The following is a 502,566-nucleotide window of genomic DNA, read 5'->3' on the forward strand; positions in this document are numbered from 1 at the left end:
AAAAAAAAAAAAAAGTTATGACCAGAATATTTTTAAGGGAAAGAAAGGTTAAAATAATGAAAATTTGCATCAAAGTAAAGGAAAGCATATGAAAATTAACAGCCATCCTTAATACATCTTGCATCAGAGGCAGCTGAAAGCCAGTTACTAGTGGAGTATATATGACAGAGTATTGAATTGGTTTTGAACATGTGAATGGTGTAATGCGCCATGGCCCTAGGGTAGAAAGGAATCCAGCCACCATGCCAAGTATCGCTCCTTGTGCTGAATACCATGACAGTACCTGTTTTACAACTTCACAAATACTAAAAAGTCATCCATCTATATCTAAACCAAAATGACATTACATATTTTCTCTGATTTATTAGTAAACTACTAAGTAGTAACATTAAGCTTTTAGGAAAAGATTAACAACGCTGTGCAGGGGTAACCTGTCATCTTAATTTAAGGGAAAGCAGTTGAAAATGCTCACTCTTTGTGAGGGAACATGCAAAATCCTTTGCCTAATGGATGTGGAAATGGTATTAGATCCCTCTCGCATCACGACATTAAAAGCCTGTTATTTGTTCTTTATTTGTTTGGTTTTAAATTGTGCTCTGCTTTTGTTCGCGTTTTCCCGCAGAGGAGAATGTACGCGGCTCCTTGCCGCTGCGCCGCCGTTCCCCGCTCTCGCCCCTGACCGCGTTGCCCACCCGGCCGACAGCCGCCTCCCGCCGCCGCTCCCGGCCGGGGCTCCCCAGCAGGGCGCCCTCGGGGCCGCCCCGCACCGCGCCGCCCCCCCCGCCCTCCCGGGACCGCCCCGCCGCCCCCCGCCCCCGGGGCCGCCCCGCCCTGCTGCCCTCAGGGGGGCACAGCCAGCCGCTCCCGTCTCCCTCCTCGGCCCGGCGCTCCTGTGTCGAGACTTTGGTCACTGTTTGCAGACTTCAGGTTGATTTTTGTTACCAAAGGCTCTTTTGGCGACCCTGGGAGAACCCTCTGAAGAGGTTAAAAGTGCATGTGTGAACAACTGCGTGTGTTTATTAACGTTACCGCAAACATTAATTCTTCCTCTTAGGCTGGGGAGGGATAACATCAACAAATATTTTTGTCTTCATTTGCTTCCCTCAAGCACTTTAAATGGTAGCCACTTCCATCTAGGAGCTTATGAAAGTGGTTCTGCTTCCCGCTGGCTGGGAGTAGTCTTCCACCAAACCCGCTTTTCACAGGAATACACTGATTCGCCAAAGCCAATCAGTTTTGGTGGCATGTGGGTTGTGCTGCACCTCCGCTGCAAACCCGTCTGGGTCTGCCTGGTGCCTGATAGACCCCGGAGACACAGCGCCTGCAGCCTTGTCCCTACCCTGCGAATCGTCTTGCTCAGCCAGCCGGCAGCCCCAAAATCACGGTGCCTGCCTGCGTGCTGCCCTGCATGGGAGCTGCAGGGTGAAGGCCACCAGGCTCAGCTTCACTTGGTCGTTGCCAGCTGAAACATGATGCTGGTTTTAAAAATGGTAAACTTGAACTGTAGCCCAGAGTTAGTTTATGTTAAGGTAGGAGACTGCAATGCTGCTCTTGTGACCCAGTGTTACACTGCTGCTTACTACATGTTGGTGTAAATGCAATGGAAGATGCCAAACAATAGCAAACCAAACCTGCAAAATTTGTAAAAGCTTTTGAGTCCATTAGAACACGTAAGCAGGCTAAAGAGGAGTTTCCATCTCGAGGCTGGACAAAAATTCCGGATTGCTTCCCAGACAACCAATCATCAATATGTGCCAGTGAAACCACATTGGCTCAGACAACACATTTGGCACGAAACTCCAAGCCCTAAATTGCCCTAAAATCTCTTAGAAAACCAAGTAACGGGAGAGAGCATGCAAAAATCTTGCTAATGATTCAACAATAAAACATAAAATAGGTATTGAATCAATATCACAACCAGGTCCAAAGCTCACTTGGGTCAAAGCAAAATTCCAGTAGATTGGGATATGGATTAGATCAGCCCTTAATGAGGTGTTGCAAAAGAAGTACCAGTAAAATATACAGGCCAGCGTATATTTTATGGGCAAGATAGTCTGAAGTCAACATTACAATTTACTAATTCAGTAGAACAGCTGGAAAAATAAATTTGTTTAGCTAGAATAGCACATCTATTTATTGAGCCTCCTTCCGAAGCTATGCACATATCAACAGTAGGATTGGTCTCTAAAACATGGGGGAGGAGAGGAGGGGGATGATGGTGAATTGAAATTGATGTGCTACTTATTCCACACTAGTAATTCAATTAATGATTTTATAGACCCTGTGCCGTCTCTCATTCTCAGTCGTTCTCAGGCAAATGAGATGGGGAATCAAGCAATTAGCTGGGGTTGGCAATGCCTGAGCAAAGTGCTGCACAAAAGCCACTTCTCACTGACTGCTGGAGCGTGGGGCAAAGGAGAGCTCGCCTTTGGCTTTTGGAGAAGAGACTGGGCAGCTGCTTTCGCACTCCTGCCCCCAGAAACTTTGGTCCATTATTCTCGCCAACAGCAACGGACTGGCCAGCGCCGATGCAAAATGCTTTCATCTCATCACTTGTTTCCATAACTTTTTTGGCAGGGAAAAAACCCTGAGGTTTTCCATACTCGGTCTTTGCTGAGGACTGATGACATAAGGAAATAGTTGTGTGTGATTTCTGAGTTATGACCAAATTTTTGGTCAAAGCTACAGCAAAGCCAGTGCTTGAAACTTGAGATGAATGTAAACTTAATCCAGGAAATTGTTTAGGTACCTGCCTAATTTTAAGCAATGAAATAGTCCTACTGCGTTCACCTGAATTACTAAAGTGCTTGAAGATAAACATTTGCTGACATCAGGCCCTGAGACTCCCTGATCCATGCTTCTCGCAGACCTGGATCAAGTTGGGGCTGTGCAAACAAAGCGAGGGTCTCCCGTAAATCATGCTTTGAGTATTTCATTTTGTTCGGCTACTTCATAGCAATATTTGCTGATCTCAGGCCTCATGCTGTCCTGCTGTTGAGAAGTTATTTTCATATGCATGTGTGTGTGTACACCGCAGGTACCGGTCACCGTCGTGTCCCTTAAGAGGGTATCCCCTACACTGCCAGTGCGGGAGTGTGGGTGGCTGGCAGGTGGGTCTCTGACAAGCTCGTGCCCTGGCTTAGTCTGAGGTAACAGCCTTCCCCAGGCAGCAGGCACACAGCATCGAGGCATTCCTCTCTGTCTTTTTTCCCAACATTCATCCCATTAGTCATTGTTTTGTTTGCGAATGAATGTCTCTCTGAAGACTTCAAACTGCACTTCTGCTGAGATGTCTGGCAACTGCCATCCTTGATCTCAAGGATGCTCCTCACCCGGGTGACTGGATGCAGGCAGGAATGCTGGCTGGATGTGCAATACTCACGCTGGGCTGGGGGTGCAAGGAGAGCTGTGCCCTGTGCCTCGGTGCACGCAGGGCATGGCCTCGGTATTGATGCCTGCTGCTAAGGCACACTTGGTTATTTTCTTCCTATGCAGCAAAACTACCTTTTTTTCAGGAGGCCAGCGGAGGTCTCTATATTTTATTCACATAATCCAGACCTTCAGTGTCAGTGCCTGAAACGAATTACTGTTTATATTAGAAACTTAGTTTAATAAATTAAGTCTGGTCTATGAACTGTCAAAGTTCCTATAGTCTGCAATTCATATAGAACAGATGCCTTTTCCATGACTCTTAACCAGAAGTGGCCAACTTGATTGCTTCCTTTTTGCCATTACTACATTCTGTAGGTTTAGTTATCTACTGCCTACAGAGAATTCAAAACAATTTAAAAGGGCATCTGGTATAAAGCACTCTCTGGGAAAAAAAAAAAAAATCTTTCCATATACAATAACTTTCTGTTTAGGTCAGAGAATTATTCAATAATTGGCACTTGTTTAACTAGACCATTCAGAATCAGTTTGGTTTGGGTTTTCCAGTTGTAGGTAGAATTACAGGGTTTTTTTCTTTCCAAACAAGCAGGTTTGCGAGTCCTAATTTCCAACATATTTGTGGCACCACTGTGATTAAGACCTAACAACTAATTTTTGTACAAGTAACAAACACATATTTCAAAAGTGCCATAAATAATTCAGTGATTTTTTTTTCCCCAGATTGTTTATAAATTATAAATTTTCATTTACTCTGTCCTAGTTTTATATAATACTGATAAAATGAATAGCTAAAAGCAATGGTTTAATTGAAGACTAGAAAACGAGGGTATGATGGTCAGAACAGACCTCTTCAACTTGCGTTCTAGTTTCCCAGTCACCATCATTTAAAAGGCTGGACTCACTAATATGGGCTGTTAGAAGTCCTCGCTTCCAATATTTATGTTTTGTGAAGCCCTTTTAATGCACAAACAGTTGTCACATGAAAAGTTAATAATGAAGCACATCTATGAGGATGAAAAGAGAGTGGGGCTGTTGCTCATTGCGTTACAAGTTGCACGTCCAGGCATTTCCAGGTAATATTTTTTTCCATGTTGTACGTTAAAATGATTCATCACAGGACCTCGAGGCTGCTGGCTTGGGCAGGGGGAGGCTGCAGGACCAGGACAAGTCCCCACAAGGACCACAGGGAACAGCTGCCTGATGAAATTTTCATCGTGCTCCCTGCTAACATGTTAAGCTTTCGGGACAGGCAATAGCACTGTCGTGGTTGGAAGTGAGAAACATTTTTCCATGTTCTCGTGTCTGTCACAGCCTGTGAGATTAAACAGCCACAGGACAGCCCGAGCTGTAGCTGCCGCTGCTGCGGATATGGTGTCTGTTTGGCAGAGATCATTTCATTAATGGCTGGGGCAGGGGCTGCTGGCAGCGGGGGCTGTGCAGAAACTCTGCACCTCAATGTAGCCAGGCTCTGCTCCACTGCTTTGTATAACATGCACCTCAAGGCAGACTTAGCTACATTGCAGATTTGTGTCCCAGGGCAGAGCCACAGTCCATGAGTTCTTCATCTATACCCGGAGGATATTTACTAAAAGTGGCTGTAGTTCATGCGTCCTTTGGTGATGATTTTCACAGCTCAGGCTAGCTGTGTTGTGCCACTGGACACAAGTTGTTCCCATCTAAAGTACCACCAGTGCCACTGTGCCGTTATGTGCAGTGACCCCCTGTCAATCGGATGTCTGCATGGGGTGTCAGTCTGGGGAGAAGTTCTTTGCTTTGGTGTTCTCCTCTTTGAGTGGAAAATGAGAGTAAGGTCAGAGGAAGAGAGAAATGTCCAAGATGGAGGGACCATCAGACTGTCTGGTCTCACAGCCAGCCTCCAGCCATGGCAAGAGCAACCTGATTTACCGAAGGTGAGGGAAATTTTGTAATGCCAAGTTTGAAATAAAAGTCAGTGAACCTCTGCAAACGAGCATCTATCTCATATACGGAGGAGTGAGAGGTCCCTACCTGCAGAAATGCAGTCTGCCTGCCACAGTTGTGAACGAACACTCTCTGTCCTGACTTCCAATTTCTTTACAAATCCTCTATTTTTATTTTTTTTTTACTGTGAAGGTTAATACTAGCAAATAAAAATCTTCTGACATGGTGCAAGTTGTCAGGAAGGCCGACACAAGGAGGAATATGCTGATGTCCCCCTCCACAATACCTGTATCAGCCAGTGAGCCAAACCAACCTGCAAGACCCAAAGTTTACCTGTGATGTAGTGATGCTGCTCCATCCCAGTTCAGCTGTGTCAATTTACAACAGCCGAGGACCAGGCCCACAAGCCTTAAAAAAAACGAGCCGGTTTCCCAGTAGAAGCATAGAGAAGGGAATGTATCAGTGGCGAATCAGAGGGGAGCAGGGACTGTCAGGCCTCTGCAGGGAGCTGTGCTTCGTGTCGAATGATGACCAGCCTCATGGACAGCCCACCCTGCTCAGGGATGGGGGGATGCGAGTTTATTGAAAACACTGCCCTCTCCCGCAGCCCCAACCTCCTCCTTCGGCTTGCAGAGCCAGGCAGCCATCACGGGCTCAAAAACTCTCAATCATTCCTGCTTTCATAATCGATCATGACAACATGGATGATAATGTTACTTATTAGTCATAAAAGTTGCTTCCTCTGTGGAAAACACAAGGACGGTTATATATACATCTATGTGTTTATAGTAAGTATACATATAAATTATGTATACATGTGTAAGTAATATGTAAAGCATAATTTTGCTTGTGAGGGAGAGAAACGTCTCTGTTACTGTGTTTGTGTAAACCCAAACTCTTATGCAAATACATTTTGTGGGATATTTAAACACAAAAGGAATAAGTCAAAATCAGGATTATGAAACAAGAATGTAAAAGGTAAACACATACCAGAGCTGAGAGCAAACTCTCTGTGTGTAGAAGTAGAGTGTGAATGCATGGTTTGCTTTTGTACAGGAGGACGAACAACTCCCGAGCTAGGGAGCACCAGGAGAGCGTCATCACTGCACCGGTTTTAGTGCGGCGTCTATTTGTTATAAAATGGATGCCTGCAGAACTCATCCCATGGTAGTTGCTGGCAAAATTCCTTCAGTGTTTTACAACATATAGTCATCTCAGGTTTCCAGTAACAAGCGACATGGTACTAAGCAGGGCTCATAAGCGCATAATTGTAGTGGTTGATGGGTCTGCGCCACGCATGTGTTTAGGCAGAGATTCGAGCACCTGGCTGAACAGGGCTTAGACTTGCTAACATTGACTAAGGTGCTGCTGATTCAGAGAAAGACTTCTCAGTTTACGTAACTGATTTTTTATTACCTGGCTTATCCTACTCCCAGTCAGGCAAAACACGTGAGGATCAACTCAAAATGTTACTTCAAAAGTAGTGCCTTTCTCTTTCTCACGCTTAGTCTGATTTCCAATTTAAATCCATTCAGAAACCCTATGTAACTCCCAGCTGTGTTTTTCTTGGTGCTTTTAAATTCATTTATTAATCTCAAATTGTTGGGAGGTTACTCTTTTTTTACTTGGTGATTGTCCCTTTCCTCCTGTACAAATGACAGGACACCAGTCTGCTGGGTATGCCTTTCTCCTTCAATTATTCTGTTGTGAAACTTTCTTCATGTCTGTTATCCTTTTTTTATTGGCCTGTCTTTTTTTGTCTTCTACCCTTTATTTTACTGTCTCTCCTCTCCACAATGCTCTAATTATCTTGACTTTCCACAGCCATTTTGCAAGCCACTAGCCAAGGCAATTTCAATATATTTGAGGTTGCCAAAGTATTCTTGGATGGTCCCTGCAATGGAATTATACTGTACTGAACCTAAATCTGACCCGCTCCTGCTCTGATTATAGCCCTGCCTGGTCTGCATTGAAAAACCCCAGCAGATTTAAAGAGACAGGTTTCCTATTATCTTAAGAGGCAGCTGTCATTCTCCTGTATTCCTTCTTTTTCTAATTAGTTTAGTGAAATGGTGTCTGTCAACCCCGCTCTTGATGGTGATCTTTGCACTCTGTTTCTTAAGCTGAAATGCCGTTGTCCCATAAAACCTCAAGGTCCATTGCCATCAAGGTCTTGCTGTGTTACACAGCACTGTGAAATAAAACATTTTTTCAGCCAAATCCACATGTGCCTGGTTCATAGACCACTGGAATTAGAGGCACTCTTTCCACTGGCTTCAGGCCTTTGGATCCTGCCCTATTTCTGATCACCCTAAAAAGCACAGGCTTTTGGCTAATGCCCCATGGCATCATCCTCTGAGCCACAGCTCTACCTCTCACATCTTTGACTCCCAATAAAAAAGCTTCTGCGTAGCTGCCAACCCTAGATGACCTCCCAGGGTTGTTCTCCACTCCATTAAGCGACTTCTACATTTTTTTTGCTGTTTCAACCCAGCTGGAATCACACATGCAGGGGGCCCAGTGGTGGAAAGTTGGAGAAGCATTTTTATTTGGCAAACAGGGGCACCAGAGGAAGCAGGAAGCTTTTGCAATGATGCTATGGGCCCAAATGCAGCAGTTCCTATATTTTACGTCTATCCATATGGATACAGTGTGACCCGGGGCTGCGGTGCTGCACATCCCTTGCAGCGAGCATGTGGGAAACTGGCACGTGCAAACGCCAGGATCTGACAGCAGCAGGGCCGAGGACCATTCTTGCAGATACTCACTGTAATGGGCAAGCAGTGGAGCGGCTTAGCATCGCCCGTGCCAGCCAAGGCAGGAGGCATGCTGTGTGCTGTGCAGCACAAGGAGCTGCCAGCCAGCGCCTCGCAGCTTCAAAGCTCGCCCAGCCTCCTCTTGCAAGACACATGTCTCTTATAACTGACAGAGCTGTATTGATCTGCTGTTTCACTATTCCAAGTCATTTATTTCATGAAGAAAAAAAAAAAATAATATTCCAAAACGCATTGAGCAATGGAAATAAGCCTACTCCCATCTCCATTTTATTTTTTTTAGTCGTTGTTACTTCACCTCACCGCCTTCTCAGCCTTGTTGCGTGTACCAGCAAGCTCAACATCATGTGTTGCAGTCATGTACTTGTCCCTTAAGTTTTTTCCCATTTGCAGAGGGGCCAAATTTCATGTAAGGAAAGATTAATTCAGTGATACCTGCTGAGGAGCTCTGGTTGGGTTTGAGTGACTCTAAATATCTGAAGCCTGTCTGAAATGAGTCATGGGATTCCTGAGGTAATTGCAGTGGCACTTTTGGATGCTACCTAGTTAAATATCTGTCGAGGTCAGTGGGAATGAGTTTAGGGGCAAATGAGCAGCTTTGAGAGCCCCCAGCCCAGCTGTGCTAGAAACGACCTGTACTGTGGTCAGAGATGGAGAGCTCTTGGCTTCAGAGTCTTGGGAGAGTTTGGTGGAGGCACCCACATGTGCAGGCAGGCTGCAGGGGCAGCGGAAGCAGGAGTGGTTTTGGTTGTCTGTCTAAGTGAAGGTCTCTGGCAATTTGTCTCTTGTTTTCTCTCACTCAGTAAACCCTCTTAAGAACAACTTGATTAAAAAAATACAGCAAGTTTTTAGTGCATCAGGATGCAGTCTCACCCAGCACTTGTGCCCAGGCAGAGGGAGCGCAGCGGCTGGCTGTGATCACACACCCGGGTCTCCTCCGTGCATAAAGGTTTGGGGTCTCCAGGTACCTGCCCAGCCCTGCCTGTGAGCTGAGGACTCAGAAACATCTCTGGGATGACTTGTTGGGATGAAGAACCAATGTCAGGATGATATTTAAACACCAGCAACTAATGAGTCATAAAAAGCTGGATTATTTTAGCACTACCTATGCACATACAAGTGTGCCTTTATGGATGCTACTTCCATCAAACTTAAAAGGTCTGTCAGTCCCCTTTTGACACCTCCTTCCTTCTTTCTCTTGGGACAACCCTTTTTTTTCTGAAGCTGCCTCACTGAGACCTCTTCTTTGCTCTCCTTTTTGGAGACTCTAGGGATTAACTTTGAGCTTCCCAGTTATCTTCCTACAGGTTTAATTTATGCAGATCCACAAGCAACATTTGATCAGAGCTATCCAGTCTACCCAATGAGCTCTGTACAGTCTTGAAGCTGTCTTTCTCCCTTTGATTTCTTGTCTGCTCTCCTCTCTCCCTGCTGCGAGGACAATGGGTAGTTGCTCTATGATATGCACGGCTGGTGTCTGCTCTCCTTCTGTTTCTGCTAGTCCTTAGCTCCTCACTGATGCACTCTAGGGCCAAAGCTGTAGGGAAGCCCGCAGTCCGGCCCTGTGAGCTGGGGGGGATGGACCCCTTGGTGCCTCTCAATTATTTCCCACCCACCATGAAGCTTTTCCAGGTATTGTCTTGGCAATCAATGGCACCTCAGTGCTTTGCAAAAGGATTCTGCGTCGCTGTCCCTCATCAGTGTTGTTGAGTCCCTATGTATTCGCTTCAAGGTCTCTGGCGTCGATGGAGTGGTGGCGTCAGCAGATCGCAGGTGGCTCAGGTCCTTGGGTCCTTTTCTTTATCCTTGGAAGCCTTGAAAGTTTTCCCCAGGTGGGAGGTGAAGAGTCTGTTAATTTCACACTTCAAAATAATCTTTGCCCTCTATTTCTCATTCTTAAATACAATTATGTTATCCAGGGAGATGTTTTAGGGACTCGGCAACAATATGGGGCTTCTCCCGTTTTCTCATCCAGTGCTCCTGCAATGCTTTTATTTCCATTGACTCAAAGCACTTCTTGCCATTCACAAAAGCCAACCACAATGCCCTGGGGGCTGCTATCCCTCTAGCTCCACGCTCAGAGGCAACCAGTTAGGCAAGCTGGTGGTAAATATCTAAATCTTGGCAACACTAAGATAAATTATTTTCCACTGCGTGCAGAGGGTAGGGGTGCAGAGCACTTTGGCATGTTTCTGGTGACCTGCGCTGCCCACTGGGAGAGTGGGGGAAGGAGACAGCCCCTGCTGCTGCCCACTGGGCGACGGTGCCCTGGCAGAGGGGCCAAGCGCCTGGGCATGAGCCCAGCAAAGCATGACCCCCGGCTGGCTGGCATCCCTGTTTCTCACCCCAAACCTTTTATTCAGAGAGGCAGAGAGAAACAGGTGGAGAGGGTGGGAAACCACTGGGATTTACCTGCTGCTCTTGCAATTGGCCCTTTCTGCAACACAGTGCCATGGGCACAGCACTGTGCCTGCCTGTGGCTCTGTCCTGCTGGCCCAGTGCCACCTCCACACCGCAATGGTCCTCCGTCTCTTCTGTCCTCAGATGCAGGAAGGACCAGGTTTTACTCAGAGGGTGTGGTGGTATGAAGAAATTCAAGCATATTGGGCATGTGTAGCATACCGGTCTATAGTTAGATTTTCTCCTGTAGATTTGGTTGAATTTCAGCCAATTAAAGCTCCTGCCTTCAGCTCATCTCATACCGAAGGTCTTGTGCACAGCAACTACGAAAAACCTGAACTCACTGAGTTCCAGCAAATACTCACTGGATTTTCTGGAGTGGAACTTGAAATATTTTAAAATCAGAATTTTTCCACAGAAGAGTTCAAGAGATACTGTAGTGAGGAATCCACATGTGAACAAGAAATAAGGACAAAATCATGGGCTGAGCTTTGCTGGGAAATAATGAAGTTGAAGAAGTGCTGGGATAACTGACATGTTCATGCCACTGCAGTGCCACCTGAGGAACACCCAAGTACAGCTTCTGGCTGATGCCACCCTCGTTTTCTCTTTCTACTAGAAAAAAAAATCTGTGCATATCTGATCTCAATTACAACCCTTCAATCCTGCGCTGTGCGCCCTAACAGCTTGTGGCGTGCCAAGGGAGCTCCACGCAGCCCCCAAACCACTCCGAATCCCTCCTGTGCTGAATTTTTGGGATGACTGAGGGGTCACATGCTTCACCCTTCCTATCATCCCCAAATCCACACCAGGAGCTCTGAGCACACTGCCCAGTACAAGTAGGGCACAACGGGCTCATTCAGGGAGGGGGCTTGCAGCAGGCTTGGGAAACAACATGATGTTTTAATCTTTTTCTGCAAAGCTTTGCACAAGAACTGGTGTTATGTTTGGCTGCACAGAGGGGTCTTGTCTTAAAGAGCTGGTTTTCTTCTTGCCTGAGGGGGAAGGAATGATATCAACCAGATTTGTTGATTACTAGCAGTTTTACTTGTCATTGTTAGGATTGTAAACATTTTGGGTCATCAGCCCTCTCCGGATGCCTTTGCCCAGGTTCTGCATGAGGACGCCCTTGTCCCTTGTTTCATTGATGGATCTGCCAGGACACTGCTGAGAAATCGCAGCAGCATTTGTCATCTGCCCCAAAGTGCTCGCAGCTGCAAAGGCTCCTCTGGCCCCAGGAGCTGCTGCCGTAATACCCCCAGCTTTTTGGGCTACCCCCTTCCCAATTTCTGCTCTTTCTGCTCATGCCCACATACATTGCCAGTGTGTTTTGGGGCAGGTATCTGCTGTGTGGGCTCTCCCATGCCCTCCTCAGTGGCGGTCAGTCCCTGTTCCTGGCCTGCAGCAGCCACTCAAGAGAATTTGTCCCTGTACAGACACGCATTTGTAGGAACAAATACATCTTCCCAAACACTGGAGCAGCTAAAAAGCGTATGTGTTTTGGATTAGTATTCCCCAGCTGTTTTTCAGATCGTGTTTTCCCTTGAGCTGGATGGGATTTTGTTTATGCAGTGCCCAGGTTTCCTGTCCCGTCACTGTCCCCCTGTGATTACCCCAGTGCCACCTGTCCCCAGGGTGGTTTCTGAGGGGCTTTATAAAGCAATGCAGACTTAAGCACCCCAAACCACCCATCACTCTAGAAAGCCCTGGGTACTGTGACCCCACAGTGCTGGCAGTGCCTTCCTGTCCCCAGTGGGGTGATGCAGAGGTGGCCACATCCAGCTGGTCTGGTGAGGTTTTGTGTTCAGCTCTGCCTGCTCCTTGCAGTCCCCTGGTGCCCTGCACCCAAAATGATGGATCCGTGGCACAACCAAGGCTGGTCCAGCAACGGGGTTACCCCAACACAGATCAAGCTGCAAGTGGCAGATCATGTTTTTGGGGTGGGCTGTGCCTCCCACACCCCTGCGGCTGCTGGTGGGGCAGCATCTGCCCACTGCCCAGCCATGGCCTTCTGGGGTCTGAGCCGGCCATTCCTGGCAGTAGGAGCAGCCCATGTGCCCTACAGGGAATCACACAGGTCTAGGTGTCAACTTGGAAACTGATGATCCTGACATCAAAGGGAAGAAGGAGACCATGGCAATAGTGTGGGTTTTCAGAAATGTGCTGGCAGCAGGATTGACCCAACCTGCAAACTCTGCCTCCAGCAGGAGCCACTTAGCAAATCGGATCAGGTCCCTGCCTTCAGACATCAAAACCTTCTCACGAGCCAATAACCCAGTTTGTATTCCGGCTTTAAAATGTTTATTTGCCTCTATCCTTGTGAGAGTCACTTTTGCAAAATTAAGTGACAGAGCTGTGGAAGTGTGGTATCTTTGATTTTACTAATTGAATGAAGGATGCGGTAAATTCACAGCGTAGTAATTCATGCTACCTGGTGGCTTGGTGGCAAATGCATGAACTGGGGGACAGGCAACCCTTGCTGAAGAGCCTGCCTGGATCCATGCTGGCTTTGTTCAGGGAGAGGTTAAGTGCACTCCAGCGCTGGCAATAGCGGTGTGAGAGGCTCTCAGGAAGCAGCAGCAGCAGCAGTGCCTGCGCCGGAGCGAGGGAGGGAGGGAGGGAAGGAGGGAGGGAGTAGAGCTGCCTCTCACCGGAGAGCCAACCAGCCTTTCGTAAGACAGCACTAGCGAGAGATTATCATCTCCACTTGGGAAGCAATTGCTCATACTTGCATCTCTCGTCATGCTTAGGGAGTGCCTCTTTCCTTCAGTCAGGGGATCAAGCTACCCCAAAATCATGGTCCAGTTGAGGGAGCTTGGAAGCAAAGTCTCCCATGGGTGCAGGAAGCCCTTCCCAACTCCTGGTGTGCGCTGGACCCATGCTCAGGCAACAGCACTGCATCATTTATACTTTAACTGCATTAATTACAGAGCAAATATGTGCTTTCCTCTCTGCATTTCGAACAACTAGGGAGACAGCACTACTCTACCAACAGCACAGAGAGCTATCTGCCTTTCATTCCTGCTCCAGTGTCTGAGCCCCTGATCTTGGTTTCAGTGAGGAAAAGCCGTCCCATGCAGCACACCAGTGTTAGGAGAGCCAAGGCTTATTGTTTAACAGAGCTTATTAATGGAAAACCCGGATGTTTAGTCTTCTCTTCCCTGGGGTTTAAAAAAAAAATGTTTTCCAAATATTGGTGCGTGCCATAAGGTCTTTCCCCCACTGCCAGTCGCTTCTCCAGTGCTTGGATGGGAGTCACAAATTCGCTGGCAGGCTGTGCAGCAAACCGCCGCTTCTGCCTCCTGCCACCCATCAACCGGCCCCTATTAGAAGAGAAATGGCAAGTGGTTTATTTGCCGCCCGTATGGCAGCCCTTATGGGGCGGATGTCGGCGGGGGGGAAGAGTGCTGCCTGCCAGGGGGTCGCCCCCACCCTCTCTCCCCCAATGCCCCCTCCCCAGCAGAAGCCTGCATCTGCTGAGACCCAGCTCCCACCCACCTCACTGCCTGCCTTCCTCATTTTTGGGATAAAAGCAGGGACCGTGGGATAAATCCCATCAAGACCAGGATCCTGCTCCCCTTTGGGTTTCCCCATCTGCAGAGCATCGCTGTTAACCTGCCACCAGCACAGTCCCTCTGTAAGCCCCTTCTCCCAGCTTGTTTTCTTTGGAATGGCTGTTGCTCCTGCGGTTGCTGACAAAGTTTCTTTGTAAGCGTCCCACGGACTGTCAGTGCCTCCTTCCCCGGCCCGGCCGTCAAGGAGGGCTATCACTAATGTGTGTCATTCATCAAAGCAAAATTACATGTGTCCCAAAAAAAGGACAGCATGCAGACAAATTACAGCATGCAGCAAATTGCTTACTTGCTGAGGAAAAAAAATACAGGACGCTGTTTTCCTCCCCTCCCAGAGGTAGGTGTTTAATTCAACATATTAAAACCGAGAAATCTAATTATAGCCGCGGGATGGGGGAAACCCAATTGCAGTGAGGCACAGCTCTCGCCCCAGCCCGAGGGTGCGGTGCAGCCAAGCTGTGCCACATCCTGGCAGGGTCAGCCCATGGGCTGTGCCAGGGGGGCTCCTGCAGCACTGGCCAGGTGAGCCCATCCGTGCTGCACAAGGGACACAGCATGGCGAGCAGCCTCAAGGCCACTCTGCATTGCACCAAAGAATCCAACGCCACAGTGGAGAGGAGATGCCTGCGCAGCAGGGCACGCTGAGGGCATTTTTGTCTTTTTTTAAGGGCTAGAGGTTTAGATTGTATTTTTTAAGCACCTCCACCCATTCAGGGACACTTCATTTCTCTCTAGCTCTGGCTATGTTGCTCTGGTGTGAGCACCAGACACAGCTCCTCCATCCCCAGAGGGAAAGGCAAGAGGGGGCCTGGCCCCCAGCCACCCTTGATTCCTACCTGGCTGCCCCACCAAGACCACCCTGGCAGAGGTCTCCTCCCCTGGTTTTATCTTTCAGATTGCAAAAACCCCTCTTACATAGTTAATTGATTTTCATTAATCACAGTCTTTTCATCTACTTGTTTATGTTCTTCACTACTTCACAAATCTATTCTGACATCTGATGTACAGAAATTAACCTTCCTCCAGTGTTTCTGTTTCAATGTATCTTTATTTATTTACATTCCTGTCAAATGCCTTTCTATAGGAATGATTTCTCCTTTTGGCAAGCAGAGGAGCCTATTGTTTTCCATAGAAACGTAGAGTTTTGCCAGTAGGGTAGAACCCAAATGGGTAATTGTGTGTCAGACTGTAACACCCTCAGTGCAGTTCAGCGGCACTGGGCTGCGAGGTGCCCCAGACAGCCAGGCTGCAGCGCAGCCCCTTCGCAGCCTGGGCATCCCAGATGCCCGCCAGGAAGAGGGAGCTAATGGCAGATCCCCCTGCCCCAGCTGGGGCTGGGCAGGAGGAGATCTGGCCTCCACATCATCGGAGCTCTCTGGCAAAGCTGCAGCTCAGCACTTTAATTTGGTTTGCCACGGCGACCTGTGTGCTCCTCGATCAAACAGAGAACAGCTGCCTCCAGGAACAGGGATTCTGTATTTCTGAAGTAACAGTTAACCTGGCAATGACATTATTTTCTTATTTGCAGAGGACAGCGTGTGCATTATTACCGAGGCACTGCAGAAACAAAGCTCTTTGGCTCACTCTGCATTCAAGAGCCTATTGTCTTTTACAAAGCATCATGCAAAGAGCAAGAGTAGCTTCTCCTGCAGCGGCTGTGGTAGACCTTGCAAAGGAAATTAAAACAAACCACAAACAATTCTTTATCAGAAGGAAGAAGAAGAAAGCGTGGGGGAGGGAGGGGCCACAATGGACCAAGGATTAAAGGTAATTTTGGAGTGGCCCCAAAATAATTGCCTCCATTTTCCTTGGAGATGGTGGTGCTGCAGGCTGGAGAGGAGGCAGGGAGTGAGAGCTAATAGGTGACACCACGCAGAGCCAGCAATCCCCACATCCACACTGGCAGCAGCAGCACACACACACCTCACAGTGCTCAGCCTCTGCACCAGGTGACAGAGAGCAAAAAACAGCCATGCCTGAATAATACAGAACAGGTTTTTCCAGAAATAATTTTGAAGGGTAAATGGTACATGCAATAAAATGTAGCATGGGTTTACCAAAGGCACTTGGTATCAAACTGATCTCATTTCCTTATTCAGTGAATGATTTCTCCATCCATTCACTTTCATACGACACCCTGTGGGAAATTATGAGCTAAACAGGCAATGATGGGAACTGATATGGGAGCCGTGGGGCAGTGAGGGCAGCAAGCAGAGCAGAGATGACAACTTTATACATTTCAAGGGGATGCATGGCATGAGGGGATAGTTACTTGTCCAGTTTCTCAAGCATCCTTCTTGGTACCAGACCGCTTCCATATTTTAACCATTTACCTTGACATAAATGTGGGAATGTGCTGATGATATTTGCTGGGCAGCGCAGAGTGGTACGTACTGCTGGGGCATCTGGATGGCCACAGGCAGGGTGCTGCCTGGAAGGAAGAGCAATGGTCATGCACTTGGGAACTCATAATTACTTTGGTTGTTAGCTGGGAGCGCATTGGTCAGGAAGCACATAGGGCTTGAAAGACCTGGCTGAATTAATCAAGCTCTGGGTACACCATGAGCCTCTGCTGGGAGGTGGCCATGGAAAGTGGGAAGTCAGTGGTGGGGTGTATCAGTCCAGGCAGCCACAGCAGGAGCAGCGCCATTCAGTTTGATGGCAAGGTGGCAGATAATCATCCACCTTCCTGGTGAAATTGTAGGTGGCTCTACCACCACAAATGAGCCTGACCCCAGAGCAACCCCACAGCCCTTCCTCACCCTTGGCTGCTCTCACTGTCAGACCACATTAGAGCCAAATGGCAGAGGGGGGAAAAAGCCGTAACCTGCAATAACCAACCTGAAATAGCCCAGGGGGACCAGTTCCTGACTTCATGGACTTCCTGTGAGTGTGTCTTGCTTGCTGTAGCGTGGGCAGCAGCCAGTGCCAACAGCCCTATGTGCAACCTGCGCTCCTGGGCATCCCGAGACACCGCCTCATTGGCAGCATGGTGGAGAGCGGTGCACCTGAAATCCCCCTGTGGTGGGGTGTTCAAGGAGCTGCCAGCTGAGCTTGTGTGCCCCCAAAGGCTGGGGAACCATTTGGCTGCCCTACGGTTACAAACCCAGCCCATGACCTTCCCTCCATCTGTCGTCCAGCCTCACGGTAATGGAGGAGTTTCTATTCTTGCTATGCTGAGTCCACTGGCATTTACCCATCCTGTAAACAAAACCAGCCCTCTGGAAGCCAACGGACATCAAGGATGTAATTTAGTTTCTTAATAGCCTTGCTGAGGCTATTTCAGCATGCACGCTGCGGTGGTGGTGCAGTGCTCCCTACCACCTCGGCCAGAGGTCAGGGCAAGGGACAGCAGGATGAGAGGCCAGCAGGACACACTGATGGTCAGAGACCTTCAGCTGCAGGAGGACTGCTGCATTAGTCTTGCTTTGTTACAATTATCTCACTCAGATGATACCTTCCTTTGCAGTTGCTGTAAGGTTATTGTGCCAAACACAAAAATGTTAGTATTTCATTTCTCTCTGACACACGAGGGCAGGCGGTGGGAAGCCCGGTTTCCCCTCAGCCAGGTGGTCCCCCACATCAGTGTCCTATTGGTGGTTCTACTCCAGCCCAAGCCCTAAATTTGTTTCTACTCTGGCTGTACTTCTGCTATGGCATTGCTACATGGCATACTGTTAGCCTGGGTGATAGTGCACCATAAATCACTATTTATGAACATAATAAAGTGCATCCTATTCGACAGTGTTTGCATTAGTTTGGTTTTGGTCTGTAGAGCAAAGCGTGACTTTCAGAGCAGTGGGGTGGAAGGACATAATCAGAAATATATCCCTTTTGGGTACCTTTTAAAAGCAGCCAGGCAACTGTAAAGGGAATCTTTCCTCTTCATAAAATATTAGAGGCAACAATTAATATCTTGTCTGCATTTTGTATTTCAGTTGCTCCCTCTCCTTTCCACCAACCATGAACGGTGCAGCTTATTCACCCGCAGCTGCCAGGATTTTGGTGGTTCAGGCACCCATTCACTGCCATAAATCAAATGGCTCTGACAAAGGGCTCGCGTAACCAGCTGAAATGCCATCACTGGTGTCCCAAGGCTATCTCAGCCCCAGCGTGCTGCACAGCCCTTGCCAAGCTGAGGCAAGCAGGCAGGAGCCTGGCCTTCAGCTGAGGCACGAGCAGTGTGCTTCTCAATTCTCCTCCCCTCGCACCAAAAAGCTGCCTGCCGGCACTGGCCTGGCAGCCAAAGTCGTGCTCCAGCACCTGTGTCCGAATCCCCCTGAGCTGAGCACGGGCAGCCTACATAAGCCCACTGGCCCAAAAATAAGGTGAAAATTGTGGTACTCACAGCAAGGCTGCCCCGAGAAATTGTTGCCTGGGCGCTGATGTTAGCTTTGCCTTTGAATGGTCCTGCTTGCAGCATGCTATTAATGTAAACAGTGGGGTTTGTCCACAGAGTCCTTTTCCCCCTGTTTCCTCCTCCAGCTCTGTGTTTTCAGGGATGATGGTCATGACATGGCATTAGGGTGCAAGTATGTGTCAACTGGATCCCTAGAGTGACTCCGGTCTTACCAGCAGCCAGGTACACCAAATCGATTTATTTAAACTTCAACCCTCTGAAATGCTCGTTCATTAGAAATGAAGCCATTTTCCTTGGCACTTGCAGCTCTGTACATGTGCAAACTCATTCAAAGCCCGAATTCCTTCTCTGAATTAAATTGCCAGCCTCCCACTCAGGCAGATACATTAGCACTGACTATGTAACACCAGCTCGGCTCTCTGTATAACGTATGAATAAGCCTTTAAAATTGTATATTCTGCCCTGCAGCATTTATCTCATATTTTGATCCTGATTTTTCTCCACTGAAATGCTTGCTGATCTATTCAAGTGCCTTGATGGTTTACATGCTTCTAATTTAGGGTTCGTTTGGGACTTACCAGTTCTGTGCTCATTTGGTAACAGTTTGTTCGCTCACTAATACATTCTCAAGCTATGGATTATAATGGATTTCTGAAATTGTCAAAGATAGCGACAAAAGATTTTTCACATTTAAGAATGTGTAGATGTAGCAGTTTATACTTCTGAAGAAGATCTTAATCATTTTAATTCTCTTTTTGAAAGAAAAAAACTGTTATTTATCTTTAGAAGTGAAGACAGGGTTCAGGGGTAATTTTCAATTAATTAAAATAAAAAATCATATTGGCCACAAAAATTTGTGTCAACACAGTACTCCAAAATTAGTGGAGAATTGATGTCTGCCACAGAGCAGTAGGCTGAAATGCACTGGTTAAAAATGATGCCTCTTATTTTCAGTAAATCACCTAATATATTGCCTTTGTGAAATTTCTCGTGAGCAGTTTGTGTTCCTAGCAAACCTTAAAGGCCATGAAATAGCACCTTGGAAGCCAGGAGGGGAGGAGGGAGGTGCCGAGAGCTCTGCTAGCCCCAGAGCCATGGCACCCTGGTCATGAGGCTGCAGTGGGCAGTGCTGCTGTGTGGGAGCCACTGGGAACCACGAGTCTCCAGCTCTGGCAACAGGCAGATCCCGCTAGATTAAAATAAATGGCAAGCCTCCCATCGACTTTGAGTGAGAAAAATATCCCATCTTTTCATGTGCAGTGTGAGTAATAACTAAAAGAAACATATGGGTTTTCAGCTGATGTACAGCCACATAAGGGTTATCAATGGTCTCTTTCTCCCTGTCCATGTTCCTGCCCCATGGATCGATTTGCTTATCCCACAGCACCGAAACTCAGCAAAAAAAGGCGCCATGCTTCTATTGTGTGCTCACAACAGTGGCGCTACCTTTTTCTTTCCTCAGAAAGAAAACGCAGGCCGCCCTGCAATTAGCAGCAAAACCATGAATACTTTCTTCGTTAACCACAAATGGTTCTTTTCGCGACGAGCAGGCTCACATATGTTCTAAATATGTTCAGTTTCATTAGGCGGCGAAGCGCTGTGGATCTGCTATTTTATTCAGGAAGGCAAACAAGAGCTGCATATGTGCAACATAAGTTGAGGAGAATGGGAAAAACTCGAGGCACTTGCAGAGTGCCCAAGATGTTCGGACGTGCTGATTTAATGCAGGATTGCTCCAAGCTTGTTTCCCTCAGCCGTGTCACTAGCGGTGGTCAGTGTGCTCGGGCCAGGGATGCTCCTGCCCTCTGCCAGCCTGAAAGTCCTTCAGAAAGGTGGATTTGTGTGCTGCAGGTGACCCGCTTTGATGGAGCAGTTGGCTGGGTTGGTGGGGTTGGTCTCTGCTCTCTGACAGCCGCCCCTCATGCCAAGGGGCCAACTGCTCCCCAAAAACCAGTTACCCTTTCTGTGCAAGATTTACAAGAGGCGACTGCAGCGGGATGTGGCGCTGATTGCTGTTGCCTGTGAGGTGGGGGGTGAAGCCACTCCAAGAGTCCAAGCCCACTCACTGGGAGGCAGCTGGACCTCAGGGTCCGTGGCAGTCTGCAAGCTGAAAGAGACGGCTGGGGCCTCCCTCAGATTTCCTTCCATTTGGAGAAAATTCAGAAAAATCTCTCTCAAGTTTTTCCATTTGTAGTTTTCAGGGATTTCTTGCTTATTGCTTGCGTGTTTCTCTAGTTACGTGGTTGAAATGTTTCAAGTATTGGAAGTGTATGTTTTTTTAATAACTCAGAAGCACAAACATCACTTTGTCTTATTTTCTTCAAACCCTTTTGGACACTGGAGGCAAAGCAGCACAGCAACCCGTGTGTGAGTATCCCCCCAGCAGTGTCCCACCCAGCATGGCTGCCCACCGGACAGGTGCATGACCTCCAAAACCAAAGTTTTGATATCAACACTTTTCCTCTTAAGGCTAGATCCCACCCCCCACATCACTTAAGCATCTGCAGTTTGTTCTGGTGAAGAAGCTTGTGGAAATCGTTCTTCAGATCTCAGTGTCCCTTTTTTGTCTCTCCCTTGAAAGTGTGACGGACTGATTTTAATCCATGTAGCCAGTTTACACAGTGTAGAAAAGGAAGATTTGTGTAAATCACATTTTTTATGTAAACACATACAGTGTTAAAAATATTCACACTCCTAGGTGTTTCCCACTACTTGTGCGCTGATGAGTGGATTATGAAATATGTTTTCTGTGTCTTACGCTTGGTCCTTCTGATCCACTTTCTCCCACCAGAAGAGGGACCCCAGAGGAGGCTGGGCCTGCCCACAGGCAGGGAGGTGCTCTGAGAAGTTTTAAGAAAGTGCACCGTGCCCTTGCTCCAGATCGAGCGCTGGAGGTACAGTGTTACTGATGCAATGTCACAAGTCTTTGCATTTGTCAGAGGGAAAGCTATCTCCCACGAAATTGAGACCCATTAGAGGTATCTCAGGTGGGGCTGCAGAAGACGATGCTGGTTCAGTGTCTGTCCAGTGCTTGCAGCCAGGCAGTGCCCTCACTTAAAGTGCATATACAGAGCGACATTCCTCAGAAATAAAGACAGCAAAATATAAATAACCAGAGAATAGTTCTCAGAGGGCCCCAGGAAAGGAGTTGTAAGGAATTTATTATTATCTGATGATGGTATAAGAGGTGTTTTCAATGCCTGATTTGAGGCAAAGGAGCAGTTGTAAAGCACCAAATCAAACAAACTGGTGAGAGCTGCCTCTGTAGGAACAAGCAGCAATCAAGAAGTGTCCCAATATCTGTGGTGACTGAATTAATTTTTCTTCCCCCTAAACCCAGGCATTATATTAATAACATCTTTAGCTGTGCATGGGTTGCTCCGTAATCTTTGTGCAGTGCTGCCGAGCGATCGTCACCTTGCACACCCTGCGCCTGCTGCCAGGAGCTCAGGAAGCATGGAGTTAAATAAGTTTGCCTTTTCCTCCATCCGAACAATTGGAATCAGCAGTTTGCATTATTTTAAAAATGAATGCTCAGAATCAGCAATTTTCTTTTTCCTTTTTTTTTTTTAAGATCTTGAGGGGTTTTTTTTATTTAAAGTGGAAAACTACATTAAGTGCAAGGCACTCAACAAAGAAACAGTCATAAAGCCTAAGTATTCTTAGAGTTATAAAATATGTCCGTGGTGGCAATTCTACTGCCAACAATGAAGTTTTAAGCATTAATATGCCTTCATTGCAGTTTTAATGCCTTAATATTGACTCTATAGCTCTTTTGGGTAATTTTGCTTTCTCTGGTACTTGAAAGGTGATGATGTCAGCGTTCTTCGTACTGATTCATATGCAGGTTGATGAAGCTGAGTTATTTATTGAGTTCCATTATATTTTCTATAAACATTAGTTCTCAATAAACAGAGACATTTAGCCGAGGGTTTATTTATTAAATAGGTACTGTACAGATGGTTTTGCCACACATGATGTGCTGCAGAGGATATTACTCAGGAATAATCAGCTGTGTTATAGCTTGGCTAAATTAATAAGATGATAATGATGAAATTGATGCTTTTGAGCTAGGCTTGGTAAATGGTTTTTGCATAAACAAACTGATAAATTTGAGAAGCAATTACTTGCTTGTCAAAGATAAAAACACAACAGGGCCCATTTATAGTTAGGTCCTATTTATTTTTAAAGATTGTACCAGATTTTATGTTTAATACGCTGCAATTAAAAAATAATACTTAAATGAAGAATAATAAAAAACTAACTTTCTGAGCTCTCCTTCAAATTTGAAGATGCGGCATTGCTTGGTTAGACATCAAGTAAACTTTTTCAAGGCTTTCACTACATCTAGAAAAAATATAATTATTTTATGAAAGATGCTGCCTGGAGTTGTGCAACGTAGACTCTGGCAGTGCTCTCTGTGGCAGCATTTGCTCTAAAATCAAGCTGGATTTCATATAGAGAAACACAGTCTCCAATTCCCTGTTTAATGTGGATTTTGCTGCAGTGATCACGCAAGCGAACAAAACACACATGTATTACACACACACACACCAACTTCATGTAACTCTCCAATAAAAAGATGAATTGTGTATAGATGTCTGTGTGTGTACATATACATACACACGATGAAGACTGTCGCTTGACTTGTCTACTAACAAATGTGTGTGTGTGTGTTACGTAGTTTTATTTATCAGCCTGAGTAGCTTATTTATGTTTATTTAGAAAAAAAAAATGGACAAGTGGTGTGCAGCCCTTAGGCGGCCCCACTGCAGAGGACCTCATGAGCTGCTGACACTATCTATGTTCTCAGAGTGGTAGCAGTACTTTACAGTGACCGCGGTTGGTGGTTTCTACCTGAGGGGTTGAAGGCACCGCAAGAACATGTGTTTAGCTTTGTAACGTCCCTGTGAAGTAGGTCTTAACACACAGCTCACCACCATCTCCTCAGCGGGAACAAGCAGCTCTGTGAGCACCAGTGGGAGAGTGGTGCTTCTAATAATTTATTTTACCTTTTCGTGCGCTGAAGGAAGGGCTTAGGCCTTCAGATAATTCCTTCCTTTGCTGGAAATCACCATGCCCCAAGGGCACCCATGTCTTCTACACACAAATATTCCTGTGGGACTGTCCTAAGTGGATTATACCTGAAAAGAAATATTGTATGTCCAAATATAGCAAGCTGCCTAGGCATGTCCTAACTTACAAGCATGTGTTTTCCACCCTGACACAAAAGGCTTTCACTTGTAGCCTTAAAGAGAGCTTTTGCTTATGTACTTTGCTCTGTGAGGACCTAAAGCCAGTAGCAATTCATGGGAGGAGTCCAGCCCTGGATTGCAGCCCTGTAGCAGCATGTGCCAGCACGGCCACGGGCAGGAGGTCCTGCTTGTCCAGGAGGACTTCCCACCTGAAAGTGGTGTGGCACCATTGGGAGGTTTTGCAAAGGGGGTGGGCAAGGAGCCCTTCCCCTTGCTATTTAAAACGTTCCACCATGAGCAGGAATAGGTTTATAACAGTCCTTCCTGGCTGTAACTTTTTTAAAGAAATTTGGTACTGAAGTATTAGTGTCATGTATTCTATGACTTTATGTTAGCAAGTCCATCATATGCTTTTATTGCAGCCATTCAAAAAGAATTTAAGGTCTTACGCTGACCTGAAACTCTTGGCAGAGGTGAGCAGGAGAGTCATTCTCTCGGACGTGATGCCACCAATGACTACATAAGGCAAAAATCATAATGTGTTCCAACATCACCAATATATATAAAGTAACCCACAACTAGACACAGTTTTTGCTGTCAGCTGTTAGTTCAGGTTAATGACCTGAATTATAACTATTCATTATAATAAAATAAAACAAGGTCATTGGGTTAGCCTTAAAAACCTGAAATGAAGTTGTCATAGGTGCTTGTGTCACAGGTGTGACCCTCACTGATGAGTTTTGTGTTGGATTCAAGGCCAAAGGGAAATGCAGGGAGAGAAGATGTGATTTTCTGCTGGTTTCACCAGGAATGCAGAGCTGTTAAGCCACCTCAGGCAGAGCTTGGTGAAATATTTAGCGATCAGTTTTCGCATGTGAATAATCCCCTTGGCTCTTTTCATAGAAAACAGCTGCACCCACCCAGCACCTCCCCGGCCCTGCCTGCACCCAGTCCTGCCATGCAGTGTGGGTGTCAGTGCTGACCCGGGGGGGAGCGGAGCCATTGCCTGCCGGGGTCGGCTGGGAGCAGCACAGCTCCCTGCTGCAAGACCCAACACACAAACCAAGGTGGCAGCAACAGCCTCAGCCGTGCCCGGCTCCCACCACCCCATGGGGAGACAAGCCCCCTTGAATGCTGCAGAGGGGCACAGGCATACCCCGAACTGGAGGAAGGACGGAAGCTCCCGCTTCCCAGTAAATGACCCCACGTGTCTGAACCAAAACTTGCCACGTCGTCCTTTTACAGTCTTGTCATGTAAATGGCTGTGTTTGCAGGGTACGGGGAGTAGGTCTGCATTCACAAAAATACTCTTTATGCCATTATAACTACCTATGGGCTTTCACAAACACTTGTAAAATGTGCCCAGTGGTCTGCAGAGAGATTTGAAATTATGTGAGTTTCTCATAATCCAAATCCAAAAATATGGTGCACATCAACCTGCTTACCTGGGACAGATTTGCAGGGGACAGGGACACCCCTGCACTGTCCCTCCAGGAAGGAATTTAACTCAGACATCAGTGTGAATTGACATCCCTGCTGCTCAACTGAAACATTTTTAGTGAGGAGGTGTTGAGTAGGGAAAGGCAAAGCCATTTCCACGCTGTGGTGCCACACTTACATACCTAGGCTGGGGGTCAGTGTGAAATGGAGCTGAAGCCTTTCAGCTGGATGGCATGGGGTGGCTTAAAAGCAGGTCTCGGCAAAAGATTTGGGTGAGACCTTTCTTAGAAAAAAAGAGTGTCTATATTCTTTCAAGTATTGCCAAGTCTGTTGTGCTGAGAAGGAAAAAAAAAAAAAAAAAAGAGAAAAGTCAGTGTCATTTCAGTGCTTTCAAAATAAAATTACTTTTTAAGTATTCCTGGGAATTTCATGTAGAATATTATAAGGTGGATTTTTTTGGTTTTTTTGTTGGAATGTGCCATGTCCAAAGGAAATATTTACTTTTAAGTAAAACAAGATTGCTGTCAGTGAAGATTTTCCCCTCCTGCACAGCTTTACAGTACCCAAAGATATTGTTGATCAATGAAAACTGAGGCAGAATTTTCCCAAAGCATTGTTGACGTTTTTCTTGCTTTAGGCAAGGTCAGTACTGAACTTTGGTTTCAGCAGAAGAGTCAGCTCTGAGCTGCTGTCACAAAAAAAAATTACTCTGAATAGAGAGAAATCTGGAGCTGCAGCTGCGCAAGATGCCTTAGGACTACTGGCTACAAGCGTGCCGTGCCGGTGCAGCGCTGTGCCTGGCCTCTGCCAGCACGGCTGGTGCCCATCGGGGACCACGGCGGCTGAGCAGCACTTTCTTGCGTGTTGCTTACCAGGCTGCGAGGAGCAACCGAGCTGCTTCAGCATCATTTGCTGTAACTCTTAAGTCTGCCTTAAAACCCAGCGTATGGCAGTGCTTTAAAATAGAATCGTTCATTATTAATCAGGTGACAATAAAAATATCCTATAGATGCATTTGTGATACTAAATGAGCCAATCCCAAATAATGTGATTGTAATGAATTCCAAAGGAATAAATAATGCCTGGGCCATTAGCATAAAGTGCCAGCCACAGCTCTGTGCTGCCCGCCGCCGCCCACGCGCCTGGCACCACTTCCGAACCCACCCAGCCAGCCACCAGCCCAGGCATGGGGGTCCCTGGCCACAGGCTGGCATGGTAGTGGTGGGGTCTGTCCCACGGCAGGGGTTCGCGTACTTTGGTGGTTCCCAACGGGGCTTGCAGTCACATCACCCCCAGGACGGCCACCCCAGAGCCCCTTTGCAGACAAGAAGCAGGATAACATGGAAGCATGCAGGAAGATATTTTTGCACATCTTGCTCTAATATATAATCAGAGCTTTTGCTCCGTGGCTTGCACAAACAAACTGATAAGAAATTTATCTGACCAGAAGTTCAGCTCAGTGTGCATTTAAGGCGAAGGCCGTCCCTGTGCACGTATTTGCTCTCTTCGTCACGGAACAATTATCTGCCCATTTAGGAAATGCAAAATTTGTTTCTATTTTAATAGACACTCCTAACCATAAAAAAAAACCCAGACCACTTCTGATTGTAGCATGCTTAAAAACCTCTGAGAGGAAAACATTAATTGTAACCCCCCCCTCCTCCTACCCAGAGCATCGCCCCGGGTGCTTCCAGAAGGCCACGGGGCAGGCAGCAGCGCCAACCTGTACCGGCAGCAGGACAGACCGGCACAGCGCTGGTGGTGACAGCACAGCCACCTGGGCAAGCGGAGGGCCGAGACGGCAGGAAAATCAGACAGGATGGGGCCGGAGGGAGAGAGGTGCAGGGAAGGAAAGCAGTGAAGGTGGGTTTCTGGGAAAGAGAGCGGTTTCCCCCAAGACATGCAGCTAGTGCCGGGGCAGAGCGGTGCAGCGAATGCTGCAGCAGGGCAGGGACCAGCAGCTCTGGGGACACCGGCCCCAGGCAGAGCCCTCCATTGGCCTCACTGGGTGCCCTGGCAAATAAAATAAATAAATAGAACAGGTAGTGGGGACGGTGGTGGGACCTGTTTTGTCCGTGTGCCCTTCCCTCCCAGCAGCTGAGCAGACAGGCACGTCAGGTGCCTGTGCCCCTCTTATGTCTGCTGTTAAAAAACCCAGCCAGGGAATGTCATTAGAAACAGCCACACCATCTGCCTTTTCCTCCCCTCCCCTTTAAATACGGAAACACCTTGTCAAACACATCCCACCAAATATCCCTAACACCCTCCCGCGCGCTTCGCGCTCGGCGGTTCGCAGGATCGTGCACCATCTGGACCTTTGCGCTATGTCTCAGCAGCGAGGTCCCAGCTCGGACCCGCCACGTGCACCACGGCCACCGCCGGGTCTGCGAGGGCTGGTGGCAGGTCTGCGCCACTCACATCCCTGTGTGGCAGCAGGAGGTCACAGAGTTAAGCAAAGCAATGAGTTCACAGGGGAAAAAAAAAACAAACCAAAACCCCAAAAGCCCAGCAACTCCCCTTCATATTCTTAAACCCATAAAATTAACCAAGGAGGACCTTAAACACAGACATTTATTAACATGTAAATGGACTGAGTCAGCAATTAGTCAACAGTCAGCATAATTGAATAGAATACAGGAATTAAGTTGCCATTTAATTATTCCCATTTTGTTTAAGGTAAATATTTACTAAACCATGGGTTTTCCATTGTCTTTCGCATGGAAAACCAGTATCTGTGCAGAGGGTCTGCATCAAAGTTCTCAAGAACTTTACAAAGGCAGGTTGCTGCCTCCTGTTCTCGCGGTGCTGGTCCCAGATGCTGTGGGTGAGTGTGGCTGAGGAGCATCGCCCAGCCTCCTGTGCATGGGACGGGCTCTGCGGGACCCTGCAGCCAGAGCCTCCAGGCCCTGAGCCATGCAAGGTGGTGGCTACAAGCTGTTTGGGTCTCACTCCGGCTTGGCCACTTCCCACCCACGCCCCCGCAAACCGAGGCAGTGTCTCAGACACACGCGTGTGTGCGCACACACACACAGTCAGTCACCCCTCCTGCTCACTGACCGTGCAGATGAGTCTTTGTTCTTGGCGATTACTGTGCAGACAACACACTCACCCGGCTGCGCCGAGACACTGCGTACGAACCAAGTGATGTGCTGATAAGGGAAATGGTGTTCAGAAGAGCCTTAGGAGATAGAAGAACATTATTTTAAATTATCTTGAACATAAAAAACAAAGTGAGGATTTGGCAACCTTGCAGCAAAAACCTCAAAACCAGTTATTCCTTTTAAATAAAAACAAAAATGAGAAACAGTAACTATTAGAAATCCCACCTGGTGCTTTCTCTATGTTAATGATGCTTCTTAAATTGCATGTGGGTAAATGGTAATTTTGTCTCACACCATTAAAAACTAATGGAACCCTTGATGATAAGAAATGCCATAGCTAGCTTGTTGGAAAACGTTTAATTAATAAAGTAATAAAATTATTGTAAACTAGTGCAGTTTCACAGAGGATTCAATGGGATATAAAACAGATAAAACATCCTTGAGAGCTGGTATAAGAAATAAATGCCTCCCTATAAAAAGCAGCACTATAAAGTTAAGCTGGTCTGGTTACACCAAGTTAAGACAAGCTATGGTGACTGTAAAGGTATTTGGATGAACCTTCCATTGGAAGTGGCGGGAAAACCTCGTGAGTGCAGGTGGGTATATTTTTGCAGAAGCAGAAGCCAGCGCACCTTCCCCTGCGCTGATGCGCGGCTGATGGGAGCTGCAGCCCTGTGAGCCTACGGGAATATTTTGGAGATGTTACTGCTGTTATCAGCCTGTCTCAGAGCCTCCAGAGTCAGCAAGACAATCTCCACTAGCCTGAGCTGGTTTGGGGTGAGCGCTATGGCCACTTTGCTGTGTAATTTTTGTGAAGCAAGTGGCTGGCACAGAGCAGAGAGGAGGGGTCGGACACTTCACCCTCAACCACCCTGCTGCCAGGGAATGAGCCCCAGTGCTCCATGCAGCTGGTTTGCAGCTCCGCATAGGTGGTCGGCTGGTGGCACGGGCAGCGGTACTGCTGTCATGGCTGCAGTACCAAGCATTTACACATTGGTAGCTTGGTGCGTGTGCATGACAGCCTGGCCGTTCCATGGGTGAAAAAAGGGCTGGAGAGAGGCAAGTGTAGGGAAAAACACACCAGCAGTGAAGGCTGGGTACTGCTCCTCATCCTGCTGCTGACCCCAGTCTGTGCTTCACATCCTCCTGGGGATGTTTCCTTGCAAACTTTGGGGATGACTCCTGTAACTGGGAGATTGTGCAAAGGCTTTCTACATTGCACGAGCTGTGCCAGGTACGGCTGATATGTACACACCCGTGTACAGGAGCCCATAAGTCTCTGTTACACACACATCTTAAATATTTGCAGACATTTAGATTCAGGATGGGTGTAATCTGCCAGGTGCCCAGACTTTCATTTAGTCCTCGCTCTGCACGTCTCACTGACAAGCACTGTCAGCTCTTTATTCAGGAGTGCTCAGCCCACGGTGATGGAAGGCTGGAGGAAGTAACGGCTGGGAGAAAGGCACATGCAGGCACATCGGATATCGGGGCGTTGCAGCCCCTGGCACTCAGCAGCTCCTGTGCAGAGCTGGGGCTACTGGGGCAGCAATGCCAAGTGACACTAGTGCTCTGTGGTATGCCACAGACAGACCTGGAAAGGTTTGGGACTGATCTCGGCCAGTATTTTTCCAAACCTCCAATGACATTTTTCCATAAAAAGCTGGAAGTGCCTCTGTAGTAGGTTGGCATGCCTTCTTTCCTCCCACGTCAAAATAGTCGATGCCTATACTGGGAAATGAAGGACACTCCACCGTGCTCCCAGTGTGGATGGTTTCTTTAACCAGGGCTTCGTACAAACCCTGTCACAGCCATAGCCTCTGTCTTTCACGTAACTGAAAGAAATGATGCTGCAGTATATACAACTTGTGCGTTGTTCCACCACAAAGGTTAATGCTTGTGTTCAATAGCCTCTTATGGCTTGATTGTAATGAGGGCACAGTCAGACCTTAGTCATAAAAAGACCACTCTCCTCACCAAGTCCCCGCAGATGTTGCTGTGCCCACTGATGCAACGATGACTTCTGGTTAGTGTTTGCAGCAGCATCTACTTTTAATTTCAGCACCTTTAGTTCCCTCTGCAGTCTCCACCTTGATCCTTAGTTAGAAGCCATCCTGCTTGAGCTCTAGTTTTAAAATAAAGTGGTGAATTTGTGTTTTGGGTTTTTTTTTTTAAAGCACCTCAGCATAAATAATACTGCTGACAATAATTGCCCAGCTCCCTGGGTGCAATGGCACACTGAGGGGCTCCTTACTCACTTTGGCCTTGGTGCATGGACAGACTGGCAATGTGAGACCTTTTACCCACCCAAAGCACCGGTCGCCTCTGGGAAAAATGCTGTGGTTTCCTCTTGTAGGCAGATTTATTTTTGAGGTAGCCTCAAAAATGTGGGCACAGGGAGAAGGCTGCTGCTCTTTATTGAGGCAGTGTGAAAATGTTTATGGGGCTCCATAATTCAGCCCCACTGGCAATACCAGCAATGACTTTTTTATCTCCTTGCTGTGTGAGAAAAGAAAACATGAGCGGGAGATCAGTAAAAGTCTGGTATAGCCAAGGCTGGGATATTTGTTCCCTGGCAAACTGTTGTTGCCCTTGATTTAGTCACAGTTTTCCCAGCTGATGTTTTGCAAATCCAGCAGAAGATTCAGCTTTCAAGGCTCTGAAAGTGAATGCAGGGCTGGAAGCCTCCCCCGTGCTCACCGGCAGAGAGTCAGGCCGAGCCTCCTTCTTTCAAAAGATGCTGCTGCTCCCAGGACTGCACGGCTGCAGGGGCAGTTCGGGGACAGAGATTTAATCGTTTGTTTTTCCCATATGTTGTAAGAATATCATAAGATGATGACAAAATAATAAGAAGTTGGTGGCTGCTTGAAACTTTTTTTTTCAGCAGCTGCGTTTTTAGAATATTATAATTAACCATTCTTTTGCCTTAATCATTTTAAGATTTCTAAAATAACTAGGAGCTTACTGTACCTTCCCTCGACATGAAGCTTCCCCATGTGGGGACCACAACTTTATTTTCAGAAAGGGAGGGCAGAAGAAGCAGGGCAGAGTTAGAAACACAAAGTCAGGTTTATCAGTAGAAATTACAGCAGAAATTAGTGAAATTACTGTAATAATTTTAACTCACAGCCATTGTACTACAGGCAGGAAAAGAGGTGACACTGTATTTAATCTGCACAATGACTGAGTCACTTCACCCAGGGTTGTTTTTGCAGAAATTTAAATGAAGTAAGCGCGGTATTTGTTGGAAAAAAGAAAGGGTGAACTGTGAGAAAGGGAAAAATATTTGTCGTCTTGCCAGGGAGAAGCGTGATTAAAAGCTGACTGTTAATAGAGCATGTGGGTGACAGGGCTGTCTCACCACGCGGTGCCGGCGCCTGGCTCAGGTAAAAGCAGAGGGCTTTAGCTCAACAACGCACTCCCGCACTCCTGTCTGTCAATGTTAGGGTTGTTTTTTTTTTTTTTTTTTAAATGACATGTTTTCTTTCGGCAGATGGGAGCAAGCCTTGAAGAATAAATTTTTTGGAGGCAGGCAAATTGGCTGCCTGGAAATAAATGTATTTAGGAACCTGTCGGGTGGCTGTGAGTGTCAGCACCACCCCAGATGAGCTGGCCGGCACTGCTCCGCATCTCACCCGCTCCCCCAAATCTTGCCGCGCACCCCCCCAAATCCCCAGCTGGCCACTGCGGGGCCGAAGCAAAAATGACAACTCTGATACAAGATTTGCTCTGGATATTGCTGATATTGCTTTGTGTCTACCTTATAAAACTTCCCCGTTGGCTATTTCTCCAGCCAGGGGATTTTACCCAGATGAATGTGCTTGCCTCCAGCTCACCAGCTGCCAAAATCCAACTTATCTGTAAGTGGAAATAACGCTGTGGCCCCCGGTCGATCAGAGCCGCAATGAGCTTTACGAGTGGAGGCGAAATAAAACCGTTCCCCATGTTAACAGCTGCGAAGGCTGACGTGCCGAGAGGTTAAGTGATTTGCCGTGTGTGAAGGAGGATGGTGCCTGGCTCTCAGGAGCCCCATTTCTGCAGTGGTGGGGGTGGCATGGGGTGGGCAGGCAGCCCCACGGGGGGACTCCAGACCCCAGGCATCGTTACCAGCTCCAGCCTCCCATCACCTGCCCACCCCCCATCCCCACAAGGCTGCTGGTGGGGGGAACCAGCTGCAACACACCTACCCCCAGACTGGGCGTAAGCAATGTTTCACCAGCGAAAAAATATATTCTTTAAAAATCCCCCCCAAATTAGGTACTGAAAGCGGGTGTTGGGTTTTGTGAGCCAGCATCAGAAATGGGTGGCAGCTGGAAATATTCTTTAATATCTCAGCAGTGCCTAAATGTTGGAGGTAAGCAAAGGAAGAGGTAGATTAAGCCAAAACCCGGATGACTTGAAGCCCACATTGGTGCAAGTGCGAAGCACAGCCTCTTGTCTGCCTCAGGACACTTAAGCCTGTTTGCTTAACGAACAGAAATGGGCACCTTTTAAAAGCAATGCAGGATGCCCAAATCAGAGCCTCAGTATCTACACAGTCCTTCAATACAGGTGGTGCAGCAGGTTTTAATACAGCAAAATAGTTAATTTCTAGAAATGTAATATTTATTGCCACTTTATCAGAGGAATGTGCTAGACATGAAGTGGTTGTATATATGCAGGTAAGTAACAAAAAAGGTACGGTAAAAGGCACACTCAAAAATAGGCAGTGTTGTTCCCCAGTTTTGTAGGGTTGGTAAAACTGGTAGCAGCTCCCTAGCAGTGGCTTCATCTCCACGCTCACAGTGTGTGTTCTTAACACCTTCCTTCACTGCAAAACTGAAGTATTTAACCCAAAACATACAAACAAATCTGTTATTCTCCTCCTTTATTAACCTTCCAAGTCCTCTGAAATCTCACACAAGAAGAAAGCTCTTCCATTTTCCTTTGTCCAAGAGGTTTAAACTTTACATACAAATAGGCACATGCATACGTGTAAACCTACCCATGTAATCAGACACATGCAGCGCACTCTTTCTTCTTCTCTATAAATATATATACATATACACATATGTATACCCACAGATACACAGGCATGTGTGCATATGTGCGTGTACAAAGAGAGAGAAAAAGACCCTTAGAAAATGAAAGACAAATGTTAGAGAATGATATTCCCAAGCCCTCAAATCCCTAATCATGAGTTTGATGCAATATTTGCCCTAATGGGAAATGATAACTGGCACTATTCCAAAGCAAACCTCGAAGAAAGGAGCAATAAAAAAGGAAAATGCTAGCTTGGCAGTTAAAGAAAGAGGAGCCGAAGCGAGAACTGCTGTCGGAGATAATAAAGAATTAACCACAAACCCCTTTTCTATTAAGCACAAAAAAGGATATTAAAATAACATGCCCCCTCCCTAAATGTTTCAAGGCTTGTGTCATGCTTTGCTGCGCAGCTTCCCGGGACGTTCTGAGCCACGGGGCTGCAGCCCCATGCAACCCGCCTCCCCAGCCTCCCCTCTCGTGTGACGAAAGCTGCTCCACTCCAACGCACAGCAACTCACTTACAGTCGCACTCCTATTTTTTGTTAGCTTACACAGTTTGCTCCGAACCTTGCCCTTTCCAAGCAGAGTGAATATGGTTGCAGCCCATGACCAATGTGGACCTTCAGGAGCTGTTGGTGCTCAAGTAGTTCTGATGGGCTCCCTCTCCCCTTGGGAGCCTAAGTCTTGCAAAGCCCACGGTACAATGCAGCTTTGCCTTACTATCCCTACCGTCCATAGCACAATGACATCCGTTAAGTATACAGTGAGTCTTAGTGCTCTGTTTTCTGGTTATAGTGGCAAACATCAGTGCTTTTACCTTCATGTTCTTACTATGACTTTTACATTCGGCACATTTTCTCACTTTAAAAATTATACGCGATAAATTACACAGAAAGTGTCACAGATCTGGGACAAAAAAAAAAATTGGTGCAAAAAACCTGAATCAACAGCAGCTAGATATAGGAAAGAAGAAAACATAAAGGAGGGCTACGAGTCAGGAGGCACTTTTCTATACAATATCCCCCTTGGGAGCCTACTAGGACATCCCATAACATTTACATACAAATAGGCACGTGCATACGTGTAAACCTACCCATGTAACTAGACACACGCAGCGCGCGTGTTTTCTTCTTCTCTATAAATATATATATACACATATGTATATCCACAGATACACAGGCATGTGTGCGTATGTGCGTGTACAAAGAGAGAGAAAAAGACCCTTAGAAAATGAAAGACAAATGTTAGAGAATGATATTCCCAAGCTGTCTGCTGAGTTTTGTTTGACTGAGGTTAATAGGTGCTGCAGAAGAAGTGGGGCTGACTCCCAGTGCACGTGTGCCTCGGCACTGGAGATGCCACCATGCAGCACCTCACAGCCAGGGACACACAGGAAGGCTTCAAATCAACACCATTCCTGTCTGGTCTCATGATGTGCAGGGTTTCGGTAACGGACTTTCTTGATTTTGTGACTATCCAAACCATTTTAACAGGAGGATCTGACATAAATATCCCTTGAAATTTCCACCTCAACTAAACATCAGATTGCACTATGGCAATTTTAAATTTGCTAAAGAAGTGGTATTCAGTGCACTACACACTCAACAGGCTGGAGTTACCCCTTTATATCAAGTCAAAGAAACCCTCAATAATCTTATATTTCAAAGCCATTATGACCTAACTTTGGTTCATTAGCACACAGGGAGGCATTAGTCACACAGCGTAACGAAATGTAACAACTCATTTGGTACTTTCTTATTATCTGGGTCTTTAATATGCAGTTTGACAAGAGCTAGACTTGTAGCAGCTCTGATGGAATTTTGCTCGCTTGTGCACTAGGAATGCCCCAAACCCAAAATGGCACAAGCCAAAAAGATGAAGGTACAGTAAGAAATCACAAAGGGTTTATCATAAATGAAGTAAATTTGCCAGTAAAAGCCTATTTAAAAACAAAAAGAATGTTGTATTGATCTTAGCCACCAAGAGGGTAAAGCTTTAGAAGGAAAAAAAAAGCCCACCTGCACACGAGATTTTTTAAACCTAAATGTCTTGCTCTTTCAGACTGAAAACTCCTTGTGAAGGAGATAGAAACCACAACTCAGGAAACTACTAATGCAATCTATCTTTCAGAGACAAAAATCAAAACTCCCTCCTGAGCTATGTCAGTGAAGAAAAGCAGAGTTAAACATCATCTGCTTTTATCTGAGTACCTAAATTTAAAACTACTTAACCAGAATTACATCAACTATTACATGGTTTAAAAGCCGAGCATTTGTCTGCCAGTACCACTAACTTCTAGGCTGAGCTTAAAAAAAAAAGATCAATAAAGGTGTAGGTGGAGCGGTTTAAAAAATAACTGCTGGAAATGGTAAGCCAAGATCTTCAGAACAACTTGTCTCTGCCTGAGGTACAGGCAGGCTGGTTTTCAGATCAGTCACCTACAACTGTGGTGTCATGAAGTGGAAAAATACCACCAAGAGTCATTTTTAGCAAAGAACACCAACAGCTCCTCTCACATTCGCATCCAGTGAAACTCCATTCTGGTTAGATTTATTGCCAAATTGTAAATTCTTATTTGATTTATCAATCACAATTTTATATTGTTAATTCATATGTTCATTAGACAAATCTATCCCTCCAAGGTAATCAGTTAAGGTACTGCTGGCATGTGAACATGCACAAACGGATAATTCTTAATGACCTTCTAAGTTGACATATTTTTGGCATCAGTTTTCTGTATCCTAATTTCAAGCTGCCTCTCTGGTGTTAGCGCAGGGCTGACTTCACTCAAGAAGTAGGACTTGCAGTTGGAGGTCTTTAGTAAGATTGTTCCCATCAGATGTCAGCAGAACAAGGCACAATTAAAACTATCTCCTTGGATGAAACCCCCATGTTTCCAGCTGGGGAGATCAGTAAGTAGTCCTCTGTTTCAGCAGCCTTGGAGGAGAAAATGTTCACATCATACAATTGACCAATTTTGTGACTTCTTCTGTATTTTTCACAGTAAATAATTTGGCCTGCAGATGCTTGGTGAAAAAAATAAAATATTTTGGTAAATATAGGTCATCCAGGCTACTGTTCTGCCGTCCGATCCGCACATTGCCCTCCCACAAGGCCAGGCCAATATCACAGATCTTCTGTTGCAGGGTGACGTGGTGCAGGTGAGCCACAGACCGACGTACAGATGGCATAGCCACCTACTGCAGACGTCCAACGGAGGAGCTCACACCCTTCAGACCTGTAGATGGATCGGTCACTGGCTGTGGATGCTAGGTTTGCATTACAGAGGGATTAGGTCAACTACCAGAAAGTGCAGGATTCTTTTCCATATTCTCAGTCTGCTAGATGGTATTTGCCCAGCAGAATGACCATTTTTCACAGCAATACCCAGACTCCACGAGACCAGGTCTCTCCACACAGGCATTGTCCCAACTGGGGCTGCGTGGGGCCTCCATCCCCAGCCTCCCACTGTTACTGCTGCTCATCCAGTGCCATAAGAAGGGAAAAAAGGGGCAGTGTCTTAAACACAAGGTTTCCAGAGCTGCCAGTGCTTCCACAGTGCTTCCCAGAGCAGATCCAGGCAAGGAAGGAGCAATTTCTGGCATTTCCCAGAGGCTACAAGAGACATGAGGAAGATATATGGGGGGAAAAGCTGGGGCAGACACAGTGCCACCATCCACTGAGGTGTGGCAGTCACCTTTTATCAGTTGGAAGGCAGGCTGTGAAGGGAATGAGATGGGATGGGAGAGAAAAGTGCCAGGAAAGAGCTTTTCCCCAGCTGAAGGACAACAAGACCGGCCCAGCCCCTCCAGAAGGAGCCGCTGGGGTGAGAGGTGGTGGGTCGCAGAAGGAGCTGGCAGGGGTGTGCATGCGTGCGATGCGCGTCTCTGGTGCACGGTAGGCTGCGGGCAGCGCCCAACTGCCTCTGAAAAGTTGAAGAGAAGAGTTTGCATCCCTTCCTCAAAAGCACAGCTCGGGTTGCAAATCCAAATGTATGGACAAAATGTAAATGCATTGTGACAAGCTGTACAGAGAATCAAAACAAGGAACAAGGAGCGTATGTTTCTTTTAGAGAAATGTCCTTTATCTCGCAGGCAGAATGAAGCGTGTGGCATTCAAATGTTGAGATTTTTACACACTTTCATGAAATACTAAAGAGAAACCAAAAAAAAAAACCAAAAAGGAAAAAAAAACAACAAGAAAATAACCCAAGTCCGTGTCACTTCTCAGCTAGTTTGGTTATTGCTGCTCCTGAGTACTGTAACATATGCACTTTCCCTTTTGAAAATGTATCAAAGTTGTTATTTTGGGGGTGGGATAAACTCTTACCCATGCATATCTTATGTTTCGAAGCCAAGAATGCTTAAGAACCTGCTCTGGATCCGCACATCAGATGCATAAGTGATTAGTGACAAGTGACACAGAAACAGAGAATGTGCTGTGTTACGATGAATAATAAACACGTGCAATTTATGCAGGCAGAGCGAGCGGGGAGATGGCATCCTGCGCTTTTTCCATATAAATAATGTGAATCTCTCAGCAATGGAGCCAGGCCGACCAGGGAGTTTCTCCAGCCTGCCAGCCGGCAGGAAGGAAAGCGGGGACGGGCGAAGAGGGGTCGCCCACAAATAGGGCTGCTTCTGGTTTCCTACGGGTCAGTACAGAACAAACTGATAGCAATTAATCGTCTCTAAACTAGAATCGATGCAGGAAAAAGAGTCACAGTGGGCAAAATCTTTCTCCCCTTTGGGAGAAAGGGGCTTTTAGATAAATGAAAAAGATGCACTGAAAAATATTCATGTAGTTTTCTGCTTCCTGGGTTTCTGGAGAGCATCACTACAGTGTGCGGTGTAAAATAATCGCCTTGCAGTAAGATTGGTGACACCTATCTGAAAAAGCAAAAAATAGTTAATTTTTCAAGGAGCAAACTCAGTTTTTAGATGAAGTTTCTTCAGGAAAGGTGAGCACACACCCCTGGGAGGCTTGCAGGGCTGAGGAAAGCTGGCAGCAGGGTTTCCCAAAGGGCCATGGTGTACCTGGCGGGCACCTTGCCACTCTTGCATTTTCCATTAGCAAAACCACACATAACCCCTAAAAAAAGCCCAAATGCCAAAGCCAGACAGACATTCGTCCTTAGCCCAGCTCTTGTGTTTTTCCTCATGTGTGCATTTGCCACACACAAACACCAGAGCTGCAGTGTTCGGATGCACACGCGTGCCCCCTTCTGCGCCACATCCCTCAGCCTCACGCTCAGCCCAGGGGCCAGTCCTGGGCTGGCCATGGGGGCTCCCACAACATCTCTGCTTTGCCGCCTGCTTTCCTCTGCCCATTACTGCCCTCCCACAAATAAGCTAACTTCCAGGCAAAAAAGAAAGGAATTTTTTTATTTTAAATTAAAAAAATATCCCAAATGCACCTGCTACTTAACTCTGCACATTTTTTTCCTGGCTGTCCTGGCCTGCCAACTCCGAGCAAGCTTTTCTCTCTCATTTTTACACTCTCTCTACACTTCCAGAAATGTACGCACTTGGATAAAAGTAGAACTGAGAGGGGAAAATGCATATTCTGTTAAATTAAAAAAAAAAAAAAAAAGTTGCAAAAAGTGTCTAAAAGATGGATGCGTAAAGAAATCATACCCTTACTTTAACTCTGGGTTTTGAGTTATATAAACTGAACTGTGGTAATTACCAAGCTCCTCCAGATTAATAAACAATTACCATAGTAACTACGCCATCATATGAAACCTATGCTCATGAATTTTTAAAGCATAAATGGAAATACATGCCGGTTGAAAAAGTCTCCTATTTATTTTGTTCCTGGAAGACAAGGGAGACAGATCCATTAAAGGATCTCATCAAGTTGTTTCTTCCTCTGCTGGTTCCTGCAGCCACACTTCGGACAAGTGCCATATATTATGTACTAACTAGGAAAGTCCATTACGCGGCACAGGGCCGTGGGCTAGTGAGCAGTGGGGTTGGCCTCGCACCCCGCTGCCCCCGCCGCCCCGGTGCTCTCACACCTCATTTCCCTGGAGGGTTTTAGGTGAGGTGATGCACCTCTTTATTTGCCAAAATTTAAGGGGTTAGCTGGGACAGCAAGTGGTCCCCATTTGCCCAATGGGCTCTTTTTATATATTAGTGGATAATATGCCGGAAGAGCTTTCATGTTTATGGTGCACGACCACATGTGGGAAAGGCATCTCCATCAAACATTTGGTAAGCAAACTACCATGAGACAATGCACACATCCAAATCGAGCCTTCCACGGCACGGTGTGACTAAGCCTTGTTTCTAACATACTCACCAGCATCCCACTGGGCCGACCCTACCACAGGGCACACTGCAGCATGTTTGCCATGAGTGGAAAAATCCAGCATGAGCTGCGCTCATGCCAGCACCGCGCACCCGCGGCCATGCCAGGCACGTGCGTCCAGCCACCGGGAAAAGCTGCAGACGCCAACACAACTGCCCAGCAGGAAGGATGTCTCGGTTTGGCGTTGCCTTTCCCCCCAAAGCCCGAGCGGAGCAGCGCCTCAGCACTGCCTCATGCTCTTCCTGCCTATGAGCCACTCCTGCCAAAATGTGCCAAAACATCCCCAAGTGTGCCCTTGCTTCCTCACAGGAGGCATCAATGACTACATGCAGTCTCTAAGATGCACCTGAGGTCATAAAAAAAAAAAAAAAAAAAAGGCCACCTTCTCCACCAGTGTCAACTCTTGTATTGTACTGTCACAGATGAAAATTTGGTTTGAAAGCCTGTACCCTCATTTCAAAGCTTTAACACAACTGAGCCTGGCTTTACTGCACTTCACAATTTGTTTCTAACATGTAAAAAGAAACATATCAAAATGCCAAATAACAAGATTACATATCAACCTGTTGATAATTCTGACAGGAAAGCTGAAAAGCAGCACTAAGTTAAAAAATATGGTTCGGCATTTGCAGTAATAGTCTAAAACATGAGGTGAGACCTCTGCGCTTCAAGTTTGAGCCGCTTACTTTTGATAATTTAGATGAGCTGAAATAATATCCCTCTTTTGCAAGAAAGTATTTCTTCAGACACTCTGAGAGTTAGGAAAGCCGTTAAATCCTTGTGGATTGAAGGTAGAAAAATAAATTGTACATATTTTAGACTTTGAATGATCTTCCTATAGCAATTTTCGGGAAAAAAAACTATGAAGAATTCTGCAATTTTAATCTCCTCAGTAGCTTCCCATTACTAAACAAGCAGAACGCCACAGTACAAATGTGGATGTTACATGTCATCTTGATCTGCTGCTTTTTTCTTTCATTAAAGCTTTAATGCAGCAATTATGGCTACGTTGCCCTATAAAAAAAGGAAAAGGCAGTTTACTTTAAAAAGTGAAATTGCATAGCCTACTATTTAATTATACACAAATGTAAATGGCCTATTTTTCCATAACTGGTTATTACAGCACTGTTTTACTTTCTGAGTTTTCACAATCTCTAAAACCTACAATGCTTCCTGCTATATAATTGTTTTGCTACATTATTGTTTTCATCTTATTTTTTCTTTTAATGCGAGTGCAGCGGGATAAATCTTGGTTTTAAGCCAGCCAGTACTTCATCTACTTAAGCTTTTATAGATGAAGATTGCTGTAATTATCAGAATACCCGCTTATTTCTGAAGTATTATCTTGGCAACCTGCTGGCATTTACAACCAATTAACAAGCTTTGCCCATTAGTTGCATAAGGGGTATCACGGAGTAAAGCCATTGTGTGCTAATTTTCTATTTTAGATAATCAGTTTGGCCGTCCAAAATGGAAAGGGGAAGAAAAGAAAGGTTTGACACCCAGTGGCAGACATGTAAAAATGACTACATGCCTCCCAGAGACAAAGGTATCCAGCAACTGCATGATTGCTTCACTGTCGTCACCACTGGGCTTTAAGTATTTATTCTCTTTGTCTCTTTTGGAAGAGAAAATAGAAAGTACGGCTTCGGCAAAGTAATCATGTCCTCTTTTTATTTTTTAAACAGACTGGCTTCTCCCTCTGTCCTCTCGGGCTTGTAATTTCACCAAATTGTACAAGTGTTAAACACGATTTCTGGCGGGGGAAAAAAAAAAAAAAAAAAAAAAAAAGAAGAGAAAGTGAGCAAGAGAAAGAAACCAAGAAACCTGGACACCGGTGGAAATCACGGCTTTCCTCTCCACATCACGGGGGCCAGGCAGAGCCCTCACGCCGAAGGCAGCCCCTCTCGCTCGCCTCGGCAGCACCGCACTTGATTAAAGCCATGTGCCGGCTGGCGGCTTTAACCAGGCACTGCTATGAGCAAATGGGCTCCCGGCGCCCGTCAGCTCCCGGCTGCTGAGCTGCGCACCAGCCCCGGCCGTCTCCTCCCTGCCCTGCAAGGTTTGGGGCAGCGGGACTCCTGACAGGATGCTGGCTTGGACAGTAATGCTGGGCACTTCTCTCTGGGGAGAGGGTAAAAAAAAGCTGTGACAGTTTGAGGGGTTGGTTTTTTTTTTAAGCATTAACCTTTGGTTAAGGCACTCTTTGCTTTCCCTGTTGCCTGGTGCAGAGCAGGGAAGGCACATCACCATGTGGGTGCCCTGGGCAGGAGAATGCTCCTGCCTGTGGCCACAGTGCTGCATCCTCGCAGCATCCCCCAAAGTGCTTGGCCCCACCAGACCCATGTCCAGAGCTGCCCCTCGAGCACCCCAGCCTCACTTTGCTGCCCCGTCTGCACAGCCTTTAGATGGCTCCTGCCTTGGGCACGGGCACCATACCCCAAAGCCGTCACAACAAGGACGCAGGCTCAGCCTGCTCCAGCATCCCAAATCAGCACTGCTCTGCCCCTGTCCACCCACCAGCCCTGCACCGTGCCAGCCCCTGCCTCCGCCTTCCCACCCCATCCCTGCTGCCAACCAGCACCAGGCGCGAGGCTCAATCTTCCTCAATCTCCCACTGACCTCAGGCTGTGAGCTTGGCCTTTCTCTGCATCGCCATCCCACCCTGCCCACGGCAGCTGGGACCATAAGGGCCCCCTCCGTACCAAGGTTCACCCCAAGCTGTGTGGCAATGGGCAAAATGGGGCTCTGATCCTGCCCAGGGAGCCTCAAGGTAAATAATGACAATGAAATGATTATGCTGGAGGCAGCAGGGCTTGCCCATTTAATTGTATATAAAATTAGATGTTAGACCTGGTATAGATGCCTGCATTTTGTAATAAGGATATAAACTAATCAGTTTAAAGATGAGTGCAGTCCTTAAAGCGTGGTTAGATCCCATTTACTCCGTTGAACAGAACGGGTGGATGGTTCCTGTTGTAAAATAGTTTTATAAAATGTAGTGAACTGTACAATGACGTGTTTTATTTGCCTCCTGTGGTTTAGATTCATATTTTGCCTTAGCATAAGTTAAACAAAATTAACACTATGATTATGCTAAGAGGATGCAGCCAGTAAAGATAGAAAATGTTGAACTCCTCAAAGTCATAAAGAATTATCAACTGTGCAATTAGTAAAGACTGAACATATACACTGAAGTCTATTAAGTCATAAATGAATGAGAAAAATGTTGTGCTTGGCAATTTGATGTGTATATTTGTCTTAATTATTTTAAATTAATTGCTATTGGCTACAATCATTAGAAAATTTAAGTAAGGTACAGCACAAACCCCTCCTATAAAACAAATCTAGTTATATAGCCAAACCGTTTTTTTTTAATTATTTAGGCTACTGAAAAGGAAGAAGTAAGAGTGCTGGGGATGGCTCTCAGCTCCTTGCAGCCTGTCTTCTGCAATGCTGCCTCAGGCTGGAGCGCCCTGAACCCCCTTCACTGCCCAAAGCAGCCCTCTCTCCCACCAGCTCCAGCAGCACAAGAGATCACAGATGTCCCCTTTTTGGGCACCTCTGGACAGTTTCTCCCCCAGATCTGGCCTGGTTGTATGGCTGCTCACAGCCCCCGCATCAGGGCAGCACACCACCAGCCCAGGCACCAGCAGAAGGCTATTGATATTTCTCTGCATGGTCACACAAAGATTATTGTTGAAATAAAAAAAAAAAAAAAGAAAAAGAAAAAGAAAAGTGGATTTCTCCCAGTCCTTCACTCCTGAAGGACCCTTGAGAGATGAAGCTTATCCCAAGCTAAAGGAAAACATTTTTGTGAATGGCCCTTATATGATACAAGTGCCATACCAGTGTAGCAGTTTACCTACAGCCAGCTAAGGCGCTCTGCGTGCCTGGTCTCTGCGGGCAGCAGGGAGCAATGCCTCGCAGAGGTGCTCCTGTGTCCTGCTGCAGGAGCCCTCCCCTGCGCTCCGCGGGGCACCACAACACAGCTCCTAGCACCAGAGGGCCAGCGGGCGCTGCAGCAGAGTGCTGGAGGGACAACGCCGCTCCTGTTAGGCACCACATGGTCTTCTTGGGGTGCTTTCAAGGTGCCTACAACTACAAGGGTAGGAACTGAATGAGGCAACGGGTCTTGTTCAAGAATGACCATTTCAGAAAAGCCAATGTGTTTTTTTCTGATCTTTTGTAAATTAAAATTTTCAATTTCTTGTTCTGAAACGTGATTTGGAGATCACTCGTCATCACCTTTCATTTACTTTTTGGAATAAAGATGGTTAAGACCAGATGACAGATATCAGAAGGTACGATCTTTTCCTCAGGTTTCCATTTTGCTAACAAGAAACCTGTACTTCAGGAGAGTTGTTTTTTTTTTTTAAAAAAAAGTTTCAGGTGGGCCACCAAACTGAAAAAGCAGTTGTTTGCCCAGTTCTAATTAACCCAGTCCCAGCCAAGATTAGTGTGTCCCAATAGCCTTACCAAGAAGATGACAGAGGCAACTGGAAAATAGCTGAGCAAAGAAACTCTTACCAGGCAAATGAAACAGTACAAAAAAAAAAAAAAAAAATCCCCATTATATGTTCTACATCTGCAACGGAGGAGACATGTTCCTCCAGGACTCTAATCTCCATCACTAATATTATTATTAAATATTTACATACCACCCTAAGTTTGCATGACACTTTGCAGAGATAAAAGATGCTCTCTCTGCACTGAAGATCTTACAGCCTACATCAGACAAACAAAGAAAGCGAAGTTAGCAGAAAGAAGACATGATGAAGATTAAGAAACTGAGCTAATGCTGGTGACCCAAAAGCATTTTTAAATTGTGACAGAGCATGGGACTAGGGCTAAGGGAAGCTAGGGGCATCAGGGCCCATCTTGCTTTTAATAGCCAGCCGACCACTTTTCAAACTGACAGTGGTCATGTGGACCTATTTCCCCACGGCTTTGACACAAATAAAGAAAATAATGGCATCCTGTAACCCCTAGCAAAATACTTTTTTTATCTGACTTGTCTAAGGAAAAGAGAAGTTGGGCTGCCACAGTTCAGCTGTGCATTTTCCCAGGCTGCACACGTGGGATAAAGACCAGTACACTGCACCACTGAGCAGTAAATAGAAAAGAGTTGCTCAGCCCTTCAGCTTGGGTTTCCTCCATTTTGCTTAGTTCCCCCACTTCATGTTCATTTCTGACAGTGCAACTAGAGACCCCCAGTGAATTCAGCCTTTAGACACATATGGCTGAGTAGCCCTGGCCTTCAGCTGTGGGGGTGAAGCATCACAGCAGCAGGAAAACAAAGCAACAAAGGTGGAGAAATAGGAATACCCAGCACCACTCTACCTGCCTGGGGCTTGGGGCAGACTCCTGCCCAGCAAAGTACAGGGCCTACACCTCTGCAGAAATGATGCTAAAAGCCCCTCTCATGGAGTATAACACTCTTTCTATAAAGTCTGTAAAATAATTTAACATATTTTTATGTAGCCATTATTAATATCTTGGGTAGCCCAGACAAGCCCAATGTTAAGCTGCTGCAGAATGCCCGCCTGCTGCCTTTTCCCCCAGGCACGGAGGAGAGCTGGCAGCCTCAGTGGGAGCCCAGCCCGCTCTGCAGCTCTCACCCCTGCAGTGCTGCAGGGCGCACCCCCAGAATTCCTGGGGCTGCGGAGGGGCTGCAGAGGCAGCAGCAGCAAGGGCAAGGCCACTGGGCTTGGGGACGCAAGAGGGAGATGAAGAGGGGACGTGCCGGTGCCTCCACTGGAGGGGCTGGGGGTGCCTCAGCTCAGGGAGCAAAGGCCCCTTCTAGGCTCCCACCACCCACCTATTATTTTCCTTCACAAACTTGGTGACCAAGAAAAAGAATACTTCTGCTTTTTAAATTTTTAAAAGTAATCCTAGCCTAATGAATGGCGATGAGAGATTTCCCCAGGTTTCCTAGAAGAAATTAATCTGTAGATGGACCTGAGGCATCACACAGAGAGAAACAGCAGCACTCATCATATCACCTGAGACAACAACGGGCAGGACATGCAGGGCAGATGAAGTGTACTCTAAGACATATAGCAACATATAGGTCTGCAGACATATGCATGCATGTGTGCGCGTGTGCGCGCACACACACACACAGACACACATATGCGCGCACACACACACACACATGCTCCTAGCAATTCAGTTAGATTAATTTGCTTTGGCTATTCCATTATTTTACTGTAGTCCTTGTATAGTACTTAAAGAATCAGGTTAAGCATTCTGCATTAGATACACAAACAATGCTTCTTTACCTCCACACAGGTGTTGTGAGACTTTAATTAATGTTTGTAAAGTGCTTTCAGATCCCCAGAAGAAAGGCACTATAGAAGTGTGAAGTCTGATTATTTCACAGTGTACAAAAGTAGAGGTGAAAAGAAGTATTCTCCTCCTTACACATAAAACTACTGATCTCAACTCCTGCATTTAAAAAACCAAGATGTTAAGAAAGAAAAGAATTCTGACCATGAACCTACTTCAGGCTTCCCCTTTGCCTTTTTCATCTGATTTCTGGTTGAGTGAAATAATAAACTATTGTATTGCTGTAAACTCTTTGTAAGTAGATTTGACTAAGACAACAGAGTTCAGTGCCAGCAGCTACTCTGATCATTCTTTTAAATGGAAATTTACCGTCTGCTGCATCACATGGAAAAAATATAGAACTATTTTTCACAGCTTGTTCACTGAACAGATTATTGGAGGGAAGAAAAAATAAAAAGGTTTCATTTTCTACAGATCCCAAATCATAGCGTAGAAAGTCTTGGCAATTTCCTTTTGAGAGGAGACAGATTTCACTTTCACATTGATTTAACAATGAGAAGTGAGTCCAAAATAAGGGCCTGATTCTGAACATTTAAATGGTTAGCCATGGTTGATTCAATAGCTTATCTATGTGAGCAAAATTACTCACATCCATAAGTCTCTGTAGGATCTGGTCCTAATATAGAACCAGTTCTTGATGTCATAAAATCTTTTTTAACAGCATCTTGTGTTACATTTAATTTATTTCACATGGCCTCATAAAATAAGATAAAAGCTTGTAAGTCTAAAAGTCATATAAAGAGGATGGAAAAAAAAAAGTCCTACCATGTATTCATGTTTATTAAGTATTATCTTGATGCAACTTATAGAGTTTTAATTCCAGAATTTCCAATTTTTTTCTAATCCTAATAGCAGTCAGCAAGAGCTGCCAGTGAGTAATATAAACAGATTACAACACACACATTTTTGAAGAAGAAAGTCCTTCCCAAAGCTCTCTCCCAGACAGATCCTCCCTTTCAGCTCGTGCTAACAGCACAGAGCCTTACAAAGGCGCCTTACCAGCTTACCTCTTGCCTGGGCAGGGCATGGGCAGGCAATATGCCTGCCCTGCCTGGTGACTAGGCAGTACAGCTGTATGGTCTAATCTCCAAATTAAGCCCAGGAAACTCCAGGGTGACAGGCACAAGAAACAACAACTTGTGTCAAACACGATTTAATCTGCTGGTGGCCTAAAGAGCACACAAGCAACTCTCCAGTTCACCCATTCTTAAATATTCTCTATATTTAGGCTCCAAAACAGAAAAGTCTGTAGCAGAAAACATCTTCAGAGCCAAAGGTGGCCCCACCCTTCTTTAAATGGAGGTTATGGAGTGCCTCCCCTCCACCACTGAAAGTGCACTTTCTGCTTAGGTCCCAGGAGGTGAAGGAAATGACTGCAGGCACATACCCCAGGATTTAGTGTGAGCTCACCTGCAGACAGTGGGACATGGCCAGGAGGTCCCAGGAGGCATGCATGGTAGCCTCTGGGGTGTGAGAAGGAAAGCAGGTTCATGGGTGCAGCTTGGCACCCACAAATTCCCCACGGAAAAGGGACTCCTTTTCCAATCTTTGAGGGACAACATTTTTGGATTCTGGGAGATAAATGTATTCAGGGATGCAAGTCAGGAGGCGAACCTTGGTCTGCCTTCAGGGCTCCCAAAGGTGTGTGTGCTTCTGGGCAGTGGGACAGTCCTCCGAGGCTGGCAGTGGGACAACCAAATGCCAAATCAGTCAACTTCTTATTCACAGTATGGGTCTTTTACTTGTGCAGGTGTGTAACAGAAATCATTATAAAAGTGCCTTCAGCATCTCAGAGCATGTCACTGACTTCAGAAGGCTACTGTATGAGCATGAGTATGAGTGTGAGCACTTGTTTGCCAACAAAAAAAATTGTATAAAGAAAAAAAAAAAGCCAGCGCCCTGTTTCTGATGCCCAGGAGTCAACATCATAACAAGCTAAGGGAATGTTACATTTAAAAAAATAAAAAAATTAAAAAAATAAAAAATCACTTGCTCTTTTTTTCAGCTAACATTTCCTTAGTTTATCAATGATAACTATTACCGTAAGAAAACTATGAAGTCTTACCTGATACTGCTGCTAGTAAAATGGTTTCACTACCAGAAGGCCATCACAGACCATCACTGGTTTAGGAACTAGCAGCAGACCCATCGCTTTTCCTCCAGGAAGCACAAGCCAGAGGCAAACCCAGAGGTAATGCAGTAAGCAAACACTGCACTTCCAGCCTAAGCCCTGGAAAAGAAAAGTTACTTTTTATGAAGTAAAAGGATTCCTGAGGACAACCTTCAGTAAAGATAAACTTTAACCACAATCTGACATGACAGTCAATAAATAGCTTCAATATAATCACACGTACCTCTTTGGTAGGCAGTGGTCTAACCCAGGCAGAGATGCTTTTAGAACATGGCTGTTCTCACCAGCCCTTGATATTTTTCTTGTGATCCAGGCAACATCCACATTCAAAAACCTACGCCACAGCTGTCAGGGCTTCTCTCCAGCAGATAATTAAATTCCAAGTCTATTGCCATTGTGACAAGTGAGCTCAAGTTTAGTGATACCATCCCTGCGAACCGAACAAGAATGAGAGCCATCAGCTTACGCAGGAAGGCCTGGCAAAAATGAAACAAGTCAACAAGTTTAAAGGACTTTCAAGATCTCTTTCAAATCAGAGAAAGGCAGGCTTTAACTTGGGCAGTCAAATGGCAGGGTTTTGCCAAATGCAAAAGATCAAGCCATTAGCATTTTCTCCTATGGATTACCTTCTCAAGTTGCTCTTTTAGGTAAAGAGCTTCTTTCTTTCCTCTCCATTTGACAACATGCACATCCCATATTTTTGCAGAAATGTCTATTTGTCTTAAAATATAGCTTTTAAACTGAGCTTATCCATCAAAAATCAGCCTGCATATTAGCTAGGACCTACCTAACTCCCTAATAACTGCTTTTTCATAGCTATCTTGCTTCATATGTAAATCTGTTATTTCTAGGCTAGTTATTGAACTATACAGTTTTAAGCATAGCTAGAGGAAACCTGTATTTTTTTCTCAGAAGAAAAGAATACTGTTTCACTGCTAGCATCCCAGAGAGACCCCCTCAGTTAACGAAGGGTAACCAGGTCTCATGTTTAAGCACTGCACTGTTAAGAAGCCATACCTGTTCCCTTGCTTTGCCCCTTGCGCAAGTTGCTTAAAGCTAGCATTCCTGCTGCAGTAGCTCTGTGGAGGCCACCGTGGAGATCGCAGTTACAGAGGTGTACATCTGCCTCAGAGGTGCTGTGCCAGCCAAAGAACAGCTCACACCCCACACAGCCTCCAAGCTCTCACCCAGTACACAGGAGGAGGTATATACGGCCTCTAGGGAAGCACTCCAGGAGCCTACTGCTAAGCCAAGGGCCAGAAAATGCCATGTATTTGAGCAGGAAATTAAATCTGACTCTCCCATCACCTCAACAAACGTCTAAACCAGCCTGCTATAAAGACAGTCTCTTAGAAGTCTCTCCATCCTCTCTTAAAACTGAACACTAGTACACACTTTCCGAATCAAACCTGGCTGCTGCAGTCCGTGGGATGTCAGCATCGGCAGCTGGGTGGGGAGGTCTGAGGGTTGACAACACTTACATGCTGAGTGTGGAGACTTAAAATTGTGGGTAAATAGTTGGCCCCTTTCTAGATCTCATCCTAGGTCCCCAAAGGCTGAGTGTATTCACCACCCTATGTGCTTTGCTTGCAGCATTGGCTTCCCTGCTTGTCAACACGCCGATTTCTGAATTCTCAGTGCAAAGGAAGCCTTTCATGGTTTGGCATCCTCTTGTATGTTTATGCTTCTCAAGATATATTCTCTAGCCAAGTCTTTAAGTTCTTACATTAGTCCCCAAGCCCAGACATCAATCTGTTGCTGATCAGGTCTTTTCACATCATGCTGCTTTTATCTGGAATGCTGTTTTTGATGCTTCCAGGGAAGCTCTGGCTGATGTTTTTAAGAATGTGGTTAATTTTTTTTTTCCTTTTTTTTTTAAATGACACTTGAGCACAGCTATTTCTTTTAACCTTTTGCTTTTACTGTAAGACTTTAGCAAGAAATTTGCCTTATAAATGCTATTGTACCAGGGAGGTCCTGATTTGCATCTTCGTCCTTGGCTAGTGTAGAGGTAGCACAGGGGTCCACAAACAGAGATTGATTTATTTTTCCCCTTTTATAGTCTACAATAAAAAGTTTCTTTAAAGGGGAAGAAAAGAAGAGGCACACGCTTAATATTGAAGAAAAGCCTGCTTGTGCTTGATACATTGGAGAAACAGTTCAAGAACACTTCATCCTCCTGCAACTATTTCCTGCACTTCTGCCAAGGTTAGGGAAACCTTGGGTTAGCTGCCGTCTGAATACCGCAGGCTGGTATCAGTCTGAACAAGTTCAGCTGACTGCTTAGATTTTCATCTTTATTTGTCCTCCTGTTGTCTCCTCACTTTGGCAAATAGAAATCACCTTCGTCTTTGAGGGAGGCCTTAGCCTGAAAGCACCCAACAAAGAGAATTCCCCAAGAGATGCTGGCTGGGGGATCAAGGTCCTTCCATTGAGTCCCCCAACTCGGCTGTGCTGGTGATCAGCCAGCTGTCATGAAAAGAAGACTCTGTAGATCAGCGTGGTCTGGGACCAGGTGGGTCAGAAAACATAACGGCATCATCTGATAAACACTCAAAAATTAGATCATCAAAAAACCCGCAAGAAAGATCAACATCCCCCCCCCCCACCCCTTGTATGTAAACTCCCATTTTTCCACACCAACGAAGAAAGAAACAAAGTGGCAGAAAAAAAATGGCAAGTATGACAAACGTTACATCATTTTTCATTTGACTTTAAATGAAAAACGCCATTGACCAAAACATCCTTGGATGCCAATTGTTTTTGCACACAGCTCCTCTGACGTACAAACCAGAAGAGCAGCAGTGCTGGGATGGAGAACAGACCGACTGAGGGATCCCTGCTCTGAACAGCTGTGGGACACCCAGGCCAGCATGGCTACAAATGGCAGACGCAGTCCTGCCCCACCATGCTTGCTTTGGGTTGCCCCATACACCAGGAAACAGGCTGTTCATTGTCCTTTTGCACTGCTTTACGCCTAAGGTCTAGATCAACCAGGGGTCTGAAAAAAGTATTTTGTGTCTAATGTACTGAATGATTAACCAGAGCCAAAACTTGAAGCATTAGCTTCAATTTAAACTTCTTTTTTTAAAAAAAAAAAAACCAACCAAACACGTCTGGGAGTGCCTTATGCAGAAACGGCTTGGTTCAGATCATTGCATTATGGACTATAAACTCAAATGGGCTTTGACAGTTAGAACTGTTCTTATCACCATGGAGCTGCCCCAGCATTTGTGCGGAGACAACAATACCCTCCTGAACTCATTCTGTGTATCTTACGGTGAGAGCCACCTGGGTAAACCTGACCTGCTGGTTCATGGAAAATAAGACAAAAATACATCAAATTCCTACTCTAGTGGTTGTCTTCTTTGTAATAAGATCACATTAATCGCTGCTTTCTCTCACAGGACCATGTTCTATGCCTAATTGTAAGAGCTGCAGTCATTTAGAGTTGGGAAACGGAGAACACAGAGATGGGGAAGAGCTTGAGCACTTCAGCAGATGAAGGACAGCAACTCCTTCTGCACACTCCCTTGGGGAAACTGCTGAAGACACATTACCATGGCTACCTACCTCAGCAGACAACTCTTTTTTTCAGATATTTTATGGCAGCAGAAGGGACCCCAGTGAAGTCTTTCTTCTTCTCTCTTTCATGAAAAGATGCCACTGGTGGTTCCCACCTGCCAGCCCATCTCCTCCTACTCACTGCCTCTAATCACCAGTCCCTCCAAAATTCTCTGTGGACCTGGGGCTACCCTGCCTCTGCTCCCTGGGAGTTGCTCTCCACCACACTGGCCAAACCCTGGAGATCAGCTACCAAAAACCCTGCCACAGCCTTGGGGTCTGTCAGGGAAAGAGCCCAGGCCCTGCCGTGATGGGGGGAAGCTTGGAGGCAGAAAACAGCAGGAGAAGGACCAGGGGGAAGAGGGGAAGAGCACAGATTTACTGGGGAGTAGGAGTCTGGAGGGAACAGGGTGCATTTCATGATTGTCAAGTCTATTTTATGATACCTCTTTTTTTTTTCTCCTTTCTGAACAACTGTGGTCAGATATACCCTAATTGGCAGTAACGCAGTTAATGGCTAGTAACTGCCAACTACGCAGGCAGTTGGCCAGCATGGTGAGGGGCACAGAGAGCTGAGGAGCCATGTTGGAGCTCCTCGCCCTGCCTGCTGCTAGGTGCACACCATGCTGTGTGGCAGGTGGCTTTGCCCAAACATCCCCTACGTCGGGCAGCAGCAGGGCCAAAATGGGGACTGGCCACCAACAGTTGCAGTCACCCCACAGCCCTGGGCTCCTCACTCCTCTGCAAATGGTGTTCATGAACCTCCCCTGCATCCCCCAAACGCAACAGGTCAGGATGCGGGGGGAGAGCCCCGCTGCACGCCTCCGCTGGGTCTGCCCGGCAGCCTCAGCCCTGCAGTACTCGCACTCCACACCACGAGCCAAGAGACTTCATTAAACACATACGCATTTAAGGGTTACTCTAACACTGCTCATTTCTAGTCAATTATTGACTTGAATCATGTTAAAGTTTAACATAAATATGCCACTATATCACCTGTAGATATATTACGATAATTATATGGTTACAAAATTCTTTTAAAATACTAGGGAAACTAGCTACTGCTGGAAAATAAAGCTTACAGACTGCTCTGAAGCCCATGAAAAGAAATACGAAGATTCCCATTATGTTTGTATCAGCTTCCCAAGGAATAATCAATTTAGATTATTAAACACACCTACAAATTAATTACTCTCCAGTTAAAATCTTTGCTTCCTAAAAATGTTTTGTCTGGCCTTATCAGAGAGGAAAGAGACGGGTAGAGAGTGAGACAGTGAGCAGAGAAAGGAAAGGCATCATATCATAACCAGCTTGTAAAGCTACAAACCACACGAGAATAATCTTTTTTTTCTAAAAAAAAAAAGGCACTGCTAACTTTTCACATTTTAGGAAACTTTTCAATTAGGATTTCTTCCTGGCTATTTAAATATGCTTAAAGTAATGATTTTCTGTAATTTCTCTTTTTCCTTTGGAAACATACCGTGCTATTGTCAGATTTAAAAAAGAAGCAATTTTCTGACTTTTGAGATTGAGCAGGTCATGGAAAAATTACTACTGTGGGAACCTATAATTAAATAGAAAATGCAGCTGCACTTATAAAAAAACTAAAATTAAGTTTATTCTATTAATACTTGATTCCAGAATCATATTTGACTCTTCAGACACAGGTCTTAGCTGAAACTGTACTTTACCTGCAGAACATCACTAGCTGCACAGCTACTTGCAAAAGCAGACATGATATAATATGTACAAACATATTGCCAATTATTTGCTGTTCATCTGAATTAGATTTGATATAGCATGATAGTCACTCACACATGTAGTCCCTTTCTTTCCTCTGTTCCTAGTATTGGCACTACATCTTTGGGTGGTGGTGATTTTTAAGGAACTCATTTAAAATAAATCTACGTAAAATCAGTAATGTTTTTTCATAAATTTAACCAGAAAAAAGAAGTACAGAAAAGGACCTTTGAACAAAATTATGTAGCACATCTGAATTGAATAAAAATCTCTTCCCAGAATTTGACTAGTCATGAAATGGAGACAAGATTCTACACAATACCATGATACAAAAACAGGCTTCAGGTATATATAAAGAAAACTTATCATAGTTCCTGACTGAATGTTTTCACAGTGCCAGATACAGGTTTTTAATTAAGTTCTAAATGAAAATACTAAAAAAAAATAATTTGTGACCCACAATAGATTTTAAAACACCTAAAATATACAAGATTAACAAAAGCCTCACTGAGAAAATAAAGTCCAGACATGTTGACTAACAATTTGTGAGACTTGGTATGATGTCTGATGATAAAAAATACTTGCACAGAAATCTTAAAAAAAATACATAAAATTTGAAGAAGGCCAAATTATTCTAAAATAACAGTATTAATTTTATTTAATAATAGTAACAAAAATAGCATTTAAAAAATAATTGCATTTAGGATGACCACCTTTCCTGATTTTCTAGGGTAATTATAGGTGAGATTCTACACTCCATCCTTACTGCACGACATTATAGAAATCACTAAATACAAATGTTCTTTTATATATCTTTGGAAAACTGTATTTCCTTTAAACCTCTCCTAATTCACTAAGTTTGGGGGTTGTTTTTTTCTTTTAATAAATAAGAAGGAAATTTTCCATCTTCTTTTCATCAATCATTTTCACATATCCAGCCTTCTGTGCTATTATTAACAACATAAACCCATACAGTTTCTAGGAATGTCTATACCCTATTTATTACACATAAGAAGCTGAAATCCTTTCTCCACGTGCCAACTCAACTTCACTATTTCTAATACACTTACGTACTACATCTAATACAGCTATTCACAACTACTGTGAGAATGAAAACAGTGTATCAGACGTGTTCAAAAAAAAAAAAAAAGATTTGCGAAGAAACATTATACACAACCTGGGATTTTTCTTTCCCCTTTCAGAAACGACTTGAGAGCGACAGTGTTGTCGCAGAGAAAGCCCACAAAACCTGGATCATCGCGTACACTGCTTGATTAAGACACTCAGAAGTGATCCTAAGAACCAGCAGTATAATTATTTCGATTTCACATCTACGGTTTGCTTTCCCTCGACTGCCTGTTTGGTCAGCGGCATGATTTTTTTTTATCTCGCTTTCTGCCGTGGAGCTGGATTTCAATTTTCCAGCTGCATATATTCCACAGAGGAAAGGAAAACTGATCCATGAAGTTCCTATTTGCATAAAGCGCAGAAACATCTGTCACAAGATTCTTGTTGGTGGCTTGAAGCATCAGGAGATACTGCCATTGATCATCTGCCCTTAATAATATTGAATTAATTTTCTGTCAATAGGAGCCCTGAGTGAGAGCGTTTAAGGAGGCAGAGAAAAGAAAGAATTCGATCAGAGAAGACATATTCTTACTATTACTTGAAATGAGTGATCGTTTACATGATGCTGTCTCACACAAACACTCAGCTGAGCTCTGCCCCAGGATCAGCAAATGCCCTGTTCCATCTGATCTTTGCAAATACAGATCTTATAAAGGCATACGTCGATTTAATCAGCATCCTGCAGCTGCCTACAATGCACAGCAGCTTCTTTTGTTAAACTTTACGCAATGAATGATCCGTGGTAGCAGGGCTAACATTAGCAAGTGTTCAATCTGCAGTGCTGTTTTGAGTTTTGATTTCAGTTTAGGGAATCAAATAAAGAATCTCAAGGAAGACTTATCTGTGTCTCAGATCAGGAAAATTTTCATTCTGTTTCTGCATATGTATATAATGCAGGTCTACAATCATAAATATCAGGCGGAGCAGCCAATTCATTCATACAAAATACACAAATAGAACAGAAACTCAGTGAAATATAATAGCAACTATTTAAAAACAGAATGACTGTGTTGGGTCAAGTGTTATTTCTAAAATTACTAAAAGTACTTTTGGTGATATCCAAGATTGATGTTTCTGCATTACATTTTGCTCTTTTTTATTACAGACTATTTTTAAAATTTGCTAGTTCTGTCGATATAATTGTACAAACAGATTTTAGGCTGGCCTCCACTCTCACACCACTGAGAGTCAGAAATCAGTCTAACCTATGGTGTGCACTGCAAACAAAGTGCTCTTCTCAGCTTGCATGTCTTGTGGAGTTTAACAGCCAAACTGACAGGAAAACAAAGTTTCTTCACATTTACTGTCTACTTATGTCCGAAGTAGCATGAAGGTGATCGATACAGCACTATTCTCTCTGTTCTCTGCCAACAGCTCCAAGATAGCTGGCTTCCTAGGCTAGGTCAGCAGAGATTAATATCACATTAGTAACATCTCATTCATCATTGTCATTGTAAAACAAAAAGGCTTTAAACATTTCTTATTCATAGCTGATCTCTGTAACATGCATGCATGCTTTTTTCTTCACTTACTCCTTCGCACATTTACAGATACCTCGATTAAACTGTTAATGTCTGGAGTGGGAAATACCTGCTCAGGAGCGCAGCACAACAGGGTCACGGTACTGTGAAACAATTGTAAAAATAATACCAAAAAATCTGCAGCAAGAGTCATCTTCACTCCCATACACATATCTATATAAAAAGTTTCTCTGGCAGTGGTTCACCAGCAGGCAGTAATCAGCTAAGATACTTCTTTGTAATTTTTCTGTTTCATAAATAATACAGGAGTTTACTAACAGGAAGTTTGTGGGAAGCAACAGTAAACAGTCTAGCAATCCATCTGTTATTGCGGAATGCAAGAAAGCTGAATCAGATTCTCTGCAAGTGGACTATTTTCGTTGTTTGTGCTAGCAAAGATGTGTGGGAAATGGGCATTCAGAGTCATTATTAAGTGAACTCTTGCAGACCTCCGTTCTCCCTCGCCTTGCGGAAAGGGGTGGCTGGGTGCTATTTCAGCAAGAAGCTCAAGTGCTTCAGTGGCTATAGGGCAGCTTGTAATAAACCTGAGCAAAAAAGACAAGGCAGTCGTATCAGAAGTGAAATATTCAGGTGACAGTTACAAGGAGACTTTTGCTTCCTCAAAATCAATCTCAGAAAGAATGACTTCTAAATTAAAACACACACAAACTCCTGTTTGAACCTTCTTCAGCATCAAGATATTTATCAGGAAGAAGTTGAAGGGTTGGAGGGACCTGGAGGAAGGAGTAGGAGGAAGGGAAACATGGAAAAATAAGGTAATGATGGATGTTGTACTGACAGGCTTTCTGTGCCAGCACAAGTAGAGAGTCAAGCAAGGGTGAAAAAAAAGCTAGTATCTTTCCCGAAGACAGGCTGTTCTGCTGGCATTCATCCACCCTTGATACGTTGCTTATGAATAGAAGGCTAGAAAGAGAGCGGGGGCAGGCGTGTAAATTAGTCACTATTACTACAAAAGCAAGGTTTCTTTGCCAGCGGCAATGCAATGTCTCACCTCAAACGTTAATTTGTAGCACTGAAAGTGTGCGTCCAAGATAAAATGTTCTGCTGCCAAATCAATGAGAGTCAGAAGCCTATGTATAGGATTATATCATGCACTAACTAGGAATCATTTCATTTTAACAAGCTAACAAATTCTGCTTATTAACAATATGTCTGAATATTACACATAGCACTTGGTTTAGAAGAGGCAATAAATACACAGAAAATCTCTGTCCAAAATAAAATCTACTAAAAAGATGTAGACCGTTGGCAAGAAACAAAAGTGTCAAATTACTGGGCACGATATCAGCTAATTGTTGTGCACTTAATAAACCGGGGGCAGTGGCGCCAAACTGCCCTGCGGCAAGAACAATTTCCAGTACGATACTCTTACAGTCAGAGTTTTAATTTTCACAAAGTCTTTACCATGGCAGTCTAATGCGTTTTGGAGCCAGCTGAAACCTTGCACGTTGTCAGCCTGACAACGATGCTGACACACGCAGGCCCACGAAGGTGATGGCTTGCTGAGGGCAGGGAGGTGACCGGTCCCGAAACGGGAGAGCCCGGGAGCCCGCGGCCGCTCAGCCCTTCCCGCCGGGACGCCGCTGCCTGCCGCCGGACAAGGCTGCCATCTTCCGGCCTCCCGCTTTAAACCAGCTCTGCCCAGCAGGGAAGAAGGCCCCGCGCTAGGAAATTCATTCCCTGGGACAGAGATTGAGAGGCAGGTTTCAGATCTGCGCGGTGGGATCAGAGCGGCCCAGCCTCACCCCCAGCCCACACTGGCCTGTTGTAGCACCAGGAAATGGCGGAGCAGCCACAGGCACATCCCTCCTCTCACCTTCCCCAGCCCGCAGCCTCAGCGCTGCCCTGTCCCGGCCAGCAAAGCTCACGCACACACACTTCCCCAAACAAGGGTCTCGCTAACAAAGCAGCTACGCCTTTTTCGGCAGGGGAAGGAGGCCCGCGGCTGCTGCCTGGCGCGCCCGGAGGGTGAGGGACGTCCCCGGCGCTAGGCTTCTGGCTGCGGGGTGGGGGGGGGGGGGGTGGGGGCGGGGGGTGCTCCCCGACACGTGCACGGTGTGAGCAGCCGAGGCACCGGGTCAGCGTTGTCTGAGAGCCGGGCAGGCAACGTGGAGCACACGGCAGGACCCAGAAGCTCCGCGGCGCTAGGGGCAGAGGGAGGCCGCAGCGCCCCACCCCCCGCGCCCCCCGCCGCGGCCCGCCCGAGCGCTCGGCCCGCCGCGCTCCCGAAGGGGTTTGGTGCCCCCTGCCGGACGGCCGCGCGCACTGCAGCCCGCCGGGCGGCCCTCTCCCGCCTTGTGGCGGCCGTGCTGCCTCCCCGGCGAGCAGGGCAAGGAGCGGCCTGCCTCCCGCCCCGCCTCGGCCTGCCGCAGCCCGTGCTGGCCGGCACGGCTTTCCAGAGAAAACACGAACCGCCTGAACGCCTGCAGCCACCTGCTGAGCCACCAGGGCTCGTACAACACAGAGACACCCAGCAGAGCGGCCCTCACCGACAAGCTGTTCAGTCTCACCAGATTTACCTGTTTGGATGAGAAAAATCAGGATAGTAAATGACGTCTTCAAGGTTTCACTTTCTGCATCGTGCTGTTGGGGTACTCCACTGGCAAACATATTTTTACAGGACAACATTGCACCATTGCCGTTGCAGCAGATGTTGACAACTGCATTATTATTTCTCAAAGTAGTAAAAGACATTACCTGATAACTGTGCAGTATAGTAAAAAATTAAGCACCACCTATGCCAGTTATACCTGGACAACGGATAGAGCTGCCAAAGAAAGGACCCAGCTTTTGATGGTTTTCACTCAAACTGGTGACAAAGCCTGGAAATCCTTTTTTTGTAACGTCACTATCTGAATCTGTAACATCAGTGGCTGCACAGGATGTGTCTGTTTCTCACATAAACCCAGCAAAAGTGAATCACACAGCACTGCCACTCTGCTGCAGGTTCCCCATATGGGTACACAACGGGCTTGGACCACTGACACAGGCAGTAGCAGTGAAATTGTCAAAATGTGGTTTAGTAAAACTGTGACATTACCTCCTATGACTGACTGTCTCCAGCTGTAGCCCGGCACTGGACACATCAAGCCTTTCTAGCCATTTGTGTTTGTTTTGGGTTTTTTTTTTTGAGTATGGTAAAACTCGCTACTGCTCCTGACTGGTCTAACCCCTGCTCCTACCTTGTGAGCACCCGTCTCCAAGTGACAAAGCACAGCTGTATGATTTTGTTGCTCTAAGGACCAAGAAGAATCTTACTTTTTACCATCTAGATCCCATCCACTTCTGCACAGTTCAAAAGATGAGCCACTGAGCCAGGCCTACAGCAAAAAGTGAGAACTGGTGATGGTTTTTTTACAATTCTTTTGCCTGTATTTCACTTGTTTGGTTAGAGTAGAGCTTGAGGGCATTCTGTTTATTTCTGCACTGTGATGGGGTTGATTTCATACTCACCAGTGTACCAGCACAGTCCAGGTACTGAGTGAGGTAAGCTGTGCGGTAAGCTATGGTCTGGGGCTCCACCTAGGCAAATACTGCCTCTCCGTAGGAGCAACTCACTGGAACATGGCATGTACTGATGCACATAGTTCTTCTATTTCTGTAATCAAAATAAGTCACAGCAAGCTCAGGAATCCCGTGTTCTCCATCACAAGAAACCGCCATGGTGAAAGGTCTCGATGGTACTTCTCCTGGGCATGCTTCTGCAACCTGGCTTTTCTGCTGCAGGTAGCCAGCAAAAACCCATCAAGTAAGTATTTGAAGTTATGGACATCTGTGCACTACAGGAATTACAAACATGAACTAATCGAAGGCTGGCAAAATGGTGCCAACACTGACCAGTCTGGACACAAAGCCTTCCTCTCTGGGAAGAGCATGACAAATGAACTTACTATTTATGCATTGATCAAAATCCCTTTCACAGGGAGCCTGAGTCACTTCAGCACTCTGTGAGTTCATCATATAGCACAGCAACAGATCAGATGCAAGACTCCACTCAGCTTCACTGCTACAACCTAGTCAAGTCCCTGAAAGTCAGACATCAAACAACCCAACACAAACTCTCTGAGTTGTGATCTCTACTGCATCTGTCTCTCCCCTGCACAGCTTGCCATCGCTGGAGGGATCTGAGCTGTTATGGCCTCCCCATTGATTGCAGTTTGGAGGCAGGCTCTCTTTCACTCACTCACTCCCCAACCAGCCTTGCCAGACATCTTGGCTCCAGGCTGCCAACAGAAGAACCTAGCATTGGGTGCAGCCTCTGCCATTACATATCTGGATTTCCTGGCAGAGGGCTACTAGAAGTATTCTCCAGTGGATCCAACAGATCAAAACAGATCTGGCAGATCTCATCTCTTTCCCAAGGCTCCAAGGGAGAAAGTGACATCTCCGCAAGCATGCCAAATTTTCACCTCCAAAATGCTGAGCCCTTGGTTCACATGGGTTGCAGTGAGGTGTAACAACACAAAGGCTCACACTGTAGTAATTGGTGGGGAACCCAGATTCTGACCACTTTTGGGGAGCCTGCCTTAACAATCCTGTTGGGTCTTTCCCTAGGCATCACCTCCAGGTAGCAAAAATAAGACTACTTCATGCTCTCCTTTTACGTGCCAATCCTCTCTTTCAGACACATTGGCTCAAGCTGCCATTCCCTGTGAGAGTCTCAGATAGCTTTATGCCCCTGTGGTGAGCTCTCAAGATGCCTCGTGTCTGCTTTTCTCACCTTCCATAGCAGTCAGTGCTATGATCCCTGGAGTACCTGAAAGCAGGGACTTTCCACAGGGGCCAGAAGCTGTATTCAGAGCTTTGATGGAGCCTATGAGAGCCGGGTACCTCTCTTTAAGCATTCAGAAGACACAAATAGAGCAGATTTGATTCCCTGATGCAAGGTCAGACTGTCATCATAATTACAGAAATGAATGGTCAAACTCCTCCTTGCCAGACTCCCTCCATCTAACAGAGCTACACTACAGGAGACATCTTTTTCTACAGGGATGAAGCCTTTTTCAAAGTCCAATTACCCCATTTGGACAAATCAATCTGTATTTTATACCACTCCTGTTCCTGCTGTTTCTCTTGTGTTTCGTTTCTCTCCTCCTGTTCATGGTGACCAAAAACACTCTATCCATGGAAAAGTATTTCATACTGCTTCGAAGGTAGTCAGGCTAATTTAAAACACACTCACACGCGTGCATGCCCACACACACATGTGCCACTAAAATTCAGTCCAGGAAGAAAACTCTGTGAACAGGAAAACACAAGCATTGCTCATTGCTAGGAATCATGACACTGCAGCAGGTAGCAGAGGAAAACCTTACCATAAACACCCAGAAAAACACATAGTGAGAGTGTGTGAGCTGGAGGCTTGGAATCACACAGCTCTCCTTTATCTTGTGCGATATAATTCTAGCCAACGTTGGGCAAAACTAGCCCTAGAAAGTCACAACATGGGGAGAAGCAGAAGACTGCAGGATCACTGAGAACTTTTCCTAGGAAGGGAGTTTCTCCCATTGTAATGGAAATTTGAGTTAATGGCAAGTAAATGATAAAGGAAGATGGTCTCCCTGGTCATGTCCATGGAACAAATGCAGTAGCTCTTGTTGGCATGTTCCCTTGAAAAACACACACTGCTTTGCTGGGAGAGAAATTGAGGGATCATATGCTGTCTTCAAACGAGGACTTGGGTGGGATCTGACCCCAACATTTCCGACAACCTGAAACTCTCAGAGATGCCAACAGAAATTGAAGGTGCTCAGCATCTTACTAGAGGTGCACAGGACCTCACAGCACCAGGTCAGAAGACAACTTGTTGTTGCTTGATATCAGAGCCTCTTGCACTGAGCAGAGAATGAGTGAAATAAAGGAAATACAAATGCCTTTGTGCCTATAAAGGAAGAACTGGAGAATAGTGTCAGTGGCTTGCAGGGTTAGGAGTGGAAAAGTCTTGGTGAACTGTTTCAGGACCTTGGGCTTGTGCATGACGTTCCCACTGCAAGGTGGAGTGAAGCCACACTCTGGAGCCTTACAAACTCCAAGCATCTGCCCAACCTGCCTACATTGCCAGATCTTGTCTGAAAGCCACACTAGCATAACACAGCCTGAATGATCCCAGCATGTACTTGCTCAAGCACAGTCCTTCTGCTCTCCATCTCTTTTGTCCCCTGAGAGAAAGCCAGGCAGTTTAGATTCTCTGTCTGATAATCTGTTCTCTGAGGTAAACCATGAATTCAAAGAATCGCAGTGCTTAAAAACAAACAGAAAATGTAACAAAGCCAAAACAGTTTAAATTCAAGATAAGTATCTGAAGATCTAGTACACGGTAGCAAACAACACAGACCAGCAAAACAGATTTTTGCAGGCACTGATCATTCTCAATTCCTAAAGGCACCGGAACTGTTTGATGCCTCTATATCCCTTGTAAAATTAAGATCAGTACTGATTTAGACAGTCCTGATGTAGCCAGACCAACTATCCCTCCAGCTCTTGAGACCCTTCTGCTGTCAGGTGCCAAGGAGTATTAGCCCAAAGTATTTAAGCCCTCTGTGGCGGACAGCTTTTGGGAAGAGACTTACCAAAGCAAGGCCCCATGGCCCAGAGAACAGCTCTTCCTCCCTCTCCCTTGTCTGCTCAGCTCACTGTCATATCCTCTCTGAGGTCAGCTCTTCCCCACCAGCTTTGCCCAAATCTCTTTGCTAGAGATTTAAAATCACTGGAAATTTTTAAGACATCCAAGACAAACAGTCACACAAAAAGGAACTGGGAAGGGCAAACTATTGGCATACATGCTGACAGAAACTACATTTTCTTCAGAAAGAGAAATATATTGCTTCCAGTTTGGTTACTCACAGAAAGTGCTGCTGGGAATATACCAGAAACACGCACCTACACACTCTTTACTCTCAAATAATGACAAACATAACTAGCACTAGAGATGCTGAGCACTGATTTGCATTTTCTCCTGTTGGTGGTGTAGCTCTAAATTAGGAAAAATAATGTTGAAAGTCCAAGGCATCTATATAGGTGCCAGGTATGCATAGAGCTCGGTGCTTAAAGAAAGACATCGTGTTTTATTAGTGACAAACAAATACTCACATTCCTAGAGAACAAGCTTAGGTCACAAATATAGTATCTCTGTGTGTGGTCTTCATAATGACGTTAACACAGGACAGGGTTAGGGACCTAAAATCTGCATGCCCGGAATGTGAAGATCTGTCTACAATCTACATGAAATACAGTCACGAAAAACTGTGTGTTCTGAACTAAAGAAATAATTACCTGGAAAATTGAAACACAGTAGCAATAATTTCAAGTGTTAATCTAAGCAATGTTTAAAATTAATTTTGTTTTAAAGTGTTCTGACATTTCCAATACAATCATCCCATACTGTGCTTTGCCAGATCTTCCCAGCTCTGAGTTCTACCAAAGGCCATCGTGAGGTCAGTCTTTGTGGTCTTCTCCCTGGAGATTTTTGTCTGCCCTAGCTCTCCAGATATGTTTTACTGTCTTTGGTCAGTTTTAGCTCCCAGCCTCTCTCATGACATGTAATAATCTATCTTCTGTTTCAGTTTGGAGCTGTTGTGTAAAGTCCCCCCAGTCACGTCTCGGGACAAGAGTGCTCAGCTTCCTTCTTGTGCCCTTTTTATTTTTCCCGCCTTGTTCTGAGAATCTCCACCACCACCACCACCCCCCACACACACACACACCCCCCACCCCCGGTGGCGTTGGCTACGCGTTTACCAAGAGTTCTGCTTTTTCTCGAAATACGTCTGGTTTCCATCTCTCTCGCGTCTCCTCCGCCTGCATGACAGCAGCAACACGTCGCGCCGTGCCCCGGCCCCGCGCCACCAGGCAGGGAACACTTCCACCGGGCACCTGCGGGACAAGGCCTCCCCGACGGAGCCGCGGCCCCCTCCCCCCCCCCCCGATGGGTGCCGTGAGGGACCCCGGCCCCGCCGCCGCGGCCCCGCCGCCAGGCGCTCCGCTGCGCGCCGCCGCCAGAGGGCAGGCGAGGCAAGGGCGGCGCGCGCCGGAGGGCGGGAGGCTGCGCGCGGCCGGCGGAGCGGCGGGCTGCCCTCGGGAGGGCAGGGGGTCACCGGGGGCGTCCTCCGCAGAACGAGCGGCGCGCGTGCGCGGGGCAAGCGGAGCGGCCGGCAGCGGGCGGCGCAGCAGGTGGGATCGAGCGGGGGGCGGTACGGCGTGAGCAGCCCCAGCTCGGCTGAGGCAGGCGCAGGGCGCCTCCGGCAGGCGCCGGTCTGGGCTAAGCGTGTGGCCTGCGGGACAGGAGGGCACCATCCGGCGTGAGGGGGGCCGAAGCGAGCGCACCTCAGCTGTGTGTTTCGGGATTTCAACCAAAATGTAGGTTTAACGAGATGCCGTGCTTCACGTTTATCCCACAAAATCCTTGAAAATTCCTGAATCTTCAAGGGACTGATTGAAGAATTTCTCTTAAGAGGACAGCAAGTTTTAAACAAGTCAGCTTCATTACTTACCATCCAAAACCCTCCTTTTTAGTATCTACGTGGAATCTAAGTATATATTTTCTCAGTGCTGCAACATAAAAAATCGACAAAACAATTGTTCCCGACTTCAAGATTAAAGCTTTATTCATTCCAGGACTCAGCAACAACATATAAATCTCAAGTCCATAGCTGTAACTGAACTGCGCATTTTTCTCACAGTACATTTAATTAAGCTCTCAAAGGTTTTAAAGGACTTTTTTTTTTTAAAAAAAAAAAAAAAAAAAAAAAGGTATAGTCTCCTGTTTCTTTTATAATATAGTTGGAAAGAGTTCTTTGCATGGTCCAATGGGAATATCTACAAGAAAGCATTAGAAACTGCATTTCCAAGCTCTTTCCCTTCCCAGCTCAGTTAGCAAATGAATTTTCTTCATTGGTGCTTGACCAGCTGCAACACCTGAGAAGTGTGTAACTGCTTTTCAGCATGAAAACAGTCATCTATATGGATTTAAAAGTTTGCATGTGTAGAAGTAATAAAATTCAGTGGTAACCTGAGGCAACCTATACAAGGACAACTAGATAAGGCAGAACTCAGCAGCTCCTCAAGCTTCCCAACGATCCCACTAACTGACTGGAATGCTGTCATGGATGGCTATGTACTCAAGGAAAGACAGGCCAACTAGGCGAGGTAGTGGAATTGCTCTTTATGTAAGAGAGGACCTGGAATTCATCGAGCTCTGCCTAGGGAGAGGTGAAGAACAAGTCAAGAGCCTATGGGTAAGACTTAAGGGACAAGCTAATATGGGTGACACTGTTGTGGGTGTTTACTACAGGCCACCTGATCAGGAAGAGGAAGTAGATGAAGCCACCTACAGACAGCTGAAAGCAGCCTCACAATCACAGGCCCTGGTTCTCATGGGGGACTTCAACTACTTTGATATTTGCTGGAAAAGTCACACAGCCAAGCACCAACAGTCCAAGAGGTTCCTGCAGAGCATTGATGAAAACTTTTTGATACAGGTGGCGGAAGAACCAACAAGGAGAGGCATGCTGCTGGACCTTGTGCTAACAAAGAAAGAAGGACTGGTCGGAGATGTGAAGGTTGGGGGCATGCTTGGCTGTAGTGACCATGAGATGGTGAAGTTCAGGATGCTGCATGGAAGAAGCAGGACAATAAGTAGGATTGCAACCCTGGACTTCAAGAGCGCTAACTTTAAGAACTTCAAAGTCCTACTTGGAGGAATCCTGTGGACCAGGGTTCTAGAAGGTAGGGGGGCCCAAGTGAGCTGGTTGCTATTCAAGCATCACTTCCTCCAAGCTCAAGATTGGTGCATCCCTATGCGGAAGAAATCACACAAAGGAGGCAGAAGGCCTGCTTGGATGAGCAAGGAACCTCTGGAAAAACTTAAAGGTAAAAAGGAAATTTACAGCAGGTGGAAAAAGGGACTAGCCACTTTGGAGGAACATAGGAATGTTGTCAGAGTATGCAGGGATGCAACAAGGAAGGCTAAGGCCCTCTCGGAATTAAATCTGGCTTGAGATGTCAAAGACAACAAGAAGGGCTTCTTCAAATACATCGGTAGCAAAAGAAAGACTAGGGAGAATGTGGGCCTGCTGTTGAATGAGGTGAGTGCCCTGGTGAGGGAGGATATGGAGCAGGCAGAGTTACTGAATGCCTCCTTTGCCTCAGTCCTTACTGCTAAGGCTGGCCCTCAGGAATCCCAGACCCTGGTGGTAGGGGAAGAAGTCTAGAGAAAGGAAGACTTTCCCTTGGTTGAGGAGGATTGGGTTAGGGATCTTTTAGGCAAACTAGACACTCACAAATCCATGGGCCCCAATGGGATGCACCCATGAGTGCCAAGGGAGCTGGCAGGTGCTATTGCTAGGCTGCTCTCCATCATCTTTGAAAGGTCATAGGGGACAGGAGAGGTGCCTGAGGACTGGAGGAAAGCCGATGTCACTTCAGTCTTTAAAAAGGGCAAGAAGGAGGACCCAGGAAACTACAGACCAGTCAGCCTCACCTCCATCCCTGGCAAGGTGATGGGACAGCTCATTCTGGCTGTTATCTCTAAACATGTGGAGGAAAAGAAGATTATCAGGAGTAGTCAGCATGGATTCACCAAGGGGAAATCATGCCTGACCAACCTGATAGCCTTCTATGATGGCATGAGCAGCTGGGGGGAGCAGTGGACATTGTCTAGCTGGATTTCAGCAAGGCTTTTGACACTGTCTCCCATCACATCCCCATAGGTGAGCTTAGGAAGTATGGGTTAGATGTGTGGACAGTGAGGTGAATTGAGAACTGGCTAAAGGACAGACCTCACAGAGGGTTGTGATCAGCAGCACAGAGTCCAGCTGGAGGCCTGTAGCTAGCAGTGTTCCCCAGGGGTCAGTATGGGGTCTGGTCTTGTTCAACATCTTCATCAATGACCGGGATGAAGGGACAGAGTGTACCCTCAGCAAGTTTGCTGATGACACAAAACTGGGACGAGCGGCTGATACACCAGAAGGCTGTGCTGCCATTCAGTGAGACCTGGACAGGCTGGAGAGCTGGGCGGGGAGGAACCCAATGAGATTCAACAAGGGCAAGTGTAGGGTCCTGCACCTGGGGAGGAATAACCCCATGCACCAGTACAGGTTGGGGGTCAACCTGCTGGAGGGCAGCTCTGTGGAGAAGGACCTGGGATTCCTGGTGGACAGCAATTACCCATGAGCCAGCAATGTGCCCTTGTGGCCAAGAAGGCCAACGGCATCCTGAGATGCATTAAGAAGAGTGCGGTCAGCAGGTCGAGGGAGGTGATCCTCCTCCTCTGCTCTGCCCTGGTGAGGCCACACCTGGAGCACTGTGTTCAGTTCTGCCCCCCCCCCCCCCCCCCCCCAGTTCAAGAGAGACAGGGAACTACTGGAGGGAGCCCAGCAGAGGGCTACAAAGATGATGAGGGGAGTGAAGCACCTCTCTTATGAGGAAAGGCTGAGAGACCTGGGTCTCTTTAGCCTGGAGAAGACTGAGAGACTGAGAGGGGACCTTATCAATGCTAACAAATACCTAAAGGGAGGGTGCCAAGAGGATGGGGCCAGGCTCTTTTCAGTGGTGCCCAGCGACAGGACAAGGGGCAACAGGCGTAAACTGGAGCACAGGAAGCTTCATCTGAACATGAGGAAAAACTTCTTTACTCTGAGGGTGACAGCGCACTGGAACAGGCTGCCCACGGGGGTTGTAGAGTCTCCTTCTCTGGAGATACTCAAAATCCACCTGGATGTGGTCCTATGCAACCTGCTGTAGGTGAACCTGTTTTAGCAGGGGGGTTGGATTAGATGATCTCCAGAGGTCCCTTCCAACCCCTGCCATTCAGTGAATCTCTGACTGAAGCTACCCCTGCTCCTTCTTTAGAGCCTTCAGGACCCAGGCTGAAGACATGGCAAGTGAGATAACCCCACCGCAGGGTGTAACACAAGCACAATGTTCCTCAATGGGAAACTACTCCAGTCAGGAGGTTTCAAAACAATCACAAACATCCACTACGTTTTTTAGGTTGTATTTTCCCAAGGTCATCATAATCGGTGTTTTGCCTATTAGATCAAAATTTCTTGAGAAAACTTTGCAAAACGTCAAGTTAGCTGTTATTGTTACAGTGACATACAGTGTCATTTACAAGCTCTAATTATTTTGGAATAATTTTCCTGTCAGTGAAAAGTGGCCAGAATGCATGGCTCCACTGATAAAAGTAGCAAACATTTGCTATATGTTCCACTTTCTGGGGAAGAAAAAAAAAACAAACAAATTTTGAACAGGTCAATATTTACAGGGTAAAAAGGTAGGCTTAAATCTTCAAAATGCAGCAGGTTTATCTCTTGTCTCTTTTAATCATCTGGATTGTAGGAGGCTGGCTGACACCAAATTAAGGAAAACTGATGGTATAGTTGCAGAAGTTTTCTATACTGATCTTTTAAAGCAGCACTGACATACTTGAAGAGAGGTAAAACATGGTTGTGTAAGGAAAGCACCAACATCCTGCGACCCATAAGTGAGACATTGAACAGCATTGATATCTTTGCAGCCTGCATGATACCAGTAACTGGCAAACACAATGTACAATGAAAATACATTCCTTTGCTAAATTATCTGGACTTTTTTCAGTCTTCCCCTTTCCACCAGCAGGAGTCCCACAGACATTAGGGCACAGTAAGAACTGATAAAAGACTTACAAATACATGGTAGGTTGTTTTTCTTTTTCTAATCAAGAGTTAATGAAAAGCCTTCCATTGCAAGACATCATAAAGCTATTTCAGAGATATTCCTCTATCAATAGCAAGTTGGCCCTATTTAATGGAAGCTTGGAAAGTACACTGTCAACTTAAATTTGTACCCACGTAAAAAACAGTTTAGAAACCCATAAAACTAGTAGGAATGTTTATACATTTTAAAAACATTCCAGCAAGGACTGTAGCTATTAAACAAATCAGCATGTCCCAGAGTGTTTGAAGCCCAAACATCAAAACACTAAGTGCCTAGGAGTATAATTTGCCTTCAAACACTTTTTCTAAAAATGATGCTTTTCATTGTCAACAAAAGTTCCAGTAAAAAAATGGTAGGGACAAAGGAATCTCATGAGTGAGTACTGAGCATGGTATAGACAGAGGGTTACATGTTTGCAGGGCTAGATCCTAAAAGCAGGAGTGGTGCTGGTTGTCATGTCAACTGAGAACTATAATCATGATTTATACATTTGCAATAGCCCTTTTAAGGGCACTTTAGGCCTTCAGGTTATGGATCTGGTGAAGAATCATGGCTCCAGTGAAGTCAATAGCGAAAATTATTCAGTGCACACAAAGCAACCCTATTTCTTTTGTTTCAAAGACTGTGAGTACTCGTATACAGAGACTCTACTAAATTGCTTGCATAGTACAGCCAAAATATGTTCTAATAGGTGATGAATTATTTTCCTTTTTTGGCAAAGTCCCTTTTGAGAAGCATAGCAACTCAAAACTGGCCCATGTCAGCTCACAGCCAGTGCATCCCCTTTCTAAATGACATCACTAAGTATCCCTAGCTGCAGGCCACTAAATCCCTTAACATAGGGCTGAAGATGAGGCACTGCTTTGAAAAGTGTCACTCACATAGTGTCCCTTTTTTTCTAATGAAGGCAGCAGGAAGGCTTCCTTCCTAATGGTCAGCCCACTGGAGCCTGAAAGTCCAGATCCTTTTTTCAGTCCTACTGCAGAATCAGCTTTTTTACAGGAAAAAGGTGATACCAGTCCCATGAGTGATTCACTAGTCAGAAGAGAAAACACCTCAGCTTCTCTTAGAGTTGTTATTAGATTTGCAAATTAGGGCCTTTGAAAACTTGATTATCTGTGTTACCACTTTAGTCAGCAGCCAAGATTCAACCTACACCAGAAGGTCAAGAGAGAGAACAAGAAAGTGTCACCTTTAGAGGGGCTTTCATCTGTCATAATCACAACCTGCATAGCAGAAATTTTCTTTATCATCTCTCCCATCACAGTGCAATCCAGAAGGAATGGAGAGAATTGCACTGTGTCCATTGCTGTTACCAGCTCATCTTAATGCACTTCCTAGATGTAATGATCTGTTTTCTGGTTCTTCACAACTGTGTTCTTCAGGGGACAGGGTTCCCATCCAGTTGAATTTGGTAAGCACATGTGTAGTATGAATGGCTCTCAGCTTTAGGTGGGGAAAATTCTTTGCATTTGCCTCCTGAGAAAAAGGAGGATAAAAACACAAGAAAGACAATTAGTTTATTGTCTGAGGATACGCTTCACCGAGTTCCCTTCACTCCCCTTTCTCTGAGTCCAGGAGTCAACATGTTTATGCTGAAGAGAGCATGGTATAGCAGCTCCTTGTCTTTCTGTCCCTGTATGACCTATTAAACTGCCCCTCCTGTTCCACTTCAACACATACAGGAAGAGCATCAGCACAAATGTGAAGGTGCCCTGTAGTAATTTACAATTATAAGTGCCAGGGTATATGAAATAATAAATACCATATAGTGGTCTGGTTATTGCATGCTTGTCATATTCATTTATTTTCCTAAAGGCCTGTGTGGGGCTCGCGCAGGGCCACAGTACTTGTGGGGACTTAAGAGCAGCTCCAGAGGAGCCAGCATTTGAAGAATGTACTTGGGATGGATGTGCAGGCCACAGGAGTGCACCTACTTCTAAAACCATGGCAGACACTGCAAACACCATAAATTTACCACACAAAGCAAAATGTTCCCCTCCCTGTGGGAATTTCTGAGCATACCTCCAACCTGAAAGTCTGCATGGGGGCCTCATCCTGGTCATACATGACTATTCCCAAGAAGTAAATTCCTTCCTCGTCGTAAGCGTCTTTCATACCCTTGAAAAAGAAAAGTGGGGAAGGATGACATTTCCACTATTCCAGAGAGAAAAACCATGACAACAGCCCCAGTCGCTGTTGCAGCCCCAGTCACAAGTCTCAGGACTGTGACTGGGCATGCAAGCAAGAAGAACCAGTAGTCCTAAAGAGGACCAAAGAAGAACCCTTTCCAAATGACTCACTACAAAGGATTAAAAAAAAGGAACTTGCACACATAGTGAAGTTCTTTGGAACTTCACGATCTCCTCTGTCTGCAACTCTGCTTTGAAATGTGAGCCAGCATCACAGTGTGTGGGCAGATGACTCTGGATGGCTTTCTCATGACATATCCCTGCAACCCATCCATGGCTCAGCAATTTCCTTGGTCATTATCCCACTGAAACAAGGCACAACAGGGAACACTGAACCATGTTCCAGATAACAGGATCCAGACTGTAGGCAAACTGCTTTTGTGGCATAGAAATCCCAAGATTCAAGGCCACCAACAAAACAGGGGAAAGACAGGCTGATTGTTTGGCAAGCAGGTCTTGTCTGTTTTTTGATATGGAGGACACAAGTCAGATTAAACATGTTCCTGTGCTGTTCAAGACAGTTGTGGAATAGTGCTAGAAATGCTGCTCAATGTCCACATAAGAACTTCCATCATGGATATATTTGACACCAGATTATCAACATGGGGATTTTTTTCTATGTAATTTTGCTCCTTAGTGGAGACACAGCCCAATAGGGTGAGTCCACAGGTCTTTAACACCCCATACAGGTCATTTCAGATCTCCCCCACATCTGCTGAGCATAACAACCTCTACCTTTCTGATATGGGATCTCTAGGTGGAAGTACAGCCACATATAGCCCACAGCCTTGTAGGTATGAATGGAGACAAAGTACCTGAGTTCAGCTCAAGTCTTCACTCATGCCTGCTCCTCTGTCTTTGCAGCAAAGATGCATGCATTTGTGAGTAACTCAAGTATGTACCAAACCTATACATCTCGTGCAATGTGAATGAAATCAAACAGGCCTATGCAAGAGCTAATATTAGCTGGGTCTCAACTACTCAATACTTTAATAATAATCCATTTAAAAAGCAGTGTTTTCATTTAAATATGCAACATAAACAAAACATCAGCTAGTGTTTCTAAAAGACAAAAATTAATTTTGTAACTTCAAAAATCTCAAGCACTTAAAAACCATAAAATGCACATCTAAAGGCATCAGTTCTCACAAACCCTACATTTTAAAAAGCTATAAAAAGCACATATTTCATCACAACAGTAACAATATTTTATCAAAACTCAATACTACATACTTTCTTTGCTGTGAAACACAAGCAAACTCTCAAGAAGCAGCCATCATCAGCAGTTTCTGAAAAATCATTGATCAGAGGACATCATGTCTGTAAAAGCAACTTGTTAAACCCACTGGTCAGAACTGAAGCTGTAAGTCAACAGTAATGGTCTTATGTCTGAAGGATACGTTTAAGCTGCATGAAGTTAGAGGTCCTGCACTTGATCTCCTATGCTTGTTTTCTGTAAGTGACATAATAGGGACCACACTGGCACTTTAGCAGCTATAACTGTTCGTTTCGGAATTATTAACATACCCCAACTTGGTTCCAGTTCAAAGCTGTTCTGGAATTTGTTTCAGTTTTCAACTCCCAAAAGAGCAAGATATTTCCTCTTCACACCTAGCTGCCAAGATCCAACTTTGTAGTGTCTGTGTTTCCCTGGTAACAGCTGGTGATATCATAAATTTACTAAGTGGTAGAGGGAGACGCTATGCTCTGTGCAGCCATGAAAGTCTGGAAGAGAACAGCTAGATGGCTCATTGCCTGGCTGCCAACACCATTTACCTTCTCTGCCTGCCTGGCTCTGTATCTGGATCAATTTGGAGAGTTCCCCAGAAGGCTTGAATCCTTCTTGGCAATGGGAGTGGAAGGTGTAGAAATATCTGCTCTTATTTCTCGTGTCTCAATCTTGAGTGTTTTGTGAGCTCAGTATGCTGCAAATTGTTTTCCAAGCAAAGTTTGAAATGACACTCTGAGTTTTCTGTTTGTCACTGATGTAGCTGTCAACCAGCTCAGAACTGGCAGCAATCTCTGCTTCCATACACATCACTGTTGCTGACAGAGACTGGTGAGCTCCTCTGAAGGTCCATACCCATACCAGAGGTTGTCAACCTGGATTACTCTGCCTAGTGCTGTGTCATATAGGAATACGTTGGGAAATGGGGGAACAAAGAGAGCAGGTGTAATGCCTTGATTTCTTACCTGGAGAATGACATCCAGAAAATGTGCATATTCCCAGCAGAATCCAAACACACACAGATGTACTACTCCACTGGAAGTTTCACTCTATTTCACAACAGAGTCACCTGCAAACTTTATAGCATATGCATGAGAGAAAAAAATCTTTCCCATTATTAAATACTAGGAGATAAAAGGAACAATCACAGAATGAGATGCATAAAAATTCTACTGTTTGTGTGCTACAGTCACTTACTTCCTGGCATATACAGGCAATGGAACTGGCATTCCACTCCTGAGATATGGCTAACAACTACACTGAAAAGAAACAGGTCTGTGTATTTTTCTTCCAGATTAAGTGAAAAGCTGTTTGTTCTAATTCAGGGCATTTCTCTTTGAGGAAGAGGCCAAAGGAAAAGAAAGAGTTGGGTATATCAGCATGATTTGAATCTGATTTATCTAATGATTTCAAAGAAAGATCCTCCTTGACACAGTCCCTTGTCATGCTTCAACTGGATACTTTGAAGAAGATAGAAAGTAAGGGAATTCTATACATAAAAAGCTGAGGGGGCACTTGGACAAACATATTTCCCCAGGACTGAGACAAAAGAGTTTCCATATATTTCAAGGCCTGTGCTCCTAGTAGGCTAAAAACAAGCCTACCAGAAGCAGATAGAGAATTTCTGCAGAACTTTCATCAGCACTCTACAGAGATAACTTGCGTCTCTAGTTTTATGCCTGCCTTGTATTTCTGATATATATGGAATGAGGAAACACCTGTGCACCACACTGCAGTGCCGTGTGGCTCAGATACCATAAGTAAACCCAGCTCAGGTGTCTGTACATAGCCGTCCGACCTTTAAATCATCCCTGTCATCCAGGGCTTTACTATGGGAGGTCATTGTTTGGAAAATCATCCCTAATGTCATATTCAGAATCAATGCAATGCATCGCACAGAACCCATTGCCCATCTCCAGACCAACGACAGAAGTTTCATGGGTGACCCCAGCTCAGCCAGACCACAAGAGTTACAGGAAAAAGAAAGAGATGTAGATGAGCAGCAAGCAAGACAGAGAGCTTTTCCTTCATCATTTCATTGTTCAGCTCCAGTTTTGACAACTGACGGCAGACTAGTTTCTCACAAACTCCTGTCATAGAGGACATCTCAGGAATGATCAAAGAAATGCACCTACTGAGAAATACTGTTCTTCTCTACATTGGCTATTCCTTTAAGTTTGGTCTAAAGGTTTTTGGAAAGGCTGTCCATCTGGCAGCTGGTGCCTCTTTACTTCTTCCTTCTTCCCCGCAACTCACCAAATAATGAGTTTGCTTGGGATTCTATCAGCACCAAAAATTAATAAAGATAAAACCCCTGTGATTTCCCTTTTTTTTTAATATATATATGGCTTTAGCCTAGAGCTAAGGTCTTGCATGAACCAAAAGGAAAACAAAGCAAAACTTTAGACAAATAAGAGGAATTCAGAGCACAGTGATGAACTCTACAGCACTCCCTAGAAAAAGATGCCTAGGAAGAATATTACTGGAAAAGCAATCATCTTCATTACTGGTGCACAGTGAGGAAAGGAAAGCCCTAGGCTGAAATTGGTAGGAAGCTTATTTTATTAATTTCTGTTATTAAATCATAAAACCTTTGAAATCATTAAGAGGCCAAACTGGACAGCTGAGACCAATTATTCAGGAAAACATAAAATGGCAGAGGAGACCTCTCCTGAATATTAGCAAGAAACATAGGGATTTGCCCAGCTTTGATCTCACAAGGGATATGGAAATATTGTTGGTTTTTCAGCAGTTTCAGCAGTAATGGCTAATGGACATCTCTAAACAAAAAGCAATTAAGGTTTTAAGGGCCCACCAAAACCTTTTGTTAGCTTCTATAACAAACATCAGAGTATCTGGACCTTAGACCCAAGAGTCAAATAAATATATAATGATTTCATTTTCTATAAGAATGGGTGAATTGTATCTGCTAATAGAACATTAAGAGCAATAAAGCATGAAGTGCATCACCATGTTATGCTTAGAACTAGGTAATGTCATATTTTAACATCAAGTGTCCTTACAAGAGGTTAATGAATTCAGGTCATGGTTTTCAAAATAATTGTCAAGTTAATCTTTAACAGTCTGACACTGGTGACCTTGGAATGCAAGAATAAGGGGTCACATTAAATAGCTGACTAAGCCATATTAGTTGTAGCATAACATGTGCAAGCAATGCATAAAAGCTACAAACATGTATGTGTATTTTATGTTTCAAAGATGATACTGGCATGTTTAATGGTTTACAGGTAAGACAAGCTATTTTTCTAAGACATCTAACCAGGTTATCCTTCCTGCTGCCATCAAGCACAGGAGATTTTAATTACAGGACAGTTAAGAGCTTTATCCTTCAGCAGACAACACAGAATATTTGCATGATTTTAGTATAAAATTAAACCCTGTGGTTTTTCTTGTGTGAACAACAAGATTTTCAATAATAATTGCAACTGATGTCTTATGGCTTTTTAGAAGGACAAGCCTATCTAAAACAAACAGATGTTAAACTGTGCTGCCTTCGCCTTGTAACAGGTGACATGTAACAGGTAACAGCTTGATAGATGGTGCTGAAAAAAGGGAGTCCATCTTCCTTATCAGCTGCAATATTTGCAGAATGGGCAGAACACAAATATGGTCACAGAGCTGCCAATAGTATTTTCACCTTAGTGACCACTTGTTTTTTTACTGTTCTGAATGACAGAGATTTTAAAGCTTCATTGGTACTCAACAAAAAGAATATTCTTCTGTTCCAAATAATGTTGGGAAGTGGATGGCAGCCCACTGAAAAACACCACCTTGGAGTTGGTCTCTTGAGGTTTCTGAAGCTGAGAGATGCTTCAGATATCATCTAAATCAAGGAATAAGCACCAGATGTACTTGAAGTTTGAGCTTCCTCATTTTTGTGTTTTTTCTTTAGTAAGCAGTGCCCCTATCTTTGTAATCCAGAACTTAACTCTTTGCTTTGCTAGCATAAACTGGTTTTCTTCATGCGTTGTGCCTGGTACATAGACTAATACCAGCACAACATATCCTGCTTTCCAGAAGCAACTCTTCTATACAAAGAGTTCCCATTAGCAGAGCCAAATTCTGGTATGTGGATGGAAATCTGAAGAGGCAGAGGTTGAAATGACACCATTTTCATTGGGAGCCTCATATCATCATGAGATCCTTACTCAGAAGAGACTTTGTGGTCACCCTTTTATGGGCCTGTCTCTGATTTCCCTCTCTCCCATCTTTCATCTCTGTCACGTATCACAATTCTTGAGACTTGGAGATTATACCATCAGGTATACAATTACCCCCTTGCTATGGACACACATAAGCATTCAACAGCTTAAAGAGCTTCAAAGCCCTTACCTTGCAAGGAAGCCCAGGTCCTGCTGCTATGTAGATCAATAACCAAGTTCACACAGGCAGGCAGGGTGAGGCTTTCCATCCTTCAGTGATCTACAAAGAAGAAAGGACCTTTGCTGTAAATCTCATTCATACTCTATCTCTCACTTAAAATGGCTTTAGCTAGGGGCAACCCTAAGTGCATTGTAATGCCTCAAAAAAAGGCTCACTACTGTAATGCCAATCCACTCATGAGCTCACACAGCAACTGAGCAAGTTCTAGCTCTTGATGTAGTTATAAAGAGATGCTGACTAAAGACAGCATAATTCCTAAAACAAACATTTCTTTTTGTGCTCCCAGCAGCGGTATCCACATCCAGCAGAGAATCTTGCAAGGTATTTGACAGTTGGATCTCCGAGTAAGCATACTTCTCACTTCTGTCCAATATTGCATTTCAGTATGATCACATTGTATAAACTCTGTTGAGATCAACACTGTAAATCCCCCAAACTGAAACTGAGCCAATCACATTAAAAACCACATCTCATTTCTTATATACCTGTCAATGAAAACGACACAATTGCAGGTACCTATGCTCCAAAGCAGTAGATGCACACTGAAGATGTGCAGGGGGTCTAGAGTCATTGGCACCAGTGAGGAGATTCAGTTTCTCTCAGTGCTGTACTACACAAGTTGACCTTGAAGAACACCTGATACTTATAATGAAGAGATTAGTCAGGGAAATTTTTAAACAACCAAAAATCAAAATACAGTTAAACCTCACTAATTCCCATTTGTGCCTGGGAAACTTAATTTTGTTAATTAGCACACGACAACTGAGTTGCAATGGGAGCCTGTACTTTACCATGTACTAATAAATTATTTTTAAAAGGTCATGCTACATCTTCTTATATCACCAGCGCTCACAGCCAGAACATTAATAAAAGATAAGTTTGTGTTTATATATGTATATATGTCTCTGTGTGTGTGTATTGATACACACGCTAACATACATATATTTCTTTAAAACTCTGTGCTCTTAGCTTAGAAAAGCTCTGCTCTGAAACCTGGAGTGGAAGAGGCAGAGTTTTTTCCAGAGAATAGTAGATATTAGCAGTTGTCTGCTGTAGTGTCATTCAGTCTCCAAAAGAGACACTTGACAAACCCAAATAGGTAAATGTCAGTAAAGACATAAAGTAAAGCAGGGCATTGTTGCTGCTTGGGGAGACAGTAGCTTTCACCACTAATTGTCACTAACTTCCAGCCTTAAGTCTCTGCAAGGAGGAACCAACACTCAACTATTTAATTTTTAAGTGTTGGTATACATTTTCCCTGGAGTTCATACCCTTCTCTCATGCCTGCCACCATGAATCGGGATTTACTCCACTGAAGCAAAACCAGGGAGAAGAAACTCAGGCCTTCCATTTGTTTTTCATGAAGAAATGAATCATGTAGATTTAACATTTCTCTTAATTGGAGACCTCAAAAGGCTACATACATGACAAAATGAGTCTCAGACACTTCTGGTAGCGAGGGGCTGAGCAGACTGCAGGCAGAACTAGCACCAATACTCATAAGTGCAACAAATAAACTCTCAGGAGCCCACAGCAATATTATGCATCAGGAATATGACCATGCTGAATGAGATGCAGTCAAGATCCTAAGGCTGTTTTGAAGGAGACATGGTTTTGTAGAAACAGCAATGTTATTAAGTTCTGTTTTCCATTTTATATTAAATATTATTGATATGACTTTTCTCACAATGATCAAATATTAGTGTGATAAAACTCTAACACTGGCTAAATGAAATAAATAGGTCATATATTCATTGTTGACCCTTGCAGAACAACTTTCTTTATTTTTAGGTTGCCGGTACTACTGTACCAAGAGTTTATTTAAAATAAGGAATTAAACCTGAACAACAATGTATTCATGTAATGAAAAAAAAAAAAAAAAGAAAATAGAACAAAAGATTGCAAAGTGACAGCTTTGATCAGATTGCCAGCAATTTGACATGAATAGATTCTTAAGTATAATATAAAAAAACCTTATCAAACAGAGCAAAACATCTTACTAGAAACATGTCTATTTTTAACAGCATCCAATGTATGACAGAAGCAGATTTCATCCTCACCTTTCACATAAAGGAGGATGAGGAGAAAAAAAAAAATTGAAGGAAGAAAAAAGAAGGAAAGCAGCAGATACATTTAGCGTTCCCTTTACCAAAATAAAGCTTAGCTTATTTGTAGCTTTTGGCTTTCAGCCTTTCCTGCTAAGCTGATTGAATTTTTCAGGAAATGATGCACGAAGGGAGGTTTCCAGCCAGTTCTGTTGAGGAACTGAAGATTCCCAGGAGGGTGACGATAAGCTGAAATGATGGGTATGATAGGAGGCATTGCAGATACAGATATGAAGAACAAACCAGCTTCAACTAAACATATCCAAAATGCACAAGTCTGAAAGCACATTTAGAAACTATTGGCCTGGAAAGATGCCTGCTTCAGCAGAAATGACTTGTCAGGGGCAAGCAGCCACTTTAGGATGTTTAAATGAGTATTTCCCAACTGCTGCACTGTAGGCATTCCTCCTGGCAGCATTATTCACTTGTCTGCCCATATGCCTGGCCGTACTGGTTGTCCCTTGGCCGTATTACTTATTACTTTTATAAGGCAGCAGGCTTCCAGCTGCACAACATATGTAGCCCACAGGCATATACTTTTAACATATGCTGCATCTTGTCCTTTACACTGTTCCTATTAAGCCAACACAAAATGAGGAGACTGGGACTACTCTGTCCTGTAAGCAGTCAGTACGTTGAGGAGCAAGAACAGAAACACTCCCAGTGTTGCAAGCCTAGCCTGAAGGATTGGGAACAGTAAGGATTAAACATTGCCATGTGTCTAACCCGGGCCTCATGCTGAGTGATCTTGCCTTGACTTTTCCTTGTAAATTACCTTTGTTTTAACCTAATTTCTCCTTTCAAATAGCAAAGTGCTCCAGAGTAGTCCTGTAAAACTCATTCTGAATAAATACTCAATGACACTTTCAATTAGATCACATCACTGTTGAGCCCGTGAGACTTAACAGAAGGCAAAGTACAGACATAAGACTTACGTGAGCTATTCCTGATTTATACCCATCTAAGTGACAACTGAATCAGAGCAGCATTTTTACCACAGACTAGGATCAGACTTGAGTGTTTTGCCTGGCTGGCTAAAGAAATTTTATCATTTCCTTGGTCATTCACAGTCAGTTTTGAATTTGCAGTTCAGCTAGAAGACTTGCATTCTGCTGGATACCAGAAATAAGCATTTAGTTGTGCAAAACCTCTTTGTTACTTCTCCAGTGGGTTGTGTAGAATGCTCCTAATCCCACCATCCAGTATTTACTGCCTTCTTAGCTTCAGGTTAAGCAACTATAAAGATCTCTAGTTTATATAAATGAGAAGTGAAAGTAGTTAGTCAACCCTAGCTTTTTTTCACTGATATATACACCACATACATACGTACCCACACAACAGAATCTGCTGCATTCAAAACACAGATGACCCAGTGAGTCATAATCACGTACTGAAAGATTTAAAATAGAGCTATCCTCTCCTAAAACAGCAGGTCATGAAGCATTACTTTGCGTTGGGCATTAAGTGGGACCTGAGCAACTTGACTTTCATGCTACAATGTGTTCCAAAACACTTTGGGCTCATGGAGTTGGTGGTTCTCCACTCGTATCTATGCATAGTCTGCACGTGGAAGGAAGCAATACATAGAAGGGAACATTAGGTATGACAGACTGTTCTAAAAAAGCTTTAGAAGAAAATAAGAGTTGCTCTCCTATCTCTCCGACTGTCTTCCCCACAAAGGTGTATGCTGTGGTTTTCCATTTCATGATAAGCTGCAGTTTCATTCCTGATAGAGCAATGTGCACAGGCTCAGCATTACTTACAAGATTCAGTCTTGGCAAAAGAGGAGGAAAAAAGAGGCTTTCAATAACTGGTGGGGTTTTTTAGCAACTTCAGAAGTGCTGGGAACAAAAGATCCAGCCTCGGTGTACAATTGCAAAACTGGAAAGAAGTTTATGAAAGTCTGTTCTCATCAGGAGCTCAGAATCTTCTCTTGAAGTACTAAAGTCCTCTAAGTGGTGGTGACAAACAGCTCTTTTTCTTTTTCCAATGTCTCTTGGCACTCATGGCTTCCTATTTCAACCTGGGATCAATGCCAGGCTGTTCCTGAAACTTTCAGACCTGCAAACCATTTGTCAAACCTCTAAACGAGAGTGTGGCCACAGTGCAGAGAAGCAGGGTAAATTTAGCCCATGCCGAGTCCCATGGCTGGATTTCTCTGTGATATCCAGCACACTTCATTTAAAACTAGCTCAGGAAGCTCTATGTTCCACTGCAACACAGGCTGTACAGGCACACTCCCCAGGCTTTGTACCAAAGACACAGTGCCTCTTTAAAAGGGAGTCTTGTGCTCTTGACAAAAAATCGTAAGGCAGGAACCACAGAAGTCCTTTGTGTTCCCTTTAGCTGAAGACTTTTGTGGATTAATCTTTCATAGTAGCTGAAATCGTGAAAGGGGTCTTATACAGCGGTAGTGTTTGGAAGACTGGACACCACATGCGCCAGGGCACTGCAAAGCCTCAGAGCAGTGGGGGCTCCCTGGGGCTGGCAAGGTGGGGCCTCACAGCCAGGGCCTGTCTTACCACCCCAGTCAGGGACCAGGGAAGCCTGGGGGCAGCCTCAGCCATCAGGCACCTCCCTGGGGATGGGGACAGGACAAGGCCAGGCCAGGACGTAGCCCCGTGGGTGGGGGTCAGGTTCAGGCCTGGCGCAGGGAAGCAGGATCCGACACAGCCCCAGAATGGCTGGGCAGGGCCTTGGGGATGGAAACGGGCTGAGGCCAGGCCAGGGTGTCAGCATGCAGGTCAGGCCAGGCTTGGCAGAGCCATGGCCGGGCAGGGCTGGGCTGTGGCAGAGCTGGAGATCAGCTTCCTATGGCATCGCTGGGGCTGGGACTGAAGTGGGGTCCTGAGGCGAGGCCCCAGGGGAGGCTGGGCAAGGACAGTGAGGGCCCATGTTAGTGCCATATGGCCCTGACAGCATGGATGCAACACCATATGCTCTTGGGGTTGTCACAGAAGAAGAACCATGCAGCTGCCTGAAACTACACTGTACCCATATTTGAAAGTTTTAAAACACAATGAAGAAAAAATTGTATATAACTCGCCAGCAGGAAATGAAGAGGCATTTTTGTTTGTTTTTTGTTTGCTTGGTTTGGTTTGGGTTTGTTTGTTTGTTTGTTTTTGGAGGTTTTTTTTTCATTTGGCAGGCAGAGGGCATACTCAGACTAGACCTAAATATAGCCTTCTGTCTGCTTAGGAACTATTTATTCTTTCTGTCTCCTGACACCAGTACACACAAAATTTAACATTCAGCAGATGCAGCACTCATACAAAACCATACAATCCATTCCAGAGAAATCATCAGTAATTTTGAGAAGCCATCAGTGTGCTGGGGGCAGAGGACTTGCCAGCAGCACCATGACAGTCATCCATTTCTCAGCAAGGAACCACAGTTCTCCCTCAAACACCTGAAACTGGTACTGGAAGCCAGGAAATAAGATGGTCAGTTGAGGCAATGCTAGGGCATGACTCATCAAGAGTTTCCCACCTGACTGATTTTTCCAATAGAAAGTCACAGACTGTGCTCCCCTCCAAAACCACTTTTTTCTGTCAGCAAAGTCAGACCCACAGCTCTGCCCAGCTGCCTCTAGAGCTTTTGCAGTTTTGTTTCTGCCTCCAGGAAAATGGCCTTTTTTGGATCCCTGCGTGTATGATAACTGCATGGAAAAATTAGCAGCAATGAAAGTTTCAATGCAAAACCATTATTTTCCATACACAGAAACTCTGCTGTCAATGATTAAATTAGCAGCCTTAATCTCAGCTCACATATTCATCAAAAGAGTTTCATTATATATTAAATAGTGCAGTGCATATATCCTTGCTTAATTTAATAACTATTCATCTGATGTAAAACTGACAGATCTTTAACTATTAGAACAGAACTATTTCACGCAGAAGATTTTTTCCATTTGCTGACAAAACTTGTTACTGAATTCAGTGAGTCAGTTTACATACGTACTGGATGTGGCACACAAATATTATTCAACTCAATATTTACTAATATCCCTTTTTTTTCTTTGCAGTATCAAGTTTTTCCATAAAAAGACACACTGCTAAAAATGAGCTGCACAACTAAGTCTGCAGGGGTATGGTGGGTGCCCCAGATGACTGGGTTCCCACAGGTCAGTGGGTCTCTTAGACACCTGGGTCCCTGTGGGTTGGTGGGTGCCTCAGATGGTGGGGTCCCTGGCATCCCCAAATGCCTCAGTCCTGGGAGTCTCCATGGGCCAGCAGTACGCCAGTCGCCAGGGTCCTCAGCCTTCCCAGACACTAGGGTCTTTGTCTCAAGGACGTGGTGGTGATGTTGGAGGTGCTGACCCAGCTGTGGCTGCACTCACTGCTGTGGGATGAGCCCCGACTCAGTATCATCTTTGCATGACCGAGGCGGGCACAGGCATATGGTGGGGCTGGGGCACCCAGGTGATGCTGCAGTGGTGGCTAGAGCATGTCAAGAAGGAGTAGCAGGCAGGATGCAGGAAGGACCGGGACAGAGGGGAGAGAGAGGGTCATGGGGGACACTGGGGTGATGGGGAGGGAGAGGGACACAGGAACACATGGTGTCTATGGGACTGCTGAGTGCTTCAGTCCTTCCCAAAGCACCACAACTCTAAAAGAAGTAGTGTTCCAGGATAGGTTGGTGAGTGAGCACCCAGAGGTTTCAAGGGCCCACCAAATATCCATTGTAATGGAAGAGGAGAAGAAAGATCTGCATGAGTTGCAGGACAGTGTACCAGGGACAGCTTGTTTTTCTAACAGAAAACTGCCTTTTGTAATGCTTAGTGCCAAAGGAGGCACCATTCCAAATTAAAAGAGAGAAATCTGCCAGGCTCATCTGAAACCAGTGGCCGGGGCTCACAGCCAACACCCTCCAAAGCAAGAAGCCATCATTGGCACTCGGGACATCTCAGGGGTGAAAAGGTACCCACTCACTGAAAAAACAGATCTCAGCAAGGCATTGAGGGTGGGCTTTCCAGACCAAGTGCCCCCAACTTTAAAGGCTGTACTAGGAAGCTGGAGCCAGCCAATAAAAAAGAGCCTACCAGCTGCCACAGGGTGTTCCTGCCAGGCCTCATTGCTCATTCACAGGAGCCCAGAGATGGAAAAGGCACAGGTGACATGAAGTTGTATTTCTCTAGAAAAAAACTTGCAGAGAAGATAGCCATGTAAGCCTGAAGCCTTAAGTGGTAACAAGAGCTTGGGCAACTCAGAATTACAGAATTTGTCTAGCTAACATCTAGAAGTCCCAACACAGCAGCGGTAAACCCCACTATCACTGAAGATTGGGAACCCATCCCTGATTTTAGCAAAGCCAGAATTTCTCACAGGGCATCAAACACCATTTAAAAAAAAAAAAAAAAAAAAAAAAAAAAAAAAAAGGAAAAGACTACTACAAATTCTATGGAGATTTTGCTTTTCACAGAAGTAAAAAAACGTGAGAAGTAAATGCTTCATTTAATACTTGGGAAGATAAAAAAACGCAAAGCCTTAATCTCTTGTTTTTAAGAACATGAATGTGAACTAATTCTCATGACACACCTGTATCAATAACTTCCTCTGTATAAACCTGTGTTTCCTGCCGAGATGTGTTCCCAATTCAGAGCAAAAAGAGACTAGGTAAGGGAGGTACTTGGATTAAAAAAAGAGACAGAGATGTGAATGCGTTCTGTGCAGAAAACCCTCAGCAGATCAATATACCTGTTAAGAAAAGAATCATGGCTATTGCAAGCACTTGTTCAATACCTGAAAACATATCTAAAGGTCTGCAGGTCTAACTTTTCAAAGAACATTTTTATTCTAAGAACATCAACTATAAACACGGTTACAAAAGAGCACTAAGCACTGAAAAGTCTAGTGCTACTGGGAAATCTGTAGTAATGTATACGCCCCTGATGGTCTAGTCAGCTGCACAAACCCCCTCTCAATCAAGTCTGCAGGCATTTCTTCAAGAGCCATAACTACCTCTGTTGTCCCTCAGGTGGCCTTTTGCCAGCCAAAAATTAAATTTCTCAGTATTTTTAGTTCAAATCTCCTTCCCACATCAGCACTTGAATCTGGAGATGGTTTGGAAAGTGCACATGCACTTTTCTTATCCCACTCAATAGTTTTAAGACAGTTCTCTTCCAGAAAAAATGTTCTGTCCCTCTGAACACAATTATGAATATGGAAATTCAGATGTGCTGTTTCATTTTACACGCCTGTGCTCTGTTTCAGTAGTGACACACACTGGTGTCATTCAAGGTATTTGATTGGGGTCTGATCCCAGCACAGAACTTTATGGAAGTAACTTTGCATGTTGCTGCTGAGCAGCAGGTCCACTGACCCCCTGTTTTTGAGCTGCGTTCACTACTGGCTAGCCCTCACAAATCAGCCAGTCCTTCTTTGCTGTTTGTCTAATTCTTTCTGTCCATTTAGTAGATGAGTTTGGACTTCACGTTGCTGAGTTTGGATCTAACTGGCTACGATGGACTGAAATGACTGCTGTCTAAATGCATAGACTGCACCACGGCACATGTCTCGTCATCCACTTCCCCTTCCATTTAAGATCACAACACATATCCATGGTAACTGTGGCTCATGCTTACAAGAAAACAGAGACATTAGGAAATGTCTAGTATCTCCTTCCACAGTTTAGCATCGAAACACAGGATGTAGATCTATTGCCTCTCACCTCCCTAGGAACCATGACCATCTCCTTCCATGGTGTCCTCCAGAGACCCCAGGCCACTAGGGCACCATAGTTGCCCTAAATACACAGCAGCAATCAAGCACAGCACTTGGCTTGAAGGGAGCCATTTCATTCTTGAAGGATCACTGCAATGTGGAAAAGACGTGACATTAGAAGCAAGATGGTGTAGGAAAAGAATTAGTTCTTTATACAGGAGCAAGACACAAAATAGCAAGCAGCTTGCATTTCATATGGGCAGAAAGGTGAGGTCTAGGAGAAAAACAATTGACATATTGGAACAGTCTGTTCCAGCAAAGCACAAAGCTAAATATGGCACAGAGACATGCTATTCACCCACAAATTCTAAACCTACAGAGGAAGCATACGCCTGTCAACATTTTGACTTACAATAGAATTAGCTTCATATTACAGCAAAACCAAAAAAAGGCTTAAAAAGAGACCCCGAAGTGGAAGAGAAAAATGAAGGTAATGAAAGCGCTTGTTATACTTTGCTGATCCTGGCTGACAGGTACTGAGAGCAAAGAGGTTAGAGGGGTTGTATATTGTAAGAGAGTCTGCCACTCCCTGGTATTTGTGTATATTTACAAACCCAACTGAATCTTTGGGGTGACAGCAGAGTGAGATTAGAACAACGTATACCTGGCAAGAGAGACTCTTGCAGATTTGTTGCTTGACTAGCCATCAAAATATTCACTGTGCTTTTTTTTTTGGAACTATTGCTCAGACACTTCATCAATGCTCAGTTTGTAAATGAAGGTCAGGCTTCTTCCTCCCCAGGGACACTACATAAGGAATGGGAAATTCTAGTTCTTTAAAGAAATGCAATAAGGGATGTTCCAAGACTTCCTACTGGAACTTGTGTCTTGTTCTGTAAAGTTGCAGTGATTATATCCGAGACAGAAATTATGCCTCTTATTAAACCAGCTGATATAATGGGGAAGAAACAGAATTTTCCCAACCTTCTTTGAGAGCCTCTGTTTTCTTTTTCCCAAGGCTATTCAGTTTTGTCTTTTCATTACATCTATCTACAAAGCTAACTAGATCATGCTAGTTATAAGAATGCTACTAAATCATTGCAAATTATCTGTGAAAAGACACCATAGGCATTAAAATAAAGAAAAAGTTTTCTAAAAATATTTCATCCCTTTGTGCTGACTTTGGATCAAGCCATAAGGGCTCAGCACAGACACTGTAAGTTCAGCTGAGAAAAAGAAGTCAACAACAAAAATCTTCAGGTGCGTGAGTTCAGGTAGGTGACAAAAAAGTACCAATTACACCCCACACAGCTATAAAATGGTGTCTTTTTTTTTTTTTTTTTTTCCCCCAAAATTGGAATATTCAGCTTTGGTATCCAAAGGATGAAATCATCACTCTTGTTAGATCTTAGCCTCACACTGCTGTCTGACAAGAAAGAACAACACAAATAGCCCATGTCCTGTCAAGTTTCAAACTGCACTCTCCACGCTGTTGGGAGTTACAGAACGTCTTGCTGTCTTGGGCATGGTAGAAGTTAGGTGTTCAGCTGTTAGTGGCATCCAATGGATGCTGCATGTGCGGAACCATTAAAAAAGCAATTTATGAATACATTTTGATTGACTGTAGCCCATTACTGCACATTACCACTATTGCATCGGTTATCACAATAGTTATCACTATTTCATATTGCATATAAAATACTGATTGGGTGTGCTTTTCACAGCTGCTGAAATCTTTCCCCTTCATAGACCATAAAAGCGGTATGTTCTGCTCGGTCGTGGCTCTAAAACTTTTTACTGATAGGGAGTAAAACTGCTGAACAAAGGAGTTAACACTTCATAGTGTTATGCCACCACTGCATGTTGCTCTTCAGAGGGAACAATAAAGAACACTACCAGTAAGGTTTACCAAGTTCTAATGGGGAGGAACTCCACTTTAGCCCACAGTTTAGTGAGGCAAACCCCCAGCATTCATTACCAGAAGCACGCACAGTACCAAAACAACTCTTGCACTGTACCTTCTCATCATGGCTCCACATTTCAAGACAGCGAGCAATGCACTTTCTTGGAGTCTCTGGTGGCTATTTTCAAACAACATAGTAGCAGATGAGGACTTGTGCTCATATAGACTCTAGAAGCAAACCCAGACAACTGCACCTCAAATGCATTTAAAACGTTTAGTTTAACTGTGGCTTCCAGTAAGAACATTTATGGCTATTGCTGTAGCATGCCTAGATCTAGGATCCCTTTGTATTTAGTGAGGTGTAAGCAGAACTAAAGACCATTCCTGCTTGAAAGCACTTGCAATTTCCGTGGAAGAGATGACAGCTGGATGGAGACAAATGGGCAAGCAGAAAGAAATGTGTGCCTACAGAGACAGGACAACGCTATGGAGAAAGGGTCAGACTAGCTCTCAATGAACTACCGAAGGTGTCCAAACAAAGGCAGTCAGCTGGTGTGATCAGCCCCCTGCTACAGCTTCTAATGCTGAAGCTGCTTTCCTCAGAGCTAGTCCAGACACCTCCATCACGTCCTCCAGGCATAATCAAGAAGTATTAGCCAGTATGATGAGTAATACTGGTCAGCAACGCTTGTCTAACCATTGTCAGGCGTTTCTGAGCTACAACCCTTTCTGCTCTTCCACCGCATTTAGCAGCCAAACTTACAATGAAATGGCAGGCCAGGCCCAGGAGGGACCTGTGCCAAGGGCTTTAATTCTTTTTTAATGTACAGTGGGGTGAGCAGAACTAAAGAACAGAAGTAATAACAGTTTTAGTAATTAAACTGCTGTTCTGTTTCTCAGAAAACCTTGCACTATTGATATTAGAGAGTCAGAGATGAAGCACTGGACTGTAAGTGTGCATACGTCTGTGTTTCTCAATCTGTTGCTGGGCAGTGAGTGTAAGCAGAAAAAGCTGTTCTTCCTGCATCTTGATTTTAAAATATGCATAGAGAATACTTAGAGAAGTGGCATATACAGATCTACCTGGAGACAACTGATCTCCTTGCACATCACATTTCTAAAGCAGCAGATCAAAGATGCACAGGATCAAATTCCCTTGAGGAAGGCAAAGCAAATAGCCTCCAGTTTTCTATTCTGGTACGGAATCTCCACAAAGACGTAAGGGAGTCCTTGGCCAGTTGTGCAAAAGAAAAGGGCTTCATCAGCTTGGCCCAACTGGTGACTCCCTGAGCTGCACGCTGCACAGCACAGGTAGCTCTGCCATGCCAGTACCTGCCTGCCAACAGGGCTCACTTGCCCAGCTGAACTGAAAACCTTGCAGAGCTGAGTTGTCCTGCTCTCACACCAGCAGCCCAGCGCGCTGCACAGCTCTGTCCCTGCCCCAAGCAACCCCTCAGCCAAATGCCAGCTTCCTTTTACCTGGGGGCATGTAAATATTTATTGGGCTGAGAACCAGTTCCTGTGCAAATTCCTCATATAGTGTCTCCTCTCAGACTGATAAAAAGAAAACAAGAATGTCTCCTAAAGTGAATTTTGAGAGTACTCACATCATTGAACAGGGTTTTCTACCAAGGCTTCCTCTACACAACTCCACAGTGATGTACTGCCATATCACAGCCCAGCTTCATCTCCAACCACATAATTCTTTATTATGAAGCCAATGATAACCAGGCAATAGCTGGCATAGCACAGCAATTGTGACATGCACAGAAATCATGTATTTCCACTAAGCTTTGAGGGAAATGCAGAGCATAAACCCTTGATATTAACCTTCAGATTGTGATTAAAGACCTTGTCATGTAATTTTACTTATAATTCTCTTCACGGAAATGAGAAATAGCAGGTAAGGGAGGCCCAGACACAGCTGCTTTTCCAAGTGCTATATCACTTTTAGAAGGTTAAGAACAGAACTTCTTTTTATGAAAAATGTATTACAGTACAAGTCAGAAAAGCATCTGGGATCACTCCTTCCCTAAAATTAGACGTCTAGCGTTTATTAGGTTGGCACAAAAGATTGTCTGAAAACAGCTGATGGAAGAGCCAAGGGCCAGGAGTTGGAGTCCAAACACAAAGCAGGATGCACAAGGCCTCCTAGCAGCAGACTGCAAGAGCAGGCAGAGAGGAAAATAAGGAGCGCTTGAATGGTAGCAGAGGTACTGAAGAGTTTTTCCAAAACACCATATTGGCACGGGCTGTTTTTAATGAGCAGTTCCCAGCTGCAGTCTTGCTATAGCTAAGCCATTGTTTCCAGCCCTGTTTTACATTACCAAGCAGAAAGGCAGGACTTGAAGAGCCAACTGAGACTGAGCTATCCCAATCCCAAATGGAAAAGTGAGCAACATTCTCTTTCCTATCTCCTCCCATCCTTTGGTATCTCTGTCTTTCTGAAAACATTTACATTTAATGTACATTTTACTTTCTCATTTTTGCAGGGGACATTAAGAAATTGAGATCAGCGTGTAATAATATCACCACTGAGGTGGAGCAGGGGCACTTCCAGTGGATCTTTCAATTCCAAAGCCAGATGAGGCTGTCAGGGAAGAGTGCCTTTTGCAGTGATGAGGCTCTGAAGAGACTGGGCACTTGACGATTTTCAGACCAGAAACGGGAGGCAAAAAGCTAGAAATGTCAATGATCCTCCAAGGCTTATAGAACTTCTGCTCCTGTTGAGTGCTGAGAGATAATTTTGCCTTTCACACATCCTGCTCTAACCTCTTCAGATCCCAATGGAAATTCGTTGAAGGGTCTCTGTTTAACGTGGAATTCCTTCAAGTTAGTCTGGCTACATTTGCCCATCAGATGCCCTCTCCAGGTGTGCCCTAGCACTGTGGAAGCACTACATGGTTGCTTTATAGCTAGCTTCTGTTAGGCTTAAGGAAGAGAGGGGGACCTGGGCAATGAAAAGGTAGCTCTGTTACACCAAGTTCTGAAAAAGCAAGACAGTAGAGTGCATATGAATAAGCAATCATATGTGAACAATGACAGAAGACAAGGCTATAGTTTGCCTCTTTTGTTTTCCAGACATAACAGAAGAATGCTTTAAATGGCTGATAAAACCAATCATGTTTTCTTAGAAAGGAGCTACAGCCCATCTATATTTACATCAGGAGTGGGGCGAGGGGAAGGCAAGTTGTGTGAACCCCTATGGGAAGCTACACACACAGGCATGCGCACGCGCGCTGCCTGTACAAAGGCTGCAAGCACGGTGGGAAAACACTGCAGAACTGCAAAGACTATGCAGGAGCGCCAGCACATGCACAGCTCTATTTCAAACCAAACAGGGACAATATTTGTTGTTCTTGGCTAGTTTCTTAGCAGTCAGGAAACCAAATGCCACATTGTTCTTCCCTTTATGCTGGGCATTTAGGAGGCTAGTGGCCATCGGAGTGCTATCTGTTAGGAAATTTTAAGGTGGTTTCTTAACAAATTTTATCTTTTCCAAGAAACAACTTCAATGATTTAGAAACAGTCGCTATAAAAGCATATCTGCTTGATAAAAAATTTGCAGAGTTGACTAGGCCCTGGAAAGCTGACAAGCCCATAGAAGCCTTTATGCTGGTTTCAGTGGGAACGGGCTCTGATCCCACACAGACTGCCAGATTTCACACCAGACAGTTAAGACTGGATTGAAAAACAAAAGTAAAAGAAAAAACTTTTCAATGAAAATGATCAGCTGTTTGTAACATACAGATGAAAACTGATTTTGCCCCTAATCTGACATTGTCCCTTTAAACTCTTAAACTACAACTAAAACTTCTGTCTTCTTCCCCATAACCCTTCCATATGTCATTCAGCTCCACTGCCTCTGCTCTATTTATTTAAGCCTACTTTGGCATGTCGATTCCCCTGATACTGTTTTTTCTGAGTGAGGCCAGCATAGTGGGAATTTTGATCTCCTCCTGCCAGTTACATAACTCCTCCCCATGTAACAAGAATTTGGGGCACAGGCACACAGTGCTGCAGATCCAGCTCATGCAGCAGCAGCTCAATTCCCTACAGAAAGGTGAAAAAAACCCCAAAAACAGATAAAACATGCACATCATTCCGTTCTTCTGAGAATACTTGGCTGGTATACTTAGAGTCCCCTTATTTCACAACATATAATTAAAATAGACTGTTTAGAGGGGAGCAAGTTTCTTTCCTACCCACTCACTTTCACCACCTCTGCTGATTTGTGGTTAGACTTTCCTTAGGAAATTTTACCTAGAGAATTTGCACGGAGCTTTGAGACAGACCCAAGAAAAGATGTCACCTCTGAAGAACCACCCTCATACTCTAATTCCAGTGGTCGCAAAACTCAAACTCCTTAGATCTGCCCTGAGAGGCAGGTGCAACATGCCCTTTGCAAATGTGGAGTGATGCCTTGCATACTCTCTGGGACAAAGAGCAGTCTCAAGAGCATATCTGAGCTCACTGAGCCTTAGAGCCTGCCTGCTCTCTGCCCATACCAATGGCTAGTAGCCCAGCTCTACTGTGGCCACAAGGGCACACTCCATTTAGCAGGAGCTGAGCTGAGGATGCTTGCTAGCAGATGGGGCTGCCCAGGCCACATCTCTGCGCAGCCACAGACAAAGCAAACCTGGCTGAGGTCAAATACAGTCAGGCCTCCAGAGAGGGCTAGACCACAGGACAAAACCTTCTCTGCTTTAGGAAGACAGTGAGTAAGCCTGTCAGAGAGCAGGCTTAGGGCTTGGGGTGACCTACTGAAAGCATAGCAACGCCTAATGTCAAACATGAAGATTTTACGGATCATTGTAATTAAAGCAGGTTTGTTTCCAGGTACCTCACTGCAATATACCACTAGAAATTGTGATAACCCAAAGACCTCAGCTTTCGGGGCTAGGTCACACCTCAAGGTCACCAATACCTTGCCTCAGCCTTCTCCTGGGAAACAAGTGCTGAGCAGAGTTTCTGAAACAGCACTAAAATCTGTACTCGTGTGATGGACATCCAGCTGCTGGCTGCACAGAGTGACCAGGAAAACCTTGTTTCTGACTCAGTGGTCTCAAAAGAAGGAAAATTGTAAGTAATTAGGTCCAAAAGATGTCTTTGATCCAACTTCTTGTCCAATATTTTTGTGGCAGATTATTGTTACAATCAGCAATTTAATACATGTTTCTTAGGGCATAAAACTGTGTATGAAGGGCACATGCAAATTCAGTGCTGAGCCTTGCACATCCAGTCACACAAACCCTTCTGCTCAACAGATAACCCCTCTGAACTTTGTGGTACCCTTCATGAAACAGAACCACCACAACCTTTTTGCACAAAGGCCACACAACTCAGGCTACTGCTCGGAGTATGGCCCAATCTTTATTAAAGATAGTTTAGCAACGCTCCTGTGGAGTTACTGCAAAGCAGGCTTTTGCCATATAGCTTGGATATGATGGCCCCTAGATCTGGCAGCAAGTTCAGAGGAAGTGAAGCATCCAAGTTCTTTTCCGATTTGTCTGCAAAATGTGATACATGACATGTTTTGATTGTGATGATCTGCTTTATTTGGCAGGCGAGACAAAACGATGCAGTCATTGTCCAGTAAAGCTTTCAAGCAGGAATAGCCAGGAAATCAGTGCAAGGAAAAAAACCACACAAACCAACAAACACACCCCCCCCCCAGGATTCTCCAACCTTAAAGCAAGGCAGAGTTTATGCTCAAAACGCAACTTTTTTTTGGTGAAAAATATCTTGGCAAGAAGTGGAAATTTAGAAGCACCTTTGGCTTCACTCAGATGATTTCTATTGAGGCCACCATCTTCCTTTGTATACCTGTTATTGATGATGTGTTAATATGGGACACATTCATCTCGTTTGCTTTCTGAGCTGTCCCTGGAAGCAGCAGACACTGTGCATACTCATCCAGCCAGGGCAATGTTACCAGACAGCTGTGCTGGGCCATATCCATAAGCACCACAAGGTGGGGGCAATGGAGACACCTCAGGCACGAATAACCAGGCAACTTGCAAAGGCAAGGTCACCACAAGTTTCCCAAAATGAGCCCTCAACAAGCTGGCACTCAGGCTGCCCCAGGGGCTCGCCTAGCGCTCGTGGTAACCCAGGCCAGCAGGCAGCCCCTCTGGCTCTGTGGCATGAGAAAGAAGTGAAAAATTCAGCGTCTGCTTCAGACACTCATGCACACAGACAGTCTTTTATGTGTTTGGATGAGTTTTCCCCTTAGGACTGGGACTGCGTTGGAGCCGCTGGCCACCTGTGTCCCTCGCTGCTGCCTCGCAGTGCCTTTCAGAATACTCTGGGGTAAGAAACACAGATATATTTCTGGAAACTACGCAGTGATCAGTACCACTGGAACATCCTTCACCCAGCCAGCAGAGCCGCTGGCTTCAGCCACTGCAGTTTTATTTCAGCTCTAGCAAATCATTCAGCAGAGCCGTAACAGTATTAAACCTGTCACTCGCTACCCTGGTGCTGCTACAGCAGCCAGTGCACTGGGTGCCAGAGAGGCTGCTCCAGTCGATTGCTGCTTCCGCTGGATCAGGGGTTGGCTGTGCTGGAGGGAACATGCACATGTACAGCTGTTGCAATCATAAACACTTGCAAGGCTCCAGTTCTGGGGGAAACATATCCACATCTGGGTTATCTCAAAGCTGTTAGCTGATCTATTTTCTTGAGTCAGCATGGGGAGAAAGTAGTGACTTTTTACTACTGACTTTTTTACTATTTCATTGTTATAACCCCAGTGCTGGGACAGTTTTGAGGCCTAAAACACTCATCCATCAGTCACAGGACAAGCAGCAATCTTCAAAAGCAGTAAGAGCCTGAAATCCAGAGATAGTGTCAAGTTGGCACATGGCTGAATAACCTTGGCCTACAATCCAACATACTGTAACCTGATGACAGAAGCTGTTTTTATATGAACTAGTTTTGTACTTTCCACATCCTGCATTATGATTTTTATAGCTATCCTTCAGTTGGAGCAAAAAGTCTCCAGACAAGATCAGGATCCTGTGGTGGCAGGACCTCAAACATACAGTATTGTCACCGCCAGGAATGGCTTGCAACAGCCCAGCCTCACTAGGAAAGTATCAGTCACACTTTAAAGAGGTGTACAAGGATTAGGCACTTTCTCTGAACAATTCAGGATGTCTCAAACTCAGCTTTAGGATTCAGAGGGCCAAGTCTGTGTCTTCTCTACGGGCAATTCTACCTCTCTTGACTGACAGAGGCAGATTTTTACAAATTTTCTTTGGGTTCTGACCGACTGGTAAAATTGTCCTGCTAGTTGCTGCTTGGCAGGAAAGCAAACACTACTTGTGGGCTGTCTTCATCCCTTCAGATCTTTCAACATTTTGGTAGCAGTATCAGTAAGGAACAGGAAGTCCTAGAACTATTGAAAATAACCCAACTCCTTACTGCAATACACAACTCTAAGGCATCAGCAGAGTCTGCCCTCAGCTCAGAGTTTTCCCATTAAAATAAGCCCACTGAAACCAACTGCGATCAGAAGGTCTTTGTCCTGCATCTAATTTACCCTATCAAAGCGTCTCTTCCATCTGAGTCTCTGCAGGGAAGACAGTCATCTCCCTGTGATTCCAACTATAGTCAAATCCCCTGTGCCCTACTGAAGGTGACAAAGATAGTATTTTCTGTAACATCCAACAATTAACTGGTACTGCACATTAGGAGTATCACTTAGTTCATAATCTCCCTCCTTTATTCCAATTTAGGTGGAAGCTGGACAGGTTTTATCCTGCAGTGCTTGAGAAATTCTGTTCAAATACAATTCCTTTTCTGAACTTTTCAAAGTTCTCTGCTGTTCTGTTCAATTTTGCCATATAAAGACACAACTTTTCGTCTGTCTCTGAACATGGGAGGAAAATACAGGCTTCTCAAGTACCTCTGTCTGCATCTGATCAAAGTAGTCTCTGAGTTCGGAGTGGTCGTGTTGCTATTTCTAGTGCACTTCAAAAGAATGCAGCTTCTGTCAGAAATTCTTCTTAGAAAACTGTAAAGCAAAATACTTTGCGTACTGCATTCCCAGCAGCCAAGCTTTTGAGCAATAAAAAGTTTTCTGAATAGTTCAACTGCTCAAATGACTTCTATTAATAATGTCAGAAGGATTTAGGACATGCTTCTTGAAGGCATATTGATCATTTTGAATCAACGTACAAGATAATAGCTCTGGAACAGCATGTACAAAGTTGCCAAGTAAAAGTCATCCTTTCAGATAATCATATTCATGAGGTCAGCAGAGGACACTAACTCTCAGCACTTTGCTTAGTTTCCACATGATCTCTTCCCCCTGGGGTGTGAGATTAGACCAGAAGAAAAAACAGTTACCTCTCATCTCCCAGCCAGTCCTTACCACTGAATCTCACAGTACTGATACTGAGTCAGCTACAGATAGCAGCGACCTAAAGTCATGGCCAGGGCACAGAGAGGGAAATGAAAGGACTGACCGCAGTGAAGTCCCTTGCCCCTTCTTTGTCCACCTGCCTCTCTCCTGTACATCCCACCCAGGCAAGCAGGGGTTCATGGCAGCCCGGTGTTCATAGGCTCTGGCTGTTGCACCTAAGCAGGACCAGGGTCCCCGACAGCTGGAAGCAGAAGGTGGCCTGAGATTTAGGGCACAGAGCTGGGAAGGGCCAGCAGAACCATTGGGTCCAGTTGTGCCATGGGGCTACTTGGACGTTCAGTGTCCTCCACTACTGTGCCCAGATCAGTGCGACTTACTGAGAGCGTGAAGTACGATACAACAACTCAGCTGTCCATCCCAGGGCAGGGGTACGCAGCTCATCAGTCTGCAGGACAGCCTGCTCATGCGTCGGGGAGCAGGGCAGGCTGCCACGTTTGGGATGATGCAGCAGGCTCAGCCAGCGGAGCTACAGCTACGGAGGGGCAGGAGCACCTTTGGCCTTTTGCAGAGGGAGAGAAAAGCAGAAGTAGAGGTAAGGCTCTGTTATCTCTATGGCAACTGCCAGGGAGCCGCACCATGCTCACTGGAGGAGAAGGGAAGAAAGGGAGAGGGGAGAATAAAATGCAGAAACCATGGCCAAGAAAACGCTTAGCAGGGAGAAATCAACAATGAAGGGAAAAGCAGGTGGGAGAGGAGCAGCACAGCCTTCTGCTGCTGAAGGAGGAAAGCAAAGGGCTCATGGTTGGCATCCAAGGAGGAGGCTCTTGAGCTCCCAGCATGGGGGCAGTTCTGCCAGCATCCCCATCCTGCAGCACATGGCCTGCTGCAGCCAGGCACCACTCTCCAGCAGGCCAGCAGAAGTTCCCCATCATTTTGTAGGGGTCACCAAAAAAATGTGAGAGACTCAAATTACTGCACAAAGGTCTTTAAGCCTGAGATGCCAGCAGTGCTGCAGTGCATACATAATTTAAAGTCTGAAATACTCATTTTACCCAAGCCACAGATGAATATTAAGCTCAGATAAAGATGCCAAATGGGTGGTGAATAAATTAGATTAATTGAAATCCATCTGAAACAATGTAAAATAAATATTGAAAAACAGCAGGCAAAAGATCATGCCAAAGCTGTACAACTTGTTTCATGTCTGCATCAGAGCACAGCGAAAAGGCAGCTTTGATTCAGAGTAGCCACATTTGTTTAGCATTCCCTCATTCAGGAAGGCTTCATTCTGTACAATCTGGAAGGTGAAAAATTCACTCCTTGCTTCCCACAGTCACAGCACAAGAACCTATTCCCCCCAAAATGGAAAACATACTGTGCTTGGTCCAGGCCTCCAGGAGCCTCCTGTCCCTGCTGATCTCCCCTTTGTTAGTCAGCAGTCATTCCTATGCCCTAATGATTTGAGAGAAGAGTGGAAGACGATTCCTAGGGACTTCTCTTTACATAGATAATAGAAAGAGCTCATTTTAAAACCTTACCTGTGTACGTGGTATGGGCTCTTTAGCTTGTCTGAGTTTCACTTACAGTGACAGAATGGTTTGCACCACTGAACTCTGTAATTCAGAAGAAAACACGAGTGCGGAAGCCTTGCCAAGCAGAGGAATTAACAGCACAGCCCCTTCCAAGCTGGGAGGGCGTTCACCTCACAGAGAAAATCTCTCAGCTGCCCATGCAAACAGAAAACAGGCTGCCAGCTCAGCAGCGGGTCAGAGACTTACTCCAGACTGAACAACACACGAAACCTAGAAACTGCAGGCTGAATAATATGCTTCCCCATGAAACCTAGAGTGAGGCTTCCCAAGCTGAGGTGCACCTACACTACCCTCAACCTCTGTCCAAGACGAAGGCAAGACAAGCTTTTCCCCAGAGGCAATGGGAAGCAACCAGGTTCACCTGACACAGGCATGGGAGACACTGCCCTCACCTTGGTGCCAGAGGGGATGGAGGGGCCGAGGTAACCACATCCCTCACAATGACCATGGGCAGGCACAGGTCCCCAGCCTGTGTCCTTGCTGCTGCAACCTCGTCAGTGTTTGCCTTTCTGCAAGGGAGAGATGTGGCCCTTCAATGAGGGCCAGGCTTGGGCAGGGTCTCCTCAGCTCCTCCAGAGGATGGGATCAGGGAGGACAGTGGGTAGTGAACACCGAGAGAGGCCTGACTGCCAGCCAGCACCTATGTGCTCTTCCCTTCCTTTCAGCAAGAAGAGCAATGAAAGCATGGTACCACACTGACTGCTGGGGAGTAACTGTGCAGTAAAATGCTGCAGCTCACACTGCCATCCAATTTATCAATGCACCAGCTAATTTACAAGCAGGAGATTGGCATCACCTGTGCCCCAGGGAAGAGCTGTGAAAGGAACTACTGCCATATGGCTCAGCCAAGGCACAAGGGATTATAATGACAAAACATGGCCTCACAGACTGGGGTTTCTTTACCTCAGAGCTTAACTGCCCTGTTCTCTCACCTTGCTGCCAGTTTTTGATCACTGAGCAGCAGCTGCTGCCATGCATTAACCTGCTGGGAGCTGCCCCATAACCATGGGTAGCTCTCCAGCTCAGCACTTGTCAAACAAGAAATTTAGTCTCCATTAACTAAAGGGCTGAATTTAAGGCAAATTCGTTAAACTGCATCAAACACTGTTGGGGATACTCACATTAATAACTACTTTAGCCTTCGTCAGGTTGGCCTTAATAAACTTTCAAATCTCGGCCATTTTAGCTGTCCTCATACGTTAAACACCATTCAACCACTGGGAAACTGAATTCAGGTTTTTTCTTGAGGTACAAACAGAAAACCAAGTTACAACATACCAGCTGAGTCACAGTAGTTGCTCATGCTCACATTGTAGCCCTTCACAAACATGGCATCTGACATGTTAATACAAATATCTCTCCTTGAGGTTTAAATAAAGGCTTTGCCTCATGGCTGCTGCAGGCAGAAGCACCTGCAGCATTAGCTCAGAAACAGGAGAACTTAATCATGCCTATAAGCCTGTAGGATGAATACAGAAATGGCTCCAGTAAATGCCTACATGATGAAGTGACATGGATGCTCTGTGGAAAGGACACTCCTGTCTCAGTCAAGCAAAGTCAGCTGGGGATCACCTTACCTGCACTGAAACAAGCCTCTTTTCCATGAAGCATCACACTTTGGCTCACCTCCTCCCTCCAGGAAGGGGGACACAATCATGAAGGCCACTCTGCGGTACCCCCGCAGGCTCACATGTGGGACCTCACACATTTATCACATGGAGACGTTCTCAGCCTCAGCATGACAATGGTTAAATACAGCTATGGCAGCTCATAATTGGTCTCCCACACACACAGTCATTTTCTCAGGCACACTGGCCCTGCCTGCAAGGATGGGCACAGCCTCCCCATCCTCTGCCCACACTGTGCAGCCCAAGGGAGCAGTTTTAGCACAAACTCACATGAAAAGTGAGCAGACCAGCAAAACAGAGGCTTTGAAGCAATTATTTTCTAAATAATTCAGCTGTCCTTCTGCTGCAGCACCTGAAGCTGTTACAGAAAAGGCTTTGTTTTCCGCTTCATACAGCATTTTAAAGGATTTTTAACCCAGTGACCAGGTGCACTGCAGTGCCTGAAGTTGATGATAATACAGAAGAGACCTAAAGTGCCTTTGGCTTTTCAAGCCAAGCCAAGTGCAAGCAGAGATGGAGAAACCCTTTGAAGAGACCCGACATGCTCATTGGAAACCCTCCCATGATCACTTTGCTCAGCATTACTGATGTCCTGGACGCTACCAGGAGCGCACAGCTCAGTGGGAACCTTTCACCAGCAGAGCCAGAGACAAGGTAGAGGACTGTGGCACAGCAGCAACAAGTGTGAGGCTCCTTGGGGAGCCTCTGCTCATCTTGGCCAAAAGAAACAGCTGAGGAAAAGCCTGCACCAACATGGCCAGAAAAGGTTGGTTTGCTCAAAAACCATTGCAAACCATGAGCTGGAAGAAGGTGGATAAACAAAACCAGCAGGGATAGTGAGATACAGCCTTATAGCAAGGATTGGGCATAGCAGGGACACCTCTCAGCCTGCGTCAAGGTGCGAATGCAGCGGGTGTAGCCCAGCTTGCAGCACACCATTGCCAATCCAGAGCCCTTCGCAAGGACATCCTACCCATGGTGGGAGAGGGAAAGTGCTTTGGTTGCAGGAAACCTTGGGTTTTCAGTGCTCCCCTTCAGTGCAAAACTCTCACCATCAGCAGTAGTACACAGGTAGTTTTCACTGAAGCAAAGGGGGTTGCTCGGCCCCCACAGCTTTTGTTGAACTGCAGCTTGTGCGCACACTATGCGGTTCCAGGTAGGACAATCTCTGAGGAAAAAAAAAAAAGTACCCATGATCTCTTGTCCTAAATGATCCCCTATATGAAGGGACCAGTATAATTCTGTAAGCATTTTGCGTAACTCTCCATATAAGCATCAGCACAGCACAAGTGAAGATATCTTTGTGGCTTCCTCTGAGAGGACAATATAGGCTCCCTTAAACACTGGAAGTAGTTCAGGTGCTGAAACAGCTCTAAATACCTTTCACATGGCAAATGAAACCCCCGAACTCTCTTGTATAACCTCTAGTTTCTTCCTTCTCGCAAGAAGATTCATTGACCTGAAAGAAGGATTACTAACTGAAAGACATTAGATTTAGGCTACCAGGCAGAAATCCTTACTAATCTTGGCTAATCTTATGCCTGCTTAAACTCTGCTTTCAAAAACTTCTGTTCAATCAGTTATAAAACAACCAACATTCAAAAGACAGACTGATATCATCGATTACCTTTATCCCTCATCATATCTCTGTCATCTGTCCTAAAGAAAAGCTTAACCTCCCAGTTAAAAGTTTTCCTTGGGCTTAGTGGTTCACAGAGGTCAGGGAGTTGTAGCTTTCAAGGGGAAGGTGAGGGCTGCATTGCCTTCCCAGGGAGACGTTTGGTTCCCTGCTCTGCCACAGATGTCAAGGTCCCTGCTAGCTGATCCCCTGCACTTTCTGTCTCCACATCCCTCGTGTGTCCAGCACCTGACGGACATGGGAAGCAGAAACATTGCAGGGTGCAATAGCATTAAAATAATGACAGTCCCAGCCCTGGGACTCCAAAAGTCCCACAGGAGCCCCTCCAGGAAAAGAGGACAAACTTCTCCACTCCTTGAATAGGCGTTACAAAAAAAGGTGATTTCATGGCCTATTTCCCTGCCATCTGCCACAAACCAACCACTCAGCAGGGACCTCGCAAGATTGAGGTGTCTTCTCCAAGATAAAGACATTCACTTGCTAAAATATAGCATGAGACCAGAGGTTGCACACCTTCCTCCCCCCACGCTGTGTCCCTGCAGCCCCCCTGTGCCCATGCACTGTCCCGCAGCGCTGAGCAGGGCACACGCCAGGCCCCACTGCTCTGCCCATGTACAAGGGCTGACCCTCCGCCACAGCGGGAGGCAGAGGCATGGCTGTGCTTCACACCGAGTCTCTCTGGCAGACGTAACCACACAGGCAATGGCACTAAATCCCTGTCTGATGTCTCAGCCATTCTGGATGCCATTAGAAGCAATTTTCTGTCCAGCCGCCCACTTTAATGGGATGTGTAGTTAAACAGACCCATCCTTTCAGCTTCGCTCTGCAGAGCCTTCACTCTCCAGCCGCTACCGCTCCCATCCCAGGGAGTTACACTGCTCTCTGCGTTTCTCTCTTGCAGGCAGGCACGTTGCTCAGAGAAGTAGCTCTTGCCAAGAAAAATGTATAATCTAGAAAGCCACCTGCTCAGCTTTCCTTCTTTGAACTCCCTACAATCAATTTGCCTTTCCCAGCAGAAGGTGCAACTGTTTTCAGTGCAGGAGAAAACAGAGGATTGATGATGTGCTATAAAAACATAGCTAGTCCCAGGAAAGAGGTTAATTTACCTCACTGAGGGGACTGAAACCTGTTATGCAGGAGCAGCAGAGATACCCTAGCATCCCCAATGCTGACCTTCCAAATTTCATGTCACTGTCCTTGTGCATGCTTCAGTCTCTTGAAGATTACCTTCATGTTCCCATCAGGCCAGGTTACAATATTAGTACTGTACGAGACAAGATGTGGCACTTTACCCTCCTGATAGGTCTCCGTTTCCTCCTTGTGGCTTTGCTCCTGCCAGAAATGCTGCTTTGCTTGGGACGGGGGTGGCTGGCATTTGCTAAAGGGGATTCTTTTGGCTAGTCACCCCGTGGCAGGGCCACAGTCTACCTCAGGACCTGATGCCTGAGGCAGTGAGCACAAGGTCTGTGGAGCTGAAAGCCACCCTTTCTCCTTGTCCTTTGATTTCTGCAGATGTGAGGGTTCAAACCATTTAGTACCACAAAACTGTTCTTAGCAAACAACAGCAGCATCTGCCCCTAAGTCTTTACAGGGTAACCTGAACCTCCACAGCCCTGCCATCATCTTTCTTGGTCAAAGAATGCAAAAAGATTACCAAAGAGATACATCACTTGTCCTTGTACAAGTGTACACCTTGTGATGAGCTGTCACAGCAAGCTGTCTTTTATGCAGATAAAGGCTTGGTTTCTCTGCAAAGGTTTCTGCTACAAACACTTGTAAGATATGGCATGAAGCCGGCACTGTAAGGATAAAACTAATCCTCTCCTAAAGCGCACAGCTAAAACAGGTGGGACAGACCTCTACCTAAAAATACCTATTTCAGCACTGACAATAGAGAGGATTTAGCTGCCTGGGAAAGTCTGCCTTGCACGAGATGGCTGGCAGCCCCGCGTGCGGAGTTGCTGCTACACGCAGTGACCGACACCGCTGTCTCCAAGAGCCCACATGGTCTCCCTGTCGGGCTGAGATGCTGCTAATTGGTGAGTACTGCGCAGGGATGCAGTGAGGCTCTCACAGCACCGAGCCTCTCCGAGGTGCAGGTCGGAGCACCATCTGTGTCCTGCTTGCCTTCTAGGAAAAGGCAGGTCTTGCCGCTACCTGCTCCCTTGGGTACTAGGGACATAGAAGCTGTTTTTTCTTGCTGGATAGCTGGGATCCAGAGGCCACAGCATGTAAGGCGACCCAATAAAAATTCCTCACCAGGCCTAAGGCTCTTTCCCACGTGCATTGTTACTAAATATTATTTAGTCAATTTTCACATCCAATTCATATAAATAATGGGAGAAATCAAAACTGGTGCCATTCTATGCTCATTAATGCTGTCGTCTGACTCCACATTGGAGACTTTCATCTGTCCTTAATTTGATGCCTGGTAGAAACATTTTTCCTGTGGACATTTGTGTTCACTTGATGTTAATTATGACCTTTAAGCATTAAAAAAAAAAAAAAATCCCCTGGCAACAGCCTTTATGCACAGAGAGTGTGACAGACCACAGTGTCAGTTTTCGCATAACACATCTCCTCAAGACTTGGGAGAGACAATTCCAACTGAATCACAGCTACAATTTTATTGCAATCACCTTGTAGAATCACCAAGTTAGAATCAATAACAAAAAAATAAATAATTCTCTTCTATGGAACTGACACACCCTGGCACAAGCAGAAGCATCACACTTGGTAATACCATTCAATGGCATTAATTCTCTGCACTCATTATAGCTCTTCTAACACAACCCGTGATGGAAGAACATCGCCAAAATAAAAGTCATAATGTTTCAAAGCACCCAGTGGTAGGGGCAAAGCAGGCCATGACAAGACATGCAAGTACCAAATGGTGAACAATTTAAATGCAAGTCTATGTATGGTCTTCTGTATCTCAGCAAAGAGGTCAACTGTGCCAACAGACAGTGCCCAGCTCGTGGACAAACAGCTCGAGGTAACACCTCCGTCCCAGCGTGCCAGCTGGCACAAGGAGCAGCACAGACGAGAGGCAAAGGCTCCTCCTGGAGGGCTCTCCCTGGTCAGCCCTGCTGCACTGCCCCAGGGGCTGAGCTCTGCAGGTGACCTCAGCCCAGAGAAAAGCTTTCTTTTGCAAAATGGTCAAAATGGTACAGGTCTGAAACATGGGAGAGAAGCAGAGCATGGCAATGCTGGAAGTTTCCACAGCTCCTGACCCACAGATATACCTGGGTTTGCCAATCGCCCCAGCCTGCTGGATTGCAGGTGGTCACTCGCATACATCTTGCCTCTGCTCAGACCCTAAATAGCACAGCAGGCTATCTGGAAACACAGGATCAGCTTCTGCTTGCTGCAAGGGACATGTGCCTCACAGCAAGTCCTAGCCAACCTCAAATGCAGTTTGCAAACCTGAGCCAATCTCATGGAAGGGGTGTTTTAGGTTCACTCTGAGTCTTCAACTCTGCACTCAACCACTTCCAAAATGTTCTGGCTGATCTGACAAGGGGGTACCCTACCACGTCATCAGCTGTACACCTCTAGACTGTTTTCTTGGCCAATGCATCAAATACCTCAGAATAACTGTTACCAAAGCACAGTCTAACAGCAGACCTGAAACAGCATTGCCACCCTCCCACTCAGGAGTTGGGACAAAGTACCCCTTGCTTTGGCAAGGCAGCGAGCACCAGGAGGCCGGGACGAGCCTCAGCAGGAATGAATGGACCAGTTTGCATGGGTGCCCGGCTGTTTACAGACAAGATACCAGCAAAACGTAGTCACAGCGTTAACAGGTGAAATTACAGCTTGGCTTCAGTGGGAGCTGAGCCCACTCATGCTGCAGTTGGTGTAAGCCTTCTAAAACCAGCCTTCTAAAACTAGCAACCAGGCGGTCGCTGAGCGGGCAGCCGCACAGCAAGCTGCCGCCAGCCCAGGGCAGCCCCACACATCCCAAAGATGGCTCCCTGTGGCCCTGGGCTGGGTACCCGCCATTCCCGCAGAAAAACATTGCGCAAATAATTTCCTTCCCATTGCTTGGACTCCATAAAACCTAGAGAACACAGAGGAGCACATAGGAAAGGAGCAAACCAGATGCCCTCCGGTGCCGAGGGGGAGCTGGTGGCATGGCTCAGCTGTAGCTGTGCTGCCCTGGCTTTGGAAACACCTTGGGCAGGAAGGCTGCTGCAAACCAGCAGGGCATGGCTGAGTTGGGGCTCAGGAATCCCAAAGGCAAAGGCAGGAAGGATAGTACATCAATACTAGCAAGACTGGACTTGCCAACATCGACATGTTCTCCAGTACTTCATTTCTGCCTCTCCAGCACACTCCATTTCTTCATTTTTCACTTTGGGAGAACCCAGCTACGAAACACAGCAACGACCGATACTTTGGCCCATTTGCTTTGCGCAGGAGGGAGCAGCAGTGCCGCTCGCCCCCTCCCCACGCATGGCGTGCTAATGCTGCAACTGCAAAGCTGCAGAACTCCCGCTGAGCTTTGCTGCCAGCACCCTTCTCCATCCATCAGCATCATAAATAATCATAGCAGCTCCTGCTGTCTGAATCACAATTTGTATCTCATTTCTAATTGTGTTATGTGTAGCTGGTCCACCAGATCCTATCTGAGGAAGCATACAAATAATTCATCTGTATTTCTCCATTCTCCCTATACGTGCTTCCAGACAAGACAGATTAATACTGGTCTTTGTCTACTTCTAATCTCATCTCCATCCTGTATATCTAGTATCTTATTTAGCTGCATTTTCAGCTGCCATCCAAAAAAAATTAATGCTTCACCTGGCATAATCAATCTCTTCCCATATTCTAAACCCTTGATCGAATACACTTCAGAGACTGAGAATGAACTATACGCACTCAGTCACGTTGACTTTGAGGACTAATACTTTTGGGTCAAAAAAGATCCTCAGTTTTGTCTTACAAAAAATAACACCTGATACATTACAGCAAGCAGAAATATCTATGATGCTCTTGGTAGCACATTATATCGCTGAAGCACAGCAATTTTGTGATTTTGCATGCCAGACTCAAATGAGATGATTTAATGAGATGTCACTTAAAATTGATTGACACCTGCAGCCAGAAACCACGCTGAACAGCACTCCCACCCACCGGGCCACAGTGACAAGCTGCTCACATCTAGTACCACCAGTGCTGCAGCCCCAGCCACTGCAAACCCGCCCAGCTCCAGGAGGGCTCCGACGGTGGGAATGCTGCTAGCTCCCAGGGCTGCAGCCATGGACTCCCCCATCCCCTGGGAGTTTCTCCCACAGCCACACTAATCCATGGGTCAGGGGTGGAACCAATCCCATGGCCACCATGCCCACAGCCCTCACTGAGGTCTGTGCAAACTTCTGCTGGTGGAAACCAACCCCATCAGTTACCAACTTGCTCCTTGCCCAAACAGGCCTCCACTACCACTGCAGGGAAGGTGATGCCTCCTCCTAGGGGCTCTCGGCCAGCACTTACCCATGCAGACCCCCGCAACCCAGCATCCCTCCCCACGTGCAACAAGCCACCTTCTCTCCATGCTCACTTAACTTTGGCCTCAAGTATCGCATTTGTTTCCCAACCCTATTATATTCATGTCTTAATAAATAAATGAGTCCCTGCTGCGCAGTTTAACAGGGAAAATAGAACCACAGAATGGGTTGCGTTGGAAGGGACCTTAAAGTAGTTCTAACCCCCTGCTACAGGCAGGGACACCTTCCACCAGACCAGTTGCTCAAAGCCCCATCCAACCTGGCCTAGAACACTGCAAGGGAGGGGGCAGCCACAACTGCTCTGGGCAACCTGTTCCAGTGCCTCACCATCCTCACAGTAAAGAACTTCTTCCTTACATCTAATTTAAATCTCCCCTCTGTGAGTTTGAAATCGTTACCCCTCATCCTATCACTACAATCCCTGGTAAAGAGTCCCTCCCCACCTTCCCTGCAGGCCCCCTTTAAGTACTGGAAGGAAGGTATAAGGTCTCCCCCAAGCCTTTTCTTCTCCAGGCTGAACAACCCCAACTCTCTCAGTCTGTCCTTACAGGGGAGGTGCTTCAGCCTCATGATCATCTTCGTGGCCCTCCTCTGGACCCACTCAAGCAGGTCCATGTCTGTCTTGTGCTGGGGGCCTCAGAGCTGAGCACAGCACTGCAGGTGGGGTCTCACCAGAGCGGAGGGGCACAATCCCCTCCCTCAACCTCCTGGCCACACTGCTTTTGATGCAGCCCAGGATGCGATTTGCTTTCCAGGCTGCGAGCGCACGTTGCTGGCTCATGTCAGCTTTTCATCCACCAGCACCCCCAAGTCCTTCTCCACAGGGCTGCTCCTGATTCACTCATCCCCCAGCCTGTATTTGTCCTTGGGATTGCCCTGATCCACGTGCAGAACCTTGCACTTGGCCTTGTTGAACTTCATGAGGTTCGCACAGGCCCACCTCTCCAGCCTGTCAAGGTCCCTCTGGATGGCCTCCCTTCCTTTCTGCAAGTATCCTAAAATACTTCTAACACCACCAATAACTCAAACTTGCCTTTGTAATCATTCATTTTTCTTCCAGATTCCAGAGTAGGGCAGTATGGACTGTGCTCAGCAAACAGCTGTCAAATGCAACACTGCCTCCCGCTCGTGTGTTGTCTGCTGAGATTTTGATTTCTGCACATTTTCTTGAAATTACTCCATGAATATTTTCTGCAAAAACAATTCATTCGTAAACTGTTTCAAATAATCAAAGAGTAGAAAATCCTCATTTAAAACATGACCTGTTTGACTGGAGGCATGTTCATGCAGTACTCTGTTGCGGAGGAACAGCTGGTGGGACAGCACTTGCACCACGTTCCCGGCCTGGTCACTCACACCTCGGTTACTGAACTCACATTTTCATCAAGATTATTCCAAAAAGGAAACATTTTTTCAGGGGCCTGCTGTGGAAGGCAAATGCAAGACTGCTGAGCCAGAGTCTGTGCAAAGGCAACCCAAAGGGACTGTGCCACAGTAGTCTCAAACAGCACGTGTGCTTTGGACCCGGGAAACGCATCCCAGCAGTACTCACCAGCTGCCTGGGGAAACACATTGCCTTTTGGTTGGTGCGGCAATTTGGAGACAATTTTACAGGTACGATATTATGAAGATGTTGGATTTTCACACCTGCCCACGGAGCTGAGAGGGACTGACAAGGGAGGGCATTTGGGTGCCTGGTGTTTGCTCCGTTCCCATGTGCACATTCACTGTGCCCAGATGTTTTCATCCTTCACGATCACCTTTCCCTTCCTAAGCACTGCACTTCACAAGAAGTAAATCTCAGATTTATTGAGCGCATACATCATCTATGGCTGCTGCTATGATAAGAGCAGAGGCCACCATGCTCAGTCCCACAGCAAGCAGCGGAGGCATGAAGAGATTGCTTCTGCAACCCCTTCACCTTTTTCTTTTCTAAAGCTTCCCTAGTTAGTCCCCTGCGTGAGGCTGCTATTGCTACAGGAGCAGGATGGAGGCCAAGGAGGATACAACCTAGTGTTTTAGTCTGAACAGATAGATAGAAGAGATGGACTATTATACAGCAAAGTGCCCTCTGTGCATGCAATTATCTGATAATGATCTATTTCGAGAGATGAATCTCGGAAGGAGGAACATGCAAAACTCTCACCTTGTTTGCACTGGGAAGCTGCATTATCCCCTTAAAAACAGGGAATAAAACGCATGAAAAAGGATAGACGAAGTAGCAGAACAGCATGGTGCTTTAACTCATGCAGAGCTCAGGAGAGGGAGGGAGAAGGGGTCAGTCCTGACAGCAGGTGAAATTTGTTAAAAACAATTCCTGCCAATTTAAGACTAATCAGGTCTGCAAACAGCTGGACTAATTCAGCCCCTTCCTGTGCCTTGTGGCTGGATTCCTTTATGCACATAAGAAGCAAAATCCAAGCGGAACCTCTGCATCCACTTTTCTCCCGTGGGCCTGGTGCCTAACACAGGTAGAGGTCACACTGCAGCCTTGTGCCCCACAGAAAGTGCTGCAGGGGCCTCCCTGAGCCACCCGCCCCATCTTTGCTTGGGAAATCTGCAGGAACTTAACACCCTTGAGGTGGTTGCCCCTCTGCCATGCTTGACCAAAGGTGCAGTTTGGTAGAAGCCAAATACACAAGCACATGGACAACGTACCCCTGAGCACTGGAGGAACCGATGCCCTGAGGAGAAGGGAGCCAGTCATGGCCCAGCCCTCCTCGCACACACTGGCTCAGCTGCACTCACCAGCGGTGGAAGGACTTGGCAGGCGCTGGAGGTAGAGGACAGCCCAAATGCAGTGCCTGGATGTTCTCCGGAGAGCACCAGCACACTCAAACGGGTTTCAGAAATGTGTAATCTCATCTGTGCCTGGAAAGGAAAATATCATCAGTCTTATATTACAGATGAGAGACACAGGGAAAATAAATACTCTAAAGATGTAGGACTTGGTGACAGAGCTGGAACGAGAACACAGGTAGATTCACCCCTGTTCTCCCTCTGGCAGACACCTCCCCAGCCAGTCCCTGAAAGCTGCTCTGATTGCTGAAACACACTGTAAACAACTGCAAATACCTGTAACCCTTTCCTGACATCACTTCCCCAGAAGTGATATAGATAATATCCACCCAATTCAGGTAGGACACCAGGCAAATCGTACCAGCACAGACCCCAGACAAGGTTGTTGTGCCGCTGCAAGAAGTCAGGCATGTCACGAAACACTTCCCAAAAGGCCAGCCAGTCCGTCCCCCGGATACTGTTGCTGTTGATGCTGGATATGACTTTTCCGTGTGTTCAAGGCTGAATTTTTATTATGCCGACTGCTGCTTTATCATCCATTTCCACTCACAGTGACTTCAAATGGCCACAGAGGAAGGTGAGATGAGCTTTTGCTGCCAGCCCTCTCTTTGTGCCGGAGGGAGGGTGGAGCTGCTCCAGCTGTGAGGTTGTGGGTGCCAGCACCAGGAGCGGTCCCAGGTCCTTGGGGCAATCCAGGGTGCCCGAGGTTTTCTACTCCCTGTATTTTCGCACAGAGAGCCACGCAGCATGACCTTGGCACAGGACACGACATGAATGCTAAATATGGCATGGAAGGTGTGTGCATGAATGCTATGGGATTTCCACCCAGCTGCTATCATCTGGTTGTGCAAATACACACAGAGTGAGAGCTATGTGGTACTCCTTTCCAGCCAGCACACAAAGCAATCCCTTCTCTATGTAATTTTATGTTCATTTGTTTATCACATCAGAGAAGGAAGGAGGACTAGAAGGTATTTTGCCAGCAGTTTCTGTACAGACATTAGGATAGCCTTTTTAATTGAGAAAATCAAGCTATTTCTAGGTTTAAATGAAACACCAAGAGGCAAGCCACTCACCCTTCCTGAAGCAACCTCTCCCTTCCAAGAGAGATGCTTTCCATAGGCTGATCCTTCACAATTGGTGGTGCCAGGTTAACAGTCTCCATCCTCCTTAACCATAAATACTGAAAGCCAAGAGCTGTTTTTCATATAAACACGACCCACGATGAAATCAGGAGGGCAAAATGTGAATGTGCACACTTACACCATTGATCTGGACTTTATGCTTTGCCTGAAACACAGAAGACACCCCACTCCAGACCTCAATGAAGGCTGAATACGCACTTATAATCTAATGGAGAGATAAACAGAGGATTTAGGGCTGGATCTGAACAAGTATGGCAAGTTTTACTGAAATGTTAAGGCATCCAAGTTAAAACCTTTGCAATAATACAATTCCTATCAGAGCAGGACTTTCTCTCCAGCAACTTATCCACTCTAATGCACCTTTATCCAAGTCTCACTGGTTACCTTCTGCATTCAATCACTTTGAAAACATGGGTCGAAGTTGTTTCATAGCTTTACTTTCTCAGTAATGTGCAACATGAACATAATAGTGTTATTAAGAAGTCAAAAATAACTTAACACAATAGCTATATAAGGTTCTCCAATGGTCAAACTTTCAGTAAGTACTTTTTGTTAAGTTCAGAAAATTGGCATATTTGTTAATCAAATTAATTTTAAAAGTAGCTTTTCAAAATAAAAGCAATGCTTTAAATAAATATAGTCTTTTTTATAACCATAAAACACTTAGTCCTGTTAAAAGTAACACAAATACTACACTCAAGCACAGTACTTAAATGATTGAAATTAATATTGTGAGCATACATGAGCTGGACACTGGGAGGGACAAGGATGCATTGCTTCATGACATTCTCCATCTCCTTTCTACAGCGGCACAATTCTCAGAACTAGTCTAAACATATGACATGCGTCAGGATATTTGTAACTGCTGCACAAAAATGCTGGCACCCTGTTCTTTCCCAAAACTATTTCTCTACACTACATCTGCAGCAGTTCTGCAGTCTTGCTTCCAATTTCTAGTACAGCATGATTCTTAACCACAACAACATAAGGCCAGATCCAGCTTGCTTCATTCAACTGACTTCAACATCTAAGCAGAAAGCAAGATCTGACCTCTCACTCCTCTTGCAGTAAAGCTCACAGTTTGTGAAATCTGTAAAACCTTCCTTCCAATACTGGCACCACTGGGTGTTTCAGAATGGCCTGAAGCTCCCCTTCAGAGTTCACAGTCACTGAAGGATATTCATAGCTCTCCTCATAACTACAGACTAGCTACGTTCATTACTACACGCGTTAATGCCTGTCAGCAAAGACTGTAGCTGTCCTGCGGATCTAGAAGGTAGCAATGATTTACTGGAATGAAATAAATCAGCTAGCTCTTAAGTTGGTACGTACTATCTGGGTGTATCCTGAACAGCAGTTTGCTAAAATTCAGTGAAATATACACCTTAAACCTAATTGTAATGTATCCAGCAACTTTGCCCATTTAACATCCCATTTACTTGGTTTGAATTGTTCATTAAAAATCACATTCAGGATCTGCAGCAACCACTAGTTTTGCCCTCACAAAAACAGCTGTTGGTGACATGTGTTGTTGTATTTTGTTTGTTTAAACAGCATAACAGTAATGTAACCTGTAAGTTAAAAGCTGGAGAGTAAAATAAAGCACAAAACTGATACAAGTACTCCATTTGTTTTGATCTTCAGAATAAACAGGCCTATTCAAAGATGACAAAGGAATAAATTAGCAAATGGCTAATGTAATGCACGAAAGGGCGCCTACAGGATTTGCGTGTGTGCACACACACACGCACTTGCATACAGACAGCTTGGCTCATTAGAAAACTCACTACCAGAGTTGAACTTAGATAAATTAACTGCATTAAAATACTGACATTGTGAGGATTTTAATACTATCAACACCCTGTAGAGGGCATTCCTGTGTGAATTTTTAAATGCTTTAAAAAAATAGTTTAGAGTTATTGAAATCTGTGACAAATGCGACAGCTCTGCCTCCCCTCACAGCCTCCCGTTTTCATCTCCGGTATCCTTCTCCTGTATTGCCTCCAGGCACCGTTTTGACTTGGCGTCCGTGTGCCCGCTTCCAGCTTTGCTCAGTCCGCATGACAGGCACGCCAGCTGGATCTGCTTCATGTTCTCCAGGGCTTCATTCTTGGCGTTCTTCAGGAGATCTCCTTGGCCCTGAGGATGCACAGACAGACATGCAGGAGAGAGTCAGGGATCGCACACATCGCTCAGGGCTGAAAGCAGCAGTACTGCTCTCGTGTCTCTGCCATATTGTTCAGTGCCATGGAACAGGTCCCAGGTCCTCTCTCAAATCCCCTCTGCCCCTCTGTGAATGCCAGCCTCCAGGGAAGGGACTGAAGCCCCTTCAGCAGCCCAGCACCCAGCTCAGTGAGGAAGGCAGCAGCCAGCACAGTGGGCAGGGTGAGTGAGAGAGGCGCCAGACTCCCCCCACTTTCAGGTCACCCTTTGGGAGATAATTTGGGCCTGGCCTTAAGGAGCCTGTGGGGGAAGGCATTTCCTCTCCCACAGTCAACAGCAAGGACCTGCTAGAGACAGGGCAGCAACATGGTACACCCCTCCCCATGCCACTGCTGCATCCTTGCACCCTGGCATCAGATCGCACGTGGCAATGGCTGTGCGTCCCCAACCAGGGGTCCCCTACAAGCTGCAAGACCCTGGCTACTCACACCTCCTTGCACCCAGATTTGCTACCCAGCCTTGGGTTCTCCTTTAGCAGAGGCAGGCCAAGCTGCACACCTGTATCGAACACAACTTGCTGTAGTGCTACAGTGAATCCATCTGAACCATTTTGTTTGGGACCTTCAAGGAGGCAATTGGGAATGAGAGACTTCATAAGCAAAGGCCTGCTTCTGTATCTTCTCAAAATGTGTAAAGGTGAGGTGACTAACAGCATGTCAATCCAATTTGTAACTATCAGGAAAAATGCACTACCTGAAATTTGTATTAAGGAGCTGATGTTCAGAAATGCCAAAATGAATATTTATGCAATATTGATATCTCAAGTGCCACAAAGCAACAAGACTCTGGTGCTAGAGGATACAAATAAATAAAAGTCAGCAGTTCCATCTGGTTATTAAAATTCAGTATCACTAAGAACTTGAGCTGCTCTTCTCCTAATGTCACCCGAAGTACAGCTTAAAGTACACCACCTGCTGGAGCTGGTTATCTACATATTCAGAAGGAATACCTCTGCTGACTGAAATGTCATATTCACATCCCTGCAACCTAACCTCACCTCCCACAAACCACCAATGCTTCTCGCAAGGTCTTAGAGGAGACAACAGATATTACAGCAGGACCCAGGGCACACTTGAGGGACAACTGATTACTGACCCTCCTCCCCTCTCTAAACAAACCAGATGTGTTGGACAAGTCACAGCACGATACCTTCCAGCAGTGGGAGCATCTCTCTCCTCTCCATTTCCCCTTCCCCAGAGCTAAGAGGAAGGATTTATCCCACACCGATGAGCACAGTTCCCTTTTCACCAGCGCCTGGCACCGGACTTGTACCGCCTGAGCCCCCGTAAACAACGTTCACAACAAAGAAACAATGATGGCTTGCAAGTCCCACTGCACTGGTAAACACCACGTGGGAAACCACATCATCCAAGGATGGCAGCCTGCGCCCGAGAACGTGATTGCCTCATCTCCTGGTGACATGAATGTGTCCCTGCTGAGCAATGCAAATCGCTACCCAGATGCTGGGAATCCAGCTCAATGCGAGAACGAAAAAGCACTGGGACTGCACGAGCAGCTCTGTGCTATTTGGTATGAAGCTCTTTTGAAGAGATTTGTATCTCAACATAACAGTTATGGGAATACACAGACAAATAGCTTGGGATCCAGCAGGCAGACATGGTTTTAAAAAAACAAAACAAGAATAATTTAAGCAGCACATATTTCACACAGCTGTGATCTTGCTTTTAGGACAGATGTTGAGATTATGGTTAAAGGCAGGAATCCAGGAGCCCCACAGCTGCCTTGAGCACCTGGTACGCCCCAGTATCCCTGTCTGCAAATGGCACAGGAATTGTGCCGGTGCTGTAGTGACAGGGACAACACACTGCAGCATAAGCAAAGAGATCCAACAGCAGTATCACCACCAATGTGGTAATGTTATCAAAAAGGGTGGTAGATTCTTCAATACACAAATGCAGTTTTAAATAGTTTGGTTTTAGGATGAAATAGACCCGGCTGCAGTGGGGCTGCTGCTTTTCCTTATCATGTATACAGGACTGAGGACACCAAAGGCTACACGAATAAGCAGACAAAATTGGTGTGACAATGCTTTGCAGCCTTAACTTCTCTTAAGTCAATAGAAAAACAAAACCAGAAAAACTTCCTTAGCACAAAAAGCAACTCCAAGTAGACATCCCTACAGCACCAAGAACAACTAAGCCCAAAACCTGGGAGAGCCAGTGCAACAGAGAGGTAAAATGATGACGATGAAGGCCCAGTACCGTGAAGCACCTGGTGCCCCCTGAATTGGGGCATCTGGGGAAACACTTCTAGGAGCCTGTCCTCTGCTGCGGCATGGCCAGCATCTCCCTGGGCAGTGGGAGCACTCACTCACACTGTGCATGGAAGAGGATTTCCCGTCACACAGCAGCAGAAGATGGATGCAGGTCCATAAGCGGACACAGAAAGAGCTTCAGCTAAGTCCATGCCACCTTCTTCATATCTCCTCTTCCTTCTCAGGGTAAGGGCAAAGCATGGAAATCTTTCTCAGGGTGGCCCACAAACTGTGTCTTTGCCTAGGGACCCTCCGAGACACTCATTTAAGGGAAGCTCCTTGGGATCGATACACCCCTGCTCGGAGGACGACAGCCTGATCTGCCCTGCCAAGGCTTGTATCTGAAGTCCCCAGAAGCCAAGGGACTCCACACCCCAAGTGAGGGTGCTGAGCCTCCTGCTCCCCTTATGCATATTCTGATTTCACATTTAAGTAACCAGGCAATACAGATTACAGATTTTGTCTGAGGCAATGCACAACGTGTCTTTGGGTTCCAAGAAGAAAACCACTCCTCCTGAGCATACTTGCAATGTTTCGAAGGCATTCTTATTTTACAGTGATCTAAAAACAGAAATGGACTTATCAAAACAGTGCAATTCCATTCATGTACAGACCAATTGATTTATGTCTTAGCCTCCTTGCATTTTTTATTTTTAAACAGCTGGTTCATTTGAGCAAGCTGAAGAAGCAAAAACGATTTTGAATAATCTGTCACAAGAAAATTAATGACAAACCAGCCCCCTCCAACAGAGCTGTCTAATTCTAGAGACACCATAAAAAAAAAAAAAAAAATCTGTAGGCATGCTCTGTTTGAAAGCCATCTGTTTGCTTTGAAAAGCTGGCTGTGAGCATAATCCACTTAAGAAAAATGTCAGCAAAATTGTGTCAACACCTTAATGAACTAAATACTGGATAGAAGCTGGTATAAACTTTAAGAGTATGATTGCACTGAAACAACTTTCATAAATCAGTCATTGTGATCATCTCTCTGCACAGAACAATCCTCTTTGCCCTTACAAACAAAGCATCTCTCTCCCAGACAAAGAGAGATCACGACGTTCCATTTCGGCATCTATCCATCTATTTCCCTTCTGCTATTGATATCATCAGCCTTCCTGAAAATAAATACATGTGAGAAAGGCTAAACTCAGCATTTGTCAGGACACTAAATTAAGCCAGAAGAGATTAATCAAGTGCTCTACTTGAATAATTGATCAAGGGGCCCAGTTTTATTTAGAGTTAGGGAACATTAAATGTCAGGTTTCACACACCTAACTACAACTAAGCGTGGAGCCTCGTCACAAATTAACATTGCAGTACAAATAATGCAGCTTGTCAAGCAACTGTAAAATAATACACCTTTACCTTAACAAGTTACTACTACTTAGAAAACAGGGATAATCTGACACGGCTTTAAATACTGCTCCGTTTCAGTGACAACCCATTAAAGGCTTTAAAAAGTATAGACAGACACTGGCAATGACCATAGATGGGACAAATTTTTATTATTTAATTTTTTCACCAAATCAAACTCCTATGAGTCAAGACCACAGCTCATACATCCAACAACCACCAACCACCCAGACTCCTAGGCTGAGGAAATAAGAGGAGAAGGTGATTTAGGTAAGTGGCACCATTTTGTGTGCGACTCCACAATATTTTTTTTTTTATATCTACATTGCATGTATATTTCTACATAAATATTAATATAAACATATGGGCATGGGTACATACATTAATAATTGCCATTTCTATTCCTATGCTTTCCAGGAACCACCCTGCGACATGTAGGTCGTCATGCACTGCTAGTTCTGGGCACCCACCAGTACTGGGGACCCCAGCTATCACACGGGCAGGACTTGAAGCCCTCATGTTGGCAGCTGCCCACATCAGCATCAGGGGGTTGCAGAAGGACCCTGAAGGCCACCACTCAGACCATGCAGAAGTGAACTGACAGGTTGCCCCACACGAGCACTTTGCTTTACTACTGGCAAAGTGGAAAACCGCAATAGGGCCTTCCTGGCATTCAAAACTGGCCATGTTTTCAGGGAGGTTGGAACAGTGGCTGTGAAGACCATTTTGTAGTCTGCTGCTTGTGAAAGCAGACAGTTGCTTATCTGCTAGCACACATATTCTCTGACAGCACACTACGGGAGCTTTCCTCTCCGCCCCTCGAGGGCTGAGTAAACAAACAATAAATAACAGAGATCTTACGCCCATGCCACATCACACTCATGGTATTACTGTTATTTTTTAACTTTTTCTCAGGAACAGGCTCTTACATTATTATTTAATCACAATGTAAAATCTCCAGAGGCCACCGGTGGCTGCCAGTGATTGGCTGAAAAACCCAGACATGGCCACATAAAACAACCGCAAGCATTGCATCGCTCCACATTTCAGAGGTAACACAGGTAAGGTACCAGCACTGATGGTCTGTGCCAAGGGACTTGGAAAGCAGAAATGCTGGAGAGCTGCTGTGATACTGCTGGGATACTCTGTGTGGAAGTGGCATTTACCACAAGGGGTGCATTTTCAGAGTGTCATAGTGGGTCTTAAATTGTGTTTAGTATTAATAAGGAGGCACACAATTAAATGATTGCGCATGGCTTTGAAAATGTTATCCTGAGGAGGAATCATTAATGAAATTATTAGACTGCTATGTTAAACTTATTACAAAAAGCAGGTATTTTTCCATGCTTCCTTCAAAGTTAAATGTGGGAACAATTGATATGAATTTGATAGACACATCCACATTTCAGAACACAGTACTCCAAATACATGCAGAGTCTTTCTGTATCAATGCAGACTTTAAAGCCCCACCTTTTCATTATTACTGCATATAGTTTGTAAAGGGCTTTGCCTTATTCTGTGGTAGAGATCACAACACACATGTTGGCATGAAAAATTACTGTACACAAAGATTATATACGCAAAGTATATAATCACTTCTCGCACACTGAACAACAAAGGATTGCGAAAATTAGTTACCCCACAGGAAAAGCAGAGGCCAAATGTTACTTGCCAATTTATTTTAAACCCTTGCATATCAGTAATTCACTTCCTGACAGGAAAATAAAAAGGCCACAAATATAAAAGATGGCACTTAAATGGCACTCCTTGTGCTACTGATGAATCATTTAAGGTCTGGGTTTTGGGGGTAGCTTCCCACATACCCAGTTCTGAATCAAATGTAAGAGCTTTCTTCTACCTGGCTGAAACCAGCAACAGCTTTGCCACTGAGTAATTGGGCAATTCGACTGAGTCCTCGCTGCGGCCTGAGTCATCACATTTCTCAGTATCTGCCAATAATTTCAGATGTCAAACTGAGCATCTCATTTTTGTGTAACACATCAGCGTGTTACTGACAGGCAGAGACCTCCTCTCCCATTTCCCAAAGCAAGGTCTAGCAAAGATTTGCAAGAAGGAAACAGAGCTGAGAATCAATTATACCACATACAGAACAGATCAGAGATATACGAAAAAGAAAATATCCACCCAGGGAAAGGCAGTCACCATTACACGGAGTATTAAATCTCTGTAAGCAAGAGCAGGAAAGAGAAGCTGTTGTGGAATAGATTGCCATGTGCAGCTTTAACACAAGGTTAGATGATAAAAACAAGGTGAACATAAGTTTTTAGACGAGCATCAAAACTGAACCAAAGGTTGTGTCAAGCAACAAGGTCAGAAGCTCTACAGCTGATCTGTTCAACACATCGTAGCCAGCAGCTGGGACACCTACAACAGCAAGCATGAGGAAGAAGACAAAGAGGAGGAGGAGGAATAGTTAATTTCCTAGTATTTCTGTATCTAACCCAGATTACTCCTCATTTCATCCTTTCTCTGTTTATTTTATGAACCAGCTGTATGGATGTTGGCTCCAGGCCTTCCTGCCTGTCTCTTGTTACACAGGAGGCTGAGCAGGTTCAGAAAGCAGAAAAACTCAAACTCATTTCCCCAGGAAAAGCACTGGGAGTGCAGAACTGGCCTTGGCTGCACTGTATTTCCCAACCGTCTCACTATTTAGGCAGGGAAGGAATTGCTGTTCGCACCCAATATTTGCGCAAGACTCGGAAATGAAACTACACCTGCAAGCCACACTGTCAGCCTGGAGGGCACTCACCAGCTTGCCAAGATGCACATCCCTAAGGTGGTACATCCCAGCCAGCAGCCTCCTGCCAGCAAGCACCTAGCTTAAGGACAAATGCTGGGTTAAGAGCAAAGGGGTAACCATCTCTGCAAATACCGTTACTAAGCATGGTCTCTTTTCCAGCTTAGTCAGTTGTAAGAGCAAGAGACCAACTCCAGTGTTACTCCAGGTGGTTGGCAAAATTCACAATGCAACTGCGAAGCAACCTGTACAACAGCAGAAGTGGCTCTCAGCAGTTCAAGGGAAAGCGGGCAGGAATCTGGATTACAGCCCCTTCATGGAGCCCATTTGGCCCTGACTTGTCCTGAGCACCCAGCAGGTTCCAGTATATTAGTCCAGTCCTCTTCCAGGCACAGATCTCTGCAACCACAGTAGGTGTTCAGATACCATAGCAAAGGGACACAGAAGAGGTTAATAAAATTGAATAAGTAAATGATAATAAATAGAACAAATAAATAAGAAAAGTAAAGTAGGATTCAGAATGGCCCTAGCTTGTAACACAGATCAAACCTTAACCTCATTTGTGGCTCTTGTGTGATTACTCATCACAGCCACAGGCTGGACTACTCTGTTAACACACCCAATGGTTTTGTGACTGCAGACTGGTACTCTGACCCAGTGATGGAGCCTGATGCTAAAATTGTAAGCGTGGTGTGTTAGGAGCAATATCCAGGTTACCTGAAAACCAGTTCCATCTGATTCCAACAACTTATATTTAAATTCCCAAACTAGACCAATCTGCCAGTTGTTCATTATTAGGCTGTCCCATGCAAACCCCAAAACTTTTAAACTGATTTCATTTGCCGTTTGGGTCTCACCCCAAAGGTCTGTATTGGAGAGAATGACTGAAGAGGGATCTACTGAGGTGTTCCGCATTAGCTTAGTTAGTTTTCTAGGAGGCTAGTGACAGTTCATTGCACAGCCAAGCAGTCAGTCCCAGAGCACAAGGCAGCGATGTGAGCGGCTGGGAAGAGGTAACACCAGCTGCCTCTGTCAGTGTGGCACTCCCTCGAAAAGGCATTTTTTGCCTTATTTTTCAGCTGTTAGAAAGGTGCAGTTAAAATCTAAATGGCTGTGCTGGATACCAAGAGACAGCCCCCTCGGCACTGCACCAGGCAAAGCTTCCCAGTTTATTACAAAACTGCCAGCCCACAACTTGTATATTCCCAAATTGTGAGACATAACCAAATGCAGACCTTGAGGGCAGCCTGGGAGGTGGAAATGAACAAAACACTTCCATCATACAAGGAGAACCTCAAAAACAGCCATGTAATTAGCAAAGCAGCAAATACTTAGACAAACTTCCGATTCTGGCTGCTAGCCTTACCAGAGAGAGTATATCGCTGCCTTGTGCAGCCATGGCAACTTAGCAAAGAGGGTCTGTGTTTGTAATTGTCTTATGGGATTTGCCTAATGAAATAAAGGCAAAGGACCTACATGGCCAGCTTGCCCTCTGAAACAGTCAAGTGCCCTCCCAAACCCTACTGGCCCTAGACCAAAGCCTGAGAAGGAATTAACATCAAGCATTTGCTTGAATACTTAAACGGCAAAAGCACTCACGCTGTAGCATTCCCTATTGATCTTTAAACAGAACTCTTCACTGAAATCCATGGGCTCTTGCAGATCAATGGCACTGTATAGCTACTAATCTATTCCTTCAAGCAGGCATTTTAAGTAGAAAAAGAATGGGCTTTTATTTTCTTTCTTTTTTTTTTTTTTTTTTTTTTTAAATGCCTCTTGCTTCTCTCTCATCTGAGTGTTTAAATTAAATTACCTTATACCAGGCTGTCAAAAGCAATGAATGTGAACATCGACCGTCTGTAACCGCATTGTAGCAGGAATTTGCTTTCAGAAATAACGCTATTAATTTGATGTTAGCAATGTGCTGATCAGTTCAGCTGCTTGTGTGTCTCAGGCACTACATCTACCAAGTCACATGTGTATGGACTCTCATTGCCAACCCCTCCATGCAGGGAGCCTGCCTTTTTTCTGGTGGTAAGTTTGAAATTACAGGGTTGTCTGGGAGCCCAGGACTGAGCACTCAATACTAGGAAAACCCGACATCATTGAAGAAATTGGGGTACTATTTATTTTTGATACACAACCATGAGACAGAAATCAAAGCTGTATGTCCAGGCATTTATTTCTTAGTCCTCCTTTGGTCACAAAACTCAGTTCCCGACATGTACCAGCAGCAGCTGACAACTCCAGTAAAATCCAGAGAGTCCCAGAAAAACAAAACAAGGGGAAGAAAAATGAAGCAGAAAGCACAGAATTTTCTTGCATGTTATTTTTCTGAGTGAAAGGCCCAGCTGCAGGAAAAGACATGTTGTGTAGCTAGCAAAACACACGCGCAAAGCAACCCCTGAGCAAAACACTTGGCTGGGAATAGCTGGCAACCCCCTACCTCTCTGCTCCCTGGTGCCCTCTGCGCTGACTCACAGCCACCCAGGCTGCAAACCACACAGTTAACATCAAAATCATGTCCTTCATCGCAAGTGTTGACAGCAAAATGTACCTTACATTCGTCAGAACCTGGAAAGGGTTTACTGACTATCTTTGAGCTGATTCTGACTAGACTGAAGACAACTGGCACCTGTGCTGGTTTTGGGGATTTTGGGGGGATTTAGCACAAACACTCACTGCTTTCCTTAGACTACTGCTTAGGACAACAGCTTAAAAAACCCCACCTGCATCTGTGCTTAATGGTAACTGAAACAATCTAATCAAGATGAAATGAAATTACACCAGTCAGAGCACAGCATTGCTGGACAGGTAACAGAGCACACTCATGCAGTGCTTGTTCCTGCACACAGCTCCTTACACTCTCCTTGTTTCTGAGTAACTGGACAGCACAAACACTAATTTCTTATATGGTTTCCTGATCCTCCTGATGCAGCAGCGGCTGGCAAATATCACCAGCTGACTGGGGCGCAGGAATCTGCAGAAGCCACCCCAGCTCCCCTTTCCTGCTCTCCCAGAGGGAACATAACACACCTCTGTTTTGGCTGCTCTCCTACCTTCACGTGAGGTGCTGTGGGCAATCAGCTTCTAACCTGTTCACAAGCAGCACAGACCACAAACAACTTTATGCCGAAGCAGAAAGCTTTAAGCTGAGACCAAAACCTCCAAATCACATAGAAGTTTACGCAGGAAAAAAAAAAAACAAACCCACACCCACCCACCCCACCCACCCCCAAAATGCTGCCTAACTGCTAGGAGGAACAGGTTTTTAAAAGATCCCTAAGCAAATGCTCTGATCGACCTTGTCCCTATCAGCTGGGACATTCCCTGTTGGCTCGGACCAGCCCTGTCATTCCGGTCCCCTGCAGTCAAAGGCAGATTTGCTCATGACACTGGCCAGTGAGCTCAGCAAAAGCAGAGCTGAGCCACCTTCTCTGCTTGCATTGCCCCAGCCAGAGGTCAAAGAGGCTCCTGTGGGCACAGCGGCTGCAGGGGCCGTGTGCTAACAGGGCTTGTTTCCCTTGGCATAATCCCAGCCTCGCCTTCCCAGTGCAGATGTGAAACCAAGTACAAACAGGAGCATTTACAGTTATTTTTGTAAGCAGCACACTGGCCCAGCAGGCAGATAGCTACCCAAATGAAGCGACTGGTAGGGGAGCAGAAAATCAGGAGGGGTCACAAACAGGCATGGCTGAATATGAGAACCCTCCGTGAAGGATGGGAGTGGAGACACAAAGCAAACCAAGTGAGCCAAGCCCAAAAATAAGTGGTGCAGGACAGGGACTGTAGTATTCATTTACACATTCATTGCCCCAAAATGTCAACAAGGGAAACTGAACAAGCATCATTTCCAACGTGTTACGATGCCATGCCACAGAAAGTAAGAGGCTTTTCAGCAAAACTGAACTAAATTTTTAAGTATGATACAGATGGCTGTAGTAATACCTCCACAGTTACTGGCGAGGGTTGGAGAGGATGAGTTTGGACTACCCAGCTTCAGACCACTGAGCCACCCTCCAAAGGAAACCATCCTTCTCCTGATGTTGCCGTCAGCCTCCAGTCTCAGCCTGTTCATTCCAGAATGCTAAATTAGGCCCCCCAGGTCGAGCTGTGCCACTGCCACCACCTCTGTTACTCCTTGAAAACATAAAAAATTTTCAGGTGCTTTTCAGTGCCTTCATGTGGCTTGCCTCCTCCCCACTGCTAGGTAAGCCAGGATCGCCAGGTCACTGGCACCATGGAGCAGGAGCCCAGGCGACACTAAGTGAGAACATGCAGAACACTTAACTGCAATTATCGTCACTCCCTGCTCTATCAATTCAGAGTGAACACAGTGTATCCGTAAGGCTCCCCCTGCCAGCATGAGACCTATGTCTGATCCGTGACACAGAGGATGCCAGAGAAAAAAACCTACTATACAGGCCTTTTTAACTTACTTGCCTAAGTCTGACTGTTGTCAGATCCCTGCAGATCCATATTGCCAATAATCATATATGTTAATATGGAAATCTTTAATTTGCAGCCCTCTACTGCTGGTGGCTCCTGACTACAAAAATGAATCAATACTGCCATTGAGTTAAATAGTAGTTTACTTCAACCACAGCCCTCGGAATATGTTAGTGGTGCAGATGAATATTTTTTCTTTTCCATGTCAGGAGGCAGTAATGGAAGCTGGACTGGCACAATGAAATAGGGGAGGTCATGCCTGCAAATTGCTGCCTGGTGGATTCAGAGTTCAGCTCTCCTGACTCCGGTACTCACACAAGTGCAGAAGCCACCAAAGGTCCTGGCTAGCGATGGTATTATGCACATCCTGACATGTGGAGAGAGGATTGCTATCTATGCTCTGGAGGGAAAGGGGGATGACTCTGCATTCATATAGAGACATCCTAGCCCCTAGCTTCAGCGAAGCACAAGGGCCAAGTATCACTTGGTTATAAAGTACATTACTGGATTTGACCGAGGCTACTAACAGTGCCAGGGGAAACCCAACCACCATCTCAGCAACGGCAGAGGAGGAAGTCTCGAAGGAGCATCTGGCAGCTTTCATTGCCTTCCGAGCTCCCCCAGGGAATTAGCTTCAATTAGACACCCACTCCCCCACAGAGAGTAGGGTTTTGTAGATGCTAGCACGTAATTCACATAACAAAAAGGGGCAGTCAACTTCCCATCATTTAGAAGGGCTGGGAAACTGTATGTGATCCATTGACAGTAGCTGTAATGAGCTCAAAATACACCACGAAGGTAATTTTCAGAAGACGGTAATTTTCAGAAGACGTTAAACCTCTTGGCAGACAACAAAGCTTACATTCAAACAAAACTGTTCCAGGCTAGCACCAGTTTACAGCTCCCAGGGAATGGCACAATTCAGGTTTAACAATAAGCAAATGCTAGAGAACAAACAATGTACAAGCAATCCTCTCTTAATGTTCCTGCAAGGTACAAATCAGTTCCCTGGTCTCTTCCCGAAACTCAACAGTCCTACACAAATTCAGAAAAAATGACTGTTGGGTGGAGGCTTCAGGCAGCAACTCCCTCTTGCTCTGTCCCACCATGGACCACCTAGAAATGCAGCCCTTTGCTCAGACACATGCTCCTTCATGCAACGGCAATGCACACACAGGTTGCTGAAAGCAGAAGCTCCCCGGTGGCACAAAGACCCGTGTCTAAATGAACCATGGAATTTAACGGCATAGGAACATGACTGTTTTGGGGAAAAATGCTTCCAGAGCCTATGGGTTACCCTGACTCAGGCAGGGCACTGAGCTGACACACACAAGCTCCATGTTAGGAAGAAAACAAAGGGAGTTTTCTCTACCCATATTTCATTAGCCCTAAAGCAATCACAGCTCCACCAGAACTTTACCAGCACACGCAACATTGATTCACATCTGCATCCAACAGTTTCAAACATGAGGAAGACAAAACACCCTGGCAGGCACCATCAGTGTCATCTCTACGCAGGCCAGAAGTGGCAACATGTGCTAGCTGAGGAGGGATGAAATGAGCACAGCGAAAGCAAATTCTAGGTTGTAAAGTGAATTTGCTAAATAATAGAGATTAAAATACAACCGAAACTATTTAAAAATGTAATGTGTCTTTTCAATAATAAATAACCATGCAATTGAATCTCTCTTCTTGGATACTATTTAAGGGACATCAGGAATCCTCCAAGTTGCATAAAGAGATAACTGAAGTTTTCTAAGCAATACTCAGTCCCTGAGCACAAGAAAAAACATCCATTTTGTGTGTCTTGGCACACGAGAAATTCCACACTGCTTAATTGACCACCCTGAAACAACATCAACAGTGAATGTAAGGGAGGAAAGAAAAAAAAACACCGAGGTCCTCAGTGTTGTGAATAACCATCCAGGCGAGGCACCATAGGACACTGCCAACCCAGGAAGGAAAAGGTCTCTCAAGCCAGGCATTGGGGCAGGAGCCCTGCCTGGGGCACAAGGCCAGTGCCACCCCACAGGCCCAGAAAGGACACAGGGGAAAGGCTCCTGCCCCTCCAGCACACTGCCTCACTGCTTGAGCTGCATGTGGCAGGGCTGGCGGCTCGGCTTGGCTTATAATGCAATCTGTAACACCTCACAGAGGCAGCTGCTCATTTTTTTCTTTCTTTGTTAGTGCAGCCATTGACAGATAAAAGCAAGAAATGTATGAATTTCTGCTGAAACTTATACTTTCATTACAGCCCTTTTAATTCCTCTGAATGAGGTCATGTTGTCAGATTGGCAGAAACAAGATTCCCAACTTCCATGTCTTCCAGGCTGTGTTAATTAACTCCACCGTCGGGTACGGCAGTCTTTGATATCTGTGTCTCAGATGAAAATGTCACCGTTGCAGAAGAGGGGATGGTGGCAGAAGTTGCTAAAGTTCTATGCCACTTGCAGTTCTTCCTTCACTGTCTCCCCCTTCAAGGGATGGGAGATGACACTGACCCAGTTTTTACACCGAGCAATCCTCCTTTAGTGGGGAACCATCTACAAACATTATTCCATTCAGTCATCTTTCCCCACCCCCCACCACCCATCTTCCAGCTTTGACCTGCGCAGGCACACATACATGCAGGAGTAGCTCCTTTTTCTCAAAAAACAAGCACCTTCAAGGAACTTGTAGTCCTGCCTGCTGATTTTTCAAATAACCTCTTCATAGCTGATAATCTTGTTACTGCTCAGAGAAGCATTTGGGGAACAAACTCTCTTTGTATTCACACATCATCACCTGATCATTATTAATTACTTTTCCAGTTGCATAGTCTTTGGACCAGAAGACCCACACCCCCGAGAGAAGCTGGCCTTTGCACCCAAGGTGCCAAAATCCCTGCCAGGTTGGTAGAGAAGAGACACAACAGCAGCGCAGCTGGGGCTCAGGCTGTGATGGAGTCTGCCCACCAGCAGCAGCACAGCAGTGCCAGATCTCACACAGATACCCCAGGGTGAAGCTGGCATGAATACAGACCAATAAATTAATGCGAACCACATCACAGGTAGAGTCAGCTTTAGGGTCATGAGTTTAGTCCAGATCAAGGAAGGGGGAGAATCGGACACATGGGTAAGACAAAGAGCGTGGTGGTTCTCCCACTGCTTTAGCATAATTCAGATGATATGCACAGTGGGGTGACAGAGGGAAGGGGCATTAGCGGCTGGGGTGAAGAGACGGAAAAGACTGAGACGGCAGTGAGGCACAGAGGGGTAACTGAGGCAGGACAGCCAACCAAGCAATGGGCTTCACTGAGCTACCAGCCTACACAAGGAGAGAGTTAGACATCTATTTTGGCAGACTAGTGCTATTTAAACATCTTGACAAGCCTCCGTTTGTGAAGCGACCCTAAAATTGGTTTTCTACACACAGCACCTCAGCATGCCAAGCCTCTGCCAGGCTCAAAGCCCATGACGGCAAGGTAGCCTTGGCACAACGCGCACCAGGCACAGCAACCCCATGTGCTCCTGGCCGTCTCCCACCACCATCACCACAACGCAATGCACCTCTCCCTGCCTGCGCAGCCAGCAGCTTGGCACCAGACCCGCAGCTTTTGGCAATTTGTCACGTCACGCAACATAAAAGGCATATCACAAGATTGCTTGCCATCTCTCTCTGGCTTGTTTTAGTGACATGCAAGGAAAATGGACATAGACAACATATCACTCAAGGCTTTTCATAACACCTTTCGCTTCTCCAATCTGTTCTTTTTGTCCCAAAGTTACTATTTTTCCACATATGTATTTGATGGCCTGTCTCGCCTCCAATATACATACATGCATGTGGTTTGTATACACACACCCCCACGCGCCCCCCTGGAATTAAAGGACTAATATTTACATCTGAAATCTGTAACTTTGGATTGCAGTCCCCCTGCCAGGAAAAAAAAAAAAAAAAAAAGGTTTATACCAAAGAAAAGCAGCTCACGGCACTTGTTTCCTCCACTTCTGGTGTGTCCTGACTTGGGTCCCACACTGAATGCAAGAGGGTCTTGTCCCTAAACCTGCTGTTGTGAAACACCTGCAGGAGAAGAGCGCTGGTGCTGAAGGAGAAGAGGGAAGTGAGAAAAATGGCAGAGACCTACATTTCTGCTCAGATGACTCTGTCCATCAGCTCTTTCCCCCAGTGCCAAGTGACTCTACGTCCCTGGGTTCCACTATGAAGAACACCACAACCTCATACCAACCACTTCCCATGCCAAGTATTTGAGCAGGGCTTAGATCCACAGCAGCTAATTTTGATCCTGCATTGGGGCAGTAGGAGGAACTACACAGCCTCCCAGGCCCTTCTAGTCCTATTTTCTACGCATCCAAGTGAATGTTAAAGGCTGGATAAAAGTCAGAAAACAGTGCGTGCTCCCTGAATGAACAAAAAGTATCAATTGGGCTTGGTCCTGCAGGGGCCACATGAGGTGGGGAGGTGAGTGCTGCTCATCACAAGCACCAGCACTGCAGGCAGGCGAGCGTAGGTGCACGTGGATCCCTGTGCCTAGACAGTTAAGCACTGACTGGCTGATCCAAATGTCTGGACAACTGCTTCTTGACAGCCAACAAAACACTCCTGCTGTGATGTTACTGGACAAAAAACCCAGGAATAACTGACTAATACAGGACAAAGTCTCTCCTCACTGTCAAGCCATTCCAGGACTCCATGCCCTAACATATCTCTTCAGAAACTCACAGTATCACAAAGGGGCAAGACCTGTGAACCCTCGAGATCATTGCCCTCCCTTCCTCCATTAGTCCCTGCTGTTGCCAGCATTTGGTACTTGCAGATTTAAGATCACTTGGATGGCCTTCATGTATATTTTAAACACATGTGAATATTTAATTTGCTCTAAATTCAATTAATGTCTTAAAATTTTCCTTGGCCAAGAAAACAGAGACCTTGTCAGAAACACCATTAGGACTTCAAAAGCTTGCGGGGAGTAGCCAGGTACACACAGAGGCCATGCTGTACTTGTTTGAGACTGTTCACTACATCCTCCCCAGAGCAATGCTCGGCAGCATGGCTGATGGCCAAGAACAGTATATTCCAGCTGATTAACTAGCACCACTGGGAGACTGGGATTACACTCTTTTTACCCTGATACACACTGTTGAAGTAACTTGAGACGTTTCCATCACCAGATACAACTGACAAAATCCACCGAGACCGTGTCTTTTAAAAGAGCTCTGGTTCCTGCCTTTGGGCTTGGGCAAGAAAGGCAAAAGCCAGTGCTGTGAGTAGTATGGGCAAGATCTTGAGGAGGCATATACCAACCAAAATGGCAGAGAACAGCACTCTGCTATGTACAAGAAGGACTTGCCTACCCAATGATTACACAGTGTGGTTCTATTGGTTTACAAAATACACTGATCAAATCAGCTTTGCATGTGAATCATACTTTTACCTCCTTATCTTGTAACTCAGTATCATTTAAAGTACTCTTAAATCCCCTTATCCCAGAAAAATCTTGAAACACCTCTCCATAGACAGAGGAGCCCTGCGGGCATGGCCTAAGGACCAGGAGCCCAGGCTTTGCCCTCTGAAGGAGCGCACTCACCACTGCATTCGGAGCAGGCAAAGGGCCCAGGAAGGAGTTGCACTCCCATGCTGCTCCTCCAGACTTCTCACATGCTCAATAAGGAACAACTTATCTCCTTCCTCACATTCCCTCTACTTTTAAATAAACTGCTTCATGTTTGGTATTTACAAGACTAAAGGGAAGTTGACCTTGCTGGACCTTTTCACCTTCTCTTTAGCACTTTAGGAAGCCTGCTGTTTTGTGTTAGGTTTTTTTCTTTTGTATCCTTCAGTTCATGTGCAAGAGATCAACCTGATCTAGTAACTATGTGAGAATAATTACAGCAGCTCTGCATTTCCTCATATGTTTGTAAAATCTGTCACTCCATCACAGATCGATTGGTTCAGCCAATCTCAGCTGTAGCTGAGCCAGTCTTGGAGCAAGGCAGAAGATCCTTCAAAAGCAGCCAGGGCACACAGTCTGGAGAGGTTTAAAAGTTAGAAGCACCACTCTGAACTGCATCAACAAAGGAAATGCGAACAACATGGCAACTAGACAGCAGGATAGGAATTTAGCCTCTCTGGAAAAAGAGCCTTTGCGGTAACCACATTCAAAACATATTTATCTAGGGAGATCTGGAGACATGGAATAATACAATGAGCCCTGCATTTAAAGGCAAGCATGAAGTCTCCATGCCACACAAACCACTTCTGCCTACTGCTCTTGCTGGACTATCACTGTCACAAGATGACAGCAAATCACAAGAATTTGTTGCTAAGACACTACGGCTTATATTTAATTTATTTTTGCAGTTTCACAAATTGAGCACTGATGTACTTCTGTCCACAGAGACAGGCTGGGAAAAGGAGGGACATAAGATATGATGAATTTGGAGGGGGGGCAGAGGGAAGCCTAACTGACACTTACAGGGAAAGAAATCTATAGTACATGGAATGCAGCAGCTTTACAGTGGCTCATGAATTCACTGCGCTCTCACTTAAAACCTAGATAGCGTAAACTTCCATGAAAATCTTGGCAGCAATTACATGACATGCAGTAGAATATATTGTTACCATTGTTCTTAATTACACGAAATGTCCCTAAGATTCTGCCATGCTACTCTGGTGTCCACTCTGTAGCACGCCAAGGAGTGAAGCCATGGTTCTTGCCTAACTGCAAGGAAAATGACTGATGTGAAGACACCCAAATAAATCTTACTTACAAGATGGTTTTAGAGTACTATAGAGTATCCACTAAAAATCACTGCCATAGTGCACTATAGTAATCCTTAAATTAATGCTGTGAACGGACCTAATTCTTCCAAAGATCAGCAGCAACTCTGTGGTACCAATGTACATAAGGCACTTTAGAATAACAATCACCGTCTGACACGTTGCTTTTCTTCCTAAAGAAAACTGATACTTTGTAGTGATGCTAAATTTGTCTCAGTGTAGGTGAAGCCAGATAGTCTGTACGAACATCTTTCAGATAACTCGCTTTTGTCTCTCCAAGTAACTTCGAAGTGCACATTCGTGGCTCTGCTACCCAAGTGAGAGGTCTGCATGCTGCAGAAGACAGATGATTTGTGGACATCATCCTCCAAAAGTGCTATTTGTGCACAGTTTTGCCGCATAAAACCACTTACACCAGAGCTAACACTAATCACTACTACTTCATGAAATTGTGTATTTCTCCCCCAAAGAATGAACTGCATTAGTAATTTAATAATTGTATGCCTTCTGCATTCAGCAACCTCTCTCTTTATACATCTAATCAGCATTAATTTAAATGCAGGATAATTAGCAGATACACTCATGGACGGGTGCTGAAATGATCCCTGAAAATTTAACCACTTGATGTCTCGTAGCATGCACTAGCAGTTAGAGCCCTACTAAGACAGAACACACAGCAACAGAGATGAACTCTTACCATGGGCAGCATTTCAGAGCAGAGACTAGATTCAAACATTTGGGTGTTTCCCCCTTCAGTAGAAGACAAAACCAGTAAACACCACATTGTCTTCCCATGTTTTGCCTATAAATAAGTCAGTATGTTGGTATATTAACTATCTAGATATTCACCTTCAACATGCAGGCAAGTATCTTCTGGTATTGTTCCTAGACTTTGTATGTGCTGATCCACCAAAGCACAGACAGCCCAGCAAAATATGTCTGCAGACAGGCAAAGCATGTCAACGTGACAGCAATAAATCTGAACCACAGTCAACACACTTGACCTTTGCTTGGCTTACTTGCCAGGCTCTTGGGACTCGGGTAGATCCCAACTTCTTTGTCCAAGTAAACACCTCCTGGTAATCTGTTGCAGTTTTGCCTCAGCAAGGAGAACAGTTTTACAGGCTACAATCCTCGCTCGCCTCCCTCCCCCCAATATTCTCAAAAACTCATAGAGCAGTCATTAAGTCATTGGTTTGCACATGCGACAGATGCCGAGAGTGCCTCAGTTCCTGGAAAACACTTGGGACAAGATCCTGTGGGAGAGGCAGATGGAACAGGCAGAAGGGCCCCAGGAGAGGCAACCGCCAGCATCGCTCCCCACTGAGAGGGCTGGGAGCAGACCCGAGCTGGCCCTGCACACACACCACCCATACTATGTGACCGTACCTGACCTGAAAGGTGTCTAGTGCCCTGCGGCAGCACCAAGTGCAAGTGGTGATGTCCCACCTCTCAGGAGGACTCGTTAGCTCAAGGCCAGACTGCCCTAACAAGGCTTCTTAGCTTCTGCCTTGCACAGCCCTGTGCCCCTTTCTCCAAGCACAGGCAGGAGGAGTTTGCACCTGCCTGCAAAAGTGGCCACATAGGCCAGGGAAGCGGTGACCTCACCAGGCAAAGGCAGGAGGAACACCAGCATCTGGGGAGAAACAAACACAAGCCCACGCACCCACGTGAACCCCTTCACTCTGTGAAAAGGATAGTTGCCTATTTTAAAAATGGGTAAATATTTATTGAAAATGAATTGTGAACTTTTGATGCGAGAGAGTCAGCCACACCAAGTGCTTTTGCACGCTCATTAGGATGAAACGTACAGTTCCTAGCACCATGGTCCCCATGAGGTGGTAAACACAAAATCTGTTTGCTACCTTCGCATTTTACTGGCACTTAATTAAATACAGAAAGGAAAACAGAAGCACAGAGATGGTGGTGTATGGAAATAAAAATGAAAGCAAGACTAAATTTGGGATCATAACCATTCCTGCAATGTCGCCATGAGAACACAGTTCTTCTGTCTATTGTACTGATGTTGTGCTTCTCAATATTACTGACTGCAAGCCTGACAGTATTTTACACGACACGGGACCAAGCAAGATGATGTGACATATTAAAAATATCAATATATGTCAAAGTTGACTGTCACCAAGTTATAATGTCCCTGTTCTTACTAACATTTTTATGTTCTGGCCAACAGTTTGTCCTTCTTGTGTGTATTACTAACGTGTAATTAAGTTTATATAAACTAAGGAAGAAAGTGACATATTATTTTTGATTCATTCTCATTAGGTACCTCTTAAAAGTACCTCAGGACATTTTTGAACATGAAGAATGCCCACAGTTATGAGTTTTATAAAATATACTTTAATCTTGCACTTTTGTAATGATTTTGCCAGTAGCAATTTCTTATTGCATGTCCTCTTTGTATTCAAAGCTTACCTATTGCAATGAGCCTTTATAAAGAAATACATTAATTAAATACGCCTTGGCTTCACTAGCCTAGGAAAAGACTAATTGCCTCACAGGCACAAGCACAACATAATACCTGCTATTGCTCATGGGCGCCTCACACAAACTGACTACTGCCATGTGATGTAACCGCCTCCAACAACCTCCAGCACACAAAGAGGCTTTCCCTTATCAGCGTTGCACCATTCACTCACCTCATCCACTGTAAAGCAGCTGATGCATTTGTGAGATGTTATGGGCTATTTTTTTTCTTTTCTTACATCACTACACCAACATCTAGTGAAATACCTTTTCAGTGACCACCCTGATACTAGACATACAGAGTACTCCGATGGCTTGAGTGGGGCAGGGTTGCCAGTCTCCCCTCACCAAATCCTCCTGAGGAGCTCTCACCAGCACAGAGGGCAGAGTCAGTGACAAACACAAGATGCAGCTGTAACCAGCAAATATGTTTGTTATGGGCAGAGTCACTGAAATGCAGTATTCTTTAAGGAAAAAAAAAACAAAAAACAAAAAACAAAAATAAGAACAATGACTGATAATCTCATATCAGACACCTGTGGTACAACCACATTCCCAGGTGTCTAATGACATTGCTGAGTTGGACTTCAGTGAGAATGAAAAGGTGTTTCATGTGCACTTATACCATGGGTAGTTGCCACAGACTCCATTAATATTTTATTATGTGAGAAAAGTAAAAAAGAAGCTGTGGCTTAGAAATTAAACATGTCAATTATTCCTTGACCTTGACTAGATGTTCAAAATGCTCTTCAATATGTTGACAGTATGTGCCAGGCAGTAATTATTTTTCATGGAAAATGTTTCTCTGATACTCTACTTGTACCTTCATTAATCACAGGTTGCCCTCAGAGGTTGAAACTTCTCATTTGACAAACATCTAAAAATGGAAAAGTTTAGAATAACCCCGATCATGTTTAGAGTGACTCCGAGCATGAGGCATATACTTTACCTAACACAGCTTAAGGTATTCATATTAATGTTCAGAACTGCCTGGTGCACCTGTTTTTTTTGTTCTCTTTAGCTACTTGCCTCAATTATGCTGTGTGGAAAAGGTCAGTTCCTTCCATCCGGTGTGAATCAGTTGCCTTTTCTCTTCATCAGAAGTCCGTTAACTGAGCCTATGCTGACTCTGTTACTCACTTTCCCTCTCTCTCATGGTGAATCAAGGTATGCAAGAAACCACAGGTGTCCCCCAGGTCTCCTCTAACCCTTCTCTACTACCAACAGTCTCTCCCATCCATTTTTGCCCCTCAGCCTCTCCGTTCCCAACTCCTTTCCCCTCTCCTGCTCAGGACATGTTAGTGCTCTTTCCAGCTCCATGATGCTGAAGCATGCATCTCCTACTCCTCTTGCTATTGCACGTTACATTTAGGTGTATATTTGATGAGGATCTCTGTAAAAATTCCCTCTCAGCTGGCTTGCCCTGGGATGTCAGCAAAGGGAAATGTACTGGAGGGGTCACAGGGAGATGCTGTCAGACAGGGCAACCTGCTTAATGGGAGCAGGAGGGAGGGAGGAGCAGGGAGAGAGCGAGGGGAAATCGAAGTGCGATCTATCAGAGCAAGGTGGGAAATAAGGCTGGGAAAGGTGTGAGCTGAATTCTAACAACCTGAATGCTTGGCTCAGGTCCTGTCCTCGCCATCTGCTGTGTCTGCACCAGATCCTCTCCTCTTTCCATCTTTGGCTGTCCCTGGGTAACTTCACTCAGGCTCAGACATCCAGCTACTCTGACAACTTGTGGCTGGTCGGTGTTGAGCCAGTAGCTAAAGCCTGGTGATCACCGTGCAGTGTATCACTTCACAGCCAGGACAAAGGGATGAAAATCCATCCCTTTTTTAGATGTTTGGCTAGTACTCCACTTTTGAAACATAACTCTGACATTTCTGCAGGAGCTACGATATTCCTTGTGTTTTTTCATGACAGCCTCCCCCACCTGCTCCCTTCCCAAAAATACGCTCTAATTCTTATTTTACAAAACAAATATCTGAGACACCGTGACCTCACACAGGTAATGTTCAGGGCACATGGGGCAGAACGGACAACGAAAACCAGGTCCCTGAACACACAAACCACAACTATCTTTCCTCTTTTGTTCAGGCTTAGATAAAATCAACTTCCATAGCTTCCAAACCAGAGGTGTAATTAGATGTATTTGATAATTCTCAACAATTGAGGGTAATTTATACGTCCTGTTTAAAAAAAAAATAAGCTGTTTCAGTATTAGTAAGACAGTACAAATAGATGACCTAAAAAAGCAAAGGTTTGCTTATAAAGTTAATAGGAGACAAAAGGTGGTGCTTTCTGTGCTTACCTTCAGCACTGTGATATTCCATGCAAAACTCTCAATGGCTTTACTTAATTTTCTTCCTTTCAAACCTTCCTTTGTCCCAAGGTTATGAAGCTCTTCGTGGAACTCCATTCCTAAAAATACAGATTGCTACATCACCCAGTGCATGATTGATTTTTCCCTACAGAATGTTCAGTGAACGTTTTCAGTCTCGCAGCTGGTACTTCCTACAACCTCTTTCTGTGTTTTCCCCCCTTCCTTGTTATGACTCCATCCTGGAGAGCATCTTCCAGAATAAAAGGGTCATGTACAATCTTGTAGTTGTGCTTCCACTTTGTATACGACTCTCCTTTCCAATGCTGGGGTCACACACAGGTCCCTGCACAAACACTCCTCCAGTGCTTCTGCTGGCAGTCTACAATTTTGGCAATATTCCGACAGAAGGCTATCGTTTGTCACTCACCTTGAATAGACAATTTTGTACCTTGGAAGGCAATCTGACAGACAAGGAAGATACCTGTTCAGCACAGCAAATACAGACTCAAACGCACAGCTCCTCGTTAATGTTAATCACAGTCATACAGAAAAGACCTTGTACTTCCAATGAAAAATTATGTCAGAAACGCATACCGCTAATCACAGGATTGCTATTCCTGCAGCCTGGAGAACTGAGACTTCCAACCACAGCCCTGGGAATTGTTACATTTCGTTGCTAGTTTCTGTGGCAAATATCGGCAAATCTGTTGCTGGATACAAGAATTCAGGAAATCTGAGAGCAGATTAAAAATCTTAACGAGTCCAATTAGCCCATCAATTGCACAAGATTTGCACAGTGTATGCAAACTTTTCTCTGCATCTGTTGTGGATTAAGAGACAAAATGGAGAGAGAGCTGCTTGTGTTCCCTTAATTTGTACCTTACAAAGGCCAAATTGGCACCAATCACTCCAAAACGTCTGAAGCCCATCTGGGCTGAACAAACCCAAGTTCCATTTCCAGTGGTTTCATAGCTCTCCCTCCCCTAATATTTTAAGGCAAATGTCACTCACAAATTCGAGCTTCATTGAAATTACATCAAAGAAATGCCCATTGAGAGAACACCTGCACACAGTAGATGCAGAAGGCTGTTTAGCAGGTTGCTGAAGGAGTCAGTCCTTCGACATTCCCAAGGCAGGCTTGCACTTAGCATAGCTTGCCTGAAGCACTCCTGGAAGACTAACAATAGGTTTCTTCTTGCCTTGCACAGACTCCAGGAGCTCAGTAACACGGAGACAGTTCAACCCCACACAATGCAAGATTTCTCTACTGTTTCGCCCACTCACAGGTTTTGCCTATCAAGGGTAACAGAGCTCCTGCAGCACTTCCTTTGGAAAACAGACTAAATAACTACACCTCAAGCAAGATTCCCCTGCAGGTGTGCCTTGTGTCAACTGACTTACAAATTATTTCACTTCAGTAAGTGAAAGAAAAGCTTTGAATGACTCACTTTGGCCTGCAAAAAAATACGAAGGCTAATGGTGCTCAGCTCTATGTGGACAGTCCTGCCTTTATGCAGCATCCTTTTAGTTATTTTTCCCTCTGGACCTCACTTTCCCACCTGTAACTTGGAGACAGTGCTGTCCCAAAGAGTGGAGGCCACAAACATTCGTTAGGCTGCAGGTAGGGACACCAACGAAAACATTTAGCAGTACAGTCCTCTAAGCTGCTGCTGATCACTGTGCATTGGGCTGAGACTACACATGAAAAAACCCCCCAATGAAACCAGCCACCTGAGAAGTCATCTCGGGGAGCAGGCACAACCTCATGGCACAGGGAACCCAGACCAAAACAGGCTATGATGTGAAACAGAGGTCTAGTAGGAGCACATGTCTAAAGAGAGCAGGACTGGGGTGAGATGAAGGACAATGTCACAGGCAATTGTACCTCCAATACCACTTAATTTTCAGTGCTTCATCTTGCCACACTGAAGATGTTATTTAACAATTTATCTGGATAATATTTGCAACAAACCAACTGGCAATTGAGTGTGGTGAGGGATCTTCTCTCTCCTACTCCTTTCCTTGGTCTAAATCCCGAGGCTTCGGAAGAGCACTTCATATCTCTCCAGCCTTCTTCTCAACCAGAAATTGTATTTTAAGGCTAACAAAGCAAATCAAATGAAAATACAAGTAGATACAGCCGCAAAGAGAACAAACTTGAGAAATTAATCCTTTTGCTAGAGGAAGGAAGGAGAGAGGACCTGCACAAAACTCTGGACAGCAGTGTGGTCGCATGGTCCTGCATCGTGTACTCTGGACACATCTCCAGCCCTCTGCTCACAAAGATGCCAGTGCCCAGGCAAGCGTCAGGGGTTCTTTTCTCTGTGCAGACAGCACGGTGAGCAGAAAGCTGGCTGATGCTGCTGAGGGTCTGCAGAATTTAGTGCAAAGTATTGCTCTTAAATTATACCACCTAGGAAGACCCCCAGGTGCTGCATTTTACCATCACTGTCCTATTCCTAAACCCTCTGCACCTGATGGTGGCTTTGGGCTGAGGATGTTTATGCTGCTTATAAAGATACACAGAAGCCAAGGCATGACACAAGATGAGGCCCATGAAATCCAGCAAGGGTGCTACCACAGCACCAGAGCTCTGAATTTCAAAGAGCAAGTGCTAGGTTCCACCCTGCTCTTGCACTACAAAAAAACAGTTAAATGCTATTGTTGAAATAGTTTCCAAATTTCCTCTAATTAAAAAGATGAATTAAAGTATATACTACAAAACATCAGTTTCATTCATTGTTTATAGTTAATAGAAGCAAATGGCTGTAGGCTGCGTCACTTGCCAAATTCAAAAATGCCTATCAGAAACAATAGTATTTATGATTGTTGTGGTCCCAGAAGACTATGCTCAAGAACACAAATTAAATGCAGCGGCAAATGTTTGCATTACTGACCTCCAAGGCTTGCTACAGGTTAGGAAAGGTGCAGCTTTACAACTACGTGAACTGAAGACAGATCTAACTCTGCAGCGTAAACTCCTAATAGAAACACACTGCGTGTTTTCATTCATCATAGTTTCTGTTACATGAAAGCTAGCCATGTCCCAGTTCCGAGTCTAACCTGCTATCCTGAACAAGTGCTGAGGAGCGGTTTGCATGAATAAGCTGAACTGTGAATCAACATGACTTTGGTAATTTCTACCATCCTGAAAAAGCAGTGTAAACCTGAAGCAGAGCAGACAGTATGCGGGTGGCCACTTCTGAAACTACCTCTTCCTTTCCTACTGGTGCACATGAAACAGAGCCCTAGTTCAGACAAAGACATTCAGTACAACACACCAGCAACATAGGTTCTACTTTAAGCCTACTTACAGTGGTTTGTGCCCATATACCTGACGTACATAATGCATAGCCACACAGATTCACTGTGGTACAGTGGAATTGCAACACAATTGGCATAAGTTTCCAAGGTCTAAAACAAACCTAAACAGCATAAGTAAGTAACAAAGTAGGCAACAAAGGTTAGTCCTGTGGGTTTCAAAACATCTTGCCTCCTCTGTGTTTAAGGAAATAGCTGTGGTAGATAATGGAGCTCAGTAACGGCAGCACAGCTTCTCAAATCTCTCTTTTTAATTGAATGCCTTTCTAGTTCATTTGACTAATTTAAACACTGTCAGACATTTCAGAGCTTTAGAGCAGATGGAGAAATAGCTTTTAAGGTTAAAGTTGAGGATTTTTCCCTGATCCCACACCTACATTGCTACTGAGGATGAGCCTTCAGAAGGGTGGAGTTTGCCAGAGAAAGACCAGGATGCTCACTTAACTACCAGGGGAAAGATGCTACATTAATCACAAACTGTAAGTAAATGATGGCACATCGTTTCCCATCTCCCATTCAGAACTGCACAATAAAGAAGGATTACCTGCTTTCTGGCACTGAACAATCTTGTCGTGAGTGATGTCTGCCATCTCAATGAGAACCCTGCTCTCTTGAATCATCTGTCAGAAAAGAAACAGAAAAAAAGCAGCATTAGTAGTAGCAACATCTAGTCCACAGAAAAGTACAAAGGTTCAAACTTAAAAAGAGCTCTACTCTGCAAGCAACACTATAAAGATTGGATCATTCCTTCATACCAGGGCTCCCAGATCTGTATCAAGCTAAGTGACAGTTGCTCAGAAAATGTTTTGCTCCAGAAGTTAAAGAACAGCTGTTTTAGATCAGTGAGACACCCCTGCAAATAATGTGAGGGAAACGCAAGTGATTTCAGAAGCAAGGAGAGTGAGCAGACAAACAAAATTCATTATACATGAAACTGAGCCCTTTCTAATTAGTACTTTTCTGGAAACAAAAGGAGAAATAAGTTTAGTCTTTGACATAAGTGGTTATCAAAGATATTACCAAGTCATGAAGAGCACTGATTTCAAGAGGTACTTAAGCCTGTGCTGAACTTTATGCACTACAGTGGTTCAGACAGCTACAATATTTATTGAGTTTCTCTTTGAAGAAATTCAGATCCAAATCCTCAACACTTCTGTTGAAGTTTAAAAGAAAAAAAAAACAACCAAAACTCCACCAAAAAACCCACAAAAGATGTAGGCAGTTTTAACAAGCCTGCTTAAAAGTTTCAAGAGCTATCCATATTTATGCATCTTCCTTGAGTAGCCCATTAACAGCAAACAGATGAAGTGTCCAGTTTCCTGAGCCTACCTCCTAGCAAATGCTATTCTCCTTCGATAGTAACAAACCTTCCAAAACCTTCAGAAGCCCAGGCAAGCAAGTAAATTGTTCCAATGCTATATTCTGTGAAACTGCAAAAGGTGGCACAGCCATTTGTTACAGGAGGCAAGAATATGCTATATAACAAACTATGCCTGAGAATAATCTTCCTCTCCCAGGACGCACACAACAATCCCAAATCAAATCTGAGCAGGATGACAGCAGTGCCAGTTAGAAATTAAACAAACTGAATACTGCCTAATGTTACATCCTGAAATTACAGAAGCCGACATTTGAAAGCTTTACCAAAATGCTACAACTACTAAAAGCCTTTTTACTTTCAAACACACTAAATATGAACACACAACCAGTAGGTTTTGATTATTTTAGTGGAAGACAGTATAACAGAATTAATTAACACTTGCAAATTAGCATGCCTTATTGTTTCAATTAGATACAAAGGAGGAGAGGTGCTTCTATTTGTCACATCCAAACTTTCAAATTCTGTACAAATTAAGATCCAAATATTGCTCCTCATGCCACCTTCGTTTCTAATTAAACCTACTAAGACAGGCTGTATTTAATAAAAATACCCATGCCTTTGCTTTGATATAAACAAGAACATGAGAAAAACAAAATCCATTACCAGCTTCATGGTCAAAGAGAAAAAAGCTTGATACATCTACAGAGTGCAAAGTTGTTTTTTAACAGAACATACACAGTGGATATGCCTGAGACTGAAATTACTTTCAACAGTATCCTTTGCCTTTCATTCTTATTACTTGCTTGTTCATTCATCATTTTTTCCTCTTTGATATTTTCACTTGTAATCTAGAAAGAAATGACAATTTCTACCCACCCTCTGGCTTCTCTGTACCATAGCATGTAGTCATTTTGTGCTGAAAGAGCCATTCAGCCACCGACTACAAATGCTGAAGCTAGTCTGAACAGTAAAAAGAATCCCGAAAAAACCTGCAAGTCACTACAGAAGCAGCCAGAGGCCAAATATGCATCTCTTGCACATGCAGAGTGGTCCAGCCAGGTGCTGCCAGCATCTCCACGACTGCTGCGCCTCATGCATCCAGCACCCTGGGCTTGGCCCCCCATGGGTGTGTGCCTGTACTTCCTACTCAGCAGCAAGGTTTTGTCCAGCGAGGTCAATGCATCTAAGCTGGGACAGTAGCTCCAAAGCATCCGACTCTCCTGTGCTCAGATCTCTAAAGTAGAACTTGACTTGTAAGAGTTTTTTATGTATATACATATATACATACATACACATTCATTCATATATATACACCTATACATATATACACATCCACAGGAAATTATCTTACCAGGCACAAAAAATGCAAGCTTAGGAATCATGCAATTTGTTAATCTAAGTTTGACCATATCTTCCTCCAACTACTGGACCCACTCTCAGGAGTTTCTGGCACTCCTGTTTCAGGCTTCTCAAACATGAAGGTATTACATTCATTTTTTAAGAGAAAAGTGGCAATAGGATGTCAATTTTCCCTTACTGCAGAGTAGGCAGAGCAGACCTCCACTCCTTTGATGCTGACATCAAAGTCTCACTGCTCTCAGCTCAGCAAGAACAAACAATTAGAAAGATCATATAGCAGAATTTAACCTGTTCCTGTCTTCCTGCTCAGCAGTAATCTTGACAAAAATAAGCAGCTTTTGTACCACGACAAACCCTTATAGTGGATTCAGAGTTCCTCAGCTCAGTAACTGGGGTTAGTCACTTAGTGCACCACCTGGCATCACCCCTCACGTGCTCCTCTAGGAAATAATGCACTAGGTAGAAATTATACACCCTGGGCCAACTATATGATTTTGGCTTGACTTAGGGTGTCTTTGCCACCTGTGATAACACAGCATGCAGGACGCAGTATCTCTACGTGACAGGCCAGGCTCTGCTCCCAACAAGAACTGCATGTGCAGTTTTTGCCAGCACAAGATCCTAACGCTGTGGTAAATGATTGTAACAATGGACTAGAGCAAGGCTGAAGCCTAGGGTGTTCACTTTGAAGAACAAGAGACTGATTCATACAGATAAGAGTACAACAGGCAAGTAACTGCTATCCAGGAATATAGCAGGGGTGTTCTCTGGTTTGGCTTTTTTAGGGTTTTTGTTTGTTTGCCTTAAGGCACACCGTGATAAATACTCTTGAAAGGATTTTATGCAAATCCCGCGAACAGAACTGATACAACCCTCAAAAGATCGTCAAACTAAACTGTAAATCCCCTTTTTTTTTTTTTTTAAACTTTCCTCTTTTATACATTTTCACTTACACACAAGGTAGCACCTTGGGGGATACCTACTAAGTAAACATTGTAAATGTCGCCAAAAAAGCTAAGTTACTGTAACTGTTTACTGGAATTAATGTTAACAATTCGTGAGCATGCAATCTAATGCAGGTAAAAGCAGGTGAGAGCCTCAGCTAGAGAGCCTCAGTTAGAAACTAGCACCCCGCACACCCTTTCATGCTGGATACAGGACAGCTGGCAGCAGTTTTGTGGGGGTTCCTGACTGCAGTGGAGAATGCTGGCCAGGGATGCAGCATGTTGGCCATAGACACCTCTGCCTGGTCCCATCTATCAGCCCCTGGGAGACTTTGCTACTGTGGCTCTGCTCATCAACAGCTCACAGTCCTGTGTCATGGCATCTAGGTATGTTTTTTCTTTTTTGGGACTGGTTCTGAAAGGAGTCCACCGTCTGAATAGTCCCCTGCTTTTCCAGCTGGCATCACATCCAAAACTGTGCTTGGGGATGTCACCTACTTCTCGCAGTGCCAAGACAAGAACCAGAAGCCCTAAACACAACATAGAATGCTGTGAGATTTTCTGCTGGGAAGAAAATCACACGAGAGCCCAAGATTTTCAAGCCTGGTTTTGCCAGCAATGTTTCAAAATCCACCAACCTGCCCCAATGTGTGAAGAGTGATTTTCTGATGTTTGCAGCATGAATTTCCACACACCTTTATTCTGCTCAGACCTGCACTGAGCACTACTCTTAGGCAGCTATGTTAAGTCCCAGCCACCTGCCTGGAGTCCATCAGGCTCCTGTTTAATGTCAGCTCCCAAATGGCAACTCGCTTTGGTGAGTGACTCTCAAAGAGCGAGAGATGTCCTACTCCCTCAAGAAACTCATGCTCCACCAGATTGTTAACTCCTGAATGCTGAGATTCACAGGATTAATGTCCAAGCAACATATACTAAAAAGCAAACTTTAGAGGATGGATGCTGGTATCTGGGTCCACTTGGAGTCAGTGAGGAAACTTTTAGCAGCTGCTCAAGCTGGCAGGATTGCTCAGGAAAACTTGCATTTCCCACGTCAGAAAGAAGGTGATAAAGTTTACTGAGTGATGCGTTTAACACAACTAAAGGGGAAAAAATGGACAAAACCAGGACTGAAAGTGCACAAAACCTGATTCTGGTATAGGGACTTAAAAAGTTACCTTGTTGACCAACAGTGTATACCTAATAGAGAACGCAGAAGGGAAGAAGGCTGAAGGGGAGAAACTACCACACACCTTGACATCATTAGACATCCTGCTAATTTCAGTACTGGGCCCTGTGTCGCAAGGGCCGAGACCCACGGGGAGGGCGTGGGGTCTCTTCTGCACTCGCTCAGCAGCTGCAGAGCTCTGCGGGAACAAAGGACATCCCTGCTCCTGCCATCAGGGACCCCTGCCACGTTTCCATGGGAGCAGGGACACGAAGATTCAAGTCCTGGAGGTGCAAACCCTCCTGGAGAGGCTGCAGTGCCAGAAATGCTCTCAGAACAAGAAGTGATTAAGGGGTTTTTCAGATTGACAAAAGATGCATATGGCACAAGTCCCAGAAGTACATGTCACATTTAATAAACTAATGGGAATGAAGAATACAAAGCCTCATCTGCATAGGTTAAGTTTTTTTCTGCAAAACAGCTCATCTAATTTAAGTATTATTATGCAATACTGAAAGCAAGAAGCCTAAACTTGATTCATCTCAATCTACCTACTTACATGCGCTCGCAGGCCAGAAAGCCAATCGCATCCTGGGCTGCATCAAAAGCAGCGTTGCCAGCAGGTCGAGGGAGGTAATTCTGCCCCTATGCTCTGGTGAGACCCCACCTGCAGTGCTGTGCTCAGCTCTGAGGACCTCAGCACAAGACAGACACAGACTTGTTGGAGCGGGTCCAGAGGAGAGCCGCAAAGATGATCAGGGGACTGGAGCACCTCCCCTGCGAGGACAGGCTGAGAGAATTGGGGTTGTTCAGCCTGGAGAAGAGAAGGCTCTGGGGAGACGTTATAGCAGCCTTCCAGTACCTAAAGGGGCTCTGCAGGAAAGGTGGGGAGGGCCTCTTTACCAGGGAGTGTAGTGATAGGATGAGGGGTAACAGTTTCAAACTCAAAGAGGAGAGATTTAAATTAGATATTAGGAAGAAATTCTTCACTGTGAGGGTGGTGAGGCACTGGCACAGGTTGCCCGGAGAAGCTGTGGCTGCCCCCTCCCTGGCAGTGTTCAAGGCCAGGCTGGATGGGGCTTTGAGCAACCTGGTCTGGTGGAAGATGTCCCTGCCCATGGCAGGGGGGTAGAACTAGATGATATTTAAGGTCCCTTCCAACCCAAACCAGTCTATGATTCCATATCCAAAGCACTTTGTTCCAATCATGCTGGTTTCTCACCAAACCATGGGAAGCAAGAGCTGGCACAAACCCGGGAGCTCTCTCTTGTCTGGTGTGTAAGAGTCAGAAAGTGGAACAGACCATGGGCTGAAAATATAAAGTGACCTGTCTCACTAAACTGTCTAAATATAGCATGCAATACCAAATTTAAAATCCCATTGCTTTGCAGAAAGAACTATACTTTACTTTGTCACTTCTCTTAAATGTTAATTACAAAGACAAATAAATTTTAAATAAAATTAAAATATCTTAACACTGAGGGCATCGTATTTTTGCTCACAGGAAATTAATAGGCTTATTTATTGTTTGTACTAAACATGGTTTAATCATAGGATCAGTACAAACTGAAAAAAAATGTTATTTCTTTTTTCTTTAATGACCTCTTGCGCTAGAGACCAATTTCTTCTTTTCACTACAAACCATTCTACAAACTGAAAAGCAGAGAGGAAATTAACACAGCAGAGCCTCACCAAAAAAGACAGAAAAAAAAAAAAAGACAGAAAAAACTCCTGGTGGCAAATTAAAGCACTACTCCTGCTGGGAAGATAAAGGACACAAAAGGGACAGTTCAAAGAATCCTCTCCTAAATACTCCAAAGTTAGAACAGAAAGTGACAGAACATCAAAGTAAAAAGAAGCTTTCTCTCAGGTGTCTCCTCACGGCCATTGTCCCAGTCTCCTACGCCTTTCACTGAAAATGAAGAGTTTTGCCTGGGTACGTAGTACCATATCATGCCTCTATCGCTAAAAAAAAAAAAAAAAAAGCCCTAACAAACAACCACCATCACCCACCCCCCAAAAAAATCCCCCAAAACCCACCACCAAGCAAAAATAAAAAAAGCTACAAAAATACAACCAATTTGGAAAAACAGCTGAAGCACAAACTGAGATCATGAAAATTTGAACAGGATTCCCTCTTTAGCATTTCTTGCAGACAACTGGGACAAGAAACAGCCAGGAAATTAATCGTGTGCCAGCAAGTCTTTGAAAAAAGGAAGGATATGCACGTGGTGCCAGGACATGGGAAGAAACACTGGCCATCAGTCTGCCTTGTCTCTGTCCCAATATTCTCCCAAGCAGGTTTCTGTATCTGAGCCTTTTCCTGAAACAGCCCAGTTATCAGGGATGGCAACATCAGCTGGAAACATCTGCAATACCTTATTGACACAAACTGCAGAAGGAACTGAATAAAATTCACCTTAAATTCCAATTTCATGTTTTTGCTTACAAATATTTCTGGGAAATATGGTGTCAGGGTGCTGCAGGATGTGATCTGGTGCATGAAGACTAGTCCTCTATAAAAGAACAGGAGCAGCAGAGGAACAGGTAGAGGGGTCAGCTTTCGATATGCTTAGGCTAAAACAAAGTAACTGAAGTACCCAACCGGAACTTCATTCTGTAAAAAAGTTCTGATCTGACCATTTTCAGGTCCTATTTTAGAAGGAGCTAAGGGACATGGTGTAGCAGACAGAGAAACTGCAAGAGTGATGGGTAAAGGAGAGAGAATTATAAGAACTGGAGAAAGAAACAGGGTAATTGTTTTCCCAGTCTATGTCCTATTTTGGAAGGAAAACTCTTTAAATATGAATTCAAGACAATGTCCATGTACTGTACTGTGTTTGACGTCAGTGCGTTATGACATTTCCTTGGCAGTGGATGCTCTGCTCTGCAATATCCCTTGTCTTCAGCTGCTCAGAGAATTGTGAAAAACATTCCTTTGGGGATGACTCTGTCCCAGCTGAAATATGAATTTCAGTGGAAAAGCTTACAAAAATCTATTTAATCATTTTACATTGACATAAACTGGGAAAATGAACTTTCTCCTTGGGAATAAAGAGCTGTCACGCCTGCATCAAGACAAAGAAACCCAAGAAGACTGAATCTGAGAGAACAGCAGGCAAAGAGCAGTTCCTCTCCACATAGACCTCAGCAGAGTTCTGCTAGTGTGCATGGACAAATACCCGTGTCAACAAAACCACTGCCATTAAATACATTGACTTATTCCCCAACAGCATCACAGATACTACTTCTCTTCTCAAAAATCCACAATTCATCTCTGTGTTGGCTGAGACATTCTTAAATAACTTGCCATCTCTCAACAGCACCTACAGACATGCTGTCCTTCCGTACCTGCCTGCTCCAAAATAACAAGATCAGTTCCAGTAAAGAGGCTTGAATACGGAGAAAAATTATGTTAACATGAGATTATATAACAAACAGCTTCTCTGTTCAACTCTTTTTACACTTTTTGTTGTTTATGATTCAAAAATGTGTAAAGATACTTGAGGAGATACTTTTATTTTTCTAGAAAAATTTTGGTAGGCACGAGCCAGGAGATTTGGTAAAACCAAGAACATTTTATTATCACTACTTTATTGCTTTTGATTTGCAAATGATTCAATCATTTGATCTTGGAGGAAAAATAATGCTGAATCAATAACTGAAAAGCAAAGTGCACAAGTCTCCCAGAGTTCACACATGCTTGCATCAGCACATGAGTGCAGAAGACAAGGTGCAGACAGAGAAACCACAATCTGTTTCTGAACAATTTTCAACCAAAAAAAAAATCCCAGTTTCACAGGATAACTGTTTGCAATGAATAATTCAACCATCTGTTGGGTCCAACTGGGCCCCATCCCTTCTCTTCACATTAAGTATCTCCTTTTTTTAGGTGTGATTAACGAACACCAGCATCACTTTGACAGGTCATAAGGCACATTGCATGTGCTGCCCACCTGAGCAAGCATCTTCCCATGCCCGGCCACCGATGAGGGGGCGCACACAGGTGGAGGGGGAGAGGCAGAGTCCTTCTGCATGGGAAAGGAAAGGTCTGAAGAACAGCTCTAAGTGACACTCTACACTATCCTAGGATTTATGAGTGGGAATCATTGGCAACATTACCAGAATCCATTTCTCATATTCTTTGTTACCAATCAAAGCTGTAAGTTGAAATAAACCATTCTAAACTGTATTTCTGATAGTTGACATACTTTTCAAAAATGTTTTCTGTGTATTGTCAACAGTCCACCTTATTTTCTTGGTTTTGGCAAATCCTGTTCCCTGTTGTCCTCTGCAGAAACTCCAGTATCATCAACAAAGCCTCTTCCTCCACAAGACACTGCAACAATCAAGTTACTCTTAACCGCTGCAATGAACGGTAAAAAAAAAAGAGAAGAAAAAAAGTCCTGAAAAATCATTCTGGTTCCTTAAACAAAGTATATTAAATTTTATTCTAATAAGGCCTCTCTCAAAAGAAAATATTTAATACAGAACACAATAGTAAAATTAATTGCCCATGAAAAAACAAACAAACTGCACAAACCGGTCTTTGTCTATCACGCCTGCTGACAAAGGCCAAGCAGGAGGGAACAGACAGTTAATTGTTTTCCAGATCATTGTGGCAGGTCTCTGAGCATTTGCACCTCCATTTGCCTGGACTGTCAGCACTGTCTATGCTCCATTAAACACACAGGGAGAGTTTATAGTTTCCATTAAAAAAAAAAAAAAAAAAAAAAACACCAAAAACCGACAACAGAAAAACCCAGTATGTTCAGTTGGCAATTTCCTGCAAGGAGAAAAAATTCTAACACACTAGGGCTGTTTTTATCACAGACTGGTTTCATAGCAGACTTTTTAAAGAACGTGAAATATGTGGTGGTTTTGGAGGTGGCGAGGAAGGGTTTGCCCAGCACTCACATTACCTGTGCCACAGAGCCCAGCGAGTGAGGCAGACCTACAATCACTATTTACTTTAAAAGGAATTAAGTAGTACAGGCCATTTATACAAAAGAAAAGCCAACATCAACAGCTTTTAGTTTATGCATTTAAAATTGCTCTCAGGTCTATTCACCCAAAGTGAAGAGACATTTCTGGGGAATTAAAGACATGCAGCAAGCACTTGATTCAGTTCCTTGAAGCCATATTTATCAACAACTTAAAAGTAAGTATAACTGTAGTATATGTTGAATAAAAATAAAAAGCTAAAATATTTTATATTGCTTTCCACCACCATCTCCTTGTGCTCTCATTTGAACAAGAAAAAAAGTCATTATTATTATTAAAAAAGAAATAGACCTTGGATTATAAAGAGTCATTACGAACACCATAGCAAGGAAGTTGCTTTCTCAACATTAAAACTGCAAACCCCTCCCCACGCTGTATTTTCAAATATCAAGATTGACAGAGACAGTTCATTTTTTTAAACACGGAAAAGACTAAACAGATTTCAATATTCTGCTGCTGGCATTGCCCCAAAAGGCAAATATCCAAAATGTAGCAAAAACGTTTATTAAATCTGGCTTTTGCTTTTTCAGAAGCAAATAGTTTTAGCAAAGTAAGAGGCAGTCCCAGCCAGACAAAGCGGGTAAAAATAATTTAGAGTATTATGTTCTCATCAACAAGAATTACATCTCAAATCAACCCTTGCATAGGCACAGAAAAATTTCCTTCTCTTTTTCAGCTCTCTGATTTTAAACTCCTTGCTCTGTCTTTTGACATTCAAGGTACATCTTCCTCCATCAGAGACAAATGTGAGAGCAGACATTATTGGAAACAGTTATACAAGTGTTTTTGCCTGCCTCCGAAAGAGGCCTTTCACCTATTTAAATTGAAAAACTGTTTCCAAAGCACAAGGAGGCCTTGAAATGTCCCATGTGTACTCTTCAGTATATAATTACAAAGATGAGACACATTCATTCTGGTAAAGCTCCTTTAAGCAAGCCTCCAAAGACAGAAAAATCTCTTATTTATGTGGTATTTGCTCTTTCAGACAGACATCACACCATGTTACAAATCTACCCAAAAAAAGTCCAATCTAAAATACAGCAATGAATTGGATTTGCAAATCCTCATTCTGGTATTGCTACAGCTGGTATTTTATTCCCACAAATTAGTCAACTTCAAGTAATATAAACTACCCTGGAGGAACCCAAGGGTTATTTCAGAGTATTTTTAGTATTTCTCTTTTAATCAATATCAGTATTTCCTGTCTCCTCTCAAGCTGATTCTCTCCTGAAAAGTGTGTTATAACAGCAAAAAATCAGATGCAAAGAAGGCATTTGGCACATTGAGTAGCTGGTCAAAGCTGCAATCACTCTTCGCAACGCTTCAGGGTCTCAGGAAGCAATTTGACACCCCCCCAGTTATTCACCATTTTACTCCTTATGAACATAAGCTGCAGAAATAACTGCTTTGCACAGAACGTATGTCATGATTTAGTCTGCTTGCCACAGCATAATATTTAAGTCAGGGTTTGCAAAAGTATGTGGCTTGCAATTGGTTCCTACAGACTGTCTACTAAGGATAGGAAGGCGACAGGGCAGTCTCATTGCCCAAGAGGCACAATGTGACAGCAACTTCTGCTGCTAGAAGCCACACACAGCTGTTGCTCAGTCACCCACAGCAGTGACATATGTCATACAAGGCTGAGCAGCAGCATTCACCTGGAATGACTTCAGCTCATCTCCCTACATTTTTGTAATTATTCCTGTACCATACTGACCCTTCTTTCCCCGTGCGAAAAAAAAAAATCACATTTTGAAACTTCCCTTCCAACTTTGCCATGCCCTCCACAAGAACAACACTGACTTGGTCTAGCAGGGACATGGGCACTATGTAACAGTGCTGCTGAAAGGCATTGGGAAGGGGACAGCTCGGCTTTGCCCAGGAATTCCCACGCTGCAGCTCCCGGGCTAATGGCCTTGCCCTCTGCCATGGGGATGCAAGTGAAGGGCAGCACACAAATCTTGCCACTTCTCAAGGACGACAACTAATAGCTGCCAGTACATTCTGAATTGCTGCTATTTTTGTAAACAAAGTCTTCTTCAAGTGCCAACCTGCACCAGCCACAACCATGTTTAAAAAAAGAAACAACAAAAAAAATCCCAGTGGGGCATTTTGGTGATTAAAGGACAATCTTACATAGCCTAAGTCATTTGAATAGCCTTGTTCATTTAACTGAAACATCTGGGTATGTGAAAGCCAGTGAGCATCACCTGCCGCATTCACAATGGCAAAAGGCAGAGGTAGCAGTGATAAGTGCCTACCAGGTCATACGCCGACAGGACCTTTTTCTGCACATCGGGCATGGTCCCCAGAGGCTCTAGGTAAGGAAAGGCATCCTTCATGCAGAGGGTAACGGAGGGTGTGTTGTCACTGGTCACAAGCCGGGAGGACAAAGTCAGGATGCACTGCTTCAGGCTCGCGATGGGTGGCAGCCCACACAGCTCCTTGACAGACACCATGGCATTCTGGGGGAAGGAAAAGAAATACTTGAGCACGTGTTGCCGCTCACCACTGCCTGCCAGCACCCCTCCACAGCGCCTGCCTGCTTCTCCCCACTGATGTGGGGGAGCACTACCCTGCTGCTTGCCATCCCTGGGCCCCCCATGGACCCCTGGGTGCTGGTGCACACAGGAATTTCTGGCCAGCCCTGTTCTTGGCTCCCCAAGCCTACTGCCAGCTCCAGCTTTCCCCCAGGCCCAGGTATCCCAGCTACCAGCTGTGCAGCTACTTTGCATTGCAAATCCAGCCCCAACAGGGACAAACTCTGGTCCCTAGCATATTAAACTACCAGCCTAAAATGCTATTTCTCTTCCCAACTGTTCAGACTCCAATTGCTTTTGATGCTGTAATCGCCTTGCGCTCCCGTCATTATCATCCTCCAGCAAAAACAAGTTTGACAGATCTCGTATTTCCCATGGGAAAGGCAAGCAGGAAAAAGCCACTTTGTTTTCAGCCTTGCATTACCACACCATAAAGAAACAGAAACAGTCTTTGCCCTTCATAGGTCACATGTAAGAAAATCAATACTGGATATACAGGTAAAACCAAGCTAACATGTCAGGATTTCTTTATTTCTCAAGTCAGTGGATGTATGGCTGACATGCCCTCATCATTTACCTTCTTGAGTCGTATGAGTGACCAAGATGCACAAAATGCAAGAGAGTATTATAACAACCCATACATTGTAAATGTTCCTCCCCACATCTTGCTGAAAAAAACAGTCATTAGAAAATGCCCAGCTAATTATAGAGGCTTTCCTCATTAATCAAATACTTTAGCATGCAGCTAATCTAATGACTGTGTCTTTAAGAAGCATTCCCCAGAACAATATCTTGTACGGAAATTTCACTTGGAAGGCACGTTAATGCTGTTTCTGAGTCAGATTCAGAGTATTTTCTTTCATATAGTTCACAAATAGTGCCTGACCTAGACAGAAGGTGGAGTCAGCAGTTCAAACCACTTTCAAGGCCTGCAGGAAAGGGAAGGCTGGGAAGAGTTTCCCATTCTTAAAAATATGCTTAGACTATTCCTTTGGGAGTGATTTAAACCTTATGTCATTTTGTAAACTCTTCCAGCTGCCAACATTTAATTTGCTTTAGACTCTGTCCAGAAGAGCTGGGTCAATGAAGTGCTATGTGTTTTTCTCCTGTTTTCAAGAAAGAAAAATTAATTGTTTCTGTATCTTTACCAAGGAGATAGTTATGGCTGATTTCAGCTGTTTATTAAAGAAAACTCATTGTTTAATGCTACTCAGTTTTGTTTCTAGGCAGCGCCTGGACTCTGGATTGAGCTGCCCCTTAATCAACTCACAGAGCCGCCCCCATCATGGAGGGGAGCACCAGGCAGGCTGGTTCTTGTTCGGCCTTGCTGCCACTTCACCTCCTGCTGACCATGAAGGTCTCACCCAGGCAGTTGTGACAGTGCTGTGCACCTGGTCCCTGACGCCCCTGGCCACAACAGGCTCCGGCTGGTCTCAGAGCAGCACAGGCAGGCAGACACAGTGCCAGGAGATGCTCTGAGCCAAGACACAGCACTGGTGTCTGTGCTGGCAGTCAGCCAGCTGAGACAACAAGCTATTTAGCAGGGAGGAAATTGCAATCCAAGTGGCATTCCGTGCCTATGTTGAACATCTGCAGCCCTTGAGCAAATGGTGGCAACACACGCTCAAGAAAATGCGGCTCTTTGCACAGCAGGTTTCTCTGGTGTAGACAAGACCTTAATGACACATCCACTGATGGTTTCTTACACTCATCCAGACAAAGAAAATTAAGAGCATAACCCTCACACTCAATGAAAAAAGCTTATTGACGTTTTCCAGGACCAGTGAAGAAATTAAGGTTTTGAGACCCGAGGCCTGGGGACACAAATGTACCCTCAGTTCTGCTTTCTCAGATAAAAACACCCAGTAAAGCATGTGTCTGGAGAGGGCACATTGATTTTCAAAACATTTCTGCCTAGTCCCACATTTGCTTGTTAGCTAACACATGTAACTATCAGCCTTCTGATGTCCAGTTAAACATCAACAACAGCTGTGGGTCTGAAGCTTCACCAGCCTCACAAAGTTTGCCTTGCCAACAGCTCACACCAGCACCTTCACTTCCACATTCAGGACACACCAATACACAGAACAAAAAGTGTTGTACCTGCATATTTTCTCTCATGTCAGTAGCCTCTCGTAGCGGATGCACTGCCAGCTTAAAAATGTCATCGACAGTTTTGAGACCGGTGTTCCTCAGCATAGTGTACTCCCTTGCTTTCTTTCCGATCCTCACTGAGAGGCTGCGCTTTTGGGCCTTCCCACCTCCACTTCGGTTGGTTATTGCAATGTGAACAAAGAGAGTAACGTGCTCCATGATATCACCAACAAAAGAACGCAGCGGTATGTGCCTGTATCCAGGCTGTAAGCACTCCAGCGGGACTGTGTACTGCCCTATGAACTCATCACCAATGTAGTCATCATCCAAAACAACAAAACGGATCATGGCCAGCTCCGGTAGATTGATCTGGAACTCAAAGCTTTCATCAAAAATGGGGTTATCACTGTTTTGCTGAACAGTTTTAGTTCTTTGTTCGGTGCAGTCTGCAGGAATCCCATGTATTTCTATGCAGACATACGGGTCTATGACATCCCCTTTTGCACATGCACCCATGGGCTTTGGAAAGTTCTGACCACTGATTATTTTGACATGTAGGACTTGGGGAGAGACCCCTGGAACAATGCCCTTGGTATTTGCGCTGAAGTAAGACACTTCATCACGCATCACTGAAGGCCTGAGAACATACCCACATCCCCCGTTCTGTAGAAACCAGCCAGTGTGTAGGTCCATCATGGGCCCTGGGGTCTGATAGTTCATTGCCACTATCTGGCAACCACAATTCCAAAAATCTTGAGGATTTAAGTTACTGGAGTCTATCCTCATAGCACTTGGGTACACTCTGGACAGAAACTTTTTGTTGTAGTTCACAAAATCTTCAGGGTATTCATTTGCAATTCGACTGGCTTCTGCCTCACTGAAGGAGCACATTTCCCAATAATTTTGAGCTTTCATGGATGTTTCAAAGTCTTTGTATCGAACAGATTTGCATAGGGACACCAAGTCGGACAATTCCCTGCAGAGCCAGATCAGCTTCGGCTCCCTTGAGAAGTCCTCTGACAATCTCCGAGATATTTCAGCCTCTTCATCTTCATCTGTGACTTCTCCTTCTAATATATCCTGGTCACAGGGCAGCTTCTTCCCCTTCACAATGATCTTCATTTTCAGTTTCTCGGGTGATGGGAGGTAGACTTCTGAGGATAAAGGTGCCTCTGTGTACAGTTTGTTTCCAAAGATCCTTTTCATGTGTTGTACCACTACCTTCTGCTGTTGTACTGAGCAGTGGTTCCCCAAGCAGAGAATAAGGGGGTACTCTGAAGCAAAGAAGGCCAATTTGTTTATCACCTCAATAACATTCCGAAAGGCAAGTGGCGATGTCATGTTGTTACGGTTACAAATAATGGGTTCATTATCTGGGCCGTCACAGACGTCTAGTTCAATACTTCGACAACTCATCTTCAAAGCTCTGACATAACCATTGATATCAGCTGGTCCTCTGAGCTGGTCCTCTATTAGATATGTATTGTGGGATGCATTGATGTAGTAATGTGACAAAGGCTGTGTCATGTCTTGGACAATTTTTTTGTGCTCTGGGTCAAATATATCACATTCTGGCGACAACAAGTATTGAGTAAATCCATCAATTGCAAGAAAACCTTTCAACTGCCCTTCTTGAGAAAGCTCATACCTGCGTATAATATCTAGACACATTTCTTCTGTTATGTGGGTCACTCCTTGCTCAGCCTCTAAAAACAGCATGAGGTCATTGGCATCTAGATACTCTTTGTTTTTAGATATCTGCACAAGTAAGAAATAAACTTCAGGTCTTGTGCAAAGTTCACTAAATGCTTCACAAAATTCCTCTTTTGTTACTCGTGTTGTCAGTTTCTCTTTGCTTTTTTGGATTTCCTTAAATTTTAATCTAATCTTTGATTCCTTTAAGGTGGGGTTAAGCTTCTTTATTAGCTCCACAGACGTATCTTCTAACATTATGCCATTACCATCAACATCTGCTGCTTCAAATACAGTTTTTAGCCAGGCAAACCGTGGGGTATTCTGGCTGCTTTCCATCAAATCCAGGGGTTGTTTGCTACGAGAAACCAAGTACCTTAATCCTGATACCCAAATATTGGCCACATCAGCTGAATTGGCAACCAAGTCAAGGGACTCATAGTTCTCACCATGAATTATTGACAGCGCACAGTCCTCAGAAATCTGGTCTGCAAGTCCATTATTCCTGAATGTTTCTGTGTTCTTCCCTAGTCTGATTTCTTTTATAGCTGAAATATCAAGCTTGGCTTTCTCAAGGTCCTTCTTGGAAGGCTCCCAACGAAGAGCCTGCAGGTCAGGGTCTAGAGTAAAAAACCGGTTATAAATCCGGGAATTTGGACGAACTTTCTTCAATTCACACCCAGCCTGCATAAAGCTGATACAGTCGCTGGCGCTGCTTATTTTCTTCTCTGATGGCATGCTGCTGAAGGACACTGTTTTCTTTCTTCCACATTTTTGGTTTGAAGGATCCTGTGGAATAATTACATAAAGAATGAATAAGTTTTCTTTGGCTGTTCCACAAGTGCATAAATAATAAAGAAGATATGTTTATGTAAAGATAATTCATGTTCTTCTGAACCTCAAAAAACACAACATAATATCCCTTCCCACAATTCAATTCCCTACTGAGCTATAAAATATACTGAGCTATACCACAACTTGATTGATTGCAGCATTAGAGATACCAAGTCTTCATGAGTGACATTTGCAGCTATTAAACTACCTTCCAGATCTCAGCAAGTCGCTACAAGTGTGAGGAGGTGGTATCTGTTTGTGTCATGTACATCTTCAAAAAAGACATAAACAGGAAGAAGGGTTTCATGCGAAGCTCCAGCACCTGGTTAAGGTCTGCATAACCTGAAATGGTGTTGATCTCACCAGGATTTAAGAGATATCACGAATAAAGGAGGAACTTTGTGACAAAAAGGCACAAGAAAAAGGGTTTCAGCCTACATGGGAGGAGAAGAGAAAGAAGTCTGTGAAGCAGTGCTGGGAGGAGAGCCTGGGACAGGTCAGCATGCCTGTGAGGCACATGTGACAGCTTGATGCTCTGCCTCTTTTCTGCAACCTTGGACACCTCAAGCAAAACTAAAACAAAACCAAACAACAGTCATGAGTCAGACCCCCGAGATACATACCCAGGAGAGTCTGGGCTTTCTTATTTGCATGTTTTAGTGTCCTTTAGCAAAGGACACTCTCACTAGGCTGAGAAGCTCACCTCTGCTGTACACACAACCGCATGGCCCTCATGGCTGCTTTCATGAGAGCCCTATGTACCCCTCTGCTTAGTCCTAACCTATTTCACATTCTCTTGTCTCCCCATCTGCTTTGAAAAGTAGGTATTCTGGTCATTTCCATGTACCAGGACCACAAAGCACTGTGGGAAAATTGACAAGCAGGCAAGAAACCCAAAACCTTTTTCTTTAGGGCATATATTCTAACTCCTCTTGAGAAAATAACTTAGCCAGACATGTGTGACTGTCTTTTCAGCATCAACAATCTACTTGCTGCTGGATGCAAACCCAGTTGCCTGCAAAGCTTTCTGTAACTTTAGTGCAACAACTATATTTAAATCTTTTCCCACATACTATCAATTCAAAACATTTCACAATAATTATAAATTGCAAATCATTATCTTTTCTCTGCGTGATTTCCGTCTACTCCATTAGTGTATATAAACTATCGAACAGCTACCAAAAATATTTTTAAAACAACATTCAAGGCTGTAATTAATAATAAAACACTTGTTAAAATTGTTTTCCCTCTTATTTCCCTATTCCCTTAGCAATACTTTTCCAGTTCTCTGCCTTCTGCTGTTGAAGGGACTTCTGCTGCCTGGATTTTGAGTAGAAGAGGAGTCCGAAGGCAAGGAAATGTTGGTGCTGGGTGTAGGCACACAGCCCTCCACCACTGCCCTCAGGTCCAGCCATGAGATCTGCATCAGGGACCAGCTTCCGAACAGCCCATGGGGACCTGCTCTGAGATGCCAAAACCCCTAACTCCCAAACCCTTTGCAGCCTGGACTATCCTACTCTACCCCAGAAGCTGGTTCCCTGCAGCTCGTATTTATCTGCTCTGTCATTCACCCTTCCTCAAGTCATACTCCTCTGCAAATCTTAAATGCAACCTCTGCTTTAGCAGTGCCCTCCATTCACCTATCTCCGTCCTGCTGCTGCCCTATCTCCGTCCTGCTGCTGGTCTGCACTGTCTGTGCCCGAGCAGGACCCTGTGTAGCTCTCCCAGCCACAAAGCATCAGCCTTGCTGCTTGCAAGAACATCTCCACTCATTGTTTGTATGTTTGTATAAATACTTTCAGCAAATTAGTCATGTTTCTACAAAATTGCTATTGTTATTGAATGGAGCGAATGACATCTAAAGTATTTCAAAAAACTCAGCCCCCCATCAACTGGATTTAAAGGCATGGGATCTGCTGGGAACAAAATCAAAACTTCTAAACTTCTTATGTTACAGATTTCTCATTAAACTGATACAACGACTTCTACTGACAAGAGTAATTACACTAGACATTTATTGTAGTACTTCTTAGGAGAATTAGTCTTAAAAAAATAGGAAGAAAGTCAATGAAGCAAGTGCCTCAGGTCAGCTACTTTTTTAATTACAGTTTTCTGCTAAAATACTTGATTCCTGCATTAACATACTGCATTTTAATACACAGCTATGGCCACGAAAGTCTTCAAGCAACAGATGCTAATGGATATAAATGAATGCAGCCAACTACTCCACGGGTTCTAGAAGAGCCGCCTCTTTCTTATTTCTTTAGGTTTAGAGGAACAATATTTAGATTTAAGATTAATGATTAATTAAGATTATTTTTCTCACAGAGGAAGATGTATTCATGGCCTTTGAATCTGCAGTGATTCATTCCTTGAAGGAGAGTGGTTCCTCAGGACCAGACCTGGAAAACTCAGAGCAGCATAACTGATTTAGCTACAGGTCTGCCATTTTGTTTTTGCTAGAGAGGCAGCAATGTGACTAATTGTTTTCTGCAGAAAAGTAAAAGCCATTTATTTTTAGTTCCAAAATACCTGTGCTTCTTGATGAAAATAAGCCATGGAATTAATCAGCTATTTTTCAGGTATTAAGGTGGGAAAAAAATAACTGGCCTCATGGAGAATCAACAAAAAAGTTGCCTTTAACCATTCAGTTTTAACCTCTCAGGGATTCTGGAGGGAATTAAATTATCCTCTGTGTCCTCTTTCCCTGCTTTTGTTTTTGATGGATACTTCTAGTTTCGTACTTGGTGGTATGTAAGGACTATCTGAATTGTACAACAGCAGTTCTTCATCTCCGAGTAGGATTTCTCCTTATCTTTTAATCAATTGAATAGAATTCAAGTCTAATCCACAGACTAACTGCCTAAAATTAAGAAGATCTTACTATTATTGACATCAATAGGATTATTTTAACCGATACTAACAATATCCCCAGTCACCCAATCAACTATTCTCCTCTTGGTCTCTGCAGAATAGGAACATAGTCTTTCAAAGCGAGAGCTGCTAATTTAGATTTAACGTGACAGTTTTAATTCAGGATTGCCAAAAGTTACTTATTCTAGTGTTGAAAAAGCTCAAAATGTGTTTCTGTAAGCTCAAATGCTGTCTTCTCAGCCTGACAAGCCAGTCACTCGCCTTTGTTCTACCACATCTGCATTGCTTGAACAACTTTTCAGATCCTGACAGCATGGTTTAGCCAGGCCACACACCTGCAGGTCCAAGGGATCACCCTGGGGAGCAGAGGAGTATTTTCTTCAAGAAATGTCCTCCCTCCACTGGGCTCCACTCACATCAGAGCCTAGAGAAGATAATTTAAACACACTTTGCCTCCCCACTGATCTTATGCTGAGCTTAGTTCAGCTGAGACTACAGACTTAGGTTGCTCATTTTAGTTTAGCTATTGTCTTTAAGTCTCTTATCTTAATCCAGTTTCGACACATTGCTCTTCTAAGGTAAGACATCCAGCTAAGAATACTTCTGTGCTGCAGTGTCTCCAGTGGCTAAATTCCTGCTCCATTTTACCTTCCACCGGATACTAAGAACAGGAACTAAGTACAGCCACCTGGCAAACTAAAAGCTGCCAACATCTTATGTGAATAAATAGCAAACCTGCTCTCTTGTACTACCTGCCAAAAACATTGACATTGCAAATCATAAAAAAAACTCTTTACAATATTCACCTACACAAGAGCACTTGTTTCCCTTCATTAACCAAAGCAATCAGAAAGCACCATGAGATGTTGCCCTGAATCTTTGAGGCAGAAAGTCTATCTTTCTTCAAGATGCTAAGTCCATCAAAATTGATCTTGCAGTAAAAAAACTGATCTTACAAAACTCATCTTACAGCAACTGACCTAGGACTGCCCTTAATCCTCAGTCACTTGTACTGATGACACTGAACTTACTTGGCAATGAAAGAAGGAAAGGAAAGGATGATGTTTGCCAAAAAAAGAAATCTACATCAGTGTGAAAATAAGCAACTAACTCATAGACTTTCCATCTACAAGAGATAACCTAGCTCTATACAAGACACCATTACTGAAAACAAACACAACCAGTTTGCTTGCAATGTACACATACAAAAAGAAAATCCTTACTTATATGGGAAACATGTGCTCTCCAAGGCAAGACACTTCTTTCAAAGTGACTCAAACTATGATTTCCTTCAGTTCTCTGGGCACCCCCTATAAGGTGACCTAACTGGCTGACTCTGTCTCCTGCTCCTAAGCCTGCACAATATCCATTATGCAAAAATACCTCAAGACCTCAACCACAAGACCGCTTCAACATGTGCTCAGCTTTCACCATACACACAGCTGCTCTGAAATCAGTTAACACCAAGGAGACATATCTGAGTGCTGGCCTGACTGCATCCTAACATTTCCTAAACATTTCTAAAGGAGGGATTCAGAGCTCCAGTCTAAGCATGCTCCCAAAATAGGAGAAGCTCTCCTGTTGAACGCATCATCCTCGTCAGAGGGACTGGATGTGTAAACAGTGGGATCAGTAAGCCATCAGGAGCTGTGGGAAAACTCCACCCCATCCACCCTGACCTTTGACCACTCAATCTGCTGCTGTTTAAATCAAAGGGCTAACAGAAATAAATATGTGGGATTAAAAAAATATGAATAAACATGCTCTCCACCACATCCCACCCTCTTTGTCAAAACTATAGGATATAAATTCTTGAGCTGAAGTTAAGAAACAGAGTAGTAATAAGAGCTGTATAGTAAACCTGCACACAGAAGTCAAGCTCATGAATTATTATTTGTCTGAAATTAAGTTACTTGAAAGGCCTCTAAAGCACTTACAGCCTTCCAGGATTCTGCTAAGGGGGATGAGAAGGGCAAAAAGTATCACTTACCCGAAGACACCAAAAGTCCTTAAAGAGCTGCAGGACTTCTATGAAAGAATGCGAAATTCAGTAATGATGCTGAGAGCTAGACTTGTTAAGTGAGGTTAAGAGCCATTTCCCCGAAAAACAAATCACATTTTCACCAGTGAGTATCACCGTTGCTAAAAGAGAAGCTTTATTCTGATCTTTGCCATTTCCTATGAATCTAGCACTAAGACATCTGTACCAGACAGCTTAGTCTGTCCTCACAAATAAATTGTGATAAATGGTGCATCTTAAAAGCTATCTGCTCCAGATGATCCACCTAACTGGCCAGCTGATTACCTGATTTTTTTTTTTTCCAGAAGAAATTAATTAACTTTACAGAGTGAGGTTTTTGAGGATGCTTCTAGATATTTCAGTCAGACAGAGACAGAATCTCAGTCCCTCAAAATCTGAAAGCTTTACAGTACTTGTAGTGGGAAAATGTACCTTTAAGCATTAAATAAATAAATCACTGAGTCACTAGTGGCACTCAAAGCACCATGTAGCAGGCTGACAAATTGATAGCGTAATTTTTCTACAATGAAGTCAGTCAGAGCAGGGAAGGTTTACATAAACTATCCAAGAGAACACAGAAAGTCAATGTTGGGGCCAGGGCTACAACCAGATCTCACACGCATGTGAGGGTTAGTCTATCTGATCAGAGATGCAACTCAAAACTTGAACCCTCAGTACCAGTACGTGATTACTACGGGCAGCAATGATCATTGGAAACTGGTATTCAGTACTAAGACACGATGATTTCTTCTCTGAATCTCAGCCATCTTCTTGTAATCCTCAGAGAGCATCCCAGGATTGCCCATTTTGCAGATTTTACCGGTTTTCCCTCACAGCCTCTGCGATCACAACAAATTAATGACCTCAACTCCCTCTAATCTTTCTTGGCAAGGCCTGGAGGATGTAAGTATCAGATATCCACTGTGACAACTCACAGGACAACAAAGAAAATGTTACCTACTCAAAATTCATCCACGCTGACAACTCATGGCACAAAGCAGCTAACTTTGTACAGGGGCTGAACAACTAAACATTCTCATCACTGGCACAGGCAGCTGCAGGGACGCTGCCAGTCGCGCTTGGGCTAACTGCACAGCTCAACAGATTGTGAGAGCAGCTGTTAACACTGTGGGATCGACCTCGGTAGCCTCTTCAAGGCAAAATTCATGCTAATTCATGGATTTGAGCACATGTGGAATAAAGACTGGATCCAAAGTTTAACACATCTGCTCTTAAAAGCTGAGATACACATATAATGGAACAAACAGAAAACCTAAGGCAGACCAAAAATATGACACTGACAGATACGCAAGAACATGCTGTCCAACAATTTTCCAAATACCGAAATAGTCATGCCAGCATGTCTGCAAATCCAGACGGCTGTTACTAACTAGCAGTTTAACTTGAGCTCAGATTCCAGACAAAAGCCTAAGCGCTGTCATCATTCATGACAAAGCAATGACTAAGGGATCTCACAGACAGGTGAAAGAAAAGTGTCATGGGGAACTGTAAAATCAGCATTTACAGTGGGCTTTTCTCAACTCCTTAGGATTACCAGACATCGGATATGGGTAGTGGACTGTCCCCAAGACCTATAACAATGACTTTACAGTCAGCTTCTCATCAAAAGCGGAGGAAATGTCACCGCACAAAATGGCACCCTGAGGGCAGGAAAACAGAGTGAAGACAGAGTGAAGATGCTGTATAGTCTCCACTGGAGAAGTCCAACAGGAGGCAAGATTATAAAGTCTTGTCTGCTTTCCTCTTTCCTTCCATTACTAAAAAACCCCTTTCAAATACTGGCACGAGATAGAGAAGAATAGCTGGAGATCTTTGAGAAAGACATCTGAATCAAAATTATTTGCTGTTTAAGGAACGCTTTGTTGTGCACTTGGTTTATTTCTTTTTTTTTTTAAATCATTACCATTGCCAAACTTATTCAAGTTCACCTTGAAGAAAAATTACCTTTGCTGCTTAAATGACAAGAGCAAAAGAAAAAAGTGGCAGCACAAAGACTCCATCTGGAAACACTTTTTGGAAATGGAAACCATGCAATGCAGGAAGGGTTTATTTTCTGGCATGGTAGGACACTGAAGTTGTTACTACTACTTGTTTTTATAATTATGGCCATGAAGCCAAGTCAAGAAGATTCCAGGAACACAAGAACATGAATGCCCGTAATGAGGCTACCACTTCATGGCTCCTTCTGCTGCCATTGTTCCTGAAGTTTTCTCTTTATACTTCATCATCCAACTGGTTTCCACAAGGACAGTCCTTAAACAAAGGTGCAATCCCTTTATGTATTAAGCAACATCTACAGTGAGAAATAAATTCCAGTATGACACTTCATACACACAACACCTCCATATACCCCTATGGAAAATCCCATCTGATGCAGAAGATTTTTCATGGACCCTCTTCATTCTCCCTGTGGAACAAACCCTTCACACCCCAGGTGCCAGATATGCTTCCAGCTAGGAGGAGGTTTTTAGTTCAGAAGGGACTGACACAGCCCACTGGACATAATGTCTCCAACCACTGCCACTCCCAAACACTCTGTATTTTCCAAGTACTTGGGTTGCTCGCAGGCTGTAATACTTACAAGTCTCTTGGACATAGACTGAATTTATCCCTGTGCACTAAGGGAATGCATGTTCTGTCTTCAAGCAGAAGCAGTAGCAGCAAGCCCTGGGAAAACGAGATCTCAGCTGCAGCATTCTCAAGAGAGCTCCATCACAAAAACTCTCGTTCTTTTACAGATTCTTCTTTGAATGCATAGTAGGCAAAAAATTAAAAGGGGTGTCTACTTAGAGCAACTAACTCTACAGCAATCACAGCCCTGCCTTACAGAGCTCCTCCCTCCATGCAAAGCAGACTACAGCTCCTATCAGCCCCCATCTGCAGATAGGTAAGCTGTACTGAGCAGCCTGTACCAGAGTCCAACAGTTAGTGCTGTTTGAAACCAGGAGTCCTTATTAAGTACCCATTTTGAGTAGCTGAGCTGATCATCACTCTTACTAGGTGGCACAGCAAAAGAGTCTGTCAGGCTGGAAGGTCCCAAGTTACTTAGATGTAATAGATCAAATGCACACCTTAAATCCAGTCTGGAGACAAGCCAGCACCAAAAGTAACTGGTGGCAACATGAACTTCCCTCATTTAAACCTACTTAAAACTTCTGCATTGATTTCAGGTTTACAGAGGTGACTGCAGTGATGAGGCCTTGTACTGACAAAACCCTGGATCATGGTAGAAGGAGCTACGAGAAAGTGGCCAGACACTCCACAGAAAGGACAGTGGGAAGCCATGCTCCATCCATTCTTTATACAGACATGGAGGAAAGGCATCACAAGTGCACAGGGCATGTAACCAGCCTGAACCTGCAGTAGAAAAAAAAAAAAAAAAAAGGAAAAAATCCAAGATCAAGAGCTGGGAAACACTAAAGATGTGGTGTCTCAGCATCTTCCCAAAAGCTCTGAGCACTGTGACCAGGACTCTAAAATATCACTATCAAACACTGTGCAGGCTCACTGAGAGTTACAGCATTACCCTAACATAACAGCTGCCATGGCCTTAGGGAATAGGAAAATTAGCACTGCAGTATCTGCACATCTCAGCACAGCGTTAACGTTCATCTCCTTTGCTAGTCAGAGATACAACAGCTCTGCAGCAAGTGCAGAGGGCACTGCCACAATGTCCTTCCAAAACACAGAGACCGGAGCAACTTCCCACTGTCTGTAGAAGATTTAGAAGCTGCTCCGTACATTAGCTCAGGGTAGCTGCAGCTACACCTACACCTGCAAGCTAACATGGAGATACCTGACCCAGCTTCAGGGTCTTCACCCATGGTCCTGCCAGCAGGGAAGCCACAGCTTGCTGTGCATGCTGCCATGGCTGCCCTCCTCATAGTCCCCAAGTCTGTGTGACTGAGGTGGCACTCCCTGTGCAGAATGAAAGGTGGCAGTAACCCCAGCGACCCACAGTATTTGGAGAGTGCTAGCATTCAAAACAAAGAACCTGCTGGGCTTGAAGCCTTTGAAACTATAGAAGATGGGCTTTTTATTTCCATGTCACCTGGGAGCCTGGGAGAATGGCATCATGCACCACATCCTGTGATGCAAAAATTCAAACATGAACACAACACACTCTGCACACACCTTCCCGTGGGCTTTTAGCTGCAATGATTTTCTTAATTACTGCTTCTCTTCAAAACAACATACAATAAATATTTTGAAGAAATTATTCAGACACAGACATTAAATCAGAGCAAGACCTTCTCTGCATCCCTTGTTCAGAGAAAAAAACACACAACTAAAATGAAACACTTTCACTAAGAGAGAATTGCAAGAATCTGACCTATCTGAACTTGAAAGACCTTTTATTTTAAAGAGACCTCCATTACATCTGTGGAAAGTTCTCCTTAAAACCTGACAGAAGAGGATGATCTGTATGTAAACCATTGAAACTTTCTTTTACGAATCCATGAAAAATACTACCTGAGCCAGACAAGTCAAAAAGAAGGTTATGCTGGTTAAAAACATTGTCTATTGAACAAGAAAGAAAACCAGCTACAAGAAAGCAATACATTACAAACTGAAAATAAGAGATGTTGCTAGTGTGGGTTATAAAGTAAAGAAAGAAAAATTAGGAAATTAGTAAAGGAAGAAAATAGACAAAGGAGGAAGTAGCAACCAGCAGAGTTGAAAATAAGCAGAATAAGGGTTTGGTTGCAGTTACAACAGAGAAGATCCAGACAGTTCATTCGAAAATATTAGGTAGAAGCTGAATCCCACCAGCAGCCCATTGCTGAGAGGGAACACTCATGTTGTTAACACTACAAAAGAGCGTTTATTTACTAAAGGACAGTAAGAGAATTCCAGTAATAAGTCAGGAGGAAAAGCCAAATGAGTTTAGAAAGACCTGGCTAAGGAAAAACATGCCCCACTGGTACTCCCCTTCGTTACACCTCTGAATACTGGATTTGCAGCATATCTGAGACTGCATAATTTTCGTTGTCGAAAGAATAAAAAGATGATTACCATTAACCATTTCCAACATTATGTAAAACAGAGTTTGTCAGACTAACCTGATATCTCTTCTGTTATGAGATTTAAAGTCTGGTTGGTACACATAATAAAGTCATAGAACGATAGAATGGTTTGGGTTGGAAGCAACCTTAAAGGTCATCTAGTTCCAACCCCCCCTGCCATGGGCAGGGACACCTTCCACCAGACCAGATTACTCAAAGCCCCATCCAACCTGGCCTTGAACACTGCCAGGGAGGGGGCAGCCACAACTGCTCTGGGCAACCTGTGCCAGTGCCTCACAACCCTCACAGCGAAGAATTTCTTCCTCATATCTAATCTGAATCTCCCCACTTTCAGTTTGAAACCATTACGCCTCGTCCTATCACTGCTCTTCCTGATCAAGAGTCCCTCCCCACCTTTCCTGTAGGCCCCCTTTAAGCACTGTAAGGCTGCTATAAGGTCTCCCCAGAGCCTTCTCTTCTCCAGGCTGAACAACCCCAACTCTCTCAGCCTGTCCTTACAGGGAGGGTGCTCCAGTCCTCTGATCATCTTTGTGACCCTAAATCAATGTAATATACTTGGAATCTGTAATATATTATGGTTTCTGCAATGCATTTGACTTAGTACTGAATGACATTTTGATTAAGAAGATAGAGCAATAAAAATAAACTCAGAAGACATTAAATGGATGAAACACAAGATAAATTGTATGTCTCAAATGCAATGGTAAATGTGAAACACTCATCATGTAGATATGCCTCAAATATGATCCTGCAGGGACCTGTTCTTAGCCCAAAGCTATTTAGCATTTTTAGAATGACCTAGAAGAAAGCACAAAAACAATATACATGGAGTCCAGAGATGATAGAAAGCCAACACCTGACCAGCAATGAATAACAAGGAATATGGGTCAGTGATCAAAAGTCAAAGAACTGTTTGACAAGAAATGCATTAAAAAAAACCCCAACACCTGTTCCAATAAGGACCAAAATATGAGGTTGTAAAACTAGAAACACAAGGGGCAGGCCTTATTTATAGGACTGTGATCCAGTAAACTATAATTTTGGAAAAAACAAAACAAAACATAACATCATCACAGATGATCAGCACAGAATATAACAAAAAAGATTGCAATGGTATACTTAGTTGTATAAATATAGTATCTACTTAGGATAAAAAAGTTCCAATAGCTTTGTATTTGTCCATCATGTGATACCCTCAGTTTAGAAATTACTTTGAAAACTGGAGACTTCACAAGAGCCACAAGAATCAGGAATATTTTGGAAAACACATTCGGGTAAGAGACTCCAGATTCTTTTAGTTCAATACATGCATCGTCTGGTCATAAGCAACGGCAGAAGCCCAAATTAATACAAGGACTAACTTTAAAGGACACTTCTTAGGCCCTAATAGATGTATACCTGGGCACTTCTATTCAGAATGTAATGGTTTCAATTGAGGAGTTTAATTCAATAGTGAATCAATGTATTTTAATGAGTCCTTCAAACTACATTTCCACATGGACCCCATAGAAACTCAAGATGAAGACTGAGGTTGTCACAGATTATAGATGATTATATAAAGATCAGTACAGTCATCATCACCTAATTCCTTCCAAAAGGACGTCCCATGAGATCAAACATGATTTTATTTAAACCCTGTATAATGGAGAGCGGAGCAGATTTCAGTGGTATCTTTTGACCTGATTACTTAGGTATTAGCCCAAAATTCAATCCTATATTTTTCCAGAGAAAACTGTTGAACATGACTAGGCCTTCTGGTCTGGCATCATGGCACTGGAGATCACCAGGCACTGGGGGCCCAAAAACAGGATGACCAATTTAATTTCATTCTGAATCTTACAACAATCCTCCAGGAATAAAACATGTAATCCAATAAGCCACCCAAATCTCCATAGTCTAATCACATTATTTTAAGCCCTTTTTAATCAACTTATATTATTTCTTCATTAATCACATTTATGCTGATCCAGATCAACCCCAATCTTTAAACTTAGTAATGACATTACAAAAATCAGTAAAATAAGGTAATGAAACTGGTTTAATGGGAGTATTTTTTCTAAACTCCGATTGTCATTCATAATTGAATTATTAAATAGGTTGAGATACAATACATAAAGCCAAATATTAACTATGTGGGCAAGATAGCAGCATTGTTTTAGCTGGCCTATAACACACTCAGCAGTGAAATCTTGCCTTGAGCGTACTGTCTAAAGACCCCAGCTTTCTGTGAGAGAGAAAAGCAACTTTCAGCATACCCCACAAATGCATTAGCTCCTCCAAGGAAATGGTTAATCAATTCAGAAAAGCATCCTTGAGGTGGAGGATTGTGTACAGCTGGTGTGCAGGCTCTCTGCGGGGGTACAGGCACCACTTCCACAGGAACGCACAAGACAGATCCCTGCCGCAGCCCCAGCGGTCCCCAGCTCACCCAGCGTGGGTGGATGTACAGTCCACCTCCCTGCACACATGGCATGCCCATGGACTTGGGTTGCCCTGTTTGTACTTTAGTGTCCCTTGTCAACAAGCTTCATCACAAAACCAAGATTAGGAAAACTTTCTGATTGCTCCTCTACAAAGTGTACCTATGGGTATTGAGGCATGTCTGTATGTATACAGATAGTCAAAAATTTCTTAAGTATTTTACACTCCCATACACAGTTTTTTAGCTTTCCAACTATGTGCATAGTCTATACAATATATTCACCTTCAACATCCTTAGGCTGAAAAGCTAGGTTGTAGGTATAAACTACACCTGTGGATATAAGAGCAGACTGCATCAAGCAATGAAACATGCCACTACACTGATAAAAAGAGTTAATAGGGCTAAAACCAACATACAAGTTGAACAACAATTTCAACAGTCTACATAGCAACAGTGTACAAATTAAAACATCTCCCTTAAAAACAAAACACGGATTTCCCCACTAATACAAGAGAAGTAAGTACTCAAGAGATAGCTGTGGTAGTGTGGTAGCCTCATTAAGTTTATTAAGTGAACCTAATAAGTAGGCATATTCCAAATCTTCACCCATGCGGATGCTAAATGTTTGCATTACTCATCAAAATCAAGAGTAAACGATGCAGGTTATAAGCACTTTGATAATCCTTCACAGCAAACTGCAGCATCATAAACATTCAATTTATTTAAAGAATAACTGATTTGCTATGGTGATGTGCTACAATTTTTATCACATTTCTTCAAACCTATCTACCTTCAAGGGCAGAGTTCTTCTACTTCCTGGAGCTCAAGACAGGGAGAGAAAAATCAGTCATTTGCTTTTTTTTTTTAATAAATACCGGAGTGCAATCATAATGTAATTTTGCTCTGGTCATATATTTTGCTAAATAATTATAATTCCTTTTTCTTACAAGTAAATTAGCTGCATGCCTGAATATTACAGTTCCTCAGCATATGCATTTCTATGGTTTGAATATATCACCAACCTGGTGTAATTGCTTCCATCTAGCTAATATTTGAACATTAATTACTGGCAATAAGGGTATTAAAAAATTTAACCACAGTACAATTATACTGTAACTGCAACATAACATAGTACATTATGAGAAGAAAATAACACCTCAAATCTCCAATAGTTTTGTACACTTGCATCGTTTAGAAAATGTTGAGCAAGCAGAAAAATGTTGAGTTTGCAACCAGAAGAATCCCCTGGCTTCTAGTTCTGCTCACGATCCCAGGAATACCCTCTTATGAAACACTATTTGCTCTGGATTTGGACTCATGATTTTCTTAAGACTCAAAAATGTTTCTGAACCACAAACCTCATTACCTTCAGACACAAGACAGTCTCTGCCAGGGTCTCCATCCTTCCCCTCTCCTCCGAGTGATCTGCTTGGTAGAAAAGGGGGCATCTAGCAGCAGGGACAGGAGCAGCAAGGCCAATGGTTTTGGGAGGTCCAAGTTTTACATCTGCCTTCTTGAGGATGGAAAGCCACAGGCCCCATTGCTAAACCACAAGCTTCCCTTATCATCTTGCAGAGTTGTCATTAACATAACACCAACAGGCACACTCCCCAAAGCAATTCAAGAAGGACCTAAAAGATACCTGTTAAATACTGGCAATAGTTAATTTTGAAAGTGTGCACAAATGGCAGCAGGAGTGTGGCATAACTGAGTATGGGTTAAAAGCTGGGACAGAACGTGTGACTCACAATTATGCTGCAGAGAATTAAGCAAAAGCCATGCCTGCCAAGCCAATCTGACACTTTCTACATTACTTCAGAGTCACAAGGATAGAAGCTATTTACCGAGAAGCATTAAAAAAACTGGAAAAAAGGTATTCACAGAAAAATGCCACTGACCATTAGGAACCACTTTTCCACTAGCAAAAATCAGGTCTGAACTCACAGTCCATTCAATGGGCCCTTTAAAATAGATTATGATTTGCACCAACTGTGTGATTTAGCAATTGCTCATTTTAAGCTTTAATCTTGTGAACACTTACACACACATTTAGTCCCCACAGTCACACTGCTCATTTGTTAATATCCTATTCACCACAAAAGAAGTGTGCCTGGCTTTTCAGGACGTTTAGGGCTAATCCCTCCCATCAGGGAATGCTGACTAAGTTTGTCAGTGTGTTTTCTACATAAGCAGATCAGGTGAAAGGATAAATTTTAGGGAAAAGCCTTTTCCTTGCTCTAAAATAATTAGCTCCCTCTTTTCTTCTTTCTTGTTATTTTTCAGCATTCCTTTAGATGGGCATACGAGCAATGGACACTACCAAGCATGTTGCTCCAAAGTACGTAAAGGGTAAATGGATTTAGCTGCAGGACTTGGTAACTCTTGCAAAAAGAGACCAGAGGCGGGCAAGAAAGCGCCCTGGCAGGGAGCCAGCAGCAGTGAGCGCCCCACACCCAGGGGAGCAGGGGACATGCACTCATTCTCAGGCTAGACTGCTCCAAATCCAGCACACTTGGGAGAAGCCAACTTTTGAGTTCCATTTTCACAGATGACATTGTATTTTTTTTTCTGGCTGGCGGCTGCAGAAAAATCATATTGCTGTAAATATGCCTTTTAGCTTAGCTTTTTTTTTTTAATGTGTCTTAATAGAAGACTAAAAAGGACAATAATTAAAAAATTATATAGTTTGCAGAAAATTATAGAATTAATTTGCTTTGCCTGTCAGCTTTGAATTTCAAAGCTCTTCATGAAATTTCCAGCCTTAACCTTAAAGCAAAGCTTTATGCAATGCAGGGCAGACATATTTTATATCTGTTTAATTATAATCGTGAAGACTTTGGTAATGCATTTAGAAGAACTACTGTATAATAAGGGCTGTATCCAGAGAACTGTTTTGTTGTACCCAGGAGAATTTGGCTGTCTTAATTAAGTCTCCTCTCTCAGACACAGAACACAGTCACTCTTTCATCTGAACTTCCTTATGTAACTGCATAGCAGCTCTACTTATTGCATACAGCATACATTGTTTTTCAGTGCAGTTTCTAACACTATCATCATACTTCTTAAATCAAAAATACAGAAAACATAGAAAAGAGTCTGGACAACGTCTTTGTATATACTGAATGGTATGCACATGCTTCAGTGTTGTAGCTCACCAAGGAAGGCAGCAGTAAAATACGAATGGTCTAATGCTATTATTAATCTGAATCAGATCAATATGTCTTTGTTCACACAAAGCAATTGTTCTTTACTTACCTGGATGTAATGAAAGCAGAATCTAGCCCCCAGGAGCAATGTATAAGGTTCATACAAACCGCATTCTTAATTATACCATATTTTGCAGCTACATTCTTTCAAGGTATATTTGGAGTCAGGAAAACAGTACAAAACACTGTAGTAGCACCAGATAATTTACAGGTAGATTGAAAATATAAAATCTATTAGAACTACCATAGACAGTAAACTCCATAGCTCATTAATTTCAGTGGGTTTTGTCTCTGCTGTTTTCTGATTTTGAATCAATGTTAAAGCTCATAGAAAGTATTTTCCTCCTTCTGCCTATACATGAACAAAATGAATTAAAGTGTTTTTTTCCAGACGCTGTGTTTAGCTGGGACCATTATTAACTGAGAAGAAATATAATCAACTCTGTATGCAGTAAAGTGGCAAACATTTTTTAACTATGTACTTTGGAAAATAATACATTTCTAACTCGTTTTCCAAAGCCAATTAAATTACCTGTCAATAGGTTCTTCAGCTACTAGGTAAATTGATGTATGTCAGATACTCTGTAACTCCTGAATGTTCTCTATTGATCAAAGCACGCTGTTGTAGCTCAGCAAACAAATGGCATTATTGCCCTCATGAAAAATGAATGCTTCATCCTGCAACCATTTGCCACTATCTGAAAATGCAAACACCGGTGTAAGTGCTCAAAGTGAAACATAGTCATTTGGCGAGCACTGCACACCACGACACCGACACGGAGAGATTTCAGTTGTGCTAAAGGCTGGCACAACCCAATCTCAATCACAGGTTCCTTTCTAAACCCTGGCAGAAAACATAATTTTCTTCTATCAGTAACGACATGCCCCAGAATAAACTCACATGCAACACTAGACAAGTGTGTGAAACTATGAAAACCACACCATCCAGAAATTAGCCAAAATACTAAATTACAAAGGATAAACATTGAAGTGATCTAAATACATCCTTTGATTTCAGGGTCAACATGGCTATCAGAAGTGGCAGAAGGGGAGTAAGTAAACCTGTGAAGAACTGAAGGGTAGAACATTTTTAGAGTATTAACTGAGCTGGGCTGTTGCGTTCCACGGTTTATCGCCTACTTTTGGTGGCACACTCATTCTGGATACCTTAATGCCAGAGTAACATTCACTCAAGCAGAAGTTCAGTTACTTTGCTCTGCATGAAGCACAGAGCTTATGACACACCCCCAGCTCTTGCTGAATCAATTAAATGTTTAAACACAGAGCTACCATATCCAGTGAAACTTAAAAGATATTTTAGCGCTTTGCTGATCTCAGAGACTCACCCACAGTCATGCAGGAAGCAGAGGGCAGAGGAGCCATGAACGCTGCTGACATGTTGTTATATTGAGCCACAAAACCACCCCTCTGTTTTCAGAGATTGCTTTAACTCTGTATCAAACCTACATGTTTTGTGAATCAGATCATCAGGGTAGGAATATATCAGCATGCATTAAAAATAAGTCAAACAGTTGTCTTAGTAAAAGAAGGTGTTTCTTCACAAGTGCAGAAAAGACACTGCACACCATTCCTGAATATTTTTTCAACTAGGCTGCTTGGGTTATCTTCAGAAGAACCAGACTATGTATCTGAAAGATTATCCTTTTCACTTCTGACCATAAACATGATCTGAGGGCAGACAGGAGAAATGGACTTGAAACCTCTTAACCTAATCATATTCCTTTGACCATGAGTTCCCCAATAATTAGGCAAGATGTAATAGACAGTTCAGTTTGGGTAATACCAAATGTTGATTTCTTAATTGAAAGTCAGTGTAATCATTCTTCCTTTTCGTTGTTCCTGTTCATGTAATACTAGAAAAGATACACAGAAGTGCCCCATTACCCCTACCATTTCCTTTTTACATGCTTAAACAGTGATGACATGAAAAAATGTTTATTTCATCAGAGTTTTCTGCAGAGCTGGTCCAATGGAAGAGCAAAAAAACAGGTTCACAAGCAGTCCATATGCACAGCCTCATTAAGAAAACGACATACTGCCCATAGTTTAACCAGAATTTTCAGAGACAGAAAATGTCTCTGAAGTCTATGAGATGCAAGTGTTTATGCTACAGGGAAGAAAGGGACTAAAAGGCCTGGAAAATCTTTTCTTGTTTTCCTATTTAAGCCTGTGCAGAGAGACAGACAGTGTTTGGCAAATAAATATATTTTAAATACACATCCTGGACATGTTTACACTCCATTTGTGAGTAATATACGGAATTGAGAATAAAGCTGAGTTAAGTCCTGTGGCTTGAGAAAGGACATGTGGATATGAGCACACAGGCACAAGCACAGATGTGCAGCTGTGCAAGCACACACCATGCACTGACACACAACTATGACGGAGCCATGAAGGGATTTCACCACCTCCTTTCCAAGTGCAACCTGTAAAATTATAAGAAACTTGGTACATTCTCAGGCATTTCAAGAGCAAACATTTTCTCCCACACAAATATCTCCCTGAAGCCCAGACAGCAATCATGTCTTGCTGGGATGACTTAAGAGCATCCAGAAGGGGAAGGAGAGGCAGAACGAAAGAGGAAGAACTCCAGCAGAGAGAAACTGGGAAAACTAGCACAAAACTTCTCTCCTTATAATTACCTTGATAGAATAATGGCACAATTATACCAAAGGAGCAATCAGAGCCCCTTCCAGCATACATTGCTCCTGCTTGGATTAATCAGATAGAGCTGTTCTTGAAACCAATACATAAATTGACATTAGTTCAGTCTGCATGTATAATCTCAATTCACTCATCTTTCACACTAAATGATGTCATATTTTAATTAAAATCTTTTAACTGAAAATTAAAATGTCAGTGGTGATGCACAGATGCTGCTGAACACATTTATCTTCTCCCTAACGTAAATAAAATCAAAAAAAAAAAAAAAAAAGGAAATACCTAAGAGCAAGAGTTTCAAGCAATATTCTGCTCAGCCAGCATCAGGGACTGAGCATCACTGAATTAAGTCCCAGGGTTGTATTTTCTTTCTAAACATACCTCTTTCTGCCAGTTACATGCTCACAAGGATCAGGGACTATCCAGCTGAACTTTATTATTCAAATAGTAGGGGAAAGTAAAAGCAAATAGGCTCCTAAATGCAGCATACCAGTACGGTGTGTGCTTAACGCATGACTTTGGAAACTCCAAACAGCTTTTTCACTAATCAGACAAAAGATGGCCCTGTAGCAAAACTGAAGCTTTAACTCCACCACAGGTCCATCACCCACACAGACACACATAGGTGTGTGCTCCTCTGCCTCAGCTTCCCCCCAGCCAAGGCACCGCAGACCCACATTGTGTGGGACTCAAATGCAACAGCTGAAAACTACCTTCCACCCCTCCAAAAGCATTCATCAGTGAGTTTCATTGGGAGAAGTGGTAACAAAAGAGCCAGGCAGTGCAAAACCCATCTTCCATGCTGCTCTAGTGAAGCCCAACTTCGCTTCTTCCAACCTTTAACTGCTTCAAACAACACACTAGCACCCACTTACCTATAGCTTCCAAGGGGCATTGCCCAAGGGCCCTTTTAGCCCTGCTACTACCAGCTAACTCACAACTGTTAATTGACAGACTGTTCAATCTACATCCAAGGTCCAGAAGATCACTGGCATGAAGTGAGACCTGCAGCTATTTTTTCCAAAGCTGCTGTTTCTTTTCCAGAGGTTCTTCTGTTTGATTCCAAGGAGTCACAGTTATAAACTCTGTTTGTCTACCTCAAACTAGCCACCAGCTTCAGCCTGAATTTTTAAGTTCACACATGGTTTCACTGGGCCCAGCATCATATGCAAGCAGGCTCTACTGATGCTGCTGGCCATTTGCAGAAACACTTTCTCTGATTCCACAAATAAAGTCCATTCCATGGCTTAACTTCATTTTCTGGCTACAAATTAAATGAGAGACAATAAAACATTGCATATTGCAATGTACTCTTATAGTGAATGGGGGGCCCTTAAATAGAGAGGGAACATAAACAAAAATTAAGGCATGAGTCAGGGAGAGCAGGTCAAAGAAAAAAAGGGAAAAGAATACTGATATACAAAGGGAGTGAAGAAATTAGAAATACAAGCGAAAAGTCACAAACAGAGGCCCATATAGAAGTGGCTCTCATGCATGGGCAGCACACTGCAGCAGTGGACAAGCTGAAGAGCTTTTGACACCTCAGTACAGTTTTCCTTCCTCATTAAAAGAGCACCTGAAAAAGGAAACCTTTGTTCTCCAGGCAGCACATTTACTTCTCAACAAATGTTACCAAGAGTTGAAATACTGACATTGATAAACGTAAAGTAGTTTAATCACTGGAGCTAGTTTTGGCTTGCTACTGATTTGATGAGGATCTGCTGCTCAAGCTGCTAATGGTTTGAGTCTAATTTTGTGATAATTTGTTTCTGTGTTCTTAGTGACTGCATTTATCATCCTTTCCTCATTCCTCAGGTATCTAATATCACTGTACCTGTCACGTGTGGGGAACAGAAAATTATTTCTCTGCAGTATCAAAAAGGCTGAAAAAAGAAAATGGATATTACTAATAGGCAGCTCCAGCGCTGCTGTTTATACAGGATATGGCAGTTCCACAGAGCTGGATTACATTACATATTTGCACATAGCAATTTGTACTGTACAGGAAATAGTCTTCTCCTTAACAGTCTCACTCTTAAAACATATCAGCCAGAAGGGGAAAAAAAAAAAAAAAAAAAAAGGCTAGAGGTCAGAATGGAAGAAAAGCCAGTCTGATCTTTTCAGCTGTCTGCAGAGCACAGGCACACCCCCACTAACCCGGAGCACCACGGTACATACCAGGCAGCCATGTGCAGCAGACGGGGGAAGCAGAAGGTAATCAGCAGTTCTCATCCTTGAGACCAAAGGCCAAACTGAACCAACCCCTCAGTGGTGGTAGAGGCATAGGGCCCCAGCAGACCCCGAAAGACAGAGATCTGCCAGGGGCAGCCAGGCAGCACAGCAACATCCAACATGCCACCACTTCACCAATGGTTCTGCCCTAACCTGTCAACAAACCCAAGCACTGTGTGCATGACTGTTTCCCAGAGTTGGTTCTACTACTGCTTGTCCTTTGCAGACCTCAGGTGGGTTGGCCAGCCACAGGGAGCCCAGCAGCCAGTGGGCACAGCCTGGCTGGCCTGTGCTGAATGGCGAATGCCTGAGACATCCAAGACACCCTGCATTCAGGCATGCACACAATGATTCACAGCATCCATTCTGGTTGCCAAAACTAGTTAATAAACCACTAGTAGACTTCAGGCTTGAAATTTCACAGAGATGTTTAGATTGAGAGCTCATACAGTGACAAACTTCTGGCTTTGAAAGAGACTGTTAAAACCTATCTTTGGTCGTTTACACATCCTCTTTCTTAGTGTGAGACCTGCCATCTGCCTACTGCGATTTGCCGGTTACACTGCCGTTATCACCAGCCACCGTGCTGCTGCCGACGCACTACTATAATGCAGACAAAAACCTCTCTTGGTGTTTTCACCCTCATGCTGCTTTTGGACTGTTGCCTGAGAAGAAGCAAGTGGCTTGGGGTTAGAAGCAGAGGGCAGGACGACTTGGTCATTTATATCCCAAGCATTGCCATACAAGTAGGTTCTTCCTCTCAGGAAGCAGGGAGGAACACCAACACCTCCAAAGTCCAAGAGGGGAATCCCAGTGAGCTGATACCCCTCTGCTGGCACTGCAGAGAGACTGCCTGGCACCAGCTCCTCCATCATGACTGCATCCACCCCTGCATCTCCTCCACCCTGCTTTTTGCACAGTAAGACAGGCCCCTGAGAACTAACAAAAATGTCAGCCCTCCCGCAGACCCCTCATCTGACCTCAGGCACAATCAAATTCTCCCTCCTTGCATCAGTTCATCACCTGCGAGATCAAAATCAATCAACCGGTTACCATCCCTGCCTTGCTGTGCAGAAGCCAAGCTGGGGGAGCAGCACACGGAACAGCAGCAGCTGTGTGTTCCAATGGCGGGGGGGGGGGGGCAATCCACCTGGCACGCAGTAAGTTCACGTCCCCTGCTCCTTGCTCACCTGCCTGAACCCAAATGCATACAGCAGACTGTCTAAAAACAGAGGTAATTTGAATTAAATAGTAGTTCTAACACATTGCATTTGGATTAATTTTTTTTCAAAAGCCTCTGAACAGACACCCAGCTCTGCTGTAACTGCTGCTCTTGCCTCGCCATAGTAATTCAGTTCCCATTGTGGGGGGCTATTTATCTCATTCCCCTTGCAACATAAAAGCCGTTTCTCCAGTCAAACCTCCACATTATAGATGGTTATTTTCTCCTTTATCATAAGCCCGCTAATAGTCTGTTTCATATAGAGGCAAAGCACACAGCTGAGTGATGAAGGCGGCGGCAGAGAAGCAATCCTGCTCATGCAAGGGACCTCTCCCAGGATTTTAAGCTGCTTGCAAAGGCCTGACTCCAGAGCCACGCTGGCTCTACATCACTGTGATTACACTGACTGGGTTATTCTGATTTACTGGAGGGGGGGGGGGGGGGGGGACTGCAAGGCAGGAAATTGGCCCAGCAATGATGTACTAATGTATACTCCTCTCCAGAAGCTCAGTGCCTCTAAAGATGAAAATGTTAAAACCATGTTTTTGATAAGCATGACAAATCACGTAAAGTCATTACAATTTTATTAGAGGAAACATTTTCAAATGCATTGATTAAATTAGGAATAATGACTTGGACCTAAAGTTATAAACCTCTAATGTCATCAGCACTAATGACCTCCTGAAATAGAAGAGAGGAAGTCAGCATCTTCAGGGCCAATACAAAGAGCACACAGCATACAACACCAGCCCTTTATCGTAGCACTGCAATGGATAAAACTGGGCGTAAAGACAAAGACTGTGGAGAGCCAAATCACAATCCACAAGTTAAATAGCTTCAGCTATCTATGATCTTAACCACTGTTTAAAATTACTTAGTTCTGGAGCTCCAACAAACATTGAGACACTTATTGTAATAAAAAAGCAGCCTATATAAAAGCAGTAAGTGTTTTTCTGTGCATATTCACAAGGAGGCATACAGAAAAATGGATGTATTCAACATCCATTGTGTGTGTGTAATTGTCTTCCTGATGCAAACGGCTTCTGGTGCGCACCTTCCAATGTGTAAATTGCATGCAAACGTCCCAGAGACTGAACTGCTAACTCCAACAAAGACCATGCAGCAAAGAGCTAGTCGTAAGGTGGCATTCACCTTCGCACTCAGCCATAACACTCCCACTCTTCTCTCACAAAAAGTTCTACTCCTCCCTGATACAGGCACTGATCTCCCTCCACAGGCCTACTGAGGGAAGGAAGACAAGGGAAGGTGTAGACCTTCCATTGCATATAGAGCCTAAGGATTGATCCATTTGCCCCTTACCTCCCTGATACTGACTGACAAAGAAAAAACATCATCACTGAATGGGCCTAACCTGTATTTCGAGGTGTCATTGTCAAGATTAGGGAGACCTGAGCCTGGCAAAGAGCAAGAAAATGAGCAAAGATGATCATGCTTCTTAAATGTTCTCCTGGGTCCTGGAGGTAGCCAGGGCTTGTTCTAATCCCTGCCGTGGTTGAGAATCTCAGGGACACATGCAACCTGAACTCACCAAACATCCACATACACTCAGCAGACTAGGTGGAAAGCAGAGCATGGTCCTCCCATTTTGCTTACCAGGCCCTGAGGACTGGCACGCAACTGCCGCCTTCTCCCTGCAAAACCCAAGAAGTCTCTTCATGCTAAAGGTACTTCCTAGTGGAAATAATCAACTAAAACTAAATTGCTCATGCAGTAGTGCGTGCCTAATCAGGGCCTTTTATACTGAATCCTCCTTTTATCCTCCTCCAATAGCAAACATTATCAAGGAAGCTTTATCGATTTTCTTTCTCTCCCACCCATGTTTAGCCCTCTCCTTTTGCTATGTGAAAATCCTAAGCAAGAAGGAAGAGTGAAATGAATGTATGCTGTCTGTCAAAATACAGACAACAAACTGGGAGAAAGTAAACTGTTCTTCCCTAAACTCAACAATTATTATTATCTTACATGTTTTCTGAAACACCAGCAAACATAAGAAACTGCTGATGGAAGAAGACTTATTTAACAAAGGTTGTCTCTATAACATTACTAAGGAAAAACAAAATAGCGAATAGGGCATCATCGTGGAAAACCAGCAGAACTACCGGAGTGCTTTCCCTCACCTTCCCTCTTTCACACAGTTTATAGATTTATGTACTTATCTTTTTTTGCAAGGACTACATCACAGGACAATGTATGATTCATTCATTCATTCATTAAACTTCACCAGCATAGCTTCATCTGTCAGTTAAATGGAAGACACACTGACAATGTACAGCTATGCATTAACGCTATTTCTGCCTGTCTCACAACGAGCTCAAATACAAAAAAAAAATTAAACACGCCTCACCTCAAACAGGGAGCAATGTAGCTTAACCTTCAAGACACAAAACTCATGCAACACCCTTAGCTCCCACATCAGAGTATCCTGTACCATGAAAAACTGAGTTTCACAGCTTCGGCTCTAAACCTCCAGGACACATGAGAAGCCAGGAGTTTGCTATAGACACCTTCCTGCATGCTAGAAGCTACAAAGATGCTCTTCTGTGCACCCTATAATTTCCAGGAACAAAAACACAGACTTAATCTTATTATGTGTATCCAGGACCAAGAGAGAATGATTCATCTTCCACATTTTATGCAAATTTGGTCTAAAAGTCCAGACAACTAAATTACTTAGTCGATCGCTATTATAAGTTGGGTTTTTTCCTTAAACTGTAATTCCAGATTCAAGGTATGAATTTGGTTGCTTTTTCTCCCCTTCCCTTTATTAGGAATAAACTTTTTATTATTAGCGTGTATCTGTTATTAAATTTGTAGTGTGTGCAAACACTGATGGGTGGTTTTTTGCTTTATCAATCTCTGTTCTGTTGTAACAACTGGGAACTATATGTTACACTGCATTACACATATGAAATATTTAGAACAAACAAAAAGAGAACACTGGCTGCTCATGTGCATTAAATATCTGATAGCAAAGTGAAAATAACATGTGGCAGTGCAGCTGTACAACATTATGATAATCCAGTCTGTCCTCCACCTCTCAAGCCAATGAGTTTCAGCCTTCTTCAGTATTCTTGAGCTATCATTTTCATTTCTTAGCTCTTTCCATCTTTGTTTTTTCCCTTTAACTCACCTCTGAGAGACTTAATGAGGACAGAAAACTGATCAGCAAGTACATTTTATGCCTTATTTGAAAGCACATGTTTCTCACAAGTCCTCTTTGTAGAGAAGATGTTTCCAGAAAATCCTTCTCTTCTATAAAAATATTATAAAGAAAGACGGAAGAGAGAGACGTGGCAGCCCAGGACTTGGGGATGGGCCTGTGCCATTCAATTTCCACAGGAAGATTCACTCCAGGTCTACAGATACAGGGTTGGGAGAACCACTGTAACATAGCACTGTTGTAGCTGTCACTGCTAGAAATCACGGTCAATCTGTTATCCCTCCAGGGATCACAGCTGGATTGCTGTTGTCTCAGGTACTTCTAACTGCAGCAAGTAATTTACCATGCGGTGAATGGTGCGCTGGCAATCAACAGACTGCCACCGGAAAAGTCTGCGCTCACACCTGAGCTTGCACGGGCAACTGCAGGACTCTGCTGCAACTTTCATGACACACATTATCTTGGCTGTGTACATATGGCAATAAGGAAAACCTATCTATGGAAGTAACTCCCGAATCAGCTGCGTCAGCACATGAACATCCTCTTTGGATTGTATAAGAAAGCTGATGTTGAACAGGTCATACGCAAATCCTATCTCTATGTTACTGAGGCCTCAAGGGATTTGGGGGGGGGGGGGGGGGTGTGCTGTATAGGGAAGGGGTATTCTGTTTTTAATGAGCCCTTACTCCTATAAAAATTGACAATAACAAAATTTAACTACTAAACCTTCATTGATTTCAATGTGTGAATTCATCGCTCTACACAGAAAGGGAACTATGAAATTGCATAAACCACATTTGAGCCCCAGGCCAAGTCCTGGCCACTGCGTGCTGGCCTGCCAGCCAGTGTTTCGGTGACAAGCTGACAAAACCACAGAGCTCGCTTGTGTGAGGACACAACCCGGCAGACCATCATGAGGATCCACAGGCAAACCCTTGATATGACAAAACATAATGACTTGGTTAGCACAGATGTGCTCTTAAGACACCAAGACTGCATATCCCCCCAGCTGCACACTGCCAGCCCTCCCCAGTGGCAGCCCAGCAGGTTTTAGGACTCATCTGAGAGATTTTGCTTACTCAGGTCACGAACCTCCAGTGTCCTAAGTAACTCACCTGTGTTGAAAGGTGTCTCCCTTTGAGAAATGTAAGGCTCAATCCTGTTCCATTTTGGTTTTATTAAATTAAAAACAAAACCACAAACAAATAATGGTTGGTGTTCAAACCCTAATCTTCATCCGTTTATGGACGACTATTTACATGTGGGGTTTTTGTCTCCTAGAGCTGCCCAATTCAAATTGAATTTATAGCCCTCTCTTCAGAAACATAACATTAACCACAGAGCGACAAGACATCAACATGGGAGAAATAAACAACCTTCGGCAGAACACACTGCAGTGCAAGTTAGCTAACATGAAACTACAGGAGTACCAGAAAAGAAAAAACGCTATTTACCCTTAAAAATACCAACACAGTATGCTTAAAATTTTCTTTTCTCTTGCTTACTGCTATAATTAGTGGTTAGTAAACACTTTTGTGATAGCAGCACCCAGCAACGGGATGTTGCACAGCACTGTCCAGGTACCGTATGAATAAAAAAAGGCAATAGTTGGCCTAAAGGGCTGACTGTTAATATTGCTTGCACTATTCCCATTTCGGGGGGAAAAAAAAAAATCTTACTCAGAAGGAAATTTTAAAGGGCACTCAGAATATACATTGGCTCATCAGTTAGGCTATTAACCCAGAATAGCTATATTAATAATAATTAAAAATAAATTCTGTGTTAATAATAAATACAAATTACTCAGAGCAGTAACAGCAAATTATAGTTTGAGAAAGCCTAATAGCAGCAGTGGTTTTCTCGTGCATATTGTTACACGCACTGTTTGTTGAATGGGGAGGAGGGTTAAAGACATTTCCTATGTTATCCAAGAATAATTTTTAAACTGAACTGGAAAAGAGATCATGAAAAATTTAATTGCAAAATAGACTCAAGACATGCATTAAATCAACTAATCTTATGAGGCTCCATTCATGAGTAATTCTCACCAGCAACAAAAATGCAAAGTGGGTGGGAAGTTGTTTCAAGTGCCTTTAAGCTTCCCACTGATGTACTCTAAACAAAGGTTCAAGGTTTCTGCAGGAAGAGTAACAAACCCACCAGGACTTCACAAAGGGTGCGTGTCCTCAGTTTTCCCATGAATCCCCCTCTGCTCTCAGCACTGTGGCTGTGGGAGCGAGGTAGCCTGCCTCACCCACGGCTGCGGCTGGCTGGGGCTGGGCAGCTTGAGATCCTCTCACTGCTGGCAGCTTATCTTAGTAGGAGCATGTTTAACGTGGCCATTCACAGCAGCCTCCCTACATACTGGTTGTGCTGAATTTAACATTTGTACTAGATTGTTCCTTTTAAACCAACTGCTACATGCAAATTTTTATATTAATTTGCAAGATACAAAAAAATAAGGGTTTAAATCACAAATTTAGCTACGATCATTAACCTGTAATTACTTTTCCATTATGTCATTTTAATCTTTTCATGCACCCATTATATTATAGACTGAAACTCAGTCTCTTCAGCAAGCTGAGTGCACCCACAGTCAGTCTCTCAGGCAGACAGAAAGTCTTCACCCAGCCACACGTGGAGGTCAAAAAGCACAGCTTAAGCAAACACTACAAATAAGTGGTTATAGTTCAAGGACAATAAGGTGAATATTTTAAGAAAGGACATTAAAGCCTCTTCTTTCCCTTGTCTCTTCAAAGCATGGGAGCCTATCAATCCAGTAAGGCTAAGGACGGGAAGGACCTCACTAGCTAATCGTACTGCAGCAGTAACACCCCTGCCAGACCGACAGCAAGTCCCAGCCCGAGGGCTGCAGTCTGACAGCAGTGATGGAGCAACTGCAGGATGACCAAGGGAGTGGAAGGCAGACAAGGATGCACCATTTCTCTCCATACAGGATTAAACACAGCCCATGTGCAAAGCAGAGTTTCACCAGGTGTATCACCAGTGTGCAGCAAGGGGAAGGCAGCGCTTGGCCCGCAGAAGGGCCTGCAGGATTGCACCTTCAGGAAACATGGCATTGCTCCCACCCATCTGCCATGGAGCGCGCAGAGCCTCCAAAGACCAGAAGGAGAAGCAAGAGCTTGGCCCTACCTCTGTGCGGCACTTGGCTAACAGCTGCTATTGGGCTTTCCGGGGGCTGCATCCAGCTGCACGCACCAAGACACCCTGCTCTTGGTTCTGCTCACGGGGAGATTTGCCATGCCGAAGGCAGCTGGCAAAAGACAGTAAATCTTTCAGCTCAAGCTAGCAGAGATCCTGCTGGGCTCCTGCCAGCTCTGATGGTGGGTCAGATAAAGAGCTCTGCACTCCAGGTAGCTCATAAAAAGAGATTAAAGCAGCACAGTCAATGAGTCAGTTTCCTTCTATTTGCCCACTCAGGCAGAACAATTTCCCCTCCAGATTGGCCCCGATCAGGAGGCATCAGGGTGCTCAGGTGGGAGGTATGGGAAAGCCACAGTCAGAATGGAGAGGAGCACAGCCAGAGAGGCCATGCATCCCACCTCTGCACTCACCCTCCCAGCAGCGGACCATTCCTATAGAATGAATGTGCTTCCTGCTGTGGCATGGACACCTACCCATAGGCTGCAATGCAAACATAAGTGAGTGATTATAAAAATAATTTTAAAAGCATTTAGTTGTCACACAACTAAACAACCATTTCCGTGGCAGTTAGAGAGTCCATCCAGACTGACTGTGGAGGTCCATCACAGACTGGGAGATTTTCTCTGCTCCTTGCAAATGTTGCTTTGACTGATGAGGGAGCATGAGACAAGCATTAGTGATGTGCCCTGTTAAACTTTGTCAATAACACAACAAGGAAACCAGAAGACGCAGCTGAGATGCAAGAACAGCAGAGGGAGATTCTGCCAAGATAATGCTGCTTTTCTCCAAGGACAGCCATAACCTACCCAAGCTCCAGGGATGGCCATCTATCATATCAGCATTCCCATCTTCCCCAAGAAGTGCAAAGCAAGCTCCCCAAGGCTCAATATCCCTTAAACCTCTCCATCAGAAGGGATGAAAGAGAAAAACAGAAGTGATAGAGCAACACTGTATACCAGCCATGCAATTACTGACTGTACATGAAGTCTAATATTGGCTATGTTTTTCCCTAAAATTTGCAGAGCACCACCCTACTGAATTTTACATCAACAAAAAGCACTTGGCCACCTGGCAAAGGTAATCCACTGACCAAGTCTTAGGTATGGATCTGCACAAACTTTTTTGAGATGACAGTCCTCAAAGGAACTTGCACACCTACTCTTACATCCATGTGCCTAACACCTGTGTTGCACTTCATACCAGGTAACTAATTACAGCAGGACAGAAACACCAACACCCCAGTTAACCAACTACTTAATGAATCAAGATTTTGTGCATCTTAGTTGACATTTCTAGGGAAATGCAGTGTAATCATGAAAAATAGCGTGTTACAGGATTCTCTTCAAAAGTGTTCAGGGTTTTTTTTTCCAAGCCAAATAACTGATAGGTTAATATTCCTAATTCACTGAAAAAATTTGCTGTATAGTCCCCAGGAACCCCTGTTCCCTTTAGCACAGTCTGAGGTTTCTGTCACTGCACCAAGAGTCTCAAGAGAACAGCAAGATAAAAAAATCTACATTCTCCTGTCTTCACCATCTCTATTGTAACTACTGCTTACTACTGTGCAGTGCCTCAACATATTTACACCTGGTTTTGCATCAACTTTAAGTTCTTTAGCATTGTAACTCTGCACTTCATTCCCTGTATAGAAACTTTTATCTCTCAATCTGATTCAAGCATCTACTACATGACAGTTAAGTACAACATCTGAGCCCTGAGGTCAGATTATTAAAATTTATTTGAAGATCAGGCATAACAGAAAGCATTAGCTTCCAGCAGGAAGCTATGTGAACAATTAAAAACACAACAGAGGAGCCTCTCTCAGCTGTCAAGTGGACATTCATGTTTTATTTAGTCTTTTAAGCATAATGCTGCTGGTTTCAAATGAAGATCAACAGTTTGGGGACAAACATACTTTTATAAAAAGTAATTCCTGTTGAACTGCACAGGTGTGACACAATAGATTTGGCCTCACCCCACAATAATAACGGGCTGTTTTACTCCAACCTCTGCCTAACACCCTTGTCTTCTGCCATGCACTTCACCTTCAGCTGCACCTTCTGGAAAGAGCTATAGTGTTATTAATATACTTACTATACTTAATATATTTCAGATTCACTGAAACCAGCCATAGCAACTGCTGAATCACACACCTTTTAGCAGTCCATCCCTGTCAGAGCCAAAAGCAGAGACTTTCCCCTGAGCTGTCTTTGCCCCATGCTTATCTGGAGCTGCTGCAGTGCTCCCACAGCTGCAAAACATCCCACGTACAAGAGAGTTGCTTTAATTAGTGGATGACACTGAGACAGTCTCGGAAATGAAGAAGTCTTCCTCTCTCATTTTCTGTTCCACAGCCTGTCCCCAAGTCTCTAATTACACATCTTCACACCTCCATGTAGAATTTAATGGGAGTGGAAGGAGACTGTTCATCTGCAGCCAACACATCATTTTTCTCTAAAATGTGGAAAGTTGTTAAGTTAAATGTCACTAGGAAAGGAATTTCAGGTAACTTTAGATTATTTAACTGTCCACAGAAAGTCTCTGCACACACCTTGAAATGAAAGATTTTTTTCCATTAAGAGAGTACAAGTAATTTTAAGTGTTTGCAATTAAAAATGCATTGAGAAAATGGTCTGTCCCTAAGCTGGTGCAAATCTTCATAGTTCTGCTGGTTTCAACAGACCAGCGTACCAAAAAAAAAACCACTTAAATGGAAAAAAGTCAGTTAAAAAATTGTCTTCAAGTCCTTTATTTCAAAGTTTGGGAGGAATTACTTTTCTCACACCTAACTGTCAGGAGTTTTGCTAAAAAAAAAAAAAAAACACCAAACCCCAAGATGTGAGGGCAGCAGCAACCGCAGAAAGCCCATGACAGTCAAAACCCAGGAGAACTATTTGTTTTCCTTCTAGCAAAATAAAATCCACCACGCATATTCTTCAAATAAGTAATTCCCACCAGGTGACTTACTAATACTTTTACAACTTTGTACAAATTTGGTTTTTCATCTGGAAACATTTAAGGGAAGGGGCACTCAAATATCTCAAGGAACTACACATCCATTTCTTCATAATCTGCTAAAGAGATAATTCCTACCAGTTACAGAAACCTAAAGTCCACTCTGAATGCTTTTCAGATCAGCTGTTTTTTGCACCTCTGACCAGTGCAAGGGAACAGGAGACCTGAGAAGATGACATCAAGAAAACCAGGGAGTTTTCTTTACCACAAACTACTTTTTGAGACAGGCTGTTCAAAAAGAAAAAGCTACAAAGCAGGATGACTTCCCTGACAAATTTCATTACAAGAATTCCAGTGAAAGCTGAGAAAACCAAGGAGCCAACATCAAACCTTAATCAAGCCTGCCACCTCAAGCTCCACGCAGGGCTGGGGAAAGAGAGGCCCGAGGGCACTCTGTGAACAGGGGGCTCACGGCAGGAACACTGCCCGGCATTTCTCCTACAGCTGGTGTAGCACTTGCTGGCGGTCAGGAGCCACTAGTACCCCACAGGTGACCCTGCAGCTTCCCATGGGCTGTTCGCCACCCTGACAAAGGGTCCGCTTTGGTTAGCACGACCATAAGCTTCTTCCCCACACAGATGTTCTGGGACGTGTCTCCCTCACTGCCATGGTCCCCTTAGCTCAAAACACAGCAGGCACCTTAAGCACTCACAGGGCACATCTGCAAACTCTGCTGAGACACCGTTGCCACTCTATAAATGCAGACTTTACTACATAAGGCAGGGCCAGCAGCACAGAGGCAGCACATCTCGTCAAGGACCTTATTCCAGTTCCTCATCTTGCAAAGATTGACTGCCTCCACCCCACTGCCTTTCCTTGGAAAGGGCTGCTACAGCCTTGTGACAAGAGGGGTGGTCTCGGCCTGTGGCCGAGAGCTGGAGGTCCTGGACACCCGTACACAGGCTAACCAGAGGATGCAAAACTGATGTCTGCCCCCAACCACTTCAACATTGGGACACTCAGGTTTGAGGCATCAACTTCACAAGTAATGGTTTGCTGATTTTGGGGGGTTGTTTTGTTGTTTGTTTTTTTTTTTCGTTTGTGGTTTTTTTGTTGTGATAGCAGGATCTGTAGGTTTAGCTTCCCTCAAAAACCCTTCTCCTACTGCAAGCTGAAAACCAACAGCTATTACTGTGACTATTAGGCTACTCAAATGACTGCATGTTAAAGATGGGTCATACTGAACTCTGCGAGCCAGAAATACATTTCCAGTGCTTTTAGTTCATTTTAAAAAAGTCGACTGCAGTTCTGTAAACAGAGCCTACCTCCAACACCAAGGGTCTAAAGTCACAAAGTGAGCTGGAATATGCATCTAACTGCAAATCCCTTAGTAATCTCAAAAACAGGAAATTGAACAAAAGCCCACAAATAAATTGTACTTCAGTCACTGGTCAAAACACTGGACATTTCTTCCCAGAACCTCTGACCTTTACTCAATGTCTCATGGAAAATAAAGATTCAAGGGATTTCTGCTTCGGATCACATTTTCGTCTCCTATGCCTATCTTCAGTCCTCATGTCAAAGAAACGTTCTTAGGAGCCACAAAGAGAAGAAACCGTGGCTCCCTCCAGAGCTCAGCTCACTCGCATTACTCCTCCAGCTGCCTGGAAGGAAGCCCCTTCTCCCACCCTCTCACCTGGGAAGCACCATGTCCTGGCCTCAGGGGCTTCCACCCAGGCAAGTGGCTGCTGCTCCCCTTCCTCTCAGGATGCTGCCACGGCATCCAAAAGTCACTCAGATGACTGAATCTTCTACCATGTTCATGCCCTGCTACACCACACCCATATGGTGGACAACAAAGATACCAAATAAACTGGGGCTTTCTCCTTCCAAGTAGCGTAAGCTTTTAGAATTATTTTACCTAATTCTTGCCAATATCTGAACTGCAAGTTGTCATCATACTACCCTTAAACAATCTAGGATCATTTCCCAGGTGTTCAGTGATTAAAATTAACTTGCTCTGCTAGCCTCCTTCTCAGACAGGAGAACATGAAGCATTAAAGCATTATTGAACCTGTAACTTAAGAAATTGAAAACTTTTTTTTTTTTTTTGTGGGACCACTTCAGTTAAATATAATTTGGGCTTTTCCCCTCCATATTTATTTTTACAGGAAACAGTAACAACCTAGTGTTTTCTCTGTCCCTGTGTGCTGTATTAATGCTGCAGGTTTCTCTAGTTCACTGCAAGCGCCCTCCAGGATGCATGTGTAGAAGAGAGAGAAAAAAAGCTTCTCTTTATGCTAATAGGGTTGGCATCCATTCCTCATGTCACCACTTGCTCCGGAACTACACTTCACAGATTCATCTCTTTTGCTCTTTTATTCCTTCTCACCACTGCTGACTCTGAGCCACATTCACCTACTTAAATTCTGCTTGAGCTCAAGTTGTGAGGCATTAAAATGTTTATAATTTCCAAGGAAAGGAAGATTTAGAAAGACTGTTCTCACTTTTCCAAAGCACACACACAGAGCTTTCCCTAGTTAGTACATTATTAGCATTTCTTTCCAAGAATTTAATTGCTTGCAAATAGATTTTCAGGGAAATGTGCTTGGTGTAGAGTCTCACACAGAGATGTTGATTAGCTACATGATGCTCACTTTGCATGGTCTTTTTTTTCTAGTTTGGACCTGTAGGAACTTGCTGGGAGGTCAACAGATGCATAGGAAAAGTCAAATGAGCCAAGTATTTGCTAAAAAAGATATGCAAATAGTCATAAGGACCAGCCACCATGGAGGGCTAAAACATAGGCAAATGTGGATGTGGCAACACACAGAATAAACACAAGGTAAGTGCATCTCTCTGCATGTCTAACAGGTGTCTTGAGGGTCACCATATCCAGCCAAAGACACTCTCAGATAGGCTGCTGGCAGCACCAGGCCCCCAGTCACGGCTGGGATGGATGGGACCTCCTGGACAGCCGCACCTTGTATCTTGAGCAGATGAAGAGGAAAATGGTCTGTTATTGGGCTTCTTCTAAAACAGATTAAACCACACACAGGAAAAAAAAAGAAGGCTAGAAAAAGCCTGTTCTCCCATGCTCATTCATGTGACCTTCTGACAGGAAATTAATCTCTTGATTCCATCCATTTAGAAATAGGAAGAAATAAAACCCATGTTTCACTTAGCAAGGAACACCACAGTGTTGACCACAAATACTTGTCTGTTTCTTGAGAACTTACATGTAAGTAAACTAGATAGTTCATTACATACAATAATGCAGCTTTAAGGAGGGAAAAAAAAAAACCAACACAAAAATTAGTATTAGTTGAGATGTGTTTTGCTTTGTTTTTACACAGATCCAGAAAGAGTTAAGATACACATTTTCACATTTGGAAAGCCAAAGCCATGCATCTTAGTCCACGTTATATGTCCATATTAAAACCACAGTCTACAGCTGCAAATACTCAGAGCCTTAAGAAATCAGGTCACATTCAGAGTCAATTTTCACATCTTCATGTTCTAAGACCCCTTTTTAAGTGGTTTACCGAAGTTGCATAACAGTTCAGAATTTGTTTTAAAAAAAACTTTCAGCTAAGATTAGATTTGACTTCAGACTCTGCTCATATACCTAAGACTACAGAATGATTCAAAATTTGTCCATCCCATGGCCAATCCATCCAGAAGCATGAGATGATTACACTCTGGTGTAAAACATTTATTCTAATTTATAAGCCTTATCTGAGGTAGCATGGTGATTGATGCTCGAGTAAAGAATTTATTCCAAATTTCATTTTAGGCTAAGTATCTGATTTTCAATATATGCAAAAGAAAAAAAAGTATTCTAGTTGTAACATGAAGATGACATTTCTGAAATGCCAGCGGACTGGTTTCTAATTTTTGCCAGAGGAAAGACTGCCAATATTTCTTTGCTTCTTTCAGCATTCCTAAATTCTCCCTGTCATCATTCTGAAATAGCGGGAGTCATCCCTCACAACACAGCAACCCCCAAGCCTCTCTCATACCAAAACTGATTGCTACATAGCAGAAGCTGTGAAAACCGTTTCCCTCTGTCAGGCTGAAAGCACAGCACAGATATCTTAAAACAGCGCAAAAATCTAGAGAGATTTAAAAGTGTTTTGAGGCTCTAGAAAAACACCTGAACCAAACCTTTGAGAACAGCCAAGAATAGTTCAGATACACTGAAAATTTAACTTAACATAGAAAACCTCTGAAAATGAATGGCTATTGTGTTTAGTGTTCACAGTCAGCAGCAGCAAGACTCCCCTGAAACAAACCTGGCCACAGAGACAGACACAGTTTGGTGCATGGGGACATGCCAGGCTAATAATACCTCTTGCTCCACATTCACTGTTCTCCCCACTTATCACATGGTTTAAGGTCACCATATAACAAACATCTCCGTTCCTCCACACAGCTACCCACACAAACCCTCACCTATTAGGACCCCACAGAAGCTTTATCTATAGGAGTTTTAACACCTTTGGCTAAAGGAGTGCTAGATAAGACGAAAAAAGGGGGGTTAGTGTTGCCTATTTCCTTTGCCCCCTGCACACCACCAGAAAGGTATCATGCCCCAGCAACCTCTCCACCCTCAGGATGTCACTCGTTTCCCCTCTTCCTCCCTCAGTGGAAGCCTTTTAAACAACTTTCAATAACCCATTAAAGCCATGCATCTGCCTACAAAACAACATAGCACCTTGCCTATTCATGTTAAGGAGGCTTCTTTGGGTATCACTCTCCCAACAGTAACCTGTAAAGCCAATTCTTACTTGAATGGCATGAAGATAATTGAAATTTGTAGTCCTAACCAGCCACCGAGGCTGAACACCCAGCCTCTGTTCAGGCTGCTGCTGGAAGGAAACAAAAGCCCATGTCAACCAACAGAGAGGAATGATTTAAAACGTGTTCACTTTTTATAGAGATGCACTCTATAGCACCACTTGGTAAACAAATATGTGCCATTAAATAGCTACCAGTAAGCAATTCTGCAGTTGACAGGTACCCGATTCTTTCTTCTAGCCTAAAGAAAAAAAGACCTTTTTTACTATGTCGAACAGGCAAATAAGCTGGAAACACAGAAATTTTCTGAATCTATAAAGCTCAGTTCTGCTCCAGCTACCCCCTGCAAGCACAGGAAAGGCAGAAAGGGTGACAGAAAGCTAAGATTGGCCCTCAAGTATTTAAAGATGACGCACAAATCACATGTCTGATTATGGCAAAAATTTCCATTAGTACTGAGGTGTGGCTCCTACCTCACTGAAACCAGTGGGAGATTTGCAGTGGATTTTAGGACATCCGGGAGGTCTCTCTTCAATGGGATCTGCAGGTAGCAGTGAAGGCACTAACTTTATTTCTGATGTGGTCTCTTGAAAAGGTGAAATCTCATTATCTGCATCTGTTCTAAAAACCTCTGTTTTCATTTATTAAGTATGACTGAGTCTTTATTACCAGCGGCATAAGGCTCCTGTTAACTGACCATCACCTACCCCCACTAAAAACATCACAAAAATGGAGAATAAATAATGACAGTATTACCCTTGAGGCCCATTACACTATCAGGTGCCTGAGCAATGCTGATTAAACGATCCCCTAACCACAATGAGCAAGGGACAACAGCCACATTTTCTTATGGTGCTGTATTTGATGTTTCAAAAGTACAGTGGCAGACCTTTTAAAATGTATTCTGTTAAAATCAAGATGAAATGAATATACATTACTAATTCTGCATACGTTGTATGTCGAAATTGCTACAGGAAAAGGCTTAGCGATATGAAAGTACCAAGGCTATTTCTCGAAATGTAACCTCTGCATTTAGCAGCCATCACCTGCAATGTTCCTATTATTCTCCAGTAGAATTAAAGCCATACAATTTCCCCTTCCCTCCACCATCCTGAATGCAGAAAAAGAAAGGGTATAAAATTACAATAAAGTCACTGTTCTCCTCTTTCCTGGTCCACTTCCCTTCACTGTCAGCAACGTTAATTTTCATCTGATACATCCAAAAAATCCAAGATGCCAAACACAGAAAGGACCAAATCTCCCCCAATCAGCCTGCAATGCCCTGTCGTTAGTGGGTCTGCACTAAAAGCAAGACTTGCCAGGCAGAGGAACGGCGCTGGTTCAGCAATCATGTTTCAAACCTCATTTTGGCCAAACTACTGCTGACCTCAGTCTCAGCAGTGAAGATCACACAAGGACAAAGGCTGCTCACAGCCCATGCAACCAGACAGGCATCACGCAGGGACAGAGCAGGCAGAGGGATGCAGGCAGTGGAGGACTGACTCCTCTGCTGCTCATGCTGCTGCAGCAAAGTTGGCACATTATGGTAAAGCTCTGCTGCATAGACAACGTAGTTTGCAGTTCTCTGTGACACAGAAATCGCCCTTCTGATGGCAGAAGCAGGATCAGGATGGCTTTTGCTCCGGTAGATGGCAACAATGCAGGGAGACAGCAGCACTGAGGAGGACAAGTGAGCAGAACAGGTACTGCAGAGGTAGAACAGAATGAACTCGTACAAACCTTCATGAACCAGGACAAATTTGATGCTGTACCAAAAGCCAAGGGAAGCCCTCAGTGGAGCACAAAGGGTCAATGTGATCTATCTTTTCAGTTTATCCTGCTGACAAGCAATAAGTGCAATCTGTTCATCTCCTACAGATATTAAGCGAAATTGCAGTGTTCAAAAACATTTCAGTTGGATTAAGAGTAACTGAATGAAGCTGGCTGATTAAAAGTGAGTTGCATTAGGCACGGAGGTGTTAAAACGAAGATTAAGAACTCAAGCGTTTCAGTTATCAAAATAATTAAACATCACTAGTCCCATGGCATGGTGCAGCACAGATGACAGCACAGGAACATCAAACCACAAATGGAGACTGTACTGGGACTAACCTGTACAAAACATCACAGATTTACTTTCTGGACAACACAACATAGCTTAGTTTTTTCTGGAAAAAAACAAACAAACAAACAAACAAAAAAAACCAACCAAAACAAAACCCACCAGAAAACACAGATTCACAGGTACTGCATATGGGTCTAAAAATTCATCTTAAGGGCACTTTCTTGAGCATTTCTCCCCACGCATTGGGTGACATTAAGAACACAGGGCCTCAACAGGTTCCGCTCGGTCATGAAATCCCATTCCCTGCTACAGCACATAAAGCACAGCAGGTATCTAATCCTACACCTCCACCCTCCCACACCCACCCCAGCAACACTCAGGTCCTTGAGTGGTGAGAGGGAGGTGGAGGAGCAGCAGTGACAGAAGAGAAGGCAGAGCTGGAAGAGTGGAAGGAGAATCTTGGTGATGCTAGAGGACAAATCTCCCTGTTACCAAAAAATAAACCGCAAGTGAAGGGACAATGCTGTGGAGGTGCCTCCCATAGCTCCTTCTGGGGCTGTCACCTGGGGAAGCCTGACACCTCCCTCTGGTGCAGAGGCATGGAAAACACCAAGGGGTTTATTTATAGGATTTCCACTAATTGACCCTACAAAAATTTCTCCTTTGGTTTCAAATCCAATATGGAAGATAGGGAAAGACTGAATATGGAGAGGCAGGAAAATTTTAAAAAAAGAAACATGGGAGACAGGGAAAACCTTCATTAAATTTAACTTAAATGGAAAGGAGCTTAATATGTGGAAAAAAAAAAACCAAAACCCACAACACAATAGGAGGGGAATCTTCCCTATGACCCAAAGCACATCCCCAAAACCTCTCTCCCACAGGCACGGTGAGGCAACAGCATTTTTTTTCAGCATGGCAGCAGAGCAGCTGCCAAGTCTGTTCTGATATTGTAATCACTCTGTAAACCACAAATCCTCATGACATCTCTTAGCTACACAACTGCTGTTTTTTGGGGGGTTTTTTGTTTCTTTGGTTGTTGTGGGTTTTTTAAGAAGCTTTAGAAATAAAGACCTTTTCCATTTGGTCTACATGGTATTTTAGTTCAACTGATGAGTCTGGTATTGTAATTCCTACACTCATTAATGCAGCCTACATTCAAAACCAAAACCTGCTCTAGAAGCTACTGTTCTTGTATATCCAGGATATGTGTTTACCACAAGAATGCTAGAAATAAGAATAAATTTAAACCTTTCTGTCATTAAAACACCTAATGAAAAAATTGCTGCCTACAGCAGTAAATGGTAACTTGTTATGGCTGATGAAGACAGCAGAGCTCCTTTGTAAATACAATAAATGCTATTTCAGCTACTCTGTCCCTGTATCAAAGAACCAGCACTTTGTTCAATTACAAAGAAAAGTGATAGGACTGCTACAGTCTGCAAGTGTCTAAACGTTGTACATATCCCACTGAAGTTCAAAGCTGTACGGAACAGAATCCCCTTCTCACTAAGGCCAGGACAGCTTTTGACTCAAATGGAAGCAAATTAGACTCCCACCTCTAAGCTTGTAGACCAGTCGAGAGGGCACATTGTGTCCAGAGCTTTTGGAGCAAAAATAAAGCAACCTGTATTGAAAAAACACAAGTGAAGCACCATGTTGTGTAATAGCTGCATGTCTCTTCAGAAACGAGACGTGTGCCACTGTGGTTGGAAAAGCACAGCTATTCATATTCAGTCAGGCTTACACCCTGGCACCATTTTTATTTCTCTTGACTGTTTGAGCCAAGCAGACCTCAAAAAGGCAACATGAAAGTCATGCAGATTTCAACCACAGTTATTTCTGGAACTGCCAAAACAAGGAATAGCCTCTCCCCCACGTTTTTAATCAGCTTAGAAACAAAACACAGGAGTATTTTCTCACCATCTCACATCACTGAACAAACAGTAACACTTTTATCCTGAAACAAATGATGCTACAGGAAACTATTCAGTCACCAGGGCAATGGGAGGAAATTATCACCAAGTTGCTCCTTAGTCTGTTAGCAGAGCCTGTAGCTTCATGTTTGGGCTCCACCACACCAGTGCCCCAGGCACCACATACACTTGACACTATGCCAGCACCCACCCTCAGACAAACCATTCAATACTGCACAATGGTTCTTTGAAATTTATGCATGCCGGCTGACATATCTATTGCCATTATTGCCATTCAGACCACCACAGGCAGTAACTAGAAACACCGAGCCCTAACCAGGACTTTGATCTGCTATGCCTTTTGTACAGGAACTTTTGTAGCAAAATCTGTTATAACCAGTATGGTACAAACTGGCAGGTGACAGCCGAGTGAGCTCTGAGGAACATTTATATGAACCTGAGCTAAGACAGACACACATTTCACCATGCTAAGTTCACCTATCAAACTAAGCAAGGGCAAGGCACTTTCCCATACTCACAGCAGTGGAATTAAATTATGCATTCAGAGGTAATTATCTGATATGCTGTTTAAACCCTGTCATTATACATGTCGAATAAGGAGAATGCAAAATGTAGCTCCCGAGCAAATAAGACAGACACAGGGAGAGTGTGAGAGACACAAACTTCCCCTAAAGGACTGCAATGCTCAAGACACCAGCTGTCCACCTCCAGCACCTGGCCAAAACTCTGGTGTATGGCAAGGACAACGTAATGCTGATCGTTCTGGTCTCCTGGCTGGGGTTGAGGTGTGTTGGCAGATGTAGGTGCCTGTCCTCTTCAATTCAAGGTGCTCTCTTAACACGAGCATAACTGATGAACCATCTTGCAAGGCAGCATGGTGGGCAGTTATTTTTTCTCCCCTGGGTTTCCTCATTATGCACATTTTCTATAGTCTGGAAGAACCACAAAGTTTTGAAAGCCATGGAAAAGATGTGGCCCCTAACTTGCAGAGGGACTTACTCCGGCACATACCAGCACAACCAACAGTGACCAGTTTGGTTCTCAGCCACCCTCTTGCTCCCCCGGGGCAGTAGGAACATCCCATAAGGTCCGGAGATGCCACAGGGAGCCTGGCTGGCAGCCTGCCAGCAGCTGCCTCTTCCCCTTCCACAAAAGGCTGGCAAAGCTGCAGAGACTTTGCTGCGGGGAGCATGCAAGGAGGAAAAATGTTCTCTCCTAGCACAAATACAGCTGTTTCCCCAGATGCACGCCTGCAAAAACGCTGCTTTTGTTTCAGGCAGGAGTGTGAAACAACTGGTCCTCCACATGCTGCTGCTGCTTTTGGTAACCATGGCCAGAAATCCTGAGAAACGAGCAATTCTTTTATGGCCTGGAAAAGTTTGTCGAGAAATGCTGGCAAAACCAGGCTTAATCTCTACTTAACAGTCACAACTGGCAAGGACTAAATGAAAACAACAAAACTCAGGAAAGCCCCCACAACCAGGCAGGGACATGGAACCGTCAGACCACCCCGTCTTTGTTACTGGGGAATCCCTATTCCCCAGGAAAATAAATTTCTGGCCGATGACATCGCTGTGGCTCCTGCTGACGGCTGCTCCCGTGAGGCTCCCTGCTGCTCCATCCCAAGCCTCCTCAGCCAGTTTGCAGCCAGCACCACTCCTTCCCTTACAGAAACAAGGGTAGGCAGGTACCGCGGCACGCGGAGCCTGTGCCCTCACAACAGCCCAGCCAAGCTTTTGGGCCCCCACAAATTTTCTTGGCACTTTCTGCCTGTACCCAGGCACACCCTCCCTGCGCAGCCAGCATGCTCCTCCAGCCAGAGCCACAATAAGCACCCCAGTGGCTCATGTGTCCAAAATGCTTCCTTGAAGGTTTGCCCAACTTGAATGAAGGCACTGCAGTTCCCCTTATTTACACCAGGACTGACACCAGGCTAAAAATGGAGGCAAACTTCAGGATAACAATAAATAGTGTCCTTCAGGGGGATGAAGTTGAACTCCAAAACTCATTTCATCCAAGATAATGACAGTGATTAATAACAGTCCAAAAGGATGTTGTACCTCCAAAAAGATGCCTTTTTAAGTCATTAAAAAAACCCTGAAAATGTCTGCTGCTTTGTCACAGTGAATACGTACTTGATTAAAAAGCTGACCAACCAGCAGGACACCAGAATTGTTTGCTCTGTCCTGGTTTGTGCTGTGGGTCCAAACAGCTACTGATAACGTGGTTATAGATGGTCCACAGGGTAACAGGCACCACGCAGAGCTAAAACTGCCAAGCAGCAAAAGTAGCCAAGTTCCATTAATCACTGACAAAGCATCCTGATGCAAAATGCTTCACATTCACCCTTTCCTGAGCTTTTCACTTTGCAGTTTATTATAAACAGAGCTTGGTTCCAGAACCTCAGTAAACCCTCACACAAAAGCCACATTTTTCAAACTGTCATCCCTAGCAGCCCTGCGCTCTCCTGATCGTCCACAAACGTTCCTCCATATTTACATTCTGTATGATAAGAACATTTTTAATTATTCTTCCAGCCGAACAACCTAAGGCTCACAGAAATTCAGATGCTGGTGCTATCTGCAGCAGGCAGATGCTACTGCACTCAGTAGAATAGCAAACTATTTTTATTTTAGCATGCGGGCAGGCAAAGCTTTTCAGAACAAGCAGACACTAGAGAAATTTTTGCTTCATTTTTTTTTGTGGCTCCCTGCCCCTTGCTCCTTGAAGGAAAAGTGCTGCCTCCGTTTCCAGCAGGGAGCCCACTTGGGGAGATGCAATGCCAAAGGACAGCTGCCTTTTGATAGTCCCCACATGTTTATACAAGAAGTACATATTGCAGCTGGAAAACCAGCCAGATTGTACAAGTTGTACATTTCATTCAGTGCATTGGAAAGCAGTATTTTTAAAAGATGGCAGGATCCTTTGCTTACATTAAAATGTTAGGTATCCTGTGGATCAACTTATGACTTACCTTCCAGTGGCAGTGTGGATTTTGAACAGTTACATATTTTAACTAAATAAGAAGATAAGAAATCTTTGGTTTTCCACAGAGCACTATCACCTCAACAAAAGCCTGAAAGCCTTTTGTATCTTCCTTTGCTTCCCATCACATTATTTGTACCACCCTTTTCCTTAGATCTTACGCACATTAGGAAATAGTCACCAGCAAGCACTTAATTCTCTTTGTTCTTCTGTCCACCCCACTCAATACTCCTCTGCCTTTCCCACGTCTATTGGCCCACAGATACACAGCCTGACTCTTCCAGGCTTATCTTCTTCCCAGGACTTCAGCTTCCTAGTGAAGGAAAAGGCCATGAGGGCTGGGAGAACATGAAGCGCTTTATGACACATCTGTCTGTACATTTTCCTGGTGAGAAAGGCTTAAATAGTGGTAATGTCATAAAAATTACCAGGGATTTAGCACAGGACAGTTCAAAAGAAAAGATGTATTTCTGTGCCAGTGTTCAGAGGTTGACAGGATGCTGAAGGCTTTCACAATTTTTGTGCCATTCAAATTGAAGCCTCAGCTGTGCAAATTCAAAATCAGCACGCTGCAGCAACTGTAGGTAAGTGAGTCAATGTCCCTTGGTTTCCAAGTCAGGGCTATTTAAACCCTAACTCAATGAAGTACTTGTGCACTCAGCATCTTGAGATTCAGTGGGCCGCTCACTCTCCTAAAAGTTAGTGTTTCCTCAGAAATAGCCTCTAACTTCCAGAGTAAAGGGGGAGCAAATCTCGTTTGCTCAGCTCCACAGAGACTGAAAACTTCCTGGTTTTGCCAGGGAAAGATTGTCCAATAAATACACTAAAACAGGCAACCAGACTTCCATTTTGAGGACTTCTCATCCCCTGGTGCAGAAGTCACCAACCTGGCAGAAAAGCCCACTGCAAAGCATGCAAAAGTCCACAGGGACTCAGGTTGTTCTAGTTCAGAGTGGTTTCTGTACTCAGCCCAGAATCAGCAAAGCAGAAAAACCTCTTAAAATAATCACTATGTCTTTATAAGTCTTCTTCCAGGCTAAAATTCAACATAAGGTCTTTTAATTGCTCTCAGAACAAACATCACAGGGTTTGTCTGGGACATCACTGGTTTCTCTGGGACACAATCCCAGCCCAGCCATGCCAGGCAGGCTGTTAGCAGTTTTAAGCCAGCCAGGGCAGCTGACCTGAGTGAGCTACAGGGGTAGCCCCTACCATAATGTCATGGGCATTATAAAGAGGGAAGGTTTGCTGAGGAAGGGGAGCTCCTGTGGGATTCCTGCTAGAATTTCTTTTATTCCTCCTCTGGCTTCTCCCTGCTCCTGAGGACTGCTCTCCTGTCGATTGTGACCGCTGCATTTGGCTGAGTATAACTTTGTATACCTTTGTGGGTGTTGATGTTGTTTCATTAAATCTGTTTTCCCTTCAACCCACAGATCTCCATCTCCCCTCCTTTTCCCAATTCCACTTTCTGACTGATCAGGGGTCCTCAGGTGATAGAGCAACTATTAAAATTTAGCCTTGGGTACAGGCTAAAGGTAGACACACAGTCCAATGGTCCTCTGCTAAAACTCCAACTGCAGAACACAGGCAACTTGCATCAGTGACAACTGAACCTTTCTGTTGGGCTCTAAAGGGACATTTCATATACTAAATGTCTGTGCATTCACAATGCTAAGTATTTATCCAGGCTGGAGCTTCAATGCATGTAGTAACAAGCTGTAAAAACATGTCAGCAGAATTTGAGCTGAAGTTGCCAAGTGTCAAAATAGGATAGCATTTAAACATTTGCAAATTTTGCTTATGATAGAGCAGCACAAGGCAAATATACCACCATTAGCATTTCAAAAATAGTTTCTGAATGAAAGCAAGCTTTAAAAATAACTTTGTTTTCTCCTGGCATCCCTATGCTAAGAGATTCTACTTTTAATTAAAAAAGTCTCTTGCATGCAGGCACAAGGCATCACCATCTCCCTATGCAATTTAAGTTCCTCTGTCAAAGCAAATTGTGCACAGGTTGGTGCCTCATGCCAATCCAGATGTCCACATTCCCCTCACAAGTGACAGTAAGCTCATGGCAATCCCTCCAAGAGAGCTCTTTCAAGTGGACTACATCGCATCACTGAGAAAGATGATTAACTTCTCTTATAGACAAATCAACTGAGCCAGAGAGAAATTAATTTGTTTATCCAAAGTAATCAGATTTGTACCAGATGGTACCACTTGTACCATCATTAGTATCATAGCAGACAGTAAAATATTAAAGCAACAGGAATCAACATAAAACTGTAAGGGAGGGAAAAGAAAAAGCAAGATTCCTACTGAAGAAAGAGTGTAACTATGTAATAAACGACAGTACCATAATGTATAACTGCAGAGGTGGTGAATTCTAATTACACAGGCCCTCCTTACCCATAGGATGCTTTGTTGTGCAGCACCAATATTTTTCCAGACCATTTTCTGTACATGTTGCAAAATACACTGAGCTGCGTAATCTATCTTTCCGTACATTGTTTCTTTCCCCTTTTCCTCTCATTATCTTCTCGGGTATCCAATCCAGCTCTGTGATTTGTAAACACTGCTAATTCAAGAATTATCTACCCCGAAATCTCATTAGCTAAGATAGAGAAAGCATTGCTTCATTTTGTTTCTATCAGCCAAAAGGACACAACAAACAGCTGAGAAGATCTAAAATTATTTAGTGTGAAGCAACACAAAATCTGAGTATGGCAATGAAACAAAAACCCTGGACAAGCAAGAATTCTGCAAATAAGGTCCTGTTATTAACCTGACTTTTAATCTGTTTGGCCCAGTACAGCTTCAGTGGCAAGTATACTGTGGCTGTTTTCATTCAGGATTTCTGTAGACTTCATCACTCATTTTCCCTAATACCTACTTGTTACAGTTTAAAAGATTCCATCTTACTATACAGCCTTTTACTTCACAGCTCAAAACAAATGGACAGATAGACAGAAGCACTATATTGGGCCACTGGTAGTGAAGAGACTGCAAAGTTTCAAAGTATTTTGAAACTGGTCATTTTACAGGATTTCTACATAAGACAGGTCATTTAGTGTGATTGCGCTAACAGTGCCATGAGAAAACAGTCAGTACTTCAGCATTTTTGCCTGTGTTCACATTGCAACAGGCCAAACACTGTAACTGTGCTTAGCACCTCCAGGCCACTCTGCAAGCTCCAGGCAGCTCCAAGACCTAATTCACACCCGAAGGAGGCATACCTCGAGCTTTATCTCAAATCCATCAAATGGGAGAAGGAAAAATTTTTCCCCACCATCTGAAGAAAGTAAGGCAACCAGCAGAAAAGGAAGGAGACTCCGCTGTAAAACCAGAATTAAGACAGGCCCTGGGGACAAGACACAGCCCTTCCATGCTACCCTTCACCAATTAGCACTACAAAACGTTGTGCCTAGTTTTAGCTTTAAGGTTTCTCATAACAATATATTTATGCACATGCTTACACTTTTTAAGAAGCAAGGCCAAATTAATATAAACTAAGCTCCTTAACTTTAAAAGCATTTGGCAAGTCTGAGCTTTTTATTTTAAGATACCCTCCCTGTCACACCCTGGAGGGGCCTGATTTTCATGAAGTACCACTCACCCTCTCTCCAGAAGATCCCTTCCTGCTATGACTCAAAACAGCCAGCCAGGACTGCAGGTCATGCTGGAGAGCATGGGGCGCGCTATGCCAAACACCATGTGTATCCAATGCCCATCTTCAAATCTCGACCAACTCTTTTCCTTCTCAACTGTGTGTTTCTGAGCACAGAAGCCAGCTTGCTCTCGCTGTACCATACCACAAGCCTACCTTGTGCTCCAGAGTGTGGCATCCACAGAGCTGCCCTCCTCTTTTTGCTGGAGCACTGATACTAAATCTTCAGTGTTCACAAGAGGACAGTCAGTTTATAGGCTGCAGGTTTTCATAGCATGCACCCGGTAGGAAAACTATGTCCTCACACACAGCATTTCCAGGTGTCAGAACCCAAAGAGCACTCATCCTGCCAAGAGTGTAAAGCTGCATTTTTCACCACTGCTAAAGGAATTGGCTGCATAGATTTGAAACCCTGAGGTTTTATACCACATCACCTGCCTACAAAAAAAAAAAAAAACACTCACCAAAAAACCCACAACACACACATCCCCACACCCCAAAAAAAAAACCCAAACCCAAAAAAACAGTCCTAAGAAAGAAAAATAAACGTAAGCAGGAAGACATGAATTTTAGTCAAATCATGTGGGCAGACTGCACAGACACAGAGATAAGGAAAACTTACATTTTGTGTACACTAGGGAAACACCTCTGGGTAGGGGCACCATTAAAGCAGTGCTGGCTGGAGATGCAGCACAGCTGCAAACAAGTAGTGTAGCTTGTATCATTTCAGGTAATGAAGAAAGCTATGCCAGGAATAAGACAACTTTATTTTTTCTTTGAAAGTGTAGCTCCATTCTAGCTAATTTTTTTTTTTTTTTACAGTTTTGCCAGTCAAAAAAAGTCAAAAGTAAAAAGAAAATAATCACACATGCAACTAACAGCTGCAATATAGCAAATTCAATATAGCAAGGGTTTGTACATCTTCATCTCGTATAACCACATCATATAGTCAAAATCTTATAAGAAATGCATCAGCACATACTGTTAACTTTTCTATTTCACTCATAACCCAGGAGATCATCAATTAATTTCAGACACCTGGAATCCTCTTCAGTTCAGAGCTTCCCTAGACTTTGGAAGCTCTGAAATGTTGGAGAGGAAAGGAAAGGTTTTATTGTCCCCCGGCTCTGAACAACTGGTAGTGCCTCACAGGAGTGGTCACACCACAAAGGCAGAGAGCGCAATTCCATAGGTGGCTTAAACTGGATCCAAGCCCAAACTCCTCCTGCACAGGGTGTCCTCATGTTTATGTCTCCCCAGCTCCAAACCAAACGCTCCCACATACTCCCTCAGCAGTGCAATCCCACAGCAACACAGTAAAGCAGGAAACTGACGCAGGTGAAAGCTCATCTTTGGTAGTTTCATGTGTGCTAAAATACACTTAATTATTCATAGTACAAACTTGTATGTTAAGAGTCAGCAACATCCCTGAAGGAGTATCAGGGGACACAGAACCAACAGAACTTCTCTAGGAGTTTCAGAAATTGTTCATCTGTATTTAACTTATCTTCCTACTTATTAATACTCACAAAACACGTCACCAATATTTATCAACAAATTAGTTGACAGTCCTTCCCTAAAGTGGTCAAATATTTTTATTGTCTTCTTCTAGGAATTAGTACTAAGGAAGATAAAAGTAATTCTGCATAGCACTCTGAGCTGTGGCCCTCATTTCAGCAGAGCCAGTAGGCAAAGCGCAGGAGGAAGAACCTATAGCTTTACATTGAACATGTGTAACACTACGCACTATTTATGTCACACTGCACAACTGGCTTAGATAACTATAAATATTGTTATAAAGTGTCATATAGAAACATTACATTGGTACCACACTCGACCAACAGGCTAGGGAAGAAGGCAGTGAGGACAATAGGATTTCTATGGAAAACACCATCCATGAAGGGAGAGCCCACTCTGATTTAAACAGAAGACCAACCTCTTTCCTCCTCTGTGCTGCCCAGGAACTGGCCCTGCTAGTCAGGTCTACTACCATCTGCCCGACAAGACACACAGCCAGCTCAAGAGAAGCCCTGGAAGCTGCAGTGGTGAATCCTGACAGCCTGGTGGCATTTGGAAAGACCTGCTGTCTTTAGCCACAGGTCGTGGGCACCATGCCTGGAGCACAGGCCAAAACAGGGGGCTGCAATCCTAGTTTGGGCCTTGCACGTCAGCTTGCCTTGCTCAAGGGGACACAGCCTCTACCCTCCCCGACCACCACAGCCTCTCCTCTGAATGGGTGTCCAGCACAACCCACCACCCCTAAGACCCCAGCAAACCTGCCAAACAGAGCACAAGCTCCCCCCTCAGCAGCACGAGGCAAAGGGAGGTTCTTGGACACTCATCCACCCCACAGTCCTCTTGGCAGGGCGGTGGATGTGCTGCACAAAGAGACATGGCCCAGCACAATGGATGAGATTCAACTTGAGGATTACAACACCTCTTTCACGTCTGTCCTTTAAAGGTCCCCAGACAACACCCATACCAGTGCTGAACTGAGCCTCATAAATGTAACTGCTGAATGCATTTTACGGGCATAATTCTCAGGGTCTTTGAAAACAATGTGTTCTGTCAAAATAGCATCCGAACAAACAGACTCTTTAACAACCCAACAAAGCCCTGTTTGATGTGCCACATTCCAGGAAGCACAGCTCAGTATGATTTTATCTGTGTGTTGTCAGACCCCTTGTGCCTTTTGTAGGAAAGATAATACAGCTTCACAACAGGGGACAAAATATTCCTCTTTGAAGTATGCAGCCCAAAAAAAAAAAAAAAAAAAATCAAATAAGTCAGTATTATAAAAAGAACCTCCATACCAAGATTGTCTTGTGTCATGCTTTCTGTTTTCTTCCTTCAATGACCTAAATGCTCATCTGCTAGAATGAGGGTCTTTTTTCAGGCCACCTGTAGTGACTAAAATATTTGTTCTAATCCAGCTAGTAAGGCAAAAAAACTCCAAATATGTTTTATTCAGATGCACCCCATTCAACCTCCAATACCTGTACATCACCTATTATGTTTTTAAGTCATGACAATCATCTCACTGAACTTAGCGGGAGGCTTCACAAGATGGGAGGATGCTTCCTTTGTTCTGAGGGCAGGATGATTATGCCTTGGGATAAATTTCATTTTTCATGTCCATGTAGGCCCACACAAGCAAACAGAGTACATACTTCTCTAATGACAGTGCACATACAGGAGCGAACAGTCAATACCAAAGAAAAAGAAGTTCTACCCAAGCTTCTCAAGCACTCAGAAATCTCTGCATGATGACAATACAATGGCCAAAGTAGGTTAAACAAAAGGTTCATCTACCTCCTGTACTTACTTTGACAGCTGCAAACATGGGAGACTTACTGGAGAGCATTAGGTGGTGGCCAGTGACACTCTCATGGTACAGTCTCTCTGGACAATTTCTAGGTATCTATGAATGAGAGACTTCCTGGGCCAGCAACGGCATTTTTGCGTTTAACAGCTCCCAATCAATTTTTATATCACCATATTGCTTTTTTAGAACCAGCTCTGTTTTGACATTCCTATCAAAACATATTTGGCAACTTATTTAAGCTTAATGACTTCTTGTAAGAAAAAAAATGTATACTCTTTGGTCCTGAAACTGACACCTGACACCTTCATTTGAGGTACCATGGCTTTATTATGAGCAAAAATAAATGGTTGTTTCCAATCCATTTTGCTCATAATGCTTGCAGTTTGTAGAGCTCTGCATCTCCTTTCGGTAGTCTCTTTTCTGGGATGAAGAACCTTCACCTTGGAGGTATGTAGTTGTTTAGAAGTTATCCCATACCTCGGGCCATTCCTGCCACCCTGCACTGTGCCCTTCCAGTACCACTAAGACTAGTCCAACCTGGCTGAGATAAGATGGCCAGCTATGATCACAGACTGAGTCACTGCTTAAGAAGATTTTAAAGCACAGTGAGAGATGACAACTCACTTCACATCCCTCAAAGCAACATCTAGCAAATGCTTTATGGGCATTACTAATAACTGGAGGCAATCAGCATCCACCAGCACTTGAGGGCCACATTCTCTCCCAATCTAAAGTTCCAACTCAATAAAACGACACCCACAAGAGCCTGGCTTGCTCTGCTTAATGATTTTTTAGAAGGGTATTGACTAAACCTTCATCCTGCAAAGTGTGCAAAGTATGCACATGTTAGTACTTTGGTGCCCAATGCCACTGTCATGACAGAATGGAATTACCACTTTTTTTTTTAAAAAACTTTTTTTTTTTACATTTATTTTGATGTCAGCCCTGAGCCCAGAAATGGAAGATTTAATTTGCCAGCTAGGCACCTACTAAGCTGCAATTGCATCCATGGCAGCCCACCAGCACGCTGGGCTCTGCACTCTTGTTAAACTGGCTTCCTGCAGCTGAAACCCCATTACAGTCCAAGGTGTCATACAGCTGCCAAACCACACGGGCATGATAGGAAGAGCCTGCCCAACAGTTAACTCCCTTCTGCCCCGATAACTGGAGCACATAGCTGTTCTGGAGCAGACACTGACATACACCCTTCACAGATGTCCCCAGCCAACAAGGCCAGGAGATTTACACACACATACCAAAAAAAAAGAAAAAAAAAGCAAGAAAGTTGTGACCATTTTGCTCCAGGGCAATAACCTGAAATTCTCATGAGTAAGAAGTGAGAGAGGAAATGGGTGAAGAGGGAAAATGTTCAATTAAAGCTGGCACAAAAGGATTCTGCCCTTCCAAGAGGGTAAGTACTGCTAGCAGGGCCTCAGAAATGGCCATTTAAACAATAAACTGTTTTCTAAACACCTTCCCCACAGTTTGTGCACAAAGAGAAGCATTTCAACCCACAGAAGCTGAGTCTGTTGAGCTAAAGAACAATATGTTTTGCACTCCCTCACAGCTCTTTTATTCACAAAACATGCACTTGTTGGTCAGCATGCCTCTGGAGCACAGTGGGGAGGGGAAGCAATCTTGATCTCATCAATCACTACTGCACTGCCAACGATTAGCTCCTGCACACTGTAAGACAAGACTGTGCTGTTGGTGCTGCTGTGGTCTTCGCAATTCAGTTGCTGCTCTGAGAAGGGGCTAAAATTGAACCACCTGCACATTAGGATTGACTTGCATGGTTCTCCGCGCTATTGCATTTCCATATGGTACAGATGTGATTCTTTTTCTACCTCAGCACTGCTCTTTCCCTGCATTTCAGTTTGCACTTCTGGCTTCACTTGCTGGATTGCTCATGTTAGGTTTTTTTTATAATAGCTCAAGCTAGACCTATAACCTGCTTGGTGAATATTAATGTATAACAATTACAGAATTTCTTACCTTCCTTATGTAATTGGGGCTCCTAGTTCCTTGTTATATTACCTTACTTTTGGCTGAGTGAAAACAAAAGTGATTTACATCATTCTGTAAGCTGACATCCTCGTTACTTGCTTGCACTTCTGTATGCAACCAACAAAACTCTGCACTATCAACAACAGGTATGAGAAGACAGCAATGGGTCTTGTTCATATGTACATGTTGAATTCATTTTTAAAAATTCAGGTTTAAAATCCACTTAACAGGTTAATTCAATCAATGTGAGTTTTCTGGATTTTGCTTTTAATCAAAAAGACACATATTACTAGTTCGAACGATTTAGAGAAATCCAAGCATATTATATAATCACTGGGGGTTTTATCATGAAAGCATATAACCCTATCAAAAGAAAAAACAAGTTGACAAATCTACCAGTGGTTAAACCATACTAAGTAGGAATTATATGTTTAGCCCTTAATACTTTGTGAGTATTAAATTAATAGAGTCCTAAACAAACTGTCCTTTGTCAGCCTGTAGCTAACATCAAATCAACCTGACCTACTAACTAGGGTTATGCTTTTGGGCCCTTTTTAAACACCAGAAGGGCCTGAGAGTCCCATAGACCTTCAGAATTTCTCCAGTTTTCCAAGATTTGTTAAAAAACAGTGTTACTGTCTCAGAGAGTGCTGCAGCAAGCTCCCTGAGCTCTCCTGGGCATTACTTCTCAGCACCGGAGAATTTCAAAACACCTGAGCAGACACTGCCTCATCACCTCTTCCCACACAGGACCACCTTCCCTTTCCATGCACCCCATCGCACATCCTGCCCTTCAGCTCAAGTGCCTGAGAGAAATAACCCCTGAGCATCTTTGCTGCTCCTGTATCGTTTATAATTATACAAAGCATCTCCTCTTACACGTTCATTAGCTCTCTTGAAAGTGCCATTAAGCCTCTTCTCTCCCAAGATTGAGTGGTTTATAACAAATCCCCATCTCCATCTTGTGTTTACCTAAATATACAGCAGACAAAATAATTTTCAGTATGTAATTTTTATAAATACTACCTCACAGATACAGCTACTTGTGTACTGGCACATTATCTTCTTGTGTAGGCACATAAATCTGTAAGTGTATATATAGTCCTATGCATATATGAACAGGCAATTGTGGCTTCTCACACATGGATATGGAAGAGAGACTAACCCAACGCTCATTAAATAAGGGACTGCTTTGAAGTACTTCATAAACATACTTAGCATAATGCAGTTTGCATCCTGACTGGGGCTTCCAGAAGCTACCAAAATATAAACAAATTATAAAGATAATGTTTATGGAAATAATTGCAAGACTCATGGCTTCTGTTTTACAGCACCAGTATTTTAACTCAATGACCTGCCATCTAATTTTTCCAAAATGTGACATCTAATTAACATCGTTTCCACACATCACTTCCTCTTGCCATCACATCAGAAAGCTGCTCTCTGCACAAGACAGCTTTAATCCCTAAGCATGTGTGCATGTTTGTACACACGCACCCTACAGAATGCATTATCAGGTAACTCGATAAAGGACATTAACCCACTGCACTGCAATCACTGCAACAGCTGCATCTTTGCCAGGTCTATTTGTGCTGGCTCACCAGGTACTTGGCTGGGCTATCACAGAGCACAGCTGACCCAGTACAGGGCTGGGGACTGATCTCCCCCAGGTTACAGGGGACCTTGCCCAGCTAAGTGGGAGCTGCCTGCTCAACTAGAGTTGATCATACCTCCTCCCCTGGGTATGGCTGTACTAGCTACTGCTACATAAGCTCACAGATGTTGCCTGATGCCTTTAACGGTCGTTTGTGGTCCAAAGAAATTTTTAAGGCAGCTAGAAGAGGCGACAAACACTTTTCTGTTAGTTTTACAGAGACACAAGAATAAATATAGTAAATAAGGTATCATATTTCAGACCCATCTTTTGCATTATGTAAGCAACAAGACTATTTTCTTGTTCCAGAAAACTTGAGTCTCTCTTCCACGCTCCAAAATAGCAAGGATTACACAATTAAATTTGAAGAGATGCAGCACAAACTTTCTAAATCTTTGCTCTCACCTACAAACTTAAGGATATTTGTATCTGTCATTTCCAAGATGGCAAGCAGCCTGCACCTACTGCTATCATTAGCTAAATCTGTGCCTTCTGATACTTCTCACTTTCCACCCTCATTTATTATTTTCCTTTCTCAAACTTGGAGGCGTACACTCAAACTCCTTGATGTGCTGAAGTAAAGCTGAAAACCAGTCACTATCTAATAAGCAATACTGTGCCCATTTTATATATTTAGGCAGTTTGTCTGAACTCACTGATCATATTTGCATGAGTGCTCCTCATCTGGATTAGCTGAATGCTACAGAAAAAAAAAAAAACATAATAAATAATTGATATTTCATTAAAAACATACACTTTGGGAGCCGTTCTGCTCCTTGAGACCTTTCCTCTGTTTCTGTTTTATTCCTTATTACTAAGAACATTTGTAGGCAGGCAGGATCATTGCTTAAGTGAACATCTGCTGTTAAAAAGAACTATCTCCCAAGCAAGCCAAACCTTGGTTGCCTTGGTCACACAAATAGTTTTATTGACTTTGATAGAACTATTTGTGCAAAGCAGACAGGACTCAGCCTCTGCCAATAACTACGTGTCATGGCCCTGCAGGTTGCTCTTCATACTTTGGTGATGTCACACACCAAAGTTTTAAAGTACTAATAGTTTAAACAGAAAAACACTAAAGAAAACAAGATCCTGCTATCATATTCAACTCTAAAAAGAGCCAGAAGAGAATATAGCAGGCAATGAAGCATAAGACCTTCTTCTTACAGAAATGTTTCTATCGCATTTCAGTGCCTGTTTTGCACAGATAAATTTCTCCCAATATTGTCATAGAATCATATAATGCATTGGGCTGGAAGGGACACGCAAAGGCCATCTAGTCCAACCCCTCTGCAGTGAGCAGGGACACCTTTAGCTAGATCAGGTTGCCCAGAACCCCATCAAGCCTCATCTTGGACTGTTTTTCCTCCCAGTATGTAAAATAGGAGAACACTACAAACTCAATCCTCCTGCATGGGGATCCCAATACCAGTTTAAAGCTAGTGAACAGGAGTCACCACTGTGCTGTGCTGGGACATGGGGTGGGAAGTTATCACAAAGGGAAACCATAAGGTGAACCAAATCAGACCAGCTGGCAAATCTGCAGTCTCTTTAAGAGATGTTACAAAAAAACAGGTTTTACACCAAACCCTTGTGCCATTATGTCTTGCACAGATGCATGACTTCATACACAAAAGTAACACCTGACAGGTTTTCAAATGTCTTAGTTCAAAACTACATACACACCACATCTCTTTTCTACTGCCAGCTCAGGTGGCTGCAATGGACACGCTTGGATAATATTTTTACTGCTACCTTTGCATTTGTGCAACCAGTAAGTGATATAAGTAATGCTTATGAACAAAGAGATTATCCACACAGTAGGCAGTGCTGAACTCCATTCAGCCAGAAACCACAGCAGTCCTACATTGATAACTCAGGGGTAATGCCACATCCTGTTGGAGCTGCACTTCCTCTCTACCTGTATTTCAGCCCAGGCCTGCCTTTTTGTTTAAGCAAATAGTGGAAAACGGCCCACTGCTGCACAGATGGGTACAGTCCACCTCTTCAAGCGCTGTCCTTGTATGGCTGATTCATTCAGAAATTATCCAAGGATTCAAACATGCTCAAGTCACAAGAGCTGGCTAATTCCTCAGAAAGTGACAGCAACTCCACTAAACAGCAGTCAGTCTCCCTGCTCAACCTTGCTGCAAAGGAGTGAATTTGCAGCTAATTCTTTTAAGAGTGTCCACCACATGTTAGCTAGTAAGGATCAGTGCCACTACAAAGAAAAATGTCGTCGTCAAAATACTAGTTGCTTTACTTCTGCTAATAGCTATCTTCATACACATGACATAAAATAGACTTTCATTTATCTAGGATTTTAAACAGTTTGGCGTTTTAAACAGTTTGGAGTTTTATTTTAACTATGGAAGTTAACACTCTAGAGGCTTTTTCTGGTAGTTAAAGCACTTGCAATTGAATTTCCTTAATTTATGAACTGTGTCAGAAATAGCTATTTTAGGACACAGTTTACATTAGGACCTTCACTCAGTTGTGTTCTTCCTGAGGACTGTGGCACTGACACAACCTAGATGACACTGCAGCACAGATTTCACCCTCTCTCATACGTTTCACACAATCCACCCATAACTACCCCTGGAAGAGGGAAGGCCCTTTCATTCCTAGGAAGAGACACCTTATGTGTAAAATCACCACAAATAACTGGGCTGGGCTCTTAGCGGGGCTGCCAGGCATCACACACCTCCCACACCCCGGGCTCAGAAGGGGCTGTACTTAATTACCCAGATAAGGGGGGGGACGGGGGACGGACGACAGTGGTGGCACCTGGCTTTCTGCAAGCAGGCAGACTGTGCATGCCCTGCCCAGCTGATGGCAGAGGAAGGAACCGAGGCAGCTAAGGAAGGGAGGATAGTGAGTAAGGGAATGGGAGGCAGGCTAAGAGACAGAGGCAATGGTGTATATCCAGGAGTCCCAATTATCTCATGGAGTCAGTTGACTACATCTCTCCCAGCTCCTTTTACAGTATTCTACTGTCCAACTGGTACCAAACACAGAAAATTAAATAGAAATAACTGCAACACAAGACATGATGGAACTAGTGGGAAATAACCAACTCCCTGACTTGAATTCCCTGTATCTGTAAGGGGATTACTGACAGCTGCTCTTCTAAAGTCTAAAATAACTGACAGACATTTGGCTTAGAAAACACATACTTCCTTAGAAAAAAAAAATATTCATTACTTTCTCATTATCCATTCACCTCCTTTTTTCCATGTTAGTAAGACAGGGAGGAAACATAGCTGTCTGGCAATTCATTTACTCTAGTTTATTGATTTCTCATACAGAGCCATGTTCCCCAGACGATGATGTCATTTATTTCCATAGTAACTGTATAACATCAGAAGACTACCTAAGCAGGTGGAGGAAAACCTTTAGGGAACAAGAATACCTTATGTTCCTATAAATCTGCCTGCACCAGAGAAGAGTTTTTAGAAGATGTCTGAAAGCTGGCTCTGAATAGTCTTATAAAAAACTGAGCAGTGACAGTATTATTAACCATTTTTCATCAGCAGTGGTCAAATCAAATTCAGATGTACAAAGCCCACTCCTGCTCACTCTGCAGAGCACTACTCTGTACGTGCCACATTCAGAGACATGGTAGAAAGACACAGCTTCTCACCAGCCCACTCCAACCACAAGCCCCCCTTGCCCTGCCCCACCACCCCCCCCCAAAAAAAAAAAAAAAGAAAAAAAAGCAGCAGTGCTCACTAAGTTACCAAAGAACCCGGGGGGATTACCAGCTTTTCAAAAGCAAGATTAACCCTTCCAGATCAATACTTAAAAGCCAAGTCATCCCATCAGTGCCAGCCATCTCTATCCTTTGCAGGATGAACTTGTGCAGCAGCTGGCTCCAGCCACACAGTGGGCTCTGAAGCTTCTCATTCTGCAGAAAAGGTGGCACAGAAGCAGTCCAGAGACAGAATTATTTGATTGCATGAACTACTAATTCACTCATTACCTCTCTCAGAAGGTAATTTTTACCCAAAGTAGCAGAGGTTCAGGTCATCAAAGCTTCCACAGCTCGAAGTCCTAGACATAGTATTGGTTCATCTTCAGTAGTCACAGCATTTGATCTGAGTCTGATCTGGGTTTCCACCTAGCTGGCCCATTTCTTTTTCTCCACAAAGGGCACAGTAGCCTCACTCACAGCCACAAGAAAGTGACCCTGCTTGAGCCCTTTCTTCACCACCTACTGAAGTGTGCTGATGTCAAGGAGAGGGATATGTCCCAAGGCCAGCCCCTCAGGGGCAGACAGGCAGGCCTGCTCACCCCGACTCACTGCTTCTTACCCTCACTAGAGTTAGCAGCATATATAAGGGAAAACGGACACAAAGCTGCTCAGAGATTATCAGCAGGCGCATAATACAGAGCCTTCTTCACATCGCTGGGTTGGGTACAGACCTGCTCGCTTCCCCTTCTCCCATAGGCACACACTGCATTTGTTACACTCACGCAGATGACCAGATGCGATCAGCTCTTCCTACCATCAGTAAATACCGAGTAAGCAACTCTACCTACAACACTGTAAAATACATCTATAATTTATATTGATCAAGTATTCCAGGCTGATTTCTGCTTCGTATAAAGAGAAAAGGTGAAGTAAGCTGCTTTACATAGAAAATAAAAACAAAAGTAAAAAGTAATTGTTCTTACATCTTTTTTCTTCTGTGAAAGCGAAGAGATAAACACCCTAAATGAGGTTCAGTTAATTACTCTCTGGTACAACAAAAGCACTGGATGGTAAACGGTTGCCTATTCAACAGGTTGCTAAATCCATTACCATGAATTCCTGATCTAATTCATTTTAGCAATGCATAAACTGAGGCTTTTGCTTTGAAAAACTTCAAATTGCAACAAGAAGCTGGTCTCCTCTTTTCCTATTAGCAAAGTATATACACTGAGAAGGGATGCTTTGAATAAATTCAAGACTTTTAATTATTCACTAGCTTGACTAATTAATCTGCAGGTCAGTAGAAGTAGTATTTTCTTTAAAGTCACCTCAGAACTCATGGAGATAGAGAGCAACAACTGACACTGCAAATATATTTTTGGTTTTTCTATTACCACCACATTAGGCTGTGTATAAAGCCTTCTTTTGACATGTAAGTACTTTCCCATTGAGGTAACACAGTATGGGTTCAAATTATTGCTGCCAATAACCGATATTTTCCATTTTTATGATTTCTGTATCCTTCAGAGGCTTCCCTCTGCTTTATAATGCCATTGCCCATCCATTCTCAGTTCTCCGCTGCATTTGCAACCTACCTGTTGCCAACCATAATTTGATTTATTCTGCCAGTAATGCCTCTTCTTGTGGCCTTCAGTCTGTGTTTAAATATAAGCTATATTGACAGCTAAAGAGACTTGACTGACAACTCCCTGTGTTTCCTTTTCTGAACTTAGCCTATAAATGTTGGGTAGTCTCATGAAGGGACATAGATGAGGAGCTGACATCACTAGAGATGCTTCATATATTCCTTCACTCTCAGATGCACTCTAAAGACAACATGAATATCATTCAGCGAATGGTCCCTTCATTGTTGCATTGGAGAACACTAACAAATTTAAATAGACTAGTAAGTAGGCATACCATAAAATGCTGTTCTTCCTGAAGAAAAACATAATTCTCCAGTTAAACCCTTGGATCAGTTTAACGAGATGACTAACATTTTTCAACATTAACTCCTTGTTTTGTACTCCAACTGTACCAGATATCCTGCACACTGAGGTGTTCAGCCTGTGCTGTATTGCCCTATTGCTATTATACAACGACTGCTAGAAGGTCCCTCCCTCAATTGAAAAGCCTGCAGGACTGCACCCCTTTCCTCCTGTTCCCAGGTACCTCAAGAAGTGACCAGCTGGAAGCTGAGACCAAAAGAAAGTACATTTTCCTCTTCCGGCCAAGGAAAAGCTGTTACAGAAAGACACCAAGGGCTGTTACTTGCACATCTGCAGCTGCAGCAAAAAAATATTACAGAGATCTGTGCCAGATAACCAGGGCAGATGCAGTGAAGGAAGTATCTTTGCAGCTTCCAGAGGAGGCCAGGTGTCCAGACGTGACGCCTGGGGACTGATGCAGAGGCTCAGCCCCTGCTCGCAGGGCCACCACATGGCAGGACAACCTGGGGCTGGCCAAGAAGTGTGTTCTCAGAGGTAAGAGTTCCCCTCCACCAGGAACACATCTGCAATGGGATCACTGAAGATGCCTGCAGTGATGATATTCAGATGCACCAAAAGACCTTGATTTTCTAAAACAGAAACCCACACCTAGACAAGAAGTCATTTATCAGGCCAGATTTTCAAACTCAGTTTCCATTAGCCCTATTAACTTGAAGCTTAATCCTGTGAAGTCTCTGCTGCTCCAGCTGTCACCCAGCACAGATCCTACCTCTGCTTAAACTCTGCAGTACCTCCCTGCTCACAACAGAGCAACAGGGGTGCCTGCCCACTGCTCACCTGTGTCACCTGCTCCACCTGGCCTTTACTGAGACCCACAGGGTGAAAAATCTTGGTCCATGTCAACAAATTATAATCATTACTTAACAGATCCCATATAAAATACCAGAAATTAACTTCAACTAATTTGTTCTTGTAATTCAATTCAAATTTAATTAGATATAATTAATTTGAAATGCAAGAACCTACTATCTTTTCCCAGCTACTCACTCTCTCTTACATATCATATAAATACCAAAATAATCTGGAACCTCATTCTAACCCATTGGTATACATCACTATTACTTCTACCACTGTAATACAGTCCGCCCAGGTGTTCCAAGAACATATGAATTCTGCAGTCTTTATGACCAAGCTGATATTACCTAGAATGATAAAGTGGAACGTTGCAAAAGTATTTTCAGTTCTCCATTTAAACTTAACATGTGGAAAACTATTTTCATGTGTGCAATTAGCTACAACCCTAAGAATATTTTCCTACTGTATTCACTGAGCAACAACGAGAGCTCAGCCAAAACAGGAGCAAAAACAAAGCAAGTTGAAGCAAACCCATTTATGTCTAGCTCTGTTCCTTCATCTTTTGTGAGAAGGACCACATATGAGGGACAGCTACCGGCCTCTTGAAATCAAATCAGTTTCTTTCAAAGAACATTTGTATTTTGTAAACCAATTAAACCACATGAATAGTACAAGCATGAATAGGCTTTTGTTTTCTTCAAATTAAGATATTTTGGATTTGTGAAGATGCAAATAGACATGACAAAAAAGGTAACAAGGGTACAATAGAAAATTATGGAGCAGGGAGAAATTTAACATGCCTGTTTGATTGAAAGTTCAAGGTTCTTTTTATATTGCTTCAAATTTAAAAATTCACAGATCCCTTCCCTCTGTTTTCCAAATATGTTCAGGAAAATAAGTTGGTTGAATTTGTCCTTCAATGGCTTTTCATTTCAGTTGCATGCTATTTGGAATCTTCTATTTCTATAGAAATCTAAGACCAGTTCCAACTCATGAACTAACACGCTTCCTTTTAATGAAGACTGGATCAAAATCTGCAGTCTTCCTGCAACAGAAAAATCGTGCAGAATTTAACCGTGCACAATAACACTTCAAAAATAAGGAAAATCTAGCCAGCCAGCAGAGCTCTACAACACTGTACTCAGAAGCTGAAAGAGCATCACTCTTCATCAAATACTGGAAGTTTTTAAAGTAGGTTTTTAAAACACTGTTTCATTTCTATAAGAGAAACCCTTCCACTGGATTTAAAACAGAAACTCCTACTGACACAAGCAATGGATTCTGCTCACAGCTCTGCTGCAGCCTGACACTGTGCAGCCAACCACCTTCACCCCTATCACCTCCTCACAGTAGTGCCCCAGCCTCCCTCAGCACCATCCACTAATTCCCATTCACTTGAATCCCCTGGGATTTTTTGCTGGATTAAAAAAGAAAAAGATAGATACCAAGAGGCCAATTTACAAACGTATGCATGACAACAGCCTTCCTCATTTCTGAAATCATATTCTCCAGATTAGGGGAGTGGTCCAGATTCGTGGAGTTCTGCTGTACAAGTCTTGAACAAGGACTTCAATCATCTAGGCCTAATCATATTCCCATGACAATCAAGAGAAGTTTTGTCGGTTTTACTGCGAGCCACATGCTCATGACACTGCTGAGGGGACAAGACACCTACAGAAAAAGGCACTGACCTAGGTCTTTATTAGCTTCTAGGTGAGAACTCAGTACAATGAAATGCATGTGGTCATTGCTGAGCCCTATGGGGCAAGTGAGAACAAGGAGTAGTGTTCATAATACAAGTAATAACCTAGTGTCACAAAACACAGAAAACTGCCCCTTTCTTTCAGCAAACAAAACCAGAGCTTAGCCTTTAGGAACATCTTTCTGTTTTCACATTGCCATCTTTTTTAACACAATCCATTGGCCTTTGTGGTCCCAGCTGTGTAGCCAATCTACCTGATGACCTAAACAAATCTGCCCAAGAGGTAGCTCTATCCCTAAAGGTAAACAGCCAAAACACACAGCTCGTGCAGCGTAAGAGGTAAAGAAATACAGGCCTCATCTGGCCCCTGATGTTTTCCCACCTCCTGTCCATTATGCGACACAAGCCAAAGAAGCTAGTAGTGCAAGGTGCCAAGTGTCTCCTGTAAATTAACGCCCTATGTTGTCAGTTCTAAAAGGAAACACAGCCATACAGACTGCTGTTACTGGAAGGATACTCACACAGGTCTTCACACATTTTTTTACTCCTCCATGTGGCAGAAAGAAACTCTACAAACAATGACTTACAGCAAAGAAAGCAAGCCAACTGCAAAAATTATGCTGAATATAGCCAGAAGAACTTAATGCACATTTCAGCTTTCTCCACAAGACCAGCTCCATGGCTGCTCCTGGCTGCTTTGGCCCTGGCAGCACAAGCCAAGTGCAACCCCTTGGAGGACCTCATGTATGGCTAACGAGGCTAGCTGCCACACGGGCAACTGCTCACCAGAGCCAGCCTCTGCCTCCTGCCATACAGAGGGCACAAGTCAGCAAGGGCCAGCCAAATCTCTGTTACTGCTGAAAATGGCCAACTCAGATGAAAAAGAGAAGGAAAAAAAAAAAAAAAGGGCAGGGGGGATGATGACATGAAACTGGTCTCACTTGGACTTCTGCAGAGGTTGCAAGTGATGTCTGTACAGTGCATTTGAATCCAGCTGGCAGTGAGGACACAGCCCTGGTACGCTACTGTGTCATTTCTACATAGATATTTTCCAGAGAGGAGCTGCACTTGAAATAAACTAAACCAAAGGAAAAGTGAGAGCACTGGGAAGTTATCTAGCCCACTGGCCTGCACAATGCAGTAGCTTTATAATAGCTCTTACAGTGTAATAACTGTGCTGCAATTAATACCAATGAACCTTGGAGTATATTAAAGCATGTTTGGAGTGAATTAAAGCTGGCAGCACTCATATAGAAGGAAATGTTCTGGTTTTAGACAACCTTCTTCAAAAATTAAACAACAGCTGAGGATCTGGCCCAGGAAGTGTAAAGAAAACTCAACTGAATCCATCATCTCTGGCTTCACAACAAATGTTTGAGGGGTAGAAAAACTGCAGTTCTTAGTTTTCCTTTGGAATTTCCAGTGGGTAGAACAGATCTAACAATTATAATGGAATAAGTTCAAGGCCATGATAAGGTGTCATGGCAGAAAAAATGTAGCTGGCCAAGGAAACTATTCAGAAACTACTCAGTGTGTACTTCTCCATTACAGGGCCTGCAGATTGTGGCTGACTGTGTTCAGAATAAGAGGTCGTACATTCAAGCATGGTCTTCAAACAAGCTCCTTTGATTCCCTCAATCCACCTGTTACATTTGCATTACACTCCTGCTTATCCCAGCAGAAAACATTCACGTGGCAACGTGCAAGACATGGAGCTACCACCAATACGACAGTATCCACAATCAAAACCTCAGGCTAGTCATCTTCCACCAGGCACTGATACTAACAAATAAGAACTGTCATTTAAAAAACAAAATTAAATCATGCCCTCCATAGCAAAGAGGAACCATTTAAAATGTAAATTTCTCTAGGGTTTGTGTGTTAGTTGTTGCTTTTATATAAAACGACACACTAGGAAGACAGGCCACTGCTTAGTATGGTCATGCACTGTGAAAGTAACTGTCACCAGCCTATTTCCTCTTTTATAGCCAGGTTACATAATGCTATTGCTCATCTTTCAAAATAATGTTTTCCTGTTCAAATCACAAATATTCAGTGGCATAAAAATCATTCTTTTACACTTCAGTTACTTGATAGCATGCTAACACTCCTAAGTCATGTACACATTCAGTAACAGTATGTCTTATTTAAGGGATTATTTAAACTGTTTCCTGCTTGCACAAGTGAAGGAAAACCTGAATTTAGGAATTGCACAGAAGTAATTTATAATTCTGTCTCAAAAGGGGAAATGTTAACATAATTCGCTCCTCCTTTATTCAGTTTTGGTGTTTGTAGGCTTTGGGCCATAACATATCTGATAATTCATTTCAGGAGCATGCTTAGCACACAAAGGAGTAGCTGCAGAAGGTCGGTATCCCTCTCCATGCTTACTCTGTAGACCTCATGGACTTCTTGTGAGTCTACAAGAGGTTATACAAAAGGTAAACTTGATGCAGGAAGCTCACCATCACTATCCATGTCTGCCTCTCCAATGGAGAGCTCTTTCAGGTCTGCAAACTGAAAAGGATTGAAAACCTGTTTCATATTTTACAGTGCCTGCATGAAGTCACCAGGGCTGAAGCTGCGTAATATTGCCAAGTACAGTCACCCACATTATCCAGGAAATGGCAGGTCCTGCAGCATAAACGAGGCAACAGCAAGAAAAAACACTCCATTGCAGTTACATCTATTGTTAACACAGACTTTCTGTACAGAGACAAGATAGATATTACTATCTTCCATGCAGCACAACTTCCTATTTACAAGCACTGCTCCTTCCTATCTTCCTTCCTACGTTTCCCTGTAGAAATTTCTAAGTACTTCTCCAAAAGCTGCAGGGTGAAATCGTGCCTCCACCAACACTGGTGAAAAACCTGGCATTGACTCTGAGGGGATCATTATTTCATCCTGTTTTGGAAGGGTTCTTTGCCTGAGTGCTACAGTACTTGATCCAGCAAGAACTAGCACTCTCTTCTCAGAAGTAAAACTCCTCCCTGAACTCATTTCCATAATAACTCTGAGACAGCAAGACTTTTTTTCTCCTATTAATTCTAGCCATGATAGATGTTCTGCAAAATGATCTCTGGAGTAATTGCAGAATTTAACAGCCTTATGTTCCCCAAATAGGCTATGTACACAGGCAGTGCTGCCGGCCCAGAATTTGACAGTATTTCCTTAAAGTTGCTAGTATTACACTTCTGTGGACATAAATTCTAGTTCTCTTCACTCTTCCCAGTTAAAACCTTCTCTTTGGATAAAGCAGCAGATCATCAAAAAGGGCAGTTCTAGTCAACAGTTATTAATAATGACAACCCTAATAACACAGTCACTTCCATACAGTTTCCATCTCAGTGACTTCACACACATTCACTCAATAAACATTCTTATACCAGGGTAGTCAGTGAAATATTGATTTTGTCTCTTATAAGCTAGGAAGTACCAGTGAAATTATGTGACCTGCCTACAACAAAGAAGAGTCCAGAGCTCATATATTTTCACCTTCCAAATTGCTCAGGCCCCTTCCAATTTCTAGTTGCACACACAACTGCTTTCCTCGTTTAAGCTATCTTTTCATTTAGTTTAAAAAGAGACCGTAATATAATTCAGGAACACCTACAATAAGCATTTCCAACAGTACTGACACCAGCTGAAGAAATTTTACAAAGCAATCACAGCCTAGTATATTTGCAAGGCTGTAAGGGAACTTCAGTCCTTCACATAGTTTACTTGCTCACAGTTTGCCTGCTAAATTTATTAGGAAAATGTTAATCATTGTTGGTTGTCAAATTCAAACAGACAATTAAAGTCAGATCTTCTACACCAGCTCCAGTAGACAGCTCAAACTTATCATTTGTACAGAAGGAAACTAATTACTACAAAGACCTTTCCAAGCTGAGCATGACATAAGTCATTCTGATACCTCTGACATTTTATAGCCATTCCCATTTTTAAATGGAAGCAACTCTCTTTCTACAGCCTCCAACATGTTTGTCTTTTAGGCAGCTAGATGAGACAGCCAGATATGCCAACACCCTGCCTTACCTCTGTTAAGCAGAAATTACATAAATTTCAAAATCCACAATCCTCATTAAAAACAAAACCAAAATATGCACACAGTAGGAGAGCAGACTGTCTCCAGGAAGATATCACACACCACCAGCTTTACAAGACAAACTCACAAATACAACATTTAAGCCGCTCTGCAAAGGAGGACTCACAACAGAGAGCTACAGCATAGAAAGAAGCGTCAAGTCACACCACACTGCATTTCAACATGATCCCAAAATCTTAGGCTGGTTTAATAAGAGAAGAAATTGTTATTGCAAACTTTATAAAATGAAAGGACCTTCCAAAGCTTCCTTTTCAAAAGCTCTGTCTGCCAATTACTGTTTTGGAGATGAGCAAAAATTAGTTCGTGCTTCTCTGGAATTAATAGACAGGCTTTGCAGAAGGTGTTGCAGAAGCCCTGGGTGCTGCGTGCACAGAGATGAATACCTAACACCTTCCACCAAGGAAAGCTGAACATCTTTGAGAGAGCACCTACCCGTAACTATCTTTCCCCCATTACCTCATGCTAACCTGCAAGAGCGCTGAACGAACAGCGGATGTTCATTTGCCATTAGTGCTTCAATAAGTGGCAGAGGAGTGTGAAGGGTCCTGCCAGAGCTCACTCTGCCCAGCAGTCTCCAATGGTGAAATTCAGTATCCTGTTAGAAAAAAAGGTTTTTCTGCCTTGCCCGTGACCAGAGCAGACACTCTTTGGGTTCCTTTGTCTCCCATAAGACAAACATGGAGATACGCTGACCAAAAATACCATGAAAGAAAATTTGCATTCAAGAGAACAAAATAATTGCTTCTTCAATGGAAGATGCAAAGTAATCCAACTTACCTCTCCGCAGTCATGCTCCAATTCGCTGTACTAACACACACACACACGCACCTTCCCTCCTCTGCTGTTGCTGTACAGACTGACCTGAATGTACAAAATACCCCATACACCTGAACATAAACCTTCAGCACTATCTGTGCATTCTGCATAGACATGTGAACTTTCAACTTAGCAGCTGGAATCAACCAGAAAGTGGAAGGCTTCACACATTTTGTGAAGATGGTAAGTTGTGATGATTTCTCTGCATTTTCAGCAGCACTTGCATATCCCTTAACAATGAAGGTGCCAAAAGGTATAGCTAGAGGAAAAACTGCCATTATTCTTAGCAGTTTTCGGATTCAGCACATAGATTTTGTCACATTATTTAAAAAAAAAAAAAAAGGGCCAAAGGCCCTATAGAGATAGAGCCCCTCTTACCCTGTACTGTGCTGTATATCATGCTGTAAGACAGGAATGCCGAAAGGCCATTTTACATGTTTACATTCTAGGGCAGACTAAGGTCTTGAATCTTAATTACACTGAGAGAGAGAAAGAAAACTGTTCTAACAACCTCAAGGTGAGATGTATGTTGTCCCTCCCTGTAGAAAAATGACATGAGAATGCATAGGTATGTGCACGCGCAGGTTTCCTACAGCTTAGCTCAAATATGGTTTCTCATTATCTGTGAGCTTAAGAACATCTTATTCAGCACCCCGAGGAAACATGGAATACAAATTGCAGCCCAGTTTAACGCTGGAGCAGAGAGTTCCCCAAAATAGGGGAAGATGACTAGAGCTCTCAGCTCATCAGGTTGGTACGGGATTTTTGAAACACTTGCCAAAACTTCACATGTCTCTAGTACTTCAAGGTTAGTTCATTAGCAGCATATCAACATGAATTCTTCAGAAAAACTGGAAAAGGAGACTAGTTGGCAGTGAAGGACATAAAAGGATAGGGGAAAGTGCTTTTTCCTGTTCTGAAGTCCTCCAACCCAAGAGGGATATTGTCCTCTGATTTGCAGATATTAAAGAAAGCCAGGGCATTCAAAGTAGATGTTGGTCATGTGCTGCCTGCTGGAAATAAGACATCTCATACACACAAATATCATATCTACATAAACAGAGCCCAAATAATTGTGGCAAAAATCTGCTATATTTAAAAAACCAGGATGAGTAATACTTTCGTTACTGGCTTAAAAGCAGTCCACAGTATTTTACTTCACCACATTCATTAAGGCTCCAAGATTTTTTTTTAAGCTTTCATAAAAGCAAAATTAATAGATATTGCTGAAACAATAGTATGATTTGATCTTTACAATAATAACTAAAAAGCCTTGTAAAGCACAAGAGCAAGCAGCAACGAATCTGGGAACTAGACAGCATCAGGCTTCCTATTACACTCAATTAAAATGTTAATCATGTCATGTGCTCTTTTTAATCTCTTTAAACCAATACAGCAGTATGATAAGTAATAAATTTATTTTTATGAGGAAGCTTCTGATGTATTGTTGGTTGCCAGAAATGAAAACTGTTTATGAAAATTTACAGCCAAAGTTTATATAAAGTATAGAGCTTCACGGATATCAAGCCAAATGAACAACATTTCACAACAGACAGAAACATAAATATGCTAAAGTTAATATTAAATTCCTCATATTTCTGGGACTTTTAAGCTACAGTTTGTAAAGCTCATTTATATTACAGTTTCCACTATTTCACAGTTGTTTGCATCTTTCAATTCTTCCAAGATTGGCAAAAACCTGTTCATAATGTGCAATGAACACTATGCAGTTGGTACGTTTTACAAAGTGGTACTTCATTATGGACTCTGTTGCCTTTCCATTAAATAGGTGAAACAAAACCTATTAATCATAATCTACGTGTCTTTGACAACAAAACGTGTTTTCCCTAATCCTGCACCCCAACAGGATTCAACAAGAACATGAGCTCTTCCAACTCTCTTTTCCTACACTTAATCCCCATTCCAGTGAGACCTGCTCCAGGCTTAATCCCAACTCCATCACCTCCTCAGGACCTTGCAATCAACGCATCTTTTCATACAGTCTTCTGCTAACCCTGAGCCTAAGCCTAACCCCAGCTGTCTCCACACACTGAACAGCTTACACCCAGCATCAGGTCTGAGCACAAGTGAATTCACCACTGCCAACAGCACCCCTAAACCTGGCCCTGCAAACCATGAAAGTTTCTCCAAAACCACAAACTTCATTTATCACCTTTTCTCTTACTTGAACATAAGCTCTACTCCTAACGATACCTAAATCACCAGTACCTCTGCAAAATGATATGTAAGGCATTTGTGTTTGATGTGACCAGCATTCACATTACCAGTGTGATCCACACAGGACTCAAAATTATATTGAACTGCTTATCCTTTTTATACCCCACAAGCCCTCATTGTCTCAACCACAACTCTGAATTTTGTCTGCAATAAAAAAACATATGCCATTTATGTATAAATGTGACATTCATGGCTGCCAGCCATCTCCTCACCCACTCTAGCATACAACGTAAGACTTTGACAAAACCCCAACAATTCTCTCACCCAAAATTATACAAAAGAATTTCTAACATTAAACACAACCAAGTGATTATTACTTGCAAAAAAAATTAAAAAAGTTGATTCAAACATGCCAAAGCCAGCCCACGCCACAGCTATGGGACCTGTTACTTTTGCAACCGCTCATCCTCTTTTAACAAGCCCGCACACTAATGCCAATGTAATAAATGCCCAAATCACTAATCATGGCTGACTTCGCAAACAAAGTTTAACACAACTCTTCTTCCCAACTGAACCTCTATCCTAAAGCTAAGGACCACAGAAGATGTAGCAAGAAACACAAAGTCTCACTCTTGTGTTTTCAAAACTTAACAAACCCTAACTCCAGCCTTTAGGTACTTGGATCACCAGCAGCTATGTTTAAGATAAACTGGCACATTCACCCCCACCAGCTCCCATCACACCCCAGTGGTTCCTTAAAGACAGAGGAGGAAAGAGAGGCCTCTGCTCTTTCCTCACTACCACTGCCTCAATGCCCACACCTACAACAAATTTAAATACCCTGTAGTTCCTCCTGACAAAACCAGCTCTCGTGCCACACTAACTGCTCCTGGAAGGGATTCAGCAAGAAACCAATTGTCTTCAAGGGGAGAAAAGGCAGCAGCTCTGACACCAGCCTAGAAGGAAAAAGGGTGCTGGAGAAAGAAAATACAGAGACTTAGATGAATTTGTCACTACTTCAGACCTAAAGCAGGGAGCAACTATCAGAGCCTGCAGTGTTGACTGTTTAGAAGCTACAGTAATTCTCTGTGCATTTCCACATGCTCCCAGGCCTCAGACAGGATGATTAATAGCCCTCTCTCACAGCTCTGTAGGAATGGGAAGATAACAACAGTGACAGATCACTGTGGGTGAGACTCTCCTAGTTGCCACTGGCCTTCAGAAAGTTATAAATGCTGTGATTTCTCTAACCCTCAGGTAAGGTGTGTCAGCATCCCTGGCTCTAGTTAGAACCCACAATTACAGCTTCATGCAAGTAACTCTCAGCTGAGCAAAGATCCTTTAACAGTCTTGCAAAGCACTGATGAGGGTGATAGAGCTAGAAGGTCAATCACCAACTATGTCATAAATGTTTCCTTTAAATAAAAAAAATCAAATAATTTCTTTTTAAAAAATTATTTTTTAAAAAACTCTGAGTATGTAGGACAGATCTGCCCTTTCAGAAAGGGCTAAGAGTCTGTCACTTTGTCCCTGGCATATTGCCTCCTGATCCTAAAAAGCTCTGAACTCTACTAAATCTAAATTCCTAGAGGCATCCTGATAACTAATAAAGGCAACTCATTCATGCTACCTAGAAAATCAAGGCCTATTTCCAGATGTCTTCCCTGCTCTCAAATCCTGGCAAATTCAATTTGCATGCTTAATTAGCATGTCTGCCCTCATGCAGCACTGTTTACAAGAAGCAGTCCTCATTAAACAGTTGTGCATCTCTATTTTCTCCGCTTCTGAGTATACATTGTGCATTTTAATTCTTGAATCTGTTTCACTTGCTGGTTTGGGTGCGAGACATACACATCAACACTCTGAAGAGCCAGCTACCACCTTCATATCTGTTTTACTCAGTTATATTTATGATGCAGCTCTTGAAATTCCTTTCCATAAAGCTTTTCTGACATACCTGAAATCCACCATAGTTTCACCTGTGCAACTGTGAAAAACCTTTTGATCTTAGAAATAGAAATTACTCTGGAAGCTTACATCAACTTGATAGCTAACACATCGAGGGATGGAGGGCAGGGAAGCTGAAATCTGAGATCTGTACCAAAAGAATGATTTTTTTTTTTTAAATAAGCATTTGTAGCCATTTTCTACACTTTCTATTTGGGCACATGTTTAGAATGCCTGTCTACCTGCAGCTCTGCTCAGCCTCCAGTGCCCTCTCTCACACAGACATGGTTCAGGCATGCAAAGGAAATGCCATCTTGCAGATGGAGAATGAGGCTGACACCCACAAAGGTGCTGGAACAATTAAAGATACCACACAAGTAATGATGCAACGTATTGCGAGAGGCAATTAAGAGTACCATTAACATTCTCCTAGGTATAGATTAGTTGGCTATTTGTGTCCATAATGGATCAGCAAAAGTTGTCTGGGAAACAAATTTAACACAATCTGCAAATAGCCCACATGCTGTGCGATGCCACTGATGAAACAGCAGCGGAAAAAGCTTGTATGGCAAAATCATCTGAGCAAGACTGGCAAAGTAGTAACTCAGTAGTTACTAAGAAGTAACCCTCTCCCTTTTCTATCCTATTGTTAAGTCAATACTTAACAATTTAATTTTCCTTTTCTTCATCTGCTTGCTCTTTGCATCTTCCTTACACAACAGATTTTTTCCTGGACAGGTCCGTATGCCAAGCCAGACCCACATTTGTCTGGTGACTTAGAAATACACATGCAAAGAGGCTGCAAAAACTCTCAGATATTTTCCTCGAGGCACTACTCCTGACTCATTATGGATGCCTCCACTGGGGGTGGTCAGAGGGCCTCAGACTTTCTAGTTTTGTTGACAAAACACTATCTTTGGACCTCTCCAAACCCAAAGTAAGGGCAGGCCAAGAACATCACTTTATATGATCTTCACTTTGATCCTTGAAGTCCCTTCCAACCTCAAATCTTGTGATTCTATGTCTTCTTGTGGCCTCCCTCCTACAGCTTCTGCACTTCCTATTTTCACCATCTTGAAAATCCAGTGTGACCAGATGCATTTTATGCTGACGTGTAAATAACTGATAGTCTACTATTTGTTTTTACATGATGTACATTTAAAATTTCTTGTTTGAGTTCTTGTTTGTTTTGATAGATGTTTGACCATTTTGATATACTTTAGCCACTAGTAAGAAACAATATAATTTTAAGACTGGGCACAGCAGGTTAAGGTTCCATCACAGTATAGCCCCAAGGTAAAAGCTTGGAAAAATTTGTGTTAAACTGTATTAAAAAAACCCTCATTCTCCATCTTCCAAAACGCAAAGCCACAGTGTATTGTTACTTGTGCACTGGAGTGCAAGGTGCATGTTGCTATAGTAAGAGTAAGCTCCATCAGAAATGGCCAGTCTCTAAATTCCATGGTGATCAAGCCAAAGTCATGGAGCTGTTCAGTAAATGGCACAGTACAACACAGATCATGGACCAAACACTGCATATTCACTGAAAGGGTGATGTCCTCTGGAGGGAGAAGGTGTTCTGGCTTTTCCCTCACCCAGGAGGCACACAAGCTCTAATGCTCTGACGATGTGACACAACACAAGGGCAATGCATGGGTCAGACTCAACACCTGTCCAGCCCAGAGACCAGACTGTCAGCAGCACATGGCTTGCTCCGAGTACAGACCAAACCTTTCTCTAGTATACATATTCAGTTTTTAGAAACCCACAAGTTACACACTTCCACACAGATTGGGAAAAACGCATCTCTGCAGAGACTTAAAGAATTTTGCATGCAGGGCCCTGATGCTCTTGTTCCTCCAGCAATCAACAAAACATGTTCCTCAGAAGTAGCAGCACTTTATAGACAAATAATAGGCATGACCCCTGCCCCAAGCAGTTTACAGCAAAATGAGAAAACATGGTAAAAGGCAGGGAAGTGGAACAAGAGAATTGATACAGCATAATGTTAGAAGGACACCTACTTTCATCATCCAAGCAACCTGCTATTTCCATCTTTGAAAACACTGGCACAAGCCTTCAGGACCATGCCTGCCCTATTATCACTAACATGCCAGCATGTCAAGCCTAACTTTCGCATGAATGATTCCCTTCTCTAAATCCCTCTTTTCCTTTGCTTGCAATGCTATTATTTCTGTAAGATCTCATTACATATTAATAACCATTCACTCTTTCTTTCTGATTCCAGATGGGAAATACCAGCTATATAGGGGCTGACAGAATGAGGTTTTATTCACGTATCTTAATATTTCACTCATGTTTCCAACTTCACCATGGTTTTTGAAGGAAGGAGAAAAGAAACAGCCTGGCACTCAGCCACACTAACAATCTACTTGACTTTTTCCAGGACTACAATCTAATTCTGTGCCTGCTTAGATTAACCAAGAGTTTTGACTCTTTAATTGTCACCTCATCCCTCTGCCAGCTATGTTTTCCAGCCAACTATCCTTTCATGCCTTCTCGTCTCCCCCCACTTCAAGCAGGACAGCTATTCTCAACCAACGCAGTGGGCTTAATCACGATGCAGCCTCCTGTGATTAACAGTCATGAAGCCCCAATAAGGATACCAGTGATAAGCATATTAACAACCATGTGAGAATTTTAATCATTTCACAGCCTTCTGCACCACAGCTCTGCTTGGCATCTCTCAGTAAAACATAATGACCCCATATACTGTAGCTTTACAGCCCTGTTCACTTCAACTGCTTATATCAAATACAAACATACATCACTGCAATTCTACACAGTATCTTATTCTTTCTTCCTCTTTCCCTGCCACCATCCTGCATGTTGACCCTGGTAGTCACTCGGTAAAAACAAACAGTATTTAGAGTTCAAACTCTTAGACCTGAGCCTTTTGTTATCTGGTTGTAGAGCCCCATACTGCCCAATTTCTCTGCTCTTTTTACTGTTCTCCCTTTGGAAATGGATCAATAATATATTTCAATAGTATGAAAGTAAATCTGTGGAAAAACAAGTATCCACCTCCATATCACAAGGCAATTATGCCAATTTAGTGTCTCAGGTCCCCAGGCAAGCTTCCTATCTGATAGTAAGAAAGCTAATTACTAGCCAAGGTCTGGGCATACTTACACCTTAGCTGTGCAAAATAACCATTCTCAATCAGGATGCCACATTAAAACAAACAACACTTTTAAACGTGAAAAAAGTGGTTACTGGGACAAAAGGGTTATTTACATAGCAAATCACATCTTCAGGGGTTTTTTTTAATCGTATGTTGCTGTGACTTTAAACAGTGTAACATCTATATGCAAACAGACCAAAACTTATCAGTATGTGAGATGCACACACGTGGAAATGCACATAAAAAGAAGATTCAGTTATGGATAGAAATATTTTCCATATATTACTCATTTTTATTAGCATCTCTTAAAATTAAAGCTTGAATAGAACGTACTTTCTTGCATATATTTGTAAGTAAAGGCTACCCTTTACAACTGTTTTCCATCCTTCAATGGCCTGCAGGGATTATTTTATAGTTCATTATTTAAGGCGAACACAAAAGCCACCTTCATTCTCACAGGCACTGAACCCACACAATTCTTTTCCAGAGCCAGTGCTGTTCACTCGCCCCTCACACGCTCCACCTCCAGTCCCACCAAACGTACTGCTCATTCCCCATTTCTTAAAGGGCTGACCAGCTGCTTTGACTTGAAACCCAAAGATGTTGATCCACTTGCAAACCTACAGGACCAATTCCATTCCGTCCAGGAGTCACAGGCATTTAAAACTTCCCCTTCTGTGTCCAAAGCACTTAACTTCCCACACACGGCATACTACACAACCTGCTGTGTTGCTTTTGCAGGAAGTCTTTTCATTCTCTCTGCTCCAAACCAGACTGCTTTACTGCAACCAGAAGGCAAAAATCTCTCTACCATTGTTTCCATTCTCCTCTGTGTATACCTCTGTCTTGAACTAGAAGAATGAGAGAATACTGTAGACTCTATACAGAAACCAAGTTGCTTACATGCTCATATATGCATAGAACAACTTAACAATAACCAAACACATCTCTAGAGGATATCAGTATCTGCGGTTCTAAAGAAATTATCTTCTATATTTAGACACCACTAGATCATGCTTTCATGCTTCAGTTCATGAAGGTGCCCAGAAATGCAAGACTGCAATGTCATCTTTAAGTTACTGACAGGTGATTTCAATTACAGTAACTTCCACTGTCAAGCATTCATTTGCAATTAAACTGTAAAAATATCTCACACTGAAAAATACATGAAGTGGACTACAAAGAAAGGGTACATATTCAAGAAAGTTCCCCTTGAATACAAGCATTCCTTAAGCATGAAAAAAACCCAACACTTTCTCAACTACCTATGCCTGGGAAACTTCCTTTAGCAAGCCCGCATTTTTTTTTGCTTATTTCAGCAGAATTTAAACACTCTCTGCAAAACACAATCTTGGTGGACAAAAGACAGGCCATTTCCAAATGTTAATGAATGCTGGGATTCTTCCAGAGACTGCTGGTATCGGTATCTCTGGTACCTCCAGTGCTGGCTGTCACCTTGTCAATAGAGTAAAACTGGGATGTCTGCAATTCAGATCTGGCAGGATCTAGCAACACTAGGGGAGGGGGAAGAGGACGACACAGAGAAATAAACAAAAACCGTATCAACTTCAGCCCATGGTTTATATGAACACAGAGCGGTAGGTGAGGAAGTAGGAAGAGTAGCACCTTTTCCCAGACTCCAGGACTCTCAGTCACTGAAGCTAGCTGTCAGGAGGGGCAGAAGGAAAAGACCCTGCTTTGCCCCCAGCCCTCTAGCAACGTATTCCCACCCTCTGCACTCCTCCAGCACGAGCATTTACATAACTGCACAATCAGCTAGAAATAACCCAAATAAACAGTAAATGACTACGGACAGTGTCTCCAAGGTCCCTGAGTAAGAGCTGAGAAAAGAGGGATCATTTCTTCCTCCTCTCCAGTAGCTGAAGGAGGAAGTTAAAATGCCTAAATTGCAACCCCAGGGCATCCACACTTGCCCAACGCATGTCATTCCTCCCGGTTGATGCATCCTAAGCACTGGTTGATGCATCCTAAGCACTGTCACTCACTGACAGAGGTAATCCTTTTACCATAAGAATGCCAAAAATATTGACTAGCCCTTTACATTTAAAGGTTCAGAGCCCATCTCCAGTGTTTTACATGCAAACATCCTGCTTTCAGCCAAGTTTTCAGACAAGACATCTCTGCATTAGAACACACATAAACAGCAATTGCATTTTAAATGGAGCTGTAAGCAACTGTAGATGAAGATACCTCCCTCTCGCCCTGCAATAGCTGAGCAGTTTTCACCAATGGAAACAGAAAAGAAGTGAAAAATCAAAGTGTAATAGCCTATGTTGATATGAGGTGAGCTCTTTAACCTCTTTCTTACCATCCCATTCCTCCTGACATTTAACGGACAGCCAAAGCTTATAATGGAGGATTAGTGGAGAACTGCTTTTCAGTGGATATTGGCCACCAGGGTTCTGGTACACCGAGTTTCATCATTGCTCACAAGACAGACAGGCAGGTTTTATAGCCAACAGTACTTCATAGCATCTGTTCAAACACTTCTGCGTGTAGAAAGTAATAGGTAGAGGCAATTTGTATCTGCTAGTCTCAACAACAGCTTCAAGATTTCTTCTAAAATATTATTTCCTACTCGACCAACATTTGCTTCTCTCCCCCAATATGTTATGCTTTTCAGAATCTCAAGTTCAGTCATTCACAAGCTTCTACTAAAAATCCACTTTAAGACCAAAATCCACTTTATCTACTAAAAAAAAAAATAATCCAGCTTTAGTGACGTGTGCCCAGTCTTCTGTATAGTCATGACAACTTAAAAAAACCTGAAGCTATTTAATACTTAGGTCCATTGGGACTTGTATACAAATAAATCCATCAGAAAGCATTATCCCTATTTTCCTTCTTCCTTATGCTAGGCCATCTGTGCAACCCACTGCACAGCTAGAGGGAAAAAAAACCAAACAGAAAGGAGATGCTCCAACATTAAAGGCAAACAGTTATTTGAGAGAAGAGCATTTTTGCTGGTGGTAGCATCTTCAGCAGACCCCTTTTGAATTGAAGGAGAAAGTAACACTTATTTAAAGGGAGGTTTGCCTTTATCCACATCCTGATAGAAACCTCCAGCACACAATCATAGCTCCAAAATGTCTCCATCATGTTTGGCTCTTAACCACACTAACAGATATTTAGACCATTACCTTGTACAGAGAGGTTACGCCATGGCCTTGCATGTTTATAAGGACAGAAGTCAGTAAACTGTTTGAACCAGTCTCATCTTTGTTTTTCCTGCTCATAACGATATTATCGGGGGGGGGGGGGGAAGAGGCTGTTTGTAAGACCTTTAATTTTGTTTCATGGTCTTAATAGCAAAACCTGGGCACTTGCTGCTCACCTTAAAACACAGGCAAAAAAAAAGTCATCCCTATTCCAAATAGCAGTTTTGGCATCTGAAATTTAGCCATATACTGAGTGCCTTCTTGAACAACAGCCAGGTCCTGCAGTGACAGCAGGTATCCTATCAGTTCTTGTGTACTCGAGAGCAGCAACACCTACACATAAACACCAGCGGCTAGAAAGAAATCCAGTCTCAGTGCTCATAAGATTGCCAGATTTTGAAAGATGCATTGGGACTAGTCAAAGCCTAAAACAGTAGGGTTTTACTCACCAGGCTAAATTTAATCATACCTTTCGTGCCATCTGTACTGAGACTGGTGAATTTATTTGCACCACCAATTTATTACTCTTTATTCTACTTTAAATTTCCTGTTTCTCTTATTTGAAAGATGTATCAATCTACCCAAAATACAGCATGTTTACAAAGTTTTCCTACTAGGCTGATCAATCTTGGAGAATATGTATTGAGGAAGCATAATTGGACATTAACAAATGTTTGAGTCATTTTTTTCCCACTATAATACAATTTTTTAATTAAAATAATGTTTAGTCTAGTTCATCGGGTTTTGTTTTCCCTGAAACCAGCTTTTAAGTAGCTATAATTTTAATCAGCCATTTACTCCCTTTTTTGCCCCAGCTTCATTTGAAAGAACAGTTCATTTTTCATATATTTTTATAAATTGTCTCAAGGACTGCAGCACAGTAAGGACAACCCCAACAAGCCATCCCCATTTACAGCTGCTCCCTCAAAGGAGCACTAGTCACACAGCACCTTCTCTGCACGCAGAGGGTTCTCTTCCCCAGAGCACAAGATTTCTCCACACAGCTCACCACTGTAAATCAGCTCCCCATTGCTCCTCAGTTTTAGCTGAAAACGCAGTAAATTAAAGACCACATTTTCTCTCTCTGTTAATACTAAATCCAGTTGTTGAGAGACAGCACAGAGCATCAGGCTTTTAAATAGTTAGCAAGTCATTTCTGCAAAGGCAGTTTGGGTCCCTATTCCTCAAATAAGTTTTTCTGGATAATGCTATTTTAGAAGGAAAATAACATCCTTTAAAGTCTTAGTAAATGCACCAGAGGAGACAGCCTGGTTGCACCACCTCAGACCAGCTCAAGGCAAACTTTCGCACACAGATGCACACCCCTCCTTTCAGGGATTAAGATTGCCATTACACTGTCCCTCACTCTTAGTAGTAGCAAAGGTAGCCAGCCCTCCAGCACCCTCTCCCTTCAGGTCCCCAGCCCAGCCATGGGAGAGGCATACAAGGAGCCCGAACTGCCAAGCCCTGCCTGTTTCCCAGGAAGGAATGGGGCAGAGGAAGGGCAAGACCCCTTCCCCCTGAAGCCTCCAGCCTCAGCTGACAAAAGCACTCCCCAAAGATCCGATGCCTCATCGCAGGGGAGGATACAACCGAACTGCCAAATGACCAGATCGGTACTTGCTCATTCCTCTCTGCTTGTTGCATATGGAAACACCATCTATAGTAGAAGTCTTATATGAAACTCTTACTGGATTAGACTCCAAATTCAAGTGCTCGTTAGAGCTACATTGTGCCTACATCAGTACATGTGGTACTACAAATAAATTAAATGTAAGAGTAATACAAAGAAGATGGTCCAGCAGTTTAAGCCCTTGGTTCCACTTGCAAGCAAAACTATGACTGTCTAGCCAGCAGGCTTGCAGGAATATAAATTGCCACTGCAGAAGCAGTGAATATTTTTTCCATATAAAGCAAAACAATCTTATTATTATTTACAATATTCCAAGTTTCCACATCGTGTCACATTTGTGAAAGCTTCCACCGAACAGATCTTCATTTCAGTATTTAAAGCCACAGAACATTTGGGAATTGTTTCATAGCATTCAAAAACACAGAAGTAAGGCTGTTTCTTTAGTCTGTAATTAAAGTGGAATTGTTTTCCACTGCTGCCATCACAGTAAGTTGCAGGTTTTATTGCAGTTAGCCTCTACCTTATTGGCCCATTTTAGCAGTTTTGGGTGTAATAAACACAGATTTCAATTTCCCCACAGTCCAGTCTAACAGACCACGTATCTTGCCCTAATAACACAAGGTAATGGATGGACAAGCTAAAGTGTGTAAGAGAGGGGATGTAAGGTAATGGAAAGTCTGCCTGTCAATCTTTATAACCATTTCATTGTAAGATCACTGCTATTTCTGGGTTGTCTTTTTTTTCCCCACAGGAGACTCCTAGAGTAGAAGGGCAGCATCACAGCCTAAAAATGGCTGCAAGTTCTCCACATGCTCTGCTGTGATCCAGCCCTGAAACAGGTCAAAATGACATGCAGCCCAACAGGGGAGACACCTGCACAGATCTGCAGGCTGTGCTCATTGACTCTGTTCAACCTCTTTTTTTGCTACTTGTGCTTTGTTTTCTCCCTCGCTGCTTGTTAGCTCAGAAAGGCATCTTGAGTTTCACACCATACACAGATTATGAGCAATTATTATGGCACCTGTAATCCAGAAGCGTTTGATATGGCTTGCACTACCTATAGCAAGATTAATGTCTTAAGGATCCCACAAGGTGACTTGAACCCAGCCCTCCCTCCAATGTGATAAATGAATCCTGTAAATGAAGGTGAGAATGGCAAACGTTTTTGCTTATAGGAAGCTCTGGTGCCCCTGTATTCTTTCTACCTGCTGCAATCCCGTTAATTTTTAAAAGAAAATTGAAAACAAATTTTAAAGCCTGTTTTAAAGGATTATATGCCACAGAAATGTGCTAGACAGTTCCATTTCAACCCTAAATTAAAGCCCAAAGCAAAGCAGTTAGTTTGTCAAGACCCTTACTCTACGTAACGGTGCCATGGGTCCAGACCTTCACTCTGCCCTGGGAAGGCAGGGCTGGTGCTCACCAGGCCAGGGAGGCTGGGAATTTCTTCCCAGCCTGCTGCTTACAGCCACCACTGAAGGGCCCTCCCCCAGCAACTCTCTCCAGTGGTTAAAGCAGTCCTCAGGTTCATACATGTTTTTCCATAGTCATGCCTAGATATGGCTGGACATCTACTGTATCTACTATGCATCCACCGCTGAGTAGCAAATTTCAAAGAATCTGAAAATTAAGTTTTTATGAACACTTGCTTGGCAGAATCTCTCAGACTTTCATGGATAAAGTTTTTCAGTCTTTGATGACCAAATGCTCAACAGTCTGGTTCTTGAGCTATGGAAAATATAAAGTGCTCTAATTTTCATCTTTTTCACATAAACTTGGGGGGATGACCCAAAAAAGACACCCAAAGACTGCCATCTTCCCCACCCCATGCACCAGCCAGCTTTGCAGCACTTCAGTTTTAAGATGACAGTGGTTTACTGAGTCAAAACCAGATGCCTATTGAGTTTGAAAGGCTTATTAGAATGATTTGTTTGCTTTTTTCATCATATTCTTTGTAGTGTTTCATCATATCCTCTACCTAATTAATCTTCTCATTTACTATGCTCTATTATCCCAAACTCTTTCAGTAAATATCCACCAGCCAGACCTATGAGTACACTCCATGTGGGAAGACTGGAACATTTACTGACATCTCTGAAGTCAAACAAATTTCTTAAGGCAGGCTCACCAGCCATGATCAGCCTCTATAGAAACAGCCTGCTTTCAATGTCTGATTCACACTTCTCAGTACCAGTCACAAGAAATAAACAAAACAAAAATTACAATGTATAAACAACATGCAACCTTTTGCACTTTTGATTCTAAATAACAATTTAAGGCATTCCAAAAACAAGCACTCTCCTCTGTATAGTCAGATGGAAAAAGGGGCACTAGAGACTTAGACTTTGGCTCATACTATTTTTCAAACTGCTTTTCAAAACAACCCAACCATATGGACGTCATTTATAAAAACCTGAGTCATACTGTCACACACTATTCAGCATGACCTACCATTACAAAAGAAACTCACTTTCAAATGAACATGAATTAGCTCTTTTGTTCCAAAAAGTGAGACAAGAAATTGTTTGCTCTTAAAATAACATTAGCCAAATATCCTCTAGATTGAAATGTAGCTATTCCCACACCTCACCATTACCTAGTAACGCAAATCAATTATGAAGTCATCTAAATTCCATTCTAAATGCTGCAGGAATAGTAAATAGTAAATAAAAATATCATATCTGAATAAATAAATACATAGATTGTGCAATTATTTCAGCAATTGCAGACTAAACACTGAGTGAATATCTGTGCTTTTACATAGCCTGCCAACCCAGGAGGACCTACAGGCTCAAATAAGGCTACTAAGCAAGGACTGTCAACCTTGGAATCTGAAAAGATAAATTTAAAACAGCTTCAAATGGAACCAGACTCAGGTTTTGACTTTCAAGAATGCAGGTCTCCACTCTAGTTGGTGCTACATTCATTACCTGGTCTGTGAGAATACATAACGGGATCCTCAAGAGCAGCCACATCCCCATGAATGAGCTTTCACAAAACAACTGCCTGCAAATCCATCACAGTCTCTCCCTCCACAAACACCCAGTTTCAAAGATGCGAGCAGCTAACCAGCTGGCAGCATCTATGGGACTAACACACATGTAAAACATTTATGATCATTAACCAGTTTCTGCAACCATTCCATAGACTTTTATTGCATGTCCTTTACTACATTAGTACTGTATTTGTCTACCTGAATATTTATTTTCTCTTAATTCTGTTTGTGGTGAGAAGGAAGATGTTCATGGATGTTCTGATTAGATGGATTTCAAATGTGAAAAAGAATCTTGTTTTCTGATCAAAGAAAACAAGCCCCAATGTCCTGGTCAGCTGCACAACTGGCTAGAATATCTCAGTCCTGAAGTAACTGGAAAGTAAAAATACAGGGAGAAAATGGTCTCCCCCTCTACATTAATACAAGGTCCAAGGGACAGAAATACAGCACAGCCATATCAGTTTTTATCAAGAGATATCTGAGGTATTGTAGTACTTTTGTATACTAGGAGCAAAATAATTATGATATACCAGACTTTGCAGTGTAGTCTCTGCTGACATAGTAAACATGGCCTTTTCAAATAGTCTGAGGTTATTCAGTCCATTTTACTCTAAGTGCTAGATTGCTCTTGACAGGTTTTTTTCCAGTACTTCATCCAGTTTAGTTTCAGATGCCCCTAGATGGAATGTGATTATTTTGCTTGGAAGATAATCCCCAAACTGAAGGGGTCTCAGTGTCTAAGAAGAAATTAAGCCCTGTGAACCCTAAGAGAAATTCAGCCTGGCTTTCTGCTTTTTTTAATTTCACCTAATCAGTCTTAGTCAAAGACCCTTGTAAGTATAAACTGATTGTACCCAGTGCTTTCATGGTAAAGCTTGTAATCCATTAGAACATCATCTGTGACCACAAAACTCAATTTATGTATGACCTTTTAAGCCACCCGATCAAAAATATTTCAAGTCACCATGGTTAATGTCAGGTCTGACCTGCAGACTAAGGAAGCCCATTAAGTTACATACTCAACTGTACAGGTTGATGTTTCTCTCTGAAGAGTGAGTGTATTTCTCAGAGGTTCCTCTTCCATCCCCACGTGAATCATACACTATCTCATATGTTTTATCTGCAGCTGTCATCCACTTTCACATTACAGCATCAGGAGAGAGAGTCAAGGATACAGCCACAGATGCATTAAAACATTCCCCTAAGCCAATTTGTGGGAAGATCCAACCCCTCTGTGATAACTAGCACTTCATGGCTTACTGTGAAAAGTAAGAAAATAATGTGAGGGCAGGGTATTGCAAACCACGTATGGCATTAGAAACGCAGAAAGAATTCACTGGAACGATTTATTACCATCACTGTAAAATGATATGCCATCCTACTTAGCATCTTTATTTACTGAACTTTACATCAAATACATCGGACCAATCAATTGCCAAACAGTGTTTCTAAATTAGCCTCCTTGAAAGATGCAACTGATTTTGAGCACTGTGGCTCACAACACGCTGATTCGTACTTTTTTTTCTCCTCAGATGAGAGCCCAAAGCAAGCTGCCCACACTCAGCCCAGTTACATAACTGCCTAAAACGTCATTAGCAAGGGTTTATAGGGGCCATAGGATTCATAACACAAAACCGGTATGCTTGGAGAGTTGGTCACTGGAAAGAAAGAGTTATTGTCGTTCTGTTTCATTTGCTAAGAAGGGCTCTTCTACTTGGCTAAACCCTGAACAGAGTCAATTTAACTGTCTAGGCAGTTTCTTATCTCATCCAGCCATGTCCAAGTGACTTCATAATTTCCCAAAGCAAAAAAAGGACAGACAATTAACTACTGTGAGGGGCACCAAAATATCTTCCCAATCAAAGTAAGGATTAAGAAATTCCCGAGGGAAGGTTTTGCATCTGAAAAAAAAAAACACAGCTGGGATGGAAGCCCAGAAGGGAGCAAAGACTCATCAGATCCAGATCATCTTCTGCAAGCACAATACCTGGATGAAAACAAAGAACAGAAAAGCCTCCACCAGGAAGCCCTGAACATGCTGGGAGGAGAGAGGAGCCCATGGAGCTAACCCACACAGAAAGGTAGAGAACAGGATTACTAAACTAAACTAAAATTACTTTTTAATTTATGTTTATCCCTGCCTTTGTAAAAGTGTTATCCCCTTTAAACTTCATAAATAATTATCTGTATTTCCTTCTAGCTACTCTGAGGTACAGTTGATTTCCACTTACTGCCAAAGCCTTCTGGGCAAGGCAGCCATTAAAACCAGGGGTGAAATAGCCTCTCAGTGCCCAGAGCTCCCGTGTTCTTCTCTGAAGTGCTGCGCATACCCTCAACTACGCTGCACTTGCCACCATAGGGGACACTGGTTCCTGGTCTATATGGAAAAGATCTCAAGTGAGCTGCATTGGCTGGGCGCACTCCTGGGTAACAGCACAGAATTAAGGGGAGTGCTTGCACCTGGAGCAGCCAGGAAGTTTGTAACTTGCAGACTGGAGTGAGGAATTTCCAACATGTACAGCAAGAGCACAAGAGGAAAAGCCTAGATTGAACAAAATGCATATTAGGAGAGCTTGTCACAACTGGAATGAAACACTGCAGTCACACATAGGTGATGATGAAGTCCACTTGACAGCTAAGAACCTCACAAAGTAATAGCAAAACTCATAGCCAGCTGGCTGGAGTTGTTGACTTCGCAAACTCCTGCTAAACATAAAAGGAATTTGCACCATATTCACAGTTTTCAAAGAAAGTGTTGTGAGTGTTAATATACAATGGAGCACTTTTTTTTTTTTTTTAAACAACAAGCTACAGATATCTTAAACACAAACTATTCACATTCATGCTGAGATAGGAATACAGTATGGTTGAAGCCTGCAGACAGGTTAGGTGTCAATTTGGATAAAGCATAAGATGTTTTTGACATTCCCCGGTGTTTGTGGTATCCCTTACCTGCAGCCCTGCTGTAACAATCTTCCTGCCATTTATAACTACCTCTGCCTATTTTCAGGCTATCAGGTAAGTCAAAGCACTGGCCTAAAAAGCAAGATGTCACATGTCCTTCCCCTTCCCAGGCTCACTTGTCCACAGGCCCACCACATCAAACAGTGACTTTTCTGTGGCTGAGGATGTAGAGAGGAGAGAGCCAGGCCCATTGCCCTCCCTGAGCCCAACACAGCAACTAGCATAAGGCAGCTCATCCTTTGTTGCTTCTTAACCGACAGCTTTTCCTCTCTGTCTCTCTGCCCCATGCTGCTCTGTACAGCAATCTCCCACCTTCTCCAGTCACAGAAGGCAACAACCTGTCTCAAAAGCCAGAGCCAGCCCACGAGCTTGCAGCTGAACTACCCTGATACACAGCTATTGCAGCCCAAGGTGCAATAAAGGTCATTTACACCTCTGTGTCCCCAGGCAGCTGAGGCCACACTCTAAAAAATGAAAGCCAGGAAGAAATCAGTGTCTCCAAGTGATTGGCACTACACAGTTAGTGCAACTAACACCTAATAGAGCCATGTGAAATTAAAATAGGAAGAGAATGAGGGACATGCAAAAGTCAGAGACAGAAAGAAACTAGAAGGACAGAAGATGCATTTGCTTAATTAGCAAAACAGTCAGAAAAGCAGGGCTATGGAAAGTCTAATAACAGCCCTTCAAAAGGGCAACAATCCCTCTCCAACCTGTCTGGGAAGCAACTCCACTCTCACTGCAGCATTCACAGTATTCATTTCTTTTATCTAATTACCACCAACAGGCATCTGCTGCTGTTTGCATCCTCACTCTAATGAGCAGCCAGACCTGGCTGGAGCTGGTGAGGAGGAACATGACCGCAGAGATTATTTTTTCTGAAGTTCATCAGAAGCACCTGCTCCTCAAGGAGATCCGGAACTGTCCCAAAATTTGGAAAATAAGGGGCCAGGACAGGGGATGGCACACACACGAAGTGCAGAGAGATTAAAGTAAGAAGAGTTTCAAAAGGCAGCAGTGACAGACAAAGTGCAACGTTGGCAGGTATATGCAGGACTAAATGCTAACCCCCACTGCTCAACTTAAGGGAGCTATTTTGGTAGGAACCAAAAGCAATTGCTGCCTTTTTTTAAGGCTGCCAAATTAAAGTAGGGGTAAACTCACATACAACACAATGTGAAGCTGTCTTTTCTAGTACACCACAAGGGAGCTGTATCCTATTTCCAATGTAAACATGGGACACAGTGCTCTAATTAAAGGTGTCTAGCCTATAATATAACTCATAAGTGACATTTCTGGTTTATCTGCTTTAAAAAGTTCTATTTAAGAGAGCCTCACAATGCATAAGGTGCTCTGGGAATAATCTCTCTCAGCATAGAAGCAAAGAAAAGAAAGTTAGACTCACCCACTCAAAAAATTATTTTTTAACTTGTTAGCAAAGACAGAACTAGAAAAAAAAGTAAACCGGCCTTTTAAAAAATGCAGCAACTACCCCATAATTTTGCTCAAAATGTACGTTGGCACATGTATAAAGGTTACTTACCTTGCAGGGAAAAAGAGCCCTCTAGCAAATAAATTCTTAGGAAAAGCTATTACTGACCCTGACAAAAAGGCACAGATGGTGAATTCAGTTCCAATGAGTCTGATAAAATGCGGCAGAGTCAATAGATGGAATTATTCTTTTTCCATTTCACGTCATTTAGATCATCAGCCCTAGACAACAGATGTAAAATATTTGCCTCAAAAGACAATCACTTGTAATACATGCTAATAGGAAAACACAGACTGAGGTTTTAGGGTAAGAGTATGGGATTTCCTCTTTTATTAGAAGTATAAACCTGAATAACCTGAGCTATTTCCTCCATATTTTCAGAAGCTCCCACAGGCCTTGCCTTAGCAGGAATTTAATTTGAGTCATTCAGTTATCTTGGATAGAAATATTCCCATGCTTATGGGAATTGTCAATCTTCCTCTCAATATTATAAACATTTTCCATGTAGTACTTACCAAGTCCATCATCATTAATTTCTTTGCTCAAGAACCTTGCAGAACTAAGCTTGACCATAAGTACCAATCTGAAATGCTTTGCCTGTATTTATCCCCTTCTTCTAATCACATAATCTAGTGGCACTACGGTCCATCAACTATGCGAAGGCAAAGCCCTTCTAGCACCCAGGCAGACACCAGGGATCTAAACTGTGCAGGTATAAAATAGGAGGAGTTGCAGGGCTCTAACAGAAGAAGTGTCACTACAAAACCTGTGCGTGCCAAATACACAAATAACAAAGGAGAGCTCTGGATGTCCCATGCTGTGATTTTCACAAACCCTTTTCTCTAATACAGTTCAAGATAGTTGGCAAACACACTGCAGCAGTATCTGCACTGTGGGTATGGTCCAGTTCCACAAACAGTTATGTGGGTCTGCAACTTCACTACTAAGAGTAAAGCTGCAATGTATTTTCAGCATCGGCACACTGGCTGGCAAACTGTCCTTCATCAATAGTTTGAAGCAACTTCCTTCTTCTCAGCAACAAGTACAAAGTAAAAGCAGTTGAAAAGCCTCCCTCAGAACACAGCAACCCCGATCCTGCTGTATTGCAGAGCTGTTGCTTTCCGTTTTTTAAACTTGGACGACTGCTCATATGGGTAATAGACTTTCCTGTCCTGTCTCAAGTCACGTTTACCTCTCCAAAAAGAAAAAAAGACCTTTATTTGTCACGTCTAAAAATCTAGCTTGAAGATGTTTTATATCTCTACTTGAATGTTTGCATAACATTCCTCTAAAAATGCTCTCAAACTGCATGCACACTCATAAAAGCTGTCAGAACATGATGAAACTGTTCTAAGTGACAATCTGAAAAAATACAGACAGATTATCCTGCTTGGACTGAACTACTTTATTTCCAAAAGCAGATAATGGGCAGGAGAGATTCTTTTCTGTGAGAAAGCAACAGGGGAAAAAAATAATTTTTTTTTTTTAAAAAAAAAAGCACAGATTATGTATCCCTCTCTATTCCCAAATGAGAGTGCTTAGCAAGACCTATCTCTGTGAGGTTATACCCAGCAGTGGCTTTCCCCAATTTGCATGCGGAAGACCCTTCACTCTCCCAGCAGAAAGAAGAACAGGCAGCTACTCATGCAAACGCTTGGCTTTGGGCTGTTGAACAGAAGCCTTCATCACTACCAACGTCAAACAATCACACCAGTATGTTGAGAAAGAAATCCACTACACTGGGAATCCCCCCAAATACTATCAAAACTATGAATGAAGTACAGATATTTGCTGTTCTATGGTGATGTTACCTTCTTCATAAACACAAATAGAATTTGGAGGACCACTGAGACAGAACACTCTTTTCTGCACAGAGATGCTGGGAAAAGGTCAGCACCACCCCTGCCTCCTGCTGCTAAGTGCCTGATCCGTGGAAATGCATGTGCTTAACACTGGGTAGTAAAATTACTTACATAGTGAGGTGCTCATTAGAGGGCTGCGTTCACGAAAATAATGCTTCCCTGAACAGTGAATGCATTCTCTGCTTCCCAATAGCAACAGTTGCAATTGCTTAATATAAGAGACGTTCGCACTTACAGCTGGATTGCAGCCATGCCCTTTGGATATATTCTTCTCTGTGAAGGACAAGTCTGCTAATTAGAATTGCTACAGCTCTAAAATAACAAAAGTCTTTCAAGCAGAAGCTTCCGATGTTTTTAATCACTTCATGCTTTTATTTTAATGTCGGTTTCACAGTAACCACAGACTATGCAATTTGGATGCAAAACCACTAGTAGTACCTGCTTTTTTTTTTGGCTATACTTCACGTAGGTGAGGACCTTTTCTCAAGGATAGTCACACACTACACGTAGACCAGACATTTCTCCAAAAGAAATAAGATTTATTGTAAATATAAAGACTTAGAAAGTGTTCTTTACTTAGTTTGCAAATGGATCAGTATCTGAACTTGAAAGACCTTACCCGCAAAGCTCCTCAGACATATCAACTTACTTATGCATGCTAAGGTTTGACTGGCACGCACCAACCACAGTACCGAAGAGTTGCCTTAAGACCTCTACATTTTCAGTTGCCTCAGTTAGCCTAGTTTTAGGGCAAAAGTCAACTCTTCCATTCCTGACATTATGATACTACAACCTAGAAGCTGTCCCTATCAACAAACAACCAAAAAACCCACTAAAACACAAAACCCACTTTTTATTTAAAAAAAGAAGTGGTTTTAACAGTGCCAGTAGAAATCTTCTACCAAGAGCCTACTCATTAAAAAATATTTTGAAATATGCAAAATCCTATTTTTAAAATCATACTTCCTTGCTAATCTTGGGAAAAGTGCCTGGCTTACAGCAGGGTCATCCAGAGTCCTGTAGGCAACCTGACAGACACCCTGCCTTGTCTTTCCTGTCACACACTAAACTCCTATCGATCTCCCTCCCCTGATCAACTCTAGGTCCTTTCCAGCACAACTGCTTTCCAAGGCTCTTCTACTTTCACAGAATATCTGTGTTTTGAATTATTTCCCCTCAAATGTGCCAGATCGTATTTTTCCACTTTGAATCTCATTTTATTTCTTGAGTGTGTTTTTAAGCTCTCTAGAAACTTTCTCTCATTTACATTATTTCTCTGACTTGCCAAGCAGTGTGAGCAAATTAATTCCACTGCTGAGTTTAACCCCTCTGCAAGCTCACCTCTGCCTTCACAGAGTAACAGTGTTAAACAGCCCATGGCACTTTATGGAATCGCCATCAGTCCAGGTCAGGACTTAGCACACAACACAGGCTAGTCAGTCAGGGAAGGAGGATCCCAAGTCTACATGTCTGACAGCCTCAGTAAAGAATCAGCTTTTTTTTTGTGTCAGCTGAGCCCTTATGCAAAACCTGATCCCTAGATACTGCTCCCAGACCTACATATTGCTCTTCCCTACTCCTTCCCCAAGCTGCCACTCAGCCCCATTCATCCCACAGCCTGGGGCAGTACATACCCACATATAGGCCAACCTGAAGGCTAAGGCTAGAAGCTTCTGCAAGACTATCCCTTCACTACGATGCAGTTTCATACTTTCCTAGATGGAGCAAGTACTTCATCTAGCCTACTTGTGTAATTTGATCTAAAGTTTTGGTCAAATCTGCCTGGCAGAATTTGTCCTTTATAAACTGATACTGTTTATTGCTCCTTGATCTTCTCCAGACTTCCTCTCCCAGCTCAGAGCCAAGAAACTGCCTCACTGCTACAGAGCTATACATTATTTCACAACTCTTAAGGTCTGTTGATTATTCGCCCCCCAGCATCCTCCCTTCTGAGCACCTCTTCCTTCTTTTCTGTACGCTAAGCGTGGTTTAACACTCATTTCTGAGATATGACTGCATAAGGCAATTTTTTTTTTTCCACATTTTTGAAAGGAGGTGTTCTCCAGTCTGTTAATGTTATTGAGTTATAGATCATTCCCGGGCCTGTTAATAGCTGTTTTGGCCTGTGTGAACAGGTGAAGAAATACAGGTTACCCCTAGCTTGTTTGAGCTAACTCTGCTAAGCCATTGCCAGGCCATGCCCCACTCCCAGGACTGCCCTTCAAGCCCAGCCCAGCAGTAGGAAATGAGGGCCCATGAAAGGTGCCTGCACTCCCCCCACTCCCTGCAGGGTGCAGGATAGGGGGCACCCCCACCAGGCTCCCTGGGAGGAGGCAATGCCCCCGGCCCCACCTCCCCCCACACCTCCCTGTCCCTCCAGGCAGGGCATCACTGGGAGCTGCTGTTGACTCACGTGGAAGCTAATGATGTTTCTAGGTATTTTTCTATAGGTAGGCCAAATTCCTGTACAGTCGCTGGTGAAACAGCCCAGAGCCTTCCTCCCAAATAGCATTGTTTAAAAACTGGCTCATACACTGCTGGCAAAAAGGGATTTTCTGGTACAGATAAGAGGTTTTCCTACAGTTCTTCTCTGAGATCAGTTCACAGTGTAACTACATTTGGAGACAGTGACAAATTTTACCACTTTACACTGCACTGAGGATTTTATTTTTTTTTTTTAGTTAAAACTTACTTTGTGTGTGGGAAAGCCTCTAAAATGTAAACTTTTACACTCTACAAAGTCTGTTTTCACAGTGCACATAAATCCTCCTGATGACAATGACTGTTATTGTTCACATATTTAAAGGAAAAGTGACCTTGTTCAGAGGGTTAAAAGAGCTCTTAAAAAAAGTACACTAAGCCACTAACAGAAACTGCAAACACTGCAAAGGACAATTCCAGGAGTAATGCCACAAAATACTCACACAACTTCAGTACTTATTAAGTGTGTCTCATTCTGAGTGTCAGGTTAGTATGATATCTATGTCACATTTTTATTTTTCCTGATTAACAAGGTCGTGAAAGACTGTTCAATGCCAGTAATGAGTTGAATAAAATTCAATCTATATAATTACCCACAGGGAGCACCACTCTGTTCTTTTCTTGCCAGTCATAGCTCTGCTGAAAACAAGAACCATTTGCATGTGTCTGAGCTCAGCCCTCTTGCCAAGACTCATTTATCAGTTTAAGTAAACAATAATGTAATTTCAAACAAAAGTTTTTCAAACTAGTAGCTGGAGTATTTCAACAAATAGCTGGACTATTATCCATGGTTATCTTGTAGCACCTTTCGAGACCAAAATTAGTACAGAGTATGTATTTTCTTCACAAAATAGTCATTTTTAGGGAGCTCTATTTCATTCCTGAGAAGATTATGGGCCACATACTCAAATGCAGAAAGTTGGCATATCCCCAGTAAAAAACAATGGAGCTATACAGCTTTACTCCAGCTGACACTCCCACATTAGCTGTGCTATGTGTTTTATTGGTTAGTGTGTATTGCTTTGCATTAATCATACCAAGACAGGATGAAAAATGCTTTATCACTGTTGAAAAGAATCATATGTCCTAAACATCTCAGTCTTCTTGCACAGCTCTACTGATCATACAGCTTTCTGAGAGTTAACTCAGAGCATCTGTTATGGTCATTTTCTTCTAAAGACATATGAAAACCAATTTGTTGGCTTACACTACACAGTGAAGTGGATCACATGAAATGTTGCGATTGCCATACAAATGTAGTTGTTCTATCTTTCCCCTGGAATACTAACTTCTTCTAATCCACACTTACCTGAATCACAAGATTAAATCAAACAATTTATGCCTGCTGACAGCAGTTACTTGGAAAGGAATTATTTCAGCAAAGCCAGTATAATTACTAATGATCTTATGACTAGTTACTCTCTTCAGATGCTCAGTAAACCATCCATAAATTCATTCCACCTACTATCTGCTTATCCTCTCGGGCAAGCTTACTGATAGAGTAAGGATGACTTTTGAAAGGAAGGAACCAAACCAAGTACATACGCCTTTGCCCTGAGGGATAAATGCAACTACTGAGGCAAGCCCCCAAAAAATCTTTGAATCCAATGGTTGTTGTAAAGGCCTGTATCAACATCAACCATTGCTCCAAATAAGTGTGCAGCCATATGCAAAGTAGCTTAAGCCAGTGGGTTTTTTTCCATTTTCTTTGCAAACTTGACTCTTTCCTGCTTTTCTACCTCTGAGCCGCTCCTTGCCCTCCACAACCTTTTTTTTCCTTCTCCTTGGCTCAGAAGAGCTGGCAGCAGCTCAGTTCCTCCAGAGCAAGGAACCAGAAGCCACCTGCAATTATGAGCTGTAAGTGCAGCTACTCCTCAGCTCCTACCAGACAGAGCAGATTAAGCCAATTAACAACAATCTGCTCTTTCCTGATCCATTTAAACACTTTGTGAGCTGCTTTAAACTTTCCTACAGCTCCACTAGAGGATACAACCCACTCTGACAAATGCAAGCCTGAGGCGGTATTTCTGTCTGTTCACAAAGCAAGCTGAAACACACAGCACTGGAAGGCGGCAGAGTGAAACCTACTCTTCTTCAGCAATCGTTTGCTTATGGGTTCTGCCCTTCTGTCTTGCTCCAGAAGCACTCGATGCCACTGCTCTTCCAAACACAAGCTGACATACAATCCAAATTCATCTTCATAGAAGCACCCAGGTTCTGGTAAGAAACAGAAGCTCTTGAACAAGTTAAGTGTGTTGTTTGCAGTTGAGCTGGTGGAAGAGGAGGAAGACGCAATCTCTTCTCTGCCTCAAAACCAACTCCGTGGCAATCATGTTTGTTTCAAAATAGATTTAAACCTAATCTTGTATATACTCTTCTCTATGCTCAGTTTAGAGTAATTCTTCCAATTACTCCAAACTCCTGCAGGCTGCTTGAGTTTTACAGCTACTAAAAGCCCCCTTCATCTTTTAGATATTTGGATTCCGTATTCTTTTGTGTTTTTTAATAATTCAAAGGAAAGTTCTATGGTGTTTTGTTTTGTTTTTTAAATAACCAGTGCTCTTGCTCCAAGGTTTAGTCACAATGGATTGCTCATTTTTTGGCATGTCTTCCGAGTATTTTGCAGAACATTCTCAATGGCATTATGCAATCATTTCATTAGTCTCAACTGTTTCACTTGGCAGTAAGATGCATTATAAAATGATGTCATCTCTTGGAAAAATATGGAAGTCAGAGGAGGTGACAGTTTCAGGGGTACACAAACCCTAAAGTCATAGCCACTTGGAATTCAGAAATCCCCATTTGTAGACTTGCTACCTCTGGTTTTCACCAATAAGCCACAATATCATATCACAGTTATCAAACGCTTAGGGCTACGTAGCTGCTCCTACCACAACCCAAAAGAAGGGAACATTTTGGACCCATTTTTTGACAGCCTTTGGACTGCCAAAGATGAACTCACATCCACTCAGCACACAAAGCAAGGCAATGACGTACAGCATACCCCTCCATGCTCTTCATTATTGCAGTATGGTATGATACACGTCACATGAGTCACCACAAGGTAACAAAGCACAGTTTGTCATCACCTTGCCACCTGACAACCCTACTGAGTGGATTTTACTCCACATATAAAGACCTAATTAGATCTTCCAGATGCTTGAATACAGGTAGCCTTTTACAAAGGACACACACTGTGTTCTTGCCTTAAGTCAGCCAGTGGCTCCTGGAAAGCCAAATGTTTCCAGAGCAAACAAAAACCAGCACAGAAGTTTTGCTGACAGCAAGAGCTGTTTCTTGAGCAGGGGGTCTCCTTCTCCCCCATCTCCCACCACACTGTATGCCAGGTGGGATCTTCTCTTCAGGGGCTGGGGAAAACTGGCAAACTGTTTTAATTTTGACATTTGCAGTTCTAATTTTTTAGACTTCCTCAATCTCCTTGACAAGCCTCCTTTCTGAGAGATCACATAGCCAAAACAGCCAGTGCCCTGAACTGCAGCTTGTAAGTAATCTTAACTCTGCCTCTAGTTTCAGTATGGCCTCAAAAAAGTCAGTTACCTTCATTTCGCTCAACTTCCTTTCTCTGCAAAAGACAGCAATGTCCACAACTGTAAAATGCTTTAAAGAAAGTCACAAGGATAGTATTTCTTAAGAACAGTAGCAAGATATAGATTGGACCGCACAGCCAAATGAAAACTAACCAGTCAATATATACAATATGAAAATTAAACCAAATTCTACCAGTAAGCAGTAATAGTGGAAGATAGCTGTATGTAACCTTCCCCTTCCCTGCTTCTCCACTACGAGGGTCATTTGCCTGTACCCTGTGATAGATACTACACAATCTAGGAGTCCAACCTGTGTGTCACTCTGGGAAAACTTCTGATCATGTAAACAATCTCAATGAACTTGGTCCCCTGATTCTCAGCTAATTCTTGGGTAGTTTTTCATTAACTTATTAACCCCTTACCACAGTTGACATATAAGCACAGCGTATCAGCATGCCAGCCTGATATTCTCTTAATTTGGATGCTGCTGTTTTGTGCCTCTGGGTGCAAGCTCCATGCATATCTGGGAGGAACTGGAGAGCCAGTCTGACTCTGCAGAAGGCTGCATTTTGAATAAGCAACTTACAGTTCCAGGGTGTTCCAAATTATAATCTGAACTGTGAAAAACTTCATTTTATCCATGTCCAGTTATGTTTAGACTACCTGCCACACTCAAGCAACTGCTGACAAGTAAGAGAGATGGGAATAGATGTGTTGGCCTTCTTATCTCTAGACACCTAAGATTAAACCAGTAACAGAGGAGAGCCTCCATCACATATAGACCCCAAAACAATCCAATACTACTGCTGCGGTTGCAAAACACACTGTTCTGAGCAACTGGATCTTTTCCCAATTCCAAAGCAGCTGGCATTGCAGTCTGGATCATGTTGCTTCTGTCAGCATCAGGGCTTGTCATTTAGCTGTTAGCACACCAGCGGGGATAGGGTAATCTTCACAGGAGGTAAGGAAAAAAGAAAGGGCCATGTGAGTGGGGGAGAACCTCTCACCCTCAGTTCAGTGTTTTCAACATAGCCTGCCAGAATGTGGCAAACAGAGGATAACAAAAAATCCTATCGTCAGGGGAACAGCCACAAACCAACCACAAATGCATTGTGCTTTCTGATACAGCAGAGCACGCAATTTTAAAAGCAAAGAGCAATTAGAACAATGCATAATATCCAGTGGGGCAAAGAATTGTTGACAAAAGCTATTTCACCTATGTGTCAATATTTTCTGACATATCTACAGAAGTCTCTGTAAACTCCTGTCAGAATGAAATACGCCATAAACAAGAATTCACATTTTTAAGCAATGTCACCAAAATGAAATCCCATACATCAAGTGGATAAGTAATTACTCAGGACGTCCACAAGTAAAATTCGTAGGGTAAAGGCAAAGCAACAAAAACCGATGCCTCCTTTTTGTAGCTAGAAAAAACTATTGTTCTTTTCCAATGGCTGCATTCCATTTTTAACATGTGTTAGACTTGAAGAAATAATCCCGAAAGCCTTTAAAAATAAAATTGACCTAATATTTGTACTATTCCTCTAAGCCAAGCTCTGTGAGCACTAGCATAAGTATTTAATTGCAGTTTCATGTATAAATCAAAATCACTGGGAGCAGAGAGAAGAAATCAACAAGTATCTGCAAGGGCCACAAATCAGAAAATAACAAAAATGTAAATAGGCTCAGTTTCAAATGCACCTTTAAATACTGTCAACATGACTACAAAATTTTAAAAAAAAGCTGTATGAAAACCGTATGAAAAGCCAAGAGAAGATGTAGAAGTTATTTATGGCACTACAACGCCTTTTTTTTTTAAAAAAAAAAAAATACAGAAAGAGCACCGGATGACTAGTCTATGCTTACAGAGTCTATTGTACCATACAAGCCACTGCCAAATCTGCTATAGCAATGCATTCAGCGCACATATGCTGACCTGGTTTTTCCTCTTCAAATTTTATCATTTTGTCTTCAGGGCATTTAAATTCAAACACTTCTCAGGTGAGCATCTTTCCCTGTGTGTTATATAATAAATGCTCAAAGGAGAGCAAAATAAGCTCTTGAACAGGAATAGCCAAGTACTTTCATGTGCTTGGAGATCCTCAGCAAGAACCATGACTTTGTGCCGATAAGAAGAATTTCAGTGATTGCTACTGCATTAACTCATGCTTTGCTAGTTCAGAGGCACTCACAGAGTAAGTCTATGGGTGATGCCTAAACTAAGAGACTCAAGCCAGATAGCCTGCATGGTGCGGTGCTAAATTCATGCTACCACTCTGAGCTGGTTATCATGGTATCCAGGTCTCAATGACAGTCCTCCCAGAAAGGCCACAGCCAGCTGGGATGGTGGCAGAGCCCTCTAACTTGCAGGAAGAGGCAACTGTCAGAAATGAGAGCAAGGGGAAGATACAAGGTAACACAGAAATAAGGGAAGGAGAAAACCTCAAAATACTTCTCATAGACCTTGTTCCTCAGGGCTTTCTGTTCTAAGACTCATCTAAATGGAGCCAGCAGACACCTCTCTGCACCCACAGCTTTGATAAGCTCTCACAGTCTAATAGCTTCAATAAAGCAGAGAAACAGAGTGAGCTTGCCTTTATTACGGCACTGTGCAGTATGCCATAAATAACTGCTTAGGAAAAATAACCAGACAAACACTTCAAACTATATTTGTCAGATAAACTGAATACATTTGGCAATCACATCAGCCTCGCTATTGTATTTATTAATTTGCTTTTTAATCCAGCAAGCAATAGCAATGACAGCAGGTCTCTTAGTCATTAATGAAGCCTAATTGTTTTTTTTACTCCTCAACCCCCAGAGGGCCCACTGAAAAGAATGGGACATTAGAAAGAGGAAGGCTTGCTAACCCTACTAAATCCAGGGAACGCAGCCCAGCCAGTGGGACACATGGTGCTGTGGGAGACCCAGGCTCGCTCTCTGGGCAAGAGTAGCAGCACGCTGAGGTTTTCAGTGCGCAAGTACATCTCAGGCCTGGCACAGCAAGACCTCTCCTCAACACTATGTGACTCCTCTGCAGTCACCATGAGGCAATGCAGGGGGCAGCAAGGACAGTGACCACAGGAGGATTTGAACCCATTTCTAGTTTACGCCCTGTACGGGATTCACCATACAATAACAGCAACAGCTTAGCTTGTATAAACTTCCACATACAGAAACACTGTAGTTGCTTAGCTGTTTAAAATTATCTGAAACCGTGCAGAAAAAGACTTCTCAATAATCAGGTCTGCATAGCTGGGAGTTTATGGGGAAAATCCTATGAACAAAACAGTTGTAAACATACCTAAAGCTTAAATTGAATGAGCTGTTTACACTACAGGCAGCACCACAGTACCTCTGTGCTTCAGCATGCAATTCATTCAGTATACATTGGCTTTAAATATTCTTTAACTTTCTGAAGATCGCATTCAGAGCTTATGTTTTTTAAAAAGAAGTTCAAGAAAGCAAAAAGTAAACACCATCACTTCCTAGCAGAAATCTTTGTCAACCTACTATACCCCACCTCTGTTGGACTGCCCTCTTATTGGCATACCCTAACACATTGAAACGTGCTGGAGCAAACTGCAATCAAAACTGCCAAACACTTTCTTAATCCTATGCATTTAGGAAAAAATTGTTTCATTGTCATGCATTACTCTCTTCCATGTTAACTCTGGGGGTGAAAAGCTGGCTAGCATCATCTTCTAGGGTGAAACCAGTTCAGACCCTCTGTAAGCTTTGCCTCAACTGGATTTTCTCTGCTTAAGAGAACAGTGAGCACCCAGCTGTGCCAAGCAGCTGTGTCAGCCACCCAGCACTCCTGGGGTGCAGCACCGCAGTTCCCCTACACAACTTCAGCAACAAAACCATAGTTCTCACATGGGTTCAACTGCACCTTTTTCCATCACTGTGCTATCGATAGCCATGGCCTGGCTAGCTTGGCGTCGCAAGCTAGACTAAAATAAATTATTAAGCTTCTTGCTACAAAGCTGAGATTTCACCAAGACAGAGGATTTAATGTTAACAATGGCATTAACAAATTAACATCTACCCATAGCATTGCCTTGGATGAAAAAAAGACTTTTGTTTGCCATATTACAGTTAGCTGAGGGAATAAAGACTCTTGTGCAGTTTTCAACCAGAGTAACCATTTACTTCACACCAATCCTTTATGTGATTGAAGTTACTCAGGTTTCCTTTTGAATCAGTAATTTTCTATTTCATGGCCATCTTGTGGAAGGAGCTATCTGACAAGGTTCTAAGCTTTAATGCTCAGAACAGCTTTACCACCACCCCCTGCATAGCCTTTGTCAAGGCTCAAAGAGGAGCATCTCTGCAGAGACATAAATTTCACTCACTCAAATCTTTTTAAAGGCTTATCAATGGGAATGAGCATCTTTATTACATTTTCCAGCAGTACATAACTGAAGCAATGGATTGCAGTTAACTACTTATACGTTCACCTAGAAAGTAACAAGTTTCTTTTAATAATGCATCATTACTCATTTTCCAGTAGCCTGATAATGGTAACTTGAATGTTACACTTTAAAAAAAGTTATATGCATCATAAGGGAAGAACTGCCTGTATAAAAAAAAAAAAAAATCTGGTGACTTCTCTCTTTTAAAGGGACAAAGGAAATCATATGCATCCCCATGAATTCCTACAACAACTAGAAAATTTTATTGCTTCAGGAAGGGCGGGGTGGGGGAGAATCACTCATGAAGTTAAACAGCCATCTTTTCTGCTTGACATTTTCAAAACAACAAATAAATGAGGTAACTGCTCCTGCCTTCAGGCCACTGAGCTCTGACTTGATAACACTAATTAAAACAAACCTACATCATAAGAAACATCTCTGCAACAAGCATAATTTGAATTATTCAAATTCAAAATGTGAACTAACAAATTCCCTTTATTAAAGAACAAATGCTAATAAATTACCCTTTCCAACCTGGCACTGCAAGAGATTTGCTGTGATTTTTAATGCTAACTGCCTTAGCTGAAGGATGGGAAGGGCTAATCCTTGAGCAAGCACTGGAGTTGTTCCGGCTGCCTCCAACAGCTCCAGAGCATTTACTGGCCATTTAGCCACTGACAGCGTGCAATGTACTTGGATCCTGCAAATGCGATAGCAAACTTGTTCTTATTAGAGTCTTTTCTTCAGACTTTCGGGGGGGTCTGTACCCTCATATGAAAGGATTTGGGTTGTGGCTCCCCCTATACAAGTGCAGAACAGTGGTGGGCTCCAATACATGTGGCTTCCTTCAATATCTGTGTTTGCAGAAATCCCCAGTCCGGGAGATTCCTTCAGCATATACATAATTTTAAAAACACTCTACAAGTTTTTAAACTATGCATATGTTTAGTTTATTGGATCAAGGCATGAGTATCTATGCCTATGCCTCTATGCCAATGGAATATTTTCAGTGGGGCTCGCTTTGGGCAAAGTTCCTAAGCTTTTGCATTGAAGTTTTTTCCTGTGCTGTCCAGTAACAGTAAAAGCAACTGCACAATAGAGTACATAAACTATTTCTTCCTCCTTCCTGTCAATCACCTTGCAAATCCAAAAAAGGCCTGAACACAGTTTGTTCCAACAGGCACAAGGTTTTTTTCATTGCAAATATTTGTTTAGGCAGCCAATCCAGATTTGGTATGATTTTGATGTGATACAATCCTGTTCACTTCTGGTCTCTGCCAACATTATCTTCCTTTGCTATTTTGCTTCCACCGAAGAAAGTATTTAAATGAAAAGCAAACTAATCTTTTTATGGTCTGAAATACACACATCTGTTATAAATACCTAACCTTTCTGGAACATGCACCCTCCAAATACACATTTCACACACTTCAACATGCCTAGATTTCTCCTTGGCAATATGCAGTAAAGCAAATTCAACAAAGCTGATCTTGACACGGGAAGTTACAGTAAACAAAAATGTTCAAGATTTTGAGTTTATTCTTGGCAGTTTCATCAGTTTGAACTTTTTACACCCACTAAACAAGTTAAGAATTTGCCAAATAGGAACACACATTTGGAAGTCTCAGCAGAGTCTTTCAGGATGAAACAACATCCTAAGGTCATGTAACTGCTCCATTTTTGAGGAATGTGAAGAAAATGTGTGAACAAACAGCAGGAGTACCTCCTGTACAGCACACATATGCTACTTGTCTTAAAAAAGCAGAGGGGAAAAAAAAAAAACAACAACCCAAAACAATGGTAACAGCAACAAACTTTTAATCCAAGCCATTAATGATGTATTGTTTTATTGGCACACATGATACACAGTTGTGCAAGCTCCCCGTTGTTGAATCTCTACATACATAATCATTACTGCAACTGTTATGTCAAAATAAGCAAAGAAAGCTGAAGAAGCACTAGCTCTGGAGGTCAGAAAAATAAGCAGCTTCCAGAAAAGGCCAACTGAGTTCTCTATGCATAAAGGACAAGTAATACTCCAGGGAACTTTGTGGGCTAGTGGACCCATACGTTGCATTACAGCCAAGAGTTGTATTGGTTTATAACCTAACTCGGAACTGCTGGGTCTCTTGTGAATCACTAGATAATGGTGGCAAATACCTCAGTTTTAAGATTTTACCAGTCTTTCCATAAATATGCTGAGATGGTTGAGTTTTACATCAGCTGTGTCCCAATATCCTCAAGGTGCCCTTCCCCTCACTTGTACCCTGTCACTCACTATACTCATCACAGACACAGAGGATATCTATGAGTTACCTAGGGGTGGTTTCCCACCAAACACCCTCCAGATCCAACACACACACAACTGTCCCCAGTCCCTAATGGCATTTAAAACAAAGCAGCATTCTCGGGGCAGCCCCATTTTTATGATCTGAAGAGGGGGCATTTTAGGTCATGACATTCACTGGGAAGCCTTTCCAGGAGGGTGGGTGTTGAGGCACCATCAGTTTTAAAGATCACATTCACACTGTCCCCAGATTAATCCCAGAAGTGCTGTTACCCTAGAACATCTTTTCAGTGGTAATACTACTTCAGTTTGTATAGGTCAGGTTCCCACAAAACTGCCATAACCAGCATCTGCTTCACAGCCTCAGCAAAGGGACAGATGATCAATCAAAGCCACTAACTCTGTTTCTTCTTCTACCCAATCAAGTACCCTGGGAAGTCCAGGTAGTGATGGATTGCATTACTTTTAGTTGCATTACTTTCAGTTAAAATGGTAAATATACAGTATTAAGTCTCATTTCTACATATATCTGACATCAGATACGTAACTAAATCTCAGGCTGTGCAGCTGTACCCAGTGTGGGTGTTCTGATTCATAGAGTGCTGCTCTTTTTCCAAAACCCTTCTTTTTCTTCTGTTTTCCCTTTATTCTTTATTGATACCAACAGTGCAGGGGCTGTGGCAGACAGACAGGTGTTGCAGTTTGCTCCAAAAATGGACAAGCTTTGACTCAATCTTACTGTGTACAGTACCTCAGCCCAGGGTCAGCGCCTTTGAAAACACACTTCAAGCCCTGCTTCCACCAGCTCCATTCCAGCCTAGGACCACAGCCATGTTAAAAGACTTTTTTCAGTCACACAAGCAGCTCATTGTCTTGAGCTCAACTGCAGGCAACTGGCGAGTTCTCTGAGGTTCACAAATCCTTCTGGGGAGCAGAACAGGGAGCGCAGACGTCTACAGGTAAGGCAGCATTACTCAAGCCCTGTACAGTATTACCAGACCAAAGATTATTGCACTGGTTTTGCTTCTTTTTACAATCAGATAATAAGAGCAGAGTGGCACCAACTATGCATACAATAAAACAATACAGGTTATCTGAAGATCATGGAGGAGATCTTCCTTCCCATTTCTCCTACTGAAGCTGTGTGTGCCTTTGCCATGTGGGTACAATGGTAGGGACTATGCCAGCCCCATGGCTTGCAGGAAGGGGGTATGATGCACCTGTAATCCAGCTTGATGAAAGCTGGGAGTCCACAGGCAGCCCCTGGAGACAGCTGGCTGCCAGCTGGGTGGGTGCAGGCAGAATCCTGTGGGACTCCCCAGGTGCAGCACAGGGAGCACTTGGCTCTACCCTAGATAGGCACCAATGCAGCCAACACACATCTCTTGAGCTGGCAGAAAAGCTTGTTTGCTCTGAAGTTGGATTTTTAATTTCTTTATTTTGTTAGGAAACAAGTAAAAACCTTACTAGTGGCAAACTTTATGCAAAACAAAAGAAAATTTCTTGGACTGCCTCAAGACTCGCAGTCTCCACAGTAGAGTTTTAACATTGAGATTATTTACATTGCTAATTTCAATCAAGATTTACTACAACGTAATAGTTTTAAACAGCAGATTTAAATCACTGTGCTTTTTTATCAAGTCTGCTTCTTTCCTTAATTACTTTCCTAAGGAAAAGCCCATTCAATCTGTGGGAGCACAGCTCATTTCAGTAATGAAATTGCAACTTTGTACATTCAATCTAGCTCTGTCCTTTTACCAGCTTGTAAAAAAAAAAAAAAAAAAAAAAAAGAAACAAACAACCCACCCCCACCCCCCCCAAACACAAAACATCCAAAAACCAGAAGCACCCCCAAGTAACATTTCCTATAGTACCACAGGCCATATCTGCAAATGTCTCCGTGCAGAAGAGAAAAAAAGAAAGGCTACAGCTCATCTCCTACATTTTCCAGTTTCTACTTTTTTTTTTAATCCTCATCCCCTCCACATGATTCTTCTCAATATTTGGTATTTTGTCATGCTTCCTCTAGCCTAATTCTAAGCTAAACCATTTTTAAACAGTGTAATTACTCTCATTTCACTCTCTAGCAGCTAGTATCCCCTAAGCTTTGCATCTTGTTAGCCTTTATGATTGTCTGTGCTCTTGCTTCACGTAAGCCCTGCTCCTTCAGTCTGACCTGTTTAGGCAGACCCCTGCAGACCCAGGCCTACAGAGCTTCATCACACCCAATGGCCAGAAGAATCTGCTCACACATACCCAACAGCAATGCTGTACTCCTTTCCTTGCTATTACTCTCAAAGGGGTGTAGATTTATAGTTTTCCATAGCCTACACTTTGCTAAACTTAATCTGTACTTGCTGCTTTCTTGAGACTCCCCTCCAACATTTCAATTATTTATTGGCCTCTCATCTAAACTCCTTCCAGTTAGTCTATGTCATTCTGACACTGAAAAAGTACAGAAATAAAATTACATTTTAAACACAGGCCCCACAGCTTTACAAAGCAAGTCTGTAACCTACAGGCAGACTCTTGTTTAACTCTCACCTAAGTCTCCTTTGCCATTACTGCTTGCCAAGTGTCTTGCCCCAATTAAACGTCTGCTTTTGTGTACTTCTACTGAATACACTTGCTTACATACAAGGGTATATTTCATTGTTTCTTACTCATATTCCTCATGTCTCAAGCCACGTTTTGCTATTTTCTCCATGTCTAAATGCATTTGCAATTCCTGTCAGTATGCAAGTCACCTCACTTCTGAGGCACCAGCCTGGAAGACAGGTCTCCACACTTGCTTGAGACTGGCCAGACTGAGGACCTGGAGAAGGTACACAACAGCTTCCTCCCACTCCACATGTCTGAATTTCCTTCCAACGCAGATCAAGCATCACATGCCAAGACTGCCAGTCAGTCAACTTAAAACATTTCTCTGGCTGTCCCCCACAGCAGTTCACCTCTACTCCAGACTCACCAACTTTTGCAGAAGTCCTGTACAGTGATAATACCTCCTCAACAATGTCTGTACAATATAACCCAAGGGATGGTACTATTCCATACAATTTGGATTCCCCTGCCCTTCCCATGAGGCACTTGCATTACAACAGTTAGCTCTGCCCAAGTGCAAGCAGAAAAATTCTTCGCATTATTATTACTCAGAAAACATTAAATCCTTCACAGTCATTTTGCTGTGCTTTTCCAGACTTCCTCATTTACCAAGGTTGTGAATCTCAGCCCACATCAGCACCACTCATCACTCTGTGCAGCTCTGCCAGCATATGATGCCTGGGTTTCATTGCTGCTTGGCACACAGCTGTGTTCGCTCAGACCTTCAAGGAGAGCGCCCACATCTGCTCCCTGCAAAGGCACAGGACAGAGGTCTCCACAGCCTGTGTCCAGCACCTCCTGCTGATGTTACCTCATGTCTGCCACCATCACTATTGCTCACTTTCAGCACGGACAGAAATCCCAACCAGACTCTTGTGGGTTCTAAATAATTACAACTCCAGTGAACAGAGTTGCTGAGGATCTGCCCTTCAGAACGGTATTAGTTTGGTAAGGAAATTTATTGGTCCAGCCCAGCAGAATATGCAGTTGAGACTTTGGCTGAAGCAGAGTGCTGCCAGCAGCCATGCCTCTTGTATTATATCCATAAACGCTTAGCAATCCATGTGTCACACAATACAACCTGCATTACCTTTTCTCCCTCTTTTCTACAGTCACTCCTTACTGCAGTAGCTGAGTATCTTCTTGTAAAAATCAATGCTAAGGAAGTCCCCGATGTATTCGTGGAACCCTCTGGCACTTCTTTTTTGGGCGAATAATTGCTTACCAATGTAGGACGCAAGGCATTTATGTTTTAATAATAGTAGTTTCTCATATCTTGGCTATGTATTATTTTTTTGCTTCTCATCTCCACAACATACTTTCTTAATAAACCAATACTGTGATTTCAATTTCAGTTGGAATATATCCAAACCACTAAATCTGCTCTGGAGACATACTGATTTATGGTCATCTTTTAATAAGCTACTATTGGTTTTATTAAAGCACCTCTGGGTGCTATTGCAGTGGAGCTATTTGCAATTGCAAATGAACAATGAGGCAAGTTTTTCAAGAAAAAAAAAATCCAGAGGGCTGTAGAAAATACACACAAGAGAAACAGCTTCACCTACATGACTGCATATGATTCAGTGAAATGCCAAATTGCTATGTACTGTGTTTAAACTAGACTATAACAACTCTTCAGAAGAAATGTCATTTTTTGATTGTTTCCATAGACAAGTCTAGACAAACCTGTGTCAGATGCACTAATCAGAAGATGTATAGCAGAATTATAATACAGGAATATTTTAAGCCCTTAAGATATTTCTAAACAAAAAAGGGTTTTAATACAGCCTGTGAAAAGAAATCAGCAGTGCCAGGAAAGGAGGCAGACCTCCAAAAACCAAGGGCTAGTATACTAACAAAGAAACAGTCGGTACTGAGTTTGTGTAAAGTATACAAGTGCTGGCCACTGCCTTGGCAACAACTCAGAGGAAGCTATTAAATAGACCTGTGCCAAAATTGGATCCTTCCCATCCTAGGATCTTCTGTCAAACCACAAGGAGAAAATAATAAAGGAAAGAGGCAATAAAACTAGAAAAAATTAGCAAAGAAAAAAGACACCATGGATTGATTAGGCCTATTGTGTACTCCAGGGTATTTGGCTTTGACTCCTTTTTGTCATGATTAATCCTTCTGCAAACACTCTGCATATTGTGGTGCAACAGGGACTTTTAGAATGAAAGACAAACTGTTGTTATAACCAAGTAAACATTGAATGGGATCACTCTAGTTTACTGTATTTTGAAACTGCAAAATCAAGACAACGGAACCAGACAGATGATGAGGAAGTCAGACAAATAAGTAGAAAGTAAAAGCTGCAAACTGTACCATAAACTAACCACCTACATTAATTCTGATCCTTTTGTGAAAAGGCTCTGCTTCTCCCTGCCCACCCCTCCACCCCCTCAAAAAAAACAAACCCAACCAAAACAAAAGACAAAACCGCTGGTGACCTATAGATGCCTTTGGCTCTTCTGTTAACAGTGCAGAGAAGGTACTGATGGAAATTCAACTTTACTCCAGGAGTCATTAAGATTATTTAGGATGAAGGAAGATATTTCAAAACCTTAAGGTAGGATCCCAGATAAACAACCTGATTCTCAGGAACACTGCACACTTTGGAGCTCCTGGGTGATTTCCACCTGCCAACGTGAGGATCCAGGCACTACCTCCAACATGAGGAGCTGTGCCAGGATCTGTCTCAGGAGGATCAGGGTAGAGCTCTGAATGGAGCTGTGTTCTGAGTTCAGGTCACCTGCTGCTTCCTGCTGTGAATAAAGGTAGCTTGTAAATAATCATGACTTCTAGGAAAACTAGAATCTCAAAAGGCACAGAATGTGGGAGGGGGAAGCCTATCAGGAATTAAAGTTCAGGCCTCTTTTCAACACTTCCTGTAGCATTGGAATGACCTCTCCTGGTCTGCAGGGAAGCAAAGGCAGTGCCAGCAGCTACAACCACATCCACAATCCAGTCATTCTTAGCCTGTGAAACTAGTTCATGTTTGACATAGGTGTTCAAAAACATCCTAAATGCTAAATTAAGTAGCACAGAAATTAAGTCTAAATGTGAGCTATCGTATTGCTTAGGGCATAAACCAGATGCCGGGGGAGATGGAGAGAGCAAGCAACCACTAGGAAAAAAAATGCTGAGTCAGATTGATCTTTCATTCCCATGAAGCAAAACCTGATTGCATCTTGGCATGTGCCCCACTCAGCCCTTCGGCAAGAGGAACAGATTTATTCAGATGACAAACAGCAGTGAGCACACAGAAATGGCATATCCACTCCTCTCCCACAGACACATATCTAATTGAAGCAGAAAAGGGAACTTTTTAGATGCTGATAAGAAAGCACCAGGCGAAACAGCTGTGTATAAATAGTGGTTTTCAGCCTTTTTTTAAACATCTAGTTTCCTATACTTTTTTTGTAGCAGTGTGAAGTAGTCTAAAGTGTATTTATGTCTGACTAGGAAACTTGCTTTTCCTTTCAACAAATTCCTTAGTAGTAGTCCATGGACCGGGTGTTTGTGGCCCACATACCACCCTCACTGAAATTGGGTCTTCAGTCTAAGCAATTCATTCACCTAGAGCAGCAAAGAGAAAAAGCAGGGAGGAGGCAGCAACAAGAAACCCCAAATTTGTTCTGTCCTTCTGGGAAAGCTGAAGGTAGCTCGTGGCCCATCATTCACTCTATCCGGGAACTCCCTGCCCTGCTAAGCTCTGTTCACTGCCAGCTCCTCAGCCTGCTATATCCCACAGGGCTACTGCCATCACGATGTGCAGCCTAGGCTACTCCGGAGGTGGTGAAGACAGGAAGACTTGCTTCTTAAAGAGTTTATCCTAACTGGATGATGCTTTGACTGTTTCTTTACTGAAACAATATTTACAATGTTTTTAAACAGTCAAGCCCAACAAGTACTCACTACCCACAGCAGTTTCAGACCATTCACTCCTGATTCCCACCAGCCCCTTCTCTAGCCTTTCTTGCCACAGCAGGCAAGACAACCATTGCTTCGGGCAAAATAAAATAACACAACTCAGTGATAAAAAGAGAAGTTTGAAAGGTCTGTTTCCATCTCCACCTAATGAATATGTGCTCTACTCACTCCGGGACAACATTTAGAAACCCGTTCTATATACTTCTTACGAGTTATAAGGCCCTGGGAGTACCACATCACAGATTTGACCTATTTGGACTCCTCCAAATTCACAGCATCTCACTACACACAACAAATGCTGACAGTAATACCCCATTTCCTTATTTAAATGAATCATTTCAGTGGATGCAGAGCATTACATAAAGACTTTCAATTTTATTATGGCTGTCATAGAAAAGCTTTGGATAATTGTTGCCTACTAATCTCTCTAATCTTTAATTTTCATTTCATAGAAGACTGACTGTTTCATGGTTACTGACAGAGGTGGAAGGAGGATGAATAAGAACAGATAGTAACTCAAAATCAAACTGGAAAAGGGGATGCACCACCAAATCCTACTCCTTCCTATTAGCATTGCAGAAGGATTTAAACAGCAACAGAGACTCCCTTACAGAAAGGGCAAACAGTGTTATTAGCTGGCAAGAAAATAAAGTGAAAGAATATAAGAAGATTCTTAACTTAAGAAACTTTTTAAGCAAGGGAACAATTGTGCCTCCCTCTGACCTCATTGCTTTGAGCTAAAGCCAGATGAAGCCATGGGAAGCCTTCCTCGAATGCAGATCAGACCAAATACGGTTGCTTTCTTGCAGGCAGAGATACTCAAGACTATATATTCATTTAGTGCTAGACCTAGCCTTTGTCACACACAGGGTGGGTGACTGAGGAGTCCCACAGAAGTACAATGTATACATAGGACACCTTGTTGATCTGTCTTACCATCAGCAGTAATTCTTAGCAGTCAAACTGGCTGGTCGCTATCACAACCACCATACAGCACTTCCTCTGAACGCTTACTAGACCCCAGGTCTATTGCTATTGCAGATGTTTAAGTAGAAGATGTGGCTTATTATTAAACCTATTTCATGTCAGATTAACTGTAATTTTTTTAATAATCTTAAAATAGTTTTGCTGTCCATAAAATACTTTAACTCCATTTAGATCACATAATCCAAGCATAGGCCATGATGTGCTCAGTGTTTCTAGTTAAAATGCACAAGGTCCATCTGACACAACCTTCTGAAGTCTGTGTGGCATCACATGACCCTATCCTCCCAATTTTATTCTAAGAAAAGAGAGTTTTGCAGTAAAACATTGTGCCTCTAATTCTTCAGCTCAGTGTTGGTTACATGAAGCCCTGAAGAGACAATAGCACAGCCAGAACCAGGACCTTCCTTTACCACAAACAGAACACCCTCAGAAACACAAACTTTTGGTGTCTTTTTCTTGCTTTCAGGTAGCCCAGGTTCTGACTGCAACAACAAACCATGTTTAGGGGACTAAATTCTTCTCTCTACAAAGAGGAATTCAGTTCCAGGCACTGAGCTGAATTTGGACGTGCACTTTTTTAAAAAATGAGACAATTGGTTTCTAACCAAGAAAATGTAATCTGGGTACACAAGATGTTCTAGGGATGTAAAGGCAAAGTAAGACATCTACATTTCTCCTCCTTCTCCCAGACTAGATGGATACTAGTTTAGGCTCAATGTTTATAAGCAAATTTACACACATCCCAAGACCCTAGGAAAGACTTAAGATACATAGGACTCCATAGCCTGAGCATAATGGTGATTACAAGAGAGTAAACAATCTTTGCACCTTGATTTATGATGAAGAGGAATCAAATCTTTCTTACTTTATACTGATTTTTATACAGCAAGCTCCAAGCAGTAAATAGGCCAGTTAACATTTTTAAAGCAAAACAAAAGATATGTTTATTTGGGAGTGCTCCTGTACCTATTTGTTTTCATAACATTATCCCAACTTTGAGCCAACTATCATTTCTAGAATACAGGTGTAGAAGCAGCACTCTAGTAAGGTGCTCTGAAAAACAGACATTTCCTCTATTGCTCCTAAGAGAGAAGCCCAAATAAGCCCTTATACCCAGTGGGAATCCTGGTCTGACAAGCAGAGATAAGTATAAAAATCACGCAGTGCCTGAGGTTATAAACACAGTATGCAACTGCTGCTTGCAAAGCTTCAGATACACAAGACACTGACCATTATCATTGTGCTTTATTTTTCCCCCCATGCCATCTGTGAAGCAAGATAAAACAGCACCAGGCAAAAAGAGGTGTGATGTCTTCAAGGACAGGTTAAATCAAACCGTGCCATGAAAACACTGTTTTCACAAATGTATTTTTAGTATAATCCCAAGGATATAATTTTATCTTGCTCCAACACAGTGCCTTCTTATCAAGTGCCGCAGTCTGTTATAATTCAGGGCAAACAGCCCTGACTGCTGCATTTTGCTTTTGCAAAGAAAAGCCGGTACTATTTATTGGCTTTTAAGGACCACATAAAAAGCAAACTGCATTGCTTGTATGAAAAATGTTACCAAAATTTTCTTAAAACCCTTTCACTTTTATTCCAAACAAGAGAGAAATCACTTCAAAGAACTATACGTTGAGAGTAGGAGGATAAAATCTAAACACAGCTCATTAAGTGATGTGATGACTTAAAAAATGTCTTGGTTTTTAGTTATAAAAATGATGTTGTAGCCCTCAAACTGGCAAATTTGAAAGTGTGACTTATGTCATACAGCCAGTCCAAAGTGGTTCCAAGTGGAGCAAAGGCACTGTGTATTTGTATGTCAGAATTTCTTTGAGTCAGTAGTCTGGGTGACAGCAAGGAAGCCTCACAAAACATTAGCCTCACGAGGATTTTACTGGGTTGGATGGCAGCTCCATTTCCTTCTTCAGCCCCAGAAGGGCTCATTTTCTAGTGTTTGAAACAACAATTAGATTTCACTTCGGTGGCCTGGTTTCTAGAACTGTTTATACAATTTGGTCTTTGTGCTGAACTGTTTGGGTAAATCCTTTTACGTTGCAAATATTTCAGAATTACACTGCAAATGTGGCATATGATAGATCCAGGAAACAAATCACTGTGGCTGAGGGCATGATTAACAACTTCCTCCCCCACTTTTTAACAGTACATGGGGAATCTGGATATTTCCATAGTTCTAGCTCTCTTACTGTGGGAAGTCCCTGCCATAGACAAAATAAATACAAATTGTAATATTTTACAATGAGGTACTGCAATGTACAATCTTAAGGTTAAAACCTTGGAGAAGGAACAGGATGTAAGCTGAGGATTCACTGTTACAAGTGATAGTTACAGGACCACAATTCTCTAGGAATAACCTAAAGCTCATTATCTTATTACCTGAGTAAGTTCTATTGCTCCAGAGTGAACCAATGGGATCACAGCACTTTTATTGCTGATTAAAAGTAAAACAGTGTTCTCCCTTAAAACATTAAATATAAAAGCAATTAATAATTGCATGCATGGGAATAAAAATGACTGGTACATCTGGAGATCAAAGAAAGCAATGGCAACGTAACTTCAAAGTGGTTTTCAACATAAGTTTTTTCCAGGACATTTCCTTTTTCTTCTAATCCCTGATTAAATGTGTGCCAAATCGTCTGGCAGAAACTCCATCACCAAACATGGTAAAACCATTGGATGCAGGTCCCTGTATACACAAGTGAACACTCAGCAGGGCCAGTCCCACCCCAGAAAAGTTTGCAGATAAAGTACAGCAGTAGGCTTACTTGCAACATTCCTGTTCTGTATAAAGCCCTCTTCTAGATGTGGTTTATACTAGTTTCAAAGTGCTGGGCCAGTGTCAGTATGGCACATACCTTCACCAAAAGAGGTAGCTCATGGGACCAGTCAGCTATAGCTGCAAAGCAAGGCTGTCATCCTGCAAAGTAGACTTGACTGCCTTGGTCATCACTTACTTCCTTTCAAATGGGTAAAGGAATTCTTAGAAACAATACCTTCCCTAACATGATTTTTTGCTAAGACAGACTTATCTAAGGGATGCTGATGAGTTATCTTCCTAAATGAAACTGAAGAATTGGTAATCTACTGGTATTGAGAAATGCAAAAAATATAAACAGCAAAAGCATACAAGGGCTTACTGATCTTCAAATTTATTTTTTTTTTTTTCCCTTTCTCCACAGCAGCATTTGCTTCTACTGTCAGTGCTCAAATCTCCACCAAGGCCAATGCAGTCCCATAGTTTTCTCTAGAACATGCATGCAGCTCAGCAAATTGGCCATCCCAAGCTTGCTCTCAAAGTGCATACTCATAGCGAGGACAAATGCCAATCCCTTTGCTGAGCCTCGAGTTTTCACTGACAACCTCAGTCCTGTCCCAGAGCTAATTGCCCTTCCCGGAGCAGTCCCACATGTTGCTGCAGCCCAGGCCCACTGCTGTATTTTGAATAATCAGGCTTTGAATCAGGCAGAGTGGGGATGCTGACTGAGCCTAGCACTGGTAGGCACTCAAACAGTTTGAGTGGGCTCTGCACTGAGACACAGGCCCTTTGAGCTCCTCTGTGTGACAATGCATTAAAAAGCAAGTGAACACTTTTTTGATGTCTGAAAAGTCAATAACCTTCCATTGCAAAATCAGCAGTAGGTAAACTCCTTTTATCTTAACACTACCATTTTTCAGTTCTACAATAAGGAAAGTCATAGAGCTTTTCTACTTAGTAGGTGTTTTCATCTGTGTAAATCCCTGCTTTCTTGGTTCTCAGTTATTTTAACAGGTAATTTAAAATCAGACAAGCCTAGAAACTGCATGCATGGCTCAAGCTACCTCTTTTTTCCACCAATCTGATTTTCAAAATGCACAACATGGCAAGACTAATATTTTCATTACACATTCAAGATATGGGTCATCTTTGTTGTGTTACCAACTGCTTTCCTCTTCTCTGGTCTCCACCCACAAATAGCAGTAGTCTCCAGAAAGACTTCAAAAGCTTCTGGGTTTTTGGTTCGTTGGCAGGAGTTTGGTTTAAGAGGTGAGTGAATGTTTTAGCTTACTTTCTTGCCTACTTTCTATAAGCAGAACAAGAAGAATGAAGATAACACCTTCTATCATAATCTAGGCACTTTGCATTTTTTAAAGTTTAATTTAAATATAATTCTAATGCATTTTTTTAAGTTGAATTACTGATTTTTGGGTCTTAATCTTAAGGCAGTTGTCCTTCTAACATAGCAAATCCTAGTGTATGTGATTTTAACAAGATGTACAATGATGTGAACCCATTAACACATAGCATCACTTTCATAAAAGCATGCATGAATGGAAACCAGTATGTGTTGTATTGACTATAAAAATCCATCCAATTGAATTAATCCACTACTGCATTTCAAACTGATAGTGAAGTGGCACAAGATATTACTGGACTAGCACCCCAGCATTACTTTAATTAGATTTTAATTTGAAGAAGCTAATTTGCAATGAAAAGAGAAAAAAAAGAGACCTAACCCTGTAATCACAAGTATATTGCCAAATTTTTGATGGCCCTTACACGAACACTTAGAGATTAAAATCTAGCAGATGGCAGATCAGTCTGAATAACAAGGCCTTTTCTTGACGAGTAGTTAAGGTCTGAATTCTGTAGTCTTCTCTGCTGCTTGACACTGCTGAAAGTTTTATCTAGTCATACCTGGAAGAAAAACAAGTGTTTATTTCAGCTGACTCTCCCTGTTATTGTAATTATTAACCAGAAGATTTATACTAAACAGTCACTTTCTGCCACCTCTCAGTATACTTTTTGCCTCCACAAAGATTTCTATAAAACTGATCAAAAAGAAAAAGTATGAGTGTGACTACTGCACACACAAAAAAAGCCTTGTCTTGGAAAAAACTAAAAGCATCATGCATGGACACAGTACTCTACCAATTTACCTGAAGAGGGAGGCCCTTAAAAGGAGGTTTCATATTCAGACTTCACTTGAGAAATACTTTTAAAACTTAAAATTAATCTGCAGGCTGGAAAGTAGAGTAACACAACTGGGAAGGGAAAACCCACCTTCTGTTAAAGTACCATTTTGCTACTTTATCAAAACAAGGATTGGGTGAATGATCACAGTTAGAGCCTCTTTCTCCTCCAGCTCTGACCAGACTGATAAGCAAGACACACTGGGACACAGTGGGAATTGTTCAAAATACTGCCTCAGTCTCATTTCCAAGGCAATATACCCCAAGCAAAACCAGAAGTGTTCAGTGCCCTGGCCATCCTCAACTCTCTTGGATGCCTGGGAACCCTGCTGGAAGTCTAAGCTTTAGACATGTGAGAGCATTAACTATCCAGTTTACCATATGCTAAAACAGCCTTCCAAACTAGGTTGAATTTGAACTTTCTACCTAGAGATAAAAGGCCCACTTCTGAGTCACGTTGTCCCTAGGGTTTTCTTCTTGTAAACAATTCAGTCATGCGTATCTTAAGTGGATGATGAAAAGAACAATAAATACGTCATTTAACAGCGTGTTTAAACCAGAAGAACAAGCAGTTGTTATTTTTATACCTTGCCTAATCAAGGAATTACCCACCTGTTGCCACCTCCTCTCCATGACCCAACAAAACAAAGCTATCAGTTACATTTAGCACTTTCAGAATATCTGAGAGGGATATGAATATTTTCTCTTACTCTCAAATTCATGGTAGCACATTAACATTTGAATAGTGACATTATGAAAAGAATGAGTAGTTGACAACTCTTATCTTTTCAAGGGCCTATGATGAAACTTAGCACTACAGTTTATCCACATTTACCTCTAAATAGCTTCTACTTCCATTTTCATGCTAAGATGACATTCTGAAAGGACTAAGTTATCGAACAGCTAAATTCAAATATATCTGAATCCAGACTTCTATGGAGGTAGAAGGGGGAGCAAAACCAGAAAAAAAAAAAAGACAAAACAATATGCTAACCAAAAATTTATCAAGTTCACCATTCAAAGTGTGTGATAAAGAAATACATTCTGGAGTATAGCCTGCTCACATTCCTACAAAGATGTTTTTTATAACAATCAGTCAAGGACCAAACTATGCATCCTGGGATTTCTGATCCTACAGTAACCGTTGCTCTTCAGTGTTTTCAGAGATCATTAGCACGAATATCCAGGATATGCACAGCTGAGAGGAATGTGAGAGACGCTCAATTTTTTTTTCCCTCAAAATACAACTCAGCTAATCCTAAAACTTTTTTCCTCTAAATGAAAATAATATTATTAGACCTCATAGCAAAATTGAAACCATCTAATCTCTTCTTCCACATTAGTAACAATAGATCACCTGTCCTCAGGGGTAAAGGGGCAACACGGCAACTGGAACTCACTGGTTAAATGCTTTCAGTGAGAAGTCACTGCAATGACCTGGGTGTTGCAGCACACCCTGGGCTCTGCAGAAGAGGAACTGACCACTGCTCTTCACTGACAGCAAAGGTATGTTTCCCTGCAAGGTGATGTTTGTGGAGACAAGACCCATTAGTTTTATTTCAAGGTAAACTAGGTAAGGAGAGCGTTCAGGACTCACCGAGTAGCTGCGCACTGGTGATAGAAATGGTTTGTTTTTAATGGCAGTTTCACAGTGAGGTTGCTATCATCACATTTCTAACCTCGTTAGAGGAATTTCCCCCAGGGTTTTAAAGAAAATCAACTTTTCCCAGTGTTATAAGTCAGAAGCCAAAAGGGGTTATAAATTCACAAGCTAAAAAGGACTCTTTGTAGAATAACCCTCCAGGCATTCCCATTGTACTAGAAGTGTCCTGGGATAGCTGGAAGGATCTCTCTCATGAAGTGATCTGCAGCTGTTACTTCTCATGCATTCTCACAAGAATAAGCTATTTTAGCTGGGATTTTCAATAAAATCTTTTCTTAAATGGCTTTGACCTGAAGTATGAGCACAGCAAGAAGAAACTGAACCAAGAGGTTAAAGTCCGGGGAGGGGGGGAATCTATACAACTAAAGCACAAGAAAGCAGTGAATTTTCAGGCAAACTTACCTGCTGGTTGGCCATCTTAGCCTGCCTTGCACAGTGAACAACCTACTCATATGAAAACAAGTTTAAGCAACTATAACAACAGGACCAACTGCACCTTGCAGTAGTAGGAAGTTATGATACAAGCCAGTACTTGCAGCTTTGAGTATGCTGTTTCAGCTGAAGTGACCGCAGTCCACATGCTTGCTTCAAACACCTGCTTTGTCTGTTTTCTTTGACTGCAAGCTCTTGGGAGTAAAGACAAGTCTCCACTATATGTAGGTACTAGGTTTAAAGCGATGTTGAGGCCTTTGGGCTACAATTAAAACTTCAAACCAAAACAGCTACCAAGGAACACTACTTCTAATTTTTAGGGCTTTTTTTGTTTGGTTGTGGGTTGGTTTTTTGAGTTTTTTAAAAGGAAATGTAGTATCATGTGCCTTAAAAAAGGCTGCACAGCTCTAGAATAGGCAAGTAAACAACAGCTCTAAACAGTCTTAACCTTTATTAATGTGAAACTTGATTAAAATCTACCCATGAAAATAAAAGTCTGGTTTTTGTTAGACCTCGCATCTGTACAAGTTTCCTGCCAAGAATGTTTATGATATTGCATATCAACAACTTGATCTACTTTCTCTTCCTGCTGTCAAAAAATTAAATCATTATTTTACAAAGATTAGTAACATCACTATGATAACAAACCTATGACCTGGAGAATACCATAAAATAACGCGGCAAAAAAAAAGCAAAAGTAAACAAAGAATGAAAAAAACTCTGGAAACATTCCTCTCTGGAAATACTGCTTTTTCAGTCAAGTCAGTTCAGGAAATCTGTAGGTCCACTTAACAAGGAAACAAAGATGAATTGACTTCATTGAAGTTTATAGACACCCCAAGTACAGACCAAACTCGCAACCCAGACCAGGCTTGCATTTTTCAACAGTGCAAACAAAACCTCTGAAAGGGCACCTCCAATTCTGCTGGCACAGGGTGGGAAGCCACATACGCAGAGAAACCACCAAAGGAAGCTGAAGCTACTTTGTTTTGCTGCTCAGAACAAGGGACTCATCAGGTAGGACAGAAAGGTAGTCAAAATGCCCCCTTCCTCTAAAACGGGGAAAGCATTACTTCAAGCTATCTCCCTGGAGGTTACAAAGATCAACATTTCTGGCACACTGTGGGTATTGAAAATATAGTAAGAACATTAAATACTATTATTCTGCCCTTAATGTTCTTTCTTGTTCTTTATCTTTTCTTATGGCCTAAGACATTTACGCTTGCACAACTCACACTGGGATTATTTTACCCACGAGAATGATTAAAAGACACAAGTAACTCAGCTTAACATTTCTTAAATACTCTTAGGTCCTCTTTTGGCAGCCCATTAGTGGTAGCGACCATCTGGTTCACTCTTAGGCATACAACAAAATAGTATAACTTACTATGTAGCCTACCTTATAATAAGAACTGTTAACAGCAACACAAATAGCCAGCAGTTTTGACTGCATACTGCAGCACCCAACGTAGTCCAAAACCAACAGGCTAGAAAATAACTTGCCTTTAAAACAGTCAAGGAATCAAAAGGTCACCTCTGAGTCATTTTGGTCCCTCAGTTAAGACATTTTTCTGTGTGCTACAGTAAAACAAAGCCTGTACTTTGCACATGGGCATTTTCAAACTCAGGGCAAAGATGCCTTGAAAACATTTGACAAATTTAGGAAGAAATCAAGTTGCATTCCCATTTAATTCAGAATGGGCTTTGACTCCATTTATGTAAATGTAGAGAAAAATTTGGCCATACCTTATACACTCTAAACCCCAACTAACTTAATGTTCAACCCCTCCTTTACTTTTCATAACTTAAAACCTTTTCAGATCTTTTTCATACGTTTTTTAAATGGCAGACAGAAATATTTCCTAAGGCTATCCAGATATAATAAAGCATCTTTATCATCTTGAGCAATTCCACTTATTAAATGCTAAACAATTTATGAAAGAAGTGGATGTCCATGAGTATTTCACAGCCAACACTATGTCATTCCCCTCCATATTTCTAACTCTTCAGTTTCAGCTACTTTGTGAACGATAATCAGTTCACTACTGTTACTGTTCAATGACTACTGTGCTGTGCGTACTACAATCAAGGAAATGCAATGGAGATGAAAAGAGTTTTTTTATATTATCACAAAGCTTTATGCTAACAGACAGTCTGATTTTTAGTTCATGTAACCACTGAATTAATTTATAAAGTGCATAGTTGGTAAAAAAGACAGTTGGCATTTGCCTGCAAGATGAGAACCAGACTTAGTATTTTTCAGCTTTTGTTTTAGACAATTTGTTTTGTCAGGACCAGCACTCCAGGGTAACCAAAACAGGTATATACAGGTGAACTTTGCCAAACACTTGGCTGCAACAGAAGAAAAAATGTTTTCAAACTGTTGGGTTTATTTTGTTCAGGTTCAGCAAAACATTACCAAAAAAACCCTTCTAAACAGTTTATTCCAGCAGTTCCAGAATAAACTATAGTGACACTTCCACAACATTAAATTTTCAAGCTCTTGTAATCAACACCTGCCCACCCCAAAATTAACCTTAGATTTGCAAACCACTGCTCCCTTTTAGCAAATGACCCTGGCCTCTCCCCAGCTGTGGAAAATCCACATTGTCCTGTTCACAACTGCTGTGGTCCCCAATGGGAGAAATCTTGGAAATCCTGATTTAAATTCCTGCTCTGAACCAAATAAAGGATGGTGGCTGCTCAGTGACCTGCCACTTGAGCACTGGCTTCACAGCCCCTCCGACAGGAACAACCACCCTGTGTAGTGCCCTCTGTTCAAGCTAACTCAGCCCTTGCACAAAGGGGAACACAGCTCCTGGCCCTGTTTTGAGAACTTCACTTTCCCTTGGAACGGGAAACCAACATATTTTCACAAATGTCAACACAATTAGTTTCAGACACATCAGAATAAACTATTTTGACCCATCAGAAACACTGTATTTGACCCCCCCCCAAAAAAATCCAGTTTCCCTTCCTTTCAGTAAGAAAACATCTTTGTATATTAATCACACTAGCCTAACCTCGCTTTTCCTTTTTTCTACCCCCCATCCCCCCCACTTTGACCAACAACTGGAAGATCAGGCATTTGCATAAAGTAGATGCTTTCTGATCCAAAATAAAGGGAAAATCCCAACAACAGGAAGACTAGTAGTTAAAAAAGTAACAAGGAAAACAAATGAATGCTAGCGCCTTTCATGGTCAGTGTTCTACAACAGAATAAGAAAAAAAGAAATCCTCTTTTTCATTTGCATTGAGATAAAACTTTGATTACCAATCTAAGATGAGCTTTCCTTTGTGCTCAGTAAAAGATACCATCCCAACTAAACAAACAACAGCAAAGAACAGGAAAGGAAACAAAAGCATGAAGATACTGGGCAACTTACCCAAGGTCACCTAAATTTATTGGAAGAGCCCAAGATAAACCCTATGTGTTGTGCTTCCCACGCACTAGCCAATGCTGAGCCAAAGAGCCTTCCCTGGGAAGCAGTTTTGAAAAACTATGACAGATGCAAAGACTACATCCAAGAAATCTAGAGAAAGAGAAGTTAACCTTCCACTTACACTGCTACAATGCAACATCCAGCTTCCAACAAGGAGCGATGATGCAGAGAAGAACCACCTGGCTGCCTTACAAAGCTCAGAATAATTATTATAACCCAGGGCAGTCTCTGTACCTACAGCAGCTTCCTGTACAGTCTCAAACCCATCATAACACTCACGTCTCGGACACTGTTAAATCTTACCTAAACTCTTAAACCTAAATAACAAAAAGTTGATCTCTGTCTAGTTTTCAGGGTGCCTGTAATATAAACCCTGACCATCCAAACTAAACCAGGCAGACATGTCTGGAGACACTACTTTTGACTGGGATAAGAGTGTGTATTGAAAAGCTAAACAGATACACAAATACAATATTGTCTTCACCATGACACCTCCTTCTCTTGCATACAATTGTGCTTCTTAGGCATTTTCATTTAAACAAAACTTAGGGTCCCTTGGACACCAATCTAACTTTGACTATTGAAATGGCAGCTTTGGAAAATCAGCTCAAAACATGCATGATTTCATTCACTTTGTGCTGCACAATAAAAGAATAATCCTCAGGTGAATAATCTTTATGTGAATAAAATAAAGAATCTAAGAGTAGTAAATCCACAGGTTAAGTTAAATGAAAGAAATAAATGTGCAATTGCATGGGCCGAGAAAGCACATCTCAGAGTGTCTTTCTTCACTATGGATCAGCAGAACATTTGGAAGTTTGACTTAAAAGCAGTTTTCCCCTCTTACTGAACTTTTCAATGCTCATTTTCATTGAGCCACAATAAGGATGAGAAAAACATTAATACAAAATTAAGTTCACTTACAGATACTGAAAGAGACAATGCAAAAAGTTTCAGGTTTTCTTTCAGCTCTATTTATCTAGCTTTAGTTGTGAGAAACGTATTTATATCAATTTCTCAAAATTGTGTTGATCTTATAAGTAAACAATGCTGCCTACTTACAAATACATCTCTGACTAAAGCAGCACTAGCTTGATATTTAACAGGAAGCAAGCAATTTTCTCCTCAGCCAGTAATTTGTTCTACAGCTATTAACTTCTTTTATAAATATACATTGATGTTGCTATTAATCATTAAATACAGCTTCTAACACGATCCAACATTAATCATTAATGACATTAATTGCCAGTTTGTCACAGCCTTAGTAGTCTCTTAAGTGAGCAAAAGCCTCATTTATTGTAGACACCAAGCATTGATTCCCTGGATGATGAGTACATAGTTCTGCTATTACACTACTGAGAGCATTATCAAGGTCTTCACTGACAACTGTCTTCTCTGAAGATTATAAACCAAACGCATCTTGCATTTTTCCCTCTAAAAAGAAAGCTGTTTAGAGAGCATGATGTGCGTTCATTCATGGGCTCTTCCTTACAAGTTAATTTGCCTCTGGACTTCCATCTTGCAAGACTTGTAGAACTGAAAGGGACACGAGTTAAAAATGTGTGACTCTGTAAATCCAACTTACTTGTTTTGTACTGCCTTCCTTCTCCGCCTACAAATCAAATTTCCAAGAGCCCATACTCCTGTAGCTTTATCTCCCATGTCAGTTCCATCTCTCCAGACTATCCTTGCCACATTTCTTCCTGCGTACCCCTTCCTTGCTAGACTCACTTCTTTTCTTTGGACAGAAGCAGCTAAATTTATTTTCCAGGATATTTGCCTTTTACCTTAGTACTCTGATCTCTCTCCAAAGCTCCTCTATCACAATGTCTCCATATTGCAAGCACCTAGCTGAGCACCTCCTTATTTCAGATGACAGGACACCTGAGTAAGACACTGAGCTCTCCACTCTTACACCAAAAGCTCCATGTGCCACTCTGATGGAGCTTCTCAGTACATCAATGAAACAAACACCTGGTCAGTTTGCCCCCATTCCCCTGCTTTTCCAACACTCTCTCACCTCTTCCCCCCTTTTCCTTGATCCTTCTTCTGAGAACTGAAAACAATGAGAAATATAAATGAAACATAAGGGTGTTTAAAATCTGCAAGGACAGTTTCCTTCTGCCCACATAGCATGCCTGGGTGGGTGACAGCAGCAGAGGAAAACACACTGTCTATCCTCATTGCTCTCCCACACTGGAAATACAACACACTGCACAGGAGTCTCAGGAACTCCAGGCTCCTGCACCATGGTCTGTACCTTTTATGAATTGGGTATTTGAGTCTAAAATAAAAGGGAAGCAGTGCAAAAACAAGGCAGCAAAATCATTCTAGCCAGATATGTACATCAATCAAAATATGAGCAACTACACAGCAATTGCTTATGTGTATGCAACATCTTCAAACCCTAACAGCAAGGAACAACAAATGGTCTAGCTACATGCTATTGGTTCACTTGATTGGGTGCACAACACATTACAAAACTTTGAGGTATGTTATTTCTTATCAAAAAAGTAACAGAACAGTCTGCAGCTCTACTGCATAAACAGTGCCTTTGGAAGAGAAAAATTATTGCAAATACTTTATCTTCATTTCAAAAAAAAACCAGAACAGCTAGAAGGACCAGAAAGCATTTGCAACAGCACCAACTGTTAACCCACCTAATCAACACATAGTTATTTGGAAGCCAGTTAGTACAACAGAACATCCTTCCCATTTACCAATACAGGACAAGTAAACACAACAAAAAAAACCCAAACAAACACAAACTAAAAAGAAAATTTAGCTTAAGCTGCACTGGAAACCAAGGGTCTCCACTTGATTCAGAGGGCTGCTATTTAAATCAGAAAACCAGTCAGAACAGCTAGTGACTTGAATACCAGCAGGGCAGAGCCAATGTAAAGGAAGCGGGAAATATGGTGACCTTGGCCCACAGCGGCCCCCCGCGGGGGAGCCTGGCAGGGGGTACAAGGACTGGCTGGGGTTCATGGCAGCTCGTGCCACCCGGCTCCCTCGCACACTCACATAGCCAGCCCTACTGCCTCCCTCCCGTGCCCAGGCTGGGGCATTTTAGAAGGGATTTCTTGGGAGAAAGACAAAGCACAATCATCTGTGTGTGTTTTGTTTTAGCATTGTAACCTCCACCTGTACTGCAGAGATCTCTGGGTCCTCTTATCAACATCATAAGTAATAAAACGGTAACCATTGGGAAACAGGAGAAGTAGCGTTCTTGTTAAAGGTTACTTTTTCCCCTCTTTATACAACAAAACATCAGATGAGGTCTAAAGAAGTATTTTTTCCCCACAGTTACCCAATCAGGCTTCAATTTAAAAAGCACTCATATTCAGACTAGAAAAGGACATGCTAAAATTCAAACAAGGGAATAAGTCCAGTTCTCATGGGGTTTAACCCTAGGAAAATATTAAAAGGCTTATCCTGAATAATATCCTTAAGACAAAAATTTAACTGCTTTCTTCACCGGGGGCCATAAGGGAACTGTAACCCTGAGGATTGGGTGGGTGGAACGGGGACTTAAGAAAAAAACCCCTGTAAATTACTATTAAGATCAGTGGCCACAGGAGCGTATTAGTGCATTTTTGTTTCATTTTGGTACTCATATTTGCAATTTACATGTCTTTCGTGATCACAAAGAGGAGATGTTTTCATGCAAATGAGTGACTTAACTCAGTGAAGAGTTTTAATCCTGCCTGCTAAGAGAAGATACACTGTGCAGTGAGTGACAGCGAGCAGCACCATGAAGAAAGGCACCAAACTGGGCCTCCCAAATGCTTCACAGCAAGGTGCCTCCGACTTCAGAAGCATCTTACCAAAAGTTCAGTACCTTAAAAATTCAGTGATTCAGTGGGAGGCCTCCCAAGTGTAGAGGCAGAGGAGCACCTCAGCTTCCAGACAGCTCCTCAGGCAGAGGAGGTGGTTTGACCTCCCACAAACATCCTTAGAAAGGCTGGGGAAACGCAACCCTTGGCGACACAGCAGCAGCAGCCTTCCAGCTCCCAGGTCATTGCATGCCAAAAAAACCAAACACACTGAGGACACTGGCAAGTCAAACCCAGCGATTTCCCCATGTTCCTAATAATTAAGCCTTCCAGTCCTCTCAAGAACCTCTTTTTCAAGCACTTTCCAATCTGCTTCTTTCTTAAACTGTGCTGCACAAAACTTGAATATGGCTCTCTAGTGAGGTTTCATCAATACTACACACAGAGCTACACCTGAATCTTAGGTACGCAAGTCCTGCTAATACCTAGAACAAAATTCTCCTTTTAAGCCCCACTAGCACTGCGCAGCTGACTTATTTATGATCTCATAAAATCCTTGGAATCCAATGTTACTCGATATACCTGTCGGGCCAGGGAGCCTACATTTTGCATTCACATATCTTATTTTTCTTTTCTTGGGTTTCCTTGTCAAGGTCAGCATGGCTTTTGCAACACTGACTAGAAATGCCACTTACAGAGCACAAAATGCTTATGGGAAACACAAGACAGTCATACTTTAACACATCCATATCTCACCCTCCCACAGCAGCTTCAGAAATAAATTTTTGTATTAAGGAATCATCCATTTGCAGCAAATACTATGTTTTGCTGACTTAGAAATCTGTAGGTAGGCAATTCATGTCTGCCATGTGAAATAGCTAGCTTGTGACTGTGTCCCAGTGACAATTTTCCTCTATACACCAATTTCAGTAACCTCTACTCAAAGCTGTCACAGATGTACCCATGCAGAAAAGGGCAGAATAATCAAAAATCAACAAATCTAAATTCATTGTGTTAAAAGACTAACTAATAAATACAGTGTTTAATTTACTGTTTAACCTGTCAGAAAAATATATTTTAATTCACCTGCTGGAGGACTGCTTAAATCAGTTTTGGAAAAAAAAATTTAAAGCTCCCAACAGGAGACCCATCTTCCAATCTTAAATGAGACTTACTGCAGTCAAAACCATCAGTCCAACCAGCTATCAAAAGGGTAAAGCCAGTTCTCAGCATCAGCAGTGCCCACCACTGTACATACTTCCTCAGCTGCCATCTCAGACAAAAACGAACACCACAGAAACACACCCTTCCACCAGCAATTGCATCTCTGCCACGACCCATAGTGTTGCTTTTTTGCCTCAGGATCCATAGCAACATAGCTTTGGTGTCCAAAACAAGATGCTTCTTCAGATGTCCATCAGGTCCAGCCTTGCTACTGACAACAAAACAAGATATATCAAGTCCATGCTTGCTTTAATCTATTTCTTCTCAAACAGTGGAGGGACCATAGCACACTGTAGCCTACTGAAAAAAATACCACTCCCTTTCCCATTGCTTCATCTCAGACAGGCATTTTTACTTTAGATTCCCTTTTCTTTGAAGTTTGTACGCATCTAACACAGTTGCATAGGTACAGGTGCTACAAAGTCTTGACAAGATACCAATCAAGGATATAAGCAGGGAAACTAGTGGAACAAAACACATATGCTTAATTTGTTTTGCCCTGCAGCCTTTCTTACCGGCCAGATCACATGAAAGATTAATACATACAAACATAATTTATTATATCACTGCAATACACATCTCAGTTTACTCACAATGACACATGCTAATACAGTCGTACCATATCCACTGGCCTTCACAACATGGTTCACCGAGGAGAACTATGATTTATCTTTCTGCATTGCATGGGTGTTATTGTAGTCAGAAATGTTCACAACCATGGTGAGATCACTCTGGCCATGGCTCTCCTTACACTAAAGCCTTTTACATTCTTCTGGTAGGAAAAAGAAAACTAAAAGCAATTATAAATCTAACTGGTCCCCATTTAACTGCTTTATATCCATATGCAAACACCCATTTCTACACTGTCACAGTCATAAGGCTGGACTGAGACACTTTACCCCTCCAGCCAAGTCCTTATGCCCTTTGGAAAAAAAAAAAAAAAAAAACACACCACAACAAAAAAAAAACCACCACTTTGTAAGGAAAGTCAAAGGTAATTCCTACCATTTTACTTTAGGTCCCAGGAAAACAATGCAAAAATGCTAAGGTTGGTTGACTGAACTGAAAAGTTAGTATGAGATCACATGGAACAAGACTGTAATACGATTTCTGATTTCTCCCCCAATGCAGTTCAGAGGAACACCAGGCCATCGTGCCATCTGGCATCACGCTCTGGGACCCCAGGCTGCCCAAGAGGTGCCCTGGGGACCCACTCCCACACTGTGGGCTAGCCAGCATTGCTTGGTGCTGCACATGAAAAAAGCCCCACAAGCTCCAGCAAACAACATTCAGAGGAGGGAAAGGTGGAAAGCATCCTGATGCCACCTCTTAGACTTCATTGCTACAAGGATTGCAATTCTGGCCTGGGTTAGTATACAGGAGGTAGCAACCATCTCTTCCCACAGCCATAAGTGAGTGTGCAGAACATCACTAGCTCAATGTAGACAAACAGCAGAGAAAGAACAGACATCGTCCTGATAAAACAAAGACTTAATTGTTGGTGAGACTGATTACTCTTAAGGTTACTCACCACTCTCCACTGTGTGACCTCATTTAAATTAAATGTCATCTTTCATCAGTTGAATTTGAAATCAGACAGGTCTGCAATTTACAAGAATGACATTGGGAGAGGGGGGAATCCCAGCCCTTCTTCTTTGTCTTCATGTGTCAGAACAACATGATGACCCTTACTTTGATCCATTCCTAAAGATATGTAATGCTAAGGATTCTTCAAAATAAAAGCCGTTTAAATTAGGCATTCCAAGTAACACTCTTTTTCTCCATGTCTCAGTTACTTTATTCATAAAATTAAAGTTGTGCACTCAGTTTGCAGGTGAGGAGGGCAAAGTAATTATTGCCTGAGCAATGCTAAGCTATTATACTAATGAGGACCAAGGGAAAGCTCATGAAGTAGTTGTTAATCCTATCCTGAAAGCATCACTTCAACAGCATGTGGTAAGTATAGCCTGGGGTACACACACAACAGTGACAAAAACCAAAATACTGAAGAGCTGATCATTAGGTAGAGTCCGTCCTGTGTGCTGGATAAACAGAATCTCAGAGGAAACATTGCATGTGGCCAAAGTGACCATAAAGGACAGCATTAAAATGTATGCACATGGTAAGCCATAGTTTGACTACCTGGGCAATCTTAAGTATGCCAATCTTAAATACGCCATTTTCTCCCTTCTGAGAGCTGACTTCATCATCCCACTGATGGCCTTTTAATGTAGGAAAAGCTGTATGTTTACAGGAGATAAAATACATCTGGCCTCAGTTCTTCAGGAGAGTTTCAAAGAAAAAAAAACCACACATGGCAGAACACCCCATGTCGAAGCCCTCCACCAGGCTAAGAACTGCCTCCCTGAGCAAACAGGAATGATGATCATCCTTACTCTGCAGCCACAGAGGACCCTGCCCAGCATAGCATCCCCCCAGCCAGGCCAGGGAGCGGACCTGCTGACAGTGTGGATGAAGCAGTACCACTTCTTTCCTGGCTCTCACAAAGCAAACAGAAATTAAATGGAAACAGCAAGGGCAGAGACATCCAGCATGTTCTTCCAACGCACAAGGGAGGAAGACGAGCCAGTGAGGGTACACTGTGTGAAGAGCTGTAAAGAAAGATGCAAAACAGTTCTGGCAAAAGCTTCTAGCACTGCAAGACAACACCCCCAGCACAGCTCTAGGTAAACAGAAAAATGCCTTGATACTATACAGTATGATATTGGGGCACAGCACCAGACAGTTCCACTGCATACCTCAACCACTATTTTTCTTTAATTAGTGTAACAGGAATGATGGAATAGAATCAACAACCCCAACCTGTTCTGCAAGACTTAATGGCATACAATACAGAACAGAGTAATTTTTCAGTGGCTTAACGCTCACCCCTAAAAAAGGGGTCAGACAAAGCTTAGGCAATAAATGAAATTAATTTGAGCATCCAGTAATCCTCACTAGGCAAAAGCAAGCCCTAAAGCAGCAATATTAACTTTACTTTTAGCTTTCCCAAAACATTGCTTTTAATTCCTCTTTTTACAAGCTTCAAAGAAAGTTATTTTAAATGCAAAGAAAAGAATCCACATTTACCTATTCCTTCCCAAGAATCAAAATTACGTAATTATAGATTTCCATAGCTTATATTAAGTAGTGGTTAAGATACATATTGAGTGATTCACCTCAGCCATATAAAACCACTGTACAATCATGTTCATGAAACATCCAAGGAAGAGTGATCCATACCTTATAATAGAAATTTAAGGTAAAGTACCTTGGAAGAAGGAATTAATTAAAAATCCAACCCAAATTCATTACGGTAGGATCTTCTGATTGACTTAAATGGACTTTGAATCCAGTATTCACTGGCTGTGCTCTCAGAAACCAGCAGTGAGCATAAAATAACAAATATGTTTTGATTTAGAGTACTCTTATTTTCAGTGTACTGTTCAGCTCCATTGCACTGTTCCCTCATGAGTACTTACAACCAATTTTACACTTGAACTTGCCAACAATCAGTGCTTTCCCACTTCAAAGATTTAAAACCAAAGTCTTGAAAGACTAGTTTAATATTTTAAATCTGGGGGCGGGGGGGCAGCAGGAGGAGCAGAAATCATTGCAAAGCAAGTATTCAAACAGTCCCTCCAATTTTGATAAGTAAACAAAGCAACGGCAAAAGGATTCACAGTTTCCCATTCATCTCCCTCACCACTGTCTTGGTTTGAAAGACAAGTGTCTGCGGAGGAAGGCAGGAGCCTCCCTTGAAATGGAAAATGCAACCCCCTTCCCTCCAAATTATTCTAATTTTGAAATTAACGGGCCTTCAGGCAAAGATATGGGGAATAGGAATAACAGTTCTTTACTTATATATATATATATAAACACAAGGCAGGGAAAAAAAACAACCCACTGGTTTACACTGACAGAGTCAGAAATACAACCTGCCACCCTGTTAGGGTGGCAGTAGCAGTCCGATAAGATGATGGCTGCAGTCCTCCTGAAGCGATGGATGTAGTTCTGTTGAAGCAGCGATCAGGTAAAATGGTCTGGTCTTCCTCCGAAGGTCCAGTGGTAGGTAGGTAGCTCTTGTCCTCTGGAACTCCAGTGGGGGGAAAAAATTCCTCTGGGAATCCAGTGGAAGAAGGCTGCTAGGGTGTTCGAGATCTCAGTTTTTATTTAGCACGGACTGCTTGGCTCCTTCCCCCCGGGCGGAGCATCTCACAATGGGACGGCAAGTCGGGAGGCAGTTCCTTGATGGACCATTAACAGGAGATAGTCCAGGAGCGAGTTATCGATGGGTCAGGCGATAAGGCATTGTTGTGCCCATGAACAGGAGACAGTCCAGAGGGGGTAGGCAGGGAGCACCGCCCCACCTGGTCTCAACAGCTCCTGAAGATGGTAATAGAATACCTTTTTTTCTTTTGGCACATTTTACACTGTAACCTAGGACAACCACCAAGAATGGTCCAGGTCAGTTCCTGCTGACTGCCTCCACAGTAATTTATAGAGCAGTACAGATTTGAATATTGTCCTTTGTACATATGGGATGAAGTCACAAGAACCGCAGAGGTGACAGTGCCATGCTACTTCTTTCTTATCCATAGCTTTTAATAAAACAAAAAATGTTTACAAACTGTTTTCCGTATTTCCTTTATCTGAGATTAAAACAAAATGCCAAAACACTAAGCAAAAAGCTTTCTTTGTCCTTCATAGTTCAAGATAAATTGGAGAAAGAAACAGTACCTAATAAGGTATACCAGGATTACTTTGTTCCTTAGTAATATATGCATAACAGCTGCAGATGCTTTTTCTTTAGAAAGGATTTTATCTCAAGGGTTTCTTTAAGAGATTTTTTCAGCAAACGACTATGACCATACAGAGGGCACATCAGTACCATGCTGTGGATCTTCATTTGGCAGTGCTTCTACATATCCAAATGCCATGGTGCTTCTGCCATCAGCCTCCATAGACCATTTTCATTCTAATGTTAATCTTTGTGCTAGAGCCAATACAGAGCCTAGTGTACAAAGCCAGGTAGGCACAAGCACAGAAGCAGCCAGGATCTCACAACTGCCAAGCTTCCCAAGGGTCAGTGGCTCCAACATACCTCCACAAATATCAACCATTTGGTCAATGCATCTTCCCTACCAAATGACCCAAGTCTACATCAGTCTCAAAGAAGAACTGCTCACTCAGCTTTGCTATGTTTGCTGCCCTCAAGGAAGGAAGAAAAACTAGAACTGAAAGAGAACAGAACTGATTTAACAAACAGAGCTGGAAAGTCTTTCTATAGATTTTTGACCGGGTTTAACCATGGTCTTACCTCAGATATCCTGAGGAGAGCCACAAAAAAGTATTAAGGATAGTTATTGCACTCAGGTTTGGAGCTAGTCCTAAACAACCACGCTTTAATATACATGCTCCCTCTGCCAGGCTGCAAACAAACAAAATACTAATATTTCAGCCTCTGCATCTAAGACAAATCCAAAAATCAAACCACAGCAGGTGTGCTGCTCTGCTGGGAGGCTCTCACCAGGTCCAGAAAGCTGGTAGAGGTGGCACCGGGCAGAGGAACACATTTGCACAGAGCTCTGGTGGCCCATCCACAACTTCACACTGCCGTGAGGATGGAACAAAGATCCCTCCCTCCCTCCCTTCAGATGAAGAGTCTTTTTCCACCCTGGAAAGGGAAAACACCAAAAGACAAAGAAAAATTCTCTGAAGTCTGACTACATAACATTTTAGATCCCTGGTCTATGCTCAGCCTACTAACCACAACCAATTCCCTATGGAGACATGGGGACACTCTTCTTATGAGAAAGAAAATGATAAGTCAGGTAAGAAGAGTTGAACTCCACTGTTCACAGGGGAAAGCATTTCCCAAGTAAATTCTCCCCGTGCATGCTGCATCCTGCCAATCTTTTAGTATCCAAGGTACAGGCTGGAGAAATAACTACATAGAGACATACGATGCTAGTGCAGCACTGATAGAAGACAATGCTGTATCAGCTTAACCTCCTGCTTCTTTTGGGAAAGCTCACATTGCTATTATGACAGGTTTTCCTCTGATATTACCATCAAAGAACCATTAGGCAGGTGGAAATCTTAAATTTTTAGTTTGTTTACATTCTACATTTGTCAACACTTTGTTCATAGCCAGAACTGCTCCCTTGAGGAGCATTAATCAATTTCCTTTGCTGTATATGGATTTTTCACACAGCTTGCAGACAGAAAAATATTTTCAAATGAGAGAAAGCGATTGCAAGAAAATACACAAATATCAGAAAGAATAACTTAGATGTTCGACCTCTTCCCCCGCTCCTCTCAAAGTATGACGAAAGAAAGCCCTGACAATACGTTTGTATATAACAATTTGCTTCTATCCCAGCACTTTTAAAGGATAAGAAAGTAGTAAGACAGGCCAAGAACAATAAAAGTAAATAGGTCTCTTAAAGGCTTTTTTCCCCCCATCAAGGACTCAGAAAGGACTTGACTAAATAGCTTTCTTGCCCATGTGTACAATCCAAGTAACTCAGCAAAAATAATGTTACTGAAAAACAGGCTTTATGCCACATTAGCACTTAATCCACTATAATAAATCTTTATTTAAATTCTACTGCGATGGTGAAGCGTTGCAGAACAAATAAAAATACGTAATAGACCATCTGATACCTGCACCAAAGCAGTTAGCCTCCTCCCTTACACACAGGAAAATCAAGTTCTCTTCATTTAGATTTTGTGATAGTTTGCTCACTTCACCATCCACCTCTTTTTTCCTCCTTTGGTAGATGGACTCAAGGTACATGCAGGAGTTAACAGTTCCCCAACATTGAAAATTCATTCCTTATACATCACAAAAGAAACTATTGCAGCCACCACATGAATCTCCTTATCAGTTAGCTAGTCACTAACCAACAAACAGTCTTAAGATTGGGGGGGGGGTGGGGGGTGGGAACACTTTTGAAGTTTTTTTCTTTTAAAAGAAAGAGCACCACAAGAGTGGATTTTTACTTTTTTTTTTCCCCCTCTTATGAAGACAGACAAGGCCAGGGAGAACGGACATAGCCAGGCAAGGCAACATACGATACCCTACTACTCTTTCCATCTTCCGGTCTCACTGGGGTAGGCAGAGCTACAGTCTGTGAAAAGGGAGGCTCTCAGTGCTCCCACCTGCCTTGCAAGGCACAGCACAGGGCAGGATTTATGCTGAAGCGCTGTCTCAGCAGCCACTTTGACATACCCAGCTTCCCAACCTCAGTTTCAGCAAGGTAGCCTGACACTTACACAACTGGCCATGCAAAATCCTACCATGTCTCAGCAGAAGAGACAGTGGCATGTATTTCCCCAGAGCTCCTGCAATGAGGACAGTAAACAAGATTACACTTTTGGTGTGTAAGTGCTCATAGTCTAGGCTCACCCAATTGCTCAAATTCAGACCCCGGTGACTGCCCAGAACCCAGGGACCAAGTCCCAAACCAGGAAAGTTCAACACCTCATTATCCTTTCCCTGCTGACCTTAAGTACACAGGAAAGCTCTTGGTATTTTGCCCTTGCTAGTGTTGCTTCTTTTCAAGACACTACCACACAACAGCCATATCCTGCAGAGCACTGAAGTCCCCAAGATACCCTTAACTTTATATGCATGGCTTGTCCAAGATCTCCTCAAGCAATACTGCACTCCAGGATAGTTTTGTCTTCTACGTTAGCAGCCTAATAACAATCTAATTAGTTTCATTAAGCTAAAGAGCAAGCTTTATAAAAAACATTTTAAAACCAGAACTTTGCATAACTCAGGTTTCTTAATAAAACTGCTACATAATTGTAGAAGAAATAGCTATATTATACTTAAATGACCAAGCTTGAAAAATGAGCTGTTCAGCAGCACTCTGGCAAAATTACCTCAGATTTTTATTGCTAGTGCAAAGTGGGATTTAATTTTTTAATACCAGTGATTATTACAAAGTATCTATGCTGGAAAAAAAAATAGCTTCTTGCAAATAATTATGCACATAAGATCAAAACACTACCACAAACATTATTTGAAGGTTTTGCTTTATGTATTATACTACACTAGTCTGTTAGTTCTGCCCATCTTTAAAACCCTTTTGACACGCAAACACAAGCTGCGTGTACATCAGCAAAGCAGCACAGCCCAACTGGAATAGATTTGCAGAGCAAAAAAGTTGGCGCTGAAGCCTCAGCCCCCCACCCCACATACACATATCAAGGGCTTTGCTTGGACTAGCTCTAACTTGACCCCAGGCTGGACACTCAATAGGGAGCAGAGCATCTTCACACCCCCCTGCCCTCCCCACAGGTCAGCCGTGCTCCTCCCCGAAACCACTCTGCAGCAAGATCCAAGGCTCAGTAACAGGGAAGATCAGAGAGCTTGATTCAAGAGCACAGTCACTCTCACTCTGAGCTGAAATGCTAAGATAGATGCACACAGAGGAAGCTGTTAATTGTTTCCCAGAAGTGCAGCAACCTAAGCACAAGATTTATCTATGTGAAAAAATATTGACTAGTTGTGGGGGTTTAACCAAACCATTAGGGCTTTGAGAAGGGGAAAAAGTGAATGCATTCTCCCTTGTATTTTAATCTGATTGCTTAAATGTGTAAAAACGTGTCAGTGTTAAGAAAATGTATTGTCTCCATGTTAGCTATCTTTGCTATAGATTCTGAAAATTCTGTAAGAACTTTACAATACCTCTATTTCACCTAAACAATACCTGCTTATGAAAAATACACTACCCTTGGGGTATGCTGAGTAGGTAGTGACAATATTAAAGTCTTATTTTTTGCTCCCAAACCATCAAAAAGAAACAGCTCCATCCTTAAGGGGAAGAGCTCCATTTACAGGGTGACGTTCTGTGTTGTGAACAACAGACTGAGCTGTGCCTATGTGTTATCCAAATTCTCAATATGCTGCCACCAGAGCCACCCAGTTGATGTGTCTGTGATGCTACCTTTGAGGGCCTATGTTAATTTTACCCAGTAAACCAAAGCTTACTGGTGACAGAGTTGTGGTTTTAAGAAAAGGTCTGGAAGACCAAGACAACTTTACAAGCTCGACAGCATGTTTTCTTCACATTTTTTTACACTGAGAAGTTTTCTCCAGTTTGCTGCCCGTAGAATAGGAATCAAACAGCAAAATCATGTGTGCACGTGAACAAAGTTACTATCCTGCTTACACGTAAAACTTCAGTAGAAAACAGAATTTCTTAGAGACAACAGGATTGAATGGAGCCACAAATACTCTCCTAATGCTGAGAGATAATGGAGGGCTTTTTGCAGTTACATTTGGATGCTTTTTATTTCATTTAATCATGTAAAAGCTTTATGATGTTAATGCAAAGACATTACTCATGAAAGTGAGAATCCAAGGGTATGAGGCTGACCTACACAGGCTGTGAGCAAACTGAAAGAGAAAACAAACGGATGCTGACTTTGAGACTGTCATCAAGATTTTTTCAGCAGATAAGGCTGCTGTTCAGTAAATGCTGACTAAATATAGAGTGTTGAGGAAATGTTTTTAGCTCTCTTTGAACTGTATGTTCAGAAGTCATACACATTGAAGGCCAAACCAATGAAACCATCTATTGCTAATTTTACTCATTTGCAAGAGCTTGCCTTTTTTCGGTTGCTTATATGCTTGCCAGCTTTCAACTCTTTGAGCTGAAATTTTCCATATCAGGTGCCTGCCTTTAAAGAGGAAAAAAAAAATTTAAAAGTATCAAAATAATTCAGCAGTTACAAGAGCAAAGCTAAGAAAAAATACATTGCCTTGCCAACATTTGAAGAGAGGTCAGAAGAATGTTTAAAAGAAACAAATGGACACAAGGACCTTAAAATTTGAGTGCCTGACTTTGTGACCTTACCCAAAGTGCATTTAAGAGAGCTTTTTATGTGTAACATAATATTAGATCAGGAGTCATGTGTAAGTTAAGCTTACCTCAACTTGTAGTTTAAATGTGAGAAGTATACGCTGCTGCTCTTGCAAGTTGTCTTTTCCCATAGAAGTGGATAGGGGGGGCAATCACTTGTAGACAGCTTATAAGAATCAGGCCTTGAAGCATTTGTGTTTTCTTTCTGGAATGTGCTTCTATTAAAAAAAAATATTACACATATAGCCAAGAGCTAAAGAACTCCTTAGTTATTCACATTACACAGCTGATACCTACCCACAATCAGAAAATGCAAAGCAGAGGGTCCATCTCTGATCTCCACCCTTCCCTGCAGTCTTCCAAGATCATCAACATAAACTATAGTCTCACCAAGCATGAACAGCAACACAAGGGACAAGGAAGTGAAGAATCAGCTCTCCTAATCTTTGTGCTGTAGCAAATCCAGCAGAAGCTGAGCATGTCAAGAAACAGAATGAGTAAGCAATAAGTGGGTGGTTCAATATGTTCATTTTCCCCCACTATTTCCATTTCAAGTGTCAGCTTCCCAAAATGTATTTACTTTGTACTATAAATTTTGATTCCGAAACTCTTACCATGCTGCTCAACGAAACAGTCTGCAAGTACACATGTAAAAGGAAATATTGCACAAAATCCTAATGACAGCAGGGGCCCTTTTATGAAATCTGTTGCAGCTACATTTGCTTACAGATCTGAAATAAAATGGTAGAAGTTTTTTTGGCTGGATGGATCTAATGACAAATGAAAAGCAATCCCCCTATCATTTTTCCTTTGCTACACATCTGCACCAAGCTTTTATCCAGCAACAGCAGCAGACTGCTGACAGTGTTATCAAAGAAGTTCCTGTGGACTCTTAATCATTGTTGTAGCCTCTATTATAACAACATCCTTATGACTCCTCATTAAAGCCCAGTGTTATGTTGGAATAACCACATTCCACCACTCCTGTTATTTAACCTTTGGTATATCCTGTAAATGCAATAGAATTAATGAAAATGCTTTTCTGGAGATAGTCTTCATTGTAACACGCAGAACTCTGAGAAGGGCTCCTTGTTGTAAAAGACAGATGAAAAATCACCTCCCATAGCCTCAAAAGGAATGAGAGCATCTGTAAAAGCTCTCTCCTCTCTGTCCTACATGGCAGGGTCTCACCAGCCCTACCGCTGGCTACATTGGCGATATACATCAACTAGTTTAATCAAAGAAAAAGGGGTCAAATGTGGGAAGCATCTGCACCCACGTGAGCAGGGGAAAAGCAGAGGAGGACAGAACACGGCATACCATACCCAGTAAAAGAATACAGCAGGAGAGTTTGCCAAACGGTGCCCCTGCACACATCGCACCTACCTCAGCACACTTCCCACAAGGCCAGACAGCACCACAGTCAGTTCTCTCTGCAGTCAAGGGTGCCTGCTGAAATCTGGTCCTACAGCTGCAATCCATAAACATCTGCCTACAGGAACAGAGGCACAACCACTGCAGTGGGATCTCTGTAAAAATCCAATACATTATGCATTTTCTTAACCAAAGCGTCAACAGATTCAAGCTGGCATGGCAGTCACTGTCACCTAACAGTAGATAAAGATATGGTTTCTTAATACTTCAGGATGAAGCACTGAGCAGATTGTCCATGGCTGTGCATCACTCATACTGACTGGCCCAGAGGGAGAACAAAGCACCCTCAGGGGCTGCAATTTTGAACTGGTTGCTATGCCCTTGATAGCAAAAAGCATCTCTAAAACTAGACAAGGGAAACAAATCCTTTCCAACAGGAAATTAGTAACACTAAACAAAGGGGCCATGACTGCTGTAATTAGTGCCATAAAAGCAGGTTCTCATAAGCAAGAATCATAACAGTAAAGCAACATTTAGTGAAAACGGAGCAAAACTTACTGATCCAAGCTCAGAACAGCGATAGAACTGGGGGGGGGGAAGGGGGGGGGGTGCACCCATCCAAATACTACTGCAGGAACAAATTCTTTGAAAATGTGCATGGAGCAGGCAGGCAAAGCCTGGAATTATTACTTATTATCAATACCATGGTCACTCCTTGAGGTCTTATTCCAGGTCAAGTACGCACCGTGGTAGAAACTGCACATGCAGAACACCCCTCTGCATTAGGAGGGCTGCAGGCTTACCTCCTGAGCAGGAAAGTCCAGCAAAAAGAACAGGGGGGTGACACAGAAACTGCTTAAGTAAAGCCTGAGATTTTTCTCAAATTCAGACATGGCTCTTTTTGAGCAGTCTTCAGCTCCACTGATTTTTCTCTTTTGGAGTATTAACATGCCAAGCTGACGGGTAAGAGAAAGCAAGGCCATCATTTTTCTCACTGGGGTATGACACAGCATGATCTCCTCACTGCCCACCAAGAGACAAGGATGATTTGCTTCCCTGCTGATAAGGCTGGAGCACAGCCTGAGAAACAGAACTATTCAGATTAACTGGCTGTTCCATAATTAAGACTTTTATTGGCATCCCTTCTTAGCTTTGCAACACACATAAAACCTTAAGTTCTGCTGAGAACTACTGGCAGTTTCTACCAGGTCTTCCCTGATAGCACTACAGTAAGTTTTTCACTGAACCATGAGTCTTGCATACAAACCAGATTATTTTTACAATGCCAACAGAGAGAAATCTACATATCCTGTTTGCCAGCAGCTACTGCTAAACTCTAGTAAACAATTATCTCATTACTATATTTTAATCATTAACATTGATGAAAATTATTTTCTCCAGGTATTTGCAACATCAGTAGTACACCTGCTACGGTCGTTTACCGTTCAGGGTTTGACATCTCTGCTAGTCGGTGGCCTCAGCAATGTTGCAGGTCATCTATCAGCTGAAGCCTGCACACCCAGGTACAACTTCTGTATGTGATGAACCTTGATTTGAGACTGAAAGTTTCTACTTTGTGAAAACATTGTCATCTGCCTAGTACTCCATTTCCTGATGAGCTGCAAAACTGCTCCTCTTGCAGTACTTCACCCTTTTTATCCTGTTTGTATGAAAATTGGACAAAGATGTACAATGTGACAATTGGTATAGAGATGAGCCAAATAATTCAGTCCTCAAATAGATTTTGCTTTAATTTAAATTCTAACCTGCTGCTTATTCCTAGAAGTTATGCCACTTCTTCACAAAACCAAGTTACTGCCCATAGAGCCACAAAAATCACACTCCTTTACCACAACTGACCCTGAGTTTTTCAAATGCAATACCAAATTTTAAGATTAAAAGCTGTCTGCAGGCTCCAGTGTGCAGTGAAACAGACTAAGAAACCTTTTTTTTTTTTAAAGAGCAAAGTAACTTTTCATAAGCCTGAATTTCCTTACCAAGTCTATTACACATTGAAGACTGCTAACACTCAGTGGAAAACAGGTAAGACTGAAGCAATCATTCCATTTATTTCTATTTGTAAAGAAAAAGTTACTTCTCTTATTTCTCTTGCCTGTTGCAAAGCCTCATTAAAAGTTTAAGGTTAACACACCCTCCTACGGAAGTCCCACCCCAAGTGACACTGAAAATCTTAAGCTTGTCTTTTTGTTCAGTGGAAGATTGAGAGGCTCAAGTACACCTTGGATGCTGGGCCAAAAGTACTTATGCAGTCTATGTATCCACAGCGCCAATAATTTCTGCAGTGCTGATCAAGTCTGTACTCTTCACACTCATTCATTTAGTCTCATACTGAGCCATTTGATTTTGGATGTCTGAAGAATAATAAACAGATGATCTGCTACACATGGGCTATCAATGCAGAGGCTCCAAGCAAAGTCCTGACCCAAGTGACATCAAAGGCACTTTTAGATCATACAACATTTCACATTTCTATTTTCTGTTAAATCACTTGTTTGTGTTTATCTTGGAAAAGGGGTAAACAAATGCAGCTGCTTGGTTTTAGATCTAAATACACTGGGTTTTAAATGAATGTTTGTGTAAGGCAGATTGATCTCGCACCCTTTCTTTACTTATTGCACAGCTCAGAGCCATCACACATACAGTACAGCTTCACTGCTGAATGTGTGCTATACATAGCTAAACTCACACAGCGTTGTTTTTTATCCTGAGAGCTTGTCTATGTTTTGCCCATATCTGAGGCTAAACTATAACAGTTGCTCTATCACCCACTGACCCCTCACCAGCCAGGGAAGAGAATTGGGAAAAGCAGAGGAGATCCATGGGTTGAAGTAAAAACATTGAATGAAACAACACCAATACCAACAAAGGTATACAACATTATACTCAGCTAAATGAATACACAGCAGCCACAATCGACAGGAGAGCAGTCCTCAGGAGCAGGGAGAAGCCAGAGGAGAAGCAGGGAGAAGAGAAACCCCAGCAGGACCCCAGTCAGAACCCCAGCAGGAATCCCACAGGAGCTCCCCTTCCTCACCAAACCATCCCCCTTTGTAATGCCCATGACATTATGGTAGGGGCTACCCCTGTAGCTCACTCAGGGCAGCTGCCCTGGCTGGCTTGAAACTGCTAACAGCCTGCCTGGCATGGCTGGGCTGGGATTGTGTCCCATCCAAACAACGACAGAGTATTAACTCACTCAAATCAAATCAGGTTTGACTGGAGCATTTCTTACCTCTACAAAAACAGGCTTCTTGCTAAATATGTGCAAGATCAAGATTATAAAGTTGCATGAAATCATGTATATTTTTATCCTTTACAAGACATTTTCTGTATATATTTGTCCAAATACAGTCACTTTTTTGACAAAGAAAACTGCCAACTCAGAAGACAAGTTTCAAAGATAGGTCTAAGTAGAATCATTTACATTGGAAAAGACTTTTAAGATCATCAAGTCCAACCATAATAATATATCGTGATTAAATATAAATGTTTATGCTTGTTTTATAAAATTATCGTTCCCACTATGACAAATAGAAAAGAAGTTACCCCATCTCTGCTACCTCCCCTTTCTGAAAGAAACTGTACTCAATGTGGGGGTCCTTTTACTTCTCGTTTATATACACAAAGGCTTTAGATCACAGGGAACACTCCTACAGGTCAGCAGCAAAACCAGCTTCACTGAATCCATACAGTGTTTCTTGCTGATGGCATAAATGAGCTGACTGTAATAGCTTCTAGCAACAGTAAGTAACACAAGACTTTACAAAGGGGGCATATCTAAAACGGAATCTTTGCACACCTTAAAGATGCAGCACACAAGGATAAGATCTGTATTCAAACATTAAGTGTGCAGACTCTGCAAAGACATACCTTCTTTTCCAAACATTCACCAGAGCACAGAGAAGACTGTCCTTTTAACGTGAATCAATCATCATGACACTAGAGCCACAGGCTTACCAGATGTTTCTAAGCCAACATTACAACTTATCAGTAAAACTGCCCAAAGACAGTGGAGATGTAAGCAACCCAAAGACAACATTAAGTGGCCATGTGGGCAAACTGTCAATGCCCTGTCTCGCTCTTATTTTAAAAAGCTGCCTCCATTAATATCTATGGGGCTCCATCCATGAGTTTGCAGTGGATAAAGGAAGGCGGTATATGGCTCAGCCTACTTTCACAGTGATTTACATCACATTCAGTGGGAGGTTGTCTGGTTGACATCGAGGGCAAAGAATGGACCCACATGTACAACAGCAGTGCTTTAAAAGTCCACTGCCATGATTAGAACGAATAATCCAAGAGATAAGCCTCTCATTTCCCAAAGTACTCTATTCTGTATTGTACCACTGTAGCAGAACATACTAAGCTTCTGCTTACATTACATGAATTGCTTGGGTAGGAATAAAAATATTTGAGCTATTTTTGCATTTACAGACTAACACCTCTGTGTCTCAATGACAATGTTTTCTTCTTCACATATCCCTGATGCACAGCTAAAACAAATTCTGGATCCATGTGGTACCAACATTTTTCAGCAAAGAAGCATCATTTGGGAGAACTGTATCACCTTCTTTTTATAGCATAGTTGCCTCCCCAAAAAGGTTTATCTAGTCCAGATTTATCCTTTAAATTGACTTCTATAGAGACTTATGTAATAGCAACACAATTTAATACTCCAGGCTTAGCTTTCTTTCCAAGGCTAGACACCGCTACTACAGTAGCACCTACAATCGCCTGCCAATGCAGTTAGGTCTTTGCTACTTTATACTATTTTTTTTCCCCGTGCATTTTTAAAACCATTAGTGTTCTTGCTATTATTGAGAGTGATTAGGAGACTAAAATCAATCGACAGCATATTACAATGAGTGAATCCAGCAGTTTCTTCTGCAGCTAGTTATCCTGAGGTTGCTTCAGCACAGTAGCAGTTATCATTCACTTATGCCAGAAAAACTCATCCTTTAAACCCAATCTCTAATTCCTCTTGATCAAAGTACATAAACATTTTGTTAAAGCACTCTCATAAGCCCCAAATAATCATTTAAACATCTTTCTTGGATTAACAGCCCAAACCCAAGGTTTTACAAGCAACATCCCTGAAAAGCCTGAGGGATTTCATTTGTAACCAGGCCTGCAGTTATCTCTACTTCGTACTTTCACAATAAATTTGATGAAGACAGGAAGAGGAAATAATAACTCATCCATCAGCTTTGAGACCTCTCTAGACCTTGGAAGAATCATTGAGACAGTATTTAGAAGAAGGTCCCACCCAGCACAAGAAAAGCTGTCCTCTTCAACACCTCTAAAGACAGAGCTAAAGAAAAGGAAGCAATCAGTTTCCATTGATATTTACAAGATAAACTGAAAAATAAAACATTTTCTTTGTGTTTTCAGTTAATTGGATTTTTAAAATATCTTAATATGAAATAATAAGCTAAAATACATCTTACCCAAATTGTAACTGTGTAAGCAAACTGTTAATCTTATCTAAACTTAATTTGACCTAGTGGTATCTATTGGACAGGAAGGGAATTACCATTAAACTAACCCAAGGGAGGGTGTTTGTTCTAAACCATCACACTCTTAAAATAACCGTCTAGTTCAGAAAGCAGTGCATTGCTTTACAATACTGCTTTACAGTAGGAAGTACATTTGACATCGAAAATTTCACAGCTCACAGGGAAAAAGGGAAAGCATGTCAGCTTCCTTTATTGGGAATTGGAAGACTGTCATAAAATGTTCTGCAGTAATATGTTGCTTAATAAAGATATGATAAAAATATTTACAAATTCAATTATTACAAGGCTTGGATCATCAGCAAATTGTCATCATAAAACAAAGCATCTGGAGGGACAGTAAGCAAAAGGACACTTCAGTACAAAAAGTCTGTGGCAAGGCCAAACACAGCAACTCTGTAGGGAGAAGAAAATCAAGGCAATTGGGATGGTCATTATAAGCCACTGCAAAATAGGAGGAAGATAAGAAAAGACACTTTTGAATAAACATCCTCTGAAAATTAGAGGTGGAAGTCATTTAAGTCATTGTGAGAACAAAAAGCTCTGAGAAATGAACACAACTGAGTGTGTTATGATGGCTTGCCCCATATCATCACAGCTCCACAGCAATATCCTCAGCTTCCTCATCCTTCTTTGCTTACAACTGCAAGTCCCTATGAGAGCCTGAAGTTGCTCCTCAAATATCCCCAACTCCCTGCCATATCCCCTCACACTCAGCAGGGCTGACCATCCCACTGCAGGAGGAGAGCACCACCACACAGCTCCCTAGACATCCTCCCCACCCAAGTGCAGAGGCACAGGGACTCTGCCAGAAGTTACGAACTCTGCAGCACCCACCTGTCAGCATCAGCAGTGAGTTCAAAAGGATGGTCACAAACAGCATTAGCAACTGGACCTTGGCAAGAAAATCCTGCTTAGAATATTATGCAATATGCATCTTGCACAGCTTTTCCTTTATGATCCAAGGATGGTAATTAGAGATCAGAAAAAACAGTTCCAAAAATTAAAGCCTCCAGAAAATATGTTCCCTTGATTATCCAAATTGTTCTAATAGCCACTTAAAAAATGAAAAAATAAAAATCAATTTGTAACTAGAAATTGCAGATAGGACTTAATTTCTTGGCCTTAAATAACTTGCTGGTGGCAAAAATTAGTAACAGGAAGTCCTCTTCATAAGAAGCGCCACAGTTACAGCTCTGTCACTCAAATTAAAGTGACATTTAAAACTTTTATATGCTCCAGGCTCATACCTACACTATTTGCTTCTTGAAAGGAAAAAATAACTGAGAAATCTATTGTTATTTTTACCAGTTATATGTCATTACCGGAATAGACTTGGGGGCCTGCTTTGGGGAGGGGGTTTGTTTTGCTGATATTTCTTCACCTTTTTAAAAAAAAAAACAAACAATTGAGGGCTTTTACATGCAAAAACACTCAGGAGAATAAGCATCAGGAAGTAGTTAAACCAGACTCAATTGCAGACTTTTCAATTCTCACTACTACTCGGCTAAGCTATAACCTCCGGACCTGGGTTTTGATTTATGTAGAAAAAAGGAACACGTAAAACATCTGTGTGCTGGCCTACTGCATATGTAGAGGATGACTTGCAACTGAAGGCCATCTATACCTAAAATAAACCTGCAAAGCAAGGTGATGAATACAGAGAATTAGGTTGTTACAGTAAAAATGTTTCAGTGCTTGGTTCTACAGGCCATGGTGGACATTTTTGTCAAGCTCTGCTCCAAATGAGTCCAGAGATAAGAAAATAAAATAAGAGCAATATAATGTGTGTGACTTCACTTGCCCTTTTGTACACCTCAGTGGCTTCAAGCAGAGTAGCCAGGCTGTGTACTTCTCCCATATATGCTGTGGGAAGCAGTGATACAAGAAAGAACACAGTACTGAATCCTTCCTCTCTCCACAAGGTCCAGGCAGAATCTGTCTCACAGCAACGTTCAACCACAATCCTGCAATTAGTTACATGTATGCTTAACCTGCCATTATTGAGGGTCTTGCTGATAAATGGCAGGAAAACAATGGGCTCGTAGGATCACAGCATTAATGGGTCTGAAGAAAACTTACAACCAAGAAAGAATACAATTAATTTCTTTCATCAAGCAGTTCATGCTATGGAAGTGTCGCTTCATCACTCAAACCCCACTGAAACCTGGACTACACTAATTTAGAGTCCTCCCAGTGCTTTTCATATATCTTGTAATTACACCTTTTAATGAGATTCATTATCAATAAGATCTTATTTAGATGTGACAACCCTCTAAAATACAGAGTTTTTAGTAGACCAGACCTTCTCATAGATAAAAAGACTCTTTGAAGAATACAACAGGTTACTAATTCAGAATCTGTATATTCTGGCAGTATATAAATTTATATCCAATACATAATACACAATATCCAGAATAACAGCTGTTTGATGCCCAATACCAAGCATATTTCTCTTGGTGGTCTTTCTTGTGGGAGAAGGAGGTTTCACCACTCTGAAAGTCTCAATAGTTTTGAGAAAGTAATCCACCTTTTCTGTAGAAACACATATGTCAAAGTATTTTGCAAAAGCAGCAGGAATAGCTATTTCATAGACAGCTGATTTCCGTTCCCATGGTTGTAACCTTATAAGACAAGATATATTTGAAAAATAAAACAGAACTACAGAGATTTTAAGTAGAATAATAACTTGCTGACTTTTGGTAACAGTAGCCTCTAAGGAATGATATTTTTGCTTGGCTGCAGAAGTCATCATTCTCAAATCCCTTTCAATTTGTCTCCAAAGTAAACCTCTTAGGAAAGTTCACTTCCCTTCCTAAAAACTGCAAGCTGAGATTTTTTTTTTTTTAATCACTTGTCAAACACATTATTCAAATACCTCACTGCATTGTTCATTCACTGCAGCTCTTGCTATTGTTTTCTATAAACCTGACTAGCATAGTATTACCTGTATCCTTTGGTTGTTTTCCTCATCTATTTAAGTACAGATAATTTATATCTGAAAATATTTTCAGCCTTGTATTTTTCTTTATAGTCAAAAATTATAATTTATAGGACCCATAAAACAAAACACAATTTGGAAAACTCTTTCCAAATTAATGAGTATTAACAGTGGTGGCAAATTGCAAAGGGAGTGTAGCAAGACAAATAAATTAATCTTTGAGACAACTTTACAGAGCAGACCAGGAAAGAATGAAATGACTGGCAGTTCTAACTCCCTGCACTGCAGCAGGAGGTCTTGATTTCAGGAACTAGAAATCAAGAGTGTGTCTGTGAAATGTCTTTTCCCCTCAGTTCCATCCTTTCTTTGTGTGGCTTTCAGCACATTTGCAGCAGCCCTCTTACTCACAGAAAGAGGAATTTTTACATTGGCATTCTATTCCTTAAAAAAAAAAAAAAGTAGAAGGGTAGGGGGAGCTTCCTTTAAAAGCAAGGAACTGAGTAGTTAAGACTTGAGACAGAGAATTAAAACCATGGGACAGGAAGAGTTGGTTCTCCAAGTGAAGGATTCCCAAAAAGCCAAGAAACGACATTTCTAGCAAGGCCTGTGTCAAGAATTATTTATGATCTGCCTGGATTGTCACACTGCCACACTGTATATAGCAGCTCCAGGAGGGGAAGGGAAGTCCAAAGGAAAAGTGTCCAACCCAGCAAGAACATACATATCCCAGAGCCAAAAAAATCCCAACGTGATATTGCTTCAGCCTTGGGAGGAGGAGGAAAAACAAAAAAAAGGTATTTCCAGTAACTGACTTCAGTAAAACACTAGAGAACAATGAAGCTAAGAATGCGTCATTATTCCACTGAAAAAGGAAAATTCTGGGGCTAAAGGGATTCCATCAGTCTGGAAAAATAAGAAGCCTAAATAGCTTCAGGACACAGCCCAGCAAAACGTGAATACTGAATCCTAACTACGATCAGCATCCAAGACTCTTCAGCTTTTCACGTTAGTTGGGAGAGTATTGTATATATAATCTTCATCCCCATATACAAAAAGGAAGAATCATTTGCAGAAAGGTAACACAACATGAATATACTACGATTTAAAACCAACTGTTGCTATAAGAGTAGCTAACAACTTGTGCACAAGCAATATTTGTCACATTTGACAAAGGTGTTAACATCAATTCCAGTAAAAGCTATTCTGAAGGGAGTAGTGCTTTCTCCCCCTACCCAGTCATGCAGATTGGACAGCTGTGGCCAGCAGGGAGATGGGTTATCCAGGCTGGGGCTGCAGCCAAGCAGCCCAGCACAAGAAACATTGAGACTTTTTAACCTCACTGTTAGCAGACACAAGAGAGAAAAATCTGACATCCTCAAAGCTGGATGGAGAAGAAAAGAATTTCATTTCTGTTTTAATACAGTAGTTTAAGTCTTATCCTTCTGAAGAGTGATGCTCCTTCATTGCAAAGACTGCTTTCTCAGTCAATAAAAGAATCTCTTTGCTGTGCCTTCTCATTTCTTTCTCCAACCTTCTATTTTTAATCAGTGTTGTAACCATACTACTATTTGCAAAGAAGCTTATAAAACAAAAAAACCCTGAACTCTCACTGTGCTGCATAGTGTCCTTGTAAATATTAAAATTCGAGAGCGTCCGCCTGTCTCTGTTACCATCAGTCTTTAAGTGAAATGCACAAAAGCATTTTATCTTATTTGTCCAACATCTTGTATTCCTTCCCAGAAAGACAAAGCATGGGGTTTTCATCTCTGAAATTTCTGTTACACACTTGAACTAAAGACTCACCACTACGTTATTATGGCAACAAAACCATTAGAGCTTTAAACAGCACTATGGGGGTCAAAGAAATAAACACAGCAACTTCTACATGATTCAAAGTTAGTCTTCATGCAGAAACTATCATTCCATATTCTGAAGTCTTGAGTCACTGGTAAAGCCTACTACAGAAAGAGCAATCAGAGCTCCACACTTCTGACAAATATAAAACAAGTTCTAAAAAGCATGATTAAAAAAACAAAACAAAACACACTAATATTCAACAAGTCTGTTGACAACATGATATTGTCACTCTTACGAGTCCAGCATTAGAACCACTGTGAATCGCTCCCACAAGTTTTGGCAAACCCTGATACTATAATGGAGGTCAAAGTGATCTCAGGCAGAACCCCAAAAGCATGGGAAGAACTGGTTTGATACTTAGCTTCAAACTATTCAAGGACCGCACAGATACAAGACTTAGCGGCTAAATGCATGAAGTCAAAACATATGTTACTGAGAGCTGAACCTGCACTAGCAGGGAATCACAATGACAGGAAACTAAAAGTACTACTTTTTCTGACAGTCATCAAATGGGATTTAGTCTAGACTTTTATGCATTGTTTTTACATCTTCAGTCAATTTATCATCCATTCCCCATAGATTTCCCACAAATCAAAATCAAGGGGCAGATTAGTAACAAGGTTGTGGTGGATAGTGAGTAAAAAAAAAAATAGTATGTCTGAGTCAAAATTCACAGGTTGATCAACACCACTGTGGCTTGACCAGCAACTTGGAAAACAGTGAGCACATTCCCAATAGTTTCAAAGCAGCATAGACTGAATTCCAACATACAGAGCAAAAAACATTACTACGTGGATAAAAGGTTGCAGATGTATGATTGTTAACTTGACAACATAATTAATGATCTTCACCATTAACTGATGACCATCTGCTTTGCAATAAAATAAAATGTTCTATTTTTAAGTGGCAAGGTAAGATTGAAAAACATAGAAAAGAGCAGAAGCATTTGGCCATAAAATGAGGTAAAGCAGCCATTTAAAAAATGGCTGGCAGACTCTGGCAAAGGTTAGAAATACCTAGTCAAGGTTTAAGTCACACAGCAAGCTTTCTCCGGTGCTTCCCTGCTCTGCACATCCAGCCTATTCCTCCGAGCTGGCATATACATTCAACGATGCCAGCCTCCTCTGTTCCCGACTTAGGACACCGGACATTGGCATCACAGAATGGACAAAGTATTGTTAAACAGGATGAAGCTTTCACACACAAATTACCCTTGGTTACAGAAAAAAAATTACAAGAGAAATGTTATTCAAAAATTTGAACTGGTTTCATGACACATTTCCCCCTTCCTTGTGCCCCAGTCCAAGGGAAGGATGTTATAGGTACATCACAATCTTTGTAGCCTGTATTAATAGACACTCCAATATCATCCTGTATCTCCCTGTGTTTTGGCTCCAAGCACATACTACAGTAATTAATACAAGCAGCATCTTCTCCAGCAAAATATTTACGAAGGATTACGTGGGAAAGGTTCCTGCAGTTAACTCACTACAAGCTCTGCTTTCTCTTCTGGCCAAATAGTCCTTCCCCTACAAGCACACTATTGCACAAGGCACAACATACTTTAAAGTGAACAGAAGGGAAATATTTCCTAGGCTGTTCTCCAACTCTTTGAATGCTCCTAGGTGTGATTAGTTGTCAGTTAAACTTTTCTTCCTGCTTTTCACACCTCCCAGAACAAAGTACTGTGATATCCTCAGGGAAGAAGGCACTCAGATCTGTAAAACCAAATATGAATGCATCATAGTAAGAAGTCAATTAATTAAGCAGCTAGGCATGGCTGGAAGTGACCTGCTAGGAGAGACAGTGGTAAGCGTCTCAAGTAGCATGCAAACTATGAAGAAAAAAACCCCAAAACCTAGAGCAGTGAACAGAAAAGGAAACATTAATCATTATCATCACTGGAAACACCATGAAGCTTATCTTAAAAGTTAAACAACCACTTGAGAAGAGCATCAAATCTCCCTAGTGCATTGCCTGGATTATTTTACTGCTATTGATCATTAAATCAGCACAGAAAAAGAGAAAAGCTCGGCATTCTTCAGTTGTTAGTAGCTCAGCTAACATCATTAGAAGCTCATTTAACAGCTCAAATGTGTCCAGCCATCTCAGGTCCTTCCAGAAGGATACTTAGTACCTCCCTGATGTCTGGAATCTTAAGTGCTCCTGAAGTTAGCTTCTCCAGTCTTTTCTAGAATGGATTTAAAATTATAAATGCAGTGGAACTGCCACTACTAACACAGCTGAGCATGATAGGTACCTCAAGTACTTTCTTGACATAATAAATCTTTCGTATAGCAACCAAAACGTGCATTATACATTCAGTGGCAAAAAAAACCCTAGAAAAACCACACACCACCAAAAACCACCCAAAACAAATCAAAAAACCCCACAGTATTTTCAAAAACATTAAAGAAAGAGGAAATTAAGTTCTGCAACAGAGCAAAACCTGGTGTATCAATTAGTGAGTAGCCAAGACACTGAGAAGTAACTGGTGATATCAAGTTACACAAACACACAGCATATTTACATCTTTGCTACAATATTATTCTTTCATATCATTTACCTTCATATTTGCATTAATTACTGCCCACGGAATCGGATATCAACCCATAACTAGAAATGTACAAAGTTCCTGAAGAAAATATGTACTACAAACAGTCACTAAAAATACAGTTAGGCATGACAACCAACCACTTAATAAAACCCAACCCCAAAAAAACAGATTCATGCACTGTTTTATTAATTCAACAGTATTGTAATGGGTTTGTGTGGCAAGGTTTTGGTAGCCACAGGGTTACAGGGGTGGCTTCTGTCAGAAGCTGCTAGAAGCTTGTCCTATGTCCGATACAGCCAATGCCAGCCAGCTTCAAGATGGACCTGCCCCTGGCCAAGGCTGAGCCCCTCAGTGATGGTGGTAGCACCTCTGTGATAACGTATTTAATAAAGGGAGAAAAGTTACCACAGAGGAACAATTGCAGCCAGAGAGCGGAGTGAGAATCTGCAAGGGAAACAACTCTGCAGGCACCAAGGTCAGTGAAGGAGGAGGGGGAGGAGGTTTTCCAGACACCAAAGTAGTGACTCCCCTGAAGACCATAGTGAAGATCATAGTGAGGCAGGCTGTCCCCTGCAGCCCATGGAGGTTAATGGTGGAGCAGATGTCCACCTGCATCCTATGGAGAACCTCACATTGGAGGAGGTAGATGCCCAAAGGAGGCTGTGACCCCACAGGAAGACCATGCAGGAGCAGGCTCCTGGCAGGACCAGTGAACCCACGGTGATAGAGGAGCAGAGGCTGGAGTAGGTCTGCTGGCAGGACTTGTGACCCCACAGAGGACCCACACTGGAGCAGTCTGTTCCCAAAGGTCTGCACCCCATGGAAGGGACCCGTGCTGAAGCAGTTCATGAAGAACTGCAACCCATAGGAAGGACTCAGGCTGGAGAAGTTCATGGAGGAGTGTCTCCTGTAGGAGGTACCCCACGCTGGAGCAGGGGAAGAGTGTGAGGAGTCCTCTGAGGAGGAAGGAGTGGCAGAAGCAACATGTGATGAACTGACTGTAACTCTATTCCCTGTCCCCCTGCATTACTTGGGGGGAGGAGGTAGAAAAATCAATAATAAAGTTAAGCCCAGGAAGAAGGGAGGGGTGGGGGGAGGTATTTTAAGGATTTAGTTTCATTTCTCATTACTCTTCTCTGATGGGTAGTAAATTATGGGTTTTTTCCCCCCAAGTACAGGCTATTTTGCCTGTGACCAATTGCTGAGTGATCTGCCTGTCCTTATCTCAACCCATGAGCCTTTCCTTGTACTTTCTCTCCCGGTCCAGCTGAGGAGAGGGAGTGATAGAGCACCTTTGGTGGGCACTTGCTGTCCAGCCAGGGTCAACCCACCACAAGTATAGTTGACATTTTACACACACAGCCAGGAAGATCAAAGAATAATTTCCACTGTCCAAACTGCAAGTAACTAGTATTTTTCCAGAGGGCACATTCGTTACAACTGCCAATATTCAGCACTCATGAAGATAACATTCCTGATACCAAGAGTTTTGCCAAAGGCTCCCAAAGAGCCTTTCTACCTAAATACAGTATGAATCAAATCCTGCTTCAATGCAACAGGCCTAAATAAGAATAAAAAAAGACTCAGGCCTGCAACACCTTTGTGCAAGCGATTCTGTTGGCATAAATGAGTGCTCTGTATTGCCATTTGCCACAGCAGGACAGGATAGTCCACACCTCTCTTCTTCCTCAGAGAGCAACACGAACAGCAGCTTTTTGCAGAAAAGAAACCACCAGCTCAGGCTGAAGGTAAGCATACCAGTTTTCAACGTTTGCTCTCTTGCATTCTCTGGTCATTCTGACACTTTTTTCATCCTCCAAGAAAAACACCCTTGGCCTTTGTCCACACAGAAGCTTATTTTAATTAAGAACTAATGCAAATCACTATATAGACAACCTAGTAACAGCTTCAGTTTTAGCTAACTCCTGATGACTGTCAGTTTAAAATTAAGACTTGTCTATACACAGGGGGTTTTTTTTAAATTATTTTGGATAAACCATTGTAACATTTACTTATAGTAGGCCAAAAAAAAAAAGAGTAGGAGATAACAAAAAAAAAAGTACTTGCAATATAGGCGCATTATTTGGCAGTGTAAACCATACTTTGCCTTCCTATATTTCTGCTGCAATACAAAATAGTCATTTTTTCCTTTTGAAAAGAAGTTGTATTTTGCAATAATTGCCAAGTTTAGCTCTTGGGTTCACTAATGGAAACATTACCATTTTCACTGCTAAAATTGTGTAACAATGCAAAAATTAGCCTAAAAAGTCAATTTAACATGTTCTGTGAGTTTCTGTTAGCAAAGTATATGTGATATATACATAGGTAGATGAATTGGAAGATAATAAACTGGGCAAGTGCAACTATGTTATTTAGAACATATAGATATCCAGACATGTAAACACTTCAGTGTTTTCCTTGAATGATATTTGGAGAACTGTGCAATATGTGCTCCTGGCTGCAATATGCGCTCCTGGCTGCAATATGCCACAACACAAATTAGAGACATTCTGTGATCCCTGAGTAGGTGTACAGAGAGGTAAACAAAGTAAATATGCATTTCAAGTGAAATTAAAAGTTCTGGATTACCACATCTACACCACTTAAATGGTGCATCTCAGCAGGGTCAGGTCTTTTGCTTCACAACTGTTCAAACAAGACAGAAAATGCTGCAACCTTTTTATGTTACAAAGCCAATCTTTCCTCTCCTCACCCAGTGAATGGAACACTGTGCCCACACTGTTCCTTTCAAATCCTCAAATTTCTAAAAATGATGCCAAATGCACTTGCAGTAGGATATAGCTCAGTTTATTCAAGCTGAGAGCTGAGTATCTTTGGAGAAGTTGAAAGCTGGTCTGAAAGAAATATGCAGTTCCCTCTTTGCAGAGAAGGCATAAGTGGAAGCCAGACACCAGCTATATGCCAATCTTCTTAAGAAAGCTAAGAAAAATGTATGGTCCTCTCCTAGGAAGGCAAGGCACTGCTATAGGATCTGAGTGTACTCCTAAGCTGCAGTGTGTTTTTACTTCACAGAATATAAATCCTGATTCTTTGAAAAGCAATGAAATTGCTTTCTTCTCCAGACATCACAGGCACTGCCACAAGTGGGCACCAACAAGGTGCAGCTTCCCAGCACCTCAGTTCTCCACAGTGCTCTGCAGTCACCCCACTTAACATGCTCTCTGCTCCTCTTTCAGTCTCATCTCTTCTTGGTAAATGGGATCATCCATCCAGCATCAGCTCACATCTGTATGTGCGTCTGGGCATTAGCTCTCAGAAAGGTTAGCTCTTCAGGCAAAGGGACAGTCCTTTCAACGACTCTCCAACAGTGCCAAGTTTCATCACAAGTGACTGTACGTCAGCATTTCACAGCACATGGGACACTGTTGCAGTGAAAGATACAGTTTTCACGATGATCAAAGCAATTGAGGATATTAACCCCATTTCATTAAATTAATCTTTTTTCCTACCACTTAAGCTTTACCTGCTCCCCATACTCCCAGCAAGGTTACTGAGCCTAGGCAAAGCATGCTGCTTAACACAGTTACATTTGACTCTCCCAAGCCAAAAAATTTAGTTATCCTCCCTCTTTACCGCTGCAAACCAGCTTCTGCACAAACACACCATAGCCTTTGACTGGTCTGTGTCATCTATGCTCAGGACAAGAATATAACATAATTTAAGTAATTAGAATGGTTTAAAAAAGCAAGTCTTCAAAGCCAGGAGGTATTGCTGCAGGGAACACTCCTCTGTGGCAACCAAGGGTACCAGGAGAATCTTCTGAAGTCTATGAACAGGCTCTGATTTTATCTCAATGAGATTTGTATCAGTCCAGTGAAATTAATTACTTCTAAGCATTATTCCTGTTCCTCAGACTCATGTATCTCACCACTATGGATGAAGGTGCCTCCCTCTCATCCATACAGATGTAGCAAAAAAAAAAGCATTGAATATGAACAAAATTGCTAATGTGCATTCAGCACACAGACCCCACAGCAGCACCGCCAAGCAAATGATAACTCACGGCAAGTGCATTTGTTTAAGTCATCTTTTTTTTTCTCAGCTCTAATAGCAACTTACTCTTTTTTTTGTGTTTCTAGTAAGAGCAACTTATCTGGAAACAATCCCCTAAAATTCATTATTCAGCAGTAATGTTCAGGTTTAAAGTAACAGTTTTGCCAAACAAACCTCGCCTAACTCACAGCAGCATCAGCTAACAAAATTAACAACATTAAGTCTTTAAGAGCCTGAAAAAGAAAACATCAAAGTAAAATAAGAGGGTTTAGTGATTGAGTATTTGTGTTCAACCCAATCCTTCCTCCATTGACGACAACAGAAAAATTACCACTGATTTCAGAGACTGCAGAAACTATGTTTATACTCAAAATCTGCATTGCTTTAGGGAGCAACTGCCACTATGAATCATACCATTCTGAGAAAGAAATTCACAAGCTATATATACTATGACTTGCATTTCCAAATCATACATTAAGTACAACCAATTTTACATAACACTAGAAGACGAGACTTCCTTCAGGATACATCCATTTCCCACAACAAATCTGTCTTTACCCCAGCACCAAGACTCGGGTGTTACCCAGAGAGCGAGGCTGGCCCCAGCAGACCTCATGTCCAGTGTTCCCACTGAAGGCTGCACAGCTTGTGGGCAGTCTATGAGACTGGGCTCCTTCTACCACAGAACACAAAATGTTTGCAGAAAGTCTTTTTTTTATACATTTAATGAATTCTAAGATCTACTTTTTAGCCAGTGCTCACAGAACTTTTTATTACATTATTATATGAGGTAGTCTGGAGGTGTGTCATACTCCAATGGAATATTTATTAAACTACTGTTAAATTAATTTAATAAGCTCCTACATAATCTCACTTGCAAAAAGAAGAGAGATCTTACAGTAATTCATTCATAGTGCTCTCTCCTGATAGCTCTGGCTTGAAGAGATCAGCAGTCACTTTAGCTGCGCAAATTGCAACTTCTAATCAGAAATTTATGAAAATTGTAATAAAATTAAAAGAAAAAAATTGCATGGCTCTTCTAAACAAAAGCACAGCTTATAAAAAAAATTAATGCAAGAACCCAGAACTCATCTACATTTACAATGAGAGTTGCCTATACTGTATTTTGCAAATGTCTTTAAGAGAAAATCTAACGTTAAGTAAAACATAGTGCTTTTTATTCTTCTATGCAAATAGCAACAGTAGGCTAAAACTAACAGAATCCACCAAGAATATCTCTTCCCTCAAAAAATTATCCTGACAACAAAAACAAAATTAAAACACCACTGTGATGTTAATTTGCGCTGCTAAAACTTGCCTAAACGCTATGGGTGTGCGGAAAGCTTAATAGGAGAAGCCCAAATGGCTTTGGAGTTGCCCCAGAATGGGTGGTGAGCTTCATTCAGGAAGACAGTCATGCAAGGAACTAGATTCAATCACCGAGCTGGCAACAGCAGGACCAAGGCAGCCCTCGCTCATCCTCCTTTTGTTCCCTCCACCAGAGCTGCCATAAGCGCTTGTGGCAAGAAAGACCCTCCAGCCTCCTGGCAGCTACCTTGTGCCCTCTTGCAGACTCCCCCGCTCTACTCCAAAACTGTACATCATTCATCTGCCACTCCTCTTAAATACCTATACACCTCCAGCTCTGTACGTGCCCAAGAGACCACTATTCTAGAGCAATTCAGCTCAGGCCACAAACTGGTTTTTTTCTGACCTGCACAACTTCCCCTGCGGGGGAGCTCAGTGTCGGGTCTGCAAATGGGATCCCTGTAGATGCACTCCAAGCTTTTGCTCAAGTACTGGTCACTGCCCTTTGCCTTGTCCCTACCCTGCTTGTGCACTCTTGGCTGACTCCTGAGTCTACTGCTCAAGCTTCCAGCCAGGCTTCCCAGTTTTATTTCAGCCTTACCTACTCCACATGACAGCCTCCCCTCCCAGCAGCATCTGGATTATGTATAATCCAATTTTCTGAATTTCACTTGAGCTTCTAGACATGCTCTCACCCTGCTCTGCCCCATGGCTTTCCTGGTTACTTAAGAACTAGCATCCAACTCCCGATTGAAGAGTTTTACTTCCCATTGCTATTTACTTCCTACCTTTTTCTCACAAACATGGTGCAGCTAACATTCTCATGTGGTCACTACAGCACACACACCCCTCAAGATGTCTTGACTTGGCAGTAGGATCCAATATTACAGTATTTCTTAAATTCATTGGGTCTTTTTCATCAATACTCCTGGCAGAAGATTTTTTCAGTTGGTTGTTCATTTGGTTTTGGTTTGCTTGGATTTTTAAGCAGAAACGCTTCCTAGGAAATGCATCAACACAAAACAAAGAAAGGTGCACCAGCATACACAAAAGCAAGATGGATATAGCCATGTTTGCATAAGCAGCAGGCCTCTCAAACCAATGCATCCTGCATTTTATTTATGCAGCTCCTTTTTTTTTTGGCATGTTTTCCCCTTAAACTATTTGAAAGAACTAAATAAGATAAAAGCTTTTTATATCTTACAATCAAAACAGATTAGCAATCCATCAAACTGTCTAATGAATTAAAAACATGCTACGTGTACCTTAATACAATACAGGTAATTAGATCCTAAACACTCTGGGAGGATCACTGCTTAACATAGCTTGACAGACTTTGTGTCCATAAAATAACAAAACATAAGCACTATATTTTAGCTGATCCTAGTCTTATTTGAAAAGTAGGCAATGAAGTACCAGCTTCCTACTGAATAAATGTCAGAGATTCTTACTGCCCATTCAGAAGTTGTACCCAAGCTACCAAACAAACTTCCAGTGAAGAATGATGATTTTGGAGTCCTAATTATCCACCACCTTGCTTCTTCTGTAGTCATTTATACCCATGCAAATCAATACATGACAACTTTGCAGTACTCAAACTAATTCCCACTTTGTTTGAATCTCTGAAGAAGGTCCTGGGCAGCAAAGATGCGCTCCTTTTGCCCCTCCGAGTACCAAATCAGCATGACATAAGTCAAACAGGTGGTGACCAGGTTGACAAGATCTAGCAGGATGGAGAATTAGTATGAATATAATGAATGTTTTCTAAGGCTGTTTTTGCAAGGATTATCTAAGACATGATGTGAGTGTTAGTACTCCCCTGAGCATGCAACTCGGGAAGGAAATCAAACCTTCACGGTATACATTTACAGCTAGAATATTTTTTTAAATCTTCTCAGTACAGTAGCAAAGTAGTAATACTTTGGTGTCAGTTACCTTTTAGACTTTGATGCACCTTTAAATAGGCATGTCACAATAACATTACCAGGCACATGCTGCCCAAATTAATCCCAAGACTAAATTTGGTTGATGTAAGTGGCTCTGGAACAGGAATATTTTATCTCAGCTTGATTCCAGTTAATTATTTAAATTAGGACATGTACACTGTCTTAACTGTCAAAGACTTTCCTCTTAATAAATACAAGTGTTAACAATGAATCATGATTAAATGAAGTCATTACAATCATCTCAGTAATTTAAACACTGTTTAGGAAGGGGCTAAATAATCACTAAAACTGAAAATTTCTGACATAAAAAGATTCACCCAAAAGACTGTATTCTACCTAAGTCGGCTTCAATACCAAAAATGTTTATGATACAGAAAGATTGAAGAACAAGGCTTTGACTGTAAATACACTTCTACACCAACACATATAAAGATATCAGTCTTCAGAACTTGTTAGTATTTGGTAAAGGCATTTAGCCTTTTGCAGAACGTAACTTTTTAATCAAGTATGAGTAGCTCCTAAACTGTTATGTATGTTAAAATCTTCAAGACATATTGGCTAAAGAAAAAAAATGAGCTAGAATACAAGTGTAATAAAAAGTTACATTAATCATCATTCCCCATTTCTTAGAAAAATCACCAAGGTATTACAAAAAATTACACCTACCAGGTGCAACCTGGAAAGAAAAAATATGCTGATTATGTTTACAAGCATGATCAGCTAAATGTTGCACCACAGAGGATGCATTATTGGTCCTACAGTAACTGCCTGCATTTTCACATCTACTGTACAGAAGGACAGAAAAAAAAAATATACCATTAACTCAAAACATTTTTGTTACAGATGGAGTTGATCTCAGTGGAGCTACAAAAAGAATAAAATATTATCATAAGAAACAGGATTTGCATCTCTGCTCAGCTATGAAAGCTTAGTTTTATTAACAGCTGCTTAACATATTTGGAAAGCAGTAGAAAGCATTCCTCTGCCACTGCTCTACCCACCAGCACCATTACTCCAACAGAAGATTATTTTTAATCACTATTTACATACTTCTGCACAACAGTCTTTGTGCACATAACATACTTTAAAACCAAATCAACCAGTATCAACTTCATCTCTTATTTCTGACGATAACAGCTCGTACCTCTTACCTAGAAAACCTATCAAATTACTTCCTGAAAAGACCTGCCAGAACTTGTGTTTATACATCACCAACTTGCTGGTATTCTAGAGAAAGGATATTGTCCCACCAATTTGAAAAAGGTCACCTTTAGGTAATTTCAGCAGAAGACATTCAAGTAATCTTGACTATTATGATCCTGTACTGCAAACACAATACCATATCCATCTCTGTCCACATGTTTAATGAGATCACTAGCCATGTGTTACATTATGTTCTGTATCAAACTGATTGACAAGAAAACTACTCTAGAGTTAGCTGTCAGCATAACATAAATTGCTATGAACTAATAGCAGTTTGCCCTAGATCTAGGTTGCTGAGCTTTGGTTGGTTGTTTTTTTTTTTTTTTTTAAAAGTACTAACTAAAGTTTACACAAATCAGTGTAAAGGCTCCCACTGATTTAAGAGAATTTTAGCCTGGCCCCAAGATCTCCTTAAGCAGAAATTAATTGAAGTAACTTTTTACTTGAGTGCAAAGATGGCTGGAAATCAGAATTACCGTACTTCGAGGCAAATACAATGATCAGAAACAGAAAGTCTAAATTAAACATGAAAAATTCCAAGAAATTGAATGGAAAGAAACAGCCACCTATTATTCATGGATTGACTTTGGCACAAGGTACATACCAGAACACTCAGCAGCAAGCATAAGTGACTCCAGGCCTGCACAAAAGAAAAATCTCTGTAAGAAACTTTTCTGGCAAAACTCAGATCCCTGAAAGGCATAAGTAGTGAGCCTTCAGGACAGCTTCATGGGACCCAAGTGCCTAAATCCTGCATCCAAATCCCATTTTATAGACTTAAGTCTTCAGTGGATTGTGGTCTGTATTGCTACAGACAATTATTATTGATAGCTTGACACAAAAAAATTCCACAAGACCCAAATCCTTCTCACTACAATGTTACCATCTTAGGCACAGACATACTGGACCTATCAGTGTTGCTTTGTTTTCAGGGAAGAGGTGAGGGTTCAACCCCAGTCTGAAATGCTTACTGCCCTCCATAAGAAAATATTTTAGCAATAAGTGCAACAGTTCCATAGAAAAACTGTCCATGTTCAGTGATGCTACCTACTGGCTAGAATTCATTTCACAAAAGCAGGTCTGCAACCAGTACAAGTTCTGGTCAAACCTGTTGTAAGCAGATGCTTATGAAAAAAACAGTGGTGCATGGAATACAGATGCAGTGTTATGAAAATATTACAAAGACTACAGACAGATATGCTACAGCAATCCAAAAATGTCTCCAAAATGCTTCTCTTCTGTAAAGCTGGCAAAAAAAAACACATTCTAAAGATTAATTAACAGAGAAGATTCTTTTAACAGAGAAGATTTTACACTAGCAATAATGGAAAACAGTCTTCTGTGTCTCTTAACAGCATATTTAAGTTTTTCTTAACAAATAGATACCAGGTTAGATAAAGGTCAATCTAGGCTGGTGTCCCAGCTACAGGACTACATGCATGGGGAGACACATAAGAAGCAGGAAACAAAGTGATCAGTCCTCCCAGTATTCAACCACTTGTAGCTTAGGGACTTCTAAACAAGATGCTTTTGGTGCATTATGAAGCTCTCCTCCATCAACTTGTCATTTTGAACCTGCGTGAACCCATTTACATTTCTGACTGCCACAGCTTTCTGTGGCTGTTAAGTGCATGATTTAATCACACGCTGTAGCAGAAAATATTTTCATTTCTTTTAAACCTGCTGCTATATCACTATCACTGGATTTCCCCTACTTCACATTCTGTGAAAGACAGTGAATATCAGTTCCCCATTTCCCTTTCCACAATGTTTGTGAATTTACATACATTAAAGTATTACCCACCAGTTACCTTTTTCCAGACTAACTGGATGAATTTTTCATTTTGTGGCAGTCTTTCCATGGCTAGGTATATTATTTTGCCCTCCTCTATACCTTTTTAGGCTCCATTGTATTCTTTAACATATTCTCAAATATTTTTCTCTTTTTCCAGTGTACTTACAAATATGCCAAAGAACGCAGTTGGGGTAAAATCATCACTGGGCTATCAAACTAATTAATCAGCTTTAATGAATCTTACATAGTCATAGTTACAGTTTATTGAGTAGCAAGTACCAAAATGTAACCTTACACAGCGAAAAGCTAAGAGCTACTGGAGAATCATTACAGTCCTGAAAAACTCTGCTGTCTTCTAAAAAAAAAGTCTTAAATAGTCATGTTGCATAGGCTGATGTATCACATATTTAACACACTTAAATTATGTCACCACACTTCAGAACACACACTGAAACAAACTAAGCCTCATTCTTTTTTATTGTAGGTTTGGGTTTTCTTAAAGCTAAATATGTCACTAGGATAAATACAACTTCTTGAAAACAAGACAGCTGGCTACCTTGATACACTTTCACTGATGCATTCAGTTACAAAACCCCAATCCTTGCAGTCCTTCGATCAGCGGTATATGATGGGCAAGGACAACTCAACTGGCTTTTAAAGAAAAAAAATATCTGTGCATGAAACAGAGGCAAATAGTCTTTGGAAGAACTTCAGTGAAAGGTCTCATAGCTCCACTGTGACTGAAGTTAAAGTCTGACTCTGCAGTTCCTACTTCAAGTTCACTTCATGGGCATAGTCTGCTGTTACTAACATAATAGAGCTGTATTATCTCCTACAACATCTTGACACAAACATCCAGGAAGAAAAAAACCCCACATGGTCCCCCCCAAAGTTTGTATTGCATGCAAACAAAGCAGAGAGAGAAGCCTGACAAGAACTGACAGGGAAATATTTTGGTAAAAAGTTACAAAATATTTCAGTAGGCATTACATAACAAATTACACAGCCTTCCTACCTGTTTATTAAAATGCTTGTATGTGGCAATGTCAGAAGGAAAACAACATCCATTAACTCTGTTTAGAACCCCACATAGGAAGGCTTGCAAAGCATTATACGTAAAGATAGAAGAAATCCAGTTCTTCACGCACCATCTTCCATTCTCCTGACCTAAAAGTGGTCCCAATGAACATTTTACTTGCTAACAATTGCCCTGGATTATTACATTTAAAAAAGGAAAAAGGAAACACTTGTCAAATAATTTAGCCACTGCATTGTCCATCTTCAGGCTTCTTTGAAAGTGGGTCAAGTTCTATGCTGTCTTGCCCTTTCTCTAATTTTGTCTCCCAACCATTATACTCTGCTGACTTAAGGCTCCTCATGGCAAAAAGCCTTTCTTGCTTTGACCTCTTCCCTGCATCAAAAAACCCAACAAACCCAAAAAAAAACGAACAACTAATACACATGTATTAGGGAAATTTTCTGAAGCAGAAGAGCCACTATAACTATTTCTCATTAATGCTATTTCAAATTTACCTCCATCTACAAAACTGTGAACATTAGCAAAGCAGAACAGGAACAAAAATATTCCAGCTACATTTTGTTCTTTTTATATAAATGGGTCCTCTTGTTTCTGAAGTCAAACACAGAGCACATGAATGTACTGAAGATTATCTAGAAGGGTTCATATTTTACTTACAGTATATGCCAAATGAAATTTCATGCAGGAAAGGTTTTTAAAGCAAGTCCCTGTTCAGTCCTTTACACTTCACAGTTATACTGTGGATGCCAAAAACACACCAGTGTAAGCAAGCCTCACTTCCACTGGAATTGCACTCTCAGATGCTAACCTTGAAACTTGCAGAGTTCTAAAAGACAGCTGGGGAAAAAATTTCCATTAAAAGTGTAATTCGGTCATCTAAATCTACTTTTTGCTTAATTCAGCAAGACCTCTCACACTTAAAGTAAACCTTTAAATAACTGGGAGATAAATGGGAAAACAGAGCAAGAGCCTTCAACTTTTGCAGAATAAGTTTGCCTGTACTGTACAACTTCCTTTGCTTTCTTAAACCCCCTTTTGCAGCTGCTAATATCAGCTTGAAGAAAGTGATGGAATACTATTCTGACTATAGATTTATATGAACATACAGACTTTTTAGAGCAAGATAAATATAACAAAGCATTGTAAAATTCATTCCCCTGCAAAAGATACAATGCTTAAACAGAACTCCTACATGTTAAAGTCCTGAAAAAACAGAAAAGGTAAAATAAGTTTGCTTATTTCTACCTTAATGCCATCTAAAATTTGCATTTAACACCTGATAAACATTACCTAGGACATCAGAAATTCCTGAAAGATGCAGAGAAATAAATTATTTAATTCCCACCCCAAATGAAAAGTATTTCCCATTCACCAGTATAATGCCAAAGGAAAACTGTGATTCAAAACACTATAAACTACTGAGACAACCTTGTGGGAAAATATACTCTGTATGGCATCCCAACAGCATGCCTTAGAGATGCATAGCCTGCAAATTCTCAAGTTCAGATACCCATCAGACACAACCATGTTATCTAGTTTAATTCATCAGCTAACAACAAAATTTAAGATCAATTACAGTATTTTTCATTCCATTTCTATCGCAAGATGTCTACATTTAGCCTGTACCAGGGCTAAACTGTAACAGTTGCTTGATCACCTGGTAAACCCTCACCAACCAGGGAGGGAAATCAGGGGAAAGGAGATAAGTACTACAGTTTTAACAAAAACACCACAACTACAAACAGAAAATACTCAGCCAAATGAATATGCTATCATCAGGGCATATGCAGAGTAGTCCCCAGCAGAAAAGAGAGGCACAGGAGAAACCCCAGCAGAAAAGAGAGGCACAGGAGAAACCCCAGCAGAAAAGAGAGGCACAGGAGAAACCCCAGCAGAAAAGAGAGGCACAGGAGAAACCCCAGCAGAAAAGAGAGGCACAGGAGAAACCCCAGCAGAAAAGAGAGGCACAGGAGAAACCCCAGCAGAAAAGAGAGGCACAGGAGAAACCCCAGCAGAAAAGAGAGGCACAGGAGAAACCCCAGCAGAAAAGAGAGGCACAGGAGAAACCCCAGCAGAAAAGAGAGGCACAGGAGAAACCCCAGCAGAAAAGAGAGGCACAGGAGAAACCCCAGCAGAAAAGAGAGGCACAGGAGAAACCCCAGCAGAAAAGAGAGGCACAGGAGAAACCCCAGCAGAAAAGAGAGGCACAGGAGAAACCCCAGCAGAAAAGAGAGGCACAGGAGAAACCCCAGCAGAAAAGAGAGGCACAGGAGAAACCCCAGCAGAAAAGAGAGGCACAGGAGAAACCCCAGCAGAAAAGAGAGGCACAGAAGAAACCCCAGCAGAAAAGAGAGGCACAGGAGAAACCCCAGCAGAAAAGAGAGGCACAGGAGAAACCCCAGCAGAAAAGAGAGGCACAGGAGAAACCCCAGCAGAAAAGAGAGGCACAGGAGAAACCCCAGCAGAAAAGAGAGGCACAGGAGAAACCCCAGCAGAAAAGAGAGGCACAGGAGAAACCCCAGCAGAAAAGAGAGGCACAGGAGAAACCCCAGCAGAAAAGAACCTCAAAGGGCCTTTCCCCACCTTAGTGGGGGTTTCTCCTCCCTTTATGAGGACCATGACATTATGGTATGGGCTACACCTGTAGCTAACTCAGGTCAGCTGCCCTGGCTGGCTTGAGCCTGCCTAACATGGCTGGCCTATGATTCTACCCCAGCCAAACCAGGACATAAGACCACTCCAGTGATTGGAATAATTTTCTAGTTTCCAGACTGGATCTACACATAAGCATCCTTTGTTCTAAAGGCAAAGCTGTCCTAGAAATCAAATTTTCCTCATTCAATCCATTGACCTTATCAGCCCATCCTAGTTACCCTTCTTTGCATCTGCTCCAGTTTGCACGCACCATTCCTAAGCACAGGTAACTGACTTTACCCAGTATTTCAGATGAAGCCTTACCAGTGCCTTATGTAACAACATCAATACTTTCTAACCTCTCTCAGAAATCTCTCTGCTGATAAACACCATCCCAGGATGTATCTCAAGAAATTTCCTCCAGTTGGCAGACAGATCATTATCACACTCAGTAGTACTGCTGAACACCAACCTGTAGTGAAAATACTATCCAGTCATTCAAACTTATCCACCATTTGTGACATTAAAACATATCCACCACATAGAACTGGTATAGTCTGTAAAAACAAGATGTTCCGTAATTTAAATCTAAGATCACGTATTCTCAATTTTTCAAACCTTCACATAATTCCAAGAAAAAAGCCCATTTCCATATCAGAACACTTACAGAACTTTAGTCCTGATTTAGCAAAGCATTTATGCATTTATGTAACTTCAAGTTGGAAGCATTCCCATCACATTCAGTGGGTGCCTTTAGAAGACTAAAACCACACTTCAACGCTTTATTGGACTTAACAGGTTAATATTTCAAGGGTGAACCTTCAAAGGATCCTCAAGGCTCTTTTGCACTTAACTATCTCGGTCTCCTCTGAATGTTAAAGCTTTAAAACGTAAAATGCAAATATTTTGTTTATCTGTTCCTCCTTTGAATGAATATACCAAGCTCTGAGAACTAAGCATGTGTTCTTTGCTTCTTGCCTTGAGCTAGAGCTCTGCCCAGCACCTTCACACCTTTACAGAAGTGAAGTCTCGCTTTCCACTGTTCTCCCGATGCCTTCCAAGTGCAAATCACTACAAAAGGATCACGTGCGACTCTATGCTAAATTAAGTTTGCGCAGGAGACTTCATTCAACGTCTCCCCAGAAACTAGTGATTAGTCTACGTACTTGCAAGGAGATAGCATTTAATTCGAAACTCCATAGTTTATTCTTAAAAATTGAACGGGGAAAAAACCCAGATAAACATAATCATAAGGCCATTTTCCTTACCAGATTATAACAAAGGCAGAGGCTCTTAAGATGACGCCCGACCTGTTAATTTCACATAAAGGGTGTTAAACACGGCGCTCATCCGTAGCAATCTGTACTACGTTCAGTCTCCAAACACGCCTTCTGTTAATTTGTGACACTGCATATTTTGTTACTCAAGAGCAAAGAAAACCATCGCTGTAGAAGCTATTTATTCTGCCTCCAGGTGCTTCATAAATATTAAATAAGAACAGATACGAGCTGTTACACAAAAACTTTACAACTCCGTGGGAAGCTGCCCCGCTGCGAAATTCACGGGGCACGCACGAGTGCGGGCGAGACCTCAACACCTCTCAGCGGCGGCAGGCACAGCACCCCACCACAACCCAGCTCCGGACCCCCTCCCCCGGGCCCGGCCGGCCGGGTCCCCCTAGAACGCCCCCTCCAGCAGCCGCTCGCTGCGGGGACGCACCTTCCCACGGAGGGCGCCGGGGAGACAGCGCGGCAGCCCCGGCGCCCTGGTTCGGTGCAGGCAGGGCAGCACCTGCGCGGAGGGTGCGCACAGCCCCTCCCCGGCGGGCTCCCACCGCACCTCTGCCCATCCCGGCTCCCCCGCACCGGAGGGCGGCTTCAGCCCGGACAACCCAGCGGCGGCGGGACCCGCCGAAACTTCGCGGCCGGGGCGGCCCGCCCTTACCTTGATGATGCTGCTTCTCCGCGGAGTGGCCCTGGCCGCCTCCAGCAGGCAGGCGTCAGGGTCCGGTGCTGCCGCCGGCCCCAGGCTACCACTAGGGAAGCGCTCGCTGGTACCGACGGCCGAGACGCCGCTGCGGCGCTCCCGCCTCCTGCCCGCGCCCGCCGCCAGGGCGTCCAGCGAAGCCGGCTCGGGCTCCTCCTCAGCACGATGAGCGGCGTCGGAAGGGGCACGGCCCGCCGCCGGTTGCTCCCTGCTGCCGACAGCCTCCGCCATCGCCCCGCCGAGCGGCGTCAACTTCTCCGGGGCGCCGACAGGGCGAGGGAACACACACACACGGACGGCGTCCCACCGCGCTCCCCTCACGGCACGGCGGCAGCGGCAGCGCCAACTTTCCCCGGAGGAGCCATCCCTGTCCCCCGCAGCTGAGGGTGCCCGCACGGGACTCCGCAGCCCCAGCGATGCCGGAGGAGCGGGGAGGGTGGCGCCACAGGGACAGCACGGGGCGGCGGAGCCTTACGCCCGGCGGGGCAGCCGCGGGGAACGCCGTGCGGGCGCTGCGCGCGCAGGAAGTGCCGCCGCGGCACCGCTCTGTTGTGACAGTAGCCGAGCGTGTTTTGACAGGCGGCGTTGACGGACGGGTCGTCGGGCCACTCAGCGCTGCGAAGGCCCCCCGAGGGCGCCGCGGTGGCCAATAGACTTGGTGAGGGGCGTGTCCGCGGGACGCCTGTATGGGCGTTCTGGGCGGTGCGCGGCGGCGGGCGGCAGGTAGGGCTGCGAGTGAGTGAGTGGGGAGCTATAAAACACCCACCGCAGCTCCGCGCGAAAGGGCGCGGGAGGGACCATCTCGTCCGTGGGGAGCGTGTGTCTGTGTATGCCAGGGCAGCCGCGTATGTTAGGAAGGTTTGGGCTGTGTCCATATCAGGGTAAAAACGGTGTGTGAGGACAGGGAATTTGGGCTAACTCGCCTTCAAACCCGGGGTCCGCGTAGCTGCAGCGTTGGTGCGGAGACAGTCCGTCAGGACCGCGGCCAGGGAGAGACAGGAACGTCGCCAGGTCGGCGGTTAGTGAGGGAGCACTGCCACCGCCCGCCGCAGGGCTGGGGGCGTGAAGGGGAGCGCCGCGCTCAGGGCCCGGTTGCTGAGGGCGGGCCAGCAGAGCGGGTGTGGGCGTGAGGGAGTGGGGCTCGCAAGAGACGGCAAAGACTCACGTTGGGACCCTCCATCGCTTGAAAATGAGCCCAAAACAAGGCAGTTCATGCGAGGCTGCGACTTCACTGCCTTCTCCCCTCAGCTCGCTCCCGTCACCGACGCGGGGCAGGGACCCGCGCCCGCCGCGCCCCTCACGGCCCCCAGCTCTTCAGGGCCGCCGGCGCTCGGCGCCCGCCGTTGCAGGGCCAACACCGCCCCCTGGTGGCGCGACCGGTTCCTGCGGCGGACCCGGCACCGAGTACGGCGCGGTCCGGGTGCGGTGCCTCAGAGGGGAGAAGCCGCCCGGGAAAAGTTATCTACGGCAGCCAGGCCCGGAGCCGCGGTCAGCCAGGAAGGGCGAGCGCGGTGCAGTCCTTCGCGATTCTTCAGGTGCTGTTTGGTGCTAATGAGACCATCTACATGGCGGCCTCGGGAGAGACGGAGTAAAGGGCAGTGCAACAAGGGTAACAGCATAGGAGAGAGGAGAGCAGGAAAAACTGTTGAGAAAGAGATTATACAGAAAGGTGGAAAATAGGAGGGGTAGGGCTCAGAAGCTGATAGTCACTCGAGATGTAAGGGTGTTCAAAATTGCAGCTATCTGCTTTAATGGCAGTAAGACTCAGTGGAAAATTTTCTCTGTGGTTTCTAAAGTAGTTTCCTAGTGAGTGTGTTGGGCACCTGTTATCAGTCAATGATTAAGCAGGAAAGAGTAAGAGGTAAGATCCTTACCCCACCCAGTCGTTAAGTACTAACAAATGCCTAGCTACAGGCCATAATCACCACTTAAAGGATGTTAAATTTTTATATATATAGTATTTGTAATTCCACATTAAAAAAAAACAGAACATCTGTCAAGGTTACTGTGGCATTTATCATGTTCAACACAAAGAAATGCTACTTGAGGGACAGATTTAAATACCATTGAACTTTTTTCCATGAGCATCCATCTAAATTTAATGTAAAACTATGTCATCATATGGATACACAACAGTTGTTTTGGTTGGATTTTTTTTTTAGTGAAAAGGGCCACAAAAGAAGTAAACCTAAAAGAAGATGCAAAATATTCACATTGAAGAAACATTTGTCTTAAAAAATACTGCAGAGAAAAGACTGATAAGGGAGCGGAGGACTCAAGCCCAGCCTGCATTGTACAAGAGAGAGAACATGATACCAAGTCATTGCAACAAAGAGAGGAAAAAAAAAACCCTAATAAAAGCTTATGGTTAGGTATCACATACTGTCACACAGAGTGACCTAAGAAGACTAATTTAAAGACAATGTAAAAGCTAATTACCATGAAGCATGTTTAGAGGGAATTATTACTTCATGTAGAAATATGGTGCAGCTTTTTCTTATATTTTATGAAATCATATGAAGTTTGATCACTGGTTTAATTCTTTGGGAGCAGCAAAGTAGTCTCATAGCTGGAATCTGCTGCATCAACCAGAAACTAACTGTAGCATGTTGCACAAACATACACATACAGATGCATATAACATGTTAAACAACTTTATCCTTTCTAGGATATGTCTCACACATTTCAAATTGGAGAGATACTTGTTGTCAAATGCATTTGTCTTCTGAGATCAACAGTTTAAAATCATGTAATTCTCACTTTAAATTACAACCTTTGCTATCTGAAGGTTTAGCTGAAAAGAGTCTATAGGGAACCTGCAGATTTTAAGTTTCATAAACATCAAGCCTACAGGGAGCACAAAACAAATCCACAAGATGCAGAGGTTTTAGAACTCCACGAGAATTTAGTTAAACTTTTCTCCAGAAAAGAATAAAAGGCTGACTATTTTTTAGTACTATATTTCAAATGATGTATCTCTAGATGCTTCTGAGGCATCTGTATCTATCTGCTTCTGTTTGTAAATGTGAAGAACCTTTCTACCTGAAAGGAGGTTTAGTGAGGTGGGTGTTTGCCTCTTCTCCCAAGTAGCTAGTGATAGGACAAGAGGAAATAGCCTCAAGTTGCGTCAGGGGAGGTTTAGATTGGACATTAGGAAAAAATTAATTACTGGAAGAGTGGTCAAATATTAGAACAGGCTGCCTAGGGAAGTGATGAAGTCACCATCCCTGGAGGTGTTCAAAAACATGTAGATGTGGCACTGGTAGACATGGTTTAGTGAGCATGGTGGTATTAGGTCAATGGTTGGACTTGATGATCTTAGATGTCTGTGCCAACCTAATGATTCTATGAATTATGGAGGAAAAGTGAAATTGATACTTTTTAATATGAAGTTAAAAAAAGAGAGTTAACAAAAAGAAGCTTTACACTAAAAATGCTTGCATAGAAAGGAAAAATAATCAAGATTGCTTGGTCATAAGTGTATTTAACAGGTTTCCATATTCAGTTTTAAGATGATCTGATGCTGCCCACTGTACAAAGCCACTGCAGTGTCGTCTACAGTTATTTGAGATAAGAGACAGATTTTCAAGTACAGTCAAGGAATTCACTCAAGCTGAGAAAGGCAAGATGATAGATAAAAACAAATCTATTTGTATTTGCCTGAACACATGAGTCAGCAAGTGCCTGCAAGTGTCTATTTTAATGTGGATTTTTTGTACACTCGACTTACTCTGTCCTCAAGGCACACAATTGTTTCTTAGTTGGTGTATTTTGTATCTTAACAGCTGAAAAGTGTCATCTTGGAGCTGTGCTGGAGTATAGTTTACATAAGCCAGAGGTGTCCACCTAGGTAGTGCATTTAGGGAAGCTCTTAAGTGTTCTGCTGGGAGCTGAAAGTGGTGCTCCTGTACCAATTGACCATGGCTGATGAACTGTGAAAACTGACATCTTTTCCTGTGTTGGGAACATCTAATTTGCAAGACTTGGAAAGAGCAATGAGGAACAAGTTGTAATTTCTTCAAGTATGCATTCACAATGACAGCAAATCATAATTAATTTTAGAATTGATGAGGCTTCTGCAAAGCTATTGATGCAAAAATGTATTGCTAGGTAATTCTTGAAGTAGTGAGTTCTTTTTTTTTTAAGCTTTAGTGGTTATTGCATCTGTTTGTGCTGTTATATGCTAAATATGATCTTATAAACCAAAAAAACATATTAATGATATAATTTGTTTATACGAAGATGTACTTGTGGCTAAGCTTCGCTCAGGTTTTGGAAGACAACCCCAAGTCATATTTTGCCTACAGAATTATTATTAAGTTTTTAGGCTTTGGAAAAAAAAAAAAAAAAGCAAATTCGAGTCAGTATAAAGCAAATGTAGTCAAAAGGTCATATTTTTTAATTTAAAATATACTGTGTATGTTTTCAATTTTTGTTAATTTAAAAAAAAATATTTACACTATTTGATTCAATGCCTCCTAAATTTTTTTTTGTTAATTCTTGTCTTGTCTCCTACTTTGTTGAAAAAGCCTCACTATATAAATATATACATCTTATTTTATTTTCTAGGTAGTGTAAATATTGTGTCTTCGCCAACTTAGCGAGAAGTACTTTTGTGATATGCCTCTATCTTAATAATGTTCCAGCTGAAGTCACTGATGAATTCTTTTCACTCTCTGATAGTACTTTCAGGCTAATCAAGTGTTTTTAATAACTAGAGTACTGCGGTGCTGGAAGATTCCTGCCAAGTCTTAGCTCCAAGGAATAATCCTTTATTTTAGCAGTATTATTTGCCCAAATAGATACACCAGTTAAGTAGGAGAAAGGGTAAAATCAGGACCTCTATTAAGTCATATTTAAACCTATTTTACAGATGCTGCTTACTATGTAGACACAGGCCCAAGCCCTTGGAGTGGAATGTATTGATTTCTACATGGAGATCAGTGCCCATGAAAAGGTCATTAGCACTGCAAAGAGCCACCCAAAAGTTACCAAATACCAGAATTAGGGTGAGCAGTCCCAGTGCACTTTAATATCCTCTGATGCAAACGTTGCAATCATGTAAAATGCTATAGGACTGCGGCTCCTGTCACTGCATGGGATAATCCCTGCAAATGAGACTTTTTTCCTCACCGTGAGCCCTGCCCCAGTTCTTCTCACCTTCCTCCAGACATGACATTTTGCCGCCATCCCACCTCCTTGTCGTCCGAGCTTTAGCAAGGTGTTCTGGCACTCAGTGTCTCTTCTTCTCCCTCCTTCCCCTACCTAGATCCTCCTGGTTGCTGCTACCATCTTTTGCTCACCAGCTGCAGTGGACCGCTCTGCACAGGAGACCTGGGAGGGCTACTGGACACCCTTGCCAGAATGGTTGTGGCATTTTTTGCCACCGTTGGGGGTACTTCTTTCATTGCTCTTGCTATGGACTTGCTTTACCCATTTGCTCAGTCTTCTGCAGGCTCAGCTCTTACCACTGTGCGTTTGACCGACATAGTTTTCTTCAAGCCCAGTCTGGGTGTAATGGTGGGTCACTGCAAGCAGGAGGGAGAACATTGTTGCTCATGGCTGTGCTGGCTGACTTCGACCATGATACAGCACAACAGCTCCACAGCTGCAGAGAAGACTGAATGGAGCCAGGGTTAGGTAATGCCTGGCATGAACAAGGGAGTAAAACCTGAGATACAGGTTTATCTCTAAATAAATTTTTTGGAGGCATAGCAGGTAGCAACATTTGAACCAAATTTTGTAGACAGGAAAGAGCACATCCCTGATAAGGAGGTGACTCTTCTACCAAGTTTAGCATCAGTCGTAAAAGAAGGTGACATTGGAATTTTTCTAAGGGAGAATGGTAAAATGTCATGTGTCTGTTTTTGTAAACAATTAAAAACCATTTTTTTTCCTATTCTGATTTTCAAGGGTAGATGTTTGACAAGAATCCATTTCCCTTACATAAAAAAAGAATCACAACATGAGTCATACATCCATCTTCAAATTTTTTGCCAAAGTGATTGAAGTTTGTGTAGTTAACAAGTAATTGAAAATAAGGTTTTGAATGGACAGCACAGATAATCCCAGAAATGTTGCTACAACCTAGGCAAAACATAGAGTTTATTAATTTGTGCTGCTAGTGAAGCTTTCTCAAGTTCCCCATGTTTAGTTGCTAGTTGCTTAAGTTTGGGAGAGGGAAGAGAAGGCATGTTGCATACATTACAACAGAAATTGTCTTGAGGATTTGGAGGAGTCTTAAAGATGAATTTGTATTCAAGTCTAATGATACTTAATAATAATGGCTCTTGTTTAAGGTAAGTGGTAATTACACTTAATGAGAACATTTACCAATGACTGTCTTTTTCACAGAGCTCTTTTTAACTCCTCTGATCATTACTTTCAGTGTTTCTTTGGCTGTGACGCATGGATAAAAATCCAATTGTAGTTGTTGCTACCCCTCAGGCTATGTGAACTTACTTGTTAACTGCTATGAACAGTGTGATCCAATAGGTGTATGCCATTTCTCCCTTTCTTTGGTAATTACCTATCAACAGGTACAATTTCAAGCCAGCGTACTATGTCACAGCCTTTCACATCCTTGCTGGCTCAATGGATATATTCAGTATTAGAAATATCTGTGGCAGCATGATTCCCATGCACTTACATGCAGTTTTTGGGGAACATTTGGATTACCATGAACTGTGCAGCTGCTGGGGAAGCAGCATTACTAATAAGTGAGACCTGTTAGTCAGGAATTCTTCTTACTGAGGATAGAAAGCATTGTTGTAATATCTCAATTAAAAAGCTATTGTTATGGTCTCTAATCTTGCCACCTCAGAAGAAAATTGCTAGCAATGTCAGCAGTAGCCATATTCATGTCTACTTTGCAGTTAAAGACTTTAGAGGAAGTTTGGTCAGTATACCAAGCATGGAATTTATGCTATTCTTCTGCCTGTTAATTAGACATACAACCTTCTTCTTAGTATGCGGTCTCTGAAAGATTGCTCAACTAGGTTTGGTCATAAACAAGTTAATCATGTGCAGCCTGGACCTCTGAGGGGATATGCACTAGCCCAAGCATGAATACAAAAGAATACTCATTTGAATTCTTTCAGAGGGCTCCTGGCAATGAGGTTGTGAGGAAAAGTATCAAATAACGTAATAGGATGATCTGCAGAGGGAGACCAGCGGTGCCAAGAGCCTGACATAGGCATTTTGGTGGGGGGGTTACTTGGGAAAAGCTCTAGTCCAGTCCCATGAATAGCTGCACAGTAGAGTACAGTAGTGGCACTCCTGTGGCACAAGGTCTCTTTCAGTTTCAGCTGAGAGAAACTCAGTTTGCACACACAGAAGCTGCTCTGTGATGTAAACCAAGTGGATGCGTTAGGATGATCAGGAGATTTGCTTCAAAATTGCAGCCTTGATCCAAACAAAAATGCTAAACCAGATGCACCCAAAGTACGTCACTGTTAGAAGTACGTTGCTAATTTAGATTGCCTGTGCCTGAGTGCCTACTCAAGGAAAAATTGTAAAGATCTACATCCGCATCTGCCTCATTTCAAAGCAAGCTGGTTTCCTATGAAAAAAAGTCAAGGCAGTGTTTACCAGCAATATTCTACACTGGCTTAAAGTGGTAGTAGATGCAAGCAGAGAACAGGTACCCTGTAAAGCCTATCCTTTTTATACTGGAGTAAACTTATAGGCAGACTTTGGCCTAGTCCTTGATGCCACTTCAAAATACAAGCTTACATGTAGCTAGATAGGAGAATTTGAAAACTTGCTAAAAACATTTCTGTGTGGTTGTTCCTCATGCATGCAAATTTGGCCCATCTTTCTTGATTCATTAGAAGAAGTAGTCTCAAAGAAAAAAAAAATGCGCCACATGATTATGATTAAAATTTAATCCTGAAAATAACTTAAATTCCTCTGGTGTTAATTGAACAGGATTTTAAGATGATTCAAAACACTTTCCATCAGGGATGAAGTATATTGAATTTTTTATTGCAAAATTTCTTATTCCTTAATGTCAGGTTAGAAGATATTCTAAGGACGTGGAAAAGAAAGGCTAATAACTAATGTATGTAAGCTAATTTTCCTGAAATTTGCCACTGTGGGAGTATTAACATGCATAAATTGAAAGCATGGTAAATCACTGTTTATCTTTTCTGAGTGGGGTTAAATAAACTGGTAGTTAAAATTCATAGCCTATACTAACTCCCACGGTAGCTTACAGCAGGATTAGCAAAAGTGAAGCATTCTGCAAATAAAAGGCCAGGGGAATTTTACTCCCAAATGCAGAGATTTACAGACAAATCCACAAGAAAAGGGGAAAATTATACCTGTGTTAGGCAAACTTAAAAAGACAGTCGTTTACACTGTGGTTTGGAAGAATCCTCTAATTCTAACCAGTTGCCCTCTCTTCACCTAATCTCAAATGTACAGTCAGACTCTATAGCAAGATTTGGGGAGATTAAAAACTGAAGTATATTAACTCTTCAGGCTATGCTGCTGTCGAAAGACAGCAGGACTTGTGTCATATATACTCTGCAAGTGTGATGTCCAAAGATGCCAAGAAGTGTTTTTATGAGCAGATTTTATACACAATGAGGCTTAGTGAGCTGTACTTGAACACAGCACTTCTCAAAGGTTTGTGATTTTGGGGAGGATAGGGAAAAGGAAAGGAAGAATGTTGTCTCTCGTTTTGTAAATCCCTGGGTCCATACTGTGGGCCAAAATTTACACTGAATTACTTCCTATGAGCCACTACAAATAAAACAAATTGAATTTAAATTACCTATTGGTCCAAATACTTAGAAACCCTTGATTTGAATGGAAGGCAAAAGGTAAAAACCATTTCAAGCTCACAAATGCTCTGAGATTGTATTCTACAAAATGCCGAAGAGGAGTGAATTCCAAATTTAGATAAATAAAAAAGAAACAACAAAAAAAATCTCCTAATCACTCACACAGGCAAGATAAGTGGTCTTATAAAGCTTGATTCTAAATAAAACATTAATATGGAAAAGCTTTTCGTGTTACATAAAAACAACTCAAATTTAGTGTGAAGTAGGGAAAGATTTGCAATCCTTTTTAAAAATCAGTGTTTTGAGTTCTTGTTCTTCCTACATAACTAATGATTTTTTTAAAATAATAGAAATTTTCAGAGGACAGGGCCATCTTTGTGTAGTTATTTGAGATGTCCAGATAAAATACTCTACTTCACTATACAAGTAGATTATGATGAAGTGTAGCCCATTAAGGTTTGCCAGGCTTATTTCTCTGAAGTTGATTAATAAATACCAGAAACCAAGAATTTAGAAAATAATATCAAAGTCTGAGGCTGTAAAACATACTACTTTCGTCTCTGCAACTGGTATTTTACAATTGCAATTCTCCTGTTCACCATTAAATTCCATATTCATTTCAATCAACTGACATGGAAAGTAAATCAAACCAAGCATAAACTTTTCTTCCTGTACTCAGCTGCCTTCATCCCATTTCAGTTCTCTTTTGACTCCTATTAGGTACTTAACTTATGTGAAGCAGGAAGGAAATCACTGGAAAAGACAACACTTCTTGATATGTTTGATATCTTCATCCTGAATTGATGCCGGTTGAGGCTGCAGCTACAGAAGCTCTTCATTCACAGGAGAAAGGCAGATGGTGGGTTGGTATGTATTCCATTCCATACAGTTCTATGCAGTACAGAGTGGGAAAGAACAAGACAAAATGAAGTAAAGGTTGATTATTTTACTGCCGTGGTCAACCATTCAAAATAGTGTTTCTAAGCAACAGCAATTATATGTTATACTTTTTCACTTTTACATGTAGAAGTTTTGAATAGCAGATAGTAGAACAAAAGCAGCAGAAATGTGCAGGGATATATGCAAGTATTCCCCCATACATGAGGGCCCTGCTAAAATAGAAGCAGGTGTCTTATCTAAATCTGAAAAGTTGCATGTTTGGAGTAAATTACCACATGCACAAAAAAAGAGACAAAAAAATTGTAATGGGCAACAATAAAATGGCTTTGCTCTTTTACTGTGTGTCTGTGTGCCATTCTATGTCAAATCACTCAAGTCAATAGAGAGAAAAGCTCCTGGCCTATTGGACCTCTGAATCTAAAACACAACAAAGAAAAATAAAACATGACTCTTAAAAATTTCCCCAAGCATGTGGAACAGATTAGTAACATCCTATCTACAATGAGTGTCTTCTTTACTTCTTTTTTTTTCATTTGGAATTGATACCTAAACTTACAATGACATTTGAAGAATCAAGTTGTAAAAGGTGAGATTAGAATCCAGAGCCATTTTCTTGGGTGGCAGTCAAATGAAATAGGAAAGGAAGAACCTGTTTAGCTTACAAGAATGCTTTAACATCATGGCAGCATACAGGCATTACTAAACTGCACTTATATCCCTGTAGCTTTACATTTCCAGAGCAACCAAAGCCTGTTACTTTATCTTTCTTGCAAGTATTTTTTTCCCACCTGTGTTTCATAATACATGTCAATTGTTTATAGTCTTTTCTATTCCTTAATTTCTGTCTGCAGAATTTTATATTCAGTTAAGTGAAACATGTAAAATGTAATATTGTGACAACTGCAAAGGAATATTAAAACCCTAAAATTTATCAAACTCCAGATAAGCATTACATTTTTGTTTGACTAAAGGAAACACAGTAGGGAAAAAATGAGGAAAAGCCAATCAAGGCTGTCACACTACGTTAGAGTAAAGGAGGTGTCTGATAATTTTCTCTTCACTCACCTAACTGGAGATCTATTAATATTTCCATGTGACACGTATCTATGGTGTTTTGTTGGAGGACTATGGTTTTATAATACATAAAGGAATCAGATTTCTTACTAGACCTATTTAGTATTTCCTATTAATAACCACATTATCAGATTTAACAAAGCGTTGGAATATAATTCTTCCATTTGCTAGGGACATTTATTAAAGTACCGACAAGCTTTACAATTTTACTCAGATGCTAATACATTTTTAAGTACTTTTCCAGATCTGTCACTTTTAACAGTATCTTTCATATTTTAGTTCTGACAACTTCCATCAGCAATGGAACTTTTATGAAGCAGTTTCCAGTAAGTTCTTCCCCCTTGAGGACATGTAAAATAAAATGCACACAAATGCGTTTATAAATAAAGCATATCTACTCTAAACTCTGAACTCAGACAGAAAGCGAGCCAGTCTTACCTAGTGACTTAGTTCCAATAACCTATGTCATGCTGACCATTACTGTTGGAAAATAAGGTAATTTTAAACTAAGCTATAAAATCTAATTATGTCTTCAAATTTGAAAGAAATCACTCATTGCCCTGCTACATTTCAAGCTAGAAATCGTCCATAATAATGTTGATATACTGCAAGGATGGACTGGATGAGGATGCTTTCATTACGTAGTAACAACCTACCACCCTGGGAAAGTAGTGCTGGGAGAGTAGCCCAGGGTACCCTCCCAAGTCTCCTGTTCATCTGTTCATCCATTGCTGAAGGTAGGGAAAATATGAAACAGGAAGCAAATGTGCAACTCTGATAGGAGTAGAGCACCTCAGCTTGATGGGGCCATAGGAAACTGTGCAAACCCCCCTCACCCACCCCAGTGGCCAGCCCTCAGAACCCCCCAGAGTCCAGCAGAGCTCCCCAATACCCTGCAGTGCTCCTAATAGACCCCTGAGCTACCCATTACCTCCTCAGTGAACCTAGTACCCCCTAAAGCCCCCATATACTCTCCCAGTGGCCCCCAGTACCTCTGAGAACCCTCCCAATACTATTCTAGAGTCCTGCAGTACCCTGAAAACCCAATACCCTGCCAGAGTCCCCCACTACCTACCCTGTGACGATTGCAGGGGTTAAAGGGATAGTGGATATCCATGCAGCCATTATGAAGAGGAAAGGGAGACACAGACAAGAGGAAGAGAGTATTATTAGGGCAACCAGAAACAAATTAGGAGGTAGAGACAAAGGGCAGAGAGAATGGTGGAAATTGGGATGGAGTGAGGAGTCATGGCTCATCTGGAAGGGAGAAATGCCTAACTAACCCCAGAATGGGAATGGTGTGGGAAAAGGGCCTGTAAAGATGGAAATGTCATATCAAAGAAATACACTCATTTGAATAAATGGAAAACTTCCCAGAAATGAGTCATTTCCTTCTGAATTTTTCACATGGCACTGACCATAGTTTTTTACTCAGTGGCACTCCTTAGGTGACCACCATAATAGCTTCTAAGCACTGTTAACTCTCTCAGAAAGTCTCCTGTGATGGGTTGACTCTGGCTGGATGCCAGGTGCCCACCAAAGTTGCTCTGTCACTTCCCCTCCTCAGCTGGACAGGGGAGAGAAAATATAATAAAGGCTCATGGGTTGAGATAAGGACAGGGAGATCACTCAGCAATTAGTCACAGGCAAAATAGCCCATACTTGGGGAAAATTAGTTTATTACCAGGCAAATCAGAGTAGGAAAATGAGAAATAAAACCAAGTCTTAAAAACACCTTCCCCCACCCCTCTCTTCTTTCCAGGCTTAACTTTACTCTTGATTTCTCTGCCTCCTCTGCCCAAGTGGCACAGGGTGACCCCTCACACTGTTCCAGCGTGGGGTACCTCCTACAGGAGACACTCCTCCATGAACTTCTCCAACCCGAGTCCTTCCCATGGGCTGCAATTCTTCATGAACTGCTCCAGCGCAGGTCCCTTCTGTGGGCTGCAGTCCTTCAGGAGCTGACTGCTCCAGCGCGGGTCCCTCGCAGGGTCACAAGTCCTGCCAGCAAACCTGCTCCAGCCTCGGCTCCTCTATCACCATGGGTTCACTGGTCCTGCCAGGAGCCTGCTCCTGCATGGTCTTCCTGTGGGGTCACAGCCTCCTTTGGGCATCCACCTGCTCTGGTGTGGGGTCCTCCATGGGGTGCAGGTGGACATCTGCCCCACCGTTAACCTCCACCTGCCTCACCATGGTCTTCATCACAGGCTGCAGGGGAATCACTGCTCCAGTGCCTGCAGCACCTCCTCCCCCTCCTCCTTCACTGACCTCGGTGCCTGCAGAGTTGTTTCCCTCGCATATTCTCACTCCACTCTGGCTGCAATTGCTCCTCTGTGGTAACTTTTCTCCCTTTATTAAATACATTATCACAGAGGTGCTACCACCATCACTGAGGGGCTCAGCCTTGGCCAGGGGCAGGTCCATCTTGAAGCTGGCTGGCATTGGCTGTATCGGACATAGGACAAGCTTCTAGCAGCTTCTGACAGAAGCCACCCCTGTAGCCCCCATGCTACCCAAACCTTGCCATGCCAACCCAATACATTTCCTCAAAGTCCTTTAACACAGAAGAGCTCTTAATTGTTCTGGTTAAGGCTCAAGGTGTAGAGAATCCATTCACAAGTTCATAAGAGAAATCACTATGTACATCTTCATAAATTACAATTTTTTTTTTAATACAGTTGTAGTCTATGCAACAGAGACAGAAGTCAATCTCTTAGTAACATCCTGAGAGACATTTGTATGAAATTGCAAGCCTGAAGTAAGTAATCTTTCATCAGATACAGTCTGCCTCTCTCTGTCTGACAACAATATATTAATGCTCATATTTCCATTGCTGGTAGGAAAGCTAGTATTATTATCTACAGATAAGTAACAGAAGCAAAAAGGTAGCATGTCTTTTCCAAGGTCAGGGAATCAATGAAATAGCAGTCTGTTGCCAGGCCCATGTATTACTCATAAAATCAATCTTGTCTTTTTGTGCCTGGAGGATTCTTTTCTTCCTTTCTCCTCCCAAATAATTTTTTCTCCACATTTTTCTCTTTTGCTTTTTTCAATTCATCTTTCCTCACTTAACCTCTGACTTTCTTTGATGTTATAAAAAAGGACAAAAGGCAAGAGCCTACAGGAGCCAGCACAGTCAGACTCTTGTCTTTGTCCAGCACTGCCTTTTGATTTGCGGAACAGAAGGAGAGATCATTTCATGCTGTGTATATTGCTGACATGCGGAGTCAGGAAAAACAGGCACTCCCGACTTCCTTTGAGAGTGACTCCCTCAGCCAGGATACTCTTCTCTTAATGAAGCAGCCACACAGTGCTAGGGCAGCCCAGCAACTTCTGTTGTAATATTTAAACCCTGTCTGCATGGCAACATTTTTTGCCAGCTCTGCTAGTAATCTTGTAAAATTTATAAATGTGTTGGATTTTCAGGTTTTCAGTTTTTAAATTACCAGAATAAAAAAATAGCTGAATCTTTCTATTTGCGAAAGTCCTATTTTTGACATAATTGCCTTATTCTAAATGTAAATGTCCCAGATTTAGGTTTTTTAACTTGAGGAGGAGGTTTAATGCAGAAGATCCAACAATTAAAACTGTAAAATACACTTTCATGTCTCTGAATGTTTGTATTCTTTCAGCTGTTCTGACTTTCAAGTCCCCAAATCAAGATATGAAGCACATGAAAGGCTTGGCCTATTCTGCCTTTCACATCATTAAAACGTAGTGCTGTTCTAAGGATAAGCTTTGTTGCTGTCTGATAAATATTCATAAAAGTCAATGAATGCAATTCAGCAGAGTTCTGTAATCTTGCAAAATAACTATTTCTAAAAAAAAATCTCATCAGCACTACTAAAATTGCCTTTACTTTTATACAGTTTTCTCAGACAGCTAAAAACATCACTGCTAAGAGTTAAGCATTGTATTGTTATATATTACAGGCACAGAATTATTAGAAACTCTCTTTTAGGGTCTGGGTTTTTTTATTCCCTTTGGCAACAACAATTTTGCAGAAGCTGGTAGATGTTGAAGCAGCACCAGAAAAATAAGGAGCAGTGTAGGGTCCTGTAAGGACTGCAGGTCCATGCCCTGCCTACGCTTAGTGTGAGTTAAATGGTGTAATTTATATGGGAAGTGCTGTTGGCTTTAGGTTGGATTGGTATAATTTGCATAAAGCAAACTTAAGCAAGACACAAAGATTTGAGTTCAACTAAAACATATTCCACTGTAGACGTTATCAAGATAATCTTCCTTGAAGTTTTTATTTTAAAGCATGCAAAAAAGTAAAACAGGTGAGTAGCCAACGACAAATTGACCCTACAGTTCTCCTGACATTGTATCTCAGAGTTGGGCTGCTGTGACTTAGCCTGTGAATGTTTGATCACTTTAAGAAGTAACTTTCCCACTGGGGTGGTTCTTGTGCATTTGTCTGCATTCCAGCTTGTGCCGTCATCAAACCAAGGATTTTTGTCAGGCTGTACCCTGTAACTACATTGATTATGAGCTTGACATTTGAATCACACTTTTTTTCCAGACCTGTGTAGCAGCAGAGCTGTTTTCAGGGCAATCTGCAATTGCAAACAGGACGAAATTACGGAACAGAGGGAAGAGGTTTTAATGTGGTTCATTAAACGCCCACAGAAGTACACCTGACACAAGCGTTACTATTGGTGCTTCTCCTCCAGTTTGGTAAGGGCTGAAAAAAAGAGTTGGAATATGTTGAGGAGTGATCGTGAAGGTGAATGTTATTTTTTAGTCATCTCTGCTAGCAGACCCCAAATTACATCTCTAAGGTCACCCCAGGCCTACTGTTGCACAGCCACTTTCAAGGCAGCCTGTCTAGAGAATCTCTTTGGGAACCTTGGGAAGTCTCTTTGAGTTGAAGTAAGGACTTTCACTTTTTCATGCTGATGGTTGTAAAGTCTAAACTACGGGTTTGCCTCCATCAAGTATCGTCGGGTGAGTCAGACCCAGGGAACAGCCTCACTGGGCATTTTGTGTTTCCCCCATTGAGGCCAGAGGACAGGTGAAATGCATGACCGTATTTTCCTCCCCGTTTTACGCGCTGGTTGAGGGGATAAAAACCCAACTGGGGTTTGTCACCTGTCTCCTTAGGCAGTGTGAACAGGTCTGGAGGGAGGTTTGGCTGCCCAAGTGCTTCACAGCGCCGTTCCTAGGGGTCGTAGTGGCAACCTCCTCAGAGCTGCCACCCGCAGCAGGCAGGACGCCCGCCCCGGGTGCTATTCGTGTGCGGACACAGTACCCGCGGGGTGAGGAGACGGGCTCCGCAGGCGGGAAGTGGCCGGGGCTCAGGGGACTGTACTGGCTCTGAGGCGGGGCGGGCGGTGAGTGACAGAGCAAGCAGGTGCCGGGGAAGGGGCGGCGGGAGAGACACCCGCGGCCGCCCGCTCGCTCGCCGCAGGGATCCCGTAAGGGGACGCGAGACCCCCGGCGTGCCAGGGAGAACGCGTGAAACTTGCAAAGGGGGTGATTTCCCCGAGTAAAGGAGGGCTGAGGGGTGCCGGGGAGCCCGCTTTCCCCCCTCAGTGTCGACCCTGCCCGGTCTTCGCCCGCCCCTTGCAGGCGTCTCTGCTGGCGCTCGTTGGCCGGGCGCGAGGCGGAACCGAGGGGCGCGACGCGTGCCGGTAACGTGCTGAGGCGGCGGCGGCGAGATGGAGCCCAACGGCGCGGTGAGGAGCCTGGCGGGGCGACGAGGCCGCCTCCCCGGGGGCCGGGGAGCCGCTCTGGCGAGAGGGCGGGGAGCGGCGGCGGGGGGTGGGCGCGCGGCCTTCCCGCCAAAGCGCCCTCGCTGTCGGCGGCGATTGTGGTCCTGCCCGCGCGATGCCGCCATTTGCTCTGAGGTGGCTTCACGTTCCGGTAAACTGGTCCCCGTGCCTCGGGCGTACGGGGTACATGGTCCCTGGGAGAGATGGGTGCCTGATTTCTGACGCTATAGGATACGGGCTGTAAAAAAGGGATTGTTCAGGGAGTACGGCGGGATTAATCAACAGGCCTTTGTGCTGTTACCTTGCCTGACCAACTATGGCTGTGTTCAACGTCAAAATTAAGATTAATCAAATCTGGTAAAAAGCAGTTGTCAAACACACTGAAGAGCCTGTAAAAATACTGATGAATATACGTAAACATACTGTTTGTAATAAAAAAGTTAGGTTAAAAATCTGTAGAAACACATTAGGCTAGTGACGTGCTGTTAGCACACTTTTTTTTTAATACTGTTTTACTGCTATATTAGTATTAAAGAGAGGAAATTATGTTCGAGATAGCTATCAGAATGCGTATTTTAACATTTTAAAATTCATTGGGATTTACTGTATTGGGAGTTCACAAGTTATGAGTTTAATTCCTCATTTCTTCCATTTGAGGTTTGGGGTTTGTTTTGGTTTTTAATAAGACAGCTCTTAAAACTTGTATGGAGAAAATGAAATTTGAGATCTTTGAGGTAAGGAATATGTTTTGGTGCTACTGTCAACTGTTAGTTGTTACTTCATAGTTAAATTTGGATATTTCAGTGCCATACACAATTGCCAGATGATTATACAAGTAGAATATCGTATTTGGTGTGAGGGGTGAAGAAAGTGACCTGTTTCATTGTCCTTCAAAAGTTGTTTTCAGGAAGAAACATTCCTCTTAAAGTCTTTGGGACTGTAGTGATATGATTGTTCCTTGCCAGCAAGTGGGTGGGTTTTTTTTCTGGTTAGGCTCTACTCAAGGGTAGTGTTCCCAGTAGGAGGGATAAGTAATAGGAGGGATAAGATAAGTTGGTTTTTTTTTTAATCCTGGAATGTGTACCACAAGAAGCAAAAGAACTTTGTACTGGATGCAGCAGCTTTTTATTTCTAAAATATACTTGCATGTGGTTTTTTGGTCCTCACTACAAACTTTAAGGGTCACATAATAGTAAGAAAAAACATATTTCCCTTGAAATACTTTCAAAACAAAGGTTGGAGGCTGAAACGCCTACATTCCTGCTTCTAGTTTTTACTATTCTGCTTACTATTAGCCTTGTTAGCAGCAGCCTGTGGCGGCTTCTTGTCTTTTACTTCGGGGTCCTTGTGGTACTGTCAGAGCACTATAGGCCAGGATTGGTTTTAGTAAACTTTAGTGGTGGGGTGGAGTGGGAGGGACCACAGCAAAAATGGTCTTGAAGCCTCTACTGCAATTCATATTAGAGAAATTAGTGGCAGTACTATGTGGCTGCTTTACAGCTGTCATCTCACCGTTAGGGTTGGCTATGTAAGGCAGTATTAGTTTGTTCTGAAAAGGGCTTCCAATGAAATGCAAGCCTGTGTTGTTTCACAATTCACGGGTATAAGCATGGTGAAAGTTAAAACATAAGGCAGACTTCACTAAATAGTTTCCATGAAGTTCCCACTATATTGTGTTCCTTTCCTTTACTGGGGCAAGAGCAATCTGGTGGTTCTTCTGCGGAGAGAATTTCTGTTCAGATCACTGTGTACTGTGATTGTAAGCCAGGAGATTGTTGAATTAAAAGACTAGTCTTCCAAGTGCTGCTCTCATCTGTTGTAATGAGCTTGATTTTATGTGGTGGCATTATGGGTGCTTGGCACTTGGAAGATCAAGCAGAAGCTGTTGCAGAGAGTTTTGTAGATGTATGTGAGAGTGCAGGTTGAGTTGAAAAGGTCCTTTCTAGATAGGCTTAAACTAAGGGGCTTCCAGGAGGTATAATAATCTCTGAAATAGAATTTATAGTTTGGGATTAATACAGCAGGGTGCTGTGCAAGTAGAAAAACTCAGATTGGAGGATTAGGCCCTAAGTGCCTAATTCAGAAAGGTGTTAAAATAAAAGTCAAACTTCAGACCATAGTGTATTCACTAAGTTACTGAATTGCTTAAAACTAAGCTTACGTTTAAATACTTTGCTGAGCTGGATTCAGAATTAAAGCGTGGTTAACGTTCAGTTGTTCAGCATTTGCTGTGCCTCTGAAAAAATTCCGTGTTTTCTGTTGAGAATTTTTTTGTTTAATAGCTTATAACATGTAAGATACTGAAAATATTTTCTTTCAATCAGCAGACCACGAATCAGATGCAAACAGAATCTTTATCTTCGTGTCCTAACACTATGTCACCAGTGCCATTAAATAATCTGACCAGTGCTCCAAGGTTTGGAACAGTTACTCCAAATCGCATCTTTGTAGGAGGAATTGATTTTAAGGTATTTTTTCCTAATTTTACTACTAAATGATAATTTAGAACCCCATAAAAATAAATAGGAAAAAAATGTGAGACATAATCACGTGTATGTGTGTTTTTAGGTGGTAAGTGCTCTTCACTATAATGTTAAAGTCAACAGTAGAGAATAAAGCTTTAGGCTTAATTTATATAACTGTACTACCAAGTTCACTATGTACACATAGCTGTTAGAAGCTTTTGACGTATTGGTTCTTCGGAATTTTCTGTCTTCAAAGAAGATGGCTTTTGTCATCAGCAGAGCTTGTGGTAGAAAAGTACATAGAAGCTTTTTATTATCTATAACACAATGTATTATCTATAACACAATGTAATTTAATAAACTGTAAACACAATGTTATAGATTGCAAACAGCAAATGTCAGTAGCTTCAGTTCTTCTTGCACTTTTCTTCTGGTTCATACAAAAAAGGAGCTACAGTGCATGTATTCCTCAACATAGTAATTGTCTTAAAAGCGAGTGTTTGTTTCAAGAAAAATACTGAAGCTTCTCTGGGCAATTGGCAGTCCTGATCTTAATTCTTAAAATGCTTGTGCCTTTGCATATGCCCTAAAAACCTCAAATAGTAGTGAATATTGAGCCATTCTTACATTGTTCAGTCACTTTCAACATGTGTGACAAGATATGCACCAGACCTTTATACCAGCTACTCTCACTTTTTCTTTCTTACCACTTTAGATAATGAGTTAAGTCATTGACTTCTGCAAAACATTCTTGGCTTCCTTAGCTGTTTCTTTGTTCCCTCCAAGACTGTCTCTTCTGCCTTAGTCCTCCTAGGCTGAGGACCTTTTGAGCACTGACTGGGATGAAGAGGAGGAAGAATAATGATTCACTCAGACTATTTTGCATAATAAATACAAGAAATTCCAGGATCTTCTGGCTCATTTGGCTGACATAATTCAAATAGAGCCATTCATAATTCCAGACATGTTGTACAAGGTTTTCGGTATGTTTGGTCTTCAGCAAAGAGGCACAGTAGTTTTTTGCATTAATAGTAGACAAATTACTAGAGCTGTAAAAAGACCTGTCTCACTCTGCTCTTTAACTGCAATCTGAAAGGTTAAAATGCTTTTCTGTATAACGTATCAATACTCTTGTTAATTGTCATTTATTGTTCATTTTGAAGGCTCTCTTGACTTCGTTCAATTGCCAATATCTCAGTCTGTTATGAATTTTAATCTTGACAACAGAGGGATTAAATGTCTTTATCTGTAAGCATAAAGAAGATGGATTTCATTGGGAGAGGAAATAGAAGGCACGAAGCCTCTGTAGACATTTTAGCTACTCTTCTATTGACTATGACTCTTGATACCAAATAGAGTCTTAAATTTCTGTTTAAATCATAGGATATATGTCCGTCTTGGATTGTTTTCTATTGGGAATCTTAGGGTGAAAAGCCATAAGCCCAAAGGTCTTATTCAAGTCAACTGGGGGGGGGGGTAAAAAAGCTATTTATTTATTATTGTGAAAAACTAAGACACTTTTCAACAAAAAATTACTTGCTTTCCAGCAAGCCCTTTTAATTTTGCCAGACACTTCCATTTGGTCTGTGACTATAGCAGTAATTCCTCTTTGTAAGAGGAAGCATCTAACCTCTTTAAATCTAGAGAAACAATTCAGTAAGATGTTACAGTTGGGTACACTTTCATCTTGGTCTGAAGAGCTCTTTCTTCTGTGTTGTATGCCGTGTATCTTTGACATAGGTGAAGGTTTAACTTTATCCTTTCTGAAGAAACTGACAAGTGCCTTTGTCCTGCCATGAGCAGGAAAAGGCAAGTCCTGAATGTGTTGCTGGTAAGCTTCTAGATACTGTGTTCATCCAGGTACTTGCTAATTTCACTGAATCCTGGAACTGTTTCCTCCTTATTCCTCTTAAATATACAGCTCTGCAGAGAAACCTTTGGCTTTCCAAGTTTATAGTTTGTGTAGCCATCCCTCATGTCCTTGAGACTGAATGACACTTTCAGCACTGATAAATCTTCTGGGCTCTTTGGTTGTTTTTTGGTATATTTTAGCCTTCAACTATTTTGTCATAGGTTCTTTTTCTCAGCTTTGTGAAGCAATTGAGCTATGTGTAACATACGGAGCTTCAAAGAAACGGGGAATTACATCCATAGACCTTTCGTTTCTAAGCAGATACCTTTTGGTATTCATCAGAGAAAATTTTAAGGGAAAAGAGTCTTTAGTACTTGATACATGTTGTTCAAGAACGTGCAAGTACTTTAGCGCATGCTGTAGAATTGTTTTATATAAGCTATCGGTTGTTGATAAATCTGTTTTCCTATGTACACGGGCTCTCGTGCTTCTAATTAGGTGCAAAGTGTGACCATCTATTTGAGAGTGGTTCTGGACTCCAGGATTTTAACCTGTTCATGGTGGGTAGTGTCTCAAGAACAGATGCAGGCAGCTTCCAAGGAGAGGGTGTGATTACTGAGCTTTAGTAAACCATTGAAGTGTTTCATGCCTGTTCAGTGCACTTGTATCTGTTGTTACTCATCACACTTTCAGAGAGGCTGAGTATTTTCTAATGTTTTAATGCCTGAATACTTGGACTAGTAAGGGACATAAAGCAGTCTTCTACCATCCTTGCTCTCTGGACCCAGAGGCTGTAGCAAGCAAGCTGCATTACTACTCTTCGTAAAATGTGTCTTGAGGGTAGAATTACTCAGAGCATTAACCTTGTATTCTTTGGAGTTATGAGGGTTGTTTAAATTAGGGTTTGTTTATTTTTAAGTTCTTTTTGCTTCTCAGACTTGGATGAGGCAGATAAGCCTTTGATATGCAGGAGAGGATTTACTAAATTGAATACATATAGTTAAAACCAATGAAAGTCATTCACTTGGAGGTGAAATAGTACTTCTGATATACCTCCTTAAAATAACAAAATGTAGATGAATATGGAAATTGTTTGAAGCATGTAGAGATCTGTGTATATTAGCATACTTCTAGCATTAGGTATAATATTAACTAAGGAACATGTAGAACAACTCTAAAATCTGAAAGATGGTGTTTAAGGCACCATATTTGATATATGCTTACATTGTAAAAGAGAACTGAGTCACAGAAGGTAGACGAGTGTTCACGTAGCTTAGGTGTGCCTTTACAATAGGAACTTGTCTTACTAAATGCATGCTCAGAAGTGAACAGTTTTTCCAAGTGAATTTAGACCATTCTCTGTTAAAAGTTCCTACAGTGTGCCTATACATACTTGCAGAGTCTTATTAAATATACTTTAGAAAGAGGAATCTTGGTGTATTAGATGGATTTGACCATTAAATCACTGTGGTTTAGTGGGAATTTTTTTCATATGTGACCTACGCATACCCTTTATGGAAGCATACCTACTCTGCTCTTTTGAAGTTTGAAAACATTGCAGTGATGTTTCACATCATAAACAGCGCTCTAGTATGCAATTTACAGAAACTAAAATTCAGATCTCGTAAACCTGTTTCAATGGTCTTACCTGTAAAAGGACAGTTGTTACATAAATCCACTAAAAGAGGAGTTTTAATGTTTTGGTGGCTTTCTAGCATTATTGCTCAAGATGAAAATGTAGTAACTAAACAGAAGCTGCAAGGTGCATACATGCTCGTTCTTTTCTCTCTTTCTATCCAAGCTTATAATTAGTTTGTAGCAAACTGTATCTAAAGTATATCCCTGAAAAGTCTGATGGTAAATGTTCACTGAATAACTATGCAAACCAACTTTTTTTTTTCTTCCCTTTTTGATTTACTGTACTAGACTAATGAAAATGATCTGAGGAAGTTTTTTACTCAGTTTGGCAGTGTGAAAGAAGTGAAGATAGTAAATGACAGAGCTGGAGTTTCAAAGGGGTTGGTATAGTAGAATAAGTGTGTTGTGGGAATTGAAAGTATAACAGAAAGCTGATTGTCTAGTAAATTTGATTTCTACAGTTTGGAATATTATTGATTTTATGCCATTGGTGTTCCCAGTTATTCCGTGTATGCAAAAATCTGCTCTTGTCCTTTAACATCTACATATAAATGTCTTTAATTTGCATAAGTGTAAAACACTATAGTCATGCTGTTATAAGACAGAGCTGTGTGCAACTAAGACAAAATCAATAGTCCTTTCAGGTTTTTTTATGACAATAATAATTTAAGTAGATAATCCTAAAAAGGTAATTTAGTTATTAAACGTATGTATTTCTACTACTGAAAGCCAATGTGGAAAGGAACCTAGGAATGGAGGAAGAGGTGAGATACACCTGATTGCGCTGGAGTGCATGGCAATAACTGAGACTTTGTATGAAGCTTTTTAGAATGAGAACATAGGGGACAAAACTGACAATGACTCATGGTTGCAGAAAAGGGGACTAAGGGTGGAAGTCAACAATAAGAGAAATGCTAAAGAGCAAATCTGAAAAAAGATTAAGACTGGGTAGTACAGTTATTGCTAGAACCTGAAGGATGGTGAAGGAAATAAGGTGAGGAACTGTACTGCCACAGAAGGATGGAAAGAGAGCTGAAACAGAAAGGAATGTGCATGAGAACTTGTACTTGTAAAGTTCATGTTGCTCAGAAGCTGTCTTCTGAGCAGTAAGCCTGCAGTGTCGTAATTTTAATGCTGTTAGCACTTAACATATATCATCAAATTACACACTGAGCTGCAGACCTTAGCCAAGAGTATACACCTGCATGGCATGTTGGACTTTGTCCTGGTCCCAGGTCCATCACCAAGCCCCTTCTCTTTTACTAAATTGCCAGAAATACATGAGACTTGCAGTATACGTGTCCATGTAGTACAATAACCCAAGAATATTCAATTACTATGCAGTTGTGATTGCCAACGTATGTCTCAGTAAATATGTTGGAAAATAATTACTTTCAATGGTGTTGGGATTTCTGTTGAAACCCAAGCATGGGCTTCATTGCTTCTTGATGGCAAGTGATTTAAGAAACTTAGAAGTTGGTGTGATTGGTTATGTCTGTTAGTTTATTGCCCAGATGAGAAGTCTGTGAAGGTAAGGTCCCAAGCTAGGAAAATAGTTTCTGATTCTTTGAAATGTTTCCAACTTTATTTAAAGAAGGCTCTACATAAAAAGCCTACAGATTTAAAAATATAGCTGATCAGTGACTTACTGGAACTCTGTACTCAAATAAGCATGGAAATGCTCATAAAGAAATGTTTTATTGCAAAATTTGCGCTCTTGACTGGAATGACAGAGGCTTTCTTGATATCTTCTGAAATCTGACCCTGAGAAATGAGCCATGAACCTAACAAATTATGCATACAAAACTACTAAAACATTTCAAAAAAGTTTTGAAATTCAGAAAGTTGAAGTTAATTTTGGAAAAAAAAAATTGTTTTGTATGTATGTGTTGTGGTACAGACTTTGTAAGATCAGATATGTGCTTTTGCACAGGCAGTGCTGCATTCAGCAGCCTAGATTTCTCTGGGAATGAATTGAGGTGTTGTGGTACAGCAGGAGTTCTGTGTGGAAAGCCTGTTTGATTTGTTGCAGCAGTTAAAGAGGCATGGTGAAAGTCATGCTGTGTCACAAAGTATGAGAATACTTCATCCTTGATCACTGCAGAGCTCTTTGTTTAATGCTAGTCATGTCAAGAATGACAAGAATAATTCACAGATAAACACTATCTCTGCATTGGTACTTTTTCTGAGAACTCAATTTAATACAGTGGATAGTGCTTGTGGAAGTGTGCGGCATTCACAGTCGTTGCTGAAGTAGGTGAGCTGTGCTATGAAGTACAGTATAATAAAAAATAATGTCCCAAGTGTCTCATCTTGGGCACCCATAATGAGCAAGAGCTTCAGATCAAAAATCTCTGTTTTAATAGAAATGAAGGAATTAGACATGTGCTGAGTAACAAGGACAATACAGAGTTTTGAGTAGCTTTCTGCATGGGCTACTCATTTACTGTATAGAGACAGTAACATAGTACTTTAAATATATTACTAAGAAGACTATACAAGGATTTTAAATTAAAATTATGGTTGTTACTGCAATCTTTATTTTTATGATCGATTTCCCCCCCCACTAGTTTACCTTTTAATGTCAAGTGTACTATATCTCAAGTAATAAAGTCTGAAGTTCGTATTTACATATGCTGCAGGCTTAGCTGCTTTAATTTTTGTTTAGGTATGGCTTCATTACTTTTGAAACACAAGAAGATGCACAGAAGATTTTACAGGAGGTAAGTGATAGGCCCATTATGATTATCTTTCAAGTGAAGTACTTAATTTCATATTAGACTCTAAGTAGCCCTGGTTGTCTGGTCCTCTTCTGTTTGCCAGCTTGCATTTGAAGATCTGTTAAGTTTGGTCTGTGTAGTTAAGAAAATGGCTTAGAGAGATCTGAGATCTGGAACTAGAGAAGGGGGTTGTCAGTACAGCTCTTGACTTTGATAGAATCATAGAATACCAGGTTGGAAGGGACCTCAAGGATCATCTAGTCCAACCTTCCCAGGTAAAAATATAGTTTAAATGATATGGCCCAGCACCCTGTTAAGCTGAGTCTTAAAACTGTCACTTTCTTAGTCTGTCTGTGGTCCGTGCTATATATAGAGCTGTACTCTGTCCTTCACAAGTGCTTTCATTTGCTTTACTAGAAAATCCATTGCTGTCAAGATTTTGTAGGGAGTTGAGAAGGTACCTGCTGTCTTTTATTCTGACATATTTAATTGTCAGAGCTGATGCAATTCTTTTCAGGAGCGATTAGATTCACTTGAAGTCTTAAACAAGGAAGCTCATTGTATGTCATGTAACTTTTGCTTCTCCTCTTAGCTACATTACTGTCTCAACACTCCTTATAGAACCTCCCTTGAGACACAGTTAGATCTTTAGCTGTATGTTGGCTCTTCAGTTTTTGTTTGTTTTGTTTGTGCGCTCCATGTTCTGGCTTGAATGTATTGGAGAGATCTGTTGGTCGGGATGTAGTCAGACATGTGACGGTATCTGGGTGCAGGGGAAAAAAACCCTAGCAAACAAACAAACAAACCACAAAAAAAAACGCACAGAAAATTGTATCCAAGGCTTGCAAATTGCCTTCTCCCAAATAAAAAGCTGGTTGAAATGTTGAAATACTGAACCTTTAGAAATTCATGTATTAAAATTAAAAATAAGAGCTGGGACACTTTCAAAGAAATTTTCAGAGCGTTTTCAGAAAATACGGTTATGGGGAGCCAAAAGAGTATACAGACAGGAACTTCTTGAGTCAACTACTTTTCTTCCCCTGTGTTTTTGTTATTTTTGTGAACTAGAAGAATACTGATGGTACTGAGTACCATTGTAAAAATGGCTTAGGATTTTTTGCCTCTTGTAACTGAAAGGCTGTTCCATGTGAAACCTTACGGGTGTCTCATTCAATGATAGTAATACATTTTTGTCTACTCCAAGTGTTTTAATTTAGATGTCCTATAATTCTATTACCTTTCTCATCTTTGCATCATACTGCCTATCTCACATTCATCTTAATACAGTTAGCATCTAGATCTTTATCAGACATCTTTTAAGCTGAGAGGATATCTGTTTTAGCATGCTTTTATGTTGTGCTAGCCTGGATGTAAGGAAGTTTTAAGGAGCCCTTAGTGAATATAGGAATTTTTTTGCATTCAATCCTTATAATCTGGCAATTTTCATAGACTTACTTGTTCCTGTCATCTTTTGTAGCATAATGTCATGAGAATTAAAAAAAAAAATCTTCATACTTTAAATTGTCCGTATGTGTACACGTGCTTTTTTAAAAGCAGTAAATACAGGAGTTATAAAACTGAAAAAAAAAAAACAAACCCTGCTGACAATTATATGTATCAGTTGTTAATCAAGAGGCTCGATGAGGAGTAATACACAAAATTATTCATTAGTAATTTCAAGTATGTGAAGTCTAAGGATAGGATAGAAGAGGTATTAGTTCAGCTTTCTTGGTTTTTTTGGGGTTTTTTGAGATGCGTTGTAAATAAAAAGCAGGGGAGGGTGAAACATACTAAGTGCCTTACCTACTTCTGATTTTTGTTTCTTGGATGCCTAGATATGTGTAGAAAATAATGTAATCTTTCTTTAATTCTAGGCTAAAAAACTTAATTATAAGGATAAGAAATTGAATATTGGTCCAGCAATAAGAAAACAACAAATACAGAGTCCTCGTATGTATTTTTACTTGCGTTTGTATATTATGTAAGTGTCATTATGAATGTAAGTTTTTAACCAAGATTTGCCTGGTCTTGCACTGCAGGGATGCTGTGCAGGGAATATGTTCAGAATGGTTTGCAGGGTAAGTAATGCATGCCAGTGGAAATGTCCAAATAAATGGATTGATGATCTTTTTGGTTCTCTTATCTCTTTCAGTATGTTGTTTATTTTCTTTTTTGGAAAAGGTTATCTATCTAGAAACTAATTTTTCAGTTGCCAGGCAGAACCTCAAATCTAAACACTTAAACTGCCCTCACAGATTCTACAGGAGAAAGTGGGCTGATTGGTTGGTTGGGTGGTTACTGATTTATTTATTTATATTGGCAAAATCCATGAGGACTGTTGCATCTTGTTTTCTTTGGTAGAAACCACAAGAAATGGGTGGTTACAGTCACCATTTGGTTCTTAAGAGTTTTTTGCTGTAAGATAACGGAATGGATGCTGTAGGTTCACTCTGTGGAAAAGAACTATTTAGATAGAACACTTAAGAGGAGTATTGATAAGTTTTCTTTGTCAAATGACTTCTTTGTCTTGAGCAAGTATGCTCTTAAAGTGTTCTTTTCGGGGAGGCAGAAGACAAGTTTTCTTATAGAGAAGATGACCTCCCCTTTGGCCAGGGGCTGCTTTAATTTTATAATACACTACTAAAAATGTAGGATATAAATCACCAACTCTTAAAAACAGATCTGTCATTTTTTGTCATAACAGGGCATGCTGGGTTTTTATTCCTTAGTAAGGGCTATGTGTCAGAGATGGAAAATACTTTCCTTTTATAAGTGCAGCAGGGAATGAAGTATACTTCTGTAGCTTTCCTTCAGTATTTGTTGTACGGTACCCTCTGGAAGAGTTAAAATTTTTTTTTGCTTGTCTTCTGTCTGAGGACAATACAGAAGATTTTTTTTTTTTTTAATTTAATTCTAAAGCTTTGTTTAGGTGTTACTGTCATGTTATCAATTATAAGTATTCGTATGTACACTACCACTGTTGGTGCAGACATTATCTGCAGACAGGAAGTTTCCCTCTCTTCCTCCCCTCATGCACAGGTACGCCCTTCTCCCTTGTAAGTGTATAGGATAGTGTTTGCACAGGGGAAGTAGCGTACTTTGTTCCAACTGTGTAATTTCTTTGCTCTAGAAATTATTTAGCATGATCTTTGCTCAGTCATCAAGGTGTTATGCTTTTTTCTTTTGCTGTGCTTTATTTCCCTTTCCGTCTTTGATTTGGACTTTCCCAGTTGCATTGCCTGACTTGTGCTTCCTCCCTCTAGGTCTAGTGCTGAATGTGTGTTTTGATAGAAGAGGGGTGTCTGTCTGACTATGCATTTTAATTCTGGGACCTGGGGAACCAGGGGGGCAGGCAGGATGATGACTAAACACTCAAACATTTTTTGAAGAAAGCTGCTGTGCCATTTTGAGATCTCTGTTTTTGTGGCCCTGTTTGACTCTGCCACTTTTTCCTCAGACCTAGGATAGATCTGTGATACAAGATCATATTGGCATCTGGGGACATACCCTAGGATCTGATTTTAGTGTGTCTGTTCTGGTGCTCAGACTGACTAACCTTAGTCAGTAGGATACTTTGTCCTGCTGCAGCTTGTCTTTAGGTTCATGAAGCCATAAAACCAAGACTCACGGTATCACTGTAGGGCTGTGGTTCTATTATATTTAGTGGAATTGGAGAGAGCCTGTTTGTCGCTGTCCTCCCCAGCCCACCTACAATGTAGTACCTGTCTTCCCTACTGTTAAGTGAAACGATTTTTATTTTCTGTCATTGTAGGACCTTTTATGCTGAGAGCTTTGAACATACTGGGAGGACGACTCAGTTTACTTTTCCCCAGCACTAAGTATTGTGAAAATGGGCATTCGAAAAACTGAAAAGTAGAAACCAAACATGAGCAACTGGAAGACAAACAATGAATTGCTGTAGGCTAGAAGAATTTCAGATAACTATACCTCCTCCAAGTTCTTTTTTTTTTTTTTTTGTCAGTGATTTTGCTGGGTTTGGAGAATATTTCCTTTTCCTTTGCAAGAGATGTATTATTCAACAACAGCAGAAATTTCTGTGCGATGTACTTGGTAGTTAGTGAAGTGGACAGGATAGTTGGCCATGAGAGCCTGTTGGTCTCCTCATTTGATATATCAGTAACTGCTATCCTAGGTTGCTTACTGCAGCAAAAGTAGCCTTTAAGTTTCCTAAGGTCTGCTTGACACTGTACTTAACCATCTTAGCCTGTCCTGTCTATGGATAATATTTCAGCTTTATTGTGTCCAAGTGTCTTCAGGCTTTTGTAGGCATCAGTCAAACTCTTACTGTTGATAAAAGCTCTTGAATCATTGTGGGACCCTTCTTGGTCTTCCACTTGGCGTTCTACTCACCTCTTGAGTGTTGTGTATGTCCGTAAAATGGCACTTCCTCATGGCACTTATCTTTGCAAGGGAGTTGAAAAACTAAAACTTGTTCAGTGATCTCTGTATTGTGTTCTTTCTGAGTTATTGCCATGCTATGTTACTACTTACTGTGATTTCAAGATTTCAATTTCAGTTACAGAATCAATGTTCCTTTTTTCCTATGGAAGTCTTTACATTTGGAACTGAAACTTGCCTTCGTGTTTGACAATGTTCTAGAGAAACATGAAGTCCTCTCCCATCCCTCCCCCAAAATGCAGACAGAAATAGTCTAGGTGATCTCAAAGACAATGTTTGAAAAAAGATAAACAACCTCTGTGTAGAGATAAATATCCCTTTATTTGAATAACGCTTGTCAGTATCTGTTAGAGGGCTGCATGAACGGAACTCTGCTTTCAGATCAGACCATGCTGACTTACAGCATCTGCTGTAGTGGCAGCATTGCTTAGAAGTGTCCCTGTTGCTGACTTCTAGATACCAGTTTTTACTTTTGCCAGGCTATGTGCTATCACAGAAACACAGTCTGTCTTTGTGTGTTGAGAAACTATGCTGCACCTTGTCATGAAATCATTCTGTTGTTTTTAGTGCTTGGATCCTGTTCCAGCTAAATATGAGTGTGTGGAGATTACAAATTACAATCTCCTACAATGTGAGGTTACCTTTGGACATTTGAAGATTAAAAAAATATATATATATATTACCTGGTATCTGGAGTTATCTGTGTTCAGTAATTTGTGTGTCATCTTCTGCACCCATTCCCATCTACCTCTGGAGACATTTTGTAACCATCTGCTTTCATGATTTTGTGTTTGAGAGGGGAATTGAGATGACATTAGGCATACTGCTCCATGGTCTTTCCTTTGAGTGTTTTGCTTCTCTGAAGATTAGAAATGATCTGGTAAGTAAACTTTAAAATATTAATTCCAGGTTCTACTCTAATACCTGAAGCTGGTACGATGTACTTTACTTCAAGTGGATATCCTTATGTTTACCATAATGGAGCGGCTTATTTTCATACATCTGAAGTTGCTTCTGTTCCGCAGCCATGGCCAGTAAGTAGTTTATTTTTTTATATATGCCTTTCTGTGGACCAGGATGAGTGCAGTGTTTTCACTCCTGCATCCAGTTTCTTTGGCTATGTCTAATGTTTGATATTTAAATAGCTTCCTTAGATTGTTCTTTTTATTTTGTATTACTTGTAAAGTAATTGTAAATATTACTTGTTTATTGTTCTTCTGTAGAGGAGTCTTGCTTTCTGTGACCTGTTGGGCAGGGTAGTTCAGAATCAGCCCCATGAGAGGTTTTGTTTTACTAAGGAGCTATTGGTGGTGCTTATGACCCTTGATTGGCTCCATTTCTTATTCCTCTGCTAGTGAGGTGTTCTTGACTGCAAGCTATTATGCTGAGAATGAAAAGAGAACATACTAGATCAACAAAGCAGAAGTGAAATTGGGTAATTTTATAGCCATTCACATACTTTTTTTTTTTTTTTTTCCCCTAAGAATACAGCTTGGTTTAGGAGGAAGATAGTTCATTAATTGCTTGGCTTTAGTAGGCTTGGAACTTTCACAACTCCTTTCTGTACTCCCCAAGAAACTCTGTCAATCCTGTCAGGTTTTTTTCCACAAGAGGGAAGGATTGCAAGACTGATAGGGCCTGCATAAGGTACAGAACCTACATAGGTGATGCATCGTTACTAATTTCCGTAAAAGCAGCATTCATAGAGGCTGTACATACCGTCTATATATAGAGTGAGCTGAAATTCCCTTCACATATTGGGGTGAAAAACTCAATAGAAGAATTACTAATAAATGAAAACAAACTTTCCTAAAACAGAGATGAGGGCAGTAATATAGTCTCTTATGTTGTTTATTTTGGCACTGAAGAATCTTTATCAGGTTTAACCTCCTGTTTTAATGACTTTTCTTCTGAGGTGTTTGCTCTTCTGACAGAGGCATGATGTGGTGTTTCATAGTGCCTTCTCAACTTTAGAGGATAAGTATAAGCAGCTGTTTAGATACTTCTAGAAACCTTTTTGAAGCTTGTGCTCTATAGTTCTAGAGAACTTGCTCAAAACCTACCTGTTGAAAAAATAACGAGTATTTTTTTGTGTTCTAGTACTGAACTTTGATTCTGGTGCCATGGCACAGATCCACTGCATTTCGAACCAATGGCAGTCAATTTTTCCAGTTACAAATAGTGCTGCCTCTTTTGGCTTTAGTTATTTACATATTCTTAGTTTTCATCACTAGGAAAGTACCTATGCAAAGAAGTTAAGGAAAAAAACTGCAAATTTGATGTTACAGAAAACATTAATCAAATTAAAGATAATAATACTTTTTGGTCTGTATTGTGCATGTGTAAGTGCAGATTGGGTCTTTTCTTTTTCCGTTTTGCATTCTGCAGTTTCATATAGTGTAGAATGAATTTAAGTGGTTTTGAAGCTGTTTTTTCCTAAATATTTGCAGGAATGAGGGAATTTCATGACATGGGAGTTGCACACACTAGCTTTAACTAATCAGAACTAGGGTTCACAGTGCTGTATTTTTCTCTGCTGTGGCCATGTATTTCTGTTCCCCCTTTCTTTCACTGGTGTTTCTCTGACCCTAAACTGGACCCCTACAAAACTCAGGCAAGTTTCCAGTTGGTTTAGCTCACTGAACTGGCTCACTGTCAAATCAGATAAATGCTGGGGCTGGTGTGAGGTAGGGAATGGAAAAAAGGAAGATTGAGTTGGGGCTGTGGAGAGGGTAGGAATACATCAATGACAACTTAGGCTGCCTTAAATGTTTACAAAAACGTACCTATGGTCAGGGTAGTGGATGGCCTTAGCATCTCTAGATAGTGATACCCTAGTGGTGTCTGGAAAGAACTAAGTGAATATGCCACAGATTTTTTTCATCTCTAATGTAGGCCCTTAGAAACAGTGATTTCAAAGAATCTATAGGTAAGTTAAAAATTGGTAAATCCATTTCCAAAAGGGAGGGAAGGTGGTTCAGCATTATAGTGCTCCAGAACTGCTCTTAACAGGAGTGACAGTTTATGAAATTGCTGTATTAAGACTTGTAACTCTTTTTTTCTTAAGTCACGCTCCCTTTCCAGTTCACCTGTGATGGTAGCTCAACCAGTTTATCAGCCTCCTGCGTACCATTATCAGGTATCTCTTTTATTCTGCTGAGGTAACTACATGGAAAAGTAATGAATTAATGTTCTTTGGTGTTGGTAGACAGCTGGCTTAGTACCATCCTTTTATCGTCTAAGCCATACTCCTGCTCAAAGCAGGACTGGTTAGATCAAGTTTCTCAGGAGCTTGTGTTAGTCTGCTGCTTTGAATTTTAAATATTTAAAGTGATGGAGACTCCACAGCCTTTCTTGACAGCCTTTTCCAATGCTTGACCTTTCTCATAGTAAAAGACTTTTTTTTTCCTTATAACCAGTTAAAATTGTCAGTGCTCCAGCCTGTGTCCATTGACTTTTGTGCTCTGAACACCACTTAGGAGAATCTGGCTCAGTTGTACTTAGGCACACACACTCTCTCTCCATTAGGTAGTTGGTAGCCAGCAATAATAATTCCCTTGCATGTTTATCCTTCTCAAGGGTGAACAAACCCAATTCTCTGAGCCTCCTGATATGTTTATTCTCCAATCCCCTAACCATCTTGGTGGCTCACTACTAGATTTATACAGTATGTCCCTGTTTTTAATGTGCATTGGAAAGTTAACTGCACTTCATATCTTAGTTTTCCTAATTAGGCATGCTTCTTACATGCTTCAGTATTTTAGAAGCTTATACGATGCCCTGGTCAAAGGCTGAGTGGAAGGGGACAACACTATGTTCCTGAATTATTTGGGGGGGCTTAATAAAAATTGTATTTCTTCTTTTTAGTTAAGAATTGATTATAGATTTGAGATGGTTTTGATTGTAGTATGTTGGAAATTTTAGTATGTGTGTGCATATATTATTAATCATGTAAGTAATATCTTTTTGTTTGAGTTTAGGCACCAACACAGCGTCTTCCAAGTCAGTGGCAGTGGTCTGTTCCACAGGTAAATACAGCTCGTACTTGCAGCATTTTACCAGTAGTTTGCATCTAGTATAAAGGTACAGTGTGCTTATCTAACAGTGAAATGTTCCATTATTCACAACACTGTTGAAATAAATATTTAAATATTAATTGCTATATTTTAGTGATGCATTTGCAACACTTGCTGATACAATAGAAGGCATAAAATAGCATTTATTGAAGCATCAAATACAAATCTGATGTAAAGAAAGAATCTTCCCCTGCTCTCTCCCTCTGGCAAAAAGTTTGTATTAAATTATCTAGTAAGTTCTCAGAAGCAGGTAAAAACTGCTGTATTTTGCCTGATAGGAGAAATGAGTATTAATTAGCTTGTTAACAGATACTAACTGTGGTGTTTCACTATAGTATTGCTAGCAGAAGCATGTAGACACACAAGTGTGGTGAAATTAGACCCAGACCCTTGAAATAGGAGGAAGAACTTGAAGTTGCTAACTTGGTAATTTTGGGGGGAGACTTTATTGGTTTTGTGATTTCTGTAGCAGAGGAACTTAATATGGAAATCTTGACAACAAGAAATTTGAAGGGTTTGAAGCTGAAAGGAGGACCAAGTCCCTTAAGCTTGAACTATCAGTGTGTCCTTCATTCCATTAGTAGCAGCCAGCCTTGTCCAGTTACGGTCAGTTCCACTCTATTAATAGGTGTTGGTCTGCTGCTTTGAAATCTGGGTGCTGAATTACAGAAATGCTGTGGGTTTTATTTTAAAACAAAAGTATTTGGTTTTTTAAATGTAATATTTTCGTGGGAGAAAATTGTATTGTGTTTCTGTGATCTTGAGAGTGTCAGTTTTATAAATTTTAGGATTTTCTAACAATGCTCTCCAAAATGTAAATGATACCTGAAAAATATATGAAAGTGATTAAAATACATCTTTGGTTTATCCTACTACCTGACCTTTATACCTGCTTCCCCCTTACTTAGTTTCTATGTTATCAACAATGAATTTGACACTTTCTTTAGAAGCTTTATCTTCATTTATATGTAGCAAAGGTGACTGTAAAATAAGCTTTGGTATTTGTAGTGCATAAATCATGATTTATGCAAATAATGTTTTTTATTTCAGTCTCCTGCCTCTTCACCTTCATTCATGTATCTGCAACCATCTGAAGTCATTTATCAGCCAATAGGGATTACCCAGGAAAGTGGATGTATATCTCCACCTCTGCTAGTGGAAGCTGCAGTTCCTGAGGTATTCTTATAAAAAATTTTACAAGTGAAACAATTATCTGCAATTAAAAACCATAATCTTTCAGTTTAAGCCCAGGCAGTCCAAAGCACTTTAGATCAACTGTTACCTGTACTTACCTTCACACCCATGCTGCTGCTGTTAAATCTCCTTAAGTTGTCCTCAAGTTAGAGTATCTCTTCCAGTTTTCTACGAAGATGCTTTGATTCTGAAATATTTCAGAGGGTCATGAGTGTGGCAGCAGTATAAAGACGAGTCTGGTTTTTTTGAAAAAAAAAACCATTATTTAAATAAAAGGGAAGTTGGACTCTTCAGAATGCTGGGTTAGTCTACCCAAGCCATAACAGTTTCCTGAAGTAATTCTTGTTACGTACGAGTAAAAGCTTGATTTTAAATATTCGGAAGATCAGAATGAATTAAGAGTAGTTGAATGACTAAATATTTTTTCTTTGTTTACAATTTTTTTGCTTGTATATCAATAGTGTTTCTAATGTTTGAGAGATTCTTAATGTACAATAAACTCTTTTCTTTATAATTGTATATTAAAAATGACAGTCAATAATTGGCTAAAAGAAAACAGTCCAAAATTGAAAATGTATTATGATTAATGGATACTTTTCCTCTTTGATAATTCATTCCATGTTAACAGGGATGCCAAAATAAATTATAAATTAGGGCAGTGATCAAGTATTTTTACCAAAGTTGAAGTGTGTTTTATTGCTGCAAGAGAAGTTAAAAAACCTGGTATTTCAAACAAGTATCTGAAGTGGGAAATCCTGACATACCTAAGTAATTTAATTTCCCTACAAAGGTATTGAATAATAGAAGACTGGTGGTTGGGGTTTTTCTCCTTTTTTTTTTTTTTTTTTTTTTGAAGTGCATAAATCTCAGTATTTATTGTATAATCATACATCTTATTATCAGTTTTACCTTTTGTATTTGGTAAACTGGCTATCAACAGATATCTTCCCTAAAGAGAAATTTGAAATCTATAAGCACCCAAAAAATGCATGAAATCAGTTAAGGATTACTTGGATGTGACATGCTCTCGGTTCACAGGTACATAATTTGTTGATGTTAAAGGAAGCAGTATGTGGAATTTCAGAAAATGGTGTAAAATTCAAAGAAAAGCCTGTGTATTATTTGTATGTAAATATCTTGTAAGTGCAATAATGCTGGGAATTACATTTCAGTATGCTAATCTACACATTTAAACACTATACCAATTAGAGCTGAGTGAAATGGATTTGTAGTTAAGAAGCTTGCTACTTCTGTCAAGGAAAGTGGTTTTTGGCACTGATTTGCATAAATTTACCGAACTTTGGTACAGTGAGGAAAACATGATGTGGATATCGAAGTTTGGGGTTTTAAAAAGTAGTTTAGATAAATATAGCCCACAATTTGGAGTTTTAAGGAGTCTAAATTCATGTGAAAGTTTTGCAAAAACATAAAATTGTGAAAGAAGCTTTTCTGCTCACTTTTTTGTGTCTTGTTTTTATACCAGATGTGTTCTGACCATGGAATTCAAGTACCATATCACCAGCCTTATGCCCAGAGTGCTGTAGCCACGCCTGCACCTGTAAGTATCAAACTAAGATAGTTAAAGTAAGCCTGGTAGTATTAGTGTCTCCTTTCTTGAAAGGGGCTAATAAAAGAAGAGGGGGAAGGATAATAAAGTCTATTGTAATGAATTAATAAGGAAAACAGAAATGTTGTAGAGAAACAGATTTTTCTTTGCTTGAGGCTTTGTTACAGAGGACATAACGCCTATTTTGGAACTATTTGGGGAAACAACAGAAAAAACCCTCATTTTAAAACTTAAGATACAAACAAAACTGAAATGAAAAATATATTTTGAGAGAAAACAGTGAACCTCATTCAGATATTTGAAATGATGGTTACAAATTCTTGTACAAATCTCTGGATCTTGGAGTTTAATTCATTACTTGCAGCCTTAGATAAGCACCTCATGTTGTGGAGAGGTGGGGTTTTGGAACATGGAGCATGAAAAACTGTCCCAGTCGGCCACCTGTAGGAGTTTTTGTGTGCAGTTCTGACTTTGAATGGCCATTCTAAAATGTGATTCTTCCATGTCACCTGACACAAGTTGTTGGGGTTTTTTGGGTCCCAATTTAAGGTCCTTCTGCCTAAATTAATAAGGTTGTTAACACGACATCTGAAATAATGTCTAAACTACACTTAGTCTAGATATGCCTGGTGATGAAGGACTAATGGTATCAGTAGTTTTAAGTGATATTACAGCACTTACTCTTCTGTGAAAGATGCTTACTTGACTACAAATGATAGACTAAGTATGAATGAATCAAAGCTGTGTTAGAGGTTCTTTTATATGTATTTTTTCATTTATTTTACATTTTTTTTAGGGGAAATTTTTTCCAGACTATTGTGTAACAATATCTACTAAGTATTTCCAGTAGAGGGGGCTGTAACATTAAGTGTTGTCTTGGAATAAAACGCAAGTGCTCCAATTAAAAAAAAAAATAGAAGTTGAGTATGAATTTGAGAATACTAATCTTGAGCGGTTCATATTTTTAAGAAATATTTTAAAAGGGAGTTGGTGTAACACAGTGATCATAGTATCCAGTTTAGATTCCATTTTCTAACAGTGCATGAAAACACTTCAAAAAAAAAAAAAGGCAATAGTAGTTTCAGAATAAAAAAGTGCATACATTATCAAATACAGAAACAAGCTTTTTGACCTTGAAACTTTACTTTTACTATCTTTCCTAGGGCCAAGGCAATATAAACAAGATAGTTTAAGTTACAAGGTAGATCTGGAGCATGATAGTGCTTCCTCTTCTACAGTAATTGCCACGGCACCATGCTTTACCTTATAGCAAAGGCAAAGTAGTTTATTCTGTGATAAGTGATAATGTGTTCATTTACAGTAGAATATGTGCATGTACAGTAAAACCGTGTTTCATTACTGTGGTGTAGGAAATGAGCTGCAAATTCAGACTCTTATTTACCTCCTGATATAATATTTTCTATGTTTACTCATAGCTTTAGAAGTGATTTCACACACATCCAAAGTTGGCATAACCCAGCAATTCAGTCAATTTTTCCACACCACCCATCTCCTGTGCTGGTAGAGGTTTTTGAGAGGCAATATGCTAAACCAGGTCACGGAACTTATGTAGTTAAAGATGAAACTCCACTCCCACCACCCAAAAAGAGCTGAATTAAACCTGGATGAGTTGCTCAGACCAGTTTGTCAAGCAACTGCACAAACTTGTACCTATACAAGAAGTTTGGGATAGGATAAAGGAAGTAAGATTGTTATTAGCAGTGCAGACTGCAACCTGGTGAAATTCAGCATGAAATTGCTAATCTTGTCCATTCCTTCACTGTATTTCTTGTTTATGCTTACCTGTTTTCTTAGAAGTCTTGTTACCCACAATTGAAACTCTGCTTAGGTCTCAAGTAGATTCACAAAGTTAGACCCTTACAAAGACTTGCTGAATTCTGATAAGTTTATTCATTACAAGATGATGATAAATAGTTTTTGACAGGTTTTAATGTTTTTTGTTTAGTTAGCTTTGTTTAGTAGTAATTAATAGTTCTGGAATATAATTCTTCCTTTTCACATTTCACCTTATCTTTTCACCTACCCACTTGAAGTTTTGAATATATTCCATGTGTAACGAATATGATCAGTTTGTGTTCTGTCTATCACTGAGCACCCAACAATGATGGGGTGAGGGGGCACAGAGCAAATGTTGACAGCAGACTGCTCTATATTAAGCAAGTGGTTGTGTCATTACCACCTGCTCCCCAGCTGCATAAAAATACTGTCTGCTGGATGTAGTCTTGATAAAATACCCCAACAAATCTATCTGCTGCTTGAGAGTTGCCAAGCAGTGGCCATTTAAGGGAAAGCAGGTGCCTAAAGTAATAACCTTACCTTAAAGGTAATCTGCTAACTGCATTAGGAATAATCATATGCTTTATACTAGAACCTGTAAGTATTTTAACTTTTTTTTTTCTGAAAAGCCAGTTAACTGAGTTCTCTAACAAGAACCTACCAATGATAGAAATGTATCCTTTTTCAGACTTGTTTGTGTGTTTGGTTTTTGTCACTACTTTGTTCTCTGTCCCACAATCCTTTTCAACAGCTTTAAAACTGGATTTTCTACTTTAAGAAAATGCTTTTTAGAAAGGCCAGAAACTTTTTTTGCTTGAGCATTTCCAGTCTACAGTATATTGGCAGTAATTATATTGCCTCTAACTGAAAAGGCAGAGGAGGATCTTCATATGTCAAAATAGAATTTAGCATATTCATTTGTAATATAGTTCATGTATCTATGCATTGAGATCATAATGGTGCAGGATGCTAACACCTTGGCCTTTTGGTGGTGAATGTTCTGTAAATTTAACTGAACTTAGAGCACTCCATTTTTCTCTGCAGTTAAGAGTAATAAGGTAAAATTTGTGTTCTCTGTGTGTGTATAATACACAAATATGCATGTGTTTGTATATATACACATGCATGTATAGATACATAAATTGCATTCTTTATAAGAGGAAGTCTTGGTGTAATTTTGGGAAAAGCAGAGTGATTTTATACTAGTACCGTGTGCTATTGTATGATATTCCATCTGGACAAAAAAATCAAACCCTACATTTTCTGTATAGGTAAGTTGTGGTTTTTTATACATGCAATGAAATTGAGAGCGAGTAAATCTTCTGTTTAAAGTTACCTTAGTGTCAGGAACACTAAACTTGTAGTTGTCATTATATGTGATTAACAAGAGGCTTGTCACCAGCTGTAGCAAGGTCTGTTGCCTGTAAAAGGGGTATTTTTAAACTCCACCAAAACCATATTTGTTAATTTTACATCAACATTGAAAGGTGCAGATGGCGTGCTTTTTCTTGCATTGTTTCATTCTGTGTTCTCTTTGCAATCTCCTCTTTTTCTACTCTAATAGTTTGTTCTCATTCCAGTTTAGTGGTTTTTTTTCTTTTGCTTTCTCTGATCTGTATGCTCTCGCGCTCTCTCTCTCTCAACAGGCACTATGGAGCATTCACTATTAAGCTGTTTGGGCAGCTCTAGTCTGAGTACTGGTTTTCTTGTTGAGTTCTTCCCATGTGGCTGAGATCCATCATCAACATACCAGCTAGCAGCTGCCTGTTGTGCAACTTGGGGTTAGTTGTTTCATTGCAATGCTTGCTACTTAGAAATTGGTAAATAGTAAAACATGCTCAGAATTTAGCATAGTCTGCAATATTACTTAGCTGCTTCCTGCATGTTTGTAAACTTCCTACTAATTCACTTATGTAAAACAAACTTTGTATAATCCATGTTATTCATTCCTGGGATAATAATGTGTGTATTCATCACTATTTTCTTTCTAGTTCAACTGCCCAAATTCTGTGTGCGTTTGGATTATTTTCCTTTAACAGGGAGGGAAATTTTCAGCACTTCAATGTACTATTTTTGTTTCTGAAAACTGTTTTAATTCCTTTATTAACTCAACTTTCTCCCCTTTTCTCCCTATTTTGTGTGGTTTACAGTGGTTTGTATTCATGGAGTTATGCTCTGGCAGGTACTCAACCCTGCTTTTATTGTGAAAAGTGCTGCTTTTATTTCTTTACATTTTAAAAACCCAGGATTTTAATAAAATGAAGCAAGGGAAGAAAACATGTTTTACACTTGTTAAAATCTGTGTCCGTTTCTTAACTGATAGCCTTTAAACAGCCCAGTGATTTGTAGCAGGGGCTTGCTCTTTGTTAAGGTGTGAGTTCTTGTCTTTGTATGTGTCTGTGTGATTTATCCCTGGATGTGGCTTTTAAAAAATACTAGAAGTTTGCCAGTGTGAAACTGAGCATAATTCTTTTGGGACCAGGCAGTAGAGAAGGGAAAAATGTGTTTGTCTCCTCCATATTCTAATAGGAATCAAAACTAAAGAAAGAGTAAGAGAAACAGATTTGGACTCAAGTCCTGAGCTAAAGTGGGCAGGGAGGCTGGCAGACTTAGGAAAGCAATGCACAACATGATGTGGAGCTAGTAGATGAGGAAAGAAACTGAAATCTTGAGATTAAAGTGGGCTGAATATCCTGGTAGGGATGTAGGAACTGCAGCTGGTTGTATTAAGAAACAAGCAGAGCCACAAGGGAGGGTAAGAAGATGAGTAAGTTTAACAAAAAAAGAAAGTTGATGGTGAAAAAGCCTGAGCTAAGGCAAGGTTAGAAAGCAAAGATAGTTTGGGTCTGTCGTATGGCATGGTGGAAATGGGAAGAAAGGACTCGGATTGGTTATGTAAAGATAATTAAACAGATAGGAGTTACACAAATGAGATATAGGGCAGCTGAGACACAAAGGGAGACTGTAAGAGAATTTGATCTTAGGAAGAATAAATAGAATAGTACAAGTACTCTAAAAACTGTTCTTGCCAGCAGCTAAAACGTGTTTTCTGGACCTTGCTGTTATAGGCCCCACAGTAGAACACTGCAGGTACCCTGTTTTCTGGATCTTGCTGTCCTTTTGTCAGCAGCTAGTGGCATCCACTGACAAATTACTTAATCACAGTCCATTGCCTGTTTGTTAGTTTACAAACAGGACAGTTATCAGTTATTCAGCTCAAGTTTTAAAAGTCTGAGGTTTAGCTACTAAAAAAACCATGCAAGCATTATTATAAATTCCAGTATTAATGCATTGCTCTAATCTACAGAGAATGTGAAAGTAAAAAAAAATATTAAATGCTGTAACAAAAAAACAACAAAAAGTTGTGCTGTAACAAATTTTCTCTATCCAACTAGAAAGAGGTACAGTTGCTTTAGTAACTTGACGCACATTACTAAGGCTATGTGATCAATGAACAAAACTTGATTTTTTTTTTTAAAGTAAATTCTGAGCTTGTTCTAAGATTCCATACTTGTAAATAAAGGAAGATATTTTTTGCCACTATTGACTTCACCTAGGTACATAATGGAAATCTGTCTTTCCTTTTTGAACTGTGCCTAGCTGATGCAATATCAAAATGGACTAACTTTTCATTGAAGCATTATTAATGTAGTAAATGGGATGCACTTTGAAATAGAAGAAACAACACAGCATTTTTCTCTCTCTTTAGGAATCGAGGTAGTGTTCTGCATGAAGAATTTCTTCACATCATTCATCTGTGAGTCTGAAACCTCGATACACGTGAAGTCCACGCTTTCGTCCTGAAAAGACTATAGAATGGAAGATAACATTTTTATACCACCATTCTTCTACAGAATGTGTAAAACAGATTTTTAACTATCTACTTTGCTAACATACATACCATGTGAAGGATATGTTCTTCCTAACTCCTAACATTTGCCTGAAAATGTCTAAGTTAAAATAAGACTCCTTTTTGTAAAGTAATAAAATGAAACTTTGGAGTTTGGACAGGTAAAACCACATGAAACCATTATTTTATCCTGTATTTCCCTTCTTAATAAAAATACCGTTACAGGACAAAATGATGATTTCTGGTACACGGCCTACTGCATAAACTTAGGTTGTTAACATCGATTGAAAAACCAGCATACTTCTATTGAAAGGGAAAATTTAACATTTAATTTCTGAATTACATGAACTTTAAAGATGTTAGTTACAAAGTAAAAGCCATTTTCCCATATACTGACAGCATTTAAAAACTGGTTATTTAAATCAATGTGTATTGTTTCAATTCCAAAAGAGTTTGTCTACTTCTAATTTTCTTGCAGTCAATATTCTCTGCTTTTATAACATGTTTTACTTGCATCATTTTAGTGCTTCGGAATAATAACAGCTTTTTAAAAATAAAATTTGGACCAGTAGTTCAGTAATTATTTATCCTCATATGAGGCTGACGTTTTTCTTGCATATGGTAAGCAATAAATTTGGTTTAACAGTATGTGTTGGTTTTTTTTAGCTGTAGAAAAAGGCAAGAATTGTCTTCTTAACATTACAAGACCATTGAAAACTTCTCTTTGCTTCTTTGACTCTTTCTGTTTGTGCAAAACTTGGGAACTCCCTGGCAGTGTCACAAGTTGATATGAAATACTATCTCCTCAACTGCAGGGAGATAACTTTCTTTTTGTTCCTTGCTTCTCTCACACACACACACACCCCACACACCCCCCCCCACCTAGAATTCCTTCTATGTTTTATAAAAGTCAGATTCCACAAAGGTTTAAAATACAGCCTCTGTACTTAATAGGAGTGCGAGCTGTGGCTTACTGGTTGTGTAGAACTGAGGTCTATGTATGTACAATATCATCAAGCTTTTAATTTTATCTGCTCTGTAGTAATTTAGGGATTTTCTTTGTGGTGTGGGTTTTTTTTTTTAATCATTCAGGGATCTTATAGCATGGGCATTGTAGTCAGTAAGTAATCCATGTGTAGTATGTAAATATATTTAATGATTATTCTAGCAGTCATTAGTATTCTTTCATATTGTGCAGGAAGACAGGTGGAGTCTGGTTCTGTTATGCTGTTTTGAAATTGATGTGAAAGGAGATGCCATGTACTACCTCTTGGTTGCAAGTTTCCTCAAATGTCTTTCCACCTTTTGCTAAGTAGAAAAAGCCACACAACTGTAACTTAATAGTTTCTGGTTTTAAAAGCTTGTTACCGTAGCAGCTGTGGGGGATTGTTTTACCAATAAGTATCAAAGATATACAATTTGTTCCATACATAGGGATCTCAGCTTATTTTTGAGGGGGGAAATACTCATCTGCTATAGATTGTCATGTTTCTGAGTCACTCTGTACCACTAAAAATATCTGTCCAGTTGTTCTTCTGTTTAACTTTCAGACTTTTAGAATTCATCAGTATAAGTGTGTTACAGTAATCTTGGCACATTGTAACAATAACTCACTTCTATGGAAGAATTTTTACATAGTAAATTTTTTAATGAATGCTGTCTCCAAAAGTGCCGAAGAAAGGTATGTTCTGTTAGAGCCTTATTTCTCATATCATGAAACAAATACACATTTGACCCAGAATTCAGAAGACTTAGTTCCAAGTCCTTATTTTTGGAATTCACAATTTGTTTACCAAACATGTCTTCCCTGTTTTTAAAATGCTTCAGAGGTCCAAGAAGTAGATTTTACAGTGAATACTATCTTTAAAAAACAAACATGTGCCTGTAGGGAAGTCTTGAACTAATTGCTTAAATTGTACGAATACTCTGCAGTCATTTACGTGTCATCAAATTGTGGCTGTAGTCCAGATTACTCACAAAATGTAGTTTATTTTCCATTAATTGGTACAGGTGTCAGATTGTTGATAATGAGTTGATCCCTTGGTCTTTGCTTCAAAGAATATTTACTTTGTTTCTATTTGCATGTGAACTTGATCATTTGGAAGGAGGTATTCAGTGTTAGGTGCAGAAGTATACCTGTAGTGTTCTACTGTGGGGCTTATAACATCAGTCTGGAGGTAGTTGGTTAGGATTGTATCACCAGGTCTTAACAGTGCTTCTAAGAGACCTAGAAGAGACCAAGACAAAGCTCTGAATGTTGGCTTTCTCCAGGAACCACAGTTCACTCTTGAAGTACACTCTCCACTGATACTGTAGCTCATCTTTCTTCAGAATGCTTGCCAAGAATGATGGCATAAAGTCAATCAGTAGTAACTGAACCTTTAAGCTTCCAGTAGTTGAATCCTTCTGTAGACTCAGTTGAGGCACAATAACTGACTTCTGTAATTCTGTTACAGGGATACACAGATGATAGGCGCTGAGGAAGAACTATGCTTCCTCAGGTAGCGCCTACAGTTAGCTTGATGTTGTAGCATTCATGACTCTCTTAATCTCTGATACTATACAGTATTTTCCTGCCACTTAAAATTTCTGTAATATGGAGATTCCTGTGCTTTTTATACAGGAGTCAGTTAATTGGAGATATTAAGATCCTTATCCCTCACTGATTTTGGCAGTTGGAGAAGGGTCTTCTGCTGTTTCCCATTGATAGGAGTAAGGCTTTACAGACATGCTAGGAGGGAACACATCATACTAGGACAAAGCCCTATGGACATTCAGTAGCTAAGATCAAATTACCGTCTTTGTGCGGTGCTTGTCACATTCATGTATTGGCAACCTAAATTAATTTTCTGGCTTCCACCACCCCACCACCACCACCACCTCCCCCTTAGAATTTAGAGATGCTGCTGGTATCTTCTGTTTTCTACTGAGCTAGCTGTTACAGTATTTCTGGCAACCATTGCCTATTTAATGTTGTATTTATATGGCAAAATGTTAGTTCTAATGTTCTTTGTTAGATAACACTAAAACTCAGTAGACAGGCAGAAAACGTACTGAAGTTATCTCTCCTGTATTTTTGTGTTTGATCAAGGACTATTTCTCTTGCATTAAGTAGAATTCTATAGGTCACTAGCATTTTTGGTTCCTGCTACTTCTGTTCTTAAGCATCAAAAGTCCATTCATCATCCCTGAAACTGTTTACACTTTTCATATTAAATTGGCAGTCCTTTGTATTCTGAAATTCATTTTTCAAAATAGCTAATATTAAGTCAATGAGTAAACTGCATTCCAGCAGAAACTAGCAGAACACACGGCTCTCTTGAAATGTTTTTGTTTGACATAGTTCTAAGGTGTGAGAAGTTATATGGTTGTAAAATAGTTTTTATAGTAAAATTAGCTTGTGTCTTTGAGATGTTGAAGTACTATAGTAGTTTCAGTTCACCTAGTGTAAGAGTTTGTTTCCTATTGAAGTAAAAAATCCACACAGTTTAAATAGATATTTTAAGGATCGAGAATATAATGCTAGTGTTTCAATATACACATGCAGTCCTATATGCAAATCCTTATAAGCTGTTATGCAGAAAATCCAAATAAAACTGTAGAAAGCAGAACAGCAATATGTAGCTCTCACTTTAACAATGTTTAATAACATAGCTAAGATATAATGGGAAAGTGTAGGTCTTGTAAGGCCTTGTTAGACTTCGTGAGTCGCAAATAATTTAAGGAAGTATTGGAACTGTAATTTTGAGGGCCTGGCATGGTACCTCTCTCAGTGGAGCTGCAGTCTACATAAGTGTGTACGCTAAAAGTGGACAGAATACTGTTCATAATATTTCCAGGTGTTTTAAATCAGATAAACTAGAACATCCAGTTTTGTTCTAGAATGTGTGATTTTAGTTGATAGCGTGACTGTTACATGAGATTGTGTTGCAGATCCAGATGATGTAGTTACTGCTGCCTTGATAAGTGAGATACTGTGGATGTGCATAAATAAAAGCTTAATAAATTTCTAGGTCTCATCTTAGAGAACTGTTGGCAATTTTATAAATCAAAAGCTCTTTCTGTTGAAACTACTTGTAATACAGCAATGATAAACAAGCTTCTGTAGTTTGTAGCTTCAGGTAAAGTTCTGGGTTGGTAACTAAAAGTTTGATTCAGATTGGTCCCTATCTACTGTTTGGATTGTAACTTTTTTTAATTTAATTACAGTACTGATGAGTACTTTAAATATGGGTGTAGAAAAATATGAAAATGGATTTGATTAATTTTTGTCATTAAAATATGCTTTTGCAGTCATTAAAACAAACTGTTGTCATTTCTTTCATTATTTTTAGAACATTAAGTTAAATATTTTTGCAGAAAAGCTGGCTCTTCTGCTCAAGTTAACATGTTTAATAAGACTGTGTGCCTGTTACATTCAGAAAATTATTAAAGGAATAAAAAGATTTGGGCGAAGGAAAACAAAAAATTTTGAGTTGCAAAACCAAGGAGCCTTGAGAATGGAACACTGCTACTTTCTTAATGTCTTTAAATTATGGATGAAACAGTTTTAATCAAATCATTCTACAGAAGAAAGAACTAAATGTTGATGTTTTGTTACAGTAATAGTTCTTGGATGTGAAAAAATATTTGACAACTGAAATGGAGAATTTTTTTGATGGAATTTTTTTTGCTTTTTCTGTCAATATCCTATCCCAAGCAAAAACTTTACATTTGCCTTGAGTCATAAAACAAAGGAAGTAAATTTAAAAAGAAGTTCAGAGAGGAACTGTGAAGTTCAAAAGTGTTGCAATTTGGGCTGATTAATATTTAGGGATTTTTTTTTTTTAATGCGTTGTCTTTGAGTCCTGTAGTTGTTCAGTCTCAGGTTTTGGAAAATGTGACTAAATTAGCTTGTGTTTGTAACTTGCCCACTTGTATCTTATTAATGTGTCTGTCCTTTGTTTAAAAACCTTCTGTGTCAGTGATGACTGGTCTATAGCCATTAGTCAATGCTGATCTTAATTTTTTTTTTAATTGGTGCTGTTATACGCTTTTGTAAGCTGCAAACATGGGTGGTTATGACCCCAAGTGGGAAACCTGTTTGATCCAAGTATTATTTTATGTTTTGACTTTGTCAGAGGAACTAAGAGTTAACCCCCCTCTGTTCTGTGTTAGTTGAGTCAGTTTTGGTCCTAGTGAATTCTTTATAAATAGCGATAACTTACTCTTTAGGTAATTGATACAGTTTAAGGTATTTGTATTTCTGATGCTCACTACTCTTTTACCTTGAGAATAGGAATGGAGCTTTAAAGGCTGTGCAGCTTCTATTAGTGAATTTATTCCAGGTAAGCCTGTCAGTTAAAATATTTTGAGTGAACCTTCTCACAGGTGTACTGCCAGTGCTGTTCCTGTCCCAGTAGTGGCCTTATAGGCTGTGAAGAGTGTGAGACGTTCTCCTCAGAATCTTCAGCCAGTTCTAAATCATGGGATTGAGCAGGAGTCATCTGGTATGACTGCAATGCTGCTTAAAAAAATTTTAGTCCTTCTTACCAAGTCCTTCATATACACATTAAAATTTAAAATAAAACACTACTTCCTTTGAAGCTTTTTGAAGTTAATCAGTCGTTAAAGCAGGATTCGTTTTGTTTTTAACATATTAGCCCATATCTTAGTCAGAGAGAGAGGTGTCTTTAAGGAAGTGTTTGCTATGGATCTGACTCTGAATTGCAGATTCAGTAGCTTATGATCTTTCTTGTGTTTCAGTATTCATTAAAAATTGGATGCTCAATTTCCCTGAATTTTTATTTATTATTTTTAGCTTTTTATTTTGACGTTATGCATACACAGACAAGGAAAATTTTCTGTGCATCTCCACTGTTGTAATATTTTTCCTTATGTTTTATGACTTTAATCAACAGGAGGCTCAGATAACTTGAAAAAAAGAACATACTACTGTCAAGTACTGTCTCCTGTTCTTGATCTTTTAAGATAACTGAGGAAGGCAAAGTTTAAACTGTATTATTTTATTAAATGGCTTATGCAGGTCATATTTGGTTTTGGAGAAGAGAAGGCATTCTTGTAAATAGGCTTTGTGTTCCAGTTGGTTTATCGCATATGTTCCGAAAACCGTGTAATCTTTCTAATTCTAGCATGAGAGACTCCTTCAAAAAGGGATGCCAACACCACTTTTATTTGGCACCAACACCATAGACAGAGAGCCTGCCTTGGATATCAGTAATGCTAATAGTGAGCAACTCAGCATAGAGTCAGGAGCAGAGGGACATCAGTTTCAAGCATCAGATGATGTCCTTAAGTTCGGTATGTTTAGTAATGTCACAAGACAGACAAAAATGCTTCCCACACAAATGTTTTCAAACCTCCCATGATGCTGACAACAGGGAACAGAGTGTGTCATGAGCAGGGGACAGGAGCAGCTTTGAGGTGTGGGTAGACAGCAAGGCTTGTCTCACTTTTCTCGTCAAAAGTACTGTGCGGGACTGCTGCTGCCTCTCATGCTGCACTGCTAGAAGACAGTCAGTAGTCCACTGCTGGACCCACACCCCTGTTTGGTGCACTACTCTTTTGCCATCTTTCTATCATTTTTCCATTTCATCAGAATAAAAACTGTAGGGGGATCCTGGGAGCCTTCCATGGAAGTATAGTTCCTTTGGGTTGATTGGTCTATTGTTTGGCTATCTTTGCCTTTTTTAAAAGTCTAAAAACTGTATCAGGCTTCAGTGAATGAGTCACGTACTCTTTCAGTGGGGGTTGCTGTGACTACCACACCTTGGCGAATCAGCATAGTTCAAGGGATCTGTTCTTCTCTGGTACAGGTTCCCAGAGCCTTTGCATTCTGGGTCACTGAAAATGGACTGTTTGGTAGTTAATATCCACTTTGCAACAGGATACTACAGCTGTTGAGGCAGCTCCTTAAGCAGCTCTTGAGTCTAGGAATCTTGCAATCTTGTTCCTCTCCTGAATCATTCAGGTGCTTTGATGCAGTTTTGAACTCCCGTGAGGGATGCTGCTAATTCTTGGTCACTTGTTTTTGTGTATTCTGACATGTGGAATCTTTGGTTTCATTGGTTCAGTCTAGTGGCTTTTGAGTCAAGTCTGCGGTGGCAACTGTTGACCGACTTCCAACTTGGAAGCTTGTAACTACTTAACTAATGTAGGGTTACCCAAAATAAGGATTATTGTGTTTATCCATAGAAGTGTTTCTATGTTGATGTTGGAGTTTGTTTATACTATGAAAAATCCTGTCTTGGTGAGAAGGTTGAAATATGGTTTAAGCCTTGTCATAAAGAGTTCAAAATACAATATTCTGGGCTCATTAAAAATGTAGCTATCTTTAGTTAAATAAATAAATAAGCAACCAGCTGGCAACTGGACTAGTGCTGCAAAAAGCTGTTTTTACTTGCAGCTATCTTAGTCAGGCCATGGCTTTATACAAGTGATTACAGTGGATCTTAAGGACTGTGTGGAGTGAAGCAGCAGGATTCTGAAGGTTGAGGGGACAGTTTACGTGTATGTGTGGTATAGCAACAATTCAAGGATGACCTTTACCGGGAGAAAAAAGAGGGGGGGAAGAAAAATAAAAATAAAAAAAAAAACACAACAGTGTTTGGGAGCAATTTCTGTGTAAGCAGACATGTTAGGAAGCTGAAGAATTCTGCTTATTTAGTATGTTTTCCTAGGTTTTTAATCAAGATGACAACACTGAGGAATTTTGTCATGGTTTCAGCACCTGTGAGCTTGTTTTAAAGACTGTATGTAATCCTAGGCTCTGCACTCAGTGATTTTTAAATTCTTCCCAAGTTAAGTAACTTTAATGTGGATTTCAAAGGGGATATAGTCAGCAGACTTGACATTCCTGGTAAGCTGTTTCAATAAAAGTTAAATCATTTTTCTTGCAGTGGAACAAGAAGAAAACCACGAATGGTTAATGCCTAATTTGCAGTGATTGACTATAGAAAATGTGGACTTTTTTATAAGATGAATATTTTTTCAGTGGGAAAAAAAAAAGTAAAAAACTTTTTAAATTCAAATGTGTGTTACTCTAATCCAAAAAGGTATTATAAATTTCTAGTTTTCTCTAGATGACTTCTAATTTCTCTAGATGCAGTCAAAAAAAAAAAAAATTTTCTAACTGCTCATCCTGGCAGTAACAGGGCCTTAGAGGATCAATCACTGTTCCTTTTTTCCCCATGCATTATCATGGTCTGCATCAGGTGTAATACGGTTACAAGTGACTTGCAGTAGTTAACGTAAGGGTAACGAGAGCCCTTAAAAATTATACTAAATTCTCAGGACTCAATAAAAAATTTACTTGGGAAGCAGTGTTGAAAGTGGCTGTACCAGCTGAAGTCAGCCTGACAGAGGAGAGGAGGATTTCAGTTGTTGAATAGCAGTGAAAAATGGGGAAGAAAGTCTTGTAACTTTATTCATATATAACATTGAAAAAGTCTGATTTGAAATGAGGACTATTTCAGTCTCTGGTTTTGGTATTTATTAAAACCAATTACACTAGTAGACTTTAGCAATGTAGATTCTTACTGATTTTCTTGACAATAAAATTCTTTACTACATATTTTTACCTTATTACAATATGTTCCACTACGTTCATGTTTGGATTTTTTCCCTCTGGAAGAAAGTTCCTGTAGAAAGGAAATAGGAACCAAACTTTGAAATCTAAAATAAGGACTGAACTGCTTTTCATTTACTTTTCTGCCCTTTGAGATGCCAGAAGCAATTTCCTCTTGAAGCTGACTTCCTTTCTGGAAATGATTTTTGTCTCCAACCATGTTGAGGCTCTTTTCTCATTCTTTCACTCTGACTAACTTGCTTTTTTCCCCCTCTGACTTTCTGCTGCAGTTGAGAACTTCTGGAGGTAAGTAACTACAGAGAAGTTTCTCTCTAACTTTCTTTTTCAGTTCTTCCCCCTACCGCCCCCCCTCACCCAGTCAGTCTAGAAGGACAAACAAAGCACTATTGGTGTCCTCTGCAAGAGAGCACTGATAGGGGGCTGGCTGTAAATTGACGTGGCATGGAAAATCTCTGCTAGTTTGCAGCAGCTCTAACGTTGCTGCGAAATCAAGCCTACTCTTGCCAAGTCTGTCGCTTGAAATCATCACAGGCTTACTGTTTCTATATAAAAAAAATGAATGGAAAGTACCTTCACTTCTTGATTTGGGAAGTGGACTTTTTCTCTCTTTGGATTTACAGCTAATAGAAAACAAAATCAAAGGGAATTATTTGGTTACTTTTTTTTTCCTGTAGTGAGAGCAACAGATCTTGCTGCTCCCCCCACCTTTTCCTGGGATTTAATCACTTGCAGATCTTGCCATGGGGTGCGGACTGAGAAAGCTGGAAGACCCAGATGATAGCAGCCCTGGAAAAATCTTTTCTACACTGAAGAGACCACAAGTTGAAACAAAGACAGATTCTGCTTATGAATATGTATTGCTGGATTTTACTTTAGAAGGTATCTTTTTATGTTATCTTTACTATTCTGAGAAAGCAAGGAATAGGATTTAACTTAGTTTTGTCTTGTTCGACTTAGGATGAATCTTAGATACTTTGATAAAAGCTAGCCAAAAATGTCAGACTTTTATTTTGAAACACAAACAATGACGAAGGTCCTCACTTATGTAAAATTACAATGGAAACTACTGGAGTATTTTTAACAAGCAAACCCTGTAAATTACACAGCTGTCCTTGCTAAGGAAGCTGGCTAAAAACTGTTAGATTTTCCTAGTTTCCTGTGAGTCAGATACTGCCATCCGTACTCCCTTTGAATAATGGTGGTCTGAATTCAGTGTGACTGTTCTGAAAATGCACTGTGCCTGAGCTTTAATTGAATAACAGTTTTTAAAAATGCACTCAACTTCTGAAAACAGGCTGTCATTGTCCTTGTTACTTTATGCAGAAGTAAGTCTGTTCCTTAGTTGTATACCAGGAGTAGCTTCCCCTCTTATGCCCACCCCAGTCTCTTGGTAGGTATTTTAGTAAGAATTTTACAGTTTCATCTTACAATTTTTTCCGAAATGCTTTATTTGTAGTTGTTGCATAGTCTTTTGAAATCGTGACTGAAATGAAACAAAATTTGTATGCGTAGCTAGCGGCAGACAGTGCTCTGTGGGATACTTCCTTCCCGAGAGTGTCCTGTCTCTAACAGAGCAACTCCCTGTTCCACAAAGTTGAAAACATAAACAAGCCCAGATGGCTGCCCTCTGAGAACAGATAGCTCAGTTTTGCAGTCAATTTGTAGTAACTTGCATTTTATAACAACCCAATCTACTGGAAATTCCAAATAACAACAATTTTAAGTAAATGCAATGGCTAGAAGGGGTTGATATACGAAGAAATCGTAAGTGCATGTCTTGTTACATTTTCAGGAGCTCTTTCATAAACAAAACTTGGCCTCAGTTTGGTTTTAACAAAACAAAGGACTGTAGTAATTTTATTTAAAATATGTCTGTTCATTGAAAAAACTGCAAGATAATAGAAGCCACATTCTACTAAGTTACAGTACTTGACATCCAACTGTGTTTGTTATTTATTTACTCAAAAAAGAGTTTCTCACTGGGTTGTTTTTTTTGAAGAAGCAAAACTTTGTGTTGATTAAGTAGTAGTGGTAATGTACTGGAAAGAAAGCTAGGCTGCCTGATGCATACATGAATTGTCTGCTAATGTACTGATAATGGAAAGGATAATAAAACTTTTTTTCTGAGACTGAAGAGTATTTAGTGTTCTTAAATAGTCTGTGTTCTGGATAATTTTGCCTGTGCTTTAAAGTAACAAGTTTCTGGAGGTGTTGTGTAAAGGATTTGTTGTAAAGGTGGTTGTGACTTTTAAGAAAAAGCACATCAAACAGGTGCAAATAAAGGTGCATCTCTATTACTTTAATAACTTATCAGTACAGCAGTAAAGATTAGTTTTCTCCTGTTTAGTCTGATATTCAAAAGTGCTTAGCTTCAGTGACTTACTGTGGAACTATGAATGCTAAATAACAGATCAATTTCAGATTGTTGCCTAACTTTTTCAGGTTTCCAACTAACCGAGTGGATTTGTGAACACAGGTATCTTTCTGTTGAATGGTTCTAGCTGTCTGCGTATTTGATGTTGAAATATTTTTTTGTTTGGGGTCTCTTCTTTTTAGACCTAAGATAATGAATACAGGAAAAAATGGTATATATACTGTCTTGGAGTATTTTCTGAATTCTGTTTGCTTATGAAACATGGGGATTGGCTAAAGTGTGGTGGGGAATATGTTGGGCTTTTTTCTTTTTTTTTCTTTTTTTTTTTTCCTTCTTCCTCTATGCCAATCAACTTGCTCACATACTTGTGGCTACTTGAATATCCTTTGACTAAATGAAACCAAAGTGAGAGCCTTTTATCACTTTAGACGAGAGTTAGTTTTCGCTCTGCTGTCAAGTTGTGTTACGTCTTCATGGCACTGTGTCTGCTGACTTCCAGAGCAAGATCTTCCCTAACATCTGAGATTTCTGTTTGCCTGGGTGACTTGATACCACTGGATCTTGCACCAAGTAAAACAGAAAATCTGCCCTTAGTTTACTGCAGCATCTTACAAAAGATATTATGTCCTGCATTAAGATAAAAGTATAGCAAGCATAAATGCATTATTTCAATTTAATATGCCTTATTCTCTGCTTCATTGGATTTATGCTGTGTGAAGTTGAAATGAGCCTGGTGGGGAGACTTTCAGGAGTCCCTGATCTTCTCCCAAGCTGTGATGCACATGAGGTCAACTACACTGTAGTCTAAATTTGCTAGCTGGAATCGCTGCGCATCTTAACTAGTTACCAGCAGTGTATTGTACCTTGGGTTTTCCCCTCCTGGTCCCCAAGATACTCATATCCCTACTGTAAAAATCAGCTTTGAGTTCTGCGGAGGTTCTTCTGTATCAAGAGCATCCGAAACGAGAAAATTACAGCCAGTCTCTCTTATTTTGGTGGGATTTAATAGTATGAAGGAAAGGGAGCAGTGCACTCTGAAGTGTAGTTTTAAATTCCTGTCAAGGATTGTAAATCCTGCAGTCTCGATCATGAGGCATATTTCAGTTACAAAAACAGCTGTTTTTTGAAATCAGTTTAACCATAAAGTAGGGATATTTTAAATATCCTACTCAAGCATTTTCTACGACCCTCCTATTAGGAAAAAGAAGGAATATTGATGCATCCCACTAAGATGACATGCTGTGAAGTTCTTGTAACTCTGCACAACAGTATGAATATTTATGAAATAACTGTTTTGTCGACATCTCCAATACCATGCATCTGAAGTTTACTGTAGAGCTAGCAAGTTAGCTGTAGCTCTGTTATTTGTAGTATTTTGTCTACATGTTGACAGCGCATCCGGAAGTAAATTTTTTTAATGAAAAACGGTTAAGACACTTGCAAAATCAGTGAAGTGATGATCACATTGCATACATTGCTGCTTTTTTGTCTTGTGGGCTGTAGAGCAGTTTCTTCAATACATATTTAATGTCTCCTGGATATAAATCAAGGGATGAAGGCATTACTAAGGGCAAAATACCATCCATCTATGGTGGTTCTATATTAAAGCTCTTCCAGTGGCAAGCAAAGTAGGCCTCCATTCCTTTTTCCTTTTACAAAAAGTTGGTGTTTAAAAGCATTAGAATGTTGTAAAATATTGGTGGTTTTTGATTGTTGTTTTCGTTTTTTTTTTAAAAAAAACGACAACCTCCATAATGTGTGTGTATACATATATACATCAGTATTATTGCCATTTTATAGTGGGGAAAGTAGTGTAGAGATTGATGTTTTCCAGAACACATTACTCAAGAACCAGCAGAATTCTAATTCAGTTTATTAGTTTGCCTAAATCTTTCATTCTAAAGGTTCATATATCTGTTTTGATACAGTAGGGTAGGTAGACTTTGACTTGCTGCGTCTTTGCTAAAGTCCTTAAATTCCTTACTGTTGCCCCCCTACAATATAGGGCAGGTAGATAAGAGTTAATTTAATATTCTTGCATCCTCTTGAGGAATACATTTACAAAGTGGTGAGTGAGATTTGTCACTGCATTTATCTGTTCTTTTTTCTTTTATATCACTTTTTTAAAAATTATAGAATCAAAAGACAATTAGCATATTTAATTGTTCTCATTTTATTGTACGGTTTGAAAGGTAATGTTTAAAGCAGCGTGTTACAATGTTCGTATCTCAAAAAAGTTTTGCAAGTTAATTTGATTCCAATTGAAGCATCCTTTAGTGCAGTTGAACACTGGTCTTAATTCACTGAAAGTCTTGCAAAGAGAGGGACCCATCAGGACACAAAAAAATGTCACTTGCAGCAAGGGTCATGGATGGGGATGCCATCAAATTCTAAGCCAAGCTGTCTTGTCATAAGAGTTCGTATCTGCAAAGGATTAAAATTTTGATAATGGCAAAAATATGCTGGCATAATTACTGTTCAGTTACTGTCTGTATGTGAGTATTGATTTCCTGCTTTCTGAAAGCATCTACAATTCCACGTGGATTTGAGAGGAACGGGAGATACTGACCACCAGTCTAACTGGCAGAATGTGTCATCTGTTACCAGTGGATCAGATGTGGAATATTCCTTTTCTCTGTGTGAAAGTTGTGGATCAGACCATTCAAAAATGGTTCTTCAAAAAGTTTTCCCTTTACATATGTAGTTTCCCCAATAGCTTATTGGTACCTAGCTGTTGCCTCTTGGAAATCCTTGCACACACTCAGAGGGATCATCCTTAGAAATTAGTGACACCACATAGCTTGCTTACGTGATATGTACTTAGCTTTACTGGAAAAAGGAATTAGAACTATGTTAAAATTTCAGCCTACAATCCACAGATCACATCTAAGGGATCAAAAAAAAATTTTTAGGAAAAACAAACCAATTGTTCTAGGCTTAAATTCCTTATACAGGAATTTACCTCACAACTAGGGTTGAAGGATACTGCTTCAGTATGTTTAAGGCTTTGGCTAGACAAAATAGTTTCTTTGAGTTCAGACCTATTGTGTGGTTAGATGTTGATGCAGCTCTTAAATTAGCTTGGCAAAGTTAGACCCAACAGGAAGTGTTGCCAAATAGGTTAAAAGTAGATTGTATTAACTTGTAAAAATATATATTTCAGCTGGTTGAATACTGTTGACTCAGCTGTGAATCTCCTTTTTCTTGTGTAAACAGAACTGCAACTTTTTAGTAAATACCTTGGGATAGAATTTGTGTGGTTTATATAAAAGGAACTCACCCAAAAATATATGGACATACACAGTATAATGTGCTTCTTTTCTGCTTTCAATGCTTTTAGCTTCCTCAAATCCAGAAGTTATCAAGATCAGTTCTGTGTTGGATATAGCATCTAAGGTGGAAGAATATTACAGCAAAGGATATGTTGTAGGAGCTGTTCATCCTATTATACTGCCAATTGGACATAGAAGAAATTTCCCTGCAAGTCACATTTATCGAGTGGTACTTTCAAGATTAAAATTAAGGTAACAGTGAAATAATTTGAATACATTGATCCATTACTTAAGCCATTTGTAAGTGGATTGCTTAACATGCATAATTTATTATCAACTTGAAGTGAGCACCTCAGAGAATCAAATAACTGTTCCTTGTCTAGAAAGGTGAGCAAGCTAGTAATGTTTTTTTAAGTAATGCTAAGCACACAATAGGCTAATGTTTATTTGCCTTACTACAAGTCCAAAAAAAAGGCTGAAGTTGCTTATCATAATTTGTGGGAAGATAAATTATTAGTTTACCCTTTTATTTTTAATACATTTTTATAACGAAATATCATCTGTCTTGGGCCCTGCAGCAAATACAAGATTAAACAAAAGACTGGGAGAATAATAAGCTGCTTTAAATTCTCACATGTCTGTCTGTTCTTCACTTTCAAAACTTTTGTGTTTTCACTTTTCCCATAAGAGCATTATTTGGGGAAAAATGACCTATAAAGTGTGAATTAGTCTGTCAGAGGTAATTGTTGCTTTTTTGGGTTTCGGGGGGTTTTTTTCCCTGTCTTAAGAAGGAAATAATCATTCTGTGATTGATGTCATGCAAAAGCTTGGTTTTGACACTGAGGGAGAGTCAAGACTTTGTGTTTATGTTCCAGCTCCATAGTCTTGTTTGTTACTCCTCCTTTCACTGCCTTGTAATCACCATGTGATCATGAAGAAAACGTATGAAGAAATTTACAATTAGTTCCTTTGAATGCAAAGATGGTAACATTTATTCTTATTTTGAATAAGTAGAAAAGCGGATTTCTTACTGCATTAAGAGCTGTCATGCTTCCCATTCTCTCCTGAGTCCTAGTGTGATGCACAAAGGTTCTTTCATTTTCTTTTGGAAGACAGGAAGGGTGTGAGTTGGAAGGTGCCCCCTGCCACTCCAGTAATGCTTCTGTAAATCATGGTTCATTTGAGGGAGCTTCTCAAATGCTTTTCTTAAACAAGCATTGTCCATGGTATTTGCTGCTCATACAACTTACCTTTATAAATTCATCTGCAAACAAGGTGAATGTTGTCCATGTGAGCAAATGCTTCAGTAAGAAAAGCAGAATACTTGCTCTCTGGAGCCAAGGCTTCTCAGAGCTGACACTGCCCGCAACTCACCTTGTACCTGTAGATGTGGGATCTTTATGAAGTTGTGGTTTGAACCTTTAGGCCCTTGAATAGGTGAAGGATGAGACCCTGCAGCCTACATGTGAAACTGTTGGGTGTAGGTTCCCAGTTTCCTATGCAGCTGCCATATGTACCCATGTTGGTTTTCCTATAGGCAAATACACGTTCTCCAACTACTTTCTGGAAAGTAACCTTTTGTATTTGAGTGTGTCTCGGTGATGTTTCATTCTAAAGCAAAAGCTTGTGTGATGGAAACATCAATTAAAATCCCATTATAGTATTGATGTACACCAAATATTGTTGGCTGAGTAATATCCGAACTGGCTTTAGATAAAACATGATGAATGCTATTCTTTAACTTTAAATGGAATTTAAAGGTTGTCAGATTCTGAAATCTGAGTGATTTAAATATTGCCTAACCCAAAGTGGTTGTTACTGCATTGTATTTCTAGTATTTGTCTACACTGTATTTCATACAATAGCTGCAACTCTGCTTTGGTTACAAAAACTAGACAGCAGCATATTAACAATGTAGAAGTAACATTTCTATTCATAGCGAGTCTTCTACAAAACTGAATCTGTTTTGTACTTGCTACGTTTTAGCTTAAATTTCTATTTTTTGCATCATCAGAGATTTTTTTGGGTTTATTTGTTAGAACAGAAGGCTCTTTGTCAATAAAGCTCAGTTTCCAAAAGATGTCTATTCACAGCCTTCAGATTAAATTCCTGTTAAATATTAATATTCTTACCCTGACATTGTAGTACACAGTACCTGCCACTTTGTGTGAGAAACAGAACCAAACCCAGATGGGTTCTCAATAAAAATACGAAGAAGCGTTGTCAGGATTTCATTCATAACTATTCCAAATAAAAGAATTCTATACGCAAGCATTTGCCCAAGTTAACAGCAAACTTCTGACAAAGACTGCTTTCTTTCTGTTTTCTAGCCAGAAGCATGCAGCACCCAGAGGACAAAGGCACCCCAGGCTGGTGATTGAGGAATGTCCTTTAATGTATGAAACACTGACAAACGAGGTAGTGAAAGAACTGTTAGAAAAGGTAATAGAGGGTTTTTTGAAAGTTCAGATTTTTTTTTCTGCCATACATGTAAGGTTTTTTTATATTTAGAGGTTGATTTTTTTTTTTTTTTTTTTAGTTTTGCATTTAAAGCCTGTTTATTTTACAAAAGCTACAAAGTCTTTTCTTGATGCAAAAGGAGTTACTTTTCTTCAGTAGTTGCTTTTTCTAATTTGAGACTTAGTACTGAGCCCTGTAGAGCTTTGGGAGACTGGCTGCTTACACCACTGAAAGCAGAATCATGCCCAAACTCACAGTTAGTCTTTACAGAATGCTTGTATGAGAGCTTTTTCTGGAATTAATATTTTTTAAAATATAAATCTGAACTCTTATCTTGTTCTGGGTTAAGTAAGGTATTCCTAATGAACATGAATATACTCAATTTCTAAGAAATATTTTTTTTCATTCTTTAATAGAGATACGAAATACACAGTAACTGTATTAAATATTTACTTGGCTCAGCTTTTGAATATACTGTTTAGTTAAAGAAAACTAAACTTCCACCGGAATGCAAGCTCTAGTTCTAGTTCTTTTTGTGTTTAACTTCCTCTGCAAAATTGAAGACTTGCCGAAACAGGAAACTCTTGTTATTACAAGACTTGGAGTGATATCTTTTATATTAGCTGCCAGGCAAAGAAGTAGAGGAAAAAGTATATTGGAGGTCTTTAATGATCTTTGAAATCATCACAGAGTTGTTTAAAATTTCTAAGTGGGTTGTTCTGACATTTTCAGGTGTTTCAAATTTAAAATGGAATTCCATTACGCGTTTATACTATATGCGTATTGCCAGGTTGGTTGTATAGCATACCAGACAAACATTTAATGGAAAAATACACTTGAAATTAGCAGTGATCCAGGCTTGCAAGCAAATCTGGTGCAGAAGTATATGTGAAAATAATTTTGCTTCAAAATGCTCCCAATTTTTTAAAAAGACTTAAGCAAGTAATCCAGTAAAAAAATATTTTATTTTAAGGATCTGAAACAGTAAGACTTTGTGGCATTTCAGGAAAAAGATTGTCACATTACCTGTTTTTCTTCATGTTGCTTCTCGCATTTCAGATTATTTTGGTTGTCTTAGAAGCAGCATCTCTGTGCTCAGTGTTTAGTGTATCATATCATTGCTGTACATACATAATGGTGGTAGATAGTAACACTTCCGCCTATTGTGTAAAAAGGGATTGTAGTACCATCAGCTATTTGATTGTCACTCACTCTGATTAATAAGTTTGTGAGTTCACTGGGCAGAGATCCTTCTCTCTCTGCTCTCACTTAATCCAGTACTTCCCAGACAATTTCTTCTTTCAGGGCTGGGGTTTCTGCTTTCTGTATTTTCCTGGAAAGGCTTTATTGCACAGGGGAGCTTGTAGCACAAAATGGCAGTGAGATCACCTTCCTAAATAGCAGCACTCCTTATCCTAGGAGAAAAAAACCCAACCTGCCTCCAAGAACAGGCACATCCCACAGGTGGCACACATTCTAAAGTTGTATTTTGAGACTTTAGTGCAGAGAAAAAGAGTTTCAGCACTGGCTGAAAGCAGAGTTAAGAGGATTTTAATTTGCTTCCAGGTTCCTCTTTTCTCTGCTTCTTCACTATGCTCAGTAATAGTGAAGCTGAGTAGACTCTAAGGGAACCAGAGGATAATTAGTCACAGCACATGACAAATAGATATTTCTATAGTATTAGTTGCCAGTAATTTTAGTATGACTAGTATCACATGTTTAGAGAAACAGTACTATTTATTGCACCAGTATACTGCTTATCAGTATGACACAGTAAGGAAAATACTTTGAATTTATTCTAAATGAAGGACTTGGTGTACACGAAGTCAGTACCGGTGTTGACCACCTTTCTCGGCCTGAATCCAAAGACGTGCTGGAAGACTTCCATTTACTTTTAAACACGGGCAGCATACAAAGACAAGCCACCCTTCTGTATCACAGCCATGTGTCTTTATGTCCTTGAAAATCAGCAGTATAGTTACACAGAACATGTATGTAGAAGTTTAAAAAAAAAAAGTTATGTGCAATTCTAAAATCACTTTGCAGATAAATTTCTGTTGTAAATACAGGTTAATGAAGCTGCTAAAAGAGGAAAGAAGTTTGTGGGATTTGTAACGCAACATCTTCCTCAACCTAAAGCCTGCAATGGAACAAGCATAGACGGAAGTGCAGAGTTGGAATCAATGCTGGGCAGAAGAAATAGGGAATACAGAAGAAAAAATTCTGATGAAAACTATAAGAACTGGAATGAAGGGACATTGAGTGGTCACTCATCTGAAAGTGGGATAGAGGAGGAAATGCAAGGAGAAAGCAGTCTGTTACAAGATGCAGATTTCCAGTTTGGAAAAGAAGTCAGCCCTGTTAAACCACGAAAAGGAGATGGTAATAAATGCTGCTTGTTTATTGCAGAAATAATGTATTTTACTGAGCTGTTGTTTTAAAAAAGTATGGGAAAAAATAACAGAACAGCATGTACTATTGTATCAAGTACCGGTTGTGGAAGATGCATCTTCCTTAAATGCATATGTATTTTTAAAAAGTTGCCAGTTGAAGAGGCAGAATAAATGTTTACCTTCTGCTTCTGTGTATGTGTGAGCTATGATAATATATTAAAATGGTATTTCAGTTTTCTTGTAGAATATTATAAATGTACTGTCAAAATTCTAGTTTGTAATTTAAAGAAAAAGGAAAAAACCTGAACACCCCCCAAAATCACCAACAGTGTAATTCTGATTTTAAATGTGGTATGAACAGGTAACTTTTTTGCTTGATATGTGTGTAACAAATACATGGCAGTAAAAATCTTTCCTTTTAGAAGGATGCAATTTTTCCTAAATGCATGAAGTTTTCACTTAATATTAAATCATAAACGTGTAATGGATTTCCAAGAAGATGTTAGGATTCCAGTTCTGCCTGTTTCAAAACTAACAACAAAGAGAGCCCCTTCCAGCTAAAGCTGTAATTTTACGTGCTTCTAGCCAACTCACATAATGTACAGCAAACAAATCCGTTCATAATGGATTCTTTCTGGTTAACATGCTTTCAAGAAGCATCGTGAAAGAGATCACTTAAACTAATGCATTGACCGTGAAATCAAAGAGGATAATTGTTACAAAATGAATTTACACTAGAGAAAAGTAAGCATTAGGAAATTGTATAGGAAGGAAAAGTATTGAAAAATGTTGGTGCTGTGGTAGAAAACTTAGGGTAGTCTGTGTGAGAGACTGCCTGAAACACTAACTTCTGATACTGAAGCACTAAGACCTCTTGGCTTCTAGGAAGAAAAGGTGAAAAGGAAGAAGTAGTCGAAAGCATGAGAACTGATGCAAGATAGTGTTGTGTAGAAAGCAAGCAGCATGAAACTTTCATGTCAAGTTGCATTTTGACGTAATGCATTCTTTCCTGATGGGCTAGACATGTTTTAATTGCTTTCAAAAGCAACCTTTTCACTTTCCTGTTAAGAGTTAAGCACTCTTTCCAGTTTCTAGACTGTCAGGATAATGACTCTGAGCACTGAGATAATCAATGTCCCTCTTACTTTTAACACTTGAATTAAAGCAGTTCGTGTACAACTGAACCTTTATAGCACGATCTGTCAAAGCTTAACTCTTTCCTTACAGCTGGAAATGGTGGGTTTGCTATATCTAGCAGAATAGAAATCCTGTAAGTAAAAAGCAGAACACTCTTGGCTCTGTTAAGAGACCTTTGTTCATGCGTACTGGTGTGACCAGGTAGATTAGCAACCAATGCACGCCCTACATTCTCAGGAAATTCTTCAAAAAGCTTTTGCAAGAATATGCCAAGCTTCTCTATACTAATCAAATACTCAGTAAAGTTACTGGAGTTCATAAGATGAACTTCTGAAAACTTAACCACCTTTCTTGGTAAATGTTGTATGTAACCATCATTTAAAAAAATACTGATCTGGATTTCCGAAGGAAGTCTTACATGCATGTAGGTATGTACTGTCACTTCAGTATGCCATTTCTATTTAGGTCTGCTCAAAAGATGCAAAACTGTGTCTGAGCTCTAGATTTGGGGATCATAACATGAATTTTGACTGTTTATAGATACACTGCTTGTAGAGGCAGATTGCTGATGTGCATGAGCAGTTGAATAGTTGTATTCTATTGTACCAATAGAAACTTGGTAATTTTTTTCTGAAGAACGAATATAAAAGTGATCTCACTTTAGTAAACAGGAAAGGATATTAAAGTTTGTCAGGATAAACACATCTATACTAATATAACCACTGGTGGAGGTGGTAAAATAAAAATGTATAGAAATGAGAGTTGTGTCTTACTGACAGAGTTCAAAATTTTGTCCTGAATTTACTCTACCTTACCTCAGGCACCTGATGTCACTTAGAGTGGGTGTGGTAACACCTCCCAAAACAGAGAAAGAGTTCTCCCAGAGGTTGATTCAGACTAACAGTCCAAATCCTGCTTTGGAAGTCTCCCTCTGCTTCCAGAGCCTGGAGACCATCTTAAGTGGGGTCGTCTAAACCGGGTTCCTTTGTTTTGGCAATGTGAATACTTCTGCTTTCTAGAGGTCGTTTTGTGTTGATTTAGCCTGCTCAGATGTTGAAGCATTAGGTAATCTGAAAGCATTTTTTTGGCAACTGCTTTGTGTTGCTTCTCCACAGCAGTGATGTACGCATAAGTGTATTTGTGGAATAGGTTTATACAGCTAGGACTGCAGACCTTGTCACCAGTGATTTTCTAAAATGCTATGGATTTGTGAATTTTAGTTTTTGATGAATGCCTGTTTATGATGCTGTTTTTATAACAGCACTCTTAGGAATGCCTAGTTATAAAAAGCACTTGAGGATATGCAGGTTTTGTATGTTTAACTCACATACTCATCAACTATTGTGGGGGAAACCCCAGTAGGCAACTAATTATACTGGTACTTAAGTAATTTTCAGAAAACAATGGGTAAAAATCATCTGTGTACAAGGCATTCCTAATATTAAAAAAATGTATAAAATTGTCTTTAATCTTCAGTTATAGTAATTTCAAGTATTTGTAGTCCGAAGTTCCATGAGTAGCAAATATGAAGCTTGTTTCCACTGGGATTTTCTTAGCTCTAGTGTTTTTTCTCTATGTAAAACCCACCAACTGAAAAGGTCCAGTGACAACCTAACTGTAATATGTTCAAATTTCTCATATCCAAGAGTGTACCCCCCTCACACCTTGTCCTGGGTGTATTTAGGGCTCAAGCTGAGTTACAGTCACATCAGGAAACAATTCTTAAAACTGTTCTTACAGTTAGAAAACAATGTTGAAATAAGAGATTAATAATATTTTTATTTTGGAGCACTGTCTTCCAGAGGCTCATTCTTCTTCCTTTTTCTTTTCTTAGACAAGCTATATACAGTCTTCAATGTTTTTGATGATTCTACCTGCTGGACCTATCATGAAGGTGTTTTGTCTATGAAAGTCACAAGAAAGGGGCCAGTTATTAGTACACTGGAAGCAGACTGGCTAGAATTAACCACATTTTATTACAAACAAGGATTGTCCTTAATTGATTCTTTTGTACACTGGGAAACTTCTAAAGGTGAGTACTGTCCTAGAATATCATAAAGCTTTTACTTGTTTTTGTAGAACAACAAAATTTACAAAAGGTAAGATAATTTTTTGCTTCTTGGTGTTCAGGTAGTCATTGTAAATGTATAAAGTCTGATACCTGAAAGGGGAATAACTTGTTTTCTAGGCAGTTGTAGCTCTGAATAATTGAAATTTCTGCTTCAATTTATCAAATTGAGGATTTCCAAAGCAGGAAGGTAATGTAGTGTTATAATGAAATACGCCTTTTGTGCTAGTTTTTTTTTCTTTGTTTTGTTTTTTTAAAGGAAAAGATAATGGAGGGAAAAATAATTAGATACATGTTTCCCTGATGTTCATGTTCTGCTGCTCCCTGTAGATACCGTGCTGCACTCTGTCGAATACTTCTAGTGAGACAAAAGAATGCCTTGAGTTCTTATTGTGCTTACTGTACTGTTAAACCTAAGTCAGACTTCCCATGCTTCCTGCTTTCTTCAGCTCTTTGCTGGGCTTAAAAATTCTTTCCAAAACACCAAATTGTCTTTAAAATTTGACTGGTGATCCTGAAGTTCCAGGATATTTCTGCAGGTTGTTCTGGTCAGATGTGGACTTACACAGGGAGTAGAGACATCTGGTTTTGTCCTTGCCCTCAACTGTAGGTAGATTAGATCCTCCAGGACCTTTTTGCGCAGCTGGGAGAGAGATCTTCCCTGCTCCCTCCTGCTTCCTGCCCTCTTCTGCGGGAGTCTACCAGCTCAGTTAACACTCAGTTGTTACAGTGATAGAGCTTCAGGCCACTGGATTTTCAAATTTTCTTCTTTTTGACAGTTTCAGTTCGACCTCTGTTTTTATTCTGGAGGGATCCTACTAGCTCTTCTGGAGCTCCTAGCCTTCATCTTCCTGATGAACAGACACAAGCCTGATGTCAGCAGTGTGACTGCTGGCCCAGGCCCATCACTGCACACCCTGCTGAGCCCAAAATCCTGCGCTTTGGCAGAACTGTGAGGCAGTGCTTGTATCACTGACAACAGGAGAAGCTCTTTATTGTCTGAAGTATTTTGAATTCTAAATCTGTTGTTGGTAAATATGTAATGAAGAGATTCATTTCCATTTGACTGAATTTGTCTGAAAGCCAGAAATTAGAAGTGTTACAAAAAAGTAGTGCGTAGCTACTTTGTGCAATTACTTGAAAATAATGTGGAGAAAATGGTAGTATTCTAGTGTTAAGGGAACAGAACAAGAGAGTCTGACATAGTTATTGTTTCAGAATTTATTCATTATTGTAATAAACATTGTTTGACAGAAAATTTAGAATTTATACTTCACCAGTGTGATACTTTGAGTTTGTTTGTCTTGCTTGTACTAAGTTGTTGGTGTTCCCTTAGAATTGCTTATTGGCAGTTCAGTGCAAGCAAGCAAAACATAGGGCTGCACTGGAGAACAAGTGTAAGAAGTTTGTGGAAAAGGTTTTGGAGACTTTGAACAGTTTTTGCAATTCTCAGGCTGATTACAAGTGCAATGATTTACTTAATAATGAATTAAAATGGCTTTCGGAAGTCATTTTACATCTGCTTCTTACACAAATTATACAAGGAGAGTGGGATTACTGGGGATTTGAGGAGTCTTTATATTTACTATATGTCTTATTTAATGCTTTTTTCCCTGACAATCTTGTTTAAAATAATATGCATTCAGCATCCTCTTTACAAGGCTTGGATTAGTGAAGGGCTTAAATGAAAAAGTTTGAAACAAAATCTTTGGTAGTTAAATGACGTGGGTCCTTCAGAAATCAAACCCTGAAAATAATGAGAATGCTTCAGGTTTTGTTGTTCTCAGTAGTTTGTTTTTGAGTGTGAATTGCTGCGTTTCTGTAGCTCTGCAATGAAGTAAATTTAGTGATTGTCAGAGGAACACAAGCGCATCAACATCACTAGATTTACTTCAGATTGAATTTGGTAACTAGTCCCTCCCAGACCGCATATTTTGTGCGCATAAGCAGTCTACTGATGTGCTTTGGTCATCTTTTTTGCTCTTAAATGATGATTCCTATCTGTTGAAGTCAGTGGAAGCGTGAAGTTTCCTTTGGGAGAGGGGAGGAGAGAAATCAGACTCTTAGTTTTCAATACACATTTTTTTTAGAGCTGGAAAATAACTCTCTGGAGATAAGTTACAATTCACTGAGGGGTGTGTTTGGCAGCTGTTGAAATTAATCTTTGCAGCTGTTGTCCAACAACAGTTCTACAGTCTTCCCATTCCCCTGTAGCTGTCTGCTCTTTATGTGAATAACTGTCCCATCTTTAATACTCAGGTTATGACTTAGTTTGGGATTTCATGCTGCCTCTGCAGCAGTTGGTGCTTCTGCTTCAGCCCCGCTTGACTGGTGTGTGTTTCAGTTAGACTCATGGGTGGGACGCTGCTGAATTAAACCGGATATATTCAAGGTACAGCTTGCTGTGTGGATGGAATTCTGCAGCTGATCCAGTGTCTGTAACCACATTAAGAAGTTAATTTAGCTACTGAGTTCTTAAGCTAAAATGTTTGTTCTTGAGGTGAACGTTGAAGAGTTTTATAACCAGATAAAAATTTGGCATCCAACAGGGAAACCTAAAATGCTTTTTTGGGGGAGAAAAAGTATTTAAGCACTTGCACTCATTACTAGAATTACTTTCTGTATGTGTGTATGTACATCTAATTGTCATCTTCACCTTACTTTGGTTTTAGACTGTTAGGTTTCTTTAGCAGTAGTTATCCTTTTGTACAGCTTTAGTGAAATGAACAGATTTTAGCTATTTTAATAAAAAAAAGAAACCACCAGAAGCAAGTAAGTCAGCTGCAGAAATCCTCCTCTGGTTTGGACTCTACAGATGTTCTGCAGTCAGCAGAATTCTGTTCCTACCAGGATCAAAATGCGGTACCCAGTTTAAGGTAGGAGGAAGTTTTAACATAAAAAGAATAAATTTTAAAAAAATAAACGTTGTCAATTCTTAATAACTACCAACATCTGTGTTCTGCTGCCAAAAGAGGATACAGTCATAAAAATAATCCAGGTAAGTTCTCTTTTAGTAGCCGTTTGGATCATTGCAGTGTTTCCTCCATTTGTAGCCTTGGAGGCTCTCATGGTCATAGAAGTACCTGAGATTAGTAGAAATGCTGTGGCAATGTTTTTGCATTTTCTGGTTTGTGTTATGTCATGCACAGTCTTTTGGGGTTTTTTTGGAGTACTGTTACTAACAAAGATAAACTATTCTAATTGACAGAATGGGCAGGTGAACAGTTAGCCACATGTGCAGCTTTTTCAACAGAGGCCATTTTTGACATGGTGCACTTTGAATTAACAGTTTGTCTCAGAATACCACTGAGTGGGGGTGCCTTGTGTCAATAATTGTTCAAGAGTAATTCTGTCATGTTTGAAAAATTACAGAAAAAGGAAATATTCTAACATGTTGTAGGTGGGCTGACCATTTTAAGTATCTGCCTGAACACTGAAGAAAGGTTGAAGTCCATGAACTCATAAGATTGAGTATTTAGGAATTACTAGGAGCTGTGCAGATATTCATGTTCATAAAGTCGTATGTTCAGTTCTATCTACAATAACATTATATTTATGTGTAATCTAAGAGTAAGATAACATGTCAAGTATATCTACAAATGTGTGGAAGATATATAGGCATGCAGGTATTTAAATAATCATAATTCAAACTACATAAAACTGCTATATGCGATACAGTAAAAAAAAGTGTGAGTAAATAGTTAGTATTTTGATACTTTAACATGGGAATTTCTGGTTTACATAGCAGAACTTCTGTGCCGATCTGGTTGATTTTTAAAACCAGAGCAGTTGTGTTCCGTAAGTTTTCTTTGTTTGCTAGGTGTGGGGTGGTTTTTTTTCTTTATTTGCTTTCCCTGAAGCTGTGGCAAAACCAATCATCTCTCTATATCTCTTTGTGCAATATTGGAGAGGATTTAAATCTGATATTCTGAGGATTACGTAATTTTACTGTTCAAATTTAGTTTAAGATAGTCAGCTGTCAAGGTACATCTGCACAAAAGACTTCCTGATGGCTCTTAGGAGAAGCAAAACCAGAAAAGGAACCAATATCTGACGCACAGCTTTAGTTTGGGCCAACCGGATACTGTCAGGCTTCGACAAGTGAGTCAGGGAGTTGTGCTCTGAAACTTCCTTCCCATCAGGAATCTTCCTACAATCACTTGGGTTTCAGGCTCTTCCTGTGGCCATTTACATATTTATTTAAGTAACCGTAGCTAGGCTTTGCACTTCATGCTTGATTTATCTTTATGCTCTCTCCCACCACTCCAAAATCCACACTTACTGTCAGGCATACAATATTGATGTTGAATAAAGAGGGTTTGTGCCCATCTGCTGTGGGGGATATATTGAATACAAGAAATCTGAATTCAGATTTGAGCATGGAAGTGACTAATGCTTTTCAGAAAATGAAATGGTTCATAGTTCAGTTTGCATAGGAAAAAGGGTTTTGAATAATAAGTTGGCTTGCATGCTTCATCAAGTTAAAATAAAATCATAGCATGTAGTTGTAACTAGATGCAGAAATAACCACAAATTTTGAGTTATTTGCTGTCTCGATTTTGTTTTAGAGGATTGCTCAATGAGAAAAAAACAAGCCTGTGTATACATCTTGGTAAGATAGCAACCTAAAACTTTATATTCAGTTTATATTTGTCTTTATGTTCACAGGGGACTATTTGCCCAAATCTTTAGAAGGATTATTTATTTATGAAGAAGAAGGTGCTGGAGTTCCGGGTTCTAACAGGAAAGGAAATGATGCAATAGTTGTTGAACAATGGACAGTCATTGAGGTAAAATTGGTGATTATTTGGCAATGATATTTCCTACTTTATATTTTTCTTTGCTTTTTTCCTTAGAATGCTTGTACCAATGTTTGATAAATGTTCAGGATGGTTTCTTGAAGCCACCTGTGTAAGCTAAAGCCTTGAATCATAAAAATGAAGTCAGGCCTGTGGCCATTGGTCAATATGCATAAAAGAAATATGACACAAGGATTCTGTCCTGACATTTGCAAATGTCAACAAATACAACCACCAAAGAAAATGTTTTATTTTTTTAAATGTATGTTTTTCATACCAATTTAGACATAATTTCAGCAAGTGCAGATCCACTGATAATATGCTGAAGTATTTTTAAATAAAAAGGGGAAGAAAATAGCAAAAAGAAGAAACAGAACAAGAAAAAATTGATAGTGAGTTAATTGAGTATGGTTTTCAGATGTATATTCTCAGTAAAATTTTACTGCTAAATATGAAAGACTTTGTTTTTCCTAATAAATTTACATGTACTACTGTAGCATGGCACAGCAATGAAATTATTTCATGGTTTTTAATATTTTAGTATTATAAGATTATTGGTATGAATTAGTGACGTCTGAAGGTAATTGTAATTGGAGAATACCAAGGGCTTGCTTTTGAAATATTCAATGATAAATACATTTACCAATGTGAAAAGAAACAGCATAAAACTAAGACCTTGTATATTAAAAAAAAAAACAAAAAAACAAAAAAACAAAAAAAAACAAACCAAACCTGCGAAACTTCAGTATATAGCTAGGTGAGATGCTTGTTATTCAGATGTGAAGTAAAAACCTGAATACATCAATTGAGACACCTATTATGGTGTTTAAAAAGTTTTAGGCATTAATTTAGCAACATGAGAAGTTTAACAAGTGAGATGTGCTTTGAATGTCTTGCTGAATCAGGGCTTATACCTAAAGTTAGAATGTTCTGTCTGTTTTCCGAGTCTTCTGTAGTCTTAAACTTTTCAAATTGTTTTCAAATTGAAATAGTGAATCTCCACCAAGCAACACAGTTTGATGTCATCTCAAAGGATTATCTCATTATAAATGAGAGGAGAGTCATTGTAACTTGTGTAGAAATGCAAATAAAACCTGTACAGAGTCTCTTTACTACTTTTTATGATTATTAATGTAGGGATGTGAAATTAAAACAGATTATGGACCTTTATTGCACACGCTGGCTGAGTTTGGATGGCTCCTGACCTGTGTCCTGCCTACACCTATCGTACGACATGACAGGTACCTAAACAATAGAATTTTTGGTGTACACATCTCAGAATTATCCAGTGATTGCTTGTGTACTTAAATGTAAAAGGAAGAAAAATGCTAATGATGTTAACAGCACATAAAACTTGAGCTGTAAGTAGCATTATGGTAGAATCTTTTTTTACCACACTGTTTTAGGACTACTGACAAGCGAATTTCAAACTAGACCAATAATCCTAAATTTAAAGTACAGTGGTTATGTCTAAACATTAAAGATTTTGTTTAGGAAACTCTCTATCACATACCCAGTCCCTGGCAATGGAGCAGCAATAGGGTTACTTATATCCTTAAAGTTTAAACAAGTGTTGAAATGTTTCACTAATTTAAGACCTTGGTGAATGACTGATTTAGACTATGTAACAAGTCACGTTGTCACAAGACAGTCGTGCAATATTTATTGCAAATTGGGGAGGAGAATGTGCTAATCCAGCAAGTTTTTGGGCTTTTGTCGTCATCTTCAACATGTTGGCAGACGTGTCATCTTAAATAGAATACCAAATTACTGGATTTCAGTTCTCTTACTGTAGTATGTATTTAGATGACTGAGGGGGCTCTATGTACATAAGAAGAGCTAAATAGCAGACCTGGATCCCCTTGGCAATGTTCCAGGTTTTCTTTTTATTTAATAACCAAAAAAGACTACTGTGGTTTTCTTCATGGTATCAAGCTAAAAAGTGGCAAATAAAACACTGGATTAAGCGTAACTTTTCTCTTTCTTATTTTTTAAGTCTCCTCCCATTAGATTAAGATTGCCAAGGTTTGAAAACAAACAAATGTACTGAGGCATGGCTATGGGCTCATTAAGGACAATGGAAAGAGTGGGTGACTTGAGTAATCTTTGGATCCAGACCTCACTGTATTAAATCAAGACAGCATGAAAAAGGACATGAATGAAAGCTTGTAAGAGAACTGCTCCAAGAAAGTAGAATTTTATTCAAGTGATTTGACATAGTTAAATCAACTTACCCGTGTGAGAGGTTTTTCTGGTCAGGAAATAAGTGTTGGAGGTGGTTTTGGCTGTGTTCTTTTTAATAGTTGACTTTAACTGATTAAATGCAAAGACAGAAGGAATTGTGGTAAAACTATATGGGATGTTCTGCCTTTTTTTTTTTTTTTTTTTAAGGGTCTATGTATGCTTTGTTTTCTACTGAAATTCATGAAATTCTGACTTGTAAAGCTTCTGCTCCAGAGAGAAGCAGTTTTCAGAATAGGAAACAAAGTTGTTATCCTTTAATTCATTTCTTCAAACAAAAATTTGTAGTCTAAGTGTATTAGCTTTGAGCATGGGGACTTGCATAACGGTATGGGAACCACTGAGCCTGGCTTTCAGCAGCAGCTGAAATTTTTAGCCAAATCACAGAGCTTGAGAGTAAACCTTCAGGATCCAGATCTACTTCTTGAAGGACATGAGTGGACAATGAGAGGGAAATATTTTAGTAGTCACAGTGAGCTGTGGGTCATAGGATGAGGGGGATTTAAACCTTAAACCTCTTCTATTCTACAAGCAGTGTAACTGTACCCATCCCTTAGGGTTTGGACAGCAGGGTCAAGATTGTCCTGAGCAGCTGCTAGTCAGCCACTCCGTGAGTATCAGTCTCTGCTTGCAGCAGGCAAAATGGTGCTGTTTTGTACCTCGTAGATTGCAGAGCAAAGGCAGGGCTGTTTAAAAGCAGCTAAGTGTTATAAGAGGAAAAAAAATTGGTAAAAGTTCTGTAGGAAGTGCTAACAGATTCATTAGACTGGACCTGTTCCTTGAATTAGTAAGAACCAAGATATTTAAGTTGCACTAGTTGTCTGAAGGAGCTTTGCTTCCCAGATGTGAAAGAACCGGCCTGTTAATAGCTGTGATCGTGCAAAAGGGGGTTGTATGCTGGCCAAATCTGAAGATGGATTAATTTTGTATCAGAATAAATCAGACTAATAAAAAAGCACTTATTTTCTGGCCTAAACGGTTATGTAGGTGTCTGCATCAACTATCTAATACTTGTGGTAGTGTGGCTTGTGAGATACTTCTTCCAGAAGTATGATAAATTGTGTTTTGTGTGCCTGTAGTATATGTCATAACAGCTATTCAATTTTCTTAAAAAAAAGAAGTCTGTGAACAAGAAATCCTAATTAAGAATTAAGAGTTCTTTATAGTCCAAAAAAGAATGTGTTTCTGTCTTGATAGGCTAAGCAGTGATTGATAAATACTATTTTTAGGCATTGATGTTGGTATTTAAGGAGGAGAAGAAATTCCTGGATGGTTACTGTGTGTCTGATATGAAAGATGCCATTACTGTGGTGGTGGATCATCCTAGGAATGCAAGTTAAATGTCTCAATAGAGAAGGACACTTTATGCTGCTGAACAGCTGGTCTTTTCCCAGACTTGTAACTCTGACCTCAAAACCCAGCCTGAATATTAACAGGCTTCAGAAACACTGAAAAAAACAAAATGAGCAACATCTTGGGATTATCTGGCAAATTTACATTTTCATATTTATATTTAAAAAAGAATTTGTGTGAAGTACATAAAGGAAACTCTAAGAATAAAATGTTAGCAGAGCAACCTGCTCCCCATTCTTTTTCACCTTAATGTTTTGCTCTATTCTGTCTTCCTCTTCTCCTAATTTTACTGCAAAACTTTCCCTTATCTCAGATCTTCTGTGATCTCTTCCTAGCCATTATGCCCACTGCTCATCTGCAGATGAGGAGTGGGACCAACAGGCTGACAGGTTTTGGGGTATGACAGGATTGTCATGCACTGATGTGTTCCTTTTCTGGTTTTTACATGGTTAGGATTTGAAACAGTTTGAAAACACCAGGCTGTCATGTATGCTTTTGTTGTTGTTTGAAGTTTTTCTTTTTTACAGATGTTCCTCTCCATAAAATGAAATGACCTGTTGCATGGAGTGTCATACCACGTATTAGCTGAATGTCATGGATCACAGTCCCGTTTTAGGCAGGGACAGCAGTCTCTAGGCCTGTTTAGTCCTTTAACTGCTACCTCAATGGCTAAGTCATGTTGGATGCAGGAAACATTTCCTTGAGAGATGTTATTTTTGCTGTTCCAAACAGAGCAATGCTGGATGTGGTATTCTTGAAACAGGCAGAGTTGCTATTGTGCAATGTTGTTTTTGAGGAGAGAAAACAAAAAAAGCACCGTGGGTTTTGGGGTTTGGTTTATTTGGTCAGTACACTATAAAACCCACAGAAGTTCACCTCTTCTGTCAGTGATTCTCCCTTCTCCCCCCCCCCCCCGCCCCGCGGTAGAATAAAACAAAGCATGAAAAAAAAGTGCATGTGATGCAATGTTTGTTATATCCATCTGTATCTTGGGTATTTACATTTTGTCGGCAGTCAACAAAGAATTGTTTTGACCAAAAAAGCAGATCTAAAAAGAATACCAGACAGATCCACAATAATATTCATTACCTAAAGAACCTCCTGCATTATATACGAACTCTTAATTACTAGGTAAATGCCTTCAAGACAAGAATTTGACAGTAATTATGCCACGTTCAGAAGATAACATAGTAAGGATAAAGTCAGTAGTCCTTCTAGGAGTTAAATCCAGCAAGTGGCAAAAAAAATTTTAGAAGATTACTTTGCTGGTAACTTAGTGCTACTGCAGTTACTAGTAGGGTATTGTCATGAGTTTGTAGAATTTCATACATGTCTGCAGTCTAAAATTAGAATTACTTCTAAGGTTTTTTAAATTTTACGTTAGACAGATCCTCTAAGCCCAGGCACTTATTATCCCAAGCTGGTGTCTATCTCATCATTCCAAAGGAGAACAAAATTTTATTTTGGGAAAAAATGCAAGAAAACCTGAATTGGTTAAAATAATTGCTTTTTCTCTTATCTTGTTCCTTTTGTTCATTTTTCAGAAAACTTTGTCTCACCTTAATTCTAAGTGTATATAAAATGTTCATGCATTATATAAATAGTTCTGTCAAAATCAGAGCCATTGGCAGTACTACTTAGCTTCTAGCCTGGTGATTGTTTTGGGGGGCTTATTAAATATATACATGTAAGAGGACAAATTTATTGCCCATACAGCATAAGCACACAATCAAATTGCTGGTGTTTTAACAAAAGAGTCTCTGTTGTTCTTCGTCCCTCTTAAAAGAAGAGCCAGGAAAAAGGCTTCAGCAGCCTTACTCTGCAGTGACCTTCATTTCCCCTCACTGATTACTGTAGCCCCTGAAAATAGGCAGGCAGACTGTCTATGAGTGCTGGAAAGCAGGCAGGCAAATACAGTGCAGAAACACTGACTTTGTGGTTATTCGTTTATCATGACAAACTACCTAATCTAAATTTTCAAAATGCCCTGACTTACGAGGCAAAGAGGGAATGTGGAAATGTGAGGGAAGCTATGTAGTGGCTTGCTCTAAACACTTTTTCTAATTTAAATTCTGTGGAAGTACCACTGTCATTGAGTTCTTTGTGAATTAAGCTCATAGCTGCTTTGTCGTGTGCGGCATTTTAATAAGGTCAGACTTAGAAAATTGTTAATTTACTTATTGTCTACTCGCCATCGTGTCCTTTCTCTGTTCTAGTAGAATTTGTACAAGCTGTAGCTTGATGTTTGGGTTTTCTCTTTTCTCTGAAGGAATGCAGACACTGTTACAAAATGAGCCGTAGGCTCTTCCCCATGCCAGGGACTGTGCTCAGCCTTCTTGCTTAGAAGAGAGATTTCCCAGTTGATATTATCGAGAGACATAACTGATGCAGGGAGAGTTACCTAGCCGAGTGGAATAAGGTTGCAGGATTGCAGATTCCCTTGTTATGACATAAAATTGTAACACATTTTCTTTTAATGAATGCAAGTAGTGAGACAGGGACTCTTAGAGCAAGAAACCTTGTTAATGTAAGGAAACAAACGAGTTTGTTCTCCTGTCTCTGTTTTCCCCACAAGCTGGGATTTGTTAGTTCTCTATTCTCATCCAAGGAAGACATGCAAAGTTATAACATGACTTGAGTTCCGCTGGGCTGAAAGGAAGGTTGTGAGGGGCCAAACACTATCACAAAAACATCATCACTGATTATTGGTCATATTTGGCTGAGTATGCTGGGCATAGGGCTGTTTTGTGTACTTTCTCAGAGCTTGCTTCCGGAAGCTCTGCTGGGGCAGGGTGTTAACAAGCTCTTACTGATCTTGTAGGAACAGTTTTAATCTCTGATTTTTCTTGGAGCAAGTCCCTAATGTTAAATATAAATTAATTCCATCAGTCCTACCCCTGGCATAAAGTTATGTCAACTTAAGGTGTGTGGTTAAGATAGTGACATAGTCATACTGAAGTACAAGCTTACGTTATTTTAGTAGTTCTTTCCGTAATGTTATGCATAATAATACTGATAGAATAGGTGGAATCATAGATACTTTAAATGAACTCACTACACGTCTTTTGTGTTTCTGTTTTGCTGATTTTTTTCTGTAGTGCGCTCTTAAATCTGCCAAAGTATTTGTGTCTTTCCTTTCTAAGCATAAGAGATCTCATTGAATACTGTGCAGAAGTAGGAATTGCGGGGAGAAAAAGGAGTTTATCAAAATGTAGTAGTATCTGATATTTGGAAGAGCACGGGAACTTTATAAACCCCTCTCATCCTAGGGATCTGGTCTTGAAATTCTTGCATTCTTTCAGTATCACAGAGTTGGCTTTGTAGTACATATGCAGTCAATGTTCTGACCTGTATTTCTGATGGAAAGGTGATGAAAATTAAGTACAGAAAAACATCAAGAGGCCGTATCACCGGTACGAAGAGTGTAGCACTTCTGAAACATCATATCAGTAACATCTGATTTGGTCTTGAGGAGCGACTTTGTCTTTTCACATTTATCTTTCTAAAAGTATTTCCTTTTGAAAAATAAAAAAAAATTTAACAGTGCTTCTTTAAATTCTGTCAACCACAATAGTATCAACATTTGTAGAAGTTTCAGGACTAAAAAACTGAAGTTGCTATCTCTTTTTTCTCCTTTATTTATCTTACAACTATATTCTCATGTCCTTCCTATGCATGTATCTCTCATGTACAAAGCGGCCAGTATCACTTGCCTCATTGTGGATATAGAGCTTGTAAAAACTGAGCTGAGTCCTTTTATCCATAGGTGGTGAGACAGCAAGCTTGTCCCACTGTGTCAGTTAGACATCATGTTTCAACTGGAAAACACCATTTAGTTAGCAGTAAAGAATGCTACTTCCTAAGACTTCCCACAAAGTCTTTATATTTGCTGAAGCTGTGGATCTGTTGAGATTGGGCCTATTTGTAGAGGTGTTAATAAGTAGTAATATGTTGCTGTATATTTAACAGTGAAGACTCAGTGAGAGAGAGTCTTTGAGGTTTACTTCAGACATAAAGGTGCAGACTGATTAAAAGGAGGAGCTTTGGTGCTTAAACTTTCAAAAGCAGGCATGTTGAATAACTAATCATAGCAATACAAATTTTTGTTCTATACATTTTTCATGTACAACACCTTAACCCAGCTCTATGCTTTGATTTTTTTTTTTTAATTTTTTTTTTTTTTTTAAATACGATTACAGAACTCTTCGGGAATTAATAAACCGGTTCATGCTTGGTAGTCTATCTTCTCGCTCGTGGACTTAACATACACACAACTTCCAATTGACCCTGAAATGCATGAATGTGTTACAGTGACTATTACTGCCTTTAAAATATTTGAAACAATTTTCTTTAAATTTTAGTGAGGGAAACCTGGCCACAAAGCAAGTGATTTTTCTTCAGAGACCTGTTATGTGGAATTCTGCTGTCCAGACACCAGAGGTGAGTTACATGTTTATGGTATTAATATGAACAAATTAGTACCTCACATAAGTTAGGTACAGAAACAAACTAGACTTCAGAATTACTGGGAAGAAAGTGACAGAAGAGGGTTTCACTTGTTTCAAGTTCAAGTTTGTGGAGGGCTTTTGCAGCTGAACTCATATGTTACTTTTCTCAGCTGTATACCTCTTAAATTAAGCCATAGAGAAAAGCATAAGCATGCTAAAAACCTGTTTTGTGCTAAGAAACTACTGTGTCTCGGGTGGATGAGGTTGGCTATGCTGTAAGTATTTTTTTAGAAGTCTTCAGGAAGACTGATTCAAGACTAAATGTTCTGATTAAAATCCTGCATCTGTTGCACACGACAAAGAAAACATTTTATTTTGACCCTCAAAATGTTTACTTTCAGACTTGTAGAAGAATCCAAGTGTAAAGCTGTGCAAGGAATTCTGTAATCTGGAGGTTAACAGGGTGAAGGGCTGTTAGCTCTTGCTGTATGAAAATGTGTGACAGAAATAGAGGATTTAAAATTCCTGCAGCTGGACCTCGACAACTCCTTGTCCCTCTTGAGTGAGGCTCCCATAGTAGTGGTAGTGTAAAAGTGCTTTGAGGATTAAGTAACTGATGGTCACCACATTCTGCTCAGAGTCAAGGTCAGAACAGTCATTGCACCTGTATAGTGCTATAGTAAATCCTGCTGTGGCCAGAGAAGGATGAACTAGTGGCGGGCTCTTTGCCGAGTGTGGTGGGTTGACCCTGACCAAATGCCAGGTGCCCACCAAAGCCACTCTATCACTCCCCCTCCTTAACTGGACAGGGGAGAGGAAAAAAAAATAACAACAGGGTTGTGGGGTTGAGATAAGGACAGGGAGATCACTCAGCATTTACCGTCACGGGCAAAACAGACTCAACTACAGGAAAATGTAATTTGTTACCAATTAACTCAGAGGACTAATGAGAAATAAAACCAAATCTTAAAAACACCTTCCCCCCACCCCTCCCTTCTTTCTCAGGCTTAACTTTGATCCTTATTTCTCTCCCTCTGCCCCCCTAGCAGCGCACATGGGGGAACAGAGAATGGGGGTTGGGGTCAGTTCATCACTCTGTTGTTTTCTGCCGCTCCTTCCTCCTCAGGGGGAGGCCTCCTCAGACACTTCCCCTGCTCCAATGTGGGGTCCCCCTCACGGGAGAAAGTCCTCCATGACTTCTCCAGCGTGAGTCCTCCCACGGGCTACAGTTCTTCATGAACTGCTCCAGCGTGGGTCTCCTCCATGGGGTGCAGTCCTTCAGGAACCGACTGCTCCAGCGTGAGCCCCCCTCACGGGGTCTCTGGCAGCAAACCTGCTCCAGCGTGGGCTTCTCTCTCTCCACGGGCCAGAGGTCCTGCCAGGAGCCTGCTCCGGTGCAGGCTTCCCACGGGATCACAGCTTCCTTCAGGTATCCACCTACTCCGGCGTGGGGGCCCTCCACGGGGTGTAGGCAGTCATCTGCTCCACCGCCCATGGGCTGCAGGGGGACAGCCTGCCTCCCCATGGTCTTCACCACAGGCCGCAGGGGAATCGCTGCTCCGGCGCCTGGAGCATCTCCTCCCCCTCCTTCTTCACTGACCTTGGTGTCTGCAGGATGTTTCTCTCACATATTCTCACTCCTCTCACTTGCTGCAATTACTGCTGCGCAACAACTTTTTTCACTCTCTTAAATACGTTATCACAGGGGTGAAAAACACTGTTGCTGATTGGCTCGGCCTTGGCCGGTGGTGGGTCTGTCTTAAAGCCAGCTGGCATTGGCTATATCCGACATAGGGGAAGCTTCTAGCAACTTCTTAAAGAAGCCACCCCTGTAACCGCCCCGCTACCAAAACCTTGCCACACAGACCTGTTACATTCCACCCCTTGCCTCTGTGAATCATGGTATTTAAGAGTTATCATTAAAATCCACGTTTATCACACAATCTTAACAAACTTCACTCAACATCAACAAAAAAAAATTCCCCACACCAGAATTAAATTACCTTCATCACATCACCAAACAGAAGTGGACAATTCACACACAATCCACCCCTCGGCCCTTCAGCACAGTTACAACATAAATTTCCCATAATCATTCTGCTCTCTAACATTGTTGAATCCATGTTTTGCCCATCACCTCTCCCAGTTACTATCCTTATCTCATATTCTTCGTGCCCCACGTTGGGCGCCAGAAGCAGTGTGGTGGGTTGACCCTGGCCAGAGCCAAACCACCACACCAAGTCTTTCAACGTCTCGTGATGGATTTTAATTTTTGTTATTACTGTTTTTCAATGGCCATTCAACCTTTCTTTAATCAACATGACTTTCCTGTGATAGTCTTAAGCAGCTGTGAAAACTATGGACATTGTCACTCATGTCCAGCACCAGAGTAGTAACTTTACAAACTTCGTCATTTGTGGTATTATATATTGTTATAAGACAATGATACCTAGTCGTCTTTCTCCATCTGTATAAATAGGTCTGTGAATCTCTGGCGTTCATATTTGATCTTTCTCTGTCCTTTTTACCTTTCTATCCAGTCTGTTACCATCATCTGTATTTTCCTCTCCTTAGTGTTTCAAAAATACACTCTCCCTTTTTTTGTTCTTCTCCAGGCTTTTGCTTGTCTCCAGCCTAACTTCTTTCTCACTGTGTCACCTGATAATTACTACTTCCATGCCTGGAAGAACTGCATTCAACATGCACAGTTAAAGTCCTGTTTTATTTTTTTGTCTCTACCACCATCTCAATTCCCAGCTAGTTCTTGTATACTATGTATAACTTATTTCCTCATTTACAAAATTTGAGCTTCTGCTTTTTTCTCATCAGTGTTCTGTGTAGTCTCCTTTGCCAATGTCTTAATCTCCTCTTCCTTTCATACCCTCTTCTAAATTCTGCCAGTTCCTCATACAATTTTTTCATTTAATTTTCCCCTGTGTACCAAACATCTTCAGCTTTTAGTTTTTAAAGCTTCTGACCCCTGCTCACATGCGTGACTGTGTAGTCTTCACATTCTTTCCTAATACATTTCTGAAAGTATGTTTTGGAACATAATTTGGGTATCAGTATTGTAAATATATAAAACCTTCTGTCAGTCATTATCAAATAGTCATACTTTTCCTGATGCTTCTCAACTTTTTTTAATACTCCGTATAAAGGCATGGACTCCTGACATGAATCCTGTTTCCTTGATAGGGCATGTTGTTTCTGACTATAAGCATCTCTGGAAAGGCAGCATAACTACATGACACAAGTTAGAATGGTTGACTGGATTCTGCCAAGAGACGTAATACAAACCAGTTCTGTAAAAACATTCAGTCTGAGGAAGGGATGAATTTTTTAGACATGGTTTAAATGAAAAATAGGAAGCATTATGCTCACAGTTTAAACTCTCTCACCCAGTTGTGAGGTGATCAGCACCTTTGGTTTATACAAATAAAATGGTGTGGTTTGTAGTTACTGTTTTGATTTTTGGTAATGGGCAACCTTTGACTTAAGCATATTAAGAAACATACTGGAAGTAAACAAGAAATAGCTGTTTTGTAGCTGTTTACATCAGGATCACTGTGTTTAAAATCTGAACAAACTTAGTATCGGAATGTGCTCTTTAAGTACCAGTGAATGTTTTACTTCTCCACCAGGAAATTTCAGTATGCTGAGGTCATTATAGCATAGGATAAATAGGTAGTTCAGGCTGAAGCCGGAACATTCAGCAGAGTAACATTTTCCTTCTGTTTTTCCAATTACACTGGTTTTCCCCTAAATTTTAATCTTTTTACTTCATTGCTTTTTTAACAAAATGTCTGAGTTGGCAAACACATATTCCCTTCATTACAATTTAAGTTCATAGATTTGTTAGTAATACCTAACTGGTATAGAATGTCATGCTGGCTTTGCTTTGAGTAGCTAGGTTTCAGGTGGAAAACAAGCTACTGAAATTTGAAAGCATTAACTTTTGCTCTAGAAACTTTAATACGTTTATTTCAAATGTCCCCTGAACACTGATAGCACAGGTGTACAACTTTATCAAACCCTTGCAAACATTTTAGTGAAAGCATTTGATTCCTGTGGTTCTGTATTGTTTGGGCATGACATCTTCATTTTCATTTGTACTGCATTTGGTTTTTTTGATGTTCAAATTACATTAAAGCTGTTGTTCAAAAAATTTTCATGTCCACAACTTTTTGAAACACAGAAATACTGAAAATACCTAAAATATTTTTTAAAAAATTGCATCAAAATTTATTCTTGCCTAGGCATATCCTTACAGTCTTTGCAACTCGGATACCTTGAAGAATGCTACCTAGAAGAGAGTCAAAATATGAAACCAACAAGGCTCTTTCATTACTGAAATAAGAAAGGAGCCTGATACAGGCCTTCTCAAACACTTAATTGTCAAACCCCCAGAGCCCCGAGCACATCAGTTTACAGCTCTCCACAGTGCAGCGGGCTCTGGCCATGGCAGGAGCTCTGCCACACAGGCAGATCCAGCTGTTGGACCTCTGTGACTAGTGTTCTGTAGAATGGCAACACTGGGTACAGGATTTTTTTTTTCTAATTGTGAGTCGAAGCTAGGATTGCCATTTCTAAAGGAAGTTTCTCTTCAGTAAGAATTGAGGGAAAACCCCCTATTACCTGGTCTCTTATTCCCCCAGTGTCTCTCTTCTGAGGGGGATATATTTTATGTCCTCACAGCTCATGTCTCTGCCTTCTTGTATATTCATGGGATAGTGCATTATGACCTGGCTTATGACTTATGTAATGGTTCAAAGGCCTCTTGGTTTAGAAGGGCTATACTGGCTCAGTGGGCTCTTTTTTTATCACATACCATTTGCTGTTCTAAGAAAATAGTTGAGAGGAGGAGATCCAAGATTGAACTACACAGTGCTTGAGGGTTTTCTGGATTTTTTTTTTCCTTTATTTCCTTTAAGCAGACTTCTGCATCCTCTTTCTGTGGCATCCAGGCGAAGCTTATTTCCTTCTCTTTCTCCTGAGGCAACGCTATTTCCCCTTAGTCTGATTTCCCAATGTAACAGCTTCCCTAAGTAGACTTCCTTTAGCCACAAGAGCCATTGTTTTTAGTGTTTCAAAAGGGTTTGAGGAAAAACTTAGCAATCTATAGAAGGGGGACACAGAACTTGCCAGAGCATGGCAAAAACAGTTGTGGGGTGTGTTTGTTTTTAAAGTGTATACATTTGTGCAAATCCCCCTGCAAGAGTGCTTGTGTCCTTTACCCACTGAAACGCAGCTCTGCGCTGAGGCTGGATTCCTTCTTAGGTCTTTTTGTGGACAGGGCTGTGTCCCCTGACAGAGCATCACCTGGTTTAGCAGCTCTTGTGCTGGCAGCAAGGCTGAAGGCAGACAGGCAGGGCACTTCTACCTTCCTGACCTTGCTCTGCTATTGTGATTCAAGGCACTGATATTGCCTCTGGAGGTTGTGCATCATCACAGATCTGAGTATCTCGGGTAGCTCCTGATGCTAAAATAAAATAAACCTTTTATTTATTTGCAATGCCTCAGAGGACCTTTAGCATAGCCTGAGGGGTCTGTTGTTTGCAGTCTGCTTTTCTTTTTGACGTTGGTAGCCATCCCTTCAAGGAGAATGTCGGGAGATTCCAATACTAATGTCAGACTGTACTTACACTGAGTTCTTCCTGTGCAATGTCTCTTTAGACCCCCTCTCAAATTGCTGTGCAGGACAGCTGCTGACATCTATCTATGTAGATCCACAATGTGGATTGAATACGATTCTCAAGAAACTTGCTGTTATCTGAGGAGGCCTCTGGAGGTCTTTGTGGGCAGAACTGGAAAAATGGGAAAGCATAGCAATCTTGCCATGAGATGGATCAGTGGGAAATCTTCAGTCCTACGCAGATCTGACTATCTCACTCTTAAAGAACTCAATGTCGATGGAGTTTAATTCACATCTTTTATCAAATACTGCACTCCTGTTGAAGCTTCTAGACAGAACTGTGTTTGGGGAAGTGATCAACATCCACTGATTTTTCAGAACAGCTTGCAGATGAGGCTACTAGCCAGACGTTGTATGTGGTGGCATGTAGATATGTGAGTGAAGGAGAGTGAATGTCTGGCTACAGTGGTAGCTGGAGATGGGGGAGCTGTCAGCTGCATGCCCACCACTGCCTGGCCCCCCCAGCCCCCCGGGCAGGAGGGACCTCTGCAGCTGAGAGGAAGCTGATAACAGGAGCTGTGCCCCCCTCGAGTGTCAGAGTCGGGGTACGTTAGATGTGCGTGTCAGGCACAGAAACCACACTTTCTCCAAACCACCGATTTTAGCATGGGTTAAGATTTGTAAGTCATTCTGGATCTGCCTAGTACTATATAAGTATCGAGCATTGTTGAAGTACTTTTTCTTAGCTTTTATTTGTGCTTTCTTGAATCTCAGCTGTGTCTTACATGGTCTTTGTGTCTCTTGAAATTTATTTATAGAGAACAAAAAAATGTATGTCAGAGGTTTGGTTTTTTTCTCCAGAGGAGTTCATAGTTTAAACCAGTGTCAAATGCTGCCTTATGTTAAAATGCAGCTTACCTTAAATCCATGTATGAAGTGTTTGGCTTTTTTTTCCTAAATAAGCTAACATTCAATCATCCTCTTATTTCAGAGGAAATCCTTAAGACAAGTTATTGCGGAGGAAAAAGGCAAAGTCTCTAGCAGAAGTGTTGGATTAGACACAGCTACTTCTCGCCCTGTAGAAACTGGACAACCACCTGATGAGTTTCACATCTCTCCATCTAAACAATGTTGGATCAAGGAGGGATCCTCCCATTATGGAGGCTTTCCAGGATTCAGTAGCAGTGATGGAGTGTTACGGGAACTGGATGATGGACAATTTGACCAGGAAGATGGAGTCACTCAGGTCACATGTATGTGATGAAGTAAGTAACTGTATCTGATGGACATGTACATAATTCACACAAATGTTCTAAAAAAAAAAAAAACCATACTAGTTTAAATGCCTTGGTATAATCCTATGACTTTTTCCAGACTCACTTTGTGTTTTGTTTGTTTCTTTGTGTTAATCCTACTGTAGTAATAATACTACTGCAAAATAATTTGGATTTCTGTCTCTCTTGAATAGAGTAACTACGTGACTGGGTGCTGTATTAACTTGTTCATGCTTTTGACAAGCAAGGAAGCAAATGCTGCAAAACAGTGACAGTTTGAATTGTGTGAGAGAAAGGAATGAGGATGTTTAGTATTTTCCACAAGCTGGAGGAGAGAAGTTTGGGTTTTCTAATTTTGCTTTATAAGGGTGTTGTAAATATTGGTGGGGAAAATGAACTGTCTGGCAGTTGTTAAGTTTTAACGTAACTTTCACTTTACTTGCCTTGCATGAATTCAAAAGCCTAGAGAAATATTAAGTCTTATACTAGAGTGTTAATAATTGAAGCTACGTTGAGACTTGGTGTGTACAGAAAACCTGTGGAGGCTGTAGGCAGACGCTTGCTCCTGTAATACAACTTAACCTGTGCAGGTTTTACCAGGGTTCCTTGTACATCTAAGCCAAAAGCCATTCGAGCATGTAGTTTGTATAATGATGTATTCATAATTTACTTATGAGTGGAAATTAAGAACCACTTGCCCCCTGAAAGATAACTTGCAGTCTATGAAAAAGTAGTTTGAGAAACTCTCTAAGAAGCATTGACAGCAAGGTGCACAGTGGTGCTGGTAATACATAGGAGGAAGTAGTAGGCTAAACCTGATAAGCAATATTGGATGATAGAGTATATATAAATGTGCTGATGTATACATAAAAAATTTCTTGGCTAAGTGTATCTCGCACTGGGTAAAGTGTATTCGACTGCATCAAATATGAGAAGGAATGTTCAGAGGAAAGGATGAAGTTGCCATGCTTCCATCCTTACTGTGGGGAGGAGCTACTTGCATTAAGGGAGGTTACACCTGGCAGGAATTATTTTGTGCTGCTGTCTGGAAATTACATTTTGCAGAGGAGAAGCTGAATAAAAATGCATCTCTAAAAGGTAAATGTGATTATAACTAAAAATTGCATTTTTCAGTTAACTTTAGAAGCAAAAACTATAAATGCTTCTCGCATAAGCTAATGGAAAGTAGTTTGGTCCAAATGAGAAATGGGAACAGAACCGAGTAAATATATTCGCAACTTCTCTCTGTGTTTGCAGTACAGCACACACATCACCCAGGGATTTAGATACCTGTCTGTGTGGTGTACTGCAAACATGGAGAAAAATGTGAATACACTTAACTACACCACCCCACTCCCCTGGGGTGGTGTCCCACCAGCTGCCGTGGGAGTCTTCGTGTCCACAGTGGTAGATGCTGGCACTAAAGGCAGTGGGCAGATTAATGCAGTGACGGGAACATGGGTAATTGACTCCAAACAAGCACCCCAGGAGATGACCAGGATGGTGGAAAATGGGCTGTGATCTCGGTGGTGGGAAACTGTGCAGAAGGAACGCTGGCAGAAGCTGCTTATTTCAATAAGCAAAAAGTCATGAAAGAAAAAAGTTACACTTGCTATGATAAGCCTTAGGGCTATTTCAGTTTATTTTTACAAGGCAGGGGCTGGGGGAAACCCTTTCTACTTTGTCATTGTCATAGCGGGAGCTTTAAATGCTTGTTGCTTTGGAGCTGCTTCCCGATTTCACTATGAAATTGCTGTAGGCAGGCTTGTTTATTTTTCACTTTGAAAGAGCAACTCTTAACAACTGTTTGTAGCAGATTTGGGCTTTTTTTTAAAAAAAAAAAAAGTCCACAGCCCTGGAGCTGGAGACATTCCTTCAACAACTTTTTCCTATTGCTTATAGTTGAAAAGGGCAGCTTCTATTTTTCACTTGAATTTCTTAAGAAAAAAAGCTGACGAAGTAGTTCTGAATCATGATTGTCTTACTGGCATATATCTGGCTCTTAAAGACACCGCAGGGAGCGATGGGAGGGCAGGAGTACCTGTGACAGTAGGCGCAGTAAGAAATCCATCCTTGACAAGGCTTCTCTCCCTGCCTTCCCACCAGCATCTCAAGGTCACACATGTGGGCCACGAACCTTGCGTTCATTCCCTGTCTGGGGGCACCATGTGGAGGAGGATTACCCTGCTTATGGCGAGAGTGCTGGGCTGGGTCTTCCCTGCAGGGCCTGACCCAACCGCTGCTTTCTCGTGCAGCCCACTACTCTGTGAATAGCGATCACGGACACGCAGTTAGCAGAGATCTCCTCTGTGGCACACGGGCGGGGAAAAAAATTATGAAAATACCTGGCTTTCTGCCAGAGTAACATGTAACTTTAGCATATTAAAAATAGGGTAACAGCTGCTCTTGTCAACTTGGAGTATGTTGTTCTACTCCTGAAGTATTTTTCATGAGTTACCCAAAACTCTCATGTGTGTGTAATTTTAACTACTGGTGGTTCTCAATACAAGTCAAACCTGTAAAAGCAGCAAAAATTGGTCAAAAAACTTAGGAATTCTGAATATTCCAAGTTAAAGCTTTTAAAAGATATCAAAGAAAATGCCTGTTATAAAGCAGTATCCCTGCTTAAGATGGTTAACAGTACCGAATCCTAAAGCAAAACTGAACTACAACTATTTAAGTAAGTTACAACGTATAAAGTAATAAACTGGATGCAGTTAATCTTTCTTGAATACATTCACCAGATGAAAAGAATCATTTAACTGAGATCTTTTCATATCAGCTGTTGAGAATGCAGAAAATTCAAACAAATTAGTATCTTTTTAAAAGAACTTTCCCCTTACAATTAATGGGATGTGCACAAGGGAGATTCTGTTTTGGAACAAGGGTAGAAATTGAGTATGCTCTGGACATCCACAGGTACATTCTAGAATATCCCCACTTTTAGCAAGAAAGGCTTTTCCTCTTAAAATGAAACAAAGCCATGTTCCTTTTCAGTAGCCAGCTGTTTTAACTGTGCTTTAGTCCTTGCTCTTGAATCTCACAGGTGTTGACTGTACTGCAAACCTCTGAATTTCTATTTTTTTTTTTAATTCAGTGTAAATATGCTAAATTATTTCCTCTGAACCCACTCAGCAATTCCTATATAGCTAAGGGGGTTTTAATGCCATTTGTCTCACAGTATGTAAAGTTGCCCCTGCTGTAGAAATATTAATCTAGATTGTTTTCTTAGCTCTCTAGTGTCTTTCACCTCACAGGGCTACATTTAGGCTCTGTATTTGGGGGGGCAGGGGGGTGGGGAGGACACCAAACAATTCTTCACCTGGAAAAAAAAAAGTCCCCCTGGCAGGAGCCAAGATGGAGATCTGTAAAGGGAGTGGCACGGAGAGGGCAGCAAAGGAATAAATTCCTTAGCATTCTTTTTTTTGATACAAGAACTCAAGGGAATCATGGAAGTGGTAAGTAGCAGGTTTGAAACAGATCGCGGTATCTGTTCAGCTAACTGTAGAACTCCTTGCTGCAGGACACCATGTATAAAACCACATGGATTTAAAAGGTGACTGAAAAATTCCTCAAAGGAAAAACATCGCCCTATTCTCTGTGAAAGTCACTGAGCCAGAAACTCTTGGAGACTGTGAGAGCTGGGCTGACTGACTGCACGCTTATCCTGTTCTTTAGGTTACTGTAAGCACCAGTGCTTCATCCCTAGTGGGCGTGTAGCCAAGAGCATTCTCCTGCTGCAAGGCGTTCTTTCAAAAATCAGGGAGAGTGAGTTGTTTGCTCAGCCTGTGTGAAGACTGTGCAAGAAGTACCTGACTTCATGTACTAGTTGAAGAACACAGAATAAACCACCCGTCTTCCTAGGGCATGGATGCTGAAACAGAAATAATTGAAAATGCTTCTAAAACAATTGATGGAAGATCTTCTATTTTGTTCTTTGTGGTTAAAAATTCTGAAAGCAAACTGTATCTTGCTTGGACAAGTGAAAAGGGGAGAGTGCATTTTGGGTACAGGGGATTCTAATTTAGGCTACTTGTTTCATCACCTGGTCTTGCACAACTCAGGCATTAAGGTATGCCTTTTGGTGGTGTGACCAGCGCTGTCCATTAATTAAACTGAGTTTGTAAATCAGAAGAGCTGTCAGAAAGAGTAACTCTGGCAAGACTTTTTTTTGTATGCTCCTCTTTTACATATAACACACACTCTTCAGTTTTCATTTTACCAGAAGGTATTTTGCATATTCATCATTTTATTGAAAGAACTGCAAATCAAACTTAAAGCATGGATGTATTCTCTGACAAAAAAAGTACACTTATTTATTTGATAACAGGGCTTCAGTTAAGAGCCTGTGTGTCTGAAATGTAGCAAACAAGTCCCTTACCTGGAAGTGACAGCAGCACTGCTCTGCGGCAGAGAGAGAACAGAGATAAAGGCAACTGATGCTGTTCATAAACCTCTGCGAAAGATGTGTTTATGCTTTCTGTTGCTTAAATTGTTTGGAGAGGAAATAATTTTCTACTGTTTACAAGCAGGAACAAACTATCCACTGATTAAAAAACAAAACAAAACAAAAACCCCAAACAAAAAAACCTTGTGCCCTGCTCTTAACTACCAGAACAGTTTATTTACATATCTGGTCAACTGCAATAAACTGCTGCTTAACTCCTGTTTCTGGTCTGTAAAATACTGTTTTCTTTTTGTAAAGCTAAGATCTTTTCCACAGTTCTGAGGAGAAGCTTCTCTCCATTAAAACCACTGAGGTTTATTGTGTTTGTCTCACACTGACATCAGATGGGTTAGATCAACTTATACCTCTCCTCAAGCTAGAACTACTTTTTGCAGTCTTGTCTGAATGACCATACTGCTCACAAGGCAAAGCTTGTTAGACTTAGAGCCATCTATTAAAAGCTGATGAGGTTTTCCTTGCTCCTAGTACACTTGTCTTTGGAAGCTAAAAAATGCAGGTTGCTGTCTTGACAATTCCCTACAGCTTAACTCAGAGAACAGTGTCAGGATTTAGATTTTTCAAAGCCAAATTCCTGTATCGGAATTTAGACAAGCAGTATGAAACCAATAACTGAACATTCCTGACTTCAGGTATGCATAACCCCAGAGACAATGTGGTTTAGAAGAACTGCTCTGGTGACATGTTCTGATCTGTTTCAGCAGAGAGAATTAAACTTCTAAAAGGGAAGCAGCACAACCACTATGGCTGACTTGTTGCAAGATATGGTAAGCCAAACATCAGGAGAAGCCTCAGTGACTAAGGAAAAGAGTCATTTGAGAGTTATTCTTTGCTTACAGTACCCCCTTGCATCTGTGGTGTGCTGTCATAATGTGGTCATTCTGGTATCTGGAAGGTTCTCTTCTAGTTCTCCCTTTTTATTTGTAGAACCAGCATTTTCTGAGTAGAGATGTATAAATTTGAGGTCTGACTTCAAGATGCTAATGAGTGTTGTATTTCTCTACTTTTGAAAGCAGGAATACAACTTCCCTTCAGCACACCTTGTAGCAGAGATGGGAGAGCACCCCCGTTCTCTTGGAAGCGCTCAGTTGCCTCCATTCTTGGACGACACGAAAAATGAGAATAACTTGCCAAAATATAGCAGTATGGATAAAGAAACAGTTTAATTTTACCCTTTTTTTTACAATATAATTCAAAGACACTCTCAGTTTCCCTATTATGTAGAGTCTAAATTAAACCTGTTAATAGTTATTAAACAAATCAATGGTTTGCTTAGGCTAACTGAAGTTTTATGGTACCATTCAGGCACATGTGTGTACACAGTACTCATGTAAACAATAGCAAGGGCAGATACAAGCAGTGTTTCACTTAGGCCGTATATAAAATCAGCTTAGTATAGCAAGTCAACTTTACAGTGCAAACCTGAATGAGAATAAACAGGATTAAAACTTCCCGAGTTTTGTTTTGAAGTGAAACTTTTAAAGCATAAGAGGAAGAAAAGAGGCTTACAACTTTAATGCAGTCCTGAGCACCACATAATTTTCTTCAGTTTTGCAGAGGAAACTTAATCAGCGACACCAGGTACATGGTTTTGCCTGTCTCGGTCACTGTGGCCGACAGAACCGTGCTGAGGGACTGCACAGAACCACCACACTGTGGATGGTCCTGCAGTACAAGCGTCAAGTCAGCTCTCAAGAGTGAGTACCCCGTCTATCCAAGGCAAGTTATCACTAAGTGTATAGACAGTAACTAAAGCTGCATCACTTGCACCACATCTCATGCAATTACCCTGCTGCCAATTAAATACAATGATTAACATGAGACAGAGAGCTGCGGAAGAACACAGCTGCTGAAGAACTTAAGCTTAGTCTCTGTTTTGTCATTGTTTGAATTCCCTTTACATCCAGGTGGTACAGTTGCTTGAGGTGTGCCTGATTCACATAAAGAAAAACAGAATTTAAGGCATGTTTAGTATATTACGAAAAAAGACATTAAAAATAGGTGGACTCCCTTCTTTCCAAGTATAATGTAGAAAACAAAGTGTAGGTTACAGGAACCAGTTGAGTTAGCCCATTCTGACCTGCTTAAAGAAATAAAAAGAGGGCCGCTGGCAACCTCAGAGAAACCACCAGCTAACTTTTTAAACAGCTCAACAAAATTCATGTAATGTAAGAACACTGCTAGTACTTTTAAACCCTGCATTTATGTACTCTTAGCAGTATGTCTGCTATATTTGTCTCCAAAATATTTAATTCTATAGCTCTAGACATAGCACAATTAAGCAGCACTCATGGAAATTGTCAGTTATTGCAAATCTGCAAACAGCTTGAAATAAATAGCCGATAGGAACAGAAGCATGGATTCTAACCTTTCTGTCAAAGAACAGAATTCAGGTGAACTAAGAAAAACAAATTAACGTATGTTGAAAACATGATTAACTCTTGCGAAGAATTGGGTTCAGTATTTCAGGTACTTAGAATGTTTTTTACTAGGAATACAAGCAAAGACTGTGCTAGTCTGTTATGTAGTGTAACATGAATATTTATGAGGTATAATCTGTAAGCAGTTCCTGTGACTATGCCCAGGTATAAGCTGTTGACTTTTCTGCCACGGTTACTCTTTAGAGAAGTGGTGGACTGGAGAACAGCAGAAATCTGCCTTAACAGGACAGAACCGATCCCCTGCTGTACACAGACCTCCACTGCTAACAAAAAAACAACTGCAGAAAGAACGTTAGACATGTATCAAGAATATATATGTTCAATAGCATAGTGACATTGTCCTTTTGGTATTACTAATGCAATAGATCCTATTAGTATTTGGATATACACATACAGGAATATGCACATCCAAAAGTACATCTTCAAAGCCATCTTAAAAAAATAAAAGCTAAATTAGGAATATGCTACATTGCAAGAAGCTTCCTGCAGAATTATATATTTAAAGTGATAATCTTTGAACTAAGACTCAACATAGCTACTGCATTAAAAATGGCTTGCTGTGAAATCTAAATCTCACTTTTTTTCCCCCACCCAGTCAGACACATCTTCAGGATTGTAATTCAATGATTGTTTAGCAGCAATTTTAGAGAACTGTAAATTCTTTTATTAACAGGCATTATAAACAGATACTACTACTTTTATTTAAAAACCATGAGTGCCACATTGATGAATATACAGCTCATGAATAACTTAAAGTACGTCCCATATTAAAAGGCAATGCACACAGCATACAAAAAGTGTACTAAACAAAGCTATGAGGATACGTGATTGAAGTGTCTAAAATGATATATACAGTACGTAATTAATGTGTTGTATATGTTCAGTACAGGCTTCTGTACTGCCATTCCCATCATGCCTCGCTCTCCCCTGACACTGAATTTTGCACTTCTTCTTCCAAAATTGGTACAATCAGGTTATCCTTGGACATCAGATTATACTTCATCACAAACTTAGTGAACCGGTGACACAAGAAAGTTTCATTCTGGAGATGAGAAAAGGGGAAAAAATACAGACAGATGGAATATATATTAAACAACTGAGGAGATCATACTAAAAAAACCTGCTTACATGTAATTGTCCCATTACATTTACAAGTCTTAGAAGTAGTAATGTTTAAATGGTAAATTTACCTTACTACTTTCAAATCTTTCCTTTACTCTTGCTTATAGTTACTGCAATTAACAAAAACCCCTACTGAAGTTCAGCCTTAAGTCATAGCTCAGTTCAACAGCACTTAGATGAGAATATATTCAAATACCAATGTAGCCCTGATCCACTCTCCAAAAGAGAATTTTAAGGTACTGTGAAACTCCTCCTTCCATACACTGTCCTCAACAGAACGGAGCACAACCACTCCATGGCTGTTCCAGCAACCTTACGTGGGATTTGGCAAAGATTTCCTTTCACATCCAGCTATACCCCTTATCTCCTTTCTATCTATTAACTTCCACTTTTCCATTTAAAAAAAAAATAAAAAAGTTGGAAGTTACTGGCAGTGCAGAAGCTGCCACCAGTTGCTCTGCTTTTTGCAGTTTTACACTTGTAATGCCTTAACTGTTGTGTAATGCATACAAGCAGGAAACATACACATACATGCAGTACTAACTATACTAAGTGCCTGAATACATTCAGGAGTCTAAAATCAGATTAATCTGAGTTGTTTGTACAAAAATCTCTCAACTTTTGACCTTTTGTCCAAATGAGGGAAACTGTAACTGGGTAAACTAATTATATAAATCAATTTTCATTTTTATATATGTATGTATAGCACAGCATTTCTGTTCTTACAAAACTGTCATCTACTATCATCAATACTTCACTTGAATGCAGATCTTCTGGCAGGATTAAAAAAACCCAAACATGTAATACAATTACATCGCAGTTCTAACTTCAGTAAATGCCTGTCTTCCAAGATGTAATTTGAAACTACTTACTTCATATTCATCAAATATCTGCCGGTGATGAAAATATGCATGTGAAAATATTCTGTAAATCCTTCGGCACACTGATCCTAATTTGGCTACAGAGGATTCCTTTATGCTAACCCTGTAAGCACCAGCAGAAAGGTTATACAACAGGTTACTGAAATGACTCCCGAGATACGTGCTGATGTGAATTCTGATCGTTAAACTATACTACATAATTGCATATCAAATTTAGACTCAAGTGTTGCAGATACCTGTGTCTGCAGTTGCTTATTTTTAGAAGGAAAATAAAAGCGTTGATGCATACTCCGCATTTAACAACTGTACTCTAACTGCAACGAAAAGTTTTGCCCGTAGTTAAAAATCATCGGTTATTCTGGCAAGGGCTGGATTTCTGTTTTCTAGCATTGATGGGCAAAGGGCAAAAGACCTCCAGGTGTACCTCCTTGCCAATACCAGATTCCTAGAGAAGCATGATTTTCACTTCTCCAGTGAGGCTCCCATGATCCAACATGTGGGCTGCCCACTCAATGCACCCAGTCTCTGCCTTCTGTGGTCACTGATGGCCCACAGTAGATTAGCGTTGGTTTCTGGAGGCTTTCAGTGCCATAGTGTTTAATTCCTTTGAGTTACTGCATCTCTTTCCAAAGGCCGTCCTGTTACTTAGGCTGGCACTACTCCAATGGAAACCCATAACACCAACAGATATTGGTAAAACAGTTCCACCTAAAAAGCACCTGTTAGCTCCAGTAAATGGCAAACTATCTGAATAGCCAGGAATTCTGCCTTGGCTTAGAAGTGACGGTAGCTCTACCAAGTGACACATGCAGGATTTCTGACATTTTCAGTATTACTCCACGAAAAATGTGTTCTATGTGTAAGGGGCCACCTACTCTCCCCCTCCTCCCACGAGAAAGCATTTTTACCTGCTGGGGAAATATTTATTGCTATTCAGAAGACACGCAGCTCCATCAAGTGTGTGTCGGGTGTAGTCTATAGCAGGACACTACAAAAACAGAGAGTGTATGAGTGCATGCATGACATTGCCATACAACTTATTTAAAGAAAAACATTTTAATTATGTCTCCTGATGCTTTTAACTTCACTGGTCATTTTTATTCCCAGAAGTTTCACATAGCTTCTCTGAAGGTCTAACTATGTTTCCTCCTTAAGCGAACTATATCTTTTCTGTTTCACAACCCATGGAAATTATTTCAAGAAAAAACGTTACTGTAGAAATGTGATTATGCACAAGTAGTGAGTTTTTATGCATCTTCTTAAGTAAAGCTGTATAATGAGAATACATACTGGAAATACACTGAAAGGGAAGATGATGATTACCTCACAGATCATTTGTTTTCCACACAGTCAAGTTGCTGGCTCACTCTTTTACAGCCTAAATTAACACCTTATCAAAAAGACACAGCCAAAAAAAAACCAAAAAAACACCCTTAACAAAAAAAAACCCAAACCTGCACCAAAGTATATCGATGCTTTTTACCTTGGCACAGAAAACCAAAATCATTAGCGTAGCTACGTGTGTAACAAGCCAAGCCCTGGCCCTGCAATCAAGTACATGTAGAGGAGAATGAAGAAAGTAAAGATGAACTGAGGCAGGCTGAGAGCAGCAGTGTCTGTCCATTTTGCCATTACCCAGTTTCAGGAAGATGACCTCTCAGCTGCACGTTTTTGTCAGCAGTTCAAGGCTGCATCACCTGACCATTAGTTGATGGCTACCATCAATGTGGAAAACAGTACCTGAATGATGTGTGTTCAGAGATAAAAAGCAGCCTGAAGTTCTCCAGTCTAGCTGAGTAAAACGGACTTGCTGCACGCCAATACACAGAGTGGGGACAAGGGTTAAAAGAGGGAGTGGGAAAGAAGTTGGCCTTTAGAGCTGTATCAAGGCATCTCAGGAAATTGAAAAACAAAACAAAAAAGCTTACAGGACAAAAAGGCTAAGATTAAGAAGAACGGATACCTCATTCTGGAAGGTGAAATACAAAGATAAATATGACAGATTGCACTACTGCTATCAGCAATAGCAACAGAGAAAGACCTTCTGAAGGGGAAAAAAACCCCAACAAACCATCTCAAGTGGTTCAACAGGAGATCTGAACAAAGTTTAAAGTAATTTGACACTCAGGGAGACAAGCTACTGCCATGCTGATAACCCACTCGACATAAAAGTATTTTTATGACTCACTACCTTTTAGGAGTGACTTCCCTAAGAACACACACAGGCCATCACCTTCGGAGTATCAGGCTTATGTGCCTAGTGCTATGGATCGAGGCCAAAGCTTGAACAGGACAGTCTATTCTCAGCATGCACTCTTCTTCCAATTAAACAGAGACCTTTTTCCATTGAGTTTCAGGCTGTCTCAGTGCAAATTAAGAGAGAAAAGAGGGGAATGTGCAAAGTCTCTAACACTGCAGTAAAAAGCAGTTCCTTCCTACCTCATCCCATTCCTTTGTAAACTACTACAGAATGGGAAAGAAGGAAGCCTCAAGTGATATTCTTAACTTGCACAAGCTCTCAGTTTGACTAGGAAGCCAGCTATAATGGTCTCCCCATGAACATATAAACTGTGAAAGAAAATCCTATATCAGTGGGGTCAATTTCCCAAAATACATCCATACCTCTTTGGGAGTTTTATGAGCTGCACAAAGAAAAATCCATTGTTCGGTTGCTGTCATCTGAGTACACGTGTCTGGGTGGCATTCACTCTGTTAAAACAATGAAAACACCCAACAGCAAAAATGAGCTGATCTTTTCAAATCACTTCCTTGCCCTGTCCACCACCAAAAAGGATTATTTGTCAGAAGTCTTTAAAACCCTAAAAAACTCTTGCCTCAAACCACTGCTTAAGTCTATGTGTATAAATTTAGAAGAAAGCTCTGCCAATTCTGCATCTTACAGTATAAAAAAAAGTCTCCTCCCTGATACAATATAAAAAATCACGAAAATAATTACCTGAAGCTTGACAGCTAGTCCATTGAGTTCAAGGCAGAACTGTCTAAAATTGAACACAACAACAGCATCAAAATCAACAATTTGTTTTCCCCCTGGAAACATCTAATACAAAGCAAGGGTATACATTCTGATCTTCACAGATCAAAATGTTTTTGGAAATTACTCTTGTAAAGTGGAAAAAATATATCAGAACGTGAAAAAAATCATACTTAAAGAACACCACCAAATAATTCCAGCTGATGTCACACCTAAAAGCCAATAAGCTAGGAACTGGCACACTACAAAAGGACTACAAGTTGAGAGAAACAGAATTCACGCCAGCATTTTTTTTTTTGTTTTACACACAGCAAACCAATTACATTTTAATTCTTACCTGACAGTATAGGCTGAGCTTAACAAATAATTTAGAGGAAGCGTTTAAGATACCAACTTTGTTATGGACGACAGAGCTATTTCACAAATACAGATTAAAAAAAAGAACACTTCAAGAAAATTAATTTCTTAGGAGTGTAAGTTTTAAATTCATATAGCTGGATCATTCCATCCTTCTAAGATATACTTTCTATAGATCAATTAAGTGGCTGAAGTCCCACCACAGATCATTAACAGACTGGGACTTCTAGAAATACTGCTTTAACTGAAATATACCTGAAAGTGCCTCCTTTAACTTAAGAGAATTCACCCCTCCATCCTACAAGAAAAATCTGAATAAATTTTCCAGAAGCGACAAGTCACTTCTATGAATATACAATGATTTTCGGTGTATGTGAAAGGACAGGGGAAATTCTTAAAAAGCGTCTTTTGCAATTGTATGTGTACACTTTTTCCTCTTCTGAGGATTCCCTGCATCTACAGGAACTATTCCAGACCAGAGGAGAGAAAAAAGAAAACAGGAAGCAAAAACTCAGGATATGTAAGTCTCAGAGTAGCTCAGAACTATTCTTATTCCTGAAAGTATATTTGATAAAGTTAGAAGACATGCTTTTCAGAAAAAAAAATCAGGACACAAGGATACTAAAGTAATGCCAGGAAAAAAAGGATTACTACCTATCTACATATGTATTAACAGGGTGTAAATTTACACTACAACTGAAAAATACTTTCAGGCACAACTACCTAGGCTGAATTTATTATACTGCATAAAACAAACTAAGAAAAGAACAAAAAGTTTTGAGTTTCCTTACAGCTGGAGAAAGAACTGTAAAACACAGGTACTCCTGCTTTCCCAGCTACAACCTATTTTCCTGCGAGTTCCAGAAAAAGCACTGGGAGCATCTGGAAATTACACTCCCTGTGAGTGAAGATGAAGAACTGATGATACTAGGAGAAAGTGCTATAGGAATTCCTGACTATATTTTCATATTCACAACATACTAATACAACTTACGAAGTGAGGTACAAACATTTTCTTAAAAAACATCAAAACCACTAGATCAGAGCGCATCATAAATCTTTAGAAAGAACGAGGAATTCCAAAAATAATTAATACCAAAGTATAAAAATATTTAATAGTAGAAACATCAAGTTTCATCTACATTACTTATGATCTGTCCTGTTCAAAAAGACTCACCGCCACTACCAATGAGCAAAGCTTAGAAGCTGTGTTGACATGAGATGGATTCTTACCTTAAATGTTCGTACTTCCATACGCCTTCATCCTGGCCTTCAGGAGGTTCAAGGATTTTATCAATGTTGGAACAGTCTGCCCTTATGTTTTGCTGAATATACTAGGAGAGGGGGAAAATGTATATCTAGATCTTATAATTGTAGCAAGACAGTATATTTAGGACATTTAATCTTTGAGGGACTGACTTTTTCTCTTTGCTTAAGAAGTGATTGATGGACTAAAAAGTTAAAGAGTAGATGGATGGGGTAAGAAAACTGGTACCAAAAAATGCCAGATCTGAAAAATGCCTTTTCTCAATTAGAAAAGGTAAAAGACTGAGTAAATTTTACAGCTTTTTTACAATATCCTTCTCAAACCAAAAGAACCCCACAGGAAACCCCACCATTTTCTTAAATCTGATTTGTTTAAACCAGACACGGGAATTCTAGTTATTTCTGCATACACAGTAAGAAATTACAATTTTTTAATATACATAGGGCGCTTATGAAATTCACTCCTGTGCAGCAATGTCCTACTCAGATAAAGAGCATGCCCTCTTCCCCCGTTTTTTACCAAAATACAAAACTTGGGAAACTGAACTAATTAACATTTCACATAAGTAAAATACCTGCTGAACAGCTAATGTGCTATCCATTTCTTCAAAGGATTCATCAGGCCAATTGTAGAAATCCTGTTAAAAAAAATTTAAACCAATTTAACAAAAATGGCGGGGGAAGCGCACAACCTACAATAAGCTTGTACATGCAGGAAAATAGATGCAGAGGTAGTTTATACAATTCCAGGAAGCTACCTCTTAACAGAAGCAGCACACAGTCTTGGCAAGAACAGGGTGAAATGGGACTTAGGCTCCCAATGCTACAATAGTAGAACATCCTGAAATTAAAGTTCTGCGTGACTCAGCATACAATAAACACCGTCTCTCTCCCACATCTTGCTGTAACACCTACATAGCCTGTATTTTTTTAATGAAATATTTGCATACAGTGCCCATTCTACATGTTAGACCATGTAAGAATGGGAAAGAAAAGAGGTCTGTAGTGAGTAGTGTTATACAACTATTATTAAACTACAAATCCCAGTACATTCTAGTAGTAACACACCACTGAAAACGCCTTCTCTAAACTGAGATAATACAAAGCCGCGTTGGCCTAACTTAGTACCATGTCTCTTGGTATGGTCAGTATGCTGCACAACTGGATGGTTACGGGCTCTGCCAACCCGCAGTGTTTAGTGGTGTTAGTGATAAAACCCTCCTGAAGTCCCACCTCGGATCCATCTGCACTGCAGTGTTCTGCAGCAATTCACATCTGGCACAACTGTGACAGCCTCAGACACCGGCATTTTCTTACTTTGCATTTTTCACATCTAAAATTGAGTGCAACTCCCTCCTATTAGCCAGAGATACTGCACTCCAGCCGCCCACAGCTGTCTTAGACACAATGACTCAATGAAAATGGTCCAACTGTAAAGCTCAGCAATCTGTTCTTGAGAGAACACAGTCATCTCTAGAGAAAGGAGTTGAAATATCATTAAGTAATTGTATTTACATGCTGAATGGCTATACCAGTGTCATCCAAACGTAAATACAGCCACAAAAAAAATCATATGATTACATCAATATACACAAAATTCTTCAACCTACGTGAGCTTTATAACGTATTTATAATTCGACTGAATCTAGTTCTATGTCCACCTTACTGCTTTTCACAATATCCAAAATTTATCAAACCGAAGGCACACAATACTCCATTTCCTTTATAGATTAAACATTTATAGAATGAACTGATTTACAGGGTTGTGTAATAATTTTACCTCTGTATGTTATGACAAAATACAGGAGCAGAAACAAGATGCATTTTCCTACAACATTGTGTCACACACTGCTCCGTTCCTAACCATGGGCTCTCCCCACAAAAGCAGAGCAAAGAAGCCTTGCATAAAGGCCTCACAGAAGATTACATCTCTGAAATAATCTAAAAAATGTAGCTTACGTGTTTGAGCTGTACCTTTTCAAGAAGAACCTTGAAAGCCCAGAAATAAATCAGTTTAATTTTGATTAAGATAAACGATGTGGCAACAGCCCAGGCTCACTCGGAGAGGCTTGCAGGTTACGTAAGGGAAGGATGACTTATCTCTCCGGAGGAACAGGCCAGGTACCGTCTATCTGACGACGCAGAACTCCCACCCGAAGTCTATTTGCATGATCACACAGTGATCTCACTCGGCTGATGATGCATTTAGTACTTTAACAGCAGCAACAGTAACGCAGGGACAGGATCAGAACAGCCCAGCCTAAGAAAGCCCAGGCTCTGGGAGGCAGCGCTTTCCCTCAGCTCACGCCCGCTCACTTCGCAAGTGCTCTCCAACGCGATGGCGACCCCCGGCGCTAGGGATCATCACCGCCCATGACAGCCATCACGACCCGGGACGCGGCTCCATCCCCGCAGCGAACCGGGCGCGACTTTCGCTCCTGGAGTGAGACTGGAGCCCCCGGGAAGCACGGCGCTCGTCCCGCCAGAAAGCCGCGGGGCGGCCGCTGCCGCAGCGGCCTTTTTCCCCGGGCCCGGCAAGGAAGGCGCCGCCGCGGCCCCCCCGCCCCACGCCCGCGGCCCGCTCTCCCGCGGCCGGGTCTCGCCCAGCTCGCGACCCGGCTGGGGGAAACAAAGCGATGCCGCGGAGCGGGGCCCGCCGCCGCCGCCTGCCCGCCCGCCCGCCCCCCGGCGGCCCGGCAGCGCTGGGCCACGGTAGGCCCGGCGAAGCCCGCGGCGACACCCCATCGGGCAGCCGGGCCCGGCGCCTCGGCGGCGGCGGCGCTACCCGTCCCCGCGTGCGAACCGGCGGCGGGCCGCGCGGCGGCGCCTCACCTGGGCCTTGGTGCCCGGCCTGTTCCGCCTCAGCACTGCCGTCCCCTCCGCCATGACCATAGTGACAGCGGCGCCAGGACCCGGATGCGGCAGCGCCGGGCGGGGCGGCGGGCGAGGGGGAGGAACGGGCGCTGCGGCTGCCGCGGCCGGCGGCGGAGGGAGGGGAAGCAGGTGGGGCCGGAACAGCCGCGGGCGGGGCGCGGGCTGCCGCTTCTCGCGAGAGGAGGCGGGCGGCGGCGGGCGGCCGTGAGGGGCGGCGGGCGGCGGGGCGGGCCATTTCCCCGTCGCCGCCGCGGTACGTGCTGTTCCTTCTCCTGGCCGCGGGGCTGCGTGGGAGAGCCGTCCCCCGCGCGGGGCGGGAGGCCCGGGGAGGCCGCAGCTGCTTCCCCGGCTGCTCGGGCCTCTCCGCGGGGCAGTGCCGTGTGGGCACCCGCGGGTTGCCTGCGGAGCTTCGTCGGAAGCTGGGCTTTCCCGTGGGCCTTGTGTTCGTGAGGGACGGCACACAACCCCTCCGCCCTCCCCCCCGCCCCCCCCCCCGCACACGCACTCCCGGGAGATGGGGACAGTTTTGATGGTGGTTCCTACCACGTTCTGTCCAGGTCGCTCGGTACCCTCCCGAGGAAGCGTGAGCTGCACGGTGAGGCCGGTTTCACGACGGCAAGGCTGTAGCAGTGAGTAGAGTTGTTGGTTTTGTGAGATGAAGTCTCCAGAGATTAACGAGCTGAGTGGTTGTTGAGAAAATGCATTCTTCAGATTTCATCCCGTTTCATCAGTACCCCTCTGTCAGCATCTGGCTGTGCACGCCCTCCTGCAAGGTCAGTCCTTGCTTGCTCTGTACAAGTCTCTCTGCAACACAACCGAGCTTATGAAATATTGTACAATATAAACCATAAGGGTGTGAATTTTAAAAAATTAAATTTAAAGTCACATATTAAAGATACATAGTTGTTAGTGCTAAGAATAAAGAATAAAAAAAAAAAAAACCCAAACACAGTGCTTTGGGGCAAAGTACTTCGAACAAGGTAGGTACAAAGCCTTTTTAGGTTCTCAAAGGCAGGATTGACAGACTTGTGAGTTTGGTGTGCAAAGGTTGCAGACTGCTGCGCTAATGGAAAACGGAGTTAGCTTGGGTTTCAGGGTTTACTAAGTCAGGTGTTACATGTGTTGACTGTATTTGGGAAGAAAAACATTAAAAAGGCAATGTTAGCTTAGAGCTAGCTGATAAATAGGTCCATGTTACAAGCAAGTAGACATTTTTGAAGACTAGAGTGGCTCGTATTATTTCTGCAGGACAAGCAAGAAGAACTGCTCACAGTTAATTTGCTCTAAATAACATGTGCTGCCCCATGTTAAAACCTCTTCCTTCTACCCAGTGAGAGTTAGAGTATGTGAAACATTTCTGGATTGAAAACAGTGAAAAATCTCTAATTAGTCTCTCCCATCAGAAAGTAAAGTGCATTTTGAGCACTTATTTTTCTTGGGCAATGCCGTGACCAGGATCCTGCCTTGTTCTGGAGGCCGGGTTAGAGCTGAAAGCTGGACAGCGTGCCAGCGGTGAGAAATAGGTAAGGGGTGATCCCCTGCCCATGGGGTGATCCCCTGCCCGGGTGCCTGCCGCTCGCTGAGCCGCAGATGGTGTCGGACAGCAATGGCAGCTCTGCTCGCGTTACACTGTAACACAGAGGTGGCCTTCCTGACTTCGGGCGCCTCACTTCGGATTGCACTAGTTACTTTTTTACTCCTGGTCAGCATTCCTGCCCCAGAGATGTTAGCTTTTTGAGTCATGTGGTGAAACTCAGCGCTTCCCAGCAGTTTGTGTAAGAAACCATGAAAAGGTTCATAACGTTGGGAGAAGCTGGTGCATTAGAATGAAGGGTACAAATGTCCTACTACCTCATTAGATCAGCTGTAACCCAACATCAATTTTTAATGAGATGGATATTATAATTAGCCAGTCCCCAAATAAATGCAACTTCACTGTTTAAGGCCTTTAACAGTCACCAGCTTCTTTGGGGGTTTTGTGTTGTTTTGGTTTTGTTTTTCTACCGTCATATTCAAGGTTTAACTGATATCTAAAGCACAGAAGAGTTGGGGATTTGACATTTCCATTTGTCCCTGACTTTTATTTCATGGACATCTTGCTTCTAAAATGGAAATAAATCTGGCTGTGAAGAAATACCTCTCAGAGTGAAAAATGTATGTTAGTTCCATTTGCAACTGGCTCATGGGGTTGCAGAAAAAGGAAAAAGAAATCTGCAGTTTTTCTTAAGGAATATGTTAAAAGTCCATAGGTCTCTTGTGTTGCCCCTTGATAATTAACCCTATATTCCTGGATGCTGCTCATTGTTTTTGTTTTATTTGATTTCAAGTTCTTTTTAAACAAAATCTGATCAACAGTAATTTCACTTTTTGGTTTTTACCTGGTCCTCGTTGCCTTATGACCCTCAAGAGTGAAAACTGGAGTATTTAGCCAAAATCTTATTGGCTATTCCTGTGCTGTTAGGGACCTGATCTTCCTTTCCTCCCTACTAATGTGTAAAAGTTTCATCCTTTTCTTACTATGGCACAGTAACATAACCAAGACAACAAAGGTTTTCTGAAAACAGTATAGCTACTGCTAGTGGGAGCTGTTCTGAACTGTTAAGAAAGGAAAGTAGCAAAAGTAGATGGAGTCCATCTTGTTTCCTTACGATTCAGACAGTCTGAGGAAAGGCTGGGAAGGACTGTATCCCCCCGGAAAAGCAGGCAGGGCCATATGAAACGTTTTTGCCAAAACTAAAGCTTTGAAACAGTCTAGAAAACAGTGGAATAGAGAAGTCTACTCTCCTACAGGAACAACTGTCCTGGTTTGGCTGGGATAGAACTGTAGGCCAGCCACGCTGGGCAGTTTCAAGTCAGCCAGGGCAGCTGACCGGAGTGAGCTACAGGTGTAGCCCATACCATAATGTCCTGCTCACTATAAAGGGGGAAGGTTTACAGAGGAAGGGGAGCTCCTGTGATTTTCCCATTGGAGTTCCTCTGCTGGCTTTTCCCTGGTCCTGAGGACTGCTCTCTGGTCGGTTGTGACAACTGCATATTCATTTGGCTGAGTACAACTCTGTGTATCTCTATTGGCATTGGTGTTACCTCATTAAAATCTGTTCTCACTTCCACCCAGGGGTCTGCTCTCCTTTTTCCTGATTCCCCTCCCTGGCTGGTGAGGGGTTGTTGGGTGATAGAGCGGCTGTTATAGTTTAGCCCTGGGTACAGGCTGAATGTAGACAAATGACACATAAAAGAAAGAGCATTTGTGATTGATTCTGGCCTCCTCTGTAGAACCTGAGGGATACAGAATTTGGCATGCCACCATGGAGTAAGAAACAGTAACAGCAGAAGGATCACCTTGGCTATGTAAAAGTTACCTTGTCCTTGCTTGCAGTGGTAGCCCCATGGTGCAAAAATAAAATGTTCTCTATCGATCCTGCAGACATTCAAGCATGTCCTCCATTTGATTAGACCTTGGAATGCGCTTTTTTTTCCCCACATCCATAAATTACTTACTCCCATGAAAGTTTTCAGGAAAATGTGACTTTTGGTTTTAGTTGTTTATGTAAACACTAGCACACACAGCCATGCTAAGTATTTTATTAAATAAGCATGATATCAAGCTGCTGAAAATCTGCTGGGGCTGAAAGCACGGGTTGGAGGTAGAGTCGGGGGAGACGGCCTCATGCGGTGTGCGCTTGGCAGGGCGAGCTGAGCGTGGTCCTGCGGGAGAGCGGGCAGGGGCTGCCTTGGGTACAGCGTGCGGGGGTGAAGGCCAGCAGTGTGGGTAGGCAGGGGGCACGTGCTACCTCTGGGTCACCTGCCCTCAGATCACACCCCCACGGGTGGTAGTGGCTCCTCATAAAAAAGAACTGCGAACATTGTGAAATTATTTGCTGAAATTGTGGGGATCTGAGGTAATTTGTGCCTCTAGAAGGCATTATTGAGAGAAACACTGCAGTGTTAAGCCTGAACATTTCTCTGGCGGGACTCGATTCCTACTGCATTCAGTTTCTGTAAGTAGTTTGTAAATATGTTAAAAGCCTTCCCCTCGTTGGTATGTGACTGCACCAGAATACCTACCTTATCAGGGGAGGTAAAGGCATGCTTGCTCTAGTGGAAGATACTGCTGCTCAATGAGTTTGTGTTCCATTACACAATCAATTGTCTTTCAAGACACTTGTAGTGTGATAATCTTTTAAGTTTCAGCTGTGAAGTGCACCGCTGTAACTACTACAGTAAAACAACTAGAAGGCAGATTTCAAGAAATAGGCCTTTTATACTATAACACGTTTTTTAATTTAGCATCTTTCCTGTTAGCACATAGTTCAGTGGGAGTTTAATCACCTGAATGGTGTAACTTTTGCCTGGTTTTCCTACAGCTCCAAAAGAGGCTGGTGGTAAACAGCCAACAAGCAGACACCCCACAACTAGGGATAGCAAAAGACATTACAGCTAAGATTGTCAAACCTAGTGCCTAGTGGAACAGCTGGGTGATAATTGGTAAAAATGTGGCTCTGTACTGCAAGTTTATCTGTTGCAGGGATGGAACCCAAACTGCCCTGGCAGGAAATTGATTGTGTTTCAGGGTACATCAAAGCTGAAGTCCCCCACTGCAGCTACCAAAGTTCTGAAAAGTATTTTTCACTACAGTTCTTTCCAGTCTTCTCCAGAATAAGGCTTACAGGGCATCTAGCTATGTTGATTCTGTAACAGCTTGAACGGAATGAGAAAGAAATTACTGCTATTAAAGTGTTAGTAGCAGTAAGCCATATACTGATTTATTCCATGTAAGACTACATCAAAACATTAAGGCAGAGTATGTTCTTAGGCTGCACTCGATCAACGCCAGCATACCAACTTTGAACACGTCCTTCAGAACAGTGTGTAACATGCAGATTTGTGTCCTCCTGCATGAACAACCTTGAACCTCTCTCCAAGGCAAGACAGGGTGTTTAGAAATAGGCAAATGTGATTGCTTCAGCATTACTCAAGTAAAGGTGTTGCTATTTAAGAATGCTGCATTAAGGATAAAGGAAATAGAATTTGTCAGATCAGCACTCTCCTAAGTTTTGGAAAATCTGGAGATCGGGCACAAGATAGTGCAGTCATCAGTAAAGAAATTCTCTTTAACATCAGCCTAAATTCTGCCTAATTAACTGCTGGAAGGAAGGTACTTGTTTTCTATTGACAAAATTCAGTGAGAGATATGTAAGAAGAACCATTGATAACTCTTATCGGCTTCATCTATAACTGGATGATTTTGTTCTAGCACAGGTTGGGAGCAGTACCAGCTCCTTTTAGACGGCTGTGGGGCAGGCTGCTCTGCATGCACTAATCTTCCAGTGTACCAGTGTCTTAGCTGTTATAAGACAGTAGTTAAAAAAAAACACGTTATCTTAAGACAAAGTTCAACGTGCAAGGGAGCTAGCTGAAAGTCCCCTTCACCCTGCAGCTGAGTGATAACCCTTTTAAACTCATCTCCCAACTTCACACACATTTAGGAAAAACAATATATTAGTACAATTGAGTTGTTTCAGAGAAATTAGTTTGTAAGACAAGTGAGACTCAGTTTCAGTGAGCAATAGCAGAAACTGAGACAGAAGCAGAATAGTTTTAGAGGTTTATTGTAAAGACCTTTACAATCTCAGTACAGAGACAAGGATATAAAATGGTGTTGTTTGGAATAATTAAGGCTGGTTGGTGGTCATCTGAATTTCACTGTTCAATGGAACTCAAGCAAGAGCCAACTGACTTCTGACTGTACATGTTTTTGTGTTCCATCATTACCGTGAGATCACATGTTACTTCAGAGACTCCATGCCTGCTTATTATAAAATAAAGGATATTATTTACATGATGAAAGAAAAATTTCAGGATTTTAGTGGAATGGATGACTGATACTGCAACAGGTTTAGTCCACGTATTTCCCAAGAATGTCACCATCTCTAAACAAGTAGTAGTCCTGCAAAGAAAAGAAACATTGATACCTGTCATATCAGGTGTTTTTTCAGTTGTTTTGCAAATACTGCCTTGTCCTGAAGTCAGGGCTACCACAGTCATGAAGTACAAAATCAAAAGTGAGCTATCCAAGACTAGCTCTACATTTTGACTTCTTGAAAAACATTTTTTTGTTCATAAGAAACTCTTTGGGAAAGCTACCAAGTTACTATTTTTAGTAGTAGGAAGTGCAAAAACTGTTAGAAGACAATTCTGCAAGCACAGATACCCCAGTAATTCCAAAGCCTTTTAGGAATCTCTCTAACACACTCTTGGCATATGGAGCCACTTTGTCCACCCAGTGAGGGCAGAGCCAGAGGTTTTCTTGGTTATTTCCGTTTAAGCAAGGGTAGAAGTAGCAAGTACTGCAGGTACCAGAAGCTGGCTGGATTCAGCTGCTCCCATTTGAATACCAACAACTGCAGTCCTTGAATGCTGCCAACGCTATGAAGTAACTACAGTATTTATCACTGGCAGTACGACATTTTGGGCACCAGCTTAATGTGCATTCACAGAGCTGGGAAACCTACCTTATCTTCTAGTACAATCTTAGTACCTCCATATTCTGGTAGCAAAACCTTTTCACCAACTTTTACACTCACTGGCTGAATCTCACCATTCTGAAAGAAAAAAAGAAATCTTTGGTTTTCCACAACATAGACAGATGTAATAAAATTCCTCCAAACTACAATGATCCATCCACATATAAAACATTCAGCAAACCACAGCAACTCTGTATTTTCATTGTACAGTGAAATTAGAAGATATAGGCTTCCTAGGAAGAAAAGCACACCAGTCAGTTCCCAAGCACAGGAGTCCTGCAATATTTAGGCAGTAGAACTGCAGTGATTTTCTGAATATAATTAATTTTATTTAGTTTTAAGTGTAAATATAACTGTGAGATCTTTGCTTGACACACTGAATAGGACTTCACTTAAAAAAGCAACCCGTAAAACAAGAAACCTGAGAATTTAAGTGACACACCATGAAACCCCCTTCTAAAATGAAGGGAGAGAGTCCATTTCCATATCTATAGCCAAGGCTAATTTCTCCGCGTGCCTGTTAAAAGTACCTTCCCATCCTCATTACTCTAATCAACTTGTCATTGCTCTGGCAAATCAGTTGTTTAGAAACACCTGATAAAGTTTAATTATATTTTTGTATTCTAAATAAAATATTAGCATGTTCATCTAATATTGGCAGCATTTCACAATATAAAGCTTTAAAAATCAGACACTGACACAAAACAGCATGATACGTATGGAGTGACTCATGGTAAAGAAAGAAGTCCGAGTCAACATGCCCCAGTTGAAATTTAACCTGTTTTCAACTGTTGCTACTAACTGAACACACTTTGGAGGGGCAAAATCCCTTCTGATCCTGAAACCCACAGTCATTTGCACTTTTGTGAAGACTGTCTTTTTTTATGATCCCAGATGCATATACAACATGCAAAATTAAAAAAAAATATATTAACAGTTATTTATTTTAATTCCTGATTTTCTTTTGTCCAGGAAGCCTAATCCATATAAACAGCGACATTTTGCACAGCACAAGATAGTAAATGCCACATTCTGGGATTCCACCCTGCTCAGAAGTCACAGAAATTTGGGCATGTAATAATTTTAACAGAGAAGACTGCTGGTCCTTCAAGGTTTTGGTTGAGAAGCGATGAAACTAGATATCCAGTCAGGGGAACTTGAGATTTTTGCCTCCTCTTTGAATTTGTGCTTCATTTGAATTCAGTCATTGACATCATCCATTTTTGTGAGCACTGCAACCATCCCTTTCTTGGGATAATATTCCAGCCACCGCCTCACCATTACTAACTCTACCCAAATGTAATGCTTTGGGGGACTTACCTTTCCCCTGGCTCCCGATCCAACTGCCACTACTGTCGCTTGTAGCACTTTCCCTTGAGCTTTCTCTGGAATCATGATGCCTCCTTTGGTTACTGTCTCAGCTGCACATCGTTCAACCAGAACACGATCAAAGAGGGGAAGAAATTTCCTAAATGCTTTTCCTGCCTGTGGAAGTAATTGTACATTGTAACAAGAGGAACATTACAACGAAATTGCAGTTAAAGAGAGTTAAAAAACAAAACAAAACGTGTTCTCTTTTCAGTGAAATGAGTCGTTTAAGAAAACTGCTGAGGTTTTGTTTTTTGTTTTTTTTTTTTTAATAGCAGTAAACATATGCCACCTCCGATTGCGTCAGAAGTCGCTAAAGACCCAGGCAGATGGGGGCAACGCTGCCCGCTCAGCCGCAGGAGGTGTGCTCCAGCTGCGGGAACCGGCCGCCACCAGGTGGAGCAGGCACCGCCTCTGGCCCGAAAGCTCCGCAGCCGTTCCGTCCCAAACCGTTAGCTACTGCAGTTCGGTGAGCGCCGTTACCGACTGTACGAACGGTATCTACCCAGCTCCCAACCAGACGCAACGATGAGTAAGGAGCTCTCAGGACAGCTGCATCTTTTTTCCTGTAGCAGAGTGGTTTATAGTAAAGCAGCAAGCCTCGCCAGGCACCCCATGTCAGTCTTCTTCAGGTACTTTCGAGCCTTCACACTCACGTAACAATACACAGCCTCCAAAGTCTGAAGCGAGTGATGTTGCTTGTGCTGGCTTCTACAGACCTCCACTTTACAAGACACTGTAGGTTTAAGTCCCTAAAAACAGGAAGGTAGGCACACTTCCACTATGACTGCTTCAATATCCGCCTCTGCTTAGGGTGGGTTTTTTGGGTTTTGTTTGTTGGGTTTTTTTTTCTTGGATTTTTTTTCAACTACTTACTGCTACTTGGCTGCATTCCAGCAACATTAGTCTAACTCCCAGGTGTGAGCTAAAAGCAAGCACCAAATCCCAACGAGCAGGGGTCAGGAAGAAGGAACTCGCTTTGATTTAGAAGGGAAGATATGGCGACTTGCCAAGTCACATGGAGAGAGTGCTCCACTAGACAGGTACGCAGAGCCCCACTCATGGAAAGGACTAGAAAAGGGCCTTGTATCCACGCGCCCTTTACTGACACTCATCGATATACACACACTCTTTAAATTTGGGAGAAAACAAAATTAGATGCAGAGCACAAACACATGGCAGTGCATGAAAGATGCATCCCGCCACTCCTGTTGCTACCACAATGACAAAAAACAACACAGGACAAAGACTTCCAGTTGTGATCACTCATTCTATCACGGAAACAGCTCTGATCCTCGCCTTTTAAAGAGCGGTTCTGTGTTTAACAGAAATAAGCAGCCACACTTACAGCCGTGAGCATTTTACCCAAAGTTTTAGGAAATGCCAATTCCTCACGTTAGCAGGATCATGGGAAGGAAGTGTCACTGCAGGAACAAGGGCAGCTCTGTCCTTACCTAATTCTCCTTCAAGGTGAGATCACCATAACAGGTTATAAACTAGAGAATGAGCGACCGAGAACGCCGCACACAGGGGTTTCAGGTTTACCAGCGGCCCCACTCGCCTTAGACAGGGAAGCCTGTCTCCCGAGGCACCCGGGAAGCCAAAGGCCGCCCCGACAAACACCCCCGCCACGTCCCAGCCGCAGCCCCCACGCTAACCACCGTAACCGTTCCTACCGCAGGGACTGTGTGACCTTGCGGCGCTACCAGACCGCTGCGGGCACCTCTGCCGGGAATGGAGCGCGGCTAACGGCCGGCAGGGCTGGCAAGTACCGCGCCTCCCGGAGCCGCTGCGCCCGCAGGTGAGGGCCCGCTACATCCCTCCCTCCCTCCCTCCCTCAGCTCAGCCTGGTCCCACGGGCGCGCCAGGGGCCGCTGCTGCCGGGCCGCGCTAGGCTGAGAAAACCCGGGCGCGGCGGGGGGCTGCTCGGGGGCCCCGGCGGCGGCCCGCCCGCAGCGGCCAAGCGGGCCCGCCACCAGGCCCTGAGGGGACCGGCCCCCTTACAGAGCCAGGCCCGGGCTGGGGGCGGCGGGCACTCACCATGATGGCTGCTGCGCTCCCCACCACCGAGTGACCGGGCCGCTGCAGGCACACGTGAGAAAGGTCACAGCCTGCGCATGCGCGCCCGGCGCCCCGCCCCGGGGCGGAGCACGTCCCCCCGCCCCAGTCGGGATCGGCTTTAATTCCGCCGCTTATTTTTCGCCCCCGGGGCCGCGTCCCGTTTCCGGAGGCGGCTGGCACCCCGGCGGCGCCGCGAATCCCGCTGCCCAGCGCCCGCCAGCTCTCGGGGTCGGAGAACCTCCCGGAAGTGAGGTCAGCTCCACTTTGACCTTCGGCGAGCATGAGCGTTCCAGAAGGTTCTCGAATTGGTGGGCCCCGGAACCTGAGTGGTTCATGCTGGGGCTTGCCACGCATGCGCGCAGCGCGGCCGGCGCCGCAGACCTGCAGGAGGGCTGTCAGTGGGCGTTGCCGCACTCCCCCCGCCGGGGGCGGGGCCGCGACGGCTATGCTGGTTCCCGGGCCGGGCAGTGCAGGGCCCCACATGGGCCGGCGGCTGGCTGGGGGCGGGGCGGAGGTAGTGAGTGCCGAGCGCTTCCCGCTTCTGCGCGCAGACCTGCCCGCTCAGCCGTGAGTTCGGACGGCGGAGGCCTTTGCTGCTCCCCGCGCGCTGGTCGCAGGTGAGCCCTCCTGCTGCTAGCACGGCACGGCCTGGGGAGGGGGTGGTGGGGTGCTGCTCCTGGCCCGGGCCCGGGTCCGGTGCCCCCGCGGCAGCGGCTGCCTTTGTGGGGGGAGGGGTGCCCGCGCGGTTAACGGCCCGGCCTCCTGGAGCGCGCGGAGCTAACGGCCGCCCGCGCGCTGTGGGGGCGGGGCGGCGGTCGTGATCCTGGGCGCTGGGGCGAGGCGGCCGGAGCGCGGGGCGATGCCCGCGCGGCGGGGCCTGGCGGTGCAGCGCCGTTGGGCCGGCAGTAGGGGGCGAGCGGCTCTTGACCTTGCTGCGCGCGTCCTGAGGGAAGGCGACATGTGGCCGGAGGCCCTCCGCCGCCCGCTCGCCCGCCCCGGGGGCACGGCGAGGGCCCGGGACCCCTCCCCACCGCGCTGCGCCGCGGGCCGGTGGCTGCGGCCCTTCGCCTCCCCGCGTCTGGCGGCGCGGTGCGGGCTGCCCTTGCGAGCGAGAGTCGGGTGTGGGAACCTCGCCTGGGCGCCCGTCGGAGCGGCACCGCTGACACACAGAGCTGCCGGTTCCGCGGTGCCCTCCCGGCCCCCCGCCCTACTGCTAGGGGAGGCCTGGCGGGAGGAGCTCGGCGTTCCTGGGGGCTGCTCGGTGAGGAGCTGCTGCAGCCCTGATCGTGCGGGAGGATCTGGGCTCCCCCGTCCTCTTACTTGCAGTTGCTTGGGTGTCTCCATTTCAGTTAGTCGAAAAAAGTGAAAGCTCATGGTCACTTGCTTTACTTCCTGAATCCTTTTTCTCCTTTTTTTTTTTTTTAAAAAAAAAAAAATTCTGGAAGTAGCTATGCAGAAACTTAGCACTTATATTTTCCTCTGGATTTGTTTTAATCTTTTAGACATGCTCCGTTTATCTACAGTACTCCGCCAGATAAGGCCCGTGTCCAGAGCACTTGCCCCTCATCTAACACGAGCATATGCAAAAGATGTGAAGTTTGGAGCAGATGCTAGAGCTCTAATGCTTCAAGGAGTAGACCTTCTAGCAGATGCTGTAGCTGTCACCATGGGGCCAAAGGTAAATGAAAATTTTGTATTTATTTGATGTTAATGCTTTGATGTGGTTGGAAACACCATAGTAGAAGAGTTGTTGGTTTTCCTTTGGTAGAGCTGTATGACTATCATCTGCGGATCTGTAACACAAAGACGTGGGGGTATGGACAAACTGCTGCAAGCAGCCATACTTTCATTTTTGTCACTTGAACTGTGGCAATAGTGTATTTGCTTTTCATAGTAACAAAGTAAAATTAATTGGATCACTGGGAAAGGTGCAGTATGCTTCTTTGAACAGTTTGAAGCGATGTGCATAATAGATTACCATGTCTCACCTAGCCTGTAACAATGCAGTAGATAATTTAACTAACTATATTATGAGGTGGGTTAACTAGCGTTTGACTTTCTTTTAATAAATTACAGTTTTGTATCACTTCACTTTTTAGTATTAACTGTGAAGGTGAAAGAAACATTGAAAGGTGATCTTGAGTCTTCGTTTGGCTGATAGATGTTAGCAGCTTAAGTGAAATTCCGTGGCAGTGGCATTTATTTATGTTCCTTATAGGACAGATATAGCGTGTGATTCCCTGTAAGTTCAAGGTCTTTTGGAAAAGTAGCTGCTGTATTCTGCATAGTCATGCAATGTGCAGTAAGGCTTGAAATGAGATTCCTTTTTAAGAAACAGACACTGATTTTTTGGGGGGCTCCTAGGAATATGTGTTCCGTACAACAACAGCATATGCATGGTAGCTCTTAAGGCTGCTTGGCCTCTGTAAAATTCACTCAATGTATTTCTTGCACAGTTTTGGCGCTCTGTTAGCTTTATTGAAAGGCAGAAGTGCAGTAAGGTGGGACAAGGAAGGTTAAGGAACAGTGATGTCAGCAAGCTGTGGCTGTTTTCCATAAAGGAACAAAGTTTAAGTGTAGTCAGTTAATTTAACTCTTGGCTTTTTAGATCAGGCTAGTTCAGGAATGCCCAAGCATAGCTCCCATCCACTGGTTAAAGGGCAGTTCCTGATGCAACTTACTGTAACCTTGTGGGGGTTTTGTTCCAGTGTTCTCACCTTATCTGCTGTTCTCCACGTACTTGTAGAAATGTAGGCATTGCACTGTAATGCCTGATTCTGCTTCCAACATTTTTAAGAGATACTACTCTGGTGAGGAAACTTCCCTTTGGCACTGCTGTGTATTTAAAGAAATGTGGATTGCGGTTTCGTGCGATCTTTTGATATTGCTGCCAATGTGTGTTGATTAGTTTGTCAGAACTAGTTTTGTGTGAGTGTTTGGATTCTTGATCTGCAGGACTATTCAAAACTCATGTGTGTCTCTGAGAAAAGGAACACCACCAGTAGAGACAGATAAAAAGTGTTGAGTGTGTCCTTTAACGTGATTGGATCTAAGTAGATTTTGTCGTGCCGCTCTCCTCATAGCTACCAAACAAACATATTGAATGCGACAGTGTCAAAATACAGAATAAAATTAAGCAAAACAAGGAGAGACTGCATGAAGAACTTAACAGTAACAGGATCCTCTGGGTAGAGTTTTCTTAATCTTGAACCACTTTTAGATTTAGGAGAAGTGCAGGTCAAATAACATGGCAGTAAGAAGTCAGATTATGCATTATTTTGGCACAATTGTTTTATAGCAGAGTTAGAATTATGTAAGTTGAGCATCACTAGCTGAAGGTTAATGTTTCTTTTGCACCTTCTAGGGCCAGTTGTACTTCAGCAGCAGTGTAGCCTCCTGCGTGGCAGGAATCCAGAGTTTGTTACATCCTGGATGCAGATGTGAGCGGGCTCTATGCAAGCGAGGAACACAGTGCACCACAGCGGTAGCACACTGTGTGTGGGTCCTTGGTGAGCTTGCTGGGCACCTCACCCCAGCTCTGGTTGGTGTGATCACTACAGCAGTGTCTTGGCAGGAGCCGGCTTGATCAGTTCTGTGCTGGAGCTGCAGGCCAGGTGAGGGGCCTTGTGCAAGGTCAGCTGGGAGTGACTGGTGAGGTGGGATGGCTGCTCTCCCCTCTTCCAGCGGCTCCAGCTGCCAGGATAGCCAAAGAGCTTCCGGGCAGCAGTGGGCCAGAGGTGGCTCCTCGCATTTCTGCTGCCTGCAGCTCCAACTGGAACATGATTGATCCAGGAGCTGTTGAATTCATCTGGGAACAAGCAGTCCTCTTGCGCAGGTGCAGCTGCCCTGTGTTCCCTGGGTGGTCCGTGGTTCCCCACATTAGCTGTGTCTGTGCACGTTGCATAGGATAGTCCAGCCTTTTAGTTGAATGCAGGTGCAGGCTAAAAGAAAGGCTGGTTACCGGCAGTGTTTGAGAAAGTATTGCAACACATCAGCACTAATGTGTTAAGTGTTCCTAATTCTCTTGGCTAATCTCTGGTGAGTCTCTGCTTTTTTTCCCCAGAACATGCGATGAATTGAGTTTTGTATTACTGTTTTTCAATCACATAGACTTTTTATTGTGATTTGGTGGAAATTTTGCAAATGTAGTTCATTATGCTGCTATATTTTAAATTTAGGGGAAAATATTAGTGTCAGAGGGAATCTCTTCAATTATTTTTCTCTGTAAGGCTAGTCTCATTCTAGTTGCAGACTTCTGAGTCTGTGGTATTAAGCATTACGACTGGGGAATGAAGCCTCGTTCTGTGAAAGTATAAAACTTTGGAGCATTTTTTCCAGTTTTACAGAACCTTGGTAATGTGTGTGCTTGAAAAAAGTCCCAGCTGAAGGCTCTGTGCCAGATGATGTTTCTGTTCGGCTCTGGCTGTTACAAAGGATCTTCATCTTCAGTTAAACTCCTACAGTAGCATGCTGTGGATTATGTGGCTTTGATTTAATATTTGTTCTTTGTCACCCTAGGGAAGAACAGTTATTATTGAACAAAGCTGGGGAAGTCCCAAAGTGACAAAAGACGGTGTGACAGTAGCAAAGGCAATTGACTTAAAAGACAAATACAAAAATATTGGAGCCAGGTTAGTTCAAGATGTTGCCAACAACACAAATGAAGAAGCAGGAGATGGCACCACCACTGCAACGGTACTCGCACGTGCTATTGCGAAGGAAGGCTTTGAGAAGATCAGCAAAGGAGCTAATCCAGTAGAAATCAGGAGGGGTACATGTTTTTCCCTTGTTTTTAATGTTATTTTTATTTTTCATGTCCCAAATTTGACTGGCTTCTGGAATGAGTTGCCTTCTTTTTGCGGAGCCACATAAAGCTTTACATGAAGAGCGATGCCCAGAGAACCCACTCATTTCTGTTACGTTACTTTCTCTGACCAAGTCTTCATTTTTCTTCATTTTTACTATGTTACATGCAGTTGACCTGCTTAATTTGTTGTAGGTAAACGCCATTTAAAGCCCTTTCTGCTTTTAATTAATTTCTGATTAAGTCTATAAATTTACTGGCACAGTGTAAATAAATTTGCCATAAACTTGGATCATGATGAAAAATATGTCATACCAATTCCAAAAAGTGGTCACTAGGTGTATAAATGACAATATGGATCCAGAACTGCCAGTCACTTGTTTCTGAACGTGCAAAACTGATGCATTTTTGCAATGTGGACTTTGGTTTAAAATTTAACCTGTTTGTGGGCTGTTTTTCTTCCGTGCCGTGTACCTTGTTGCGTTCACTCACAAGTATTCCGTTCATTGTTAGGGGTGATGCTTGCAGTCGATGCCGTCATAGCTGAACTGAAGAAGCTGTCTAAACCTGTTACAACTCCAGAAGAAATTGCACAGGTAAAAAAACCAAACCAGGTTTATGTATTCTTCAGAAAGTGTTGTGAAGTCAAGTTTAATGGAGTTCGAGTGTGCCTGTATGACACCTGAGTATTTTTGTGTGTACATCAAGATTCAGAGTATGTTTCATTGAATGATCTTCATGGTAACACTTCCATTTTCTTGAGTTATTTAAAATTCCCAGTATTCTGCTTTCAAGTACACTGCTAGGAGTAAGTTCAGAAATAGGTACTTTTTCTCATCTTCAAGTTTCCTTCCAAAATGTGGCCTTAAAACATAAATTTGTGTACTTGGGAAAATTTGACGAGAGCAAGGATGTGTGTTTGGGTGGGAGGTGATGGTGGACTTCTGGGGGTGTGGCGGATCTGCTGAGGGAGGTTTATGTTGAGGCGGGTGCCCAGCTGTGTCTCAGGCACCGGGCGTGTTGGCCTTCTTGGCTTTTTTCTCCCCGTGGCTGCAGATTCAGGTGGCCCGTGTGTGCTGCATGAGCCTGGTGCACGGGATCTGGCCCTGTGCTGGAGCTGCCCCGGAGCCGTTGCCCCTTCCAGGGGCGTTGTGGGATCCGGGGCGGGGGGTGCGCTGCAGTCAGCTGCCCTGCCTTGTCGGGAAATGTGGGAATTGAACATGGTTATTGTGGTTGCCTTTATAGTGAGGAAACAAATCACTTCTGTTATGAAATGAGATTGAATGGTTTACTGTTTCAGGTCGCCACGATATCAGCAAATGGAGATCAAGAAATTGGCAATATAATCTCCGATGCAATGAAAAAAGTGGGACGAAAGGGTGTGATCACTGTCAAGGTGAGAACTGGCCAGCATACGGACTAAGTGCGAAGCGACTGTCTCTTCTCCTGTTAGGGCTGGCTTTTGTGGTGTGTGAGGTAGCTGCTGCTGCTCATATGCAGTATCCCGCCATAATTCCTTCCTCCCCAGCTCCTTTATTTAGATCAGGGTTTGATGACTGTTCCCTCTTATAATCCTTATATTTTGAAGGGAAGCACATAAAACTGGTGTCGTGCAGAGCCTTTCGTTCTGTTGTGCATAATGTGCTAAAACCTGTACTTGTGCTTTTGGTGGTAAATTAAGGGATCTTTAATGTAGACTTTGCATCTAAACAGGATGGAAAAACTCTAAACGATGAATTGGAAATCATTGAGGGTATGAAATTTGACAGAGGCTACATCTCTCCATATTTTATTAACACAACCAAAGGTGAGTTAACAATAACACACAGCAAATACCTTACAGTGGCTCTTGTAGCGTTATTTCTAACTTACCTGTTACAAAGACTTTACAGTCTGTTTCACTGTGTATCATAGCAAATAGGACAGGGGAGTCCTTCCCCAGGAGAAGCTTTTGACTCTTGGTAAAAGCTTGGAGTCTTGGGTGTTTTTTTTTCTTCTCTGCTAAGTGTGGGTAATGTCCACACTAACGTCAGGGTGGCCCTGCAGCACTCCAGAACAATGCAGAATTGGAAGCAGAGTCTTCAAGAAACCAATTTATGTCCTTTTTTTTTTTTTTTTAATGCTGTTGAAAAGTACAATGTTTGCTCCAAAGTAGCTGCTTAAGTTTAAGAGAATGCTTGATACGTTTTTATAATCGAATTGTTCAGATAATGCGTGTTGTTTCTTCAGGGCAGAAATGTGAATTCCAGGACGCCTATGTTTTAATCAGTGAAAAGAAAATTTCTAGTGTACAGTCCATAGTTCCAGCTCTTGAAATTGCCAATGCTCATCGCAAACCCTTGGTCATTATTGCTGAAGATGTTGATGGAGAAGCCCTCAGCACTCTAGTCTTGAACAGGTAAGGCATAAAATTTATCCTTCTAGACAAATACTGCTTTTTGTGTGTGTTTTCATCCTTTTAAAGGAATACATACAAAAGCATGTATTTGCATTTGCAGTATTGTAGTGCTGCTGTCTGTTCTTTTCATCAGCACCAAAGCAACAGCAGCTTTTGTACACAGCCACGCTTTGCACCTGAACTGACAGAACTTCCTACCTTCTTGAGCAAAACCAGCTCAGTTCATGAAGGTCTCTTTGTTTGCTTGATCGTTAGAGCTGTACCGAAATAGGTGGTTTTAGAATTAGGCTCGTTGTCTAAACACATGTGGAGTGCTGCTCTCTGAATTCTTCTCTCCAGGCTGAAGGTTGGTCTTCAGGTTGTTGCTGTAAAAGCACCAGGTTTTGGTGACAACAGGAAAAACCAGCTTAAGGATATGGCAATTGCTACTGGTGGTGCTGTAAGTACTGATGTTTTAACTGGCGTCTTGCTGTAAGAAATGCTGGTGGTATTTAAGGAGAAGAGAATGTATTGGTCTGTGGCATGTATTTGTTGTGCTGCAGGCTGCACCCTGTTCTTTCAAAAATGTAACAGTGACTCTGAATCATCTTTTTTTTTTTTAAACCCAGATACTGATAATGGCTGTGTGATACAGCCCTGACTGACCCTGAGTAATACACCCTTTTAACTGGCTGGAGTTCCATGCAATTTCCTTGCAGCATTTGAGTTGTTAAGGGGAAGGAGGAACTTCAAGGAAGTTTTTTAGAAATCATAAAGCTTTCTTGCTGCCTTATAAAACTGTTTGTCTCTCAACTACCCAGACTTGAGTATGGCAAATACAATTCTTTTAAATATTTGCAATAGCCTGACTAATTTTCTGTTGCACTGAACTTCTCAAATAGTTGATGTGCTGATTAGTGTCCCTTCATGCTGCCTTTTTTCTTGTACACATTCAAAATCATGGCGTCATACTTGATCCAAAGGGGGTTATTGAAAGAAAATGCAATGTTTCAGCTAACTGGAGCACAAAGTAAGAAACCAGCAAAGTCTGTTCTAAAGTCAGTGTAGTGGCAATATTTGTAACTCCTTGAAACACAGGGAGGACTCTGTGACATGACCCTACTTTCCAGACATTTTGAATTGGTGAGCTATGTTAGTCAGCCATGAATGAGAAGCTGGCAGCTCCATGTTCTGTGGGGGCCAGTTCGGGAGGTGACCGCACACCTGGACTCTGTTAGGAGAAAGGAGGAGCTTGGCTCGGCAGTGTGCTCGTTTTGCACCGTTCACCTGCTGTGTGTGCTTACCTGTCTTTACATAAGAGACTGACATGGAGAAGCTGTGAATGCCAACTTTTCACATGATTTGTTTCAGGTGTTTGGAGAAGAGGGTTTGAGCTTAAATGTGGAAGATATTCAGGCTCATGACTTTGGTAAAGTTGGAGAGGTCATTGTGACAAAAGATGACACCATGCTTCTAAAGGGGAAGGGTGAAAAGGCTCAAATTGAAAAACGTATTCAAGAAATTATCGAACAGCTAGAAGTTACCACAAGTGACTATGAAAAAGAGAAACTGAATGAGCGGTTGGCCAAACTCTCTGATGGAGTAGCAGTATTGAAGGTGAGAAGTCAAACTTCTTGGGAAAGGGGCGGTATTGGTCCTTTATTGCCAGTCTGAATTACTGCTATGTGGTTGTCTCGTAATCTTAGCAGTTGATTTGGAGGAGGAGGAGTCTGGCTTCTTTCAGTGCTGCGCTTTGGTATTAAGAACCAAATCAAATTATTTTTGAAATAACCAGCTAAAACTGTGTTTAGGCTTCTTGAGTGCTGAGGTACAAAAGAACACCGCCAGTCTGGGAGAGCCTGGGTTTGCTTTCCGGCACTTTTCAGTTGACGACTCGGGTTGGCTGTTTAATTTTGTGGCAGCAGTTCAGTAGCCAGCAGCGCTCTCCCACCTAGGCTCTTGTGTGGACCTTGACGTGTGACTTGCTGCTCATAGGTTGGTGGCACCAGTGACGTTGAAGTGAATGAGAAGAAAGACAGAGTTACCGATGCCCTGAATGCGACCCGTGCTGCTGTAGAGGAAGGCATCGTTCCGGGCGGTGGCTGTGCGCTGCTTCGCTGCATTCCAGCATTAGATGCCTTAGCTCCAGCCAATGAAGACCAGAAAATTGGTAAGTAAATTACTTGGAACGCGTGTGTAAGTGTTAAGAATGGATGTTCTGCTGTTATGAGATATGTACGGAATTGCTTTTGCCGAATTTTTAGTTACTTGATCTTTAGAACCTCCTATCCCCTTGGTATGGTGGTCTCTGCTTTACAGTGGTAAGGGGCTTTCACCATGTCCCTGACTTGGATGAGAAAGAACCAGTATCGATAAAGCAGCAGTAGCCCCTGCAGAGAATCGCAGCCCCTCAGAGGGAGAGTTGAGCTGACTGTTACAGCCATTGCAGACAGCCGTAAGATCTAAGAATGCTTAAGAGATCATGTGGCAAGCCCAATGGGAAAAGGCTGTGTGCCACGCTACAGTAATGATGCTCCTCACTGCTTTTTGCAGAAGTAAAACTAAAACCTCTGTGAATGTCCTGCAATGATCTCGTTTGTTGACAAATGTCAAGTAGCAGAGAACTCTTCTCCCTGGAACTGACAAAGACATAGCTTATGTTCCTGCTCGGAGGGTTCTCTCTGTTTTGTATTGATCTCCAGCCTTGGCAGTAGAAGCAGCATATGTAATTCTAAACACCCTTTTTCTTACAGGCATTGAAATAATAAAGAGAACACTGAAAATCCCAGCCATGACTATTGCAAAGAATGCTGGTGTTGAAGGATCGCTAATAGTTGAAAAAATCCTGCAGAGTCCATCAGAAGTTGGCTATGATGCAATGCTTGGGGACTTTGTGAATATGGTAGAAAAAGGAATCATAGACCCGACAAAGGTAACCTAAAATAGTCTTTAATTCCCAGCTTTCCTTCCTCATGTGATAGTCGGCAGGTATTAAGTTCTTTCCTATTTTTAGGTTGTGAGAACTGCTCTGATGGATGCTGCAGGTGTTGCGTCTCTCTTATCAACAGCAGAAGCAGTGGTGACTGAAATTCCTAAAGAAGAAAAGGACCCGGCAATGGGAGGGATGGGTGGGATGGGTGGAGGCATGGGAGGTGGCATGTTCTAATTCCTGGGATGGGGATGCATCATGAGCTGTGCTGTTTAAGACTGACAGTTCTGACTTTAAACACTTCAGATGTCAGTGTGAGAGGGTGGATAGTGACTGAAGTGAGACTGGTGTTTAAAAGAATCACTGTAACCATCAGTTACTGGATTTCATTTAACACACGTGTAATTGTTTACAGTCATTGTCCATGCCTACAGATAATTTATTTTGTATTTTTTGAATAAAGACATTTGTACATTCCTGATAACTGGGTGCAAGATCCATCTACCAAGGTCCTGATTTAAACTTAATTAAGGCACTTGATATTCTGTTTCAGAATTTATTGGTGCTTGCCAGTACTAGGAAGAACTTGGAAGCCACTGTGTGTAAGACCAGACAATTGTGTACAAAGTAGGCAAATATACAGTTATGTGACCTTTATGTAATAAAACAAACTGCTCAAAAGTTACAAAATGTATCACCTTATTCATGTGCACACAAAGCTGTAGTCATAGGGGAACCTTGACAGCCTGCTGCTGCTTCTAAGATCTACTAGAAATTTGACACTGAAGGCTTGGAAATGTTGGGGCATTTCCCTCCAGGAAACATTCCGCTGTCCAGAATGTTTCTGGGAAATACAAGTGACTTGAATTTTGCTAAGAAGTATCTAAGCTGAACAGACACCACAGTTCTCTGCTATATTAAACAATGCTATGAAAACAAGGCACGTGCACTGACCTTCATTTGCCCTGTCTGTGCTGCTGGTTTCCTGGGCAGGAATGGGCCCAGTCCACCTCTCACAGTCCTGTGGGAGGGAAGGTGCCCTGAGGGTGTGACGCAGGTGAGTCCTCTTTGCTAAATGCTGCTCTTGCTCAGGTGTGTAGTATGTGGTTACCTCCTTGCCTTGAGCCTTCCAGGCCTGTCTTCCACCTTCCTGGTAGTGGGCTCCAGGATTTAGTTCAAGTCATTTTCCACTAGATGCTTCTTCACCCTTAAAAATGACAGCTTTGTTTGCTACCTACAGTTCTTTGACCTGGCACAGCTAATACCATTGACTATAAAGTCTTTTCTGCCTGCGTTTCAGCTCTGCTCTCCAAACTTCAGAACAATGGTGCTCCCAAACTTCTGTATGTTTATCTCTGTCTCAATGTAAGAAATTGCTTTACAACTTCTCAGTGCTTTAAAACTGACCTCCTAATCCAGCTGTCACTTTTCCCAGCTTCCTGCCTTTAGTAAGAACTACTTTTCACACAGGATGTGTGAAATCTCAACTGTTCTTTCTGGAAAAGTATCTAAAGGTTCTGGGACTGCTTCATGGCTGTCCTTGTCCTGAATCACACCTTCCTATGCTATTTAGTATGCTGTTCCGTAGTAACCATGTGGATTATAGGCACTTGGGAGAAAGGACCAGCTTCAACACCTGGCCTGAAGCTTCACCTAATTTCGGTAAGGAAAGCAGGTGATGCAAGGCAGCATAGAGACGTGATTTAAAATCTGTTCAAACCTATTCACTTACATTTCTGCAGAAAAAGAGAAATACTAATGTCAGGAATAGAACTACTGACAATTAATTCAATCAATACAGCTGATACCATTGTAATGGACTAACAAAATGGTAGGATGGCACTGAGAAAGTCCCAAGAAGTAAGGTTTAGTTCTGTTGTATGTTTTTAATGACAGCTGGCCTTGGGTGTGCTTGTCTGCAGTAAGGGTAGGACATCTTGTTCCCTCCTTCCAGGGAGGAGAGCACCGCAGTACATAACATTGTGCATCCATGCCCCAGTTCCCAAAGACTACTTGGTTTAAAGTAGTTGTCTCTACTGCAATGTGTAACAGCGAGGGAGGGACAGGCAGGCACGAAGAACCACTGGCTATAGCTGCAACTGCTGTGCTCAGATTATACTACTCTGTACACTATGCACGTGCCCCTTACGTTTCATGTCTCTTCAGGCTGTGGTGGTTTTTCTACAGCAGTTGCTGGTCAGAGTTCAACAGCAGCTGGAGGCTTTTGCCATTAATTTAGGTTAAAAGCACCTGCTCCTCCGTGCTTGGCAAATTGTTCCGGCTCCCCAAAGCCAGGATGTCAGCTTCCCTGCGCTCGGCCAGAGTTGGCCAAGTTGATGCTGTTAAGTTACATTCACACTACTAATAACTTACACTTGAGTTAATATGTTAGAACGCTGAAAAAAAACATAAGCTTAGATAAGGCAGAACCTACACCGTGATTACACAAACCGTTTGGCAAGTTAATAAACAGCAGCCTGAGATACCTTGTGTTAACAGTAGCTGCCCATTGTCTGTTACTGGTAACACTTGAAGTTGTACTTGATTGATTGCAGCTTGAACGTTGGGTGTACATCTGGCTGGACGGGTGTGTTTTGTACAGTATAAAATCCCACACAAAGCTCAGACACAAAACAGATGCCCCAAGGAGGAGCATGGCACCTCTTGTACAAATGAAGTGTACAAACAAGTTTGTAACAGGGGCTGTTAGAATCTTTTTCCTTTTATGTCTGATGAACTTCATGAAGCATTAGCTCCCGAGGTATGTTTGTTTCTGGGCCGTGGAGTTTGGATGCTCTTCTTTCAAAGGCAGCTACCATCTGCTTTACCACTTCATCAAAAAATAGCGTAGCGAGTTTTGAGTGTAGAAGTGAACGAAATTCAAAAGAAACCTGTTGAAGAAAAGAGAGAGTAATTGTTTTTCTTGTATCTGCTGTTGTGGTAAAATGCTGTTACAAATAGACAACTTCATTCAGTCTGCAAGTAAGCTGTGGGAGAAAGAACAGTTAAAACTGAGCTACAGGTGAGCATCTCAAGAAAAGCCTTGTTCCTTGGTCAGAGGACAGTCTCCCTGGGCTCTTCAGTTAAAAGAGTGTTTTTGTTCAGTTCTCTGAAGTAATTATTTCCATTTATCTAAACTATTTTACTTAATAAATGGTGCATCACAAAACACAAGATTGGAGATAATGAAAAACTATCGACAAGCAGTAACTCGGTTACTTTGTGCACAGAACCCACTTGGGGGACAAAAGCTGGCTGAAGAAAATCCTGCATGGCAAGACAGCAGACTTACAGGTAAGCTGGAGCAAACCCAAGAGGCATTTAAAAGCAGCTCGAAATAGCTGGCTCTTAAATACCAGCATTTCAAATCAGTCTTCCTGTCTTGGTAGCTGTAGCTATGGCACGTTCAAACAAGAGCCGTTTACTAACTAAAGCTATGAATTTGGCTCTGTGTGCCATGTCTGCTACCTGTCCACCTCCCACTCCCAACCTTTGCTGTCCTGACAGGGACAGGCAGTGTCAGAGTACGGGCACACTGGTTAAGGCCTCTGTTCCACGCCCGTGGGCCTGTTGCAGTGCTCCAAACTTCACTGATATGTTTTCTCTTTGCTGCTGAGTCTTGCAGTGAAACTGAAGCTACAGCAGCAGTTTACGGTTATGGCAGGAGCGCAGGGAGTTCACTTTCTCTCTCCACCCTCAAAAGAAAAGGTCACTTTGACATCAAAGAGCCTTTTGTGCTGTGCTGGCCTTTGGTTTAGTTAAATGGTGTTCTCCTAAGGCTATGGAATTGCACTGTTTTGGAGTACACAGCTTCCCAAAATGATTACAGAATTTTCAGGAAAAGAAACAGGTTGCTTTTCTGTGATTTTATTACTCCTGCTAATGCATGTCTTTTTTGGATTGAGATTTAAGTACTTTTGTCATTCCTGAGAAAGTGGCAGATTAAGCACCAAATGGCACCAACACGGCTTCTCTCAAGTTGCTTACCAGTAACACGTATTACCTGGAAACAGTAGCATACAAGTAATTAAACTACTTGGACTGTAAGCTGAGTATAGCTTCCTTTACATTTGCTTGATCTCAAGCATCAGTAAAATTAACGTCCCTTTTGAAAGTCTGGGAGTTGTCATTTAGGGCACGTAGAGTTCTGCAGAGCGGGGATGATGAGTTTGGCATTGTGTTCAGTAACTACATAACAACTGGAGGTAGAGTACACATTTAGAGTTTGCAGGTGGCAAAAATGGTGTTGTGCTTCTATCTCCACCAGGCTGGCAAACCAGTGATGCAGTAGCTTGTGCGAACCAGCATAACCCAAAACTCAACTTACATTTTCTAAAGCAAACAAGCATTCTTAAAATCAAAGTTTTCTCTCTAATATTTGTAATTGCACAATGTGTTTTGAGACATTTGTTGTGAAATGCACAATTCTCCCTATCTGCACAGGCCCAGAGGCAAGCAAAATGCCAGATCTGTAACTAGCAAGGGTTACAGTCCTTAAGGACTCGCCTTTGTGAGGCAAGTCACCTTGCTCGGCCCTGCTCAGCTGGCTACGTTGGCTTCTGCTACCTCCAACTGGGGTAAGCAGTAAGAAGTATCGATAATGTTTTCCCAAGAAAGTGAAAAGGTCTTATTTTAAGGCCAGTTTTGACCCCCTTTAACTGAAGTTTGACCTGAAACATCAAAAGGTGGCTTTGGTATGGGGGGGTGGGGAGAGGGAGTTTTCTGCACAGACTCAGTATTTAAATTATAGAGTTTAAACACTTGCTTAATTCAAGTTGTCTCAACTAATTTATGGCTTGGCTTAAAAGCTAGCTTATGTGCTGGTCAGTACCACGAACTGGCACTTAGTTGCCTGGAGAAATTCAAATACCATGAGCAAATAATATGCAAACATCATTGGCAAATCCCATGAGAAATATATTTCTTTGAGTGCCTATAAACTAATTTTACTGTTAAACTGTATGAAGCACAATACAGCAATAAACTGAAATTTATTAATCCGAGGAGATTAATGTGCTAGTTCACAAATACTCCAAAAGCTCTTCTTCTTATTTACACAAGATAGTTTTTAAAGCAGAGTATCCCAGTAGATGGCAGCAAGATCAGCCCACTTCTGTGTACTTTTGTAGCCTGTTCTGAACTCCAGCTTAGCTACATGCTCAATGCAACACCTACTCTTAACACTATAAAATGTAAGAAAAAAATGTGATGACAAACTAAATAAACAAAATGGAAAAACAATAACTTGAGTGGAAAACAACTTGTCTAGGAGTAACAGGCTAGATCAGACACCTGATTTAAAGCGCAACAGTTTTGAGCTGCAGTGGTATCCCATCATCGAGTGGAAAGACAGCAAAAATCTATTATACCTGTATTGTCGAAGGAAGGAGTAAGACTTAAAATACATTAAAGTGTAAAATTGGAAGCCAGGAAATCAAATTGACCAAACTGCAGGCAAAACAGCACAGATGGGAGAACACCTACTTCCTGGTACCACAAGCACTTAGGTATTTAATTACACTGTAATTACTGTAGAGTAATTAAAGGAAATAGCAAAGTGTGTTTAGTATTTCTCCCTCTGTATTTGACTGTCTAAAAACTTCAGCATGTCTCGTGAGAGATACCAATCCCTAGACTGTTTCATGATATGTGGATACCTCACAGAAGACTGCTGTCTCTAAAGGACACTGTAGTGGTTTCCACGTGGTAAAGTTTGCAAAACTTTTTGGGGTATTAGTGACTAAAACTAACTTGTTTTCCATGTGCATGTGTTTTTTTTAAAAAAAAAAAAAGTACCAGGCATTTAAAAAAAAAGCACAGTTGAAGATACTGTTTCTATGCCCTGCTCCTAGCATGGGGTAGTCTTAATTACAATACTTACTGAAAAATCCAGTGTACATGTCCTTGGGTAACCAGGGATACCTGGGCTGAAACGCCACACTGTTTCCAAGTGATTAAATAGTTTCCCATCTGTGCAGGATGCCTAAAATAAAGTTTAAAAAGTCAAGCTACAGTTAGGCTTTTACAGATGTGACAAATAGGTATTAACTGAAGCTTGCATTTCCATTCTGTTACACAGTGAAGGTCATGGCAGTCAAAATTACTCTTACAGTGCAGCCAGCATGAGATCCCATTTGCACAGTGTCATTTACAGCAAAATAATTAATTCCTTTCAAGGGAGAGGAAAAATTTTCATGTTGAGTCATAAAACAGATCTTTAGGATAATGTATGGAACACCAAAATAATGCCAATGCTATATACCAGAATTTTGAACACCACTGCTCTAAGCAAAGGATATAGATATTTACTGGGTTTATATATTTTTTTTTCATTACGTGTATAGATGTTTTATATACTGATATACAGACTGGTAGTCTTGGGCTACAGGAATGCTTAGCATCAAAACAAACCTGATCAAAGACAAACTCCAAACATCATCTGTCACAAGATACTGTTGTGATCAAGAGTTACCACAAAGTCACTAAGACTATAGACTCAAGTTCATAGACAGCTTATGTGTTGGCTTTTAGTTACCGGCAAGCCATATTTAAGTAACGTTTCAGAAGTGCTTGCCTACAACCCACCTTTAAAACCATAAAGTATTTGCAGTAGTTGGCTTCATAGTTTCCATGACAATAGGGTCCTTATTTTCACTCACTTTGCTTTTAGAACATATAGTTAATTCTGTGTGGCTATGTTGATAATAGAAAAAGATTGAAAGACATGTTCCTCAAAACCATCCAGATACGTAATCTCATTTGGCTTGGAATTTCTAGAGAATTGCTGTAACTTTTTTTAACTCTTTTCTTACAAGTTCTTACCGTTGCCACGAGCAGCTCTACTCCAACAAGACTGCCATGATGAAGAGGTGTTGCTTATGGTTTGAAAGCCACGGTAAGGTAGGCCATCTCAAAGACTAATCAGCAGCACAAAAACACCTACATTTTTCTGCCCAAGAATAAGATGTAGTGCCTTGCTACTTCTACAACAGAAAGGGGAGGAGTAGAGGGAAGATTCGACGTGAAGAGCTGGGCTTGCTTTTCCTGCTGCTGCCAAAAGGGGAGCAAGCACGGGAAAGGCGCCAGTGTGTCCCACTTGCTCCCAACCTATAAGTAGCAAACTCACTCCGTGCTTTCCTCTGCGGCAAGAGCTGCTGCTACCAGTGTGATTTTTCCATTGCTCAAGTGCTGCTGCCGTAAGCAACAAATCCGTGCTCATTTTGTCACCACCAGTAGCTCGCTAGACCACTATGCAAGATGCCTTTGCCCAGAGTTTTTTCTGAGGACAATGAAGTAGTTGAAACACAGTCAAGTCTCTAGAAATGTTCCTACACTTGTATGAACAAAAGGTAAACTTCTAGGGAACAAAATCCCAGCAGAGAAAATGCTAATAAGCCTAGGAGAAAGAAACCTAAAGAAACTTTTCCTCACCACTTTCACGGTCTTTTCTGAGACAAGAAATCCTCCTTTGAGTGAATTAGACGGGAAAGAGTTGGTAAGCCAAACTGATAGCTACGAGAAAGGCAATAGCCAGTCTTGTCCGGGAAAAGTAGAAATGGAAAGCAGTCAGCATGTAAAAGGCAGATTTTCCATTGTATCTGCTCAATTTTCTTAATAAAGGGAGACTTTTTTTTCCCCCCCAGAATCAGTAAATGCCTTGAATAAAGGCACTTTGTGTATCCTCTTTCCAATTCATGTCTCCCCTGTACTTAAGAAACCCAGCTTCTGTTTTGAGCAGTGTCTCTTAAGAAGGTGGCTAGAAAAGAACAGTGAAATAGGATATCCAAACAGTTATCCTGAACAGCAATCAACGGTTACAATTCCACTAATTACTCCAAAAAACACAGTCAAGATTTGCCACATGAAGGAAGAGGCAGTTTTGCTGTAAGGAATATGTTCTGAGCTGTTCCTAATCAAAACAAATTTGAACATACAAGGCAAACTAGCCAGAAGATACAGACATCATTTAAAATTTCTCCCTTGACATTTTTTATTATTGCTGTTGAAAAGCTGAAAGGAGGAGAAATACAACTGCTTCTCTTCTGAACAAATAAATTCTAAAAAATTGACTTAAAATCCACTCTTCTGTCTTCTCATCGATACACTGAACAACAAGTTCTTCAGCAGATCCTATGCTTAAGTTTAAGACTGTGCATATTAGCTAGGTAAAATTGTCAGAAGAAAAGTAACGACAGAAATCAATTTTTCTCAGGCATCAAGCTACAGTTGTCAAAGATAACTTTTAAATCAGTATTAATTTTGCATTTAGAGAGGCTTGGACAAAATTCTAACAAAACCAAACAAAAATGGTATATCTTAATGGCTGCTGGTTTCCTTCCCCCCCTCATTTGGCAGTTTACACTTTAAAAGTACATTAAAATTCTCTTCCGTTAACTTAAGTCTTTAAACAAAAGCAAAACAAGTTTTGAGCCACACAAAGCACTTCCAGCATCAATTTAGTTTTGAAGCGCCAGTGAATGACTGGAATTTCAACAAACAAAAGTTACAGCTAAGAGAAACACAGTTACCTTAACTAAATGTGGTCTCACTAGGGTAACAACCGATGTGTATCTCTCTACTACAGGAGGGAATCCTATTTCTAGCTGTGCTTTGCAGTATCCAGAGCGCTTCGATAATATATCTGACTTTTTACACCAAGGAACAAATAGTTTGTAATTCTCCACAACAGCAACAACTTCATACATTTCCTGCATAGAATACCTGGAAGCAGAAACACGAACATTAGTTACAAGGTATTTCAACTTCAAATTCAGTATTAACAAGTTTCAAAGATGGTATAAATGGCAGTTTAGAAGGTGAACGTAGTCACCTGAAAACACTACCACTGTTTTTGGCAATTAAAAAGAGAAAAAAAAAAAAAGTAATAAACTGGTAAAAGTCTTTGTGTAAAGATGCAAAACACCACACAACATTCGGCAGTAAAGTTAGTGAACAGTGAACCTGGTGTCTGCTAATTTCTGCAATTATCCGGTAAGTACACACACATTTAAAATGGAAAAACAGTTTTTCCAGCACAGTTGTATCATTTCAGTAGATCTTAGACATTCCACATAAAGAATCCACACTTCATGGCTATTCATAACATTTAAATAGAGGAACACTATTTTCCTTATTTTGGCACAAATGAAAAAAGCTTAATTATAAAATGCATGTAATGGAAAAACCTCACAGCATCACAGAATGGCTGACGCTGGAAGGGACCTCTGGAGGTCATCTCATTTAGCCCGCCCCTGCTCAAGAAGGGTATTGAAATCATATCAAAGAATATGATGGCAAAGTATTACACAGCTATGGGTTTTAATTCTTAGTTCTGACTCAGAAAAGAATTGAAGCACACAATTAATTCCATCTGAGTATAAAATGAAGCATATGTTCAATGTTAGTCAATAGTCAGTACTATTGGACAAAGGCTCTCTTTAAATGACTGTGCAAAATCTGTTGCATTTCAAGAACGATCACATACCTGACTGTTAAGCGTAGTAAAAAAAAATATGCTAAGAAACAAACAGTTCATACTATTGTGGACCAGAACACTGGAGGCAGATCCCATTCTTGTCAAATTAACTGGAATTCTCCCACTAGCTTTAAGGCAAACAGAATTTCAAAATCTTTTTCTATGAGCCTAAGATTCTTCATCACACAATTAATTATTTTCCTTCTTTTAAAGAAAGAAGAAAATCTCACGAAGTGAGAAGTACAACATAATCTAAGTGCAAACATCAGCACATATCTGGGACAGAAGGGAACAAATGAGATTTTTCACACCTGTTGGTTTATTCCCATTTCACCAGATGAAATTAACAGCGTGTTCTTCCCTTTCAGGGTTGTTCCTGTTTTGTCATAGAATAAAAGGATTGTTTCTGCTATTTCTCTCCATGGGCCAAGGGGTTTGGGTTCCTACATTTTTTATACTCAATTTCAGACTAGAAAAGCCTGATCTCTACAAATTCTGAAAGTCAAAACTCCTTCCTTGTCTCCAGTTGGGTAGAGTCATAGGGCAAGTGTCTTCAGGGATGCTCAGTCTTTGAACTTCTAGCGTTTTTGATTAATCACAGCAAACACAAAATCAGTAAGCATACAAAGTCTCTTTCCACAAGTTGATACAAACCCTATAATTCTTCTTTCAGAATATTCTTTTCTTTTATTTACTAGTGGTGCAGCAATGTTGAAGAAAGTTCTTGAAAAGGTATGGCTCATTACAGGTACTTGCAAAGGAGAAATTCTGGTCATCAGAATACCACAAGAAGCCAGGTGCCTGCAACAGTGAAAACACTTTTAGATGTGTTTCATATCAGCAAAATAAGTCACGACACATTCACGTGAGGCAAACAATCTGGTGTATAACATTGCAGGAAATGTCAGGTTCAGATGCAAAAACAAAGGTTCGTAACAGCATATAAACTATTAAAAACACAAGGGGGATTTTTTTTTTTTCCCTTAGGAGAAACTAAAAATAGCCCCTAGTCACGAGAAAAGTAACTGGCAGAGTAAAATACAAAGGCCCCGTTAAACATTGACTTCCCGGCAGCCTGAGTCCATGTACAAGCCTCATATGCACTTAATTTGCAGAACAGGCTTTTTTTTCAACAGCAAAATCAAGGAAGAGAAGGTTCCACTTGCAAATAGAAAGCTGAAATCTGCTATAATCCCTCTGGTGCCATCCTTCTCTCAAAAGGACAGTTTCATCTCGAAAGTCCTTTCAGAAAGTGCATTGCTTACCCAGCTTCCAAACTTGCCTTCAGAAAAAAACAACCAAAACATTGGACACAGTGTTTTTACAAATAAAACTTAAATTACCTTTAAAAATGCTAGTAATTCTAAGACTGCACCTCAGTGTTCTTTGTTTGTGAACAGCTGCACTAAAATCTAACAAATATCTATTGTGATTAATAGGTCTGTTCTGCTAAATTACTGATTTTTGCCTAGATCAAGTCAGTTACACAAAATACTACCTCAAAAGCTTTGACTTTTGGCACCAGGAAGTTAAAAAATGCCCCTATTTACTGTCAGTGATTCCACAAACATAAGTTAAAGAGCAATCTAGGTCTTTTACTGTCCTTTCGCTAATTAAACAATCAGGACTGTACTTCTGGATTCACAAAGTCAAAAATGGAACCAGCCTTCCTCACTTAGCATTAGGTTTGTTCGGCAGCTTGTTTGGTTGTCTTGGTGGGTTTCTTTTAAACACAATGAACAGCTAGCTGTATTTTGTACTAAGCACCAAAGCAGTCTACCAAATTACAGTTACCAGTTTTAAACAATTAAAATTATTACTTACACCTTTAAAAATCCAAATAACTTTGAATTCTAAAGAAACACAGTAATAACATGGGACTAACCACATTACCTTATACAGTCACTGTATTAGGAGATGGGCAAATAATCAATTGGTATTGAGTTTAGAGGAAAATAATCATCATCATCAGTTGATTAAAAACATCAGTACAGACTTTTTAAAAAAGAAATAAGCAACTGTGATACGAAGCAAGATGACTGACACCACAGATGGTAATCACTGCTGTTGAAGAGGAATTACTGAAGATGGGACAGAAGTCAAAATTAAGAACGAATAAGTCGACTTTAAAAGTCTTTAGACAACAGACTCTGCATATGTTTCAACCATATTTCAACGGATGTACACAGTGTCTTGTTTTTTTCCACGCAGACTGGACAAGACTGTTAAGAAAAGCAGTGCTCTGACAGAAACGCTGGAAGGGTGCCAGGAACATTGTAGCTGCCTCAACCAAGTTCACAGAAAGTGTTCAAATGTTTGGGCCAGACCCCATTCTGGAGAGCTAATGTAAATTACTTTCTCCATCTGGGGCTAGGTATAGTACACAGTCCAGACTAGCTGCCAGGTCTCTTCTCTTGGTTTGTTTTTTTACTGTAATGCTATGCCAGTATATTGTTTCATACAGGTTTATCTAGACTTGTTTCAGCTACATGGCTTGAAAAACAATCTTTACAAATAATCTTTCAGCTGCTGTAAGCCAATGTCCTTTTCACAATTACACTGACTTTCAAGGAGGGCAAGGTTAAGAGAGGTTATAATGCTAACAAGTATGGTGAGACTTTGTCCGTCCCACCATTTTACCTGAAGAAAAACAGATGCTGTGAGAATGTGCTGGGCTCGGTGCCAGCTCAGGAAAGCATACCTCTTCAGGAAATCACAAAAGTGAGGATTTCAATGGACTGTCAAACACGTTTGGAGAACCTGATCCAGGCCACAGAAGAAAAGCCAAGTCCATACTAGAATTCAGACACACCTACCACCTCTGTGTTTATCCTCTGACAGTAACACCACCATATCCACTCTTCCTGGCAGCATTCAACTCCTGCTACTTGCTGCTTTCTCTCTAAACCTTTGGGCACTGATCAGAGTATCACCTGACTTACATGACCTGAAAAGGAAGCATTTACTGGTGTATAGCATACCTAAGTAAGTGATCTATATTCAGTGATTATTTTTAATAGCTACAAGTTTTCTAAGCCTAAACATTAACGTATTTCTGAAAAAAAGCATATCGAACTCCTGACTATAAAGACTGAAATTAGCAGTAGGAGCATGCTGGGGCAGTTGTGTTTACTGTTATCCCAACTGTCACTTCCACAAGGTTAGTGGTATCTCATGGCCGTTTCATGGTGCGAAAGACACGAGTTGATCTCATTCAAATTCTTTGTCAACAGCTGTTCACATCCCAAAAAATGAGCATTGCCACCAAGCGTACTCATTAGCATCCCAGTCTGAACAAGCACAAAGATTAATTTACCACCTGAGTCCTTGAAGTCTGCTACTCAGCCACCAGGTTGACAACAGGTACAGAATGTACAGCTATGACAACTGCAAGACGTGAAAGCGTACCCAGCTTCAAGGCTACAAATAATACAGCACCATTTTGGATTCAGCTTGCAGTTGCTTAAAACCAGCTGCCAAGATTCTTGCAGCTTACACTAGAAACATCTTCAACCTTAGTTTGCAGACACTTAATGAGCTTCCTTCTATTGAACACCTTTCCCAGTAACCAATTTTGCTCTCAAGACTCTAATAAATTACTTTAAAAAACCAGCAATTTGGTTTACCAGGATTGAATTATTTCAATATTGCAAACACATATTAAAGATGAAAGCACAAAAGATATACAGCAGGAAGTGTGGTCCAAGTAAGAGGACATTATACCTCTGCACAGTAATAATTATGCCAAACGACTACTTGACATCATGAACCAATCTCTATTCCACTTTTTCACTGTTTTTATGAGGATGACCAGAAAACTTTGAATTTATCAAAGAAACATAGCAGCACTACAGTAACAGTAGTAACAGGTGAACCTTTTTTTCTCCTAAGATTTTCAGATTGCACTCTCTCTCTCTCTCTCGTCTGCTTGTTCTTTTTCTTCCAGTTAGAAGATCAATTCTTCTGCCAAAGTATATTTTGTTTCTCAAGTTGTTCCAGGCATGTTTCCTTACATGTAATGGGGCGGATAAGGAACTTGTTGCATTACCTGAAGTGAAAAATATCTGGGCATCTTACTCATCTTTAATTTCTCTTATGGATTGTTCACAGTTATGCAACTGGCTCAAACAAAGAAGAGGCAAGTTTATACTCTGAAAATCGTTTGTTTTTCCATCGCCACGGACCGCGTTGAAAGGAGCCAGGAGCTACCGAAGCTGAGGGTGCCTCAGCCACCCCCGTGGAAAGCAGGGCCGGAGGGATCCGGGAGCACCGTCCCTCTCCCCTTCCCCGAAGCCGACAGCTGCTCTCCGGGGCAGCAACAGGCAGCGCCCCGCTCCCCCGGGCGGGGCGAGCCGGGCAGGGGCTCGCCCAGCACCGCCCCGCGGGCTGCAGAGCGCCCGGGAGCGTTCACTCTGGAGCGTACTGAAGGACCGCACTGAGGGACCGCGCGCCTCAGGCGGCCCCACCCCGCCCCCGGGACGGGGCCCCGGCCCGGCCCTGGCGCTACAGCGGGGCCACCCGGCGGACTGAGGGAAGCCGGGGCGGCCGGGCACGCCGAGGGGCGGTGCGGCGGCGGGGCCCCGGGACGGCACGCCACCTGCCGCGGCAGTGGGAGGAGCCGCAGCAGGGCCCTTGGCTGTCATCCCCGCGGTCACTCCGCCTCGCCCCGCGTACCTGACAGCGGCCGTGCGCGGCGGCGAGGCGGCGGCGAGCCCGCCGGCCAGCGCCCTGCCGAGCGCCCGGCCGCTCCGCGCCATCTCGGGCCCCGCTCCTCGCCGGCTGCCCCGCCCGCCCCCGCGCGCTGCCTAACGGCCGCCGGCAGGGAACCGCGCCCCCGCGGCACGGCCCAACCGCCTATCGCCGCGCGGGGGCCGTCGTCACGCGCCGCGGGCCAGCCCACCGCCGCCGGCGGGGCGGGGGCGCAGTCACGAGACAGCTCGAGGGGAGAGGGAGAGGCCCTTCGCCCGATTGGCCCAGCGGCGCGCGAGCCCGGCGCACGGCTATAATTGGGCTTGTGCGCGCGGGGTGCGCCTCATGGGGCGGGGCGGCAGGGGCTCGGTCGGCTCGGCCCCGCCCTTTCCCCCCGCGGCGCGTGACTGGGGAGGGAGGGGGTTCGCACCGGCCGGCCGCGCGCCCGCGGGGGGCGGGAGCGGCCAGGCCGGCGGGAGCAGTGGGGGCCAAACCCGCGCCGCGGCGGGAGGAGGTCGCGAAGCAGCCGGTAAGAGCCCTCCGCGGCTAGGCGGGCTAGAAGCGCCCTTTGACGCCCTTCCGGGCGGGCGGCAGGGCCTTCCTGCTCCCTGCGGGGCACCCGCCCGCCCCGCGCCGCCTCCCACTCCGCAGCAGCGAGCTGCTCAAGCAGACGTGTGGCTCGCCGGCGCTCAGCCTGCTTCTGCTCCGCGCAGGCCGAGGTTTAGAATGTCAACGTCGTTAAAGCTCAGCGGTGCCCTCGCAGACCTGACTGTGATCCCATAGCGTCGTTTTCCTACACATTGAAACAAAAACCTCCTCGTGTTACTTAAGCTTTCTCATGATTCACCCTTCCAATACAGCCTCCCTCAACAAAAGCATGTTTTGTAACTACCCTGTAATTGAAAAACTACTACTTAAATATCACTTGTCACATCGTATATTTCCTATCAAATGTGATACTATGTGTTACACATAAGTTTTTTAAAAATAGGTCTGCAAGATCTAATTCCATAAAGTAGTGTAATTTTTTTTGTAGTTTAGTGGCTGGTGGATTACTCGGCTCTTGACTGGGAATCTTGAACTGAGATGTAATACTTACTTCATAGTATTTACACATCCTTAACTTGAACATGTGTCTGGGCTGTAAGACAGGTGTGCAAAGGATTAGCCTTGTTACACCCTCCTAAGGTTTTGGTGGGCCTGTAATCCCAAACAGGTTGAAACCTCAGTGCACACTCACTTATAGACAGTTTTAAAATCCAGCTGCTCTGTTTGTACCCTGTCCCCCTTCAAAAACAATACAGGCTGTATTTATTTAATGCTAAGGAAGGACGCCATCAGCACTAAACCAACTAGATGCCAGCCACAGCCTCTTGCGGGCCAGGGAGGATCACTGCTCGAGGAAGACTGGGTGTTTTGCTTCTCCACGGGGCTGGCACAGCCCCTACCCAATTGCCTTCCCCTGACAGCCCTGGGGTGCTGCGCCAGCTGTGACACAGGCCTCCTGTGGGCCTGAAGCCTGCTTCCCCTTGAGGTAAAACCTACAAAAGGACCCTCAGGCTCCCCCAGGGGAGCCCATGGTACTGTAGGAGCACGGATGACTGCCCCGTCCCCTTCCATCTGTGTCCGTCAGCCTGTCCTTACCAGCAGTGACAGACAAAGTGAGGGTGGTTTGTGTTCAGGTTACACACATAGCTACTGTGCTGCAGAACACAGTCAAACCTCTCCAAAAAGTTTATCATCCAAAGTGTGGTTTTTTAACTCGTGGGCTTTTCAGTGAGAAAAAGGATCCTTTCTACCTTACTACTTCTTGACATCAGACAAAAAAAAATGGACTGGAAGAGATTTTATTTCATGCTGTTTTTTTCTTGCTGATATTGTATGAGAAACTGTAATTAAGTTTCTATGAAGCTGAAACCTAGCTGCTGTTGTTAAGTATTTCCTCTCTTCAAGATCTTTTGCCTGTATCTTTAATAGACACATAAACATCAGTAAGCTGTTCCCAGCACTCAAAGCTAAGCACAGGCCTGGGGTAAATTGAAGGACTAGGAGTTTAGGCTCGGTTTGTGGCTTTTTACATAATGTCAGCCCATTGTGCAATTCTTTATAACATTGGGTGTGGGGAAAAAAATATTGAATACAAAGTTCTTTTTGGAAGAATTAGCAGGAGACTGTAATCAGAAGCATGGTGTCTTTGAGTGAACCACTGCCAGAAACTTCTACTGGCACAATAGACGGTGTCAATCGAGGACAGGCAAAGTGGCTGGATACTTTTTTCAGCAGCAGTGCCAGCTAGTGATAGCTTAAGCTGGCCATGAAATTGGACCTGAATCTCTTACGTAAAGCAGGACTTCACGGGTCTGTAACTTAGGTAGGATTCCAGATCTGCAAAGCTTCTGGGCTCTTAGATCCAACCTGTTCCCAATCCATACAGGGATTTCCGTGAAGTGTATGTACATGTGTCTGTGGGGGAAGGGGATGAGAACTTGGGCAGGCAAAACAGGACGGGCAAACTGCTCAGCTACTACCTTGTCTGTATCCTGTGGCAGCCATGCAACAGAGATAATGTTCAGGAGGCAAAATATATATCAGGACTCAGGGCTTTGACAGGCAGACACAAATTAAAGAACCCAGGGCAGCATACAGAATTTGGCAGGGGAAGGGGGAAAAGACACAAGCACTTTACAACGCTTCGTCATAGCACAACTTCCCTCAGAACACAGAAGCCCCTCTTTGGCGGGGGTGTGCTCCACAACTACCATTTAAAAGTGCTCCTTGGGATCGCAGACCCTGAGCTCAGTCCTGTTTAATAACAGAGGAAATGCAATATTGCAACTATTCTGCCTAACATGAGTTGGAAGTCATGCTGAAGAAACAAGAGAAAGTTACTGCGAATTGATCTTCAGTGAACCCGAGCATGTGACATTTACTTAAAATAGTTACATGCATTAAATTCTTGCAGTAGGGAATTACTGTCTGCCTCGACCTTACCCTCACATGTCCCTGGGCAGCTCAGTAAATATCTCCTTTTGTGGCCTATGAATATGCGCAAGTGCATCTTTCTCAAAATGCAGAACATGAGTATAATAATGCTAAGAGAAGAAAAAGAAGACCCTCTGCACCTTCAGATGACAGTTGCCCTTAGGAACATATGAACACATGTAGTTAATGTAAAATACTACAAGCAGAACTGTTCAGCAAACTTCTGCAAGCTAAGCAATACAAAGCAGAGACAGACAGATGTATAGATCAATTGAGTGGTCAAACATACATATTCACAGAAAACACACAGCCATGGCTTTACTTTCTTTAAGACAATCCTTAAAAAGCTGTAATGTGAACCACCAACTTTCATGAGGGGAATGATCAGTGAGTAGTGAATACGATTTTTACCATCATGCATTTATCTTCCTTTTTACAAATAATTTATACATTTTACCTTATCGGAAATTCTCAAGTTGATTCAACTTTGCTTGTTGCAAAGACTTCTGAGGAGATTAGAAACTTAGCAGTTGTTCAATAAAACTGCACGATGGTAAATAAGCTATGTAAGATTACATGTTCCACTGTGTTATGAAATAATCATGAAATTTGTTGTATGACTAAACAATCATGGACTTTGAACTTAGGTTGTGTGGCCAGCCTGGGCATTTTCCTTACGTTTGTGCTTACTACTACTGAAAGTTGAGAGACTAGAAACTTGACTATAAGGGAGAGTTTCCAGGGCTGTGCCTGTGGCCAGAATCAATCCTGTTCAGTCATGATGTATACTGGAGGCAGTGATGTTGAACCATGTACACATTACATCCACAGAACTGGGAAAAAAGTTCAGTTCCCAACTGAAATGCAGAAGCTGCAGAAGGACACTTATTGCAGAACAGCTAAACAAATTCTGTTTACATTCCCACCTAAGCCATGTTTCATAACTCTCTGATCATTCCTCCTGCTCTCTTCTAGACCATGTTGAGTTTGTCCATGTCTGAACTGCAGAATCCCCAAATGAGCTCCATTATCATGTACTTCATCAGGGGCTTTGACTGTGCTGAGTAAAGTTAACTGATGCTTTCCAGGTTTTCTGTGCAATGCCACTTTTGATGGCCTAGAATTAGATTTACTTCCTCTGCAGCAGCGTGTTGCTACTGATAGACATTTGATTTGCTATTCACATGTGATCGCCTTCTGATTATTTAGGCTGTTTTAAATTCAAATACTTCATTGCAAATTCCAGTATGTAGTATTTTCTGCTTTTTGTTATTAAAGTTCACCTCCCTGATCTTAGATTATTTCTTGTGTGGATCAATACAAGATGATTCTGAATTCCTTCTTCCACCTGCTAGCGGCTTTGGCCAGTTTGGTGTCATCTGCCAATTTTAGAAACACAGCTTCCATTCCCTCTTTCAAGCCCTTACTAAATTATTGAATAGACTCGGTCTGCCTGAAGTGCTGTCATCCAGCTCTGCCCCCATCTTGTGGCAGTATACTTATGTACACTTTACTCTGGTATCTAGCAATTCATCTGTTGGTACTCAGCCAGTTACCCCAATAAGATGAAACAAAGGTCAAGCGATTTGGCAGACATAGAGGAGCATCCAAATTCCAGTGGGACTAGCCCTCAGGAAGACAGCAGTATTTGTGAGAAGTAAGTTTTCAGGAAACAGTTACATGTTTGACGACTGCATTTTGACTGTCCACCCAGTGTGCTGGAAGTGTCTTTATCTTTTGGTGTCTCAAATGGGAAGAAGACAGCTTGTAGCCATAGCCAGACAATGGAAGAATGCCAAAAATTCTCTCCTCTAGCCTCAAAATAACAGAGAAGCACTGAAGTGCTTGTGCTTTCTCATACATAACAGCTTCTCACACAGAAGGCCACTAGAAGACATTGTCCCTCACGAACGGGCCTGAAAAGCACGGCGGGAGGGCACCGCCGCATTTAAACCCAGAGGGTGTGGGAAGACGTGCCTCAGCAGGGGGACAACGCTTCGGGGGCAGGGCAGCCGGCTGCACCCCACTCGGCTCAGCTGGTGGCTCAGCTCCCTTCCAAGCCGTGCCCCTCTCCCGGCGGCTGCTTCCCCGGGGCAGTGCCCCGAGCATCCCCTCCTCCCGCGGCAGCGCGGTTGCCCTGGTAACCACCCTGCTGCCCGCCATCCGCCGGTCTGACCGCCCCTCAGCCCACCGCCCCCTCACCCTGTCCGGGACTGACCATTACCGGTCACCTCAGCGCCCGCCCCCCACCGCCCGCCTCCGTGCCGCTCAGGCGCGCTGTCACTCGCTGGCCGTGGCATCCATCACGAGGTGGGCAGGGCTTGAGCCCTGGCCCAAGGGACTGCCCAGCCGACAGAGTGGCGTCTGCTCGCCGCCGGTACTGCGCTTGTGTAAGGCGACAGCGCTTCGCTGGACGCGGCGCGGCCCACAGCCGCGCTTGCGCATTAGTTCTCGGTCTTCCCCCCCCGCCCCCCCCTTGTAGCGGAAGTGGCGGGGCCGCGCCAGTTCCGTCTCGGCGTTGTTCGCGCTTGACAAAATGGCGAAGATCGCCAAGACACACGAAGGTAAAAAGCCCGAAAAACGCCCGCAGTGGCGCTCACTGTAGCTGCGTGCTCGGCCGTTGTCTTGTAGTTGGCTTTCTCCCCGGCTCTGGACAGCGTCAGGCCCGAGTCCTCGGGCGGGGGCTGGGCGGGCTCGCCCCGCGGCGAGCGGGCCGGGCCTGTTTGTAATGGCGTCTCTGCTTGTGTCACCGCCATGCCCGGGCCGCCGCCTCCCGCTTGGGGGCTGAGGGAGTGGGGCTGTGGGGGCCGGCGGGGGGGAACCTGGGTTGAGCGGGGGCTAACGCTGTGCACGCGTGGGGGCAGCGGGGGGCGGCTGCCAGGCTCGCGCGGGGGGGTAGGTGGGGTAGGTGAGGGGGTGGTGTCGGTTCGCTCTGGTTTCGCCGGCGGCGCCGCTGGGGCACGGGGCCCTACCGGGCTTCCGGCAGCCGGCACGGAGCCGAGGCTGAGCCGCGCTTCCACGGAAGGCCGCCCGTGGGCCGCTCCTCGCCTCCGCTCCCGATCGCTGCACGTACCTCCCCGCCCCCGCGGCCCCGGCCCCCTCCTGGCGCTCGCGTTGAGGCCTCGAGAGGCGCTCAGTTGAAATCGCGCTGTACGCCTCCTCCGTTTCGCATCATAGATGTCAGTAACACGCGTTTGTTCTCTTGAGCGAGCCCTTTGGCCTGGGTCCGCGGTGAATAGGAGGCCGGAGAGGGAGGGTGAAAGGGTGTTGCCCGCTGAAAGCCAGCATGGCCTGAGCTGTTACAAAGCGTCGTGTCGACGTGGTGCGCACTGAGAAAAATGCCCCGAAGGAGGGGAAAAACAGTGTGAGGTCTCAAGCATTTCAACTGCCGTTTTAGCACGGAGACTTCCTGCCGGCTGGGTGTTTACATAGGAAAACTGGTCTCTGAGCGTTTTAATGAGCAAGGGTTTTCATAGGCAGTGTGTTATTCTCAGAGGTGCTGTGTGGCTTGTGTTCACTACTGCTTCCAGGTCTTTATTATAGCATGAATCAAAGCTTCTTGGATGTTGTCAGTGGCGTGCTCTGCTCTTAAATATCTTCAGGCAAGGGAGAATAGTTTTTGCTTTTGGGTTTTTATTCATAGTTCTGTGAATAACAGGTGATCTGCTGTGTTTTATGTTAATTTACATCCGTAATTCACTAATCAAAAACTACCTCTGGACAGTGGTTATATGCTGTGACATAGGCAGGGTGCCCAGGTATTCATCACCTTTGGGGTGGTAAGTTTTGTACTGAAAAATCTTCAAATGGAGAGGCAGCATCTGCCGTGGAAGTGAGGTTAATGTAGTCTTGTTAATGCTTCAGACCTAATTTGAGTTTGTGGATGAAGAAATGCTTAAGCTGTTGTCCTCACCTTTTTTTTTTTTTAAATTTAATTTGATTTTATTGTTTAGCATTCTCAAACATTTTTGTAGAATTACAGAAATTGTCTTTTGTTTATATGCTGTGACATGCATAAAGCTTGTGTGAGATACTACCCACGTGAGTATTACCGATCGCAGTGTTCTGCCTCTCATATTATTGAAAGAATTTTTAATAATAAAATAGTAGAATTGTTGTTGGTTTAAGCTTAAATTGCTTATTTATCAAAGCAAATGGTGATCCATTGACTTTAATGAAAACATTGATATGCTTCCAGTTGCATGTGTTTTGATTAGTGTTCTATCAGAATAGGTTTTAAGAGGGGGGATGTAAGTAGTTAAATAAAAAATTATGTATAACTGGGTGTGATCAAGCTATTCTGTCTTTCCCAACATGGAGGTATTGGCTGAACAGCTTGATTATTTTCCTTCTGAGTTTTATCCTATCTTTTTTTTTTTTTTTTCAGTTCTGACTGATTTTTCAAGTTGAGTTGTTTGTTAGAAAATTGTCTTAGAAGATTTTTCACATCTTTGTACTGTTGTTTAAATACTTGTTGATTGATGTGTTCAAGACACAACTTGAAAGAGGTCTCAAACCATTTTGAGATTGTTTCAGTTACATAGCTTAAGGAGGAACTCTTTGTTTTAGTCTGGAAAGTAAAGTTTTAAATGACAGCTTATAAGCCATTGGCCAGATGGCCGTTAAGCCTCAATAAATGCTTGAGTTTTGAATGCTGTCAGAGGTAGTTTTTCATTTACATCACTTTTTTTTTTTTTTTTCCCTTTGCTTAGAAAAGAACAAAGACATCTCCAAACATAATAGAGAGACCTAACATGTATGAGAGTGCTAAAGTGGCTAGAAATAAAGCTGCACAGGGCAAGCTAAATGTGCAAGAACATGCTAAGCCACGAAAACATAGAAGCTACTTACGCTGTAAATACTACAGAACAGGGTCTGATTCTTTATTTTTTTCATGCTGAATAATGTCTTGCAATCCAAACGTTGCAAGTAGAACTGCATGTATCGTAATGGAGTGTATATTTTGAGAAAGGCTGTCATGATGTGACTGTGAGCTAGAGTTTCAGTGACTTCAAGTTCAAGTATGTTGACTTTAATAATATTTAACATTTATGGTATGTTTCCAATCAACTGTGCATGTTAAAGTTACTACTTTTAAAGTACCAAAATATATTAAATAGAATAAAAGACAGAAAAAGGAATGATCAATATGATATTACCCACCCCGCCTTTTTTTTTTTTTTATTAAATCTCAGTCTTCGTACTGTTTCTCTGTATTTGACTGAAGTTTCTATTTGTGTCCTGGTTGACTAAATCATCAAACAAATACTTCGCTTTATACAATGTATTTTTAGGCTTTGCGATTACTCTTTCTTATTCTCTTTGTATTTAAGTGCTGTATTAAATAGGGTGTGAGCTTTTTCAATAAAGTGCCAGTTAGATCAAGGAAGGTCAACATCTTTAATGTCAAAATAGTATTTTCCAGCTCAATATGTGATGCTTTCTAAACTGGCAGTCGGGCTACCTCTGACTACAGACCCTTCAGAGTTTTGGTTAAAGAGGTTTGGTGGCACGTCAGGTGGGTGTCCTCTTCAGAGTGCTTCATTTAAACTAGCACTCGGAGACTGCATGGCATTAGTTGAAAATTATGGTGGGGGTTTGTTAACTGTATAGACCCTATGCAGACTTTCTTCTATAGTATAGATAACCCAGCAGGTTTTGCTGTAAGAAAATGAGAATGCTCCTTAGTCTGCAAACAGTTGAAGTATTGTAATTTAAAGGAAAAGGCCAATAATAAATGAGATCTGTTCCCTCATATAGTAAATATAGCTATTTAAAAAAAAATGAGAACAAGGCCTTAGTATGTAAAGTGTTGGTAAGAACCTTTAATAGGGAAATATTTTTGTATTGCTGCTTTTGCTGCAGAAATCCCACAATTGTTTTAACAGACTCTGTTGATGGTAGTAGGGGGGGGAGCCTATGCACAGGCCAGTCTCTGTGGTCCATCCTGCACGTCAGGGTACTTACTGGTGCTTTATTTGGCTAAGCTGTATGGTCAGATTGATGCAGTGGACAGATGACGGAAAGGCTTTTGCATTGTAGGCAAGACCCGTATGCTTTTTTGTGTTGAAGTTGGTTACAGCTATGGATGTAAATCAGGACTTAATTAATATGCTACTAAAGAGGCCGTCTGTTGTTCTAGTAACTGCTCTTTAGAAATAAGAAACAATGCCATTGTACTCTAAAAGCGCTGGGTGCTAGTAGCGTTGTCCTTGGTAGCAAGCTTCAGGTATGCCCTTTCACCCCAGTGCTGCATTGCACCAGGCTCCAAAAGGAATCAGGAGCTTGAGCTGCTCTTTGGAAGAAACAGAAATAACTAAACACTGTGAGAAAAGTTTTTGTGTTGTATTAGTTCCATAACCATGCCATAGGATGGTTTCACAAAAATGGAATGCCTTAAGATGGCACTGGTAAACAGGATATGTGTGGTATGCCTCTGAAGATGATTGGAGGCCTCTGTGAGCAAGACTGGGATCTGTAAGTTTGCAGTAGTTTCTTTCTGCTGCTTCTCCAGGAAGTAGTGTATTGGGGAGCAACGAGTCTCGAGTTCTGACTCGCTGGAATCCCTTGTGCTGTGCAGGATTTCAGAGGGAGCTGGGTGTACCTGGGGGCAGGATTCAGCAGCTGATCACAGCCAGCAGTATAAGGTTCGTCTTCTAGTCAGGGCAAATACCAGGAATTTCTGTAACACAGAGGTGACTGTCCAGTTATCTGCAGAAGTTTGATGGAAGCCCTTAACTGGCTGGAGCAAGATTGTACTTATCAGCTACTATCATGTATCTTCTGTGCATGGGGTTTGCAGTGAGTTTAGACACATACTTCTGCTGTTTCTTTCTTTCCCCACTAGACCGCTGCAGGAATTGTAGGTTTGCTGTCAGGTTTACTGTGCTTAAAGTGAAGTCAGTGTTTGTAACTGCCAGTTGTGCAGGCTGTATGTGAACACTTAATCCAGCTGTTCTCACTCATAGCTGTAGAGCAAAGATTTGTCAGGTAAAACCACGTGTTTGATTACCTCTATAGAAAACATGCCTTTGTACAGGAGGCATAATTTGGCTTACAGTGTTTTTTTGGGGTTTGTTTCGTTTGGTGGTTTGTTTTGGTTGGGGGTGTGGTGTTTTTTTGTTTTGTTTTTGTTTTTTTGTTTTTTAATGGCAGTTTGTGATAAGAAAAGGACCCAGCCTTGACTTGTGAGTCATGAAGTTTACAGGCCTGAAAGTTTAAACTTAAACTAAGCAATTCTGATCTGCAGTCTTTCAATCATTTTTTTTTTTTTTTAAAAAAAAAAAAAAGCACCCAAACCACCACCTGTCCCACCACCACCATTTATGTCTCAGGTCCTATAATTTGCATTAACAATAATCTTACCTTTTGGAAAACAGTATTCTAATCTTAATTTTTGCCAGGTTTGTTAGCAGATGTTGTGGTATGGTGTCTTTTGCAAGATATCTCTGTGAGAAAACCTTGTCCTTGAAATGAGCAACAATTGTAAAAAAACCTAGTGAATAGTCAAGATTTAAGATTATAGAATTTTCTATAGCTTTTGTAAATTGGCAAGTTTCCTTCAAGCTAACGTAGCAGGCAATACTGCTTCAGATGGGAGAGGGTGAATCACAGAATTGTTGAGGTTGGAAGGGACTTTTGAGACCACACAGTCCAGCCCTCCTGCTCAAGCATGATCCTTGCTATTCCTTCAGGCATGAAATGCAACTCTTGGGTATTTTATTGGCTGTGAAAATAAATGTTTGATCTACTGAAATTCACAGTGTGTGGATAATTGTCTTTATATATCTATTGAATCAAATAAAATTTAGATGGAAACAGTAATTTTTGTGGAGTTAGCTGTGCCTTAATATGCCTGCATCACAATTATGTTTGTTGAAGACAGTTGAATTACTATAACTTACCTTCTTGTTGTATTACAATGGGTGGGAGGAAAACATGGTTTAATTTGATTCCTTGTTTTCTGGGTTAACAAGTTAATGTTCCTTCTAAAAGTACCAAATTTCTAAGGTCAAAGATGGCCACCAGAGTTGATGAGAGTCAGACCCTCATACATTACAAGAATGTCAAAGCTCCTATTTGTCCTCATTGAAGGGTAAGCTTTTTGTTAGCCAGGAGAATAGTAGACTCTTCAAAGATGGTGGTGCAGGCAGGAATAGTCATGAGTAAGTAACATTTGAGGTGCCAGAGTGAAAAGAAACTGGTCCTAACTTTTTTTTTTTTTTTTTGCTAACTTGATATCTAGTGGCATATTAGAGGGTTGGGGTTTTTAATTTGTTGAAAGTTAAGACAGCTTTGCAGTATGTTAGATAACACAATACAGTGTTGTTTTAAATGTTTTCGGATTTGACAACTCATGCAGTAGCTCTTTTGAACAGATTTGCTTCAATTAGCAAAATTGGTTTGTTAATTGGTGATAACATTTTGAAAGGCTTTTTTAATGAGAGGATTATATTCACGAGAAATATTACTGCGGTGTAAATTACCTTCTCTACTATCTTTGTTGGAAGATGAGATACATTAAGAGTGGGTTTGAGTAGTTTGCTTTAGGCTGTATAATTGAAGTAGTCTGTGCTGGATAATATTACAACTTAAGGAAAAGTTGCTTATAAACATTGTGACTTTATCGTTTTTGTGTCACGTTTGTTTATTTCTTTTGAGATAATCTTTGAAATTGGGTGAAAAACTCAGTTTGCTGTACCTAGTAATATGAGTATTACATTTTGTGTGTATGTGTAAAAAGACCTGATTTTTTGTGTGTGTGTCTTTACCCTAGATATTGAAGCGCAAATTCGAGAAATTCAAGGGAAAAAACCTGCTCTTGATGAAGCTCAAGGAGTAGGCCTTGATTCCACAGGATATTATGATCAAGAAATTTATGGTGGCAGTGACAGCAGGTTTGCTGGATATGTCACTTCTATTGCAGCAACTGAATTGGAAGATGTAAGTGATTTTATGTATTTGTTTGTTTAGGGCTTGCATTCTAAGTATTTTGGAATTAATTTTGAGTAATTTTTAATAGCAGTTGCTGAAGTAAAAAGCCGTTGTTGTAATGAAAGCCGTACTGGTCCAAATACGTGTTATCCAGGAAGCTCATAAGTTCTAAGTCTGGCTTGTACTTCATGAATTGTGCTTTGAAAGTCATGTAGGCCCAAGCAGAAGGCACAAAGTTATGGCCTGGTACTTAATCAGTGTTAGCCTTGACTGGAACAACTTGGTTCTGTTGTTGCTGCCAAGATGAAAAATGATGTTGAAAAAAATAAATCTTAATATAACTTAGGCCAGCAAACTTAAATGACTATTTTAAGATTTCTGTTTTTACTTCACTTCATATTTTGGAGCGATTTTTAAGAATTGACTTTTTCACTGTATTGTGTCCTCCTTATGTATTCTGCTTGTAAGATTACTTTATGTTAATTTCTAATGTTAATGTTTGACCACATTTTCAGTTGCAGGAACAGTGAGAAATTACAGTTCTCACCGTAAATACACAGGCAACTGAATATTACGCTGGGTGAATTACATTTTTAAGAGGAAGGAGGTTTAGTACTAGTTGACATATTTTTTTAGTGATGTACTGTGTGTCATCTGTAGACTTGTAAGAATTCCTCAATTAAAAATCTCCATTACAGGGTGTCACTGAAATCAGTTCATAGTTTTAAGAGCAGTTTTTCTGTTGGGTTGCACAGAAACTGGCTATTCCTATGGGGAAATAGCTATCAAAACATTCTGAGTACTTGTTATTGCTATTGATAGAGAAGGCGTAACTAAATTGACATTAATATATTTCTGATTTTTTCACTGTTTCTGAAGCTTTTTTGTAGGGTTATTTACTGACTTTTTTTTCTATATCTAGCTGGCTTTTAAGAAAAAAATTGAATTTCTGTGCACCAGTTTTCACATGCCAACAAGGGCACTATATCAGTAGTGCTAATATGAAATACAGACTTGTTGTGTAACTAGTGTAGACAGCGTGCTTGATTAAATATAGCGTATTGCGGAATACTTGAGTCTTGTAGAGAAAAAGTTACCTTTTCAGTGATGGGGGTAGGTTTATCTGATTCAGCAGTTCGGGAGTAATAAAACAAGCTATATGAAAAAAAAAATTGCCATAAATTTGGAATTAACTATTCTAGTTGTCCATTTTCTATGGTCACAGTATGTTAACTTGACATTCTTTTATTTAAATATAATACCAACATGACAAATTTACCATGTCTTTTTACTGACAGGATGATGATGACTACCCTTCTACGAGTTTGCTTGGCCAGAAGAAGCCAGGGTACCATGCTCCGGTGGCATTGCTTAATGACATACCACAGTCTACTGAACAGGTACATCTTAACTGAAGGCACAATAAAAGACTGTTATAGATATTAGGGGAAAGAAGTTAAAGTTTTTTCGAGACCAAGTCTTGTCTTCTGGAAGTATAAGATGTATGTAAAGGGCTATGGTATTTTAATTTTGCTGTAAGCTTGTTACTACTTTAGTTTAGGATTCCACAGGGTGATAAAAATTGGCACATTTGCATGTAGAAGCAATGCGGGCATATACACTAAACTATTTAAAAATTCTTTTTGATAGGTCAGATACTTCAAAAATGAAAATAACTGGAAAACAATGTCCTTTATTCTTCTGTTTCTGTAAAGGAAATGTAATCACTCAGGTTTTATAGTCTTGGAGTATTTTTCTGTGAAATTTAAAAGCATACAAAGTAGCATTAAGTCCCCCTGCAAAAAGAAGGGGAAAGGTTGACAGCATGAAAGGCTTTGGTAACAAGTGAGTGAACTTCTTGAAATAGTAAATATTAGTCAGAAGTTATTTCATAAGAAATTCTGTGTTAAAAATAAAATTCCAGTGTTTTGACATTCCTGCATAGTTGAGATGAAAAATAAAATAGGGCTTTTCAGTAACACTGAAAATGAATACAGGCTTATGGTCACCAGACGCTTTTCATACTGTTCTTTGTACATACGTGACTAACAAGCTTTTTTCGCTTTTTAGTATGATCCTTTTGCAGAACACCGTCCTCAAAAGATTGCTGATCGGGAAGATGAGTACAAAAAGCACAGGCGGATGATGATAATTTCCCCTGAGCGTCTTGATCCTTTTGCAGATGGTAATTTATTTTGACTTTTCTATACCCTTTATGAAATTTGATGTCTTAATTGTCTTTAGCCCTTTGATTTCTGTTGGCATGCTTATAAACTTAGTTTTATTTTAAACATCCCCTTTTCATAGAGATTTGGTTGAAAACCTAGATGCCATATTCTTCATCTTTATAATACGAGTTTTCTTTCCAGGTAGAAGGACAAGAAAATAATGAGCCATTGCCATAGAAACACAAAGGGTTAAAGGTTTCTCTTTTAATTTTGTTTTGGGTTGTGCGTTATGCTTGGAACAACTTGTGTATTGAGTGCTCAAATTCTTTCAGTACCTTGAAAGTTTTCATTCCAAGTCGTAGATTTACAGGGTTACTGCTTTTGAAATGCTAGTTCTCAAAATAGAGCACCTAATTCTTACCATCCTATGTAAACTTAGGTGGTATAGCTAAAAGAAACAAAAGCGTTTATAAGGCTTTGGTACTACTAATAGTTCAAGTCTGTTCTGATAATTTGAGAATGCAAGTCAGGAAAAAGGGGTATTAGCGGGTCTGACAGAAACTTTCTTCAGGTGAGTGAGTTTCACATGTGGCAATAAGGTGCCTGTTGGCTTAAAATGAGTAGCTATTTTGCAGGTTTTACAAATGAGAATTTCAGCCTGCATGAATTAATAGGGATATTAATTATTTTACTTGCTTAATTGTAATTGATATAAACATGTATTGTCAGAATTCACAGGCCCATACTAACTGTCCTTAATTTCTTTCCTACAGCAGTACTGCTATATGCCAGTCCTGTCTGCATTCTTAAGGGTGCAGTTCAACACATCCTGTGTAGATTATGGTGAAAAAGTATTCCAAAGGAAAGTCCTATCAAAGCTAGTGTCAGAATGACACAGCCAATTGGGCAATGATCTTCAGCATAGAAATGTTTAAGAGGTTTATTTTTTTCCCTAGATTATAATGCTATACCACTTGTATAGCAAATCTGCACATTTTTCTTAAAGAAAAGTGTTCTTCTTGTCAAGTCTCATTTTTATACAGTTGGGCTTCTTGTAAAGTATTTAAAAGTTTAATTAATGCAAGATACACAGCATAAAACAACATATGGTATACAAAACCCATTACCTGTGAGTATCATTGTGGTGGTATATGTACTGTATTGCATTCAGCTCCCAATCACAATTGTACCTTGAAAGAGAAGAGGGGGAAAGTGTCGTCACAGTTTTTTGGGGTGTTTTTTTTGTTTTGTTTTGTTGTTTGTTTTTTTTTTTTAATGAAGCCCTTTTACAATATGACACTAGAAGATCTGGGAGATGTGTCCAGATTTGTCAAACTTATAAATGGGTCTCAATGATAAAACATTTTGAACATTACTTAGGTATGGAATAGTTATTTATAGTCAGATAACAACTAGGATTTAACAGCTTACACAAGGTAATGTTTTGAATATAAATATCTTTCCAAAGTGTTACTAATGGTAAAGAGATAATTTTCTAGGCTTCTATTCTGCTGCTTGAAGTCAGAACTGCTGATGGAGACAAAGGCACGAAAGTGTACGTATTCCGGATTAGCAACCCAGGAACCCATCACTTCTGAAGACTCTTAACTGTGTTGTCATTTTACCATTTATATCGGCTTTAAAATATTTGATTGAAACTGCAGTAGTTATGTTTGTGTTCAAACAGGTTAAATTGATCAGCAAACTGAATAAACGTAAGATACATGTAATTTTAAAAATTTTCAATCAAAAAGTAAAATTAAATGATGGAATAATATAATACTAGAGCAGGACAATAGAAAAAGTCAGTAGTTTCTGCTTATCCTGTACTCATTGTGCTCCATTCCTGTTGCTGTTCTCTTCCGCAGGAGGGAAGACACCAGATCCTAAAATGAATGCCAGAACGTACATGGATGTTATGCGTGAACAGCATTTAACAAAAGAAGAGGTGTGTGGAGTGGAGGGTTTTCTACTTTAACTTAGTTTCATTTTACAGCCTTTGAAAGCATGTTAAGAAAGAGGGAATGGAAATTCTGTTGACATTTTGTCTTGACTCGAAAGTCCTTTTCTTTGGAAAATCCTGTTCTTTGTGTGTTGAAAGTCAGTAGAATTTAAAGATGAAAGTTTTGAAAAACATTGTTCTGTAAAATACATAAACAATGGAGGGAGAAAAAGTCTCAATGTATTTTAATCTGGATTTTTTTATAGTGTTTGGACTATTGTTCATTTTCTTTCAGAGGATGAGAGACAAAATAACAGTCACTGAGGGCTGTTCAGTGTCAGAGATGCTTGTTTCTGTGAGCTTTGTGTAAAGGGAGTCCAGGGAGGTTTTAAAAGGCTTTTGTTGAAGCCCTTAAAACAGATATTGCAGTACTGAGAACTAGTGTAAGGGTGACATTTTGTTTTAAATATATATTTAAAAAAAAACCCCAGTAAAAGTACATACTTTATTCATGGCTATTAAAAATCCATTTTAATTGGTAAGAAGATACTGGTAATATAATCAAATTTCTTGTCTAATACCTACAGGAACATCTTGTTAATTGGAGCAAGATCTTGTAGTTCAAATGACCTCTGTAGATTTACATTGTTTTACCCTACTTGACTTACCTTAATTGAGGAATTAGATCATAGTTTTGACAATCTTACTGTTTATGGATCCACTGATAAGTGAAAAACAGTCTGGGTTCGTGTGCTGTTTTAACAATGTGATCTCAGAATTTTAAATAAGAGTTTCAGGCCTTTTTTTGTGTCGTGGGATATAACTCACATGAACACATTTTCTAACTCATCCACCTTTACTGAAACGAAACTTGTTTGAAACAGATGTGTAATGATTTTAAGGCAATACACATAGGTGATAGAAACTGATAGCACTCAAAATTCTCCATGTGTTTGCACTTGTTGTAATAATGGCTTTTGTAAGAAACCAATTTACAGACAGCCCCTCCAAACACGTAGCTGCTCTGTCAGTATAGAAGAAATTGAAAAGAGAAGAAACTTGAAATTAAAAGACTAGGTAATTGTATGTTATTTGAGCAAACCCTTAAAAAATAGCACAAAAAAGTATGATACGGCTGAAAAATCTCTTTTAAAGCTATAATCTGAACACGCCTTCTTACGAAATCCATTTCTTGTGTTTGTCCCTTTCTGCCCTTGAATAGAGGGAAATTAGGCAACAACTAGCTGAAAAAGCTAAAGCTGGAGAGCTTAAAGTCGTCAATGGAGCCGCATCTCAGCCACCTTCAAAACGCAAACGGCGTTGGGATCAGACAGCTGATCAGACTCCTGGTGCTACACCTAAAAAATTATCTAGTTGGGATCAAGCAGAGGTAATAATCTTAGTGTTCGTCAGGTTATCTACAGAAGACATTATTAATGCTAATCCTCTTCAATTTCAGAAGTTTCTTACTCTACTAAAAAAGAGTAACTAGCACTGTTTTACTGTATGGTATGAGAGATATTAATACTTGTGGGTTTGTATTGTATAGACTCCTGGACATACACCATCTCTGCGATGGGACGAAACTCCAGGCCGTGCAAAGGGTAGCGAAACTCCTGGTGCCACCCCAGGCTCAAAAATATGGGATCCGACTCCCAGTCATACACCCGCAGGAGCTGCAACACCCGGTCGGGACACACCCGGTCATGCAACACCAGGCCATGGAGGCGCCACTTCCAGTGCACGTAAAAATCGATGGGATGAAACACCTAAAACAGAAAGAGGTATTTATGACAAACTGGAAAGCACTTAATAAGTTTTGAGTGGTTAATTGTATAGGATTTTTTCCACCTTAAGTGAACAGTAGATTCAGAAGTCAGGGAAGAAGTTGTTACATTCTGACATCTAGTGGTTGATGTGAAGTGATGTTTTGTCCGAGTTTGTAGCGTTGAGTTCTGTCTGTTCGCTTAACTCATGTCTGTGAAAGCACCTCAACTCAAAAATTTAATCAAAGTTTTGTGGTATTTCTGGCAGGTTGGGATTTTAATGTGTAAAGGATGTCACATCACAATGCATTTTGAGATACGTTTGTGTGTGTTGGTTTTGAAGTTTAATTTTTTTGAAGAGGTTAGCCTTAAAACAAGTTTCGGAAGCATTTTCTCACTTGCGTAGTTTGAATTAGGCTCATGTGTCAGAGAACAGTGAAACACCATTGTTCCTTAATGCTTTTGTTAAGGGAGTACATGGAGTACTCCCACTTTGTTTGTCCAAGTTTTAGAATATCTGAGTTCTTTTGTAGGTTTTTTTTTTTAGGATTTTATCTATTTATGGTAATGTTCAGCAAGAAGATCACATTCTTTTTTCATAAAATGAAGTTCTTGGATGCTTTTAGCATGTCTGTGTTTTTTCAATATTCACCACAGTAGTCTTTACTTTTTGTCTAGTGTATATGTTTATTTGATACTTGTTGATTTCTGTAGACATGAGGACGAGATACTGAAGGTGGGGTTGGTTATTGATACTATAGTTTGAGTATGTACTTCCAGCAAAAATTGTTCTGTTTTTCCTTAGATACTCCGGGACATGGCAGTGGATGGGCTGAGACACCTCGTACAGATAGAGGTGGTGACTCCATTGGTGAGACACCAACTCCAGGAGCGAGTAAAAGAAAGTCACGATGGGATGAAACACCTGCTAGCCAGATGGGTGGTAGCACTCCTGTCCTGACACCTGGCAAAACACCCATTGGTACACCAGCTATGAACATGGCAACTCCTACACCAGGTAAGCCCAGTCTGTTCTCTAAGGCTTCACTTTCATTTGTGGGAATGAAGCATTTACCTTTATATTGTATTTTGAAATAGGCTTCTGCCTGACGTCTTCTCCTGCCTCTATGAAAGCAGTCAGTATATGTGCAGTTTACCATTTTTAATGCCCACAGCAACTCAGTTCTGAAGGGGAATCAAGACTAAGGTTCTGTGTCTGTTCTTGTTCAATTTAGTTGGTAAAAAATTGATAAAAGGCTCTCTTAAGAGTTTGATATCTTACTGGCTACAGATTTCAAATACTGTGGGAACTTTGGCTCAAGAGAGCAATTAAAGGTTAACCAAAAAAGTCGTCATCTTCTACATACAGAAGATTTTAAAAAAAAAATTCCTTTATTTTTTTTTTTATTTGACTGTAGGTCATATCATGAGCATGACTCCTGAACAACTGCAGGCTTGGCGTTGGGAAAGGGAAATTGATGAGAGAAACAGACCACTTTCTGATGAAGAGTTGGATGCTATGTTTCCAGAAGGATATAAGGTAATTCATCTGGACTAAACTACAGCAAACCACAATTGTTTGGGGTTCTTTTTTGTGCCAAGGGATATTGATTTTTTTTTTTTTTTTTTAAACCAAGCTGTCCCAGAAATAGAATATTTCCCATTAAGTTTTGATTATTGCTTGTACATGTTTGTTCGATTCTGTTACTGATTGAGTGTAAATCCGTTAGAAAGGGAGGATTAAGGTGATCTCAAAGGTCAGTTGTTACTCTGCTGCTCGATGTTGGGAATGCCTGTCAGGGCCAGAAGCGAGCTCTGAATGGATTGATAAAAATACTAACTCCAGATGTAGAAAAACATAGAGTCACAAATTCTAAGTCTGCAAGTACGCTGTCTTGATACAGATACTGAAATACTTCTTTAATACTTTGTGAAGAGGCTTCAAAGTTTATTATCCAAGCTCTCAGCAGTGGAAGTGAGCTTTCTTCTGAAATATTGTCAATACAGGATAAGCATGGATGGAAACTGTCATGGTGGATTTGTTTGTGTTGCTGTGAACATGGCATCTAATGTATGGCAGTCACACTTGCATGAATTCCCGAACAAATAAAATGGAAGCTAGAAGTCTAGTAATGTTTTGTATCTGATGCCTTCCTCTTTCTGTATCTGTTGTGATAAGATAAATGTTGTTCTTTCTTCTGTAGGTTCTTCCCCCACCAGCTGGTTATGTACCTATTCGCACTCCAGCTCGTAAGCTTACAGCAACTCCAACACCTTTGGGTGGTATGACTGGATTCCACATGCAGACAGAAGACCGGACTATGAAGAGTGTTAATGACCAGCCATCTGGCAATCTTCCGTTCCTGAAACCAGATGATATCCAGTACTTTGATAAACTGCTGGTAAATGAGATTTTACTCATACTGATAAAGTTTCCTGATTTCTTTTGGATATGTAGCAATGTGTATTTATTTGTCTGGAATTATTTGTAGGTTGATGTTGATGAGTCAACTCTGAGCCCAGAAGAGCAGAAGGAGAGAAAAATAATGAAATTACTTCTGAAAATAAAGAATGGCACACCTCCCATGAGGAAGGTAAGATGAATTGTCAGGTGCATTTATGTAATTTAATTTTTCAAAAATCTGCATTTTTTTCAGGTTTAGTTTCAGTTGTCCGTGGGATTCTCTTTAGGATGATCTCCTAAACTTTGATATCTGTTTAGTGCTTTCTTCCACTTCTACATCTGTGTGGCTTTTTTGTCATTCAATGTAATTTAGTATTGCTGTACAGTAATATCAGTGACTAAATAGCATATGGCTTCTATAATATTTTTTTTACTGTTATGAGAAATCAGATTTATAGTGTTTTTTGCTTACAGGACTTCATAATATTCTGAGTTTTGCTTCTTACACTTAAATTAACAGTGTGGCTCTTAGTTAAGTTTCAGCCTTACACAGTATGCAATATGTTAGCAGCCTTTTATGCAGTTTTGCTCTAAGTTGAACATAGCAGCAAGCTGCCTATATGCAAGTAAGTGCTGTATAAGCTGCTTTTCAGATGGAGCCATTCTTAGTATTAGGCCAGGAGCATACTCTTCTTGAAAATTGAACATCTGTGAGCTAACATCAGGGTCTTTCTCTTCATGCATTAGTTTTTAAACAGATCAGCATAAAATTGTTTGAAGTAGAGTTTTGCATTGGTAGGAGCAAGTATTTTGAAGCTTGTGGTTACAGTGAATGACATTTTAACTTGGTTAATATCTACCTGTTTTGTAATTGTTCAGTGTTGTTTCCTTAGTTTAACTGATTGGTTTTGTTTAGGCTGCGTTGCGACAAATTACTGATAAAGCTCGTGAATTTGGAGCAGGGCCGTTGTTTAATCAGATTCTGCCCTTGCTGATGTCGCCAACTCTTGAAGATCAGGAGCGTCACTTGCTTGTCAAAGTGATTGACAGAATTCTTTACAAACTGGATGACTTGGTCCGACCATATGTACACAAGGTCTGTTGCAGTTTACTATTTCATCTTTGATTTGCTTTTTCTGATTATTGCCGGGGGAAGTGTATGTTTTGTTTGTGTATCAGAAGAGGATGATACAGTCTGTGTTTAATGTAACTGGCTCTCATGTTTCGTCTTAAGCCACACTTTAAGTTCTTGTAGTGTGATCAAAGTGTGGCTTTATAGTGTTAAGGTGTGAGGTAAAAATTATATATGCACCCTTCGGGAGTGGGAAGGGGATCTTACCCGATCTAGGTAGTATCTCTGGGCCAGATCTTTTAGAGACAAAGATCTGTAAAAAGAGCACGGTAGACTTAATTTTTTTCTGGTCATCATAAAGCTTTAAACTTGGATTTGTGGAATCATCTCTGTTTCATGGAATCTTGTAGGGCCAGAAATACTACCGAAAGTGTTAATGAAAGGAAATACTTCATCTTTTTCAGATCCTTGTTGTCATTGAACCATTGCTGATTGATGAAGACTACTATGCTAGGGTGGAAGGCAGAGAAATTATTTCAAACTTGGCTAAGGTAAAGTTCCATCCTTCACTAAGGCACCGAGTTAGCTTACATATAGCTGCATGTTTATAGGCATGGCAGAAGAATTGACTGTACTGTTCATAAATCAATTGGTATGTTTTGTATGTTTTTCTTTCAGGCTGCTGGTTTGGCAACAATGATCTCCACAATGCGACCTGATATTGATAATATGGATGAATATGTCCGAAATACTACAGCTCGAGCCTTTGCTGTCGTTGCCTCAGCTTTGGGCATTCCTTCTCTGTTACCCTTCTTGAAAGCTGTCTGTAAAAGCAAAAAATCCTGGCAGGCTAGGCATACTGGCATCAAGATTGTACAGCAGATTGCTATTCTTATGGGTTGTGCTATCTTGCCTCACCTCAGGAGCTTGGTTGAAATTATTGAACATGGTAAGTTCTGCTTTCCCAGATTTTTTTATTCACTTCACGTTTGGAAAATTTTTCATGGCACAGTGATAGTAAGATCCTTGTTTTATGTGTTGTTTTGACGCTGAGAAACAGTTCAGCTGACTCTGAAAGAGAAATGGTGGTTCAGTTTTCCTGGAAACAAGTTAATCCCTTTTATACTGCACCTCTGTTTTTGCTATTTTGAACTTGAGTCACAAGAAGTTCAAGAAGTGGTACTAAACACTTTTCTTTTGCAGGTCTTGTGGATGAGCAGCAGAAAGTTCGCACCATCAGTGCTTTGGCTATTGCTGCGTTGGCTGAGGCAGCTACTCCCTATGGCATTGAGTCATTTGATTCTGTTCTGAAGCCTTTATGGAAGGGTATACGTCAACACAGAGGAAAGGTATATTTAAAATACTTCCTTTCGTTTGAACTGAAATGAATGTGTATCTTCTGTAACTTATTAGAGCCATATTTTTGCATTTAAATAGGGTTTGGCTGCCTTTCTGAAGGCTATTGGTTATCTGATTCCACTCATGGATGCTGAGTATGCAAACTATTACACCAGAGAAGTCATGCTAATCCTTATCAGAGAGTTCCAGTCTCCTGATGAAGAGATGAAAAAAATTGTGTTGAAGGTATGTGAGAATGATTATTTAGCACTAATAGCGAATATGTTTGTTTTTCCTTTTCTTAAAAAAGCAAAACCCAAACCAAAGAAAAACTGAACCACCCCAAACCCTCTACAGAATTAAAATTGTTGGATTTTTATTTCCTGTCAGGTGGTAAAGCAATGTTGCGGTACGGATGGTGTTGAAGCAAACTACATTAAAACAGAAATCTTGCCACCTTTTTTCAAACACTTCTGGCAGCACAGAATGGCATTGGACAGAAGAAATTACAGACAGGTATTTTATCTTTTTTTAGTTGGAAAATTATTCACATTAGAATGTTCATTCAGTCTAGATGCTTAATTTTGTCTTGTTTGTCCTGAAACTGAATTTTATTTGGACTAGCAATTTAGAAGTTGCATAGCTAGAACACTCAGCTTCTCAGGAGCCCATTCAGACACTTTACATTCTGTGAACACGAGTCTACATCAGTTGTAGGGTAGGGTAGTTCACCCCGTTTGTATTGTTTAAAACATTTGGTGATTTCTAAAGGTAAAAACTGTAGTGGGCTTAACATGCATGATACTGTTTCTCCTCTTCAGACTAGGGAAATTAATTTTCAAGATGTAGAAAGTGGATTTTAACAATGCTTGCTTACTTAACATTTGTATATTTCAGTTGGTTGATACAACCGTGGAGCTGGCAAATAAAGTTGGAGCAGCAGAAATTATTTCTAGAATTGTGGATGATCTGAAAGATGAGGCTGAACAGTACAGAAAAATGGTCATGGAAACAATTGAGAAGATCATGGGAAATCTGGGGGCAGCAGACATCGATCATAAACTGGAAGAACAACTTATTGATGGCATCTTGTACGCCTTTCAGGAACAGACCACAGAGGTATGGCCAAGGGTATTTAGTATTTAGTTCACTTTAATTGTAAGCTAGCTCCCTGTTCATTATACAGAAACGTAGGATTCCAAGTTAGATTTTTAGAATCCTCTTTGAGATGTCAGTGCTCTAATCAATTAAATCTGGAAACAAGCTCTGGGATGTTGTTAGCATTTTAGTAGCTATTTTAGATGATGTCACGTTTAATGAAAATGTAGTGTCCCTCTTGGTCTGATTTTTCTTTGTTGTTTTTACACTCAGGATTCTGTGATGCTGAATGGTTTTGGCACAGTGGTTAATGCTCTAGGCAAAAGAGTTAAGCCCTACTTGCCACAGATCTGTGGTACAGTTCTGTGGCGTTTGAACAACAAATCGGCTAAAGTTAGGCAGCAGGCTGCTGACCTGATCTCTCGTACTGCAGTTGTCATGAAGACTTGTCAAGAGGTATTGTATTTACTTCTACCAGTTTTGATGTAGTAGGTCATAGTAATGGGGGGGGAAAGTAACTTCTAAATCTTTTTACTTGGTTGTAGGAAAAACTGATGGGACACTTGGGTGTTGTGTTGTATGAGTACCTGGGTGAAGAATATCCTGAAGTACTGGGCAGCATACTCGGAGCACTTAAGGCTATCGTGAATGTTATAGGTAAGTTTGTGTATTGATTACACGGCTGCTCGAGAGCAAAATGAAAAGACATCTGAAACTAAATACACCTCTTTGAATTCAATAGGTATGCACAAGATGACACCACCAATCAAAGACCTGCTGCCACGGCTTACACCTATTTTGAAGAACAGACATGAGAAAGTACAGGAAAATTGTATTGATCTTGTTGGGCGCATTGCAGACCGGTAAGCTGACAATGATAAAATATTTGACCTTCTGTGTGGCCAATTATTGTAGCAAAAGATGAAGTTGAGTATCAGGTTTGCATCTGAGTATTTAGTGTCGTATCTCTTGATGTTTCTTAAGTTGTGCATAAAGCCTAAGATGAGGTATTTAACAGATGGCCTGTTCAACATGTTGCAATTGTATTGTTTTCCAAATACTTTGTAAGTAGTATGTTGTCCGTTTATGCAAACTTGGAATTCATAGAATATAATGAATTTTGAGCACACTGTTAACCAGTGAAGGTCTGATGTTAACAGATACCTAGTTAAGGATGTTGCTTAAGCAGTATCCCTCTGTTGATAGCAAATTAATAGGTGCTGCCATTTATGTGGGTTTATTTAAAAACTTATCACTGAAGAAGGAGGGAGTCACTTTATTGTCTTTCAGAGGTGCAGAATATGTTTCTGCAAGAGAATGGATGAGAATCTGCTTTGAACTGCTTGAATTATTAAAAGCTCACAAGAAAGCTATCCGAAGAGCCACAGTGAACACTTTTGGTTATATTGCAAAAGCTATTGGGTGAGTTGGTTTAATGCTTGTCCATACATAGTAACCGAACGCAGTGATGATTGTGAGTTTTCTGATGAGAAGTATTCAAACTTCTCTACATTGAGCATGTTAAATGGGTAGACTTGATTTTACTCATTTTCTGGAAGGAGAATACAGTCACCTGTTCTTTATTAACATAGGGTGCTGCACTTTTGAACTAAATTTGTAGGCTAGCAAGGTTTGAGTCTAATTTCATAGTAAGAGCTGTTTGTCTCATGAATTATTGATCCTGTGGTATGCATTCAGACCCTCTGTATTCTTTCATAAACTCTCCTTTAAATACTTAATCTCTCTCCTCTTATTTTCCCCCAAACCAATACTTTTATTGATTTACAAAGGATTTCTTAGCACTAAGGTGATACTGCAAGTCAGCAATTGTAGAATGAAGCACAATTCCCATCTTTATGCATGTTCTTAAATAAGTGACTGATTTCTGACTTAATGCAGATACAGCAAGCAACCAAGGAATGCTGTAGCTGTGCTTATCTATACGGGACATTACTGATCTCTGTCAATGTATATGGTTTTATACAAGTTTGTAGTTGCCTGTAGAATCAGAGTGATAGTGGGGAGGCTACTGCTATCCTTCAGAGTTTACAAGGGTCGGAACAGAAGTCAGGAAAAAAGCTAAGTTTAGAGAAAGTAAAAAATGTTGATTGTGACTATAACATCATGCAGTTGCTTAATCTGTTTTACAGTTTTGTGCTTTATGTTGTTTCCCAGTTATCTAAACTTCTTTTAAGGGCCAAGCCATGCTTTTCTGACACTTACTGTTTGAAACTTGACTCGTTTTTTCCAAATGCTCACTGAACCTATTGACATGGACACTCATGTTATTTCTTCCAGACCTCACGATGTATTGGCTACACTGCTAAATAACTTGAAAGTACAGGAAAGGCAGAACAGAGTATGTACTACAGTAGCAATTGCTATTGTAGCTGAAACATGCTCACCTTTCACAGTGCTGCCTGCACTCATGAATGAGTACAGAGTTCCAGAACTGAACGTCCAGAATGGTGTGTTAAAATCTCTTTCTTTCCTGTTTGAATATATTGGAGAAATGGGAAAAGATTACATTTATGCTGTTACACCATTGCTTGAAGATGCTTTAATGGACAGGTGAGTGCACTTCCCTCTATCTATGGTATGGTTAGCCGTAGTGATATAGTTTAAGTGTATAGGTGGGTCTTAACAATAGCAAATAGGTATATTGTTCCTGTTTGCTAAAGATGTTAAGTGATCAGCATAATTTGGAGGCCTTTGTCTGCAAATAATTTGGACAATATAATATCCTCCTATTTTACTAATACTTCTGAAGATTAAGATGATACAAACATCTTAAGTGAGTCAAGACTTACATTCAAACTGCTTTTGATAATTTCTATTAGTACATTTGTTGCGCAATTAGAGCACAGTAATTTGTCAGAAAACTTTTTTTTAATTTACTGATTTTTGTTTGCCTCTTGCTGTCACTAAATATGGGTTGTTAGTGCTTTACAAAAAAGTGTAATTGAAAAGAAATACTGTGCTTGTCCAATTATGTTGCTTCTAAGTATAATTTATTAACAGACCATTGTTCTCTTTGCAGGGATCTTGTACACAGACAAACAGCCAGTGCTGTGGTGCAACATATGTCTCTTGGTGTTTATGGGTTTGGCTGTGAAGATTCTCTTAACCATTTGTTAAATTACGTGTGGCCTAACGTGTTTGAAACCTCTCCTCATGTCATTCAGGCAGTTATGGGAGCTCTGGAAGGCCTCAGAGTTGCTATTGGTCCCTGCAGAATGTTGCAGTATTGTTTACAGGTATGTCTTTGCGTATGCTGGGATAGCAGAGACAGCAGTTATCAGGCAGGACTGCTTTCCAGGAGGCGAAAAAGTCTTGAAGATGATTTCCAGCAAAGGAAAACAGTGTGGCTTTTCATCTCTTTAAAGTGTTTTTTAAACATGACATTCTGTACTGGGAACTTCAGTAGTTGAAATATGCAGTAAACAGAGATTTTGGTGTTGTGAGGTAGCAGATTACATTGAGTAACTTGCATAGAAGTAGCAAGTAACTTAGAATATAAATTGGCTAAAATAGCCTGTCACTCTGACTTGTAAAATGAAAGCATCTCACAAATTTTGAGGATACTAATGACTGGGGAATAAATTAATAGTGTGCAAGGGGTTATGGGAACAAGTTACAAGTGAGATAAATAAACAAGAGGATAGGCTTAATCTTAAATCAGTATTATTTGTTGTTAGCCCAGAAAAACAGTAAGACATTTAAAACTGGGTAAGAGTGAAGCACAAGAAAATAGTGCTTTGGTCAGAATTTATACCATTAGATCAACAGGAGTCAGTTCAGCTTCTGTCAAGTGTATGTGGCGGTAAAATCTGAAGGCTCCTTTTCTGTGTAATTGCACTTAACGGTTCTTGCTGTGTTCGCTGTAGAATCTAAACTCAACATAACAAGTGGGAAGCAAGGATGAATGTAACACAGTTCAATGTGGGGAAGATGTGACAGCATTTTATTAATTATTTGTAGATACAGAATTGCAGTGTGTGTTCTTTTGGTTTTGTTTTTTTTTATTTGAGGGACCTCAGCATAAAGATACATCAGTAGGAAGGCGAAAAATCTCTTGCACAGCGTATTTTTTTGCAAATAGTACTTGTGTATTCTTATTATACAGAACTGTTTTCTCTAGAGCTTCCGCGTTCTGCTTGGGTTTTTTAGGTTTACTTATAGTTTATCTCATGCAGCTCTCTGCAAATCACAATTAGCAGAGCCAAAGATAAAACTTAGTTACAACCAAATATACTGCAGCAGGTTTTAATTTTTGGTTTAAAAGGAGAATACAAAACTAGAAATATATTCAGTGGAATTTCTCCCTGCAGAAGAAAAGAAAAGAAAATCTGTCTTAAAATAATGCTTTGTTACTACTTGCTAGTTTAGGTAGTCAGGAAAATGGAGAATGTCACATTCAGTGTACCTTCTTCGTTATAAGTGGTGTTAGTTACTATACTTTCTTTTTTAAATGCTTTTTATGCAGAACTTGATTGAATTCAGTAACAGACAATTAGATCTTGAGCTTTTAATAAGTTCTGTTCTGTTCTGTTTTCTAGGGTTTGTTTCACCCTGCCAGGAAAGTCAGAGACGTTTATTGGAAGATTTATAATTCAATCTACATCGGATCACAGGATGCTCTGATAGCACACTATCCAAGAATCTATAATGATGAAAAGAACACCTATATTCGTTACGAACTTGATTACATCTTATAATCTTCTTATTCAGTTGTTTGTGTTTAATGCACATCTGTTCTTCAGTTAAACGCTTCAGATTTGATGATGTAAAATTTTAAAATATTGGCGATCAGTATAGAGCTGGTCAGAGACAGAGCTAGGAATCCAGTAGCATGTTTTTTTAAATATGTCCTTGTTTTTTGATGTTAAACAGTTAAAGCCAGTAGTGACCAAGAAAACAGTGATTACAATGTACTGGAGGGATTTCGTTTTGGATTCATCTTTATGAAGATTTAGATTTCATTCCTTGTGTTAAAAGGGGAAGTTTATTTGAGAAATAAACATTTGTGTATAAAAACTAATTTGTGTGTGGTTTTTGGACAGAGGGGCTTGTAAAACGAGTCCCTTTGGATTAAGTATTTGTTCATGTAATAAATAGGTGGCATTAAACATTTTAATCCTTTTTGTCATCCCCCTAGCTTTTGAATAAATAAGAAAAACATACAAACTGTAGTTAATGTGTGTATCTTTGTCATGCAGCAATGCAATAATATAGTCTGGCTGATGGTTGTAGTAGTGGCAGTTTATTTTCATGGAAAAAATAGTGTTTAATTGCTTGGTGTTGTTATTGCTTCATCTGCAGTATCCTGATTGTGGGATGGATTAGCTTGTTAAATTTTCAGAAGTTAAGCAGTTTTTTGTAAATGGTATGTGTAAAATCATTTGCACAAATTATGAATATTGATCACATTTAGCATGTCTTTTAGCATGTACGGCTCTATAAAAAGCCAAATAATATTTAAAGGCTGTGCTGTAATTCCTATAAAGAGCTAGGAAAATATTGTCCCCAGCACCTGAGATGAGGCAATTTCTAAGTGTGTGTGTGTGTGTGTGTGATGTAGGAAATGCTTCAGCTTGAGATCAGAAAAGCATTTTATTTCTTCATTTGCATTTTTCCTTCTGTGCGTGTACTAAAAAAAAGATCCTGACATCTGACAGTAAAACACATAGAACACAACGTTAAATCATTCTGGTAGTATTGTGCATTATCGTGTGTTTATAAGATAACAAAAAGTAATAGCTGGCTATCGGGCATGCTGTTCTGAGAGTCCTTGATTCAAGTGGAGTCATTAAGTTCCATCTTACCATGTTCAGTGCAATGTTGTTAGCTGACTTCTCTCTGCTGTTCTACGTAAATGTGAGATTCTTTGGCTGTTCAGCATATAAGAAAACTCCACCCTACCTTTCAAGGCCTAAGTTTTTTGTTAGGGGCTTGGGGTGACACAGTAACAACTTGGGACACTTTGTTTATGAAGGTACTAATTTGTTAGGAAATTAAAAAGTTACTTTTTTCAGCAGTGTGCTTTATTCTAAAATTTGTTACGTTTTCCCTTGGAGAGTAATGTTTGCATTCGAGTCTTATTTCTAGTGTTTTCTCATTTAATGATAATGTTTGTATTACAGATGGCCTGCCATCTTCATTTCTTCAGTAGTTTGGCAAGATAGGACCAAGCAACTGCCAATAGAGAGGGTGCAGGGCTGAGAAAAACCACTGAGTTCTGAGAGACTAGTCAAAAGATTAGCCACTAGCTCTGAAACAGGTGGGAATGGATGATGGCTTATGATTTCTAGATGTATCTTAGCAAAATAGTTATTTTATAAACAAGTTAAATTGTAAACATTTTCTGATAAGATGGAGGGGAGCAACTTCAGCTTGTTCTCATTTTTGTATCTTTCAAGCTCATCACTCAATCTCAAAAGTACTTTCATAATTCTTTGAGGAAGATACAAACAGTTTTTCTTCTTTCCTGAGAAAGAGGGAAAGGGGAAGTAGGTCTGATGAAAGAGAATTGTACGTAAAACTGTAATGTTCATACTTGATTTTTGCTATCGTGAGTATCTGGTATGAAATAGCGTTTGAAACAGCAGTGTTGAAGTGCAATTCTTTATATGCAATTTCATCAGTAGGCTTTTTTTTCCTTTCTGAGACCCTTGTGGATCTGTGGAACTGTTACCTGAAAAAGCTATCTCTGGGTTGCATGCTGATGTGACTTTCTAGGAGCCTGTAGCAGCTGCTAAAGAATTTTGTCTGTGTTGTTTAACAACCATACCAAGTTTTGTATAGCATGGGTAGATTAAGGGGACAGTATGTGAGAGCATCAACCTCCACTTTTGTTCTGCCCAAGGGCAAAAAAGTTTTGGGGAAGGAAATAAAAGTAACTATCTAGATATACTAGTATGATATCCATCCACAAAAGATCTACTTCTGCTGTTTTGCTGCTTGTTTATAAAATGGGAGACATGCCATGGCTGGGCAACTGAGAAGTTTACCTTGCAACAGAATTACTGTGTAGTGTTTGGTAAATATGGGTATGAGCATAAAATCTGAATGTCCAGAGAGTCTCAACTTCCTTATTTAGGTTTCTTTGTAAAGGGAACCGAGTGTTCCTTCCCAGCTCCACCCACCCCCCTTCTGGATTTACATACAGCTCCTAACTTTGTCAGTGAATTGCAAAAGAAACTATGGACAAAAGCCTCACTGACAGCCCTGATTCTTCTGAACAGGCTCATCTGGTATGTGGAATGAGGTGGAGGGACCTATAGGAAAAAAAAAAGGTATGTGATTTTTGTACTTTATTTTTTAATCAATTACAATTATACATTTGGAAAGGGGCAGTGAATTAAGAGATCATAAGCTATACTGCAGTAAGCAATACTGCCTTGGGCTTTTCCTAGTATAGAATATTTGGGTTTACAACTTAATGTGGTTCTTGATTGTAACCGATTTTTTTTGGTTTGTCCTGTTTAATGGAAAAAGGAATATGGCAGTTGTGTATACCTACATTTCCTTACAATCTGAACTTCTCTATCAAAGCATGCCCCTTTACAGCTTGAGCTGATGGGGCTAAAATTAGCCAAGGCTAGCAGTTATCCTTAGGGTATGCTAATCTTAAAAGGTTGGGAGAAGTTTTTTTGTGTGTTTCGTCTGCGCTACTTTCTGAGAGCAGCAAAAGGTAATGGTCTATTGTTTCCTAGCTTTTTACTTTCACTTGTAGTTGGATTCTCTTGCTCCTATACCTCTGTCTCTTCTGATGTGACTTCACACCCATACACCTCCTTCACTCCTACTGGCTGATTCAGTTGTAATCCACTGTGGTTATACCTAATTTTTTCATAGCATCTATCTAATCTGTATCTCTCCCCTCTCATCCTCTGCACTGAAACCTGCACACTTCCTCCTGTTTCAGACTTCTTTTCATCCCTGGATATCTTGGCACAGTAGCTGTGATGGCAATTAGAACACTGAAGAGAGATTCTCCCTGCCTCTGTTTGTTGGACCTGCAATGGCAGCAGTTCCTGGGTGCATGAATAATCAGTGCTGGAAAATTCGCCCTCTCCTTCTGCTTGGGCTGGACAGTGCCAGGTACAGGGGGCTCTTGAAGAATATAGCTGCCAAAGTCTAAATTGTTTTGGAAAATACTAGGGAGTACAGTATAGCTATACTGGCAAGGTTGATGCTGGTCTTGCCCAGCCTGAGCTACATGGGCTGCTTCTAAGCCCAGTGAAGTGGAGATGGAGCCTGTTCAGTGGCTTTTTACATTGAATTTCCTGATCTGATTGGAAATCTGGGTCATTGCAGGAGTCAGATGGAGCTTGTCAGGGTGTTCCTGTCAAGACAAGGAAACAGGATGCCAGAAGGTTTCTGAAATGCTAGATTTTCTGTGATGCTGTTTTATGTGTATCTCCAGAAGGAAAAATGCATTTGCATTATTCCAAATCACAGCAGAACTTCAAGCCCGAGTTCCTGCTTGGGGCAGAGTTGAGTTAGTAAGTAAAGGTTTGCAAATAACCCTAAAAGGCATTGGCAATTATCATTACAAACATAAGGTAAATGTTAATTTACCTTTTTTCAGAGACCTGAGATTGCTTAAGGAGTGGCCGTGATGATTTTTTAAGTCAAATTGCATGTAAGAAGCCTTAAAAATTAGCAAAACAGACTTCTAACATTTTGTTCTTGTCAATGAAGGAAATCTTAGTGAAAAGTAATTCGTTATGAAGTAGCTTCTAACATGTTAAGAAAGGTTGGAGCCAGGTATGGTTGTCATAACCAGAATGGTCTTAGTAAATGCTAGGAAACCTTAAGCATGTTTGTTATCACTGTGGCATAATTCTGTTCACTGGCTTTACGGATAGACCAAACCAAAGTGTTTTGCTTATCAATATTATGGCCATGTGGCTCACAGAGATTACATGGTACAAGTTTTTTCTGAGTTCCTTTTCACAAGTTTTTCTCTTAAGGTCACTTTCAAAAACCTTTTGGTACAATGACTTTTTTGAAATCAAGTTTCAGACGGTGTTGTATCACACTGATTATTCTCCTACACATTTTTCTCCAAGCTAAGCAACGTATTATCCCTCTATTTAACCTGCTGTGATGAATACCCTTGTTACTAATAGGCTGGGGTGGGACAGGAAACAGCTTTCAAATTTGAAGTTCTTCGCTAAATGTGCGAAGTGTTGATATGTGAGTGAAGTGATTGCCTGTTAATGTACATCTGTGAACCAACTGCAGAATCTCACTCTTTGCCACTTGATTAAAAAGGGAGGAGGTAAATGTGACTCTGTGATCCAAAGTATAAATCTGTAATCTGTATGTGAATGTGATACTGCATGTTGGAGAGTCTTGAGTCTCACCTGTAGTAGCTAAAAGATTTCTGCTGTCCCTGGCCTCCAGTGCTTCCTTTCCTTCTGGCTCATGTGGTTTAAACTGCAGCCTTCCCTGTGCTCCCCTCCCAGTTGTACCCCTTGAAATGGTTGTGGGGCTTGTTAAGGCCTCCCAGAAGCCTGGAAGCCTGGTTAAGAGATCAGCACACCACTGGGTGAGGAGTGCCTCTTCCTTATCCAGTTATGCGCAGTCACTCTGAACGCAAGCCCCAGACCAAATGTTCTGGAAGTTATGAATAAGTTGTTCTATTTGCAGGCAAAACAGCAACAGATGTTTTATGAATTGTGAATAAATGAGGGAGTAAACTAGTGGACTTGATCTGTTCATCCTAAGGCTGTATCTGATGGGTCTCAAGTCAGTTACTGTGTCTGCTCTTGATAGTGATAATTAGAGTTTCAGGTTTTATGAAAAATTGCTTTCTTGATGAAAAGAGACTTTTTTGTTTGTTTTGCTTGTTTTTAAGATCTTCTCCAGGGTCTACATCCATGTGTTTATTCACGCTGAATCTCCTGTTCCTTTCACAAAGAGGAGACAGTTTGGTCATCTTAGTATCTAAGTGTTCCTTTCCATTGATAGAGAAATATTTGCTTTATTAGCAATCATCTTCTGAACTGAACTGGCTAATAAACTGATTTGATGAGCTGTAAAAGTCTTTTTCCCCCATCCTGTTTCCTCTGATGGCTTGCGTTTCTGACCAAGGCATGCTGTGTTTCGCTGATCCTAGTGCTCTGTACCGGTTTTTGTGTTACAACCACACATGATACAAGCCTTTGAATAGGATGGCTGTTGTTCGTTACTGCCTTTTGATTGAGACCAGGTGTGTGATGGCTGTTAACCACCGTAAGGTGACAAGCCTTTTTTTAGGTAACTTTAGAAATACTGACCTTCAATCCCTGCCTGTCATCCAAGACAGTAGAACAGAACTGTGTTCAAATACAGTGATTTTGCTTTGAAAGCCATACATTTTTGTCTCTGTCAAAGTCGAAGTCTACAAGGATCTGTGGATCTTGAGCCCAGCTGATAAAAGGAATGGAACTGGCCATTTATTATTTTAGCTAATAAAAGAGGATATTGTATATTCGCTTTTTCACATTCCAAGGCACTAGCAACAGAATGAAGGTTAAAGGCATCTGATATTCACAATTAAAGAATGGAGCCTTTGTTTTTAGCACAGTATGCAGCTGAGACGGGAGGAATATGCTAGGAAATGAAAACCAGGTGGCTTGGGTTTGAATTTTCAAGACCAAAGAAGTGACCTTCAAAAAAAGGCTATTTCCTCACTTGACAAAAATAAGTTAATTGTATACAAAATCGTTTAATTATTCTCGACATTGGTTTGGAGACATTTCTGTACATGTATCCTGTATTTCCATGGAACAGACACAATGTTGAATAGATTTGTCTTAAAAACCCTGCTGAGATATAGCTAGAGATTTCTGTAACGCTAGGTTCTGAGTTAATTTTGACAAGATTGGAAGGTACGTAATAGCCAGTGAGAACAGGCAAAAATGTTTGGCTCACTGCAATATATATTAGACATTCAGCTACATACAAATATTACTGATATTACTGCAGTAATAATACTGCCAGTTATATGAATCTACCTTAAAAACTCAAACAAACAAATGAAAAAACCAAAACCAAAACCTCGAACAAAAACACACTGAAATTTAAGAAACAAAAATAAGCAAAATCAAGGGCATAATTGTTTTTTATGCCCTCCTGTTTGTTATGATACTTACTTTAAAAGATGTAACCATGGTAACTTAAACTTAGCATAAGGCATCTGTAAAATAGAATGACAAGTTATCATTTAACACAATTACAATTTTTTTCAGGTACAGCTTTAATTTACGGCTTAGAAGACTAGAGACAACACACTTTGCAAATCAGCTTGGTTTTGTTCTCTTGAAAATGGTGAACGCGGCTTCATAGTGACAAGGTGTAGGGTCATTTTGTTACCTCTGTAGCAGTAGAATTGTAATTGTCATTAGTGCTCCACAAAACTCTGTGGTGCATCTGTTGTCTCCTGCAGTGGCAGGCTGGATCACAGGCTTTGCTGTTTGCCCAGCTGGTGCTAGAAAGTTTATTGGACCGCAGGTGTAAAGCTACTTCTCTGGCTGACTGGGATCTGCAGCACAGGCCCTGTTGCTGCATGCTTTTCTGCAGCAAGAGATTCATTCGCATGTTGTGACTCGAAGCACTCTCAGGTGGTCACTGAGAAGCTTCTCTTGCAGCACTCTTTTCCTAGAAATGGGGCTTCCTGCTTATTATCTAAATTAAGGCTAGAGGTGCTTGTTGACACGGGTGTCTTTGCCTGTGCAAACTAACGCATGGCTGAAAATGTTCTACAACTTGGTGTCAAGGCAAAGTGTACTTTTTTCAAGTAGCTGATTCAAAGCCTGGTTTATCTTAATTAGATAGCATGTTTCCAAGGATAGTTTTTCTTCGTGCTTATGCTGTGCTTCAGGATGTTGTTTGAAATTTTCTGCCACCTGCACACAGAATTTGCTAGGCCTAGGTCAGCACCTGACCAACATTCCTACAAGAAATTCAACCTTACTTCTCTTAGGCTTTTTGCTGACTCTGATCAGGTGTTCTGTTTAAGATGTGAATGAGCTTCCTGACTTGCTAAGTTTAATGAACAAGTCCAACTTGTCCAAAATGCTTCCCTGATAGTCATCACCACTCTATGTTTTTTTGATTTGGTTGGTTTATGTGTAAGATTTTAGTGGAACACTCCTGCAGGGTTTACAGTAACAAAGATGTTTAATTACCGGTTGTGGTCATATGCATATCATTTGCTCACTATTTTTAGGATGTTACAATTAGTAATTGCATAAGTCTTTGCGTAGCTTATGTTATGATCTTTCTCTGAATCACTGTCTGAAGATGGGAGAATAACCTCCCAGTAATAATATACATACTTTCTAGTATTCATATGCATTTACTTGCCCATGTGCAAGTAAAAAATCCATATATGCTCCTGGGTGCAGCATGATAGCCAGTTACAGTTTCTTCCTGTACTACTTTGTGTTGAGGTAGCTCTTGGGCATTTCAGTTCTTGGAGACAGGCCTGCAGTACAGACTTTTTGGAATTACTGCATTTCCATACATTGGTTATTCTCTTGGTGTTAGAAATGCAAGTCTGCTGTTTGTGACAGCTTGTCAGCTGCCAGCACTACGTTCTTCATGCTGATGTAATGCCATGTACAGTTGTCCACCCTTCAAAAATCTTATTTTTCATGTAGTATGGGCGGTGCAGTGGTTTAAAAACAAAAACAAAATAGAAAAACAAAACCAAAAAAAACACCAACCAAAACCCCTACCAAAACAAAAAAAAAAACCCCACCAAAAAAACCCCAAAACACAAAATCCAACCACCACCACATCTGTGTTTCAGCTTGTATCACTAGTTTCTTGGATTTAATCTATTTTGATTGAGTTATTTTTAATCACTTTCGAAGGGAGACTTAGCAAGGTCTGTCAGAGAAGAGGCCTCCAGTAATGGTCTGCCAGCACTGCTGTGAGGGATGCCTATGTGATACAGGTACTGCCATTTGGGAGATGTTTTGAGACTTCCTGTGCAGTTCAGCTATCAAAGAGCTTCCTGACACATCTGTTAAAGGTTTTACCTCTGGTCTTGCTTCCTTTGGATTTCTTGGGGCCTCCTTGTTACCTGCGTCTGGAGTTTTGCTGCTGTGCATTGTAATTCCGCCCCCCCCCACCCCCAAGGAATTAACATGCATCTGGTTGTAGTACTTCTGTTAGATGCAAATCACCTCTCTGTAAACACATGTGATCCTTTTCGTTATTCTCCCCTATTTCAGGAATGTGTGCTCTGTCCATTGATAATGAAAAGTTGTAACCCTCGGCCCTGCTCACTTCCTCTTTTAACACCCCAACTGGTGAGTAATTATTTTTGACCTTTTTGTTTCAAACATGTTTCATCTGTTCATCTTTTATTATTGTTTTACTCATATGTTTTTCCTCTTTATCTGGATCATTTTCTTGTATCACATCCATTTTTATATGGCTTAAAGCCAAAAGAAATCTCCATGTATCCTAATCAAGACAGTAGTCCTAGCCTTACTTAAAATACCCGCTGCTACTGTATTTAGCTCAAGTGCTTTCTTGGTTACCCCAGAATGTATTGGAGAGTTTAGGTCTGGGTCCTTGGTATAGTGTTACGTAGAATAAGGATCCTAAAAAGCAAACAGCTTTGCTTTGCTGTTTTAATTTAGGGTTCAAATGTGGAACGGACTAGCACACCTTGTGTGTTGTCTTGTTGAAAGTGCTTGAAATCAGGCAAATGTGGGTGTAAAGGAGCAGCACATATTGATGAAAGCATAGTAGTGGATACTGGCACTGCCTGCTCTGCCAAAGGATTTGCTCAGTGGCTCCATTGCTAAACTATCCTGGAGAACAGAAGTTGTGGCACTTAGTATCAGTTCTTGGAAACCAGTGAAGGGAGTCAAAGGGAATTTTACAGTAAATTAGAGGACAGTTACCTTCTAAGAGGTGTTGTCAGAATTGAAGAGGCACTGACTAAAGCATTGGTCCCAGAAAGAGAAGAGGAAGAAAATGTATTTGGCATGCAAATTACTAATTTTATCTGCTGTTCTCTTGCACTTTATCTGTGTACACGTTGTATGTGGTTACTTTGTGAAGTTCTCCAGTTTCATTTTAACTCTGATGTATCCCTGAAAGTTGTCACTTTTAACCCCAGTTTCTGCAAGGATGTATATGTGAGAAGAAGGTGTTTATACTGGGGAAACAATGGACTTACTGCTAGTTTTAGGGCCTGCAGAAATGAGTGCCAGGATCTGACCTCTGAGGAGGCCAGGAGACATAGATCTGCAAGCCACGATTGAGCTATTAAATCCACTCTAAATCCTGTGAGAGTCGCTTGAGGCCACCCAGCTCCCTGGGCTTGAGCACCTGGGCTGTGTGCAGTGAGGGAGCGCTGTGTCAGCAATGCTTACAATCCCCTCCTCTTCCTTCTTCCAATGATATTGAAGTGGATTGATCTGTCTTATTTTCCCTCATGTTCAAGCAATCTTAAGAAATACTAGCTGTTGAAAATTTAAACATCTACTTGCATCTGGGGTAAATTTACTGCAATGCATGTTTAGTGTGTGGATTCTCCCCAGCAGTCTGCCCACAGGAAGACACCTGAAAGCCTAGCTGGTACTATTTACTATGGCAGAACAATGCTTTCCATCCTTCAGGAGGCAGGTTCCCTTTCCTTTCCAGGGCTTGGCTGTGTCTTGTTGCTGCGATAAGAACGCTTCTTAGTGTTTGTTTTTTTTCATATCAGCTAATCTGAGTTGCTGCAGTGAACTCAGGCCATCTGTCCTGATGCTGAAAAGGAAGAGTACAGCCTGCTGTCAGCTATCTTAAGCTTCTAGCAAATCAGCAGTGTGACATGGGGGACTTAGTAAGGAGTCTTGCACCGAATTGCAGACCATTGTGATTAAAACCAGTCTGCCCTACTTGGCATACTGGTTCAAGATGTTGCTGTTTAGCAGGGAGCATTCTAGTAATACAGGCATAGCTTTTCCTGTGTCTCTGACTGTGTCCTCCTCCCTACTTCCATGTGAGTGGGTTAGAATCCGTAACATACTGTTTGGAAAATTAGTTTCCTGTGTAGTCAACACAGAAAGTCACCGAATTGACGAAATACTGTACTGAAACATGCTGTTTCCTGCGCTAGAGGAACTGCAAAACCTGCCAGGAAGCGCTGCATGATAGTGGTGTGATTTGTAACGTGTTATTTATTGTAAGTACTAGTTGCTTCTGCCGTGGCTGGTCAGCAGAGTTAGAATGTTAATGCATTAGTACTACTGTACGAGCATAAATTTGTTTTTAATGTGAAGTAAATGATAAAAAAAGTTATAGCCTGATACATTTACTCCGTTTTGTTTTGAGATATAACGGAATGAGCGTTCACCTTGCCATTCCCCAGATATGAACTCCAGCATTCATTTTCCGTGTCTGAACACTGGCTGCTTCATGGTGCTGTTTTTCTACCAAGAAGGTGTTTCTTCATTCTTACTGTGCTCTGGGATTTAGGGAATTAGAGGGGAGTAAGGCAGCTGTACCATAAGCTTAGAAGCTGATTTCTGACCCGCTTTATTCTTGTAGTGGTATCTCTGATTATGTCTGGAGATGTTAATAGTGACATTATCTGGAGCACAGCCATTGACCTGGTCTTCTGATCTTGCAAGAAGATCAGGGAAGACATCTGCACTCATGCAGAATCATACAAATGTCCTTGAAGCATCATGCAAGTGCAAGGCCCATCTGTATGGGCTGAATCCATAGATTTTTATCTTGGGACTTCTTGTCAGCATGTGCTGAGCATTATTTACTCCATTCATTGCTAAGTTAAAATACTGTGCAAAACGCATGTTTAAGAATATATAATGCCAAAAGAACTTGAACTATTATATTCTGCAAACGGTACTTTGCATTATTTTTAAAAACATGTAGCAGATATTCACGTTGTATGAGCTGTAAAAGGCTTTTACAGTGAAAGACAAATCTGTTTAAAAGGGATTTGAATAGACTGCAACAGAGTTACTCAATCTTTGAACCAGGACTTTCTTCTCAGATACCTTGTTCCAGCTCGCATAAATAGAGGGCAGGCTGCTCACTTCTTGGAAGGAAAGTAGGGTTTAGTTGGAAACACTTCATATTTTAGTCTGTTGGATCTTTATTTATTTATTGAAGACTCTCGGCGGTTCTTACCCACAGAGGCTGAGTTTTGGTAAAGAACATGCAAGATGAACTGATGTTGGTGTTTGTAAGTCAGAGTAAAGCCATGTGCTATCCAAAAATCCAGTACAAATAAACCCGGTCAATCACAGGATCTGCCTGTTTGTGGCACTTTCTGCATGGGCTTCACCAGAGTGGGTATCTGCTAAAGGACTTTCCTAGGATGCATCGCTCAGGCAGTACGGCCATCAGGCAGGTCGTTATAATTTCACCAATATCATTGCAGTTAAGTATGGATTCCTGCCTCTCTAGCCTGTTTCTCTCCGATTGCTATAGGCTTGAGACACTCTTGATCTGATCTAATGACTTTTTTTTTTTTTTTTGCCTCCCAAGAACATAATAAGTCCCTATCAAAACAATCAGTTGTTTATTCTGGTGAATGTATGTAATTATTAAAAACAGAACAACCTCTTGGAGAAATGGAACTTCCATCAAAATCTTAGAAAATTCTCCTTCCATTACCTTGTTTGGAAATTAAAAGGAGTTGGGGTAGAGAATGCTTTGTTTTCTTTTTCTTTGGAAACATCCTTATTTGGCATCTGTAAAGCATTTACATTCCCTAGTTCTGGATCAAAGTCCTTTCATGGCTCATGTTACTTATTTCCTCCTTTAACCAAAGCACAGAAAGAAAAATGGATTTTTTCGTCCCTCAGGCTTACAGCATATACCATTGTAAAAAGTCAAATCCCAGTTTTTAGCAAGGAAGTAGCGAGAGTGAGGAATAAACCAACTCAAAATATATAATCTGAAGAACTACCACCACCACCCACTTCAGAATGAATGCTGTCAGTAAATTCAAGTCTCTATAGCAGTTATGAAGCATGTAAGGTAAAATTTAGTAACACTAAAGTAACTGTGCTGTCTCATTTCCTTCATTCCTCATGTTCCAAAGGTTTATGCTCTTCAGCGGAGGAACTTTGTCCACTTCAGCCTGTGTAGTGGTCAGTACAGTTGGCCAATTATTGGGATACAAACTGCAGTTGGACCAGGCACTAGAAACATTAGAAGCAAAACACAGTTTTCTTTTGTTGTATGAGGATGAAATTTGGGGCTAGCATAATTATTTTCTGATAGAAGAAGAAGAAGAAGCTCCCGTGAATCAGCTATGACACATGATCTTGTTTTAAATTTGCGGGAGAGTGTAGACAGTTTTGTTTCTGAATGCAGAACAAACTCTTTTCAAGACTGCACCTCCCATTGATTCTGCACCCCAAAGAGCTTGGTGTTTCTGCTTATTTTCAGAGCTGTGCTGGCTATTCCTCTGGCTTTCTGCCTTTTGCAGACACATGGAGCTGAGTCCCATCACCCCCTTCAGTTTGCAGACAAGCTTCTAGGCTGTGACCTGTGACCATGAATATTGGCTTCCTGCTATTTCCAACTGTTGCTGCAGCAAAAGGGTATATAATGGCTGTTTCTGATTTACCTTCTAGGAAGAATTTGGGCATCTACTGGTTTTCGCATGGCCTGTGATGATCCAGGTAGCTTGAGGTAAGCCAGTACCGTAATATATGCACTCTTTGTTACCCCAGCTTTGTTCTCCTGAAGACAAATTGTAAATTCTTATCTGTATTTTAGTGTATTCAGGTATTTTAATTGATTTATTTCACAGATATCCATTCTGCAAGTTCTAGTCTAGTGTTCCCTTTTGTAAGGGAATATATAGTACTGCATAGCATGTTTTATATTTAACCATAAAGCAACATGGACTGCAGCCTGTTAGATTTGTTTCCAATAGCTTTCATCCAGCAGATCCAAACTTAATCCAGACTTCCAGCATTCTTCCAAAAATGTTACTGACACCCTCTGTCACATCGTCCTCCCCACAGAGCTCTTGGCCACATAATTTCTCTGATGGAAGGGAAAAAAACTCCCTTTGGGTTACGAGCTAAACCCTAACATGAGAGAGAAAACTACCACAGTGCTCATCGCTCCTTGGTGGCAACTGCATGTTAGCTGCTGTGTGCTTCCACACCCCTTCTAATTACATGCAACTTCAGGGATGGAATTTCTTTCTTCATGTGACTTGGAAAATGAAATCTCTTGCTGGCTTTTGGGCACCATGAAAAATATAGTTGAGTTTGGAGAAGGAATTTACTAGCAGAACAGTCCTGTATCTTACCTGGGTTTTAGAGCTGATGTTGGACTCATTAGGTGCTGGCAGAGGCTCAGGCATAGGCCCTTTCTTCCTCTCTGCATGCTGAGAATGGATTGATATGGATTCCTACCTGATTTAGCTCATGCAATGCTCCTCATTTCCAAGACTGCAACCTTGGACAACCAACCTGGTGGTTTCTTTCCAAAATTAGATAGATTTGAAAATTGCTGGCATCCATCTGTCAGTGTCCCATTGGCTGTACCTCATACTAGACAGAAGTGAAGATTGTGCCGGTACTGAGAAGCCAAAAGACCAAGGACATGGAATCTTCTTATATTAAAATAATGATGATGTCCCGATGCAACTGAGATTAAAATTTGGTATTTTATATTAGTGTGACAGTTCAATGAATTTAGCTTGAGGATGAAAGTAAAAAAAGATATTTTAAAGCTAGGCATTACAGATAACAAATTGCTGTAGGTTATTTAGGGGAAGTGAGTGTATAGAGAGAGGTTGGTGTGGTGTCCGTTTGAACTGTCTATCTTTCTAATGAGTATGACTCGTTAGATAAGTACAACTTGTACAATTACCTGATGTTGCACTCAGAGGGGTGTACAGGATGTTTCAGTGTAACAGGAATCCTACCCCCCTGGAGACCATTTACTGAATTCTTTAAAGGTCAGGTGTACTTCAAAATGTAAGTCAGTGGAAAATGAGGATTTAGATTAAAATAAAGAGTACTTCAAAGCTGGTGAATCACTTCAGACCATGAGTACTGGAAGATACTGCTTTTAAAGTCCAAAAACTGTTGTCCTGAGTTGGGGGGTGGGGTGGGTAGGATTGGAATACTTTAAACTCGTGTATACTTAGACTGTGCACAAGGAAGCCCTAAACATGTTTTTCTTATGTCTTCTGTTTTCTCTTCATGTTTCCCCTAGAAGATTAATGACACAGGAGTTTTAAGATTAATGACACAGGAGATTTAAAATATTGTATATACCCATAAATGGAATAGGGCTGAGAACAGAAAATTTAAATACTGAACTTTCCTCTTGCTAACTTGGTTTTGCTTATCCCCCCCACATTTCTTTTTCTTCGTTTTTGGCTGCAGTACCTTAGCACCAGTTGGTACAGAGTGTCTATTTTGGTACAAAGTCCAGACTCCACAGCCAGGCCAGCAGCTCTGTAGTATGGTGAAGTATCCAATGTGGGTTTTGTTGTTGTTGTTGTTGTTGTGTGTTGGGATTTTATTTGGGTTTGGGGGGGGAGGTTTTTTGTCTGTTGGAAAACTTGAAGCAGAATCACATAACTTGGTATTTTCCAGGAAAGAAGGACAGGAGATAAACATAAAAACCCCAAACAAACAGCAAAATAATCCAGATCTCTCTGGCCCTCTTTATGCGATACAAGGCAGCAAAAAGCATAGGCTTTTTCTTCCCCTTTGTGCTGTCCTCAGTGCATCATATGAAATCTTGTCCAAAGCCCGTGGAAATCAACGTGTCTTTCTACTGATTTACCTGGTTTCTAGATTGAGCACTGGGCTACGTGACAAATTACTCCAAATTTTGTTGCGGTCTCGTCAGGGATGGTAAAGATAAATATGTATTTGCACAGGCCACTAACACATTGCTTTAAGAAGTAAAGTGAGCTCAATGCTTACCACTGTCAGTGAAATCTTCCTCTTTTGCCAAGATGCATTTCTAGACTGGTGTGATCAGGAAGGAGTTGACCCAGCTTAGCCTGTCTAGTTGTCATCTGCCTTAATTCCTCCCTGGTTTTCAACACCTAGTACTAGTTACATGGACATCTGCAAGAGAGGTGCTAGCTAAGACAACTGTAAGAACACCTTAACATATGAGGGAGTGTTTATTCTTTTTTTGGTTAACACAGCAGAAGGCTGCAATAGTTATGATTTCAGCTTCAAATTCACAGGTTCCAATTGTATCATATGCCTAAGCGCCTCTGTGCATTAACTACGTGGCTGCAGAAGTATAATCAAAAAGTATCTGAAACGAGAGGAGGCCTGTGTGTGGGTAAGAGGAGGTGCTGCTAAGCTCCTCTTCTCTCTGCTGTTATCAGTGGATTGATTCATTTTGTTTGATTTCCCCCTGGCTCCTGTAAATATTAAACGAGTAGATCTAGGAGGAAAAGTAACTTAATGAGATAAAAAAAAATCTCCCTTGGGGAAAGAAATAATAAAATAAATTCCTTCTTGTGAAAATAAATCATACTAAAACAGAAGGGAGACGACTTCGAGAGGGCAGTGACAGGCAGCTGGAAGCACCTTCTGAGGTGACCACCCCCCTCCTGCCCCCCAATCACCCTGTGTGCTGTAGCAGTGCAGGAGGGGGAGATGGTGGCAGCAGTAATTAGTTGCTGTCTCTGGTGTTTTGCTTGCCCTGTCTCCTGCTGTGGCGTGTGTTTGCCCTTCTATATCAAATTCACACAGTTCTGTATGTTTTTGCTTGTTTCCACCACTGCAGTCTCATAATGATGCTTATACATCACACTAATCTGACTCCCACCTAGCCTGTAAGGGGGAAGAAAGCACAGCAGGATGTTTATGTGCTGCTGTTAGAGGATCGGCAACAGGTAGAGAGACCAGAGGCATGCTAGTTACCTGAAGTCATCAGAAATAGTTAGAGATAACAAATGTATCTTCTGCCTTCAGTCCTGTCTTTGTTCATGCTCAACAGTGGCAAATAAACACTGCTAAGGAATATGCTGACTGTATTTACTTTAGCTTTCTTCAGGAGTCAGGAGCCAAACACACAGCTAGGAACAGTTGCACCCTCCATCTGCGAGTGATCATCCTGCTTAAATACAGCAGCAGACCTGACTTTGGAGAGCAAAACAGAGCCGAGCCCTTCTCCTGCCTCTGCTGCTCAGCCGTGCAGGCAGAGCAGGAGCAGGGAGGGGGGTGGGGGTGGTGCAGACTTTTGGCTGTCTTAAAGTGACCACATCCTGTTAGGCTGCGGAAACATCAGACTAATGCAGAGATCTGTCTGTCTGAGATGTAGGAGCGGTTGTGGGGATCCAGCAAATAATTTGCAGACACGTTCATATTACTGCAGGGAGAACTCCTGACCTTGCTCCTGCGCTCGGTCTGTTCATTCGCTTCCCACCCCCGGTTCTCTGTAGCACTTCAGTACAGTGCAAACAGATTTATTTCAACGAGGTTGCTTTCTTTTTCTCTGGTGTGGCTCCCAGACACTGTTTTCCTGGTGCTCCACTGGGAGACTGACACTGACACTGACTCTGTGATGACAGAGCAGCAGCTGGTGGCCTTTACCTGAGATCCTTACCCAGCTGTGTCAGAGTCCTGCACCTTGCAAGGTGGGAGAATTTCCTTGTAGAAGCAGGAGACCAGGCACCATGAGACCGGGTTGCTCGCCTGAGACCACACACGAGAGAGAATTTGTAGTGAGTCTCAAGTCCTCAGTGCCCAAACCAAGACTTGCAATATTACACCATGTGAAAGTGGCATGCGAGATCTTAATAGGGGGCAGATCTTTTATGATGATGCTTAAGTTCTGGTAAAGTCACATGCTTAAATCTAAGCCTGCCTGAGAGTTTTGCTGAGCCCAAGTGGGTATAAGAACACTCAGAGCTTTCCTGACACAAAATCTGAATGGGGAAGTGGCTCGTGCGCATATGACTGCCAATAGCAAATGGCGTTCATCCAGTTTCAGACGGAACTGCAGAAACTTTTGTTTTGCTGGGGACAAGAAGAAAAAAAAAAAAAAGGATTAAAAAAGAAAAAGGTAGAGACCTGTTGTACTCGGCCAGTGTTTTAGAGAGCCCTATTGTGTTGTGGCCAGAAGATCATGAAATGTCAGTATGGACAACTGCAAAATATTTGGAGCAGTTCTGTTCTTCCTTGCTGTTTGCCAGAAATTGCTTAAGTGCTAAAGTTCAAGGCTTCATATTCCTATTTAGCTTTTAAAAATATGTAATGGGGGGGTGTTTGTGTTTCATAGAAGAGTTCAGCTGGATGCACAGAATCCTCTTGGGATCGAGCATGAGTCAGTAAGGAACAAATGTACCAGCCATCCTTAGAGGGTTTCTTTCCACTTCCCTGTCAGAGGCCCAGTGTAGCCCTAGGGCTTTGTCCTTTCCAGATAAAGATGACAACCTCTGGCAAGCTGAAGCATATTCTCATTAAGGCTGTTACACACCTGTTTGGATGATACTTGTTAATGTCTCAATATGGAAAGTCAATATAATGCTACGGGTTTGAGAGTTGCAGGTACAAACATTACTTGAAAAATTAGCTTTGGATACTAATGTCTCTCCTTCTCAAAACAGATACTTAAGCAAACTGCATCGTTTCACATGAAAATGTGCTATGAAATTACTATTATGTACCAGCCAGGGCTAAGAAGTTGTTGAGTAACTCTTAGAAGAAGAGTTGACTCTGCATGGTAAGTCAGAAGCCTGTAACATAGTTGTTTGTGCTATTTTGTGAACAGGGGAGGAGGACATTTTACTTTCAGAGAAATCTTGGAGTCCTTTACTGTGATGGTAATGACTGTAGCGCTGTGACTAATCTTGGCAGCTCATGCAAATGACACTTTAAATGGATACTGTAAACATAATTGTAAGGACGTCTCTGAACTGAGTGCTGCCCTGTTAATAGGGGATGTGAGCACTTTCTCTTGTCCTGCATGCCTCAAGGGGACCTTCGCAAGGAGCAGCATTGCAGATGGTTGGTCCTCCCAGACAGCATCCTGTGGGGCCTGGGAAAGAGGAGCTGGCACAAGACTGTGCTTATTTGGAACAACAAAAAAAAAAATTTAACACTAGCTTGCATCTTGTCTAATTATTTACTCCCAAGGATCTGGGCTCCTACTGGATCAGCAGATTTCCATTCAGATGGCATACCATCAGCTTAGCTCTCTGACATTAAATTTTGGAGGTCCCAAGGAAGGTGTAAGGGTTTGTACCAGATTCTTAGATCGGAAAGTGAGGGGAGCGCTAAGCAAATCTGAAAAATAATTTTCCTTGTATATCCACCAAGTTTAACTGCAGGCAACATGCTATGGTGAATGCTAAGTCTTGGAAGTAGGCCTTTACAATGGAAGCTACCAAACCAGACTTTTCCTTCCGATGCTGAAAGTTCCCTCCATTCTCCATCTTCCTTTTTTTTTTTTTTTTCTCTTGCTCTCAGCTGGAAGCTGATTTCTGCTTACTTCTGACCTCTGTGTGGTGAGGGTGTGTTTCGACAGAGCCTGGGAGTGGACTGTCAAAGCAGAATTTCTGGATTGAGTCAGTGGGACACAGAAAGGCTCCAGTGCACAGCAGTGCAGGGCTGCCAGCTGCCCTTCTCAGCGCCTGGTTTGACACAGAGCAAGTCTGCTGATGCAGGTGCGATGCTTCTAGGTGTTCTGGCATGATGAAGACCATAGGGGGTGAAGATATTAAAAAGAAAAACTGCCTGAGTTCAGACATTCTTAACAGGTACTGGATTCTCTCTTGCTGCTTTTTTATTTTTTTTCTTTAAAAGACTGATGTATATTAACACTGTTTTTCCATTAAGACACCTTTAAAACAGATGGAGTTAAAATGTGTTGTAACTTGTATGTTATTTTCAATCCCTATTTATAATGGTGCCTCAGAAGCATGAAACTAACATCTGTTTCCTTCTTGGATTGATTTTTCTTCCATAAAGACACTTCCTTTTTTAAACTACTTAAATTCACCCCCTTCTGTAATCAAGGGTTGAAAAGTCATCAACCGCAGTCGGATGTGTCGCGGGGTATGGGAGCTTGTTACGGCAGAATCTAACTTGTGGGGAAATACCTGGCCTCTTTGTGCAGCACTGAGGAGGGGAAGAGGGAATCTTCAATCCTTGGCTCTTCAGTTATATGTCCTTGGAAAAATGTAATCATCCTCATTACCTTCAGCGTGTTTGTAAGTCCTGTGCATGGTGCCAATGATTTTAACCAAATCATATGCTTCAGGGGTTCAGCTCATCACTCTGAGGGGTAACAAAGAATTTACCTCTTCATGCTTTTTTTTTCTTCTTTCTTTCTTTCTTTCTTTCTTTCCCCCCTGTTACGTGCTTGGCTGTGCAGTCTTGCTCTGCTGCTTGAGTCACAGCGACAGCCTGCTCTGAGGCTGGAGCTGCTCTTTCCCCCAGGTCAGCCCAAGAGGAACATTGGATGATGCTTATTTTCCTCTGCAACATGGGGCTTGCTTGTTTAGAAAGAAGTACAGTTTATCTGATGTGCTAGTCCTTGAAAAGTACACTATTATATTGAGTATGAAAAGACCTGAACTTGTCAGGATTTACCAGATTCTTGCAAGGCAGCTGTTAAAGCCGTATAGTCCAAAACGAGGTTACCCCCCCCCCGCAAAAAAAAAAAACAACTCTTGACAGTTGTGCCTGTTTGATGGGACTTGACAAACAGTTTCTCGAAGAAAGGTAAAGGCCTCTGCTTCCTCTGCTATTCAGATGGGGCACAGTACATCACTTGCTTTCCCTCAGCCTCAGTGTGGGGCGAACCAAAGGGGGCCTGAAGACCTCGGTCCTCATGGCTGTGAAGCCGAGCGCCTGCTACCAGCCTGGACCCCACCGGGCAGCCCACCCTGCAGCGGGTCGGGGGCATCACGGTCTCCCGCGGAGGCAGCTGATCGGACGTGGCCCCACCGTTTCCCTGAGGGGACGGGGCGCGGTGGGGTTCCGGCTCCCTCCGGCAGCAGCCCGCCCCTTGGGGTCCTACCCGGGGAGCGCGGCAGGTGCTCCCGGCGACCCCCGGCTACGGCCCAGGACAGGCCGCCGGTCAGGGCCGCCCCCCGGGGCGCGGGGCAGGCCCGGTCCGGCGGCGCCGCCCCTCGCCGCGGCCGCTGCCGCCCCTCGCGCTGCCTGGCGGGGCGGGGGCGCCGAGAGCCCCCGGGGCGGCCCTGCGCTCCGCTCCGTGCCGTCACCGGCCGCCGGCGCGAACAAAGGCGGCGACAGGCGGCGGTGGCGGCGCGGCCCGTGTGAGGCAGCCCGCCCGCCCCTGCTTCCTGGGCCGGGCCGGGCTGGGCGAGGCGAGGCGGCCTCCGCGCCCCCGCCCCGCCCCGCCCCGCCGGCGCGGAGCGGAGCCGCTGCCGCCGCAGCAGCGCCGGTCGCGGGGCGCGCTCGCCGCCCGTCGCAGGAGCTGCATGTGCGCGGGAGGAGCGGCGCAGGATGGCAGTGCTCAAGCTCGCCGACCAGGTGGGCGCCGCGGTGGGGGCGGGAGCAGGGCGGCGGGCTGTCCTTCAGCCTGCCGCGGCAGCGCGCCCCGGCCCGGCGCGGCTCCGCGTTGTGCGAGGCGGCCGAGCCGCTGAGGGAGGCCCTT

The 502,566-nt window shown here is 42.0% G+C and overlaps 8 protein-coding genes across 13 annotated transcripts; 4 read left to right on the forward strand and 4 right to left on the reverse strand.

The window, feature by feature from the left end:
* Positions 1 to 111,765: 111,765 nt before the first annotated feature.
* On the reverse strand, positions 111,766 to 318,767 carry PLCL1 (phospholipase C like 1 (inactive)). Its single transcript, XM_086465525.1, has 6 exons — positions 318,495 to 318,767; positions 152,212 to 154,683; positions 149,830 to 150,033; positions 138,320 to 138,395; positions 134,443 to 134,552; positions 111,766 to 111,948 (listed from the first exon to the last, which is right to left on the reverse strand). The coding sequence occupies exons 1-6, from the start codon at positions 318,765 to 318,767 to the stop codon at positions 111,766 to 111,768; spliced, it is 3,318 nt and encodes a 1,105-aa protein (XP_086321651.1).
* A 16,195-nt stretch (positions 318,768 to 334,962) lies between these two features.
* On the forward strand, positions 334,963 to 368,539 carry BOLL (boule RNA binding protein). The gene is made up of 12 exons (XM_086465978.1): positions 334,963 to 334,980; positions 337,341 to 337,484; positions 341,260 to 341,351; positions 343,640 to 343,694; positions 345,566 to 345,641; positions 349,020 to 349,144; positions 351,178 to 351,249; positions 352,091 to 352,138; positions 353,237 to 353,362; positions 354,864 to 354,938; positions 366,726 to 366,894; positions 368,493 to 368,539. Exons 1-12 carry the CDS (start codon positions 334,963 to 334,965, stop codon positions 368,537 to 368,539), a joined length of 1,047 nt encoding a protein of 348 aa, XP_086322104.1.
* Positions 368,540 to 369,921: 1,382 nt separating this feature from the next.
* On the forward strand, positions 369,922 to 402,619 carry RFTN2 (raftlin family member 2). Of its 2 annotated transcripts, none has more exons than XM_086465900.1 (9): positions 369,922 to 370,060; positions 374,896 to 375,079; positions 377,158 to 377,269; positions 379,357 to 379,678; positions 382,652 to 382,849; positions 387,554 to 387,675; positions 388,822 to 388,925; positions 395,640 to 395,718; positions 402,350 to 402,619. In XM_086465900.1, the coding sequence occupies exons 1-9, from the start codon at positions 369,922 to 369,924 to the stop codon at positions 402,617 to 402,619; spliced, it is 1,530 nt and encodes a 509-aa protein (XP_086322026.1). The 2 variants fall into 2 exon arrangements, with proteins under 2 accessions (XP_086322026.1, XP_086322027.1); XM_086465901.1 differs by having other exon boundaries at positions 379,357 to 379,669.
* Positions 402,620 to 410,025: 7,406 nt separating this feature from the next.
* MOB4 (MOB family member 4, phocein) lies at positions 410,026 to 419,650 on the reverse strand. Of its 3 annotated transcripts, none has more exons than XM_086465061.1 (8): positions 419,574 to 419,650; positions 416,732 to 416,794; positions 416,124 to 416,224; positions 414,498 to 414,540; positions 414,164 to 414,250; positions 412,450 to 412,529; positions 411,533 to 411,644; positions 410,026 to 410,580 (listed from the first exon to the last, which is right to left on the reverse strand). In XM_086465061.1, the coding sequence occupies exons 2-8, from the start codon at positions 416,756 to 416,758 to the stop codon at positions 410,449 to 410,451; spliced, it is 582 nt and encodes a 193-aa protein (XP_086321187.1). In that variant the 5' UTR covers positions 416,759 to 416,794; positions 419,574 to 419,650; the 3' UTR covers positions 410,026 to 410,448. The 3 variants fall into 3 exon arrangements, with proteins under 3 accessions (XP_086321187.1, XP_086321184.1, XP_086321186.1); XM_086465058.1 differs by lacking the exon at positions 419,574 to 419,650 and adding an exon at positions 418,989 to 419,066; XM_086465060.1 differs by lacking the exons at positions 416,732 to 416,794; positions 419,574 to 419,650 and adding an exon at positions 418,989 to 419,066.
* A 4,973-nt stretch (positions 419,651 to 424,623) lies between these two features.
* Positions 424,624 to 429,337, reverse strand: HSPE1 (heat shock protein family E (Hsp10) member 1). Its single transcript, XM_086465979.1, has 4 exons — positions 428,963 to 429,337; positions 426,875 to 427,039; positions 425,543 to 425,632; positions 424,624 to 424,977 (listed from the first exon to the last, which is right to left on the reverse strand). The coding sequence occupies exons 1-4, from the start codon at positions 429,335 to 429,337 to the stop codon at positions 424,927 to 424,929; spliced, it is 681 nt and encodes a 226-aa protein (XP_086322105.1). The 3' UTR covers positions 424,624 to 424,926.
* A 170-nt stretch (positions 429,338 to 429,507) lies between these two features.
* On the forward strand, positions 429,508 to 439,783 carry HSPD1 (heat shock protein family D (Hsp60) member 1). Its single transcript, XM_086465145.1, has 12 exons — positions 429,508 to 429,600; positions 430,486 to 430,661; positions 433,502 to 433,754; positions 434,301 to 434,383; positions 435,088 to 435,183; positions 435,501 to 435,594; positions 436,017 to 436,185; positions 436,525 to 436,624; positions 437,536 to 437,781; positions 438,160 to 438,334; positions 438,918 to 439,096; positions 439,178 to 439,783. Exons 2-12 carry the CDS (start codon positions 430,488 to 430,490, stop codon positions 439,328 to 439,330), a joined length of 1,722 nt encoding a protein of 573 aa, XP_086321271.1. The 5' UTR covers positions 429,508 to 429,600; positions 430,486 to 430,487; the 3' UTR covers positions 439,331 to 439,783.
* Positions 439,784 to 441,805: 2,022 nt separating this feature from the next.
* On the reverse strand, positions 441,806 to 453,325 carry COQ10B (coenzyme Q10B). Of its 2 annotated transcripts, none has more exons than XM_086465708.1 (5): positions 453,274 to 453,325; positions 449,223 to 449,373; positions 447,622 to 447,814; positions 444,975 to 445,076; positions 441,806 to 441,984 (listed from the first exon to the last, which is right to left on the reverse strand). In XM_086465708.1, exons 1-5 carry the CDS (start codon positions 453,323 to 453,325, stop codon positions 441,817 to 441,819), a joined length of 666 nt encoding a protein of 221 aa, XP_086321834.1. In that variant the 3' UTR covers positions 441,806 to 441,816. The 2 variants fall into 2 exon arrangements, with proteins under 2 accessions (XP_086321834.1, XP_086321833.1); XM_086465707.1 differs by having other exon boundaries at positions 449,223 to 449,369; positions 453,243 to 453,325.
* Positions 453,326 to 458,745: 5,420 nt separating this feature from the next.
* Positions 458,746 to 482,002, forward strand: SF3B1 (splicing factor 3b subunit 1). Of its 2 annotated transcripts, XM_086466187.1 has the most exons (25): positions 458,746 to 458,803; positions 465,016 to 465,182; positions 466,472 to 466,573; positions 467,244 to 467,358; positions 469,210 to 469,289; positions 470,506 to 470,673; positions 470,833 to 471,067; positions 471,855 to 472,067; positions 472,468 to 472,589; positions 473,254 to 473,451; positions 473,542 to 473,643; positions 474,370 to 474,549; positions 474,990 to 475,076; positions 475,204 to 475,474; positions 475,729 to 475,874; positions 475,963 to 476,109; positions 476,254 to 476,379; positions 476,761 to 476,982; positions 477,235 to 477,417; positions 477,507 to 477,618; positions 477,704 to 477,824; positions 478,252 to 478,383; positions 479,260 to 479,532; positions 480,002 to 480,218; positions 481,521 to 482,002. In XM_086466187.1, the coding sequence occupies exons 1-25, from the start codon at positions 458,776 to 458,778 to the stop codon at positions 481,677 to 481,679; spliced, it is 3,906 nt and encodes a 1,301-aa protein (XP_086322313.1). In that variant the 5' UTR covers positions 458,746 to 458,775; the 3' UTR covers positions 481,680 to 482,002. The 2 variants fall into 2 exon arrangements, with proteins under 2 accessions (XP_086322313.1, XP_086322314.1); XM_086466188.1 differs by lacking the exons at positions 458,746 to 458,803; positions 465,016 to 465,182; positions 466,472 to 466,573; positions 467,244 to 467,358 and adding an exon at positions 468,562 to 468,896.
* Positions 482,003 to 502,566: the final 20,564 nt, after the last annotated feature.

This window comes from Leptosomus discolor, chromosome 5 (genome assembly GCF_034619465.1).
Source record: "Leptosomus discolor isolate bLepDis1 chromosome 5, bLepDis1.hap2, whole genome shotgun sequence".
Lineage (NCBI taxonomy): Eukaryota > Metazoa > Chordata > Aves > Leptosomiformes > Leptosomidae > Leptosomus > Leptosomus discolor.

Coding starts and splice junctions, on each gene's coding strand:
- PLCL1 (XM_086465525.1), bottom strand. CDS start 318,767: ATGGCGGAGGCTGTCGGCAGCAGGGAGCAACCGGCGGCGGGCCGTGCC. Junction 150,034..152,211: donor ACATGAGAGAAAATATGCAG/GTACAACACTTT, acceptor TCCTTCCCCCAG/AATGCCATGGTGTCTGTCAA. Junction 111,949..134,442: donor GGAATATCACAGTGCTGAAG/GTAAGCACAGAA, acceptor GTGCATCCTCAG/GGCCAAGGAGATCTCCTGAA.
- BOLL (XM_086465978.1), top strand. Junction 345,642..349,019: donor ACAACAAATACAGAGTCCTC/GTATGTATTTTT, acceptor TATTAATTCCAG/GTTCTACTCTAATACCTGAA. Junction 352,139..353,236: donor GGCAGTGGTCTGTTCCACAG/GTAAATACAGCT, acceptor TTTTTATTTCAG/TCTCCTGCCTCTTCACCTTC.
- RFTN2 (XM_086465900.1), top strand. CDS start 369,922: ATGGGGTGCGGACTGAGAAAGCTGGAAGACCCAGATGATAGCAGCCCT. Junction 387,676..388,821: donor AACAATGGACAGTCATTGAG/GTAAAATTGGTG, acceptor TTATTAATGTAG/GGATGTGAAATTAAAACAGA. Junction 388,926..395,639: donor CCTATCGTACGACATGACAG/GTACCTAAACAA, acceptor TTTAAATTTTAG/TGAGGGAAACCTGGCCACAA.
- MOB4 (XM_086465058.1), bottom strand. CDS start 419,048: ATGGTCATGGCGGAGGGGACGGCAGTGCTGAGGCGGAACAGGCCGGGC. Junction 416,225..416,731: donor GCACATTAGCTGTTCAGCAG/GTATTTTACTTA, acceptor CCCCTCTCCTAG/TATATTCAGCAAAACATAAG. Junction 411,645..412,449: donor AATAAATATTTCCCCAGCAG/GTAAAAATGCTT, acceptor TGGTGCTTACAG/GGTTAGCATAAAGGAATCCT.
- HSPE1 (XM_086465979.1), bottom strand. CDS start 429,337: ATGCGTGGCAAGCCCCAGCATGAACCACTCAGGTTCCGGGGCCCACCA. Junction 427,040..428,962: donor GGAGCGCAGCAGCCATCATG/GTGAGTGCCCGC, acceptor TTACTTCCACAG/GCAGGAAAAGCATTTAGGAA. Junction 425,633..426,874: donor GATCGGGAGCCAGGGGAAAG/GTAAGTCCCCCA, acceptor TTTTTCTTTCAG/AATGGTGAGATTCAGCCAGT.
- HSPD1 (XM_086465145.1), top strand. CDS start 430,488: ATGCTCCGTTTATCTACAGTACTCCGCCAGATAAGGCCCGTGTCCAGA. Junction 434,384..435,087: donor CTCCAGAAGAAATTGCACAG/GTAAAAAAACCA, acceptor TTACTGTTTCAG/GTCGCCACGATATCAGCAAA. Junction 436,625..437,535: donor CAATTGCTACTGGTGGTGCT/GTAAGTACTGAT, acceptor GATTTGTTTCAG/GTGTTTGGAGAAGAGGGTTT.
- COQ10B (XM_086465707.1), bottom strand. CDS start 453,325: ATGGCGCGGAGCGGCCGGGCGCTCGGCAGGGCGCTGGCCGGCGGGCTC. Junction 447,815..449,222: donor TCTGAAAGAAGAATTATAGG/GTTTGTATCAAC, acceptor TTCTGCTTCCAG/GTATTCTATGCAGGAAATGT. Junction 445,077..447,621: donor TGAGACCACATTTAGTTAAG/GTAACTGTGTTT, acceptor ACTTTATTTTAG/GCATCCTGCACAGATGGGAA.
- SF3B1 (XM_086466187.1), top strand. CDS start 458,776: ATGGCGAAGATCGCCAAGACACACGAAG. Junction 472,590..473,253: donor TGTTTCCAGAAGGATATAAG/GTAATTCATCTG, acceptor TTTCTTCTGTAG/GTTCTTCCCCCACCAGCTGG. Junction 480,219..481,520: donor TGTTGCAGTATTGTTTACAG/GTATGTCTTTGC, acceptor TCTGTTTTCTAG/GGTTTGTTTCACCCTGCCAG.